Source organism: Marmota monax, unplaced genomic scaffold (assembly GCF_021218885.2).
Source record: "Marmota monax isolate L192 unplaced genomic scaffold, Marmota_monax_Labrador192_F-V1.1 WCK01_AAM20220418_F8-fsc00031, whole genome shotgun sequence".
Taxonomy (NCBI): Eukaryota; Metazoa; Chordata; class Mammalia; order Rodentia; family Sciuridae; genus Marmota; species Marmota monax.
The window spans coordinates 18,641,347-19,218,062 of NW_026695197.1; the positions used below are offsets into that span (position 1 = coordinate 18,641,347).

General features: G+C 40.0%; 6 protein-coding genes and 4 non-coding genes across 22 annotated transcripts; 3 read left to right on the forward strand and 7 right to left on the reverse strand.

Moving 5' to 3' along the window:
- Positions 1-29,854: 29,854 nt before the first annotated feature.
- On the reverse strand, positions 29,855-386,947 carry Dym (dymeclin). Of its 11 annotated transcripts, none has more exons than XM_058573871.1 (19): positions 386,557-386,943; positions 385,671-385,764; positions 352,953-353,139; positions 330,613-330,665; positions 326,225-326,318; positions 325,135-325,268; positions 299,814-299,886; positions 275,396-275,521; positions 274,048-274,190; positions 238,555-238,737; positions 234,465-234,643; positions 222,244-222,369; positions 221,449-221,562; positions 220,384-220,478; positions 179,606-179,770; positions 133,903-134,005; positions 100,762-100,944; positions 84,436-84,549; positions 29,855-32,142 (listed from the first exon to the last, which is right to left on the reverse strand). In XM_058573871.1, the coding sequence occupies exons 3-19, from the start codon at positions 353,090-353,092 to the stop codon at positions 31,993-31,995; spliced, it is 2,175 nt and encodes a 724-aa protein (XP_058429854.1). In that variant the 5' UTR covers positions 353,093-353,139; positions 385,671-385,764; positions 386,557-386,943; the 3' UTR covers positions 29,855-31,992. The 11 variants fall into 11 exon arrangements, with proteins under 11 accessions (XP_058429854.1, XP_046284242.1, XP_058429850.1 ...); XM_058573867.1 differs by lacking the exon at positions 29,855-32,142 and adding an exon at positions 63,499-76,487 and having other exon boundaries at positions 386,557-386,945; XM_046428286.2 differs by lacking the exon at positions 179,606-179,770 and having other exon boundaries at positions 386,557-386,940.
- LOC124081899 (E3 ubiquitin-protein ligase RING2) lies at positions 158,223-159,536 on the reverse strand. The gene has a single exon (XM_046428289.2). It carries the CDS (start codon positions 159,317-159,319, stop codon positions 158,309-158,311), a length of 1,011 nt encoding a protein of 336 aa, XP_046284245.1. The 5' UTR covers positions 159,320-159,536; the 3' UTR covers positions 158,223-158,308.
- LOC124081900 (small ribosomal subunit protein bS21m) lies at positions 335,012-336,119 on the forward strand. Its single transcript, XM_046428290.2, has one exon. The coding sequence runs from the start codon at positions 335,265-335,267 to the stop codon at positions 335,526-335,528; it is 264 nt and encodes an 87-aa protein (XP_046284246.1). The 5' UTR covers positions 335,012-335,264; the 3' UTR covers positions 335,529-336,119.
- Positions 386,948-396,574: 9,627 nt separating the features above from the next.
- Positions 396,575-401,304, reverse strand: CUNH18orf32 (chromosome unknown C18orf32 homolog). Of its 2 annotated transcripts, none has more exons than XM_046428414.2 (3): positions 401,078-401,304; positions 397,700-397,887; positions 396,575-397,277 (listed from the first exon to the last, which is right to left on the reverse strand). In XM_046428414.2, the coding sequence occupies exons 2-3, from the start codon at positions 397,862-397,864 to the stop codon at positions 397,212-397,214; spliced, it is 231 nt and encodes a 76-aa protein (XP_046284370.1). In that variant the 5' UTR covers positions 397,865-397,887; positions 401,078-401,304; the 3' UTR covers positions 396,575-397,211. The 2 variants fall into 2 exon arrangements, with proteins under 2 accessions (XP_046284370.1, XP_058429919.1); XM_058573936.1 differs by lacking the exon at positions 401,078-401,304 and adding an exon at positions 400,776-400,921.
- Positions 401,305-405,179: 3,875 nt separating this feature from the next.
- Positions 405,180-407,537, reverse strand: Rpl17 (ribosomal protein L17). The gene is made up of 6 exons (XM_046428413.2): positions 407,477-407,537; positions 407,342-407,382; positions 406,798-406,932; positions 406,447-406,545; positions 405,572-405,763; positions 405,180-405,274 (listed from the first exon to the last, which is right to left on the reverse strand). The coding sequence occupies exons 1-6, from the start codon at positions 407,514-407,516 to the stop codon at positions 405,227-405,229; spliced, it is 555 nt and encodes a 184-aa protein (XP_046284369.1). The 5' UTR covers positions 407,517-407,537; the 3' UTR covers positions 405,180-405,226.
- On the reverse strand, positions 405,457-405,520 carry LOC124082021 (small nucleolar RNA SNORD58). The gene has a single exon (XR_006848229.1). It is a non-coding gene; the product is annotated as a small nucleolar RNA SNORD58 (small nucleolar RNA).
- On the reverse strand, positions 406,634-406,698 carry LOC124082020 (small nucleolar RNA SNORD58). The gene has a single exon (XR_006848228.1). It is a non-coding gene; the product is annotated as a small nucleolar RNA SNORD58 (small nucleolar RNA).
- Positions 407,212-407,276, reverse strand: LOC124082019 (small nucleolar RNA SNORD58). The gene has a single exon (XR_006848227.1). It is a non-coding gene; the product is annotated as a small nucleolar RNA SNORD58 (small nucleolar RNA).
- A 31,898-nt stretch (positions 407,538-439,435) lies between the features above and the next one.
- Lipg (lipase G, endothelial type) lies at positions 439,436-466,228 on the forward strand. Of its 2 annotated transcripts, XM_046428412.2 has the most exons (11): positions 439,436-439,809; positions 441,013-441,197; positions 442,806-442,987; positions 444,590-444,769; positions 446,252-446,363; positions 451,339-451,560; positions 453,692-453,934; positions 454,946-455,066; positions 456,052-456,270; positions 458,722-458,826; positions 460,816-466,228. In XM_046428412.2, exons 2-11 carry the CDS (start codon positions 441,152-441,154, stop codon positions 460,835-460,837), a joined length of 1,452 nt encoding a protein of 483 aa, XP_046284368.1. In that variant the 5' UTR covers positions 439,436-439,809; positions 441,013-441,151; the 3' UTR covers positions 460,838-466,228. The 2 variants fall into 2 exon arrangements, with proteins under 2 accessions (XP_046284368.1, XP_046284367.1); XM_046428411.2 differs by lacking the exon at positions 441,013-441,197.
- LOC124082023 (small nucleolar RNA SNORA51) lies at positions 447,673-447,810 on the forward strand. Its single transcript, XR_006848231.1, has one exon. It is a non-coding gene; the product is annotated as a small nucleolar RNA SNORA51 (small nucleolar RNA).
- Positions 466,229-576,716: the final 110,488 nt, after the last annotated feature.

Sequence of the window (576,716 nt, forward strand, 5' to 3'; positions counted from 1 at the left end):
CTCCCTGTGCCCTTCCGCCATGATGCTCTGCTTCACCTCAGGCCAGAGCTATGGAACCCGCCGACCCAGGGCTGAACCTCTGAAACCATGAGCCAAAATAAACTTTTCCTCCTCTAAGTTGTTCTTGTCGGCTATTTTGGTCACAGCAACGAAAAAAGCAGACCAACACAGGTACGTATTCAGAAATGGAATTGCTCCATCATACGGTGATTCTATTTTTAGTGTTTTTAAGAATCACCAGACTGTTTTCCACAGTGGCTGCACCTTCTTGCATTTCTACTGTCAGTGTAGGACAGTTCCAAATTCTCCACAGCCTAACCACACTTGTTATTTTCCATTTTCTTTCTTTCTTTCTTTTTTTAATAGTAGCCATCTTCATTGATGAGGTGGCATCTCATTGTAGCTTCGATTCACTTTTCCCTAATGATCTGTGATACTAAGCATCTCAGGATGTGCTTATTAGCATTCATGTATCTTCTTTGGAGAAATGTCTGTTAGGGTCCTTTGTGCATTTAAAACAAATCTGTTTACTGGTTTTATTATTGTTGGAGTGCAGAAGTTCTTGCTGGGTGTGGTGTGGTGCCTATAATCCCAGTAACACAGGAAGTTGAGGCAAGGAGGATCCCAAGTTCAAGGACAGCCTGGGCAACTTAGGGAGACCCTGTCTCAAAAAAACAAACGAAAGCACTGGGATTGTAGCTTAGTGGTAGAAGCACCCCTGGGTTTTATTCCCAGTGCCCAAATGTAGGAGTTCTTCATGTATGCAAGATATGAATCCTTTATCAGACACATTATTTACAATTTTTTTCTTCCATTTCATAAGTTGCCTTTCTCTGTTGAGCGAAAGGTTTCCTCTAATGTGTAGATCTTTGGTCAGTTTTTAAGTATAAAATGCAGCTGGCTAAATAATTAACAGCACTAAATAATCCATTGCTCACATTGTCTGTAATAAAACTCAGAGCTCAAAATTGAGACGAAAATCAAATCAAGGTCTGGGGGTGCAGGTCACTGGGAGAGTGTTTGCATAGCTGTGGGAGGCCCTGGGTCAAATTTCTAGCACAGAAAAGAAAAAAATAGTCAAGTCAATATCACATCCAACACTTAACTCTAGCAAGACTATGTTTATAAATTTGTAGTAAGTTTTTTAAAAAGGAGTTGTTCACTGGAGTCCCACTCCAGGGCTGTCCCCAAACCGCCCATGCAGTCACATGCCTGGAACCACCACCCTCTGGAAGAGCAAGGCCTGGGCGAGGGCCTGTGCTCAGCAATCTAGCTCTGGTCTTGGGAACAGAGAGTCTTAGAGCCTTCCCATCTGAATTTAGTGCCCCCCCCCATTCTGTTGGCACAATAGGGGGCCAGGCCCCTGGGGGAGCTTGGCTACCACTTGAGGCCAAGGCAGGGAGGGAGGGAGGGAGGGTGTTCAGGGTGCCTCCCGGCCTTCAGGCACATGGACCATCGCCTCCCCACACCTATTGGCCACCCCCAGCTCCTCAGGCTGCCTGAGGTCAGGTCTGCAGACTCCCCAGTTTCGGGGCTGGCGGCCTCCTGCTCTTTCCCCTTTACACTTCAACCTCGTGCCCCCTCAGGCTCTCTGGGCCAGGCCAGTTGGGCCAGCTTCCCTCAGAGTGGTCGGGGGACACCCTTTCCTCCTGAGTGGAAATGTGAAGGTCCAGGTGACCTCTGTAAGTGACAGAACCTCCTGAGCCTCAGCTTCGTCTTTTATTTATTTAATTTTTTAAAAATTGATTTAAAAAAATGAAGTGGGATGCATCACAATTCTTATTACACACTTATTCCACAGTTTTTCATATCTCTGTTTGTCTATAAAGTATGTTGACACCCAATTCGTGTCTTCATACATGTACTCTGGATAATGATGTCCATCCCATTCCACCATCCTTGCTAGTCCCCTGCCTCCTCCCTTCCCCTCCCACCCTCAGCTTCCTCTTAGTGCCCCACTCTGCCTGGCTCAGGCGGCTTTCCTGAGCCCTCCTTTCATCTAGCCACCACCTAAATATAAGTATAAAATTTTAAATGTCTTATAATTTTATATAAATATATAAACATTTCTTTGGTCTTTTAAAAATCGTTCATATATCCAGGCACCCCAGAGCACACCTGTCATCCCAGCAGCTTGGGAGGCTGAGGCAGGAGGGTCTTGAGTTCAAAGCCAGCCTCAGTAACTTAATGAAGCCCTGAGCAACTTAGAGAAAACCTGTCTCAGGCTGGGGGTATAGTCAGTTGGTAGAGTACCTGCCTTGCATGCACAAGGCCCTGGGTTCAATCCCTAGCACGCACGCGCGCGCGCGCGCGCGCGCGCACACACACACACACACACTATATATATATATGGATGTGGCTCAGTGGTTAAGTGTCCTAGGTTCAATTCCTGGTACCAAAAAAATTCCTCACATAATATAGGATAAACATCAGTCACAAAAGGGTGCAATCGCCGTGAGCTCTCTCCCTTTCCCAGGGCTGGCAGCCAAGAATAATTCCCTTTTTTTGCATTATGAACATCTCTGTACCCCAGCCCTGTCTGCAAGTGTCTATTCAATTGACATTCCTCTAGTTTTCTGTGACTTCCTTACCTAGCTTGACACCTGTCCTGGAGGCTTTCCACCGTGGCCAAGGGTCTCCAGCTTTTCAACTATGAAACCGTGTTCCAGGATCACAGTGCTACAACTCACGCTGCCACTTGTTTTTTTTTTCCCCCTTCGTTGGGGATTGAACCCAGTGGCTCATGCAGGCTGGGCAAGTGCTCTCTCACTGGGCTTCACCCCAGTCCTTTTTATTTTATTTTGAAACAAGGACTCTCTAAGTTGCTGAGGCTGGCTTTGAACTTGTGATCCTCCTGCCTCAGCCTCCCAAGTAGCTGGGATTACAGACAAGTGCCACTGTGCCTTGCCACTAGTCGTCGTCATCTTCTTCTTCATTTTTTTTTTTTAACAAAAAAGTACCTTAGAGAAATGAAGCTGTGGGAGACAAGGAGGTCCTGGGATGTGGGAGGCAAAGGTGGCGAGGAGAGGATGGAGCCACTGCTTCTTTTCATGTGATGTGATCTCACATGCCCGGCTTCACCCAGTGACTTGGGTTGGGGGGACCAGCAGGGGCTGCAGGAATGCCTTGTGGTGGGGCCTTCCACAACCTTCAGAGCCCCCAACCCTGGCTCAGCCTGCAGCCTCCTCCCACAGACTCTGATCCTCCCACCTCCAGGAGGCCAGCTGGCATCGTGCCCTTAGCCACAACCTGAGACCAGCCGGTGGCTGCTCTTGGCCTTCTTCATCAACGACCTTCATTTACCAACCCCTCCTGACTCAAGTTCCTCACTCCAGACACAGGATCAGTTTTGCCCTTCTCCCCCTCTGCCCCCACCCCTCCCCATCTTTTTCCCCTTCCTCCTCCCCTCCCTTCTCCCAACTTCCCCTCCCCTCCCCTCCCTCCTTAGCTAGATGGCCAGCCCTCAGGCCTTGGCTATACCCACTCCCTTGTACTTCCACCCTCACCTGTTGGCTGACGACATCCCGGTTCAGACCTCTCCTTAAGACCAGGACACGGTGACACACGCCTATAATCCCAGCTGCTCTGGAGGCTCAGGCAGGAGGATCACAAGTTCAAAGCCAGCCCCAGCAACTTAGCAAGGCCCTAAGCAACTCAGTGAGACCCCCGTCTCTAAATGAAATACAAGGGCTGGGGATGTGGCTCAAGTGGTAGCGCGCTCCCCTGGCATGCGTGTGGCCCGGGTTCGATCCTCAGCACCACATACAAACAAAGATGTTGTGTCCGCCAAAAACTAGAAAATAAATATTAAAAAATTCTCTCTAAAAAAAAAAAATAAAATAAAATACAAACTGGGGCTGGGGATGTGGCTCAGTGGAGTGACCCTGAGTTCAATCTCCAGTACTCAAAAAAAAAAAAAAAAAAACCAGCCAGAATCCGATCAACTCTGACCCCTCTGGGATCTCGGCGATTTCATCTGAAAACCTGAATTACTCACTGGTGTCCCTGTGTCCACCTTTGTCCCCCTGCTGTCTGGTGTTAACACAGCAGCCAGAGTCTCCTTGTAAAATGTGAACCATGTCACCGAGCCTCTGTTCACAACCTGGAACCCTCCAGGGCTCCCCAGAGTAGACCAGAGGCCCAACAGCGGTTTTACAGAGGCTGCCTAGACACCTGGGAACTTGCTAGAAAAGAACATTCTCAGGCCTCACACAGGGATGGGGTAGGGGAGCAGCCCTCCATGTTTTCCAAGCCCTGCCAGAGACTCTGAGGCCCCAAGGGTGAGAACTCCCATGGGTAAGGACTGGCCTGGCCTGGCCCTTCCAGATGGACCTCCCTGATGAACCTCCCTCCGGTGACCATCACCACGTCCCAGCCACATTCAAGCCACGTTGGCCTCCTTGCCACCTTCACAGACAGCAGACTCGCCCTGCTTCATCCGGCTGCCTTCTCCTGAACCACTCACTGCCCCCTTTCAAGTCTTGGCTCAAATGCCCGCTTCTCAACCAAGGCTTCCCATCCCATCCTAGATACCCTGAAACTCTGTTTTCCGTGTTAACGCCCCTGGCCTTCGAGCATGGTGGACAGTTTACCCACTGACGACCTTCCCTGCTGTCTGCTGACTCCTCTCCCTGGGATCTTACTCCCTGTGGCGGGGGGCCTTAGTCTCCTACACAGGTGCCTGGTTCAGGGAGCCAGGAAATACCCGTCCATCAGATGATGAAGGAAGGGATGAGAGAATCCACATAACTCCAAAGAGCAATAATTATGGGTTCTTCCGCACATTTTATTCTGACTTCTTTCCAAACGTTATTCCTCATTCTCTCAACATTTCTACCATGGTATGGCACCATCGCTGTTTTATGGACAAACTGGATTCAGAGAGGTGAGATATTTTGCCACGAGTCGTCCAGTTAGAGGGGTGCGTTTGGAGTCTTGTCTTGCCTTTTTTCCACTCTTTCTTTCTTAATAATGAAATTGCTTCATTAAAATGGAGGGGGCTTGCTGGAGAGGAAATGTTCCATTGGAATTTGCGAACAAAGGAGCACAGAAGTCCTTCTAGAGGCTGGGTGCTGGGAGTCGGGAATTGTGGCGGGAGCGTGGGGAGGTGGCACCACTTTGTCCTGGGGGAAGAGCAGGTGCCCCTCCCACTTAAAGGCCTGCAGGGCAATTGGACCTCAGGGACCAGTGAGGCGCTGGTGCCCTTCCTAAGAAAGGCCCTGTGCCTGCTCTGCCTTGCCCATGAGGGAGAGTCCCCCTCAGCTGTCACCCTTGGGCTCTGGAGGTAACTGAAGCGGACCCAGTAATCTCTAAGAGCAGATATCTCCCTGCTCCACAGTTTGCCTTAGCAGGAGGGTTGATGTGTAGACCTCTGAGGTCACCACGACAAAATGGTAGGCCTAGGGCATGGCTGGGGGCAGGGCCAGGGCAGAAGGCAGCCAGGTACTTGGCGGGAAGGACGGTCCAGGGAAGCAGTGATCAGAAGCTTCACCCTCTGGGGCAGGAGCAGGTGTGTGCAGACTCAGTTCAGAAAGGTCTACCTGGAAGAGGCGGCTGAGGAGGCAGTTGGTGGGCTTTCTGCTGAGCACTGTGGGGGTTATGGGGGCGCTGCACTGCCAAAGGGTCAGAAGTGGCTTGAAGGGACAGAAGGACCGAGGCCCTGCCTCATTCTGTCCATGGAGTATATTACCTGGGCTTCCCACCTTGTCTCCAAGATGCCATTAAAGTCACCTTCTGTTGAGGGCTTTTGCCCAGCTCTTGAGAGCATTCCATTTTCCTTCACTTATTTATTATTTATTGTATCAGGGATTGAACTCAGAGGCACTGACCACTGAACCACATCCCCAGCCCTATTTTGTATTTTATTTAGAGACAGGGTCCCACTGAGTTGCTTAGCACCTCACCTTTGCTGAGCTTGGTTTTGAACTCATGATCCTCCTGCCTCAGCCTCCCGAGCTGCTGGGATTACAGGCGTGAGCTATCGTGCCTGGCTTAACTTATTTATTTTTATTTTATTTTATTTTATTTTATTTTGGTATCAGGAATTGAACCTAGGGGTGCTTAACCACTAAGCCACATCCCCAACCCTTTTTTCTATTTTATTTTGAGACAGGGTCTTGTTAAGTTGCTTAGGGCCTTACTAAATTGCTGAGGCTGGCTTTGGACTCCAGGTTCTCCTGCTTCAGCTTCCAGAGTCGCTGGGATTCCAGGTTTGTGCCACCACGTTCAGCATTGCTGAACAGTATTAAAACAACACAAAAGGATAGAAGTAAGGAATTAATATCTACTCCATCCCCAGCCGCCTCCTTCCGGGCACCTCTGGAGACAGCACTGCCCTGACTCAAACCCAGTTCTGCAGTGCTCTTATTCTCTATTACTGTTTGGCTTTAGTTTGTTTTGTTTCTGCAGATTTGGGCTCATCTTATACATAATCATCTGTCATGACTTGCTTCTTCACTCAACAACATAGTATCATGGGAATTCTTCCCAATGACCGGAATGCTCAAGACTAATATTATTAGAGATACTGTAATTTACTGAAGGCCCCTGTGGTACTGTGATATTGATGCATATTCAGGTGGCCTCCGCATTTTTGTTAATTCAGAAAAAAAACTGCATGAAGATCTTTCCAAATTATCTGCATAGACTTGTGCAGGGACTTTGTGCAACATTTTCCTAGACATGGAATGGCTGAGCTGAAGTCTGTGTGTTAACCTTTGGCAGCTGTTGCTAAATTAACCACCAAAGTGCTGCACTCCAAGTAACAGCAGGTAAGCTGTTTTGACACACCTTTACCTGCGTCAAATTATCAATCTTTTAAATTTTTTTTCCAATCTGATAAAGGAAAAATATCTCATTGTTGTCTGTTTCTATTGGAGCAAATGAGCATCATTTTGTAAGTGTATGGGCCATTTTATTTTCTTCTGGGACTCTCTTTTTTCCATCTTTTGCCTATTTTCTTGTTGGATTACCTTTTTCTTGTATGTACCTTCAGGATACCAATCTTTAAGTATTTTACACATGATGCAAATATGTATTTTCTCTCAGGGTGTCATCTGACTTTGCTTTAAGAAACATAATGCTTTTCCCCCACTTTCAATTTCCAAGTACCCAAAGGATTATCTTTTGTGCTAAATTCTACCCCTCAGGGTAAAATGATGGGTCCTGGGACCCTGGGAACTTGCTGGCATAAGAGCCAAGCCTGGAGGGACTTGAGTTTACCTGAGAGAGAAGCCTTGTGGGAGGTGAGCATGGGGACCTCAGGCCAGGTGTCCTTAAGCCTCCCCCAGGTCTGCAGGTGTTTTCCTGGCCCACCAGCCCGGCCAGACCTCAACATCCGGATGGAAGGGGATTTCTTGGCTCCTGGAAGGGGAGTGAGCAGGGGCCTGCTGGGCGCCCCCCCCCCCCCAGTCGCCATCCTGCTGGGAGAGGAGAGGGCTATGCTAACAGACTTGAGCAGGAAGGAGTGGGGCTGGTTCCAGCCGGCCACCCGCTGCCTCTCTTCCAGCCAGATGCCTATCTTATCTCCTGGGCCTCTGGAGGGTACTTCCAGAAAATGGGTCTCAGACCCAGAGTGCCCCCCTCCTCTGGCCAGCCCTGCTCAGGGCAAGGACGGCAGCCCTTTGTTAAACACTTGGGTTTTTCCATTATAAAAGTGCCATATACCACACTGAAAAAATATCTCACCCATCACCCAACATGAGCCCCAGGCCTGGGATCCTGTCCTGGGGTCTCCTTCCCCAGCTCTTCCCAAAGCGCATCCCCATCGCCTGCATTGTCACCTCTTTGGGGCGCAGTTTTATTATGACATCATCTGTCAGTGTGCAGTCCCCTTCTTACCCTTTCAGTGTCCCCTTTCCCAGTCCTTTTGTTGTGGGGCTTTCATATTCTTTTTTCAAAAACTTCTCTTACCACAAATGAGGCCTGGATCAAAGTGCATTAAAGATACAGGTACAGGGCTGGGGCTGGGGCTCAGCGGAGAGCGCTCGCCTAGCACCTGCGAGGCGCTGGGTTCAATCCCCAGTACCGCATAAAATAAATAAATAAATAAATCGTACTTAAAATAAATAAATAAACCCAAGTTTATGTGGCAAAATTATATATATATATATAATTTTATATATTATATATTATATAATTATATATTATATATATATTTTATATATATATATATATATATATATATATATATATATAGAGAGAGAGAGAGAGAGAGAGAGAGAGAGAGAGAGAAATATACAGTGGAGTGAATAAAGGCGGCACCACTGCCCGCAGGCCACGGGGACACTTCCAGCATCCCAGGTTCCACCCTTGTCCCAGAGCCCCCCCCAGGTCACAGCCTCTTCTTGCCCAGTCCCCCCAAAGTAACTGCCATCTGACTTGACCACTGTCACCTCCTGCCACTGTGGTTTGGTGGTTTGTCTCATGTCTCTTTTTGGCCTTGTTTTGTCAAGGACTGGGGAGCCCTGGCCAGGCTCCTACTCCCACTTTATGGGGGGTGGGCTGCAGGGCCCACTCCTGACCTCCAGGTTATCACCGCACAGGTTGGAGGTCCCTCTGCACCCCACCCCTGCACTGCACAACCCTGGGCAGGCTGCAGCATCTCCTCCATGAAGTGGCTTGTTGGGGACAGGGACAGTGCTAATGCCCAGAGTGCCTGGCTCTTATTTATTTATTTTGGTACTGGGGATTGATCCCAGGGGCACTTAACCACTGAGCCACATCCCCAGACCTTTTTAATATTTTACTAGAGACAGGGTCTCACTGAATTGCTTAGGGTCTCACTGAGTTGCCGAGGCTGGCTTTGAACTTGCGATCCTCCTGCCTCATGCCTGGCCCATTTAAGAAGCAGGACACAAATACTATCTTTCATTTCTGCACCTTCCCACCTGCCTGCCTTGGCCTGGCATAACTTGTCCTCCCTTCCCATGGGATCTCCTACTTCACTGCACCCCAATCCCAAAGCCTCAAAATTTTCTAGCAACTTGTTCCTCCTACATTTTTTCCTCACCCTGCACCCTACATTCTAAAAGGCTCATAAAAACCTCTGCCATTTATGGGGCCAGCTATTCACGCAACCTCTTTCTACATTAGATCCATAATTCTTGCATCAACCGGGAGAAGTGGATTATGACTCTGTTTTATAGATGAGTAAACTGAGGCTCACAGAGGTAAAGAGATTCGCCCAAGGTCACAGCTGAAGTGGGCGAGTGGCAAACCTGGGAATCCAACCAGGAAGACGGGCTCCAACTCACCTCTCCAGTCTCAGTGGACACAGCCAAACAGGGATGAACACTGGGAGGTGGCGGTGGAGGTGGGGACACATTTCCTTCACCCTCTCCCCCAGCATACTTCTTTCCTTGTTGCTTTCTTCTGAAGTACGGAGGACTGGACCCTGGGGTGCCCCACCACTGAATTACATCCTGGTCCTTCTCTTAGTTTGAGATAGCACCTTGAACTCACGATCCTCCTACTTCGGGCGTCCTGCCTTGCTGGGATCGCGGGCCTGCCCAGCTCCTGTGCACTTTTCTAAAGTTCAGACAGGAAGGAGCTGCAGAGTCCCAGAAGCCCCCTAGCTGGTGTGGCCATGCTTGTGGAGAAGGGGTGGTCCCTGGGAGATACACACTCAGATGCCCCGAATCTGATTTACCCCAAGGCCCTAGAACCTGCTATGAGCATTTTATGGCTTTTGCGCCCTAGTGCAGGCCAGGACTCCAACGGTCTCCTTTCCAGTTGTCAGCCAGTGCAGCCATTTTAAAGGCAGTGGGGCTGTATGGGGTGCCTCTGAGCCCAATAGCGGGGACTTCAGTTCCAGTTCCTTCCTTTTCTGCCTGTGTTACCAGGGGCCAGCTACTTCTCTATGCTGCAGTTTCCTCCTCTGTGAAGTTATGAAAGGCTGTTGAGAGCCACAGCCCAGTCGGAATGGCGCCTGGCATATCACCAGAAGGAATGGTTGAGAGGTGACGCTAGGGAGCCATTAAGATGATGATAATTTAGTTAAGCTGTGTATAATTGCTGTGACTGGATGATGCTGGATTGAAACAGGCTGTGTATTCAGTTGTATATGGACCCCTGCTGTCCGGCAATAGGGCGGCTCCTGCTGCCTCAGGCGCCGTTGAGTTCCCGTTGAGCTCTTGGGGGGGGAGGGGATATTCCTGGAGAGTTTGCGTTGGTTGGTGAGGTTCCGGTGGGGGGAGTTCCGGTTGGTGTGTGGTGTTCCTGGAAGGGCCACGGGGTGGGGGTGGGGGTGGGGGTGGGTGGCATTCGCAGGAGTTAGGGCAATAAAGAAGTTCCTGTTTGAACCTACAAGTGCCCTCGTGGCGGCTCAGTTATTTTGTGCCCAGCCAGACTGCGGCAAAAGGCAGTCCTCTGTGGAGCTTGATTGGAGATGCATCTTAGCCCACTGGGCTGTGGTGAGAACTGAGTGAATTTATACCCTCTCAGGCAGAACTGGGTGCAGAACAAGGTCCATACGTGTCAGCTGCAGTGAGTCTTCCTTGTCCTGCAAGAGTGAGCTCAAGATACCCAGCCTCAGCTCCAGCACACGACTGAAGCGCTCTCACAGCCTTCCAGGCATCCTTGCAAAACATTCATTCCCTCACGGGCCTTGAAGTTAGAGGTTGCAGCATGTCATCCTTACAGGATCCTGAGGGCCCTGGAAGGCTCCAGTGGTTCCAGCTCTGCCCCAGGAGGTCGGGCTCATGGGTAACATCCATGACTACATGTCCCCTGGGCCTATCCCAAGGTAGGTGCACCTTCTCTAGATCTGGGCCTGTCCCAAGATCTGGGCCTATCCCAAGGTAGTGCACCCATCTGATCCAGGAGGACTGGGGTAGAAGGAGGCATGCAGGACACTCACCCTGTTTGAGCACCCTGTGTGCTGGACCATGTGGGAGGGGCTTTGCAAATATTTCATTTTCACCTATCCTATGAGACAGGTGGCATCAACCATCATCTTATTATAGTTGTGAAGAAGAGGTTCAGAGAGTTAAGTAATATACCCAAGGTCACACATTACTGGGATTCAGAGTGGACCCACCTGGCTCCAGAATCTGATTTTCTTTGTACAACTCACTCACTCCTCTAAAGTGGGCAGCTTTCTGGGGTTAGCTGTGGATCATCCCCAGAGAATGAAAGTGAACTCCCCAACTTTCCCCAAAGAGAGGGCCCCATTCTTACTTCACAAATGAATACATTTCAGGGTCTTAGGAGATGGAAATTGTGCTTCATCTCTAGAGCAATTTGGAGAGTGCTGCCAGTTTAATAGTATTATATCTCTGATTCATGAATATGGTATGCCTTCTTATTAATTTTAACTTTTAAATCTTTCAACAATGTCATTGTAACTTTCAGAAAACAAATTCTAGATTTCTCTTATTGAATTTATTATCAAGTATTTTATTCTCTATGCTATTTTAAATGAATTGTTTTCTTTTTTTAAAATTTTTTTTAGTTGTAGATGGACCCAATACCTTTATTTGTTTATTTTTATGTGGTGCTCAGGATCGAGGTAAGGGCTGTACCACTGAGCATCAACCCCAGCCCTGGAATTGTTTTGTTCATTTCATTTTTTTTTTTTAATTGGGGATTGAACTCAGAGGCCTTAATCACTGAGCCACATCTCTAGACCCGCCTTTCTTTAATATTTATTTTTTAGTTGTCGTTGGACACAACACCTTTATTTTATTTATTTATTTTTATGTGGTGCTGAAGATCGAACCCAGGGCTGCGCATGTGCTAGGAAAGTGCTCTACTGTTGAGCCACAACCCCAGCCCACATCTCCAGCCCTTTTTTTTTTTTTAATATTTTAATATTTATTTTTTAGTATTTGACGGACACAACATCTTTGTTTGTATGTGGTGCTGAGAATCGAACCCCGGGCCGCACGCATGCCAGGTGAGCGTGCTACCGCTTGAGCCACATCCCCAGCCCTCCAGCCCTTTTTATATATTATTTAGAGACAGTGTCTTGCTGAGTTGCTTAGGGCCTCACTAAATTGCTGAGGCTGATTTTGAACTTGTGATCCTCATGCCTCAGCCTCCTGAGCTGCTGAGATTAAGGCATGTGCCAGATGCCCGGTTTCTTAATTTCATTTTGGATTGCTCATTTCTGGTATACAGAAACCAAGTTGGTTTGTATATTGATTTTTCCATCCTGCAAATTTGCAGAGATTGTTTAATGGTTCTAATAATTCCCTCTCCCCACCCCCCTCGCTGCTAGAGACCAAACCCAGGGCCTTGCACATGCAGGCAAGCACTCTACCACTGATTTACACTCCCAACACTTCTAATCATATTTAATGAATTATGTAGGGTTTTCTCTCTTTGGATACATCATCTGCAAACAGAGATAGTTTTGAGGAGGCGGTGCCAGGGATTAAACTCAGGGGCACTTGGCCACATCCCCAGCCCTGTTTTGTATTTTATTTAGAGACAGGGTCTCACTGAGTTGCTTAGGGCCTCGCCATTGCTGAGGCTGGCTTTGTTTTATTTGTTTATTTTTATGTGGTGCTGAGGATCAAACCCAGTGCCTCACACATGCTAGGCAAGCATGCTGCCATTGAGCTACAGCCCCCGCCCCCTGAGGCTGGCTTTGAACTCTGGATCCTCCTGTCTCAGCCTCCCAAGCTGCTGGTATTACAGGCATGCACCAATGTGGTCGGCTCAGAGATAGTTTCTTTCTTTCTACTCTGAATGCCTTTCGTTTCATTTCTTGCCTGCTCACTGTGGCTAGGACCCCTAGCACAATGTTGAATAGGAGTGGGGACAGCAGAATCCTGCTTTGTTCCCAATTTAGGGGGAGACCACCCAGTTCTGTGCCAGTAAGCATGATATTAATAATGAGTTTTTCACAGAAAGCCTTGGGTTGGGGTGGTTCCTTTCTATTCCTAACTTGATGTGTTTTTATCACAAGCTATCTTAATATCATAAAGCTATTTAAGAAATGGACCCAGCCCCCTCTCCTGCTGGGGGCCTGCTGGGGGCTTGGTGGGGAGCAGAAGAGGGAGGAGGAAGAGCTGTCAGCTTGCCACCACTCTCAGGGGTTCCCTTGGCCTGAAAAGGGAAGAAAGGCTAGCAGGGGCCAATCTAGGGGTCACTATAGGTCTCCTGTCACCAACTCATACAGGGACCTGTGGGGGACAAGGGAAGAGGCAGTCCGTTAGCTTGCTTTTGCACCCCGAGCTTCAGGACACATATGCCACGGACACACTGGAGAGTGAGACCTCGGCTCCAGGATCGTGATCAGCTCTCCCAGTCACTTCAGCGACAGCGCCACTTCACCCCTTTTCACCTCTCTGTCCTTCCATCCCTCTCTCCAGTTCTTCCTCTGGAAACAGCTTCACCAGGGAGAATCCCTCCCCTCTTTAACGGTCACCTCTTGGTGCCTTATGATGCTGGGCAGCCTTATCACTGCTGGATTGGCACACAGCAGGTGCTCAAAAAATGTTATCTTCCCTGGATATGCACACAGAGGTGCACCTACATGCATACGTGTGTGCTGTGCGGGCAGGGGAAGGGCATAGGCTGAGCTGGAGGGTCCTTAGATGGCCCTGGTTAGGAGGTGGGGGCTCTGGGAGCCTTGAAGAGACAAGCAGTTCTTTTGCACTGGTCTAGGGGACAGTCCCGCTGCCCTGGAGTCTACACCCAGCTCTGCAGGCCTGCCATCCTGGGCCCTAAAGAAGACAATGAGGTGGAGGAGGTGTTTAGAGCATACCTCGTGGCTCACAGGCACGACCTCCAGTCACTAGACGGGGACCAACTCGAAGAAGGAGGAAACCGAGGCCTAGGAGGGAGACAGTTCATCCGCAGATGTCACCCTGGAGCCAGAGGGTCTCAGGAAATAGGAGCCTGCCCTCCTTCACCATACCCCAATCAGGGCAGTTAGAACAAAAGGGCCCAGTTAGGTCTGCCCTCCTTGTCAGGAAACTGGGAGAAGCCAAGGCCGAGCTTTGTCCTCTCCCTGGGGGTTGTGAGGAGTGGGGAGAACCCAGGAGGCCCAGAGGGGAGGGGTGGGTTGGCTGTGCCTGTGGGAACCACTGAGCTCCACTCTGGCCCCCTGCGGGCCTTGGCCTGGGTCTCTGAAGGAGGGGCCCTGCCTTCTGTACCCCAGATTCCAGTAAGAGGCCTGTTAGAGCTCTGCAGCTTTCTGCCCCGCCAATGTCCCTGCTCAAGGACAGAGCGGATGGGCCCAAACTTCCCCATTTATTTCCAGTTCTTGGGGGAATCTGCGTTGAGGGCTGGTAACCCAGGAATCCTCTGCATCTCCTTAGTAGTGGCCAGCAGGCCTCTCCCTGGACAGAGCTGCCCCTCCCACCCCACACAGCCACACAGCTGGAGAACCTGGGGACATGTGCTGGACATGTACCTCCCCCCCAGCCCAGCCTGCATGGCTGAGGAAGAGAGGCCACTGTGACCTGGGCTTGGGCCTTGGGTTAATAAGTTCCTCTCCGAGCTGCTGAGCACACCTGAAGCCCACTCCACGGCCACATTCAACCCTCATGGTGGCCTTTACCTCTGCTCTCCAAGTCCCCAGGATTCTGAGGGTTCAGGTGGTCTGTGATTGTCTATCCTGTCTTTGGCCAGGCTGGTGTCTCCAGTGTTTTCTGTGCAGGGACCCAAGCTCAGCAGGGCTTCAGAAGGTCTCTTCATCTCCCCACCCCACAAAATGGACCATTTCCCCCACTGAGGACACCTCCCCCAGCCCCGCCCAGGGCCATCTTCAGCTGTTCCTCTTTCTTCTTCATCCATAACTGGAGCTGAGCCCTGGTCTCCGGAAGAGGAGCCTCCTTGACCAGCCGGTGGGGGACAGGGTGCCCTGGCTCTGGAGTCCCAGGGCTGGTTTGGGCCCCTGAGGTCCCTGTGTGACCTGGATCTCAGAGCTACCCCCTTGGAGCCTTAGTGAGCAGCGGCCGTCAATTTCATGAGGGCCCCTTCCCCCAGTGCAGTCCTGACGCTTGCCCGGCCATGTCCCAGCTTAGACCCCTGAAGGCTGGCGTCTGTGGAGAGCCAGGTGTCCATATGTCTACCCTGGGACCGACTTCCATCCGGTATTTCCCTACAACGTCTCCACTCCTCTAGGTGAAGGAGACAGCGCAAGCCCATCAGCACCCCTTGCCCTAAGTGCCCTTGCTCATCCCCCTCATCCTCCCGCAGCCCCTCCCCGCCCCTGGCTCTGTCAGTGAAGGGGAAGAGGAAGGGCTGGAAGCCCAGGAAGACATGGCATCAACAAGGAAGCTTGGCGGCTGGACGCTCAGGTCCCCAGGTCAAGGCAAAGGAGCTCCGGGAAGCAGGAGCTCAGCTGCCACGCCCCAGGGAGGGGACGTGCCCTTCCCTGCCTGATGGCAGGGCCAGTGGTGGACGCCACCCATGAGCTCACCTCTCCTGGCTCCAGGCAGCAGCCCTGCCCACCTCTGGAGAATTCCATGACTCAGGTGAAAGGGGCGGGGCCCTGCCAAAGTCTCAGAGCCAAGGTCACACCACCCTGAACCTCACCATCTCTGGAGCATCTGCGGGAGATAAAGGCCCGGACTGTGGGCGCTGCCTTCCCACTGGGCAGAGGGAGCTTGAGGGGCCTAGAGGAGAGCTCTGGAGCTTGCGGGTGCCCGGGAGCTCCTTCCTGGCTCTTCCCCAGCAGCCTGCAGGGTGGGAGCTGGGTTGCAGCTGGGGCAGGCAGGCCTGGGGCCCAGAGGTGGAGGCTTGGGCCTAGCTTCAGGGAGCTTCCCTGGCAGATGGGAAGCCAAGTGTGTGCCCAGCTCACTCCCACACCAAGGGCTGCCCGATGTGGCTGCATGGTCGTATACTGCTGGACTCCAGGGGGCGCCCCACACACAGACTTGATAAACTGGCCAGGGGTGAGGTGATGATGCTGATTATCTCTCTCACACACCCACCCACACCCACATCCACACCCCCCACACTTACACTCCCACACAGACACACACACAAGCAGGACATCTTCCAAGTGAATTCACACCAGTGTCCTCTTCCCTGCTTAATGACTGGGGCCTGGGGCGGGGTTCAGGAAGGAAGAGCTGAACTGCCTTCCTACTGAAACCCCTCTCTGGGGTCTGCTTCAGGTTCCCAAAGGCCAGGATGACCGTCATGACCCTAACTGGGACCCACTGAGGCCAGCTCTGGGCCAGCAGCCTCCAGTTGTCCCTGGTGGGCCTGGCCCTTGCTCATGGTGCTCTTCAGCACTCCTTGCCCATCTGGACTCAGAGGCACAGTTGAAAGGTGACCTGGTGCACAGGGGCTTCCAGGAGCCCTGAAAGACTGCGCCAGCCATCCCCTCCTGAGCTGTCCTCTCTCCTTCCCTCAGCCTGGAGCACACCCCTGTCCATTATTGGGTGTCGACCAATTCGAAGCAGACTGAAGGCATCAGACCTGCTCTGGGCGTGCCACTTTGGGCACAGGCTTAATGTTTGTGACAGCGTTGTGTGTAGATCAATTATTATGCTATTTTATAGATAAGGATTTGAGAGGTCCCCGTAGTCAGTCCAGGCTGTCTGTTTCCAGGGGCCAAGTTTTTTTTTTTTTTTTTTTTTTTAGAGAAAGAGAGAGAGAGAGAGAATTTTTTTTAATATTTATTTTATTTTTTTAGTTTTCGGCGGACACAACATCTTTGTTTGTATGTGGTGCTGAGGATCAAACCCGGGCCGCACGCATGCCAGGCGAGCGCGCTACCGCTTGAGCCACATCCCCAGCCCAGGGGCCGAGTTCTTAAGGTGTCTCTAGTGTCCCCACCTTCCCCTTTCAAGTTTCCAGAGGGAGTTGGTGAAGTAGCTTCTGCTTTACAGGGACACTTGCTTGGATCCCTGAGCTGCTAAGTCTATGTCCCTCTCCGCTGAGGCTGCAGCTGTGAAGAAGCCCAGGCCAAGCAAGAGCCGCGGCTCCAGCCCTCAGCCCAGCTGAGCCTGCAGATAGCCCACTTCCGATCCCAGTCGGCTGAAGGCACCTCCTGGGCGTTTTGACCCTGGCGTTGAGTGACCCAGCTTTGGTGACTTGCCTGCAAGCCCCAGACATCATGGGCAGGCATGAGCCATTCCTGCTGTGCCCTGTCAACCTTCTGATCCAAACTCTGGACAGTGGCTGTTTGAAGCCACCAAGTTTTGGGGGTATCTGAGGTGCAGTACCAGATAAATGGAACAGCTGCCATCTGCTCCTGGCCCTGCTGTGTCACCGAAACCCCTTCAACACACTGGCCCAGGACTTCCAGGTGGCTAAATTCAACGAGCTCATTTCTGCATGGCCTTTCTTCACCTTTTGGCCACCATTCGGGCCTTCTGGAAAACACCCTGGCTCTTGGCTTCTGTGACATTCTCTTCCTCCTGGCCTCTCTCTCACTGCCGAAGCCTTGGTTCCCTCATGGGACTCCTGTCTGTCAAATGCTCCTTGAATGTGGGTGTCCCGCAGGGTTTCTGTCGTCTTATTCTTATCTCCCACACACAGGGCTGCAATTCCATGTCTCCAAAGGCCCCTGGACCCAAATCAACAGCTGCGTCCTCTTCCCTCTATCCCTGCCTCCCCTCCCAGACTTCCTGTGGCCTAGTTCCTGCCATCAAATCACTCCCCATGCCCGGCCTGGACACTGGGGCCCACAGAACTGGGAAGGCCATGGGTTACGTGATGACGCTGATTATCTCACACACACACACACACACACACAGGGAGACTGGTGCCATCAGTCTAGGCAGAGGGCTGTGGCTCCTCCTGTTGTCCCCGCACAGCCTTATCTGAAGGTAACTGCTGTTTTTCTTTTGCTGTCTCCGCCGGCCTGCTCAAGGGCCCAGTGCTGGTGGTTTTGCTGACCATTGGCAAGTGAGTTCACCCCTGAGTGGAAACGCAGAGCCCACAGTCCCTAGGCCCTTGCTCTTGCCCCCTTTGCTTGTTAGATCTGATTCTGCCTTGTGTGAGGACAGTGGCCTCCCGGGACTCCTTGGGATGAGTTGGCCATTCTGTGGCAGAGGATGGAAATGTCCTTGAGCTTGTTCTGGGGTCTGCTGTGCTCTCCTGGAGCTGTCCCTGTGGACAGATGCTAACAAACTAATAAGCAGAAGAAGGGTCTGGAGGTCAAGAGCCATGGGCAAGTAGTGGGGGCAGTGGGGCCTGTGGTGGTGGGGCTGGGAGATTCCCTTGAGGGGCTGAGAGCAGAATAGACCCACAGGGGACTCCATTTAGGGCATGACCTCGGCATCTGGGGCCAGCAGAGTCTGAGGGCTCCAGAGCAGGAGGGGTGTCCAGTTTCCTACATGGGAGCCTGAGGGCTGCAGGCCTGCCTTGGGTGAGTGTGTCCATTTGAGTGTGGGTGTTGGGGTGTGTGTGTGTTTGCAGGGCTAAAGGAAGAGGAAAGCAAGGAGATGCAGTTAGACATGAAGGTGGGGAAGGTCAGGCCAAACGGAGCAACGCAGGGTGGCATCTGGGGTTATGGGCAGAACTGCGTCCCTCAAATTCAGGGAAGTCAACCCCCAGTCCTGAGAATGGGACTGTCCCTGGAGATAGTGACAGGTCATTGAGGCAAAATACGGTCACTGGGGTGGAGCCTTAATCCTATCTGACTGGTAGCCTTCTGGTAGTTGGCTTTTTGATGCAGGGTCTCACACGAGCCAGGCAAAAGCTCTACCACTGAGCCATGTCCCCAGCCTCCACTTATGTCCTTTGAGCAAGAAGAGATTAGGACAAAAACACACAGGGAGGGAAGACAGGGGAGGACACAGGAGGAAGGCAGCCCTGGGCAAGCCGGGGAGAGAGGCCTCAGAAGAAACCAAGGCTACCGACATCTTGACTGTGGGCTTCAGCTTCCAGAGCCATGAGGAAATAGATACTGTCGTTTGAACCACCCCTCCCCCATCTGCGGGACGTCTTAGGGTGGCCCCAGCACACGAACACACCTGGATTCCAAGTCAAGACAGGAGGAGGGCATGTTGGGTGGCTGGTGACAGCAATTTCAGATGGGCTGCGCCTCCCACCCCCCACCCAGCCTCAGGGCGAGTCACACCCACCTCAGCATCAAAGTTCCACCACCTGCCCACCCTCAGTTCCTGAAGGTTCAGCTCCTTTGCACCAACAGAGAATCTGGAAGTGACCCCGGCTGTCCTTTAAGAACTAGCACCCCACCTCCTAAGATGCCGTAGCTCCAGAGCCACCCAAGGGCACACACACATAATATGTCATCCATTAAAATTCCAGTTTTACAGACTTGTTCTAAAATTGCCCAAAGGATATGGAAAATAGCCCTCTTTGAAGATGTGTGCGTTTTGGAATGGCTGCCTCAGCCGACATCTGGTTTCCTGGTCTCTGGACTGAGGGGGAGGCTGGGTCTGGGCCTCCTGCTCCCTGAGAGCAAGGGCTGTTTTGGGGGCGTTCTCCCTACCCTGGGCCCCTTCTACTCTGCCTGCGTCATCTGGATTGGGGCTTGTGCTGGATGTGAATGTCCCTGTGTGGTGCCTCCTCTCTGTTCCCTTCACCAGCAGACCCTTGGGCCTCCTCCAGCCCCAGGCCTGCATCCCTCATCCAAAGGTCCTGACTCAGTCCCCATGGTGCCACCCTGACTCAGAGCCCAAGCCCGACACTCCCTCAGGTGGCAGGGCAGATGGGGAGAGTGTGCGGAGGCAGATGTGCAGTGAGAGGGCCGCACTGTGTGTGCCTCAGGCTCCTGTCTGTGCAGTGGGGATAATGATCCACCTGCAGATCCCAGGCTGCTCTGAGGGGCTGCTGGGCCCTGGTGGCCAGAGAGGAGGCTTGCCCACCCTGAGGTGGGAGGAGCTGCCAGTTCCTGTTGGGGAACCAGGGAGTTGTGGCCAAGCCATGGGAGCCCAGGCAGGGAGGACGCAGGCTGGGCTGGCCCAGGATGGCTTCCTGGAGGAGGCTGGATTTAAGCTGGGTCAGCAGGCTGAGTCTTCCTCAGAGGTGGCCAGGACACATGTAGAGTTTCTTCTGAACCTTCTGCCCCGCCCCCCAAAAGACAGACAGCCCCCACCACAGGGTCCCACTCTGCCAGGCTCTGGGGCTGAGCTTAGGTTCCCTCACCGCCACCTGTCCCCTATCCCATCCTTTCAGTGGACCCAAAGGGAAGCCGTCCGCTCTACGGGGTTGCAGGTGAGTCCAGGTTCGGACCCACGTCCCGGCAGCCTGCAGGGAGAGCTGCCCCACGCAGCTCCCTCTTGTCTGGGAGCCCCCATGGGCACTTCACACCTTTCCCTCCTACTCCTGTGGCCCTGCCCCTGGGCATGTCATTCTTATTACAGACCAGGGATTTAAGGCTCCAGAGATCTGAGGGCAGACCTGGACCTGCAGGTGCCCACCAGGCAGCCAGGTGGGCTGCTCTGAGGCCAGGTTCTCCCAGGGTTTGGGGGTCGCGGGGAAGCATGCTGATGTCTGTCCTAGCCACGGAGTCCCCTGAGGGGGCCGAGCGTGTGAGTGTCAGCGGCTGGTGTTTGAAATTGGAGGCCCCCAGCCCTGGGTCCTAGGGACCCAGAGGACAGCATCTTACCAGTTTGGACCAGGCTGCGTGACAAAGGCAGCTGCTGAACTTGGGGGACTGCAACGGGCCAGGGAGAAGAGGAGGGGGAGTGAGTGGCAGAGTGTGAGCAGGTGTGTGTGTGGGGACTTCAGCCAGACCCCTCCCACAGGGCCTCTCCCTGCCCAGCACAATGGGGCTGGGAATGCACAAGACCACAGGATGCTGGGCTCCAGGACTGGAAGCCAGGATGACACTTGCAGGTTGAGGGCTCCACTGTGTTGTCCCCGAGGGCAGACTTCCCCACTTAGGCTAGATGGGCCCCTTAGGAGCTGGGATGGGCTGGGGAGCTGTGCCATGGCAAGGACAGGCATGTCCTTGAGGGCATGAATTGTTTGCTCCCACCCAACTCTGATTCCTATTAAGCAGACCTGGGAGATGGGGCGGCCGCTGTGCGTCCTGCAGGGGTGCTCACAGAGCCCTGAGGAGCATGGGCTGGGCTGGCCATGAGGTGGCTGTGGATGCCTTGGGCTCATCCCTCCCTCATGGCTCCAGGCCCCCCACAGGCAGACTGGCCTCCACCCTGGGAACTGTCCCTTGGTGATCCAACAATAGGGCCTGGGAGCTGGGATCCAGGCATCTCTGGCTGGGGTTTTCATTAAGATCCTTGCACTGTCACTGCATGAAGACCTGATTTCTACATGGTTCCCTGGCCACCCTGCCTCTCCCTTCCTCCAAGAATAGCCTGGCTTACACATTCTGAGATTTACTCCATGTAGCCTGGCTCCAGAACCTGACTAGTTTGCCACAACAATGGATCCCTCTCCTTGCCAATATTGAACTGGGCATGGAAATGTGAGGGGGCTTCTGGGAGAGAACCCCACTCCACACTGTGCTCTGGATGAGATCTTGTCTTGATGGAAACCCCAGGAACTGTGGCAGCCTTCTTGTGACTCCGAGGGGACCTGGCCAGAGGCTGTCAAACTATAGATGAGCAGAGCTTGGTTCTGTTAAGATGGCACTGAGCTGCTGTATTAGCCTTTGCTGGGGTTTCCTATCATGTATGATAATGCAAGTTATTATTTATTGGATGCTTGTCATTTTTAGAAACGGTGCTAAATACTGGTATTAGTCAATAGATGCTTTTTTTCTGTACTGGGGCACTTTATCACTAAGCTACATCCTTGGCCCAGATTGGCCTTGAACTTGTGATCCTCCTGCTGTGCGCCACTGCACGGGGCTAATAAATACTTCTTGAGGTCAGATGCTGTTGTGCGCACAGGATGTAGATTTGTAAGAATCACAAGGTCTCTGCTCTCAGAGAATTTATATTCTCCATGCTCTCGATAGTATATCACTTAAGATCCAAAAAACAGCTGGGTGTGGTGGCGCATGTCTGTAATCTCAGCAGCTCTGAAGACTGAGGCGGGAGGATCGTGAATTCAAAGCCAGCCTCAGCAGCTTAGTGAGACTCTAAGCAACTTAGTGAGACCCCGTCTCTAAATAAAATATTTATTTAAAACAAAGGGCTAGAGATGTGGATCAATGGTTAAGTGCCCCTGGGTTGAATTCCTGGTTAAAACAAAAACAAAAACAAAAACGGGACTCTAACAACAGCCTGAAGTCCAGTGACAGACACCACAGCTGGGCTTCAGGGGTCCCAAGCAGGGGGCTTCCTGGCACTAGAGGCTGGAAAGCAGAAGGCATCTCTGGCTCCCCTACAGCTGGCATTCTCCCCTCCTAGAGTCACCTGGCTGAGACTTGAAAGGGGGAGTGAGTATCAGGGGTAATAGGTAACAGGCATTAGGGAGAAGTGTGGCACTTGGTTCCTCTGGGGCCACTGTGGGCAGAGTTTAGAGACTGGGCTGTCACTGCACTGATAGATGCTGGGTGCTGAATGGGACCAAGTTTTCAGTCCTGGGGAGCCACTGGCATTTCTACTGGCCGTGTGTCATCCAAGCTGAGGTCCCTTCCCCTCCCTGCCCCGCCGCCCCCAATTGGGCAGTTACTTAATACCCAGAAATAAATCATTTTCTGCCTAAGTCAACTCAAGAAGCTTACGTGCTTGCCACAAATACCACCACCACAAATGTACCACCGGTTTAGTCTCATCCACTGAATGAGGTGGTGGATGAGGCTCCACCCACTGTGGGTGAGAGGCTGGTGGCCCTTGGCATAGGGTGGAAAATAATTGGGTCAGAGAGTTGCCTCCTGTATTGAGGAAGGAAGCAGACACAGGGCTGGGAGCAGGAACAGGCTGGGACTTGGGCTTATCTTCCTTGAAGAGGGAGCATGGTGCTGTTTGTTGGATGGACAAAGGCAGAGACAGTAAGGGGAACCTCAGTCCCTCACAGTCTCCACGGTCTCTCCAGCTCCCAAGATGGCGCGGAGTTTGAGTAGTCAGTCTTACTGCGCTCAGAGATTGTGGGTCTGGGTGGCCAATGTGGCTGGAAGTGGAGAAAAAGAATCCCAGAGAGAAGGGAGCACCTTAATTTGCTACTAATTGAAGCCACTGACTCTACAGCTGAGCCGTATAGGGGAAGACTCCACCTGAAATTCTGTATGCAGTGAGATGACCTCCAACAGTGAAGGCAAAATAAAGGCACTTTCAGGTAGACAGAAGGTGGATTTATCAACAGTAAGCACCCTTATTGTGGGCCGCCCTCAATCTACGACATTACCTTCAAACATCGCCCCATGTAAAACAACTCAGAGAAACTGGTTTTATTAAACCCAAACTTTTGAACCCAAAGGTTGAGCTTTGCAGTTACTCCTGCTACATTTCATTTCATAAAATCAGCCTGTTGCTCTTTTTGGATTTTCCCTCTATCATCTCCCAATTTCATGTCATTCACAGGTCTAGAGGACATTTTTTTTTCTAAAATTTCATCCAAAGCAAAAGCAAAACAAAACAAAACCCAAAAAACTTTGATAAGAAGGTTGCACAGGGCAAGTCTGAGACCAGAGACCAGAGACCAGAACCATCTAGATAACTTCCCTTAGATCAGTGGTTCTCAAAGTTTCTGGAATCAACACACTGTGTGTGTGTGTGTGTGTCTGTGTGTGGTGCTGGGGATTGAACCCAGGGCCTTATGCATGTGAAGCAAGCACTCTACCAACTGAGCTATATCCCCAACACTCAACACACCTTTTGTGCTCTTAAAAATTATTGAGGACCCCAAAAAGATGTGTTCATGTGGGTTATGTCTTCAATATTTATCAAAAAAAAATTAAACTGAGAAATTAAAAAAATATTTAACAACTTAGTAAAATACAACAATAAATACATGATGTTAATGCAAATAATGTATTTTTATAAAAACCCTTTAAAATTATGAGAAGGGAGAGTGAAATAGTTTTGTATTTTTGCAGATTTCTATAGTGTCTGGCTTAATAGAAGACAGCTGGATTCTCATGTCAGTTTCCCTACTGGATCTTGCTATATCACACACCAAGCAACTTCTGGAAAACTCCTCAAGAAAACCCTCTTTGAGAAAATGAATTTGTAAAAGAGCAAATAACTACTGGTGATGATGATGATGAAGCCTCAAGGACCCCTGGAGGTGGGTGTACTGGACAAAGGGGTGATCACATCCAGGGGAGCCGGAGCAGGAGGTGCTGAGCTCTCATCACACTGTTAAGAAATGTATTACTGGAATTTTTCATTAATATATCAGAGGTAACCGAAACCTCAAAGAATGATAAGGGGGACTACTGCACTGCCTTTTATTTATACATTCTGGCGTTGATAGTCATCTGGGGTGCTTCCAGTTTTTAAATTCTGTCTCCCAGTGCACATTCGTGCATTTCTTTTGGGTGTCTTCCTAGCACGGGGATTGCTAGGTCTTAGCAACTTTGTACTAAGGTCTTGTTGTCAACTACAGTAGTACTGCCCAAGTTTCCCCAAGTACTTTTCATTTATATTCCTACATTCAATATATGCCATTTTTGTTGCTCTAAATCTTCACTCACACTGGATGTTTTGGAGAGGTTTGATTTTTTTTAAAAGGAATTTGTTCATTTTACTAAAAAAAAATCCAAAAGTAATTTCATTGAGAAATATTTGACATCAAAACTGCATGTAAAATGTACAATTTGATTAATTTACACTATAATCTAGATCATTTCATCTAGATTTAAAATGAACCAGTGTCATACTGCTATGGTTTCAATGACCCCTCCAAAGCACACGTTGAAATATATTGCCATTGCATTGGGAGGGAGAGGGCCTGAGGAAGGAATAAAGTTTGGCCTCCAGATTCTTCACGTCCCCCGACCCCATGCTCTCTACCATGTCGTGATGTAACAAGTTGGCCCTCAAAATCCTGATGTTGGACTTCCTAGCCTTCTGAATGGTGAGAATTTTATTTTCTTTATAAACCACTCAGTCTGTGGAATTCTGTTATACCAGCAGGAAATGGACAAATGCAATATACTATATTTTTAATTTCTGCACGGTCGTAAGGAATCCAACCATTTCCTCTTCTGATACTGGCTATTCCTCTTCTCTCCCATGCCATTTCTTCTTCGATCACTTTTGTTAGGGGTTTTAAATCCTCAGTCCTTTTAAAGAAACAACTTTTAACTTTTCTGATTTTCTTTATTGTATATTTGTGTTCTTCTGCATCAATAATTTTGGCTTTTATCTTTATTTTTGGGTTTCATTTGCTGTGAGCGTGGGTGTTTTAAATTTTGAGATGATTGCGTGGATTACTGATTTTCAACATTTTCTCTTTTCTAACACATGCATTTTTTTTAATATTTATTTTTTTTTTAGTTTTCGGCAGACACAACATCTTTGTTTGTATGTGGTGCTGAGGATCGAACCCGGGCCGCACGCATGCCAGGCGAGTGCGCTACCGCTTGAGCCACATCCCCAGCCCCTAACACATGCATTTAACAATACATTTCTAAGCACCGTTTTAGTTGCCTCCCATAATTTGTTTTATCCTTATTTTTTGTTTCGGTACCGGGGATTGAACCCAGGGGCACTTTACCTCTGAGCTATGTTCCTAGCCTGTTTTGTTTTTTGACACAGGGTCCTGCTAAGCTGCCCAGGCTGGCTCTGAATCTGCAATTCTCCTGCTGTCTCTGGATTACAGGCACACACCACCCTATCTATTAGTTTTGGTATGTACTTATTTTTGTTATTTGGTATGTACTTATTTTTCAATTCAAAATATTTCAAATTTCCTTTGTGATTTCTTTACCAGATATAGAAATCTAATTTCCAAACATATGAGGATTATAACATTTTAAAATAATCAATTTCCACTTTAATTGTGTTGTGGTCAGAGAATATATTTCTTTTTTATTTTTTTTTAAAGTTTGTTGAGACTTTTATGGTCAGCATTTTGGAGCAAATGCCATTTGTGTTTGAAATGTATGCTACTGAATGAAGTGTTCTACATATATCCACTTGGCCAAGTTTGCTAATTGCATTGCTTAAATCTTCTATGACTTGATTTTTGTATGTTAGTTTTAAATTATCAAAATAGTCATGTTAAAATCTGACTCTCATTACATATTTGCTTTTTATTTCTATCATATTATTTCATTTATTTTCAAATTACATCATTAAGTGCATAAACATTTAGTATTAGTTCCTCTTCCTGTAATTGAATTGAACCTTTTACTTCTGAAAAAAGAAAAAAAAAATTCTGTTTTTAGCCATGAAATCTGCTTTCATATATTTATACCACTTTCTTTATAATTAACTGTTTGTTGTGTATATGGTTCTTCATATTTTTCTTTCATAATTTCTAAACACATGTTTTAAAGGAATCTCTTATAAATAACACAAAATCAAGCCCGACAATCCTTGTCAACATTTGAGCATTAGTTCATTTACATTTGATGCAATAATGGGTTTATCACAAATATTTTGCTTTGTATTTTTCCACCTGTTCTGCTTTTTCTTATTTCCTTTTTTATCTTTTGCAACTCTTAAATCTGGTCCCTGAATTGATTATTCCAATCCCCCTTATTGGGTTGAAAGTTTCATACTCTTCCTAACATCTCAACTATTACATTGTGCATACTTGACTTACCCAAGTCTGATATTAAGTGGGTTTTTACCTCCTTGGATGTTTCAAGGGTCTTAGAACACTCACACTCCACCTGAGTCTTCCCACCTACTTTTACTCTCATGCATTTTATTCCTACATATATTTAAATCTCCATAAGACAGAATTATTGTTTTATGTAATGTTTACATCTTTTTCTTTTTTGTTGCTTTCAAATCATCACATCCCCTAATTTTTTTACTGTGTGCATTTTCTTCTTAGTCAAACCTTTCCTGAAACTCTGTCTTCATGTTTGGGATCATTTACTTCTGCCTTTAAAACACCCTTTTAGTATTTCTTTAGGGTAGGTGTGCTGATGAATTAATTCTTCCAGCTGTTTCTCTAAAAATGTTTTTATTTCTCCTTCATTCCTGAAGGATATGTCCCCTGATTAGAAATTTTTAGGTTGACAATCATTTTCTTCCAGCATTTCAAAAGGCAGGATTTCACTGTCCCTACTGTTCCTCTGAAGCTGGCTGTCAGTCCAGATGTTGCTCCTTGATGGTTACATCTGCCCACCCTTTCCCAGCAGACTGGATATTTTGTTTGCTTGAGGATTTACTCTGATGCATCTCGGTGTGGATTGTGTGTTTTTTCTTATCCCACTTGGGGTTTATAGGAAGGCTTTTTCAATTCATGACTTGATAACTTGAGTTTTTAGAAAAGTTCTTAGCTGTTTATTTTATTTTATTTTTTTTAAATTAGATAAAGAGAGAGTGACAGAAAGAGGAGAGAGAGAGAGAATTTTAAAAAATATTTATTTTTAAATTTTCGGCGGACACATCTTTGTTTGTATGTGGTACTGAGGATCGAACCTGGGCCACACGCATGCCAGGCGAGCGCGCTACCGCTTGAGCACATCCCCAGCCCTGTTGTTAAGCTTTTTGAGTTCTTTATATATCCTGGAGATCAGTGCTCTGACATGCATGTGGCAAAAATTTGCTCCCAAAACGTAGGCTCTCTCTTCACCTCATTCTTTTGCTGAGAAGAAGCCTTTTAGTTTGAATCCATTCCATTTATTGATTCTTGATTTTATTTCTTGTGTTTTAGGAATCTTATTAAGGAAGCTGGGGCCTAATCTGACATCATGAAGATTCCGGCCTCCTTTTTCTTCTATTATGTGCAGGGTCTCTGGTCTAATCCGTAGGTCCTTGATCCACTTTGAGTTTAGTTTCATTTTGCTGCATATGGGTTTTCAGTTTTCCCAGCAATATTTGTTGGGTTATGTTCACTTTCTTCAGAGAGAATTTACATGTGCTTTGGGAAGGTACCAGAGGTTACTCGTGATCTAGTTTCACTTTAATTTACATTCAGATCCTGAGGTGGTTTAAAAAAAGAAAGAAAAAATGCATTGTTTGCTGTGGATGGTGAGCTTTAGTATCCAGGTTTATTCTCGACAAAGTAATAGAGGTAATCTAAACCCTCCAGCTGAGGACAGCTTCAAAATCTGGTCAAAACTCAAACAAACAAACTAAAATAAAACCATACAAATTTGTTGGGAGGCATCCAGCAGGGTGGTGAGAGTTCACCTCTTTAGCTGTGCGGGGCTGTGTCATAGTTTTAACATTTGTCCTCTCCAAAACTGGTGTTAATTGCCACTGTAACAGCATGAAGAGGTGGGCACTTTAAGAGGACAGTGGGCCCTAAAGGATCTGCCCTCTCAGGAAGGATTTTTGGAGTGGTTCCCCTCTCCCTGCCCTTTTGCATTGGGATGAAACAGCAAGAAGGCCTCACCAGATGCTGTCACCTTGATATTGGACCTCCCAGACTCCAAAATTGTAATAATTTTTTTTTTTTTTTTTTTTTTTTACAAATCGCTTACTGTGTGCTACTCACACCACAGAACACACTAAGACAGGCTGCTTTTCTCCTGGGCTTTGCTAGGCCCGCAGTAGCTGACATTTGCCTTGTGAAATCAAGTGGTGGTTGGAGCATTGACCAAGTGGTGGGGTTGCTGATGAGTCTCCCTTGCTCTGCTTTGGGACCCTGACTACCCTAATGATTAAATTTTGTGCTTTAATAGAATTCTTTAAAAAAAGAAAAAAAATGCATTGTTCACTGTGCATTGTGTGCTCAGTTTTTCATACTGACAGAAAGCTTAGTTCATCAGAGAACAGAACCCTGACCTCCTTGACTCCAGGAGATCATGGATACTGGAGGAGCCCTGAATTTGTCTTTGGAAGGCCCAAGGATCAGTCCCTGATATCAAGTGGCAACTACTGAAATAGCAGGCAAAGTACCAAGAGGGAACCAAGAGACCTGCAGGGTTGACTTCATGAACGAGCCCGGGAAGCCTCAGCCAGAGCACCTGAGTCTAATTCATGGCCTGCCACACAGAGCAAGGAGCTCAGTTATGCAGGCTCCATACCTGGTGCAAAACCCTGGCTCTTCTGAGTCTCAAGGATGGCATGGTGCCTAAAGAATGATATATTAGGAGGGTACAGTGGCGCATGCCTCTATTCACAGCAGCTGGGAGGCTGAGGCAGGAAGATCACGAGTTCAAAGCCAGTTTCAGCAACTCAGTGAGACCCTGTCTCTAAATAAAATATAAAATAGGGCTGGAGTTGTGGCTCAGTGGCCAAGTGCCTCTCCATTCATTCCCTGGCACTGCCCCCCAAATCAAGAATGATATATTAAGAAACTCAGCACCTAAGAGCCCACTTCCACTGAATGCCTCTTTTGGAGACATACCTTAATCTGTGCTAGTGAGAGGGGCGAACACTGTCTGAGGCTGCTCCTATGTTCTCTCCTCTTTACATCTTCCACTTTTCCATCTCTGCCTTTCCCTCCAGAGAGAAGTGTGTGAGCAGTGTGCCTCCTATGCTGCCATTCCAGGGTCCTGTTTTCTTTACTTTCTGGTCTTTGCCCTCTTTGGTGTGCCCTGCTTAAGGTCCTGTTCAAGGTTGTTCCTCTACCCTATGACACCAGCCCCAAAAGGTGGTGGTTGGGACCAGAGTTAGAATTCTGATGCTTTGTGCAAAGTGCCTGAACTCTGATGAGAAGGTGGAATTGAAAGGGGGCACATTGTTTTAGAAATAAATACGTGGCAGAATCCTTCGTTGATACAATGACGAGATGCAATAATGGCTTCATGCCTCGGGTAAAACCACCTTGTCTATTCTGTTAATTTCCATCTGAACTCTTGTGTTGCTGCATTTTGCACATTTTTACTTTGGGGGAAATGAAAAGATTTCTAAGCAAATTAATACTCAAAATGAATTCAAGCAGGGCAGGGGATGTGGCTCAGTGGCAGAGCACTTGCCTAGCATGCTCAAGGTCCAGGTTCAATGCCAGCACAGGCAAAAAAAAAAAAAAAAAAAAAAATCAAGCATAATTCAAGCACAGCACTTAAATTTATTGCCATGTGACAAATCTTTCACAAAAATAAGAAAAGAACTCTGGGTGGCTTTGCAAAGCTGAGGCAGTGATGTGGGTAGAGGCCTTGATGCTGGGGGCCCAGGTGGTGGAGGCTGCTGCCCCAGGGGAGCTAGGTCTCAGCACTTGTGCTGTGTAGCAGGCTGGAGAGGAGGAGAGGGAGGCATGTCTGAAGCCAGGGCTCCGGTGAACTCAGGGAGCCTAGAGGCCTGAGGAAGTGGCCCTCAGTTTCTTGTCAAGGGTTCCGTGGCAGTTTGCTCTTATCAAGATGTCTGGGCTCTTGGGGACCATATTCCCCCCTGCTCCCCACCACATGGATTGACAGTCCTGTATCAGTCCTGTGTCATGGCTGTTCCATGGCACTGCCCAGCCTTCAGACTCAGAGGACAATTCTGTGGTCTTAACAGACATTAGCTGCTTCACATAACACTTAAAAACCTTTTTATTTTTTGATGCTGTTTGTTCAAAGGAAAAGAAAGCAAATTAGAATGCTTTGGAAACAAAGCTGTAAGTCATTTCCCACATAGGAAATAGGCATAATGCTACCTCAAATGACAACCAAGTCATTCCACCTTCAGGTCACCTGCACCCCAAAGCTGGACTGAGGAGAAAGTGTGAGCCACAGCACCAGCCAGAGATCCCACACAGACCACAGGAGGGGAGTCCATGGCCATTCTTGGGGACAGAGGGGCCTGACAACACAAGTGCTGAGAGGGAGGCGGGCCCAGTCATGTGAAGCAGCTGAGTCCCTGCGAGGATCTCTGGGAGGGCCAGGAGCCAGCCCCTGGGATGCATTTGCTTCCTGTGCCCACCTCTCCAGGCCCTTCGTCATCCGGCCTCAGGGGCTTCCACTTCACCCTGTCCAAATGAGGGTAAGGGAACGCTCCTAGGCCAAAAGCCAATAAGGACGGCCCATCCCTGGCTTTTCACAGGTGGAAACCACACAGAGGTACACTGAAGTGCTGGCATGGTTTTAACCTTTACATCAAGTGTGGTGACTGAGGATGTGACAGACCAAAATGAATAGAGACGCTGGTCCTGAAGAACTGAAGGGGTGACTGCCAGCTGAAGCAGCTGCCCAGCCTCATCTGGGTCAGGCGCTTCCCATTAGGAAACCTGCAGACGCTTTTTCACATTCTTGACAGTGAAACTAGGCTCCTTGTCTATACTGGGCAGGGACTGGCCAGGGACAGTGTGTGACTTGAAAGGACAGTCCTATGGTCCTCATACCACGATTCAGCTCAACAGAGCTCAGTGGCATGTTCCTCAGAGAAGCCCCTTCCTCTAGCTCAGGGACCAAACCCACAGGTTTCATGGCCCCAAAGCATTTTTAAAGTATTAGAAACAAAGAGAAAATCATGTTTTTCATTTCGCCTGGATTATAGCATTAATAAATGAGTCTCCTTTTGCTTTGACTAGCCTGGTTGAAGGAAAACAACTGCTTTCAAAATTAAGCTTTTCTTTTCCCGGTGATGAATACAGAGCAGATTCACTTAACCTGTGTGACGCTCTAGTTGAACTCCAGCTGTAGTTCAGAGGCCAACTCTCCCCAAAGGAGCCTTTTTCTTTCTTTGAGGGAAAGACAAAGAGCCTTGAAAGGTTAGTGCTGCACTGCCCAGGCCAGTGTTTAGGACACTGTGGACTGCTGAGAGGCGTGCACATGCACGCGCGCGCACACACGCACACACACACACACACACACACACAGGCATGTGTGCCTACATGGCCAAAACAAAGTCTTAAATGTGCTAATGACAACAACAAAAAAAAATAGTGTGTACTGCTGTGTTTGTTATGTGCCTAGGGCATCAGGATCCTGGGAAGCTCTAGATTTTTGGTTTAGAAATAAAACTGCATGTTGACTAGAAGGTTTTCATGTTTATTATTGTTGTGTGCCCCCAACCCCTTGCACTACAATCTAAGCTGAGTGATCTACTGCCAACTGGCATCAATTCTCCAAATCTAAGTGTGCGAGGGAAACACGTTTGTGATCCTCTCTGATAGAAGACACACTGAGCATTCTGTCTGCCTCTGTTCTCCAGAAATAAAATAACTAGCAGGGCTGTTTGGCTGGGGTGGTGGGAGGTGCGTCCTGCCTCAGTCAGAATCCATTGTGAACAGCTGGACGTCCTGTGGGTTCCAGTACAGGCCTACCGCTGAGTTGTAGACCAGAGACCAGACATAGGGGATGAAAAACTCCTCGGGCTGCTCCTCTTCCACATATTTGAATTTCAATTCTGGAAATTTCTGCAACAAAAACAAGATGATTTTATCATCTCCCACTTCCATGCACAGGCAAGAGCAGCAGGAGTTTGTAAGTGGTGTGGTGAATGGAGAATCCCCTCCCCTAGTCCGTCACAGGCTGGAAGCGCCAGGCTTTTAAGACATTTGCTGTACAATGGATCCTCAGGAAATGTAAATAACTTGTGGCACGAGTGACCCCACAGTGAGTTCTGGTCAGTTAATGTCAGTCTGGCTGACAGTTTGGTGAGGAGGGACCCAAACAGCGCATATGACTACGATGAGACTTATCACAGCTGAGCAAGAGCCCCTCCTTTGGGCCGGACAATGTTCAGGCAAACATCCTGTGGTGTATGAGGCTGGGACCTCATCTGCAGTGTTGAGTCATTCTGGAGATGAGGACCCTCCCTCACAAATCCTGGGCCTTGAACTAAAGAGGGAGACGCTGGCCACAGTATTGGAGTGGGCAGCTTTCCCCATAGCCTTAGCTTTGAAGAGGGGAGCTCAAGGTCACTCTTCAAAGCCTTGCAGGTGCCCTGGGCCTGCACTCCTCAGTCCTGTCCCACAGGGGAGAAGGTGAGCCGCTTAGCAGCCTACAGTGGCGCTTACATTATAGCAGGTTTTGGGCTGTAAAAATTTTCTAATTTGGGGGCTGGGGTTGTGGCTCAGCGGTAGAGAGCTCGCCTAATGCGTGCGAGGCGCTGCATTTGATCCTCAGCACCACATAAAAATAAATAAGTAAAATAAAGGTATTGTGTCCAACTACGACTAAAAAAAAAAAGACGACTATATATCCTATGCCAATTAAAAAAAATAAACAAATAAAATAAAGGTATTGTGTCCAACTACAACTAAAAAATATTAAAAAAAAATTTTTTCCTAATTTTATTCCTGACCTATATATGTAATCCAGCTTGGACACAGAATGATTCTCCTAGCAGCCTGAGGAGCAGCTGGGACCTACTAAAGCCTTTGGTGCCAGGGCAGCTCTGTCAGGAGAGACCACAGTTTGGCGATCCCAGTCACAGGTGGGTGGGAGATGAGGGGCAAGCCCAAGGTCCTAGGAGGTGAAGGCTGAGGAGAAGCGCTGAGAAAGCAAAACCACACATCACAGCCATGACCCCATTACATAGAAGGCCTGGCCCAGGAGATTTTCATGCTTTGTTAGTGGCTGCATGCCCACAGATAGTGGCCAGACACTTGAAAAAGTGACAAATGAACGAGTCACTGAAAGGAGGCAGATCTGAAGAACTGCTTGTCTCTGTCTCAGAGTTTGGCGCAACCAGGAGGCAATAGGCCCTGAGTCAGGTTTATAGCTGTAAGTAATGTGGAGAAGATGGTCAATCCTACTATGTACTTGACATTAGGACCGTGACCCAGAGGTTCACAATCTTCCCATTATGTAGTACATTCAGCAACAGCCGAGGAGGAGCTGGGGTTGTGGCAGCTTGCCCTCTGAGCTATATGGGGCTGGAGGATATGGTGGCTGCAGTTGACCAGAGATGACACAGAGCCTTGTGCTTGAAGTTCATAGAGAAAACCTAGTAGGGAGCTCAGGGAAGTGACATTTGACTGGAGTCACCTATATGACATGCCTGGCACATTCTGTTTCACTAGTGGCCACCTTATTAAAAAGAAAGTGGGACCTTACAGCCCATTGCCTTACTGTGTTCACAGCACTTAGCACAATGGGTGCTTATTTCCCGTTAGTTTGTTTACTTGTGTACTGCGTTTCCCCCACGAGAATGCAGGTTCTAGGAAGATGGCCACCACATGAGCACCTGCCATACTAATGACATGAAATGTTTGCTGAACTGAATGAATGAATGACTTCACATTTGCACATGACAAGTATGATTAACCCTGTTGTAGAGAAAGGAAAAGTGAGGCTCAACCAGGTTAAGCAACATGCCAGAGGCCACAGCCAGAAGTGGTGGAGGCAGAGGTAAAGGAAAGTCACACCTTCCACCTGCAGCGTCCCAGTCACCAGGGACCCAGTGTGCTCTTGTTGAGAACATGTACAGGTTTCCAAGTTTTTCAACAAATGATGATGAGCTTTAATGTCCCCCCCACCAATAGTACTTAACCTTTGTGCACAAGTGTGAGTGCCCACATTGTGAAATAAAGGGACTGCTCTGTTGGAGCCCCAGGCTCAGGAGGCCTGGGCTCTGCCCTGACAGCTACTGCTAGGCTGGGCAATTTGGGGCAAGTCATAGCATTTTGCTAGAATGCGATTTTCTTACCCTGTGTAAAGTGAAGGCCTCTGAGCTTCTTCCAGTTCTGACAGGGTGTGGCTTTATGAGATGACCCCAGTAAGGTCTAAACATTTCTTATCCCCTGTCTGCCTCTGGGCTCTGCTGGGCTGGTCCCGAGAAAAGCCTGAATGGGTGGGGCCTAGGCTCAGCTGAGGTCAAGCAACCCTGAGGTCCAGTGGTTGCTGATTTCTGCTTAGACAGCTTTCACAGCAGGGAGTGAGTGTTCCTGAGCTGTCCTAGGTATAGACTATAGATGGCTTGAAAGGTCAAGTTTCTCAACTGCTTAAAACAGCATGAAGTTGCTGTTGAGAAGCTCTGTGGTCTAGAGAGCAGGCTGGGCTCCAAGCCTCAGCCCCCAAAGATGGGATCTTCGGAGCATCTGGTATATTATTGACATATGTCAATATTGTACTGCTAGTTAAGGTCTGACGCTTTTCATAGAAAGGTTCCCAAACGGCTCTCTTCCACGTGTGTGCCACTGGTGGAAAATTGCTTGGACACCTAGACAGCTCATGCTTACATCCCTGAGTTCACAGCGCCAGCTCTCTATGTCTCTGAGTAAACAACTGAGCTCTGAGCTAGTATTTCTTGGGTTGTTTGCTTGAAACTTTTTACTAGCACTTGAACAGTCAGAAAGGAGAATCATGCACAAAAGCAAGAAAAACAAGGGCTTGTTCACCAAACTGCGTACACTAAGCTAACACCTGAAAACACAGGCAAAGAGCTTCCTCTACTGAAATGAATTGTTTACAAGACCAGTGTCCTGGGAGCACTCTGCAAGGGTGAAAAGTCGGCATAAATCATAAGAGTTTCCACAGTGCCTTTCAGCCAACCTGATGAATGTGACGAGGCTGCTGATAGGCTGGGTCCAAGCTGCATTTAATTGAACCCCTTCCCCAAATGGCCTGTCAGTCTCTGCAGCTGCAGGGAGACTGAAACAGACAGCCTTCAACCATGTGCTTCTCTGAGATGTCTTAGAAGTCTGAAGGCCAAGGAAAAGAAAGACAAAAGGTTTTATTTAGCACTAAGAACACCGGGGACACATTTGTTGGGACCCAGTCCAAGAAATGTCATGTCTGAAAGTCAAATCAGCAACCCAGAAAAAGTCGCCTTTCCTTTTTGTTTCTTTGCAAGCCTGGGGAGAACAATAATGCCATCCCGTGGGGCTGAGGAGGTCCAGCTTCCTTACTCCACAGTGCCTTTGTCTCTGATCCACCAGCAATACACCCTGGGTGAGGGCCATGTGGGGATTCTTAGGCCCTCCCTGCTCCGACATGCATCCAGTGCTTCTCTCCCAATCTTCCCTCCTGGACTTCTCAGGACCCCTGTGGATTCTAGGGCTGCAGGGCGCTGCTCTGGGAAGGCAGAGGAGGTGCTAGGGCAGGAGGGGCCTTGGTTTGCCAGTTAAGGCAAGAGCTAGTGCTAGAACTGGCCAGCACAAGGCAGGGTGCTGGTAATGTCAGTCCAGGCTAATCTGGGAGAGCCCTTGGCGTCCATTCCTCTCTGAGGTCCTTATCCTGTGACTCAGCCCAACAAGGAGAGAAAACCCATCTCTGAAGCTTGGAGTTTGGTCTTGATCCAAAGCTACTTACAACAATCCTGTTGTTTTGATTTTTGGAGCCAGAGGTAATGTTAGACTCTCAGTGTGGCCGGAACATTTTTATCAGCTCCAGTGAATCAACCTACCACAGTGGGACATCCGGACGCCCAGCTCAGACAAAGCAGAGGTCTGATTCAGTGGCGGAGACTTGGATCTAACAAGCAGACCAAGAGCCGCACAGCCCGACTCTGCTGTCAGTTATGCGATCTGATGAAAACCCACAGGAAGTTCAGTGAGCAGATGTAGGGCACAACTGTCATAATTATATTACCACAAAAGTTCAGTGGAGATTTCCAGCTTCCACGTAAAGGTTATACAGATAGCATCAGAAACTCTAGCGAGCACCTGGCATGGCTCCAAGGAAGCTTAATACAATTTTAAATCAAACAGCTACACAGCACATTAAAAAACTTAAGCCTGGATTAAGCCTCTGAACAGACAAGTGGACGGGTGACCATTGGCAATGAGGTGGCCTGGGATCTGCTGGCAGCTGGTGTGCCCTGATGGATGGGCCAAGCCACTGTCCACAGCACAGGCAGGGTTTGTGGTGGATAGTCCTGTCAGTCCTCTCCACAGATTACTGTCATGTGACTTTGGTCCTTCCTTCAACTAAAAGTAGGTGAGTGTCATGATACAGTGGTACTGCATTTGGGGCTGCAGAGGAAGGAGAGGAGTGATACTCTGCTCCAATGGTGTTATTTAGATTTAGGAAGAGGAACAGGAACAAGCAGGGAGGGTGTCTTGAGATGGGGAAAGGGGGTCGACTCCCAGCTAGCTCTGGCTAACATGGGGCCAGGTTTGGATAACAAACTGGGGGAAAGAATGAACTGAACAATCAGGAAACATCTATGACATCCACTCAGTGGAATTACTGGTTGAGCAAGACTATAGGGAAGACTCTGCCGTGCAATAGAACAAGTTACAGTGTATCAAATACTGTAAGCCCTGGCAAAAAGAAGAGTGGGTTGGTCAATGAATAACAGCACTGAACGTGTAGTATTCTACTTTATGTGAATTTATTTATTTATTCTCTTGACGGGGTCTAGTTTTGCCTAGGCTGGCCTTGAACAATCCTCCTGCCTCAGCCTCCTAAGCAGCATACCACCATACCTGGCTATGAATTCTTTAAAAAAGAGTCCAGAAGTAAATTCAAAATATAGAAAATCATGAAGGGCCACTTCTTGGAAGTTATAAATTAAGAAAGACAAAGATAAAATTAAAAAGCCCATAATGTCAGCTCTCAGAAGATGAACAAGACACTTCTTATTCCAGGAATGCAGCACTGGCGGTACACAGGGCCCATGGGGGCTCTCTGGAAGCGTGCTGCCATCAGGAGGACAACCATGAGGTAGCAGACACCACCCTGAAAGCCCAGGCCACCTGGAGTTCAAGAAGCAATTTCACCATTTCTGAGTATCTATAAGTGACACTAATGGCTTCCATATTGGGGAAAAAAAGACTCCTCTACAAAGTAGGAAAGGTACAGGATAAGGTCAAAGCCCATCCAGATGACAAGGTCTCTAAAAGCTTGCCATCATTTAACCAACCAGAATTTGAAGCCCATGAGAGTCCGAAGCCTGAGCATGTGCCCCTGCTGGGCCCTTCCTTACCAGGTGAGGGGCCGTGGGAAGGACAGCTTTTCTGTCTTTAGTTTTCAATGTCTCTTTTCTGGGGGCTGATGAGCAGCCTGGAGCAGAAGGAACGACAGTCCCTTCTGCTGCAGGCGGCATCTGGAAGGGGACCTGACGGTGCAGGGAACCTTGTGAGCATGAGGCTAATGGCTCTCCCTGGACTAGCTGTTAGTGTGGTGTGCCAGCAATTGGAAGTTGCATTTGTGGGGTACAGGGAAGGTGGCCTCGAGGACTGGTGTGAAAAGTGTGCTCATCTGCTAATATGAGTAGAGAGCAGGTTGAGGATATTTATAATTAAAAAGTCATTAGCTTTGCTGTGTCAACTCCTTGTCACTGTCCTTGTGCCAACTCCAATTCAGGAGGCTGGAAGGCAGAATGTTTTGATCCTGAGGTAGGAGGGGTACAAAAGTAGAGTTTATTGTAGAACTTATTTTGCTGAAAGTTGGCCCAGAGGAGAGCCAGGAATGTCTGAAACTATTTGTCCTTCTATGGTGGGCTCACTGTCACAAGGAGGACCCAGACGCCTGGCCAAGAGCAAGTTCTCAGGAAACCAATGCATTTCTATGAGATGAAATTTTAACTAGAATATAAGCTCCATGAGGGCAGGGATCCCACCCGCCCACAACAGGGCTCCCCTAATACTTAGAATACTGCCAAAGGCTTAACAGATATTTGCTGAGCAAATGAATTAGCAAACAACAAATAAAGGGGTAGAAATTATCTGTGGACAAAGTTAGAATTACATATAAAATAAAATGTTGGGAAAATTTGGCCCTGTATACTAAGTGAAATTAATGAAATAACTAGTAAAAATTATTTGGGATCAATATTTATCAACTATACATTATAGTTATTTAGGCAATATTTAGCCCAAGGTACTCTAAGAATTAAGTGAGCTGTGCTATTTAGAATTTGGGGGACAACAGTCTAACAGATTAATTTACTTCTCAAATTGCCTGCTATCCTACCATTGTGAAAGTCTCACCTAGGAAAATCCAGCTCACAGATAATGAACCAATAATGCTAACAGAGAGGGTCATCTGTCATATTTCATATATGTTATGAAACTTCATATGAAATTATGAAAAGGAAATGAACTCCTAAACAAGTTCATGAGTTATAGATAGTTATGGGCTAGACTGATGCATAAAACAGAAGCTGAGAAGTTCCATTTTTATTAGTCCCTTACCTTTGACTCTTGTCAAGGTTTTAGTAAGGTTAAAAAAAAAAAAGCAAAAAAAAAAGCAAGAATATGACCTCAAAATGAGAGTTAAACCTAACTACTATGTTTGTGATAATCTTTCTTCATGGTAAAAATTTTTCCAAGACTAATTTATGAACCAGGGTGGTAGAAGAAGAGGAGTTCAAGGAAGATTCTGAATCTTGTTTAGAGTTGTTGTTTGCCATATTTGAGATACTTTTGCTGGGATTACATGTGTAAAGACATATAGAAGATGGGGGGACAAGAGCAGAGACAGAAGGTCTGCCCATTGACTTGCCCAGACGATGTGTCACTAAGTAAAGGAGTCTGGGTGATTTTATGAGGTGGGGACATAGACTTTGCCACAGGATGTCCAAAAGATGTCTGGAAAGAATTACAATCAAGACAGATATGGAGATAAGAAATCTTCAATTTCTCAGGAGCTATCTTCTTGGATCACTCCTAGGATTTAAACTGTAAACACACTTGACAGTTTTTTAAGTCTCCAATGGTATCACCCACACTATTAGAAAATCATGCCTTGATTGTTCCTGAGCAAGAGGTAAAAACTAGGCTCTGGTAATCAACATTCCTTTGCATCCTTGACAGAAGAGGGTTTTTTTTTTTTTTTCCCCTTTCTTTTTGCTTTTGGAAAGAACAACCTACTCAGGCTGGGTATAGGCCCAGGGTTCAATCCTCAGCACTGCCAAAAAAAAAAAAAAAAAAAAAGAACAACCTTCTCTTGGTGGTATATGGAAATCCTGTGGTTGCTAAGCCAGTGATGTTTCTCCAATCTATGTGGAAAAAATCATACTTAAATCCCATAACTCTTTGTTTTGTTCTGTTTTTTTGATGTGCTGGGGATCAAACCTGGGCCTAAAGCATGCTAGGCCAGCACTGTGGCACCGAACTTTACCCCTAAATCCACAATTCTAAAGAATATTTTTAGAGTGAAGAGGAGGAAGTTCAATCTGTATCTCCCATGGCCGTATTTCGCAGAGATCCAAGCATGATCCGTGATGCACTGAGCCAGTCCTGTGGCTTCCCTTCCAAGCGCGACAATCTTGGCTCCACGGTTATCCCCAAATGTATCATCAACAAATTTGAAAACACATAATGCAATCTGTTTACTTTTTCATAGCCATAAGGACTAACAAAGAGAATTAGGAAATCTAGAAGTCAGTATCTGGGCCTTGGCTAGGCCGGCTCCATGACACAGAAAGGTGGAGAAACATGCCTGGGGCCTAGAACACAGTGAAGGTGAGCAGCAAGAAAACATGGGAAAGGTGGCTCTAAATGGTGCAGGACAATCTAGTTGGTTCAAATTTTGCTAGGAGCTTCCTAGTTCCACTAGTTTGCAAACAATTATTTTTTATGTCACTGTTGTATCTTCAAAGATGCTGGTGATAATGCAAATCAGAATCTGAATGAGGTGCTAAGAGTTCTTCCACAGAGTAACAACACTACTTTCCATATTGAAGTCCTGAAGAGCCTGCACGGATCCTGCCATGGTTCATCTCCTGCAAAGCTCCACGCCACCTTGTAAGCTGCTCCAAGTGCAGGGGCTGAACAGGCAGAATGTTAACCAGAGAGCAGCACAGTGCTCTGGATAAATTATCTGAATTCCCTTTCTTAGACAAAGGTCTCTCTGCAGTTAGAATGGAACGGCAAAGACCATGCTGAGCTGGAGACTGGCAAGGCTGGGCTCATAAAGGTTTCCCTCCAGAGTTCTAAGAAACGTCCTGGGAAGGCTCATAGCAAATGAATGAACAGCACTCAGAGGTTGACTACAATGTAACGGCGGGGCCTGGTGCCAGCCAGTGATGACTTTGGGCTGGTAAGGCCACAGGAATCCTGATGCTTGGCTTGGGAAAGTGAGTGATGGGGATGGAGGGAGAGGGTCGAAGGGCACTTTGATGTTTTTCAAGTCATGCCTGTCTCTTCAACTGTCACCCTTCACTCCTACCTTCCTGAAATAGAGGCAGGACCATTCAGATAGCCCAGAGACTGGAGAGCCACAGAATGTGCTCAGGGTCCTTCTTTATTCTGGCACTTCCACAGAGCAACTAAACAGCCAGCTAAAGAGAGCACGTTTTTATTGTCAATATTGTGACAGAAAAGAAAAATAATACTTCAAATTCTCTGCTTTCCAAAACCAGTGCAGAGACAGGATAATAAACAAGGGCAGACAATGACTATAAATCAAACATGATCCAGATCTCAGCCTGCCTGCCCCTGAGGAAAATACTCACAGAAAGCTAACAAATGTGAAAGTACTAATATTTATAAACTGAAGGTTGACTCTTTCACTTACAAGTCTGCTCTTTGCTATTCAGGAATCTGCTTTTACCCTTTCCTGGACGAGAAAACTACTCAGTATGTGAGCAGTTCAAAAAATTGGCCACCATATCCAAACTGGAGTCTTGAACTAGTCTCAGGGGACATTAGAAACTCAACTGCATAGGTACAAAGCCATGCAATTTAAATTTTTCTCTATTTTTTAATGAAGATAACATTTTCTTATTTTATAACATTGTGAACAAGCAACAACATGGCAAACAGTTTATAAAGGAAAATTATGTGCGAGGTGGCAAAGTGATGACACTGGCTGAGACTAGGACACCAGGGTAGATGAATAGGACGCTGCTGGAGCCCTGGCCCTTCATGACCGCTCAAGTCCTGGTCATCAGGGCCACAGTTGGACTCTCGTGCATGGCGGCCAGAAGCAGCCAGGTGAGGAAGATGGAGGTGTGTTTGATCTGTGTGCTGCAGATATGGAGTCCAGCTACGATCCCAGCTATCAACTCAGGACTCTGGCAGGAAGACACCCTGTCTTGTGCCATTCGTAGTCGGAAATCGGAAGCTGTGCCAGATATAATGCTCCATCTTCTGTGTCTGCTTTACTTCCCCAGGTGAGACAGATTGGAGGTGGCAGGAAGCAGCAAGTTGACACTTAATGCTCCCTAAGGCAGCTATCATAGTTACCAATTATTTGAAATTTAAATAAATGTCATAAGAAAGCATAAACTTTTATGACCATTATGTACCCCTGCCATCTAGAATAAGAATGACAGCACAGAGGAAAATTCAGGATGTCTGAATTTTAGAGCTGGCCCTGACACTGACCAACTTAGACCAATAATGTCACCTCTTTGACACTGAATCACCTCATCTGTAAACCATCATGGATGACCAGGCGTGCTCTACCAGCCAAAGACTGGTCCTGCTGGTGAAATGATTCCCATGGGGCTGCAGGTCCAACATGGGCCAGGTGGGGCTACTGGCTGGACTCAGTGCTGCACGTGGCCTTTCCAAATGATGCCATCGAAGGGCCCTAAGAGAACTCATCTCCTTCCTGTGGCAGAGGTCATAGCCAAAGGAACACTGAAAAGCAGAGAGCCTCTTCTGTCTTTTGGTCTCTAACACTATTTTTTCAAATCAAGATTCCAGAAAGCAATAAAACATCTGAAGGTGATGTATTTAAATACAGTCATTTCCAAAACATGACAGTGGTCTCAGAATAAGTAAATACACTTAATAGAGTAGGCTTTAATTATTCCAAATTCACTTCTTCCAATAAAGAAAGAGGCATTGCTTTTCTCTTGCTTTCTGGGATCAAGCACGGATAATTTGGTTTGTTAGATACTGCAAGCATGAACATAAACAATATTGGAATTTACCTTGAAAATATTCCCAAAACATTTTAAAGGATCTTTTGAAGGGAAATTTTTTTTTGGGGGGGGTACTAAGGATTGAACTCAGGGGCACTCGACCACTGAGCCACATCCCCAGCCCTATTTTGTATTTTATTTAGAGATAGGGTCTCACTGAGTTGCTTAGCACCTCACTGTTGTTGAGGCTGGCTTTGAACTCATGATCCTTCTGCCTCAGGCTCGCGAGCTACAGGGATTACAGGCGTGTACCACCGAGCCTGGCTTTGAAGGGAAATTCTAAATTTAAATAGTCAACATACTATATCTTAATATTTGGTTATAAGAAGCAATAGATATTCTTTTATATTTGGATTTATTTAGAGAAGAGAATACAAAACTGTTTATTTTTGTAAAACAAAAACCAAAAACAAAAAACAAAAACCTCCCATGTTTTTGGATAGGCAGAATTAATATTTTCAAAATGGCCATACTATGAAAAGTGCTATATAGATTTAATGCAATTCTCCTATTAAAATTCTGATGATATTCTTCACTGGAAAAAACAGTTCTGAAATTCATTCAGAAAAATAAGAGACCCAGAATAGCAAGCCTTAACAAGAAAAGTGAAGCAGAAGGCATCGTGATACTAGACCTCAAATTATACTACAGACCTATAATAACAAAAACAGCATGGTACTGGAACCAAAACAGGCATAAAGACCAGTGGAATAGGATAGAAGACACAGAGACAAACCCACTTAAGTACAAATAACTGATACTAGACAAAGGTACCAAAAATATAATTGGAGAAAAGGTAGCCCTTTTAAACAAACAATGCTGGGAAAACTGGGAATCTATATGTAGAAGAATGAAATTTAACCCCTATCACTTAACCTGCACAAAAGTCAATTCAAAGTGGACCAAAGACCTAGGAATTAGACCAGAAACCCTGAAATTGCTAGAAGAAAACAGACCAAATACTCCAACATGTCAGCACAGGAACCAACTTCCTTAACAAGACTCCTAAAGCACAAGCAATAAAACAAACAAACAAACAAACAAACAAACAAACAAACACCAATAAGTGGGATGACATCAAATTAAAAAGCTCTACATAGCAAAGGAAATAATTAAGAGTGTGAAGAAAGAGCCTACAGAATGGGAGATCTTTGCCACCTGCTCCTCAGGGCATTAATATCCAGAATATACAAAGAGCTAAAAAATCAAAAACAAAATAACCCAATCAATAAATGGATGAACAGATACTTCTCAAAAGAAGAAACACAAATGGTCTCGACAAATGAAAAAATATTCAACATTTCTATCAATCAGGGAAATAACAAATCAAAACTACATTGATATTTCATCTCATTACAGTTAGAATGGCAATTATCAAGAATACAAATAGGGGCTGGGGCTATAGCTCAGTGGCAGAGCGCTTGCCTCATACATGTGAGGCACTGGGTTCAATCCTCAGCACCACATAAAAAAATAATAAACAAAATAATAAAGATTTAAAAAATACAAATAATAATAAATGTTAGAGAAGGATATGGGGGAAAAGGTACACTCATACACTGTTGGTAGGACTGCAAATTAGTGCAACCACTCTGGAAAGCAACATGGAGATTCCACAAAAAAAAAAAACAGGAATGGAACCACCATATGACCATATCCATATCCAGTCATCCCACTCCTCAGGATATATATCAAAAAGATTTAAAATCATCATACTGCAGTGACACAGCTACATCAATGTTTATAGCAGCACAATTCACAATAGCCAAGCTATGGAACCAACTTAAGTGCCCTTCAACATATGAATGGATAAAGAAAATGTGGTAATGTATATACAATGGAATATTACTCAGACATTATGGCATTTGCTGATAAATAGATGAAACTGAAGACTATCAGGCTAAGTGAAATAAGCCAGTCCCGAAAGCCAAAGGTCAAATGATATGCAGACACGAATCCAAAACTGGGGGAAAGGGGGGGGGTAAAAAATAAGAGAGAGAAAGGAAATAAACAAATTCAACAAAATAGAGGAAAGATCAGTGTAGTAGACAAAGAGGTTTGAGGAGAAGGAAGAAGGTACAGGAAAAGGAAAGAATAGTGGAATAAATCTGACAAAACTTTCATATGTGCATGCACAGATATGGCCCAGTGAGTTCCCAGTACAGGTGTATCCATAGGACACTAATTAAAAAAAAAAAAAGTCAACTGTGTATCTGACATTATATATAGCTAAAAAGAATAAAATAAAATTTTGGTCTAAATAAGAAAACAAGGGCTGGGGTTGTGGCTCAGCGGTAGAGCGCTTGCCTAGCACGTGTGACTTCCTAGGTTCGATTCTCAGCACCACATACAAATAAGTAAAAAATAATTCATCAACAACTAATAAAAATATTAAAAAAAAAAAAAGAAAACAAGGTGAAAACTATAAATCTCCCCTGTGTAGGAGCTGGAAGTATAGCTTAGTGGTAGAATACTTGCCTAGCATGCTCAAGGCCCTGGGTTCAATCCCTAGCATTGGGGATGGGGTGGGGTGGGGGAAAGAAATGAAAGAGAACTAATGTATACTCACTATCTAAAGCATGACAACATAAATTCCTGGGACTTTTAAAATGTTGCTTTATTTTCAAAAGAAGCAGATTTAGTAATAGAAAATGTTGTGCTTTTTCAAAAAATTAATTAATTTGTTCTAATTTTTTATACATGACAGCAGACTGCATTTCAGTTCATAGTACACAAATGGAGCATAATTATTTCTCTGGTTGTACACAAAGTAAAGTTATACCATTCACGTCTTCATACATTTACCTAGGGTAATGATATCCATTTCATTCCACCATCCTTCCTACCCTCATATCCTCCCTTACCCTCCCTCCCCTTTGCCCTATCCAAAGTTCCTCCATTCTTCCCATGCTCCCTCCTACCCCCATTATGGATCAACATCCACTTATCAGAGAAAATACCTGGCCTTTGGTTTTTTGGGACTGACTTATTTCACTTAGCATGATATTCTCTAACTCCACCAATTTACCAGCAAATGCCATGATTTTATTCTCTTTTAATGCTGAATAATATTATATTGTGTATATATACCAGTTTCTTTACCCATTCATCTACTGAAGGACATCTAGGTTGGTTCCAAAATTTAGCTATTATGAATTGAGCTGCTATAAACATTGATGTGGCTGTGTCACTCTAGTATGGTGTTTTAAAGTCCTTTGGGTATAGTCCAAGGAGTGGGATAGCTGGGTCAAATGGTGGTTCCATTCCAAGTTTTCTGATGAATCTCCATATTGCTTTCCAGATTGACTGCACCAATTTGCAGTCCCACCAGTAATGTATGAGTGTGTCTCCCCCTATCCCCACCCACCACATCCTCACCAACACTTATTGTTGCTTGTAATCTTGATAACTTCCAGTCTGACTGGAGTCAGATGAAATCTTAGTTTTTAAAAAAATATATATACATATATTTTTAGTTATAGATGGACTCAATACCTTTATTTTGTTTTTATTTATTTTTTTAATGTGGTGTTCCCACTGAGCCACAACCCTGGCCCTAGAATAGTTTTGATTTGCATTTCTGTAATTGCTAGAGATGTTGAACATTTCTTCATATATTTGTTGATTGATTGTATATTCTTCTGAGAAGTGTCTGTTCAGTTCCTTAGCCCATATTTTGATTGGATTATTATTATTATTTTAATATTATGTTTTTTGAATTCTTTATATATCCTGGAGATTAGTGCTTTATCTGATGTGTGGTAAAAATTTAAATGTTGTAATTTACAAATACTACAGAAAAATCTTCCATGATTTCTCCACTCTAGTGAACATAAAAAATACTTTCTGATGAAGAAAGATATTTAAGATAAAACTTCTGATTAAATTCCTCCTGTGAGAAGCTATGATCTGAATATTTGTGTCCCCACCAAATTAACATGTTGAGACCAAAGTGATGATAATAGATAGTAGGGCCTCTGGGAGGTGAATGAGATTAGTGACCTTATAAGAGAGACCCAGAGCTAGCTACTTATTGTCTTCCACCATAGAAGGACATAGCTAAAAGGATACGGTCTACGAACCAGAAAATGGGCCCTCACCAGAAATCAAATCTGCTGGACTTCCAGCTTCTACAACTGTAAGAAATCAATTTTTAATATTTTTATAAGCCCCCCAGACTATGATATTTTGTTAGAGCAGCCTGAACAGACTAAGACAAAAAGTGACCTGCTCACCCATTCATCCTTCCTTCCTTTTCATTAATTCTACATTATAATTACATAAACACCTGCTTTAAAAATATAATATTTTAATTCAATAATGGATAATACAAAATAATAGTCTTCTTTGGCATCAGGCTGACGGATCTTTATCATTTGCCTATGACTACACCAATCAAATGGTGGACCCTTAGTTATTTTCCTGGCTGCTCTGGGGGTCAGGGCTATAGCAGTGGCCTGGGCTGGCAGTGAGAGGTGTGGCTGGCTGCTGGCCAGGGCCCTGGTGTGAGGAAGTGGGGAAGGGCTAGGAGCCTGCAAGCTGAGGGCTTACTTGGCACCACCACAGGCCCAACGTTTGTTCAGGGAGAATTATCCACAAAGAGAAGTGAAGAGGGTAGTACCATGAACTCTGTGTGCCCACTGTCCAACTCCAAGTCATTAACTCATGGCCATTCTTGTTTCATCTACTTCAATTCCCTCCTCTGAATTGTTTTGGTGCCAATTCTGGACATTATATAATTCTGTCCATAAGTATTATCAAATAGGTAAGAACTTTTTGCTCTACTTTAAGATAGCTCAATATGAGAATAAATTATAGGGTGACCCTTTGTACCATAAAAGCATTTAATAAAAATATGAAATATGGTCTCTGCCCTTAAGGATCTTAACATTTACTTGGAGAGCTAAGATAAATGTAAATGGAAAAAAGTCACTAAAAAGCAATCCCAATGTAGCCTAACGTTAGAGGGTACCATGTAATGATTGCCAGTTCTGATTTGAATGGATCCTAGGATCTCCACAAAGTAGCTGCACATGACCTCTTAGCTTTATCTGCTTCCTCTTCTTGCACAAACCATCAGCTTCTGCGCAAAGGAACTCCACAAGTTCTCTGCGCCCTCTAGGCTCATGCCACCTCCAAGTCTTGGAACTAGGTTATCTACCCCCCCACCACTACCTCTGAGCTGACCCAAATGCTTCCCCTTTTACCGACAGTCCTTCATGGTCCTCCCCAAGCTCAGCCCTGTCTGTTTATAGCATTTTTCTGCACATTTCCCACAAGGTAACCTGGCTGGATCCATGTCTGGATATGGATAAGGTTATTCATTTATGTCATGATGGACATAAATGTTTTGAAGGCTATGCATATGCCACCTACAGCTCCAGGAAAGACTTTGCAGATTGAGGAAGAGCACTCTGCCAAGGGTTATGGTGGCTTAGGAGAAGAGACCCTGTGGACAAAAGCAGTGAGGGGAGGCTCACAAGACAGTAAATTTGGTTTGGTTTTGAGAGACAGGGGAGTATGCAAAGGCTCTCTGAGCAGAGAGGATTATTTAGAAGCCTGGCCAACTAAGAAACAGGATCAAGCCTTCCTACATAGTGACCCCTCTGAGAAATTCCTGGGTAGTGAGGGGAGCATGAGCAAAAAGCCCCATAATGAAATCTGATTGTGCTAGTCTGTGCTTAAAAAAGCCCTTTCTGATGGCAACCACTGCCATGGTAGACGCAAAAGCACAGGCAGAGCCTTTCTGCACTGGGTGTGCATAACTAGGCACAGAGCCAAGACATTCAAAAACCATTATGGGACAAGACAGGGAGTGATAAGAACCCTGTAGAGTGCACTAAAAAGTGTAACTCATGGGGCTCTGGGAAAGGAGAAATTAAGTTGGGAGCATCAAGAAGGGTTTCAAGGAGAAAGTGGCAAATGGGTGGTTTGTAAACAAGGGGCAGGATTTGGGCTGTGGAGATGGGAGGAAGGCAATGCAGGTGGAAGACTTGCCAAGCACACAGAGCCAGGCTCAGGAGGTCTGCAGCACAGTGGGTGGGTTGTATGAAGAGAGCTTGAAGGTGGGTTTACAGAGACCCACTGAGACTATGTTCTGTGTGCAGAGGGGACACTGCATGCATGCGAGCAGGGAAGTGCCCAGGGCAAGAGAGTGGCTTTGGAAGGTTATTCAGAAAAGAGTGTGGGGTAAGATCCATGTGGTTCAGAGGTGGAGTGGAGCTGCTGGACAAAGCCTTGTCCAGGTAATGAGGACAAGGGCCTGGGCCCAAGAGATGGGAGAAAGAACAGAGGAGGGTGAAGAGCAGGGAGTCTGGGCAGCCCCTCCCAGGTAGATGTCTTGGAAAATCAGGGTTGGGAAAAGACAACAGGAAAAAATTCAAGAGCCTTCTCTGTCCATGGTCAAATTTCATATTTTGAGTCCAGTGACCTTTGTTACTCTTGCTTTTCACTAGAAACAAAGATGCAGACAAATAGAATTTTGTTTCCATCCCATCTGACTCCATTCTAATGAGTCTCTATCTTTCTGCCATGGTTTCTCTAGCTGGCCTGCCTCTGGGAAAGGGTCTCTGTGCTGCTGACTGCACGGGCCTTGACTATGCACCCGGGCTGGACAGTCTGAGAGCGTGGATTAAGCAAACTGTCTGGAAGGCTTGACAAAGTTATAATTCTCTTGCCCCTGTCTTCAAGAGTTAGAAAAGAGGGAAAGAGGGCCTGGGAGAAAGTCCTAATCCATGTTTCTGAAGGAAGATGTTTTACTTAGTTCTGCACATTTTAATCAGTGATTATCAGCCCTATAAACATTAGAGTGCAATGACAATGGCTTAGGAAAAAGGAAAGACTTACTGTCACTGATGATTACCTTCTGATCAGGGTCTAGGAAGCATCCTTATCTAGCTTGAGCTTAGGACCCATTGTCTAATGCCTGGACTTGATAGGGAGCTCTGGCCTGCAACTACAGTGACTAATGACCCTGGTTAGTCCTCCTGCCCAAAGTGTGAGGCTAACAAGATGCCCCCACAGGTTTTGGAAATATAGCAAGCCCTAAGATTCCAGAGACCAAGGACAAAATGGACTGGACTTGGGGGACTTCATGCCAATGGCACAGCACCAACTGTTTCCCATGCACAGGACACACACGGATGGCCACACTGTTTGTATCTGTCCTCTCCCTATAAATTATTTGGAAAGGATATAGAAATCCTTCAACACACTAGGATTAAGGGTTTCAGCTTAGAAAAACTCACTTCAGTGAAGTGCTCTGCCTCTATTCAAAATTTAGAAAAACTCGCTCTCCTCCAGGAATGTGTGTTCAATGCACCCTACATTTCCTTTTCAGTTCTGGAAATGATGGCTGGGAATGAGGTGAGGGACAGGAGTTTATGATAAGTTTGGAAAGTCATTTAGCTAACCTGCCTTCTCTGAGAGTGGAATGCTCCAAGTAGGAGCTCTCTGCATCTGAACTGTTGAGCCACTGCCACATTTCATGTATCACTCATCCTCCTCTTTCTAGTGTGGCAAATCTAGATGGAACCCTACTAATTAGAACCGTCTCTATAACACATCTATTTTTGGACAAATGAACTGATAGAGAATAAGGACATATTCAGCAAGCCAATAACATATGCACACAAACTCCCGAGGAACCCATCACTGAAGTTATTATATATGCTGCCCAATTTCCCAGGCCTCATTCGCACAGGCCTCTACCAGGAGAGCTCACAGGTGGAGGAAGCTGAAACACTGCATGGGTAGGAAAGACATGCTTCTTATCCACTCTGTAAGAATTTCCCCCTTGCCAAAAAGCTTGGGAAATAAGTTGTATTGAATTTGTATTTGTAGATAGATAGATAAATAAATAGTCAGAACTAAAGAAATAGGTAAATGAAAGGTACTATGTTAAAGGAGGAAATTAGAGGTGATAAGATAGTCCCTGCTTGAGAGGAGCATCCTCTCTACAAGGATGTACAACTCTATGACACACAGTCAATACCAAGCAGGGGGCACTTTCAGAGTTGGGCTGCCAAGTGGTGACACAGACTTGAAAGGAAGGGGTGAGCCACAAAGGCAGTAACAACTTCATCTTCAGAAGGGAGATAGGATAACTGGCCACTCTCGGAGGGACTAGGTTTTAATTTTTTACTTTTTATAAATGGATCACTCATAATGTGTACCTATCATATACATTATGAACAATGGCCATGTCTAGAAAAGGAGCTTTCTTGGACAGACCCTGCTTGGAAATATAAAACCTTGGACTGAAAAACAGGATGTCTCATAAGCCTAATGCCTGGCCAATAAAATTTAACTTCCAAGATTTCAAATATTTGAAAATATCCTTTTTATTCTACCTTCTCCAAAAGTCACTTACCACTTATAAAGAAAACGCCTTGAGATAAACAAGCAAACATTTATATCGGACACACAATTTTAAAAATAAATTCATTTGTGAAGCTCTCCACAGCAAGTGTTCAGACTTCCCAAAGAAACTGTTAACAGTAGGAAATGTCACATTCACTTTCTGAGGGCCACACAGAATTTCTTTTCAGCTATGATGGATTTGATTAGATCCTATTTGAAAGTTAAAAATAACATAAAACTAGCCAGGCAATGCAAGGGCATTTTCAGCTTTGGCACTTGTATATGAAGAGGCTGATACATATTTGAAATCTGCAGCAAAACATATTATGTTTTACTCTCTGGACACTGTGTGCCAAATATATGTATGTATATGTGAAAGTATATACATGTATATATATGTATGAATGTATATGAATGTGTGTGTGTATATATACATATATTTTCAGACTTCTAAATCTGCAACTAAATTAATTTTCCCCATGTTCAAAAATTATAGTTTCTCTTTACTTTTACATAATGTTTTGCAATCCAGCCCTTTTTGTTGCTTATTATATATGTAGTATTAATTTGCAGTCATCTTATGATACAATATTGCCTCTTAAAAACACAGATGTCCTACCCCTAAGGGTTGTTAATCTATAAACAAATTATTTTCTCAAACTTTTTACTTACTTATATGATATAAATTAGCTACAGTCTCATTTCTGAAAGTACTAAATTGTTTAAGGTATACTTAAAAGATACTTGTTTAGCTAATTCATGGCTAGATCAGAGAGAATAACTCAAAAACACAAATTGTCTCTAAGTGCTCACAGACAAATCACAGCTTTGCCTCGGGGTTCCTTGCGCAGCATGTCACTAAAGTACCCACAGGGGGCCTTTTTGTTAGAGAGACCAGGGATGGAATCCATTTCCCTATTCTCAATTACTTCAAACCATTAACTGCACATTCATTAGAATCTCCTCTAACTCATACTGTCTGGATCATCTTTTCCTTTTTTATGAAAAAAACTATCAAAAATTTTTACTACATTCCTTATAGTAAAATAAAAATACTATCCTATTCACTGAAGAAAAGTTTTAAAAGAGATTGAAATATTATTATTATGGAACTGTAAAAACTGAAACATGGTGCTCTTTCTCCCTCTAGTCCTTTTTTTAAATATTTTTTTTTAGTTGTAGATGGATACAATACCTTTATTTTATTTGTTTATTTTTATGTGGTGCCAGGGGTCAAGCCCACTGCCTCAGACATGCTAGGTAAGTGTCTACCACTGAGCCACAATTCCCCACTCCCTTCTGGTCCTTTTAGGGCTGGGGCATAGATCACATTTTAGAAGAGAAAGAAGAGGTGAACTCATTTGACTTTCATATGCAAATGAAATGGGTAAGAATTACATTATTGATTAAAAATTTTGCCTTCAGTGGAATCCGCTTAACATATCTATCACTTGCCACACTTTGTTCATTTTTAAATAATGGAGTTTATGGAATCTCCCCCCACCCTCACCCTCACCCTCTTAACCTTTTCTGTTATGAACTATATCACACATCCAGAGAAGTACATAGACATGCAAACAGAGCAACTGCGTTAGAGGATGGCAAGCACTGGAGTCTGGACAAGGGGACTCAAGGGGACCTCTTTACCACCAACCTGGCTGTTGTGGGCATCATTTCCTTGTTATTTCTCATATTTCTCTCACCTGTATCTATATTCCTCAACTCTACAGGCACGTTCTGCTTATCTCTGATGGAATTATATAGTGTGTACCCTTAGGTGTTGGGATTATTTCCTTTTACCACTATGTGTGTGAGATCATACTGGTTAGGGTTAGCCAGTTAGGGTTCACTGCTGTGGAGCTTTCTGTTGTTTGAATATACCACAATGTACTAATTAATTCTACTGTTGATGGACAATGGGTTGTTTCCAGGGTTTGCCTATTAACAATGGTATGGACATTCTTACACATGTCTCCTCATACACAAGGGCAAGCCTTTAGTTATATTCCTAGGGGTGGATCAGCAAAGGGATAATTACTAATAGCAGCTGGACTTCCAGTTTTTCAGGGCTCCATTCAGAGAAGATTTTTAGACTGACAGTAGGCATCACTCTTTCCCTGAGTGCAAGGAAAAGTCATGCAGAACATAGAGATGGTACCAATCAGGGTCAGAAACCTGGAGTCTGGGCCTACATCTGCCCCACCAGCCTTGTGACCTAGGACAAGTCAATTCTCATTTCCCTAAAGATAAAATAAAGGGGTTGAAACAGAGCTTCTGAAATACTCTTCTCTCTCCACTGTAACGACTGATGGTGAACAAAGGGATGTTTTTTGGTCTATTTCCTTGAGAAATGAGAAAGCCCACGCCTATATCTTTTTGTACTTAGCATTCCCACAAACCCTAAGGCTTACACTGGAGAAAGGCCCCAGTTTGATGTTGCTCCTTAGAAATGATTCTGAGAATATTCTTTTAAATAATTTTAAGATAGTTTTCATTAGGCTGGTCTGGTGGAGGCGAGACATGCGAGACAAATCAAAACAACCAAAAAAAAAAAAAAAAAAAAGAACTAGGCATCCTGACACTCGGCTGCTTTTGTTAAAACTTAAAAAAATTGCACGCAGTGCTCATATGCAGAAGACAAAAGTAGACAAGGAAGTGGCTTCTCCTGTTTCCTCTCTAGGAGTGATTTACATTCCAAACCATTTTCCTCCTCCTCACTTTTGAGATTCAGAATCATGCTCAATTTTAAGGAGTTAACACATCTGCATGGAATTGAGAAGTCTTTTTATAAATAGACTTACTAATGCTCTAAAGGGCCTTAGAACCACCAGAATCAGGGAATAGTCTATAATACTAAGTTTTTAGTTTTTGTATATTGAGAATAGGAAACATGGGCAAAAGAGAAGTACAATAAAAGATATTCAGTTAGGCTGGTTCAGCCTCACTTTGTACCATATCAGTAAAATATTTACCGGCCTAGTGGGGCAATTATGAGTTAGATTAGATAACTTGGTTTTGATAGTTATTAATGTGTTCATGGAAAATTGTGAATAAACCATGAATTATTATAAATCAAAACATTTTTTAAAGAGTATTGCTATGCTTCTTTCCAATGTAAAAGAACAAGCTATCTAACTGACTAACTATTGACACTCAGCAATCTGGATTCTGAAAGGTCAGATCAGCGGAGCCTTCTCTGGCCTTAGGTCCTCCCTTTGCTATTTTGAGCCAAGGGGCTTTCTATTTCTCAAAGGGAGAGATGATATCAGCTCAGTGTCCTGGAATCACTCCAACTTTTCTCCAGACTTGCAAAATTTTCTGATATCTTTCCAGGAGTAGGGTGTAAGAGTTCTTTTTGTTTTTTGGTACCAGGGATTGAACCCAGGGGTGCTTAACCACTGAGCCATATCCCCAGTTCTTTTTTAAATATTTTATTTAGAAACAGGGTCTCACTGAGTTTCTTAGGGCCTTGATAAATTGCTGAGGCTGGCTTTGAACTTGTGATTCTCCTGCCTCAGCCTCCCAAGCTGCTGGGATTACAGGTGTGCGCCACCACACCTGGCAAGATATAAAAGATCTTAATAGACAGCACAATGGAGCATTCACATATGTTGCTCTCGGATCCTTCCCTAGCTAATGAGGATAAGTGGCCTTCCATTTGCACTACTGTTAATGTACGCACTTGAAATGAGAAGTGTCAGATTGTAAATTAGGGGCTCACAGCCCTCTACTAATACAGTGCATGGAAAGGACTTTGAGCCATTGCTTTGACATTCAGAATTGATGGCTCTAGTTCTTGTCTTTGTTCTAGAAAAGTGAAGTTGACACAGATAAGCGAAACACTAACATTTACTAACGATCACTGAGTTTCAGTGTGTAGGAGATTTGACAAATACGGACTGGTCCTTAGTTTCCTAACTTCTCCAGCTGTCCTTGAGGTGATAAACTGATGCACAGTGAGGGTTGCATAACTTGCCCAGGCTATCCAAGTGGGGCAGCCCTGATTCACTCTCCGGGCCTAGGGCAACCCGCCTGCCTGTCCTCCTAGGCCAGTTAGAGTATTGGCTTCAGGGTCTGTACTCTGTCCACAGTCCTTTCTCATTTTAAGAAAAATCACAGCATCCCGAAGTCCCCAGGGTTTGGCAGTCTCCTTCCATGGCTTCCCCTTCCCCTGCCCATTTGCATCCCCAATTTGCTTAAGATTTATTCCTCACTTTTGAAAGGAAGTAGGGAAGCTGTTTCTTTGAATGTTACTTTAGACATCACGCTCTCCTGAATGGAGGGGCTCTTTAAGGGATAACCACTGAGTGCTGCTGGGGCAGGAGCTGCTCAATCAATATTAGTTGAACAAATAAATGAAAGGCAAGAAAATCCCTACTGCAAACAGTAGCTTTGGAAAAAGAGAAATGTTAGCCACTGGATGTCGGAGATGTTGACTCAAGGACTTGGAGGTCTAAGGACTGAGAATACCTTAAATATATATAATGATCATGGGATCACATGGTCCTTGTACCCCATTGCGTCCTGACTTGGAAAACCCTCTGTACTGGATTTGGGGTTTTCTCTTCACCAGGAACTCTTAACAATGAGAGGCTATATGAGGGAATGCACAGAACATTTACAAAGAACGAGCTTGCTCACTAGTTTTTCTCTTTCAGGTGCTGTAAGTTGGAGCTAGGAGTCAGGTAGCCAGAGATGAAGGCGAATCTTTTACAGTACCTACCTGCTATTATTTTACATGTCTGTATCAGCCAAGAGAGTGCCGAATGCACAGCTGATAAGACTGATATTTAGTTAATGGCATAGGTTGTTAAAAACAATGAAATGAACAAAACGTACTCTGAATATTTTTATTAGTAAATTCATCTAATGGACATTTTTAATAAAAGAGTATACTTTTCATTTCCAAAAATATGGTCTTTTGCTATAAACATAACTGAATAAAAAAATAAGAATATTCTTGACAAAAAGTAACCACCCACTTCAGTCTGTGCAACATTCTGGGATACAATTGAAACCATGGACACAATGGTCTAAAAGCAATTCAAGTTCACAAAAGCTTATCTCCCGGTGATGAATAAAGAGAATGATTCATTCATTTACCCTTTATGGAACCAGTGGGTCTCTTCAGGGCTCAGATTATGAGCAAAGTCACCAGCTGGCATAGGCCAAGAGCTGGCTTTGTGACCATAAGCACATTTTTAGCTAATAGAAGCCACAACAGGCCAGGGTAACAGGGCTCACTGATAGTAACTGTCTACTTGTATAGCCTAAGATAGTCAAAGCTAAGAGTTTAACGAAAAGTATCTCTAAAGGGGGACAATAAGTTGAAGGAATTCACTCCTGAATTTTATTGAGTATATTCATTAACTGTTATATTTAACAACAGAGAGAGAAAGGACAATAACAGTAGGACTACAAAGGGACCCATTTATAGTGTCCTGTTATAGGGACTATTGAAAATTAAATAAGGCTGTCTCTAGCTGCTACTGCTATCAATTAGCCAGCAACCACGTCCACAGCCATAATAACTGCCACATGCAAGTTGTGTGTTTACCTCTGGGCTAATTCCAAACACAGGAGACGGCACTGAGCACACCAGTCTGCGACAGAATGCCTTGCTCCACCGACTTCGCTTTACAAAATCAAACGATTCAATACGTCAGAATATTTTGGATAATGTAGCCTAGTTCCGTTCCTTACACATATGAACTGGATTATACACTTGGCAATGATTTAACCTTTCTTCACCCAAACCATTTCTGTGCCACACAACTACATGCTCCTCTTTTTGTTCCTTCTAGCTTCACAAAGTTTAAACAATAACCAGTTTGTGCTGCCAATAAGGTGACTGTGTCATGTTTAAAGGCTTTCATTTTTGAAAGTAAAAAGGTCCTGTGAAAGTGAGACTTAAGGTTGAAAGATGAAGATGTCATCATGAAAAAAAAAAAAAAAATCCCATGCCCAAGGGTTGTCTTTTAATATCAATGAAAGTAGCTCCCAGACTCACTCCACTCTTGCCTGTTCCTTGTGGTGTTGCTCAGACCCTGGTATTGATGGGGTTCCCAGGGACAAAGCCTGCAGTGCTGACCAATAATAGTTAATGCTTCTCCTGAACTTTGGAAGAAGTCATATTTCGTCAGTGAGGTTTGGCAATGTGGAAAATGCTGTAACCAATTTCATTTCCTGATAAATGAATGGTCCACAGGGAAAGTCAGCCAGTGAGTTTGGGAACTTTACTGAAAGGTTCCTTAAAAGATCCAGCCTGTCTCTGCTTATCACTGCTGGGCCAGACAGCCCCATGCTAACAAGGAGCTGCCAGGCTCCATTTCCGGCCTTGCTGAAGCACTAGTGATTACCTCCGCCCGTGCCCCCAGCGCCCCACCCCCGTGCATGCAGTATCTTCTAGGAAAGGAGGCCAGTGTCCCTTAGATCAGATGAGGTTTTAATCTGTATGTGCCTGTTAAAATTATTTTAGAACAACAGGCTTAAAGTCACCATCATTTAAACTTAATCCCCTTTATCCAGCCCCAAATGAAATATTCTTAGCTTTCAGTTTCAATTCAGAGTTGGAGAAATGCAATGTATACATGCACACACACACTCAGATACACAAGAGGAAAACCCAGAGTCAACCTGAGGGGAGTTACAAAGAATAGCAAGTATCTCAAAGTGTTGAAAAAAATTCACCTAAAATGTGAAAAACCTCATTAATCACAAGGTCATTTATATTTTAGGCCTGAAATGAATACCTTTGTGTTTGAGAAAACTAAAAGCCAATTGTCATAAATACAGACCTATATGCTGAATTTATGCTGAATTTTTTTTTTAAACTTAAAAGAAGATTTTCTTTTCATATTCAGAATTGGTGAAAGCATATACTCGAAAGTATGTTTACTGAATTCAAATAACTTTTTGTCAAAGGTTCACTTGACAGATTTAAGGTATCTAATTTGGGCTTACTTAGAATGCATATGTGGTTACCCTCCATAAAATACTCAAATGAACACTTGGAGGCAGGAGAAGGGGGAGAGTCTTAAATAATGGCTTCAGGCCCTAATTATAAAATATAAAGAAAACAAAGTCTGAAACTCGCAAGCTTTCCGGAGACTGGCAGGCTCAGGCTGGCAGTGGGGTGCCTCGAGCTGATTAGCCTCACCCTGCAACATGGCCCAGCATTGAGGAGGAAGCACTGGAGGTCTGCAGAGAGGGAGACATTAGCTTCATCCACCAATAGAAATGATGCATACGATAAGAGAGGAGGGAGCACCATGGAGCCCTTCAGTTTCCTCGGTAACCATTTAAATCCATTTTCTTCTCTTCCATGATTTTGGGACCATAAAATTCTTTGTTGACTTCAATTTTAGACCCTTGTGACACTGAGTGGGTCTGTCTCCAGGGCCAGGCCAGGGAGAGAAGGGTCTGTGCACTCCCTTGCAGGGAGTCAGCATTATGATTTATTAAGATCAAATAATTTGCCAAATATGGTGGCACACACCTATAATCCCAGTGGCTCAGGAGGCTGAGGCAGGAGGATTGCGAGTTCAAAGCCAGCCTCGGCAACAGCAAAATGCTAAGCAACTCAATGAGACCCTGATTCCAAATAAAATACAAAATAGGCTGGGGATGTGGCTTATTGATTAAGTGCCCCTGAGTTCAATCCCTGGTACCAAAAAAAAAAAAAAAAATCAAATAATTTGATAACAACAACAACAACAAAAAAGACAAAAGGAAAAGCCAGTTCCCTAGGCTTTTAAAACCAGCTGAGGTGTGAGTTGAAAAGGACAACCACCTTCACACCAGGGCTCTTTAAGTCTCCACCATTTAAAGAGTAAAAGTAGCTGGGTGTGGTAGGGCATACCTGTAATTCCAGTGACTCAGGAGGCTGAGACAAGAGGATTGCAAGATCATGGCCAGTCTGAGATACTCAGTGAGCCCCTGTCTCAAATTAATAATAATAATGGCTGGGGATGTAGGTCAGTGGTAAGATGCCCCGTGTTCAATGCTCAGTACCAAAACAAACAAACAAACAAAACAACCAAATAAAAATAAGTAAGTTTCTAAGCATTATTCTTATGAATCACATTAAATTTCAATCTACATATATGAGAGTTGGGCATGGTACTTAATTTTTTTTTTTTGTTATTGTAGATGGACAGCATTCCTTTATTTTATTTGTTTATTTTTATGCTGTGCTGAGGATCAAACCCAGTGCTTCACCGTGCCAGGCAAGGGCTGTGCCACTGAGCTACAGCCCCAGTACAGCATGGTACTTTTAAAAACAGAAAATAAGCAAAACTGGAAAAACTGAAAGGTTTAATTTAAAAATAGAGCTCGTTACCTGTGGTGGGAGAATTAGTCTATTTTCTAACATGAAGGCTGAATTGGTAAAAGGATAACCATCAGTACTTTGTAGATCAGAGCTACAAATAACTCTGGAGTTTAATGGCCAAAGCAAATCTGAGACCTCTAATGAATCTCAAGAACCATTTCTTGTAAATATTCTGCAAAGCACATGAGTTTCTTATACAATAAATTCCAAGAGAACTAAATGTTCTTCTGTTTGCTTCTGAATGTGACTGCTTTCAGACGGTCTCAAATTCAGCAGCCAGATGGGATGGCAGTGAGGGGGAGAGGGGTGGAAGGCTGAAGGCTGATATGTTGAGGCTGCCATGGAGCAGGCCTGATGGGACTAGACTCATGGAGTTCTGACAGCAGAGGATACTGAAGGGCCGTGAGAGAGGGGGAAGAACAGGATTCTCCTCAGACGCTCATCAACTGCACATCCTGGGGGTCAGAGACCTGGCTTCAAATTCTGCCTCTGTGCTGGACAGGATCAACAAGGCCTTTGCTGCCAGTGAATGAAGACCTTTGACCTGTGGGTCTGGACACAGGAATCTGAGGTACTCTTAAGTAGGCGTCAGAGAGATTCCCCCTATTGGTATGCTTTTCCCCGCTTCCAGGTTCTCGTGTATCAATGCAAGTCATAAAATTCCCCTAAGGGCTGTGGTGTGGGTCCTATGGAAGAGGTGGTGCTGGTGGTGAGGGGCAGGAAGGGCAGACAGGCCTGCGTGTGGGAGATGTGCATGCTCCTCCACTCCCACATCTCCCACTCCTTACACGTCTTTCCAGGTTGTTATCTAAGCACCAGGGTCACTCAGAAATGTGTAATTAAAGTGAGCAAGTATATCTGTTTTAGAGATGAGGATATGTAGGGACAGAGAGAGATTCAGTGAAGGGGAAAGGGCATCAATGGCAGGGTCAAGAGGAAAATACACGTATCGGGAGTCTTACTGGGGACCCTGGCAACGGTTATGGGCAAGACCACAGACATAGCCTCCCACCCATATTTTGATGGTGGGGCTCATGGGTAATGCTATGAAATGCCAGAAATTTTCCAACACTGAGAATTCAAAACATTTACTACTGTGAGTCTTGGAAACAAGGAACGGGCAGTTGAAGTTGCGAGGTAGGGAAGCCGAAGGATCAAAGACTGTTTATTCTGTTTTGTAGAGAAAAAAGTTTTATGAAGTGCTCCTACCAGTGGAAGACATAATTATTATTTTCTGCTGGGAAACTTTCTGGCTAGTTTACAGTAAAGATCTAATATAACATGGGAAGAGTTTAGACCCTATATACTTAAAAGTCTGCTAACACATATTTTCCTGTCGAGGCTGTGGCAATGTTTACCTTCTAGTTTGATAGGGCAATGTTGGAATAGTGTTAGCAGGGCACCCTGTTACTGTAGAAGCAGCATAACAACATTAAAGAACATTTTAACAAAGCAAAGCACAGCAAAACAGGCAAACAACCCACCCACCCTTAACCTTACTCTAAGTAAGCAAATTTTTATTTTTCATTTTGGGGAATAATCTTTTTGTCTCTCTGTGCTTCTTTCTCTGTATAAATATGAACAGAGTTACAATCATATGAAAAACATTATGATGTTTTAAACTTGAGTCTGGAAGACACATTAAGAAAAACTGCCATGCCTTTCTACTCATAGATGACAGAAATTATTTCCTACTTTTGATTTATTCTCCATGCTACAGAGATTATGCCAAAAGTAAACTACTGAAATATGTTTGGTGAAATATACTATTGTAATTGTTCAAGTAATTCACAACTCCATTTAACAGAAAGCACTGTGTTGTTCAGGTTTTGAAGCTACAGTCACATAAAATGATTTTTCTAGAGCAATTTTACTTTCCATTAGCTATCATATAAATATGTAGTAACAGTAGAAAGTGCAGAATGCTCACATCCTGAAGACACTGGGAAGGGTGAACTGTACATTCTGCTTTAAAACAACCCTTGAAGGTACTGCAAAAATATGGTATCAGTTACTGCCAGAATTCTCCCTGGGACTGCCACAGAGAGGTGATGGATGCCACAGAACACATAGCTGCTGTCAGCCTCCATCACTTTTTGACAGATAATAAGCTTAGGTGGAAAAACTTTTTTTTTTTTTTTAATTCCACATTAAAAAAAGCTCATTTTTTGAGAGTGGGTATTACATAGCTTTTATTCTCTGTTATAAGAACTGGCTCTGGGATGTATAATGAGAATATGGAGGAAGAATGGTCTTACGTCCTTCTCAGGAGCTTAGCTTATATAGTTCCTTTTTCCAAAATCTGATCTCTTTAAATGCTCTCTATCCATGAATTTGTTCCTTTTTCAACCTGCGAAACACACAGTACCCTATACAACGTGGGAGCTTCAAGTACTTTTTGGCAATGTTTTTCTGGTCTCCAATTATATTTTTGAACTGAACTCTGACCAAATACTTTGTTTTCCTCTCTTCTTTATTTTGTTCATTTTTTTTTTTTAATGTGGTACTGGGGATTGAACCTGGTGCCTCATGCATGCTAGGCAAGTGCTCTACCTCTGAGCCACAACCTCAGCCCACCCCCGCTTCTTATTGAGGATTTCAAACAATAAAAGTGTTCAATTTTATTACTTATACACAACCATGTGATCACTGCCACAATCATATACAGAATAGGTCACTTTGCACTTGATTCCTTACACTGTCTAAGGGTCGTGGCTCTTCTTTCTGCCACAACTTTGCCTTTTTTGAAAGCATTTAGTGATTTCTAATCATGTGATGACTCTAATGGCTTTTTTTTTTTTTTTTTTTTTTAGGTAAGTTCTATGGCTCAGAATAGGGTTTACTTTGGTAAATGTACCATGACATTTGAAAAGAACGTGAATTCTGCCACCATTACAGATCTCCTATGTCTTCGCTGATTCTTTTGGTCTAGTTCTACCAATTACTGAGGAAGGGATGTTAAATTCTCCAGCAAAGATAGTGGATTATCCATTTCTACCTTCAATTCTGTCAACTTTTTGTATGATGAAACTTTAAAACTTTGTTACTGGATACGCATTTGCAATTAATCTATCTACTTGTGGGACAGTCCCTTTAATCATTATGCAGTATCACCCTTCACCTTAGGTCTTGTTTTAAACTCTGTAGTAGATATTAATACATTTACTTTAACCTTATACTCTCGGCTCACATGGTATCTCATGTCCCATCCATCTGCTTTCAAACTAGTTTTATAAGCAGAGTATGTAGTTTTGTAGACAGCATGGAGGTGGGTCTTATTTTATCCACCTGACAATATTGCCTCTTATGAGTTGATTGTTTTTTAAATTTAATTTTATTTATTTTTATTAGCTACATATGACATTACAATGATCTTAGCAATTCATACATTTGAGTCATTGGGGTATAATTGTACAGATTGCAGAATCACACTGTTCATAGAGTCACCTATATACATACAGCAATCATAATGTCTATGAGTTGATGCATTAACATTTAATGTACTTAACTGAGTGGTTATGTTTGGGCCAGTCATCTCGTTTATTGTTTTCTACTTGGATTCTCTCTTATTCCTTCATTCCATCTTTCCTGCCTCAGTGGTGGTGAGGATTTTAAAAATATTTTTTAGTATTCCAATCTTTCTGTTAGCCTTTGAGCTATTCATTTAAAACATTTTTATAGTGGTTGCCCTAGAGATTACAATAGATATCCTTTTCATCGTATATCTACAAATACTACTACTACTACTAATATACTACTTCATGTATATAGCCTACAGGATCATATCCCTTCTCTCCTTTCCTTTATGCTATAGTTGTTATATATAATTCATCTACACACATGATAAACCCTAAAAGGCAATGTGATGATTTTAGTTTAAGAAATTTTATATAGTTTATTAAAAATTGGGGGTGGTAAAGGAAGAGAGAATGAAAGTATAAATATGAACATTTTGCATTTATCTAGGCATTTATCACTTCTTATAAATAGTCCTCATTCTTCTCTGAAATATGAGTTTCCATCTGGTATCATTTCTGCTCAGTCTAAAGAACTTCCTTCAGTATTTATTTATTTATTTATTTTTTTTTGCAAAGCAAGTGTGCTGGCACCAAGTTCTTTCAGTTTTCTTTCACCTGATAATGTCTTCATTTCACTTTCATTCTTGAATGATCTTTTCACTGGATACAGAATTCTGGGTTGATAATTGTTTTCTTTCAGCACTTTAGACTTTGTTCCCTCTCTTTGAGAGTCTGGTTTCTTAGGAGAAGTGAGATGTTAACTGGTCTGTTATTCTGCTCACCGTGTTGTACTATGTTTTTTTTTTTCATGGTCTTCCTCACTTGCTTTCAACAGTTTTGATGCTAATGTGCCTTGACTTGAGATTCTTTGTGCTATTCTGCTTGGTATTAGCATCTCATATCTGCACATTTCTGTCCTTTTTTCATTTGTTTTTTTTTAATTGTTTCTGTTGCTCAGTGAAGACATCTCATTTCTCTACTGAAATTTTCATGCATTGTAAACGTTTCATGCTATGAAAAAACTGAGGAGAGTTATAGTAGTCACTTTAAAATCCTCATCTGTTAGTTCTAACATCTGGTTCATTTTGGGATTGAACTTAATTGATTTTCTTTTATGTAGGGAATGTGTTCCATTTTCTTGATTCCTTGGATGTCAGGAAATTTTGGATTGTATCCTGAATAAAATTAATGTTAAGTTGTTGAGATTCTTGTCTAGGTTTGAACTGAAAGCATTTTTATTTTTATTTTTTTGCCATGCTGAGGATTGAGTGCTAGGTAAGTGCTCTACCACTGAACAAACTGTATTCTGAGCAGAAGCTCTTGACTCTATGCAGATCTTCTATCTTTAGCTGGGCTGCTTTATTTCTGTAGATATGTGGTTCAAAGTCTCGTTCAGAGACATGGCAGAGAGTGTTTAAGGATCCACTTTGACTCTTTTCTGGGATTCCTCCACTATTTTCAGAGTTCCTGGATTCTCAGCTTCTCTTTTCTGATTCTCCAGGTCAGGGAGGCTGCAACTTTTGCATATATACCCCATTTCTGCTGTAGGTGTCATGACTACAATAAGTCCAAGGCTAAAAGCCTCAGCCACAGGAAGTTTGATATTTTCCATCCCCAAGTGAACAATATAGTCTTCCCCAAGAGGCTTTCTGAATCTGTTCACACTTTCCAGCTTCAGAACTGCAACTCTGGTTTTAGTTCAGATTTCTGGTCTTTTAGTTGAGCTGCTTTTAGTCTGCTTCTTACACACAGTTGAGGTATCAGTCAGAGATCTAGACAGATATAGTTTGGGGATCCCTCCTCTGGCTCTTTCCCTTTGAGGATTCCTCTATTCTCTTGAGCATTCATGCTTTCTCAGGTTCACTTTTGTGGTTTCCTAGACCAGAAATATTAAGAGTTTTTCCATGTGAGCCCCTCATTACCATGCTGGAAACTATGCAGATTGTACTCAGCCCTAGGCCATGGAAAGAGAAATGTATTTACATAGCTTCCTACCTCCCCTCTTCTAAATGAGTATTAACTCACTGTAGAGTCTGCTTCTACTCACTCTCCAAGGACCTTCAGGTAGTTTTATGTTTTGTATTATTTGTCCAGACTGTTTTCTTTCTTCCCTCCCTCCTTCCCCCCCCTCTTTCTTTCTTCTTTTGATACAGGGGATTGAACCTAGGGGTGTTTAATCACTAAACCACATGCGAGCCCTTTTAATTTTGAGTCAGGGTCTTACAAAGTTGTTTAGGGCCTCCCTAAATTGCTGAGATTGGCCTTGAACTTGCCATCCTCCCGCCTTAGCAGGATTATAGGCATGTGCCACCATGCCTGGCTTCATAGCTGTTTTCTGAGGAGGTATTATCTGAAAGATGCTTAGATCATGATATCTGGAAGCAGAAAATTAATGCCCAAGCTGATTTTCAACCATGCTGCATTTATTCATTCAAGAATGGTTAATGATTGCTAGTCTGTGCAGGGTAGTGTATTATGTTAAGATGTTATGGGGAGATAGAAAAAGAAAACACACCAAGGAACTTGAAATGAAGAGAAATTAAAACATGCACATGCAAATGTACACATAAGGTAGCGTGGAATAAACCAGTACAAGATGGTAAAGAACAACTTGGAGACAAAAGATATAAGGGTTTTAGCCACGCCTTTGAAATGGATAGAATTTCAAAGGAGGGCAGGAAGTAGCACATATAAAGGCAAAGAGATGGAAAAATGCAAGCAATGTTTTCACAAGAATGCATGGCTCAGTGCACCAAGAGGAGAGGGCATGTCCAAGAGTGTGAAGGACATAATGACAGGGCACATGAATACATGGGTAAATACGAAGGGGGAATCTCCAGTGTTTGTCTACAGGCAGCTGGGGAGCCAAAACTGCTTCATGCTTAAAGTGGCATTTCCAGAAGCAAGAGGTAATTCTTAAGAAGCAGAAAATAAAATAGGACCACAAGGAGATATTTTTTTCTCCTTTTGGGTAAAAAAAGAAACTATGAAACACTGCTGATGAAAGCATAAACTAATACAACCATTTTGGGGAGCAGTTTGACACTGAAATTGAACATATGTATGTTATACAATCCACTCTTGGGTATACCATTGTTAATATAGCACTGTTTTCAGTATACAGAAACATAATAGATTTTTGTACACAAATCCTGTATCTAGCAACATTTTTAATTTTGGGGGTGGGTACATAGGATTGAATCCAGGGGCACTTAACCACTGAGCCACACCATTAGCCTGTTTTACCTTTTTATTTCGACACAGTGTCTTGCTAAGTTGTGAGGCTAGCTTTGAACTTGAATCCTTCTGCCTCAATCTCCTGAGCTGCTGGTTTACAGGTATGCAACACCATACCTGGCTCCAGCAACATTTTAAACTCATTTATTAGTTTCAGTAGTTGTGTTATGGAGTCCTTAAGATTTTGTACATATGGGATCATTTCACCTGCAAATAGACAGTTTTACTTCTTCATTTCCAGTGGGTACACATTTGATTTTTAAAAATTCTGTCTTAAACCACTGTTCAATGCTGAACAGATGTGCTGAGAGCAGACTCCTTGCCTTCTTCCTGATCCTAGAGGAAAAAGCATTCTGCCTTTCATTACCATGCATGATATTAGCTGTGGGTTTTTCACATATGCCCATTACCATTCCTATTTTTTTTTTTTTAATTTTAATCATGAAAAGATAAAACAGTTCTGTCTGCTAGCACACTTTTTCTGTAAAGGACCAGATAATAAATGTTTTAGATCTGTGAGCCATATGGTCTACATCACAACTACTGGACTTTGCTACTTTAGTGTGAAAGTATCATAAACAACATGTGAGTGGGTGGAGCTATGACCCATAGGACTTGGCCTGTGGGTCATCATTTGTTGGTCTCTGGTCTAATTAAGATGATTATGTGGTTTTGTACTTTATTCTGTAAATGAAGAATATTATATTATTTGATTTTTGAATACAAACCAAATTTTGCATTCCTGAGATAAACATTGCTTGGTCAAGGTACATATCCTTTGTGTTGCTGCTGCTGGTTTGCTAATATTTTATAAAAGATGTTTATGTCTGTTCATGAGAAGCATGAACATATATAAAGTTCATGGTCGGTACTTTTCTTCGATCTCTTTATCTGGCTTTGCTATCACGGCAATACTGGTCTCACTGAATGGGTTGGGGAGCATTCCTACCTCCTGTAGTTTCTGAATGATTTTGTAAAAGATTTATATTATTTCTTTTAAAAAACTATCTATAGGGCTGGGGCTGTAGCTCAGAGGGAGAGTGCTTGCCTAGCATGCATGAGGCATTGGGTTTGAGCCTCAACACCACATAAAAGCAAACAAAATAAAGGCATTCTGTTCATTTACAACCACAATAAACAAACAAACAAACAAATAAAGGTATGAGTTTGTTTAAAAGAAAAACTATTTATAAGTGAAGCTACATGAGCCTGTGCTTTTTCCTTATGGGAAGATTTTAATTACTAATTCTTTTTATTTTAACTTTAAAACTAGTGATGTTATCTATTCAGACTTTCTAATTCTTAAATCAGTTTTGATCATTTGCATCTTTCTAAAAATTGCCTATTTCATCTACAACGTTTAATTTGTTGGTTTAAAGTTGTTCTTAATATTCCTTTACATTTCTTTTTATCATACAGAGTCAATGATGAGATCCCCACTCTCAGTCTTCACTTTGGTAATCTGTGTTTTGTCTTTTTTGTGTGTTTACTCAAGGTAAATGTTTATTCATTTTATTGTTTTTCTCAAAAAAGAAAAAAAAAAAAAACCCAGATTTTGATTTCACTGATATTTTCTACAATTTTTCTTTTTATTTCATTGATGAGCTTTATGATTTCTACTCTTTTGTTTGCTTTGGGCTTAATTGTTTTTCTTCTTTTAGTTTCTTTTGGTAGAAGCTTAAATTATTTATTGGATTTATTTCACCCCAATACAAGTATTTTAAACTATAAATTTTCCTCTTAGCACCACTTGGAAGAACACCATAGTTTTGATATGTTGTGTGTTCATTTTCATTCAGATAAAAATGTTTTCTAATTACCTTGTGATTTCTTCTTTGATTCACTGAAAGTGTGTTGCTTAATTTTCTAATATTTGGGCATTTCTCAAACTTCTTTCCTTTGCTGACTTGTAATTTAATTCTGCTGTTGTCAGTGAACACATGTGTATGACTTCAAGCCTTTAAATTAATTTGGCTTATGACCTAGCATGTAGACTACCTCAGAGAGTGTTCCATTTGCACTTAAAAAGATTATATTTATTCTGCTACCACTGGGTAGAATGCTCTCTACCAGTCAGATCAAGCTGGTTGATGGTGTTGTTCAGGCCTCTATTCTTGCTGACTAACTAATTATTCTATTATTGAGGAACTGAAATCTACAACTATTATTTTTGGATTATCTCTATTTCTTTTCAATTTTGTAAGTTTTGTTTCACTTTGTATTTTTAGTAGCTCAGAATTTGAAGTAATCTGAATGTATGCCAACAGTAGAATGGTGAAATTTGAACTATTTATATGATGTCATATTAATGCATCAGAGGAAACAATCTATATAACAACATAAAGGTCTCTCATAGACATAATATTGAGTAAAAGGAAGTCGCAAAGGAAAATATAGTGCACTATTTCATTTATGAAAAGTTCAAAATTAGAAACTATGTTGTTTGGGAATATACATGCAGATGGTGGATGAAAAATAAAACGATTATCTACAAAGAAAGGACAGTGTTTATTTCTAGGGGGAGAGGGCATGTGGGGACTTCTGGGATGTTGGCAACATTCCATTCCTTGATAATAACACTGATCATACAGATATTTACCTTGTAGTTTCTCTTTTAAAAGTATATATCTATTATGTAGTCATCTGTATTGTGACATCTTTCTCAATTAAAAGAGTAAAAAAAGGGGGGTTATTTTTGTGGTGGTTCTGGGGATTGAACTCAGAGCCTCATTCTATGTGCATTATATCTGAACTGCATTCCCAACCCTTTTTATTTTTTTAATTTTAAGACAGGGTCTCACTAAATTGCCTAGGCTGGCCTTGAATTTGAGAACCTCCTGCCTCAGCCTCTTGAGCAGCTGGAATTGTAGGTGAGTGTCACTGTGCCTTGCTGGAGGTGGTTTAATTAGTAGAGGGAAACTTGACTATGTTTTAGATATGATGTTTAATCAGAAGCAAGTTATCATTCCTGTGTCTCAAACAACTTCTGAAATTAGCAATAATATATGTTCCTTCCAATTTGATTCTAAGACTATTGAACAACAGTATAATTTGATGCTGAATACATCACATATTTAACTTAACTAAAAAAAAAGCTGATTTAAGTTTTTTTTTTTAAAAAAAAAGTTCATATTTTAAGGTGTAATAGGATCATTTCTAGTTGGAAGAGCACATAAGAAACCTTTTTTTAAAAAAATATTTTTAGTTGTTGATGAACCCTTATTTTATTCATTTATTTATATGTGGTGCTGAGAATCAAATCCAGTGCCTCATACATGCTAGGCAAGCATTCCACCACAGTCCCACAAGAAATCTTTCTGATGAACAAAGATAATTTCTGGACACAAATAATTAAGCCTATGATTTGTCATTTTTAACATGAGAGTTTTTGTACAGTGGATATTTTTGAAGTGGGGCATGTTGTCTTTAAATTTTAATATTTTAAACTGTGCTTGGGGATTAAAAATCATATTATTATTTTTAAGTTTTCAAAATAGATTTGGTTTCTACTGATTAGAGTGTGCAGTGTCTTAAGTACTCCTACTGCCCTTGGAGCTCCCAGGCAAGAAATCTATAAAGAACCCGTATGTAATGAAGTCCCAGGAAAACAAAACAAAATTTCACATGAACTACTTAATCATCTCGTACTCACTTGGGCAATAATACTATTCACATTCTTCATAGAATTAGGCTAGATTTCAGGGCCTTGAATCTTTTAAAAATCAACAAATGCAGTGTACCAGGAAGTTTGAATCAGTTGATCAGATGTTCACCAGCATTCTCAGTGTGATTATTTATTTGTCAATCACTGCTACCTCCAATTTGCCTCAGAAAGGAAAATCATTAAAGAAAGTGACCTTATTCCTCCAAATGACCAAGTTTTCTGTATAAGGTATTACATTAGTATTTAAGACAGTGGACATTGTCTTTTTTTTTTTTTTTTTAAAAGTCTTATATCCCCTTCAGAGTTTTCAGAAACTTTTGGGCTATCTTTATGTTCAATTAAGAATACCCCTTCAAAAGTCACAAGAACCAAATACAATTATTTTCTTATTTTATCACTTAAAAAAGTATATATGAAAAAGCTGAATTGAGAATATAAATAAAATAAGCAGAACCATAGGACAAGTCATTATGTTCTGTTAGCTTTTCTTCTAATCAAACTAATTCATTATTCACTTATGCCTTGACATAAATAATTTTATAACTATCTGGTAACCATTAGTTTTGGCATACATTAACAGTTCAAAGTGTTTTGTAGGAATTGAAATAAATAACTCAAATGATCACTACATAGGCAATGAAACAGTCTCACTGACATTCATATAGTCAATCTCAGAACAGTTAAGGTTGGGACAGATGAATGATGATAAATGGCTCTGTCTTTTTAAATTACCATACTATATTCTTCTTCTTCTTCTTTTTTTTTTAAGGAAATTTTAGTTTGTGAATCACAAGTTTCTTTCCAAAGAAAACCCTATCAAAATTAATAGGGATTTAAAGATGAAATCACACAGAATAGTATTTCCTCAGCATTTTCCAGAGCTATGCTTGTATTGTGAACCTTACATTTCTTAGTCACTGGACTAGGTGCTATAGACTGAATGTTTATTTCCCCCAAATTCTTTGTAAGACATTATAATTTAAGACATTATAACAAATATCATCTTGATTGTTTATCAAGAATGGCCAGGTCAGGTGCACTGGCACACATCTGTAGTCTCCTCAGCTACTCAGGAGGCTAAGGCAGGAAGTTTACAAATTCAAGGCCACCTGGGTAATACAGTAAGACTCCAACTCAAAAAAGTGCTGGGGTATAGCTCAGTGGGAGAGCACTGGCCTAGTCTGCTGAGGCCATGGGTGCAATTTCAGTATCACTGAACAAACAAATAACAAACCTCCCTAAAAGTAAATATGGGACCACCCATGTGTTTAATGCAATTTCTTTTTTTGTATCTATATTTTTAGTTGTAGATGGACACGATATCTTTATTTTATTTATTTATTTTATGTGGTGCTGAGGATTGAACCCAGCGCCTCACACATGCAAGGCAAGCGCTCTACCGCTGAGCTAGAAGCCCAGCCCTGTTTAGTGCAATTTCTGTTATGTACGAGAAAGGCCTAACAACCTTGCAGTATTCCTTAAAGCAGTGGCATCTCAGAGATTACTCTATAACACAGCATATGGATACTGTGAAACCAAGAAGCTAACCTGGCATATTGTGAATGATTTAGGTTAAACAAATTGATCTAACTGTCAGAAGTGACAGGCATAGGCTCCTATCAATTTCTGTCAGGACCTAAGAACATGCATTCTCTACTCACATTGGAGAAGGTAGACAAAAGTCAATCAGAAAAAAGCACAATGTCTCTTTGCTAGACCTTCTACCATGCTCTGCACCTTCTGAGAAAGAACCAGAAATAGAATAAACTAAGATCACTTCACAAATTGATGCTAATAACATAAATCAGAATATTGCCCTCTGTTTGAACTATAATGAAATCACTATGAGCAAAAGCCAAGAGAACCCTGAGAAATATTAAAAATTTAGTAAGGCCAATTTACATAGGAACTATCTTCCTGATAAGGAGAACTAAAGCAGAAGTCCTCACATTAGGGTTTTGTAGCTATAAGAAAGCATGAGTGTGGAATATTATCACAGATTTAAATAACTATTCACCAGTTACATCTGAGCTTCTTTATTACATTTTGCCTTGGAAGATGACTCTTCAAGAGTCGATGGTGAATTCTTCTTCAAAGAATTGTTTTCAAAACAGTATTATAGACCATCACTCACTCAGTCAACAGGCCTATTCTTCCTTTTCTCTCCTTCCTGCCTCTTCTTTCCTCCAAAATAGCAAATATCAAAGTGTCCAGTATGTTCCAGATACTCCAGAACAAAATGTAAAGACCCCTGACCTCCTGGAGCTTATGTCATCTGGCAGGATTATAATAAATAACTTACAGTATGCTAGGTGAGAAACGCTATGTAAAAAGAAAAATATAGTAGGGTTAGAAGGACTGGAGTGCTGAAAGTGAAACAGAGCAGCCAGGGCAGGCCTCAGTGAGAGCTTCCATCTGTTCAGGTGAAGAAATCTGAAGTTAGAGCAGGAGTGAGGTGGGAGGTACCTGGAGGGGGACTGACCCAGGCACAGTTCCAGGGGTAGAGCTGCGAGGTTGTCTAGTGCTGTGCTTCTCCAGTTCCAGCAGGCAGCAGAACTGCCTGGAGGCCTGCTACAGTACAGGCTCCCACTGCTGGGTCCCAGCACCATATCTTCTGATTCAGCGGGTCTCAGGTGGGGCCTAGGAAATTACATCTCTAACAAGTTTTCAGGGGATGCTGATGGTCCTGGTGCAAGAATCACACTTTGAAAACCACTGATTTAATGCACTGTTTTTAACCTCTGAATCACTAAATGACAATTGATCATTAAATTAATTTTATAGACCTGCCCAGCAATTAAAAAAAAAAGAAATATCACAGTCCATTGGATTTAATGAGGGTAAGTACTGTTCTAAGAAATTTTAATATATAAATATATATAAATGTGCTTATTGCATCAAAGAATAAAAATTATTTTTTATTGGGAATGGCATTCACAAAGTTCGAAAGCCCATTAATGACTATTGTATCACTGAATGACAAAAGCCACATTAATTTGGCAGAGGGAATTGAGGAGTCCTACTGTTTCCATTGAGTACCAAGCTGATATTGCCTTGGGCCTTCTCTTCCACTCACTTCCTCTGCCTGGATTTCTCCTCTGCCTAGGATCTTTCCAAGACATAATATGAGTCGAGGTTCCTCTTTAACCTTTTCTGACAAGCCCTTCTCAATGACATCTCCATTCCTTCCTCCTGAACTTAACCTCTACACCCTTTATAACATTCACTTGATACATAGCATAAGCTGCCCTGTTTATATCTATCTGTCTGTCTATTTATCTATCTCTACCTTTTTCTTTTCTTATCTTTTTTGGTGTAGAGTTGGTATCTTTTTGTTCCCTCAATGATTCCCAGCAGTGCCCCGTTCAAAGTGGAGTCAAATAACTACCTGTGGGTAGAATGAACAGTCAAGCCACATCTGTAAATTATAATGTATTATTTATAAGATATAGGTTAATCAGAGATTTGACAGAGAAATGAAAGATATTTGATGGAGAGGAAGGAGGGCGATCCCAACAGGAGAAAGTTTTTAAGCAAGTCAATATTTAAGAAGCTATAAAAAAGCTTGGAGCTGATTGTGGTATAATCCCAGCAACTGAGCAGGCTGAGGCAGGAGGATTGAAAGTTTGAGGACAGCCTGGGCAACTAGCAAGACCCTGCCCTCAAATTAAAATTTTACAAAAGGGTGGGGGTGTAGCTCAATGGTGGAGTGTCTGCCTAGCATGGGCAAGGCCCTGGGTTTGATCCCTAATAATGAAAAACAAAAACAAAAACAAAAAAACATCACTTGAAATTTTAGAGTAACTTTCTATATTTCTCTTTGTGTAAATGAAGACAATGATGAAAGTACTCTAAAAAAGAGCATATAAAAATGAAGGCTTTAAAAGTCAGTGTGAAACTGGTTATCACTTTTAATTCCTATGATTTACCAAGGGTCTTAAGCAAATGAAATGTTAGGTTAATAGTAACTTTTAACTATCCCAAAGCTTCTTATTTATATGAAATAATTCCCCTTGAAAAGCATGACCTCACATTTGTGTATTTGAGTGTGTGTGTTACTGGGGACTGAATCCAGGGCCTCATACAGGCTAGGTAAGTGCTTTTCCACTGAGCTATACCCTCAGCCCTGGTAAAATTCTTAATCTTCATATGATGCAGATAGTTCACTAAACTGACAAAAAGAGGGAACCTGGGAACTATACATATTCAAATATGAGGTGGTGTGGTTGTGAACATGCATGCAATGTGATGAACTGTGTCCTGCCACCATGACATTCAAATTGTTCCACACTATGTGAAGTAGGAGCCAGGAGCTGCTATAGACAGACAGTGAGAACTTTGAGCTGCAGCTCCTAACTCGGTTCCCAGAGGACATACTGACTTTCTTTATTTCCTTCCAAACCCTAAAGGAGAAATAAGCAACTAAGGATTTCAGAGCTTGTTCTTTAAGTCTCTGTTTAAGCAGGAGGGTCCGGAAAAAATAATTACCTGGTATTGCCTTTCCCAGACTTCACGGAATACCAGTAAGAAGAGAATGTTTAGAATGATATTAATACTATTTACTCTGAGCAGCCAAGTTGTTTAACTATATAGACAGATTTATTCAGAGAGTATATATTCCCACACAGGATATTCTACAAATATTTTAGAAGACTATGTCAAATAGTGTTTGATTGAAAAATATTTTATTTGGTTGAGAGTCAGTTACTATGCCCTGGGCTTCCAGATTTTAATGTTTACTTGCCCCAAAGTAGAAGAATAATTCTTCTACAAATTTGGCTGTAGGTCTATAGTGCTAGGGAAACATCAAAAACTTTTCACTCATCTGCTTCAGCTGACATTAGCTTGGCAAATTCATGAGTAAGGGGCACTGTGATCCTCTTAACGACCCACAAGGTACCCAGAAAGAACTCTGAATTTTTTGGTATTTAATTTACATATTTCAAGAAAAGTGAATCAATAAGCATACACTATTCTGCACGTTCATAGAGAGCTCACTAGAATAGCATTTTCAATTTAAAACTAACTCTTTCATTAACTCACATACAAAGCTGCTATTATATACCCAACAATTATTTTATCAGTATATATTAGTAAACTAACCCAAAAGACTATAATGTGCTCTCATGTGGTGTAATACAAACATTATTCAACACACAGCTTGGATTTTCAATTTTAGATATCATAGTATTCTGTGAATTAAACCCTAGAGGTTTTAAGTGATTCATTTTATTATAAATACTCAATCCAAAAAGATGATTAAAATAATTGAGATAAGGCTTGATTGTAAAGATAAACACAGCCTTTTATTCTAGAAACATCTGTGGTAATAATATGCTACCATTTAAACCAACTGAGGATGACTCACCATCTGTGAGTAGATGTAATTTTAGTTTCCTTTCCTAGTACTGGTGATAGTTAGTTATTTATTTTTTTAAAGGCGGAATCATCCATCTTCTGTCCTTTTGCATCCATGGAGTGAGATGGGAAGCTGGGATCAGGAGTACAATTTCTTAATGTGCTTCAGAACAAAATTAACTCACTCCTTTAAGGGAATTACTCATGACCTTGCTCTCAGCAGAATCTTACTCTAAAGTTAACTTTTCTAGGACCTCTCAAAGATCAATTAATTTCTTTATTTAGTCATAATACTAAAAAACAAAGTGTTATATTTTTAATTACATGCCACTATCTCAAAGATAATAGGTGCTTTCTGAACATGGTATAATAAATGAACAGCACATTAGTATTCAGGCATGTTGCCTGCACACTATAATTCACTTCACTTTAAGGTCAGCGTTAAAGTTAACTAACTACAAGGTTAATCTTCAGTATCTACTGTGGCCCACAGAGGGGCTCTTGGACCCAAAGTGTTCATTAAAGGAATTAGAAAATAAATCTGGAATTGCAATAAGTAGAAAATATGGGACAAGGACGTAGTGAGAGATATGTCAAAGATAAGAGCAAAGATTTATCGAAGAGATACAGGGCTAGGGCTGTAACTCAGTGGTAGAGTGCTTGCCTGGCACGTGTGAGGCACTGGGTTTGTTCCTCAGCACCACATAAAAATAAATAAAGTAAAGATACCGTGTCCATCTACAACTAAAAAAATAGAGAGCTACAAAAGGAAAAAGTTCCAGTATTTATATGGTAGTGAAGTTGGAAAGCATTTCAGCTGTCAGAAAGAGAGGGAGATGGGAAGGGGTGGGCGTACAAGGTTCTAAGAAGGTGGTGACCTAATGCACACACAGCTCTTGGTTTCTAAAGAAAACCAAAAAAGGAACTGGACTTATTGGGGCAGCAGCGGTTGACTTCAGAGCTGAGCTCGAGGTGGGGAAAATGCAGGGTTACTACGCAGCATCCTGTGGTGTCAGGAAGTTAGTTCTCAAACAAGATGGGGACATGTAGAATGCCAGGGGAACCAACCTGGAGGAGTCACACTGGCCAAAGCTAGAACAACCTGAGCAACAAAATAAACAGTGCTAAAATTGAGTTATAACCCATGGAATAAAATACAAAATCATCACTAAGTAAGTACCACAGTAGTAAGGTATTATTATGTAGGTGAGATCCACCCATGATGATAAAATCAGTAGGCAAAACTGGGAGAAGACACAGCATCCCAGTAAAGACTCTAAGTATCAACACCAATGTATTTATCATTGACAAAGGGAAAGACAGTCACTTTTCACTGGAGAAGCTTGGAGACAGCACCTTAATCAAATAATCAAAGACAATCTCCCAGTCACAAGACATGCTGCCCTCACACACCTCTTGATGATGCACTGAGGACACATTGCTTCTGTGATGTTTTGCCAAATATGCTTAACTTCAGTAGATTGATGAGAAAACATCAGGAAAAACCTAAATTGTGAGACATGCTGGAATGCAAAAAAAAAAAGGGCATCAAGAGAGTAAAAATGACAAAATTCAAGAAAGGTCTGAGTTAACAGTATTATGTTAATACTAATTCGGAGGTTTCCATCACTGTACTACAGCTACACATGCTGTTAACATTAGGGGAAGCTCGATAAAGGGTTTGTGTGAACTCTATTAAATATTCTTACAACTGGTGCCTACAACATACAGGGAAGGACAGAGAAGTTAAAATTCCATAGAGGATGGTGAAATAAAATTTGAAAAGCAGGTCTAGAGATTGAAAATTTTGGGGCTGGGGATGTGGCTCAAGCTGTAGCGCGCTCGCCTGGCATGCGCGCGGCCCAGGTTCGATCCTCAGCACCGCATACAAACAAAGATGTTGTGTTTGCCGAAAACTAAAAAATAAATATTAAAAAAAATTTTCTCTCTCTCTCAAAAAAAAAAAAAAAAAAAAAAAGAATGGGATGGATTCAAACTAAAAAGTTTCTTCTCAGCAAAAGAAACAATTTGTGAGGTGAATACAGAGTCTACATCTCGGGAGCAAATCTTTACCCCTCACACATCAGATAGAGCACTAATCACTAGAGTATATAAAGAACTCACAAAGCTAGACACCAAAAAAACAAGTAACCTAATCAATAAATGGGTCAAGAACCTGAAGAGACACTTTTCAGAAGATGATGTACAATCAGTCAACAAACACATGAAAAAATGTTCATCATCACTAGCAAGAGAAATGCAAATCAAAACCACTCTAAGATTTCATCTTACTCCAGTCAGAATGGCAGTCAGAACTGTGGAAAGCAGTAAGGAGATTTCTTGGAAAATTGGGAATGGAACCACCATTTGACCCAGCTATCCTTCTCCTCGGTCTATACCCAAAGGACCTAAAAAAAGCATACTACAGGGACACAGCCACATCAATGTTTATAGCAGCACAATTCACAATAGCTAAACTGTGGAATCAACCTAGGTGTCCTTCAATAGATGAATGGATAAAAAAAAATGTGGCATATATACACAATGGAATAAAACCATGGCATTTGCAGGTAAATGGATGGCGATAGAGAAGATCATGCTAAGTGAAGTTAGCCATTCCCAAAAAACCAAACGCCAAATGTTTTCTTTGATATAAGGAGGCTGATTCACAGTGTGATAAGGAGTGGGAGCATGGGAGGAATAGACGAACTCTAGATAAGGCAGAGGGGTTGGAGGGGAACAGAGGGGGCATGGGGTAAATAATGATGGTGGAATGTGATGATCATTATTATCCAAAGTACAGGTATGAAGACATGAATTGGTGTGAATATACTATGTATACAACCAGAGATATGAAAAATTGTGCTCTCTATATATGTAATAAGAATTGTAATGCATTCCTGCTATATATAAATAAAAAAAAGAAATTAAAAAAGTCTTAGTTTTACTATTATTAGTAGAGCTTAAGCTCTCAAATTTATTGAAAGTTATAGTTCAAATTTACTGACAAGCATTTTAAGAAGCAGTCTTAATATTGAAAGGCTGGTACATTATGCAAAACAGTACAGAGGTTCCTCAAAAAACTAGAAATAGAACTACCATATGATCTAGCAATCCCGGTACTGAGTGTGCATCCAAAGAAACAAATCAGTACGTTGAAGAGACCTTTGCACTCACGTTTACTGCAGCACTATTCATAATAGCAATGGAATCAACATAGGTGTCCAAAGATGGACAGATGGATAAAGACAATGTGGTACATATACAATGGAATATTATTCAGTAATAAAAATAAAACATTCTGTCATTTATAGTTAATGAATGAAACTGGAGGAAACTATGTTAAGCGAAATAAGGCACAGAAAGACAAATACTACATAGTCTCACTTGTAGGTGGAAGTAAAAAGTTGATCTCAAAGAAGTAGAGAATAGAACAGTGGTTACTAGAGTGTAGAAAGGATGTGGGGGTAATAAGGGACTGAGAGTGGGTGGGTTAACAGATACAGGGTGCAGGTGGATGGGAAAAATAACTTCTAACATTCTGTTACACAGTAGGGTATCTGTTGTTGGCAATGATTAATTATTTCAAAATAACTAGTAGAAAAGATTTATATGTTCCCAACACCAAGAAATGATAAATGTCTGAGGTGGTAGATATGCTAATTACCCTCATCTGATCATTATACCTTTATACACGTATTGAAACATCACAATGTACTTCATACAATTACTATGCATCAATTTAAAATAAAAAGATACTAAAAATAAAATAAAAGGGCTGCTGCCAGCTTTTTTTTTTTTTAACCATTCATTTATTTATCTTGGGTTTCAATTTGTTTAAAGGACATATTCTTCCAGTGTGAGATTATTCTCATTGAAGGAGATAAGAGAACCAAATTAGAATTAAAAATGGGGGAATGCATAAATCAATCAATCAATCACGTAGTAGCCTTCCTGTGCTGAAGACCCAAAGCTTTTGGGTTCCCCACTAGAGGATCAAAATCCCTTTCCAATTTGAGTCTTCTGACGCTGTTGTACAAGTTCATGCCACTCCATTGCATCTGGCCTCCACACGCTGCTCCTTCTGTCTTTTGTACACATCCTTTCAAAAAGCCCACACTTGTCTGGGAGTGGCTTTACTACTTCTCATGCTGCTTTACCACTGTCTCTACATCCTGTGCCACAATTTAAGGGGCAACTTAAACACGCTCCTCCCTGTCTCATGCTTTCCCCTGTGGGCAGGTTCTGGAAGCCTGAACCCTACCTTTCCCATCTTATCTCCAGCAGGGCATGGGACTGGATTGTAGCAATGAGAGGAACTTATATTTTGGAAGGTGGAAAAAGAAACCTGGGTCTGGTCACAGTGGTGGGCAGGACTGCGGGCGTCAGCAAAAGCTTAGTGTCTTCCTGCAGACCTCCACTTTGATGGTGACATTCCTGCCACTTCTGATTTACTGGCTATCAGCAGTGGTTTTCTTTCAAATTTGCTCCCCAGTCCTTTCTGTGATTTTAAATTCTTCATTAATTTGACTGTTTGAAATCAGAGGTTTTATTTCCCTGACAGGTTTGGTAGCAAAAAACAGAAGCTACTTTATACCAGTCAAACGTAAGGGATTTATGTGTGAAACAGACTGATACAGTTGTTGGGAAGGGTGCGACAGCCGATGGTGTTACGTTCTTAAGAGCGCACTGCAAGTGGCTGCAAATTCTCAGCATCTCTCAGTTTCTCAGCCATCAATACCCTGGGCCAGCTATCCCACCAAGAGTGGGGCTATATTTGCATCTAGGATGTTTCCCGAAGGTTCAAGTGCGCTTGTGTTAAAGGCAGTCCCAGTTCATGGAGTTATTGGGAGGTAGTGGCAACTTTAAAGAGGAGGGGCTTGGTGGGAAGTCTTTAGGTTATTGGGTGTGTGCCTTTGAAGGGTATGGCACGACCCTGGCTCCCTGTTACTCTATTTTGCTCCGTGGCTCAAGTTGAGGTGAGCAGTTCTGCTCTGCCGAATGTGCTTCTGTAATAATATGACGCTTTGTCACAGGTCCCAAGCACTGGAACCAAATGATCATGGACTGAAACTTCTGAAACCATGAGCCAACATAAATCTTTGTCAGTTGACTAGTTCAGTCATTTTATTACAGTGGCAAAAATCTGACTAACACAGCAGGTAAGGGCAGGGCTGACTCTGGAGAATAATGGCTTTTCTTTTTCTTTTGCCCTCTAAATCTCATGCAAGTACCTCTCTTTGGCAGACTCTAACCTAGATTGACGAAGAGGACTCTGGGAAATGTAATCATCTTGGCCCCTCCTCTGTAACAGAGAGACAGGAGAAGGGGGTGACAGCGATGCACAGATGATACAAGTTACTCTAGTACAAATGTATCTCTCATATTTGTTTGCACAAAATAATCAGTTAAGTGTATGTTAAGATTCCCCTCACCCCCTAGTTTTCTATCCTTCTTGAATCACATTTTTTTTTCTCCTTGTTATGAGCTACACACAACTTAAAGCAATCTGTCTTTCTTCTAGCACACAGGTCTGTCATCTGTTATTATAAACTGAAAAGTGAATTCTTTGTAATATAAATCTGCCCACAGTCACAGCTTTTTCTCATTGTTTTTTTGCATTTTCTGAGAGCAATAACAGTCATCAAAATTTATGCAGTTCCCCCTTTGTGGAGAATGACAATTTTAGTTCATGCATAGACAAAATTAAACTCTTAGGAATGGAAAAATCCTTAGCAGCAACACAGTTGGATTTCCCAACCAGTGTTTGAATCTTTATGATCAGAATGGCAAAGAACAAGAAGTATATGTGCTCCTTGCTTTGTGCTCTTGCTGCCAGTGGCAGGGCTTGGTAACACACCTCAGTACTTTTCCCGTTAAACCTGAATTGAGCTTTAGAATACTCTTCTATCACTGTCCTCCAGCTAGCACCAAAAGGTAACAGCTGCATTCAAGATGGAACCTATTCACCTCCCTGCCAAGTGGCTATCAGTCTGTTACTTTCACACTCCAGTGAGAGTGAACACATCACTTCCCCAAACTTGCTCATTCCATCTGTAGAAAGTTCTTTATTATTGGGATGGAAATGTGTGCCCCTGTATGTGGCTTCCAATCATTTGTCCTAGTCCTGCTCCCTGAGAGCACATATAACAAGACCAAATCTGCTTCTATAAACAATTCTTCCAGTACTTGGAGACAAGTCTTTTCTGCTTGAATCTTTTCTTCTCAAGGCTAATAACAATAGTTCAAGTTCCTGAAATCAGTCACTCCTTGTGTTCTTTTACAATTTTGGTAATCATCTGAAAGTTTCCCAACTGGCATTCACTAAGTTTTCTCTGACGAGTCTCCAACAGACAGCCTGTCTACCCTAGCAGTATATGGCTGAGCCCCACAACACCTAGCAAACCAGGTGTATCCATGACACATCTGGCTGACCAACCTCTGAAAGTTTTCTAGATTGTCTTCAGGGTATCCTTGAGACCATACAGACCAAGTTCAAATTCACTTTCGTCAACGGCTTTTCCAGTGCTCAACCAGTTCTCTAACCCTCTGTCAGAACTTAGGTTGTTCTAGCCACCGAATGGAGGTTTTGTAACCAAGGCAGATGGCAGCTCTCTTCTAGGGCGCCTGAGTGCTCTCCCCTCCCCTCCAGACATTTCTTAGATGAATTCTGTTGGTACTTCCACTTTTAGCACCATGGTCCAAGACAAGTAACAGTCTTCTAACTAGTTTGTTTCTCAACCCAGCAGCTAGAGTGATTCTATTAAATTTCTATTAGTGATTCATATAATTTGTCTTCTCAAATCTTACAAAGTTTCCCATTTCATTCCAGAAAAAAAAAATCCCAAAAACAAATTACTAAAATAGTCTAAAGGCCTCATTGTGTGATGTGTGCCCCTCCTTGGTCCCCTGTCAGCTCTGTACACCCATTTCTCCTCTCGCCCAGCTCTCACTGTGCTGTCTCCTTGCCCTCTCCATTATGCCCAGCTTCCTCCTGCTGAAGGAGCCCTTGAGTGGCTCTCTTACTGTGGTGTCAGCATATTTAATTCCCTCATCTTCTTATATTTGCCAAATGTTGCCCAGACTATTCTCTCACCACACCCTCACTGATACGCCCACCCCTTAATCTGTTCCACATTTCCTTCTAGTCCACAGCACTCACTGTGCTCTAACACACCAGACTGTTACTTTTCATGCTTGCTTACTGTCCACCCCTTTCTGCTGGATGGTGAGCCGTGTAAAGGCATGACTCTGGTCACTTACATAGCCCAAGCACCTACAGCAATGGCTGTCACAGAGCAGATGCTTGAGGATTTATTCAGTGTTGATGGGACCCTTGGTAAGCTTAAAGCTAACACATCAAGTGACTTTATTTCACTGGGCTCTGCCTCAGACAAAAGCCCTCCAGCCAGCCGTCCCCTCCTATACTCTTGTCCTCTACTACTTTGTGCCTTATCTCCCCTGCCCAATCTCTTATTTCTTCCCTCTCTCCTACACTCCATGGTTATTTTTTTCAAGCCTGTTTTACGCCCTCATCCTCATTCTTGCGCTCAATCCTTCACCCTTATCTCTTCTTTGATTGTAGGGCTCTACTCAGCTCTACTCCTGATCCCCTGAGCTTTTCATACTCTATATTCTTAAAGTCTGGAAATAGGGTTGGTGACCTTTTTGCTTTCTTTGTTTCTTCCTATTTCTCTTTTACCCTTAAGTAAAATACAGGCTGGTAGCAGCCGCTTCTCTTCCTTGAAGCTGTCCCCCACTGACTTCTAGGTGGCTGCCCCATAACTTCTAGTTCTTCACCAACAATCATGCTTTCATCCACATCCATACCATCTCAGTCCCTCATACTCATGGTCAATCCAGACCATGTTATTACCAAAATCTGCCTCACTTTTGAAATCACAGTCTAAATACACTTCTCTCTAATCACAATCTTTCTTTACTTCCACTAAACAAATTCTTTAATCTTAGAAAATCTTCCTTCTCCCATCTCCTCTGCATTATCCTTCTCTGACGGCCTCCTGATATTTCACTTCTTTCTTGACTAAGCTTAGATGCCAAGATCCATCACTTCCTGGGAAGAGCCACTCTAATCTTCATGGATTTTTGCTCCGGTTCATATGGCATAATGCAAACAAATTGAAATAGTGCAAAACCCCAAAACCAACACTCCAATGTCTTAGTTTATGTAAGAATGGGAATATATTTAGAAAATTGTCAGGAATAGAATAATGTGAAAGCTGAAGGATCCAGTGAACTGTTTTTATGCTATTAGTACATGTGGTGCCACTTATTGATCCACAGAAACATCTGCCATTTTTGCTCAGGACTGTGCAAGTCTCACTGCTGTTTATGTACAGGGGAGCTTCTGTAAGTGATTAAGATGACTAATGTGCTGTTATTTTACAAACTCTGTTATTATAACTGAAAATATTTTTATAACCTACAATAATATCTCTCAAGCTTTCATGAAGCAATGGTTCTAGTGATAGTACAGGAAAACACAGCCCCAAACAGCACTATGGAACAGAAGTTGGTTGTGATAAAACACAATGAAGAAGGCCAAACATCCACTAGGTTGATAATTTGGGAGAAAGCACTCTACAAAAATTAGATCTAATGAAGGACAAACATAGTGAGAAGTATTAAAATAAAATTATGTTTCAATATTATTCATTCATACTTCTCCCAAAATAGCTTCTTTATATTTTTTCTTATGGGAAAGTTAGTCTTAAAGAATGAATTTCAAATCATGAGATCACTTCAGGAATACATCTATCACACATATGTAAATGTCTTTCCCAAATCCAGCATTTCTCATACCTTTTCCTTGAAATGCTTTCTTTCCCTTGCTATAATGCTGGCATACAGTAAATAGCACAGTAATTATGAGCACAGGCTCTGTAGCCAGACTTCCTGGATCTGAATCTCCCAGCTTAATAATTTTCCAGTTGTGTGTCTTTGACTAGGTTTCTTTGCCTCTCTCTACATCTGTTTCCTCATCTGAAAGACTCAGATGATAACACTGCCCACTTCAAAGGGCTGTTGTGAAGACAGAATGAATTGATGTAGGTGAATAACGTGAAGCTCTTGTGACACTGAGCAAACACTGAGGAAGGATTAGCTACTGTGGTAACTGTCATCATTGCTACCTTCCCATCAACACTTGATACTTTTACACTAAATTTGCTTAATTGGGTTTAAAAAATAAGGTGCTTCTCTGTTAATGGTATATGAATTACTCACAGGATATACAGGGATACTCACAGGATGTGCTGTGGTATCCTTCTTTTGCTGTTTTCTTTTGAAAAGCTGCAGGAACGGTCAGCACAATTCTGAGTATCAGTACACAGAAGAGTGGGGAATACCTGGCCTTTCTAGCACATGTACTGGGTCAGTGGTACAATTCCAAGTAGAACTTGCTTAGACGATGATGTGATGATGTTACACCAAGTGTCATGGCCATCTTACCTTTAGTCTGTCTTTGGGCAGTGCAACAACCCCTTGCTTAATGATCTCTAAGACCCTCTCCACGGAAAGCTCAGCTCCAGCTTGTAGCAACCTTGAGCTAAAGAAGGTGATTACCTGCAATACAAAGAAAAATTTTTTCCAACAAATAGTTTTAAGAAATATATTTTCAGTAGATGTCTTCCCACATGGTAGTCGACACTGTGTTTACTTGATCCTGCCTTCCTATGTGCAGTCCTGTCTTTCTTAGGGCTTAATGACTACATCAGGACCAAATCTGAACACCAGGGTTGATTATTCATTCTCTGAATTGAGTAGCTTCCTAGATTCTACTCTTTCTTGTGCTGCCCCATGCTGTATTTGTATTTCATTTAGAGAGCAGCACCCAGGAGATGGTGGGAAAAGAAAGCTCAGTCTAAAAACCTGTCACTTTTGAAGCTTAACAGGAGGTCTCAGAACAAGACTTAATAGGATAGGAATTTTAAGTTAATGGCTAAAATGATGTTTTGGGGATTATCTGTTAAATTTAATTTATCCATATCACTCTCATCCCTGATCATCAGAGGGAATCAACGGCAAGCTGTAATTACTCTTGTTTCATGTCACAGCACAACATCAACTATGTAGCAAGACCCTAACATAGTAGTATTCTCGGAATAACATCTAAATATTTGTCATTAAAAACTAAGAGAGGCTGGAGATGTAGCTCAGTGGTAGAATACTTGTCTAGCATGTGATAGGCCCTGCATTTAATCTCCAATACTGCCAAGAAATAAAACAGAGCAAAACAAAATAAACAAAAATGAAACAAAAAACCTAAAAGAATGCCATAACTTTTTAACAAACCATGTTTAAAACCACAACATTAACAAATCAAGAAGACTTATGTTGGACCTGGTGGCACATGCCTATAAACCCACCACTTGGGAGGCTGAGGCAGGAGGATCACAAGTTTGAGGTCAGCCTCAGCAAGTTAATGAGACCCTGTCTGAAAATTTAAAGAAAAGCAGAGGCGGGGAGGAGGCGGCGGCGGCGGTGGCTGGGAAGGTAGCTGAGTGGTAAAGCACATTCTCAGTAACATCCCAACCCCCAACCAAAAGGCCACTTCTGACCCTTTTTATTCAGGCGAGTATTCAGGTGTTTATAGTCAAATATGCAAAAATATAAAACTTTGTTTTTAAAACTGAACTTTCCCTTTTATATGTTTTCTATTTTATAGGTAAAATGCATTAAAAGCAATACTTGGCAAACGTTTTAATGTTTTCCTTTAAAGTGCTCTTCTAAATATTATTATAGCACACAGGACTATAACTTTTAACTATTCTGTGGAGAGAGTGCTATATTACATGAATGCCATTGAAATGCATTTGCTCTGCAAAGAAAAGACATCCAGGGGAGCAGCACCATCTCCAAGCCTAGGCCTCACAACTTAGGTAATCAGCAAATACAAAGGCAGGTGATGGCTGGCTACACCACTTTTCATTCTAGATAAATCACTGTTTTATCTCAAGCAAATTGTTGGTATCAGCTCCTTCACAAATTGCTGATTTTGTCCAAAACAGTTTGGTTGTGCTTCTATGCTTATGAGTCTTATTTTTCCCAAATCAGATTTTAAATTTCTTTTGGTATTCTGAGATTAAAATTCTGTTTATGGAGTTTAGAGGTACACAAAATGATTTTTAACATAGTGAATAAATTTTCGAAGAAAGACACAAATAGGAAACACATTGCAATAATTCCGCTAAAATCCTATTTTAAGATACGCTACAAAGATGTGAAATAAACGCTTCCCTTTTGTGTAAATATCCTCACAGGTTTTATTTTTAAAATCTTAAATCTTATAAATGGAGTTCATAACCCACTTGAATCTAATGTATGAAATATGATATGTCAAGAGCTTTGTAATGTTTTGAACAACCAATAAAAAAAAAAAAGGAAAAAAAAAATCTTAATCTTATTTCTTATTTTTTGAGATAGGGTCTTGCTGTGTTGTCCAGGTTGGCTTCAAACACTCTTGCTTCAGCCTCCCAAGTAGCTAGGATTATAGGTGCTTGTTACCATAATCAGCCTTATTTTAAATACAAACAATTTTCTGAGAAAAACATTGGTTAACCATATAAAGTACCATTTTTGTTGGTTAAAAAAAAAAGAGGCTACATATTGATAATTTCTTACAGTTTAAATAAATACCTGTGCACAAAATTCTCTTCTTTGATCAAAAAATAGTAGAGTAGGAACATATTTGTTAAAAACACATTCTAAAAAATGAAAAAATATCAGTGAAATAGTAGACATCTGTTTTAGGCTTACAAAATGATTTTCTTTCTAATATTTACTAAAAGCTGAGATTTTGCTATTGGATGATGTTTAGCTTATAACAATGGAGACAAGGGATAAGTTCCCATATATGTCTGATCATCAAAGGTGGCCGGGAAGCTTGTGGAACACGGATCCCAGAGCCTAACCAGAGGCTTTCTATGTCGTTCTCTCCAGGAGATTTTGACCATTAGCCAGAATCTAGATCAGAGGTCTTAAACTTCTGATTAAATATGTCTATAAGTTAAAAAAAAAATGAGGTACTTGCAATATATATGTTCTAATTATTTATGAATTGTGTAATACAGTATAGCATTAATGTTTCACATATCATATAATATATATAAAAGAATAAAGAGAATGAGATAAAGACAAAATAAACTAATTTTAAAGACACTTAACTAATGATTAAAAAACATTTTTTTGTACTCATTAAAATATTTTAAAAATTAATTTGTGCCAGGTTCGACAGGAAGATTGCAAGTTTGAGACCAGTGTCAGCAACATAGGGAAATCCCGTCTCAAAAAAAAAAAAAAAAAAAAAGCTGGGGGTTTAGCTCATTGGTAGAGAGCCCCGTGGTTGCAGTCCCCAGTACCACAGAAAGAAAAATTATCTGGATAATTGGCTATCATATATTTCGCTAATCACAAAGGCTTCACATTATCATCAGCAAGCAAAGTATATACTCACAGTAAGACACATTGTTTATTATTGTGGATGCAAACCCGTAATGGAAATAGTCTTCCTGATAATGTTTATGGATCCATTTCTTGTGAGATTATGTGGGTTTGTCACTGCTTCCACCTTGAAACATGGTACCTGCTCTAGGAGGAGGGGGATGTCAGCTCTACCACTGTCTTCTGTCGTGTACTGATATTATTACTGTGCTACCTTCAGTCTGGGAGGCAATTACCAGGAACGCAATACACAATGAACTGTAGAGGAGTGACAAGGTGAGAGCCCATGTGCCAGGCTGCGTGCTGACTCTCTCCTCTCTCTTCCCTCAGGGCACCTGGAGCTCTGGAGTTGATCCCTGGTGTGTTGTCTGTGCCAATACCATCAGTAAAATGAAATCTCTTTATTTTTAAATGAACAAATAAAGCGTTGGCATATTCTTGCCCTGCTTCTCTGGTGCATCCATTTACTCAGGAGATTGATGATCAAGATAACAAAATGCCCATAATCAGAGCTGAGGGGAACACATGGCATTCATACCTTGGCAGACATTATGAGCCAACAACAGAGTGAGTACTCACATGTCACATCACCAAATAACAAAGTGATGAGATGACAGTCCTGTTTTGTTCCCTCTGTGGCCTACAATGAGTTGCCTCTAAGCCCCGAGCAGTTTACACCCCACCAGGAGACTTGCAGAGGGGGCATGAGGCTTAGGTTCTAAGAAGACTTCTTCTTTCAAACTCTCATTTGTATATTTTAAAGCTGACATTCTAATGTTTTTGCATTCAAATTGACACTATTTTAGCAAATGATAAAACTACCACTTCCAGAAGGGAAGTATAATTTATACATCAAGAAAGAAGAAAACGGGGCTGGGATGTGGCTCAAGCGGTAGCGCGCTCGCCTGGCATGCGTGCGGCCCGGGTTCGATCCTCAGCACCACATACAAAGATGTTGTGTCCGCCAAATACTAAAAAATAAATATTGAAAAGTTCTCTCCCTCTCTACCTCTATCTCTCTCACTCTCTCTTAAAAAAAATAAATAAAATAAAAAATTTAAAAAAAAAAAAAAAAAAAAAAAAAGAAAGAAGAAAACGAACCTGCACTGAATGTTTACTATGGACCATGGGCTCTACGTACACTATTTATTTCATTTTTACAGAAATTTTATGAGGCTGATAAAAAAAAAAAAAAATCCCTGTCCTACTGAGGAGTAAACAGGATCAGTGACAGATGAGGGGCCAGAGTCCCGCCCATGTCAGGAGCAGAACAGCACTCAGGTCTGGTATACAGCAATTTTTATGTAACAAAATGGAGCACAGGCTTAATTAGGATTTTTCATTGAACTATATACCAGGCTTCCTGCCCCCCCCCCCGCCCCCCCAATGTATTTTGAGACAGGGTCTTGCTAAATTATCCAGGCTGGCCTAGAATTTGCAGTCCTTCTGCCTCAGTCTCCTGAGTAGCTGGAATTACAGGTGATGTACCAGGCTTAGTAGTTGTTATTTTTATTTTTTTTAAAACAGAAACATTTGAGCTAAAAGGTGTAGGTGCTTAGCCAAAAAATTCAGATAGAACTAGAGTGAAATACCAGCAAAGACTGTGAAAAAATTCACCCAAGGATATGAACTTGTATTTCCTACGCCCAGTTTAGAATTTTACATGCATAGTAACTTTAGTGATGATGACTACAACAGATAATATGGTTTTTATAAACTTGCATAGCAACTGTTAAGAATGTTCAAATGGATAAACTTTTTTCCTCTGAAAATGTCTGCACAAATATATAGCAACAGAAAAAAAATAAAACCTTCAGCTAAAATGGGAATGAGTGCTTTGTTAGTGTGACTCAAAGGAAGGTACTTTTCTATGGTGCGTGCTTCATGACTTTCTCCACCTGCCCTACTTGTCTGCAACTCATGAAATCCAAGTATAGCAAGTTACCTCCCACTATGCTATTAGCCTGGAATCCTGACTGCCCAATGCCATGTTCTGATTAATCAATGTACTCTTGAAGTAATGACAAAATCACAGTTGACTGCCTGTCTCGAAACCAGTGAATGATCATTCCAGCACAGATTTATGGAAATGAACTTTTCTGAGGTAGGGGTATGTCAGGCAAATATTCTTCCTTGGCCATTCTCCCAAGAGTCAAAAGTAGAGTGATCACTTGTTTTTTTTTTTTAAACAGATAGAATGTCTTTATTTTGTTTATCTTTATATGGTGCTGAGGATCGAACCCCGTTCCTTTTGTATGCTAGGCAAGTGCTCTGCCGCTGAGCTACAGCTCCAGCTCCTGTTTTTTTTTTTTTTTTTTTAAAGAGAATAATAAATAGGTTTTAGAAAGTAGAATATGTATGTATTTCCACATCAACTTCTTTTGGTTTTCCCTCAGATTTTAGTTTAGTTTTTTCTTTTTAAACTTCTTTTTTTTTTTTTGTAGTTGTAGGTGGACAGAATGCCTTTATTTTATTTGTTTATTTTTATGTGGTGCTGAGGATCCAACTCAGTGCCTCATACATGCTCAGCAAGCCCTCTGCCACTGAGCTACAGCCCCAGCCCCAGATTTTTGTGTTTTAATCAATACATGTATTAACACCCATTCAGCAGTGGAGACCTCCAGAGGATTTACAAGGGAAAAATAACAATTTTCTGTCTTCAGAATGTAAGTGGGAAGATAGGTAGCTCAAACATGTATAATTCATAGGTCAGATACATGGTACACTAGACAATAAACTACTCAAAGTGAAATGGCTAAATTGGGCCCTGCCTTGGATATCTAGTAGCAATGTGCCCTGTCAGACACCAAACTTCTTCCAGAGGGAGAATCATGCAGCGGTTCAAAGAACCTACCCAATGTCAGAAGCTTGGGGTTAAATCCCAGCTAAACCTTAAGCCTTGGCAAATTATTCACTTCTATGTCTCAGGGTCCTGATCTATAAGCAAGGAAAAAATATAGTACCTGCCTCATGGGCCTACTGTGAAAAATAAATGTTACCCTCTGCGAAGTGAGAAATGCTTTACACATAGTGGGTGCTTGTATGATGTCAACTACTATCATTATTAGGTGTATTTCAGTATTACCATTTACAAAATTACAGCGTTGCTTTGTGTAAGGCATAGGAACCAACAATGATAAAGCATGTGAAGCAGTCTGTTAATGATGGAACCTATGCACGTTGCTATCACCACTGCCAATTGATATCATCATGATCTTTATTGGAATTCTACTTCTGATTTTGTACTACATGTAGGTGAAAGATCTGTCAGAACTTAGTTTGGTGGCAAAGGTCACCTTAACTACACCAAACAGAACAGCAAGTGAAAATTATCAAAAGTAAATTCCAGGAAAATCTGCAGGTCAAAACCAAAAGATCACCAGCTTAATACATTGCTGAGGGCCAGCCAAAACCTCTCTGATTCTTAGTTGAATTTATATATAAATATTCTTTTTCAGAAAGTGTAGGTTTTATTTTCAGAAATATTAAACTTAGTACCAGATTGAGACAATTTTCTTTAATATTTAGTTTGCAGAATTTTTTTTTCTATTGTGAAAAAATGCTAGGTTTTAACAAAGGCTTTTTCTGCATGTAATGATATGATCATATAGCTTTTCTTTTTTGGTCTGTTAATATGAAGAATTACATTTAGTTTTCTAATGCTGAACCAGCCTTCATTCCTGGGATTAATGCCAATAGATCACAATACATTACTCTTTTGATATTTGGCCAATCTACTAAGCTATTGTCCGAGGATTTCTGAAACTATGTCCAAGAGCAACCTACAGCCTATGGGCCAATCCTGGCCTGTTGTCTGAAGTTGTAAATGAAGTTTTACTGGAATATAGCCATGCCCACTCGTTTACATACTGCCTATGACTGCTACTAAACTCTAACAGTAGAGCTGGGTGGTTGCGACAGAGACAGTGTAGCCCTTAAAACCCCAAATATTTACTATCTAGCCACTTACAGGAAAAATTTGATAACCTCTTTTATAAAGTCAATTATTATATAGAGTGAATCAACAATAACGAAAACCTTTTATGTTTGCCTTAGTTTTTACCATTTCAGGAACTCTTTATGTCTGTTTGTAGATTCAAGTTTCTATCAGGTATGTTATTTCTTATGTCTGCATAACTTCTTTTTAGCAGTTCTTTATTGTATACACTGCTAGCAGTACATGTTCTCCATTTTTGTCTGAAAATGTCTTTATTATGTTTTCAGTTTTTAAAGATATTTGTGGGAGGTATAAATTCTGGGTTAGCAAGATTGTTTTATCTTGATATTTAAAAGATGTCACTCAGTTAATCTGACTTGCAGAGGTTCTATTATTATCTTTATTCCTGTTGTATATAATATTGTATATAACATTTTTCTCTTCTCTGGTTGCATTTTCTCTTTTTTCATTGTTTTTAAGACATATAATTATAAAGTGTGTTGTGGGTTTTTTTTTTGGGGGGGGGGAGAGGGAGGTGCTGGGGACTGAACCCAGGCCTCCAGCATGCTGTGCAAGTGCGCTACCACTTACCTATACCCACATCCTCTATTTTGTTTTTTGAATGAACTTTTCCTGATTTCTCTTAGATTTTTGAATCTTTGGCTTGATATCTTTCAGATTTTAGAAATTCTCAGCCATTCTTTTTTCTAATATTTCTTCTGACCTGTTCTTTTTCTCTTTTCCTTCTAGTACTTCAATTATGAATGTTTAATCATTTGATATTGCCCTATAGCTCTTTTACATCCTTTGTCTCCCTGCCTGCCATATTGGGAACTGAATGCAGGGGCACTTTACCCCTGAGATACATCTCTAGCCCATTTATTTATTGGGTACCAGGGACAAGAACTCAGGGGTACTCAACCACTGAGCCACAAAATCCCCAGCCCTATTTTGAATTTTATTTAGAGACAGGGTCTCACTGAGTTGCTTAGTGCCTTGCTGTTGCTGAGGCTGGTTTTGAACTAGCAATCCTCCTGCCTCAGCCTCCTGAGCCACTGGGATTACAGGTGTGCACCACCACTCCCGGCTTCAGTCCTTTTACTTTGAGACACAGTCTCACTAAGTTGCTGAGGCTGGCCTCAAACTTGTGATCCCTCAGCCCCAGCCCTTCAGCTAGCTGGGATTGAAGGTGTACGCCACAGTATCTGGCTCTGTTCTCATTTTTCACATTTTTTCTTACTTTGTTTACATAATTCATAATGACCTATATTCAAAATCCCATGTTTCCCCCTTTGACTATGCTCAAGCACACTAATGAGTCAGTCAGGGCAACTCTGTCATGCCAAGGTTTTTACTTCTAGCATTCCCATTTGATTTTTTTCTTAGAGTTTATACATCTGTTTACACAGCTGTCACCTAATCTAACTTTTTCTGTAAAGGCAGTATATATTTTCAGTTCTGTGGTCATAACACAGTCTCTGATACCTATTCTTCTTTTCTAAAACACCCCTTTAAAATGCAGAAGATGCTCTTGGTTCACAGGCTGTACAAAGACCAGTCCCAGGCTGGATTTGAGCCATGGTTCATACTTTGTTGATTGTCACACTAGATCTTCCCTCTGTATTGATCATAAAGTCCCTTTCTGATAGTTCCATCTGAATCACCACTGAGTCTAGTTGGGTTGTCTCTAGACAATTACTTTTTTCTTGCCTTTTTGTGCCTCATAATATGTTGGACACCGCGTGCAGAACTGTAGAGACTGAGGTGAAATCTATGCTAGAGGGAATATCTCTTCTTAGCTCAGGTTTGGCACAAGCTAATTTACTCAGAAGGTAAGCTAGATTTGAGTTTTTCTGTTGCTATGGCTGCACTGAGCACACCATATCCTCTAATAATGTTATGTGCTTAGTTAGGACCTAAAGTGCCACAGGTTTTTCAATGTTCCTGCTCCACTCTCTGCTTTCTCGTGTGCCTAGGTCATAAAGCATGCTCTGGATCTTTTCCCTGTGGCAGACTGCTATTCTGCTGCTGCTTGTAACTCAGAACTTGCCAGACTGGTGACAGAAGGCATTGGGTCCTGTGTTGTCCTGGACCTGCTGTCCTAAGACTTCAGTCTTACGTGGGCTACATATAGCCGGGCCTACAGCTTGAGGTTTTCTCAGCCTTTTCTTGCCTTTTTTCCAATGGCAACGGAACTTTGTCTGTGGTGACTCTTGTGGTAGGATATCTCTAATGGTACTTTTGGAGGATACTGGGGTGAGGGCAGTTTCCTGCCGTTTCCCCACAAGTAGGGGGTGCTTTCTTCTATCTTTCCCAGACACAAGGAGTCTCTACCCATGCCAGGGGGCAATAAGGAGTGGCTCTTCCTGACTACTCTCTAAATCTGCAATCTCCCACTTCTACTCCAACTCATTCTCATTTCCCTTTCTTCTTGTTCTTCTTTTTCCCCATGAGCATGTTGATGCTATTTAGTAAATGAAGATAAATGAGATAAAGAAGGCTGCAGAAGAAAATTTTTAATTTTGTATTTTGGAGAAAATCAAGAACTATGATTGAACCTGTTGAACACTTATGAACTATCAAATGGACAACAAAATGAGCTAACTGGTGCTCAGTAAGGATGGTCAGATATGGAAGTACACAAGCTCTAAGGTCAATTTTACATTGCCCAGACATAAAATAATTCTTGCTTTTACCATATTATATGACTATTAGAGCTCATTGTATCTGTTCTCTACTCACATTCAGCCACTTCGGGCCTTAAGCAATTAAAAAACTTTTCTCCTAACTCTCCTGTTTGGCGTGGCAGTTCTGCTTTGTCCTGCTGCTTATGTCACCAGATCACAGCATCCCATGTTTGGGATTGGAAACAGAGGGGCCAGTGGGTAATAAAAATGTGGGTACTTGAAAAACATGTCTTGTTCCTTCTGCAGAACTTACAAGTGCTCCAGGATTAGTCACTCCTGTCTCAGATATTCAGTACTGCTGAATATCTGATGTCTTAACGAAAATACCAATTCTCAACTCCCTGTCAGCTAAAAATAACAGTAGATTCCTAGTCTCCTCCACTAATACTTTTCAAGGTTAACTCCATGAAAGAAAAAAAGTAGCAAAGGCATGCTTTTAGGCCCAAATTTCAGGGTATTTAGGAAGGTAGGGGGAAGGTAAAGTGCTGAAAAAGGCAAAAAGCAGAAATGTTATTTACATCTTTATCAACTACAATTCTTTTCTATCTAAATACATGAAAGGAATTTAAAAAATTTTAAAGAATTTCCAGTGTGCCCAGCACAATTTTGGATGATAGTTATTTGACAAAAAATTGCTGAAAAACCTACTCATTTTGAGTCTGTTTCTCCAAGTGAATAATGAAAACATGGGATGTAGAATGAGAAGATCTGGATTCAAGCAGTAGAGTGACTCAGAGGCTGAGTGACACTCTACCAAGGATTTATTTCTCCTCTCTAGGCCCTGCACTGCCTCCCTCCCAGGGAGGGAGGAAAAGTCAATGAGATCTGCATATGCAAAAAACCAGCAAGGATCAAGGTGAGCAGATAAAGTGATCACCTAAGACAGTGATGCTTAGGGAGGGGATTTGTAGTTGGTTTTCTTATTTGTCGAATGGGATGATAACTGTGGTTTATGTGGTTTAAGGGGAGCAAAAGAGATAATGAAAGCACTTGGCCTCACAAGGCAGTAGCTAGCCAAAGGGATACCCTGACAATGCACTTTTTACTGAAACAGGTGAAGTATCAGTAAGTCACTTATTCTTGTGACACTGACAGGAAAGTTGGCACAGTGGGCACATGTTTGGATATATGTTCAGATGAATACACTGCTTTTATAATTCCATGGTGCTATATACAGTGTGGCCCTTACTATACCTCCTCACTTGCACTCTGTACTGTTCTCTGAGACTGTTTCAAATGGATGTGATATAAGTGCTTCAATGGTTCTTGTTTGTCCTCACAAAAATAATATAGTTGTTCAAAGACATTTTTAAGCTTGTCAAGAGCATTGTCGGTAAGAATGATCTTCATGTTTACGAATGGTGGCATAAAGACTGATTTGACACTGTTAGAAGTGATCTCAAGGGAGAAAGTAAATAGTGGAAGCTCGAGGCATGTAGGTCTGATCAGACATTTGCAGGGAGTAAACATGTAAACCAATGAGAACCTGCAGGCGCAGCTGGCGAGTAGGAGCGCAATCAGGCGCAACTACAGACACTGGCTTGCTTTATCGCCAGACTGTCTGGGTTTGACTGCTGGCTCTAGCACTTTCTGAATGTGTGACTGTGAACAAGTTAATTAATCTTTCTAAACTGGTTTCTTTATCTGTAAATTGAGGATTAAAATGCAATATACCTCACAGGTTTATTTTTAAATTAGGATTAAGATAATGCATGTAAATGCTTAGCAGGCATGCAATAAAAGCTAGCAATGACAATGAGGAGGAGGTATAGGAGGGGAAGGAGGAAGAGAACAGGAACAGATGTTTTTTGATGTGGTTTAAATAGAATTTTAAAGCTAAATAATCCAAATGACATGTTATCGTATAATAATCTATCACCTATGACATCCATGACCATGGGAGAGGGTCAGAGAACTCTGGGTTAGTCTTTTGAGAAACGCAAAGAAAACATTGGCAATCCCAGTGAAAGTTCTTTGGAATTAATCAGAGAGCATTACCCCCGAATATAATTGGTGTACATTATCAGGCATATATCAGTACATAGTTCAGGTGCCTGTCCTTAAAAAAAGACAAAACAAAAAGGAAGGTATGGAAAAAGAAACTGAAATCAGAGAGTGCCAGAGAAAGGCATAAGTTAGGATATAGATGTAACAGAGGACTGTCATTAAGGCAGATTCAAATGAATAGGACAACAAAGATTAGAAACACAAAGGCTGAAAAGGATTGTGTTAGTTAGCTTTTTATTGCTATGACCAAAATACTCAATGAGAACAATTTAGAGGAGGAAGTTTATTTGGGCTCATAGTATCAAAGGTGGGCTGAGTATAGTGCTCTAGGCCCAAGGTGAGGCAGGACGTCATGGTGGATGGTCCAGGAGAGGAAAGCTGCTCCCCTCATGACTGGCCAGGAAGCAGAGGGAAAGTGGAGAAAGGCTGGACACAGTGGCACACGCCTGTATTACCAGAAGCTCAGGAGACTGAGGCAGGAGGATTGCAAGTTCAAAGCTAGCCTCACCAACTTAGTGAGGCCCTAAGCAACTTATCAAGGCTATTTCAAAATAAAATATAAGAAGGGGCGGGGATGTGGCTCAGAGGTTAAGTGCCCCTGAGTTCAATCCCTGGTACCCCAAAGAAAAGAAGAAAGTGGGGAAGGTGTTACAGAAAAGAACAACCCTTTCCAGGGCATGCCCCCTGTGACCACTTCCTCCAGCCACCTGTTCTGTTACCATTCAAGCTATGATGCACTAATTGGGTTAGAGTTCTCACAATCCAGTCACTTTACCTCTGAACATCCTTGTAATAACACAGGAACTTTTCAGGTATACTTCATATCCAAACCATAAGAAGGATATATTAAATATTTTTATGATGTAAAGATCTGGATAAATCTTGGAAAACCAGAAATAAGCTCTACCCTAGAGCTTGAAAGTGACACATGTATAAATAAATATAAGAACATACTATTTTACCACTGCAATGCCTATGCCTGGGTGATATTCTTAGGCCAATTACATATCAAGAATGTTGAGACCATAAAAGGCCATGCTTGACATCAGGTTAATTTAAAAGGATAAAAGGTCAGGAAAAAAAAGCATGCTAATAGCATAGCCACAGATTTTTGTTTTCCTTGAAAATCCTTACAATAGTTTTGGGACTGAAATTTGGCCCCTCAATGACAGTTCAGATCAAGAGAATGAGACTGCTATGGGTGGATGCAGCAGGCACCCTAGCTTGGAAACCATATCTCAAATTGAAAACAATACCCTGTGAAAGTCTTAGCTTCTGGGTTCCTGAAAAGAACATGCCTGGTTATAAGAGTTCTCTTGCTCAGAGCAGCCCAAAGCTATTGCTTCTTATCAGGTATTTATAGTTCCTCTCAGTGCAGACTCAGCTTACCCATCAAATATCATTTTATCATATTATCATTTTACCATAGCAGGGACACTGGTGACACAGCTGACATCCACTTTCATTAGTTTTCTAATGAACTGAGTGAGGAACAGCTTAACTCAAGGACAATTTCTCGTGTATAAGGAAGAAATTTGTTAAACTTTTACTCTGAGGTATCATGAATATTAAACAAGTGTTTTACTTCTAAAAATAGTACGAGCAAGAAACAGAAATGAGGGGCTGGGGCTGGGACTCAGTGGTAGAGTGCTCATCTTGCATGTGTGAGGCCCTGAGTTCAATCCTCAGCACCACATTAATAAAAATAAACAAACAAACAAACAAATAAATAAATGTTAAAAAAAGAAAGAAATAGAAATGAATCTACAGTGGTACAAAGTAGCTTTTTTAGAAATAAATAAAATAAATAAATAGTCTATAAAGTTGCCTTCACAAAAAAAAAAAAAAAAAAAAAAAAACTTCTGCTCAACATTATAATCCATAAGACTGCTGTTAGGATCAGCTGTTAGTAAGGGATGAAGGCTCTCTCTGCCTTCTTTCTGTACAGTTTCTTTGTAAGTCAGGATCAGAGCAGGGACTGTTTTGCCCATCCCTGGTGTTTCTGCATTCTCATCTTTTATCAAAGCATACAATTAACATTAATTATTTAACTATAAGCCACCGTCTACCCAGTCTAGAGTTCAGTCTCCTCCTCCAAGTGCCTCATACAATTAACCAAGGTTCAGCAAATCATGAAATCACCTGAGAACACAAGATCAAGAAGTGGAAAAGCTTCAAGAGAATAGATCATACATAAAGGAAGAAGAAAAACATTTTCAAGCAGGAAGGCTAAAACATTTTTTAAAAATCTTTGGCCAGCCTCAGCAACTTAGTGAGGTCCTAAGCAACTCAGTGAAACTCCATCTCTAAATAAAATATAAAACAGGGTTGGAGATGTGGCTCACTGGCTAAGTGCTCCTGGCTTTGATTCCCAGTATCCAAAAAATAAAATACAATAAATAAATAAATACTATCTAGAAGAAAGAACTTTGAACGTTCTCAACAAAGAAATGATAAATGTTCTGAGGTGATGAGGATGTAAATTACCCATATTTAATCATTACACATTATATACATTTATTGAAATATCACATTATACCCTACATATATGTACAATTATGTATCAACTTTAAAAAAAATCAACATCATATCATCCTTTTCCAAAAAGTTAATGTAGTATATGATAATAAACTGTCTACAAACATGAAACCATAAACCAAGAAAGAGGAAGACACAGGAGCTAGGTTTGACCAAAGGAAAACAGTGAGGGAAATTCCCAGGAAGCCACTGTAGCTGTGCAGGAGAACCAGCGCACACTGTGTGCAGCAAGAATCAGATCCCCAAGGAAATATGGAGCAGAATGTCCCCTGATCTCTTTTATCATTTTGAGAGAAGACATTTGTTAGAAGACTCTGTAGCTGTGTTAGTGATTGCTAGACACCAAAAATCTAGAGCATAATGGAATAATAGTAATAAAATGTAATATTAATAAGAAACATAAATACTTCAAAAGAAAAACTGGCAAAAGATTTGCATAGGCACTTTACAAAACAGAAAATCCAAATGAACACTAAACCTATGAAACATACTCATTCTCAGTAAAAAAGGAACTACAAACTAAAACTGTAATGAGATGCCATTACAAAATTGGCAAAACTATTAAAGCTAGGATGTTAAGCAACAGGAATCCTTATACACTGTAGCCTGGAATGTAAAATGGTAGAACTCTGGTACGGTTTGGATATGAAATGTTCCCCCCAAAGCCCCTGTGTTAATGCAGAATATTCAGAAGTGAAATGGATGGTGAGAGCTGTAACCTCATCAGTCCATCCTAGTGTGAATGGACTGGGTGGTAACTGTAGGCAGGTAGGGGCGTGGAGGGAGGAACTGGGTCCCTTCTCCGACTTCCCTCTCTCTGTTTCCTGGCTGTCATTTGTGATGCAGCACTCCTCCACCACACCTTTCTCCTATGACATTCTATCTCACCTTGGGACCAAAGCAATCTCTGAAACTATGAACCAAAATAAACTTTCCCTCCTCTAAGTTGTTCTTGTCAGTATTTTGGTTATAGCGACTGCAAAGTTGATTAACATATACTCCAGGGTAAACCCTTTAAGGTATGAGACAGTTCATATAACAATTCCATTATTGCATAGACACTCTAGCGAAAGGCATATACTTATGCTTAGTTATTATTGAAATTATAATATTTGCTTGTGTGACAGTTTATTATCAATTAATTTCCTAGATGTAAGTAACACAAAAACAGGGTGTTGGCTCTTTAGTAAACTTTAGTGTCTAATGCCATGAATCATATTAGTCATTCAAAAAATATTTATGGAACCAAATTTGATCAGAAAACAAATAGCAATAGAAAATTTAACCAAAATCTTTTTGGAAAGGACAGGAAGCAAAAGTTCATAGACCTGTAAAAAATTTTCAATCATACTAGTAATTAGAGAAATAAAAATAAAAATGATGAAATACCAGTTTGCTATAAAAAAGACAAACATTAAAATAATTTTAATATTCCAAGCTGCAAAAGTGTAGTGAGACAGATCCTCTCACAGGTCACTTGTGGAAATATATAATGATATACAGATGCATAAATTGTACAATGTTTCTGGAAAGCAATCTAGCAGCCTATGTTGAATCTTGAAGATATACATAATCTCTGATGGCAAAACCAGTAAAATTCCAGTTATAACACTAAAAATATAATTTGAAAACGTGAGCTAAGATTTATTTATAAATAGTTCATTAACCATGAATTGATAAAACACTGAAAATAATCAAAAGTGGCAACAATGGGATAATAGTTAATATATTTTAGGATATCTACAATGCAGGCCAGATAGGTACTAAAGTGTACGGTTCAAAGAACTGATGATACCACAGAAAAATTTTTCACAATCTAAATGTTAAGTAGAACAGAACAGAGAATTGTTTGGGTATGATCTCAATTCTATTAATGTGTGTGTTTAATACATACAGACACATATGCACACACAGGAATGCAACAATTGTTACATAAAATTATAATCAGGGAATTACAAATTGAAACTATACTGAGATGCCATTACAAAATTGGCAAAACCATTAAAACTAGGATGCAAAGCAATAATAATTCTTATACACCATAGGCTACATAGTTTAAGGAAAGGACTCACTGTTGTAGAGAGTTCATAGCAAGGTTTGTTAAATTACAGCTTTTCTGCTTCAGTACTTAAAAAAAAATAATAAATACCTTCATTTACAACTTACCAGATCAATATTTTGCATTATATCCTGAAATGAAGGATGAGTTCGAAACTGTTCAAAGAGATCGCGTTTGTAAAGCAGTGCATACACCAAGTTTGGGTTGTGGTGGAGAGAATTTGTCAGGCAGGAATTGATGATCTCCAACATCATTCGAATCACTTCTTCAATGACATTGAGGTCCTGTGCCTATGAGAAAGTAAACCCCAACACAGAGTCAGTGGTTTCCTCCTTGCTATAGAAGTAATCAAAATTCAAGTAATTATTTAAAACTAGAGCAGCATTAAAAAGATCTTGTAGGAGAGCTGTTCATGGTTATTTCTATCAAGAGTCTTTAGAATTTTTTTTCTTTTTAAAAATTAATTTAGTTACTCTAGGTAGGTATATATGACAACAGAATGCTAGAATTAGTTTTAGAAGTTACTAAAGGATTTGAATTAAAATTGTTTGATCTTATTATGGTGATAATTAGGAATCTCATATAATAAATATGAATAAATGATAAGAGTCACCAATTTAGAGCTTACTCAGCTTCAACAGATCCTCATTTTCAATCTTATCCTAAATCATTAGACTTTCACAATGTAAATTAGTAAAGGGGGGTCTTACTGTTTCCCAGAAAAGTTCCTAAATCAGAAAGTAACCTCAGTTTTCTGTACTGTCATTTCAACCATTATATTTACAGATAAATAGCCTGTGGTTTTGTCACTGTTTCTTAGAGTTAGCAGTCTTTGGGAATCTGAATATAAAATGATTTGCCAGCATCAAAACTCAAGGTAAGCAATGAGCAAGTTTTTTAGTGAAAGATCTAGCCCAGCTCCCAGCTTCCAGCAGGAAAGTGGCCCAGTGTGGTCCTGGCACCTTGGAGATCTCCAGAACTCTTGCTTGCAGGAGTAGGCTGAGCTCCCAACCACTCCTACTGCCTGCCAGGCCCAAGGCTCAGCAGGTTCTCTGGAGCACCCCGGCTCCCTGCTTTGAGAGCTTTTTCTGTTTTGGGTTCATCAAGAAACATCCCTGTCATTTTTAGGTGTGGCTATGTATTTTAAATGTTTCCTTATTATGATTCATCTATCATTGGTATGTTTTTATTGCAAAGGGGAGGAGATCAGGCTTCAAATTTGAAACTGACAACATAATCTAAACTGTAAATTCTCTTAATTGTATTTTCATCTCACCTAGTGTTCGAATGACTAGTGGAGGAGAAGATATGGAGTTTCAGAATTTTCTCTCAGGTCATTTAAAAGCAACTCAGTGGGATAGTATGACTACTTCAGAAACAAAAGTTGGCCAAAATACTAGCTTCCTGTAGAATTTTATGTTAATAAATATTTCATATACTTATTTATGTTAAGTCTAATATATTAAATTTATGTTTACAGGATTATCTGGTGATGGATTACAATTTCTACTTTCAAACACATCATTTATTCTCAATATTTAATTAAATACTTTGCTGAAGCAAAAAGGAAAACATACCCAACCCTCAAACAGGACCTGCTCATTTAAACCAAAGCTAAAATATTGACCATTTATTTCATTCCTAAGTCAGGAAAGTATAAACTGAAAACTTTAGATCAATATGCAATGCTCTGCATTAATTTTTACTTTGCATCAATCTGACTGAAGGCTCTTTAAGAATTATATTAACCCTTATATATTTAAAGGCATTTCTAGATATCTTATTTAACTTATTTTGTTTCTCTAACGTAAGTTCTAATGCTACCTTTTATAGACTATATTCAGCTACAGTTATGTAAATTGAATGACAAGAACATATAGTTTCTAATGTTATTCAAATTGAAAATGTAATGTGGGAAGATGTAGCAATGATATTTTATATAATATTAAATTTAGCTGTATTGTCATGATAAAAGGCACTTCTATATTTTCATGCTGTGAAACAAGGTAACAAAAATGAAAAATTATACACAATTAAGAACACTAAGTTAAACTTAAAGAGGAGCTGGTTACATTTTCTGTCAAAGTCTATTTTAACATATAAACTTATAATTTAGGTTATTAAAATTTCAACACAAAGACTTTCCAGACCTCAGCACAACTATCCTTTTTATGAGATAGGGTCAGTTTCCTTCCTGGATATACCCAGGGGTGAAATTCTAAATATTTAACAACTAGTAGACACTGTTAGTTCTATTAGATGGGGCTGTACACAACCCGAGCAGCCCCACCAACTTGCAACAGCTGGGTGTCAATTACAGTTATTTTCACAACTACTCTCAAAGGAACGATTCCTTGAGAAATTAAATGAGATTACTTGAAGTCAGCTATCTACATTGATTAGTTGTATTATGTTCTAAACATAGTACCAAAAATTGCTACATGTATCTTTCATTCAATTTAGTAATTCTTTAGTTTAATTCTGATTTAGAAAGTTTAGAATTTGGTCAAAGAATCATAACCTCACAAAACATACTCAACACTAGACACTAAAGCTACGTCCTTTAGAGCTAGAGTCTCTTTCCTTCTATAATGTTCATTTCAAGTATACCAGCTTATCCTTGAATACAGAACATATAATATTGTAACAAATTCATTTTCATTTTTAAGTAACAACCACTACTTTAATTATCCTTAAGAAATAAAGTGTTAACCACTACTTTAAATATTTTTAAGAAACAGCCAGAGTTCCTACAGTGCAAGTTGTTCCTAGAAACCATGCTCTGTGGTCCTTCCATTTCTGTTGGAAGATCATTTGTAGCTTTAAGATATCAAGGAGACTGTGAAATAATCATGGGCCAAAGGGGTAAACTATGTTTACCAAAAATAAGATAATCAACCTTTTGGCTAATTTTAATTTCCAAGAAAAATTATCAAAATAAATATAATCTGTAAGCTATTTGAGTCTTTAAGTTGCTACTATGACTAGATTCTGGTGCAGGTCACTACTGGATATGGCAGTTAATCATATCTTTTATGTTTCATTTTAAAAAAGCATTATTGGGCAATAATGACCACTTGTAAAATGATAAAAAACTAGAACAAATTGATTAGAGAGTTTTTAGAAAAACTACAAATTCATCCAAATTTCAACATATAAATAGACTTAAAGAGTTGTCCAATTTAATCATTATTTGGGTGCCAACATTTCAAATGGTATTTAACATTTTTTTCCCCCTTTTGGTGCCTGGGGATTGAATGGAGGGCTTTGCACATGCTAAGCATGAACTCTACTGCTAGCTATGTACCAGCCCCCATTTAATATTTTTTTAAAAATATTTTTTAGTTGTAGTTGGACACAATACCTTTATTTTATTTATTTTTATGTGGTGCTGAGGTTTAAACCCATGGCCTCGAACATGCTAGGTGAGTGAGTGCTCTACCACTGACCACAACCCCAGCCCTCAATTTTTTTTTTCCCAAGAAGCTTAAATGAGGCTGTATTTGTAAAAACCCTTAAAGCAGTGTGTAACACCAGGTAAGCACCATGTGAATATGCTCCAAAATAAAAACAAAAATATTATTAAAGTACTTTAAAATGGAAAAAATCACTGTAACTTTAGACATTATTACAAAAAGAACAAAAAAAAATGTCTTTCTAAAGTTGCTCCACTAATATAATTACCATAAATGCCCAAAACTCAGAAGTCACATTTCTAAGTCTTAAATTTGAGTCACAATTTTTACTTTTATTTATAAAACCAGTCTTTTAGAAAACCCTATGCAGAAAACTGCCTTATAGAATAAAATAAGGTTTTATAAAAATTATATGCTTTTAAAAGTTAACCATGTATTCTCTGAGCTGTCAAAATTAGTTTTGTCAGAGATAAAAATCTCATTGACAGAGCAACAAAATATGGAGAGATAACAAGATATGTGTTACCTCATCTATTGTACTCATGGTCTTTTCTTTTTAGTACATATGGCTTCCGTGACAGGAATAAGGTCTAGATTAAAAAAAAAAAGACTCCCATTTCATGTTTTATTTGAACATGTTGGGAATGAAAGCCCAACAAATTCTATGTTAAGTAGTAATTTAATATCTAATAGACAAGTTGGCAGTTGTGGGAATATTTTATCTAGTTAACAGCACTCAGAATGAGTGCCTTTCATTCTATAAACTTCCTTTTCCTTTTAAGAGGGAATTTATACAGTTAAATAGTTTCAAATCATTTATTTTTAGTTTCCTTAGGAGGAGCATATGTATCTTGTTTGTATTAGTTTTGGGGGGATTCCAAGAGAGTTGTCTAAATTTCCTGCATTTTCAGCAGAAAATAAAACCTTCAACAAAATTAATAGGACTTTGCCAAAGGCAGGGAGCAGGAGGAAATGTGCAGGCAAGGGTCTTTTTAAAGTCACTGAGCCACTGGCCTTCAAAGGCAATCCTCCGGTGACAGACTTGTTATCTTTATGTTGTTAATTCACTGGCACACACACTGCAAAGCTTTGTGACCATGTTATTTGTAGCCAGAATTGGATTTGTCCCAAAATATCAAGCTTCTAACTAGCTTTGTGTTACATACAAAATCACAGCTGAAGAATAGATCCTGTGACCAACTTAGACAATGGGTAAACTTCATCAAGAGGTGGGAGGGGCAGGTGGAGAGAAGAGAGCAGTGTTTTGGCCCCACTGTTCCTGCGAGGGAGTGGAAACCAAGCGGTCTTCACTCACTCTTCCTGGAGCCGAGGATCCTCCACTAGGACCCTGGGAAGTGGCTATTTACAAGACACTGCTGTGCAGGCAGTGGTGGCACGGGACAAGATAATGGTGGCCACCAGGGCACTGACTAAGTTTGCACGTTTTCCCACATCTGGAAAATTATCAAAATCCAATGAAGCTGCAGTCCCCAACAATTAGATTACCTCAGCAGATCATGGCACAGAAAAGCAGGTACGAAATAGTGCTGCCCACCCTTCCCCAGGCCCTTCTCCCAGAAGGAGAGACTAAGTATACACCAGAGCCTGGCATTTTTCGTTTTTTAATTTAAATGCTTTAAGAATTAATGTTCATTTTCATTCTTTTAAAAATGTATTAGTATTTTATCATAAAAAGAAATACCCTTTCATGTTCTATAAAAGGTAAAATGGTACTCTGGGAAGATATGCTTTTTTTTTTTTAATGGATTTGACTTCCTACTGAGTGCCTCCATTTACTCCAACTTAGGTCCCAGTGTCCCAATTGGGTCCCAGCTCTGCTAATAACTAGCTTTGTGACCTTTGGTAAGTCACTTGAGTTTCAGTTATTTGCCAAAACAAATGCTTATGTGATTTTAAACAATTTCTCTACTCTCAAGTCTCAATTTCATAAGGAATGTAAAAAATACTGAATTTAGAAAGAAAATCATGAGTATAACCAATAATGCAGTGTAGTAAAAATCTTTATAGAGTGACCTCAAATTCAGAATTTACTTTCAATTATCCCATCACCTTGAATGGAGTCATTGTCAGGTTTTAGAAGAAAATCAATGCCCCGTGAAAGTACAAACACGCAAGGCTAAGTTCCAAAATAATCATTCTCTAGACTGAAGAACTTATTGCTGCTTCTGTTCTCCGTGCATGTTAATTATCTTTGCCATTGTTAATGTGGGGACAGCAGAGGATCATCTCTAAACCTGTCTGTCAAGGACTCTGCATTGACTTCAGAGACCTACAATGTTTGGTGCCATTTTTTATTCTTGCTTGAGAAAGAGTCAGTGATGCTAAGAAAGGCAGTAAAGAATCATACATGGGGGTTTTGTCAACCTGAAGTAAAAAGGAAAAATGGGTGCAGCTGCAAGTTAGCAGAGAGCAGCTCTAGGTTGGGTTCAAGTCTCAGTTTTGCCATTGACTGGGCAAGCCACTTTCTTGGGCCTCAGTTTCTTCAAATGTAAAGTAAATGGGTTCTCTGGGACAATGCCAGGAAGCATTATTAGGGGCCTGGACTTGGGCTTCTGCTTAGGATATAGGGGGAAAAAAAAAGCCTCTCTATCCAAGCCTAACATAAGGAAAAGCCAGACAATTTAGACTCAAGTCTTGCTGTCAGAGAACAAATTTTCAAGGCAACCAAGTGAAATGAATTCCTTCTAAGGAAAGAAGGAAGACAGGCACTCTCACACCTTAGACTGAGTATGGGAGGAAGCTGTGTTCTCTGCTAAACTTCCAATGAATTTGTAAAGGCTAAGTGTGGTCAGCTGGGTGAGGCTGGGAAGCTGGGAAGCTGGGCCCCAGGTGGAGTGAGGAAGGCCCTTACTTGAGAGCACTTTTCCACAGGTCTCCACCAGAGCACATGAGAAAGGCTGTGTGTGGAACAGGAGATGTAAGGAAGCCACTCCATCAGTCAAGCTTACAGAAGGTGGTCAGCTGCTGCTGGGGACAGATGCCAAGACTTTTGGGCACTATTCTAAGCACTGGGAACATAAATAAAGATAAAATAAAATGCAATCCTTTGCTTTTACTTTACCCTGGAACTATAAAATATTGTCTAGTTTTGTAATGCGGAAATATCTCAAAAATACTTCTTTCAAGATATTTACAGTATACTACTTGTACTGTAGTGTGCACTCACAAAGGAATTTAACATTAAAGGAAAAAGAAGGAGAAGTAGGAGAAAAGAAAAAACTGATTTATTTCACTTGGAATTATTGCCAGTGTATCTGAGGGATACTAAACCTCACTGGGCATGGAAGCTAGTGGCCCAGTCTCTGGTCAATCTGACTTGCCTCTGAATCCTTGTTTTACCACCTACTACTTATGTAACCTTGGGCAAGACTCTAAACCTTGATTTATTTACCAGTAAACTGGTAGAGTGAAAATGAATATGTAAGACATCTACTCCAATGTCTAATACAGAATATTAGCTCAAGAAACTATTGTTCCTACTAGTAATCATGAATGAAAATTTCTCATTAGAAGCAGATGTGCCTGGGAGATGTATTAATACTATCGCTACTAAGATAAACTGTACCTTTCTCTGACTTGTACTGTAGTGTGCACTTAAAAAGAACAAAGAAGTGCTTCCATGATGCTGAAATTTGAATTTAGAACAAATATGTGAGTTACAATGAAATGCTCTGAGCTGTGAACCTGAGATCTTTAAGAACCTAACTGCCATTATTACACTAAATGGTTAATCTCCTTAGGAAATATGTTTAAAAATAATCCAAGTCTAATGCTAAAATATAGGTGATCCCTGATTGAAGACAGCCTGATTTGACACCCAATGTATTATAATCATATTTCACAATAAGGACAAAAAGTTGTAGTTACAGTTGCCTAATGAATGGTTCCAATGCCTACATTTTGTCTAAATAACCACTAAATGCTCCTGATTCAGTCAAGGTCAATGGCAATGGGGGTGACTCAGTCTGCTGCTACAATTAGAGCAAAAGATCACTAAAGTTGCCATGGAAACTGCCTATTGCCCAGCAATTACTATTCAAAACTTTGGGAGGCAATCCCTGTATTAAATTTGCAGTTTATTTCTTGAGGCAGAAACTAATTTTAAAAGCAATTTGAAGGTCCTCAGAGTAACAATAAATGTTTGCCACAGAAAGCATCACTACAAGATACTGTCAGTCCAAACGTTCAGTTGATTTTATACTTTTCAAAACCTCAAAGGCACCTAAAAAGCATATATACCACCCAATTTTTAGCTGTCAGTGTTTATGATTATATGGGTATAAAATAAAAATTTTCATATCTATTTTTGTGTTTTCATGGTATGAAATTAGTCTTTTGGGGTGGAACTTATTAATATGTGAAACATTTATAAGGACCTGACTTAACAGGGATCAACTCAGGATCAAATTCTAGCAATCAATTCATGGATTGGGGCTGTCTGTCATTTTGCTAAGTGGTGCTAATTTGGGGGGTGGAGGGAGACAGATGCCTAATTTTCTTTTCCTCACGTTTTTAGAAACAACTATCAATATATAAAAGAAAAATCAAAATAAAAACCAAACTGTTAATGTAGTGTTAGGGTCTGTAAACAAGCCAAGATGGAGCCTGGCATTTTGCCAGGGGGAGTGGTTTGTGAGGTGGCACCAGCGAGCCATTAAGTGTGGAGATTTCTTATTGGTTGACTGCTGTATCTAGTTTATGTTAATTAAGATAAGCTGTGTGGAATGTATATATACCCCTCCTGTCCTTCAATAAAGGGCTCCCACTCCTGCTGTATCAATGTACACAAGTTGTTCGTCACCCCCCGGTTATTTTGCTGCAGCCAGACTGCGGCAATGTAGCATGAAGGGAACCCTCGTCCTAGGAGAAAATGAGAGTTGATATTAATGGAGAAGTACAAACAAGGCTCTTCAAGGAGCATTCTCAGTCAAAATTTTATTTGGCAAGAAGGAATGTGATCCCCCACCTCCTCTTTTCTTCAATAGCACTTCTTTATTCTACTTGTATCAAGATGGGGATAACAAAGAGATTTTATTAGGGGTAAGATATGAAATGCAAGTAAAAGCAATAATAATGATTATTTAAAGAAAACTTGCAGATACCTGTACCAGAATTAAAAGCAAGAAAGACAAGATTCACTTGGTAGTGTTTCTCATCAAAACATACAGACAATTCAAGGAAGTCACATAATGAAGACACAGGTGGTTTTCCACAACGTATGAACGTATGTAATATTTGTCTAATCCCATTATCTCTTACCAGAATGTGCCAAACTTTCACATCATGACTTCTGCTATGACCAGTGACCACTTCCTTCCTATATCCACCTCATGGTGGTGTGGAGAGGACTGGATGAATTATGGTACTCAGAGCAAGGCCTGGCCCCAATGAAATGGAAAGAATACTGAGCTAGGAGTCAGAGGACCTGAGTTCTAGGCCCGACTCTGCTAAACAGTTGCTTCTGAGCTTAACCCATCAAATTCCAAGTTTTCAAATCTGTGAACACAATAAATATTCAAACATTATTTTGAAGTTACCGTAAGTGGTAAACTTGCTGCTCAATTTAAGTTTTTATAGGTGTTCCACATCTGGCACAATGGACAAAATGGGTTAAGCAACTCCTTTAACTTTTCTGGGTGGAATTTCCTCTCTTGTTAAGTAGATACACAGTGCTTACCTACACTGCAAAATTATGAGGATTGACTTATTTGAAAATGGTTTATTAACTATAAATGTTAAAAAAATGTGTAGTCAACTGTATGTATTGAACCCTTTTGCCTTTGACTCTAGAAATTCTGCCTTTTCCTAATTTTGTGTGAATATTAAGAAAGAGCAAAGAGGTTAGAAAATTTAGCAGCAGATAAATGAAAGTGGCCATAATTTGGTCATCTGTCCTTAAGTTTATAAATAAGAAACAGGCAGTTTTGGGGTTTTCTTCAGTAAGGCAAACCATGCTCTTCCTAAGACCCAGAGTCAGAGACAACATGAGATACACACCAGCTCAAGTCAGTCTCACAGCAGACATACACACTGCACCACTCAAGCTGCAACCACGGAGACAAGGTGACACCTGCCAATCTTTGGCAAGGACCTACTCATGTACAGGAACAATTACAGAAGATCCTATTAGGTAATGAACAGTTTTTAACTTCTTGAAAACCTCTTGGTTTTACCAAGAAATCACATTAGGCATTAGGTGAACTCCAAAGAATTGGGGAAATGGTAGTACCAACCAATTTTAGTAATTTAACTGCCTTCTTAATAAAAATGACACTCCAAGAAAAATTTTTAGAAGGCATTTTTTCTCCTACATATTTGAAAAAAAATATATATATATGAAATGTGTTGTGACATTATTTGAACTAATTTACTGGTCATTGTCCAATAGGAACTGCTAAGTCTCTTTGGTGTGTCAACAAGTCAAATAAAAGAATGATTATGATCTTTTTAATGGCTTCTGCATGTCAATTAACATTTGAGTAGATTAGATAAGGAATCAGACATATTGAGCAAAAAGAATAAGAAAACAAAGACAAATGGAGAAATTAAAAATGCATCCATTGCGTGCGCGTACGCTCGCACACACACACACACACACACACACACACCCACACACACCACGGTTACAAACTGCCTTTTACAAAAGATCTCAAAACAGTCGCTATCTGAATATCCCTTGCAGCTCCTAAGAGCCTTGATAATATGGATAATGAACACCCTCTCAGTATTCTGGGCTTCACTGTGATTTTCTGGCTGTGGAGGTTTGGTTGAATGTAATCTAAACAGGTGGGAAAGTTTGGTTAATTTCTTCAGATTACCAATCTAAGTGATTCAATTTAATCAATTCTCCCAATGGGGACCCATTAGCAACCTCAATATTTCCAGATAAAATATATCGTTCATTTAAAAAAAATTGCAATTGACCGACTTTATGTAAAGGTGGAGCTTACACTCCAGTGGGAAAACTGTGAATTGTGGAGAACACTACGGAGGCAGAAAAAGGGAGAATAAATAAAAACAATTTAGATTGGGACCTGAATAAAGAAGTACAGGAAGTGTCCCATTTAAAACTTCATATTATTCGTATCCCTTTAATTCCTTTCGTCTAATTGCTCTAGCTACAGTTTCAAGACTATGTTGAATAGAAGTAGTCAAAGAGGGCATCCCTGTCTTGTTTCAGTTTGTAGAAGGAATGCTTCCAATTTTTCTCCATTTAGAATGATGTTGGCCTTGGGTTTAGTATTGATATCCTATACAATTTTGAGGTATTTTCCTACTATCCTTAGTTTTTCTAGTGTTTTGAACAGGAAAGGGTGCTGGTATTTTGTCAAATGCTTTCTCTGCATCAATTGATATAAAAACTATCATTACTTGCTGACATGATTCTATACTTAGAGGACCCAAAAAGCTAAACCAGAAAACTTCTAGAATAAATAAATGAATTCAGCAAAGTAGCAGAATATAAAGTCAATACCCATAAATCAAATGCACTTCTATGCATCAGTGATGAATCCTCTGAAAGAGAAATTAGGAAAACTACCCCATTCACAATAGCCTCAAAAAAAAAAAAAAAAAAAAAAAAAAGAAGAAGAAGAAGAAGAATACTTGGGAATCAACTTAACAAAAGAGATGAAAGACCTCTAAAATGAAAACTACAGAACAGTAAAGCAATAAATTAAAGAACACCTTAGAAGATGGAAAGATTTCCCATGCTCTTGTATAACAAGACAAAATTAATATTGTTAAAATGGATATACTACTGAAAGCGCTATACAGATTCAATGTGATTCCAATTAAATCCCAACAAAATTCCTTATAGAAAAAGAAAAAGCAATCATGAAATTCATTTGGAAAAATGAGAGACCAAGAATAGCCAAAGCAATTCTTAGCAAGAAGAGTGAAGCAGGAGGCATCGCAAAACCAGACCTTAAACTATACTACAGAGCAATAGTAATAAAAGTGGCATGGTATTGGCACCAAAATAGACATGTAGACCAATGGTACTGAGTAGAAGATACAGAGACAAACCCACATAAATACAGTTATCTCATACTAGACAAAGGAGCCGAAAACATACATTGGAGAAAAGATAGCCTCTTCAACAAATGGTGCTGGGAAAACTGGAAATCCATATGCAGCAAAATGAAACTAAACCCCTATTTCTCACCATGCACAAAACTCAACTCAAAGTGGGTCAAGGACCTAACAGAGGAAAAAGTAGGCCAGAATCTTCATCATGCTGGATTAGGCTCCAACTTCCTTAACAAGATTCCTAAAGCACAAGAAATAAAATCAAGAATCAATAATTGGGGTGGATTCAAACTAAAAAGCTTCTTCTCAGCAAAAGAAAGAAAAACAATGAGGTGAAGAGAGAGCCTATATTTTGGGAGCAAAATTTTTGCCATATGCACGTCAGATAGAGCACTAAATCTCTAGGATATATAAAGAACTCAAAAAACTTAACACCAAAACAGCAAACAATCCAATCAATAAATGGGCTAAGGAACTGAGTGGACACTTCTCAAAAGATGATATATATGCTGATTGCAGCATATATGAAGAAATGTGCAACACCTCTAGTACTTAGAGAAATGTAAATCAAAACTATCCTAAGATTTCATTTCACACCAGTCAGAATGGCAATTATCAAGAATACAAACAACAATAAGTGTTGTCAAGGATGTGGGGGAAAAGGCACACTCACACATCACTGGTGAGACTGCAAATTGATGCAACTAATCTGGAAAGCAGTATTAGAAAACTTGGAATGGAACCACCATTTGACCCAGCTATCTCACTCCTTGATCTATACCCAAAGGACTTAAAAACAGCAGCCACATCAATGTTTATAGCAGCTCAATTCACAATAGCTAAACTGTGGGACCAACCTAGATGCCCTTCAATAGATGAATGGATAAAAAAACTGAGGTATATATACACAATGGAATATTATTCAGCATTAAAAAAGAATAAAATCATGGCATTTGCAGGTAAATGGATGGACTTGAAGAATATCATGCTAAGGGAAGTAAGCCAATCCCAAAAACCAAAGGCCAAATGTTTTCTCTGATAAGTGGATGCTGATCCATAATGGTGGGGGGGGCATGGGAAAAATGGAGGAACTCTGATTGGGCAAAGGGGGAGAAGGGGCGGGAAGGGGGGGCATGGGGGCAGGAAAGATGGTGGAATGAGATGGACATCATTACCCTAAGTACATGAATGACTGTACATATGGTGCAATGCTACATCGTGTTCAACCCAAGTACTGAAAAGTTGTGCTACAATTGTGTACAATGAATCAAAATGCATTCTGCTATCATAGATACCTAATTAAAATAAATAAATTAAAAACCTGCATATTATATTTTCAAGAGTTTCATCAGTTAAGTGTCATCAGATTTCTATGTAAATGAAGCAGAATTCCAGAAGCAGGAGACAATGCCTAACTGTGGAATACAAAATGTATCAGTCATTTTTTTTGCCAGTCTCTCCTGAATGACCAAAAGCTAGACTATGCTTAAGCGAGTGAGGGTGCTGATGAGTTCATTACTTTAAAAGCTAAGTTTCAAAAACAGTATATTAAAAACAATTTTGAAAATGATTCCAAATATTTACTGTACATGAGGGTTTGCTTTCCTGTTCTTATATTTCTTTTCCCTAAATTTCTGCTTTAATTTTTAATTTTCAGCAAAGTAATAAACACAGCTTAAATGTTCAGAAAACTATTAAAATTAAAACAGAGTCATCTCCTAACATGTCCTTTGCCTCCTCTCAATACTCATTACCTAGTATTGAAGTACTAGGGGGAAGTACTCTGAACCACTTTAGCTGTTTCCTCCAATATTTTTATCTTCTATTTTGAAATAATGTTTGCTGTTATTTCTAACTTTTAATTCTATACTTTTACATTATTTATTGACTTCTTACTCTCAAAAAATAAGGCGTTTCCTCTATTAAAGTAATTCTAGATTAGGCTTAAGGTTTTACTGATTCACTAAACTGTGAAAATATCTTTTTTTTTTTTTTTAAATTCACTGTATGAAGGAAACACTGAAAAGAAATGGATTTCCTCTAGGCTCAATTGTTGAAGGAAATAAAAACAAAATTAGCAGGAAATCTGAGAATAAGATGGTGCTTCAAACTTTATGATACTGCATGGAGATAATGGCAATTAACAAAATCCCCTTCTATCTGCATGTCTGTTTGTCAGATGAGGAAGAGAGAAGAGGAACTACTCATGGTTAGTTAACGGAGTAAAAATCTGGGTCTGTGAAGCTACAGCATATTTCAGAGTGCCCTCTAAGTTCCATTAGGCCTCTCTGAACTGCACCCCATGGTCATTCCCTCCCTTTGACTGACAAATTCATTTTGTAGCTCTCCAATATGATGAATCCTAGGTTGTTGGTTTTTTCCTTTTTCTTATTCTCTTTTGTTTTCTCTTCTTTTCTTTCTTTTTAAGAGTCTGGCATTCCCAATAGGCAAAGCGGCAATCCTGCAGGCTTTCTCTCTTATTCCTGTGCTATTACATTTAATTTGCGCTTTTATAACTTTGTGCTTACGCCCACAGGCTTTTGAACAATGGGCGCCCATTCAATAAATCCAAGAAATAAATGACTTGATGATTGTAAGTGCTTTGAACTCAATGGACAGAAGGCTCTACATAAGTAATATAATAGTAAGGACACTAGGATAAAAGCATAAGAAGAAAAAAACCCCCATAATCTAAAGCTTTTTCAGAACGAATGAACAGAACATACACACACACACACACACACACAGAGTTGTCATCCTTTTTTACACAGCATTCATTTCCTTCATTTATACTCAGTTCTCAAAACCTCTTCCTCTATATTTTTTGATAGGAACATGACAAACATTTGTAAAGCAAAAACACATTTATAGTTGCTTTTAAGGAGTATTTCCTTTGAGCTATGTATGGGTTGACCACTGCAAGGCTTCCTCTATAGTATAAGAAATACTTAAATGCATCCTGAAATCTCATGGAAATAATTCTAGTGCTTGATGAGGCCATTTGGTATTTCCTATAACCTGTGATATGAAAATCACTTGTACTCTAGTGCTTCTTATTTATTTTATTAAGTGTAACAACTTAAAATCTGATGTTTAAAGAAAATTAATCAGGATATTTAGCTACTATGAGGTATATAAGTTGTTATTAAAGTACTGATTATCAAATTTGTATTTTAAACAAGCTGGTCTATTACATGAGTCCCCACAAGTACTCATAGAGTGTGTTAAAAAATAGGACAGGTGCATAGACATATTCTAAGGCAATTAGAAGATTAAGAATATAAAATTAGGAGATAATATACTTAGTAATAAAATATAATTAAGAATATAAATTAGGAGATTAAGAATATAAAAGGATATTAATTTTATATCCTTTCTTGTAGAGACTTCAATTTACAATTCTATTACTTAAAATAATCTTTTTAGGATTAATCTAGTTATCAGTTTATACTATTTCAAAACTGCTTTTGAATAGTACATGCCTAGGTATCATCTGTTTTGCCAAATCCAGTGGACATGCTTTAATCCTCACCTCACTCTCAATCTTTAGTCCATAATGGATTCATCATTTCTTCCTCTTTAAGATATGCCTACTTGATACCATGCACTTGGGGTCTCCGTAGCTCCCCTTGTTAAATAAGAAATAGACTGTTCTCATGTTCAGACAGATTTTGCCAAGGAAGGATATACAAATAAGTCCTTGTCTTACTTTCTGTACCTGAACAATGATAATCGCATTTGACCAATGACTGTATCTATCATTTACTGAAAACCTACTGTGATCAAGTCAGTGTGCCAAGAACATCACATGTATAATCACTAACATTCAATACAGTTGTGTAGCATAGATGTTAGCATCCTCACTTTATAGATATGAAAGTTCAGAGAACACAAAAACTTCACCAAGGTCACTAAATACTAACCTAGAGAGTACAGCTATTAAATGCTAAGACTGAGAGTTAACACAAACTGTCTAACTGGCAGTGTATCATTATGTTACAAGGCACTGGGCAAGAGGAGTTTTTAATAGGCTTCTTCATAATATGCTTTGGTTTTCAGTGATAGGCAAATCAAGGATATATATGTTTCTATCTTTCAGGGAGTAGAAGCTGTAGTGAAACAGCAATGGCAGCTAAGATTTACAGAGGACAATATGCCAGATATTTCCTAAGTACTCTCTAGGCACTATTTAATTTGATATTCACAATTCCATGAGCTAGGTATTATTATTTTTTGTGGTGCTGGGGATTGAACCCAGGGCCTTGTGCATGTGAGGCAAGCACTCTACCAGCTGAGCTATATGCTGGTATTATTGTTTTTATTTAACATATAGAAAAATCAAAGATCAGAGGAGTGAAGGTCAAGGTCATATAAAGGCTAAATCTAGTTCTTTCAGATTCCAATGCCCATATTAATATTTTAAAAAACAGTGGTAAAATACATAAAACTTACCAATGTAACAATTTTTAAGTATACAGTTCAGTAACCTTAAGTATACTCTTACTTGTATAACCTCTTTAACTTGTTTTATTGGAAAATTTCATATATATATAAATAGGAGGGCATAATTACTACCTCATTGTCGGAAGCTCCCCTCACCTCACGGTCAATCTCGTTTCTTTACCTTCATTCACTTCCTCCCCTCAAGTATTATTTCAAAGCAAAGCATATTTTTCAGCCATATGTATGTATTGATAAATACCTTTAAAAGATAAGGATTCTTCTTTTTTGGGGGAGGGGGGAGTGTGTGGGGGGGCGGTACTGGGTACTAAACCCAGGATCTCACACATATTAGGAAGTGCCCTACCACTCAACTACTTCCCTAGTCTTTAATTTTACTTCGAGAAGACAGGGTCTTGTTAAATTGCCTAGGCTGGCCTTAAACTTGTGATTTCCCTGCCTCAGCCTCTGGAGTAGCTGGGATTACAGTTGTATGTCACCACACTTGGCAGGAGTCTTCTTTTAAATTATAAACACAGTACCATTTTCCATATAAAAAATTAATACTGAATATTTGAAAATCATCAAATCTCATGAGTGCTCAGCTTTCTATATAAGTTGAAAAAATTTAAAGGATAGTTTGTTAGAATGAGGATGTAGGTGAATGTTGTGGTGCACACCTATAATCCCAGTGGTTCAGGAGCTGAAGCAGGAGGATTGCAAGTTCAAAATCAGCCTTAGCAATTTAGTGAGACCATGACTCAAAGAATAAAAAAAGGGCTGGGCATGTGGCTCAGTGGTTAAGCATCCCTGGGTTCAATCCCTAGTATTCCTGAGAAAGAGGGGTGGGTAGAGGACATGAGGATCTAAAAAATAGTCTCTATAATGCAACTCATCCTTATTAAAGTGTATTTTATTCTCCTTTTTCATGGCACTTTGTCAGCTGAATAAACAGTTATTTGTCCTGTATAGTTTCCTGCAATCTTGATTTTGCTGGTATTTAATGTTTCTTTGTTCTGCAAATTTCTGGTAAATTGGTAACAAAATCTAGAGGCTTAGATTATTATTATTTTTTTTTGTTTTTTTTCACAAGACTACTTCATAGGTGGTAGAGTGTTCTACATTAGAAGGAACACGATGTATAGTTGTACAGTTGTCTAAGTCAGCAGCCATTGATGATGTTCAATGCTTGGATCCACTAATTTATTAAAGCTTTCAAAATGGTGATATTCAAATTTCTCTCCATATTAGTTTTTTTTCCCCTTTATTGTGCCAGGGATTGAACCTAGGGGTCCTTTACCACTGAGCCACATCCTCAGCACTTTTTATTTTTTATTTTGAGACAGGGACTTGCTAAGTTGCTTAGGGCCTCGCTAAGTTGCTGAGGCTGGCTTTGAACTTGCAATTGTCCTGCCTCAGCCTCCTGAGCTGCTGGGATAACAAGTATGTGCTACCGCAAGCTGCCTTTATTATTAGTTATAAACTTGTAATATTTCTCTAAAGAGGAAATTCTCCTTTTCTACTATTTTGTTATACAATGTTCTCCTCTGGTTTCTTTTAGTGAAAATCTGGTTGCTGGGGGATACTCAACGATATTTTATTGGGTAGATCACTGTTTTCATGAGATCAAAGGACAGAAGCAGAATGACTAGACATAGTTCAAAACATTAATAAACAAAAAATGAGTCCATACAGTTACATCCTATTCAAATTCAAGATCAAAGGGGTTTTACTTGATTGCTTTATTTTATATTAGCATATAATGTTTCCATACCAAGATTCCAGGTTTCCAAGGACAATGGAAAAACACAATTATAATATTTCACAATTATTCATTTGCTTTATCTTTTGTTACCACGAATGCATCTTGAAATAACAACACCAAGGTTTCTATTCAGACATCATTAGTAAAACAGTTTGATAATTTTTCAGTTGTATCTGAATGTATGGCATACTAGAAATGACGAGTCACTTAGATGTCTGATTAACTAGACATATATTTAGGTAAATTTATTTCAATTTTAGAGATTGCTCTTTTTAAATTTTGTTTTATAATCATGTAAAATATTGTTTTTAAATTACATCACAGAACAAGAAATATTTAAAGAAATCTATATTCATTCTTGAAATTAGCTAATTACCTCTTCCCCCCTCCCCATTCCTTCCCAGCATCTAACTTGAAGTATATCCATAATTTCTTTTCAGAGTATCCTCATGGAAATAATGGAACCAGAGATTTCCAACACTAAAGAAACCACACAGAGGGGCTGGGATTGTGGCTCAGCGGTTCAGTGCTTGCCTAGCACATGCAAGGTCCTGGGTTCGATCCTCAGCACACATAAAAATGGATAGCTGAAATGAAGATATTGTGTCCAGTTACAACTAAAAAATAAATGTTAAAAAAAGTAGAAACCACACAGAGAATTTACCATAAGATACAATGTAAAGGCAGAGCATTAAGAGTCAAAATAGCAAAGTAAGTCCCCAAACTCATAGTAAATTAAATCTAGCCCAAAAATAGAACTCAAGTCTTCTAATCCACAGGCTGTTGCTCCATCCAAAACGTTCCTGGGTCCCTCCTCAATAAGCATTTGTTCGGGATGACTATAAACATGATTCAGATAACCTCCTTTCCAGCCACAACACCTTACTAGGGTGCCTGCCCCCAAACCCGTGTACTGTTTTATCTTATTGGAACACATTTCCTCTAGATAGCTATGTGGCTCTCTGCTTCTTTGTTGGTTCTTTGCTCAACGTCGCCTTCTGTATAAGGTACCTACTCACTGACCACCCACTTATATGGCTACCTTCTCATTCCTAGCACACCCAATCCCTTTATTCTGCTTTGTTTTCCAAAGGGACTTAATAATTTTCTAGTATTTTATAAGTTCCTGCATTGAAACAAAGGTTCCATGAGGACAGAGATGTCTATTGTCACTGGGCAGAATAGTGCTTTGAAAACTAAATTTTTGTTGAATGAAAGAATAAGGGAATATGCATATATTACTCTCTCATACTACTACTGTTAAGCCAGATAACATTTGTAATTTATGGGCATTTATAATGGGTATGTGAAATTTGGACTTAGAATTAGTTAATGAGTCATTTTGTATGTAGGTTTAAAGCACTACTAATAACAAAAGTCATTCTAATTTGAATTCACTGACCAGATGAAACTTCTTAAAAGAGATAATACTTGATTATTAATGCTCAGTACTGTTAAGGCTGTTATGAACTGAATATCCATGTTCCTTCCCTGTCCCAAACTTCATACTGAGGTTCCAACTTCCAAAGGGATGGTGTTTGGAGATGGGGAGGTAATCAGGTAGTAAGCATAAGGCCATGGTCTGAAAGGATTAGTGCCCTTATCAGAAAAAGACACCAGAGAACTTATCTCATCCTTCTTCTAGTGCACACACTGACAAAAACATGTGTGAGCACATATCAAGAGGGAATGCAACTGTGCTGGCACTCTGATCTTGGACTTCCAGTACCAGACATGTGAGAAATAAACTGTATAAGCCACCCGGTCTATGGTTTTTTTGCTGTGGCGTCTTGAGCTGACTAATACAAGCTTGAAACACAACTCAGAGACAATATATCATTAATTCAATCACTGCATTGATCACGAGCACTGTACCTTAAATGAAATACTGAGCAACACAATACACACCTCATGACCTCAGGCAAATTCAAATTTAAGATCATAGAAGATACCAGAAGATAGAGATTATAGGTAACTCAAACATGTAAAAATAATTAAACATTTTTGTCCTGTGGATTTTTAAATGAACATGCTCATTCATTTTGGTAGTTCCAAGTACACTCAAGTTCTGAATATTTAATTCCTAAACCTCAACCATGCAAAAGTAGATGCTTTGTTGTATTAAATAAATCAAGAAAACCAATATACTCCAATCATGAAATGGCCTCTAATGAGCATCAAAGCACAATTACCTTGCTTTGTTAAGTCCCAAAGTATACTGACTCCAATTACTGAAATCTCCAAATTCTTATCTCAGAACTCAAATAATCTAAGAATAAATTATGAAACACTTTAAGGCTTAGCTCTATCTAGTGTTCTGGTGTTCTCTGAAGTTTTAAATATAACCTTAAGTCTAGATAAACTAGATACTTTTCCTGTCCATTCTTTTCATTTATAAGGTGATTCTCAAATATTCCTGTTAAGGATTCTTCTCTTAAGAATTTTGCAGAAATCCATAAAATTTCCAGAAAAAAACCGCCAGAATTGAATTCTCAAATACAATTTGTTTTCAGAAATAAAGTCAATCAAGGAAAGGATTGAATTTCCACTCAGAAACTAAAATAAAGTGCCATTTATAAAACATTTGTAGCTTTGACTATAATCAACTGTAATAATAAGATACCAGCTCAAAAAATTCTTTTCATTTAAGCCTCTTTTGTAATACTGCTTTTTAATAACCCTCATAATAGCCGAATTAAAGAACCCCAACAGAAATCATTCATCCCACATAAAACAAACATTGCCTTTTCTTCTTAGCTTTGTTTTACAAGCTACATTATTTCCAGATGACGCTTGAGGGGACTATGGTTTCAAGAATTAGATGCTTAAATAGACAGCTGCTTTCTATTTGCCATGTAAATCAAGGATAAATCAAAGAAAATTCCAAATAGTGGACTTCTTTTCTTCCTATTAGGAACTATGAATTCAGGCAGAAAGGGAGAAAAAGAAGGAGAAACAATTAAGATATGAGTAAACAGAAAACTTAAAAAGGGACTTCTTAAATAAAAGGAAACTTGGAAGATATCTCAGGAAAAGGTGTTTTTATATCAGCTCTAAGAATTTTTTTTTTTTTTTTTTTTTTTACTATGATGAGAAGGGGGAAAAACCCACGACCATTGGTTTTTACAAATCTATCACACATTACTACTGAATTTAATATGCATGGGTTATTTTTTTTCTGTATTCTTTAAAGTTCACTTAGAAAGTTAATTAATCATTGCCAGATTTCAATTCAAACACATCCTATTTCTTTTTATATGCGACAGGAAGGAACATAAAAGTTATTTAAGTATTTTTAATAATTTTTTAAAGTCCTCAAAAAAGAATATTCTACCATACTCCTTAAGAAGGAACAGGGCAAACTTCCCCTCCAGGAAAAAAGAGAAGGCAACTTTTTTCTCCTGAATCAATCTGTACTTTTAAGAATGAAAAAATTATTCTTAAAAAAAAAAAAAGATGAGAATCCTTCAACTAAATGTTGTCCTTAGAAGCATTCTCAGAAAACTCTCGTTTCCCAGCCAACTTATAGCACAACCCTGAAAATTGGTCTTATGTTAAAGTCAGACGTGGTCTTATGGAAAAGTGGTGGGATGGAAGGCAAGGATTTGCTCTATTTGCATGCTAGAGACTGCTCATTTGAATTTTTAATATTAACTGTATTGGTACAACCATTATCAAAAACAGTATAGAATTTTCTTTAAAAATTAAAAATAGAACTACCATATGACTCAGCAATCTCACATCTGGGTATGTATCCAAAGGAAATGAAAGCAGAATCTCAAAGAATTATCTGCACTCTCACATTTACGTTGTACAATAGCAAAGATATGGAAACAATCTCACTGCCCGCTGACAGATAAATGAATAAAGACAATATGGTGTATGCATGATGATGGAATATTATTCAGCCATAATAAGGAGATGTTCCACTTGGATGAACCTGGACGATGTTATGTTATGTGACCAAGACAGAGAAAGAGAATGACTATATTGTCTCACTTATCTGTGGAATCAAAAAAAGCTGAACACAAAGAAGTAGAGTAGGAGATAGTTTCCAGGGGACAGGGGTTGGGATGGAGGGGAAGATGCTGGCCAAAGTACACAAACTTTCAGTTATAAGTTCTGAGGATTATTACACAATATGTTGACTGTAGTTAATAATACTGTATTTGCTAAGGGAATAGATCTTAAATGTTCTCATCTCCCCAAAACAGATAACTATGAGGTGATGGATGTGTTAAATTTGATTATAGTAAACATTTCACAATGTGTACATGTAATAAATCACGATGTTATACACCTTAAAACATATTTATAAAACATTTATTAGTCAATTATACATTAATATATCTGGGAAAAATTAATAAACTAAAAAAGAAACTTATAAATTCTAATCAATGTGGGGCTTGGGATCTATTTACATTCAAAGTTGTTGTCTGAGTGATGTTCACCAATCTTATTCTCAATATTTGGCTCTAATTTGTGTTTTATACTGTTCCTTCATTATGAAACTAACTAGATAGAAATTCTTGATAGAAATCTTGATAGAAATTCACAGTCTTCCTTGGAGAACTAGTTGGTATGGGGCAGGGAAAGACCAGATGAACTGGAGCATCCTGAGGGTCTCACAACAGAAAATGAAGTATACCGAGAGGGCAAAGGATGAAACATGAAAGAGTCCCCAGTGGTCAAATTTGGGACACCACAAGCAACATAATAATTAACAGTATCGAATCATATCACAAAGAATAAAATAGTAGCCATGAATCTATATTGATACAAATAATAATTGCATAAATAAATACAGTGGGAAGATACGGTAACTTCTCCTTGCAATTTCTATTAATAAATGTTAAAGAACGAGAAAAACAGAAATCACCAGTAAATCAGTGATAGATGCTGCAGGCAAGATCCACATATAATTTCTAAAATTTGTGGGGAAATGTTTAAGCAGAAATAGTAGTTTAAGTATCTCCCCCACAAATATATAGCAATTACAAAGGAAAAAATAATTTTATGGTAAAAAGTCTTGGCAGATATCACCTTAGTAAAGTGATCAAGGTAAACATGTCCAGCAATATATATCAATATTGTGCATCCCCTGATATGATAAAGGAGAGGTGCATCACCTCTACAGCATGCTCCTCAAGAAGACAAAATGTTAATCTAATCCTAAGAAAACATCAGATAGACCCAAATTGAGGGATTCTACAAACTAACTGATTAGGAGTCTTTAGACATGTCAAGATCATGAAAGACAAGGAAGATTCAAGGGGAGATGACAACAAAATTTCATGTGGTATCTTGGGTTGAATCCCAGAAAAGAATGAGAGCATTAATGTTAAAATTGGTGAAATCCAAATGAGGTTTGTACTTCAGTATTCACAGTACTATAACAATATTAATTTCTTAGTTCTGAAATGTTATGTTCTCATGTGAGATCTTAAAAGAGAAAACTGAGTAAGTATGTAGAAATTCTTTAAAACTTTGTAATCCAAACTGTCAGAAGAAAATAAAGGAAGGAAGGTAGAAAAGAGAGGAGGAAGGGAAAGGAAGGTATGTGTGTATTTGGCAAAAATTAAGATCTATGTCTATAAAAAGTATATAGAGGAAATGTGCATTACTTGTGCATTACATCAGCTTAAAGATGTGAAAGCAACATGCTTTTCTGGGTTAAATCTCTATTGTTAAGATTCAATTTTCCTAAAAAAAAAAAAAAAAGATTCAATTTTCTTGTATTTAAGCTTTTGGCATCTGTAGTCAACTCTTATATACCATGATATAATCTTATACATTTTACACATGTACGTGTATGTAAAATCTAGTATGCAGTATAATTTTGTACATAGAAGTATATATTATATAGAATAGTTTACAAAAAATAAAAAGTAAGTTATCTTTTCTCCTTCCTTCAATCTGACTCTCCAGAGCTAACCATTGCTTGATAGCTTCTTGTACATTATTCCTAGAAATTTTAACACATATTTTCAAGCATGCACATATATGTGTAACTTATAAAGTATTTTTAACCAGATTTATATATGGATACCTTTACATAAACCTATATGAATTGAATTGACTTTAAAAACCAGCTGCAGAATACTGTAAATTGGATGAATTCATACATTAAGTAGATACTTACTGATGAATATTTTGCTTCTTTCCAGTTTTTGCTCTTAAACAAGCCCAAGAAATACACTCTCGTGTAACTGAATATCTAATTGACTAGCACTTTTAAAGTGAAGATACTACTCAAGAAACAAATTTTGCCCCCTTGAACATATTTTTTCAAAGTGTAAAATTTATTTTCCTATAATCACTTTTGTGCCATAATTGCAGTCAAACTGATATCATTTCCTATTAATCCACCAATTGGTTCCTCTATTCTAGTCCTCTAAATACTACTTAAAAAAATGGCTCCATAGAGATATAATTCACAACCATATATCTCACCAATTGAAAGAGCATGGTTCAAAACTTTTTAGTATTTTCAGAGTTGTGTAATCATCACCAAAATCTTATCTTAAACCATTTCCAAATCCCTCCAAAATAAAAATTGCCTCTTTTGGCAGTCACATCTCACTCTGCCTACACCCCCAAGCCCTATACATCTACCTTCTGTCCCTCTAACATTTGCCTATTCTGAACACTTTGTACAAATGGGACTGAAAAATAGGGGTCTTGTTACTAGTTTCTCTTCCTTAGCATAATGTCTTTTTGAGTTTCATCTATGCTGAAGAACCTATCAGTATTTCATTCCTTTTTACTGTTGGATACCATTACATTTTATTTATCCATTTATAAGTTGATGGACATTTTGGTTGTTTCCATTTTTGGTAATTATAAATAATGGTTCTATGAACATTCACATTTTGGGGTGGACATATGTTTTCAATTCATTTGTATTTAAATTCAGGAACAGAACTGCTGGGTTATGGTAATTCTATGTTTAATCTTTTCAGAGACTGTAAACTGTTTCCCAATGTGACTGTACCTATTTTACATGCATTCCCATGAGCAGAATATGAGAATTCTGATTTCTCCATCCATATCATTGCCAACACTTGTTATTAGCTGCCTTCTTGATTCTAGCCATCCTAGTATCTCATTTGGTTTTGATTTGCATTTCCCTATGACTAATGATGTTAAGCATTTTTTCATGTCCTTATTGGCTATTTTTAATATCTTTTTTGGAAAAAAAAACAACCTATTCAGACCCTTTCTCCCTAAAAAAATGCAATAAAAGCCTTATTGTTTACTTTCATCATTGTCCAACAAGGTGCTCAGATGGCCTTCCATGAAATGATTCAGGGATCCAGGCAATGCCATCATTGGAATCTCCTACTGTATGTCTGCATCTGGCTAGCAGATGAGGGAAGATAAGTGTGGAAGATGGTACAGTGGTGATGTCACTTCTTCCTACACTGCTCTGACTACCCCTAATCTTATTGCCCCTTTCTAGATACAATGGAGGTGAAAGATGTTGCTTTGCTGTATAATTAGGAGAGAAAATGGATACTGGTGAGCATTTAGCCAGCCTCTGCCTCACCCAAAGCCTCACCCAAAGCTGAGTGCCTGGAACATTAGGAAAGATGGCTAATTGAATGGAAGCCTGCCAACATAACCTGTCCCTTTGTTTATGGTGGTCACTCTGATTTAGCTTATTTTGGAGCTCCAGGACACACTGAGACTTGGTAACTCCAAGGTCAAGGAAGTGGGGGGACCAATCACTGGTGCCAAGTAACTACTGAGTTGTCCTCACACAGATTAGAAGGCTATCCTGATCTCGCTGCTCACCTGTGGACAGTGAATTTTAACTCTACCTCTGCATCTGATGTCTTATACCTCCCACTCCTGCAGGGGCCTCTTCCTGTCACTAAAGGGCCTAGAAATAGTCCCATCCTCTGAACTAACACCTGCTGTCCCAGAATGTCTCTCCACATTTGGGCAGCACAGCACGTCAGAGTAAGTGTTGGTCTTAGGTGCTTGCTATGTACCAAGGATCCTACCTGGATACACTCATTTAATCCTCACAACTACCCTGGGTGGTCAATTCTACTGTTACTCCTATTTTACAGATAAAGTAACTAAGGCCCAGAGAGGCAAAACAACCTGCCCAAGACCACATACCTCACAAGCTACAAATAAGGTTATAAAATATAATATTTGCTCTTTTGTTTTTTCAATACTGGAGATTGAACACAAGAATGCTCTAACACAGAGCTACATCTCCAGATCTTTTTATTTAATTATTTTGAGACAGGGTCTCATTAAGTTGCTCAAGCTGACTCTGATGTTTCAATCCTCCTGCCTTGGCTTCCTGAGTTGCTGGAATTACAGGCATTTTCTACAGTACTAACTATTTGTCTATTTTTTAATTGGGCTATTCATAGTTTTACTCTTTTTTTTAAAAAAATATTTTTTAGTCGTTGATGTACCTTTATTATTTATTTATTTATATGTGGTGCTGAGGATAGAACTCAGTGCCTCACATATGCTAAGCAAGTGCTCTGCCACTGAACCACAACCCCAGCCCCTCATATTTTTACTTTTTGAGTTATAATATCCACATATTCTGGATATTAGTTCCTTGAGGGCTTGTTTGGAGGTTCTAGGCAGAGAAGTACAGCTATACCCTTGACTGAAGAATGGTTCTCCTCAATCAAGGAAGGTTGTCCTCTTTCACTGAGACAGAAGCTTCAGGAGGGATGCATATGAAGCAGTGATGGAGTAAGGGACATCTGCCTAGCCAGCCAGATCAGCCGAAGCAATCAATGGGGTGACAGATGTTGCAGCCAGATCTCCCTCAACTCCTGGATATTAGTTCTTTATCCACATGCTTTGCAAATATTTTCTCCCTTCTGTGGGCTGTCTTTTTACTTTCTTAATTGTGTTCTTTGAAATGCCAAAGTTTTAAATTTTAATGAAATCCAACTTATCTATCCTTTTTTTGTCTTTGGTATCATCTAATAAGTTTTTGCTTAATCTAAAATTTTCTTATATTTTCTTTTAAAAGTTTGTTGTGTTAGCTCTTACATTTAGATCTATGGCCCCAACCCAAATTGACATGAGGGGTGATAAATGGTTCTTGAGCACCTGTGATATAACAATTTTGTTACATATCTTTAACAAAATTTATCACATACTGAATTGTATTTTAGTTGTACCTTTGTTCTAAGTAGTCTTTTAGATTCCCTATGTGTAGATACTATACCTTCTTCACTTTTACCATGCTGAAGTAATTCCCAAACAGAAATTTTAGCAATATTCTGATGAACATCACTATCATTTTAATAACTGTATGTAAAGCCAGTAACAAGTAATTGTTTGAAAAAAGCCAGTAATAAGTAATTGTTTGAAAAGTGACAACATCTTAAAATGAACTGACGAATGTTAGAATTTCAATATTTGGTTATGTCAGTATATAAAAAATAATTGTTCCCATGTTATGTGAATATTAAATTCTCTATCCCAGTCTTGAGTTAAAGAGTAAACATTAATAAGAAATCTAAAAAACAGAATGACTTAAAATGAAAGTGGGGGAAAGGTAGAAAAATCTTAATAAATTTTCTTGTCATATGTGTGATAGATCACAAATTAAATCCCTTAACACATTTCTGAAGAAACAAAATGTCTAAAATCAGATATAAAACTTATAACAAAATGTAAAATATGATTAATAACAGCTATCAATGCAAAAGGTAAGACAAATGACATATACCAGGGTTAGCAGTATCTTAGGATTCCATATAAAATAATATGCAATCATGTACACAAAATAAAAATAAATTTCTAATATACTTATTCTTTAGTAAGTTATGATATAAACAAACTATTCAAATTAGATTAAGAAATTGAACTGGCTCTATTTATCTTGAACTAAAAGGAAAAAATACCACAACTACCTCTTGAATATGAAAGCATAGATTTTTAATATACAGATCATGTGACAATTAATGGGGAAATTTAGTTATTTAGCATAGAAATTACCCATGTCTACTATACGTTAGAAACTAATCTATGACTTGAAGATGATCAAAGAACTTTAATTGTATGTTATACAGATATGAATGAGATCCAAGACTTTTTCAATCAAGGATACCTCCCAGAGTGTGCACATATGCTGAGCAGGGCTTCACCCCCATCACTCAGTAATGTAGTCTATTTTCTCAGCCTAGGGTATGAAAATCTCTACACCATACAGATTTAATGCAATTCCAATCAAAATCCCAGTGACATTCCTCATAGAAATAGAAAAAGCAGTTATGAAATTCATGTGGAAAAATAAGAGACACAGAATAGCTAAAGCAATCCTTCGCAAGAAGAGTGAAGCAGGTGGCATCACTATACCAGGCTTTAAACTATACTACAGAGCAATAGTAACAAAAATGGCATGGTATTGGCACCAAAATAGACTGGTAGAGATCAATGGTACAAAATAGAGGACACAGAGACAAACCCACATAATTACAGTTATCTTATATTAGACAAAGGCACCAAAAACATATATTGAAGAAAAGACAGCTTCTTCAACAAATGGTGCTGGTAAAACTGTAAATCCATATGCAGCAAAATGAAACTAAACCCCTATCTCTCACCATGCACAAAACTCAAAGTGATCAAGGACCTAGGAGTTAAACCAGAGACCCTGCACCTAATAGAAGAAAAAGTAGGCCCAAATCTCCATCAACAAATGGGATGGGTTCAAACTAAAAAGCTTCTTCTCAGCAAAAGAAACAGTCAGCGAGGTGAACAGAGAACCTACAGAATGGGAGCAAATTTTTACCACACACACATCAGATAGAGCATTAATCTCTAGGTTATATAAAGAACTCAAAAATCTTAACACCAAGAAGAACCCAAGTAACCCAATCTATAAATGGACAAGGAAATGAACAGACATATCTCAGAAGATGATATACAATCAATCAACAAATATATGAAAAAAATGCTCAACATATCTAACAATTAGAGAAATGCAAATCAAAAACTAAGATTTTATTTCAAGCCAGTCAGAATGGCAGCTGGTAAGAATACAAACAACAATAAGTGTTGGTGAGGATGTGGGGGAAACGGCACACTCATACATTGCTGGTGGGACTGCATATTGGTGTACCCAATATGGAAAGCAGTATGGAAAATTCTTGGAAAACTGGGCATGGAACCACCATTTGACCCAGCTATCCCACTCCTTGGTTTATACCCAAAGGACTTAAAAACAGCATACTACAGGGACGCAGCCACATCAATGTTTATAGCAGCACAATTCACAATAGCTAAATTGTGAAACCAACTTAGATATCCTTCAGTAGATGAATGAATAAACAAACTGTGGTATATATACACAATGGACTATTACTCAGCATTAAGAGAATAAAATCAGGGCATCTGCAGGTAAATGGATGGAGTTGGAGAATATTATGCTAAGTGAAGTAAGCCAATCCCCAAAAACCAAATGCCGAATGTTTTCTCTGATATAAGGATGCTGATCTATAATGGGAATGGTGGGGAAGCATGGAAGGAATAGACAAACTTTAGATAGGGCAAAGGGGAGGGAGAAGGGGTACGCATAGGGGTAGGAAAGTCGGTGGAATGAGATGGACATCATTGCTCTAGGTACGTATGAAGATACAAATGGTGTGACTCTACTTTGTGTACAACCAGAGACACAAAAAATTGTGCTCTATATGTGTAATAGAATTGAATTGCATTTTGCTGTCATATATAACAAATTAGAATAAATAAAATTTAAAAAATCTGTTGTCATGTGGATTATATGTATTGGTATTTATCATAGTAGAAACTGAAAATAAAAAAAATTGAAAGCACAAGAATATACAAACACATTGTTACCTGTCAGAACAATGACTATCACATGTCATGTAGCCTCTGGACAAATCCAACATGAAACTTGGAGAACCACTGGAATGGGTCTGCATATGTTGGCAACATTACTTTTACTTAGCAAGTGAAGGATAGACCCTCAGCTACTGTTTATACTTCTGTTGATTTTTCCAATTCTGGTTCCTGTCTTATCTTGGTGAGGGCCTTTTTTTGCCTTGTGCCTTTGAATTACTTTTTTTTTTAAGTTTATTTTTTTAGTTGTAAATGGACACAATATCTTTTTTATGTATTTATTTTTATGTGGTGCTGAGGATTGAACCCAGTACCGCACACATGCAAGGCAAGCACTTAACCACTGCATTACACTTTGAAATTACATGATAGGTCAGTTCTACAGAAAGACTCCAAAGCTCTCCAGTGAGCAAAAGGGAAACATAATTTCATTTCTGTGACTCTTCCTAGAACAAAAATTAGATTCTTCTCTTCCCAAATAGTTGTTAAGCAATTGTTAGACACTAGGGAAACAAAGCCTATATGACACTGTGACAGTATTAACAATTTAAAAGCCACAGTTATAGTTTAAAAAGTCATTTGTCATATCTTTGTTTCATTTTCTATATTCAGGTTCTGTTATAAGGGACCAAAGTTGTCTGAAAGGGACATTCTGATTTTAAGAAACTATCAAAAGAGTTTCCTGCAACAATTCTGTTCTTTTGGTCACTAAATTTGAGACAGCAAAGCACAGCCAAACTGTCACTTTGTCTGCCCATGTAGAGGCACTATCTGCAGTGGGTCTTCTTGCTCCCTGTAGAGGACTGGTATGGGATTTCCTGACCCCGCCTCCATTCCCAAAGCAGCCAGGACAGCTTCCTCATTATCTAATATTTAGATGAGAGATGCTCAGAAAAACATGGCTGTACTAAACTACTAATACTAATGTTTTGGTAACTTGTAATTTGCTTTCTATGTTTTACTCAATTGACTTGTGAATTATACAGTATAGTGAGCATAAACATTTTCTTAATAAACTCAGAAACCTCTAGGTAGACTGAAAGTACTCTATGTACTACAGTAAGAAGAAAAACATATCCTTATTTTTAAGCACTTATTCAAACTCTTTGCTAATATATTTATTCAATCTTGGTACAGTGAGCATACATCTGGGAATCCACTGCTGCATTAAGACTGTTTCATTTTCTTTTTCCATCTTTTATAAACAAGTAGTCTAAAGCAGTAGTCCATGACACAGAATTTTATGTGGCTGTTGGTAAAGATACTTACCAAGTAAAAATTCTGGGGAATAATAAAAAGAGGAACAGGGGCTGTGGCTGTGGCTAAGTGATAGAGCACTTGCCTAGCATGCATGAAGCACTGGGTTTGATCCTCAGCACCACATGAAAATAAACAAATAAAATAAATAAAGACATTCTGTCCATCTACAATTACAATCAATCAATCAATCAAAGGAGGAACATATTCATTTTCCCAGTTAATGAATAATTTAAAAGAGAATGACTATGAGAATGATTTCAAATTTATAAATCACTTCATAAACAGTGTTTTGAGCAACAGAAATTACCAAAAAATATTGATTTATCATGAAAGAGTGATTTGGCAGTGCTCATTTTTTAAGGTTACTATTGTTTTCATTAATCAACTTTCAGATTGGTGGCAGAGGGAGTGACTGATTCACAGTTATAACTACCACTGAATTGCTGCTAACCATCCTCTTTAATTAAGGCATTAAAACTCAAGTTCATAAACCTATTTGGAAAATGTTGTGATTTGTGAAGTCTCATATATATGAATGTTAAAATAAGAACTGTTAGTGACAGATTCCAAACAAAACTTTCCCACTATTCCTAGGAAGCAGATGTGTTAAGAAATTCATTTTTACTTTGTGAAAATTTCATGAAAGAATAAACTGTGACTTAAAAACTGTAGAATTCAATAATAAAATTAAAATCTCTGGTTTCAAACTATCCTCTATCATTGCACATAAACTTCATAACCAGAAAATATCATTAAATATGACATATTTCCTTTAAAGAAATCAATTTGATGGATCTCTGATTAAGAACACTTCAGGACTATATAAATCCAATACATTTTGTGGGGAAAATGAAAAGGAATACTGGGTGAAGCAAATAATAATAGCATAAAAATAACAAAACATACGGATGAACCAAATTCAAGTTTTTAAATTTTTTTTCTTGTAGTTGTAGATGGACAGCATGCCTTTATTTTATTTGTTTATTTTTTATGTGGTTCTAAGGATTGAACCCAGTGATTCATACATGCTAGGCAAGTACTCTGCCACTGAGACAGCCCCAGCTCCCTCAAGTTCTTAATATAAACATAATTCCACAATGCCACCCTGTTCGCATCTGGGATTTCCAAGGAGCTATCAGAGGGAGATTTTTTTTTCTTATCACAAGTCAAGGTAAGTATAGAATTAAGTGAATTGTTAGGCTAATTTTTAAAAAACTTTTTGAAATTACAAACTTAATACTTAAATGGGATGACATCATATCATAATACAGTGTGTGCGTGTGTGTGTTTACACTTGCATGTGCGCGTACACACACACAAAGATGAAAAAGAGCGCCAGTCAGGTTGTGGCTACACATAGCTATGTATGTTTATCAACAACTGATATCCGGTCTGATTGCTGTTCCCACAGTCTCATATCAGCACAACTATTTAGAAATGAAACAAACCACAGGAAATAAGCAAAACCACTCTTCAGCTATCTGGTGGCACTGCCACTTTAAACACAAATGTTTAAAGTTTCCAATAAAGTTTCATGTATCAACCCACTAAGTTGTTGTCTGAGATTCAGGGATGTCTCTATTAGAATTTAATGAACTTCTGGCAAGATAATTTTTAGTGTCTTCATCTAAGCCATGTTTCCAGACCTGAGGAACATCACAGATAGATAGCAGCACTGCCCTAATGGGATTCAATGCAGCACTCTCCGTCCCATTATGGTACAAGGCTCACCCCAGGGCTGCTTTTGTTGTATTCCATCAGCATTCTTCAAGGTCAGGTGGTAATGAGTTCTTCATCTTTAAAGTGGATGGAACACACAACACGTTATTACTGTCACTTCTGACCATGACTGACATGTCAAATCCCACAGGCACTGAGAATTGGTGCTTCAAGACTCTGATCAGTTAGCTAAAGGCACTATACTCTCAAGGACATGTTTCGTGTTGGTGTGAAGAAGGAGGAAGGTTGGGCTTTGATCATATGTTCAAGTGAGCAAGCAGAGTAAACCAGCTGGTCACCAGAAGAACAAAGCAGAAGCAAAGCAGATCAGAGATCAGAAACTAAATGGCCCTCAGTAACAGGACATTCCTGAATCCATGGATTTTCAATTTTAGGTTCTAGTTCTTTGTGAAATCCAGGTGTATTTATGGCCCCAATACTCCCTGCCACCCAAGTTCAGAGAGAAACCTTTGTACTCTTCCTATAAAATACTTTCTTTTGTTTTTATGTAATTAGTTTGAGTACATTTCCTGACTCAGTTAGTAGGATTCCTAATAATTAACATTAATTATTAATTTAAAAATTTTATTAATTTAAAAATTTAAAAGTTTTCCATTGTTTTGAGACCTCATTTCTTTATTTGCATATTAGAGGTTTCTAAGAGCATGAGAGAGATATTGTTATTAATAAATTTAACAATAAGAGGAATATTTTATTGATGAAATAAGGCAACTACTTACATAATCTGGCAGAGGAACATCATCGGAACTCAGTGAACCTCTCAAGGACTGTGTGGCTTGTTCCAGAACTTTGTTATGTTTTTTAGACAGCAAAGAAAACAAACTGGAAAAAAAAATACATACACACACAAACACACAGAGGAAAACCCATTATATTAAGAGAACTAAATGTGACCTTTTTCAGGTCCAATATGGAGTTACATAGTTCTATAGCATATCAATTATTCTGAAAGCTGCTTGTAAATAACTTTTATCATGCCTATATTAGCAGGATTAATAATATTATTATATAACAAAATGGTGAAGAAGATGTTTAAATTATAAGAGTTCTGAAGAATAAAATAAGTTTGATAGTTTAAAATTATGTTTCAAAACTAGAAGAAATTTTTAAAAGATTACTATAGTGTGGAGTACAGTAGACAAAGATTGAGAAAACCTGGGAGATGGGCTAACTGTATGACTAATTCATATTGTAACCTACTATAGGTCACTTGAGCTTATGTATCTTAATTTTCTTATCTTACAAATGAGTGTTGTATTACAGTATTATTCTATGGTGTAATATAAAGTCAATGTTTCTGTATTTTAGTTTTAGGTTCTTCTTTCTCAAAAAGAATTATTTTAAATATATGCCTTATAAAAATTTACTTCTGGCTATAATGGATTAACTAGAGCTTGACTAACTCTCCTGCTGTAAACAACTAAAATCTAGAAAAAATTGCATGAAACAAGTGTTTTCAGATATTCTACTACATCTGAAATGCAGGATTATAATCCCTAAAAGAGAAATACACATGAACCCCATAATGGTGAGTTTCTACATATAGGAATATTCCAGACTATGGCCCAGAAAGGTGGGACCCAAACAGTACACAGCAGGACTGAGCTGAGAAGACTGAGATATGAATTTAGGGCTGCTGTGGCAGCTGGAATTTACAAGGCAGGATACTAGAGAAAAGAGAATTTCAAGAAAAGGGTTCCAGAAATCCAGATGTCTTCTTGAGGACCTGAGTAAGTACTAAGCTATACCTGAGCATAGCAAGATATTACAAGATGTGGTGATGAGCTACCCAGAAGCTGTATACTGAACATATATTTTGGAGGTCATAAAATACTGAAGGCTATTGTGTTCCAACCAGCCAGTGGATAAAACTCCTTGAACATGAACATTCAGTTGAATTTTTAGAAAGGCCATGCTTTAGGATCAGGACTATTGTACAGATTATTGTAGCCTAATAAAGCTAGTGAATAATCTTCAAAAAATAAAGTTGATTTATATTAAATGTAAATGAACTAAACACGGCAGTTCAATGCCAGAGATTTTCAGATTGGATAAAATTGCAAAACCCAACTACTTGCTGTTTAAAAGAAACATACTGTAAATTTAAAGACCCAGATAAGTTAACAGTTAAATGATATAAAAAATCATACAGCTGGGCACCATGGTACATGCTTGTAATCCCAGCAGCTTGTGAGGCTGAGACAGGAGAATCATGAGTTCCAAGCCAGACTCATCAATGGCGAGGAGCAACTCAATGAGATTCTATTTCTAAATAAAATAAAAATAGGGCTGGGGATGTGGCTCAGTGACCAAGTGCCCCTGAGTTGAATCTTCAGCACCCAAATAAATAAATAAATCATACAAACATTAATAAGAATATTAGAGTGGCCATATTGATTACAGACACATAGGATTAAAGACCATAATATTAATAGTAATGATAAAGAGGAAAATTTTATAATGATGAAAGCCAGTTCACCAAGAATACTTAATAATCCTAAATATTGGATCCTTAAATATACATTATAATTATATGATCCTAATATTCAATCTACTACATCTAGTAAAGCAAGAAATTCTCTTTAGGTTATATGGCAGCATAAAAATGGAGACAATCTTGACATCATGTACTTTCCACATAAATTTGAGATATGATTATATGTAGTATATATTTTTTTAAATGCCCAAAACACTACTCTAGTATTTCTTAGTGATGCTCTTTTAAAAAGACTATTGACTCAAATATGAATTTAAGAAAGTAAGCAATGATTTCAGATGATTTAAACAGGATATTCAATGAAGACAAGACCACTAAATATTAAGGTTTTTTTCAATTCAAAGTGGATCAAAGACTTTGGCACTAGAATAGAGACCCCTGAGCCTAACAGAAGGAAAAAGTAGGCCCAACTCTTCATCATGTCAGATTAGGATTTGACTTTCTTAATGAGACTATTAAAGGGCAAGAAGTAAAATCAAGAATCAATAAATGGGATGGATTCAAACTTTCCTCAGCAAAGGCAAAAATCAATAACATGAAGAGAAAGCCTACAGAATGGGAGAAAATCTTTCCCACATGTATCTCAGACCATTAATCTCCAGGATATATAAAGAATTCAAAAAACAACAAAAAACTACCACCACCACCACCACCACCACCACCAACAAAAAAACCCAAATAACCCAATCAATAAATGGGCTAAGGAACTGAACAGACACTTCACAGAAGAAATATAATCCATCAACATATATAAAAAAATGTTCAACATCTCTAGCAATTAGAGAAATGCAAATCAAAACTAAGATTACATCTCACTCCAGTGAGAATGGCAATTATTAAGCAAACAAGCAATAATAAGTATTGGTGAAGATGTGGGGGAAAAGGTACACTCATACATTGCTGATGGGACTGCAAATTGGTGCAGCCAATCTGGAAAGCAGTTTGGAGATTTCTTGGAAAACTAGGAATGGAACCACCACTTGACCCAGCTATCTCTCTCCTCGGTCTATACCCCAAATACTTAAAAACAGCATACTACAGTGATGCAGCCACATCAATATTTATTTACAGCAGCTCAACTCACAAGAGCTAAACTATGGGACAAACCTAGGTGTCCTTAAACAGATGAATGGACAAAGAATATATAGTACATATACACAATGAGATATTACTCAGCCTTAAAGAAGAATGAAATTATGGCATTTGACAGTAAGTGGATGGATGTCGTGAGCCATCCATGGGCTGTGTGTGTGTGAGATATGCACATCTGAGCATATGAGGGGACTGGTCTAGCGTTGCGCACTGAATGGGTTATGCAACTCAAGTGTGCCTTTCCTCTCACTCTGCCTGTGATCCCACACAGCACCTGAGAAGTGTGTGACTTGCCAAGATGTAATCAATCTGCTGACCACAAGACACCATCAAGCAAGACTCTACCCTTGGAAATCCTATCCCTTGACTTATTTGGGTGGAATCTTCTATCAAATGTCTTTTCCCCAATAAGTAGGAATGTGTGTGCTCTGGGTGTGATCTCTCTCTCTTGCTTTTTCCAGCACTCCCCAGCATGGAGCTGATCCTTGGGGTCACTGAGCAGGCCTTCCCTCAACCTTAGAAACTCATTTTCATGTGTTGCATGGTTTCTTTTCTGTTTTCTTAGTTATTGCTGCATCCGGCTCCTTTAAACCCAGCTCATCTTGTCAGCCCGGCCAGTTGACAGATGGAACTGGAGAATATCATGTTAAGCAAAATAAGCTAAACCCCCCAACCAAAGGCTGAATGTTTTCTCTGATATGTGGATACTAATTCTCAATAAGGTGGGGATGGGGGGCTAGGGAAGAATAGCATTACTTTGAATTAGGCGAAGGGAGTGAAGGGGTACGGGGTTAGGAAGGACAGTAGAAAGAGTCAGACATTATTACCCTATGTACGTAAATGACCACCTGACCAGTGTGATTCTATCATGTATGACCAGAAGAATGAGAAATTATACTCTATTTATGTATGATGTGTCAAGGTACATTTTACTGTCATGTATAACTAATTAGAACAAATTTTAAAAAATCCTTAAACATTCATTAGTTACGCTAGGTTAGCAAATATAACAGAGGGAATGGATATTCTCTAAGTTTCTATAGAAATATAGTGGGAAGAAAAAAATAATTATAGGAGATTAATTAATAGTTATGAAATGATACTAAGCGCATGCCAAGCATATATCTAAAAGAGCGATTTCTGTGAAATGGAATAGTACCGTATAGGGTTTAGGTCTTACATAATTTTTTTTATTTTTTAAGAGAGAGAGAAAAGAGAGAGAGAGAGAGAGAGAGAGAGAGAGAGGGAGAGAGGGAGGGGGAGGGGGAGGGAGGGAGAGGGAGAGGGAGGGAGGGAGAGAGAGAGAATTTTTTAATATTTATTTTTCAGTTTTCGGCAGACACAACATCTTTATTTTATTTTATGTGATGCTGAGGATTGAACCCAGCGCCCCACGCATGCCAGGCGAGCGCATTACCACTTGAGCCACATCCCCAGCCCCGGTCTTACATAATTTTGAAAGGAAGAAAGATTCATTCGTGCAGGAGAGGAGAGGAGACATTTCTGAATACAGGCAAAGCCCAGAGGCACAGGTAGGGGGCAGTGAGAATGAACTTGGAGTAGAGGCGCTACACAAAAAAGCAGGAGAAAAAATTCAATCTATGAGGGTGCATCATTTTTTTTTCATTTTATTTTTCTGGATCTCCTGCATTTGAGGTTTTATTTTGTTTTTCCATTTTAAGCTGAAAAGTAAACATCACACTTTCCTCTTACCACTATCCACATGATCCATTAGTAACTAATATCAGAAGTTTATTTTACATGATTCTAGAAATGTTCAATGTACCAATCCATGTATAAATGCATACTGTGTGTATACATCCATAATTTTTATTCCACAAAATATGCATTATTTTGTATTTTGAACTTTTCCCTCCATTCATTCAACACATACTTACTGATTGTCAGTTATATGATATTTAAGCATACGGAAGAACTATGCTTCCTGTAGCCTAGTCACTGCAATTGTTTCCAGTGTTTTGCATCATCCGCAGTACTTCGATCAATACCCTGCACATGACTTTTAGCATAGCCGAGACTACATATAGGATAAATTCCTTGAAGTAAAGCTGCTGAGTAAGAAAGTAATTATGTAATACTGAATTTAATTCAGGGCACATATATTAAAATATGCAAATTATTTTGCAAATGATGCAAAGGAAAAGGTAATAATACATTGGAATTATGACTAAAGCAGGTTCACAAGGAAATGCATAAAGAAAGAAATCAGTAAGATGATTCAATTGGTTGTAGTACATTTTCTGATATAAATGGAACTTCAGGAGTATTTTGAGACTAAAGGTTGGTAGTCCATTCTAGCACAAGACATGGCAAGACTCAGAGGAAGCTGGGCCCAGAAGCTCACGCTTAGAAGCTCGGGAGGCTGAGGCAGGAGGATCATGAGTTCAAAGCCAGCCTTAGCAACTTTAGAGATCTGTCTCTATTTTTTTTTTTTTAAATATTTATTTATTTTTTTTTTAGTTTTTGGCGGACACAACATCTTTGTTTGTATGTGGTGCTGAGGATCGAACCCGGGCCGCATGCATGACAGGCGAGCGCGCTACCACTTGAGCCACATCCCCAGCCCCAAGAGATCTGTCTCTAAACAAAATACAAAAAAATGGCTGGGGATGTGGCTCAGTGGTTAAGTGCCCCTGGGTTTGATCCCTGATACTCAGAAAATAGAAAAAAAAAAGATTCACAGCAATAAATTGGATGCTCAACAGAAAGGGAAAAGGACAAAGGAAACAAAGTGGTGTTTTTTTTTTTGTTTTGTTTTTTTTTGAGTTTAGAAAGAACTAAGGAGAGGCCTTATGAGTTCACCAAACCTGGAATATTCCCACTCCCCACAAGCTCTGCATGCATGTGTGCATCCTATTAGTGTACCTTCAGAGAACAGAAGCAATCTATGGTAAATTCCATCATCAAAGGAAAATTGAGTAAATCCTAGAAATCAGCAAAACCAAAACAAAACAGAAAACCCCAACAATACTTGAAGCTCATTCCTTTTCTTTGGAAAAGAAAGACCAATGTGTTTACTTATTTATTTTACAAGAGAATACTAACAATCTGTTTTTCTTGTTGGTAGGAGACCAAACAAGGAAATGAGCTTCAATTCAAACATAAGGTATTTCAGTTGAGCATGATGGAAAGTGTGGCTATTAAAGGCATCAAATGTTGCAGCCGTATACCCCAAGAAGCTGTGGTATTGCTCACAGTTATCTTTTAAAAAATTGTCTAAGAATAGATCATTTGAGGTCACTTCCAATTCTCTACCAGGAATGAGAAACAGAATTCACACTGGCCCTTAAGATATTATTCTCATACACTTTGATAGGCTTTCCCTCGAGTTCCTACAGCTAGTGCTTTCAAAGTTTTGTGTGTGTGTGTGTGTGTGTGTGTGTGTTTAATAGTCTAATTTTGGCTTTCATTTAGCATTTTTAAGGCAAATGACCCAAATTTATAGAAGAAATGACTTGCAAATTGCTGTGACAAAAGTAACTTTTGCTTAAAGCTCTGCATTCCAAGTACTTAGACCCAGCTTAGGCTAGTCAAAGTAATAAAGACATATGATATTTGTATATAAAAAGGTAAATATGTTTATAAGTGAAGCTGATCTTAAAGTGTACTTAGTATTCACTCAGTTGGGATGTATTTGCCAGAATACTTTTTTAAAATTAGAAAAAGATGAATTTTTCTATAAGTACAAGAATATGCATTACAAACTGGGTAAATGATGAAAACAACTAAAATGCTGATGGGGAATGGGTAAATAAACTGGGGTATTCACACCATGAAATACTGTATAGCAATTTAAAATAATCTACAGCTGTATGTTTTAAATTATCTAAAACTACAAAGTTGAGCAAAAACCAAGGGAATTCTTATAGAATGGGAACAAGGTGATGATATTTACATAATGTTTTAAAATGTAGAACTAGTGCATATATTTTATAGATAAAACACATGAAATAATAATGTAAAATATATATGGAATGATAAACACTACATTTAGAATAATCATTGTTCTCTTGAGGAAGGAAGGAAGGAAGGAAATGGGATTAGGGAGGAAGAAATAAGGGATTTAGTTTCTCTCATAAAAAATGTTCTGGTAATACTGAATACATACACATGAAATTGCTATAGTATTGTCTATTTCTGTGTATGTGTGTGTGTGTGTGTGTGTGTGTATGTGCCTGAAATATTATATACATTTAAAAAACTTGATAAAAAGAGCATGCTGTCCTGAAGAAAACAGAGCTCCTGCCAACAGCCAGCATTTCACAAAAGAAAGAAGCATGTAAATAGAATCTGCGTGGTCAGCCCAAACTGGGACGTGTGGAGAAGATCACAAGCTGGTGAAAATGGCTGCAGTTGAGGGTGCACAGATGGTGGCAGGAGCTGAGACCAGAATGAAGACAGTTAGAAGACAGACTGTGAGGGGCTGCTCATGCATCAAAAGCCCTACACAGAGCTGAGAAGCTAATGGAAACGCTGAAAGAGACCTGGTTTCTTGGCCTCAAGAAGCTCAAGTCCAATAGGATAAGGAAAAAAAAAAAAAGTCTACAATGCTGAAATCAGAGAAGGCTGGGTGTCTGAAGAGAGAGCCATGGGGATATAGAGTAGGATAAGTATATTCCACAGAGGAAATCTAGTTTGAATATGCCCTTGAAGTTTAGGGATGTGCTAATTAGAAAAATAAAACATGAAGAAGAACAATTCAGAAAGGTGAAAAAGTGTACCAGAAGTGTATCAAGAGACTGTGGGGCTACAGCCATAGCCATAGCTTACAGTGAGATTAGAGAAAGTTCATGGGGGTGAGCTGTGGCAAGAGATGAAGTTAGCAAGACAGGCAGAGGCAGATTCAAAAAAGGCCTTACATACCAAGATAAGAGGTTTATGTTTCATCTTGTCAAGTTGTAGAGACAGAAAGTAAGTCAAATATTTACCAAGGGCTCACTATGTGCCAGGCAGAGTAAAAGCTGCCTGATATATGACGGTAAGTCTAAGCAACAGTCAGTCATCATCCTGCCTTCCTGGAGGGCAGTTCAGGGAGGTCATACCTGGATAGACTGGAGTGAAGCTGGAATGTCATGAGGACACAGGTGAGGGCTGCCGACCTGTACTTTAAGATTAGAATAAGAAACCATTTCTGGAGACAATGCCTAAGTGTCCCCTTAAACAACATTTAGGAGTTGGCCAAGTAAGTTAGGTAATGGTACAGGTAACCTGGGCAGAGAAAATAGCATGAATAGAAGCTGAGAAACATGAACACTGCTGGTAGAAGAACAGCATGTAGCAGGGCACAGCCACAAGCCTGGGGCAGCAGGCAGGAGCGTTCAGCACCTCTTGGGCCTCACATGCACCTTGCCAGAGGTGCTCTATGACAGCAGGACTGCAATGCCAGAAAGAGACAAAAAGTCAAGCTGCTGCACTTGGTATTCAGGCATAAGGAGGAATGCAGGATTGGCAGCAAGGATGGTGGTTATCTTTGTGCATCTGTGGCCTTGGCTTCTTTCCTATCCTCTCCCATTCTATGGTGGCCACAGTATCCCTACCATGGAATCCCTCAGGACTCAGAACCAATGTTTGAAAATCACTGACCTGAATAATGAGGCACAAGCATGTAACTATAACTATATTTGCTTTAGAAAACATCCTCTATCCTGGAGGGAAAGAGGGACAGGAAATTATAAGAGAACAGAAGTGGAAACAGAATTTTAGGGAAACATTTACATTACCCAAAGTAAGAGTTGAGGAAGCTTTGAATTAAAGGAAGTAGGAGTTATTTGGAAGACAAGAGAGAAAACACAGAGAATAAATGAAGGGAATCACAGGTGACTGAGGTTTCTAACTTAGGAAATGTAACAGCTGATGGAAAACATGTAGAAGACCTGAGGCAGGGAGAGGGCTTGGGAGGACAGCAATTCACAACAGCAGCGGCAGCTCTAACACACACAGGGCTTACTGGGTATCAGGCACTGTCCATCAAGCAATCATGTGAGGTAGGTACTACCACTACCATATTCCCTCCACCTCTTTTAAAGGGTTATGATGAAATTGAAGCAGAGAGAAGCTAAGTAATTTGCACAGGTACATAGCTACTAAGGAGTCGAAAGTCAGGAGTTAAAATTCAGGCATTGTAGCTCCAGAATCTAGAGCTGCTCAGGGAAACCAGTGGATATGGGAGACAGGGGTGGGCAGGCCTAAATGGCAGCAGAGGAATACTAATCTGGTGCTATTAAGAGCAGTGATGAGAAATTTTGGGGTAATCTGCACCAGCTTCAGTCAAAAAAGTGAAGGTGATTCCAAAGATGTTGTGTAATGTAAGTAAAGAAATGTAAGGACAGAGCCCTGGAAACCACCAAGACTGAAAGGGTTATTTAATTTCTTTAATATTTTATACTTTTCAGTGTACGGGTCTTGCATGTATTTTTTAAGTTTATCCTTAAGTTATTTAATATATATGTGAATATGTAGACCTTGTGAATGGGATTATAAGTGTGTACTGCTGCTGCCCAACTTGTACTTTCAGATTTTTGATGCTAATATAATGTTAAAAAATTTTTTTTGATTTCTGATTGTTCCTAGCAAGAATAAAAATAAAACTACTGCTAAATAGTGACCTTCTGTCCCATGACATTGCTAAAATGCTATAATTTTGGATTATCTATAGATTATAATTTTTAAAAACATGTAAGTATTTTTATGCAAATACTAGTTAGAGAATTAAAGACATCTTTAAATCTTCTTTTGCAATGTGAATTTTTAAAAAAATATTTATTTATTTATTTATTTATTTTTAAGTTTTTGGCGGACACAACATCTTTGTACGTGGTACTGAGGATCGAACCCGGGCCGCATGCATGCCAGGTGAGCGCGCTACCGCTTGAGCCACATCCCCAGCCCCCGTGCAATGTGAATTTTTAAAATGTCTTTTTCTTGACTTATTGCACTGGCTAGGATTTCTAGTATATGTCAAATAGATATGAAAACAGACATCCTTACCATTTTCTTGATCTAGGGGAAAAACACCTAATCTTTCACAATTATGCTTTTTAGCTATAAGTTCTTTTATCAGGTTGCAGAAATTCAACTCTATTCCTTGTTTGGAAAGTTGTTGTTGTTGTTATTGTTTTTAATCATGAATAGGTGTTGAATTTGTCAAATGCTTTTTCTGTGCTTACTGAGATGATCACAGTTTGTTAAAGTAGTAGTAGACTGTACTGATTTATGGAATGTTAAATCAATCTTACATTTCTAGAATGGATCCTTCCCTTTCTCTCTCTTTTTTGTTCTCTCCTTTTGTTGTAGTGGGGATTGAACCCAGGGTTGCTACATCTCTGAGATACATCCCCAGCCCTCTTTGAGAAAGAATCTAACTAAGTTGTCCCATATGGCCTCAAATTTGTGAAACTTTTGCTTCAGGCTCCCAAGTAACAGGGACTATAGGTGAGAGCCACTATGTAGCCCTGGAATGGATTCTAATAGCTACGTGTTTTTATGATGGTGATATAGATAAGTAACAGGAGTAAGGGTGGTTGTCACTGAGAATGTATTCTATGCCAATCATATTTCTAATCTTCTATATTTGTTAACAAGATTAATAATACAACTGCTTAATGAAGAAAGTATTACTATTATTATCACATTATACATGAAGAAACTAAGGTATTCAGAAGTAAATTAGCCTGCCATGGATTATATTGCTCAGAAGTGGAGGAGCCAGAATTTACACTCTGGAAATCTGACCAGATCCTGGACTCATAATCAGTTTATTATCTCTTATCTGGATTTATTTTATGATTATGGGCACTATTGTTTTTTCTGTCCTGGATGATTCACTCTCTTTTACTTTTAGGAACTGAAACTACTCTGGGGTGCGGGGGTGAGTTCATGATATATAGGCCATGTTACTTATAATTCCCCATTCTTAGGTCACAAAAACTGGTCAATGGATACATGCTCCTAAGTTGAGCCAGTTGAAAACTTTCCCTAGGATTGTTCTAACTAGGGACTGTGAGAAAACCACTTGTCCTCTCTGGCCAGAAGACTGTAAAGAAGTGGCTATGGCAATACTTCAGCTTCATGGAGAAAACCTATGTTCCAGAAGGAGAAGGAATCTATGTTGAAAGAGAGAATATGAATTTGAGAATGAATACAGTCAGTACTTTCAGCATTTCTACTGCATCCTTGCATTTTTACTAAGTATCCTAAGGAAATTCTTTCCCTTTTTATATATACTAGAGCCTAGTATGGCTTACTTCCTAAGCTTGGGGTCTTTCTTCAAATATCACCTGTTCCTTGAGACCTACCACAATCACCCTAGTTAATATCACTACCCAACCTGGCACATCCACTTTTTCGTTTCACTACTTAATTTTCCCCCTATAACTGTCATTTTTCTAAAGTATCATGTACTTTCTCATGTACCTTATTGTCTTCATCACTAAAACAGAAATTGGCCAACTACAGCTTGCAGACCGAATGCAGCCCACCATTTGCTTTTGTACATGAAGCTTATTGTGACATAGTCCCATCCATTCATTCATGGACTGTCCATGGCTGCTTTCACACTATAGTGACAGAGCTGTGTAGTTCAGAGGCCATGTGATAAGCAAAGCCTAGCATTACTTTAACATTCAAGTCTGTTACAGAGAAAGTTTCCTGACTCCTCACCAGTGTGTGATCTCCATGGCAGGGGTTCTTACCTGCTTTGTTCACTATAGCATCTCTAGGCCTGGAATAATGGCTGGCACATAAGGAGTCCTTTGATATTCACTGAATAAAATGCAATGTAGAAAATCCCATAGTCAATAATAGGATTTTAATATGTCAGAGTTTATCTGGTTTCTGATTTTTAAGACAGATACCTGATGGTTTTATGGTGAGGAAAATTACCTTTTGTTCCCCAAATTCTTACTACACTAAAAACAAAACTGAAAAACAAGCACTCTCATATTTACCTAGAAATATAACTGTCTTACATGTTTCGGTTTCTCCTGAGAGAAATATTTCCCTGAATATACAAACCCAGTTGATGGCAGAGCCAAAAGGACTTGCTGCCAGATTAAATTTGGGGTACCAGAGAAAGAGCTGAGGATATCATCAAGGTTTTCAGTCTAAGCATATGGTACAGTGGATGTACCATTTATGGAGACAGGAAGACTGGCAGAAAGGTACAGAGAGACCAGCAGGCATTCCTTTGGGATATGCCAAGTTTGAGAGTCCTCCTTGGTATCCAAGAGGAGGTTCAAGTGGGGGGGGGTTGGTTTCTGAGTCTGGATTCAGGTAAAAAATATCCATCTGGGAACTGTAAACATACAAGCAGAATTCAAAGCTATTATAATGGTTGAGAAGACTCAGGAAAAGCTGAAAATTAAGCTAGCAGTGGTGAAAGGGAGCAGTGAATGAACTATACTTCAGAGCTCCAGTACGTACAGGTGCTGGCAGCACTGGGTATGAGGAGGTAAAGGCATAGGTGAGTTTCAAAACAGCAAGACTTACTGAAAATCTGCATTTTAAAAGATAGACTTTCATTCCCACCCCTGCCTGCCTCACTCAACCCAGTGGATGCCTTCCTATACCTTGGCAGAGAGAGAGGTGCTCACTCTCAGAATGGTGAACCTGGGACTCTGGTCTTGGGATAGGAGGCCTATGTGAGGATGGAAGTGCTACACTGAAAGGGGCAATGAAGTCACAGCTCAGTACCAAACACAAACCCCTGGCTTCACTCCCCCAATCAGCTCAGAGAATGCCATCAGCTGGGTTTGCTGACTTGAGGATAACTTTGATACTAGAGGATAACTGTTAGCTGAAATTGAAAAGCATTAGGACAAAAAGACCCACAGAAACCAACTCTTAGAAACCTCTCAAAAAGAGCTGGGGCTGTAGCTCAGTAGTACAGTGCTTGTCTCACATGTGCGAGGCACTGGGTTTGATCTTCAGCACCACATAAAAATAAATAAAGATATTGTGTGTCCATCTACAACTAAAAAAAATTAAAAAAAAAGAAAGAAATTTCTCAAAAAGCCCAAGTTAGAGCTTCAAGTCTCCAGTCAACAACACTCAACCCACTGTACAGAATTTCCAATCAGTTCTTCGGTGCCTCACTTTTTTTTTCTTTTTCTTTTTTTAGTATTCTTTTAGTTATTCATTAACTTTATTTTATTTGCTTATTTCTATGTGGTGCTGGGAATCGAATGCAGTGCCTCACATGTATGAGGCAAGTGCTTTACCACTGAGCTATAACTCCAGCCCCCAGTGCCTCACTTTATATATATATATTTTAGTTTTCGGTGGACACAACATCTTTATTTTATTTTTATGTGGTGCTGAGGATCGAACCCAGTGCCTCGCACATGCCAGGTGAGCGCGCTACCGCTCGAGCCACATCCCCAGCCTGCCTCACTTTTAAATATAAACTCTTTGTTAAGATCACCAGAGAGGGCCACTAAATGACAAAACAAGCAAAGAAGAAAAAGGGATAAAACAGAGATAATGCAGGAAGGAGAAAAGAACTTCTAAAAAGTTGTGATTACTAAGTCAATGAAGAATAGTAAAGTAAATATACTGTAGCTGTGAAGGAAATCATATTAAAAAGGAGCATCAGGAAACAAAAAATTCTTTGGAAGTATGAGAACAGAAATGAAAATTTTAACAGAAGGAAAGTAAATTTGAAAAGTAGAACAAAAAAAGACTAAAGAGTTGGAAAAACAGTAGGGAAGGGGGAGCAATTAGAGAACTGGTCCATAAGAACAGAGAAATTAGGAGGACATTACTTAAGAATTATTTCAAGAAAAGTTCTCAAAACGGAAAAACACGAATTTCCAGAATGAAAGAGCCACCACAAACCCAGAAATGAGATTAAAAAAAAATCATAAGACATAACCAGAATTTCAAAACACTGGAAACAAAAGTTGGTCCTAAAAATTAAAAGAGAAAACAAGGGAGGGAGAGAGATACAAATATCAGGTATTGGTATAGCATTAGACATCTCAACAGCTACTAAACAATGAGCAATAACTTCCAAATACAGGGGAAAAGTCACTGTGAATGTAGAACTAAACACTGTAATATTTAAAAATTCTAGAACAAAGATTAAAATAAAGACTTTTAAAGATAAATTGTTTAAGAAAGGAAATATGATTATATTACACCATGTGGATCATCTGTGAGTAAAACTGGTTATAACACAGTAAATGCGGACACTGACCTCATATGTAATGATCAGCACTGGGAGAGTGAGGGAAGGTGCACTTCTCAGTGTGGGTATGTGCTTGTGAGCTGCTGCAGGGCAGTTTAAGATGAGGACTACAACTTTTGAATACTGATCTGTTCATATACAAAGCATCTCTTCCTTAATCCACTTTTCTGCTGGTTCTTATGGAAGAAACAGAAAAATCCTCTGTCTATTCCAAGAAAGTCAAACAGACCAATGATGCCAGAGCAAGATTCAGGCATCCCTTGTCAAAGGCAATTAGAACAAATCAGAAGTGGGAAAAAAAGGCTGAAGGAGGAAGGAAACCGTCAAATAGCTCTAACAGGTGTGGAAAATATATGAGGAGTAAAGCACCCTCAATAAAATAAAATAAAAATTAAAAAGCACCTAATCTATGAAGATAGAACTAATTTCATTGTGTGAAACTTCTCTTTGTACTTGTAGAATACAAAGGAATAGTGACATTCCAGGCTTTGCCTCTCTATCAATTTACGCCATTTAAAAATTTTAATATGTGGTTTGGTAGTTGCTCTTTAATTGCTCTACAGCTGTGTATGTATGATATATACACGTATGGTAAACATGTTTTTTCCAAATAATAATTTAAAGCTTTGATTACAGACCTTTGGACAATATTCTGTACACACCGTGGTCTAATGATGTCTTCTTTTTCCTCTTCTATCTTTACTCCAGTAGAAGAAACTACAAAAATGTCAGTATTCTTGCCTTATGAAGTTAGAAACAAGAAGTGTCCCTCCCTCCCGCCCTCCCTCCCCCCCCTTCTGTCTCTCTCTCTCTCTCTCTCTCTCTCATGCTGGGGATTGAACCCAGGGTCTTGTGCATGCAAGGCAAGCATTCCGCCAACTAAGTTATATCACCAGACCTTAATTTACTTTTAGTAAAAACAACAACTTTTTAAAGACCTCAAGTTACAATGAAGGAGATAGTGAGCCACATAATTATCTTTGCTAAGAACATGGACATTTATATAAAGAAGCAAGATTAGGGCACAGTCAATTGCCCTTTCATTCAAACTACATTGACTTAATAACCATAAATATTTGTGTGTGTGTGTGTGTGTGTGTGTGTATCAACTAGCTTAAAATTCATTTCTTTCCAAGACAAGTAATAAAATGGTGTTGAGCTTATGGTATAAAAGATAGAAAACAAAAGAAGAAACCTCAGCATCACAGCTTGCTGATTGTTAAATAAGGCTTGTTAAACGCAAGCATCTTGTGCTGCTGCAGCAAAGAACGAGGCTCAGACAATGATGCACTCATCACTGCAATGAATGTCACACACACAATCTATTAGAATCTATGCTGTTGTATGTTTCAATGCTACAAGGAAAAGTCATTACCCATCTTCTTCAAGATCTTTGAAATAAAAGCAAAAAGAAAAAAAATTCATATATAAAAAAAGTATGCAAAATTCCCACCAAAAGGACACACCTTGAATTGCAACTGGAGAACCCAGTGGGATTGCCATAAAAACACACAAGGTATCTTAGTAACTTGCAATTACAGCTACAATGTTCAAAAACAACTAGTCATATATCATGGCAGGTATACAATTAAATAAGGTTTCTTAAAAAAAAAAAAAAAACTCAGGAAAAGAACCCCCTCCATTTTAATAAGGTAACTGAATTCCTAATAAGGAAGACAGGAGAGCTGAAAGATGACTAACAACTTTAAAAAGAATGTTACATAATTACTGTAATTATTACTAGTAAAAATATGTTGAGAATAGTGGATAAAACATAAGATCTGTCAATACATGATCTGGTAACTATGTTACTAAAAATATAAGTGAGTGAAACAGAGAATCTGTCATTAAATACAATTACTTTTATCTTCACAAAGGCATTCACACAAATTTATTTTATGTGTTTTTAACTTTAATTCAATGAGAAAAATATTTAATAAGTGAAAATAATATGAAGGGTGTTTTTAAGGCAGATTTTCCCAGATTTTGATTAAATTTGCTCAGAAAATCTACTTAGTAAGAATAACCAAATTAGAAAATTAGTAATTTGGTTGCACTCAAAAGGAGAACTATACTCCTAATTTTAATTTATGTTTATACCTATTATACTGCAATATATTTAAGAATGTATATCTATATAAACTATAATAAAGGACTTAAAATATTTTGTAATTAGTATGTAATTCTACAGAATTGAACTTAGAAGTTTTACAGTATTTTCTCTTCTGTATTAGAAAAAATTATTCTGTAAAGAACAGAAATAGGAGCAGAGAATGTCATTCAGTGGTAGAGAGCTTGCTTGGTATGTATGTACAAGGCCCTGGGTTCAATTTCCAGCACCAGAAAAAAACTTTAATATAAAATAAGAACAGAAATAGATTTACTGACTTGAAACCATGTAAGTCTTCTTTTCCTGTCATCCTTTCTTAGCCCTTTGAGAAAGCTACATGACTACCAGATACCCCATCAATTTAATTAAAAAAATGAAACAAAACCCATAGCATGATATTACTAATTTATGGCAATAAATGGGATCAAAATATTTAATGATTAAATTCACTTGGAAAAAGGAATTACCTCACAGTGAGTACAAGAGAAGCCACGGTGGCAGTTTAGAACTTATTATTATCACAGGTCATAAGGTACTTCCTAAAGTGTAAAGCAATTTCCTTTCAGGGGAAACCTACCAAATAAAGCATATTTCCTATATGTCAGACTTTACAAAGATGGTCACAGGAAACTTGACAGTGGCAACTATGAGGAAAATGCCACAGACTACACCTATATTGTAACACAATTTATAAGGAAGATATTTTCTAAATGTTGGACTCTTAATTTGGAAATCTCAACTAGAACTTAGGGATTTCTGTTTTGCTTAGCACTTAATCTTAACCCAATGAATATAATTAGGCTTTGGGAGGGCCATAGGAACAGGAAGTCTAAATTGGAATTGTTAGGTCTTTCTGATAAATTCCCTTTTTCAACTTTTGCCAGCTTCATTAGTATTAAAAAAACAAAAACAAAACAAAACAATAAAAAAAAAACCCTTAGATCTGTAAAACCCCTATCCATTTATTTCAACTTCTTGGGAACTTTGTGTATTTAATTACTGATTTACACTTGCTTTGCAGACTTTTAACACAGATCTTCCTTGCCATCTTGCTTATGCATGTCCTGCTTTCTATGAACACAAGTTCAAGGGTATAGATGACCATGCCACCTTCTTCCTTCGACTCTCCTGCAATGCTCCCTGTATATATGGGTGGTTCTGGTGGGTTAGTTACTCTGGCTCTTTATTTTCCTTTTTCAAAAAGTATCTTCTGACCACATTGGTGGACACAATATACTTTGAGTTAAAGTTTAGAAATGGCTTTTAGAAAAACCACAAAACCAAATATGTTTACAGTAACTTCATAGGAAACCCACGTCCACTGTGACTCATCCTGAAACACAGGAGCAGCCTTTTCCACCTCCTAAGACAAAAACCCAAACCACAAAGAGGCAAAGATTTCCATGCATGAAATGGCCATTAAGGCCCAAAGGAAAGCTATAATTTTAACTCTTTAACTCCTTGACTCAAAGTCTCATTAATTTTATTTTATGAAACTCTCAACAAGCTCAGTTATTAGCATCCTCAGTGGTATTCTAAATAATAAAAACAACAAAGAAGAGGGGAAAACCAGGATGCAAGCAGGTAGAGATGGGAAAAATTAAAGTGTAACCAAAAAGAAGTCAGGATATCAAAATAGGAGCAAACTCGGGATTCCATCATGGTTTAGTTCAAAGAGGCACAAATTTAAAGTGACGATTCTATAGGATCAAGAAAAAGCTCATTGGTGTACAAGGTCTTAGACTCAAAAACTCCCCAGAATCCACAACAGTGAGGTCTTCATCCAAATACCTTAAAAACATTTTTGAGGTAGTGCTTCTGTGCAATGCATTTTTGTTATCTAGGAAATACGTGGGACTCCACAATTCTCAAGGGTACTAAATGAATTTGGCATCACTTAAAACCGGCTTTAAAACTTGTGGCTTCAAACAGCAGAGCTGATACAAAATCAACAGATTAATTCTCTTAACATAAAATTACAATGCTTCCTTTAAAATATATTTAACAATACAGAAAATAAACCATAGTGATCCTTATGAATAACCACTGATTAAAATACAGATATTGATTGTAACTACCAATAATTATAAAGGTAGAAGTCTATCAGTAGTTGTAAAATGCCATCTTTTCAAGACAAAATTATAGTTCAAAAAACTTTGAAATTAACCTGATAGGAAAGAACCTCATTTTAAGAAGGGTGTGTTAATGTTCACCCACATAAACCCCTCCACAGTCCTTGGGCCTGGACATAAATTCATGCGTGCTTTGTGCTCCCTCTACTGGCTCTATGACCATACTTAATCCCGTTGCACAAGGCATGCCTGTGCATGCACTGAAAGAAGGAACTGCTTTATAATATCTGGGATCTTAAAAATGTAAACCAGTCCTCTCCTTTGAGTACTGAGGAAAAACAAGAAAAGTGACATAACTTGACCAAAGTCACACAGCATTCTCAGAGACAGAACAATCCTGATATTTTGACTCAATACAGTTTCCTATTTCATAGCGATCTCAATGTTTCCATGTAGAAGACTATAATTGAACTGTATTTTGCTACAGGTTATCTAAAATATGAAGCTTAATGTCTTTGGGTCACACAGGCTCTTCCCTGTGCTACAATCATAACTGATAAGAGGTTTGGCCAATATTCAGTGTGTACATTCTGGGCTTCACGAGTATCCATGTTTCAAAATTTCTTGACAGTGCCCAATGTAAAATAGCTACCATAAAGTTTCCTAACACTGAGTACTTATTTCTCCTATGTTTCTACCATTTGCTTACAAACCACGTCACATTTTTTGGCTCGGAATAAATAATTAACCTATAATGTGTCATCAGGTCAGTAAAACCCACAGTCATTTGTCGATGATGTTAATAACAAGGAGAACAGTTATCATCCACTGGATGTCTATTACAGTCCAATACAGGGCTGCAATTTTATCACAACTGTAAAAAGACCAGTGTCTTTTTAGACACTAGTTTAGAGTAATTTCTAAACTAGGCATTTCCATCTCAATTTTACACCAAAGTAAACTGAGGAAAAGTAACTTCTCCAAGGTATGTCTGACATCAAAGTCTCTGCTACCTCTGCTGTACTTAACTCTTTGTTATTTTGTTCATTCTAGGGATCAACAGAGATTTAACAGGAAAAGATACTCTTACCACCACTATCATCATACTATCTCCAGCAAAAACAAAAGCTTCAGGCAAATTTTAAGTGAAGAGAGTTAATTATTATTAAGAGAGTAAGTTACATGACCTGCACCACAAATTTTAATCAACCCACAGTATGTTAATATTTAGTTACCATTTATTTTTGTGTAATGTATTTAATTATTTGTCAAATAGTGTGTGTTCTGGGAAATTGATAACACTAGCTCTAGTCTGATAACAATGCTATTTGGATAGACCCAAACAGTCTGGGATTAAAGAATCTAATCTGTAAATATTTATCAGCTAGGATATACAAAAGTCTGACTTTGTGGGGAAGAGACATTTGTTTCACAAAAGATATAAATTGTTATCTAAACCATGAACAATTTTTATTCAAAATAAAGTTTAAATTCTGTGTTCCTTTTGAAACCAGAAAACTACAGACATCAATATCTCTTCTTGTAATCTGGTAGTGATTAACTGTTATTTTCATGGAAAAGAATCATGTTAAGGTATTTAAATACCTTATTATTTATCAGTAAACTATTGGAAAGTACAGACAACAAATTTGTCAATGTTTTAGAAATGAGATAATAGCCTATGGTAAATCTAGCCTTAAGGAATTTAGAGGGAAAAAAAAGTGAGGGGAAATTTTAATCTTATACAATTTGAATAATTTAATAAACTTGATACTTTGGGCTTGATGACTAGCACCATATATTTATGGACAGTAATGATTTTTCAACTGAAATGAAAGATAAAAGTAACCTCATTTTTGATGTTTTCAAGATGATCCAGGCATACATGCCTTCAAACCCCAGTTCCACCTCTTACTAGACTGGTGAGCTTGGACACTTCACTTTCCTGAGACTCAAGAGTTCTTACACACAGTGAGGGTGATGATGACAGTTACTAAAAAAGAACTGCTGTGATGATGAGAATTAGGGTAAAAACTCTTTAACAGAAACACCTCTGAGAAAAGCCTTCATTCAGTTCCAACCGACTACAGGCATGAGGAATGTGGGCTCCGTGTTGCCAGCTATTCCAGCTCTTAGTTATATGTTAGCAACAAATCCTAACTTTTTTAAAACACTGTACAAACTAAACACAGTACCTCTCTGGGCTGAGTCCAGATTGCAAGATACTGGTATACCATTTCTGTTCTGGAGAATCACTGGAAATGCCACACATCCTGAGATTGAGCAAATAATCTAGAGTCAAGGTTGTGCTAGGGTTAGATGGATGTTCTAAAAGAAAGATGTTCTCATGTATTTGTTGATTGGTTGTACATCATCTTCTGAGAAGTGTCTCTTCAGGTCCTTGGCCCATTTATTGACTGGGTTATTTGTGTGTGTGTGTGTGTGTGTGTGTGTTTAGTTTTTTGAGTTCTTTATATACCCTAGAGATAAGTGCTCTATCTGATGTGTGAGGGGTAAAGATTTGCTCCCAAGATGTAGGCTCTTTATTCACCTCACAGATTGTTTCCTTTGCTGAGAAGAAACTTTTTAGTCCCATTTATTCTTGATTTTAATTCTTGTGCCACAGGAGTCTTATTAAGGAAGTTGGGGCCTAATCCCACATGATGGAGATTAGGGCCTACTTTTTCTTTTATTAGAAGCAGGGTCTCTGATTGTATTCCTAAGTCCTTGATCCATTATGAGTTGAGTTTTGTGCATGGTGAGTGATAGGGTTTAATTTCATTTTGTTGCATATGGATTTCCAGTTTTCCCAGCACCATTTGTTGAAGAGGCTATCTTTTCTCCAAAGCACGTTCTTAGCACCTTTGTCTAATATAAGATAATTGTAGTTCTGCTAGGTTAGTCTCTGTGTCCTCTATTCTGTACCATTGGTCTCCCAGTCTGTTTTGGTACCAATACCATGCTGCTTTTGTTACTATTGCTCTGTAGTACAGTTTAAGGTCTGGTATAGTGATGCCACCTGCTTCACTCTTCCTGCTAAGGATTGCTTTAGCTATTCTGGGTTTCTTATTTTTCCAGATGAATTTCATGATTCTTTTTCTATTTCTATGAGGAATGTCATTGGAATTTTGATCAGAATTGCATTAAATCTGTATAGTGCTTTTGGTAGTATGATAAATGTTCATCATCACTAGCAAATCAAAACCACTCTAAGATTTCATCTCACTCCAGTCAGAATGGCAGCTGTTATGCATAAAACAACAGTAAGTGTTGGCGAGGATGTGGGGAAAAAGTTACACTCATACACTGCTGGTGGGACTGCAAATTGGTGCAGCTGATATGGAAAGCAGTATGGAGATTTCTTGGAAAATTGGGAATGGAACCACCTTTTGACACAGCTATCCCTCTCCTTGGTCTATACCCAAAGGACTTAAAAACAGCATACTACAGGGACACAGCCACATCAATGTATATAGCAACACAATTCACATTAGCTAAACTGTGGAACCAACCTAGATGCCCTTTATGAATGGATAAAAAAATGTGGCATATATACACAATGGAATATTACTCAGCAATAAAAGAGAATAAAATCATGGCATTTGCAGGTAAATGGATGGAGTTAGAGAAGATAACGCTAAGTTAGCCATTCCCAAAAAAACAAATGTCGAATGTGTGTGTGTGTTTTTTTTTTTTGGCTATAAGGAGGCTGATTTACAGAGAGATAGGGAGAAGGAGCATGGGAGGAATAGATAAACTCTAGATAGGGCAGAGAGGTTGGAAGGGAAGGGAAGGGAGGGGGCATGGAATAATTAATGATGGTGGAATGTGATGACCATTATTATCCAAAGTACAGGTATGAAGACACAAATTGGTGTGAATATGCTATGTATACAACCAGAGATATGAAAAATTGTGCTCAATATATGTAATAAGAATTGTACTGCATTCTGCTGTTATATAAATAAAAAATAAAATAAATTTTAAAAAAGAAAGAAAAAATATAAAAAGAAAGAAAGAAAGATGTTCTCTGGCAGGAAAAGTCAAGGGTAGAAGCTAAGATGATCTGTCAAGAGAAATTCAAAGCAAAATTCAAAGTTTCCCTGGATACTCTGAGATAGCTTGGTATTATACTTAAGTGCCAATTAAAAATCTTTTGCTTTAATGTATGTATTTCAACTTACTTCTTGATTCCCCAGTTATATAAAAGACAGAACAACTAGTTTATAATTATAAACAGTCTCCACATTCATGTGTCCAGGATATAGTCTTGGCTAGAGGTTTCTTTTTTTTTTTTTTTTTTTTTTTTTTTTTTTTTTTTAATGATGCAAACAGTTTATGTCCTCCCATACTGACAGATAAAAACACATACATTCTCTAAGCACAAAGCTTATAGTCACAAATAACTTTCTGCTTAAAGACAATTTCAATTAATAACCACAATGGGAATTTAGTTATTTAATGCAACCACTAATCTAACATGTCACCAATAAAATCTAAGCAGATTTATCACAAAACCAGGGTTATATTCACTGGACATGCATTAATAATCTATACAACTTAACATTACACCAGAAAAGGAATTTATAAAAGTTCTCTTAATTTTTGGTGGTTTTCAAATTTCATGGTACAATTACCAAAAAAACTGTAAAAACAGATTTCAAATATATTCAATAAAATGGTAAAAAATTGAATAAGCCTTTAAATTTTTATACTCAAGATTTAAAACATCAAGCTTGCCCCAATCTGTCAAAATTGACAGATAAATATTTACAATGACTAGACAGACTTTAGTTACATCGGTATTGGAGGTCTACTCCCTCCTCTCAAAACCCTTTGGGGTTAATTTCTCAATGAAAAACATGTCTTTGTAAATACTGTGGATAATATAAAATTTAAAACATACCTACAATGAGGACAGGAATGAAAATAACATATAAGTCAATCTTTTTTCTGACCTGTTAGCATAAAGCCTTCTGGCTCCCGGTCAACACTGTCCCGTAATATAAAACTAGTAAGAGTAGAATAACTTCACCCTGTTGTAGTGGCTGACATTCTTCTACAGAATTACCTTTCACTATTTAACAAATCAGGGCTTAAGCTCCATTATTCTGCTTCTACAGAGTATAATTAGCAGAGCACCAAATTTATACACTGGTATAGAAACTTAAAATGCTAAGCACACTTTTCAAACAGAAGTAAACTATTTTTTCCATGTACCACATTGTTCTCAAAACTTATGTGGCTACCAATAAGAAAAGAATTAGGGAAGCTTTGAACATATCTTGCACTTTTCATTAAGGCTAAAGTGCAAAATATCTCCATATTTCTGACATTTTAATAGGGTAAAAAAAAACATCAAACACATAATAAAGGAACTAAAGTAACAGTAGGAACTAATACAAAAAGCTTAAATAAACAATTGAGGACTATGTATTACTATCAATTTAATTTTTCTTTCTTCAGAGAAATATGTCAATGACCCATGTGCTCATAGAACTTAAGGTTTTGATTCTCTTCCCCAAGACCAGAACATCTAAACTTACAGGGAGGAAAAAAGGAAAAAAAAAAATAACATTGCATGACAATGAACACCAAGTTCATAAAGAACCTCTTTTAAAAACGAGATATTATGGAAAAAAATACCATGAAAATAATAATCCTATGAGAATTGTTTTTAAGCACAGTAAGTTTGAGCATCAGTCTTCATGAAGATACTACAGTTTATATAGAAAACTATAAATATACACAAGGAAAAAAAGTCAGAATACATATTAACAATCTGTAGGCCTAAAAAACTTTTGAGGGGAGACGGAAAGGGACGGCCAACTGAATCTTCACTTAAGAATACAGAACTATGAAAAATTCCCAGGTCAAAGGTGCTCCCAATGGAACCATACTTTGTGAAAGCACACAACTTAGATATATTCTTCAAAGGAAAGCAAAAGTACTGAATAACTATAGTCCCTTCCAAAAAGTAAATCTTAAATTAAGGGGAAATGATTCTAAAAGTGTAAACGAGTCTGGCTCAGAAAGAAAAATTGAACAACATATCCAAGATCTGTCCATAAAAGTAATGATGGTACATCTTTAATATTAAAGAAACAGGCTATAAAAAAGTTCAGTCTCAGAATTGGTTTTTAAAAGCTCATTTGTGCTCCTTGGTGGGTGCGTAATAAAGTTCCATGGGTTTATTCACTTTCCAGTACTTCTCACTGACCAATTCCAAAGAAAAAGAGCCATTTAATACAGTGAACTGGCCACTTGCTGTTGCTATATAAATGGTATACTGCTTCTCACTGGCTGTGTCAAGGTTCATCTGGTTTGATTCTCCCTTGCTTCGAAGTTCTTCTAAAGCTAATCTCACAGCCAGATACTTGGATAAGTGATCAACAGTGGCATTACCTGAAGTCTTTATATATCTTGTCTGTGCACTGTCATCTTTTTCCATAAGTGTGGGATGAGGCCTGAATACTAATTCAATTTCACTAGCACCATCCATTACTGGATCAATTGCCACTGTTGCATTGTTATTATCAAGTTCAAGCCCAGAATCATCAGATGTTTTGGTCCGTTTGTTACTAGGGCCTGCTTCCTGATTGCTATGTGTGGATGCATTACTACAATGTGAACTGTCACCATTATCTTCTGCTCCACTGCCATTTTCAATCTGCTGTTTCTTGCCTCGCTGTAATCTGTTCATGGCCTGTATCTTCAGTCCTTCCTCAATGCTATGACTGAGTGCCTGTTGATTATTGTGCTTGTTGATCCTGGCTAATACTCTCTCTTGATGAGCTTCATACTCATCACGACTTGGATAAATTTTGCTGATGAGTGCATCAAAGTTTGGATCTGGCCTGAGTGATCTTTTGGAAACTAGCTTTTTCCGACAAGTAGGACATTCTTTGTTGCCACTTCTAAGGGCTGTGATAATACAATCTGCACAAAAACGATGCAAACACTCCTTTGTAGTCATGGTGTTCTTCAACATATCCAAACAAATTGGGCACATTAATTCACTGTGTAGACTTCTAGGTGAAACCACAATCTCCAGGCCATCTGTTATTGCCTCCTGAGGTGTTCGTTGTAATTCATATAAACTGAGTTCCCATGTTTTGCTTAATGGTTGAGTTCCATTTGTCTGCACAGCCTGAGACATTGCGGCTCCTACCCCAGCCCGGGGCTCCGCTGGCCGCGGCCGGAGCGAGACTCAGGTATCAGCCGCCGCGGCCGCCGGCGCCGCCGCACAATATGGCGAGCCTCGGCTTCCGCAATGGAGCTCGGGAAATACAACAGGGGCCGCTCAATATTCATGAGAGACGGAGGGGAAGCCGGCTCGGCCGGCGCTACGGGGAGGGCGGGAAGAAGCGAGTGAGGGAGGAGGCGGAGGCGCGGGACGGGGACGTGCCGAGGTTTCTTAATTTTATTCAACTTCTCAAGAAATGAGCCTTTGGTTTCATTTATTTTTCTCTATCATCTTTTTGTTTCTATATCATTCATTTCTGCCCTTTATTATTATTATCTTCCTTCTCCTTATTTTGGGCTTAACATCAGATCATTGATTTGAGCCCTTTCTTCCTTTCCAATATAGGCATTTCAGGTTATAAATTTCCCTCACAACACTGTTTTAGTGGCATTTCACAAATTTTGATATGACATTTTCATTTCTCATTTAGTTTAAAATTTTCTTTGAGATTCCTCTTTGATTCATGGGTTATTCAGAGTGTACTATTTAATTTGAAAACTTTGGGGGTGTTCCCAGAGAGCTATCTATGATCAGTCTCTGTTACAGCTGCATTGTGGCCAGACATACTTTCAGTGACTTGAATTTTATTGAAACATGTTTGATGGTTTAGAATGTGGTCTTTCCTGATAAATGTTTCTATGTGTAAATGGGAACAAAGTATATTTGGCTATTATTGATGGAGTGTTCTATAAATGTCAATAAGGTCTTTTTATTGGTGCATTATAATTATACAATATAGTTGGATTCACTATACCGTATCTGCACACGTGCATAACATAATTTGATCAATCTCATTCTCCTTTCCCTTCCTTTTCCCTCCCTTCTGCTGTCACCCAATCTGCTAGCTCTATTATACTGATCTCTCCTCTACTGCTATTATTTTACTTACTGCATTATAATTATATATAAAAGTGAGATTCATTTGGGGTATATTTGTACATGGGCATAGCATATTTGGTAGGTTTTGTTGCCCAGTACTTCTCCTTGCCCTCTTCTCCCTCCCATATCAATCATTTTCTTCTTCTGTTAGTATCCTTTCTGTTTCCATGAGACCTCCTACCCCCACTTTTCTTTTTTAAATTCTCTCCACATCTCCCTCCAACTTCTCCAGCTTCTGCATGTGGAAGAAAACATTCAACCTTTGACTTTTTGAGTCAGACTTATTTCACTTAGCATGATGTTCTCCAGTCCCACTCACTTACCAGCAAATGAAATAACTTCCATTCTTCTTTATGGCTGAGTAAAATTCCATTGTGTGTATCTACTATTGCACACTACAGTGACACATGCATACCAATGCTTATAGCAGCACAATTCACAATGGCCAAGCTGTGGAACCAGCCTAGGTGTTCACCAGCAGACAAATGGATAAAGAAAATGTGGCATATATACTTAATTAGGTCTTCTATATTAGTTGGTTGTTAGTATTAAGTCTTCTATATTATTGTTCATTTTCTATCTACTTGTTCTACTAATTACTTAGAGGAAGGAGCTATATAGTTGTAGATTTGTCTATCTTTCCTTACAATTTATTAGTTCTATGCTTTATATATTATAAAGCTCTGCTGTTCATTGCAATGAACATTTAGGATTATAACAGTCCTCTTGATGAATGGATTCCTTTATCATTATAAAATGGGTTTATTTATTATGATAATATTTGTGCACAGAAGTCACTTTGATATTAATATAGTCATTCCTATTTTTTAAAAAATACTTTCAAAAAATTTTAATATTTTTTCCTGAATCCCGTTAATTATATTCTTTGTACCACTATTTTTATTTGCACAATTAGTTTCTTTTCACAGATTATAAATCTAGTGAGGCAGCAGTCATCTATAGCTGAAAGGAACAATCCTCACCAGGTACCAACCCTGTTGGCATCTTGGTCTTGGACACCCAGGCTCCAGGACTCTGAGTATCTCAGTGACTGTTCTTTAAGTTATTCAGCCTATGGTATTTTGTTATGGCAGGCAGAGCTGACTAATGCACAAAGGCATGTGGGTAAGATAAGGCAGTTGCGCTCTTCCCACTAAAAGGCAAGTTGGGCTCTTGGGTGTCCAAGACCAGCAGTCTATTGGAGAGAGAAAACAAAACAAAACAAGAAGTTTTTTGGCAGGGGGAGGGGAGATTGCTTTTCTCCAGAGGGCTATATTCAAACTGTGCCTCATTAGCTACCACTATAACTCACTCCAGACTAAGATAGTTAGACTTTCTATAACCTCTTTTACAAGCAAACTAATTCTAAATGAAAGCTCAATTCCCTAAGAACTGACCACTGGCATAATGGGGAAGTACAAATCTTTATTCTATCATCAGGTCAGTGTTTAGAGATTCTCCAGCAATATCCACCTCAGAGGTATAGAGACCCATCATAGTATCTCTAAAATAACTATTATTTATGAAATCACAGGAACAAAGCTAAAGAGGAAATGGCTAGAAAGAGGCTCTAGTGGTCAGGAATGGATTTACTGAGAAGGAGACATTTAAGCAAAGGCCAAAAGGAGGTTAGGGTGTGAATTATGCAAGTTTCTAAGGAAAGAGCATTTCAGGAAAAAAGGAACAAGAAATGCCAATGGTCCAAAGAAGGACATGTTCAAGTTAAATTACTGACAATTTCATGAATCTCTTTAAAGGATTATTTAAAGCTTAAAAGATCTTAGTCATATAATTATTTTTATTTGCCAAGAACCATCTCCTCTCATCCCCAACAAAAGTTTCAACTCTTACTTATGCCAGAAAACTTAATGATTAATTTAATCAATTATCACAGTAATAACAGAATCTGATGTAGAACAGAGCTAGATCTGAAAAATAACACTGGGCTGGGGTTGTGGCTCAGTGGTAGAGTGCTTCCCTAGCACACATGAGGCCCTGGGTTTGATCCTTAGCATCACATAAAAACAAATGTAAAAAAAAAAAAAAAAGATATTGTGTCCCTCCTACAACTAAAAAAAAAAAAAAAAACTAAAGAAAAATAACACTGATGAAAATATCTTTAAAAATTATTGAAACACAACATGAGCGTTACTATCCTCAATAGTTTGTTATAGGACTGTGAAAACCTGTCTACTTCTGAGAAGTGAGAATGGCCTAAATAAATAAAAGGTGTGATATGAGCTACATTAGCCACCAATGTATAGTCGTCATCCTAGCAATGGTAGGGAAAATGATCATAGTGGCATCTGAGTGTTTAACATATGACAGGCATTGTACCAAGTGTTTTACACACATTATCTCACTGAGGCCTGACCTCAGCCCAGAGAGGCAGGTTTCCCTAATATCCCCACCTTGCCAGAGGGTCAATGGCAAAACCAGAATTCAAGCCCAGGCAGTACGACTCAACACCTAAGCACCATGCATGTCACCACTCAGTGACTACTCCTGCTGGTCCTGATGCATCTGACACTTATTTACGGATCTTGTTTTGTTTGTTTTGCTTCGTGGTACTGGAGGTTGAACCCAAGGCTTCCTACATGCTCTGCAAGCACTCTACCCTGGACTAGCTCCCTACCTTAGTTCTTTTCATGTAAGTGATCCATTAAAATGTGATTATAATGTTTGCATACTCAGGATTTTAATTTTTCCTCTTTCCTACTTTTCCTATCTTTGTGCTCTACTAGGGGAGTTCAAATAATTGTTCAGGATTAAAGGCATAACCACATGTCCTGATTTGCCTAGGAGAGTCTCAGTTTACACATTTTGGCTCATCCTATCAGTGTCCCCTTTCACTCTCCTAAAGTAACCTGGTTTGAATGATAAATTATACGATCCCCCACTTAATAATCACTTTCTTCTTTGCTCACTGTCTTTATTATTAAACAATGAAGTTTACTAAATTGGCAACATTCTTTCTTTGGGGGTATAGTCTCACCACATCTCTTCTATTCAGAGTATCAGCTCTCAACATTTAAAGCACCATTTTTCTTGTCTTCAAATGGCTCCACAACTCTTTCCCAACTCTTATGTCTGATCTCATCTTCTCCTACGTCCTGTCCCATTCCTTATTCTTTTCTCTTAAATGAATCCTTTGTCTCTCTCACCCACTCTTGCCTATATCTTCTTTTATGCCACCCCTACACTTGGAACAAACCTACTAATCCACCGAATGTCTGTATCTTCTAAGCGCTGTTTTAAAAGTCACTTAGTGAGGCCTACCTGAGCTTACCCATCCACCCACCTGGATTCTGAATTCTTCACAGTAATCTTTGTGAGGCTCTAGTTTGAAGTGTTATTATTTTTATTATACTACTATATGGTTCATGATATTCACTCACATCAAAATGAATGTGAATCTTGACAAAGTTTATAGTTCAACATTTGGGCTTTCAGCTAAATCTATTAACCAAAGGGAATACATCATGCATAAGGATCTTGCTAAATATTTTAAATCCAACCACTACTTTTAGAGGTTACAGGGGCAAACTCTCCAAAGTGGATATTTGACTATCAAAAGGGAGGTCATATTTCTTGGTAGTACATAAAGAGTCACTCTCAATTTCATGGAGGAAAACAGGTGAAAAAGAGCTCTGGCCTCGCTCTGCTACTGTCTCCTATAATTTGCCCTCTGAACACTACCTTTGTGCCTCTTTGGGGTTAAAGGCTGCAAACTCAGTGAACTAGTATAATGAGCTAATAAATTAGAAATCCCATTAGCCTATTAAGTTGTTTTAGTGGACCTGTACATTAAATAAGAAAGATAATATCAGATAACACTGTAATTTCTGAACATCCTGGTTTGTTTAAAATGAGTACAATGAATTAAAATTCAAAGCTGAAATAGGACAACACCAAAAGATATTTTTAATGAGATAATATATCAAAAAATTATAGAATGAAAACTAAACTCAATTCAAATATTTGAATAACAAGATTAACAGGCTTGGAAATTTTTTTTTTCTTCTTCTTGTACTGGAGATTAAGCCCAGAGGAACTTCATCACTAGCCCACATCCCCAGCCCTTTTTAAAATCATTTTTCAGTTTTGAGATAGGGTCTTGCTAAATTGTTTAAGGCCTCATTAAGTTGCTGAATCTGGCCTTGAACTTGCAATCCTTCCATCTCAGTCTCTAAAGTTGCTGGGATTAGTTGCTGGGTAGCATGCGCTACCATGCCCAGCTGGGAAATAACTTTTGTATTTATATAAACATAGACTATTAAAAGAAATGTCATTTGATTACATAAGTGGGACACCCCAGCTTTTCTTATAGTGTAAAATCAGAGAATGCCACCCTACAGAACCAGAGTGGGAATAATAACTTGATAATACAGGAGCACTGTTAGCTAAAAAACACGACAAGTAATGGGAAAGTGAGTTCTATGGACTTGGTTATAGGGAGATATGTCAAACTTTCACGTGTTCTAAATGAATAAAGTCACTTCACCCTCTCAGAAGACTATTTGTTAATTCTTTTTCATTCTTGACATTAAAGAGCACTACTCAGATAAGTATGTGCATTCCTCAATACATAAAAAACAGAGACTTAAGTCATGTCACAAATTCAAATCCAAGAATATAAATATACTAGAGTTGAGCTAAGTATTAGCAATCATTTAAGAGTTCATTTTGCTGTTTGGGGTAGCATTCTCATTAAGCAGAGCAAAATAACTACCATTTGGACTACAAAAGGCATTGCAACAGAAAGCCAAATTAACATGATCTCATTAAAAGAAAAGGATGCACAAAAGGCAGGAAGTGGAAGTAACTCCATCCAGGGAGTCCTGGTCCAGATGGTGTAGCACAGAAGGTGCATGCTCTTAATGCATCTTTGTCAACAAGCAGTACATGGCACACAGACAGACCTGAAAGTTGAGGTGAGAGAGCCTTTAAGACCTAGCTGTAACTGAGCAACTCCCCTCAAGAATGAGGGTATACTGTTGCTTTCTTCCAATGAAAACAGATGTTTGCTTCTATAGTTCTGGTCAAACTTCTAAATGGCATATGGAGCACCAGAGAAGCATTAGATAATATATTGTTATCTTTCCCAAAGCAGTTTTAAATAAAAGGCATGAGCTAAGTCTATAAATGGCCAACTAACAAGCGTGTGGGCAAACAGCAACAGAAGAGTAAATGGAGCAACGCAGAAATCAGGGGCATTAAGGGATCTACACTTACACCTTCATAGCCAATGTCTCTCAGTTTATACTATAACAAGCTCAAGTGGATCTTCTTTCAATAGAACCACAAATTCTTAGTGCATACAGATTCAATGTATAGACAGGCTGTTGTTATCACTATCATATTCACAAAAGGTAGGGAGAGTGGAGACAGGCTGAAAAACAAATACTCTATAAACAACCAGAAAATATCATAGACCTCAAGAGTCACACCAAGAATCACACAAAATTTTGTAGCTTGGCTACCTGCTGCATTTGCTGTTAGTGCCAGGCGCGGGAATTAAATGACAGTGATTTTCAGAAGGAATATTTAAAAACTAATGAAAATGGAAGTTCTTTTCCTCCCTCTAAACAAAACAACTACAACACAGTGCTCCTGTAGCTTTCTTACTGCAGTAAAATACTGTTATATAAGATGGGAAAACAGCAAGAATGAAGTACCCACAGAACAGATGACTGCCCACTCTAACTGATGAGCATTTAATTCACAATGATGCTCCCTGAATTGACATTTAAGGATCCTAAGAGGGATTCAGAGGCTTTTTCACAATTCAATAAACTATAAAAAGTACGCCCCAAACTCACTTTTTTACTAAACATTAGAATTAACACAAAGCCTAGACTTGGAATATGTTATTTGCTTATTTTTTCCTTATTTTTTTCTGCAGTTTTTTAATCACTAATTTTAGATTAATTCACTAACTTTTCCTTTACTTTCTCATATTTTATAGAAAGGATATCATTGTAGCGCCATTGCTATCTTTAAAAATTATTTAGAAAGTTTAGGATTGAAGGATATTAAATTAAACCTATTGGAACCCCCATAAGCAGACACAAATTGCTGTTTCTGCCTAGATTTCCAATGCCATGAGCACAGCATGCTATTTTATAGAGACCATGCATTGAATTCATGAAACTTCTACTGTCCAAAATAATGCAACTCGAACTCCCTCCTATTGACTTACAATATGCGTTACTTGAAAACAAATGCACACAGGGAAAGAAATTAATAGTATCAACATGAACTAACAACCAAATGAGCTTAAGTAGACATTTTTTAAGTCTATACAAATGTTATTTGTATAAATATGCACATACATGGATACCAACTGTACTTCTAAACACCTAGGAAAGCCTCTCCTTATTTGTTTACTTACAGATAGAAGAATGACACAAATGTTAGTCATTAAATAGAGGAATGACAAGGAAACTATAAGACAATTAGTTACCATTCCCAATTATATTCAGGTGCTAATTGTGTTATTTGCTTATTTTTTCCTCTTTCCAGTAGTAAACTAAAAAACTTATTCCTTGGGTCACCATGAAAATCTCTATAAATGCTTGCTTAATTTGTAAAATTCAGTTAAAAACACTTGAGAGGGCTGGGATGTGGCTTGGGAACAGAGTGTCTCCAACACATGCATAAGGCTCTGGATTATGTTCCTAGCACCATAAAAAAATAAATAAATAAATAAAGACTGTTCTGTATCCATTTCACTATTACCTTGAGAAGAAAACAAAAATCAAACTTTTATTAAAAATTAACACAAAGCCTAGACTTGGAATATGTTATGGTTTGGATCCAAAATATTTTCCCCAAACCCATGTACTACAGGTTTAGTCCCCAGTGCAGCAGTGTTCAAAGGTGGAGCCTTGGGAGGAGATCATGAGAGCTCCAACATCATCAATGGATTAATCATTGATGGGTTCATAGCTAGTGGACTATTGGGAAGTGGTAAAAATCATTAGGAAGCGCTCCCTCCACTTCTAGCCATCATAAGGTAAGCAGTTTTGCCCCAACAGCAACAAGGAGCTCAAGGACCATGGACTGAAACCTCTGACACCTTTCCTCCTTTTCAATTGATTCTCTCAGATATTTTGTCACAGCAACAGATATATTCCTGTGAAATTTTTTAAGGACCAGTATGGAAAACAAGATACGCTATATGTTTTTAGAGCAGAAACCAGGATGAATGGTGTTCAAAGAATTTTAAAAGATGAAGAAATAATGAGATTCCTGTTTCTATAACCTATACTTCAATTTAAATTTTTTTTTGCTAATTTTATAAACTATCTCCAAGTGAAATTTTAAGTGGTTAGAGAACAGAATATGTTCAAGAATTCACACATAATATAGTTTAAAATGTGTAATCACTAAATGAGAGTTTTAGTGAGCTTTAGAATGGGTTGAAATGATTTCAAGGACAAAGTTACTTAATAAAGCCATAGTATTATAAAAGGCTTTATGATAATATTTTAAATAATATTTCGGAAGCAGTATAACATTAAATGTATGGCTTTTGGAGCCAGCATATTTGAGAATCAATACTGACTTTTTCACCTTCTAGCAAGTTATTTAATCATTCTATGCATTAGTTTCCTTATCCATAAAACGGGAATAATCATACAGTAGCTCAAAGAGTTATTTAAAAAAATGTTTTTTAGTTGTAGATAGACCTTTATTTTATTCATTAATTTATATGTGGTGCTAATAATCAAACTCAGTGCCCCATGCATGGTAGGCAAGCCCTCCACCACTGAGCCACAACCACAGCCCTCAAAGAGTTATTTTAAATATTAAAACACATAGTTAATAATTGGAACAGTTCTGCTAAAGAATAAGAATTTAGTAAGTATTAGCTATTATCACAACTAGCAGACAATAAAATATTTTATATTTATGCTCTAAAAAGTATATACAGTACATCTAAAGTTCACCTTAAAATTAATTTTTAATAAATTGCCTCTAAAGCTAGTTGTTGTGCTAAACAAGTGACTTCTTAGAGAATATTTTATTCCAGTTTAAGATCAATATAAGAATGAACATGGAAAAATGCCAAAGTAACTCTCCAATTCCTGTTCCAGCTCAAATCTGTGAGAGATTTAAAAATGTAACAGAACTGAAGTTTTAAAATCTCAAAACATAAAATTTTAAAAAAATAGAACAGCTATCTATTTAGAATAATTCACTAAGCACATGTATGGTAAGATACATTTATCTTACTTTATAATGCTGTGATATTCAATAAGATGAAATTTAGATAAGAGCATGAACTCCAGAGAGACTGGATTTTACTTCCAGCTCATTGTCTGATCTTTGCCAAACCATTTAACTCTGTATTTTCTTCTGCTTCCTCATATTTTGTCACACAGAAGTAAATCATTTTGTTGTCAATATAACTTAGAGGGATCAGATTAGTACAAATGCCATTTCCATCCTGTAGCCAAACTGAGAAGGATTTACCTGCTTTATCACAAGTACAATGGTTTAGTCACTTAATGCCAGTAGGTGAAATATTAACTTCTGATTTACATCAGCGCCTATTTAAATTCTGGAAGTCAAATAAATGTTACGGGCTGGCATCATGACATGCCAAGGCATGGAGAGTGGGTGGAATTACTTTTCTTCCATATACGGGAAACCCTGTATGTTTAAGTCTGTTAGACACTAGTAACCAAGAATATTTCTATAATAAGCAGTTGTGCAAGTCTGCATGTCTGAATATGTACATGAAATTCCCTGCAAATGGCAGCCCCAGGGGAAGAAGAGCCACAAATCCCCATACACTTGCCTGAGAAATTTTAATTTATTAGAGTGTTTGGGAACTCTGGTCACAATTACACACCCACAGATGTCAACTAAGACTTGAGTGTATGCTTTGCCTGAGATTCATACACAAGGAGCAACTGGTGGGGAAAAGATCTACCATTTTTTAAACCAAATATGAATTTTTATTGCTCTTTCATAAGATTTTATCAATTCTCATTCTGTTTACATCTGTCAAAATGCTAATGACTTCCTCCTCCCAGTATAAAAATTTACTTAGTTAGTACGTATCTTTTGGTATATTTTAGCTATTAATTTTATCTAAATTTCTTCCCTTTGAATGATAAATTGTACAATACAATTTTGTGCCATTTTAGTGTAGATCACTGTCATGACTGGCTAGTATAACATTTATTTTGCATGGGATTTTAATATTGGCCTTCACTAAATCTTACTGATATTCTTATAGGGAATACACTGAAAATATTTTCTAAATAGTTCCAATTAGGCATCATATCAGAATTTGGTTTTCCACTAGTAATTTTGAATTAAAAAGCTAAAAGGAATTTTTACTACATACAATAATATATTTTCTTACTTCTTACTTATATTTTTAAAACTTTATTCTGATATCACCAGCCATTTACCTCCATAATTTATTACCCCACTTTTTGAAAGGGGGGGGGTTGCTAAAGCTTGTTACTAATTACTCTGTTTTCAAGTAGTTTTTCAGTGCTGTGTTTACATTTTAAGAGGCAAAATGAAATGTAAAATAATTTTACTTCTGTGTTCTTTTGCTTAACCAGAGCTATCAGAATAAATGTTTTTTATGAGGCATCTTTTAAAACATGTTGATATTGCCTTCCTGGTCACAGATTACCAGATATCCAAAAAATTAAAAAAAAATTGTAAAATATTTTACTGGGAGAAAAAGCAATCCAGCTTTACATATTCCAGAAGAATTAAGGATCCTTCCTTTGCCGGGCAGTTTTACTACCAATCTGTGGAAACTGTAACCAGAGAACTATAACTAGAATCCTCCATTATCTAATGATGCTATCTTAAGTGATATTCTGAAGATATAGCAGTATTGGAATATGGTGCCACTTTTCTTCATTTGGTTAAAATAATCTCTGAAGAAGGTGGTCATTAGAAGACTGAGTAAGTTTGCATTAAGTTAATTTCAATTAACTAAAACCATTCATTCTCAGCAAATATGAAGCACCTGATGAATTCAAATAGCTAAGAATCATATTAGGTAATGGGGTCAGTGGTTAAACACACACACGTTCCCTGCCTCTGTGAAACTTACAATCAACTCAGGGTGTACATGTGTGTTTGGGGGGAGGTGAGAATGAGAGAAAAAGAGGGAGGGAGGGAGAATATGAATGTGTGAGAGAGAGAAAAAACATAGTATGAAGGTATAACAGTGAATGACAAATGTAAGAGAGAGAGAGAGAGAGAGAGCAAGCAAAAGACAGGAAAGAGCATGTGAAAAGTCCTAAGATGGAAAAGGGGTCAACAAATCCAGGGAAAGAAAAGACAACTGGTGTGGCTAGATAATGTACCATCCTAAGGGCAAAGAGAAGCCACTAAAGGGTTTAAGTGAGGAAGAGAAATGATCTGATTGAGAATATATGAAGACACTTGCTAGATAAGAGTTAAGGGTGGGATCGGAGTGGCGGGAGTATAGGAGGAGAAGCAGAGAGGAGTCTGGTTGTGAGATAAGGATGGTGTGAGCCAGGGTGGCTGGCAGAAGGAACAGAAAAAAGAGGGGATTCACTCTATATTTTGGGTGCAGAACTGAGAGGATGGGTGTAGGGATGAAGGGGGGAAATGATGATTCTCATGTGACAGGCAAAAGCAACTTGCTGTCTGCAGTCACCATTCACTGAGATGGAGGGGATGAAAAGAAAAGGTTTATGGAGAAGGCCTAAGAATCAATGGGAGAGGGTAAGGTGAGAAGCAGGAGTGGTGGTGCTAACGGTAAGGCAGCTGACAGTATAGGCTGGAATTCAGCATTTCAGCAGGAGTATGGATTTGGGAAATACTGGCTCATGGATTGACATTGCAAGTGACAGAAAATGATGAAAATGCCTAGAGTAAGAGTTCAAGTGAAAAGAAAGAAGCATCTTAGGAACAAGACTTAACGCATTCTAATATTTAAAGCCCCAAAGCCTAAAAACAAATGGCAAAAGGGTGGGAAGAAAACCGAGAGTATACTGTCAGAGAAGCCAAGAGAAGAGGGTGGGGCAAAATTATCTACCCCAGCTGTGACATCCAGCAAAGATGGTGGCTGAACATCTTCTCCTTTCTTCTTCAGAGTGTGCAGTACCAATTCATTCCTAGAGCTCTTGAGAAGAAAAAAAGAAAACCCCAAACCAGAACACAAATCAAGTTAGAAGAGGGAATTCTAAAACAACATTAACTGCTTATTGCATTTTCTTACCAACTTTTCAAGTCTGGGTTTACTTGTCCTACTCTGATTTATACTGTACTAAGAACAAAGCAGTCAATCTCTGAGACCAAACAGCACATTCTAGAACATGGAAGGAGTATAATCAAGCAGAGAATACGTAATTCAAAAGGAAACCATAACGACTTAAGTGGGATAATACATTTCATTTCATGCCACAGAAGTGGCACAGAAATCAATAAAGCACACAGCCACAACAGAATTATTAGGACAGTATCATATGCACAAAAAATTATTACTATGGTTTCAGATATTTATTTATTACAGATTCAGTGAGTGGTATACTATGAAAAGACCATTTCAGCTATTTTTAAAAACTCTTTTGAGGAAACTCATTAAAACAGTGTCTTAGATATAGAATGAAGATGCAATTCTTTCAAAGTAATAAAATGGCACCAGATGTGATTTTTTTTTAAATTCTTTTTTTTTAAATACTTCACTTTACAATTCTATTTTTTTAAGAGAGAGAGCGAGCGAGAGAGAGAATTTTAATATTTATTTTTTAGTTTTCGGCAGACACAACATCTTTGTTTGTATGTGGTGCTGAGGATCGAACCCGGGCCGCACGCATGCCAGGCAAGCGCGCTACCGCTTGAGCCACATCCCCAGCCCCACCAGATGTGATTTTTAAACCACGTATAAAAGACACACCAAATGGGCCAAAATGCTCCAAAATCTGAAAAGTGCTACAGTTTAGATATAGAAATGATTTAATGTTGTGCTCACTTGGAATTATAAACCCATTCAGTGAAAGAGGGAAGAAAAGAAAAATGGTGAATGTATACACATTCTAAAATAAGTCACTGGAGAAAGTCTCTGTGATAACGTCACGGGAGCTCCTACCCACTCTGCAAATCACTGCAGTTCTGTGTCAAATAAATGACATTACATTACACTGATGGGGAAAAAAGAAAAGTGTATATTTAACTTAGGCAATGAGAAGGAGGGCAAAAAAGAGGACGGAAGAAACTTTAATTTGTATAATCTTGAAAAATTTCTAAAAAATGAATTTGAAATTATTTTAAAAGAAATGTCATGTATATTATGCTAGTATTTCATAGCTATTATACATTATTTAGTTTTTTTGTCTACATGCATATAATTTTTATATTATTGCTTTAATAGCAGTATATAGTTTTGTATTCTCTTTTCATTTATTTTTTTTGTTTTTTTTTTCTTTTTATTTTTTTATTATTAGTTGCTCAAAACATTACAAAGCTCTTGACATATCATATTTCATACATTTGATTCAAGCATCTCTTTTCATTTAACATTCAAATGTTTTCTGAGTATCTACTTATTTTTCTTTATAATATTTTTTAACAGCTGCATATTTTTCCACTGAATTGAGAGAATACATAGTTTACTTGACCATCCCACTATCTTGTACCTAAATATAACTCTTTCCTTAGGATAAATTCCCAGATGATCACATTTAAATGAATTTTGGTAGTTATTTCTAGTGTATTCCTTAGTAGAAACCAGTATTTTTCACCATTCTTTTCAAAATTATTTTTTAATTGAAAAACACTATGTATACTTATGGTGCACAACATGTTTTGATAGAGGTGCACATTATGGAATAACTATGTCAGCCTAATTAACATATCCATTAGCTCACATACTTAATTCTTTTTTTTTTTTTAATGGTGAATACACTTAAAATCTACTCTGTTCACAATTTTCATTTACAAATATGTTGCTTTTAACTGCAGTCACTGTGTAACCATAGTCATGGTAAAAGGAAGACTGAAAACATTTCTTGAATCACCATTTTTTATCTAGCAGATACAATTTATGATTAGAAAATAATGCAAGATTGGATATTCTACCATATCTCTGGACTATTAAGGCAGAGTTTTTAAAGTTTTTGCTCTTGAAGCTCAGTAGTAGAGTTCTCACCTCAAACATGGGAGACACTGAGTGTAATCCTCAGCACCACATAAAAGTAAAATAAAGGTATTGTGTCCATCTACAACTAAGAAAATTTTTAAAAAGTCTTTGTTCTTGAAAAATCAACCTTTACACTGGATTAAATAACGCTTACAATATTGAGTATTAGTAACAAGAATATCTCTGCATAGTCTTACAGTATAAAATATAAATCACACTGACAATATATACTAAATATGTGCCATGCTGATTGAAAAGAACTAAGTACATGCACGGAAGAAACGGAAGAGTTCCTACAGTATTCATACCATATCATTGCAATGATTACATTCTCTCAATATGGCTCGCCAATTCATATTTTTCAAAAGTCATCTACATTGATTCCTTCTTTAATCATCTCCACTGCTACAATCAGCTAGTCTCTGTTTTGGTCTTTTGCTTAAATTCAGATTCTTCCCTCTCAACTTCATGTAAATGCATGACAATCATCATCAGAATGATGCTTTGACCATATCACACTCATGCTCAAAAATACTAAAGTAAATTCAACTGCCTACAGAAATCCATACACAATGAAAAATGTCAAAAATAAAACAAAAACATACATAATGAAATGTCCTGGCCTGACATGCAAGATCCTCAGGAATCTGACCCTATACAATATAACTAACTGCAATATTGAGTAATGCTATATGTAAATCTGCTCTTCCCAAATGACCCTATTTATTACCCTAGAATATATACTGTGTGCTCTTCCTTTGAACTTGAGTTTTTGGTACCTGTTCTACTAATCTAACACTATCCTTTGTTCCTACTTAAATACTACTTATTTGAGGATACTTCAGATCTCCCTGTCAGAAGAGATCTCTTTTTACACCTGACTAATTTTACATTTAACTAACAATGCAAGATAGGGATTTTGCCAAAGATTTTGTCTTGTCTTTCTGTCTTCACCTTAAGTCCTCTTCTTGGGTGGCACAAGACTAATAACATAGTAATAACTGAGTAAACACTTGCTAATTTTATGACCCAGGACAGGGGCTCTCAATGGTGAGACACACATAGTAATCCCACAACTATCTCCCCTTCCTTCCCAGGAAGAAGATTTTTAGCACACCACAGTCACTTTGCTAAAGACTCAACTTCTAGCAGTCCAGGCAGGTTGGACAGTCTTATGATTAACTTTTTGTCGAGGGATGGGTGATGCCTATAAAACGGAAATTTACATAAAACCCCAGTTCCTTCCATCCTCCTATTCTCTGGAGTGCAGAACTTGTGGTGAACCATTCCAGACTTGTTGGGTGAGGTCAAGATACTGTGGAAGGTGGAACACAAGAGAGTAAGACTCTGGGTTTGAAACTTCTATGGGACAGAGCTGCTGTACCAGCTCAGGCTTTATTTTAGAAATAAATTGCTATCTGTGCAATCCATTGTTATGGAGGGGGTGTTCCTCTTTTACAGCAGCTGGATCTAATTTTCTATCTTAATCAGATCCACAAAACCTCTAAAATTTAAAGGCAAAAATTTCTCTGTCTGTTGGTGAGAGGGTCCATAATTTTTAAGACATTATAGAAGGGTTCTATGGCACCCAAAAGGTCAGGAGCACTGATGACAGCAAAGTATTAATTAGCCAAGAACTTACGTGTCAATATGCTTAAGAAGAGAAACATAATATCTTAAAATCAATATGTGATAGAAAAAAATTTTAAACACTGCTGGTGTTCTTTTTCAGTATTCAAACACCCGGCAGCAATAAACTGAAGCCCCAAGTTAACAGTAATTCAAAATAAATGGTGCCAGTACAACAGAATCATCTCAACGCTAAACTTTTCCTTGATCTCTCCTTGCCTTTGGCCAAATTAAACTAATAGCAAGCAACTATGTTTTTTACATCAGCCAAAATAAATAAATTAAATATGCAGTCCATTAAAAATAAGGAAAACAGGTATTTTCTTACTTCACAGATTTCTTATAAAATTTATTTGCCACTCCACCCTGAAACCTAAGAAAGTGGAACTTAAAGTTGGACATAAAAATCTGATCATTTGACTTCATGTAGTTACCAGCAATGAATTCAAATTCTCAAGTGCTCCCTCAAAATTCTAAATTTGATTTCCATAGAAACCAAATCTAAGGTTAGTAGCTCAAGAGGTGAGCTCAATATTTGGGGGGGTAAAACAGAGGAGACACCATGTCTGAAAGGCTTATAACTTTAACTTCATGAAGTATGACGCAACCAGAAAAAGACAGTAAGAATACATTTATTCTTTCTTTACATTTAAGTAAAGCCTCTGCAATTACATCCAAATAATTAAATGTAGAACAAGTCCAGGGAGATGTGGGTTCCCATGGAAAAATATCTGAGAATTCTACACGAGCCAAAGTGTACCTGTTTTCAAACACCAGTGAGTCTTAGGACAAATTATGAATACTATGTATATGTATGTGTGTATTATACACACACACACACACACACACACACACACACACACATATACACACATACATTTTTTTTCTTTTATACCAAGGATTGAACTCAAGGCACTTTACCATTGAGCTTTACCTGCCAACCCTTTTTATGTATAATTTTAAGGTAGGGTCTCACTAAGTTCCTGAGGACCTTGCTAAATGCTCAATCTGTGATCCTCCTGCCTCATCCTGCCTTGAGATTACAAGTGTGTGCTACTGCACCCAGCAAACTGAGTAAAATTTATAATTTAAAAATTATAAAAGTCAAAATTATAACTTACAAAAATATTATATCTAATTCTGGATACAAGATTTTATGATTGGTACTGTCAAAAATAGCCCATCTAGGAAGATAATAAAAACACTGAATACACTGTTGTACAGAATGGTTGAAGTAACCTAGGTAGTTAAGCTGAAGGAAAAAATTAAGAAGTCATGACATGTATTTTTAAAAACCTCAAGGAATATCATAAGCCTCAAAGTTTCTGCATTTGTACATTTCTCTCAAGTTCAGAGCTACAACCAACTTACGAAAATTAATGGCAGGCAGACTTGACAAAAATGAAGCAGCAGGAATTCTACCATCTCCTGAAGTAGTAAGCCCAGCTCTCTCTCAAGGCCACTGTAAGAAGAATTCTTATGCTGGGAAAAAGTTTGCAGCAAAATGACTGAGATTTCTATCTAAAGGAGTAATACATGTTAGACTTAAGGACTAAGCTCATATTTTTCTCTAGGAACTGAATTACATTTTAAACATTCTGCACAAGCAAAAGCAATACGATTTTGTAAAGTGAGTTTGAGTGCTCCATTCAGACTTTGGCTAAGTTTGTCCTTTTTATCATATAATTCTGCTGGAAGATAAATTTCTCAACTATGGGGATTAAACTATAGTTGACCATGTGTCACTGGGTACGCAGGATGTTAGCTACTTGCAAATGAATACTGCATGAGAAGGTGACCAGAACCTCCTTTTAGGCAAAGCATGCCCACATTCTGAGGTCTGTCCTGAACAGAACAGTTTCCTGTGCACTATCCCAGATTGGAGGTGGTGGGTCTGGGACTGAAAGCCAGTGGAGAGGCCTTAACTCTAGAGCTCATGTCTCTAACTAGCACACTGCATTAGAACAGGCAGGACCTGGCAGACTTGTAGGCCCAGAGACAGCTTATCCGGAAAACAGCCCTAAAATAAGGTGAGAAAAGATGGAAGACTGTAGGAAAACAGAATGTGTTCAAAAACACTTCAGAGTTTTTTTGGCCCCACTCTATTTCCTCAGCTACCTACCTGGGTGTACTAGGGCCTAACATTTCCCATCACAGATGCACTCACAAGGGTAGTTCAGTCCTCAGGAGGGTTGATATTGAAAAAATACCCTCTGGATGCTTATACCTTAAATCCTAGCTGAAAGCACTAAGGAGGAGAGAGGAAGTAAAATGGATAAGAGATGAGGGGTTCCAGGAAAATCGTTGAATGAGGAAACAGAAAATATAGACGGAGTTCTATGTGGACCTAAGGCACAGTGGAGATTTAGCTCTGTGGCAGGCAGCTAAAGCAGGCATAGGAAGAACACTCTGCTTTTGCCACATGATGCCTCCATCTTCTTCTCCCTCTCAACATTTTTACTCTTGTTCCTCCCTACTCTGCTTTCCTTAGCCTTTTCCTTTCATCTTCCTACCTGACCATGTGTTTATCTTCCTTGTCTGTCCCTGCCAGGTGAAGGGTGGAGTGACTCCAGAAGAAACTATAGGCAGTGGCCTCTATCACAAATGGCAAACCGGAGAAACTGCTGCCTGCAGTATTCATGAGGGTTAATGATGTGCTGGGCATGAAGCTACAAGGTGTATGATGATGTACAAGACTGAATGTTCACTCCCCGGAGCTTGTACCCTGATATGACAGATCCAAACACAGGGGACCAAAAAGAAGTACAGCATGACAGTTACTTTTATGTTCCACATGTCTAGACTATGGCACCTAGTTCCTTCAAACACTAAGTCTAGATGTTGCTGTGAAAGTATCTGCAGATGTCTTAACACTTACAATCAGCTAATTTCAAGGAAAGTAGACTGTCCTCCATAATGTGACTAGGACTCATCCATACATCTGATGGCCTCACAAAGATTGGGTTTCCCAAGGAAGAAGTAATTCTGCCTTAAGACTACAACATAAAACTCCCCCGTGAATTTAGACTGCAACATCAATACCTACCAGAATTTCCAGCCTGTCAACCTCCCCTATAGATTTCAAACTTGATAGCCCTTCCAGTCACCAAAGTCAATTCACTATGATCAATTCCTCACTGCATATATATATATATATATATATATATATAAATATAAATATAAATATATATATATATATATATATAAAATCTCCTATCAGTTTTATGGACAGCCCTGACTGATGTACTAGTGAATAAGGATAAGGTCAATTATGCTGTCAATTTAAGAGGTTCACTGAGCAGTATTGCTCCGCATTCCTTGCAACTAGACAAGATCTGTCTACAATTCCTAAAAGCATTCACTTAACTGACAGTATTTTGTGTAAGTCAGTGAAATGTCAGTGACTTTAGCTTGATTCTTCTATATTTAAGAGTTTATTATTTTCTCTTAATTTTTTATTCTTGATTTCTCAAAAGTATCTGTACCATACTTATCAACAGCATAATGAGTCTATAAAATCTTTATGCTACCAAAAAAAGGCTCTGCCAACTTATGTGCCACACAGTGTTCCTTTCCTAAGAAAGTGTTTTCACTTAGATATAATGTGTAGTCTGAAGCTTTTGTATGTTTCTTCATCTGTGAAGGTCTATTTTAATTCTAAATGCTTTCCATTTCCTGGTTAAGGTTGCCATGGAGTTTTTTTCCTCCTCCTTCTAAATCATTTGGCAGTGAAGATACTGCCTTAAATCATCACATCTAGCTCACAGTATAGTGTTGCTATAAGTCATCTCTGACTTATAGGAAATGTGTTTAAAAATGTCAACTGCAAAGTACAAAGCAGTAATGTCATACTGCCCCTCTATTTTGGTGCACGATACACACTAAATAGCAGGTGTTGATTTTCTCTGATATTTGAGATTGATTGCTTGTCTGTTAGTACTCCCACCATCATTATGTTTAATCTACACTCATCTATGACACATTGCAACTTGCTGACTTTATAACTACTCTGTATGTAAATAAAATGAGCAAGAAATAGAAAACCCAAATAGGATGACTTCTATCTTCCTATAAAATCAAATCTGCTCAACTGAACGTGCCTCTATCAGAACAAGGGCAAAGTCCTAGAGTGAGCTCCTAGGTGCACTTACAGATCAAGAAAAAGAACTAAAATTTCATTTGTAATTGATGGTTAACTGTAAAGTGCATTTCATAGGCAAATAAGACAGAGCACTCCAACTACTATAAAATAAGTCAAGAGATCTGCAAAGGAAACAAAATATAGAAAAGTTCTGACAAGTTTATGTGACAATTATGTGGCTAAAAGTTTTCCTCTTTCCCATGAAACATAATATAAAGTACTGAAGACATATGTAAGGAAACAAATCCCAGGCAGCACTTTAAAGAATTATTTAGCAGTAGTTCAAATATAAATTTTCACTCTTATTATTTAATTGACATGTGTCCTATGAAAGCATGCAATTATCAGTTATACACACCATGCAGCATGCAGTAAATGGACAGCAGAGGTTAATAACCTGGAAGCATAGGATCTGAGAATGTGAGAGCAAGTTAAAGACAAGAGTTCCTCTCCATTTTCACTGAGGGCCGAGAAGCAATGCTGAAGCGTAGAACAGTGAGAGTGGGGGAAATACAGTTTGTCCAACACATAAACATATCTCCGCAAGTGGCGGCAGGTATAACTGAAAGACAAAGGTAAAAGGAGAAAAACAGAAAGAGAGAGTTTTCCTTTGAAAAAAATAAAGTCATTCTTTATGCCCTCAAAGCTTTCTGTGTATCTTCACTAGATGGTGCCCAAGATAAAACAACTATTAAAAGAGAACATAAAAAGGATAAAAAAGCAAGCAAAAAAAAACAACAAAAAACCCCGACTAAAAAATGGGCATAAGATATGAACAGACACCTCACCAAAGAAGATGTACAGATGGCAAATTAGCCCATGAAAAAGTGTTCCCCATCATGTGTCATTAGAGAAATGAGAATTAAAACAACAATGAGATAGCAGTACAGATCCATTAGAACAACTAAAATCTGGAACATTGATAACACCACAGAAAATATCACTCACTAGTGGAGGGAATGGAAGTGGCACAGTCACTCTAGAAGACAACTCTGCAGTTTCTTACAAAACTAAAGACACTCTTACCGTAAAATCCAGCAATGTGCTCCTCAGAATTTACCCAAAGAAGCTGAAAATGTATGTCCACGCAAAAAACCTGCATATGGATGCTTACAGTAGATCTGTAACTGAAAAACTTAAAAACAACCAAGATATCCTTTGGTAGGAAAATGGATAAACTGCATTATATTCAGACAACAGAGAATTACTTAGCACTAAAAAGAAATGAGCTATCTAAGTCATGAAAAGACATAGAAGAAGTGCATATACCAAGAAGCCAATCTGCAAAGCCTACATATTGTGATTCCAAGTATATGACACTGTGAAAAAGGTAAAACTAAGGAGTCAATAGAAAGATCAGTGGTTGCCAGGGGTTAGGAAGGAGGGGAGGGATGAAGAGGCAAAGCACAGAGGATTTTTAGGACAATGAAAATACTTTGTAGAGACTATAAAGGTAAATACATGCCTTTATACATTTGTTCAAAGCCATAGAATATACAACACTGAAAGTGAACCTTAATGTAACATTAAAGTCTTTGGGTGACAATGATTTGTCATTGCATTTGTTACTTGTAATGAATTTTTCTGCTCAATTCTGCTGTGAAGCTAAAACTATTTTTTAAGTCTATTTAAAAGGAAAAAATAAACACAAAAACTCATAGGGAAAAAAGTCTCAAAATACGTTGGTGTCATTAGTGAATCATATATCTGCTTTGGTGGAATAAAGTGATCTAAGATATTTTCTCTTCACAGTATTTGAAATACATTCTTGTCAGATATGCAATAATATACCACAATGATATGGAAGATGCTGTGGCAAAGGAAATATTAAATAAGGAATCAGAAAATTTAAAAGTCTAGATCCAGCTCAGTAATTAGCAGCTTTAAAATAGTAAGTATTTGATCTCTTTTGTCTTAATTCCACAAATAACACAGAACTTAAAACTTTAAATTGCTCCAAAATTTTGAAGGATATTATGAAAAAGTAAAGTAATCAGAGGGACAATTAGAATTAGGATTATTATTAAAGTTAGGGAAGTTTCACTGTTACAATATTTCAGGCCATTTAAGTGTAACAAGTTCAAAGAGGAAAATGCAAAATCAATCTGAGAAGGTGAACAACAAAATAGTGAACATATCAAGTGACACACCTTGACTACTAGTCTTAGAGAACCACGTCAAAAGCATAAAGTTACCAAGGGGGTATCAGATGATTATTAAAGTACGCTGAACTCAAAATAAAACTAATTCATTGGAAGACTTTCAATTGGCAAATTTCCACAAATGAACAATGCACTTATCCATTTAACCACTAACCAAAAAACCAGCTGGCCAGGCACTAACTACTACCTAGTGCTGGGCACTGAAGATAGGGTAAAGAACAAACTAAAAATCCCTACTGTTACAGAGCTTATACACTAGAGGGAAAGAGAGAACAAGACTTTACTGAAATTGGAAAAGTCTTAGAAAGCTAATAATATCCCCAATAAGGCAATTCAATGAATTTCAAAAAGGACTCAATCCACCAAAGGCGAGTAAAATCAAGAAAACTGAAAAACTGTGTTCTTTAAAAATGTGCTTCACCACCACTTTCAACAAGTGATCAGCAGTTACTTTTATCATCAGAAATGGGACCAGCAGACATCATGTGTCTCCTGAAAGGACCACAGCATAGTGAAAACCTACTGCTGAGGAATCAGACAAACTTAAATTGAGATTGAGTCTTAAAAAAAAAAAAAAAAAAGTTTTGTACCCTTTAGCTTTTGAAGGTCATGAAAGACAAAAACTGAGGGACCGTTTCAGATTAAAGATGAACAAGGACAACAAACTGTAACATGTGGTTTTGGTATTGAATTCTCTACAATAGGGGAAAAGGCATTTTTTCTCTTTTTCCCTAGAAAGGGAATTAGCAGGGCAAAGGACAAAAAAAGTTGGATGACAGAAAATTAGACAATACCTTTTAAAATTAATGTTAATTTCCTGATTTTGATAATGTCTTCTTCTTCTTCTTCTTCTTCTTTTTTTTTTTTAAAGAAACACATACTGGAGTCGTCAGAGGTATGGTACATCATATCTATACATTCATTTTCAAGCATTTCAAAAGAAGAGAGATGGAATGATGACAAAACAAATGTGGTAAATTTTGTGGAATCTGAGTGAAAGGTAAATGAAAATTATGTGTACTATTTTTGTAACCTTATTTGTACTATTTTGTAACCTTTTTGTAATTCTAATTTCAAGATAAAAAGCTTTAAAAAATAAACACAGTATTAAAACATCAAAAAATAATTTAAAGAAAAGAATAAAAACTAGTTTTTTTTTTTTTTTCCCAAACTGAATGATACTCATTTTAACATGGATTCAAATAGAGGGCCTTAAGAATGTTACCCTGACCTCTATACTTAAGGCTCGGGCCATCAGAAAAAGTAGAGCGTGGGAAGTAAGCAAATGTGGTCTGGAGTTATCCCATAAAAAACAGTCACTGTTACTTAAGAGTTGCACTTTCATAAAAACTAAAGCCTCCTTAGTGCCTTCTTATATAAAAATGTCCAAGATTATGCAACGTATAGTTCTGAAACGTTACTTGATATGGTTATCCTTCACACCAAAATAAATTATGAAAATGTTCTGTCCTAGAACAACATTCAAGTCTGTAGAGGATGCCAAAAACCACAAGCAAAAAAGTAAAGCTTAAAAAGTACCCTGGAGTCAAGTCTTAATAATGATGTATTTTACAGTACTTTGACGATAAAACTGTAATTTTCACAGCAATTTTTACTAACTTATATTCTCAGTTATTTATATGCTTAAAGAACTTTCAAAGAAAAATAAGATTACCAGAGGCAGGTTAAACTTTAAGGACTACTGAGAATATTCTGAATGCTAGCTACCCTTTTCTTTTTCTTTTTGAGTTTCTCCCCTTTCCTTCCTTTCTTAGAGGAAACTTGTTAACAGATCCTTTAGTGGACATAAAATATAAAAAATTAATTTAATAAGAAAGATTTAGAATTTACATGAAGAAAATTATAAAAACTTACTGTTGGGTATAAAAGAAATGAAATAAATGGAGAGACACTGGCCTATTTCTGAATGGGAAAACAAACTATTATAAGGGATGTTATTATCCTTCACAGATTTTAAACCAAGCCTTGTGGTTTTTTTTTTTTAATTTTTATTGGTTGTTCAAAACATTACAAAGCTCTTTTTTTTTTTTTTTAAACCAATTTTGAGTTCATTTTTGCATCTGGTGTGAATAAGGATCCAATTTCATTCCTCTGCATATGGATATCCAGTTGTACCAACACTATTTATTAGAGACTACCCTTTTTCCATAGAGTATTCCTGGCACCTCTGTAGAAAACCAGTTGACTATATATGTGTGGGTTCTCTTCTCTACTCTCGTCTTCCCCTGGTTGTATCTTTTTCCCCATGCATTTTAATTACTACAGTTTACAGTATGGTCTCCTACTTTGTTCTTTTTGTTCATGATTGATTTGGCTATTAAAGATATTCTGGGGTTTCATTTAAATTTTATAATTGTGTTTTCTATTTCTATAAAAATAAGAATTTTTATAAATATTGTGCTGAATCTGTATGTCACTTTGGCTATTATTGACATTTTAACAATATTAAATCTTTCAGTCCATGAACATATAATATCTCTCCATCTATTTGTGTGTTCTTGAATTTATTTTATCATCCTTTCACTTCCTCAATTAAACTTATTCCTAAGTTTGGGAGCTGTGTTTTCTTTTCTTCTTTTTTTGGGGGGCGGGGTGGGAGTGGGATTGTCCTATGACTTCTTTTTCAAATAATTCATTGTTGAAATATATAGAAATGATAGCCAGGCACAGTGGTGCATGCCTATAATCCCAGCAGCTTGGGAGGCTGAGGCAGAAGGACCACAAATTCAAAGCCTCAACAATTTATCAAGGCCCTAAGAAACTCAAGGAGACCCTGTTTCTAAATAAAATATTTAAAAAAGGACTGGGGATGTGGCTTAGTGATCAAGTGCCCCTGAGTTCATTCCCCAGTTCCAAAAAGTAAATTAAAATATATAGAAATGTTAGTGATTTTTTGTATATTGATTTTGCATTGTGCAACTTTACTGTACTTGTTTATTAGTTCTAGCAGTTTTTTAGTGAAGACTGTAGGATTTTCTTTATCTAAGACCACCTTATCAGTAAACAGTGATAATTCTACTTTTCCCTTTTCATACTGTCTCCAAGAGACTCATCTCACTTATTTCTTAAAATATTTTTTAGTTGTAGGTGGACACAATACCTTTATTTTATTATTTTTATGTGGTGCTGAGGACCAAACCCAATGCCTTACACATGCTAGGCAAGTGCCACAACCCAGTCCTCATCTCACTTTTAAGGACACATGTAAGCAGGCAATGGTGGTGCATGCCTGTAGCCCAAGCTATTAGGGAGGCTAAGGGAGGAGAATTGCATGAGTCTACAACCTAGGCTACATAGTGAGATCCTGACAAGAAAGAAAGGAAGGGAGAGAGGGCGACTGAAAATAGACTGAAAGTGAAGGACTGGAAAAAGATATTCCACACAATGGAACTCAAAGAGAACAGAGGTATCTATTCTTAAATATACAGACAAAACAAACTTTAAGTAAAAAACGGTTTTCTTTTTTTTTTTTTTGTAAAAAAAGACACAGAAGGGCATTATATAATGTTAATGGGATCAAATGATCAAGAGGATATAATAATAGTAAATATATATTTACCCAACAACACTGGAGCACCTAAATGTATAACACACTAAAGGATCGAGAGAGTGAGCGAATGAGTGAGAGAGACAGAGAGAGAGAGAGAGAGAGAGAGACTGAGACTGCAATACAATGGAGGACATCAATATCCCACTTTCAACAATGGCTAGATCATTCAGATAGAATATTATTAAGGACATACTGGATTTAGACTTTAGGTCTAACAGACTACAAATATACAGAACATTCCATCCAAAAGCATCAGAATACACATTCTTCTCAAGTACACCCAGAACATTCTCCATGATAGATTAAATCACACATGGTAGGGCTCAAAAAAGCCTTAGCAAATTTAAGAAGACTGAAATTTTATCAAGTATCTTTCCTGACTATGATCACATAAAACTAGCATTTAATAGGAGGAATTTCAGAAAATTCACAAATACCTGCAAATGAAACATGCTCCTGAGGAAGTTAAAAGGGAATTTTAAAAAAATCTTCAGAAAAATGAAAATGGAAAGATAACTTATGAAAATTTATGGGATATAGCAAAAACAGCTCTTAGAAGAAAGTTCAGGAACTGGGGATGCAGCTCAGTGGTAGAATACTTACCTAAAATTACTTTAACATTAAAATCTGTTACAGAGAAGTTTCCTGCAGTGGCACATGCCTGTAATTCCAGTGGCTTGGGAGGCTCAAGCAGGAGAATCACAAGTTCAAAGCCAGCCTCAGCAACTTAGTAAGACCTTGTCTCAAAGTAAAATATGAAAGGGGCTGGGTATGTGGCTCTGTGGTTAAGTACCCTGAAGTTCAATCCTCGAAGGGTGGGGATAGGGGTCAGAGAAAGTAAGTAAATTTCCTGACTCCTCACCAGTATGTGAACTCCTCCATGGCAGATCAATGAGACATAAAAATCCTCAACAAAACAGTAGCAAATAGAATTCAATAACATCCATCATGATAATGTGGGATTTATCCCTGGAGTGCAAGGATGGTCCAACAATGCAAATCAATGATTATGATACATTACATCAATATAATGAAAGACAAAAGTACATGATCATCTCATTAGATGCAGAAAAAGCATTTGACAAAATTCAATATCCTTTCATGACAAAAACTCTCACCAATTAGAGTCAACACAGTGAAGTCATATATAAGAAGCTCGTACCTAACATACTCAGTGGTAAAATACTGAAAGGCATTCCTCTAAGATTTGAAACAAGACAATGATGCCACACTTCTACTCAACAGCATATTGGAAGTACTTGCCAAAGCAATTAGGCAAGACAATGAAATAAAAGGCACACTGTAGTTTATAAGCATCATGCCCACTAAAGGAAAACTTGGCTCCTGGGAAGAATGGCTATTTCTAGGACTACAACAGAAAATATACAAATTAGCCTGAGACACATTGGCCTAAAAGCAAATAAAGAAGAAAATTATCAAAGATAAATGGGGTCCTGGGCTGGGGATATAATTCAATGCTATAGTGCTTGCCTAGCATATGAGAGGCCCTGGATTTGATCACCAGTACTACAAAAAAGAAAACCAGACAAATGAAACAAATGAGTCCTGTGAAAAGGACATAAGAAACAATAATAGGGGTCTCCCAGTGACCAAAAACAAACAGAAATCAAAATGAATAATTATCCTGCAAGTGACTAAAACACATAGACTATATATAAAAATCCAGGAGTTCATTAAAAAATAATAATAAAAACATAAAACCCAGTACTTATTGGTTACTCCTAGAGGTGAGAAAGGCATCAATATCTATTTCTGAAAATTAAATATTAAAACAAAAAATTAAGGACTAATCCTGTGTTTTCAACTAACCAGAGTTGATGAGGAAAAAAAATCCTCTTTTAATAGAAGAATTGCACTTACTATTACAATTAGAAAACTGTCACTTGGTAGCCTGTAATAAAATAACTAATTCAGCAAAAAATCATCAATGAGACCATTATGTGACAGAATGATAGTAAAATTTAGAATGAAGGGAATAGGCTATCACCATATGAACCCACTGATAAATCTCAGCTTGTCTAGCATAATTAGATATTATGAGTCTTCTGACATGATAAAATAGGAAATATATAGGTACAATTATTAAGAATATTTACAGGGGTTGGGGTTGTGGCTCAGTGGTAGAGTGCTTGCCTAGCATGTGTGAGGTACTGGGTTCAATCCTCAGCATCACATAAAATAAATAAATAAAATAAAGGTAATGTGTCCATCTACAAATGAAAATATATTTTTTTAAAAAAAGAATATTTACGATGTGTAACTGATGTGATTCTGCAATCTGTATATGGGGTAAAAATGGGAGCTCATAACCCACTTGAATCAAATTGTGAAATATGATATATCAAGAACTATGTAATGTTTTGAACAGCCAACAATAAAAAATTAAAAAAAAAAAAAAAAGAATATTTACAAAAACAACCCTGAGTTAATTTTAAGTTTACAGTAGAAATTAATGTGAGAGGACATATTAACATGAAAAGAAGCAAACAAATTCAGAATGCAGGATATTGTCTAAGACAAATGACCTATCAATAGAGTTGTCAATGATATATGAATTAAACAAAAAAAAAAAAAAAGAAAGAAAAAATGGGATACTTCTCTAGACTATATAAGTCAGCAATTTCTTAAAGAGTCAGAGAGTAGGCGGGTAGTGAGGTATGAGATCGATCTAATTATGTGCACATAAAACTATGCCACAATGAATCCCACTATTTTATTGGAGCATAACTATTATACACCAATAAAGATTTTTTTCTTTGTTTTAAAGAGCCAAATAATAAATACCTAGGTCTACACTTAGTTAATTTTGCATTTGCTGAGAGAAAGCAGTCATAGAAAACACATAAGTGAATGGGCATGGCTATGTTCTAATAAAATTTTACTTGAAAAATCCAAACCTGCTACACTGAAAAAAACAAAAAACCTGATACATAAATAATCAAATGTGGTGTGATGATCTTATGTTCATTATGATTGAACTAACCAAAATTGTTTTTTCCCCCCCAAGCACAATGTGAATATGAATTTGCTATGAGTTGATATTAAGGAACCACTGTTAATATTTGGGTGGACAGAGTAATTAAATAGTCAAATTGATGTAAACAGGTAATGAAGTACTACAAACGAAACTTAAAATAGGGAAAACTTCACCTGATCAGATAGGTAAGGGAAGGATTTCCTAGAAAAGTAATAATTCAGTCAAGTTTTAAAGAGTGGAATAAAGATAAACAGGAAAATAATTTCAAACAGAAGTAACAACACAAACAAAGGACCTGGGTTGGAAGAAGAGGCTTCCTATGCGTAAGTAAAGACCAGTGTGGCAGGAGCTGACCTTGAGGGAGAAGAAGCAGGTAGCACAGGAGTTTTGTCTTTATCTTAGGAACAATGACAAACATCTGGAGTGTATTAGGAAGAGAAGTTTCAGGTGAGATCTGTTCTTGAAATGATCGGTCTGGTTATAGGCCGATGAAGCAGGAGTTGACAACAGACCTGCTAAAAAGTTAATACACCTGTGGGGGCTGGCACATAAATGCCTGTGATGTCATCCCAGCTACTCAGGAGGCTGAGGCAGGACAACTGCAAGTCTGAGGCCAACCTGGGCAACTCAGTGAGACCCTGTCTCAAAAAAAAAAGGGGGAAAGGAGTGGAGATGTAGTTCAGTGGTAAACTGTTGACCTGGCATGAGTAAAGCCCTGGATTCAATTCCCAGTACCATCCCCACATGAAGTTAACACAGTAGAGACTAAGGTGACGGTAAAGGAGAATGGCTGAATTTGAGGTATATTTATTGATAAGTCTTGGTAATAAACTGGATATGGTAGGTAAGAAAAGGGAAGAGTCCAAAGAGACTTTCAGGTTTCTGACTTGCATAAAACACAGTGTCAGTCATGTGGGTACGAACAGGAAAAGAAGATAAAGGAAGGCTGGAAAAGGATAGGATTTCCATTTTGGATGGAAAGTGGAAAGATGCTGTCAAGTATCTGAGTGGGCACGCAGTTCTCAGAGCCCAGACCTGGAGATGTGTGCTTTGTTCTTTGTATATATAAACCATTATGTGTGCTTTGTATACAGGTGAGAGTGACTATAATCACCTAGGAAAAGGGAAGGGAGAGAAGGGGGTCGCAATGCTTTCAGTTTGTGATCCCAGTCCCCCAGATTCATATCTCGAAATACCAACCCCCACGGTGATGATATTAAGAGGTAAGGTCTTTGGGATCTGATTAGGATTAGATGAGGTCATGAGAGCAGAAGTTTGTGTACAGGATTAGTGACCTTATAAGTCCTGACAGAACTTGCCTCTTTTCTTCACCATATGAGAACACAGAAAAAACGAACCTCTAAGAACGAGGAAATGACTGTCTCTAGAACTATTCTTGAAGAGTGCAATATATAGAGCTTAAAGAACATGCCAAAAGGTGGAGGTAGCCACAGAACAAGGCTTCCAGATAACTTGTACACACTGTGTGAACTAAAACAGAAAAGACTAAGCCCAAGAATAAGTAAAACTGTGCTCTCCTCACTTACAAATAAAGCATGGCTTTGGTGGGATGCCAACACCAGGAAGACAATCAGTTACATCTTTAGCCAATGTCCTTTGGACCTGTAGGGGGCCACCTTAAGCTTCCTAATACAAAAATCAGAAGATGTGAAGACTAGAAGGCATCTCAGTATACAATTCCCCCATTTATAGACTAGGAAACTGTAGGAGAGATGTTACTATTGTGGAGTCACACAGATACATGACCAATAAGCTGAGACAAGAGCTCTGTCTTCTGCCCACTATCCTTGCACTACTCCATGCTGAGCCCTCTGGGACCTGCCAGGACTCAAATCTGCTCATGCCAAGGCATACTCTTATTAACTGCTGTCAATTGTTCTTGACAGGCAGTCTCTGTGTTGTGACTGAAATTCCAGCAAGTTTTATCTCCTGCGTTTCCTGATTGACTTGACCATTTTTGCAAGAGTCAGGGTAACAGACAAAAAATAGAGTTAGTTGGTCCTTCCTAATTTCTTTGCTGAGAAGAAAGCCTGAGGAAATTATTCCTCATGTGAACAATGATCTATACTTTTAAACATTGTAAAGAGCATAATTGTCAGACAACAGAAGAATGATTACACAAATTTTGTAGTTTCTGTAAGATGGAACACTATTGAAATTAACATTATAAAGAATTTTTAATGATGTGGTTTAAAACTGCTTACGGCAGGGGCCTGGGATAGCGGCTCAGCGGTAGAGCGTTTACCTAGCACGTTCGAGGCCCTGGGTTCAATCCTCAGCACCACATAAAACAATAAATGAACAAAATAAAGGTATTGTATCCAACTACAACAAAAAAAAATATTTAAAAAATGCTTAAGGCATTATGACAAGTGAAGAAAAGCTAAATATAAAAAAACAATATGTAGCACAATTTCAACTATATTTTGAATTATATAAATTCCTATTTTATACTTAGTAAAGTTCCAGAAAGAAATGCATCAAAATATTAATAGTATTTATCACAGTTTTATAGAAAGATTTTATTCTTTTTTCACTTCATGTCTAACCTATATTTTATAATATGAGCATTTATGATATTTAAATTAAGAATTAAGATCTTAAGGGGGGGGAGAGCCAGGAACTGGGTCCTCACTGGACATCAAACTGGCTGGTGCCTTAATTTTGGACTCCCTAGACTCCATAATTACGAGAAGTGAATATCTGTTTCTATAAGCTACTCAGTTTATGGTATTTCATGAGAGTAGCCCAAATAAGGACAAGATGACCCTGAGAAATGGCACTGTTTAATACAAATTCACTTTAAATCAAGATAGAGGGAATTAAACTTTCATTACAGAATTTTGAAGAGTGGCAAAATGAAAAAGAACACACATAACCACAAAGAAGAGAAGATGAGGAAACCAAGAAAAGATTATCTTAAGGAAAGAATAGGTAACTGTCAAAAATATAAGTAAGAAGGCAAGTTAGAAGAGCCACTGGATTTAGCAATATGGAAGTCACTGGTGATCAATAGTCCTTTTTGTCAATAATATTAATAAACTATTCATTAAAACATAATCTGAATGTAAGACTTCCTGAGATATGCTGAATCCCACTGATTCACTCATTTATATAAATTAAATATGTATTAAGTTTCTAGGGGAGGTTTCTGCAAACCAAAAAATTTACAAAGTAGCACACACATACAATTTTATATTATTTTACACAGTTTAAAACTTCCATATCCAAGAAAATAAGCAAAGGAAAATCTGGGATGACTGTCAGGAAACTATACAACGGTGGAGGGAAGCACACCCTTGAATCATTTAACTCTTTGGCAGCAGAAGTAATTTTTCCTGGAGCTGAATCTGCCACTAGCAATGAACATCTTGGGAATCTCTAGTATGAAGGATTAACAGACTGGCCCAGGCAGTGGAAAATACATTGAAAGAAATAATCCAGAGCTAGCTCAGAAGGGATGAAATGACCTAATATCCCAGGGCCAGATCTAGAAAGTAACAGGGATCAAAATAATAAAAAAGAACCTCTTTAACAATATAAATATCTTTTTCTGTGAATTAGTTTATTAATTTGGTTGCTAAAAAATTTCAGAAGAAGAAATTCCTAACTTTGTAGCATAAAATTTTTAAGCAAATAAAATTTATACTGTCATTAATACATGAAATTTAATCAAATTCCCTAATACAGATTTTATTTCCAGTAAGCACTTTTATCCTATATTTGGCACTTATTTTGGCAAGTAAATGCATCAATAAAGAGCTAACTTTTCTGGAAATCTAAAAAACAGCCAAGTATTTCAGATAGCAATTTTACAATGTCTTGTCAAATTCCTTGCTTCATGATTTTAAAATATTTGTTAGATTAAGACATAAATTTGGTAGTACTACAGGATTAATCATATTTTCTCTTAAACTTTATTTCCAAGAATGTTTTTGAGAACTACAATTTGTTTTGAAGACATAATCACAGTGCTGCAGAATCTCATTCTCTCTTCATATAAAACAAAATATACTTAAAGGCACTAATTTTCTTCTGCTACCAAAGCAGATGCAGCACTTAAAAATAGAAAGAAAGAGAGAGGGGGGGGGGAGGAAGGAAGGAAGGAAGATTGATTCATAAACAGTAAGGGTCATATGCACCAGGTATCTAAAAACACTAGACTAAGTAGATGTAAACTTAAATGGTACCATTGTCCCTTGCTTTAAAGATGTTATAATCTATATTTACAGTTGTGATTAAAGATTAATTTATTGCAAGCATTCCTTTCTACATAGCATGTATGTAAAAAAAAAAAGTCCCTTGATTTTGGACAAAGCAACTATTTAAAAAGAATGGTGTCATGGCTCTCCATTACAGACACTTGCTCTGCAAATGCCCAATACGGCCATGCAGTAATACGAGGCTGGCTGGGTTCCCAGCAACGCATAGTTTGCTATATGGCTTGAAGCTGTATTTCAATGAGTTAATAGCATGTTACTATCTACTCTCTACTTGTGTATTAATAAGCAAAAATCTAAAAATTCACAAATGCAGACATTCATTCCAAATTTCCTCCTAACACTTTCTTTTCATGAACATACAGTTAGGATGAAGAGAACACTGAAGAAAATTTCATAAGGAAATATCAAAATTTATTTTAAAATAATTTCTTGATTAGATTTTTTTCCTTACAATTTATATTTCAAGAGGCATTTCCATGTCATTATGACCCTCCCTGTACAAGGAGAAGTGATAGATTAACAGAGGACACATTAAAACAATGACTCCCACAGATACCAAATTGGGTCCCATGGGAGTGTAGTTGACTACAAGAAAAACAGATCTTGGGCTGGGGATGTGGCTCAAGCGGTAGCGCGCTCGCCTGGCCTGCGTGTGGCCAGGGTTTGATCCTCAGCACCACATATTGTGTCCACTGAAAACTAAAAAATAAATATTAAAAAATTTCTCTCTCTCTCTCTCTCTCTCTCAACAAACAAACAAACAAACAAACAAAACAGATCTAAAGCATGCGCTCATTACGTAAACAGCTACCAGAGGCACACAACTAGACTGAAACTTTTTAAATTTACTTTTTCATGTCATGTGGAGAAATCAAGATACTCATCAGCACATTTTATGATCACCAAAAAGCTTGCTCAGTTTTAAAGTCATTATATCTTATAATGACTTGACAAAAGGATTTATACCCATTATAAAATTCTTCTGAATTCTAAGTTTTGACTCTTCACATACATGCCACAAGTGTTAGATCAGTGAAGTTAGATAGTCTAGAGCTATGAAATAAGGAAAATTCTACTGAGGCTGATTAAATATTTATGTCACATCCTTTCTGCAGCAGAGCTGGAAAAATACACACAATAAAATGCTATATAGGAGCTGAAAATCTACTGGAATCATTAAAAACAAGAACAAATATTCCCACAGAGAGTGCTAATAACTCATCAATGGAGGACCATCTCAGAGTCATTTTTCAGTTGTGGTCATGTATAGACACTGAAATATCTACATGCCCTCATCGTTTTACCCATCTGGGTGTGGAGACACACACTAAATCCACATCTGTGAAGATTATGGGTGCTGCCTGTGACAGGAATGTGGTTACTATCAAATTGAAGCTCACTTGCCTGGGTGGGTAAAGATGAAAAGCCAGATCTTGGTCTCACCAGCTCAATGCTCTAGTCAGGCTCACTGATGGAGGAGCTGAATTTCTATGGACCTTCTCCCAGGAAAAAGACAACCAGGAATCCTCTTGCCTCTGCGTATTTGCACTAGCTGGCTGTCAACTATCTGGACAGGCTTGCTCAACTTCCTTGTCCTTTTGGCAAACTTCCATTCCTCCAGTCTTTAAGTGTGACCCTTAAGAGGCCTTCTTCCATTGCTTCAGAAACATTTTGGTATTTTCCCTAGTAGCTAGCACAGTGCTTTGGCCCAGGAAGGTTCAATATTTATTGATTTATAGGAGGAAAACTGGCAAAAATTAGCATTCTAGATTCAATGGTCCAAAAGTTATTCTTGTTTATGGGAATTTCTATGCATCACAATTACTTTTATATTGTTCTGACAATCACAGCTTAGGCTGGGCTGGGATTCAGAGTCATAACCATAAACATAAAATTACTTCCTTCCTTAGGAGTGAGCAAAGGTCTATAAATCACTGACCACAGGAACTTAAACCTCTCTCTGAGGCCTTAATTGCTAATTTTTTTAAATCCTAAAAAATACTATTATCTGCCCACTTTTAAATCCTAAAAAATCCTAATTTTTTTTAAATCCTAAAAAATACCATGATCTGCCCACTTTGCAGAAATGCAAAAGAAATTAATCATTTTAATCATCCTAGGCACCCAATCAAATAAAACCTTCCTGTTTTCTTCCAGTAGAGCAGAGAATAAGAACAACATGATTAATCTCATGGTTGGCGAATCTGAAATAATTCTGAAGGCATTACTTGTTATCATTTATTTCATCCTAATGGATTATTAAGTTGTTTTGGATCAAAATTAGCAATATTTCTACCAAGTTCCAGAATTAAGGTGCTGGCTACCTATCCTTTCAAAGCTAAAAGCTGTAACTTTTGAATCTAAGAAACAGGCAAGATGGTATATACCAAAGAGATCATTGGTGGAGTGGAGGGGGGGGGGGCGGTGGTGGCTGCTGTTTATTGTGTATAGGAAGGAATACAAGCCAAAGTGTTTTTCAGGTGACCATACACAGAAGGAGAAAATTTAGTACAAGGAAGACCTATGCCATAATGGAAGAAATACAGGTTACTATTTTACATTGGACTTGCCTTTCTCATCTTTACTTTGTATATAACCTACAAGACAATTAACCAACAGTTACTCATTAAACAGTTTATAATCTAGTTGAAGAATCAAAATATAAACATACTAAAAATTAAATAACAAGAAAACAACATCAAACATACAACAATTCCATATATTTACTATTTAACAAAATAATAAATCTGTAACAATAAGACCTAGAAGAACAGGGAAAGAGAGAGTACTATAAATTATAAAGAATGAATAAGTACAGGGCTGGGATTGTGGCTCAGTGGTAGAGTGCTCACCTAGCACATGTGAGGCCCTGAGTTCAATCCTCAGCACCACGTATAAATTAATGTAAAATAAAGGTATTGTGTCCAACTACAACTAAAAAATAAATATTAAAAAAAGAATGAATAAGTATCAAGAAAAATATTAGGTGGGTATTATGAGATGAACTGTTTCAAAGACACTATTAAGAGACAAGCGAAAAAATGGTAGACATACATTTTCAAAATACATACCTGTAAGCGACTTATATCCAAAATATATAAAGAATTCCCCAAATTCAAAGTTCAAACAACCCAATACAACATGACAAAAAAAAAAAATCTCAATACACATCTCACCAAAAAAGGTATATGGCAAAATAATGCATGGAAAGATATTCAAAGTTATTAGTAATTAGGAAAATGCAAAATAAGATGAGACACTACTACATAATTTTTTAAATGGCTTTTACAAGAAGATAGTACTAATTGCTACTCAGTGAAGATATGGAGTAACTGGAACTCTTGTGTTGCTGGCAGAAATGCAAACAGTACAGCCACTTTAGCTGGCAGTTTCTTATAAAGATAACATTTTCCATATGACTAAAATACTCCTAGTATTCACCCAAGAGAAATGAAAACTTAGGCTCCCACAAAATTCTCTATGTAAATATTTATGTCAGCTTCATACATAATTGTCCTCAATTAAAAAGCAACGCAAATGGTGAATAGATAAACTGCAGTAACCGCATAATGGAATACTGCTCAGTAATAAAAAGGAACAATATACACAAGAACATGGATAAATCGGTAGACTTAAAAGACTATATACTATATGATTTCCTTTATTACAATCTGGAAAAATGGGAAACTACAAAACAGAAAGGGGCTTGGATAAATGGAAAGATCTGACCACAAATTAGCACAGGAAAATACTTAGAGATGAAATTTTTAAAATCTTGATTATGGTGGTAACTATCATCCTAACACAAGACTATCTGTGTTTGTCAACTCAAAGATCTATACAAAAGGGAAATTTTCTGTATTCAGTTTTATAAGTTATAAAACACAATTTTTTAAAACTATATTAAAAAATTAAAAATGATTGACAGCCTTTGATGAAGCATTAGCCTATCTATGCTTGTCAAATGTATCATGTTTTCTAAGGAGGAAAAAAATTAGGTGATAGATTTTAAGCAAAGTTCTATATGCTGTATTCAAGCACAGATCATTTGTTTTTGTAGAAACTTTTAAATGCAAGCCCTTTAAAATCTCCATGCACTTTTCAAGTTTCTTATTCCATGCCAGCATCAAAAATATCTTACTATTCTTAGCCAGGCATGGTGGCGCACACTTTTATAATCCCAGTGGCTCGGGAGGTTGAGGCAGGAGGATTGTGAGTTCAAAGCTAGCCTCAGCAACGGCAAGGCACTGAGCAATTCAATGTCTCTAAATAAAATACAAAATAGGGCTGGGGATGTGGCTCAGTGGTTGAGTGTCCCTGAGTTCAATCCCCAATACCAAAAAACCAAACCAAAACAAAAAAAACCTTACTATTCTTAAGACAGAACTATGTACTATCAGTTATCAGGAACAAAAATCAAGTGTTTAGTGCAATGATAGATATTTGTCAATCTCCTACCAAAAATGAACTATATTGAAATTACATAAGTCCTTAAGAAAAGATTTCCACACCCTAAATGCTACTGCAATGGCTTCCTTCTGCATCAATATGTGTACTGGCCCCAAACAAATGAGAAGATTATTAGAGAAGAATTATTTCTTCAGGTCTTAATGGAAGTCAGAGGAAACAGTCAATGAAGCCCTAAATATTTAATTCAAAACACTCAGTACAGTTGTTTGGTAGCTTGAGACATATGCCTTATAATTAATAAAACAGATTTTCTCCATAAGAATCCATATTCTACCTGCTAACAATAAAATTCTGTAAGGCAGAGAATAAAATAAATAATAGAACCAACTAGAAAAACTCAAAACCCTATATGCAAATATAAATTTTTAAAAGTTTCTATATCACAAATTTATTTTAAAAGGTTTCAGAATTTAGTCAAATGAACCCATTATTTATTTTTTAAAACCCTAGATTTCAAGAATGATACTAAATAAATGCTATTCTTATGATGTATACTATCCATAGAAAGATTTAAGGAACCCTAAGTTCAACCTCAATACACCATTATTTAAATAAGTGTGGTCTAATTTTCATCTTATTTATTCATGTATACATATATGCATGTTCTTCTGTACTTAAAGCAACGGAACCCTTTCTTCAAATGAAATCTGATGGCAAAGAGTAACATGTAAAACAGAAAAAGGCCGAATAGAGATGCTCTAAGGAGAGGGAGGGAGGGAGGGAGGGAGGGAGAGGGAGAGAGAGAGAGAGAGAGAGAGAGAGAGAGAGAGAGAGAGAGAGAGTGTGTGTGTGTGTATGTGTGTGTGTGTATGTGTTGGGGGACGGAGTGGTGTTACAGATTCCTAGGTACTCATGTTGCCATGGACAAAGAAAACAAAAGATCTGCAGGAAAACAAAACCTAGAAACTACTACTTTTGAGTAAAGATAACAAAACCACAGATTCCTGGATTGGGAGGGACATTATTTACCTTTTCATCCATCTCTCCTGTGGCACCTGCAAAGGTCTGCAGCCACTGTTGAAGAGCTCACATTCTTAGTTCTTTTCCAGGTTAAGCCAAATGCAGGTCATACTTTCTACACTGCTCTGTGTGAAAGATACTTAAATGCAAGAACAAGCTACCACATCCCTCTTAGTTATTAGCAACAACACGTTCACTTTGCAAAATCAAGTAAGGTGGAGTGGATTGATTTATATCTGATTCCTCAGAGTCAAGGGGCAATCCAGATCCAACTCTAATGAAATAAGAAGCCTTCAAAATGCTTCACATTGTACTGGCACATTCAGAGCTGAAAAATCACCAGAAGAATCTCAAGCAAGGAATATAAACTAAGCACCAACTAGTCTTCAAGAGGGCCATGTCAACATGATTCCTAAAATTGATAGTGTATCTGATTTTACTCTCACTGGCAGATTGAAGATAAGAAAATCTCAGAAGCAAACATTCAATTATGTAAAATTAAAAAATAAAAAGCAATTCCTTTACAATAATAAGCAGTTCCATATACTTTCTAAAATTCTCCTTCCTTGCCAACCTGTTGATTGTTTTTAGTAACACATGTGATTTTCCTATTCCCCTACTTTTACCCATTGAAACAGTCTTCATGTCTTAAAAGCTCACTTCAATGCCTTGTCCCTCATGAAGTCTGCCGTTTTATCCTAGGTTAGAACCACTCATTCCCTCTTCTTTCCATATCCCTGAAGCACTGTGTACCACTCATCACTTTTGGTCTCGTATCTGTTGGCCATACAAAAATCCTTCTGGATTGAAATTGAATTTCTTATTCTTAATCTGTACTCTGACATTTTCTTTCAGTGTATAAGATACTTAGAAACTGTAAGAATTAAAGATTCATATAAGGCAAAAATGCATGGACAGGTTACAGATTGTGGGATGCCTAGTTGAGACTTAATACAATATCCAAGTATCCAAGAATGTACCTTGGAACATTCTCACAGAACAGTTGGATGTAAAAAGGATCCTCTGCAGCTTTATAAATAGCTTTCTCACTCAAAATGCCACTAGAGGAGTACCATTTTGGTAAATTCACAAAATAATTACTAAGATTTACTCTTGGAAAGCACTGTGTCATATATATAAGAATAGAAAATTCAAGACTAGATGTTCTTTTAAGGATAGAAATTTTGAGTTCAGATGTCAAGATGCACTATTTAAGGATTTTTCTTCAACTTGACCCTAAGGACCTTTAATTTGCTCACAAAGACACTGAACCCCATCCTGAAATATGGTATTTGTGCTACTGCATTAGAGACCTAGGTTCCTAGTCTCCAATGATGAGATGGGCAGAAGCTGTTGGCTATTTCCCAATAGCCCATTTCTCCCTTCTAAACTAACAGATTTTTCAGCTGGGCACGTGGCTACAGTGTCCATCTCCCAACTTCCACTTCTGCTAAGTAAGGTCGAATGTCTAACTTCGGGATTAGTAGACCTACATTTCCTGGCAGCTGCTAGGAACCTTCCTCAAGACTCACCCAGTACATCATCTCACCTTTTATTCTTTGTCTCACCCTCATTTGGAAATTAAATAATATTCTCTGAAGAACCAATGAGTCTATGAAAAAATTTGCAGGATAAGTTGTTAAAGTTCTTAAAAGAGTGGGAATGAAGATACAACATTCCAAAACCTATGGAATATCGCAAGAGCATCACTAAGAGGGAAGTTTATAGTAATAACTACCTACTTCAAAACAGAAAAATTCCAAATAAACTACATAATAACGAAACTCAAGGAACTAGAAAAGCAGGGGAAAAGACCAAAATTAGCAGAAGGAAAGAAATAATATCAGAAACAAAAGAGTGACTTAAAAAAATACAAAAGATCAATGAAGGGACTGGGGTACTGGCTCAATAGCAGAGTGCTTGCCTGGTATGTGAGAGTCACTGGGTTTGATTCTCAATACCATATATAAATAAAATAAAGGTCCATCAGCAACTAAAATACATACATTAAAAAATCTAAGAAGAGTTGTTCTTTTAAAAAAATAAACAAAATAGATAAACCTTTAGCTAGACTGACTAAGAAAATCAGAAATTAAAAAGATGACATTACAACTGACATGTAGCAGGGCTGGGGTTGTGGCTCAGCGGTAGAGCGCTTACCTAGCATGTGTGAAGCACTGGGTTCAATCCTCAGTACCACATACAAATAATAATTAAAACAACTGACATGTAGGACCTGAAACTATGAAAGGACTGGGGAAACACTTCAGGACATTGGTTGGGGCAAAGATTTTTAAAAATATGACCCTCAAAGCACAGACAACAAGAGCAAGAATTAACAAATGGGATTACATTAAATTAAAAAGCTTTTGGACAACAAAGGAAATAATAAACAGAGGGAAGAGAGAATCTACAGAATGGTAGAAAATACTGTCAAACTATTCTTCCAATAAGGATTTAATTTCCAGATACATAAAGAATCTAATCAATTGTACAGAAGCAATAATAATAATCTGATTTTTTTAATGGGCAAAGAGCCAGGTGTGGTGGCACATATCTGTAATCCAGTGACTCAAGAGGCTGAGGCAGGAGGATTGCAAGTTTAAGGCCAAACATAGCAACTTAGTGAGGCTCTTAGTGACTTAGTGAGATCCTGTCTCAAAATAAAAAAATAAAAAGGGTTAGGATGTAGCTCATAGCTCAGTGGTAGAGCACCCTGGATTCAATCCCCAATACTAAAACAAAAACAAACAAACAAACAGAAAATGACCTGAAAAGACATTCCTTAAAAAAGGGTATAGCATAGTTGGACAAGTATAGTTGACAACATCTAATGGAACATTTCAAAACAACTAGTAGGGAGGATTTAAAATGTTCCTAACACAACAAAATGATTTATATCTGGGGTGATAAATATGCCAATTACCCTGATCTAATCATGATACATGTACACATTTATTGAAACCTCATACCATATGCCATACATACATACTATGTGTCAATTTAAAATACATTTTTAAAAGATTATATACTTTAAAACAGGAAAGTAATCCAGATGTGCACAATCTAGTCACATGGACCCTTAAAAGCAGAGAACTTTCTCTGGCTGAGGTCAGAGGGTTTCCGTGCATAAGCAGCAGCATTTGATGTTCCACTGACACTAGATACAGAGAGCCCACCTGAGTGCTAGTAAGGCAAGGAGGACCTCAGTGTAATAGTCACAAGAAAATGGATCCTGCCAACAACCCGGTGAGCCTGAAAGAAGACTTTCACTAGAGCCTCACAGTAAGAGCTCAGGAGGCCAAGAGCTTGATATCAAACCTTACGAAACTTAGAGGAGATTTTTTCACCTACAGAACTACAATAAAGTTGTGTTGTTTTATGAAGTTATGTTTGTGGTGATTTGTTATAAGCACAAATGGAAACTAATACAGATTTCCTGGAGCAAGGCTCCCCATCAGCCCTGGAAGGGCTGCTTTAGACTTTTATTTCTCTGGAGAGAAATAAAATTCTTTCTTCTTTCAGCTACTTCTATTTCTCACTTTTCTGTTATTCATAGTTGAATCCAAATCTGATTAATACACTTGATGAAATTCTTTCAACATATTAACATTACTATTATCAACAGCTAAAATAAAATACTACTTTAAATTATAATGATTTTTTAAAAATAGATGTAGAGCTAATACTTTGAAAGACTTAATAAGGTCTACAATCACTTTTTAAGTTGTAACAAAGAGAGCTGTGTTGATACTCCAGATTTTCTTTTATTTGGTGTCTCACCAATTTTAAGAAAGTGTTTTAAAAATGGCATAAGATTACACTGCTACCAGAGCCTGGACCAGTCAGGGTTAGTAATTACTTATGGGATACAGCAATTTCAGCCAACACACACTAACAACACAGGTGCAAATGGTACAGTAGGAAATAAAAGTACAATTTCAAGTAAGTGCTACGCATGGCTGTGAAAAAGAAACAAAATACTTGTCTAAAATCTTTTAATTATCACACAATATTCTTGCCACTTCCTAAGTGTAGTATAAAAACAGGCCACAGAATCTTTTCATACGGAATCAAAGATTTCTGCAAAATAAAATTTGTTTGCACTAATTCACCATTTTTAACATGAGACATTTGATTTCTAGGTATACGAAGAATCTAAAATTTGTATAAAATACTATAATAATTTAGTTACAACTTTATTTTTGGTTCTGGGAAGCTTTATTCACATTTCAGTTGTCACTTTGGATAATCTAAAAACTAAACTTCTTTTAAAGCCTATTGGAAAGGACTTCCATTTCTTTCTTCATGGCAGGGTGGTCTGTGAAATACCCACTAGTACATAACTGACAAAAATATGTAAATAGTCATTTTCAGTCACATTTGGTATTTCAGGACTGTTTCAATTTGATTAAATATACTCCATGTTAAGAAAACCAATCTGTAGAAGGAGAAAATGAATAAATGGTGACTCAGAGAGCAAAATAGGCCAGTATAAATTCAATAGCTAATTAACAATTAATAAATGAAAAGCAAGCCTTTTAAAGATAATGATGTAGGTAGATGGGAAAAGCATGAATTGACTGCCCTAAAAGCCAGCACAAGGTACTCGCTGGCTCTGGAGTAGGATGAGCATAGCACGCACATCTAAAGAGTCAGGTTAGACAGAACAGATGTCCTCTTTGCTAAAAGAACTTGGTGGAAGAGAAATTAGCGGTCCCTTTAGACCCCAAACACCTTTCCCTGCTGATTCCTGAAGGTCAAGACACACCTCTGATCTGGCAGCCCTGTAACCAGCATCACCTCTTTAAGAAAGGGAACTGCTCTGAAGCCACCAACCAGGTATTTTCCAAATGTTAAACTTCTTCAAGCCAATTATACATAAGGGTCTCCTGCTTGTGACCCCAGGAGAACAGTGCCAAGAGGATAAGCTATAATCAAGTGCTCATGAAGGGTTTCAAGGCTCACAAATGTTCATCAGTAATAGTCACTCTGAATGAAGTCTGCCTTTGGTTTTTCCCACATTCCACATGGGGAGAAGGGCTATCTATCATTAAATTTAACATTGTTCTAAATGATTTTCCTATTTTTACTGATTTAACCATCATAATAACCCCACAAAGTAGGCACTATTGTTATCCACTGTATACATAGAATGGCTAAATAGCCTCAAAAGTTCACAGCAGCTACAAAGAGGCGGAGATGGGTCTCACTTTAGTGTTTGCCACTGCTAACCACTAGCACACATTATCTCTTAAGCATAAACAAAGACTTTCTTTCCAGAGCTGGATATATGTAAGTGTACAAATATACAAACAACTTATATACCCAAATATATGGCATTATTAATTTTATTTGTATAAATTTTTCCATATATGTATAATGGAAAATGCCTACAAAATTCTTTATATGGTATAGCCTGTGTTTATAAAAAATATATTACAATTATATGAACAGAAAATAATCTAGAGTATTATATATGAAGGCATTAGTTTAAGGATTACTTGGGGCTGGGGGGGAGCACAGCTTTGTGGTAGAATTCTTGCCTAGCTTGTATGAAGCCGTGGATTTGATCCAAGTGTTATGGTTTAGATATGAGGTGTCCCCTCAAAAGCTGAAGTGTGAGACAATGCAAGAAAGTTTAGAGGTGAAATGACTGGGTTATGAGAATTTTAACTTAATCAGTGCATTAATTCCCTGACAGGGATGAAACTGGATGGTAACTGTAGACAGGTAAGGTGGCTGGGAATGTGCCTTTGGGGTATGTATTTTGTTCTTGATGAATGGAGTTCTCTGTTTCCTAATGACATGTCCTCAGCTGCTTTCCTCCTCCATCCCTTTCCACCATGAAGTTCTGCCTCATCTTGGGCCCAGAGCAATGGAGCCAGCCATCTATGGACTGAGACCTCTGAAACCGGGAGCTCCAAAAAATAAACTTTTTCTCCTCTAACTGTTCCAGTCAGGATTTTTGGTCACAGCAGTGAAAAAGTTGACTAAAATACTGAACATGGAAGAAAGAGAGGGAGAATTACTTAGACATGGGCATTTTGGTTGTTTTCAAGCTTTTGTATACCTTCTGTAATGAGTCTATGTTGCTTTTGTTTTTTAACTGAGTTATTTTTGAAAAATAATTTACTCTAAAAATGTTATTTATATGATATATATTATTATAGATACTTAGGATACATTAGTGAACACATAAATACATAATAAAGATCATACACCGAACACAGTCCCTTTGGTGCTCACATGGTGAGAGAAGAAAAAATATAAGTCTTGCTTTCTTCCTACCCCATAACCACTCTAATCAGTTTACAGTATATCCTTCCAGAGTTTCTACTTGCAAAGACAATGCAAATGAATATCATTTCCCCCTTACTTACACTAATCATATACCACACATATTGTTCAATGCCTTGTTTTTTTACATCATATATCATGTGGAATATTCCATCAGCACCTTTACTAATTTTTTTTAACAGCTGCACGCTATCTGTTCTAACAGTGTACTAACTTTATTATGTCTTTATTGATGGACATGAGTCGTTTCTAATTCCTATTATTTAAAAACTTCCAAAATAAACTGTATACTGTCATTTTGCACGTGATTGTTGGGTCAAAAGGTTATGAATTGGAATTTGGACAGATATTGCCATTGTTCTTCAAAGAAGTCATACCAATTAACACTCCCACCAGCAAAATTTTAAAAGAATCTATTTCTACATAACCCAGCAAACAGATTTTTCTAATGTGGTAGGTAAACATGATATGCCAGTAAAGTTTTTAAATTGTATTTTTCTTGCAGAATAAAATCATGCCTTTTGAAATATATTTCAGGGCTATCTGTTACCTTTTAAATAATTTTTAAAATCAAGGGGATGGGACTGTAGCTTAATGGCAAACTGCTTGCCTAGCATGTGTGAGGCACTGGGTTTGATCCTTAGCAAAACATTAAAACAAAAACAAAAAAAACCTAAAATCATGAACTTTGCGAATACATCATCTATAGGAAAGCAGGTTAGTACCTTCAAGGTCAGGGTGTCTACAGTCAGCTATGGATCTGGCTTGAATTCAGTTAACACCTCTCCGCCCCGCCCCCCTCCTACTATTCAGGAAATGTCAAGAAAGTCGAAAGCCTATGAGGCTATGAGGACAACAACTCTGCCTTATTAGTTCCTCCAAGCCTAGCACAGGGTCTAGTGCACCCTAGCATTCAAAAAAACATGTTTGCTAAAAACAACGATTAAAAAAAAGGGGGGGGGGCACTAAAATGCTGTTTTCTTTGGAAGTCAATGCAACAGCACCACCAAGGGGAGCTTTCACTAAAGCACCCTCTATCAAATTTTTCTTCCAGCAATATCTCCAAACCACTGTGAACACACAATCAAGCTGGAGGCAGCAAGAATGATGTACAAATGCCACGTCAAAGCGATCTTCAAGCTCCAATCTCCAAACTTACTGCCACCTCTCAGGGTCTCTTACAGAGAACCTGAAGCTGCCACTATCAGAGAGTGAGCATCTCTCTGACAGGGGGCACTGCTAGTCACACTGCCACAGGATTAAGAGAGCCCTACATTTTTCTCAGACCTGAGATGAGACCTAGTCAATATCAACCACTCTGTGGTTAGCAAGTGCAGTCACATGAACATCCACAGAAAAGGAACTCTGTGCCTCTGCTCCTTTACTCTAAGTAAAGGCACCTCTACCACACACTGGGCATTTCCTTCTCAACAAAAGAAACTGAACATGAGGGGAAAAATGCTTATGTCAAATGTAAATTAAAAGGAAAGAAAAGTGAGAGAAAAGTATTTGAAAGATTCAGCTTATTTTTCTATGACATTTATCTTAAGCCAAGGCTTCAGGAATAAAAGGAGTTATTTGTTTTCATTAATTTGTGTCACTGAATTCAACAGTCTTCATAAGAGTCTTAGAGCAGCAGCTAGTATCTAAAGATGGCCACAAATGAACCACACCTCCCAGCATTTATGAATTGCTATGATCCTCTCTTTCAGGATTTGGTCTTATAACCTGCTTTTGACAAATAAAACGGAGCAGAAATGATGTTCTTGGATAGCTGAGCTAGGCTGTAAAAAACTGTTTCTTCTACTCTTGGGATATTCCCTCTTAAGAACCTAGTTGCACTGCTGAGGGGTCAAGCTTCATGACTAGGTCACATGCAAAAGAACCAACGTATTATGGTCAATGCCTCAACAGCCCTCCCAGCTTACAGCTAGCCTCAACAGCCAGTCGTGAGTTGGGGTCCCACTGGGCATCCAACCCAACTACCCTCTGACTGAAAACACAAGAGACCTCAAGGGAATGTCTCTTGGTTAAGCAATCGGGACAGCATGTAAGAGATCATTATAAACTATTGTTTTCAGCCACTAAATTTTGGGGTGGGTTGTTACACAGCAACAGACAACTGAAACAAATTTATTTCATAGTCACACACAGGCAAATGAATGATAAACTTAAAAGACAATTTAATACAGTGACATTGCCAGCTTATGACTCTTAGAGACCATAAGCTCCTACAGATAATAAACATGATTTATATATTCAGTATGCCCCCTTTCTCTTCTAACCTGATAACCATATTCTCAATAAATATTTATTAAATGGAAGCATGAATAATACAAACATAGCTAACTATTGATTATATTGATGAAAGGAAGTAGGTCATAATTAATTCAGAAATAGTAGATATTTAAAAGTATATACAGTGAACTCTGCAATACAGACATGTTTATATTCGCTCTGTCTACCTCATCCTCTGAAAGGCAAACAGCAGTTCTTAAACTCAACCACAGAGCCCCTTTTGGCTCAAAGAAAATTGAGGACCTCAAAGAACTTTTTTATATGTGCACTATACCTATAGAATTTCAAACTGAAAGAAATCTAACATATTCATTAGTTCATTTAGATGCCATAGTAAACATATTATGTGTTAACATAAATAATATGGTTAATGAAAAATAGTCATTAGTTGTTTGAAAAACATTGGTTGAGTTCGTTGAACAGATCTTTACAATGTTGATACGTTTCATCATATAGTATCTTCAAAAACCCCACATTTATTAACATTATGATTGATTTCATCACAAAAGTCTAACACTGGCAGGTGTTTTGTTGGAACTGACAAGCTTGCTTTCTTCATTTTCAAGAAAAAGTCTCAATAACCACAGACTGCACTGGTTCCTTCTTCTAAAAGTGGTATTCCACAAACTGAGTGGCCAGCTGAGCTCACAACTGGGATTGCCCACATGCTCTTCCTAAAGACACCACTGTGGTTCGGAATGCAGGCATGCTTTATGCAAACTTCTAGGTTTATCACATGAATATTAAAAAAACATGCACTAAAGGGTCAAGATTTATTGCAACAAATCATCTTTACTATTACATTTTAAAGTGAAGATGCAATAAAGTGAGTACCAGCACAGTGTGTGGTGCACTTAATTTATGCTATGGTCTCACCAGATTCACCTCAACTGTGCTTTTGCACAACTGATGCAATTTTCAGTACAGTGAAAATGGCAAATGATGCCCGATAATAAAGAGTTTAGATTCCAAGGACCCTCTATGGCCTGCAGACACATTTTGAGAACCACTATATTCGAGTGACCCAAGACTGTAGAAACTCCACAAAGTGGATATTCCATTCATTCCTGAGAGTCCAGGCATAAGGTAGACAATGTCTGTCTATTCCTCTGAATATTTATCAATATCAGGTCTTCCAGAAACAACATTTCTAGGCTAGGGTCAGTCCAAGATTCCAGTCTCAGTTGCATCACACTATGAGCTACTTGACCCTGAGTAAATTCCATAGTCTCTCTGGGCCCTCAGTTTCCTCATCTATAAAGTGGACATTTTGTACTTTGTAGAGGGCTATAATCACAAATAAAATAGTGTCAATATAACATTGATTAGCACTGTGAGTGGCACAGAGTAAGCCCTGAACTGAAGTGGATCTGAAATGACAAAGGTACCAATGGCTAATGTCCATGTTTAGTGCTGATTTTATTTTTTTTCTCTATCACAGAGGAACCAAATCATATATATGTGCTCATAAAAACTTGTCCTTTTTCATAATGTAATTTAAATCCATGAAATGATGTCAGAAATTGCTTCAAAATAATCTACAGTAGGGAGGAAAAGGTGGTATTATAAATGAAACAAAGCTGGTCACAAATTGCTAGCTTTTGAATTGAGATGTAACTTAAAGATTTATCATATTATTCTCTATAAATGTGTTTTGAGTTTTGTACTCATTTTAAAGCTTCTAAATAATCTGGCTCTAGTGAATTTAATTATGTGGCAGTTCATAGACTATACTGTTGGTCACCTTCTGTGCTGGTAGTTATCAACTGCTTTCTCCCCCCACAACACACATCACACAATCCCTAAGGAATCTCTGCTGCAGAGATGAGTTAGCCTGAGGTCACACTCTAATTGTTACACCCCACTCCACTGAAGAACTGCTAATCTGTTTGGTGTTTAATCAAACTAAACTTTAAGAGTATTTCAATTATCTGACAACTATGATACAAATTGAAAAACAGTTTTCTGAGTAAGAAAAATTAAAATTGGATGAAGGTCAGATTGGCCCACAGCCTCTGCAGTAGTTTTTACTTTAATTCATATTATTATTTTTATCACTTCTTGTGGGAATCAAGTTAGATAAATTTTGTGAGTGTTGCTGTAGGCAGCTGAAAGGGAACCATGTATACAGAAGTTAAATTATACCTAGGTTTTTAAAGAAAGGTGAGGGAAGGAAGAACTGGAAGCAAAACAAATGGAGAAAAGAGGTAACTGCTCATCTTCCAAGACTCAACTCCAGCATCACCTCCCTGATGAGGTTTCAGCAACATTCAGGAAAGCGGTCTGCCTTCTGCTGCATGCTGCCTCAGAGCACCACAGTCCTCCAAGACTGCAGTCCTCTACAGCTGCTGGACTCAAAGCCCTGTGAAGGCAGTCTATGAGTCCTTGGAGATGTCTGACATGATGGACACAGGGAAATATCTGATGGTTAAACGACCCCTAAGTACCTGCTCATGCCAAAAAGAAATCACAACTGTGTTATAAAATATTCCTTGAAGAAAATATTTGAACCAGTATTAGTTTCTTGGAGGGTATATTTAGAATCTCAGTTTTATTTAAGACTGAATCATTCTAAATAGGAAATGTGAAAACACCAAGGTCTTCAATTAGTTGATGTGCTGTAACACCATCATGGTACTAAGGTAAAAGATTATTACTACATCAGGCAGTAAAAATAATGACAGAAGTGTGTACCTATCTGAATTTCCAAGACTAAAAGGTCCATGAATGTATACTAAATAAAGAACATAGACGTTCTCATACTTCAATATAATCTTCATGTTTGACTAACAAAGGGAAGAAAACAAGAACAATTTTAGAACACCAAACATTAACAGGAATGTTACACAGGGTTCCTCCAGTGATTTTCTTCATCAGTATATCTAAACCCAGATGGCCTCTCAGATCTTTTCAACCAGATTCCTACTTCTCTCTTACATGCTTGGAAAGGTATTAACTATGCGCCATCTTTGGGAGAAGAACTGTAACTCCTTTCATTTTCTCTTTTCTCTCATTTTTTTCTCTACTTATGGTGCTGGGGATTGAACCCAGGGCCTCATGCAAGCGAGGCAAGTTGGATAACATGAACAACATATTGTATAAGGCAAGGATGCAACACGTGACAGATACAAGCTATGCAAACAAAGGCTGTCTATATGGCATGTTGGCTCCATCTCACCCATAGCCAGTAGATTTTAACCATTTATTTTAGTCCATTTAGAATAACTGGAATTTTGCCATTCGTTGAAATACCTTCTTGAGCTATCACCAACAAGACATGGTGCTGTGTGTCTTCTAACAAGACAGATTTTGTTTTTCCCCTCTGATAATTACTGATAATTGCTATCCAATAGATGTGATTCTAAGCATTCTCTACATATTAAGTCATTTATTCTTCACAGTGGCCCGGGGAGGACAGTGCCATTTTATAAATGAGGAAATACAAATGAACAAATGATAAATGCTCAAAAAACTCATACTATATTATTTGTGATAAGGAGTGTCTAGCTACCCTTTCACAGCCACCTTTTCCTGGTTCACCTCTTAGATCTTCTAGGGAGGCATTCTCTCTTCCCTCATTTGTTCCATCTCTGGTACCTCTGATTCACTGTGCATTATCATTCATTTTAAGTCTCTTTACCTTCATCTCATTTCTCCTGTTAACACAACATTCGCTTGTCTTAGAAAAGATGCCTTTTACAAAGACCATGAAATATGTGCAATATATCAAGAAAAATATTTTATTAAGTCAGTATATTTCTCTTATCTGGCCTTAGCATTTTATAACATATTAGATATCACATTTATGAAGAGAGCGAGAGAGAGAGAGAGAGAGCGCGCAAACGCGCGCGTGCCACTCTTTTTCTCTCTTCTGTTCTAAAGTCACATGCCAGGAGCTAGAGTCCTAAGTCTGCTTCTGCAATAGTTTTCACTTAGACTAGTAACATAGTAACTAGGTTTCGATATCACCACATATGAAAAGTACAGATTGGTCACAAATGATTTTTTAAAGTCCTTCCAAATCTATAATTTTAAGATTCCATAAAATTTTACCAAATTACTTTATCAATTATAATATTAAAAATATTATAAATTATAATAACATTATAACAAAAATATTCTGGGTTTGTCAAAGTCACTCAGACCAAGGCTTTAGGGGTTGTGTTATGGACATTGACCTTGAGCTGGAGATTCATTATGACAAATGTGTAAAGCAGAAACAAAAGAGCCCCTTCAATACTTCTAACATATATAAAGCCAATGCATTTACAAGTGAGAGAGAGAACCTAGGGCAGTATCAACTAGTTACCTTAATGAAACAGTGACAGGCATTTCCAATCAGCAATACAAATGCACGACCAGGTAGAAGATGTTGGGGGACAAATCTTCAGCAGTATATTATTTCTGCATATCTTAAAAGCAGGTACACAAACAGCCTTGTGCTCTGGATTATCTGTTCATAGATGTTTATAAAGTGAATAGACTCTGAAGAGATAATTGAGACAGTATCTCCCTCCACAACAGAGGGCAATTATTGTTGAATACATTAAAGATCTCTCCTTCCAAATTAAAGGCTGGGCAAGTTTTTTGAAACCTGCTATACAAAATTATGGCTTTCCAGGCTCAGGGTTCCTCTCCTGCAATGCAACCCACGATATTTGCAGGGGTTAGCTGCCTTGTCATGTTGTCCTATGGGCAGATGGAACCATACAAGAAAGTGATGATACTCTGGCTCCTACTAGTGTTATGTTAACTATAGAATATGTGATAAAAAGACAGTAATGTACTGTTCTTTGTCTCTGATCCAGGAGTCCTGAATTTCCTACCAGAACCTACAACACTGTGGGAGGCTAATTCGCTAGCTTAAAAGCAGGGAAAAAATCTCAGATCCTTCACAGTACAGCAGACAGAAATGGAGGCTTAGAAATTTGGGGCTAAGAGGACAAAGTATGAGCCATATCTCTCCACATACCCACTTATCTCTACAATGTGATATGACATCTATAAAGCTCTAAGAAAGTTATTCTATTTAAAGTTATGTTTAATTTCCTATGTAGCAATTTTGTCCATAAAGGTCTCTACTCAAAAGAAATAAAAATTCAGATAAATGTGTGTGACATGCTGCTTTAAAACCTAACATTCTATGGTGCTGGGGTTGTGGCTCAGTGGTAGAGCACTCACCTAGCACGTGCAAGGTGCTGGGTTCGATCCTCAGCACCATATAAAAATAAATAAAATAAAGGTATAGAAAAATTTAAAAATAAAACAAACGAACAAATAAATAAAAAAAAAACCCTGACATTCTGGATGTGCCAGCAATCTAAACTGAAATTAAATCAGTTATAAAGTTTTCACATGTCCCATCAAAGTCTGCCAAGACACTCAGTTGTATGTTACTAATAATCCTCCAATTAGTTAGAAATTTTCAATTGGGAACTTAAAATTTTTCAACTTGGAGCTTTTTAAATGCTTTCAATGTAACTTCTTAAGAAAACACTAAACTAGAAAAGCAAACCATAACAGATTTCTTTGAAAAATTTAGCTGCCTTCAAAGTACCACTGTAGTAGGAAGCACAGGAAGCCAGATTTCTAAGGCAAACATTCCTCCTTCCTTTCTTGGCTAATGCTCTGCCAGGATCAAACAAGGATCAGCAAAGACCACAGCAATGGAGAAAGTGGAACCTGTTTACTGCCTGGGCATAAGGCAAGAACAAGTTAATTCAGTCTTTAAAAATGAAATAGGCCTCAAATGTAACTCAGAGGTACAGCACTTGCCTAGCATGCGTAAGACTACTGCAAACAAACAGAAAATGAAATCATGTGCATTTAAAAGAAGTATTTACCTGTGAGCCATTGTTCAGATCTCCCTCCAATCTAAATAAAAATTATTATTATAAACTTTTATTTACATCCAATGAGACTTTTATTTTCTTCCTTTATAGAAAATACAGTCAACTTGATGACCTTCTGGCCAGGGAATCGGAATCTAGGAATATTAACAGAGACCAAGAAAATCTTTTGCACAGATGTTATCCAGATTTTATTTTCTGATGCAAAGTATCTTTAAAATGTTATAATAATATAAAAGACATGCAAAAGTCTTTATAAGCCATTATTGACTCTCACAACACTCACACAGAGTAGTTATATCTTATTTTAGAGATGAAAAACAGAAGTTAAAGAACTTTCCAAGATTTTGAAACACAACTGAACTATTCATTGTAACTCTTTGTATCAAATAATTCCTTCCCTATTTCTTGACTACAATGATATTAGATAGTAAAATAAGGGTCAAATTCAATTAGTTTAAAAAATAAAATCACTACAATTTCTAGATACGACAAATGGTATTAGTCTAAAATGAAACTAAGAAATCTCAAAGAGGACTTTAGAGGTGGCAGGCATACAGAAGAAGATCAATAAGTATTAATTGAATTAAAATAAATTTTAACATCAAAGATTAGATGTAAAAATATTATTAGAGTTTCAGCCTAAAGGCACATAGTCCTTGTCCTCTTTTCATGCTTACTTCCCAAGACAAATTTCAACAGGTCATGCATATAATACCTGAACACGTCCACACCTGTTGGTTTAGAAACAATTAACACAACCTTACTGTCTTTACAACTGTCACTTTAGGTTCTTAACTACATGGAAAAGCAACTGGCCTGAGAGATACGGAGCAGCTAAAAGAATGGCACCAAGGGCTGGGCTACTTTGCAGAGTACCATAGGCTTCATATAATTCCTGGGAGTTTAAATGCACAGTGCCAGGCAGGTTAACATTCTGCTAGTCTGGCTATGACAGTACTGTGGAATGAGCACAGGCTTTTGATTTGGGACAGTCACTTACCTATGGTATAAAGCCAACATCCTACACTGTATAAGCCCCCCAGCCTTTCACCAGTCTTAAAAAGCAACAAAAGGGAAACAGCAGTGAGAAGCTGAAAGTGACAAGAATGAATTTATTATTAAACTTATCACTTTAAAAACAGGACAGTATTCCTAAACTGTCATAACCAAGAGAAATGCCAAATATCATGTTACTGTATCATACATTGAAAATATGTGTGTACAGAACAAATTGTACAGAACAGATTCACGCCAGTAACGAACATGGAATTTGTTTATTAATATTCTCATTAAGCTTTTTGTTTGTTTGGTTCAGAAACAATCAACCCATGAAAATTTAATTCAGTGGGGACAGAAGTGAGGAAGGCTGATAAGGTTAAGACTAGAAAATATTATTCAAAGCAAATTTGATTGCATGGGCCAGAAAGGTGTTTATTTGCCCAAAATATAGGAGCTATATGTCCAGAGTTAAATAAACAATTTGTGCTTTTGTAGTTTTCAAAAGAGTGCTGGGTGAGTAGAGTATACACCATCACATGTGCAGAACAGGAAAGGCAGCTTATTAAAAATGCCGTCGTGGGACTAGGGAAAAGCTGCATAGCCTGGTTAAAATTTGAACAGTAAGTGTTAACTACTGATGGCTGTTAACTGTAAAGTGAAAGAATAAATAAAGTTGTAAAGATTTCTAAATTCTCAAATTATATGACCAGATTTTACCAAGAAGAACTACTACTATTACAAATTATTTTAATTAAAAATCAAATTGATGTTTTGTGTTAATTTATTCTCAATAAGTTTGAAAAACCAGAAACCTCTCAATCATGTCTTGCATTGTCTAGAGCATTTTACAGACATGTTGTCATAAATTTCACCAGCTTTGAGTAGCAGCAGATTACCTGAAACGTGGCTGAGTTATATTAACTTACATGAATTTCCAATGGTGGGTGCCAGAACCAAGCTTAAAATCCCAGATTGCCAACCCATCCTCCAAAAGTCAGAACTAAGTATTAAGTTCTATAATATGCCTCTCTGTAAAGTATGGTAAAGAAATGTACAAATCTTTTTTGGGGTGTCAAGGGGTTTACTGGGATTGAGCCTAGGGTGTTTGATCACTGAGCCACATCCCCAGCCTTTTCCATTTTTTATTTCGAGACAGGGCTCACTAAGTTGCTTAGGGCCTCTTTAAGTTGCTGAAATTGGCTTTGAACTTGTGACCCTCCTTCCTCAGCCTTGTGAGTCACCGGGATTATAGGCATGTGCTACCATTGCTAGCTGACAAGTCTTTTATCTCCTATATTATTGCTCTGCACAAGCAACAAGATTTGCAATTTCACGTCAAGCCAGTGTGTCACTGGACAAGTCAAGACTCAAGTTCTCTTTCTTTTGCCTACTTCTGAGAGAGCCAGATTTTCTAGCATATAACTCTCTATCCATGGCCCTTCTTTCCAGCTCTTGCCCTAGTAATTAGCTGCTGGGTCAGAAACTGACAGTGATCCACGGGCTGCTACAAGGAAATTAATAGAACCATTTGGGCACTTTTCCCTTTTAATGTGAACGGGAAACAGGAAGGAACTATGCTAGGTTCCAAAGTAAAAAGTACCTGGGTCCAAAGTAAAAAATCTGGGAGCTGAATGGAGGGGAAAGGAGTGGCAAGTCAAAGAGGCCATTGCAGACTTCAGAAAAAACAAAAAGAATACAAGCTGTGTGAAAGAAAGACCTTCAGAAAAAAGGTAATATGGTCAGTGTATGGTCCACTTTTTTTTTTTGTAGTTCCAGACCACATTTATCCAGATGCAGAAATGTGGCTGTGGAAGAACAGAGAACTGTAATGATTCCACACAAGGAAGCAACAGTGGTTGTCAAGGAGCAATAGAAGACTAACAGTAAAGGCCAGGGCCCAGACAATGTCACTCTGAGGCAGGGTCTCTAGCTTTGATGCTACTTTCTGACACTTTGGGCTGGATAACTCTTTGCTATGGGGGCTCGTCCTGTGCATTGTAGCACGTTTAGCAACATCTTGGTGTCCACCCACTAGATGTCGGTAGCAACCTTCTCCCCAGGTGTGGCAATCAAAAACAAACTACAGATAATGTCAAATGTCCCCTGGGAAGCAAAATCACCCTCAGTGGAGAACCACTGCTCTAAGCAGGTTGGATGCTAGCAATGGGAACCCGTTTAATAATTTTAAGCAAAGGAAGCAACAAGATCAGATCTGCTTTTTGAATAAATAGCAAGCAGCGTGAAAGGAGACTATGGAGGGGCAAATAGAGAGGCAAAATGATCAGTAAGACCACAAAGTTAGGGTTTGAAAATGGTGAACAGTGAACCAAGGCAAAGGCAACAGAGTCACAGAGGAGGGTACAAATGTGAGACACAAGGGCAGAGTTAGAACTCTAGGCTCAATGATATAGAATTTGAGGGTAAGGGAGAAGTGTGACAGAATTACTTGCAGGTTTCTGGCTTGGCAATTCAGGTAGCTATGGTGCAGGTCATTATCTTGGATATAAAATTTAAAATAAAGAGTTCTTTAAAAATCAGCTAAACATAATAAAAGCTTACAGTAAGTATGCGCTGTCCAGGGAGTGAAGTCCAAAAGAGTCAGTGCTCAGCTACTAACACACAGTACACATTACAAATATTACAAAATATTAACTCGCTTAGTCCTCATCATCGTCCTTTGAGATGTTTTCATCTTATAGATGGGGAAACTGCTACATAGGAAGTTAAAGAACTTCTCCAAGATTCCATAGCCAGTCAGTTTTGGAGCTGGGATCCCAACCTTGACATGTAGCTCTAGCATGTAACTCTCTATCCCTGGCCCTTCTTTCCAGCTCTTGCCCTAGTAATTAGCTGCTGAGTCAGAAACTAACAGTGACCCCCTTGACAGCTGGCTCATTCATTACCCACTACACTTCACTGCCTGCTGGTACATTTAAAGAGAAAGAAAAACAAAGGTCTAGATGAAAAATATAGATTTGGGTGGCTTCCAGTATACAAATGGACAGTTAGTAAAATTATAGAAAAGAAAATGTGTAAAGTCAGAAGAAAAAAAAAAAGGTAGAATGAGCTACTAGAGAAAACTACCTGCTAGGCAAAGGTGGAGACGCCAGAAGCAGCAGCCAGTGAGAGGGATGTGAGAGGCAGAAAAGGAAAGTTCTAAGGCAGGACATTTGTACCCCAGGCAATCCTTTGCATATAATCTACTCTCCTCCATAAATGTCTTTAAAGTGAATCATTACCTTCAAACAAGGAACCTGTCAAAAATCAATATTATATGGCACATTCAAAATAATTTATTATAAAGTTGAGCAGAACTCAAATCATATGGGCTTGCAACTTTTCTAGACATTGAGAGTTTGTGAAAGGTACACTGTCTAATTAAAAATGAATAGCCAAGGCATCATAAGAAATCATTCTTTACATTTATATATAGCTAAGAAGATTTTAAAAGTTTCATTCAAATCCTTTCATAGCAACAAAACATGTTACTGTTATCCGTTTTGTTGAGTATCACATGAAATATTGGCTCTTTGAAGTTTTGAAACTGACAGATATAAAACTATATCCTAAAAGAGGATTTAGAAAAAGTATACATGAGAATTCGTCACTTCTCACTCAAAAGAGTTACCTGACTATCAGTAAATCTAGAGGTGCATTTCTCTGTAACTCTCTGTTATCTAAGAAGTTTTGTTCACACATTTCTTATCAAACTTTGCAATTCTAACCCTAAACACAAAAATATAGTAGGAAATAAGTTCCCTCAAGATACAAAAAGATGGACTCACTTCCAATTCAAGACAAGTATTTCCTTGGGTAATAAATCTTGATTTTCAGGCCAAAAATTTAATGTGCATACAAATCATTCAAAAGGATCAAGCTAAAAAGAATATTCTAACTAAGTAGGTCCAAAGCAATACTCATACTCTGCCATTTCTAACAAGCTTCCTCCTGAATGACATGGATTCTCTGGTCCACAATAGTTACTCAAATGTGGTCCTTGGACAAGAAGTACTGGCAGCACCTGGGAACTTGTGAGGATTGAGCTTCTCCCAGACACCAAACAGAACATAAGAATATCACCTACTGAAATGGCTGATCCTAGAAATCTAAAAGTTTTTTCCTTAAAATCCATCTACAACTCATTCACTTACTTTTTATATTTTGTTGTTATTAAAGATTACTTTTCCACTATCTAAAGCTTAGAGTCTCCAGTTCTCTCTGGCTCCTCACCTACAATCCCGTATGAGTCTACAATATGCCAATCAGATGGGACTGGTGATTTTTTACTACAAATCATCCTCCCTCTCAAGAGGTTTTGTTATGGTGGTTATAGTTGATACTTCCCCTCATCTGGGCAGCCTCTCTAGTCACTGCGCCTAATTTCTCAATGAAATGTGTTCTCACCATTCTCTGAACCAACAACTTATTCCACTAAGGAATTTTTATTTCATTAGAATGTTTACCACATTCTGCTGAATATAAGACATATTTATATGTGTGAGGCCAACCTTACGGGTGACTGAGTTACACTCCCCAGCTGGGTGCTGAGGCACTCAGTCACAGAAATGGGTGTGTCTTGCTACAGCCCCATGGGTGAAGCTATGCTCACCTGTTCCTTTGTAATATAACCCCTTGCCCTGTTTAGGATAGAATCTTCCATGGAAGTGCCTTGTGTGTGTCCCCTTCTCTTACTGTGCCCTTGGGTGTGGCCTATGCAGGTGTCAGTCAACCTGCTGACAGTGGACATCATGAAGATAGACTCAGTCCCCTGAAACCTGACCCCTTGCCTCATTTGAATAGCTTCTCCTCAATAAAAGGGGTCAGCGCGTGATCTCGCTCGCTCTCTCTTTCTGCGGACCCTTAAGGTCAGAGGAGCCGTCACAGCTACCCCAAAGAAAAAGGTATCTGTGTCTCTTGTGTGGTTATTTCGTGCAGCCCAGTTAGCCCAGTTTAACTAGAGTGACCCCTGAGCCTTTTAGTCGCGAGAACAGAAACCCGTCATTTATATGTACAAGGCTAGGGTCTTTTGACCTATTGCTGCTGCTGAACTATAAATTATTTGAGGGCAGGAATCTTTATTGCTAATTCTGATATTCCTTGCATTGCTTAACATAGTTCCTTACTCATATAATACTCAATAAAAATCCAAGAAAATGAAATAAAGCACTATTATTGTTGAAAACTTAATATAAACACTCATTCATCACAAATTTAAATTATGTTTTTTACTTTTTCAACCATGATTGATTTATTTTCTTTCTTTGGCATAACAGACATGAAAATTAGGCACAGGGCCTTTATTTTCATTTTTCCCCAACTCTAGAAAATTTTAATTTTTAATAACCTTACTTAATACATTTTATCAGAACTTAAATTCTGAACCAATTCCTTTGGCATTTTCATATTGAACAGAGTTGATCAGTTGAGAAAAATGAGTCTTATGATGAAATCTTTTTTTTTTTTAAGAGAGAGAGAGAGAGAGAGAGAATTTTTTTTTAATATTATCTTTCAGCTTTTGGCGGACATAACATCTTTATTGTATGTGGTGCTGAGGATCGAACCCAGGCCGCACGCATGCCAGGCGAGCATGCTACCGCTTGAGCCACATCCCCAGACCTTATGATGAAATCTTCATAAAATCATCATAAATCTCTGCATCTATGAATAGAAAATGACTACAAAACAGCATAGAAATCATTAAATCTGTCATGTTGAAATAAAGTACAGTGGAAAAGATTAACTTTTGGAAACTAAAGTCTCTTCAGGATGCCTAACAATGTGAGAAGTATAAAGAGACTGTCAGGTCTACTTTAAATCATAAAGTTTAGGTTAGTCCAAAGTTAGCCAACTAAAAAAAAAAAATCTCTCAAGCACAATCCCTTCAAATACAGTAGAATGTATAAAGACCAGACATAATTTAAATAATGAGTTAATGCAAAATATCCTCTATTATTCTGAAGATAAATAAAGAACATAAGTCAATTTCAAGTTACTATTAAAAATGAGCACAGGTCAATAAGCATATAACAAATGGGCAGAATATGAGATCAGAGCTTAAAAGTGATATGGAGTTGGGTTCAGCACCAATGGCTAGAAACAAAAACTAATCTTCTAAACTGTACTTCCCTAAAAGAATTAAAGAAAACAATGACTTTGCTGACATGTAACAAGTGTTCTATTTGAGAGCTGCTAACATTCAGCATCCTACTAGAATACAAAAAGTAACCACATGCTGAAAATCCCTGAAAGTGATATTTATTCATGATTAGTTAATTAGCTCTCTATACTTTAAAGATCATGTCACTGGCAGAGGGTGGGAAAGGAGTTTCTGATGATGACAGTGATGGCAGACAGTACAATGCCCGCCCCCCATCCCCACCCCCAAGTGCCCCAAATGTCACACCCTAATCCCCAAAACTTATAAATATGTTACCTAACATGGCAAAAGGGACTTTGCAGCTGTGATTCTGTTATAGATCTTGAGAAAAAGGAGATCACCTGGATTATTTGGGTAGGGCGGAAACAATCACAAAGGGTCCTCTAAGTGCCAGAGGGAACAACAGAGGAGGGCAGAGTGATGAGAAATGAGAAGTACTCAGTAACCTGCTGTTGCTGGCTTTGTAAATGGTGGAAGGGATCATAAGCCCAGGAATGAGGAAGCCTCCAACAGCTAGAAGAGATCAAGAAAAAGATTCTCTCCTGGAGCCTTAAGAAAGGAAAGCAGCCCTATTGACCTTTGATTTTAGCCTAGAGAGACCTGTTAGACTTCTAATCTACAGAATTGTAAGATAACAAATGTATGCTGCTTTAAGCCCATTAATTTGAGGCAATTTCCTATGGCAACAAGAAATGAACACAATGGTAAATTGCTATAAAAAGAATTATCAGGGCTGGACATATAGGTTAGTGGTAGAATATTTGCCCAGCATGAGCAAGACCCTGATTCAAACTCCAGCACCAAGAAAAAGAATTTCCTCAAAACAAATACAGAAAACACCTTTAAAGTGTAACATGATGTTCTGTGAAATACTCAGCAAATATGTTGATTTTGTTTGCAATACTCATAAAAGCACCTGTTCCCCTGTAAAAAGATATCACACAATACCTACCACTAGAAAAAAAAATTAAAAGTAAATAAAATGAACTTTGATCAAAAAGTAGATGAGAAAACAGAAAGATATTTTCAACCAAAGAAGAGGGTGATGAAAATTAAGTTGGAAATTTTGGTATTTCTTACATTTAAAAAGAGACCAACATTGTATTCTACTCATAGGTCAGCCAGAAGGCAGAAACCACTATTTCTTTTAAAGCTTATATTTACCTGATGATCCTCTGTGCAGCATACTGATGGAGGGAGCGAAACTGTGCTGACATATTTGCTAGCGCTGCCAAACAATTTGTGTGAAGGTACTTGTCCTGTTAGAACACAGCAAGTTTAAAGCACATGTCAAATCTTCTCTACATCTTAAGCAAGATTAACTAGGAGCAGTGTAAATTCAATTATTACTTATTTTAGAAAGTTCAGGTGCAACATTCCTTTTCTCTAGTTCCCAAATCCATAAAGTTCAGAGAAGTCAATGTTTTTCACAACCCATCTAGAAGCAACTAACACAAAATATTATGCCACTGAAGGTGTCCATCATTCCCAGCATGGTGAACACTCAAATAGTTTGCTGTGGAAATATTAATGTTAAATATAGTGTGCTGCTTCAGACCCTAATGATCACACGTAATATAATACATACACTATAATTACCTTCCTAAAATACAATGAATTCTCTATACCAAAACACATCTGGCTCCTAGGGTCTCAGATAATAAATATGAACATAGATCTACATTAGCCCTATAGAGAGAAATAAGCAAAAATATTTAAGTTAACTGGACCATTTAGCTATGACTTCTATACATTACTTTCTTTGATAATATATTGCTATAGACTAGAACTGAAATTCACTCATCAGTAGTACATACAGAATCCAGTAAAAATTTTTCTTTTACTCTTTCAAGTATTCTCTCTCTTCTACATTTCTTTCCCATCTGAATTCATATTTTCTCCTATTTACACCTTTTATACTTTGTTGTTGATGCTTTGAAAAAGGCAAATCATGTTATAGTTCAGCAAAGATACATAACTTTGATCTAAATGTGTTGCACTGCTTGTTTTCTATTTCATATAAAATATCTCTGCTAGTATAGATAGCCATTAAATATTAACAGACATTATCCAATAATCATGCAATGGAGTGACTATATGCTGATGTGTATTTTCCCACTGAATTTCATGAGAATTTTAGTGACCCCCAAATTAAGATCATTCTAAATTGTAGTCTTACTTATACTGTATGAATAAAAATTAAAGGAAAAAAAGCTGAGGAATACTTACTCTTGTCCTTGTCATATTGTACTGAATGGTTCTTATTACAACCAGAATCAGGAGACTCCCCAGTGAAATTTCAGTTAAAACCCGTTCTGAATACCAAGTAATATTTTTTAATATCTGTAACAGAGAAGAAAGGTTTAAGTAAAAAATAGTGCTTTAAGGAAAAAGGTACTGCTCCATGTCTACAGTTTTTGATAAGCTACAGCTTCACTCAGAAAGGTTAAACAGTAAATAAAAGTTAATTATGAGATTTTTTCAGTTCTAGCAAGTAAACGGAGCTAATGTGCTTGCTTCTTCCTTCTTAAAATAGAAGAGTCAAAAAAAATAAGCCCAACCCAGTCTGAAAAACAGAGGAAGAGATCATTAATAGACAAAAAGGAGATATATCTGAAAGAGATATGGCATATAAAAGTGACAGAAAAAAGTGATTTGAAAATAAGAAAAGATAGATGCCTTTTGAAAAGTAGAGCTTTCCCAACAGAGTTCAGAAAACCTCTCCAGGTATGTGTAGGAGAGAGGCCAGGAGCACAGGGAACCTGACTTTCAGGAAGGATGTGCAGCCACCAGCTGTGGCTGTGTGAAGCAGGCAGCTCTGGAGAGCAACTCCAGGCCTCAGGGAGAAAGAACTGTTCCTAAATTAAGCTGAGGTGTTTCCACAGTAGATCTGTACCATGGGTGTCAAGGAAGAAAGGAATTACACATACAAAAACTGGGCATGAGAGGATTCCCCCAGCAAATTGTATGCAGAAGCATATCTGCACTGTAACTCTGACTGGGGTCAAAGTAACTGTAACTTACCACTTCATGAATGGACCTATTGAAGCCATCATCTTCTGTAAGGATCAATAATATTATAAGGGCCATATATACATGGTGTGAATTTCTTTCTTCAACATGATACAGAATCTCAAGAATTGGTAAAACCTAGGGAATAAAAACCATAATGTACTATTCCAATACCTTACTCAACTGTTTTAAACCCTTTACACTTTTGTACTTTTTACATTAATATCATAGTTATATTTGAATTTAAAGGAAAAAAACATGCAAACCCACTCCTGACTACATGCACTTCCCATAAGCATAGCTAAGAAACCAAGAAAGGAAATCATCCCTAACTCTAGGAAGGTCTATGAAAGTCTATCCAACCTAGAGACTGAATTTTCAGAGAGCATTTAGGGTCAGGGGCTGAAATGTTTAAGAAATCACATCACCTTGCGCCAGCCAAAAAAGGGGAGAAAAGCCAGATGCCCAGAAATTCAAGAATGTTTTCATGCATATGCTTAGTTTCACTAAGCATATACATGTATTACAGTATGTATTTCAATGTTAATAAGTTAAACAGACTACTATAGCCCATTTTTTTCATGTATATTGAGGTTTTACTCTTCAGAGTATTTGTCCAGCATTTCATTTTATAATCCTGTTTCCATACAGAAAAATTTAGTCTATTTCAAATCATTACTTTGACACCTTCAATTTGTTCATTCTCTACTAATTAAGTAGATCACTAAATGTATCTATTAAATATGAGCTAATTAGCTGCAAAGTACTCCTTATATGAAACTACCATGAATACTCTCCAGTGGATGCAAGAAAACAAGCAAAAACTCTTATATTGTAAATCAGACAATAACCTGTAATGAGTTCACTGTACAAAGTTCCCACAGTGGTATGCAAAGCCATAAAAATAGATACATTCGGGAAGGTACACCTATGGTAGTTGCATATTACTCTTTTACAAGTTACAGCTGAAACTTTCTCTTATTTCTCTAAATTGTAAAGTGCAGATGCATGAACATCACTAAATTCAAGAACTAAATGCACCACAATAGTCATTGCTCTTTTTACTTTGTACACCCCAGGCATCTTTCTCTTTAGAGGTGATGTCAAATACAATATATTATACTCACATTTCACATTACCTAGTTAGCATAGTTAGATTCTGTATAGTCATTTAACTCAGCATTTGTTATTTCTGATTCTGCGGTTTTCAATAGATTTTTTGTGCCATGTCATTCTTGTTCTGGCTAAGCCTTAAGAAACACATTCATCACTACAGTGAATGTACTACAGGTATTACATACTGTACTACCTAACACACTCTTAAAACCCTGTACTTTACTGAACAAGACAGACAAGTAAATGGTATATTCAAACATATGAGCAATAATGCAGGAATATGTAATGGGTCCAAAATGAGTATGTTGGAATAGCGCTTGAATTTTTTCTTTTAAACATTTTTTATTGAGCTATAACTTACATATCATACAATCAATCCATCCATTTAAAGGGCAAAAGTCAATGATTTTTAGGATATTTATAAAAATGAGTTAACCATCACAATTTTAGAACATTTTTATCTCAAAAAGAAATCCCAGGCTCTTTAGCTATCACCCCAACCATCCCTCTTTTCCTACCCTGCCTAACACTCAAAGAAACTACTTTCAATCTCCATAAATTTTCCTGTTCTGGGGTTTCTTTTTTTTTTTTAATTAATTTTTTAATTTACATATGACAGCAGAATGCATTACAATTCTTTTTTTTTTCAATTCTTATTACACATGTAGAGAACAATTTTTCATATCTCTGGTTGTATACAAAGCATATTCACACCAATTTGTGTCTTTATACATATACTTTGGTTAATAATGTCCATCATATTCCAACATCATCTCTAACCCTATACACCCCCTTCCCCTCCCACCCCTCTGCACTATCTAGAGTTCATCTATTTCTCCCATGCTCCCCCTCCCTACCCCACTATGAATCAGCCTCCTTATATCAGAGAAAACATTCGGCATTTGGTTTTTGAGATTGGCTAACTTCACTTAGCATTATCTTCTTTCTGGGGTTTCTAATGAAGGGAATCTCATAAGATGTAGACTTTGGTGATTGCCTTCCTTCACTGAGCATGTTCCCACATAGTAGCATCCATCAGGATCTCATTCCTTTTTATGTCAAATATTATTCTACTGTACACACTTAATTTGTTGATGGACTTCTTGATTGTTTCTACTTTAGGACTATATTTCTACTCTACTTTAGGAATGCTGCTGCTATGAACATTTATTGAAAAGGTTTTTCTATAGGCAGGTTTTCATTTATTTTGAATATGTACTACCATTTACAGTGAATTGTTGGGTGATATAACTGTTTCAAGATCTGTCAGACTTCTCCAAAGCAGCTGCATGATTCCATGTACTAACAATGAATAAAAGAGCACATATCTACACATCCTTGCCAACACTTAATATTATTTAACTTTTTTTACTGTAGCCTTCAAGTGGGTAAAGTGGTATTTCACTGTAGTTTTCATTTCCATTTACCTAATCACTAGTGATGTCAAGTACTGTTTTTATGTGCTGATTATTAGCCATTTATATGTCTTCCTTGTAGAATGTTTATGCAAATCTTTCAAGCATTTTTAAATTGGGCTGTTTTTATTATTGAGTTATCAAGTTCTTTATATATTCAGACCCATGATTTGCATTCATTAATCTTGTTCTCACATCTGTGGACTCTTTTCACTTTCTTGATGGTATATTTTGAAGCACACAAATTTTTATATTGATGAAGTCTAGTTTATCTGTTTTTTCCTCTTGCTTTTCATGCGTTTGTTGTTATACCTAAGAATCATTTGCCAAATCCAAAGTCATAAAGTCTAACTCCAATGCTTTTGATGCGTTTTGAGTGAATATGGACATAGTTTGAAGCTCAACTCCATTCTCTCACAAGAGGCTCTCCAGCTGTCTCAACACCACTGGTTCAAAAAGACTATTATCCCTTCCATACTAGTCTTGATTCCGACTAAAAATAAGCAGACCATCAAAATAAGGGTTTATTTCTGAACTTTCAAATCACTTCCATTCATCTATTATGTCTGTCCTGTGGCAGTAAAGTCCTGATTACTGGTACTTTGTACATTTTGAAACAATAAGGAAGTGTGAATGTTCCACCTGCATTCTTTTTTAGGAATGTTTAGGCTGTTCCAGGTTCCCTGTAATTCCATATGAATTTCAGAATTGCCTTATCAATTTCCATAAATAAGTTGGCTGAGTTTCTAGAAGGTATTGTGTTGAATCCGTAAGTCAGTTCAGGGACAACTGCCACCTTCACAAAGTTAAGTACTATGATCCATAAATATGGGATTTTTTCCCATTTCTTTCAATAATATTTTCATAGTATAAATTTTGTACTTCCTTGGTTAAATTTATTCCTAAGTATTTTACTCTTTTTGATGCTACTGTGAATAGAACTATTTTCTTAATTTGATTTTTGGATTCTCCATTGTTAAGGAATAAAATTACAGTGGTTTCTACATATTGATTTCGTATCCTAATCCTATATCTTACAACCTTGCCAAACCCTTCTAATAGTTTTAACAGTTTTTTTTTTTCCCTGAGGATATATTAAGGTACTCTACACATAAGATCCTGACACCTGCAAATACAAATGTTTTACTCCGTACTTTCCCATTTAGATGACTTTAAGCCAGGCATGGTGGCACACACCTGTAATCCTAGTGACTCAGGAGGCTGAGGCAGGAGTATCACAAGTTTAAAGGCAGCCTCGGCAACTTAGCAAGACCCTGTCCCAAAATAAAAAATAAAAATGGGCTGGGGATGTGGCTCAGAGGTTGAGCAACCCTGAGTAAAATCCCAGGTACCCCCCCCCCCCCAAAAAAAAAAGGCAAAAGTAGGCATCTTTATCTTTGATCACAGGACCAAAGTATTCTTTCATCATTTAGTATAGTGTTAACTCTGGGGCTTAGTGACACCCTTTATCAGACTGAGTAAGTTCCCTTCCTGGTTTGTTTTTTATCATAAAAGAGTTTTTATCATGAAAGGGTAATAATTTTGACAAATGCTTTTTTCTGCATTTCTTTAAATGATCATGTGATTTTTAATTTTTACTCTGTTGACATGACATTAACTGATTTTCAGATGTTGAACAAAGCTTATATTCCTGGGATAAATCCCACTGGATATGATATATAATTACTTTTAGAACAGCACTTTAAATCTGAAAGAATTATTGAAACTGAGATCTGAAGAGTTATGGGAGTTGAGAAAAAGGGCAAACAGACTTCTGTGGGAAGAAGTATTCAAGAGAGAAAACCACGTCTAAACTTAGGAAATAGATCACATTGAGAGAAATTCAATTAATTGAGTATAAATAGAAAAGAACACAAGAACAATAATGCAGAAAAGAAAAACCCAAAAAAGGGATCTGTGACAAAATTAATGTAGTCTTTTGGCTACATTAAAGAATCAGAGTTTTAACTGAGGAAACTATGAAGACATGAAAAGACTTTACAGCTAGGAAGGGACATGATCATATCTGACATTAGTAAATTCACTTTGACTAACGGGTTGAGAATGTTAAAGACTGGCAAGACAGAAAGCAGGAAAGCCAGTTAAAGATATTGAAGTAATTGAAGAGATAAGCAGCTTAAACCACAGGAGTGGCAATGAAGAAAAAAAATTAATAGATTCCAATAGTATTAAGGTTGGGAAATCAAAAGGACTTCTTTGAATGTGGGGGGAAAAACAGAAGGGTCAAAGCATCTATCTTTCATGAACTATATGGATGGCTCATCAATGTGATAAAGAACACAGGAGTAAGAGAAGAAGGAAGAACAGGTCCTGGGGAGATAATGAGTGCAACTTTCACATGTTTGGGACAAGGTATCTATGATGAAGCCACTAGGGAATGTCTGGGGCAAGTGGGAACACAGATTTAAGACACAGGCAATGAGGAATGTAAATACAGAACTCAAAAGCTGTGCACATATAGGGGCTGGGGCTGTAGCTCAGTGGTAGAGCCCTTGCTTAGCGTGTGTGAAGCTTGGGTTTGATCCTCAGCACACATAAATATAAACAAATAAAATAAAGGTATAAAAAATACAATGACATCATTAAAAAACACATATAAATGACAACACAATGGAATTCACTAGATGTTTGAGGGAGAAGAGCAAAGAAGGGGGAAAAAATTAGGAGAAAACTCTTCAGTAGGGCACATTTGAGAGCTAAGAATAACACATAAAACAGAAAAGCAAAAGGCACAGAGGTAGAATACCAGCAAAGAACAAGGGTCGGAAAGATAAGAGTGTGTGTAGGTGGATAGACAGCATGTTTCTACTCCCCAGAATTCACAGGTTGAAACTCTAACCCTAATGGTATGGTATTAAGAGGTGAAGTCTTGGGAGGTGATTAGGTAAGAAGGTGGAACTCTCATGATAGGACACAGCTTGCTTCCTCTCCCTTTAAGCCCTTCGCCATATAAGGACACAAGCAAGTACACAGTCATATGCACACCAAGAAGCAGGCCCTCACCAGACAGGGAGTTGACAGCACTTTTATCTTAGAATTTTCAACCTATAAAATTATGAGAAATAAATTTCTCTTGTTTAAGCATTCACTCTGCAATATTTCTGTGACAGCAGCCAGAATGGATTAACATATGGAGGTTGGGTATCTTAAGAATAGAGGTGAACACTGTCAAATGCAGTAGAATGCTCAAATAAAGTAGTGATGAAACATGCCCACTGGGTTTAGCAACAAGCAGCTACTGACAACAGAGCTGTGGGAACAGAAGCAGATCATAACAAGCTGAAAAGGGAACACTAAGTAAAGAAGCTAAGGCAAAAAACATGTCCCAAGGCTTTCAAGAAACACAGTCATAAAAAGAGCTAAACATGCTGGGTATGGTGGTGCACACCTGCAATTCCAGTGGCTCGGAAGGCTGAGGCAGGAAGATGGCAAGTACAAAGCCAGCCTCAGCAAAAGCGTGGTGCTAAGCAACTCACTGAGACTCTATCATAAATAAAATACAAAAAATTGGGCTGGGTATGTGGCTCAGTGGTGAAGTGCCCCCTAAGTTTTATCCCAAGTACCACAAGAAAAACAAACAAACAAAAAACAGGGAGATTTTAGGTTTAACCTTGGGAACTATCTGTGGCTCTCCCTGGCAAGAGATTGCCCAAGGCACATGATCTTTATCTTCACTGTGCTAGGAAGATCTCTTAGGGTTGCTCTAGAGATGGGCATAACCCATTGGGAACTGGACAGCCCACCTTTAACCTTTTTTGGAGAAGAACATTCTATGGAAGGCCTTTGATGTTCCCCAATATAAACTAAGCAGGTGTGGGCACCATTTTGCCTTCTAATATAGAAGCTGGATTCATATGATCGACTTGCCTGTCCTGCCCACGCTTTTTTGAAATTTATTTCTGTGTCCTGTAGTTTTTTCATTGTTCCATTTTTCTTAGCTTTTATTTCTCAGACAGCCCATTTCACTGAGGGGAACCCCATTTCCATCGCCTGTGCAGGGTGCAGGCTAGACTAAACAAACAGGATATTTGACCTTTTTTATTTTTATGTACAAATCACACTCAGAAGCTGGTTCAAGAAGTTAAGGCAAGAGGATTGCAAGTTCAAAGTCAGCCTCAAGAAACATAGTCATGAAAAGGACATATTTTTTGCCTTAACAATTTAGCAAGATCAAGTCTCAAAATAAAAAATAAAAAAGATTTTTAAAAAGGCCGGGGATGAGTCCCAGTAGTTAAGCAACTCTGGGTTCATAAATAAGTAAATAAGTAAATAAATAAATCTGTGGGAGACCACCTCGCCTGTGACTGAGTTAACTCCCAAGCTGGGCCATGTGGTGTCAAGCACCCATGCTGCTAAACTGCCCCGTTCTTCTAGAGTTCAAGTGACTATGTCTTTGTGCCCGGGCAGGTCTTGCTACAGCCCCATGGGTGGAGCTATGCTCACCTGTTCCTTTGTAATATAACCCCTTGCCCTGTTTAGGATAGAATCTTCCAGGGAAGTGCCTTGTGTGTGTCCCATTCTCTTACTGTGCCCTTGGATGTGGCCTACCTAGATGTCAGTCAACTGCTGACAGTGAACATCATGAAGATGACTCAGCCCCTTGAAACCTGACCCTTTGCCTCATTTGAATAGCTTCTCCTCAATAAAAGGGGTCAGCACATGCTCTCTCTCTCTCCTCCTGTGGACCCTTAAAGTCAGAGGAGCCCTCAGAGCAACCTCAAAGAAAAAGGTATTTGTGTCTCTTGTGTGGTTATTTTGCGCAGCCCAGTTTACCCGAGTGTTTTAGTTGTGAATGAAACCCGGCAAAAATCATACTCAGAAGATAAGACAGCTATCCAGAAGAAGATATAAAAATCCTTATGTAACTTGTTTTGATAATTCATGACACATAGACTTTATGTCACCAATAAATACCTATCTCATTTTCTATGTGTCTCTTCAGTAAAGTTTTAAGCTTGTAAGCTATAAATATGACATGACTTCCATATGTACAGTATATATGCAGGTTCAAGGCCTGATCCAAGAGCATAAAACTGGTGGAGGCTTAAGGGAAATGTCCACAAAATCTCTACCTGACTGATGAACATAAACAGAAATTTAAATGGTAACTAACTTATAATCACCTAATTAAAGAAGTTACAAATCATGCAATGTTCTAGTGAGTATATCTTATTTGTCCAGAATCCCTTTTAAGAAATCCTCTTGTACATTGAAGAAAGATAGGGTGAAGGTGGGAGTTCATAACCCACTAGAATCAAAGTGTGGAATATGATATGTCAAGAAATTTGTAATGTTTTGAACAACCCACAATAAAAAATTAAAAAAAAAAAAAAAAAAAAAAAAAAAAAAAAAGAAAGATATGAAAGAAAAACTCAAGACAATGGAAAGACCTCCCATGTTCAGGGAGAGGCAGAATTAATATTGTTAAAGTGTTCATACTACCAAAAGCAATATAGAGATTCAATGCAATACCCATTAAAATACCAATGACATTCTTCACATAACTAGAAAAAAAAATCCTAAAATTCATTTGGCAGAATAAAAGACCCAGAATGCCAAAGCAATTTTAAACCAAAAAAAGCAATACCAGAGTCATCACAATACCTGACTTTCAATTATACTACAGAGTTATAGTAACAAAAACTGCATGGTACTGGCACAAAAACAGACATACAGATGGTACAGAATATAAGACACAGAGACACACACACACATCTACAGTCATTTGATCCTTGACAAATGGTGTTAAGAAAACTGATTATCCATATGTAGAAGAATGATATTAGACCCTTATCTCTCTACATGCACAAAAAACCAACCCCAAATGGATCAAACACTTAGGAATTAGAACAGAAACAATCAACCCCTACAAGAAAAGATAGGATCAACACTCCAATGTATAGGCACAGACAATGACTTTCTCAATATGACCCCTAAAGCTAAAGAAATCATGCCAAGAGTTAATAAACAGGACAACATTAAATTTAAAAGCTTCTGAACAGCAAAAGAAAAAATTAGGAATGTGAAGAAAGAATCTACAGAATAGAATGGGGAAATATCTTTGCTAGCTGTTCTTCTGACACAGGATTAATATACAGAATATATAAATACAAAAAAACAAATAACCCAATTACTAAATGGGCAAATAAACTAAGCAGGCACTTCTCAAAAGAAGAAATACAAATGAACAATAAATACATGAAAAAGTGTTCAATATCATTAGCAATCAGGGAAATGCAAATCAAAACAACAATGAGATTTCATTTCACATCAGTCAGAATGGCAGTCGTCAAGAATACAAACAATAATAAATGCTGGAGAGGATGTGGAAAAAAAAAGAAACACTTCTATACTGTTGGTGGAAATGTAAATTAGTACAACCACAATGGAACTCAGTATGCAGGTTTCTCAAAAGACTAGGCATGGAACCACCATATAATCCAGCTATACCACTCTTTGGTATTTACCCCAAATAATTAATGTCATCAAACTATAGTAATATATGCATACCCATGTTTATAGCAGCATGATACAAAACAGCTAAACTATGGAACCAGCCTAGGTATCCATCTACAGATGAATGGATGAAGAAACTCTGTTTTATATATACACGGTGGAGTATTATTCAGCTATAAAGAAAAATAAAATTATGTCATTTGCAGGAAAATGAATAGAACTTAAGACCATTATATTATGTGAAATAAGCCAAGGTCAAGGGTCCTATATTTTCTCTCACATGAGGAAGTTAGGTAAAAGAAAAAGAAAGGCGTGTGTGTGTGTGTGTGTGTGGGGGGGGTGTTGTCTCATGAAAACTAAAGGGAGATCAGCAAAGGAAGAAGACCAGAGGATGGAAAGAGGGGAGAAAGGGGGAACAATACTGGGAAATTATATTGTTATATGCATATGTAACAACAAATCCCACCAATATGCACTACTATAATACACCAATAAAAAAATGTGGAAAGAGAAAGAACGAACGAAATCCTTTTGTTAAAGGTTAAGAAGGCTAATTATTAAGAGGGCTCCATTCCATAGTGATTGGTCAAGGAAGTGAACACATGGCCCAAAAAAGGAATACTGGAGCACTTCATGAAATTTTTATGAATAGTAGATGTAAATTTTCTTCCTTCTGGCTTGCAAATGATAATATAGACACATGCTCTGAGCTACACATGGTCCCCTCTCTCTCCATTTCAAAGTGTAATGCCTGACAACAAGGCCAAGGCTTTCTTGTTTAAGCATTTACTTTGGAAAGCAGAGACAAGGGATGGAAATGTTTAGCCCCTAGATCCAGCCATGACTGAAGCTAAAAAGCTTCATGAGTTTTTCATTTGTGCCAAAACATTTCTTTTCACTCAAGGCAGACATAAAGAAGTTTGTTACTTACAACTAATAGAATTGTGACATTTAAGATGTCTAGCTACTTTCATGGATAAACTACTTTGCTTGTGATGATAAAATCTTAAAAAATCACATCAGTATAGTTTTTTCCTAAAAAGTTTGCCTTCTTTAATTCTATTCTTAACATTTGGGTACTTGGATTCTGCCTGAAACACTATTCATAGAAACAAAAATAAATTTAGAAGTCATTGCATTGTTATTCTAATAAATACCAATTTAAAAATGCATCACAAGAAGTTAGACCAGATTAAGGAGTACTTGAGTTAAAAGAAGTCAAAGAGCTATTAAGTCAAAGCACCAGTACAAAGAGCTCAAGTCAGTCTACACTTGACATTGTAGAGAGGAAGGAGTTCCTCCAGCCTCACCAGCACCTGTACACTACAAAGTATTCTGAGAGACACTGTGATATGCCTAACATTGTCTTCTTCTTCTTTTTCTTCTTTTTTTTAAGTGGACATAATACCTTTATTTTATTTACTTTTTATATGGTGCTGAGGATTGAACCCAGCGCCTCACACATGCTAGGCGAGCATTCTACCGCTGAGCCACAACCCCAGCCTCCTAACATTGTCTTCTTAATATCAGAGTCTAGAGAATTAAATAATGTTAACAATAACAAAATCCTCAGTACAATAAATTCCAACTGATAACGTGTTTTCTGAGAAAAGCAAAAGGACACATGGGGACACAAATTAAAAAATTATCAAAGTAATCTATGAAAGAAAATTAAAAACAAAACTAAAACAAATGCTACTCCATCCCCCTAAAAACCTCAGAACAAAACCCTGCCACCATTCACTGTGTGTTGTCAAGGACAAACAGCTGCAGCTCCCTGCCTCATCTTGCATACCCGTATCCTCACCATAGAACACTGAAAAGGTGATGTCCTGGACTTTCTGGGCTTTCTGCTTAATACATTTCTGTTAGAATGCAACCCGCTTAGACTTGTCTCTGTGCTTATTCATATCCATGAGAAACAAACCTTCTCTTTACAAGTTCATACTCCAGAGCAGTACACTTTTACACCCAATTTTGCTATTTAAACAAAATATGTTTTCCACACGTCACTCGTGAGGAGACAGGTTCTTTCATCACACTTTCTGTTCATAGTGTCACTGTGATGCAGAATATGCTCAGTGAATTCCAAAAGCTCATGTTTCTTCAGTATTTACATAGCACTTTAACACTGAAACAAATGGCCACCAAATTTCTTATCAATCTGTAAAAACTGGGGAAGAGGGGACATTCTGTTGCTATCAGCCAGCTGCAGGCTATTTCAGGAATGTTCACATTTTTTTATGAATGCATTAATACATTGCCATCTGAATATCAGAGTTTATAGATTAAAGAATGTTAACAACAATAAAATTGGACAAGCACAATAACAGTCCACAGTTATCTGTATATGATAAGATATCAAACATACCTTAGTAAGATGGCTAATGTCTTACACATTAGTTATAATGGAAATCAATGATTGTTTATAGGAGTTTATATCTAGAGATAAATATTGTGGAACCAATTTCACTCACATAATGAAAAAACACTGTTCATTAAAGAGATGTCTAGCTGAGTTCAGTGGTGCAAGTCTGTAATCCCAGCTACTATGGAGGCTGAAGCAGGAGGATTGCAATTTTGAGGTCAGCCTGGACAACTTAATGAAATCCTGTTTCAAAATAAAAATGTTTTAAAAAGGACCAAGGGATGTGGCTCAATGGTAAAGTATCTTGAGTTGGGAGACGTCCAGTAAGGTACCTTAAAATAACTAACTATAACAGGCCAGGAACTGTGTTCAGACAGAGCTAGAGTCCAAGCCTTCATGAGGATAGGACACTATCACCTTTCCTTTCAGCCATTCTCCTCAGGAAGATGCTACAACTGTGACCAATTACACTAACATGGTGGGCAGGCAGCTAGCAGCTGGAAGGGACCAAGAAGAAATAAAAATCTTGAGAATTGCAGAGGGTGCTTCTTAGAAGACTTTAATCAGGCTGAATCCTGAGCAATGAGTGTCTGCTAAAGGCCCCAAGAACTGGGAAGCCTGGCACCAGCTGAGGATGCTGCTGTGCTCAGCTCTGTGAGGCCACTGCTATGAGAGGAGTATCACACACCGAAGCAATGCAGGCCTTTGCCTGTGCCTAGTGACATTTTCCCTATCAACTTCTTAACCATCAATCTGTGTGGCAACCAGGCAAACATACTTACCCTCTTGGGAAAAGAAATTATTCTTCAAAATATTATAAAATACACAAAATGTGGCAGGTTTAGCATGATACTTACAAGATTTTCCATATCTGTGCGAGCCAGCATGTATGTTCTGACATTACTATTCTGATGGAGCAGTGTGTACAAGAGGAGCGTTGCTTGATCAGATGTTTGCTGTTCACACAGGGCTGTGTACAAACTGTTAAAGTTAATCTGGAAGGCATGTGGAATTGATGAGGGGAAAGGGCTGCTATCTAGAATACAAAAAACAAGCAGATTTTTAAAAAATAGTGCATGAGTATTTTCTGGACCATGTTTTTTGTACAAACAATAAAAGCACTGTGAAAATAATGCATACAAATCAATTTCTCTTAGCTTTAAGTAAAATCCCTACATTTCAGAGCCAAAATTTCAAATTATATTTTAAACTTTACTAAAATAAGTTACATAGTTTGACTCTGTTACTATGTTACCATAAATAGAGCTGAACTAAATCAGCTAAGAACATGCGTTTAAACAGCGCCATGGGGCAAAAGGTCCTTCCATAAATACCATTTAACCAAGATACTGAGATCCCTTGACGTCAAAACAAAAGCACCAATACTAAATAAAAATATCTAAAAAACAAATAATACAGCTTCTATATAAAAAGGAAGTCTTCTTATAAGATAGGGTTTACAAAAAACCTGCCTTGAAGCTAAGTTCATTTACTGCAAACAAATAAATCATGGCTGAAGTATTCACTAATGTTATTAACCCATTTCTAAATATGGATAGAAAAACAACATATAATTTAGCAAGTTTTAAAATAATACCCAAATCAATACACATTCAACATTAGTTTCTCTAATGTACAGAACATACCAAGCCTAAGACAATTACTAGAAAATTTCTATAACATTTTGTTTAAAAGAGAACAAAGCTAATTGACCATAACTGCTAAGAAATTTCTTCTTCTTTTTTAAAGAATGGTCACTGGAATGATAAAAAGCATAAATCATAGTCTACTCTGGGAAAATTCTTCATATTCTAAAACAGACATGTCCCTTTTTCTATAGTTCACAGGATTTGTGTAGAAACTGAAGGAAGGTTAGATTTAGGAGATAAAGATAGGTTCAACAGAAAGTCATAATCTCCTGAGATAAAACAAGGGAATGTGACACTAAAAAGAGCTGACACTTTCATGTGTGCTGAAAATAAGCACCAAAAATCTCTTAAAAACATGAAAGCAGGGGCTAGGGTTGTGGCTCAGTGGTAGAGCTCTCACCTAGCACATGTGAGGCGCTGGGTTTGATCCTCAGCACCATGTAAAAAAAAAGTAAAGATACTGTGTCCAACTACAACTACACACACACACACACACACACACACACACAGTAAAGTTGCCACCAATAATGCAAAACATTTACCATTCCTGAAAGCCATGCTCTTGTGGAAAAGAGTTATGTCCGAACACCAAAAACCCTAGTGGCCCTGTACCTCTGATTCTCCTTCCTACACTTTGTGTTTGTGAGAGGAAGGCATCTATAAATGCCTTCACTTCTACTACATGGTGCCCTGGCTTTTCCACATTTGAAATAATAGATTATTTTTTCAATCTTAACACTATCATTTTGACACTTATAAAAATAATGCCTTTGTGTGACCAAATTCTTGTAAAGGATGGCAAAAAGAAGTTTGTCTTCTACTTTAAGTATGCAAATATTACAGAAGACTCACTGGAAAAGACTCTGGACACTCTGAACCTCTTTAAAGTGGAAGCAGAGCAGCGTGTTCACTGAGCTGTAGCACAGCTGACGGCACTGAGTGCCTCCACAGCGTCAGCAGCAAGGGCTACCAGCCAACCCACAGCCGGCTTTCTGCCTGCTAGCCCCTGCTAGCCCCTACTCAACGTGAACAACAGCCATGTCTTTATCTGACCAGCTGGACAAAGGATGAAATGGAGACTTGGAGAGAATAAGTAGCTTTTCTCGGGTCAGCCTTGAGTAAAAACCAGATGAACCTCAGAATTACATCGGTTCCTATAACAACAGGAATAATGTGGTAAGTCTGTGCTATGGTAAAACCCCAGTTAATTCTTACAAAAATCATGTGAAGTAGAGATAATAACCCCTGCTTTACAATTCAGGGCAATGGTATTGAAAGAAAAAAGGAAAAAAAAAAAACCCATAAAGCCAATTTTTTAATCTCATAGACAAAATCATTGAGGTGTACTAATTATGTGAAATATCAAAGGTCTCACATTCTAAAGTGACCAAGGTGAGGTGTGAACCCAGGTCTGTTTGGCTCCAAAATTTGTTTACTTAACCATTAAGTCACATTGTCACCAAGAAGAAGAGTGTAGTAATGGAACAGAAAAGTACTACCAGATGTATGAGGTTTCATTATTTGCTCATCAAACTATTATTGAGTCCCTATTGCCCTGTGTTACTGGCGTGAATTCTAGTGTTGAAGCTTAGACTCCAAAGCAATTGTGTTAAGAGGGGAGCCCTATAGGAGGTGGTTAGGTCTTAAATGCTCCTCCCTTGTGAATGGGATTAAAGCTCTCATAAAAGAGATTCCACGCAGCCAGTTGGCTTCTTTAAGTCCTTCCATCTCTTCTGCCATGTGAGAACACAGTATCCATAGTACCATCTTAGAAGCAGTTTTCAGTTCCTCACCAAACCTAAACCTTTGGAGCCTTTGATCTTCCCAGAACTGTGAGAATAAATTTCTGTCCTTTATAAATTACCCAGTCTCAGGTATTTAATTACAGCAGCACAACTGGGCTAAGATACTCTGCAAATAATACCAGAATTGGCAAAGATACAATTAATTGATACACTAATCCACTGACTATTAAAAATGTATGTTAGAATAGTCTGGAAAGACATAGCACAGAGCATCAGAAGCCTTAAGTTCCTACCCAATGTATGTACATTTTGCACAACTTAAATACATGAATGTTGGGTGAATCTCTGTTTTAGGACATTACATTTATACGTTATTATTGGGGTTCATTTTGACATATTCATAAATGCATATAACAGTTTTCTCCATTTCAATCCCCAGTGCTGTCACCCTCCTTCTCTTCCTCCCTTCTGATTCCCTTCCTCTACTCTGTTGTCTTCCTTCCATCTATTTACTTATTTATTGGTACATGATAGCTATATATAAAATTGGAATGCACTGTGATATATTTATGCATACATATAGCATAATTTGGTCAACTTTATTCTCCAGTTCTTCCCGTTTCCCTCTCCTCCTCCCTCCCCATTAGTCCCCTGCTTCTACTATACTGCTCTCTCTTCTGTTTTCAAGAGATCAATCCCCTCCTTTTCTACCTCCTTTTCCTCTCTAGTATCTGCATAGGAAGGAGAATATTCCACCCTGGTTTTCTGCATCTGGCTTACTTTACTTAGGATGACGTTCTCCAGTTCCACCCATTTACCAGCAAATGACATAATTTTATTCTTCTTTATGGATGAGTAGAACTCCACTGTATATATGTACCATATTTTCTATATCTATTGCATACATCTTGATAATCTAGCTACTATAGAATTGTAGAATGTTACCTTTTGTTAGGAGATTACTATTTTAAAATATATCTATCTGTTCATGTTCTACTTTAGGGGTTAATGAAGTACAGCCCACCATCTGTTTTGGAAATAAACATTTTCTGGTACATGGCCAAGTTCGTTCCTTCTTGTGTTATCTATGGTTGCTTTTCAATTGCAATGGCAGAGTTAAGAGGAAAAGACCAGATGACCTTGTGAAGCTACTGCTCCTTAATATTTGCTGATTTCTGATCTAATTTTTAGTTCTATAAAACTCTAACTAGAATAGACTTTAAATGAAAATTTAAGATAACCTACCATTTGGTTTTCATAGGTTATTATTCTGAATCCCTAATAGGAGGACAAGCTGGCCAAATTAAACACAAGCTAGTTTGGTTATCTCTGAAAGAAATATAAACTTAAAGGGATATAAAGGATCACAGCACTCTTCTAAGATTTATTTGACTTTCCTGAGAATATTGACAGGAAAATCTAAGTTTTTCTCATTTTTAACCAATATGAAAATAACAAACTGATACATCTCCAAATCTATAAGACAATAAACAATATGGTGTGAACAACAATCTCATTAGAAAGAATATTCAGAGAAAAAAAACATTACAAACCTTGTGTGTTCTTAAAGGACATAATGGCCTGTCTGTAGGGATTGGGTGCATCTGGAGCATCTGTCAGGTTAGCCAGCACCAGCAGAAGCAGGAGACTCTGGTTGGCCAGAGGGGAAGAAAGCTCTGGAGAGGCAGCCGCTTTGCTGCCCACACCTCCTAGTGTGAACACAGTCCAGAGTCCAGCTTGAGAAGAAAACACATAGGATTGCTGCCATCAATAATTTATGCATTTCTGCACAATATTCTACACTTTTTAATGTTTAAAATTTGAAATAACACCTTTTTTATTATAGGAGCAAAACAAGTTCATAATTTGAAAATTCTATTGTTCAAATGTTTTAAAGACTATCAGTTCCTAATTCCATAACTCTACATAGATAACCGTAAAAGATAATTATTTAAGAATTATCTTAATTATTGATAATTAACAATTATCTAAATTCTTCTTTACATAAGAAAGCATATGCATAATTATGAGAAAATTCCATGTACAACTTGATACCAATAATTCACAGTGCTCAAATCTGTAAACACACGAACTAGTCCCATTAATACCATCAGTATCAGCATTGTACTACTGGTACTCCAAGCAAGATTAAGGTAAGGAAAAAAGACTTCTTAAAAGTTAGGGGAAAAAAATATTCATTATTTGCACACATTATGATTGTCGATTTAGAGTGCACTGTCCAATAGAGTACCCCCTGGCCACTTATATTTATGGAACATGTGAAATATAGTTCAAATTGCATATGCTGTGGGTATAAAATATACAATGAATTCTGACAATTTAATACAGAAAAAGAAGAATGTAAAATATCTTACTATATTATCTTTGTAACACTGCTTACATGTATTTTGGATATAATGAGTTAATGTATATCATTAAAATTACTTTCACATGTTTCTTTTTATTTTTTAATAAGACTTCTAGAAATTTACAAATGTGACTTATATTTATATTGGGTAAAGATGCTCTAGAACATCAAAGACAATCAAATGACACTGCAATACTAACACACTATTATAACTAATAGAATATTTTGACACAGTTCTATGGCTATAAGATAAAAATCAAAGCCTTTTTATACATAGTGATAAATAATTAGAAAATATATTTTTCCAAGCCAGGTGTGGTGGCACACACTGGTAATCTCATCAACTCAAGACACTAAGACAAGAGGATTGCAAGTTCAAACCAGGCTCAGCAACGTAATGAGGGCCTGTCTCAAAATTTAAAAAAATTCGAGAGGTGGGATGCTGGGGATGTAGCTCAGTGGTAAAGTGACCCTGGGTTCAAATCCCCAAATTAAAAAGAAAGAAAAGAATATATTTAATTCCAATCATAATAGTAAAATACAATAAACTATTCAGGAATAAAACTAAAATATGTAAGACCTTCGGGAAAGCAACCCCAAAACTTGACTGAAGGCCATAAGAGATCTAAATTAATGTAAAGGCATAACATGTTTGTGGACAAAGACAGTACTGAAAAAAAAGTCACATCTGCCCCCAACTAAATCTAAAATTTTGTATGTTAGCCATCAAAATACGAATAAGAATTTATGTGACAGAAAATTTTATGCAAACAGAAGATTTTCAAAAGACTTATACCACCCAGCATTGGCAAAAGTTCAAATTGTAAACAGAAAGAGATCAAAGTGAAACAGGATTTGGTAGAGGATAATTTGGTAGTCTTCATTAAAATTTAAAATGCATATCCTCAGGCTGGGGAAGTAGCTCAAGAGGTAGACCACTTGCATAGCAAGCACAACTCCAGAAAATATGACATAATATACTTTGGAACTAGGGATACAGCCAATGGGGGTGGACAGGGGAAAGAGGGGAAGAAGAAGAGAGAAAGGATGGGAAGGAAGGAGAGGAAGGACTTCTGATAATTTTGGAGGAAAATAAAAATAACCAACACATATAACACTCATTCTATCTAGAAGAGTGGCAATGGATTTGTTATTTTACTTGAATCATTTTACATGTCTGTATTTATTACTTACTATAGTGGGCAGATGTTATTTTTTGAAAAACACCTTTGTCAAAGGAATTAAATGTTTCTGGAAAGTAATCAAAAAAACTGCATAGCAATATAAGCAACTGATAATTTTTATTCCTCCTGAACTGACACAGGCAGATACTTTTTATTCCTTTTTTTTTTTTACACTATAAACAGTTTAGTGTGAAAATTTGCTCTTTTCTAATACTGTGTGTTTTTAAATTCATGCAATCTAAACTACCTCATAAAAGCCTATCAATGTATCCTTTCTTACAGAATTTTGAGCATACAAATCTCAGACTTTTTCTATCATTCACTGGAATGGTTTACTACTAACTCAAGCTGTTATGAGGGAAGAGTGTAGTTCCCTACCCCATCAAATTTCAGAGATCCCTAGAGGAGTATGAAGGGAATTTCCAATGACATATTTGCTATAAGTCTTCAGTGAGACACAAGCAGAGTTGAGGCTCAGCAAGGATTTTTGTTTTTTTTAAAGCAGGAAGGATTTTAAGATAATTGAGGAATATACAAATGTTTCTGTTAGCAGTGTACTTCCTCCTTTTCGTTAAGAAAATCTGAGTAAAAAATATCAGTAATTGATATCTACAAATCACAGATTCCCATTTAGTCAAAACAATGGCCACAACAGTTAAGAAATAAGAAATTTAATAAGAAAATCGAAATTATTTAAGTATAGCCAGTAGCCAAGTATTAATTACTGGGATTGGTTTGTTGTTTATCTGTAATATTTTTTAAAAAACTTTTAGGTCATTTCCTTCCACTTAGAGGTTGTTCCATGACTGTCTGCCCCTTATATCCATCACTGTGTGTTCCAGGATTGCAAGTAAAGAAAAACACAATTAGGAAGTTCAATCCACAACAAAAATAATCACAAAATGCTTTCCAAGATAAAATAAGTAGTTTTTTTTTTTTAAAAAAATTCCTGTTTTTGTATTCTCTTTGCAGCTGCTCATTTTCATTACTATGAGAACCAAGAGTTGACTATCCCTGGACAAATTCCCAAATCAAAATATTAACTCTACTTAAGCACAACTTTACTCCCCCATTCCCTTTTGATTGTTTCTAAGAGGACCGAGAGCTGCTTATTAATGTCAGATAAACTAACATTTTATGAGGAATCTCCCCATCTACACACACACCAAAAAAGAAAAGAAAAGAAAAAAAAACACTTTCCTTTTCTAATGAACTGCAATGTTGCCTTTCCTTATAGGGAGAATGAGGCCACCTGCCATTGCTTACATTGTAGTTTAAACTGGCCCATGATATTGGATCAGAATTCTTCCAAAGGTTCATTTCTTTTTGTTGATCCAAGCCTCTGATCTATGACCCAAGAATCTTAGTGGAACTGTACTTTCCTGTTGGGGGCAAGGGGGACACTCCACCAGAAAAGTAAACGAAAGTTACAGTGTATTTTCTTCTGTTCCAAAAATTATATTAAGGATGGTTCCCAAAGTTATTTAATTATATCCCCTGGGTATTCCAAATAAGTTCTGAAATAAAATTGATCTAACTCAAACAAAAATGTACTGAAATTAACTAAAAAAACAAATCTGGTATTGATTCTATCGTTTTTTTAAGTTCTCAAGGATATGTATTCTTAAAACTCAAAATGTGATGAAAATACCAAGAATGACAAACTGAAACATTAATAAATATTATAATCATCAAGGAAAAGAGATTTCTCATTTAAAAAATATGGAACTCGGGCTAGGACTGTAGCTCAGTGGAAGAGTGCTTGCCTAGAATGTGCGAGGCACTGGGTTCTATCCTTAGCACAGCATAAAAAACTAAACAAATAAAGGAATTCTATCCATCTACAACTATAAAAATTTTTTTAAATGGAACTCAAAAAATCAATGCTATTTCCTTAAGAGTTAAAGAAACAGAGGTAAATTACTATTTTTCCATGTTAGTAAACATGCTACTTGCTAAATTAATTTCTTACATCAAACAAATATATTACAAAACACTAAGTATTCCTTCAGAACTATATAAAAATAACTAACATTATCAGAATAGTTATAAAAATCTGGTAAAATGGTCATATTCATATATTTTTAAAGATATAATATTATAACAATCTACATACTTGAGAAAACTATGACGATAGGTCAGCTATCCTATTGTCCATGGATGAAAATTCCACTAGAGATATTTCAATCCACACCTACAAGAGGCTATTCAGTCAACAGATTAGGAATGCCTGCTAGGGTTAGGCTCTACACCACAACTGAAAATACAAATAAGGAAAGCCTCCCACTCTGACTTTGAGGAAGTTAGTACAACAGGGAGAAAAGGGTTCTAACAACTAAGAACCAACTTTAGTTGCCACCACAATCCAAAAAATCTCTCAAAACATCTGGGCTTTTCATATACAAGTATAGAAAAATAATAAGGGAAGACAGTTTTACCAAAAAAGTTAGTAAACATGTTCCAGGATAAACACGATGGCAAGCCCTCCTTTCTATAAAGGACATACACAGTGGGATTCAGCAATGTAAGCTGCATTTCCCAACCTTTCCTGCAGAAAATTATGTATCATAAATGCAATTATGTATCATAACATTCCAGAATATTACTCCTCAGAGTTTTTTTTTTACAAATAATATTTTAAATTTTCTGCCCATAATTTTTAAAAACTTTTTATTTTAAGACAACTGTATAGAGCCTGGGTAGAATATGAGGAGGGCAGATTAAAAAAATATACAACTGTAGATTCACATACAGAAGGATCCTGTATACCCTTTACCCAATTTCCTCTAACAGTAACATCTTAAAAAATTGTAACACAATATCACAATCAGGACTTTAGCACTGATATAGACAAAATACAGAAGAAATTTACCACTAGTTAGGAAAATCTGCATGGAAAAAAATATTTGACAATCACTTAACTTCTCTATAGTTCATTTTCCCAATCACCTATACTCCAAACAGATGAAACTCCCTATCTCTAAATATACCCCGACTGCCTGTGTACTGACATACATACATTCAACTCATGGTGTATTCAGGACCTGCTACAGATTGGGCAAAGTGCAAGAAACTGGATTTGAACTGATGAACCAAAGATAATCATGCTCTACCCACTGTAGCTTAAAGTCTAAAGGAAACACTAACATAGAACAAAAATAAGCAAATGAACTACAGTATGTTTGCTGGGGTGAGGGGCAGGAGATGTTACCTAAATATAATGATCCATGAAGAAAAAAAAAAATTGCTCAGAAACTTGTGAAGAGGACTGACCATTGCTTGATAGGTTTTTATATGTATACAAAAATGTCATTTCACTTCCTCCCTTTTAAAATTTTTCTTTCGCTTCTTTTCTTATTTTTTCTTGCTTAGAAAAATTCTTCAAGGTCCACAGCAGTTATTTGTTGTAATACATAAAGCAAAAAGTAATTATTCTTGGAGCTGGGGGTATAGTTCAATGGTAGAACACTAGAGTAGCATTCACAAAGCCCTGGGTTTGAGCCCCAGTAGGGAAGACGGGGAGGGAAGAGGAAAATTTAAAAAACACAAAAAACAAAAACTATGCCTTCCTCTTAGCTCATGGCACTAGGCATCAGAACCATCTTTTTAAAAAGTATACCATCTCAACAAAATAATGATCATCCTAAAATGAACACAATGATCAACTTAAAAGGCTGTTCATAGACACAGTGAAAATGTATACACTTAGAGGAGATGAAATAAGAGGGAATGAACTAGTAACTTGTGACAGAAAACCAACCCTCAATTACAAATCTAGGCATATGACACAGAATATCAACAAAGTTAACATTTTTCCAGCAGAATTTCACATATTTTTTATATCCAAATTCCCTGGAACATATCACTCAATTTAATGCTTTTCAACAAGTGTTTATGAAGTAATGTTTTATATCTCCCAAACTCACAAAATATTTTTAACAAATAATATATGAAGAAGATCAAGTATCATTACAAAGATAATTGGCACAATAGAATTACTGACACTTTGAAAACTAATGTGATGTATGTGTCATAATTGCTGGTACCAAGAGAAGAACACAGCAGCACATCTTAGTGCACCATTCTCCCACTGGGAACACAAACTAATCATGTTTCCATAAGACCTTTGATTTGAACCCTTGATTTTGCTGAGTGTTATACACTAAAAGGCAAAAGTTGATAAGGTGTTAAGAATATTCTGGCAAAACTAACAGAACTATACACTACAAGGTACATTATTAGCTCCACAAGGATAAGTTTTTACTATTTGTAATTATACTTCAGTAAATCTATCTCCATCTTCCTCCTCTCCAAAAGTGTTGCTATGGATGTGGAGCAACTGGAACTCTCATATAATCTATTAAGTGTATCAAACTGGTGCAAATAATTAGCGAAACTATATAATTTTAATTTATTAAAGTTGAATGATGCAAAACTAGGACCCAGAAATTCACTGCTGATTAATGCAAAGATAGGTTTGAGTGTTATTACTACAATAGTCAAAATTTAGAAACAAACCAAATGCATATTGTAATACAAAGAATAAACAAAGCATGAAATAGTCTTAAAACGAAATAATACACTGCAATAAAAATGAACAATACTTTGCATAAAAATATGGATGAATATCTCAAATTTAAAAAATAAAGACAACCACAAAAGCACATAGCACATGATCCCATTAATATCAAGTTCACAGTCAGATAAAACTTATCTACAACATTAGAAGTTAGGATAGTGGATTCTTCACTGGTGAGAGGGAAGAGTAATTAGGAGAGTGTGTGAGAAAAGTTTCTGGAGTGCTATAATTATCTGACCTGACTACACGTTCACTTACAATTATTAATTGAACTAAAAACTAAACTACCTGTGTTTTTCTGTACGTTATAGTTATGTAACAATGTTTATCACTAAGAAAAAGAAAAAAGCAGCGTGCATTCCTTTTAAGATGATAGATGATGGTGGGGTACACTGTAATGCTCACATGGCATTACAGTGATTGTATAGTAAAAGAAATAAAAATTTTAATTTGAAAAAAGATAACAACAAATTCTTAGAACAATGTTTTCTACATGAAATGGAGTGTTGGTTTCATTGGAGGAAAAAAAATACTTGATGTTTTATCTTTATCAAAGAGCACAGTCCTGAAACACCTCCTTTTCTATACGATCAAATTATACAAATTATACTTTGTATACAATTTACTATTTTTGCCAGCTTAAAATAAATGTAAAACAGTAACATACAGAATCTTGAACTGAGGCCAGACTATATAAGGCTAGGAAATCGGGGGAAAAGGTCACTAATAGTTTCACTTTTTACATGTGTTTACATTTAAATCACTCTTGAAATATCTGGTGACTGCTAGTTCCTAAAACAGTTTTGAGTCAAATTCAATTTTCCTAACACAAAACAACATATTACTACCCCCATTCTGTCTCCTAAAAGGAATGCTTTGACCATCTCAAAAGAGAGAAAGAGAGAGAAAACACATTATAAAGGAACAAAGAAATCTGTTTTTTTTTTAAAAAAATTCATAGCACAGTAAATATTTTATCCACCTTTGTAGTTTGAAATCTGTCAGGATCTCTGACTTATAATCTGCATAATACAAGCCATACGGAACTTTTTTAAAGTTTAATTCCTTTAAGAATAGAAAACAGAACAATTGTTAAATGTTTTTAAAATGTACATAATTCAGTAATTATGATGACTGACACCTGTTTTCAAAAATAAAAAACAATGAGAGGTAATAGAACTCATTTTTTTTTCAGTAAAAGTATAGATTCACACACCCCTAAAATAAACATTCATGAGAACCTTAGATGAGCTGGACCTATATTAAAATGTAAAATATAAAAAGAAACAAATAAGAAATTTTGTGTACTTGGAGATAAATCCTATGTCATACACATATGCAAAAATAATCAAATTAATCATGTTCTACGAAACAGGAAAGGGCACTGAGCACAGAGAGCTCCTCCTCGTTTCCAGTAAGTTTATTCATTATGTCCCAATGTCATCCTCTACAGAGTTTTCCCAAACTGGTAAACGAACCACTGGTGATATGAGGGATGATTAAGTGTGGCACAGGAAAACTTTTAAAAAAATCTATAATTGTTATGTATATTACAAAGATATACAATTAGCATCTCCAAAGCAAAAAATTTTAAGGACTTTGTCACTTAACATAAGGATAAAGTAAATAATATGCTTAAAATTTTGAAACAGTGAAATAAGTATTAGAATTCAAATTACATAAAACAAAATCATGGTTGTTGCAGACATGTTGAAGTTTGGTAAATATCAGCCACTAAATATCTAACAGTGTAGAGCAGTGCCCCATTTCCATGGGGTGCCTTCCAAGACTCACAGTGGAAGCCTGAAACCATAGGTAGATCAAACCTTGTATAGACTTTTTTTTTTTTAAACTACGCCTGCCTGCCTATGATAGAGTTTGTGAATTAGGCACAGTAAGAAATAAGCAATAATTACTACTAATAAAATAGAACAATTATAAGAATATACTGTAATAGAAGCTATTCAAAAGATACAAAATTTGATAATAAAAGAACTGATAGTTTATGGGGAGAAAACATAGATATTTTATTCCTAGAAATATTCATTTAATATTTTTGGATCACCACTGATAGCAGGTAACTGAAACCACAGAAAAGATAAGAGAGGACTATTACACACAACCACAAGAGACAAAACACGCCCTGTCCCATGATACACATTCATTAACCTGGCAACAGCTGTCCACCCTTATATCTATTAATAATGAGGTACCCCAACAGAACATAACACTTTGGTGTGTTAGTGATGGAAGAGAAACGTAAGTCAATCAGGTTTAACCTAATGCAACCATTTACTCCTCCTTCAGCCGAGGAAATCTTGCATGTAGTGTGCCACATCTGTGAACACCACAGGACCTTGCTGTGTTTAGAGCATCTGTTGTTACTACACACTTCTCTTCTCCCCATGGCTGTCCTACATCTGTGGCTTGCAAAACCATCTAGATATGGGTTCCCTGAAACAGTACTTCCCTTCTTCACCATGGTTTAATTCCTTTGTGCCCCAGACAGGATCAAACCAATTTTTGATATTACATTAAATAGGAGGAAAATAAATATTTTTTTAATTTTGCATTTTTGCAGACTGATATTTTTGTCTTATGTAAAAATATTCATATAAAATTCCCTTCACAAAATCAAAACTAAAATCTAAATCATATATGATTTGTAAGGAACAACCTAGATTAATGTGTGATTTTCACATATCAAAAACATACAAAATAAACTCATTAATTTTAATAGTACTAGTAAACAAAAAAGGACAAATTTGAAATCTACAGATAAAAGTTTCTACACAGTAAAATCTTAGACGAATTGTTTACAATAACATGTAAGTTTCACTTGCAAAGGCATAAATATAAACCAAATGACTGCAGAGGTAATTTACTCCTACCTTCAGTAACTGTCATGTTTTTCTACTTAGGTCTCCAACTGCTACTTTTCTGGTAATTAACAATTGGTTCCCCTTAGAAAACTTGGAACCACCATTTGACCCAGCTATCCCACTCCTCAGTTTATACTCAAAGGACTTAAAAACTGCATACTACAGGGACACAGCCACATCAATGTTTATAGCAGCACAATTCACAATAGCTAAATTTTGGAATCAACCTAGATGCCCTTCAGTAGATGGATGGATAAAGAAACTGTGGTATATAAACACAATGGAATATTATTCAGCACTAAAAGAGAATAAAATCATGGCATTTGCAGGTAAATGGATAGAGTTGGAGAATATCATGCTAAGTGAAGTAAACCAATACCAAAAACCCAAAGGCTGATAAGTGGATGCTGATCCATAATGGGGGTTGGGGAGGGGGCACTGGAGGAATAGAGGAACTTTGGGTAGGGCAAAGGGGAGGGAGGGGAAGGAAGGGGCCATGGGTGTAGGAAAGATGGTGGAATGAGATGGACATCATTACCCTAGGTACATGTATGAAGACACGAATGATATGATTCTACTTTGTGTACAACCAGAGAAATAGTACACAAATGAATACATTTATGTGAACTGAAATGAACTGAAATGCATTATGAACTGAAATGCATTCTGCTGTCATGTATAATAAATTAGAATAAATAAATAAATAAATAAATTTTTTAAAAAAGAATTGGTTCCATGCAAGATTACTGTAGGCCAAAGGAAAGAGAATTCATAAGCACTGCTCCCTTGTTGAAAGTGACATTCAAGGAAAGACAGAATTTCTTCCCAAAGCTCTGATGTTATTAATAATACCAAGAAGAAAGACACAGTTATCAAGAAAAGTGTTCCAGGCCTTCAACACTGCAACTGCAATGTCATCTCCATGGACAGATAAGAGCTTGGGAGGCAATGGGAAATCAGAATCTTTGAAATGAGAGGCCACACATAAATATTTGAAAAAGAGGATTTCAAATGAATGATTCCAGAAGGTTCCCAAGACATAAAACCGTCAGCAAATGAAAGAATGTATTAAATGGATAATATGCAAGTAAGAGTGAACATGGCAGAAAGGAATGCTCTTAAAGTATTCAAGAAATTAAAAAAAAATATCCTGAGCAGTCAATTCAACTCGGCAAACAAGTTAATAAACACATTCTGACACTAGTCACCTCTCAAGTGAGAGAATCGAAAACCTCGATTTCATCTGAGAACTTAGCAAAAGCTAAGTTTTAGCAGTATGCATCACCCAGACTGATACTCAATCCTTCTTCCAGGAAGTCTCACGGTCATGTGTGATACACCAGGTTTCCTGAGAGAAGTATGGGAGCCCTGCTGTGCAAACAGGAGGACAGAGGCGCTTGCTCATTCTTTCTCTTTCCATATAGTGATACATTGTGGTTTAGTGTGCTTACAATGTTACCTAGGTTCAGCTAAACTAACTGACTGGGCTGGGGTTGAGGCTCAGTGGTAGATACGCACTGGCATAGCATGTGTGAGGCACTAGGTTCAATTCTCAGCACTGCACATATATAAACAAACTGTCAAACTCAATTTAAAAATAATGGAAACATACAACTGTTCTAAAACTTTCTTGTAAAGAAATCACAGATTTAAAAGTATATATTAATGATCCAAATACAAGCAAACAACAAGGACACACACACACACACACACACACACACACACACCAGCAGAGTTGACCCATCTGCAACCTGTATAGACTCTGTTAGTCATGTTGCAAGTTAAAAACAAAGAAAATATGAGTCAGATCTCTGAAGAAAACTACTCCCCCATCCATTACAAAGACTCTCTGAAATATAGATTTATATCCATCATTATTAACAATGAACATGGCTATAAAATACTTTCTTGAGACATTAAATGACACTTTGAAGCCATTGTAATTAGCAAAATATTAAAACTTACCTAATTAATAATTTTACATCAAAAAGATTTATTAATAAACACAATGTTAAATACTTTGAACTTTTTATTTAACCTTATCTTTTAAAAAATGCCAATTTATAGATGTCTTTTGTATATATTAGCATAACAATGTATTACATAATTCTTAAATCCATTCCCTTAAATCGGGGATTGTTTAAAGTGCTATATTGATAGGATAGATAATCGATGAAGTTTAAAGGTCACTATACTCAAGAAAGGGGGAATGAAATGTTAAAAAGAAAAGTAAAGGAGAAGGAAAATAGCAACATCTGTCATTCAATGATGACCCAAATTATCATTTAAATCTCACTATGGTTTTACAGATAAAGGAATTGAAGCTCAAAGAGTTAAGCTCCTTACTCACCAAACAGAGCTATGCAGATCTGCATGCCTGTTGTTCTAACACTCAAGTGGATGCACTCAACCACTGCCTTCCCTCATTGTCTCTTCTACTCCAAAATAATGAAGGGAGCCCCTGCCTCAGCTGGGAATTTGTAATCAGTCTGAAATTTGCCATAGAATAGATCTTTAGTACCTGGGATACAAATGCCTATGCCCAACCTTTTTGCTTCGGGGAATAGGATTTTTGGTTTATAATGCAGTTAACCTCAAACCATTTATTTAGGTTTTTCTCCCATTCTTCATCATCTTCCAAGAACCCCAGATCCAAAAGAAAAGCACAACTGTATTTCTGTTCTTTTGTTTGTTGGCTCTTCTAGCTTCCACTCATCATGACACTGCAGTGTTTCTTGATTCCCCCAAGGAACAATCTCACCTAGGCATTTTGCCCCTTTCTTTGTGCTTCACTCCTTTAATATTTGCCAAATTGTCAATCTGGAAGTCTTCTCAGATTCTTCAATGAATAAATTGCTGTCACTATATTTAAGGTATATAATTTTAAGAGAGGAAACAGGTAAGACTACCATTTTACATGTCATAAGGAGAGGTTTACAAAGTTCTTTGGGAACAGAGAGACCCAGCTCTGCTACTGCACTCCACAAGAGCATCCCCAAAAAGGGCTACCTGTGACCTGGGGCACGGAGGTTGGGGACAGATCTGAAGATGGAGCAGAGATCAGACAAAGCTAGTTAACTCAAGTTGGACCTTTTGCTGGAGCTGCAAAGTCCAAGAAGGCAGGCGAGGGCAGCTGTGCTGGATGGGCATTACTGTCTGCTCCACTGTCCAGTTCTGAAGGACCATAAACAGGCCACAAATCCAAATACTTTCTAATATTCACACAAAAATGTAACTTTCATTTTAAACTATGATTAATATTGACCAAATAATTTACTAAATGAGTTGTAGTATATTATATTTGCTTTTCATAAATTTGGGGAAATTTTTATTAGAGAGAGGCAATCCTACCAAGTGTGGCTGCTACGCTTGTGTTGCAAAATTCCTTGCACACACATGGACACACAGACATACTACAGAATTCCTACATCATGGGATAATGGTCACTTGTTACTGATACACGATCCATTTGGTTTTATATTGGTTAAAGTCTTTGACTAATGCATCTATGATATAATTATCTGTTAAATTACCCCTCAAATGATCAATCAAGGTGGCTGTGGGTTCTCTGGATGACCCTACAGAATATAGTAAAATGCATTAACTCTAAGATCACAATCTTAAGATATCTTTCCTGCCAGGACACACCCAACCAGCAAGATCTAAGACCCCTTCCCAGAGTTCTGAATCCTTCAGATTATTCACCTCCCCCTAAAAAGATCATCAAGATTTTCATATATGCCTTATATCCTTGTTTACTCCAATCCACAGAAAGATCTAAAGCATCATAGCTGGGCTTGGGCCATAGCATCTCTGTACCTGCTGAACTAACCCAGAGCCCACAGCTTTCCACAGCCCAATCCCCCTGATCATCCTCTGGAACTCACCTCTTTCATCAGAAAAACCCACTCTATTTTTCATCCTCAGCATCCTGAATGACCTTGAACTGAGAAAAACCTGTGTGCTCCTTCCCAAAAGCCTTTTTAAGAAGCAATTTGTTTGTTCTCTCCACAACCCATGTTTCAAAGAGAGGCCTGTTCATGGCTGCCTTCAAACCATCACTCCTCAAACACCCCAGCCACTATGAAACATCCCATCTGACTTCCCTCACCAACTTTACTTGCTTCACTCATCCCTCCCACCTATTTGCTGATAATCTGAGTACCTGGCTCACTGTCTCGCCCTCCACACTGCTCCCATGCTCATTTTAAATTTTTCAACATACCCAGACAAATCACTGAACAATATGGCTACTATGTCCTTATCTGCTTGCTGATGTCTTCTACTCTATGTCAACTACCCTTTACTACCAGGTCACATCCTGCCAGGACAGCCTCTTTAGTAAACACTACACAATCGCTACAGTTTTGAATTTGTATTCTCTGACAAACCACCTGCCAGCCACTAGGTCATTTCATTTAGTACCAGACTTTTTACCTCATCAATTATTCCTTCTATTCTTTTCATTGTTCATCACCCAGTGTCCTTGCTTCCTTTCTCAGTGAGCTAGGATGCTGTGGATCAGCACTAGATCAACTTGCTGTATATTCCTTCCCTGTTCCCTCGCTCTGCTTTTCCTCTATCATGTTTGCTGGCAAAACACCAACCTAAATCAACTCTCCACCTATCTGATGTCCCAAAGGAGTTAGACAAAGTTAAGGAACAACATAACAACCATTCCACTTGCTCTGACTTAAGTTCAAGTGGGTTCCCAGCTCCGCCCAGCAATCCTACTACACCTTCTTTGTACCTTAGGGAAAACGATGATCCTATGCTGTCTTTCAACTTCAAACCACTCTGCAACCTGCAGGCTCAACTCTTTTTTTTTTTCTTTACAAACTGAAAAATTAAGTCAATCAGAAGAAAACTACCTTGTTTTTCTATCTAAAAATCTACACACTTACCTGCAACAACATATATATATATTCTTCCTTCACCCTCTTATACAGGGGGCCAAATGTCTTTTCTCCTATCTTTGGGAATATCATTTCTCCAACACTATTAAGATGTAAGCTCTAAGAAATGCAAGCATTTAATAAATATTTGTTGAATTAAACTGAATCATTCTGAACAGAATACAAATGTAACTGTGCCATTTTCCTAGCATGTCCCATTTGTTGCCTTGTTTTTCTGCCTATGCTTGGATTCCCACTCTCCCCTCAACTCACCCACTTAGCTTCTTAAATATAATTCCAACTACATGATTCATGGCAAATTAACAAACAACTTGAACCTTAATAGATCCAACAGCTAATTATAAACTCTGCCTTCCTCAATCTTTCACATATTTGCATCGAATCGCATAATTAGGATTGGTACTTTATTGTACCATATGTTGTAACTCAAACATTAGAAAACTTCAATGAAAAGATTTCATAGATCAGTTACAGCTGAAAAAGAGCATTAGTGGACTAAAAGATATGCAGATCAAACAAAGGGAAATCCTAACAGATTCAGAAACAGGAAGAATACAATGAAAAGTTTCAACATGTATGAGAGGAATTTCAGAAGTAAAGAGAAGAGGAGAGATACAATGTAACAAATTAAAACTTCAGATCACAAAAGTTACCAGAAAGTAGAGTTTTAGGGATATTTTTTTCCTCCTCTAAGGTCACAAAAATAACAGGCATAAGTCCAGGTTTCAGCCTTTTAAAAATATATTGCATCATTTAGAAAGCAGAGAAAGAAAAATCCAGTTGGCTCAAAAATTTCACTAGATTCAAATCACATATATCCTGCTTCCTCAATTGGGATGTATGAGCCCTTGGAGACAGCCTACGACATGCTAGGAATAAGCAACACCACAGAATAAACATGGTACATTTTCCTAGACCACTGATTTTACATAAACGTTTCAAAGAAGCTAATTAATTAAATTAGCATGTAATTACATCTTTAGAAATAAAAATATGGATATTTTTATTAAAGCAGAACTTACATTGTGCAGACATTTATAAAATATGAAACCTGAGCACATGCTCAGTGTTGTACATTCAGTTATTTGCCTCAGCTAGTACTGCCAAAAGTACCATTAAGGGCTTTCACGGCTTTCTCAAAAATATGTGAACTACCATGATTCTCAGTATTTAAGGTGTATTTAAGGTCTCTTTACAAGAAAAAATATTCTTTGAATGATTCACTACACCTTTGTTGTTGTTTCTTTTACTCTGGATCTAAATGTTTTCTATTGTAAAGAGTATGACAAAAAAAATGCCAGCAGACCGAGGACAAAAACTGATAGACAGGAAGAAGTACATGGTTCTGTCTCATTCCACACTCTTCTGCTTGAAATTCTGATGATAACTTCTACAGTAACCCAAACTATAATAATAGATTATTATACCATGACTCTATCTTTACCTCCTAAACATTAACTCTAAGAGTAGAAGTCAGGATGAGGGGCAGTTACAAGTAACAAGCCTGTATAATAATGGCTTCCACAAAATCCCCAAAGAAAATGTAGCAGAGGTTGCATGCTGCTTCATCATGTTCAAGAATCAGGTTCATTTTTCAATTGTTCTTTCACTGGGTAGGGTTTCCCTTCCTAAGGCTACTTATTGTCCAAGATGGGTAAGTTAGCTCTAGTCGTCACATTCTCATTCAAGTCAACAGGAGAGATGAGAGCATATGAACTCCCTTTAAGAACCCTTAAAGGGATGTGGCTGAGTAGCTGAGTATTTGCCTAGCATGCAAAAGGCCCTGGGTTTGGGAGGAAGAAAGGGAAAACTTTACCTGCAAGTTTGCCCATGCCTCTTCTGCTTACTTCTCTTTAGCCATACACAGACCATATCTGGTTACAAAAGAAACTGAGAAATGTGTCCTATTCTTGGTGCCCATGTAGTCAGCTAAAATGGGGAATATAATGTTTTACTTAGATGTGGTGTCATGGTAAAACATTTGTAGTGTCCCCAAAATATGCTCCTTCTGTCTCAGATGATGTGAGACAGCTAGTTTGCCTTCCATACTCTGTCCTTTAAGTCCTTTCTTTCACTCAGTTTAGGGGAAGCAACCATGCCCAGACAAACCAGCAAGCTGTATTAAAAACATGAGACTGGCAGAAGAACTGGTAGCCTTCCCATAATATCCTCCCTCTGAATGCAAGCAGCAGGATGCCTCAAAACGTGTGCTGTAAATCACAGAGCCAAAAGAACGAGGAAAATAAACTTGCTCCTTTATGGCAGGAATTTGCCTACTTTCTCAGTCACTGAAATTAATAAAAGTTAACAGCTTGGATTTACTGCACCTTTCTTTATTAGGATTTTCAAATGTCTAATAATATGCTATTTTATTTTCATAATATACTGTTGCTGTCACCCACGGGTAAACTTATATCACCATCTCAAATATTATTTCACCAGTTGATGATTATCATTTCCTCACTTCTCTGTATAGTTTCACCAACTATAAACACAACACTAAACAATGTAGTTTGGTTTGGCTAGCTTTTCTCTCTCTCTCCTTTTGCAGTACTAAGGATAACCTGGGGAATTCTAGCACTGAGCTACATCCCTAGTCCATTTTATTTTATTTTATAATTTATTTTTGAGACAGGGTCTCATCGATACTGGCCTTGAACTTGAGCTGCCCTTGTCTCAGCTTCCTGAGCAGCTGGGACTACAAGTGTGTGTCACCACATCCAGCTTGGTTCTGCCATCTCCGTAGACACAGTTTTTGCCTGGTTTTGAGCTTTCGTGCTATATGTGTTCTTTTGTAACTTGCTTCTTTCAGTCAAGCCTGTCTTTGTGAGAGTCACCCCAGGTGTACGTGTATAGCTGCAGCTCCTTCAGATGCATATAATGAATATAATATCTGTTGCTAGTCAGCTTCTTCCTGTTCTGACCAAAATACCTAATAGGAACAACTTAGAGGAGGAAGTTTATTTTGTCTCAGTTTCAGTACTCTCAGTTCATTCATGGCCAATTCCATTGCTCTGGGCCTAAGGTGAGCCAGAATATCCGGGAGATAGGAATGGCAGAGGAAAACTGCTCAGCTCATGGTAACCAGGAAACACAGTGAGAGAGAGAGGATCCAGAAACAAAATATAATTCCCCAGGGCACACCCAGTGACCCACTTCTTCAGCCACACCCACCTGCCCATGGTTATCACCCAGTTAGTCCATTCAAATTATGAATCCATCAAGTGGATAAATCTAACGTCTTTTAGTTATAGCTCTCATAATCTAATCATTTCACAAACTCTGAACATGTCCCATGACCTTTGGAGAACACCTTATATACAAATTATTACATTTGTTATTACAAACAATGCTGCTACAATTTATATATATATATGTGTGTGTATGTGTGTGTGTGTGTGTGTGTGTGTGTGTGTGTGTATATATATATATATATATATATTTATTTCCTGATATACATGTGCAAATTCCTCAGGGGAGTACACTTGAGAATGGAGATGCTCAGTTCCAGAACACGTACATGTTCCTATTTTACTAAATAATGACAAGTCCTGCAAAGTGGCTGTGCCTGATTACATTCTCAAAGTGAATAAGATTTCCTACTGGTGTCCAAATGCCTTCTTTTATAATTTAGTAACATGCATCACCAGTTTTGCAATTATTATGTTTTCATATTTACCCAATTTTCAAACAGGTTCAATACATTTTCACTTCATGCAAAATAGAAGTTATATCCACAGTCTAACAAGTAACATTCGGCTCCATACAGAACTCACAGGTGAATTAAGATATTCATGCCCAATGACTGACCACTGGACCTCTACGGGAAGTATCAAAAACAAACAACAACAAGAAGCCATTAGAGCTATTCTTCACTCTCCTCTGTGTGGTTCTTATTTTGTGGTACTATAATCATATTTATTAAGAATGCTTATTTAAACATTTAACATACAATTTTAGTCTTCATAAATCTAAATACCCATACACAAAAATACTGAATGCTTTTTTATCTACCAGAATTATATTTGGCCTGTCTGCAAGGTGAAGGGGAAAGAAACAGAACTACCAAAATCTATAGTAAGAAAATGGAGCCAGGTTCAGTGGCGCACACCTGTAATCCCAGAGGCTCAGTAGGCTGAGACAGGAGGATCGCAAATTCAAAGCCAGCCTCAGAAACAGTGAGGTGTTAAGCAACTCAGTGAGACCCTGTCTCTAAATAAAATACAAAAAGTAGGAGTGGGGATGTGGCTCAGTTGTCAAGTGCCCCCGCCCCCGAATTCAATCCCTGGTACCAAAAAAAAAAGGAAAGAAAGAAAAGAAAAAGGAACTTTTTGGGGGGCTGGGGGGACACTGGGAATTGAGCTCAGGGGCACTCGACCACTGAGCCACATCCCCAGCCCTATTTTGAGTTTTATTTAGAGACAGGGTCTCACTGAGTTGCTTAGCACCTCACTTTTACTGAGACAGGCTTCGAACTCGCCATCCTCCTGGGAACATTTTTTTTCTTTTTTTTTTTATTTTGGGGTGTGTGTGTGTGCTGGGGCTTGAACTCAGGGACATTCAACCACTGAGCTACATCCCCAGCCTTATTTTTGTATTTTATTTAGAAACAGGATTTCACTGTGTTGCCTAGCACATCGCTGTTGCTGAGGCTGGCTCTGAATCCGCAACCCTCCTGCCTCGGCCTCCCAAGGTGCTGGGAACATATTTCTTAAACAGTGAATTACATTATGAACATGTAATGTTATAAACTTCAGACACAGAAGTAAAGACATTCTTATAAAGAATTCATCCACTTGCCACCCACTACTGCCTACTTGGAACAGTTATGGTCTTATCAAGCTGTTGCCCCAGTTCTGCATGAAACTAAACAACAATATTTTAAAATATTTTTTCAAAATAAATATATTTAAAACAATCAGTTCAAATGCTATCTGATTCTACCAGAATTTTAAATAAAATTTAAAAGCAAATGGACCATAGCATATTACTCTGTTGTACCAAAGTGTTCATATAATTGTTGATAACCTGAAAGCATCTCCCAGTGGCAACCATATAACTTGGAACTCTACATGTCAATACTCTGTTTTTGATTTAAAATAAAACAGTCTCTGAAAAACCTCAAACAAGTATTTTCTTTTAAAAAAATAATGGAAGTGCTAAGATAACAAAATACTCTAATATAACTGAAAAAAATAAGAGACACATACTTTATGATTAAAAAAGAAAGAAAGAAGTTTTACTGAAAGAGATTCCAAGAGTACAATAAAAACAATAAAATAATGTTTGCAGGAATTGCTCCAAAGCTGGATATCATTACAATATCATAAGAATAGTGTCGCTGTCCTAAAAATGCTATATAGTATTCAACTCATTCCTGTCTCCCTCTCCTGAACCCCTTGCAATCACAGATCTTTTTACTCCTTTCTTTTTTTGCATTTTCCTGAATGGCATACAGGTAGAATCATGCAACATATAGCCTTTCAGACTGAATTCCTTTCCTTAGCTTTTTAAGATTTCTCCATATCTCTTCTGGGCTAAATAGGTCATTTCTTTTCATTGTCTCTTGAATAGTGGTAGTTCCCTAATCTTTAGTCATCCAGATTTTCAAAACCGGCCATATTCTTACAAAGACTAGATGACATTTATTCTTTTATTAAATATTTTATTGTCTCCTACAACCCAGACTCTCTGCTAATGAGGTGAAGGTATAGGTCAGAACAAGAAGCAATTCCTGCTCATCCAACCCGTTAGCAGAGGATCATAGTTAGGGAACAGAAAGGCCTAGTTCATTTCAAAAATCACAGGGCTGCTCAGCAAAACAGGTTGTTCTATACAGATCACCCTCTGAACTCTAGTTCTTATTCTCATGCTCTTTTGATCCTGTGCAAAAACCTAACTCTGCCACCTCAGACCCTCGCTCCAAGGTTCACTCTTCAAACTATCAAGTCCCCAGGGAGCTACCACTGTTTCCAGTATCACGGACCCAGAAATGGGAGCAGTTATTCAGGACAGGGCCACACACAGCTGCAAAGTAGGGCAGGAAATGTAAGTAAGCCAAGAGCACCAAAGAAGGGCCAGAACGGAGGGGGGTGGAAAGGTGAACAAGAATGGGACCATGAGAACAAACTGAGACAGGTCCAGGAGCTAGCTTTAAAAACAGGCAGAAAACCCCACAAATTTTTTATTTACTCGCATATTATCAGCTCTTGAGTAATACAGGTATGTAGGTAAAATTATTTTTACTTTTAGAGACAGTCCTATGAAGCTTTATATTTTGGAATAATTACCATTGGGAAAAATGGCTCCTTTAAAATGAATCTCTCTTGGTCTTTCTACACTTTCTAAAATAAACGGGATCTGATGTACATCATGAAGACTATAGTAAATAATACTGAAAAATGTTAATCAGACTAAAAAATTAGTACTGATAGTAAGACTTCTTCTAATTTGGTGAAGTCAGGATGAACATGATTATGGAAGTCGCTGCTGAATCTATATTTATTATCTTTTATAATAATTTGGAAAAGGAAGGAAATTACCTTAATTTAATAATTTTAATTTTAATTACCAAAATAGAAAGGCTAAAAGGACCAGGAAACAGAAAAGATATTTAAGGTGTTAACTAGTACAGTGCTGCTTTCAGCACTCATGTACTAGATACTTGTTCATTACTTGCCACATGTCACCTGAATATAACAAAAGTTCACAAAGGCATCCTAAATTCTGCATTTTTTTTAGTTGTAGTTGGACACAATATCTTTATTTGTTTATTTATTTTTATTTATTTATTTTTTGAGAGAGTGAGAGAGAGAGAGAGAGAGAAGGAGAGAGAGAGATAGAAATTTTAACATTTATTTTTTAGTTTTTTGGCGGACACAACATCTTCATTTGTGTGTGGTGCTGAGGATCGAACCCGGGCCGCACGCATGCCAGGTGAGCGCGCTACCGCTTGAGCCACATCCCCAGCCCCATGTTTATTTATTTTTAATGTGGTGCTGAGGATTGAACCCAGGGCCTCACGCATGTTGGGCAAGCACTCCACCGCTGAGCCCCAGCCCGAGCCCCTAAATTCTGCCTTTAAAACAAGGAAGCTAAGTAACTTGCTCAAGGTGACACGACCTGTGAAAGGCAGGGCTCAGCTTCCAGCTCAGACTTGTCTGATGCCCAAAGCCTTACTCTCTTTCAATCCAACATCCTGCTCCTGAGGACAGCCACTAGTTCTCTCCCTCCTTTTCCTTGTCTTGCCCTGCCAAGCAGGCGAACTGGACAGCCTTTCAGAGTGAATTTGGTGGCTGAGAAGCACCGTGAAGAGGACAGTTTCATGCTCTCTCCTTCACTCACCCCACTGGATCTGACGGGCCTTCAAGTACCGCACTCTGGCTCACAAAGATTATGAACAAGTAGAGGAGGACAAGAATGAAGGGACATTTGCCATAATTCTACAAGGAATCCTCATTCTATTCTTGAGATGAGGAAGGGCTTAGAGAGGTTATAAAACATTCCCCAAGAGAAATGCAAATTAAAACTATGCTGAGATTTCATTTCACTCCAGTCAGAATGGCAGTTATTAAGAATACAAGTAACAGTAGGTGTTGGTGAGGATGTGGGGGAAAAGGTACACTCATACACTGCTGATGGGACTGCAAATTGGTGTAACCACTATGGAAAGCAGTCTGGAGGTTCCTCAGAAAACTTGAAACGGAACTACCATTTGACACAGCTATCCCTTGCTTGGCATACACTCCCTGTTTGGCATATACCCAAAGGACTTAAAATCAGCATACTATAGTGAGTGACATGGCCACATCAATTTTTATAGTAGCTCAAGTCACAATACCTAAGCTATGAAACCAACTTAGGTGCCTTTGAACAGATAAACAAATAAAGAAAATATGGTAACTATACACAATGGAATATTACTCAGCCATAAAGAAGAATGACGTTTGCTGGTAAATGGATGGAACTGCAGACTATCATGCTAAGTGAAACAAGCCAATCCTAAAAAACCAAAGGTCAAAGTTCTCTCTGATATATGGATGCTAACACAAAATAAGGGTATGACAGGGAGAACAGAAGTTCACTGGATTAGACAAAAGGGAATGAAGGGAAGGGAGGGAGGATAGAAATAGGAAAGACGGTAGAATGAATTTATAACTTTTCTGTGTTCATATAGGAATACATAATCAGTATAACACCCCACATCATGTACAACCATAAGGATGAGAAGTTATACTCCATGTATGTATAATATGTCAAAACACATTCTACTACTGTCATGTATAACTAAAAAGAACAAATTAAAAAAAAAAAAGAATTTCCCCAAGGTTATAGAGCTAATTAATCTGCAGTCTGGGTTCACGCCCAGGTCTGGTCCGACCCCAGCTCTTCAGAAGCTCTTACTTAGCACTTCTGGAAAGACTAGGGAAATTCAAAGAGATACCTTTCCCGCCCCCATCTTTGTCTAAAATAGACAAAATGAAATTTAGAACAGTAGTTCATCCTTGGAATGATTCCATATTCCCCCCACCGAGATTTCATTTCACTCCAGACAGGATAATTTTCTATTATGAAAATTGTCAAACAAACAGAAAAGCCAAAAAGAATGATAGTGAATTGCCAAACACTCACCACCTAGACAATACATTAACATTTTGCTGTATTTGTGATACCATTCTTATTTATAATACATGTATCAATATAGTTTATTTTATTCATCCATTTCAAAATAAGCTGCAGAAACATAGTGATTGCATTTTAAAAGGAAAGCTTTTGAATATTTTCTAATAGGTTTTTTAAATTTTTATTTTATTCACATATAAAGTGATTTCAAAACTACAACAGCTTTAATTTATAAGAATTCTTATTAACAAATTCTGTCAGCAAATAATACTGAATAAATTAATCTTTAAATTAATCTGAACACCCATACCTGCTCCATAAAAGTTATGCTCACTCGACTAGAATAGGTTTTAACAGTCTTAGAGGAAATCAACTTGCTTTATTTTTCAAAAAATAAAATTTGCATTCTCAAATCCCATAATTTTAATAATTTTAATATTCTTATTTATACAATTTCTAAACCCCACAATAAAATTTACATTAATAGAAATTTCAAAATCAAATTAATCATATATAACAAATTAAATTTTAAAAACAGATTAAATCATTTGTACCAAAAAACACACAACCGTAGCAAGTCTCAGATATACATTCCTATGATTTCAACTGAAATTCATTATTTCACTCCATTCTTCAGAGTAAATACAAATGAATTCACTCCCCAGTTATTTGTAGTATGGAGGCGGCCATCACTCTTCCCTTTAAATCTGTTACAGACTTCAGAATAGAGGGCTAAAAGGAAGCTGATTACAAGGAATAGGATAAGTCAAACTATTTTGAAAATATATTTTCTAATAAATATCACTTAGTAAATACCTATCAAAAAATTTAAATCTAAACCAATACTTTTGTCAGAAAGCAATTAAAATTTACTTTTAATAACATTACTACTCTACAACTAAATACAGTCATTTTGGATTGTTGATACTATTTTAAATCTTCAGTGTATCTATCCCTTCAAGGAAACACTCCAATGCAACAGTAAACTGATATTAACTGTATTTTATAAATTATAAAATGAGTTCAATACTGGGGGAAAAAAGAAAAGAAGTCATTCTCTCATTTGATATATAAAGTCTACCAAATCATTCCAAATAAAAATGAAATGAGAATATTATTATTGTTTATAAAACACTTTCTGTATTGAAAGTTCAAAGTGTTTTAATTAGGAATTTGTTATTTTCACAGTGATGCCTGTTTCTGAGTGTCACATACTTTTTCTCTTACTGTAGTTTTTCTTTCTCTTAATGAGTCATCCCAGAAAAAGCCAAAACTGAAGGGAAAAATAACCATCATGTAAAATAAATTACAACTACTAGATACCATACCTATTTTAATAAATTCAATAATTTTCTCAACAACAGCAATTGGGAAAAATGAGTTTTAATTTTCAATTTCTACTTTATTAATTTCTCTATTGCAGCATTTGCCTAAACAAATAATCACTACTTTGGCCTTATAATTTGCCTTGGACACCCACCACTGCAAGCAAAGGGAAAAAAAAAACATTTTTGATGGCTCATTCGAATGGAAAAACCATATATCAGAAGTTATTGTGTAAAAACTCAGGACTTGTGAAAGAAAGCACAGTTTGGCAGAACACATTTAATTAGGCTTGGCTCTTTAAAATATTAAATACTCAGTTAAAATCACATTACCACTTTGTCTTATAACTTAAAACACAGAATAAATTTCAAAGTCAACCCTTCCTTGCTTCACCATTTTTTAGACATTAGCAGCAATTACAATGTTTGGAAATACAGTAAAAGACCGATCAAAGAAGTAAGGATAGAAGCAAAAGAAACTCTGAATAAATGTTATAACATTTCTCCATACAACATCAAATTTTCAACATACTATTTCTTTTCACTACTATCTGAAATCTGTTATAGTCATGCACCACATGACAGTTCAATCACAACAAACCGAATACACAATAGTTGTCCTGTAAGATTATGATAAAGCTAAAAAATTCCTCTTGCCTATAATCATCATAACGTTGAGTGCATCTCACATATTTACACATCTGATCTCTGAGATGTCGTTGGTATAGACAAACCTACTATGCTTCCAGTCAAATAAAAGTTCAGCATATACAGTATAGTACAGAATACTTGATAACGAAAATAAATGACTGTTACTGGTGCATGCATTTATTATACTTTTTAATGTAATTTTAGAGTATTCTCATTCTTAAAAAAAAAAAATTGCTGTCAACAGCATGCCAGGTTATGCTGGCAGGAGCCTCACACACCTCAAGATTACTGCATCTCTTGACTGCACCATTTTCTTTTGTTATTGATTTAATTTTGTGTTCTGTTCATCATGCCTATGCAGCAATAGGCCACACAACACACAGCATAGTGTGCAGTGAGCTATACCACCTAGGTTTGTACAACTGTACTCTATGATGTTTGCATGATAAATCACCTAAGGACACATTTCTCACAATATATCTCCATATTTAAGCAATACATGACTGTATATAATATATAATACAAAAATAAAATGTACCAAATAACTGATGTTTTCATAATTTATTTACATTAAAAACTGGGTAAATTTCTAAATCATCATGAGGTCATTTTTTCTATTATTTTAGCATTTTTAAACAAAGTTATATTCTAAATGTTACTAAGTGATATCTACTACTATTAATGGTCATTTATTATGTATCTAGAAGATGTCAAGCTCTTTCCTACACATTTACACATCTGATCTCATCAGCCCTACAAAGGCAGGTACAGTGCTCACTCACCCTACAGAGGACATTTTCAAAGACCCCCAGAGGATGCCTGTGAATAGAACCTTTTCCATATTACCTAAGCATTTATCACACACTGTTAACTTGTGCAGTTTGGGGTATAATAGCAAAACAGGCATAAATTTCTTTTTCTTTTCTCACAATTTCATAGATTGAAGATTCATTCTTACCATATATCTTAGCAATCTTAGTATTTGATTTTTTTTCTTTCCTTATTAAGTGAACAGCATTCAGATTTGCAATTTATGGCTTTTCTTTGGTATATCTAAATTGCAAGAATCACTCTTTTATTGCACTGTGGGGTCACAATTAAGTAAAATAAGGGCTACTTGAACACATGGACTATAACAGTCAATCTAAGACAATTATCAAGTAACAAAATGGATGGGTAGCATATGTAGCACAGATACACTGGACAAAGGGATAACTCACATCCCAAGCAGGCTAGAGCAGGATAATGTGAGATTTCATTGTACTATGCAGAGCAGCATACAATTTAAATCTTGTGAATTGTTTATTCCTGGAATTTTTTCCACTTGATATTTTCAGACTATATAGCTGGCTGCATGCAGGTAAGTAAAACTGCAGAAAGTGAAAATGTGAAGAAAGAGCAACTATTATATTAACTTCATTTTACCATAAGGAATTTAGGTCATTGAGAGTTTAATAGCCCAAGTACACACAGTAAATGGCAGGTCTGGGGTTCGATCCTAGTTCTACCTAATACCTACATACAATTATCTTTTGCATATTATCAAATTATCATAATCCAGAATTTGCTTCTCCAAAGGACAATATAAAGGTGGTCTCCAGAGTCAGAATACAATTTATTTCAATCATACAACTGCTTTTTTCTTGGATTTCTTATACATTTTGGCATGATTTTTTTAAATTAAACAAGTTAGTATGGTTAGAATCGACTGTGAGTAACATCTTCACCACCACCAGCAAGCAGGGTTATGATGTAAAATAAAGAGTGACTGGAGCCAAATGCTTTTTTAGCTACCAATGTGTAAAAGATGAGTACTTTACAAGTTAAATATTACAGGAAGCAGAATTCTAGCATAACCTACTTAATACCTGGTGCTATGGTCTAAATATGGTTTGACCTCTAAATCCACGTATGTGTTTATGGTATTATGAGAGCAGAAACTTAACCCAACTATAGTGCTTAAAGGTGGAAGGAACCTTTGTAGAATGATTGGGAAAATGAGGTCATTAAGATGGAGCCCTCACAATTAAATTTTGGTGCCTTTATAAAAAGAGAGCAAGAGACAAGAAGAGACAAGTATGGGTGTTTCCTTATGCCTCAGGACATGGCAAGCAAGAAGACCATCATCAAAGGTCAAACCAACAGAGCCCACCAGATCTTGGACTTTGAACCTCCAGAATTATGAACCAAAATAAACCCTGTTTTCCTTATAATGTAATCTACCTCAGTTATTTCATTATAATAATAAAACTTGACTACTACACCTGGTTATAGAATGGATTTTTGCTTCACCTCCAAAATTCATGTTAAAGTTTTCTCATTGTATTGGGGGTAAGGTCTTTGGAAACTCATTAGGCTCAGATGAGGGCATGATGGTAGAGCCCCCATGATGGGATTAATGCTCTTACAAGAAGAGGGAGAGATGCCAAAGTATCTTCTGCTATGTGAGGACAGAGTAAGAAGGTGGTTAACTGAAAACCAGGGAAAGGGCCCACACCAAGAACCAAATATGGTGGTGCCCTGATCTTGGGTTTTCCAGCTTCTAGAACCATCAGAAACAAATGACAGGACTGGGGTTGTGGCTCAGTGGTAGAGTGCTCATCTGGCATGTGTGAGGCACTGGGTTCAATCTTTAGCACCACATAAAAATAAATAAGTAAAAAAAAAGATATTGTGTCCATCTACAATTAAAAAATATATTAAACAAAGAAACAAATGACAGTTGTTCAGCTGCCCAGTCTGTGATATTTTATCTTAGCAGCCTCTGCTGAATGAGACAATACCTTCTGACCATACATCCTGCCCTAACAAATTAACAGATCATAGACATAAAGGTCACTGGCCACTTATAAAACATTTTTTAACAAGGGAGGGTAATGTGCCTATAGATTAAAGTAAGAATTATCTTACTGACTATAACTAAGACTAACAATACTACTGATATCTATGATTAGTTGAACATTTCAAATATTTATTAAAACACAGGATCAAATATTTTCTAGTAAAATCAAGTCTTTTCTATTAAAATCTTTGACTAATTTTATGAACAAAATGTCAAAAAGCAAACATAATAATCTATCAGATAAATTACTGAGTAAGAAATGGTACCATAGTGATTGTTGTCAAGGCAAGCTCATTTAGGAAGCAAGGAGAAATCTCTTGTGGAAATATCTATTTAACAATCAAATTTTCCTTTCTAACTGACATTGGCCAAATTTTACACCACATAAAATGAAAAGCCAATTGGAGAAAAAACAAAAACATGGCAGGCATATTCAATTTAGTCAGTTTTTCAAAATATTTTTTACATAAACTTTTGCAGAACAAAAAAATACAAAGATCTTAATTTTTTAAACTAACATAAATGTGTCTGGCTTTTCTGGACACTAGCTGTTTCTCCAAATAAATGTGTTCTAATTATTTTTATTTTAATTAACAAGCACCAGAACTTTAGTACAGATAACAAAAGTTATTTACATGAGGACAGATACTATATAGTTTTACAAGTGATTCCATTTGTTCCTCATAATAACCCTATACAAAACTGGTCTTGTTATTTATCAATGTTACATATTAGTTAATGAGATTTAAAAAGATGAAGAACTTGTCCAAGGTCATGCTAAACTGTGACTCCATCCCAAATCTTCTGATTCTGATTATCAGGCTCTAGAATCCAATCTTATCCACCAGGATTTCCAGTAATGGAAATGAGAAAAAGCAATTGAGAGGTCTCTGGGATACAATCACAGTGGAGATACTGAGGGGTGGGGGACATGGTTTGAACTCACAAAAGGATCACCTAGCACCTCCCCACCAGGGGGATTACTAGCTCTGGTTTCAGGTAGATTCTAGCAGGTAAGCCCTAAAAGTCAGGGAAATCCTCATTAACTGTGAAGTCTACTACCTGGAAAACACAGGCTGCTGTCCCTACAGCAAACCCTTCACCCAGGTCTCCAGGAAATGAAATCTGTTCCAGGTAGAACAGTCACAAAATCCCTAACTATGTTCACATTTGTTATTTTTCACATGACATCTACAGAAGCACTCTAATCTCCACACATCTCTCAGCATGGTGTTGAGGACACAGTCATGGATACAATAGGAGGCCCCAAAATATTTTTTAATGATGATCTAGAGCTAAAAATAGAAGCTACCTTATCCATTGAAAGGATTTATAGACCACACTACACCTAACACAATCAAATCCTACTGGATACACTAAAAGGTTACCTTTGTGCATAAAATTTGAAGGGAAAAACAGGAGATAAAAACTATTGATATAGAAAAGATTTAGAACCTAAAATTGATAGTAAATCCATTAATAATTAAATATTAATAACCAAAAGTGGCATAAAATCTAGATTAACTTAAAAAACAACACTAGAATCAAGGAGATCAGAATTCCAACCTATTTGTTTTACACTGAAGTACCATACTCATTATCACCTTTAACAGACTGATTCTGACAAGCTGGACCTCACTAGTAGCAGAAAACACTAAGAATAGAAACCAAGAGGGCTGGGGATATGGCTCAAGCGGTAGCGCGCTAGCCTGAGGTTCAATCCTCAGAACCACGTACAAACAAAGATGTTGTGTCTGCCGAAAACTAAAAAAAAATAAATATTAAAATTAAAAAAAGAAAAAAGAAAAAAAAAAGAAACCAAGAAAATGCGTCAAGAGATTAGTTAAACACATTAGCACCGCCTCAATATATTTCCTCAGCAATTAGTATTGGCTCAGCCACTTTCCATGAAGGGCCCCCAGGAGAAACAGATTCCAACCCTGGAAAAGGGGCTGCACCCCACCACAGTGGTGCCCAAATCATATCAGAATAATCTAGAACACTCACTGAAAATGTGTATGGCTAGGCCCCACCTCATATCTAATGATTTTAAAATTCCAATGTCTGGTTTTAATGATATATTTTTTAAAAGTATGCCAAGTATACTGAAAAGTATGCCAAGTATACTGAAATTCTGATTCATTTAAAAATTCACTTAACATATCAAAATAACTAAAACTGGTACTTTTCTAAACAGTGAAATGATACATATCAGAATAGTGGAGGAATATCTAAACTAAAAAAATATAGAGAAAGGAAATCACTTTTTATTATAAAAATATGAATAATACAGTTTATTTACAGGTGTTATAAATATAACAAATTAAGGTAATATAGTAACATGCAATTAATTCTAACCAGTTTCAGTGAAAGAAACCACATTTGACAGATTTAAGGTTTTTTTTTAAAAAAAGATGAAATCTATACTAGTTAAATGTCACTGTTCTCAATAACAACAAAAAACATACTAGTTGTCATTTTTAAAAAAAAATTTTAGTTGTTGATGGACCTTTATTTTATTCATTTATTTATATGTGGTGCTGAGAATTGAACCCAGTGCATCACACATGGTAGGCAAGTGCTCTACCACTGAGCCACAACCCCAGCTGACTAGTTCTAATTTTTAAAAAATTAATAAATCCTCCAATATCCATTACATTGATTCCACACTATGCCAGGACTCCCTGCACACTGGAGTCCCGACAACAGAAAGAAGAAAGACTTGTGATGCGCCATGGAGCCTTTAGTCTAAGATAGTTAGAGGAAAACCTAATCATAAAAATTCAACTTCAATGCAACACAAATGATTGTAACTTAATAGAGGAGATTTTAAAATACAGAGAAAAAAATCTTTATTTCTTTATTTTTACTGAAGTAAAAACAAATTCCCTAACTCACCTGTATTTAAGGGTAGTGAAATGTTAAACTCACTGAAGTTGGTAAATATGCTGTAGTTAAGTAAGAAGCATCCCCTTCTAGACTATAAGTACACTGAAGAATTGAGGAAGTAAAGGGCCATGGTATAGATAACTTGCCCTTAAGCGGTTAAAAAAAAAATTGTGTGTGTTTCTGTCTGTGTGTGTGTGTGTGCGCGTGCGTGCACGCACACATGTAAAAACAAAGAGAATACAATGACAAAACGAGGGGATAAAATGCCAACATAAATCAATCTTGATAAAGATACACATAGGGGTTTTTTAACATTTTATTTTTGAAACCTTTCTAAGTTTATAAAATTATATCCAAATAAAAGGGTGTTCCTTTTTAATGTACAAAGAAGGAGATAAATGAAAAAAAAAAAAAAAAACAGCAAAATGTTGACCATTCCGTAAGACAGGTTGTGGGTAAATGAGAGTTCATTCTATCATTCTGTCTACTTCTGTTCATCTTTATTTTATATACAAAAACATGAAAAAAAGAAAACAGTAGATAAAATCATGTAGGTAAGGTAGCTACTATAGTGCCTAGCAAACAGAAGGTATTCAATAAATGATAGACACTTTTATTACAACTGAGTCACATGACTCTCAAGTGTAGACAAGTATTGGCTTTTAGCGTATAATTACATTTTAGTATTAACTGACAATCCATAGATGTAAGGTGCTTTGCTGGACACTGTAGTGCCAAGAAGTAGCTCAGAACTCAGGTGGTCATGACACTGTAAAAAAAAAATAGAATAGCCTATTTCATATAGATGAGGTTGCTATGAGAATAAAGCAAGCGTTTAAAGAGTTCTCTTATATACGCAGAAGAGTTATACAAATGTTAGCTCTCATTTTATTGTACATAAGAGACAATATAGGGAGAATAAGGCACATATGTATGTAAATATAATCAAAATCAAGTGACAGGTTCCACAGAAAACAACCACACAGACATCAAAGGAAGTCTTCATGGAGAAGGTGGTACTCAAAATGGACTTTAAGAGATGGATGAGCAGAAAACTGAAGTCAGTGAGAGGAGGAACTAGGATGCAAGACTACTGAAATAATTCAAGCAAAGACATACTAAGAGAATGTCAGGAAGCAAGAAGTAACAAAACGTTAGGGCCTGGGAAAAAAACAGCAGTACGACCACAAATACTTCTGTAAAAGTGAATGAGAAGAAACTACAAAAGGTCTTGCCTGACTTGGGAGGCTCCAGGTATGTGGCTCGCGACTCATCTGGACCCCAGTTCTATCACCAGGTTTCTCCTCTTCCCATGGCTGGTGCCAATAAAACTTCACTATCCAAGACTGTTTTTTGAAATACGAGACTCTGTTTCAAAAGGGACAATTTAAGCAAAGCATACAACGCAGAAATTGCTATGAAAGGAAATGCTTTCTATGCCCAGGGAAAATTCAATCACAACAAAAATGAATGTAATCCAAATAAATTTGAAATTTACATTTAGCTTTTAAATATAATTTTTTTCTGTGAGAAACTTCCAAATCATATATTTCATAAGCTGTTTTAGTCAGCTTTATAATCACTATAACCAAAAGACCTGACAAGAACAATTTTAAAGGAAGAAAAGTTTATTTGGGAATCACAGTTTCAGAGGTCGAAGTCCATAGATGGCTGGCTCCATTGCTCTGGCCCAAGGTGAGGCAGAACGTCCTGGCCGAAAGGTGTGAAGGAGGGAAGCAGCTCAGGACAGACAATCAGAAATACAGAGAGCTCTGCTCACCAAGAACAAAATATAAATTCCAAAGGCACGCCCCCTCAATGACCCACCTCCTCCAGTCATACCCTACCTGCCTGCAGTTACTACCCAGTTAACCTATTAATGGGTTAACCCACTGACTAGTTTTCAGCTCTAATAATCTAATAATTTCCCCTCTGAACAATCTTACATTGTCTTACATATGAGCTTGGAAGACACTTCATATCCAAACCATAACACAAGCTAATATTAATGTAAGAAATTCCTTAATTACCAACTAAAAAATCATCAAAAGTGAGCACATGACGAAAGTTAAATTTTGTCAGTGTAACTGATATTTCTAAAATGTAGTTGAATTCAAAATTACATGACTGTGATAGTTCTTAAATTTTATTTTGCTGACAGTACATAGCTGCATTTTTTAATAGTATGTCCTTTGTTGTTTTTTTATTACGTTTTGACTCACATACTGTAAAATAATGAATCCATAATTATTCCATTCTGATTTATGCTTCTACATGAATAGTTTTATGAAGATTTAGGAAGAGAACCAGGCAAAATGTCCCGCTATAAAACATACATCTATTTTAATTCCTTACTAAATTTTAAAACAGTGAAAAAAATACCAGAGAATCTTTAAAAGTTATTTTAGAAATAACCTCATAGATCATTATCCCAATCAATCTTCTCACTCAATAGGCAAGGAAATAGTTAGGAAAATTAGAATTATATGCTAATAATATGATAACCTCCTTATGATATGCTGCTAACTGATTAAAAACAAATCCAAAATTTTAAATTCATATTTTTTGGCACCCAAAATACTAATGACACCACATACAATACTGGGCATCTACCTAATACAACACAACACATAACCTAATACAATACATAACTGAACGAAAAATCAAAAACTACACACATTTGTTTACTTTAAAAAAGAAACTGGCTATGTATTATCACTGCCTTAAAGAAAGCAGATAATAAACTTATAACATTCCCCCTAAAGCCTAAATATTAAAAATGGTCACTTTTAAATACCAGCTTACCGACTCTGTTAGCATTCTGTTGCTGTGACAAAATGTTTAAGATAAACAACTAAAAAGAAGGAAAGATTTATCTTGTCTGGTGGTTTTGGAAGTTTCAGTCCATGGGTGGCCCATTTACTTTTAGGCCTGTGATGATGAAGTACATCACGGTGGTGGGAGGATGATGCAAAGGAGGGTGCTCACCTCATGGCAGCCAGAAAACAGTGAGAAAGAATAAGGGGTCAGGGACAAAACACATGCTTCAGGAACATGTCCCCAGTAACCTATTTCCTCTAAGTAGGCCATTCCTTCCAAAGTCTTTACCACCTCCCAACAGCATCAGCTAGGAACTGAACTCATGTGCTGACATGAGTCTTTGGGGGACATTTCAGATCTAAAACATAACAATGATTTAAAAAAAAAAAAAAAGAATTGAAAATACTAACAGATCAATTAAGTCTTCCAATGGGACACAAAAAGCCATTCTTGTGTTGCCTTTGCCTTTCAGCTTATGGATGAGCTGTACATAGCTTCCTTGTCTAAAATAATACAGACCGGCATTGGGTAATGCAGGTACAGCATTCTAAGCAGGCTGCTCAACACCAAAGACAAGGGCATCAGTGATCACAATGTATTTAAGTTCACAATATTAAGAGAAATCAAAGGAGGACAAATCTAGAAAGTCTAGTCTACTGATCAATTTCTTAAATCAACAAAACAAACCCAGAAGGGTTTTGTTTTGTTATTTGTTTGTTTGTTTTTAACCACTAAGATACATCCCCAGCCCTTTTTAATTTTAAGATAAGGTCTCAATAAGTTGCTTAGGGTCTCTCTAAGTTGCTGAGGCTAGCTTCAAACTTGCAATCCTCCTGCCTCGGCCTCCCAAGCCACAGGGATTACAGGTATGTACCACTGCACTCGCCAAGTTTACCATTTCTTAACAAAAAGTTACCAACATTCATTATCTAATAAGTTATTGCACAGTACTGCCTTTTCCTATTACACTGATGTCCTGCCTGAGTATGGAGAGCATGCCATGACCACAACTCCACTGTAGAAACCAGCTTCATCTGGACCCTGCACTCTAATTAAAGTGAGTATACTGCACACTGTGTAGACCTGACAACTGCTAAAGTATCACTCTATTTTTTATTTATCCTTCAGAATAAAGCAAAAGTTCAGTGTTGTAACCTCATATGACCTGGGATCCCCAAGCTAACAAAGGGGAGGACCAGAGGTACTTGGTGCTTCTCATGTCCTCAGGTCTGAACCCTGTGAAGCAGAAATGAGAACTTCCTATGTGGTAGGGAAAAAAGGACTTTCTTCAGCTACGACACTTTTTCCCAAGCAGAAAAAACTCAAATTTGTAACTACTTCAGAGTTTATTACAAATTCTTCAAATGTGCTAATTTGTCACTGAATAAAATGGAGCACTAAATATAATAGAAAAACTAAACTCAATTGGCCATATAAAATCCCAACCAATAAAGACTCTAAAATACAAAGGTCTTTAAAAAAAAAAAAATTATTTATTTTAGTTGTAGTTGGTCACAATGCCTTTATTTTATTTATTGTTATGTGGTGCTGAGGATTGAACCCGGCGCCTCGCACATGCTAGGCAAGTGCTCTACCACTGAGCCACAACCCCAGCCCCCCAAAGGTCTTTTATAACCAAAGCAGTAAGAAGTTTAAACTTATTTTAAAAGGTTTAAGTTTATTTTTACTGTATAGCCAGAACTCATAAAATATAGATATGTATGCATAAACATTGTTCTTGAAGAATGGTGCTTTATAGATAAATAATACATTCATTATCTGCATGTATTTAATATAAATCACTGCACAGAATGGAAAGAGTAATATTTTAGTTATTTTCATTATTTCACACTTACCCAATACACAAATCCAACATAACTGTTGAAGATGGCAGTCAAAAGAACAGAATTTGTTATTCCTGATTAAATGTATACACAAAAAGAATTGAAAAAATCTTATAGGACTTACTTGCTACTCCTGATGCCAGTCCATAAAGCAGTCCTCCCCCATCTGACTGCTGGGGGTAAATATGGGCTCCTGGAGGAGGAGGCTTTTCTTGTCTGATGAAGTTATATAACAAAGTTTTCACAAGTTTGCTGGTGTACGGAAGACTACACAAAAAGAAAAAAATCAAACATGTTTATGGGAGTCACCTAATTCTATAAAAGTGACACAGAAGTAACTCTGACATTAATATTGCTTGAAAGAAATATTCACTGTCACATATCAGTCAAGGCTCTGAGGGCTGAGATCATTGTTGAGGCTTACTTCTGACTTTGCCTCTTGCCACACCAGAAGACACTGGTCACATCTTTAAAATAACTGAGAGTCAGTTACATTAGCTGTAATCAATATAACATTTGTGAGACATTAATTTAGTGCATAATATAGTACTGGTACTTAAAGAAAGGTGGTAATATGAAATCATTATGGAAGAGCAAGGATTTAAAGATAGTAATAAAAGACTGCACTTGTTAAGCATGAAAGTATTCGATATATCCAATTATTTAATTGGTAATACACCAATTCCTGCAATCTATATTGAATTTATTAACAGATCCTTGAATGTACTATTGGAATTTTAAAAATACTGCTTCCAAAATTAACAACAAAAATCAGTAAAAGAATATATTATAGTTTAAGTACCTGACACCATACTAGTACAAAAACCCTACTATCTATTCATTCAACCAATTGCAGATTAAAAATTTCAGAAAAAATATGCATCTGTATTACACATGTACAGAGATTTTTTCTTGTCATTATTTCCTCAATGATAAAATGTAAATCATTTGGATATGATTCAAAGTATACAGGAAGATGTGTATAGGCTGTATGTATTTTATATAAGGAACCTGAGCATACAAGGATTTGGGTATCCTTGGTGGGGGGCTGTGGGAGGGGGGGTTCTGAAACCAATTCCCTGTGAATAACAAGGGACAACTTTAGTTTCAAACAGATGAGTGAGAAGAAGATACAAGAACAATTTGAACAAACAAATATGACTTGATGACTGCTAAGACACTGAAAATGAAGAAGGAGGAAAAAAAAAAGAAAGACACTTTGAAGGTTTCTATTCTACAAAGCAACCGCTAGAGATGGCAATGAATTTAGGGGACAAGAAAAACAGGGAAGATGGGTAGTTTGAATACAAAATTGAATTTAGACCCTAAAGGATGTAAAGTTGTAGTAAAAAAAAAAAAAAAAAATCAAAAGCAATATACTGGAGATACAGGACCACACTTAGGTAAAAGGACAAGAATACAAATATAAATTATGCAGCTTAAAAAGGGACAAATTTAAAATAGAAACATACCATGGACCTTGCATCAAATACTTGTGACTAATGCTCTGTCGCAAAATTTCTTTGTGGAAGAGTTGGCAGGAAAGGAAAACAACCATTGTTGATATAGCTTCCACTGATATTTCATATGTAATATCTCTGGAGAAATAGGGAAAAACAGTAATGATCATTTTGAGAAATTAATGTACTACTCTTTTTTAAAATAAGATATACATTAAAAACTCAAATCAATATTTTCTTAATATTAAAGAACTTACATATTTAACAAAAAAATTAAGTCAAACAAAAATATTAAACTCTTTCTCAGGCATTAGTTATTTTATTCTGGCATTTCATTATTTTCCTAATTTCCAATTCCACCTCATACTGAAGGACATGCCTGTCATGAACACAATAACCAGCAGTGTTCTACTTTGAAGATCCTCTCTAAACCCCTACATTTATCCCTGTATAGTAATGGCACAGAAATAAATATTCAGATTGTAAAGTGGAAGAGAAATTATAGTGCAGGGAAGAAAACAATATATTTAGGAGTTCATAATTTCTTTACACTCATAACCATGGTAAAAGATCTTTCATCTCTAGTGTATGCTTTCTCAAGGTCAAATTTGCATGTCTGGCAAAATATTAGTGGTAAACACATCATTTCTGTTTTATTAAGCATATTTCTTTTAGGAAGGACTAACCTGTCTGTCCTCTCAAGATCATTAACCACTTTTAGAAACAAATCTTAGATCACTAAAAAGCAAAAGTTTCAGCTGAGTAAGGAGATCAAACAAGAAAAATGTATCAAGATATCTTGAGGGCTGGGGTTGTGGTTCAGAGGTAGAGCGCTTGCCTAGCATGCATGAGGCACTGGGTTCGATCCTTAGCATCACATAAAATAAAATAAAAATATTGTATCCACCTATAATTAAAAAATAAATATTAAAAAAAGAAATTTTGAGTTACAGTAAAAAAATGGGATTATTTCAGGGACCAGGAAAGCAGAAATCTCCACAGCATAGCAAAAAGAATAGTAGCTCCAAAAGAATGCCAAAATACTTTTATAAATCTGAAATATCCATACAAAGTCCAAATTTTAAAAAGTACTTAACACATCTACTTAAATGAAACCTCATTAAATAATTTAGGGAAAACTTGACTCTAGAGTTAGACAAGCTTAAACTCTACCAGATATTTTAAGACGTTATCAATAATAGAAATATGTTTAAAAAACAAAGTCGGCAGGTCTGGGGTACAGGGCAAAAAAAAAAAAAGTATACAAAACACTCAACTGATCCTATTTTGTAATGAATAAATCTCAATTCTACTCAGAAATTTTATTTTTAAAGTACTTTAATTCTCTTTCCTAAAATTTCCAGAACTACTGCAATAAAAAATAAACCATATAAAAAGCAATTCTTATACTTAATCTGATTTCCAAAACTGAATGAAAGATAAACCTGATGTTTTATGCTTATGATATGATTCACTAATGATGATTTGGGTGCTCAGATAAGATTTTACATTAGGTAATCATTCATTTGTATTGTCCAGGCTTGTCTAGAATCCATACTCTATGTCAACTGACTAGGCTTTTCAGTTGAGACAAAGTTTAAAGCCAAATCCTGAATTAACAAATACCCTTCTAGTAAGACAGAGCCTATCTAGGGGAGGGGGTCACAGATAACAAACTACAACACATCTGCAAAGGTATTCAATAACTAAATCAAAAATAAAGTATCAACTATAGTGCTTTACAACTCCGCATCTTGTAGAAACAACAAAGACTCAGAAATACATGGTTTTATTTTGTTTAAACTATAAACTATAACTATTAATAAATACTAGGCCTAAAATCCCTGAGGGAAAAAAGCATGTATTTAGAAATAAACAAAATCACAAGTGAAAAAAATAGGAAAAGTGTTAACCCTTGGATCATCCTCTCTGATCAAGGAATTCTGAAAATTTAAGAGTGAAGAGTAAAGGGTTTGATGTTGGGAGGTAGTAAGTTCATAGTACACAGAATATTGACCACACCAGACTAAAGGTGCATTCCCCAAGACTTCTAATTGGAACCATGGCCCTTACCTGTATTATTTCATATGCCCAAACATATAAATTCTATCAAATTGTTTATCAAACCACCCTTTGGCTCACATATCATTTAATAAATATTTATAAAGAATTTACTCTTACTATACTTAGTGTTATGGTTTGGATAGGAGGTGTCCCCCAAAAGCTTATGTGTGAGACAAAGCAGGAATGTTCAGGGGTGAAATGGTTGAACTGTGAGAGTTGTAACCTACTCTGTGGATTAATCCACTGATCTAGATTAACTGGGTGGTACCTAGGCAGGTGGGGTGTGGCTAGAGGAGGGAGGTCACTAGAGGTGTGCCTAGGAGTTTACAGTTGGTCTTTGGTGAGTAGAATCCCTCTCTGCTTCCTGCTTGCCACGTCCTGAGCTGCTCTCCTCTGTCGTGCACTTCTGCCATGATGTTCTGCCCCATCCTGGCCCCAGAGCTGTGGAGTCAGCTGACCATGAACTCAACCTCTGAATCCATGAGCCAAAATAAACTTCTCCTCCTTCGCATCGTTCTTGTCAGGTCTTTTGGTCACAGTGGCACAAAGTTAACTAAAACGTCTAACTAGGCATTATATTACATATTGGAGACAAATCCATCAACAAACAGACAAGGCTTCTACCTTTATGGAGTTTGCAATTTAGTGGAGAAGACAGAAATCAAATACTTAGTCCAAAAAGGGACACTTATGGAGGGGTGGGGAGGGGAGAGGGGAAGAGAAGGAGGGAGGGAGGGAGGGAGGGGGAGGGGGAGAGGGAAGGGGAGAGGGAGAGGGAGAGGGAGGGAGGATTATAGGGAAATTGTTTTTAACTTTGAAATTAGAAGAAAGTTTCTCTAAAAAAAAGTGACATTAAATTAAACCTGAACTATAAGGGGGCAGTTTTTTGCACTGAAGTCTTTCTTACTAGAACACATGAGGTTCTAGCTCAAGACTTTTTCATTTTTGGTATCATTTGTATTCTTTATTCTAGTACCTAATAGGCATTCAACAGATAAAGAGAGAGAAGGCTCTTTATTGCTCTGATTTTGACTAAAACTTACTTGATAGTTTCCTAAACAGATTCATCAGCATAATGTAACACCTTAGGAAAATAAACAGGAATTAGTATGTGAGGTATTGTAATACATATGATAAGCACAAAAGAATACTCATGTGACAAAAACGTATAGGGAATTTCTCAAAAGAAGAATGCAGGATGTTACTGACTGGATTAGAACTATGAAACATGATCTCTGCCTGACCAACATCCTCCACCTCCCCTTCTTTGGCAAAAATAGCCCTCTTTGCCTTTCAGGCCATTCCTCACACCATTCAAGGTGCAGATGCTTGACCCTACCTCCTGGTTATAAGAGGTGATCAAAGACTGGCCAATAAAAATGTTCTTATTAAAATGTTTCCCAGGACTTTTGGAATTATCAGGGAAAAGGCACTCTCTCCTCCTGACTTTGCAAGTATAAAAACCATCATATCTAGAGCTTCTGGTGGCTTTCTTTGCCAATGCAGAAGAAGCTCCTGCCTGAGAAATGGTCCAGTTGAGGTTGTGAGCATAGCAGAGGCAAGAGATTGAAAGGAAAAGGGGAAAAAAGCAAGAGGAGAAAGTAAGGGGTCCTGCTGATTAGTCAACAGAAAAATCAGGCATATAAAAAACAATTATAATGATAATGAAATCCAGCAAATGTCCATGAAAGTGGTTTTCGTTTTGGTTTTGATTTTGGTTGGTTGGTTCTTTGGTGGTACTGGGGATTGAACCCAGGGGTGTTCTGACCTATACCCCAGGCCCTTTTATTTTGAGATGGGGCTTCACTAAGTTGATGAGGCTGCCTTTAAACTTGTGATCCTCCTGCCTCAGCCTCCCAAGTAGCTGGGATTACAGGTGTGTACCACCATGCCCAACAAATATGTCCTATCTTAGGAACACAAAGATAACGACAATCAGTATTGCAGGAGCAGAGCTTGTCTAGTACGTGTGAGGCACTGGATTTGATCCTCAGAACCACGTACAAAAATAAATAAATAAAATAAAGTTTAAAAAAAATAACTGGAGGATCTTCATGTAAGATCTGAAACTCTAAAACTACTAGAGGAAAACCTAGGGAAACATTTCAAGATATTGGCACAGGCAACAATTTTCTGGCTAGGACTACAAAAGCAAAGAAAACAAAAGTAAGAACTGACAAACATGACTATATCGAGTTGAAAAGCTTCACATAGTAAAGAGTGAAGAGACAACTCTATAGAAATGGGAGAAAAATCTTTGGCAGCTATTCATCTGACAGAGGATAATATCCAGACAGCACAAAGAACTCAAAAAACTTAACAAGAAATAAGTAATCCAATCAAAAATGGGCAAATAATCTGAACAGATAATTCACAAAGGAAATATAAGCCAGGCTCAGTGGTGCATGCCTGTAAACCCAGTGACTCGAGAGGCTGAGATAGAAAGATTCCAAGTTTGAGTCCAGCCTCTGCAACTTAATGAAACCCTCAGCAACATAGGGAGGCCCTGTCTCAAAATAAAAACTAAAAAAAATGAAGTGGGGATGTAGATCATTTTTAAAGCACACCTGGGTAAATTCCCAGTACCAAAAAGAAAAGAGGGGTCAGGAAGAAAGAAAAGAAGGAAAGGGAGGAGAAAGAGGAGGAAGACGATGATGATGATGATGACCACAACTGGCCAAAAAATACATGAAAAATGCTCAATTTGTTTAGCCATCAGGGGAATGCAAATCAAAACTGCAATGAGAGTCTATCTTACTCTAGTCAGAATGGCCATTATAAAAAGTACACAAATAACAAATGCTGGAACCCTTATATACTGTTGGCATGTAAGTGAATTATCCAGCCATTATGAAAAACAGTATGGAGGTTCCTCTAAAAACGAAAAATAGAACTACAATATGATCCAGCCATCCCACTCCTGAATATCTATCCCAAGGTATGCGGCATACCTGCAAATCCTGCAGTACTATTCACAATAGACAAGATATAAAATCAGCTTAGCTGCCTGACAATAGATGAATGGATATAGAATATATGGCATATATATCATTCAGCCATAAAGAACAAAATCCTGTTGATTGCAAGACAATGGATAAAAACAGAGGGCATCCAGTTGAGCAAAATAAGTCATACACAGAAAGACAACTAGTGAATATTTTCTCTCATGTGTGGAAACTGAAAAAAAGAAAAAATGATGAAATGAATGTAGGAAGGAATATTAGAGACTAGAAAGGGGCCCAGTGGGGAGGACAGCAAGAGAGGAGGTAGGAAAAGGGTAGAAGAATGGTGGATAAGCATGATCAATGCACAATATATGGATGTATGAAAATATCATAGTAAATTCCATTAATATGCCCAATAACTATTTTATAATAATTATTATAAAAATAAAAGTATATGCATTAAACACAAGAGTGGCTGTTTATGAGAAAGAAAAGGAGTAGAGTACAGAAATAAAGGGAAATGAGTGAATGAATATTAAACACAGGGAAAGAGAGGCTTCACACAAGCCAATGACATAGTGCTGAAGAATGTAATTAACTCACCCTATGCCTGACAGGTCCAAAACCAGGAACTGTGGGATGAAGAGAAGCGTAAGAGGTGAAAGAACATATCAAAGTGGGAAAATGCTTAAACTAATGCGGGATACAGAAGGAGAGTGTGCAATAAATCATTTGGTTGGGGCATTATGACGATTTTGACTATGAAAATGGAAAAGAGCAATCAGACATGAATGACATTTAAGAAAATAAAACTAGTACCACTCTGTGACAGAATGGATGCTTAAAGTGGGAGAGAAACCAAGACCAATCAAGAGATACCGAGGTGTCTAGATTTAGAACTCACATGGTAATATCATCAACCTAAATTGTAGAAAACAGAAAATCATTATGTATATAGTCAATGCTCATTATTCATAGATTCCAATATATTTGTGATTTTACTTATTCACTAAAATTGGCTTGTAATTCCAAAATCAGTATTGCAGCAGTTTTGCAAACTTAACTATTTACATGATTTTCACACATCAAAGAAATCCAAGACAAAAGTTCATGACAAAAAAAATTCATTTGCTAAAAATTGCAAGTGAATTTACACATGAAAGTGTATACATTATGATAAAGATGACAAAATAAAAACAAGATCAATATTTTTCTTGGGTCACTGGGGAACATGAGATAATAACTACAATAGCAAAACTCTATGTAAAATTGCTCAGAAACATGATGCTTCAAATTTTCTTTAAAACAATTCAAGAGGTGAAGAAAGGGTGGCTGTGAAAATAAGAGTAACCCTGAGTTGATAATTATTAAGGCTGAGTGACAAACATATGGAGTTTCAGTATTCTCTCTGTATTTGTGTGCTTATAATTTTCCACAAGTCTAAAAATATAAAATAAGCTGACCAATTATGAAGTGTTTATAGACCATGAGTTTGGTACAGATAGGGTCTTCTCTTCCAGTAAGAATCTACCATGATTCCCCGAAGTCAACAAATGTTAGCTGGAATGAATGAACAACTGAAAATTCTATCTTAACAAATCTAATCTGCTGAATGAAGTTTCTGCTTGAGAAGCTGCATGTGTTTCATCCCCATGGTATTAGTTTTATATATATATATATATATATATATATATATATATATATATATATATTGTTGCCATTAAACAAATCTTCACAAATAGCCACTTTAAACAGCACAAATTAGTTGCACTGTTTTAGAGGTCAGAAGTCTGGCACTGGTCTCACAGGTGTTGGAAGTTCTAAGGAAGGATCCATTTCCTGCTCATTTGGGTTGTTGGCAAGATTCAGTCCTAGTAATTGTAGGACCTAGGTTCTCATTTTCTTTTCTTTTTTTAATTTTTTAAAAATTTGTTGGTAGACCTTTATTTATTTATATGTGGTGCTAAGAATAGAACCCAGGGCCTCACACATGCCAGGCAAGTGTGCTACCGCTGAGCCCCAGCCCCAGCCCCTAGGTTCTCATTTTCTTGCTGGCTATACACTGAGGGTGCTTCCCAGATTCTAGAGGTCATCATATTTGATTATGGATCTCTTCTTCCATCTTCAAAGCTACCAACAGTTTTGAATGATACATGTCTCATTTCTGTCCTACTTTTCTGGTTTCCTCGACTACTGAGACTGCCCCCCTGGGATAATGGAGGGCATTATTAGAAAGTCTTTAGCTTTGATCACACCTTTGCAATCACTTTAGACAGGTATTATGTTACTCATAGTTTCCAAGGATAAGTGTAGGGACATCTTTGGGATTAAGTAGAAGACATTACTTTGCCTTCCACTAGAATTAGTATAAAACAGGTTTAAACGCTAATTTTAATAAGAACCAAAAATCTGCCTATCATTCAGCATGAAAATAGTACTCATTATACTAATCTACGAGATTAGGTGGGGAAGTAAGGGTAATAAAAATATAATGTTCAAAAAATAGATTAAAACAGGCTCCAATATACTGGCTTGATAGAAGAAATAATTTAAAACACAATGCTTCAAACAATAACAAAGGTATAAGTATTAGAAATCGCTAGAATAGAATCTTCCCCCTCCCAAAAGATGTCAATTTCCATTGCATTTACAGGTGTAGAACAGAGAAAATTTAAATGAGAACAGTAGAAAACATCTAAATAAGATGATGACCATCTAGTAGTTGCTTCACATCTCTGTGTGTGTGTGTGTGTGTGTGTGTGTTTTGCTGGGGATTGAACACAGGGCCTTGTCAATGGGAGGTAAGTACTCTACCAATTGAGCTATATCCCTAGCCCCTGTAGCTGTACATCTTATGGGGGGCAGGGAGTGGGGGCAAAGACCCTACTAGCTAACTCCGTCAGACTCCAGGATTTCTGGCTAGCCATGCTAACTCACCTCTACCACATGCCCTCCATCCTTGCTCATTCTGCTTCAGCTTGACAGCCAGCCAGGTGTCTGGACATGCTAAGCATGCATCCACCTCAGGGCTTTGCATCTGCAGTCCCCTCTGCTAAGAACGCTTTCCTTCAGACAGCAGCAGAACTTTCTCTAACTTCATTTTAGTTTCTGTTTAAATGTTTTCTTCACAAGAAGCCCTCCTTTACAATCTTGGCTATTATATTACCACCTATTTTTTTTCACTGACTTTATTATATTCTGACATCATATTATGTATTAATTTATTATCTTTCTCACAGCTCTAGTTTGTCATATTCAGTATTATATCCCTAGCACCCAAAAAAGAAGGTGATGAGTACATACTCATTATTTGCCAAATAGTCTTTCCTACTATGCTCACAGGTACAAGGAAATACCTGTCCTAGTTTCCAAACACTTTCATGATTTAGCACTATACATAAAATTCACTAGACTCCTGGAGCCACATAACTAGTGGCAACAGCAAAAATAATTACTCAAAACTACAGCAAGACTTAGGCAAAACAGCCCATGCCCTCATTTAATTCATTTTCTATCATAAATGGTACTGAAGATGATTGACTTTTTTTAAAAAAAACTCAGCTACAAAATAAGGAACCCAGATTTGTGTTCTGCCCATCTAGGGAAAAAATTGATATAAACAGAAAAATCTCTCAAATAGCCATTAACAAAATATAGTTTAAAGACACACATGGATAAGATGCAACTACCTATCAATTGCCGCTTCCTAGTTACTACAGCCCCTCATATCTCTCAAGTTTGTGTGACAGCTCCAGCTTCTGAATCTACCCCGAAATTGCTGGGCTGAATCAGATTCATCATTCACAACCGAGGACTAGTTTCTTCACCTCCTCCAGAAAATTCTCAACTCACAAAGCAGGTTAATGATGTTTCTATAAAATACTCTCAATACCACTATTAGAATATATTTAATATTCTGTAGTTCTACATCACACCAGACCAAAAAAAATGCTGATTAAAAATTCAACTGATATTAGAAAATATTATAAAATAGCTATATTTTATTTTAGTATTAACTTAGAGAACCACATAATATTTAAAGAGAATACAAGAATTGGGGCTACTCCCATTTCCAACAATAATGGACAAGAAATTCAGAAGAATCTTCTAATGAAGTCAATAAAAATCCTTGGGGGGAGTAGAGGTAGGAAAGGGCACTTCCTGAAAGCATCAATGAGCTAACACAATATTAAAAGACTATAATGCCAAAATGGAAGGCACTAGGAAAACTCTTCAGCCTGACATCTGGAATTGCTTTGGCCCAGGCATGTTTACTGATTTCTAAGAGGTAGCTGGGAATCATAGGTGCTTTGATGTGGCTGAGCTGGAGTCAAAGGATGCAGGCCCTGGTGATCCATCCCAAACAAAGAACTGGGATCCTCAAAAATATCCTTACCTGAGAGTAAAGGAGAGAAGAAGTAAATCAACTCTCCCTGGACTAGAACCCAGCTTTAAGTTGTCTGATTGGCCAGAAAACTTCAACCCTGGAAATGAATCCAAAGCATTCAGCAGAAATAAGAGACAAAGCTCTCTCGAGAAAGATAAAATTATCCTAACCATCAAATCATTTCTACAACATTAACACTAAGAAGTAATAAAAATTAGGCAGCTAAATAGAAAGAAATGCATAAAGAACTACCATACACCCATAAAACAATCAATCAAAATCCTCTCAAATAATTATTAAGCACAACTACACTTACTATATTTGTGGGATAAAAGGCAAATTTTTTAAATCAAAATTTTCTTGAATACCCCCAAATTATACTATTTAAATAATAAAACGAATCTAAAAAAATAAGGTCCAGAAAAAAATTAAGAACTTAAAAAAAAAGCTAAATTTAAATTTTAATTCATTTTTTAAAAATAAAAGGAAGAAAAAAGATAAGTACAGATTATATCCAAATGAAGACAGATTTAGGGACATGGACAGTAAATCACAAGAATTACCATAGTAAAATATAGAAAGTAAGATACTGTTGATGGGCATCTGGGTTGTTTCCAATTTAGAGCTATTATAAATAAAACTTTATAAATTTTGCATACAAGTCATTTGCAACAATATAATTTCATTTCTCTTAGGCAATACCTGAAAGAAAAGTCTAGAGATAGATAAGTACTTGACTTTATAAGAAATTATCAATGAAAACTATAGAACATCAAAAGAAACTGAAGAAGACCCTAGAAGACAGAAAGACTTCTAAAGTTTTTGGATAGGTAGAATTAATGTTGTCAAAATGGCCATACTACCAAAAGTACTATACAGATTCAATGCAATTCCCATTAAAATTCCAATGCTGTTCTTCATAGAAATAGAAAAAGCAGTCACAAAATTCACTTGGAAAACTAAGAGGCCCACAATAACCAAAGCAATCCTTATCAAGAAAAGTGAAGCGGGAGGCATCACAAAACCAGATGTTACATTATAATACACAGCTATAGGAACAAAAGCAGCCTGGTACTGGAACCAAAACAGGCATGAAGACCTGGAACAGAAGACAAAGAGACAAACCCACATAAGTATAGTTGTCTCACACTAGACAAAGATGCAAAAACATGCATTGGAGAAAAGATAACCTCTTTGACAAGTAGTAATGGGAAAACTGGAAATCCATATGTAGTAGAATGAAATTTAACTGCTATATCTCACCCTGCACAAAACTCAACTCAAAATAGGTCAAAGACTTAGGCATTAGACCATAAACCCTGCACCTGCTAGAAGAAAATGCAGGCCCAACCCTTCAACATATCAGCCCAGAAACTGACTTCCTTAACAAGATTCCTAAAGCACAAGAAGTGAAATCAAAAATCAATAAATGAGATGGCATCAAATTTAAAAGCTTGGGCTGGGGATGTGGCTCAAGCGGTAGCGCGCTCGCCTGGCACGCGTGCGGCCCGGGTTCGATCCTCAGCACCACATACAAACAAAGATGTTGTGTCCGCCGAGAACTAATAAATAAATATTAAAAAATTAAAAAAAAAAAAAAAAAAAATTTAAAAGCTTCTTCACAGCAAAGGAAATAAGAGTGTAAAGAGTCTACAGAATGGGAGAAAATCTTTGCCACCACCTCCTCAGATAGGGTGTTCACATCCAGGATATACAAAGAACTTGAGAAACTTAACACCAAAATAATAAATACCCCAATCACCAAATGGGCAAAGGAACTAAACAGATGCTTTTCAAAAGAAGAAATACAAATGGTCAAGGAATATATGAAAAAAATGTTCAACATCTCTAACCATTAGAGAAACACAAATTCAAACTATACTGAGATTTCATCTGACATCAGCCAGAATGGCAATTATCAAAGGCTAGGGATGTAGCTCAGTTGGTCGAGTGCTTGCCTCACATGCAAAGGCCCTGGGTTCAATCCCCAGCACCACAGAAAAAGAATACAAGTAAGAATAAATGTTGGCAAGGATGTGGGGAAAAGCATATACTCGTACATTGTTGGAAGGACTGCAAATTGGTGGAACCATTCTGGAAAGCAGTATGGAGATTACTAAAAATAAATAAATAAATAAGAATGGAATCACCATCTGACCTAGTTATGCCACTCCTTAGTATATATCCAAAGAATTTTAAATCAGCATACTATTGTATCAAAATGGATTCTGCTGTCACATATAACTAAAAAGAACCAATAAATAAAATAAAATACTACAGGGATAGAGCCACATCAATGTTTATAGCAGCATAATTCACAATAACTAAGCTATGGAGCCAACCTAGGTGCAGTTCAACAGACGAATGGAAAAAGAAAATGTGGTATATACACACAATGCAGTATTACTCAGCCATAAAGAAGAATGACTTTATGGCATTTGCAATTGCTGGTAACTTAGATGGATCTGGAGACTACCATGCCAAGTGAAATAAACCAATCCTCAAAAACCAAAGGTCAATTGTTTTCTCTGATATGTGGATGCTAACTCACAATGGAGAGAGGAGTGGCAAGGGTAGATTAAAAAAAAAAAAAAACAAGTTCAATGGAGTAGACAAAAAGGGAATGAAGGAATGGGATGGGGGATGGGAAAAAGAAAGACAGTGGAATGAATCTGACATAACTTGCCTATGTACATATATGAATATACCACAGTAAATCTTACCATCGTATAAATACACAAGAAATTAATTTAAAAATTAACTATGGATAAACTGCACAAAGATCAGTTAAGGGAAGGGAACAGGGTGGGGGTATGAAGGAGAAGGAGAGGTACTAGGGATTCAATAGCACAAGATATACTCCAGAATTTTATAATTGTGTCAAAATGAATTCTACTGTCATACATAATTAAAAAGAACCAATAAACTTTAAAAAAAAAAGAAGAAGAAATGAACTATTACTACAGGGCAAAAAAAAAATTAAACAAATACAGATTTTTTACCTCGGAAAAACAAAAAGAAATTATCAAACCTTTTGCCAAAGTGCTTGTACATTTTACATTCGCACAGCAATATTTTAATATAAATTTAATATTTTAGAGAGGTTTTATGCTCACAGAAAATTAATGGAAAGCACACATTTACAAATGCATAGCCTCCCCTACTAGAACTAGAGTAGAATACTTGTTACAATCAATGAACCAGCACTGACCCTACAATCACCCCAAGTTCACAGTCTGCAATAGGATTCCTTCCTGGTGTTGTGTATTCAGTTTCGATAAATGTATAACACCAGGTCTCCAATGTTACAGTATCATTCAGAGTAATTTCACTGCCCTAAAAACCCCCTGTGCTTATTCCTCCCTCCCCAACCCCTAGCTACCACTGTTCTTTGCCATGATCCTAGTTTTGCCTTTGTAGCCTTTTCAAATTGGCTTCTCCCACAGCAGTTTCTGAATTCTAGTTGCTTCACATTTTCACCAATTTTTAGTACTGTCAATCTTTTTGTTTTTAGCTACTTCTAGTAGTAGTAATGACAATAACTCATTATTTTAATTTGGATTTTCTGATATTAGATATCTTTTAATAGCCACTCACATCTTTTATGTAAAATATAAACTTTAAGTCTTTATCTTTTAATTGGGTTTATTTTCCCAAAATGTTAACAATATTTTAAGTTATAATATACCTTGATATACTCAGGAATAAAGTCTTTTGTCAAAAGAAAAACTTAATAGTCTATCATGGATACAATTTATAGACATTTTTCCATCTGTGACATGACTGTTCATTTTCTTATGAATGTCGTCCTCCACCCTTTCTTTTTCATTCTTTTTGGTGGTGGGAGGAGGGGATTGAACCCAGAGGCGCTTTACTACTGAGCTACGACTCCAGTCCTTTTTTATTTTTTTAATCTATTTTTTTATTTTTTTATTTTGTGACAGGCTAGCCTCAAACTTGAGATTTTCCTGCCTCAGCCTCCTGAGTCACTGGAATCATAGGCATATGTCACTGTGCCTGGCTATCCCATAACTTTTGATTTATTGGAACAGTTGCTTCATGATGTGTTAAACAAAGGTAGCAGTCTATGTTTATGGTAGCAGATGTGCCCATAAATGCATACATATGCAGGTGCTGATATGAAAAGATAAAAACAGCAATCCTAAGACACGAAATTATAACAACTTTTATTACTTTTAATTGAAATTCTTAAAATGGTAAGGGTACAAAAATGATGGAAAAACTAATGGTCTCTATTAGGAAATTTCCAGAAAAATTATAAAAGATGGCCTAGGAATTATATCGATTATTGTTCTCTCACTTCATCATTAACAATCAAAGTAAAAGCTATATGCAAATAGGGAAAAACACTCTAACATGAGCTAGCCATAGCTGCCCATCAAAGTGTGAGTTAAATTTTTTGCTCCTGGCACAGTCACAGATTAACAAATTCAGTCTCATTAAAAAGTGTTTAGTAATTAAATGTATTTCAATACTACTTGACAGCTTTACACCTAGAAATTCTATTCCAATATAAGAAAAAGCACTCACAGAAACCTAATTTGTACCAACCATAAAAAATGAATACAATTTCAGCACCAAAAACTGCACTGAATATAAAGGGTAGTGACACTGCCCAAGACAGTATCTGTTAGTCTTGATTATTTCAAAAAAAGCTGAGAACTATAAGCCAAAAACTAGGAGATTCCACATGTTGACCTACCACTTAATATGAATAAAAGTTTAAGACATATTTATTTCTAATAAAAATGTTTATTTAATTTATATTTATTCCTAAATGAATATAAATCTTATATTTTTATCTTTCTTTTTAAAGAAGAAGATAATGAACTTTAGAAACTATTAATAATTTATTACAGGAATGCCATGATTTAAAATAGGAAAACCAGCCAGGTGTGTGGCACAGGCCTGTAATCCCAGCAACTTGGAAGACTGACACAGGAGGATCATGAGTTCAAAGCCAGCCTCAGCAAAAGCTGGTGCTATGCAACTCAGTGAAATCCTGTCTCTAAATTAAATACAAAAAATAGGGCTGTGGATGTGGCTCAATGGTCAAGTACCCCTGAGTTTAATTCCTGGTAACCCCCTCAAAAATAAAATAAAATAGGAAAACCACAATAAGATGTTGACATTTAAGCAAAGACATGAAAGAAGTAAGGGGGCAAGATTAGTCTTCCAGGTAGAGAGACCAGCACATACAAAGGCCCTGAGATAGGAACATGACTAAAATATTTAAGGAACAGCAACGAGACCAGTAGGGCTAGAACAGAATGACTAGAATATGCAAGGAGAGTAATAAGAGATGAGGTAACAAAAGAAAAAAAAGGAAGAGTTTGTAGATCCTGAAAAACTGCCAATGACTGGTAAAGTAAATTTGTTAAAATTGTTTTTAAATATTCAATAGGCAAAACCAAGAGTATATTATAAGCAAAAAAAGCCAAGTCAAGAGACAAACTGAGGGGCTGGGATGTGGCTCAAGCGGTAGCGCGCTCGCCTGGCATGCGTGCGGCCCGGGTTCGATCCTCAGCACCACATACAAAGATGTTGTGTCCGCCGATAACTAAAAAAATAAAAAATAAAAATAAAAAAAAAAAAAAAAGAGACAAACTGAGAAACAATACATTTCAGATTCATTTCACAAAGGGCTAATCTTGCTAATATAAAAAGGGTTCTAGAAACAGATACAAGAGGCTCCAATACAAAAATGAGCAAAGGATATGAACAAAAAAAAGTTAACAATCCTCATGTCTATCAAGAGGGGAATGATTAAATGCATTCTGTGTGTCCTACAACAGGATATTATACAGTTTTTAAAGAACAATGAGAAAGGATGTGGAGAAATTGTAACACTAATACGTGGATGGTGAGAACGTAAAATGGTAAAGCCACTGTGGAAAAATCTGGCAGCTATTCAAAAAATTAAACACAGTGCCAGAGGATCTAGCAATTCTATTCCTAGATATCCACTCAAAAGAATTGAAAACATATGTCCACACAAAATCTTATACAAGAATTTTATAGCAGCATTATTCATAATGGCCTAATAGTTGAAACAAACCAAATGTCTAGCAACTGATGAATGTTTAAACAAAATGTGGTACAGACATACAATGAAATACTTTTCAGCAATAGGAAAGAGTGAAGTCTCAGCAACAACATAGATAAACCCTGAACACATCATATCAATTTTTTTAAAAAGCCAGACACAAAAGGCCCAGTCTCATTTCATTAATATAGAATATCCAGACCGGAAGTAAGGTGTGGAGATAGTCACAGGGACAACTGGGGATGGATTACTAATGGTAATGGACACTTCTACCTGGGTTAATAAAAATGCTCTGGAATTAGTGGTGAAGTTTCCAAAACTCAAAAACACTGAGTTATTTCCTTTGGAAAGGTGAATTTTGGGGTATTTAAATTACATCTCAAGTTCTTATTTCTAAAACTAAAAAATAAAAGCCCTCTAAACACTGGTATGCAAACACTGCCAGAACAGATTGCTAAAAGAGCAAAGTCAAAAAAGAAAAAAAAAATGTGGCATTTTCTACCTTTATGTGAAAACAGGATGAAGAATCTATATTCAGAATTGTGTGTGTGTGTGTGTGTGTGTAAATGAGTGAAATTTTTCAAGAAAGATACATAAAAAACTAAGAACTGTAGTTAACTACAAAAGGAAAGGGAAGGGAGACAAGGATGAGAGAGAGCACACTTTTGTGAGATGAGTTTTGAATCGCGCAAATGTATCAACTAAATTAAATTACTCAAGAGCTGGAAAAAACTGCCACAAAATCTTAAAAACTGAACTTTCGCCTATTAAAATTCGATGACATATTGAAATAAGAGCAAATAAAAAACTTAATCACCCAAATCACTTTGTGGTATGCGATAGGAGTCATTGACTTAAAATTTTAAAAGTTGGAATCTATTTCTCAGTTCTCAACTCTGTTAACTTTGACAAATAACTTCTCTAGATCTTGTTTTTCTTATTTGAAAACTGAGCAAGATGATCTCTAATGTCATTTCCTACTGTAATTTACTTTAATGGTTAATAAAAGAATTCAAGGTAACATTAGATTCCTGTGAAAACAAAATTTAAAATATTAATTGGGCTATCTTAAGCGCCAAAAAATCAGAGAAATGAGCCAGAGGGCCAATACTTGAAAGAAACCAAAATTCTACCATGCTGAGTTGTGGTGGCTTTCAAAAGATGAAAAATATATTAAGCCAACAGATCTTTCTTGTTTTAGTGTCCTTGTATAATCTTCAGAACATTTTCATTACATAATCACCAAAACAAAGTCAACTTTAGAAAGCCAAAATGTTGCTCTGGCTGCCATATCATCCCAAGAACTTTCCACCATCTGGTCTGGAAATGTCCTAGAACAAACTACTGTTGGAGCAAGTTATTAATTTTGTGTGAAGAAAAAAAGACAGGCGCCATGACCTTGTACTGCTCTGCTCGGGCAGAGTGGAACACTTGGATAAAGACAAAAGCCTTCATGAAATGGGTGTTAGTGTTGGCTAAGGGCAAAATCAATGAGCACAGAGGGGAAAAAAACATGCTTTTTTGACTTACTATTGGATAAGAAACCTCAAGGTACTGTAAATGGAACATAAGTTTAAAACAAGCGACAAGTTCAAAGGATTACCAAAATTTAAAAATATTAATGCCATACCAACAAGGAAATTCTAAAAGACAAATATAAAGAGAAACTAAAAGTTAGTATCATATATTAGATGATACTTTTAAGTTAATGAATTAAAGACATGGTGACAATTCTCATTTATAAATCTTTTTTTTTTCTGGTGCCCAGGATTGAATCCAGGGTCTGTGCATGCTAGGCATGCACTCTACCACTAAGCTACAACTCCCAGCCCCTATAAAAATCTTAACAATAAAACAAAAAGTGCCTGGAGGTCAAGAGTCAAGAAATCTGGATCTAGTTTTAGAACTGACACTCATTACCTTTATCAACCACCTTATCTGTCAACTCATATGTAAAAACTAAAGGGGTAGGTCACAGGAACTCAAGTATCTATTTCATGGTTGCAGTTTCTCAAAGAACTGATACTCCATATGTAAAAACGCATTGATTGTTTAAAACAGAGCCACAAATCTTGAAACAAAGTTCAACAAAGTTTCTAAAAAATCCTTAGAAAACAAAAATTTAGATTGACAAGTTGAAAAAAATGGAAACATAACAATAATGCAAACATACTAAAATCATAATAATTACAGAATGTATGGTATGAATGTGAGTGTCCTGAGTGTAATTATGCCAACTTAAAATGTTTCATTCATAGGGCTGAGGTTATGGCTCAATGGTAAAGCACTTCCCTAGGATGGGTGAGGCCTTGTGTTCAATCCTCACCACCACATAAAAATAAATATATAAAATAAAGGTTAAATTCTTTTAAAAAAATGTTTTGTTCATGAAACAAGAATAGACAGAGAAAAAAAGCTCCTGAGGGGAGAAAATTATTGCTAAAACTTCATCAAAAATTAGAAATAGCTTTTAAATTGACATGTGTTACATAATAAGGTTTCAGTATATGACAGACCACATACACAGGGTGGTCCTATAAGATTATAATGGAACTGATAAATTCCTATCACCTACTGACTTTGCAGCTGTCATCACACAGCTCAGAGTTATGTGTTTCTGGTACTGATGCTTCAATAACCAACTATGCTTCCAGCATCATAAAAAGAATAGCACAGGGCTGGGGTTGTGGTTCAGCGGTAGAGTGCTTACCTAGCATGTGTGAGGCACTGGGTTCGATCTGCAGCACCACATAAAAACATAAATAAACAAAATAAAGGTGTTGTGTCCATCCACAACTAAAAAAGAAATTCTTTAAAAAAATAGCACATAGAACTGCATACCACACATAATATTTGATAATTAATGACTGTTACTGGTTTATGAATTGATTACACTATATTTTTTATTGTTGTTAAAGAATGTAATCCTTCTAAACTTTACTGTAAAACAGTATGCCATGTGACCAGCAGCAGCAGTCTCCTATGTTTTTCTGAGAAAATGCATACCAAAAAAAACCTAATAAGTTCCATTTTTAACTTAAACTGAAAATAATTTTTGACTAGTTTCTTTTTATTTTTAATTGACACATAACTGTATTCACATATTCATGGAATATGGTGTGACATTTAGACACACACATACAATTGCAATAACTAAATCAGGGTGATTAGCATATGCATTACTCTGAATGTTTTGGTTTTTTTTTTTTTTTTTCCATTTTTTTTTGTGTTGGGAACATTCAAAATCCTCTCTTGCAGCTATTCTGAAATGTTAACTTGAGTCACTCTACTGTACTACAGAGCATTAGGACTTAATCCTCTTATCTAGCTGTATTTTTGTATTCAATAACCAGCCCTTCTTTATTCCCCCCCTCCTCCATACCCTTCCTAGCCTATGAAAATCATTATTCTACCCTCTACTTCTATTAAAAATAACAATCTAAACATATAGCAGGGAAAATAGCAAGAGAAAGTGTGAAAGGAAGCAGAAAGAGATAATCAAGTGAATAGACATCAATAAATAATTTAATGAATCAAGAAATAGTGGTATACATTTATATCAGCACTCAAAAAATGAAATGTTAGGGTAAAAACCTAACAAAATATTTACAGGAAAAAAATTTTAAAATACAAATTTTAAAAATATATGTACTAAGAGAGAAACCGCAAAACTCTTGATGATTGGATGTCAGATCCCTGTTGATTGCAGTAATTAAAAACCCAGAAACTGAAAGTACAAATAAAATAAGATTACTATTATTAAACTATCACCTTGCTTAGCTGTTCCTTCTATGCTATATGAGTTGTTTTCTGAACTCATGCAACTCCATTTCCATATCTAAAATATTTAAAAACTGAACTACATGCCTACAAATGTCTTTTTCAAACGACAATCTCCAATCTGTTAACTCTGGTTTTACTGGAGGATATAGAGACTGGGTATTGAACCCAGGGCCTCACACATGCTAAGCCTGTGTAATAAACAAAATAAAGGTATTGTGTCCATCTGACCTATATCTCCAGCCTTAATCCCAATTTTAAAATGAGAAAACAGGCCTGATGCAATGTTGCTGCTTAGTAATAGAAGTAGAATTCAAACCTTATCTTCTGTGTTCATGGAATACATGGATATTTTTCTCTGCTACGAGATATAGCTCATACCTCTTTACATTAATCAGTTAAGCATTTATAAACAATCTAGCACCTATCTTGTAAAATCAACACTGTGTGTACTGATAAATATTTTTCAGATTTCAATAAACCAGATAATGTTTACTTGTTAAAAACAATTAACTGGAAATCCCTCCAACCAAGACACCAGGCGGCAATTTTCTTTCTTTGCTGTTGTTGGGTTTTATTTTTGTTTGGTACCAGGGATTGAATACGAGGCCACATCTCCCTTTTTTAAAAATTTTTTTTAAATTTTTTTATTTTGAGATAAGGCCTAACTAAGTTCATTACAGCCTCACTAAGTTGCTAAGGCTGGCCTTGAATTTGCGATCCTCCTGCCTCAGCCTCCCAAGCTGCTAAGATTACAGGCAAGTGCCATCAGACACAGATCAATTTTCTAACTAAAAAGCTATTGGGAATTTTTAATTATATAATACTATCTTGGTACATAAAAACTCCATAAGCTTTGATTCAATGCTTATAGTGTCTTAAATGCCTCACTCTTGCAGAAAGCTGTATGAGATGTTTACTTCAGAGCACCTAAATCAACTGCTGACTTGCTGTAGCCCATGCCCCGCCCCGCCCTGGTTGAATCCGGCTTTGGAAGAGTGTTTGAGAATCACCGCACGGGAGGGAGCAAAGCATTTTCCCAACAGGCCCTTCACTGCCAACCACGGGCCTCTGATACCTTCCCTCTCTTCCAACAACTGGAGACTTCATAAAGAACCATTTATGACTCTTCAGGTTCTTCAGCCACCTACTCACTGTTAGCAGCAAACACTTTCAATATTCAAACTTTTCACAGTATAATATCTAAAGACTATGGGCTAAATGTACATTTGAATAAATGTGCATTTTATGTAATTTTATTACATTTACGAAATCCTGCATATATAATTAATGTTATAACTAAGATTATTAATCAGTTTTAGTTTCATTCCCCCACCCCAAATTTCCAAAATGGACAGCAGAGAAATAGATCTAAAAATTATGTTGTTTATATGTAAGAAACAGAATCCTAAGCATAATTAAAACTTCAATCCTCTAACAGTCAACTCTTTGCTCCATCAAATAACAAAGCTTTCCCAGCCCTAAATTTCTACAAACCTGCTGTAATCAAATCAAAATAATAATGCTCTTATTATTCTCCAAACATATTATTCACCATGAGAGGTCCCTATCCAGCTCCTTTCTAACTCTTCAATGATTAGCCACTAATAATCACTATCACTCCAAATGCATTTATCCACTGTTCCTCTTACGGAGCTATCTTTCTGTGTATCTTTCCATCTCCAAGGTTTTTAAGAGTCACTCCTTTCTATAACCTGGGCCTCGTACAATATATATCCATCATATATTTAAAATACATTTTTAAGGATTAACTTAATTAAAAAGAAATTATTGTACTGTGAAGGGATAATCTGGGGAAACTGAAATAAAAAGCCAAAAGTCCCTTATTTCCTTAAATATTGTCAGATGTTTTGACTTCTATAAATGTCAGTAAGACACCTGTTTGTTACATAACAAAAGGTACCAAGTACAAAGGGATCTGAGCCATGACACTTGGAAGGGAATATTGCCTTAGCACAATACTGTGTTTCTGTACAAACTAAATGATGAAAAACAAGCAAACAAAATGTTTTAAGCACATTAAATAGGTTGTATCCTACTAATTTATTTATTTAATAAATATCTTTTGAGGCTCTACCACATAGAACTGAGTACCAGGAATATAGTAGAAAACAAAGCAAACACTGGCACATGAAGACTCCTGGTTTTCATGGAGCTTTGATTAAAATTTTATTTGAAAATTGCAAACAAGAGAGAGAACAGATAATATGAAAAGTAGTGCTAAGTGTTCAGACAAAGAAAGAAGCATGACAAGAGGGCAGAGAAGGATTGGGAGCTGTTTTAGGTTAGCTGAAAGAGCAATTTCTGAGAAACACACCCCGGGCAGAAGAAAGCTGAAAGGAGGTTAGGGAAAGAGTCATGGAAGTGTCTGAAGGGAGAGAGTCAAGGCAGAAGAAGAATGTTAAAGATGCTGGAGAGAATTTGGCTGGCACAGAAGGGGTGTGGACAAGGTGAGCAGCTGACACCAAACACTCCCTGCACTCAACAAGTACACAAAGTCACACTACACAGCCACTAAACGGCAGTAGTGATGGCAACTGATTACAAAATCTCATCTTCATCAATCCATAGCCCATGAAAAAACTAGGAAAGGTTTCCTCAGATTAAGCTATCACTGAAAAATCTACAAATCAAAGCCAGGATAAGAATTAATTGAGCCCCAGTTCACAGTGAGTTCACAGGTTCAGAAAGGAGACCACCACATGAATGGATCTCACAAGGAAAGGCTGCATGTCAGGCCTGGTACCAACAGAAAGGCCTACTCTGCACAGACCTCTCAGGGACCAGCACAAGAAAGGAGGAACAGGGCCTGTACTTGACGATGACATCATCACATACAGCTAACAGCATCAGCATGGCCCACACTTAGGGCAACAAAAACAGATAAAAAGACTAGGTCAGAAATCTACTTCAAGTCCTCTATTCAAAAACTTCTATTTCACAACAAAACAACATCATAAGCAGTCCCCAAAATATAAATATGGTACTGGGTCTAAATATAACCTAACTGCTTCTGGTGCTGTAGCCCCATGTAAACCCCGCCACTGAGTTGATTCTCACGGGTCTCCCTTGGCCCTTTCAGTGACACTGTGCAAACCAACACTGTTCAAATTCTAAACTCGGGGCATGACTCTGGCCTATATATTACACTCCATGTTAATGCCCTGAGGAAAACACCTCTCTCTTACTTTATTTCTTTCCAATTCCCTTGAGATCACAGAAACAGTCTAAAAATCAAAGGCATGGTTTTTCTCTTGGAATACTCATTTAAATTCTAGTGGTATCAACTCCAATACACTGAAAAAATATTAAGGGACAAGTAAGTCTACATATAACAATCTTTATTTTAATTATATAAATGCTGAGAGATATGGAGTTAAAGAAGGATTCCTCAGAGATTTGCAACTTTAATTTGACTTTAAAGATTTATACCTTATAGAATTAATATTTTAACAAGTAATCCAAAGTGTCTGAAAAGCAGTGGCTGCTAACAACTTAAAAGTCAATCTCCTCTTCAAATGAACCCTGCAAAGTTCATTGCAATGAACTTCTAGGGGTTCATCTAACCTACAGTACTACAGTTGATCCTATTCTCTTAGTAATAAAGTAACATGTATAAATATATGTGTATGTGTGTGTGTGTGTGTGTGTGTATGTATGTCCTTTGGTAATCATTTTTCTTTCAATTTTAATAAAATGACTTAACAGAGTCTCATGAGAAACATTTAAGCTAAGTTTTGACTTACTCTCTGAGTACTAAAATTAGATTTCTCACTATTCACCTGCTAATTCAGCACAAACATGTCAAGGTTAACATGAAAGCTTCATGGCAAGCTTGATGATGTTTAGATGTGACACCATTCCCAGCTTTCATATATTGATATTCCCCTTAAATCATAGGCAGATCTATAATACTGCACTATAGTTATAGTTTAAAGAGTAGCTTGGTTTCACATGGAAACTGTAACCAAGACAAACCTTCTCATAGGATGGAGTTCCAAGACCATTAAATCATAAAAAATTGTTTCAGCAGCTGGTTAAAGCTGAGTGTACATAACACAGGACATCTGGTTGTCTGTGCATTTTCAGTTCATTTAAAAAGTATAAACACATTAAAACACTGAAATGTTTGATAGATTGCAACACCGTTTGCTCTTCAAGAGTGTCTAAGTGGCTATTCACCCACTGTGTTCACACAGCTTATTTCCTACCTAAAGATATTTACAGTTTTCATCCCCCTTAACTTCACCAAAACATTTTATTAATAAAGGCAAAACAACAAAAAAGAATGTAACTATCCAGTAAATATATTAAATCATTGCTATTTGGTAATGAAAAAAAAAATGTTACTAGAGGTGTAAAACTAAATCAGAAGCATCTGAAGCACTCTACATGCTATGATAAGGAAACAGCAGACAATATTTGGGTTCCGCTGCCCTATCAGTGACAGAAATCCAGTCACAATAACATAGACAAACAAGGGTCTACTGTTATCACACTAGAAGTCTGGGATGAGGGAGGGGGACCCTAGTTGACGACTTTGCTTCAGCAGCTCAATAACATCCAAGCAGAATATTCTGTTAAATACTTGGTTCAGGGTGTCAAAATGGCCAGACAACTCAAAAGACCTTGTCCACATTCTTTGACAACAAAAGGGTTGTCAAGAACAAAAAGATACCCCTCCTTCTTAAGTGTTTTACCCAAAAGTGTTATTGGAGGATTTCTCCAGGACTCAACTTCCCCCCTAGCTTCAAAGAAGGCTGGTCACAGAAATCTCTGAAAAGAGGCCAGAAATAAAATCAGGCCAGGATTTAGAATGGCTAACTAGCTGTGTCTATGACATACAAATTTGCTTTTCTCTCAAACTCATTTCCATAGATCTATAAAATCTCTTATTACAGAGATTAATCTAATTCTGTGCCTAACGCTTAATATTGCCAAAAGATTTGATTATTTTCCCTTAATATAAAATTATTATTTTGATGATAGATAATCAAAGTATAAGTACTATTAGGCAAGAGAGATAAAGGAATTCCATGGATGTATAATCCTTAAAAGACACACATAAAAATACTACACCTGGACCTACAAACTCTTTAACATTATCTATTATCATCTTCAATACACAAAGGAGATAAAACAAATCCTGGCTTAGCCAGAACTTACAAGAGTGGAATATCAGTGATTAACTGCATCAAACAGCAGAGCAATTCTTCCAAAAGATCTTCTGAGTCAGAACCTGGCAAGACACAAAAAAAGTTTTTAACAAAGTATATAACAGAATGGATTTGTTTAGAGGTTTTCAGTCCTAATGAAAGAAAGAATAATTATCATTATATACATTCACACACTAATTCTGACCTCTGAATAAAATACAAATCATAAGCAAGTTAGCATCTATGATTATTAATTAATAATAGTTACTAATAATTCATCAGCTATTAATATAGCTTTTAAAGCTGGAAAGTATCTTAAAGGTCCTGTAGGCCAGTAGTTATGCAATTTCTTATTCTGCACTACATTTCTTTTAATGAAATCATATATTAAGGTAAAATACTGTTTGAAGCAAGGGGAGAGTACATGTACCCCATCCTGCCATAAATATCTGACCTTATCTTTGCTCTTCTTGATAAGCCCCAAGGCATCTTTTCCGAACCCTTAGGGTTCCACAGATCAGACTGAATCCCACCAAGAAGCTAATCAAGTCTTTACAGACAAAATGACAAATGAAATGGCTTTCCCAAGTCACAGAATAAATAAGTAACAAAGGTAAGATACAAATTACCATTCCAATAGAACTGCCTTCTATCCCAGACTGCTACTGCTAGGTGACTTTCAAATTTGCAAAGCCAATCAATATCCTACGTGACTTCTGGTTTTGGACATGTTATTCTTTCCTGAGTTCCTGTAACATTTTATTTCCAACCCACTTCTCTTTCTATTTCTTCCCAGTGTCTGCTTCCTCAGACTACCTGCCCTGAGTGCTCCCGCTGGCTGTCTTCTCATTCCCAACATCTCTCACCAATCACTACCCATGTACAAGCGACTCCTATAGTTTTCCTCTTGGCCTCATGTCTGACTGTCATGTTTCTATCCAATTGCCTACTAGCCATCTCCACCTAAAAATCAAACTTACCTCTCCTAACATTTCTTCTTTATTCTCCTTTTTGGCAACTGCATCAGTAGCCAAGGTCTAAACCCAGACTACACTCTCTTACTCATCCTTCTGTAACTCATTCAGTCTGTCACTAAAACAGACTGAATTTGGGAGCACCCTACTGAATTAAGAGGAACTTTCTCAAGTGGGAGTAAGAGCTGAAGAGTTGAACCCCCAAACCAGAAATGGGCCTCTGCCCAGGCCTTTGCAGCACAGCTAACTCAATCTGCATCAGTATTTCCTGTCGTTTTTCCCATTGTGCTTCCTCTTCAGGTCTTCTAAATCTACATAAGTCTATCACTTGGCTTTTGTTTCTATAAATTGTTATGCCTCTGTAAGGCTGGCAGGAGAAATAAGAGAAGCAATTTAGTTGTTTCTCCCTAGTTTGATTAAACTGCATTAAGTTCATTTTTCCCCCTTTCATTTTTTGCCTAGTTCTTATTAGGGCGGGTGGTAAAATCCAGCCAACCAGGACTCAGGCAGGGTCCCTGGGCTGGGTTGATGGTAACCTAACCACCCAGTCTCTGGGTCCTGTCAATTACCTAGTCCACCTCTCTGCCTCTTTCCTTCAGTCCCTCTGTTATGACTCTGTTCATTAGTTCATCATCTCAGTTCAGTTAAACAAGTTTATTAAATTAAAACTCACTCCTGAACATTTCTAACCCTTCGCAGTTCTAATAATTGTACCTCAATTTCAATCCTCTTCAATCTAAACTCCAGATGATAACCAGAGGGAGCTAACTGAATTCCATCCTTTCACCTCCTAGCTTAGATCTTTTCATTACTTTAAGTTGATGACTATATATCAGGAAAAAATTCTGAGATCTAAAGTAAGCATGCCAGTCCTTTCAAGTTATAGACCTGCACCCACTTCTACCTTCTCTCCCTCCATTATCCCTTTCACAGTGTATATTCCAAGCTATCTGCTATATGCCATTTTATACTTTCACAACATTCCCATTTCTTGGAATACTCTCCAACAATAAAAACATGATTTTTTCCTTCTCTTTCTTCCTTGTACTGGGGGTTGAAAACAGAGGCACTTTACCACTAAGCTACATTCCTAGTCCTTTTTTTTTGAGATAGGGTCTCAAAAAATTGCGGAGGCTGGCCTCAAACATGAGATCCTCCTGTCTTGGCCTCCCAAATCACTAGGATTACAGGTGTATGTCATGGCACCGAACTAATGATTGTTTCTTTTCTTTCTTTCTTTTTTTTTTTGTACTGGGGATTGAACCACTGAGCTACCTCCCTCGCCCTTTTTATTTAGAGGCAGGGTTTCACTAAGGTGCTTAGGACCTCACTAAGTTGCTGAGGTTGGCTTTGAACTGGTAATTATCCTCCTCAGCCTCCCAAGACACTGGAATTATAGGCATGTGCCACGATGATCAGCTCCATCTCTTTTATAAAATTCAGTTGCCTAACCATAAATAAAAATAATAATCTATAAAGTATCCATGCCTTAAGCATGACTTTGATTGCACACATATGCACATATGTTTCATCCACTGACTATGGTAAACTATTACTTCCTATCTACAAGCAGGCAGATCCTTATTGGATTCTAGACTTCTTGAGGGCAACAACTGATCAACAGCTTGAACATCACTTGGCCCTCCATGCCATCCCTGAATTCAAACAACTGCAGATTGAAAATATTTGGGGGGTTAAAAAACTGCCCATATTGAACACATATGAACTTTGTTCTTGTCAATATCCCCTAAACAATAAACAACTATTTGCATAGAATTTTCATTGTGTTACATAATAATAATAATAATAATAATAATAATAATAATAATGATAATAATAATAATCTGGAGATGACTTATGGTAAATAGGATGATTATGTAGGGTATATGCAAATACTATACATTTTATATAAAGGTCTTGAACATCTGTGGATTTTGAAATCTATTAGGGGGTGGGCATTCCTGGAACCCATTCCCAAAGATACTGAGGAAAAAACTAATATATACTCAAGACATATTTGCTGAACTGAATCCAGGTGTATTAGTAAAGATTCAGCAGTTGTATCCAAATCATTCAGAGTCTCAAAAAAAAAAATTTTTAGTCTTTTTTTTTCCTAGGCCACAATATTACTTGCTATTTAGAAATTATAGAGAAACTTTCCTGCCTTACCACAAAGAGAACTGGCACAGTAGCCCTTTGATGGGTGAGTACAAATATTGAAGAGAATATTAAACCACACTGAACATACCAATCAATGCTAAAAAGAATACACAGCAAGACTCAAGTTCCCGATTGGACTTTTTATTTCTTGGCTGTAAACATATCTAATTTTTAAGCCTTAAAATAGTGACATGAACTCTCTACCCAGTTGCCATCATGACCACAGCCAAGTTTACAACTAGGTGAAGGAAGGCATATTAAAAGTATTCTTATCAATTTAATATAAAATGATAATTTCACACAAGTAAAAATTTTTAGGGCATTTCAAACCCAATGCCCTAAAAAAGATAAAAATAAACAATTTCCATAAAATTTCAGAAGACTTAAGTTTATTTTTAAAAAAGCTTCAGACTCATTATTAAAATAAATCTTCAGAATTATTATTGTTTGGGGCTAATCCAGAAGTAAGTACTTATGCACTAAGTGAATATTAACAAGGTTTGACTGATTACCTGGTTTGCCATTAAGCAAACCATTCATACTGCCCTGATTTCCAAGAGGTATTTATACACCTTAGCTTTCAATTAAAAACAAATAAATATAAATTCATCTACCAAAAATTACAACAAACTCATAACACTTCTCATAGTAAAGAGAATCTAAAAAGCCTTTCAGGTTAGCAGATCAGTGACAAAGTACACTGAGATTCTTTTAGCACAGAACTCTGCAATGTTCAATGTGTTTACTCCACTGTGAATTTTACTACTTACAATTTTTCTCCTTAAAAGAGACTGTGTCTCTCTTAAGAATTCTTAAAGAGTTTTAAATTGAGGCTAGGATGAAGCTCAGTGGTAAAGTGCTTTCATTGCATACACAAAGCCCTGAGTTTGATCCCAGTTCCAACAGAGAAAAGACAAAAAAATAAGTAAATAAATTGTCTAAATAGCTGTAGTCAAATGTTTTAATATTTTAACTCTTACTTTCTGTGAGCTAGTATAATAGCAAATCTTACTGAGTGCTCTGCCCTTTGAGAGGCACTGTGTGGGAAACTTCACACTGTCTCAAATTGATTCTAACAATAATTCTTAAGGAGTTGATATGATTATAATTATTTTACAGATGAAGAAATCGAGACTCAAAGAGGTCAGTTTACTTAAAGGGTACAGGTCACATCTGTACCCAAATCTAGACTCTCATGGGGGAGAAAAAAAAACTTACAAATTATTCTAAAGCCCTGTTTCTAAAAATAGCAGAGGAAAAAACCTGGTCAACTGAGCCATGTTTCACTCAAAACCCTAAATACAAAATCTCTGATAAGTGAGGACTGAGAGCCAGATTAGGGGAAAGAGATGTGAACTATTAGTTTATGCACCAGCATTGTTTGCTATACATTCAACAAGCACACAGGAAGTCCCAATAATAACCAATCTAAAATAATGAATAAATATTAAAATTATTATGCAGAAAAGCTCAGTAATCTCAGCCCTGTCCCTGGATTTCTTCCACTCTAAAGCCTTAACTCACTTCTCTGGTTCCTATGAGTTTCACAGAGGAAGGAGCAAGGATAGGAGGATTTCTCAGGTCCTTTCCAGCTCGACTAATCTATACCCCAAATTGAGCTACAGCCAATTTATTCCTTTTGTTTGGCACCCACTTGGTACCATGGGTCAAGATATCCCTCGTGTTTTGTCCTTAGGGAAAGAAGCAGAGTAAAATAGTGTCTGAATCAAATGCCTTCTATCAGAGTAAGAGGAGGAAAAAAAAGAAAGATAAAAATAAAACAAAAAAAAAAAACTCATTGATCACTGTTTTTTTTTTAAAAAAAAAGCAATCAAAATAAAGGAAAACATGGGTCAATTAAACCAGGTTACATAGTGTTATTAAAAGAAATGTTAAAAGACCAAGAGCTAACTGTTGTTGTCCTCAAGTTAAAATGCCAATTTCTCAGTGTTGCCCAAAACTACACTGTGCCAAAAACAAGTGCTAAAAACAATCAAGAACAGAAACATGCTCCAAAAACAGAGTTAAAAAGAGTGCCTAAAAAGTTGGGAACAAAATTAACTTCTTAAAATTAAAGGCATATAGCCAGACTCTAATTATCATAAACTTAAGAGTCACAAAACCATGATAGATTCTATGTTGTTACCAGTTGTAATTGTAAGGCTAATATTAAAAATTATTCTAAAATATTAAACATCGAGAGAGGAAGATGGCGGCGAGGGGAGTGCATTGCCCCCGTGTGCTGCTTCACTGTGTGGGAGTATGACAAGTCAGGACGGCTAAAGGATATCTTGTTAGGAATTTCCAGCAATAGTGGGGTGCTCCGGAACCTGGAGGAAGGATTTCCATCGCACGAGGATCGGCTACGGGGACTCAAACGCGAGAGGTTTGTAGCACGGAGGGTAAAACTGCTTATTCAGCAAATCGCCCCGCGGCTAGAGTCTGCAGCGCACGCTGGGATAGAGACGCAGGGTTACAGCGCTGCAGTTTCTGCCAGCCGCGCAAGCACCGTACTCAGGGCTGAATTCTGGGTTCGAGACGGGGGAAGGAAGCGGTCCATCTCGGTTCTCCACACCGGTCAGACCACAGAGGAGGCCAGCAGCCACCATGTTGGTAAACTGACGTCACCTTCCCTGTTTTCGACTGACCGCAGCTCATTCAGCCATAGAACAGGTAATTTCAGGCTGCAATTCGCCTGCGGCTTGCAGACAGAGTGCTAGGGTTCAGCGCCTGGGTGCTTCTTAGAATCTGATCTTATCGGAGCGAACACCGAGCGCGGGGCGGCCGAGTTCCGGCTCCCGGAACCGTCCCGGAACCGCCCTGGCTCAGGGCTGCGGAGCCTGCGGAGGCTGCTTCTTGGACCCTGTTACTATCAGAGCATACACCAAGCACTAAGCAGCCGAATTCCGGCTCCCAGAACTGAGCCCGCGGGGACTGCTTCTTGGAGCTTACACTTATAGGAGCTTACACAGAGCACGGAGCGGCCGAGTTCCGGCTCCCGGAACTTCCCTGGACCGGGACTAGGAGCCCGCGGAAACTGCGTCTCGGTCCGGGTCCTGCTGAGGGCCGGTCAGGACTCACCCGTTGCTTTGGTTGCCCGGCAAGGGGAACGAAATGCTGCCATTTGCATAGGATACCAACATGGCAGAGATCTGATGTCAGCAGAAAGCGGCGGAGGAGAGATCTTCATCAATACCAGCGGTGACATAAGCAGTTGGTCTCCTGGTAGGGGGGGTGAGGCACAGTCACCCGAGTCTCCTCAATTTGTCCTCGAGCCAGAGGGTAGGAGCCGGGCCGCCGCCAGCGCCCGGAGCAGGCCCAGCGGCTCGCCAGCGTGGTGACCGAGTGACCCCAATTGGAGAGGGGGCGGAGCGGAGCCGCCACCCGCACCCGCAAGGTGGGCAGACCCGCGACCCAGTGATACATGGGCGTGGTAGGAGGGGCAGGGCAGAGCCACCCTTCGCGCTTGCAAGGTAAACAGACCTGTGACAGCCTGGCGGGTCAGGCCCAGTGGCCTGCCAGTGTGGTACACACGTCACCCCAACTGGAGTAGGGGCAGAGCAGATCCTTCTCCCATGCCCGGATCAGGCCCTGCCGGTGTGGTGGTCATGTGACCCCAATTGGAGTGGGGGGCGGAGCAGAACCGCCACCCGTGCCCGCAGGGTGAGCAGACCAGTGATCAACCTGCAGATCAGGCCCAGGGGTCCGCAGGCGTGGTAGGAGGGGCAGGGCAGATCCGCCGCCCGCGCCTCCAAGGTAGGCAGACCTACAACAGACCGGCGGATCAGGCCCAGGAGCCTGCCGGCGTGGTACAAACACCACCCTAATTGGAGTAGTGACAGAGCAGAGTCGCCTCCCGTGCCAGGAACAGGCCCAGCGTCCTGCAGGCGGGGTAGTCACGACACCCCAATTGGAGTAGGGGCAGAGCAGAGCCTCCACCCGTGCCCGAAAGGTGGGCAGATCTGCGACCGACCAGCGGGACAGGCCCAGTGGCCTGCCGGTACGACAGACACGTCACCCCATTTGGAGTAGGGGCAGAGTAGAGCCACCGCCCGCGCCTGCAGGGTAGGCAAACCTGCAACCGACCGGCGGATCAGGCCCGGTGGCCTGCCGGCGTGGTACACTCGTTACCCCAATTGGAGTAGGGGCAGAACAGAGCCGCCGCCAGCTCCCAGAACAGGCCCAGTGACCTGCCGGCGTGGTAGCCACGACACCCCAATTGGAATAAGGAGAGAGCAGAGCCGCCGCCCGCACCTGCAGGAAAGATACGCAAGCAGTATGAAAAGACAAGGAAAGAAAGGACCACAAGCAATGCACGTCAACGCAACTTTAGAAGAGGTAACAGCTGCAGCAGATGGAATGTCAGATAAAGAATTCAGGATATACATGCTTCAGATGATCTGGAGTATCAAGGAAGACATTAAACAGCAAAATCAGACAATGAAAGATCACTTCGACAACGAATTACGCAAACAAATCCAGGAAGCAAAGGATCAACTATACAGGGAGATAGAGGTTATAAAAAACAAGCAATCAGAAATCCTAGAAATGCAGGAAGCAATAAACCAACTTAAAAACTCAATGGAGAATACTACCAGCAGAGTAGAACACTTAGAAGATAGAACATCAGACAATGAAGACAAAGTATTTCAACTGGAAAAGAACATAGACAGCTCAGCAAGACTGTTAAGAAACCATGAGCAGAACATCCAAGAAATATGGGATAACATTAAGAGACCAAACTTAAGAGTCATTGGGATACAGGAAGGTACAGAGCTCCAAACCAAAGGAATGAGCAGTCTATTCAATGAAATAATACAAGAAAACTTCCCAGACTTGAAGAATGAGACAGAATCCCAAATCCTAGAAGCCTACAGGACGCCAAATGTGCAAAATCATAAGAGATCCACACCTAGACACATTATAATGAAGATGCCCAACATACAGAATAAGGAGAGAATTTTAAAAGCTACAAGAGAAAGGAAGCAGATTACATTTAGGGGTAAGCCAATCAGGATAACAGCTGATCTTTCAACACAGACTCTGAAAGCTAGAAGATCCTGGAATAACATATTTCAAACACTGAAAGAAAATGGGTTCCAACCAAGAATTGTGTATCCAGTGAAATTAAGCTTCAGGATGGAGGATGAAATTAAAACCTTCCACGATAAACAAAAGTTTAAAGAATTCGCAGCTAGAAAACCATCTCTTCAAAACATCCTCGCCAAAGCATTACAGGAAGAGGAAATGGAAAATAACAATGAAAACCAACAGTGGGAGGTAGGACAGTAAAGGGGGGGGGGAAATAATCAAAGAGGAAAACAAACCATGTTTAGTAACAGAAATAAACAAATATGGCTGGAAGAACAACCCATATCTCAATAATAACCCTAAATGTTAATGGCTTAAACTCACCAATTAAGAGCCACAGGCTAGTAGAATGGATCACAAAACAAGAACCAACAATATGCTGCCTACAGGAGACGCATTTGATAGGAAAAGACATACATAGGCTGAAGGTGAAAAGTTGGGAAAAATCATATCACTCATATGGACTTCGGAAACAAGCAGGCGTGTCCATACTCATATCAAATAAAATAGATTTCAAGCCAAAGTTAATCAAAAGAGATAAAGAGGGACACTACATACTGCTTAAGGGAACCATACACCAACAAGACATAACAATCATAAATATTTATGCCCCAAACAATGGTGCAGCTATGTTCGTCAAACAAACTCTTCTCAAGTTCAAGAGTCTAATAGACCACCACACCATAATCATGGGAGACTTCAACACACCTCTCTCGCCACTGGACAGATCTTCCAAACAAAAGTTGAATAAGGAAACTATAGAACTCAATAACACTATTAATAACCTAGACCTAATTGACATATATAGAGTATACCACCCAACATCAAGCAGTTACACTTTTTTCTCAGCAGCACATGGATCCTTCTCAAAAATAGATCATATATTATGTCACAGGGCAACTCTTAGACAATATAAAGGAGTAGAGATAATACCATGCATCTTATCTGACCATAATGGAATGAAACTGAAAATCAACGATAAAAGAAGGAAGGAAAAAGCATACATCACTTGGAGAATGAACAATAGGTTACTGAATGATCAATGGGTTATAGAAGACATCAAGAAGGAAATTACAAAATTCTTAGAGATAAATGAAAACACAGACACAACATATCGGAATCTATGGGACACATTGAAAGCAGTTCTAAGAGGAAAATTCATTGCTTGGAGTTCATTCCTTAAAAAAAGAAAAAACCAACAAATAAATGATCTCATACTTCATCTCAAAATCCTTGAAAAAGAAGAGCAAAACAACAGCAAAAGAAGTAGAAGGCAAGAAATAATTAAAATCAGAGCTGAAATTAATGAAATCGAAACAAAAGAAACAATTGAAAAAATTGACAAAACTAAAAGTTGGTTCTTTGAAAAAATAAACAAAATCGACAGACCCTTAGCGATGCTAGCGAAGAGAAGAAGAGAGAGAACTCAAATTACTAGCATACGGGATGAAAAAGGCAATATCACAACAGACACTTCAGAAATACAGAAGATAATCAAAAACTATTTTGAATCCTTATACTCCAATAAATTAGAAGATAGTGAAGGCATAGATAAATTTCTTAAGTCATATGATCTGCCCAGATTGAGTCAGGAAGATATAGAAAAGCTAAACAGACCAATATCAATTGAGGAAATAGAAGAAACCACAAAAAGACTACCAACTAAGAAAAGCCCAGGTCCGGATGGGTATACAGCAGAATTTTACAAAACCTTTAAAGAAGAACTAATACCAATACTTTTCAAGCTACTTCAGGAAATAGAAAAGGAGGGAGAACTTCCAAATTCATTCTATGAGGCCAACATCACCCTGATACCTAAACCAGACAAAGACACTTCAAAGAAAGAAAACTACAGACCAATATCTCTAATGAACCTAGATGCAAAAATCCTCAATAAAATTCTGGCGAATCGGATACAAAAACATGTCAAAAAAATTGTACACATGATCAAGTAGGATTCATCCCTGGGATGCAAGGCTGGTTCAATATACGGAAATCAATAAATGTTATTCACCACATCAATAGACTTAAAAATAAGAACCATATGATCATCTTGATAGATGCGGAAAAAGCATTCGACAAAGTACAGCATCCCTTTATGTTCAGAACTCTAGAAAAACTAGGGATAACAGGAACATACCTCAATATTGTAAAAGCAATCTATGCTAAGCCTCAGGCTAGCATCATTCTGAATGGAGAAAAATTGAAGGCATTCCCTCTAAAATCTGGAACAAGACAGGGATGCCCTCTCTCTCCACTTCTGTTCAACATAGTTCTCGAAACACTGGCCAGAGCAATTAGACAGACGAAAGAAATTAAAGGCATAAAAATAGGAAAAGAAGAACTTAAATTATCACTATTTGCAGATGATATGATTCTATACCTAGCAGACCCAAAAGGCTCTACAAAGAAACTATTAGAGCTAATAAATGAATTCAGCAAAGTGGCAGGATATAAAATCAACACGCATAAATCAAAGGCATTCCTGTATATCAGCGACAAATCCTCTGAAATGGAAATGAGGACAACCACTCCATTCAAAATATCTTCAAAAAAAATAAAATACTTGGGAATCAACCTAACAAAAGAGGTGAAAGACTTATACAATGAAAACTACAGAACCCTAAAGAGAGAAATAGAAGAAGATCTTAGAAGATGGAAAAATATACCCTGTTCATGGATAGGCAGAACTAACATCATCAAAATGGCGATATTACCAAAAGTTCTCTATAGGTTTAATGCAATGCCAATCAAAATCCCAACGGCATTTCTTGTAGAAATAGAGAAAGCAATCATGAAATTCATATGGAAAAATAAAAGACCCAGAATAGCAAAAACAATGCTAAGCAAGAAGTGTGAATCAGGCGGTATAGCGATACCAGACTTCAAACTATACTACAGAGCAATAGTAACAAAAACAGCATGGTACTGGTACCAAAACAGGCGGGTGGACCAAAGGTACAGAATAGAGGACACAGAAACCAATCCACAAAACTACAACTATCTTATATTTGATAAAGGGGCTAAAAGCATGCAATGGAGGAAGGATAGCATCTTCAACAAATGGTGCTGGGAAAACTGGAAATCCATATGCAACAAAATGAAACTGAATCCCTTTCTCTCGCCATGCACAAAAGTGAATTCAAAATGGATCAAGGAGCTTGATATCAAATCAGAGACGTGCCGTCTGATAGAAGAAAAAGTTGGCTACGATCTACAGTCGGTGGGGTCGGGCTCCAAATTCCTCAATAGGACACCCATAGCACAAAAGTTAATAACAAGAATCAACAAATGGGACTTACTCAAACTAAAATGTTTTTTCTCAGCAAAAGAAACAATAAGAGAGGTAAATAGGGAGCCTACACCTTGGGAACAAATCTTTACTCCTCACACTTCAGATAAAGCCCTAATATCCAGAGTATACAAAGAACTCAAAAAATTAGACAATAAGAGAACAAACAACCCAATCAACAAATGGACCTGAACAGACACTTCTCAGAGGAGGACATACAGTCAATCAACAAGTACATGAAAAAATGCTCACCATCTCTAGCTGTCAGAGAAATGCAAATCAAAACCACCCTAAGATACCATCTCACTCCAGTAAGATTGGCAGCCATTAGGAAGTCAAACAACAACAAGTGCTGCCGAGGATGTGGGGAAAAGGGTACACTTGTACATTGCTGGTGGGACTGCAGATTGGTGCAGCCAATTTGGAAAGCAGAATGGAGATTTCTTGGAAAGCTGGGAATGGAGCCACCATTTGACCCAGCTATTCCCCTTCTTGGTCTATTCCCTAAAGACCTAAAAAGAGCATGCTACAGGGACACTGCTACATCGATGTTCATAGCAGCACAGTTCACAATTGCAAGACTGTGGAACCAACCTAGATGCCCTTCAATAGACGAATGGATAAAAAAAATGTGGCATTTATACACAATGGAGTATTACTCTGCATTAAAAAATGACAAAATCATAGAATTTACAGGGAAATGGATGGCATTAGAGCAGATTATGCTAAGTGAAGCTAGCCAATCCCTAAAAAACAAATGCCAAATGTCTTCTTTGATATAAAGAGAGTAACTAAGAACAGAGTAGGGACGAAGAGCAGGAGAAGAAGATTAACATTTAACAGGGATGAGAGGTGGGAGGGAAAGGGAGAGAGAAGGGAAATTGCATGGTAATGGAAGGAGACCCTCAGGGTTATACAGTGGAGGAGGTAGAGAGAGAGGAGGGGAGGGGAGGGGAGGGGAGAGGTGGGGAGGGGGGGAGGGTGGAGGATGGGAAAGGCAGCGGAGCACAACAGACACTAGTATGGCAATTTGTAAATCAATGGATGTGTAACTGATGTGATTCTGCAATCTGTGTATGGGGTGAAGGTGGGAGTTCATAACCCACTTGAATCAAAGTGTGGAATATGATATGTCAAGAAATTTGTAATGTTTTGAACAACCCACAATAAAAAATTTAAAAAAAAAAAAAAAGCTCAAAAAAAAGAAAAATAATAATAAGAAAAAATAAATAAAATATTAAACATCTAATTAGCAAGATTTTTAAAGCTTATTAGCTAATCACAAAGCAGAAAAACAAATGGACTTACTTCTTTCTAAAAATAAAAGTGATCTACATCTCAATGCATTATAATAGCTTATGTCCTATACCAATCCAATGAAATCAATAAGAATTTTGGTTGAGTGCTAAGACTGTGGCCAAACAGAAATGTTTTTAATTGCCTTTATGAATAATACTATCTACCATCTTTGATTATAAAATATGTGCTTATTAGCAAAGTTTAATTGTTTTTGTTCAACTGATAACAGAAAAAGAGAAAAGAAATACCACAATGGACAGCACCCATCACAGAACCAAAGAACAACTTAATGTCCTGAAGGCACATTAGTTTTTCTGCAAAGAGAGATTACAGTTCTTATTGTGTTGAGTATTTTAACACAATATTTAATATTTAAAATGCTTTCTTTTTTCCTCTTTTTCCATTATTAGTTTATTGTTCATATTGCTTACCTATAAAAATGAAACTGTTAAATTTTTGCTAAAATAAAAATAAAATAAAACCTACTCAGCCATTCACTATACAATTCTAGGTTTACCTCTTGCGCTAACTACAACCTGCCCCAGTCTCTGAGGACCAGTTCAAGGAGAGAAAAGTGAGTTGTGAAGCCCCTTTTCCAGACAGCCAAACCACATTGGCCAGCAGAAAAAAACAAATAGTTTCAAGAAAGAAAAGATTTCCCTCTACCGAATTCAGCAAAATGAAAATTCCACAGATTTTAAAGGTAACTCCAAAGAAAGAGTTTTGAAAAAGTTTTAAGCCACAGGAGAACAGAAAGGAAACTGGTTGTATTAAGAGTACCATTAGGGATTTTTATCTCTCTCCACAAATTCCCTCTTATCTGACTTTTGTTTGCTTTATTGCTTACAAGTTTGCTGTCTTTTTCAATCATGTGGCTCCACAGCTCTCTATTGACCTGCCAGAGTAAAGCACACAGTGCCATGTGGCAATACACACTGCAGGGGTCAGAGCTGCCTCATTGAGGACACCCAAAAGTCAGTCTTTTCCTTGTTTGGTACGCTTTCTCTAGAAGAAGGTGAAATCCTGATGCCAGCATCTAGAAGCCAAGTCCAGACACCTCCTTCCACCACAACCTTTTCACCCACCCTGTGCTCAGCCGGCCGATCCCTTACCACACCTAGGGGCCACTCATGGAGGCCTGTGGTTCAGCCTCTACCAAAAACAGACCTCCCGAAACTGGGGAAGGAGTGGTCTCACAACTCCATGACTGAGACAGGATCTTGACCTCTATTCTGCTTCTTTTAAGCGGTCCTAGTTGTCTGCCTTTCAGAGATGCCTGGCACTTCCAATTCCCAAATCTCTCCAGGTATTCTCCAGCCCTGAAGGTATTCAGCTTTCAGCTTCCACTAAGCAGTTAAGCTCTTCAGTGCTCAGTTCTCTAACTTCCAATGTTACTAGCATTGTGCCCGCCCTGCTTCTCCTTACTGGTGTCTTTTGGAGTTTTGAGAGAATGCAAAGATAAACATGAATGTTTAATCCACTATGCCTAAGAGCAAGTTCTACAAAATAATTAATTAAAAAAATAAATTTATAACCAGGCCTAGTGGCACATGCCTGTAATTCCAGTGGCTCAGGAGGCTGAGGCAGGAGGATAGCAAGTTCAAAGCCAGCCTCTGTAACTTAGAGAGGCTCTAAGCAACTTAGTGAGAACCCTGTCTCAATAAAACATTAAAAAGGACTGGGGATATGGCTTAGTGATTAAACAATCCCTGGTACCAAAATAAATAAATAAATTTACACTGAACTACTTTGTGTCAAGAAAATGTAGTTAAGCCTTTCCCTTTTCTACTCTCTACAGAACTGAACTAACCAGTTTTCCAAATCCCCAGCTCTCCCAGCTTTAAGAATGTGACCCCTGTCCCCTCTCCACCCCACCTGAAGAGTGACCACCTATTCCAAACCCCAGCCCCACAGTTCCAGAGCAGCTGCGCAGGCCCAGGTGGTACTTGCTTTTCCAGCAGGCCTTCACTCCCTCCCTACACTCTTCCTGGAATCTCCTGTTTCCCTGGGCCTGCCTTTCAGCATTTTTCCCCTTTTGTGGCTTCTATCTTTAGTCTCTCAATTTCCAAAGTCTTTCTCTTTCCTGGAAAAGGGGTGGGAGTATAGAGCCCTTGCCTAGCATTGTAAGACCCTAGGTTAAATCTCTGGCATTTATATTTAATTATAAATATTTTTATCATAAAAATAAATGAAAGTGGGGCTGGGGCTGGGACTCAGCAGAAGCACACATGCCTGGCATATGTGGGGCACTCAGTTCAATTCTCAGCACCACATAAAAACAAAGGTCTATAACAACTAAAAAAAAAGTAAATAAAAAATAAGTGAAAGTAAGGAAACAAACTGCCTTACGCTGGCAGCAGCACTGTGAAGTAGCTACTCCATCACATTTTTTTGTGTATTCATGGGCTTCCAGAAAGTAAAGATCTCCAACAACCCACACACCATAACCAAAAAGAACAGTCACAAGCAAGTAAACTGATTTGAATCTGTGGCAAATACTGTGCAGCAACCTCTAAAGCAGCATACCAACACGAAGGAAGCCTGCGATCCATAGACTAAGCCTCCACAACAGCCAGGAAGGTCTCTTGACCTGAAACCCCACGTGAACCAAGGACTGAAGAACTGCTGCAGGAGGCCAAAGTGGTGAGGGGGGGCGGCCCCTGCATCCCTTCAGAAGCCAATGCAGATTCCTCCCTGATTTTGGGCCTGAGTTTCAGATAAAATAAATACAATCGACATCATTAAATAATAGCCATCAGGGGAAACACAAAGATATAGACCTCTAGAGATTTAAAGTATTGGATACATAAGACACAAAATATAAAATATTTTGTACTTATAAAGTAATATAAAGTATGACTTTGACAAGAATGGGACATAATACCAAAAGAGAGGCAAGAAAGACTCACATTTAAGGCAAGAGGAAAATGGTAATAATTTTGTAGTAGTACTTCATAGTTTTGCTGAGGGCTGACTTTGTCCCCTTTGACAAATTTTCAAAAGCATGCAATATAAAGAGCTATCCTCATGTAACGATAGAAATCCTCAGTAACAATCTGCTAACACATCACATAGCCCTGGGAAAATGTTCAAATACAAAATCCTCACCAATTGGGATTACAACCTGAGCTACTGACAGTCACATTACTCCCATAAAAACTGTTTCATTGGGAGCTGGGATTGTGGCTCAGAGGTACAGCCCTCACCTGGCGTGTGCGAAGCCCTGGGTTTGATCCTCAGCAACATGTAAAAATAAATAAATAAAAATTTTAATTTTTTTTTAAACTGCTTCATTGAAAATGCCACCAATATCCATGTGATCATGGCAGTATTCAGTGGACTGAAGAAAGAAAAAAGTGCTGTAACAGCCAACATACCTAAGATACCTCAGTTGACTTTGCTCGGTAGTTTGCAGATAGTCCTGTGCTTACGTGAATTCAACCTCACACAACCTATACTACTGAATATCATCAATCCCTAAGCAGTCTTTCACACATCTAACTCAGGTGTTCATAGATGAGCTGATAAATGAATGCTTTTAGCTATTGCTTCGTGAGGTTCCCATTCACTACTCTTTATTTATAAATTGTAAAAATAATGGAAGACAATCTAAAAAGGGCTTAAATTAATGACCAGAAGTAGAAATCTTAAACAATATGTAAGACTAAGACAAAAATAAGTATATATGCCAAAACAGCAAGCCTTTAACCTTAAAAAGACATTATGCTGGTGAACCAACAGTAGACTCAATAATAAACAAAAAGAACGTCATTAAAATGCATGTTAAAAAATCCTAAATTGCTAACTCCATGTAAAAGCAGATAGTTACCAAATAGCAGACCTCACAGATTGCTCTTTTAGAGTGACAACCACCTTGATAATGTAGTCAGTGGTTAAGAAAGTATTGTTTTTACACAGTCCCTAGGTAATCTAGAATGATTAACAACAATAACAAAAACATGTTTCTCAAGCCTGGAGGAGTGGGAATGAAGGGGCAAAATGGATACTGAAGGGAGGATGATGGCCCCAAAATAAACACAGTGTATCTCTTAAGTACATCTATTTACTCAGTAATAAGTAACAAAAAATAATTTCATATTAGAATTAAAATGACATAGTATTAATGTATAAAGTATGCATACTTTTTAGAAAGGAATACAAAACCAAGAGTTGGGTTTACAGGTGTTGGTTGGATTACCCTCTTAGGTCCCATGGGGATAAACACTGACTCTGTTCTTGCTGCAGAACTTCATGGAAAAGTTTGCAACTCAAGTAGCAGAACTGTCCCTGGTAATGTTGGTTCCACAAACATGAAGGCTAGCATTAATAAAATATGCAAGTCACAATTCTTATTTAAAACTCTGCTTAAATGTTAGTATATATTTAAGAAATACAGAAAGCTGATTATCAAAATAATAAATCAAACATATTCATCTCTTAAAGAGTTTCACAAACTCAAAATCAATACATAAAACTCAAGCTCTGAAAATCAATGCTGAATGATAAACAATAATTGTGAAAGACACTGGAGCATTTTAGAAATAACTACATTAAAGTAATTCTACAAAATTTTCACAAACATTCCTTCCTAGAATAAGCAGGCTCATAACATTCAAGACTTCAAAATTCTGCAGAATTTCTCATACACCAATTTGGTTTATTTCCTCAAAATCTCTGATTAAGTCTGTGACTATGACACATAGTTACACAGTATATTAGAGAACATAACAATTGATCCAGAAAGAGGATCAAAATCAGCAAAAACTCTAGCCATATTCAGAAGTAATTTAGAAGAGCTTAACTTTATTATGTTCCTTTCCTTTTTTTTTTTTTTTTTTTTTTTGTAGATAAGAGAGAAAAAGATAGGAAATATATTTGGTCTGTGACCAGTTTAAGTTTAAAAAAAAAAAAAAAAAAAGAATTGTTTTTTTCAATACAACTAATTAATTGAATTTGAAGCCAGAAGGCCTTTCATTATTGAAACCAGTTTTGGAAAAATAACAACAGCTCAATCTCTAAATGTGCAGGATGTTTCTGTGTGCTTCCCATGCCCAGCCTCCATTTTCCAAAATACTTCACAGATCTTTTCAATAAAACGGAGCTGCCTGTCCTGTTACAGCAGAATCTGAGGGGTTCCACAGGAGCCACTCAAGAGTGAACAGCAGGGCCTGGGGCTGTAGCTCAGTGGCAGAGCGCTTGCCTTGGACATGGGAGGCACTGGGTTCGATCCTCAGCACCACATAAAAAATAATAATAATAACACACAAATAAAATAAAGGCATGCTGTCCATCTGCAACTACATTTTTTTTTTTTTAAAGAGTGAACAGTACAGAATTCAAGAAAGGAATAATTATTTGATCTGCAACAGAACTGGAAAGTTGCTTCCCGAGAGTGACAAAGTAAATATTTTCATACAACGGAAATACACACAAACAGTCCAAAATACCGAGCACTCTCAGTTATAAAATGAGAAGGGAGAAAAGACACACATAATCCACACCTAACTTTGGTTTGTATTTTATTTATTTATTTTTGACTGGAGGTAGAACCCAGGAGCACTTTACTACTGAACTTAGTCCCCAGCCTTTTTTATCCTTTATTTTGACTACGTCTTGCTAAGTTGCTTAGGGCCTCACTAAGTTGCTGGGCTGGCTTCAATCTTAAGATCCTCCGGCGTCAACCTCCTAAATCCCTAGAATTACAGGCCTGAGCCACCATGCTCAGCTAAATTTGATTTTGAAAGTAAAAATTATCTGTGATTATTGTATTTTATTCACTCTTTAAAGTAAGCTTTACTTGATGAATTATAACATGGCATATTATTTGAAATTTAACTGTTTTTAATAGCATCAAGAAGAATTTTTGTATCTACACCTCTCTCTCTCTCTCTCTAGTCTTCACCTTCCCTACTGTTCCCCAAACTTAAGGAGGTATCTTAAAACTGGACAAAAAGGGAATGATTTTCAATGGAAAAGTTCTTTTGAACAAAAGGGGCAATAAAAATGACAGCAAATAAAATTGCTAAAATAAATATTAATATGCTTGCTTTGTTCAATAATAATAACCTAGTTAAAGGTATTACATTCTTGCTTTGAAATGAAGAATAACAGCTTTAAAAGAAAAGTACACTATATCATGATTCAGCTTCCCTGAAACCAGAGAACTACATCATTTGTTTGGAAAGAAATTTTAGAGTATTAAAGAAACAAAACTTGATGTTGGTCTTTTTTTTTTTTTTTTTTTTTTTTTAAATTCAGCAGCCTCTTGAGGAGGAAAGTGCAATAAAGGTAAACAAACTAACCCGTATTTTTCCTTGTCATTAGAGGAAAAAGAAAGATTTTTCACCTAAGTTAAGCTGTTCCTGGTAATGCTGGAACATGTGAAGCACTGGGTTTGATCCTCAGCACCACATAAAAAATTTATAATAAATAAAATAAAAGCATTGTGGCCATCTACAACAAAAAAAAATTTTTTTAAAGATGTCCTTGTTCAACATACACAAATCAATGAATGTAATTCACCCCATAAATAGAATGAAGGACAAAAATCACAATCATCTCAACATATGCCGAGAAAACCTTTGACAAAATTCAGGACCCACTCATGATAAAAAAAAACAAAACAAAACAAAAAACACTGAAGAGCAGGTGCAGTGCTTCATGCCTATAATCCCATATAGGCATATAAATCCCATATAATCCCTATAAAATAAATGCTGTGAATGAAGATGGGGATTTGGCTCAGTGGTTAAGCACCTTTGGGGTTTAGTCCCTGTATAAAAAAAAATTTAAAAAGTTCCACCAGAAGACTGCTGAAGCTAATAAACTCAGCAAAGTAGGAAAATATAAAATCAACATACAAAGATCAATAGCTTTCCTATATATCAATAATGAATTAGCTGAAAAAGAAATCAGGAAAATAACTGTATTCACAAAGTCAAGAGAGAAACACACACACACACACACACACACACACACACCTTGGAATAAATCTAATCAAGGAGGTGAAAGAACTCTACAATGAAAATTATAGAAAACTGAAGAAAGAAATTGAAGAAGACACTAGAAGATGGAAAGATTTCCCATTTTCATGGATAGGCAGAATTATCATTGTTAAAATGGTCATATTACAAAAGTGATCTGATCTACAGATTCAGTACAATCCCCATCAAAATACCAATGACATTCTTCACAAAATTAAAAAAAACAGTCATTCATTTGGAAGATGCATGGCTGCTGTCCCACTTGTCTCGGCTCAGCAGCAGGTAGGAGAAGCACCATGGCTGCCCAGGCAGGGGCTAGCAGCTATGCAGCCTGTGGGACTGAGACTGAGCCCCATGAAGGCCTCAGTAGTGCTGTGGAATAGCAGTGGCACAAGAAGTTTGGTTAAAGATGTGGGATGAGGGGCTGGGATTGTGGCTCAGCGATAGAGCGCTCGCCTATCATGTGGGGGCCCTGTGTTCGATCCTCAGCACCACATAAAAATAAATGAATGGAATAAAGGTATTTTGTCCAACTACAACTAAAAAAATAAATATTAAAAAAAAAAAAAAGATGCGGGATGAGGCACCACAACAGGACACGATTCTGCCTGGGGATTCTGGAGACGAAAAGCTTTGAACAGCTGGTTCCAACCTCCTACTGGAACCAGCCCATGCACCCTAGGCCTCTGGTAGTGCTGCTTGACAGCTGGGACTACATGGTGGAGATGCCCATCCTGAAGGACATGGCCATGGTGGCCTATGGTGACGCACAGCTATGCAGAATATCCATGAAAAGGTGCTGAACAAGACAGTGGGTGCCCTGATTTTACCACACCAATGGTACAATCTGGTACTAATCCAATCAGAGAAGACCTAGAGAAATTCAAAGCTCTACAATTAACCATGAGGATCAGTGGCGGCCTCAACACCAAGACAGCTGGGACCAAGGTGTCACCAGCAATATGCCTATGGCATCTGTGGAGCAGACCACAGACTCAACCACATGCCATATCTTGAATCTGTACCTGTGGACCATCGGACTACACCAGGTACTGGGGGAAGGCATAGGTCCAGAGTGGTGAGCAGATCCTCAAAGAGGCTTCAGAGCTGCCAGGAGCTGCAGGGAGACCATGAGCAAACCATCATCTGAATAGGACACACTGGGCTGGCACTACAGGACAAGGCCTTCAGCTTCAATATCCTCTTCAATGACCCCTACCTGTCCTAGGGCATTAAGCAGGCATGATCACCCTGTAGGACCTGCTCTTCACTGCACTGCCAACTCAACGAGCACAACCACCACCTCATCAATGACTTCACTGTCAAGCTGATGAGACAAGGGGCCTTCCTGGTGATCACAGGCCACGGGTTGCTGGATCTGGCTTAGGCTCTGAAGGAGGGGGCAGATCCACAGCCTGGTGCTAGACCTGCATGTGTCAGAGCTCTTCGGTTTCAGCCAGGGACCCTTGAAGGACACACCCAACCTCATCTACAACCCCCATTTCCTGTGGTACAGTGAGTAGCCATCCATCATGATTTGCAAGGGGGCACGCCAGGAGATCTGGGGAGCTATCACAGGCTAGATCCCTGACAGCCTGAAAAATGGCTTTGGCAAGTACCACTGGACAGTCTCCACACACACTGGACCAGAATGGATCTAGCCATGGGGCACCTGAGCTCAAGAGGACTTCCTGCAGGTATACTCAGTAGTCATGAGTGTGGCCCTCACCTGCATCCTAGCCTCAGACAAAGGACTTGTCCTAGCACCATGTCTCTGTCCCATCCCACCGCCATGGCTCACCCACCCCATGCCCCTTCTCCTGGCCAAACTATCAAGCCTTAGGTGGATAGAGACCACACAGGTGATCAGCTATAGCCCATGGAGAGTTCTCCATTCTTAGGCTGGAATGTGCAGAGGTGGTACCGCAGAGACTGGGCTGGGTGTGAGCGAGGGGACGAGAGACAGAGCAGCTTCCCTGTGTCTATCATAGTTGTCCGGTAGCATGAGGGGGCTCACTGACCTGTGTCCTTTGCATTCCTCATAGAGCAAAAGAAGTTAGTAGCTAATTCTATCATGAATGTTCTTGTCTGTGTACAATTTTTAGGATATTTAGGAAGGACAAGTTTGCTTAGCTATCTACAAAAAGAAAACCTGAGCAAGTTCAAAGTTCAGCAAGTCAATTGAGATTCTTTTCTTTTTCTGTATTGGCACATGCCAAGAGCGATGAGTGGCTGGCACACTTCTCAAGACAATGGATCCTTTCCATTTTTCTTTTTTATGCCTCACAGTGCATTGCTTTTTTTTTTTTCTAACTGCTTGTCTTATTTTTAGAATAATTTAGAAAAACAAAACAAAGGCTGTTTTTTCCTAATTTGAGAAAATGGACATGGCAGCTCAGAGGAGAGGGAGTGCCCAGGGAGCTTGCTGCCTGATGACTTCTGTCATGGAGAAGGCTGGTCAGAGTGTCCACGACTAGGCACTTGCCATCCTGCTGATGTGGTAAACCAGCAATATTTTGTTTATGACTGTAACCATTTGTATGAATTATTTTGAATGAAAATCCCAGAAAGTAAATAAATAACAAAAGATACATAATAAGCAAAAAAAAAAAAAAAAATTCTCAGCAAAGAAAAAAAAAAAGCAATGCTGCAAGCATCACAATACTTGCCTTCAAATTATGTTACAGAGCTACAGTAAGAAAAACTGCATGGTCCTGGCATTAAGACAGACATATAGGCCAATGGAACAGAATACAAGACACAGAGACAAACCCACCCAGATATAGGAGCACCAAAATTATAGATTGGAAAAAAGATAGCCCTTTTAACAAATGGTGCTAGGAAAACTGATTGTAGAAGAATAAAATTAAATTCCTACTTTTTTTTTTCCTGGACTCAACTTTTCTTCAATTTATTCTTATTGTTTTATATATGACAGCAGAATGAAATTCAATTCAAATTACACAAATAGGGCCCAATTTTTCAAGCCTCTGGTTGTACACAAAGTAAAGTCACACAATTCATGTTTTCATACATGTACTTAGTTAGGGTAATGATGTCTGTCTCATTCCACCATCTTTCCTACCCGCAGGCCCCTCTCCCTTCCTCTCCCTCCCCTTTGCCCTATCTAAAGTTCGTCTATTCCTCCCACACTGTCCCCCAATCCCCATTATGAATCAGCATCCTTATATCAGAGAAAACATTCGGCATTTTGTTTTTTGGGATTGGCTTACTTTTAGCATTGTATTCCCCAACTCCATCCTTAAATTCCTACTTTTTACCCTGCAAAAAGTCAACCCAAAATGGATCAGAGACCTAAGAATTAGACCAGAAACTTTGCAACTGATAGGCAAAAAAATAAAGAATTAACACTTGCAATATATAGACATAGGCAATGACTTCCTCAGTAGGATTTCTAAAGCTCAGTAAATAATAAATAAATGGGAAGGCATCAAATTAAAAAGCCTCTGCATGGCAAAGGTAACAAGAACCTACAGAATGGGAGAAAATTATTGGTAGCTACTTTTCCAACAGAGGATTAATATCCAGAATATAATAAAGAACTCTAAAAACTTGCCACCAAAAAGAAAGACCAAGTCAATAACTGGGCAAATGAACTAAACAGACACTTATCAAAAGAACAAATACAAATAGCCAACAAATATATTAAAAAAAAATGTATAATATCTAAGCAATTAGGGAAATGCAAATCAAAACTACACTGTAAGACTGGGATTGTAGCTCAGCGGTAGAGCACTCGCCTAGCACATAAAAAATAAAAGACACTGTGTTGTGTCCATCTACACCTAAAAATAAATATAAAGAAAAAAAAGAAGTTGTGAGCATTTAAAAAACAAACTACACTGTAGGGGCTGGGGCTGTCACTCAGTAGTAAAGCACTTGCCTTGCATGTGTGAGGCACTGGGCTCAATGCTCAGCACCACACAAAAATAAATACAGATACTGTGTGTTCATCTACAACTAAAAAAACAGAAACAAACAAAAACCTACACTGTGATTTCACCTCACTCCAGTTAGAATGGCAGTCATCTTGAATATGATAATAATAAATGCTGCAGAGGATGTGGGAGAAAAGGAACTCTTTCACATTGCTGATTATATTATGTCTTTTCATTTATTTAAAATGTAACATAATTCCCTCATATATTTAAAGGATAATAACCAGAATTTCTTGAGATTTCTGCCATCCACAAATGGTTTTAAGAAATGCCTAAGCATGGGGCTGGGGTTGTGGCTCAGTGGTAGAGCGCTTGCCTAGCATGTGTGAGGCACTGGGTTCAACCCCAGCACCACATAAACAACTTAAATAAACAAAATGTGTCCATCTACAACTAAAAATAAAAATAAAAATAAATGCCTAAGAACATTAAAGGTTAACTGTCATTTCACAGAATCTTTTATTTCCCTACAACATTGCTTTTAGAATTTTCAGAATTTAGGAAATATTTCACAAGTGGACATAGAGTTACTCAAAAAATCAATACACTGTGATTTTTTTACCTGAATGAATCATTGACCCTCTATATGTTTATTTTCCTTTGTCAACACTAGATTTTGACATTTAAAAGCATATATATTAGCAACCACAGTGGAGACAGAATCACTTGTAAGTATATGAAAGTTAAGTGAAATTAAACATGCACGAAATCACAAGGCATAGGGGCCTCAATAAAAAGTGCAAATATTACAAAGTTCTCACATTGCCTGCACCCAGGAATTGGTAAACTTTGAGTCACATATGATCCCTGTCAGTCTGATGAAGGCAGAAAGATATTTTGTAAACAGAATTCAGAAAGGAATGACACTGCTTTGGGCCTCAGAAGAGGAAGTTGGTAGCAAGGGAGTATAACACGTGTATTCCTGATATTCCATTTGTTAATAATCCTATTTTATTCTTTTACTTCCTGGTTGTAAGTTTTAATGCTAATAAATGAAACACCAGCATCTGATCTTGAAAACTGTAGGCCCACCTAACTTGGAAAAAAAAAAAAGAGAGAGAGAAGAAGAGGTGGGGGGAGAGAAAAGAAAAACAAACCTCGAGCAATATCAGAAGAAAATGGTAACTTTTCTCTATATCTTCACATAAAGGTAGATTTCAACATCATAACACTGTCCTTAAAAATGTTATTTCTGGTGAAGCAGCCCCAAACACACCCAGTCTCAAACTGTTGCTGTGTCTTGTGAAAGAAAACTTTAACATTTATAAAATCCATAATTCTGATTGATCATCTCTCTTAATGATGTATTCCTCAGAAATTGTATTTACATTTGACACCTTTGTTTTTTAAAGGAATAAATATTTGTGGGCTTTGTATTTATTTAACTTCTTTCTTGTTTCACATGCATGCAAGTCAAACAAATAAAAGCCTTGCTCCTACTTACTTTCTTATCAAGAAAAAAAAGTGATGATAGGAAAATTGGAATTTTCAAAGTTATACATCTATTCCTCAAACTTTAGCCTTATATGTTACACATACTATACCCAGAACATCTTCAAAAGGCAATGCTTACCAAAACTACCAGGAGACTTTTCTTCATAAGTAAATTGAAGTTGTAACTCCTCATCTGACATTTCACAGATGAACACTTTCAGCAAACAACAAATAATAAACAAAGCGTTATGTGTCTGCCAAATGAAGATGTGACTAGAAAGGAAAGACCAAAAATCATGTAAGAATGATGAGCATGATTATTTCTAGTCAATAATTTCTTCATAATTTGTCAATCATTTTGCCCAGTCTACCTGTAATATTTGATCGATGTCCATATCTTTTAGTGGCTCATTATTACATTGGACCAGTGATACTTACTGCATTCATATTTTACTCTGTGTATCTCCTATAGTGAGTCTACTTATAATAATAACTTCATTGATTCCTGTGGACTGTGTTCTTAACTTTACAGTTTTCCTATATAAAGATAATTAAAAGTAAAAAAAAAAAAAAAAACTAAAAACTCCAAAAAATTATGATAAAATAATCAGTATGGGCTGGGGTTGTGGCTCAGAGGTACAGTGCTCACCTAGCATATGTGAGGCACTGGGTTCGATCCTCAGCACCACATAAAAATAAAATAAAGGTATTGTGTCCACCTCCAACTAAATAAATAATAAACAAGCAGTATATGCCAATATGTAACTGGAATTTTAAATGAGGCATCATCAGTGGCTCAGTACAATGCTTGCTATTTGTACTGATAACCATGAACTCACAAAAAAAGGGATTATATTGGGTTGGGGTTGTGGCTCAGTGGCAGAGCAGTTGCCTAGCATGTGTGAGGCACTAGATTCGATTCTCAGCACCACATATCAATAAATAAAATAAACATCCATTGACAACTAAAAAAAAATATTTTAAAAAAAGGGATTATATTTCTAAAGTTTGTCCAAAATGCTGAAATCAAAGTTTCCAGAATTTAAAACTTCACTCCAATGACTTATGACACTAACTTAAACCTCTCTTTCACCTTTCTCCCCCTTAATAATCAAAATAAATCCTTCAAAAGAATTTTCTGAAGACCATAGCCTAATTCCACCAATAAATGAAAAATAATATTCATATTATTAAGTGAAAAGCAAACATGATTTAATCAGCCAGCTTACTTCTGACATTCTGCTGAAAGTTTGAGTTCTTTGGTTCTAGAAAGGAAGACCTTAATTAGTGCACCAAGATTTCCTGTTCGAGGATTGTTTTCAACTGCAAGAGAAGAAAATGATTTAAAAAGTTAAAATCAAGCACTAATATCAAAGAGAACATATAGTAACATCTATAAAATCAAATGTCAAATTGAAATTGCTTATTGACCAACCTTATGCCAATTTCACATCAATTAGGGAAATAAGCAATGAGAAAAACTGCTTTCTTGGGTCATAATTCTGAACATCAAAACTACGATTTGCAAAATAAAAATTATGGGAACAATAGAAGAAAGTGGCTACCTTACCTCAGAATCCAAAATTGTAACTTTGTAGTTAATAGATACATTCATGTACATTAAAATCACAGGGCATTTTATTAAAATACAAATTCTGATTCCACATGTATGAAGTGTGACCTCAGAAGAATCTCATCTTTAACAGTCTCCCAGATGGTGCCCACTATTGCTGGCTGGAGAACTCCACAGTGAGGAGCAAGGTGCCTCATGTACTGCGAGTTAGGGGAGCTTCTGTCCAGCTTTCACAATCAAGAACAGATATGCAGTTAGATGTCAGATATCACTAGAGTTTCAATTTGAAACAAAAATTTCCTAGTTTTCTTTCTAGTTTTGGGTGTAGTTTAATTAAAAATACCTTGAGATTTTCAGGATGAACTGTTTTAAAAAAAAAAAAAAAGTTAAGTTTACAAATGTATCTCTGTGGGGTTTAATATTAGCTAGCTTCTGTAAATCAAAGTAAAATAACGAATCCAGGTGTGGTAGTACATGCCTATAATCCCAGCAACTTGGGAGGCTGAGGCAGGATGATCAAAAATTCAAGGCAGGGGCTGGGATGTGGCTAAAGCGGTAGCGCGCTCGCCTGGCATGCGTGCGGCCCGGGTTCGATCCTCAGCACCACATACAAACAAAGATGTTGTGTCTGCCAAAAACTAAAAAATAAATATTAAAATTCTCTCTCTCTTAAAAAAAAAAAAAAGTTCAAGGCAGTCTTGTCTCAGCAAGCAACTTAGTAAGACTATGTCTGCCCCCCCCCCCCCAAAAAAAAAGAGTCTGGGGATGTAACTCAGTGGTAGAATTCCTCAGGGTTCAACCACTAGTGCCACAAAAATAAATAAATATTGAAAGAAACTAAACTGATGTGACTACTGTCATTTAGAATCCCAATTTTAATCTTTGTTCAACAGTCCTTTTATAATGAATGACTTTATAAGTAATCAATTGAATTTGCAAATGGTTATCTATTTAAACACAAAATGAATGAAAACAATACTGTTGTTGTTGGAAGGAGCACCCAGGCTACTAGACTGCTGTAATTAAAGCTTCCCACTGGGGTGGTACAAGCCTGTAATCCTATCCACTAGAAGGCTTATCAGGAAGATAACAAATTCACAGCCAGCCTAAGCAATTCAGAGAGGGGCTATCTCAAAGAAATTGAAAAAAAAACAGAAATATACTGGCTCAATCCCCAGTACCACAAAATAAATAAATATATAAAATAAAGCTTTGTTTACCTTTTTCATTCATCATGTATTTACTTTACACCTGCACTATTTCAGGCACTACAGAGGCACCTGTAAACAGAACCCCCTGTCCTCGTGGAGCTTACATTCTAAAACAGGGGAGCTTCTGTCTAGCTTTCACAATTGAGAACAGAAATGCGGTTAAGATGTCAGATATCATTAGAGTTTCACTTAGAACAAAAATTTCCTAGTTTTCTTTCTAGCTTTGGGTGTAGTTTAATTGAAAATACCTTGAGATTTCAGGATGAACTGTTTGATAAAATTAAGATCAAAACTATAAATTAATAAAATTAAAGATGATCTCATTAATTAAATTAAATGAGTTTTTAAAAAATTATGTCTTATGGTAGATTCAAGATTCCAAAAGACTGACATGGTACAAGGAATGGAATTTAACACCAGCAAAGTTAATTGATAAATATCAAATGTCATGGAAGCTGAAGGAGCTTCAGGAGCCAGAGCAGCAACAGGGAACACCTGACAGGCAAGCAGAGCAGCAGGATGGGACCGACCAGATTGAAGATTCCGATAAAGCAAAGATCCTAGCATGAACAGTACCATTTATATAAAACTGTGTATATAAATCTAGTCCAGAGTCGGGCACAGTGGTGCACACCTGTAATCCCAGCGGCTCAGGAGGCTGAGGCAGGGGGATCCCAAGTTCAAAGCCAGCATCAGCAAAAGCGAGGCACTAAGCATTACTCAGTAAGACCGTGTCTCTAAATAAAATACAAAGTAGGGCAGGGAATGTGGCTCAGTGGTCAAGTGCCCTGAGTTCAATCCCCGATATCAAAAAATAAATAAATAATTTTTAAAATGAATCAAATCTAGTACAGAGCACTATGAATAGCAGTGCTCACCTCTGATAAATATGGAAAAAATTTTATTTTAGCTGTACCACTGTACTATTGGAGTTATTGGCAATAAAAATTTATCTTTTATTTTCCTGTTCCTAGAGGTACTTTTAATGACATCCTTCCAATACAATGTCAAGAAAAAAAATATACATTAAAAATAATAGTGGGAAGGTGCTAGGGTTGTAGCTCAGTGGTAGAGCACTTGCCTAGCACATGTGAGGCACCGGGTTTGAATCTCAGCACTGAATATAAATAAATAAATAAATAAATAAATAAAGGTCCATTGACAACTAAAAACAATATTTAAAAAGTAATAGTAGGAGCTGGGGTTGTGGCTCAGTGATAGAGCACTTCCCTGGCATGCGTGAGGCACTGGGTTCGATCCACATAAAAATAAATAAAAATAAAACAAAGATAAATAATAATAATTGTGTGTGTGTGTGTGTGTGTGTGTGTGTGATGATGATGATGATGATACACATATTTGGTGTGTTTGTCACCATGTATCTGCTAAGTCAATATTACTTCCAATGTTTAAATGCAAGCTTTATAAAAAAAAAAAAAAAAAACAAGTTCACCTTAAAGCCACCATCATAATGACTGCACTGACACCACTGTGATATAAAACTCTATAATTTTCAGCATTAAACTGCCACATGATTTTTGAGAGCCAGCTATAGATAGCATAAAATTCTGTAATCTATGTTTTAATTGAAAGCAAAACAACAATAGATCTCTATCATTACCAACATAATGTTTCCAAATACAAAAATATTTCATCAAAGACTGTTACTGGTAATGTAACTGATATGAGAGTTGCCCATAGAACTCATATGCTTATCAACAAGTCTGATCTGGTCTGGTCTGGTCTGGTTTGGTTTTGTTATGCTGAGGATTGAACTTGGATGCTTTACCACTGAACTGCATCCCTACCCTTTTTTATTTTTTATTTTGAGACAGGTCTCACTAAATTGCTGAGGCTAGACTCAAACTTGCAATCTTCCTATCTTAGCCTCCTAAACTGCTGGGATTATGGCTGTGTGCCACCATGCCTGGCAACATGGCTTGATTTTATAACAGATATTAATATTACTTTAAAGATCCTTATACTGGATATTTTATAAACACATTCTCTCTCATTTTCAAAGCAATGATGCACAGTAATTACAGTTATTTGCATTTTAAACCCATATTTTTAAAAAGCATACACATTCCATTCTAATTACTATCAACTTGAAAGTAAAGCATTTGAAAAATGAGGCCAAAAAAGGAAATAGCTGTTGACATAAAACTGTATAACAACTAGATACCATGTTCTATACTGGATATTTCATGTTATATCATTTTTATCTTTTCAACAATCTTGTAAAATAGTTGTTCTTAACCTCAACTTTGATGAGGAAATAAAGGTTCAACTAATAAGTAGCAGAGCAGAAATAAAGATCATAAAAGTATTCTTGATCTCATGCTTTCTACCTTAATATCAAGCTGTTATGGAGAAACTTCCTAATATACTTTTGTGAGTAATAATTATTCTGGTTAACATAGTCAACAATAGCACATGCAGTCAGGGCAGGTGGCAAATCACAGGATGAATGGTGAATTCTATATGAACTGTCCATTACTAACCTAATATTTTGATTTTTCTCTGTATTTCAATATTCACAAATAGAACAAGCTGAAAGAGTACCTATAGCTTAGCATAATCTATTACTACCACTACAAATATAGCTCAGTGCGTGTTAACTGAATGGAATCTTCTGTTAACATCCATAAGTACTATGAACAGAAATAATTATTACTTATTTCATTATCAAGATACATCACTTCATTAATCCAATTCATATAATATTGACAAAATCTGTAACAGAACATTTGAAAAAAGTCCCCTACACACATGCATACCTGCACACACTCATGCACCACACAAACACACACATACACACCTTCTCCCTTACCTAAAGCCTTGCAGACTGAAATGGTTGCCTCCTCCAAGAGCTTCAACTCAGAACTGGAAAGACAAAATAAGAAAGGTACTTTACAACTACAATACCAAATACATATATACTCGTCAGTTAAAGGAATATATAAATAAGAAAAAAAATAATTTTTTAAAAATATTGTATACAAGGTAAACAATAAAATGAGAAATATAAAATAAAACTTTAAGCTGAGAGTGACTGCTAATCCCAGCTACATGGAAGGCTAAAGCATGAGGACTGGAAGTTCAAAGTCAGCCTCAGCAACATAGAAAGACCCTAAATAACTGAGTGAGACCCTGTCTCTGAATAAATTATTTTTTTTTAAAAAGGCTGCAGATGTGGCTCAGTGGTTGAGCACCCCTGGGTTCAATCCCAAGTACAAAAATAATAATAATAAAGATATATCCAGATAAAACCAACAATAAAAAGTCAATCCATGGAACAGATAAAAGTATTTGCAAATCATATTATGATAAGGCTTTGATATCCAAAATTACTTTAAAAACTCCTACAACAACAATAAAAACCACCTAACTAAAAAAGAGAGAAAGGTCTTGAATGGCCATTTTTCTAAAGATGTACAAATGACCAATAAGCAACTGAAAAGATGTTCAATGTCACTAATTATTCCAGAAATGCAAATTAAAACCACAGTGACAACCAACTGTATGTTTATAATCTTTACCCCATTAGGATGACTACTATCAAGAAAAGAAAAGGAGGCCAGGCAGGGTGGCACATGCCTATAATCCCAGTGGCTTGGAAGGCTGAGCAAGAGTTCAAAGCCAGCATCAGCAACTTAGCAAGGCACTAAGCAACTCAGTGAGACCCTGTCTCTAAATAAAATACAAAATAGGGCTGGGGATATGGCTAACTGTTCCTGAATACAATCCTTGGTACCCCACCCCAAAAAATAAATAAAAAATAAATACGGAGGGGAGGGGAGGGGAGGGGAGGGGAGGGGAGGAAAGGAACAAGTCTGAACAAAGATGTGGAAAAACGGACTGGTGTGCTGCTAATAAGCATGTAAAATGATGCATCCACTGTTGAAAACATATGAAGGTTCAAATAGTTCAAAGTTAAAAAGAAAATAGGATTTCTACCTGATCCAGCAATTCCCACTTTGTACACCCATGTTCACAGAAGTATTACTGACAAGAGCCAAATGGTAGAAGCAACTCAACTCCACTAAATAATAGATGAATAAAGAAAATACAGCACATACATACAATGGAGTATTCTCTGACTTAACAATAAGGAAATTCAGACATATTCTATAATATGGATGAACTTTGACAACGTTATGCTAAGTGAAATAAGGTAGTCACAAAAAGATAAAACTTGTATGATTCCTCCTATATACAGTACTTAGCTGACAATTTTATAGAAAAAATTAGAAAGTGGTTGCCAGGAGTTGGGGAGAAGGATAATGGGGAGTTTGTTTTCAGTTACTACAGACTTTCCAACGGAGAATATGGAAAAGTTCTAGAGATGGAAGGTGGTCATGATTACAAGAGACGGAGCATGTACTCAATGCCACAGAATTGTACATTTGAAGATAGCTACAATGACAAATTTTTCTTGTATTTCAATTCCATATTTTTAAAAGGTACATTCTCACACCAGTTTACTTACCAGATAAGTGACCCTGGACTAATTTCCTAACTTCAATATCATAGCTTCTTCATATATAAGAGTACCTTTATAAGCTTGATTCTATGGTTAAATTATAAAACACCTATAAAGCACTCATAACATTTCCTAGCACAAAGTAAACTCTCAGTAAATAATAGCTATTATTGGCTCTAAAATGTAGTGGCCTTTTTCTCTCTAATTAAATTAAAGTAATGCCTTCGATTTATAGAACCTGTAAATGTCTTTCAAAGCATTTTTCAAATTTATCAGTGCATTTAAATCCCATGAAAATCTCTTCTAGTGAACAGGACCATTATAAGCCCAATTTCTTATAAATAAGCAAACTGAGGTTTCCAGAGAGGATTAGTGACAGTACAGGAATGAGAAGTCTGAGAAGAGGCAACAGTTTCCAGCCTGGACACCTGGTTAATCACATGCCCTTTTCTGCCAACACAGGTAATACAGAAAATTCTCCAGGTGAGCAACTCTACTGTAGCTGGTTTTAAAATCCCTACCTGTCTCCCCAAGAGTTCTCTGCTGATAGTGATGAAGGGCATTTTTTAAAAGAGCGATCTTTTAGCATTAAGGCTTTTTACAAAGAAATTTTAGAGAAACTGAGGAAGAAAACCGAATGCTTTGAGACAGTTCTAAAACTATCCCGTATGGTAACTACTAGCTACAAGTAGTTACTCACCACTTCAAATGTGGATATTCCAATTAAAATGTGTTGGAACATACCATATTGCAAATATTTTTTTAAAAATGGAAAATATTTCATTCATAATTTTATATTAGGAAAATCATAATATTTGAGATATACTGGATTAAATACATCATTCAAATTAATTTTACCTATTTCATTTCACTTTTTCAGTGTGGCTACTAGAAATTTTAAATCACATGGATGGCTCCCCTTAGATTCATATTGAACAGATTGCTAGACCCTACTTCTCAAAAACTGAAGACGTATCATATATAGGAAATATCACCAGGGCTGGGAATGTAGCTGTGGTAGAACACTTGCCTGTAAGCAACAAGGCCCTGGGGTCCATCCCCAGTACCACAAAAAAAAAAAAGAAAGAAAGAAAGAAGAAATGTTACCACATACAGAAAACTAAGACCCAACTACATGTGAATATGCCAGTACCTTAAAAATCTCAACCTACATTCATATTAGAAAGGGTGAATATGATTTTGAAGAGTTAAATCTTTCAGGTTCATATGAAATTGATTCAGGGAGCGAGATAAACTAGAAATGATCTCACAGTGGTTTATAGGTCTCCAGTATTTGCCATTCTATAGATGTTTTCAGAGTGCTTGCTAGCCCCACAATGTCTCTCTGCTGTCTGTCTGCCTTACACCTTTTTTATCTACCTCCCCACCTACTATTTAGAGATGAGCAGAAGCAGGTGTGTCAGCATGACCCCCACCTCTGGCCATAGCTGCTGACTGAATCAGGGTCTGACAGGCAACCTGAGCCAAGCCCGAAGTTCTGGGGAATTTGGAATTGAGATGGAAAAACAGGCTTTCCATATGGCTGGAACTTGGCTGCAAAACTGAGCATTATGAGAGGCCACCCTCTCCCCACTGAGAAACAGAAAGCCAGTTCACAAGAAAGATGAATAAAAGAGCTTTGCCGAAAAAAGCAAACAGAAAGGACTCTTGGGATTCCTGCGGGCCTTCCAATTCTCAGTTCCAGTTCTTCCTGAAGCCTGGCTGTGTTCCTAATCTTGGAATCTGTGAAATGCCCCTGTCTCTTCATCACATATTCCCCTCTTTGTCACACAGTCTAAGTCAAACTGATTTTTGTTAATATCAAAAGACTTCTAATTAATTTAAAAACTGCAGTCAGATTTTAAAATACACATTAGTATTTAATTAACAGAAATTGGGAACCATGAATTACTCAGTGTTTTGGTTACTCAGGCAAAAAGTAAAGAGGCATAAAATGCAAAGGACTGTAAAGAGTTTTATGAGGTTAATAACTAGGCCACATGCATAAAATCTGTTTCACTGGTGCTTCTACATTTTTCAGTAAAATGACACTCTCTTTTATAACTGGCTAGAACCAAGAGCTTCAATTATATACATGACTGTAACCTTCAAAAGTTATTAAATCTGGTTCATTCAACAAACACTGACTAGGCACCAAAGGTATGCTGGGTTCTGTGAAAAGATCCCTTCGCCTACAAATTATATGGAGGAATGAAGAAGCCAGACTGCTTGGTGCAGGACAAGTAAAAAATTAAGACCAGCCTTGTGCGTGAGCTCACAGGATATGTACCCAAACTCCCCCAGGTGGAATCAAGGAAGAAGGAACATCTGTCCTAGAGAACCAAGAGAAGTGAGACAAGGGTTATGGCAGTCACAGAGACCCTGGCACATTCTGGGACCTGAAGGTCAATCAACATGGGAACGGCAAACTATTAAGCTGGGAAAGTATGCCTGATGGATGGAATATGGAGTTCAGTGCCTCAACTTCCTTTCAATAGCAAGTTGCTAGGTGTTCCCAAAACAGGGTTTTGATTTATCTTTAATATAATATTAGCCTTTAAAAAGGAATTAAGCCCAACATTTAAGGTTGGTATGGACATTACTTTTTCCAAGAAACCTTCCTGATCACCAGGTGAGACAGGTAAGAAAAGCACACAATCAGTTTCCGCTTCCGGCCGCGAGCGCCGGGGGCCGGGCGCGTTCTGAGGGTGCCGGGTGAAGGACTCCCTCCGCGGTCGGGAAGCCTTGGAGGGCCTGGGGAGGGCCGGGTCTGCACGGCGGCCCCGTCCCCCACGCCCGGCAGACTCCTTGTCCCGTGAGCGGTCGCTGGACCTGCGGCGCGCCCCTGCCCCGGCCGTCCCCCCGCGCCCGGCGACGCGGCCTCGGTGGCGAAGCCTGGCTACCCTTGGTTTTCCCCGTTTTCTCGGGTCTCTGTGCTTTCCTTGCCTTTTCTCCGCCCTCCTGTAAGTCCTGAAGAGTGAAGACCTAAATCCAAAGTTATGGCAAAGCACCTGAAGTTCATTGCCAGGACTGTGATGGTACACGAAGGGAACGTGGAAGGTGCATACAGAACCCTGAACAGAATCCTCAGCATGGATGGGCTCATTGAAGACATTAAACGACGAAGATACTATGAGAAACCTTGCCGCAAGCGACAGCGGGAAAGCTATGAAACCTGCAGGCGGATCTACAACATGGAAATGGCTCGAAAGATCAACTTTTTGATGCGAAAGAATCGGGCAGATCCATGGCAAGGCTGCTGAGACGCGGATAGGAGGCCCACATCCAGTTTGTCTCCACCTCTTTCTCTATAATAAACTCAAATCGACTATATGCAAGAAAACTTGCATGTAGAGAAGCAACCCCACTGGTCAGCAGTAGACTGTCTTTCTTATTAAGTGAAAGACAAACAGTCCAAAAGTAGTCTAGGAGTAGAATCTTGGTGGTTAAAGGATAGGGAAGGGGGCTATCAGCAATTGTTTAATGGGCCTAGAGTGTCAGTTTGCAAATCTGAAAACATTCTGAAGATAGATGGTGATGATTGCCAACAAAAAAGTGAATGTACTTAATGCCACTGAATTACACACTTTAATAGTTTAAAAATGGTAATTTTTGTAAAAGTCTTTTCAGTAAGTATGTTTAATTCTAGGGTATGTAAGGAAAATTTACAAACTCTGGTGGGACATATACCTACCATATTCTACCCACTTTTATGAACCCTTAAGCAAAATCTTATTGGAAAAGCATCAGTTACTTTTTACTGAGCTACTCCCCGCATCCCTGTGCAACCACTGAACAAAGAGGAGAGGAATTATTTATGTATTTGGAATAAATCTGCTTCCAAAATACCTTAACAGTAGGCTGGAGTGGTGGAATCCTTGCCAGAGCAATAAAAGACAAGTTTAACATCAAAAAAAAAAAAAAAAAAAAAAAAAAGAAAAGCACACAATCATAAAACTGAGCCCACAGTAGTAAGATGGCCCAATTGCTTGTCTGTGAGCTCCTTGTTCATCACAGCACTCTCAGTCTGGTACAAAGCAGGCACTTAATAAAAATTTACTAAATAAATAAGTGCCACTGTCAGGCACTTCCTTGGCAGAGGACAAAACTATTTCCCCTTGCTCCTGAAGAAACACTTCCTACTTTCCAGCCCTCGAGGCAAGCTCTGACCTCAAGTTTAAATTTTTATTAAAATATTTTAAAAGATGTTTTTTCCAAGTGTAAAAGAAAGTGTCTTTTTGAAGCAGTCTGATTTCTTGGAAAGCTCCCCCTTGTGTCAAGCCAGCCAGCACCTGCCTTGCGTGATGAGGCCCCCCAGATCTGGCTCCCCCTGCATGTGGCCACCACTTCTCCCTGCCTCAGCAATCACCACTTCCTGGAGAAAACATCTTCAGGGCCTAGATTATATTCTCTGTGGGAACAAGGAAAGTGCTTCAGTCACTCATTGCCTACTATGCCTGGCTTGGCCAAAATAAAAACTCCTGGTAGTTATCTGTTCATTAAAGGATTCACAGGGCTCTATCTGTTGTAGTACTCCTGCAATTTCTGCACTCTGAAGTGTTATTTATTTCTACAAAGGAAATCAGCCAGGCACATCCCTGCCAAAACCAACACACTGACTGTTATAATAGAATTTCTTTCCTCTCATCCCTCCATTCTCCAGTTTTCTAAACTTACTGGAACATTTTAAGAATAATCCGCTTTCCCTTTTGCTTGACTTTGAGCCATAATGAGGTGGTAAGCAACTGGGGTGGTTGGTAACTGTCACGGCCTGTTATAGGCATCTATGCATGGTACTGTTTTAGTTAAACAAATGAGCTCAGATGTTCTGGCAGCAGGCAACTAACAAATCATCGTTTGCAGTAAATAAAAGTAAAATGGTACTGCAAAAACATGCCAATGTTTCCAAGACAATTACAATTAGAAACCGAATGTTGTTTTTGAAGGCAGACTCGGGACACTGGAAACATGCAAAAAGGGGACAAAAAGGCAGCAAATATCCACAATACTTCAGATTAAATATATTAGAACCACACAGAGTACTTCAAACTTACTAAATAAATACATAAACTCCTTACCTCTAGATCAATTAGAAAATTGTCAACAGTAGAAGGTTATATAAATACTTAGCAGTAATACTCTCTTAGTCAAACCTGTGCTAAACAAACTAACTTACATAAACAACCATATTGATGCAAACACCAGATAAGACTACCTAAAGCAATTCTTATTATGTGAAGGAACATCAGGCACCCTCTTCTCAAACCTTGGCCACACCATCATTTGGGCAGCATCACAGAAAGGGAATCTCAGTTTTATTAGTGATATCCTAATGAACTTGAAACTAAAAGTACCCCAAAATTTCACACACATATACATTTCATTAGAAAATCTTTAGCAGATCTAGTAAGTTTTCCATAGTTTTAAGAACCTCCACTGGGCTTCCCTGAAGATAATTAATTCACCAAGAAAATAATTAATAAAATTTTCACAACCACAAGGAAGTTTTTAAACATTACTGCTGCCATTTCTGGGCTATATTCTAAACCCATTTACCTCCTTACTTTGATTTCATGAAAAGATATCCCAGAGGAGATAAGTCTCATCAACAACAATCTCACACTCTCCACACACCTCTGTAAGAGCACTGCTACAAAATTCCACAAGAGGACTGAGGTTGTGGCTCAGAGGTAAAGCGCTCACCTAGCATGCATGAGGCACTGGGTTTGATCCTCAGCACCACAGAAAGTAAAATAAAGATATTGTGTTCACCTATAACTAAAAAATAAATATTTTTTTAATTCCACAAGAAATACCAATAATCCAACAAATTCATCCCCCCCACCCCTCATCCTGGAGATTGAAGCCAGGGGTGCTTAACCACCCAGCCCTTTTTACTTTGAGACAGGATCTCACTAAATTGTTTAGGGCCTCGCTAAGTTGCTGAGCTCTAAACTTGTGACCCTACTGCCTCAGCCTCCCAAGTCCCATCACTGGACTCGCCTCCAAATTACGTCTAAACCTGTCTTGATCAATGTAATCTATGCCACCTCTGCTAAATCTGCCAACATATAACATGACTAAGTTAAGTTACTGGGGAGTGTTCATAACAGAGAAGACTGGAAAGGTAAAACAGAGAAAAATAATAAACTGCTATTTAAGGAGTTTGGATTTTATCCCAAATGTAATGAGGAGTCATTAAGCAAAATATCAAAAACACACACTAGGAGGATAGGAAGGGCAGCAGAATAGAATAGTCAATATGACTGATGTATGTACGTTCCATGTATGTATTATATGTCAAAATACATTCTGCTGTCATGTATGACTAAAAAAAATAAAAAATAAAAAAACACACACACACACTAGCAAAACTCAACATAACAGCAACAGCAGCAAGGAACAGTGGTTAAAAATCTGACTCTTGGGGCTGGGATTGTGGCTCAGTGGTAGAGCGCTCGCCTAGCACGGGCGGGACCCGGGTTCGATCCTCAGCACCACATAAAAATAAAGGTATTGTGTTGTGTCCATCTACACCTAGAAAAAAATATTAAAAAAAAAAAAAAATCTGACTCTGCTGGGCGCTGTGGTGCATGTGTGTAATCCTAGCAGCTCAGGAAGCTGAAGCAGGAGGATCATAAGTTCAAAGCCAGCCTCAGCAATTTAGCAAGGCCCTAAGCAACTTAGCAAGACCCTATCTCAAAATAATAAATAAATATCTGACCCAACTGATGACCTGATGACACAGGTAGGAGAGCAAGAAGTTGTCCTCACCACCAGTTGATAGGTGTGGCTGTTGGAGGAAGGCCCTCATATCTGCTGTCCTGAACCCCTTTACCTTGGTGTTTGAAGCAGACACAATGAACCCAGCCAACCCTACTCATCCAAGACTGTGTCTAACCCCAGTAGGTTTTCCAAGCAAGCTCACGTTGGGGGACAGAAGTGATGGCGTGACCAAAAGCCAGCCACAGAGCTTCAAGGGCTGCCTAAGAAGAGTTGACAGACTAGGTTCTTTTTCCCAGTGGTTTTATAAAGATAAATGTAGATAAAGAATATCATGTTTATAAAATATTAGTTTGAAAAAAATCTGACCCTGACTATAACTATCCTGAGATTTTTAGCAAAAAAAAAAAGAAATTTTAAAAAGATAATTAGAACAACAACAATTATAATAGTAATGCCTCTACTAGCACATATGATAGGACCTAACCATGAGTCCACAACAACATAATTAACAACTGCTGCTAAATGTCAGGCTACCACACTTGGATAAACCACTAACTGTTACTAAATCAGAACATGGGAAGTACATACTCTTTAAAAATTCTGGTTAAATTCCACCAAAATTTTATACCAAATTAAAATACTAGAAGGAATTTCAACAGCAAGAATAGGTAATGTCTCTGCAACCACTAGATTCACAGGTTGATCACTTTCAAAACGTGTCCAACAAATATATTACTTCTCAATTTAACCACTACCATCAATTAACAAAACTCAAGCTCACTACATACACATGGATTTTCAAACTGTGTGTATACAAATTGTATAGTTGAATATTTAAGTCCCAGAGTCCATATTTCCTATTGGTATGAACTAGTCATGTTACTTAGTTTGAGTCTCAGTTTCCTCCTCTATAAAAAGAAGGAGGGAGTCCACCATCTCATACTAGTTGTGAGAAACATATGGCAATGTATGGAAAGTGCCTGACACACAGCTCAATCAAGTTTCCTAACCCTCAACAGCTACAACAACAACAAAAACCCCACAAATATTAAACTGTTAAACATGTATTCCTTGATACACTTAAAAGAAATTTACCAGCATTACACGTCTTCTCATATTAGGAGGGAAGCAGGTAAAACTTAGGCAGTTTCACATAAAAGCAGGTGATCTGCAAGGCATGGTGGTGCACTCCTACAACCCCAGAGGCTCAGGGGGCAGAGGATCATAAGTTTGAGGCTGGCCTCAGAAACTTAGTGAGGTTCTCTCAAAATAAAACATAAAAGGGCTGGGGATATGGCTCAGTGGTTAAGCACTCCAGGTTCAATCCCTGGGGTGCCTCAAAAGAAAGCAACAGTCCTGTTTCTTGATTGTGATGGTGGTTTAATGAATCTACATATATGATAAAACAGTATAATGCTATATAGACACACACACAAATGGATGCAAGTGTAACCAACCAATGAACTCTAGGGATTGTACCAAAGTCAGTCTCCTGGTTTTGATGCTGCGTTGTAGTTGTGCAAAATGTTACAGTTGAGGGGCTGGGGATGTGGCTCAAGCAGTAGCGCGCTCGCCTAGCATGCGTGCGGCCCAGGTTCGAGCCTCAGCACCACATACAAACAAAGATGTTGTGTCCACCGAAAACTAAAAAATAAAATATTAAAAAATCTCTCTCTCTCTCTCTCTGTTTTGTTTTTTAAAAAACAAAACAAAACAAAAAAAAGTTACAGTTGAGCAAAAGGTGCTAGGGACCTGTATTTTTTTTTTTTTTTTTTGCAACTTTCCATGAATCTAAGTAATTTCTAAATAAGTTTAAAAAAGTGAACCATAAAAATAAAAAACTATTCAAACATATACAAAAAGTTAGATAAATATACACTTCTTTAAAATATATTCAAAAACAATTCCTCATGAACAAGATTATGCTGTGCGATGGTTTTATGACTGGCTTTCACCACTGAATATGCTGTAGATTCTTTTCCTTGTCTACAAACATATGACCATTTCTAATGGCTATGTTGTCCCAACATGCAGATGTACCATTATTTATTTGTTTGTTTATCTATCTATCTACCTACCTATCCAATCTCCTTACTTGTGGACATTTAAGTTGCTAGCAATTATCTGCTATCATAAACACTGTTATGAATGTCTTTATATATGTATCTTTCTACACACATTTCTGAAATCATCCCCTTTAACATAAATTCTAGAAGTTTAATGGTTAGGTCAATGAACATTTCTGTACTAAAAAGTTTCATAAATTATATGACAGAAAGATTTAACCAATTACCCATCAACACTGCTTAACTGTGGCTTGTAAGTGCCCACATAATGCTAAATTTGTAAAACTATAAAATCAGATCTTTTGACACCAAAACTTGTGGTCTTTATACTTAGATAAACATGGATTGGCAGTAAGCAATCATAAGATTCTTTATTGCAAATATAGCCACCACCACCCCTAAAATGGCCCGTAAGGAGGAATTCATCAAGGATATGGTGTCTATCTAGTCAACTATTACCATAACACCATAAATGTAGAACAAATTCTATTCAATACCACCTAACTCTTTACTTGCATTAGATAATCAATTTTTTAATTAAATAACATGGAGGGTGTCGTATAGTTTACAAGTCCTCTGGATTTAAACTCCATGTTACAATCCCTTGGCATGAAAAAAAGCTCTAGCCTTAACTTCAAGAATGGTCTAGCAGCAGGGCCAGCTGTAGTGGTACAAACTCCATAATCCCAGCAACTCAGGAGATGAAGCAGAAGGATTGCAAGCTCCAGAGAAGCCTCACCAATTTAGTGAGACTCTCTCTAAAAAATAAAATTTAAAAAATAGGGCTGGGAGTGTAGGTCAGATGTAGAGCATCCCTGGGTTAAATCCCTAGTATCTCAAAAAAAGAAGTGGGAGGAGGGAAGGAAGGAGGAAGGAAGGAAAAAAGAAAAAGGGCTGGGGGTATAGCTCAAATGGAGAATCTATAGGTCTTGAATTCAATCCCCAGAACCTAAAAAAAAAAAAAAAATTTTAAAGAATAATCTAGTGAGCATGCACAAATGTTCAGTTGTGATAGAAAAATAAAAATTTAGCAAATATTGTGGATAATATTTTTTCATTATAAAGAGGGATGATCAACTATATCAGCCACTGAAGCAGAAAATACCTCCAAATGTCACTGGCCACAATTCAGGAGGTGACAGAATAGAAACAACCCTTGGTGAGTATAAAACAAGATGATAGATGACTTGTAACTACAATAAAACCATATTTTGTTCCCTAATTCACCACTTTCAGTAATTTACACTTGCCCTTGTTTTACCTTTAGGCATACCAGTCCCTTATGTGAATTTCAATAATAACAGATAATAAACTCATAGTTCAAATCTTTAAAAAAAAAAAAGAAAAGAAAATGGAAATGTAAGGGTGATCTGGCTGTAATATCTGTCACCCCATTGATCACCAGGGTTGGTTTGGCTGATCTGGCTAGCTAGGCAGGTGTAACCTTTGTCCCTCACAGCTCCATGTGAGTCCCTCCTGAAGCCACATACTCAAAGAGGACGACCTTCCCTGACAGAGGACCTTTCTTCAGTCAAGGGTATACAAGTAGCTGTGTTCCCCTGCTAGAATCTCCAAACAAGCACTCAAGAAAAGCAAATAGGCAAAAAGCTATTGGGGGAAAATTATAATAGACTTCTGAACACAGATTTACTGAACAATCAAACTATAATTATGAGGTCCATAAAATAAATACTGACAATGATTAAGTCCCTTTCACTGAAAATTCTTCTGTAATTGCTTCGAACTTGACACTTTATATTAATAATTTCATTTTTCAGCCCACAACATACCTATTCTGATAAATACATAATATTTGTCAGTTTAAGAAAAGAGACTGATAAATTAACAAGTAACCATTCAGAAAAGTATAGAAGCATTTCTAAAGACTCCCTTCTGCCTTACCTTAGCAAAGAGAATTATAGACATCATTCACAAAATGAATAAGAGTCAGCCCATTCAGTGGTTAAACAGTGGAAAGATTAATGTTTTTAAAGGACCTATTTATAACAAAAAGTCAAAGGATAAAAACTGCATATAAATTTATCATTGAAATTTTTAATGCATCAAGCAGAACCAAAAAGGTGTTCATATTCATGTGATTTCACACACAATTCTGTATTCTGACATTCAACTGCCAAAATGAAACAACTGTAACTACTAAACTGTCAAAACTCAGGCAACTACCATGCTAGATAATGTTGCATTTATTTTCTCAAGAAAGCAAGAGGGGAAAAAAAGACTTTAAAAAATCAGAATCCAACCAATACAGTGAGAAAAAAATCAAGGGTGCACTTGAAGTAAAACTCGCTTGCTCCTTTATTTAATGCTTTAAAGGATGCTAGTTGTTTCTCCCCATTTAAACTTCAAAGTTTAAGGGAGTTAATTCTGGGCAAACTCAATCATTTCTAAAATAATTGTGCATAGAAAGGTATGAATGAAAGAACAAGAAAAAAATGTTCTAACTCAAAATGCAAAAACTAAACTTCTTGTGGTCCCTCAATTTGAGAAAATAAAGATGGCCAAGAAAAGTCTTAAATTATGTATTCAATTAGTAAAATGGCCTAGCACATTATTTTGGTCAACATCCAAGCAAACCAATGATGAAAGAACTAGAAAAGAATTTAGAAGACAGTTTAGTAGTTATCCCAGGTCCACCTCTGTGACAGAGCAGACTGTTTCAATTTGAAAAGTTGCAATAAAATTGTACACAAAGTGTGCCAAAGAATTTAAAAACACAAAAACAGGCACCATAGAGTCAGAGAAAAAAATAATTTTACAATCATTTAATTGTTTCTTTCAGTTAGAAACTTGTAACCCAATTCAACAAAATCTCTTTTCCTGTTTCTCAACTGGGGAAAGAGATTAAAAAACTTTGAGAAAGGATCATTCAGGCAGCTCCTCTAAGCAGAGAAAAGATACATACACTCCACTGAAGACAGATAAAAAATATTGGATAGATAAACGATAAGCTTACATGTATTATTGTGAATAATGGCATTCAAACATAAGGTACCTGTGACTATGACCTATACCTTTCAAAGAGCTTCAAAACATTTTATTTATATTTATATATATATCCAGATAATTTAACATCATAGCTCTTTGTCATTACTTGAGGCTGAGACAGGGATTAGTCTATTTTCCCAAAAGAGACAGTGTCACATGATGGGCAACAGAATACATCATACATCTCTGGAGTTACATAAACCTGATTTACCAGCACTTGATGTATAATGCTGGACAACCCTCCTAGACTTTTCCTATGCATGGGATAATGATAAATATAAGAACTAAACAAAGAGACAGATGCATGTAAGGCAATGAGCCCAGCACCTGGCACATGGAAAGTGCTTGATAAACAACTGGTAAATTAACAATGATGATCATGTTAGCAAAGCCTCTTAGCACATGTACATTTCTTGTATTACAAGAAAAATCTAAAAGAAAAATCCAAGTGGTTATCAAAATTTAATAATGCTATCATGTACAATCACAAGACTGAGATCCAAATTAGAATAAGTTATATTCCATGTATGTATAACATGTCAAAATACACTCTACTGTCATGTAAATACACTCTACTGTCATCTAAAAAGAACCTATAAGCAATTTTTTTTAAAAAAAAGAATTTAACAGGCCTGGCACGGTGGCACACACTTGTAATCCCTGAGGTTTGAGAGGCTAAGACAGAAGGATCTCAAGTTCAGAGCCAAGGCAACTCAGCGAGGCCCTGAGCAACTCAGCGAGGCCGTGAGCAACTCAGCGAGACCCTGTCTCTAAATAAAATATAAAATGGGCTGGAGATGCGGCTCAGTGGTTAAGCACCCCTGGGTTCAATCCCTGGTACCAAAATAAATAAATAAAAGAATTTAACAACCCTAAAGAAAAATGGAAGCCCTTGTTAAAAGAGTGTGACAAAGTGAAGTTTAAAAAACATTATATGATACAGTATACACACACAATGTATATTATGGCACATGCTACAATATGGCTGAAACTTGAAAACATTATGCTAAGTAAACTAAAGCAATTCTGAAAAGGTGAATATTGTATGAGTCCACTTACATAAGGTGTCTAGAGTAGACAAATTCATATAGACAGAAAGTAGCCTAGAGGTTATCATGAACTGAAAGGAGCAAGGATTAGGAAGTTAGTACTGTTTAATCAGTACAGCATTTCTGTTTCAGATGATGAAAAGGTCTGAAAATGGAGAGTGAGGTTAGTTGTACAACATGCACTTAACACTAAATTACATATTTTAAAATGTTTTTAAAAGGTAAATTTTATGTTACGCATATTTTAAACACAATAAAAAATTCTGAGGGCTAGGGTTGTGACTCAGTGGTAGAGCACTTGCCTACCATGTGCGAGGTGCTGGGTTTGATTCTCAACACCACATAAAAAAAATTAATTAATTAAATAAAGGTATTGTGTCCAACCACAACTAAAATCTTTCCACTTTATAGGACAATTGGTAAATCATAGCAGACTAGACTCAATTCCCAAATACCAACATTAAAAGATATTCATCTCTGGAATACTAGACAACATAAAAAAAATCTTTAACATGGCTAAAATCCCTGGGGTATTTGTTTCCTTGCTCACCCTTCTACCACACTGATCTTTTATTCTAACACACACAACTTACTCCTGCTTCAGATTCTTTATGCTCATTCTTCCCTCTACCTAGAATATTCTTCCCTGGAATATGCATGGCTCACTCCCTGATGCCACAGGTGTCTGTTCACATGCTGTTTCTGAAGAAACCTCCTGCTGGTATTTGCTCCCATTACATCCCTTTCCATGGCCTGGCTCTATTTAATGTTTCTTTATTATACTTAGCATTTCCAAGAATGACCATATATACTTGTTTATTTATTATTAATCTACTCCACTAACATATAAACTGCATAAGGACAAGGGACTTTATCTCTCATATTTTCAACCCTTAAAAACAATGCCTGTTAAATGTGTCTAATAACTATTTTTTAAGTAATCAAAGAAGATTCATTTAGTAAAAAGGAAATAAATACATTATTTCAAAAAATTATGTAATATGGTATAATACAAGTTTTGAAAAAAGAAAAAAAAGTTATAAATACACATCCATATACAGGATATGTGTATTTCTATAAAAGTAAGAAGAATACATACCAAAATAACAACCGTGATGATCTTTATGTGATGGAAAAACATACTATTTTTCCTTCTGTTTCTGTGTTTACTGACTTCTCTTCAATGACAGATTATCTAAGTGGTTAGAAAATATTATTTTACTGGAATATCTACTATAAAGAATCTACCTACTTATATAACTAGGGATTATGACAAAGACTTGGTTACAAGGAAATTCATTGTATTTTTCTGTATAATCAAGTGCAATAAGAAACAATGGAATGATTGACATTAATTAAATAACTCATGGATATTCATAAAGTAGACTACAACCAATTAAAATTATGTTGTAGGAAATGTGAGTTAAAGAAACAATGCGTAGAATATGATGAACATTCAAAAATGAGAACTAAAAAGATATGCAACCAAAATGTTAACAATAGTTGTTCCTGATTATTATTTTTACCATTTTTGCCTTCCTTGTGTCTTTTTGTTTAAAAGTATCAAAAAATGAATGTACACCACAATGGTATTCAGAAAAATGAGTTTTACATGACTGTGCCAAATGCTGTCTTTTTGCCTTATATGAGCACCATCTAGTGTTCAATACATGTAATACAATTTCCATAATGCAATGAACGTTTGAGAACAGAAGCATTTATTTTAAAAATACATTTAAACACAAAGACAAATATTACTATACTCAGTGTATGGCCTAATTTTTAAAACATATGAACAACTAGTTCAAGAGTCATATGACTTTAAATCATTAAAATAAAGAGATCATGAGAAAACTGATTAAATTTCTGCTGTTTATATTCAGTCCTCAAACATTTTTAAAACTCTCAAGACAGAGCCCTTGTTCTCCTTTTAAACTAATAGATATTTACTCCTTGAAAGAAAAGGAAAGTCAGACATTTCATGTGCATCACGGTGTTTAAAGTAGCAGGGATTATTTTTTTTCCATTTCACAGAAGCAGCAACAGCCTCGATGAGATAAAGTAGCTTGCCTGAGTTCACAGAGCTGGTAAGTGGTAGAACTGGGACAAGGTCAGTCTGGCTCCAAAATCTATGTTCCCTTAATACGCTTCACTGTCTCCATTCTTCACATCTCACCCCAAATCACTGCACTTTTGAGGTGCTTCACCACTGAGATACTGTCTCATTAAGTTGTTTAGGGTCTCACTAAGTTGCTGAGGCTTGAACTCAACAATCCTCCTGCTTCAGCCTCCTGAGTCACTGAGATTTCAAACATGCACCACTGCACCCAGCTTCACTGCACCTTTTGACAAAATAATTCCACTTAAAATTACACAAGCTATTGCCATATGGCTTAGCTCTGCTCTCAGATCTAGAACTTCAAGCTCATTAAGTATTAATGTTTAAATAAATATCAATTTAAACCAAAAGAACTCTTAAAATATATTGCTCTATATAATGTTGTTAGGTGGAAACGTCAGTCTTTATAGGGATGTAAGATTTTCCATTTCCTATATAACAGCAGAAAGTTAGACCTTCATCATATCAAGGGTACATTACTATAGATGCCTCAGATTTGGATTCCCTGTCCTAGTTATTATTTCCTGCTCTTTCCAACCTATCATACATCCTACTTAAGAAGTAAGCTCTCTAAAACAATGCTTTCACCAAATCCACCCAACAAGAGCTCACAATGGACTGTACTTCTAATTCTCGGCTTTCTAACAGGTATGTCAAAAATAGTTAACAGGTAGATAGATTTTTATTTCTCAGGACAGCCTTCTGTGGTCAAAACTCCCATCCTTGAGAGCCTCTAGGCCTTTCTAGATCTGAGCACCCTGGCCAGTTGCTTGAAACACCAGGAAAAATGTTAGGAAGCATTCTGAATGCTCCCTAAAATCTTCCCAATCTATTAACACTTCTCATGCCCTCCCAAAACTGAGTGAGTTTATAGAAGTCATCTGGTCCCATTTACTTCACAGTATAAGGAATCATTTCTACCTATTATATTTAAAGTTACTCACTGCATTATGTGTAATGACAAAACACTAAAAGCTATCCAAGTGACAAAAGTAAATGGCAAGGTTTGGTAGCGTATGCCTGTAATCCCAGCAGCTCTGGAGGCTGAGGCAGGAGGATTCCAAGTTCAAAGTCAGCCTCAGCAACTTAGTGAGGCCCGAAGCAACCCAGCAAGACTCTGTCTTTAAATAAAATATAAAAAAAGGGCTGGGGGATGTGGCTCAGTGGTTAAGCACTGCTAGGTTCAATCCCCAGTACCAAAAAAAAAAAAAAGTTAAATTAATTTTGGTATACTCAGCAATTATGTACTATACCTCCATCAAGAAAAATGAAGAAGCAAACAGCAAACATACACAAGATTCTCTAAGATATATTCAATACAAAAAAAAAAAAACACAAAGTGAAGAAGCATGTATAATATGCATGCTATTTTTGTCTAAAAAGAAGGTAATACATGTGCATATTTGTATACATATGCATAAAATATCTTTACATTCAAGCAACCTGATAACATTGACTGCCTTTGGGGAAGAAAATCAGGCATGCAGGGGGATAAAGAATAACCTCAGTATCCTCTGGGTTTTGAACCACAAAAAAAGGAGGGGTGGGGGGCAGAATCTTTTTCAAGCAAAAATAAATAAAATTCTAATTTTAAAATTCCATCTACAGACACCATAGTTCCTCATCTCTCACACCACTGCCAAAGCTGGGAGGGCTCTAGCACTCAAAGCAAGCCCTGTGACCAACATTTTCCTTTGGCAGGCCAGTATCCCACTGGGCCATACCTGCAGACTGAGCTATGTCCTGCCTCAATGACTTTGGCCACATACTTTTCAAATGCATCTGAACTCTCTTGTTCTTGCTGGCTGTCTCGAAATCATCCACCCCTTCAGGGTTTTATGCACACCCCAATGCCTCCAAAATACCTTTCAGAATCCTGTAATCATGACCATCTCACCAAGGACCACATACCAATTAACTCTGTACTTTAGAACATGTATATCTGATCTCACGTGTCAACTGTTTTTTTAGAGAAACAAAAACTTTGTAGTCAAGAAGTAATACCTTTTAACTATGCACATGCCTATAATCCCAACTACTCAGGAGGCTGAGACAGTAGGATTGAAAGTTGAAGGCCAGCCTGTGCAACTTAATGAGACTCTGAATTAAGACAGATTTTTTAAAAAGAGTTGGGACTTAGCCAGGCACTTGCCTGGCATGCAGGAGAACCCCTGGGTTCAATCACCAGTACCATTAAAAAAAAAGTAATAATTTCTGCTGACAGATAGAGTGGCCACCATAAGGTGAAACAACTAAAATATCAAATCAAATAAAAACTTGATCCTGTCTTTCTGATAAAAATCCTTCAATGGTATCCACCAAAATTAAAACAAAGTTGAAATGCCTTAGTATTCTTTATAAGAACCCTCAAATCTTCCAAACCATCTCCCCTCACTAGTCCTCTTCACTTGTGAAAACATGGCATGTTCTTCCCTACCACTAGGCTTCCCTCCTTCATGCTGTTCCCTCTATCTGGATCAGTCTTCTGCCCCCAGCCCCCATTCCTCTGACTCTGGTCATCTTTGGCTGCCTTCAGAAAGGAATACTGAGGTAGCAGAGGGATAGGAACAGGAAGGAGATTTTTCATTAAATACCCTTTGGTATGTTCTGAGACTCAAACTATGGGAATAAATTACCTTTGAAAACATAAGTGGAATAAATAAATGTGTACCACTTCTTCCAGGAAAGCTGTGACCCAACCTGCTCATTCCAGCGTGGCTGAGGAGATACTCCTGCCATGTGCATGCTTCCCTGTACTTCCATAACGGCCCTGATCACACCTCACCACAGCCAACTGTTGACTTACAATTAAGATTATAAGCCCTTTGAGAACAAGTGTCTTCTATTTAGCTCAACATTATAGCTTGAAAAACAAAAAAATAACAGATGGATCAATACACACTGAAAGATCACCTGGGTCCTTCAGTTTTCAATGACAAGCAGGACACCCATGAGTGCATTCACACAAACCATACCTTCACATGGGAATATTCAGATGTCTACAAACAGAACAAACAATAAGCACAGATTTGTTTTGCATTGTTGCTACTATTATGGAATTTAGAAACATAAAAATCAGTCATGTAAATTGCTTAAAAATATTTTATTAAGAAAAATAATTAGCATATTATATAAACTTTACTTGAATTATTCTTGATTTCAGGACTTTGCTTCACAAGTAATATTAGTAATGTGAAAAATTTTAAACTATTAAGGAATCTAAGTAGGATTTTGCAACCAGGCCTGGAAGTTTTAACAAAATCAGTTTCCTCTGATGCTAAAAAGGTTAATAGTAAAGAACAATTAGATTAGTCCTGAAGGCCTTATCAGTGTTTCTAAAACTTGACAGATATTAATTTGTGGGTGCAAAAACAGGCTGTACTTGAAGCTAGCATATATGGATACAAGGAATTCGAGGAGTAACCAAATCTCAGAAATATTGGATTCGTAGTCTTTGCCTGCAGAGACTCATCTTAACCCTGAATGATTCATAACAAGGTAATCCTAGCCCCTAACTGTCAAGGGGGCACCTGCTACCTCAAAGCCTATTCAATCTCAAGGTTTGGTTCTGTTGTTTTAGTCACCAAGGATTGAACCCAGGTGTGCTTATCCACTGAGCCACATCCCCAGAGCCTTTTTTTTTTTTTTTAATTTTGAGACAGGGTCTTGCTGAATTACTCATGGAGATACTTGTACAACTCTGTGACTATGTTAAAAACAATGAATTACACACTTGAAATAGTGGGTGGATCACATCTCAAAAAAGTTTTAGTTTTCTATTGCTGCTATAAAAGTTGCCACAAATAAAGTCGTGTAAAATATGCAAATTTATTATCTTACAGCTCATAAGTTTGAAACAAGTCTCAGTGAGCTAAGATTAGGATCTCAGGCTCTAAGACAAAATCATTTTTCTTGAGCCCTTCAGCTCCTTGAGGCTGCTCACCTTTCTAGGCTCATAACCCCATTCCTCTAACTTCAAAACCAACCAGGGCAGGCTAAGTCCTCCTCTAGTCACACCACATGACTCTGACTTGTTCTTATTCCCCTGCTCCCTCTTTCACTTTCAAGAATCCTTGTGATCACACTAAAAATCACCTGGATAATCCAAATAATCTCCCTAATTAAGATCATCTGATTAGCAATTCCATTTGCTACCCTAATTCCGCTTTGCCACCCTAATTCCTCTTTGCCACATTAACATAACATTCACAGATCATGGGAACTAGGACATGGATATCTGGGGGCAGGGAACTATTCAGCCTCTTACCAGAAGGCTATTAAAAATATATATATTTTTTAAATGTACTTATTGAGAGGCTGGGGATATAGTTCAGCTGGTAGAATGCTTGCCTCACATGCACAAGGCCCTAGGTTCAATCCCAAGCACTGCAAAAAAAAAAAAAAAAAAAAAATCTACTCATTGAATATATGGAAATGCAATATTCTAGTTACCCTACATTACATGTCAATTTTTATAATAAAGGATTAAAATTAATTACTGTTTTTCATCTACCAAATTTTCATTGATCCAATGTAAAAATTGCATTAAACTGACAAAGATGTGGAGAAACAGGCTCTTTTTTACATTGCTCATAGGAGCATAAACTGGTAAAACTTCCAAGAAGCACACTGTGGCATAACTCCCAAAATTAGAAAGCAGCCACAGGGCACACACCTATAATAATCCCAGTGACTTGAGAGGCTGAGACAAAAAGTTGAAGGCCAGCATGGGCAACTTAATGAGACCCTCAGCAACTTAGTGAGATCCTGTCTCAAAATAAAAAATTAAAAAGGACTAGGGAGGTAGCTCAGTGGTAAAGTGTTCCTGGATTAAATTCCCAGGATGAAGGAATAAAAAAATTATAGAAGCATACATACACTTTGACCCCACAATTTTACTTCAAGGAATTTATTCTAAAGACAGATTCCTATGCATGAGAAATGATATATTCAACATCATCTATTAAAACAAAAGACTGGAAACAGTCTAAATGTTCATCAAATAGAAAATTGATTAAATATATTCTCCAGTTAGTTTGTAGCCATTAAAAAGAAAAAGGTGCAGCTCAGTGGCAGAGCACTTGCCTAGCATGTGTGAGGCACTGGGTTCAATCCTCAGCACCTCATAAAAATAAAAAATGGCATGATGTCCATCTATAACTACAAAAGAAAATTAAAAGAAAAAGGCAGTTTTGTGTATTCTTACATATAAAATACATATTTCACTTAACTTTTGGGGAAAAGCAAGGAACAGAATAAGAATAGCATGTATATATGCTATCCTTTGTATTTAAACAACATGGGATATATGCTTAAATAACCTTGTTCTGGGGCTGGGGTTGTGGCTCAGTGGTAGAGCGCTTGCTTAGCATGTACGAGGCGCTGGGTTTGATCCTCAGCACCATAAAAATGTAAAATAAAGATATTGTGTCCATCTAAAACTAAAAAATAAATATTTTTAAAAAATAACCTTGTACTATCTCTAAAAGAAACTACTAGTAGCAATCATTTCTGGAGAAAGGAGGTAGTGAAGTAAAAAAGGAGAGAAAAACGTATTTCCTACTGTTCATACCTTTTGGATTTTCTATTAGTATATATATGACAGAGAGAGAGACAGACACAGATCAAACAAACACTAAAACATACTTTCAAAAAGTAGCATATCTCACAGGTTAGTGTGGCCTTCTATATGAATTTTTCAATTTCCAGGCAATCTCTTACCTGCTAGTTGGTGCAGGGAAAGAAAAGGAGAGAAGCTGATTCCAGAATGGGTCATTCTCAGAGACAGATTCTGTGCCTGATAATTTTTTTAAGTACTCATTTTTAGGAAGATCACTGATCCTGCTGCTGTTTGATCCCATCTTCTAAAGTGGTAAGATAATTTACACCTGCATTTCCACAGTACAACCTAGAAAAAATGGAGAAAAAATTCAAACTTGTTCAAAATAGTCATCATAACTTTTCCCACCTTTAATTACATATAAAAAAACTATAAACTTACTAAAGGAAATTACATCTCTCCTTATTTGTAAGTATATTAGACATCAGATACAAAGTTACAAGGGGAAAGACTTAGCCAACACAAACATAAGAATCCAAATCTATACTTGCACCTCAGATATTAGGATGGGACTACCTCTGCTCAAGAAAATGTCTCAAAGCAAATTTATACCTATGGTAACTTATTAACAAACATTCCGAAAATGAGGCTTATTTACAATTGAGACAATGGTGGTAAAGAAATACAGAGACTAGCCACTGGTGGTGCACACCTGTAATGCCAACTGCTCAGGGATCAAGCAGGAAGATCTCAAGTTTTAGGCCAGTCTGGGCAACATAGAGAGACCCTGTCTCAAAAAAGGGGGCTGGGAGGTAGAGGCAATTATAGAGACTACAAGGCATGAATGTGCAAGGAGGAGAAAGTAGTTCAAGTAATTACCATGTTCTACTGACACGAATTGTGGGGCTGACCTGAATTACCTGCTTCTCCTGAAAGAGCTCCCAATTCTAAAGGAATCACATATAATTCTCTCTCGTTCTGCTAAGTATACATACAGTATTTGTTGACATACTCCTTCACTAAACTTTGAATTTTTTTTTTGATGATAGCTCTTAATTCATCTTTCTATCCCCATTAACTAGACAAACATGTAATAGGCATTCCCTAAACAATATGTTGAAAAGAATAAGTGACTGAATAATTATACACAAGGCTCTACAGTATTTGTTGTGCCTGGTCATTAAGGAAAAAACTAATAGTTGAGTTCAAATATGAATTACTCTCTTCCTCAAATCACACTCAACTTAGTTCTAGAACAAGCTTTATCACAATTTTCAGAATAAGTGTCACTGAATAATAAGATGGTGGTGAGATTAACAATAATTACACTATTTTCGAAATGAAAGAAAACTATGTGGACTCAGTGACAGAAAAAGTTCCATTCAGGTGAGAATTTTTATTAGTAACTGACTTTCTTACTCATGCCCCTCCTCATTCCATGAAGGCAAGGAAACCAAGGGCAGAATTTGGAAGGATGCCTTCTTGTATTCTCTACAGATCTGAACTAGCTGCTTATATGAGGGCATGAGGCTCCCCCAATGCACATGGGCAGATGGGTCTTAGAAACATGTAAGAAATACCAATCTGGCTCCTTGGCACCTGCCTCTGAACCCACAGCCCCTGTTTTCATCCTCCCTAGTCAATTCAGCCTCCATATCAAGCCAGCTAATTATAAGGTTTAACTTCTTACAATAGGCATTGTTAAGCCAAACTAGAAAATTCTATAAAGAACTATTACAGCCAGGTGCAGCGGTGCATGCCTATAATCCCAGCAACTTGAGAGGCTGAGGCAGGAGGATCCTGGGAGTTCAAAGCCAACCTCAGCAAAAGCAAAGTGCTCAGCAACTCAGTGAGACCCTGTCTCTAAATAAAATACAAAAATAGGGCTGGGGATGCGGTGCAGAGGCTAAGTACCCTGTGTTCAATCCCCAGTACCACCCCCCCAAAAAAAGAACTATTATAAAACGCATGAGTTCCTTACCTTTTTACTATTAACTTTTATTTTGTTTATTTATTTATTTATGTGGTACTGGGTATGGAACTCAGTGCTTCAGGCATGCTAGGCAAGCACTCTACCAATAAAACACAACACCGGCCTTTTATACCCCATTCAAAATTACTTTACATATTTTAAGCTATTTAAAATTAAAATTAAAGTCTTACAATGGGATACAATACATTAGTAAAAATGAATGAATCAGAGGGCTGGGATTGTAGCTCAGCGCCAGAGCACTTGCCTACCATGTGTGAGGCACCGAGTTTGATCCTCAGCACCACATAAAAATAAATAAAAAAATAAAGGTACATCAACAACCAAAAAAATATTTTTTAAAAATCTTCTGAAAAATGAGTGAATCAGGCTAGAGTGATCAATATGAATACATCTTTAAAAATATAAAATGTGTAAAAATGAAAAAAAAATTATAGAATAATGTACATGCTATAGTTTCATTTGTAAGACTTTAAAACATGCAAACAATAGTATGAATATATTCCTATCTAATACCAAGTATTAAAGCACACAGGAAAAACAAACACCAATTTCTAATGCTATCAGAAAGGTGAGGGGGCTTCAACTATATCCATAAGTAGTTTCTTAAAGGGAAAAGGGGGCTGGGGATAAAGCTTAGGGTGGAGCCCTTGACTAGTATTTGGAAGGCCCTGGAATTGATAACTGCAAGGGGATGGAGGGTCAGAAGGAAAAAGAGATTAAGTACAAATAGCAAACATTTACATTTGGTGAAAGAAACAGTATGTAGGTAGGTTTTTGTTATATTACTCTCTATTACCATTTATTTCATATTAATTTTTTTTCTGGTACTAGATATTGAACCCTGGGGTGCTTAACCACTGAGCCACATCCCCAGCCCTTTTTATTTTTTCTTTTGAGACGGGGTTTGCTAAGTTTCTCAGGGCCTTGGTAAGTCGCTGAGGCTGGCTTTGAACTCAATAACCCTCCTGCCTCAGCCTCCCAAGCTGCTGGGCCTGAACCACTGCACCTGGCTCATATTATTAACTTTCAAAAAGAAAAGAATGGTTTTTCAACATCTCAGCAGCAATACTTGAAGCTAGATGACAGGAGAGCAATGCCTTTAAAATATTAAAAGGAAATAATTTATTAGAATTCTACAACTAGCCAAGCTACCAACCAATTCAGTATGCAAGTAGAATAAAGACTTTTTTGACATGTCAATAATCAAAACACAGTCCAGTGACCCATTCCCAGGAAGACATATGAGGAAATAAGGCAAGACAAGGAAAGACATGGAATTCAAGAAACAGGGATTCAATCTGAACTAGTGGTGAAGAGAAGTCACAGGACAAGAGCAGTAGAGCAGGTCAGGCAAGAGTCAAAACAGCCCCAGGATCTCCAGGTAAATAAAAAGTAGGACTGAAGATCACTTGATGTGTCTGACTTTATTATGTGGATTGTTACAAGATGTCTGAGAACACGGCAGTATTGAAAAAAATCACAAAACACATTAAATGATTTTTTAAAGACTACATGCTTTGGGGAAAATAAAAACTGTTCATGTAGCTCAGAGGCAGAGCACTTGCCTCACATGTATGAGGCACTGGGTTTGATCCCCAGTACTGGGAAAAAAAAAAAAATAGAGGTATCAGACACATTCAGAGCTGGGAATGTAGCCCGGTGGTAGAAAAACTGCCTATGTAAGGCCCTGGGTTCGATCCCCAGCCCAGCCCCACCAAGAATAAATAAATAAAGTTCAACAAATGTCATAAAAAACAAAAAGGACTAGGGATGTAGTTCAGTGGTAAAAGTCTCCTGGGTTCAGTCCTCTGCGTGCGTGAGTGCGTGCGTGCGTGCGTGTGTTTGCGTGTGTGTGTAAAATACTATCATCTAAATATTAAAGATTTAACCCAAAATTGTAATGTATATATTGAGAAGATTCCATAATAAAGAAGAGAGAATGACAATTTAAGAGTTTTAAATTTCATCTTCCATAACAGGTAGGGAGTCAATAGAAAATATGTAAATTACTAAATTTTTAAAAAACAACTGTAAAAGTACATTAGTTATAAGGAGATATAGAACAACAGCATCAGCTAATAGATTTGAATGTGGCCACCTTTGGGGAAAAGGACTAGATAATGGGGAAGGTGGTATTGCAATTTTTTTTATTTTTTTACTTTTTATTTTTTTTTAATATTTATTTTTTAGTTTTCGGTGGACACAACATCTTTGCTTTTGTATGTGGTGCTAAGGATCGAACCCAGGCCGCACACATGCCAGGCAAGCACGCTACCACTTGAGCCACATCCCCAGCCCGCAATTTTTTTTTAATATTTATTTTTCAGTTGTAGGTTGACATAGTTCCTTTATTTATTTCCTTATGTGGTGCTGAGGATGGAACCCAGTGCCCCATGCATGCTAGGCAAGCACTCTATCTCTGATCCACAACCCCAGGCCTGCAATTTATTATAAGTTCATCATATTGTTTGACAGCTTTTAAAACCACATCCATCTATAACTTTGATTAAAAAGTAAATATAAGGGGGGCTAGGGTTGTGGCTCAGCAGTAGAGCACTCGCCTAGCATGTGTATTGACAACTACAACTAAATATATATATATATATATTTTTTTTTTTTTAAAGTAAACACAAGGAGGAAGGAAAGACAGTGGAATGAAATGGACATCATTACCCCAAGTTCATGTATAAAGATATGAATGGTGTGACTCTACTTTGTGCACAACCAGAGACAGGAAAAATTGTGCTCTATATGTGTACTATAAAATGAAATGCATTTGCTGTCATATATAAAAAATTAGAATAAATAAATTAAAAAAGAAAAAAGTAAATATATTTTAAACTCCAACATTCCATATCCTATTCAAATTTAAATTTTTAATATACATGGAACATAGAATGTTACCATCATAACTAAAGTAATGATAACAAAAATGTGACTTATTCTTTACTGAGGCACATAATTAGCAAGCTTAAGAAAATCTATGTCTAATACAGTTTAATAACATATATATTAGGGCTGAGGATGTGGCTCAAGTGTTAACGCGCTCGCCTGGCATACGCAGGGGTGCTGGGTTCGATCCTCAGCACCACATAAAAAATAAAATAAAGATGTTGTGTCCACCGAAAACTAAAAAATAAATATTAAAAAATTCAAAAAAATAACATATAAATTAAAGCTGATATTTCCAAAATATAAATTCCAAATTTATTACATTGTATAAATTTACTAACAAGCATAAATCAATGCTTAGTCATAATAATGGGAATTAAATTCAACCCCACAATAGTGATTGATAAACAGAGCAATAAAACAAAACAGAAAAATGCACCTGGACCCAACAGTGCATGCCTGTAATCCCAGCTACATGGAAAACTAGGCAGACAGGAGGCTCACAAGTTCCAGGCCAGCTTGGGCAACTTAGCCAGATCCTATCTCAAAACAAAACAAAAAAATTAATAGGGCTAGGTATGCAGCTCAGTGGTAGAGAGCCCCTGGATTCAATTCCAAGTAGAGAGACAGAAAAGAAGGGAGGGAGGGAGAGAGGGAAGGAGGGAAGGAAGGAAGGAAGGAAGGGAGGGAGGGAGGGAGGGAGGGAGAGGGAGGGAAGAAGAGACGGAAGGGAGAGAAAGGGAAAGAAAGATTCAAAAATGAACTCACAAACGTACAGACAATTGATTTTTTTTAACTTTTTTTAAATTTGTTCCTTTTAGTTATATATGAGAGTAGAATGTATTTTGACATACACACATGGAGTAATAACTTCCCATTCTTAATAGTTGTGATGTGGAGTTACACTGGTTGTATATTTATATATGAACACAGGGAAGTTGTAGACAATTGATATTTGTCAATGGTGCAAAAATCAAATGAACAATGGAAGGACAGTCTTTTAAACAAATGATGCTAGAACAAATGGACAAGAATAGGGACCAGTTGGGGGAAGGAGTTTTTATAATTTAAATTTTTTACAATTTAATAAGTGTTTTGATGAACAAATATATATAAAACACTCAAGAAATGATAAAACTACAATGAAAGAGAACAGAAATTCATTTGTAGGAATGGAAAGTTTCCGTATCTTGTGTGTTAATTATATGAATCTACATGTAATAAAATTTCACAGAACTATACACAAACATCAGATAAAAATGAGTGCATGAAAAATCTGAAGAAACACAAGTCCAGTCTGTGGCTTTATATTGTGCCAATATCAATTTCCTGGTTTTGATAATATGCTATAGTTATATTAAAACTGGGGAAAGCTAGGTGAAAAGTACACAGGTACACAGGACTTCTCTATACTATTTTTGCAACTTTTTTTTTTTTAAATGGGGATTGAACTCAGGGGCACTCATCCACTGAGCCACACCCCAGCCCTATTTTGTATTTTATTTAGAGACAGGGTCTCATTGAGTTGCTTAGTGCCTCAATTTTGCTGAGGCTGGCTTTGAACTCACAATCCACCTGCCTCAGCCTCCCGAGCTGCTGGGATTACAGGCATGTGCCACCACGCCCAGCTATTTTTGTAACTTCTTATGAGTCTATAATTATTTCAAAATAATAAGTTCTTAAAAATAAACAAAAATCAAATAAAATAAAAATCTACATGTCCCAAAGATGCCAATAAATCAGACTAACATGGGTGGCATGCAGCTCAGTGGTAGAGTGCTTACTTTTAGCATACTTGAGGGCCTGGGTTCAATCAGGAGTAGCACCAAAAATCAGACTAACAGGTAACTTTCTTTCACACCTCTGTTGTTTATTTTTACATATCACTTCATTATCTATACTATCAAATGATGAGATATTAGGATCTCACATTCTAGCTACTTGGTATCTTGGACTGTACTTTCACTTATAACCTATTTACATGAAAAAAAATTCTTTCAAGTCTTATTCAGAATTGAACTATCAGGGATGAATATGTAGCTCAGTGGTACGCACCTGCCTACATGAATAACGCCCCAGGTTTGATCCCCAGCACCACAAAATTAAAATAAATAAATAAAATTTTTCAAAAGCTCAACGGTCCTTTAAATAAAACCAAAATATGTATTTGGGTCTTTGGGAAGCTACATTAACTTCATTAACTCTGAGAAACATACAACAGATTTTATCTTCTTCCACCTTCTTAAGGATACTGCTATTTCCTTTTTACCAAACCTTTAAAATTCTTTTATTTGCCCAATAACTCCTGTGACCTCTGAGTAGGCCTCAGTGAAATACTTTTTAAAAAAATCTCTAGAGTGTAAGAACTTGTTGAGAGCCACAGCCAAAAGGGGCCCCAGCAAACTTCCAGCTGCCAGAAAACTTCTGGCTGCCAACTGATTGGCTCCTCTGCGGTGATGCTCATTGGGCTGTTTCCCTGCCCTTTCAGACCACGGAGCTGCTCATTGGGGGACTTTTTTGGCTTCGCCCACGCGACCCAGCCAATCGGCCTCAAGAGCAGGAGGAGTGGGGGAGGTTGAGAGGCTTGTGGGAAGCTGGTGGTGGCAGTTGGGCTCTGAGGGTTTTCCTGAGGAGCTGTGTGGTGCGGTGTGTGTGTTCGTTTCTTTTGACAAATGGCTCCTGAATTGTGCCCAGCCAGACTGCGGCATTTGGTGGCCCGAGCAGTGAACACGACTGAGGGTAAGTGATAAGGTAAACTGCTCGCCCCTGAGGGCAGGGTGAGAGGATGGGTAGCCATTTTAAGATTCTTCTTTTGTTTGCTTCACTTTTGTTTTAAGTTGTCTGTCCCTGGAGATGGATGAGACGGAAGAAAAACCGATCACATCTGAGGAAAAACTATTTGTGTCTGAGGAACAGATAGGGAGAAAGGACGGATGCACATGTCAGGAGGATAGAAAGGCTATAATGATTTTGTGTTGTTCCATTTTTGTTTCATTCTGTCTCGGTTTTGTTTGGCGTCATCTTGTTGGGTTGTATTATAGTAGAAATATGGGATCAGAAATTAGTAAAATACAAACCGAAAGAGTGTTGAGTAAATTGTTAGAGGAAGGAGGCATCTCAGTAAAATCAAGAACAGTCAGGGCATACGTTGATACAATACAAAAATGTAGCCCATGGCTTTTTAAGGAGGAGTTGTTAAATATATCACAATGGAACCATCATGGTGAAGATTTAAAAAGAATAGAAAATAAAAGCCCAGGGACTCCACCAGTTGGCACATTGCCATTGTGGACTTTCGTATCTTGTTTGCTTAGTCCAAAGTCTTCAGTTCAGACAATGGTAGAGGAAGGAGAAGACATATTGATTCAAGTAAAAGAGAAGGTCTCTCAAGTTAGTCAGACAGAGGAAAAGATTCAAGTAAAAGAGAAGGTCTCTCAAGTTAGTCAGACAGAGGAAAAGATTCAAGTAAAAGAGAAGGTCTCTTGAGCTAGTCAGACAGAGGAAGAAAGTTTAGAGCAGAAAAAGCCATCAGGGGAAAAGTTACAACAGGAGACTGCTACTAACACCTTTCTATCACCAGAGGGCGTAAGTGTCCAACCAACAGCGCCACCTCTACAGGAGACTGCTACTAACACCTTTTTATCACCAGAGGGTGTAAGTGTCCAACCAACAGTGCCACCTCCATATGCTGGGAGGCTCCCAACCCCCGCAGTTGACAGCTGGGATCCTGAGACAGGATCTCAAATATTAACATGCCCTGTATTTGAACAGGCAGGAGGGCAGCGAATTCACCATGCTTTAAATTTCAAAAAAGGGAAGCAGCTAAAAGAGGCTGTAACAACCTATGGTCCTCAAGCACCCTTCACTGTAAGCATGGTCGAATCCATTACCAACTTGAACATGATGCCAGCAGATTGGGCTAATATGTGTAAAGCTGTGCTAAATGGAGGACAATACCTGTTATGGAAGGTTGCCAATGAGGAATTTTGCAAGGAGACGGCTAGGCAAAATGCAGCAGCTGGTTATCCTCAGAGAAATCTAGATATGTTGTTAGGAAAGGGACCTTATGAGGATCAGCAGCAACAAATTGCATATGATCCTGGCGTATACATACAAATTGCTGTAGATGTGGTTAGGGCATGGAAGACTTTACAAGGACATGGAGGTTTACAAGGTCAATTATCTAAGGTAATACAAGGAGCTAATGAACCTTACGCTGAATTTGTAGATAGGCTTATTCAAACAGCTACCAGAGTTTTTGGGAATACAGAACAAGCAATACCATTAATAAAACAACTAGCTTATGAGCAAGTGAATCGTTGGTGCAGAGAAGTCATTAGACCATGGAAACATGAAAATTTAAATACATATATTAAATTATGCAGAGACATTAATGAACAAGGGCCAGTCGTGGCAGCTGCAGTACAACAGGTTTTAGATGCCAGAGACATTAATGAACAAGGGCAAGTCGTGGCAGCTGCAGTAAAACAGGCTTTAGATGCCAGGCCAAGAACATGCTACAATTGTGAACAAACAGGACATTTTAAAAGGAATTGCCCCATAGGAGGAGGGTTTAACAAAACTAGGTATCAAAGGAGTAGAATACCGGGTATTTGCCCACGATGCTGTAGAGGGAGACATTGGGCTAATGAATGCCGTTCTCAAACCACCATAGAGGGTACTCCATTATCAAAAAATGAACAGGGACCAGGTGTTTACCCACGATATCGTGGAGAAAGGCATCGGGCTCCATTGCCAAAAAATGGACAGGGGGGCCCAATGCTCCGGGGCCCAAGACCACAAATATACGGAGCACTGGAGGAACCCAGCAATCCCAGCAGGGTAGTGCCCAGGACACATTGTCCATTAGATCCCTCATCAGACAAACCAGAGTGAGCGCAGGGTTGGACATATGCGCCTCCACCAGAACAGTACTAACTCCAGAGGTGGGAGTTCAAATCATTCCCACAGGGGTAAAAGGACCTCTTCCCACAGGAACAGTAGGCTTATTATTGGGACACAGCTCTTCTACTCTAAAAGGACTTATGATAAGTCCTGGGGTAATTGATCCCGATTATGAAGGTGAAATAAAAATTATAGCCAGTTCTCCAAAGGGTATATCAGTAATTTCACCAGGAGATAGAATAGCACAGTTACTAATAATACCCAGCCTACATGATAAATTTTCCAGTCATACTGTAGAAAGAGGTTCCAAGGGATTAGGCTCCACAGGTGTAGATTGGGCTATGCTTTCTTTAAATTTAGATTCTCGCCTCATGCTAAAACTAAATATTCAAGGACATAAATTTAATGGGCTAATGGATACAGGTGCAGACCTTAGCATCATCTCTCCTCAAGAATGGCCAAAACATTGGCCATTACAACAAGCCACTCAAACGCTTCAAGGCCTAGGAGTGGCAACTAATCCCCATAGAAGTGCAATGGTATTAGATTGGAAGTATCCTGAAGGATGAGAAGGAACTATACAACCATATGTATTGGATCATCTTCCCGTAAATTTATGGGGACAAGATATCCTAGATCAATTAGGTTTCACATTAACAAATAACATCAATCAAAATGCACCCACTATTATGGCTAGACAAGGTTTTAGGAAAGGAAAAAGATTAGAAAAACAAGAACAAGGTATAGCAGCACCAATACAAATAGATCAAGGAACAGACAGACATGGGTTGGATTTTCAGAAAGGGCCACTGAGACAATAAAAATTACTTGGAAATCAGAAAGACCAGTATGGGTTCCTCAGTGGCCCCTGACTAAAGAAAAGATACAAGCAGCCCATGACCTGGTCAAACAACAATTAGCGGAAGGACATATACAACCTTCTGTATCTCCCCATAATACTCCCATTTTTGTCATCAAAAAGAAATCTGGTAAATGGAGATTATTGCAAGATTTAAGAGCCATTAATAATGAGATGGTTATTATGAGACCTGCTCAATCGGGGATTCCTCAATTGTCTGCTTTGCCAAAAACCTGGTATGTTTTAGTTATAGATATTAAAGATTGTTTTTTTTTTCAATTCCAATTCATCCTGAGGATAGTCCACGTTTTGCATTTACTATCCCTGCACTGAATCATGAAGGTCCTGATCAGAGATATGAATGGAAAGTACTCCCTCAAGGGATGGCTAACAGCCCAACTATGTGTCAAATTTATGTTAACAAAGTAATCCAGCCACTTAGAAATCAAAATCCTGAACTACAAATATTTCACTATATGGATGACGTATTATTAGCACACAAAGATAAAAACACATTGCTAGAATGTTATGCCACACTTACAAACTTATTAAAAAATTATAATCTAGAGATAGCAATAAATAAATTACAATTAAATTGTCCAATTAATTATTTAGGAGTTCTATTATCCTCAACCATGGTCCATCCACCAAAAATTCAAATACAAGTAGATCAACTCAAATCACTTAACGACTTTCAAAAGTTATTAGGAGACATAAATTGGATAAGGCCTTATCTAGGTATACCAACAGGAGAGTTGGGACCTTTATTTGATATCCTAAAAGGTCCATCAGATCCAAATTCACCCCGAATGTTAACACCTGAAGCAAGAAAGGCATTAAAAATCATTGAAACATATATGGAAAATATACATTTGGATAGAATTGATATAAGTTTGCCTTTATTATTTATTGTACTACCAACAAAAAATATTCCTACAGGAGTATTTTGGCAAGAAGGTACATTATTATGGATACATTTATCTTATTCTCCTAACACTATTCTTACTAGGTATCCTGAGGCTGTAGAACAATTAATACTCAAAGGAATAAAAGCAGCAAAGGGAATGTTTGGAATTTCTCCCAATAAAATTATTACTCCATATACTATGAATCAAATTGATGAGTTAGCTAATGAGTTAAATACTTGGGCATTAATCATGTGCAAATCTAATGTTTCATTTGATAACCACTTACCATCTAATCCTTTATTGTCTTTTTGGTCATTGCATCCTGTAATTTTTCCAAAAATGACAAGCAAAAAAACACCTATCATGAATGCTCCAAATATATTCACTGATGGGTCAAATAATGGTACAGCAGCAATAGTTACACCTGATCAAACTTTTACATTTTTAGTACCAAACAATCAGCTCAAAAGGTAGAGCTTAATGCAGTATTACAAGATTTTGTGATGTTTAAAGATCCTGTATTTAATTTATTTTCTGATAGTCAGTATATAGTTAATGCTATAGTATCCCTTGAAGATGCTGGTAGGATTTCCCCTTCCTCTACTGTTTTCTCTTTGCTTTCCACTATACAAGTCTAATCTGGGACAGAAAAGGTCCATTCTTTATAGGACATATCAGGGCACATACAGGATTGCCTGGAGCCCTTAGTTTGGGCAATGATTTCGCAGATAAAACTACACATGACATACATATTTTCTCTACACTAGAAGAAGCTACAAATTTTCATAAAAAGTTCCATGTCAATGCTAATACTTTACAAAACCGTTTTAAAATAACTAAGGAACAAGCTACACAAATAATAAAACAATGTCAAAATTGTGTGATCTTTTTACCACAAGTTAATCTTGGAGTCAATCCTAGAGGACTGATACCTAACCATACTGGCAGATGGACGTCACACACTTGCCAGAATTTGGAAAATTAAAATATTTGCATGTTACAGTTGATACTTCTGGATTTTTGATGGGCTCCCTTCATGCCGGAGAAAAAACTAAAGATATTATAGCTCATTGCTTACAAAATTTTGCCACTGTGGGCATTCCAAAACAGTTAAAAACAGATAATGGTCCTGGTTATACTTCTACCTCTTTTAAACAATTTTGCTCATCATTTGGCATTACTCATACAACAGGAATCCCATACAATCCACAGGGACAAGGCATAGTTGAAAGAGCTCATCAAACTATTAAAATGTACTTATTAAAGCAAAAAGAAGGAATTGGGAAGGGGTATATATTCCCCAAAGATAAACTTAAAATAACCCTTTTTACTCTAAACTTTTTAAATTTGGATTCATCAGGGCTTAGTGCTGCGGAAAGGCATATGTGTCCAAAAAATGTACATAAGCCCAAGGTACTTTGGAAGCATATTCTAACAGGACAATGGAAAGGTCTTGACCCAGTAATTGTCTGGAGTCGGGGGTCTGTTTGTGTGTTTCCACAGGGAGAACAGCAGCCGATTTGGATTCCAGAGAGATTAACTAAGGTCCTGACCCAGTGATTGTCTGGAGTTGGGGGTCTGTTTATTATGTGTTTCCACAGGGAGAACAGCAGCCGATTTGGATTCCAGAAAGATTAACTAAAGCGATTTCTACAGACCAAAAAGAAGATGATTTGGCTCAAATACATAACAGCTGATATCCAAAACTCCAGTTTGGCTATCCTTACCTTACACCTGCGACATAACCAGGATGCTTTTTTCAATATCTATTTTATTATTACCCTTTCCCACATCATAAAGTTCTATTTTGTTTTTTGAGCTCATACAGACCTAGGTTAATGTTTTGCTGATCAGTTCTATTTTTTGACTATAGAGTTTTTAAACATTGCAATGGAAATTTCACCTGTAAAAAGTTATAAGGCCTTTACTATTATATTATGTGTTGTATGTATTATGTGTGCACACTTGTGTTTTATGTTGTATGTTTGTATGTACGTATGTCCATATATCATATATGATGAGCGCTCATGAAAAAATGGATCCAAATATTTTTTTATTCATGTAATTTAAATGATTTAATTTAAATTGGGTAAACAGCTGTTGAGGACTGTTTTAATATGTGAACAAAAAAGAAGGTTAACAGATCTGTTTACTTTCACCTTTCCTTTTCATTATATTTAATAATTCTGTTCAAGATAATGTAAATTGTTCAGAAAATTGTTTTCTTTTAGTGCCTTCTGGAATGTTACATGATTTTTTTCTTTAGCTATTATTGCCAGAATTCCTATCTTCATCCCAGTGCCAGTGAAGACAAAGATAAAACCAATCTACAGCTTCTGCAATTGCCATCACTGAACTGCTTGCAGAACTTGCCTGCACTATGTATCACTTGTATGCACTGTGATCTATCGGTGCAGTGACTTGTTGTTAGTCTGTAAACAAGTCAGGATGGCGCCTGGCAGTTTGCCAGGGGGAGTGGTTTGTGAGGTGGTGCCAACGAGCCATTAAGTGTGGAGATTCCTTATTGGTTGACTGCTGTATCGAGTTTATGTTAATTAAGATAAGCTGTGTGAAATGTATATATACCGCTCCTGTCCTACAATAAACGGCTCCTACTCCTGCTGTATCAATCTATACAACTTGCTCGTCACCCCCCGGTTATTTTGCTGCAGCCGGACTGCGGCAACTTGTGGTAGTGTTGGGGTATTTTTGCTGATGTTGTCATCGGTGGTACAATTTTTCCAAAAGGAGCCATCAATTGGCTTGGTGTATCCTTCTCCCTTCTGCTTGTGATGGTCGTTCAGCTAAAATTTGGGGGCCAACGGAGGTGAGGCAAAGAACCTCACCCCCCCCCCTACAAAGACCTATCCACAGGTGTGGCTGTATGCTGGACCAGTAGTCAATGACAGGTAAGATCCAATTGCAATGGTACCAACCTAAGACAGGAGGCTGACGCCTTGAGGTCAGCTCATCCGACAACAGGTAAGGACCATATGTAGTATTGGACAACCTAAGGCAGGCATGGTCCCTAAGCCACATGCTTGTTGTTTAAACAGAGAGGGGAAGATGTTGAGAGCCACAGCCGAAAGGGGCCCCAGCAAACTTCCAGCTGACAGCTGATGATTGGCTCACAGCGGCCCCAGCAAACTTGTAGCTGCCAACTGATTGGCTCCTCTGTGGTGATGCTCATTGGGCTGTTTCCCTGCCCTTTCAGACCACGGAGCTGCTCATTAGGGGACTTTTTTGGCTCCGCCCACATGACCCAGCCAATCGGCCTCAAGAGCAGGAGGAGTGGGGGAGGTTGAGAGGCTTGTGGGAAGCCGGTGGTGGCAGTTGGGCTCTGAGGGTTTTTCCTGAGGAGCTGTGTGGTGCGGTGTGTGTGTTCTAAAAATAAAGTTCATTTCTTTTGACAAGTGGCTCCTGAATTGTGCCCAGCCAGACTTCGGCAAGAACTCAAAAAGTTAAACAACAAAAAAACAAATAACCCAATCAACAAATAGGCCAAGAACTTGAACAGACACTTCTCAGAAGAGGATATACAATCAATCAACAAATACATGAAAAAATGCTCACCATCTCTAGCAATCAGAGAAATGCAAATTAAAACTACTCTAAGATACCATCTCACTCCAATAAGAATGGCAGCCATTATGAAGTCAAACAACAATAAATGCTGGCGAGGATTGGGGGGGGGGTGGTACACTCATACATAGCTGGTGGGACTACAAATTGGTGCAGCTAATTTGGAAAGCAGTATGGAGATTCCTTGGAAAGCTGGGAATGGAACCACCATTTGACCCAGCTATTTCCCTTCTCGGACTATACCCAAAAGACCTAAAAAGAGCATACTACAGGGACACAGCCACATCAATGTTTATAGCAGCACAATTCACAATAGCTAGAATGTGGAACCAACCTAGATGCCCTTCAATAGATGAATGGATTAAAAAAATGTGGCATTTATACACAATGGAATATTACTCAGCGCTAAAAAATAACAAGATCATGGCATTTGCAGGGAACTGGATGGCATTAGAGCAGATTATGCTAAGTGAAGTTAGCCAATCCCTAAAAAACAAATGCCGAATGTCTTCTCTGATATAAGGGGATGACTCAAAATGGGATAGGGAGGAAGAGCATGAGAAGAAGACTACCACTAAATAGGGAAGAGAGGTGGGAAGGAAAAAGAGGGAGAGGGGGAAGATGGAAGGAGATCCTCATCGTTATACAGAATACATGTATGATGTTGTGATGAGAAAAAGAAAAAAAAAAGTGTGTCACATTAGATTGGATAGAGAGAAAGGATGGGAGAGGAGGGGTGGAGTAGGGGGGATAGGAAGGGCAGCAGAATAGAAGAGACAATATGTTTGCTGTATGTATATAGGTGACTCTATGACCAGTGTGATTCTGCAATCTGTACAATTAGAAAAATGAGAAATTATACCCCAATGATTCAAATGTATGAATTGCCAAGATCATTGTAATGTCATGTGTAGCTAATAAAAAAAATTTAAAAATTAAAATAAATAAATAAAAAATTACCTTGATGACTTGTTTACAATCTGCTATTTACCAGGCACTCTTTGTTAATTAGCAGTTAACACTGTAGGTCTGACATTAGTGCACTGGATAAAACCTCTAAGTGTATGGGTCACACTAGGCTAGTTGAGAGAGTTTGGTTTACTGGCGCATGTAGTTTAAGTACAGCTTCTCCTGGCTCTACGACAGAATCAATTTTGCCTCTCTATGCCTCATTTAAATTAAAAATCTAAAAAGGACACCAAATCAAAATAAATGAGAAACCAGAGCAATTTGTTCTGAATTAAGTAGGCCAGTATTTTATTTTTTGTGTAGCAACTTAAAAGCAATCAATTAAAACAATTTACTTTGGGGATTTAGCATTGTATATGAATGCTAGATTTTCAAAAGAACAAAATTTCATTTTAAAATCAACTCCCTTCCCATCCTAGACAAGGCAACAATGAGAAACAATACTTCATAGAAGCCTAACGAAGAAATTTAAGTCAGACTTGTTATTTTTATTTTTTGAATCAGCAATACACATGGTACAAAATATAAAACTTAAAGGACATATAGTAGAAAGTGTCCCCCTCATTTTCCATGTCCTAACCATCTAGTTTCTCAACTCAGAGAAAACAATACCAGTTTCTTGGGCACAGTTCCACAAATATTCTATGCACAAACATATGTATTTGTTCTTTTTACACAACCATGGCACATGATATATGCCTCTTTACTTTGCTATTAACACCTATCAGTACATACTAGAAATTATTTCCTTTCTTCCTTTCTATACATAAAGCACTTCATTCCTTTTACAACTATATATCCATATATATATATATATATATATATATATATATATATATATAAAATGACAGTGATGAAAATTTACATAATTTACAGATTTTGTTATTACCAATAATTCTCCAATAATAGATAAGTATTATTTATATCATATACAGTCACTTGACATTTCACACACATGAGTACTCAGGTATGATAAATCTAGAGAAAAAGAAACATGGGTCAATGGCCATGTGCATCTTTAGTGTTGATGGGCACTGCCTACTTGCCTTCCATAGTGGCTAAACCAATTTGCACTCCTACAGCAATGCCTGTTTCTACAAAATGTATGATCCTTACCAACTAATACGCGAAAATTCTTATTTACAGTTTTAATTTACATATTTCTTTTTTTTTCAGTTGTTGACAGACCTTTATTTTATTTATTTATATGAGGTGCTGAGAATCTAACCCAGTGCCTCACACATACCAGGCAAGTGTGCTTGCTACTGCTGAGCCACAGCCCCAACCCCTTAATTTACGCATTTCTTACTGAGAATGAAGTCATTGCCTGTTCATATCCTTTGCCTATTTTCTGTTGGAATTTACAGGATAAACTTTACTTTCAAAACTGCTAGGGTAGACCACAAAGTTAGGTATTAAATCAAAATAAGTGTTCAGACCAGGACCACTGTGAAATCATTCCAAAACAACAATATAAATAAAGACTGCAAGTATATCAGGAGATACTAGACAGAATACAACAAAAAGACAGGTTACTGACACAAAGGGCAGGGTCTCCTTCTCCTCTTTTCTCACTAAACCCTAGAAATAATGTAGGAGGTTTTTTGTTTTGGTTTTGGTTTTTAAATAGTCAATGAATAAACAGCCATGCTCAAAAATTCACAAGGAAATTAAGTACCATGACCTGTGCCTGTAATCCCAGCTACTCAGAAGGCTGAAGCAGAAGGACCCAAGTTTGAGGCCAGCCTCATAACTTAATAAGACCCTGTCTTAAAAAAATAAAATAAAATAAAAAAGAAACAGGAGATCACAAGCATTGAGAAATCCTCATAAAATAGAAAACAGCTTAAGTTGGTTAAAAAGAGAAATGGCATCCCAGAAAAGGTACAAGAGCTTCCAAGGGCACCATCACAAAGTGTGAGAACAGTAATTCCTGCCCGCAGGCAGAACGGCCAGAGCCCAGGGGCTAGTAAAAGGCCTGGCCAGAATACCCTGGGCACTCACCCCAGCCCAGGCAGAACATGAGGGCACTATTGGCTGAGAACAGCGAGTGAAGCCAATGCATGAGCAGCTGAAATGCCCAGGTGGAAAAAGTTCAGCCTAGCAAAAGAGAACTAGTTACTGAGGGCCTCTGGCAGCAAGCTCCACATGCTCCCTACCCCCAGAGAAAACAAAATCAAAGCTGAGTTCCAATGACATCTATCCTCCAATGATTCATGCCAAGGATTACATACACACACACACACACACACACACACACACACACAATCACCTGCTCCTATGGTCTTATCAATGAAAACCAGAATGAGATGGAACTTAAAAAGCCCACTGTTCCATCACCTCCAAAGAATCCTCCTAGCTAGTGCCTCTACTCTCTTACTGTACCAGAAGACTTCCTTGGCTTTCAGCTATTTTCTCTAAATTTGCCCATACTTGATCCTATCTTCAAATCTCTCCTGGCTCCCACCTCTGACCAAAGGCCAGTTCTAGCAATATTCCTAAAATACTCATGCTTTTTAAACTCAGTTTCCCCTTTCAATTCACTATTCCCTAAAGCTCCCACCAAGTAAAAGATGGCCTTTGAAATGTTACCTTTCTATCTCCCCAGGTAGATTATTCCTGAAAGCCATGAATCAAGCTTTTTATCTTTTATTTCTTCCTTATTCCTAATTAACCTACAGAATACTGCTAAAGAGAAAATACCTCCCCCCCAAAAAAAAAAATCTGCCCAAATAGCCAAGGTCCCAACACTAGTAAACATGTGAAAAGATCTTCAGCCTAAATTAGGAGTAAAATGTGTTAATTAAGCAATAAGGAATCCGTTTTACCCCACAGATTAGCTTAAAAACCTTAATGACAGTGTGAGAGTAGTAAATAAACAGACCAATAGTGTGTAGCTATTTGGCAATATCTATCAAAAGTTAAGTGTACCTGCTGTTTGTAACAACAATTTTGTTTTTAAAAACTTATTACCCCATGGGTAAACTCATAAAAGGTGACAAGTTCTATGCATGCAGATATCAATCATATCATATTGCTTGCAATAACAACCCAAATGATCACTGTCTGGGGATTAACTGCATTGTGGAATACTCTGCAGACAATGAAAAGAATGAGACACACAACTTTAATCCCAGAGGCTCCAGAGGCTGAGGCAGGAGGATCACAAGTTAAAAGATAGCCTCAGCAATTTAGCAAGACACTAAGCAACTTAGGAAGACCCCGTCTCAAAATAAAATTTAAAAAAGGGCTAGGGATGTGGCTCAGTGATTAAGCAACCCTGGGTTTAATCCCCAGTAGCAAAAGAGAGAGAGAGAGAGAGACAGAGAGAGATCTTCAACATGTGAATATGTAAAAATATCCTAAATAATTCAGGTAAAAATAAGGATACAGAATAGGTGAAACACGAGTAGGCTCTCATTTATGTAAATAAACATGAACAATTTTTTTATTTGTTCTTTTTATGTTTTTATTTTTAATTTTCTGGTACTAGGGATTGAACCCAGGGGCACTAAACTACTGATCCACATCCCCAACCCTTTTTGTATTTTTAGAGACAGTGTCTCACTGAGTTGCTTAGGGCCTTGCTAAGTTGCTGAGGCTGGCTTTGAACTCCCGATCTGCCTGTCTCAACCTTCCAAGCAGCTGGAATTACAGACATGCACCACTGTTCCAGTCTGTTCTTTTTCAGTTATAATTGACAGTAGAATGTATTTTGACATACCAAACATACATGGAGTATAATTAACGTCCAATTTTTGTGGTTGTACATGATGTGGAGTTAAACAGGTCATGTATTCATATATGAACACAGGAAAGTCATGTCCGATTCATTTACTATCTTTCCTATTCTTGTCCACGCTCCCTTCCCTTCATTCCCCTTTGTCTAATCCAGTGAATTCTACTCTCCCACTCACTTATGGTTAGTTAGCAACCATATATCAGAAATAATATTCGTCCTTTGATTTTTTGGGGATTGGCTTATTTCACTTAGCACAATAGTCTCCAGTTCCATCCATTTACCGGCAAGTGCCATAATTTCATTCTTCTTTATAGCTGAGTAATATTCCACTGAGTATATGTACCACATTTTCTTTATTCATCATCTGTTGAAAGGCACCTAGGTGGGTTCCATAACTTAGCTATTGTGAATTGAACTGCTATAAACATTGATGTGGCTGCATAACTGTAGTATACTAAGTTTAACTCCTTTGGGTATGCTAAGGGGTAGAATAACTGAGTAAGATGGTGGTTCCATTCCAAATTTTCTGAGGAATCTCCATACTGCTTTCCATAGTGGTTGCACCAATTTGCAGTCCCACCAGAAATGTACAAGTGTGCCTTTTTCCCATATCCTTGCCAACATTTATTATTCCTTGAATTATTTTTAAATTCTTAATTTGTTCTAATTAGTAATTCATGACAGTAGAATGCATTTTGACACATTGTACACAAATGGAGCACAAGTTCTCATTCCTCTGGCTGTACATGGTGCAGAGTCATAATGGTAGTGTAATCATACATGTATATTATTTTTAAATTCTTAATTTGTTCTAATTAATAATTCATGACAGTAGAATATATTTGTTGTACACAAATGGAGCACAAGTTCTCATTCCTCTGGCTGTACGTGGTACAGAGTCACAATGGTAGTGTAATCATACATGTATATTGGGTAATAATGTCAGTCTCATTCTATAGTCCTTCCAATCCCCACAACCCCACCCCTCTTCTCACTCCCTTCTGCGCAATCCAAAGTTCCTTCATTCTTCCCTTACCCCCCACCTATGTTTTTTTGTTTGTTTGTTTTTAGGGTACCAGTGATTGAACTCGGAGCACTCAACCACTGAACCACATCCCCAGCTCTATTTTGTATTTTATTTAGAGACATGGTCACACTGAGTTGGTTAGTGCCTCATTTTTGCTGAGGCTGGCTTTGAACTTGCAATCTGCCTGTTTCAGCACCCCCCACGCAGGTGCTGGGATTACAGGCTTGCACCACCACACCCACCCCACACCCGCCACTTTGATCATCCGCTTATCAAAAAAAACATTTGGCCGGGATTGGCTTACTTCACTTAGCATGATATTCTCTAGTTCCATCCATTTACTAGCAAATGCCATAATTTTATTCTTTTAATGCTGAGTAGTATTCCATTGTGTATATATACCACAGTTTCTTTATTCATTCATCTATTGAAGGGCATCCAGGTTGGTTCCATAGTTTAGCTATTGTGAATTGAGCTGCTATAAACATTGATGTGGCTACATCACTCTAGTGTGCTGATTTTAAGTCCTTTGGGTATAGACTGAGGAGAGGGATAGCTGGTGGTTCCATTCCAAGTTTTCTAAGGAATCTCCATACTGCTTTTCAGAATGCTACACCAATTTGCTGTCCCACAAGCAATATACTAGTCTACATTTTCCCCCACATCCTCTCCAACATTTATTGTTGCTTATATTCTTGATAATTGCCATTCTGACTAGAGTGAGATGAAATCTTAGTTTTGATTTGTGTTTCTCTAATTGCTGAACATTTTTTCATGTTTGTTGATCAATTACATTTCTTCTTCTGTGAAGTGTCTGTTCAGTTCCTTAGCCCATTTATTGATTGGGTTATTTGTTTTTTGCTGTTAAGTTTTTTGAGTTCTTTATATATCCTAGAGATTAATGCTCTATCTGAGGTACAGGTGGCAAAGATTTTCTCTCATTCTGTAGGCTCTCTCTTCACACTCTTGAATGTTTCATTTGTTATGAAGAAGCTTTTTAGTTTGAAACCATTTCATTTATTGATTTATGATTTTACTTCTTGCACTTTAGGAGTTTTTTTGTTTGTTTGTTTGTTTGTTTGAGGAATTCAGTTCCCAAGCCAACATGATGGAGATTTGAGCCTACTTTTTCTTATGGTAGGCACAGGGTCTCTGGTCTACTCAAAGTGGTCCTTGATCCACTGTGAGTTGATAAACATGCAGTTCATATAGGATGCTTATAAATCGCTCACAGGAGGCATAAGCAACATTTCAAGACCACTTACCTCTGAAAAATGGGGCTGCAACCTGGGGAAGGGGCCTTCACTTTATGTCCAGTACTGCTTGATTTTTTTCCAACAATAAACATGTTATAAAGTTAAAAAGCAATAGTTAAGGGGAGTATGCTTTCTTATCCTTCAGGAAGAATATGAATGTACTCCTGGCTTGTGTTACCATCTCTATATGAGTGATCCTACTACTATTTGTTCAATCTTCAACTCTTAGTCAAAACTCAACCATAAATCTTGCTTGATATTACAATTTGATGTCATTATATCATATTAAATCTTAAAATAGACTATCTTTTGTCCCCCAAAATACAAAACCATTTGAAAAGTCACTACGTCTATCAATGTTATCAGCATTCTTGGTTCATATAATCTCACTCACAAAACCAAGTGCTCTTCCACAAATACCTATCACATATGTACTATAAATTCTAGGTGTTAGGATGATTACTAAAAACACAACAATGAATAAAACTGGGCTTCTGCCATTAATAAACTAAAATCCTAATGGGAAAAACAATATGCCAATAAATTACTAAAATACAATATGGTTAAGTGCTGCAATGGAGTTGTTTATATACAAAGAGATATGGATCACTGGGCACAGTGGACAACACCTGTAATCCCAGCAGCTCAGGAGGCTAAGGCAGCAAGATTGCAAGTTCAAAGCCTGCCTCAGTAACTCAGTCACACTTAACCTTGTCTCAAAATTTAAAAATCAAAAGGGATGGAGATGTGGTTCAGTTGGTTAAGTATCCCCAGGTTCAATCCTTGGTACCTCCTCCAAACCCCAAAAAAGCAATAGATCCCCATCAAAATACCAATGACATTCTTCACAAAACTAGAACAAACAGTCATAAAATTCATTTGGAAGAACAGAAGACCCAGAATAGCCAAAGCAATTCTAAGCCAAAAAAGCAATGCTGGGGACATCACAGTACCTGACTTCAAATTATACTTCAGAGCTATGGTAACAGAAAACTGTATGATTCTGGCATAAAAACAGACACATAGACCAATGGTAGGGAATAGAAGACACAGAGACAAACCCACACCGATACAGTCATCTGATCCTTGACAAAAGTGCCAAAACTATGCATTGAAAAAAACAAAACATTTTTAACAAATGGTGCAGGGAAATTTGGTTCTCGTATGCAGAAGAATGAAACTAGATCCTTATCTCTCACTCCACACAAAAACCAACTCAAAATGGATCAAAGACCTAGGAGTTAGACCTATAAACTATGCAATTTCTAGAAGAAAACACAGGGTTACCACTCTAAGCATATAGGCACTGGCAACAACTTTTTCAACAGGACCTCTAAAGTTTAGGAAATAATGCTGAGAGTTAATAAATGGGATGGCATCAAGTTAAAAAGCCTCTGCGCAGCAAAGGAAGCAATCAGGAATGTGAAGAGAGAACATACAAAATGGGAGAAAATCTTTGCTAACTACTCTTTTTACAGAGGATTAATATCCAGAATACATAGAGAGATCAAAAAAAAAAACTTAATACCAAAAAAACCCAAATAATAAATGGACAAATGAATTAACAGACACTTCCCAAAAGAAGAAATACAATTAGTCAATAAATACATGTAAAAAATGTTCAACATCACTAGCAATTAGGGAAATGCAAATCAAAACTACAATGAGGGCTGGGGATGTGGCTCAAGTGGTAGCGCGCTCGCCTGGCATGCGTGCGGCCCGGGTTCGATCCTCAGCACCACATACAAACAAAGATGTTGTGTCCGCCGAAAACTAAAAAAATAAAAAATAAAAAACTACAATGAGATTTCACCTCACCAGTCAGATTATCAGTCATCAAGAATACAATAATAAAAAAGAATAGAAATAATAATGAATAATGAGAGGATGTGAAGAAAAAGGAACTCTTTTACACTCTTGGTAGGACTGTAAAATTAGTACAACCATTATGGAGATCAGTATGGAGGTTCCTCAAAAGACCAGGAATGGAGCCACTATATGACCCATCTGTAAGAGTCCTTGGTATTTATCCTGAAGAATTAAAGTCATCATACTACAGTGGCACATGCATACCCATGTTTATGGCAGCACAATTCACAATAGCTAAACTATGTAACCAACCTAGGTATCCATTAATGGATAAATGAATATATACACCATGGAGTTTTACTCATCCATAAAGAAAGGGTCATATGTTGTCTCTCCTATGTGGATGCTACAGAGGAAAAAGGAAAAGAAAGATAGGGGACTAAAAATCAAAGGGAGATCAGTAGAGGAAAGGGATCAGGGGACAAAAGGAAAGGAGGGGGGGAAAGGACTGGGGTGTGATATTGGCCAAAGTATATTGTTATATTGTGTGCATGTACATATATATAACAACAAATTCCATCATTATGTATAACTATAATGCACCAATAAAAAATGTGGAAAGAGAAAAATAAAGCAGCCATGGGAATATAGAAAATCTGAGACAAAGGGAACAGTATGTGTAATGGCGCTTTTGTTTAATCAATTTGTTTACATTTCTTATTTCTAGTCTATATGCCAGAAACTAGTTTAGTGCTTTACAATTATTGACTCATTTAGTCCTTGGATCAATCCTAAGAGGTGGGTACTATTATCTCAATTTAGAAATGAGGAAACTAAAGCACAGGGGACATAAGTAATTTGACCAGAGTCCCAGAGATCCTGGGATGATGGCCAAGCCAGGATTTGAACCCAAGCAATCTAATTCCAGAGTCCTTGGTCTTTACCACTTTACTAGGCTGACTCTCCAATGACATCATCAAGTCCTATAGGTTCTTCTACAACATGTACAACTGAGAAAGCTACTGCCTGTGCCTATATACTAGAGTGTTGACCCTATGTCTTCCTCTAGGAGTTGCATAGTTTCTGATCTAACTTCTAGATCTTCAATCTATTTTGAGTTGATTTTTATGAAGAGATGGCTAAATCCAGCTCTTCCTTTATAATGTACTACCTCCATGTAGCCCATGCCAGCAAAAGATGGTATGCTCAATGTGTTTCTATAATCTCACATGATTTAGTGCAACAGTATCCTAATTTCTTTGCTTCCAATCTCTCAATTTTTGACTCACTTTCTACATTCCACCACTAAATTAATCCTTATAAAACAGAAAATTCAGTCCAGCATAGCAAGTGAGACCAAAGGTTTTAGTATGAGATAGACCACACTAAATCTATATAGCTCAAGTTTGAATATCCATTTTAACACTTATAAAATCCCATAGTATAACAAGAAAAAAATATCCATACTTAGGGCTCATAAGATTTTCTAAGAATCAAGCAAAATGATGTATGCAAGCACTTAATAAAGGACCTGGCACAGAGAAAGCGCAGTCAAATAAATGATCAAATATAATTTATTTTTAATATTAGCAAAATCACTACTTTCATCATTTCATTAACCAGCTCAAAAACATTCAATGAATAAATTCTTCATTACTAGAAAGACTAAATACTGACATTCTATAATCTCACATATAGACAACTACTCTCCAAACCTGTGGTACTAAAACTTAGATATGTGCAGAAATAACTGAGGAGCATGCGGTTAAAATTACAAATTCTTGGAGCCAAAATTCATAATGGCAAGGTAAGGCATAGGCATCTCCATTTTGAAAAAAAGTGATTTTTGATACAAGCGCTCTGTAAACCTTAATTTGCAAGTAAGTGTCATAACAAAGGTAAAGTTGTCTTAGTGTCTTTGGTGTTCATCCACACCTCTCCTCCTGCCACTCAGGTGTCTTTCAACAGCCCTGCACCTGTTCCACACACCTTCAACCCTGCTCACTTCCTCACAGCATGATCCTCTTTTTCCCTCTGTAATCCTAGAGCACTCACTTCACTACTCATTTAGAATTTAACTACCCTTCCTATATGCCTTGTCTGGCTGTCTAACCCTTATCAAACTTCTCAGGAGATCAATTACTTTCCCAAGTCAATTTTACCATCATGGGCCACAACTATACAGTGAAGCAAGAGATGGTATGCTCAATGTGTTCTACGTAATTTGTGAAATATTTACTATAAATATAAAATTAAATCTCTTCTTTTTTGTGTAGCGATTCACTATCTCCTAACCCAATATGCCTTAATGGGAAATAAACATTAGTGAATATGAAAATCCATAATAGCCAAATTCTGTCCTAACATCTTCAAAATAAGTAAACAACACCATAGTGCACTTTGTCCCATTCTAGTTTGAGAAAACATAAATCAAAAGCTATATTTGCTCCATAAAGAAACCATCAAATATTCCAAAATATCGCAAAACAATTTTCCTGTCTCCTAAAAAAGAAACAAATATGTATATACCCAATTTATGCTCAAAAGACTTTAACCCATTTTGTCCCAAGGTCCCAGATGTGGAACACCTATAAAAACTTAAATGGAACCAGGCGCAGTGGTACATACCTATAATCCCAGTGACTCAGGAGGCTGAGACCAGAGAATTGCAAGTTCAAAGGCAGCCTCAGCAATGGCGAGGCACTAAGCAACTCAGTGAGACCCTGTCTCTAAATAAAATACAAAATAGGGCTGGGGGTATGGCTCAGTGGTCCAGTGGCTGAGTTCACTCCCTGGTACTAAACAAACAAACTTAAATGGAGCAACCAGTATACCATTTATAACTTTGAAATAATATTTGAATATTGTGTTCACAGAATTGAAAACTTGGAATTTAAAGAGTTAAGGAGAAAAATCTAAGTTGAAATAGGAAACCAAAGTAATGGCCAATGGTCACTAGCCACAGGACATGTTGAATGCCATAGGCATCCTAAGTTCATCAAGTAATAGAATCTACTGAAAGGCTGCTATGTTTTAAGTGCTATAATAAGTACACTTGGGTATGCCACACCAGTAAATGAGAACAGTGAAAATTAAAAGACATGCCACAAAAATAAGATCAGGGCCTAGATATTTAGCTCAGGGGCAGAATGCTTGCTTAGCATGCCTAAGGTCCTAGGTTCAATATTCAGCACCGAAAAGAAAAAACATATATATGTAATCAGGGGAGGTGTGGAAGATGGAAAGGTGACAGAAGAGTGTAACCAAACCCACAAAGTTGAGGAGGCCCCAACCTAAGTGCTTGCAAAGAGGGACAGTAACAAGCAAGTAGATCAACACGTGGAATCCTGAGAAGGCTACAGACCAAGTCAAAGCACAAGAGAAAAGAGGCAAGGTACAGGGGGCCGTGTCCCCATCCCCAGGAGGAGCTGTTAAGTGCGCTTTCTGAACGAAGCTGGCTAGAAGGATCTGGGACTCCAGGGCCAAGGTTGGGAAGGTAAGGAGGTGGAGGATGAAACTACAAGAATGAAGATAACCTCAACTGGCTACACAGTTACACAGTGGGTTTCCCATGCTCTGAGGCAAGAGATTGGAGGATTCTTCTCAAGAGAAACTGAATGGGTCCCAAGGACATTTAGGATTCCTCCCTCCCATACTTAAAGCACTGCTTACCACCTTATGGCAATGCCCACCACTCAACAAAATCCACTTACACAAAAAGCTTCCAACCAATATGGGAGGTGGGGCTGGGGGGGGGGGCACATCTCAATCTCAAGAAAAGACAGGCAAAATCATTAATTTGTAATGAAAGCCTCCAACATGAAATACAGAAGCCAAAACAAACTGAAGAACGGGATCATAGAAAACAAGATTCTAAGACAAAATCAAAACCTAAAAGTAATATCCTTACAGAGAATAATAAAAACACCAACAGTAATAATAAAAAACATTATATAGCACCTACTATGTCCCCCAGGGACGACTCCCAGTGTCTCACACACACCGACTGATCCATCCTTCACCTCAATCCAGGAGGTGGTACTGTTATTCTCACTGCCTAGATCATGGGTCAGCAAATGATGACCCAAGGACCAAATCGAGCCTGCTGCCCAAAGACTGATTTTTATATTTTTAAATGGCTGAGGGGGGGAAAAAAAAAACAAATAATATTTTGTGACATGTAGAGATTAAAATTTCAGTGTCCATCTAGAAAGTCATATAACACAACCATGCTCCTTTGTTTACATACTGTCTGTAACTGTATTTCTGATGTGACAGCAGAGATGAGGAGTTGTTACAGAGACTATGTGTGGCATCCTCAGCTCTTTATACCACTACTCAGCAGACCACACTTCTCCATGACAAGTTACAACTCAACAATATTAGCCAGGCATGGTGGTACATGCCTATAATCCCAGCACTCAGGAGGTCAAGGCAGAAGAATTGAAAGTTTGAGGCCAGCCTTGGCAATTTGGCAAGACCCTTGTCTCAAAATTTTAGAAAGGTGCTCGGGGTATAGCTCAGTGGTGGAGCACTTGCCTAGTATGTGCAAGGCCTGGGTTCAATCTCCAGTACAGCAAAAATAAGTGTAATAACAACAACTCAACAGTATTTCAAGTGTCATGCATATTGCCATACTATGATTATTTTTTATTAGTGAGTATAATCATGTCAACACACAAAAAAGTAAACTCTGATGCCATACATTCAACTTACAGTTAAGTATAGCTTTCTTAATCTAATTAGACATCCAGCACCATAGCTGTGCTAAAGAATACTACATAGGAAACATTAGCCAACTAAGCATCTGTCACAATATCCTGAGTTGCCCAACCACACCACTCACTCCCAACACATGAGAGCAATGACCAGGAGAATGGGAAAATGTAACACAAGGTAAATCATCACAACAGAATGTCTTCCCAAAAATAAAAAATTACTATGAGGCTACAGCCAAAGCACATTTCCAAATGGCTAATTTGTTAATCAAGTAAACAAAGACATTTATCAATAGTGAGTTAAATTGTATTAGATTACAGCAGCCAAAGAAATGTGTACAGAGAAAACAAACATCTTTAACATCTGAATCCTTCAGTGAAAAGTTACTCAAGTTACAGTCCATATGGAATGATTACAACCATGAATATTTTCAAAACTAATTTTAAAAATATTAACTCAGGAGAATCTAAAGCAGAACCTGCTAAGATGTGTAATAATCGATGGTGGTGAAAAAACCTATGGAGCAAAAAAGGCTTAGCCTAACAAATTTTACAACCCCTATAAACTGCAAGGTGTGTGGGAAAAAATAATAATAATAATAAAGTGTGTGGAAATGAATTTTTGCTGCAGACTTGATAGTAATTCTTAATGAATTCAAACTAAAATCAGAAGACCACATTGCTTATTTATAAAACCTCTTGAAGTCACTTCAAGAACAACCAACATTGCTTGAATCATAAGTAACATTAAGTTGTTTTATATGCTTCCTATACTGTCTAAAACTAAAACAAGAGGGGTTGGGTTTATGGCTTAATGGTAGAGCACTTGCCTAGCACATGTGAGGAACTGGGTTCAATTCTTGGCACCATAAAAATAAATTAATTAATTAAAGATATTGTGTTCATCTACAAATAAAAATATTTAAAAGAAAAAAAAACAATTATAGGCACATGCCTATAATCCCAGCAGCTTGGAAAGCTGAGGCAGGAGGACAGCAGGTTTGAAGCCAGCCTCTGCAATTTAGCGAGGCTGTAAACAATCTATTCTCAAAAATAGATATGGCTGGGGATATGGCTCCTGGCTAAACACCCCCAGGTTCAGTCTTTGTATTGAATAAATAAATAAATAACAAGAAGCCAGGCACAATGGCATACACCTGTAATCTCAGCAGCTCAGGAAGCTAAAGCAAGAGGACCCAAGTTCAAAGCCAGCTTTAGCAACTCAGTGAAACTCTTGCCTCTAAATAAAAACATTAAAAAGGACTAGGGATGTGGTTCAGTGGTCAAATACCCCTGGATTCCCTCCATGGTACCAGAAATAAAAAATAAAAACAAAAATGAGGTCTCCATTCCCACACAAATATACAGCAAATACATTCTCCAAAATCAAAGTACATTTCCAATAGCATTTTCCAGACCTCAATTCAAGTACAAAAAGAAATTTCCACATTTCAGAAACCATTTAGCTATGTAATGAGGAACTTCCACCTAACCCTCAATTGTTAGTGATCAGTCTGTGGTGTGATGATATGCTAAAAGACAATTCTGTAAATACCTTCCAAGCAATGAATATGCCCTATTAAAACCATATGTTCAGGGCTGCAGTTGTGGCTTAGTGGGGGAACACTTGCTTAGCATGTATGAGGCCCTGGGTTTCATTCTCAGCATGACATAAAATTAAAAGGCAACAGTCCTCTCTAGCTCTAACCATTATCCACTATCATATGTGAAAGATGGCATTCTTGTTGCATTTGCAGAAGCAAAAAAAACCTCCTACTTTCTTAAGCCTCAGCAAACTATTCCAAAACACATTGTGGTAGGCAGAAAAACAAATCCAAAGTTGTCCACTTCTTAATCTATGGAACCTATGATTGTTACTTGCAAAGGGACCTTTCAGGTGTAATTAAATAGAGGATTTTTACATGGGAAGATTATCCTGGAGTATCCAAATAGGTCTAATCCCATCACCTAGGTCCTTAAAAGCAGAAAATTTTCCCCAGCTGTCGTCAGACAAGTGTTGACAGAAAAATGATCAGAAAGATGAATCACTGGTGTCTTAGAAGATGGAGAAAGACAGGGGGACATAAACCAAGGAAAGTGACAGCCTCTAGAAGCTGGATGAGGCAAGGAAATTAATTCTCCCCTAGAAACTTCCAGAAAGGAACAAAGTCTTGTTGACACACTGATTTTAACCCACTGAGACTCATTTTAGACTTCTATAGATGTATAAAATAATACAACTGTGTTATTTCAAGCACTAAATGTGTGGTGATACATTATCAGCCATAGAAAACTATTAAACCCACAGTAAATGACTTTTCACAATATATAAAAATATCAAAGCATAATCAAATTGCCCAAATATTTAGAGCACAATAAGAGTTAGTTGTGCATATTGCAATATATTTCACTTCTATTTCTCTCCTGCCATCACAAAATTCCATTCAGTAAAAAGCCAGCAACACCTGTAATCCTAGTGACTTAGGAGGCTGAGGCAGGTAGATCACAGACTTAAGGTCAGACTCAGCAACTCAGCAAGACCCTGCCTCAAAATAAAAAATTTAAAAAAGGTCTGGGGATAGTAGTTCAGTGGTAAAACACATCTGGGTTCAATTCCCAGTACCAGAAAAAAAAGAAAGAAAAAAAAATGGCCAGGGCAGTGGGGAGCTAGCAAATGTGTCTTCAAACATTTTTTGCACTGAATGAGCCACTTTATTTTTTTAAATGGAACAGTTAGGACAGCAGGATCTACTGGAAAAATCAAGAGACAGTTACACTATATTCTTCAGAGTCAAACATAAAAGTATTTGCACTGTTTTCCCCCCTTGTATCAAATGGATACCACATTTAAAAAAAAAAAAAGTCCTGCTGGGTGTACTGGCATATACCTGAAATCCCAGTTACTTGGGAGGCTAAGCAGAAAGATCACAAGTTCCAGAGCCTGGGTAACTTAGCAATACCCTATCTCAAAAAATATAAAGGGCTGTGGATATGATTCACTGCTAGAATACCTCTGGGTTCAACCCCAAGTACAGGGAGGGGGGAGGAACCTTTCTAGATGATATTAAGACTTATTATTAAATTTTGCATGACAAGGATATTATGAGCATATTAAAAGGAGAGTGTGATCTATAAATATTTTATACTGAAATATTTACAGATGAGATGGTATGCCTAAGATCCCCTTTAAAATAATTCGGAGTTGGGGGATAGGAATGAATAGGAATATAGCTGAAACTAAATTGGCAGGAGTAAATCACTGTGGGAGCTGGGGAATGGGTACATGGGAATGTAATATATTATTTCACTGTTTGTTTTTTATATTTTTCTTTTTTCAGGGCCTCATACATGCTCAGCAAGTTCTGTACCACTGAGCTACACTTCCAACCCATTTGAACTTTTCTTTATTTAAGAGGTACTAAAACAAACCTTGACCTATCATAACAATACAGACTTCTTAATAGTTGAATTGCCATCTTATTAACATTGCCTGACCTCAATTCCCTATCACTTTCCATTGATAGTTTTATCCAGTATTCCTTAATCTCAACTCAATTTGCCCTATTTAGTAATCTTATAAGCACAAGCAAGTCACCTCTAAAAAATTGGTTCTTCAACTGCACAATGGGAATATTCATACTTACTCAGACTATCTCTGAGTTGCCAAGAGGATTAGCCAAGATAAAAACTCCAAAGCAGGGGCTGGGGCGGTAGCTCAGCGGTAGTGCACTTTCCTATCATGTGTGAGGCACTAAGTTCGATTCTCAGCACCACATATAAATTAAAAAAATAAAGGTCTATTAAAAACTAAAAATTAAAATTAAAAAAACTCCAAAGTAGGATAATCGTTCTAGAAATCCATAGATTCTTAAATTTCATCTTCAGCAGCCCATTCACCTGTTTCTATAGAATTTCTTCCTTCCACCTACAATTCTCCAGAGCCCAAGCACCTGGGTTTCTCGGGCAAAATTACACTCCTCTCCACTGTCTCCACCCCTGTTTTCATATCTTACAGCCCACCTCTTTCTCTCCACAGGACCTTTGACCAGTCTCCACTATCCCCTTTCAAAGATTCCCACTCCATCTGCCCCTAGTCGATCTTTCTGGGGCTCCTATGCTAGCCGTATTACTGTACCACCCTTTGAAGTACTTTGATTAGCTTTATCACCCCAGTAGCCTCAAATCCCACTATTGCCGCCCCCTTTCAACAAACACCTACCTTTTCACTCTTCAATTAAAACACAATTGATCCTCCTGGGGTTGTGGCTCAGCGGAGAGTGCTCGCCTAGTATGTGCAAGGCCCTGGGTTTGATCTTCAGCACCACATAAAAATAAATAAATAAAACAAAGATACTGTGTCCACGTACAACTGAAATATAAATATTTAAAAAAAAAAATTGCTGCCGGCACGGTGCCCCTGGCCTCTAATACCAACAGTTTGGGAGGCCGAGGCAGGAGGTTCTCGGGCTCAAAGCCAGCCTCAGCATTTAGCGAGGCCCCCAAGGAACTTAGCGAGACCCCATCTCAAAATAAAAATAATAAAAAGGATTGGGTTTGTGGCTCAGTGGTTAAGCGTCTTGGGTTCAAACCCTGATATAAATAACAACAACAACAACTTCTCAGACAACTACACTGAGACAGAAAAGACTGAGAGTGGAGGGGGCGGAGAGATGAGTGGCTGCTAATAGGTTGGGGCTTCTTAGGGGGTGAGAAAAATGTCCTGGAATTAGTGGTAAGGTTGTACAACTATGGGAATCTGCCAAAAGCCACCAAGCTGTACTTTAGTTATACTTTTAAAGGGCGAATTTTTATTATATCTCAATAAAAATGTATGTGTCAAAACACACACACACACACACACACACACACACACTACTGCTCACCCTGCCCATCTCCGGAAGCATCGAGCTGCCCTGCGGTGTCCCCAATTCCCAGTCCAGACGGACCGAGGCCCCTCACACTCTCGCCTCACACACCCCCTCGGGCCCGCAGGGGAGGCGGAAGCCAGGCCCCGATCCCGCGGCTCGGCACAGCCCTGGGGGTGGCCCAGTCCCCTCCAGCAGAGGAATGTCCCTTCTCCCTGGGGTGGCGGAGCTGCCACTCACCGCCAGACGCGGGCCTGGAAGGAGAGGTGTCCGGAACCCGCTCTGACCAGAGGCGGGGGCCGAGCTGCCGGGGTCCGCGCTGCCGGGGGCGGCGCCACAGCCCACCTGTCTCAGTCTGCTGGAGCTCCGCTTCCAAACCCACGGACGGAGGGCGGGCTGCAAGAGGGCGTCAGAGAAGCGCGGTCCCGCCGCAGCACGGGTGGCGCACCACGGCTCAGGCCTCCATGTTTCCACGTCTTTGCGGCTCCGGGCCGGGCTCCGGATGTGAATGGGCTCCGACTAAGCCTCCAACCACGGCCGCGTCGGTGCGGAGGCCGGGGGGCGGGGGAGAGAAGAGGGAAGCGGCCGAGAACGCGGCGAGGTACCGAACAGCCGGGCGCGCGCCGGCGGGCGGTCCTATGGCGCGCGGCGCGCGGGCTTCTGGGAAATGTAGTCCTACGGGCGTGGCTCGTGTCCCCGCGTCTCCCCGGCAACTGCCCAGCCACGTGGCAGAGTCTAAAAGCCGGAAAACTCTTGGCTCCTGATGCCTTAACTGTATTCAGGCTCAGGCTCCTGTTAATTCCAACAGGACAACCAATCCCAATGTCAAAATAGTTTCTTGGGAGGTTCTGAGGAATCAAGCCATGGAAAAACAACTTGATGGAAGTAACTGTAAGATCTAAACCTACCTGCGGTATTATCAGGACGCGTCACACAGGAAGGAAAATCAATATGGTGTAGTGCCAAAAGTACAGAAGTTGAAGTCAAATGAGCTGAAGTTACCATATTGACGTTCTTCAGCAATTACTTTTCCTCTCCTAGACAGTTTCCCCATCTAAAATATAAACATGAGGATTATTGACATTACAATAATAATTAACCATTCACATTGAGTTATTTTCTGCTATGCACTGATATTTCTCCACATAACCCTATGAAACCACCCTCATTTCCATTACGTAGTCAATATGTTCTCTGTAAAATACTGCACAGATACTTGATATCCTTTTCCAAATCTACTTCGAGTAAATTCCCTGAGTCTGCAGAAGAACAGGAAAATATACATAAACACAAGATATCTGGGTGCCTAGCTTAAAAGAGGTGGATACTAATGTGCAGCCATTGGAAAGAATACTATGGATGAATATTTATTTGAAAGCATTCAATATATACTAAGTGGAAACAGTATTCATAGTATTATCTGATTTTTGTAAATTAATTATATTTATAATACCTATTACATGCTCCCATATAATATAACAATATGCAATTTGGGATCATGATTGTATGATTGTGTGATTAAAATTACTTTTTCCCTAAATGTTGTCTAATTTTTCTGCAATATATATTAATTACACATATAATATCATTTTTAAATTATAGCAAAAAGAGAAGTAGTCACCAAATCCAAACTCAAAAGTATTTTGTACTTTTGCCTGCCCGCACTTTTCCTCCAAATTGACCTAGAAACAATTATGAACCTCCCTTTTGAACTGGTGTTATGGACCAAGATGCAACATATTCTACTTTAAAGTGATCCTAATAGAGAAATTTAACATTCACTATTTTGTATTTTTTGGATGGTATGTTAGTCAACTTCTGGTTGCTGCAGCAAGATACTCAAGATAAACAACTTCAAAGAAGTAAATATTTGGGGCCATGGTTTCAGAGGTTTCAATCCATGGTCACTTGACCCTATAACTTTCTGCCTGTGATGACAGGCAGATTAGGGATGTTACTCACCCATGAGGGCTGGAAAGCAAAAAACAGGGGGAAGGGGTCAAAATATCCCCTTCAAGGGCACACCCCCTGTGACCTCATTTCCTTCCAAAGAGCCCCATCTCCATCATGTCCCCACAGTGCCACAGGCTGGGGACCATGGGTCTTTGGGGAACATAAGAACTTGAATAAATGGCTTGAAATTTAAGAGAATCTATCCATTGTTCCCAGGCAATTCTCAAAATGTTGCAAGGCAAACTTCCCAAGTCAGAGGGTAAGATTGGGAATGGTTTTAACAACATAGGAAGCCTGGATTGGGGTAACAGTGCTTCAGTAACTTTAGTGTACATATAAAATGCCAAGTCTTATCTTTGGTCACTAATTTTCAATAATACCTGCAGAAATAATCATGATACTTTGACTTCTTCAGTGTCTAGTACTAACAGACACACCAACAGGAAAGTCATACAAATACATGTAGTTTCTTGGGCATGCAGAGACTATCTCCAGGTAATAAAGAAACTGGCCACCTTGACAGTCTCCTAGGAGGGAAACTGGGTGCTTGGGAACCATGGGAGAAGGAGAAATCTTGTTCTCCTTACATTTCCATCTTATGAACTTTGAACTTGGTACCTAGTAAAATTATCACCTATACACACACACACACACACACAAAAAAAAAAAAAAAAAAAAAGTCGGGTGCAGTGGCACATACCTGAATTCCAGCAGCTCTGGAGGCTGAGGCAGGAAGATCATACATTCAAAGCCAGTGTCACTGTTGTAGGGGACAGACAAGGCAAGGCACCGAAGATAGCAGGAAACAATTTTATTTGGCTATACCCAGGTTCCGAGGGCATAGCTTTTGCTGTAATCAATTAATCCCCTGAACCCCAAGTTCAGGTAGTTTCAGAACTGTATACATGTTAGGGGAGGGGCTCAGAAGTTCACAGTCTGCAGAAGTTCACATAAAAGCAGCTTTTTCTTTCACTGTTCTGGGCAAGTTAACCCTTTAAGGACCAACACCTGAGAAGGGGAGAGTTTCTTCTCCCTTTTCTTTCCTCCCGCTGCCAGCTGTTACCATGGAGCCCAATTGGTAACTTCTCTTAGAAATGTAGACATCTCTGTGAAGCTCCAGTTCAAGGCCTTGTTAAAGGATCCTTTTTTTTTTTAAATCTCATTTTGCACTTGCAAACACACTTCTACAAACTATTATACTGGATAAATGTTGTGAAAAACTAGTAAAGGGGCATACAGCACCTGGAGTGCCAATTTCTTCCAGGCCAGTGGCCAAGTAAAATAGAGCAATGGGAAATAGGAAGTTTACCTACATTGAACACTTTTTGTAGAGACTCTTGCTGATAGTTCTAAAATCAGTTCTGATGAAGATTTCTAGAGAAGCTTAGATAAGACCTTCTGCCAAGGGGGAGGTCCCACTACATCAAAAATGAGGTGCTAAACAACTCAGTGAGACCCTGTCTCTAAATAAAATACAAAATAGGGCTGGGGAGGTGGATTAGTGGTCGAGTGCCCCGGAGTTCAATCCCTGGTTACCACCCCCGCCCCCCCGGCCAAAAAATAGTACAATTTAAGGTTTTTAAATTCTGCAGACTGAAAACTCAAAAACAGAAAAACAAAAAATAGATAGCATGTGGTTCAAGTTCAAAAGGGCCTGGAAGTTATTAGATGACTGAATTCAGTAAGTAGGATAGGCAGCTGAAAGAATTCACTCATATTCTGGGAAGGTCAATTTAGATGTAATATAGTAAAAGAGAAAGAGTAGCAGCAGCTATTTATTCATTTGTTACTTTGTTTATACCTTTCTTTCTAAACTACTTAAGATGACTTGAGAATTATGTACAAAATTGCAACATTAAAAACAAAAGGAAAATACAAATAAATAAATAAATAAAAACAAAAGGAAAAGAAGTAGTGGGGGAGACACAAATTAGAGACACTTGAGTAAACTACCTATCCTTCAAAACCTTCTCAGCTAAACTTTTCCTAACTATTGGTTAGCAAGGTTTGGAGTGCAACTTTACTGTATTGCAAGTTAAATATACACATTGGAAGCTGATCATGGTGGCTTATGCCTGTAATCCCAGCCATTTGAGAGGCTGAGGCAGGAGGATCACAAGTTCAAAGCCAGCCTCAGCAATTTGGTAAGCCCCTGAGCAATTTAGTGAGATCCCATCTCAAAATAAACCCTACAAAGGGCTAGGGATGTGGCTCAGTGGTTAAGCCACTCTAAATTCAATCTCTGGTACTGAAAAAAAAAAAAAATCAAACAAACCCCACACACATTGGAGCTGGAGGGAGCTGAATTTCTTTTTAGAAGGTAAAGAGCCAAAAAATGACCTATAACTAAGAAGATACTCCACAAGCAGCACCAAAACTGCCCCCAAGTTATTGTCTCAAGTCTGTTCCAAAAATAGTGCTCAGGTTTTCACTTCCCTGAGAAAGAAGAACAGACTTTGGAGCCAGACAGATCTGGGTTGAGTTTAGGTTCCATAATTTATGTGCGGAATGACTTTAGGCAAGCCGCTTCAACTCTCTGTGCCTCCATTTTCTCCTGAAAGGTAGTAGGAAGAGTAAGGACAATGTAGGGAATGTGAGCAGTTAAACAATCTCATCATTTTAGAGATGAGGAATTGAATCCTAGGGACATGAAAAGACCCCGACAAGAACACCCAGCCAGTAAGTTGAGTAAACAACTGGGCAGACTCCTGAACTAGCATTGCAGAAGCTCTGCCTGATGCTATGGTAGTGAGTTTCCTGCAAAGCCAACTGTTAGCAGCCAGGGTCAAATGTGGCTGCAGATAGTTTGCTCAAAAGGCAGTGATTCCTCTAGCTACTCAGGAGGCAGAGGCAGGAAGATCTCCAAGTTCAAGGTCAGTCTGGGCAACTTAAAGAGACTCTGTCTCAAATTTTAAAACAATGAACAAATTAAAATTAAAACCCCCCAGTACCAAAAAATAAATAAATAAACAAACAAACTCTTTAGACAGTAGGGTCCTTGATAGGTGGTGACATGAGATTCAGATCCACAGTAGGTTCTCAAGTGTGATGTTGGAGTATATAGGTTTTTGGGTTCTGTCCACCGGTTCTGGCTCATAATTCCCTCCCCCAAATAAGACATAACTAGAATTTCTCTCCCCCAGGATGGGTCAGAGAAAATATCTTCCCCCACCTTTCTATCTTGGAGCTGGCCACAAAGAAATTCTTTGACTTATCCAAGTACAGAGACACATGCCTGTATTCCCAGGGACTCAGGAGGCTGAGGCAGGAGGATCTCAAGTTCAAGGCCAGCCTCAGCAACTTAGCAAGGCCCTAGGCAGCTTAACAAGACCCTATCTCAAAAATTAAAATATTCTCTGACTTACATCGTCAACAGCAGGTCACTAGACCCTCCTCATTCCAGAGGGGTCCTGCTCTGAACCCTGGAAGGGCAGCTGCCCAGAAAGGCCAAGAAGAATCTGGACAGGCTGTTTGCCCACATAGGCTATGAGCATTCACTCATAATGCCCATTTTGTCCAATCACATTTTGACACCATGTTTCAAGCATATGTATGTAATGAAGCCTTCATAAAAATCCCCAAAGACAGGATTTGGAGATGTTCTGGATAGCCGAATATATGGAGATTCCTGGGATTCCAACCAGAAAGGGCATGGAAGCTCCATGCCCCTTCTTTGTACTTCACCCTATTCACTTCTTCATCTATATCCATTATATATCCCCTTTCAATTATAATCCTTTATAATAGTCCAGTATAAGTGTTTCCCTGAGTTCTGCGAGCCACTTGGGCAAGGGGTGAGAACCTGATTTATAGCCAATTGATCAGAAGCACAGGTAAAACAACTTGGGGCTTGTAACTGGCATCTCAAGAGGGGGTAGTTGGGGGAACTGAGCCCCCAACCTGCAGGAACCAAAGCCATCTCCAGGTAGATTGAATTAGAGGACACCCAGCTGGTGTCTACTGCTGCAGAATTACATGCTTAGTGTATCGTAGAAGCAACCTATCATATGAGAAAGTCTGAGTTTTTCTTTGGGGTTTTATTTCTCCAGCACATCTGGTAATTAAAGGATTAGAATCATTAGGAAAGTGGTAAGCAGACTTTTTAGTTTTTTTTTTTTGTTGTTGTTGTTGTTGTTTTAGTTATAGGTGGATACAATACCTTTATTTTACTTATGTGGTGCTGAGGATGGAACCCAGTGCCTCACACATGGTAGGGAAGCGCTCCACCTCTGAGCTACAACCCCAGTCAGGCAAGCAGACTTCTAAGAGGCTTCCCTAGATTTCTGGTCCCTGGTAGAAACCACACATCATCTCCCAAACATCAACTAAATATTAGTTTGGTGCTGCTGTGAAAGAATTTTGAAGATTGATTTCAAATTAGTTGACCTTACATATGCAGGCCTGACCTAGTCATAGGAGCCCTTCGAATGCAGATTTCCTGACTAGTCCCAGAGGATCAGAAGGGCAGGAAGAAAGTGAACCCCAGTGTGGTGAGTGCACTGTGGGACTCTGTGCAACGGAACTGGGAGTGGCCTCCGAGAGCTGAGGCCCCAGCTACCTGGAAGGAAACCCGGGACTGCAGTCACACAAGCAGCAAGTTTGGAAGAGAACCATGGGCCTTCCTGAGAACCACAGACCTGGCCAACATCCTGATTTTGGTCTGGCGAAACCCTAAGCAAAGAAACCAGTTATGCCATGAGGACGTCTGACCCAGAAAACCTGTGAGATAATACATTCATGTTGTCTTAAGCCCCCAAGTTTGTGGTAATTTGTAATATAGCACTAGAAAAACAAATACACCAGTGAAATATGAAATAGCATCTGCCAAACTGCCAAGTCAGAAGCAGAACCCCGTGTATGGTTGTATATGTAATGCACCGACCTAAGGGAATCATTTACATGGTTGTCAATGTGCCTTCTGAAATTGCCCAGTGCACACTTGGCACAACTGTACCCAGCAGTCCTGCAGGAGACTCCACTCTTGCCCTATCCCAGCACCTGAGCCACCTCTTTTGTCCTTGGTGAAAATGAGAGGATTGGGTTAGATGTGCCCTAAGGGCCAGACAAGCTCAACTCTTGGGAGTCTTTGGTATATTTTGTGAATACTTTACCACACACTGGCCCTTCACAGTTCGTCCGCAGTTTTTTTTTTTTTTAACATTGATTTTTTAGTTGTAGTTGGACACAATACCTTTATTTATTTTTACATGGTGCTGAGGATTGAACCCAGGGCCTCGCATGTTAGGCAACCACTCTACCGCTGAGCCAGAACCCCAGCCCTCCCATCTGCAATTCTTGACACTCTCAATTCCAACCTCTCCCTTCACTTGAAAAATCTGAAATTTCTTTCCCTTTCAATTAAAAAGGTCTCTCTGAAGAGAATGGAACCTCAGCTTGGCCCGGGTGGGTTCTTGACTTTCAACACTGAGATTTCAGGAGGGAAGGTACAAGCAAAGATTTATTTACGCATAGCAAAAATGTACACACCCAAAGGCAGGGCATGGATACACCCTTCCTCAAAGAGAAAACCAGGACATGCCCAGGTTGGGCCCTGATTACCATAATTTTTTTTCTGGAAAGAAATGTGCAAGTTCTCGATCTTCTTTGAAAGTAAATTTCCATAAATGTGGGGACAAGTTCACGGAGTACTGCATACATGGCATGTTATGGGCATCATGAGTGGCAAAACACTCAGCCTTGCTAGGCTTGTGTGGGGCAAACTGCATCCCTGTAGGCACAGCCCTGGGAGTGAAGCCTTTGGAGCAAGTTCCTGTGCTTGCTCCAAAGCCCACTCCTTGATTGGTCGCTGCAAGGACAGTTAGCAGAAACTGCATTGGTGGCTGCCTGTAATCTGCTTAGCTACTGCCTGAGTATATATACATGGTAACTGTGCAATAAAATGAGACCAGCTTCCTGCTTGGTCTCCAGAGGTCTTGTTTAGCAACTCCGCAGCCACACTCTCCTCTACCCTGTTCCGTAGACCTCCTCGCTGGACGAGACACAGCCTACGCACATGAAAATCATTCTGTACTTGGGGTTCAGAATGTTGTTCTTTGGCCAAACGGTCTAGCCATCAATCATTTGTAGGCCCATTGTATAAGTCTTTGAATCTATGAAATTTAAATTAATCATGTTTTTGTTCTTATTGATCTGTTACAAACACACCACAGAGGTTTTGTTTATCCAACAAAAGTTCCAGGTCTCCATCTACTAAGGGTCTCTTTTTCTTTCTTCCTGAGACCCCATCTATCTCTTGTCTAACTTTGGGCCATCTTCTTTCTCTTCTTGTTACTTGTGGTAACTTCATAAGAAAGTCTGCCTGTAGTTTGTGCTTCTTCTTTAAAGCAGAAGTCCACATCAACAATTAATAGCTTTGAGGATGGAACAAATCAGAAGCTCCCTGGGGAAATCATAAAGAACCTTCCCTCCCCCACTTCCACTGTGATTTGAGTGAACTCAAAAGACGTTTAACTTTATGGGGTTCAGGAGACTTGACATCAGTGGTTAAAAGTTCCTTTCAATAGAATCCACCTAAGAGGGCAACAAGCCAGTGGACAGTAATTTTGAGAAAATGCTGACTTACCCATGTTTCCTAGGAAGGTAGCTAGCTAAGCAATGAAAAAAAGGTGACAAAACCCAGGAGTCTTTCAGGTGAATCTTGAATAATTATGTAAGAAAATGAGTTTGTCTCACAAAGAGACAAAAATTTTAGCTAGAATTTACCAGGACAAAAGTAAATTATTGAAAAGTAGGTAAATTAAAGCATCATGCTGCAAGGTAAGCAAAATTAGAACTTTAAAACAAGCTCACAGGGGCTGAGGCTATGGCTCAGTGGTAGAGTGCTTTTCTAGCATGTGTGAGGCACTGGGTTCAATTCTCAGCACCACATATAAGTAAATGGATAAAATAAAGGTCTATACATCTAAAAAATTAAAAATAAAATAAAAATAAATAAATAAAACAAGTTCACAAATACTGATCAGTTCAAACTCATGCTCTCCATTTTTGCTCAATTATTCCCAATAGGTATTACTAGCAAATATGTATTACAAGCTGTGACGGCTCCTTAGTGTAAGTTAAGGAGAAGACCTTAATCAGGCATGGCAGTACATGCCTGTAGTCCCTGCCACCTGGTAGGAGATCCAGAGATCACTCAAGCCCAGGAGTTCAGGACCCAGTTTTTTTTGGGGAAAAACAAAACAAAATCTTAAAAACATAGACTTGCCACTTAATATACCTTAACTCTATGATCCTGTTTTGACCACTTCAGAGTTTCACAAATATCCAATACCTTCATGTATGTGATATACCCTTACACAGTGCCAGGCACAATGTGTTTAATAAATGGTAGCTCTTAGTAGGACAGCAGCCCTCAGGTATAAGTTGTCCAACAGGACTGATACTTTGGGGAAGGGTGAACTGGTGTGATACTGGGTAGCAGCTACCAAACCTAGTAAAAGGACAGATGAAGAAAGCATTTCTCAATCAGCCATAAAAGTGAAGAAAAATGGTCCAGCATAGTGGCACATACCTGTAATCCCAGTGGCTCAGGAGGCTCTAAGAAACTTAGTGAGACTGTCTCAAAATAAAATACTATTATCTTATATTCTTATGTTGTCTTATTCTTTTTTTTATTAAAATGTCTTTTATGAAACATTGGTAATAAATGAGAGATTTTTTCCTTTGCAGTACTGGGAAATGAACTCAGAGGTGCTTTATCACTGAATCTTTGTTATTTTTTCTTTTAAGACAGGGTCTTGCTAAGTTGCCAAGAGTGGCCTTAAACATAAAATTGACCTGTCTCAGTCTCCCAGACTGCTGGGATTACAGGCATGTGTCTGGTTGGTTGAGGCAGAAAAGTTGAGACCTGCTGATTTATATCAAATGAAGTCCAGGGTGTTTCCATAGGTTAATAGGCACATAGCTTAATATAACCTTGGTTAAGACCCAGGACTTCACTGAGGACCCAAGGGCAAGAGTGCCTTTTAATTCTTCCGTTTTCAAGGAAATAAATATAAAGATATACCTCATGATCTTTGAATATTTACAGATCCCTAAACTGAACTAAAAAAGCCCAGGATGAAACAGTAAGCCCCCAGCTGTGTAAGAGAGCTCAGACAAGCCAAGAACTGCCCAGACAAGTCACTGTTATTGAAACTACTCAATGATGGCCTGCCTTGTGCAACAGTAGGTAACTGTTGTTCCATCACTATCTAAATGCCATCTCAGTATTAAAATTGTCTTATGATATGGTAAATAATTTCCCTTTCAAACATTTAATAAAGACTTTAAGAGAACAAAGAACCACAAATTAAACTGAATGTTTAATGCTTTTGTAGGAATGGAAGGAATGCAACAGCATTATAATTTTATAACACATTAGACATTTATGTAAAAGATGTTTCATTTTTCAAAGTTTCTCCTATATCCTTCTTTTCCATCTTTCTCAGAGCAATAAACAGTAGTTACTTACTCTCATAGATAAACTGCTCCATTGTGTTGGACAGTAATCTTATCTTTAAGTTTCACATCATTATCATCTGTACTATTTCACAGTAAAACTTAATCCATTCAAATTAAAAGGACCTGAAGAATTAGAGCAAAGAGCAGTCAAATTCACGTGGATGATTGAATGCTAGAGGCCCAAGGACTTTAAGTACTGAGTATTTACTGGCACAAACCTATTTATTCATATTATTAAAACAGCAGTAATAGAAATTAAAGCTACTATAATGAAAATGGAACTCAGGAATGAGGTCATTAAATATAACTAAGTACATTTTAAATATAAATACTATGTATTTCCCAGTAAGTATCAGATAAATAAACTCTCTATCCAAAATTCTAGTTTCAGAGAAAAAAGTCAGAGACAATTACAAAGAAGGTGCTTTGTGTCATCAGGTCCATTTTAAAAACATTTGCGATCCTTTGGAAAAGTTGCATTAGTCTTTCTTTTTATCATAGGTTCCTGTTGGTCCTTTTGTTGGTAATCCATTTCTGTCAGCACCCTAAAATGAAATAAATATTTAAAGAATTATTATAAAAAAAAGATACTTAAAAAAAAAAAACCAAAACATTTTCTTTAAAAACACACAACTTTAGAATGAAACAATTTTGTTTCCAGAAATGTGCAGGATGCCTAAATTAGTACAACAGAATACAGTCAAAGTTGAACTTAACAAGCACCAATGCTAAAGGCAACAGAGTTGTCTAAATATTAATTTTCAAATACCTTCAGTTTGTCTTGGCCATAAGGCAAAGGACAAATGCACTAATCCTCTGTCTAATTTAAACCTTTAAGTTAAATGTTAATTACTTGAGAAAAACTATTGAAGCTTCTGGCTCCAAAAACTTGTTCTTCCAAAAGCCAAGTGTTAACTCAAGTATCACCCCTTCACTGCCCTTGTTCAAGGCATTTGAATGTTCTTACCTTGCAGTCTACTTTGCCTTTGTTTTTATCATTGGATTCTTGTACAGCTTTTTTAGGCCATATGCGACTAACAAAGGGGGAAATCATAGGGTATATGTATGGCTCCAGGAATTTTTTGTAGATCCAGAGAAGAACAGGAATGACAATACAAGGAATGCACACCATTGTCCCAGGCTCAAGCTCCGAAACTGTTGATATATGTGAGGAAAACATTAGTTACCAAAGATTTAATGGCTAAAGAATTTTACTTACAGTAACATATCTGAAAGGGCGGGGTGTAGTAGCACATATCTATGATCCCAGCTACTTGGAAGGCAGAGGCAGGAGGATCACAAGATCAAGGTCAGCCTCAGTAACTTAACTTTCTCAAAAAAAAAAAAAAAAAAAGGGGGGGGGGGCTGGGGGGTATAGCTCAGTGGTACAGCACTCCTGGGTTCAAATCCCACTACAAAAGACAAGAAAAGAAAAGAGAGGAGCAAAGCCCCAAAGGACTCTTTTTTATAGTGAAGGGGAAAAGTTTAAAACCATTCTTTCTTTCTTTTTTAATATTTTTTAGTTGTAGGTGGACACAATACCTTTATTTATTTATATGAGGTGCTAAGGATCGAACCCAGTGCCTCACACTACCATTACCACTACCACTGGGCCACAACCCAGCCCCTAAAACCATTATTTCTTAAAACAAAGTTTATTAAATAAAAATGCTGCCATCTGCAAGGTAAAGGAATAAGATGTAGACATGAATAATGAGATGCCAGCATCCAAACCTTTTCGATCACTGCTCCCCAATCATAAATCTGATGATAAAAGAAGACACCAACTCTCAATAGGTACAAATAAGTTTACATACACTAACTCATTTAATCCAGGAGGCTGCGTACCCTTGCTATTTCCACTTACTGATACAGAAGGAACAAAGACATCATGAAAGTGTAGAGTACACCGAGTGTGAAATAACTTCCAACCCCAATATTCAGGGACTGACAATATCAATTACCCAAACCTTACAACACTAAAGGCAAATTCTGTAATCAAGACATTACTTTGGAAGACCTTGAGGCTACAAATCAATTGGCCTTTACTAGGCAACAACTCTTAGATATGCTTTGTTTTTCTTTCTTTCTCTTTCTGTGGTGCTGGGACAGAACCCAGGTCCTTGAACACATTAGGCAAGCCATCTTCAACTTAGCTATACTCCCAGTCCTGTTTTTTTGGTTTCAAGGGCATGAATTAAGGTGTGCTGAAAAATAAAAAATCTTATTCAATATTATCACATAGGTCAATTTCTAAAAGTTCATTTCTAAAAGTTAACATGGCCAATTTCCTTGGTAATTATGAATCCTATTGGAATTTCTGAAAATCACCAATTTCTTGAAAAAAGGCCCAATAACAGTTACATAACACAATTAAATCAAAAGATCTTTTAAATTTACAAGAATTTTTACTCCTCTAAGAGTAGGATGCAGAACCTTAAATAAAAAGTAAGCAGTTTTAAAACAGTGCACAAGGCATAATTCAGTATTTTAAAATTTCTAATTTTCAAAATATTGTAAATTAAGCAGTGTTGACTGGCAAATAGGTCAGCACCATGAGCATACTATTCAATTTTAAATTGTTCACAATACAGGTAGAAAATAATGGTATGGATAATCCAATCTGAATGTGCCCTTGAAATGATTTAAGATGGAGATGAAAATTTACATCAAGGAATACAGCTATTTTACAAAGGACCCATTAGATTCTTTGAAACAATCCCCTAGTCAAAACAACACTTTAAGTGAGCTGGGGCTGTAGCTCAGTGGTAGAGCGCCTGCCTAGCATGTGTGAGGCACTGGGTTCCATCCTCAGTACCACATATAAATAAGTAAAATAGAGATATGTGTCCCATCTACAACTTCAAAAAAAAAAAAAAAGCACTTTAAGAATCTACAAAAGTAACCTGTTCCAAAAGTTTAAAGAACATATTCTCTGATTAAAGTATGACAAACTAGCCAAGCACGGTGGCACAAGCTGTAACTCCGGCTCCCTGGGGAGGCAGAAGCAGGTGGATCCTGCTAATTCCAGGCTAACCAGGGCAACTTGGTAAGATCCTGTCTCAACCTAAAAAAAAGTAAAAAGGCTGGGGGGAATGCAACTCAGTGGTAAAGCTTCCCTGGGGTTTAATCCCCACCCAGTATGGGAGGAAAAGGGACAAAAGAAAAAAGGCATACTAGTGCTGATTTCTCGGAATTTTTCAAAGGACCATTATTTTTGACCACACATATTTAGAATCTGATCTGAGGACATTTCAGAGGTAATCTGGTTTGGGTCTTGAACGTTCTTTCAGGTACTACTACAGTACTACTTTGGCTGGCAGTTACCTGGATTTGAGAGGGGCATGACCACTTTCTCGGTGACATTTCTGCACAAATAATTTAACCCAACAGTGCCTTAATTTTTTGTCATATGTAAAATACAGACAATGATAGTACCACTCTTCAGGAATGCAATGTAGGCCAGATTGTCTGCACATATTGTAACTTACGTATTATTTTTAAAAGACCAGAAAAACAAAAAGCTCAAAAGTTGTGACCTGTCCAAAGTTCATTGTAAACAGAGTTAAGACCAGAATTTCCAGTTCCAGTTTCCCAGCTCAAGACTACTGCCTTTTCCCCTTTGAAAAAACACAATGATCATGTTCTCCACCTTCTACCAAACCTTCAAAACCAAGCGACCCCTTTCAAAACAATGGGTAATACTCCCAATACTAGGTTACACTGGAGACTGGCAATCCTTTATGAAGATTCATTTTTACCTTTGAGGTTGTCTTAAGTAAGATAGTACACATTATGTTGTAAATCAACTCTCTCGAAAACAAATGCTACTAACCACTTACGTTACAATTACAGCTTTGATGAATTTTAGCTCTTTTTATAAAGAAACTACTTGTATTTTATCTTTTAATCTTCATAATGATTCGCTACAGGAGAATGTGGTTTTAGAAAAGTCTAGAAGGTGGCAAGGAGAGACTCATTTGAACTATTCTTCAAAACAGCAAAGCGAGCAAATTGAATTAGAACTGCTGCAGAGGAATCACCTTTCATTCGACTCGGCCCAAGATGACAATGGAACAGAGAGGAAAAGGCCAAGGCTCCATCAGAAATAGGTCAGGTAGGGCGGGCCAGAAAGCCACCTCGTTCGAAGAAACCCTGAGACTGAGTCAAAGACAACTGAAAAGACCGAAGGGAAAAGCAGGGTCAGTGGCGAGGATTACAGAAGGGAAGCGACACGGACATCACCAGGCCAAGGCAGAGAACGAACCGGCAAGGAGAAAAGGAGCTGCAGGACCAAGGCCCGGAGCGGGCGGGTGGAAAGGGCGCGCGTGGGGAGCGAGAGTACCGTGGGGCCAGGCGGAATGTAGCGAGAGCTCAGGCCGCCGCAAGGCTCCGGGCAGGGCGGTCAGGCGAGCCGGCGAGTCGCGCACTGGCCGAAGGCTCCTGAGCGCCACCGGGAAGAGCCTGTGGAGCTACTCGAAACCGCCGCGGGAGCGCAGAGGACAGAGCGCAGCCTGCCCGGCGCATCCAAGCCTGGTTCACCGGCGACGACGAAGTCACCAAGGCAAAGCCCGCACTTCCGGGGGGAGGGACAAGCTGCCGCCTAGCCAATGGGCACCTCTAAAGGGGCTGACAAAGGGTGCTGCGTCAGCTTGAAGACGCACGGGACGTAGTGGAGACGCGGAGCGGGACTCGCCCGGACTACCGGCGCTACCGTCCAGGACCTGAGCCTTCAGGCCCGGAAGTACAACCAAGCTCTGTAGGCGGCCGGTAGATGCAGCTCCTTTCGGAAGAATATTTGAGCTAGGGCCTGTTTCAGAATGCAGAATTCAAAATACGGATTCTGGAAATATCGCCTGTCAGTGGCCGCCACACACAGGAAATGTTACACCACTCGCACGTAATAGGCTGTTTGCAGGCCCACCTGGCTTAGGCTATTTGCTCAGCAAATTTAAGCATCTTAAATGGAAGGGCAGGAGATTTGGGAGTAAACGTTAAACTTAAGGGGATAGGGGTGTAGCTGAGTGGTAGAGCAAGTCCTTGCCAGACGGCTCAATACCCAGTATCAAATGGGTTAATAGAAACAGTTGATTTTCAGGGAGCTTGCCGACGCTGTCGCAGGGGTGGATCCTGTGCTGCCGAAGCCGCCGTCCTGCTCCTACGTGCGGGTTCTTCTAATCCCATTGTTTCTTTTAGATTCGCTAGGGCCTAGTCGCCCTCGGAGCCCGATATACGGGCTGGGGGGTACCGCGGCCTGGGCCTAGGGGCTTAACGGTAGCAGCAGCAGCGGCGGCAGCACTAGCAGCAGGAGCACTATCAGCAGCAGCACTAGCGGCCAGCAGGAGTAGCACTAGCAGCAGGAGCATCACTAGCGGCTGGAGCACTATCGCCAGCAGCAGCACTAGCGGCCGCCAGCAGGACTTTCAGCAGCAGGACTATCGGCCTCAGGACTAGCGGCAGGAGCACTAGCGGCAGGAGCAGCCAACTGACTCCGCACAAGTACTACAGACACCCAAAAGGCCGCACAGGCGTTTAGAGAAAATGACAGACGATATTGATATTGAAGCAATGCTTGAGGCTCCTTACAAGAAGACTTGCCTAACGATATCTCACCTCTACTCCCATGAATTCACCTTTGATTCCAATGTGAACTGTCAATCATAAGGATGAGAACAAGTTGAGCAGTGCTAACGGTCATGAAGAACGTAGCAAAAAAGCTCAAACTACCTCAGTCATTCTCACAACAGCTTTGTTAGAATACTTTGCATTTAAAATTTAGATCTTCTTACATGGAAGAGGTCAAATCCAGTTATAGCAAAACACCTTTACAGCAGAGGCCATATAACCAAAAGGTCCAAAGGCCCAGACCAGTGGACCATTTACTTCAATGATGCTCAGTACAAAATTCCACCCCCACTAAAGACTTTGGAAAGTCCCATTTAAGTTGTAACAGGATTTGACTATTAGTATGGATTTTGATAACAGTTCTTTAGTTAACCTAACACGTATTCTTTGAAGCTGGAATTTGTTACAGAGAAGTATACTGGTTTCTTATATAACTTTTTGTCTGGACTTTTATGTAGAAGATTATGTTTCCTTAATGTCTTAGTACATTGTTGTCTTTTTACCTGTCGGGTTGCCTTCAGATGTGGGTAGGAACTCATTATTTACAAAAAGTCCTAGGAAGATCTTAAGTTAAAATTAGCTCTCTGATTTCTGAAGTCTTTTCTTTGGCAGAGTACATTTTGGGGTCTGTGAGAGATAAATATAGAGGTTGGCTACCTGTGCTATGGGCCATCTGTGAGGAGAGAAAATCTTTATTAATAGTGTCTTTTGTGGGGAATAAAATACTTTTTATCATGTCCCCTAATTTGAATTATGTATGGTTATAAACACATACTTCTGGTTTTAACCATCTCACAGAATTTTGTAAGAGATAGTGGCAGGTTTCTGAGGCAAATGGAATGTTATCTGTTGCCCTTCTGGGCATTGCTTTGACTTCTTTATAAATAATGAGTGTAGCCTAATTTTCTATCATGTGCTGCCTAGCATATACATTTCTGACAGTCAGGTGGATTATCTTGAAATTTTAGACAAAGTTTCTGCCTCCTTGGAAAGCTCTACATCTCCTTGTGATTGGAGTGTGGGTTTCAAGATTCCAGAAGGTGGGTGTCTTCATTTTCTATTTTCAATGCACTCTAAGGTGACCTGCTTATGGGTTCTCTGTGGCGGACCTCAGTTGCTCTTATGCTAACTACTTTGATAAGGACTCAACAGTTAAGTAAATTTCCAGATAATGATGTAGCATTCTCAGTATTCAATCTTTAAACCACTACACATGGACATTTTAGTGGAATAAATTTTATTTTGAAATGTCTTTTAATTTATATTGAAAATCTGAAGGCACCTCTAATTAGATGACACAGATATAGATTGTAAGATTTAATTATGAAATGAAGGGTAGAATACTGTGAAGAATTTTGAAATGAACAGATATATATATATAATGATTTTTTTTACCTTTCAGAGTTTGAGATTTTATAAAGATTTGTGAAGGTCAAGTTGATTATTTTATTGCACTCCACAGGCTTGTGTAAACTGGTGTAAAAATGGCATTCTCCATTTTCTGGTGTATTTATTACAACTTTAAATTTTAAGTATTTTAAATGGTCACTTGAATGTCTAATAGTTTCAAAGTGCATTCAACTGCATTAGTTCTAAGTGTCCTATGTTATTGTTACTTTATGAAAAGCAAAATGTTGATGCCTATGTTGCCCTTTGAAAGTATAAAATGTTCTGTAAATTGTTTAAAAATGGACTTAGTATTATGAAAATTTTTATGTGAACAACTACTATTACTCATGGATTTATTGTAACTTGATTTTAGTACTTTACCTTGTGGATTATAATAATGCTTATTAGATGGTTAACATGAAAGTTTTACTAAAATGCTCAGGTTTTTCTTGTACCTGACAACTAGTCCTATTTCTCATTAAAGCTGTAGCGGACTCAGGAAAAAAAAAAACAAAAAACGGTTGTACCACTTCATCACCTTTAGGATTGTTACCTGAAATTTTGTACTGGTAAGAATTTGGAACCACTGCTGGTGGGAATGTCTTTTGACAGTTCCTCACCATGTTACTGGGATCATCTTATGATCAAAACAGAAATGCAAAAATGCCTACACAAAAAACGTGCACACAAGGCTTTGCAACACTATTTGAACAGCTACTGTTCAGGAATTGATTATATGGAATACATGCCATAATACACACAAACCCCCAAAACATGCCGTGAAATCCAAATCAGACACTAACTCAATTTTCATGAAATGTTAAGAGGCAGATCTATACAGAAAATAGATTAGTAGTTACTTAGGGATCAATAGGGGAAATGGAGAATGAGTTAACTACTGTTAAGACTCTTTGATGGGTCAGGTGTGATGATGCATGCCCATAATCTCAGCAACTGGTAAGCATGAGGCAGGATGATTCCAAATTCAACACCAGCCTCAGCAACTCAAAATAAAAAAGGCTGGGACACAGCCAGGGTTAAGTCCCCAGCACACACACATAAATTCCTTTATGGGACAAGGAACAAATTCTAAAATTGATTGTAGTGATGGAGTACCTCACTGAACAATACCCTTTATAAATGGGTGGACTATATGGCATGCTAAATCTCAAGGCTGTTTAAAAAATACAAAGTTTCAGAAATTTCCCCATATTATATTTTATACACAGGATCTCAAGAGAATTAAAATAGCATATTTTGGACTATCCTAGCTACTTCAGAAGCTGGAGGATGACTTTGATCCTAGGGGTTCAAGGCCAAAGACCCAAAACAGAAACAAAAGCCTGTTCTAATTTTAGTTTATGACTTCTGAGAATACCCAAAATACTTGCTAGGCCCTGGGTTCAATCCCCAACACCACCACACAAACATAATAAAAGACAACCAACATCCTTTTATTTGCATTTATTTTTTGTTGAATTTATTCCCGTGCCATAAGTTTTTGTTTCTTTAGCTTCTTCTGGGATATCTGGGAAAGGAAAAAGAAAAAAAATTTTGAGATTTCAGGGACATGTATTTAAAGTGGCTAGGGAAACCTAAGTGGGACCACAGATAATTATATGCATTTGATATACTGACTACAAAATTATTATTTATTGTTTAGGCAAGAAACAAATTAGGGTCATGAAAGCCAAAATAAAGTGTTAAAAGGTTGCTCAGAATACTTTCCTTTCATGGTTATTCCAAAGGTGTCCTAAGATGGTCATCACAGCAACCATAGATCTTTCTAAAGTACATGAACAAAATCAAGCTATTAAATAATTACCTTTTTCTTCTGTGCAACCTCCTCTTCTGGTTTAGGAACAATTTGTTCCTTTTCAGTGAGGATCATCTCAATGTGGCAAGGGGAACTCATGTATGGGTTAATCCGACCATGAGCTCTGTAAGTACGACGACGCATCTTGGGTGCTTTGTTGACCTGGATATGTTCAATGACCAGAGAATCTACATCTAAACCCTGGCAAGAGAGGGAGAACAAAATAAGGTAACATCTTTCACGGTCTTAAAGCTACTAACTACATTATTGGGAAATACTAATTCCCAACCAATACCCCATCCATGTCTGAATAAAATCATTTTTGAAAGACAATCCTTTAAGATCTTCAATGGTATATTTTTTCAAGACACTCTCTGCTTTCTGAGTTATCACCATAATGATGTTCTTACTGTGCTAGAGTAAGTGCTCTACCACTGAGTTGTATCCCCAGTTTACTATCATGTTTGTGACCACCCTATGCCTATAATCCCAAGTTATGAGAAGGCTGAGGCAGGAGCTTCTCAAGTTCAAGGCCAGTCTATAACAACTTGGACAGTCAAAAAGGTTGGGGATGGTGGTGGCAGCTGAAGGATGTAGCTTAGAGGAAGAGAACAATGTACAGCCAGTTTCTACACCCTGATATAACCACTAATAAGGCAATCATTTTGATAATTAATCATACTACCAAAAGGTTCATGGCACAAGAAAAGTTACAGCTGTTGGTAGATTTTTATGAAAATCTTTAGACAAAATTTTGGACTGCTGGAGACAGAGAAGTCTTTAGAATATTTAAATGAGAGATTTAATCAGAGCAAAGCAATGATACAAATCTGGCACAACACTTAATTTGCATATACACATAAGGAGGCTTACGGTTTGGGTACCTTAAGTTCAGCATTACTCTCTGCATTTTTAAGCATGTGCAGCAAAAATTCAGCACTCTTTTTGGGCCACCGGCCCTGTGTCCAGCCCCACTGTTTGGCCTGAGAAAATGAAGGAATGTGATTAGTAACTTTCCACGGTTTAAATGAACATTGGAACCATGATGAATCTATTTTATCTAATATCAAGGTTGCTCAGCACATGGTTTATTTCATGGTTAATCCAAAGGTGTCCTAAGATAGTCATCACAGCAACCAAGAAAGCTTGTCAAAGGCAGATTCTAGCCACAATTATCCCAGCCAATCACCTTTCCTTACAATTTATATTTTCAAATAGCCACTAAGAATTCTCACCTGGGCACACCTCCCAACTCCACCATTGTAACGCCGGAATGGCACGCATTGCTTCTTTAATGTGACATCTTTCAGGTACTTGGTGGCTTTTCGGATATGCATACCCTTGATGGCTTGCGCAGTTTCACGGGTGTTCTAAATACGAGTAATGAAGTTTTGGTTAGCGTAATCTTTAAAGCAAACATTTAAGTATAGAATTTCAAAATTGTCATACATGATAATTGTGACTAAGAGCCTGGGAAACTTTGGAACTAGGGAAAATTAATCCTAATCCTCAATTTATCCACTGTAAAATCTTTAAATTCCAACATCCAACTACTTTCTCAAGGATTCTCTGGTACTTTTATTCAATTTCAGAAATCCTGAATCAAATTGCTCATTATACAATGATAATCAATATACAAGTAAAGGGTAGCTGCTCAGAATGTATTAGTTTTCATGGTAAATCCAAAGGTGTCCTAAGAAAGGCATCACTGCAGCTTCCTTTAAAGATGAGCAACACTAGAACATGTGGAAAACTTAGATTGCATTAGGAGTCTCATACCTTAAAGTGAACACGAAGATTTGAGCCTCTTGATTTGCATGCTAGAATATTAAAAAAAAAATTTGGTTAATTTCTGGCTATACTTTTATGCTCACCCCCAAGTAGAAATTATAGATCTATGTCCTATTCACTTACATTTTGTGGGGTTTTCCGGGTCAAGAGAGTAGCGGACCATTTTCACAGATCACCTGGAAGGGAGCACCCCATACTTGTCAGTAATAGATACTTAAGGTGTCCTAAGATATGCCATCATCGCAGCCGTCCTTTCCCTCCACCCTGTCCTTTCTTCTCTTCCCTCTGCATCAACCAACCACTACGGCGCTGATTACACGACTAGTGATTTGGACCTCCAATCAACCCTCTCCCTTCCCCTTTAGAAGAAAACAGCCAGTTTTGATCTAAACGTGGGTCTTTTAGACCTAAGACGCCGCCAATGCATGGCATTTGACATAGCAAAAACCAACTCCGGATCCTCTCCGCCCTCCCTCCCTCTTTACAGAAACCCCTTCATTCACACAGCTTCACAGGAATAGCTTCCCACACCACAGACTTTACACTACCACCCACGTTAGGTAGGAGCCATCCAATTTGCAGCACTTAACTGAGAAGGGTTTGGTTTCGATCTGCCTTTATTCCCTCAAAACTTTCTCGCATTGCGGCCACAAATGCTCCGCGTACTGGCCACCACTCACCGCGGGACACTGGACCTCCACAGTCGGAGTAGACACGGAGGGCAGCTGCCCGTACCCCCACCAGCCGACGAGCTTCTCCCTCCCCCGTCCCCCATCCATCACGTTCCTCTGCAGCTCACAGAGGCCTGCCGGCCGGGGAGCACCAAATCGGGCACCCTGCCACGTCTCCTTGCACAGAGAAACATCGCTTCCAGCAAGAAATCGTAGCCCTGGGAGTTTTCCTCCCGGGGTCCTTGACGCCCGCATTCCAGAGGCCAGGATGGCGGTGATGACCGGAGGATTGAACACTCGTACCCAGACTCTACAGACGCACTCACCTCAGGCCGCTTACAGGAAGAGGAAGAGCGGTGGCTTCTGGGAGAATTCATGAAAACTCGACCTCTCGCGAGATTTCAGGATAAAAACCGAGAACTGGGAGGGCAGAAAGGGAGTGTGGGATATGATTTGAGAATGCTTGGAACGAATGCCAGTCTCCTTAGAGACTGTCTCAAATTTCTCTTATTTATTTGGTATCCAGAAATAAAGTTATGGGTTTTAAATATCAGTCAACTAAGTCAGGCTTGTAGTTCTAGGTTAGAAACATGTTACTAGACGTGAACGAGAGATATTGTTTAGTCGAGAACATTCGTTAGGTTTGATTGTGCGATCATATACTACTTGAAAGTAATTTATAAACGTAATTAAGAAGAAAGAAGCCGGACGTGGTGGCGCATGTAATTCCAGCGACTCGGGAGGCTGAGGCAGGAGGATCGCAAGTTCAAAGCTAGCCTCAGCAACTTAGCGAGATCCTTTCTCAAAATAAAAAATAAAAAGGGGACTGGGTTTGTGGCTCAGTGCTAGAGTGCTCACCTAGCCCGCATAAGCCACTGGGTTCCATCCTCAGCACCATATAAAAATAAATAAAGATATGAAATAAATAAAAAAGGATGGATATGGGGCTCAGTGGTTAAGCACCTTTGGTTTCAATTTAAAACAAATCCCAGATATATATCTCCTTTAATTTTTTTTTTTTTTTTTTTGGTTGTTGTTGTTGATGTTGTTTGTTTGTTTGTTTGTTACTGAGATTGAGCCCAGGGGAGTTTTTTACTGAGCCACATCCTCAGCCCACACTTTTTTTTCTTTCTTTTTTTTTTTTTTTTTTGGAGATAGGATCTTGTTAAATTGCTGAGGCTGGTCTGGAACTTGGGATCCTCCATCTTAGTCGCTTGTCGCTGACATTACAGGCGTGTGCCACTGTGCATGGCATTTGCAAACAATTCTTTTTTTCTTTTTTCTTTTTTTCCAATTTTTTTTTTAGTTGTCTATGGACACAATTCCTTTACTTTTTTTTAGGACTAATGTTAGCACTCCATCTTGGCAAGGACATTAGGAGATAGAAATCACTTTTTAGGCTGGGTACAGCAGTGCATGCCCATAATCCCAGTAATTACAGAGGCTGAGGCAGGAAGATTGCAAGTTCAAAGCCAGCCTCAGCAACTGAGAGAGACTCTTAAACTTGGCAAGACCCTGTCTCCAAATAAAAAATTTTTTAAAAGTTTGGGGATTTAACTCAGCCATAAAGTGACCTTTGGGTTCAATCCCTATTACCAAAACAAGAAAAAAGAAACACACACACACACACACAACACACACATATATATGTATGTATTTTTTAGTTGTAAGTTGACGTAATATCTTTATTTTATTTATTTATTTATCTGTGGTGCTGAGGATTGAACCCAGGGCCTCGCATGTGCTAGGGGAGCGTTTTACCACTGAGCCACAACCCTAGCCCCACACTTTTTAAGTTATAACAGTGCATAGCACAGTAGTCATTAAAGTCACTCATGTGCAAACAAACATAACACGGAGCAAAAGAGTATTGTATTATAAGATTCCATTTGTATATATACTTTAATATTAATAGCTCATTTCATATAATGTAATGTATCCCAAGTGGGATTGTTTTGGCATGTCATTGTCACAGGGCATGGGCCTGCTGCCAGGCTAAGACAGCCTTGGCAGTCCTTTCTCACCCTGATTCTTGCCATCAGGCCAGAAAGATTTCATTACAGACATACCACTCAGATAGCGGGCATGAGTTTTATTAGAAGGGATTGAAAAAGGGAAGAGGAGCACTCCCAGAGGAGGAGGACCACATCGCTTGCCCCTCCCCACTCCAGTTGTTTGTTTTGTGCTGGGGATTGAACCTGGGGCACTCTACCAGTGACTATCCCTAGTCCTTTCATCATGGGAGAAGAAATGTCTCCAGAGAAGGGTCCTAGGAGTTCTCAGAGGGAAGTGGGAATTCAACTCCGGGCCAGAGGGGTTGTTGGCATACCTGACAGAACAGAATTTCAGCATGAGCCAGACAAAGACATAGACAGAGGTTTATTTAGGAAGTAGATACACATTCAAAGGAGAAGTGGGCTATCTCCAGGGTGAGAAGCCCAGCCTGTGTTGGGAGTCCAGTACTTAAAAAAGGGCTGTATCCGGGGCCGATCTGGAGCCAGGGTGAAGCTGCACTGTTTCATGCCAGTTTTCCCTGCACTTGTGTATTTCCCTCATTTTACAAGAGTATGGGCCAAATGCCTGCTTTTTCAAGATTTGCAGCTCAGCTTTCTGAATCTCAATGGCTCAAGGAGGTTTCCTTTAAGACTTAGTATATCTCTCCATGCTAAATCGCTATTTCACTTTTTTTATTTTTTATTGAGACAGAGTGTTACTAAATTGCTGAGGCTGACCTCAAACTTGCTATCCTCTCGCCTCAGCTTCCCCAGTCACCTGCCCTCCAGTCTTCTTGGGGGGTCCCAGGGAAAATTCTAAAATCCCATTCAAATTCGCCTCTTGCCTTTTGACTGACAGAAGGATGACATCAGACTTTCAAGTTTCCACTGTTTGTGACAACTCTAGGTCGCTTTGGCCCATGTTTACCAGTTCTAATTGAAATGTGTCCCTTTTTTAGAGGGGGATTAACTGGAGATTGAACTCAGGGGCATTTGACCACTGGGCCACATTTCCAGCCCTATTTTGTATTTTATTTAGAGACAGGGTCTCACTGAGTTGCTTAGCACTTTGCTGTTGCTGAGGCTGGCTTTGAACTTGTGATCCTCCTGCCTCAGCTCCTGAGTCATTGGGATCACAGGTGTGTGCATCATGCCTGGCTGAAATCTTCTGTCCTTATAGATTTTATGGGTAGGGGGAATTATCCTTATCTCCCTGAGCTCTGGGATCTGGTCTATGTATAGGTCACAAAAATCATTCCCACTTTCAGGGTAACGTGTTTTTTTTTTTTTTTTTTGGTGGTGGTGGGGTGGAGAACCAGAGGGACTTTAATTGCCAAGAGTACAGGATAAAGGAAATCCACACCTATAATACCAGTGGCTCCAGAGGCTGAGGCAGGAGGCTGAGGAGCTCAAAAGCCTCAGGAGGTTAACAAGATCCTGTCTCCAAATAAAATATGAAGAGGGCTGGAAATGTGCCTTAGGGGTAAAGTGCCCCGGGTTCAATTCTCATTATTCCCCCACCAAAAAAACCAAAAACCAAAAACAAAACGAGAATGTTTTAATATTCATGAGGGAGTTGATGAAAACCGAAGGTAGTACACAAGCCTGCAGAAGCTCACAATACTGAGTGTCGAGGGTGCAGGGCACAGCCCCCTAAAGAGCTCTGGGGCAGCATCAAGGGAAGGAAGTGGATCCAGGAACACCCATTCCACTCCTAGACCAGAAACCCAGACACTTGCTTCCAGGTGACTGAAATGACAGGTGGGGACAACAATCAGATGCGAAAGTAGCCAGAGTGAGGATCTGCGGGACCTGCGGAATGTGGCAGGCGTAGAACCCACATACATTCAGGAATCTCCTGGACCTGATTTGTCCGTGTCCTCTTCCTCCTGGTCTGAAGATGTGGCAACAGAGACTCGGAGCTTTCGAAGCTATATAGAGCCTCACAGGCTGGCTCCCTGGCCCACTGGGGCCCTGAAGCTGGGTTGCTGCTGATGGGACGCCCTCCTGTGCGCTGCCCGCAGGCCTGGCCTGGACTGGAGAAGCAGGGTTGGTCCTCTGGGAAGAAATCCTAAGGACTGACACTTAAGTCGCCCATTGCCTCTGGGTGTGCCCACATAAGCCCACTGGCCCAGCACAGGTAGACGACTTCTGTCCAGGAAGAAGGTGGGCTCAGATGCTGCTCCAGCTGAGGGTATGGTGCCCGGCCAAGGTATGAGGCCTGGCAAGCCACAAACTACTTCTGCACATGACGCTTCTCCAGGTCAAGCCTGGTGGCCAGGACCACCAGGGCACTGTGGGATGGATAGGGGTCCTTCAGGAAGTGTTCATTCTGCTCCTTTTGCTGCTGCTTGCTGAAGATCCTAACAAGGCAACTCCAGGGGACATTGAGTTTGGTAAAACATGAATTTCTTCCATTGCAGCTGCTGCTCTGTTCAGGTGAATCACTTGTGTGCTTTTTCTTGACATTTTGGACTTTCATTTCTCATTCAAATAACAGGTTTTTGCTGAGGAGTGTAACGTAGCCTGTTGACTTTAGTCAGGCAGGGCTGCAGGTAAATTGCTTTTATTTTTTTTAAATTTTTTTACGATGCATGTGGAGGCCAGCACAGTGGGCCCCGTTTATAGAATTATTCCCTTAACCTGTGTTCCCACTGCTCACCTCTATCTGTTCCCTATCATCCTTGATATAAAAATTATTGAGATATTTTACAAGTTTAAAAAAAAAAAGATCAAGTCTTCAAAAACCGATGCATGTGTTTCATACCTACAGCACATCTCGGCGTGGGCCAGCCACATCTCAACTTCTCAATAACTTGTCCAATCACATTGTAGAGAGCAGCTGTAAATAGTTGGTCAGCAAGGCAAATAGGATAGCATGGCACAGCATATGAGATAGATCCTATTGCCCTATATTACAGATGAGAAAATTGAGGCTTTTGGAGGTTAAATCACATACCGCTGGGAGTTAATAATTTGAATTTGTAGCCAATTTCTTCTTTTTCACTGTGATTTTTTTGTGTGTCTGGAAACTTCATCCATTGGAGCTACCTCTACTTTTGACAAGATTAGGTATATTCAGGATGGTATGTCTGCAAGCTACCTCTACTTTCAAGAGTAGGACTAAATGTGCATATTTTAAAAATGTCTATTTTAGTGCCTTATAGTAATACATAATAGTGGATTTCTTTTGACATATTCATAATTTGCTCCATTTCAATCTCTGGGACATCTCCCTTCCCTTTCCCTGACCCCCTCCTCCCACTCTACTTGTATTTATTTATCTTGTGTTTATTTATTTATTCTGTGTTTATTTATTTTGTATTTATTTAATATTTATTTATTTATTTATATGTAAATCAGTGTATCAGTGTATTATAGTTACAGATAAAAGCTGAATTCACCATGATACACTCATAGCATTAATTTGGTCAATTTCATTCTGAAGTTCTTTCTCTTTATATTAAATACAAATGTTATTCTGTAAGAAGTCAGGATGGTGATGGCCCTCAATCGGGGTAGGGAGTGGTGACGAGAAGGAGACACAAGGTGGCTTTCAAGTACTGAATCTCAAGCTGGGAGCTGGTTACCTGGCTTCTTAACTTGTATATGGTCCACTTAATAAAGACCCATACAGCTAGACACCTATGATATGTGTCTTTATGTATATTATGCTTCAGTAAAAAGTTTATTTTTAAAAATTGCTTGTATGGAGTTTCAGTGCTTGCAGGAGTGAGGGCGTGAGTCTGCCAGAGCTGCCAGGACAAGGTGTTGCAGACTGAATTGTTCCAGACGACAGAACTCACGCAATTCTTTCCCTCCCTTCTTCATCTTTCTTTCTTCCTTTCTTTCCTTTCCTCCCTCCGTTTATTTCCTCAGATGGAAAAATCCACTCGACTAAGAAGCCACTCCATGCATTTTTTTGGGTTTGCCTGGCCAAGTTAGCTGAGGAGCAGGGGAAGGGGTGGACTTTCCTGTCCTCAGGCTTTGGGGCTGGGTGCTTTATGTTTACCATGGAACCTGGATGTCAAGAGCTGAGGCTCCTTGGGGAGCAAAGTCAGTCGCAGGGACACGTGACCCTGGATTCCATGCCTTGGCAGGGAGGTAGAAGCATCACTGGTGAAAAGGCAGGGCTGACTGCCACAGCACACAAAAAAAGACTTCAGCCAGCACCATTCCAACCCAGGGAACCCTGGAGCTGAGTGTTCCTTCAGAGTTTGCCCAATTTTGGAGGCAGGGCCGGAGTTGGGCCTTTGTTCTCCTACCTCCCTGCTGTGATCCATCACTGATTGTGGGCTGACCCTGGAAGGAGGTGTGACTTTGGGTGAGGCAGTTTTCTCCAGCCAGTCCTCTTTGAGGACCCCTCTACCTAGCAGATGGAGAGTAAGTCCTTCATTCCTGTAGAGGTGGTCAGGAAGCCCAGCCCAGGGTCCACCAGGCTAAGTATGACTGTTTCATTTAACAGTTCAAGGCCAGGTGAGGTTGTGTACGCCTGTAATCCCAGTGACTCACGAGGCTCAGACAGGAGGATCTTAAATTCGAGGTTAGCCTGCGCAACTTTGAAACACCCTGTCTCAAAAAAAAAAAAAATCACCAGGACTAGGGATGTAGCTCCGTGGTAAAGTGGCCCTGGGTTCAATTCCCAGTACCAAGAGGGGAGAAGAAAAGAAAAGAACTTAGATTGAGAAGAGGCAGAGGCAGGATGTGAACCTAGGCCCGAGTCTGAAGCCCGTGCTCTTTGCCATCACACTCCCTGCCGGTTCTGCACACGCGTACCTTCCTAATGACTTCTGGACCTCCAAGTTTCCAGGTACCTCATCCACCTCACCTTTGCTAGCCTTGCTTTCCGCCCTGCCTCAGGCAGCCATCTCTGGGTCAGCTGTCCTGTGTCACCCCACTGGGGCTCTGCTCCCCTGCCCTGGACTGGTGCACAACCCCCTGCTCTATGTCCACTGCTGCCTGTGCTCATCAGATACCCCCACTGAAGGCAGTGCTGAGGAGAACTGTCCCAGCATGAGGCTGGGTAGATGGGGACGGCCAGGGACCTGGGAATAGATTCTGACTGAGCATCAGGGAAGCTGTAGCCAGCGTTAGGCACTAGGTAATAAGAGTATGCAGGGGTGAGGAAAGGGATATGAATGTCCTCAGGCTCCTCAGACGAAGTTGAAACGACCCTCCAGAGACCCTGTATTTGGTTTACTTAATGGTGACCACTGGGACTTCACATACTGTGTGGCTCTCTTCCGAGCAGCAGGAAATGACAAACCCCTAGTCTTTCCCAAGTAGTAGCCATTGATTCTTCCACTGACCAGCAAAGGCAGATGTCAAGTGCGCCCAGCAGGATTTGACAGTTTGGACAAACAATGATTTTCGTTGCAGTCATAAATCTCTTAGGAAGGGTTGTTCAGCTGATGTGTTAAATCAGTCAGCCGGCAGCCATGTGGATTAGTGACCATCTTTGTAGAAAGAACCGTCTTTGGGGATTTCAGAGGAGTCCGTGTTCCATTGTGGCATGAACACCCACCTCCCCTGTCCCTTGAACAATACTGTTCAGAGGCTCAGCTCCTGGCCTCCAGGAGAGACCAGGGAGGAAAGTTTTAATCCCCTCCGCAGGGATTCGTTCCACTCTCCTCTGTCCCAGCCGCCCATACAATGCAGTTTTAATCTTCACTGAGAAATTAGCCTTATTAGCCCGGAAAGGGGAATTCTTTTCCTGACAATAAGGAGAATGTAATCCTTTCCTCAGGGGGTTGGAGTCCTTCTATTTGCTTCTCAGGGCATCTCCTCTTTACCCCTGGCCTGTTTTCTCTTACCCCCAAAAGCTAGTGTACTATGGAATCATCTTTCTGCACTAGGCTTTCCTTAGGGGTCCTATTCTGTTTGTTTTCCTAAGACTCTTCAATTCCTTGAGCTGCAGAGTTTGTTCCTTATCACTATAGCTCTACTTCTGTGAAATTTTTAGGAGGGGTGTGTGTGTGTGGTACTGGGTATTGAACCCAGGAGTGCTCTACCACTGAGTTACATCCCCACCACATTTGGTTGTTTCTTTTGAGATAGGGTCTCAATAAGTTGCCGAGGCTGGCCTGGAATTTAGGATCCTCTTGCATAAGCCTCCCTAGGAGATGGGATTACGGGAGGGTGTGCTCCACCTCACCCCACACCAGATAAGAATTTTTAAGGTCAAATTTAAAAGTACATTTTCTTTTCATCTTGCCATTTATTGACTCTGTGTGTGTGAGTGTGTGTGTGTGAGTGTGTGTGTGTGTGTGTGTGTGAATGAGAGAGAGAGAAGGGGGGTGTATTTCCCTGGCAGGGTCCTATCAAAACTCCACAAAGGGCTGGTAGTTTGTGTTTACCCTGTTGTATAGCAGCTCTCTGGACTCTTCCTTTACTGATCAACCCCAGGATTCATGCAAATCACTATCCTCCCTTTTTGGGCAACAAAAGACACTGAATTACTGTGTATTATTGTGGTATTATTTAGTATTACTATTGCTGTGTAAATGCAATTCCTTATCAAACATTTACCTATTTTTGTGTGTGTGTGTGTGTGTATTATTAGAAATTGAACCCAGGAGCACAGTAGCACTGAACCATGTCACCAGCCCTTTATATTTTTTTGAGACAGCATCTTGTTAAGTTGCCAAGGCTGGCCTTGAACTTTCCATCCTCTTGTCTCAGCGTCCCAAGCTGCTGGGATCACAGGTGTGTGCCACTGTGGCCAGCTATACCTCATGTTTTATTAACATCAATTAGTGATATTTCTCAGAGTCAAAAATTTTATTATGGTTTATTAAGGTGCTAATTTTCTTATTTCTATCATTTTTTAAACTCAGCTAATATTTTCCTTAATTAAAAAAATTGAATTGGAAAGCATTTTCTACTGTGAAATTAGTGACACTTGCTAGAATCAAAAATTTTATTAGGATTTATTAACCTGCTAATTTTCTTATTTCTATCATTTTTTAACTCAGCCAATATTTTCCTTAAGTAAAAAAACTGAATTGGAAAACATTTTCTACTGTGAAATAATCTCAAACTCACAGAAAAATTTCAAGGCTAATACAATCAATTCTGTACACTTTTTACTGAGGTTTGTCATTTATAAATATTTCATCTCATTTCTTATTCTCTATATTATTATATTCTCTCTATATTATTATATGTATGTGTAAATACAATATATGTATGTATAAATGTGTGCATCTCTGCACAGAGCCAGGCGGGCCTGACCTAATTTTCTCCCTTTCCATTATACATGCTTGTCACAGAGTAGAATTCCAGAAGGGGATACTGGAATTCTGGGACAATTTGCCTTGGATGTTGCTAAGGGCTAGCCCAGAAAGAAGCCTGAGAACCATTTACGAAAACTTCATTAGGACACATTCCTGTTATGGGACGGCTGGCCACCAGATGGCAGCAGTTCAGCATGGGGGACACTTTCTCCATCCATTTCTTGGGCAAAGGGCCTGAAGTAGCACCTTGACATGTAAATATAACTTTGACCTAATGAACTCTGAGTTTCCTCGAAACGGAGCTGACTTTTAAGCTTTCCAATGGTGTGATTGTGAGTAGGGGTGGGGACTTAGAATAATGACACCCAAGCCCCAGTAAAAAGTACTGGGTACACACAGTACCCAACTTGTCATTTCGTGCCATTAAAAGCCCTTGAGAGCATTAGGATTGGAAGGACATGAGGACATTATCTGGCCCATCTCTCATTGCACGGATGAAGAAACATTCTTTCCTGCTTTCTGAGGGAGGGGTCCCTCACCTTATGCAATCAGTGTCATAAAAATTATGGGCCTAACATCTTGCCCTGTGGCCTCCCTGGTAGCTGAGGCCTTTTGTAAAGCAATCAGATAAAGGATGCAAATTTTGCTTCCTTCCCGTTGTTTCCATAAAAGGACTTTTTTTCTTTCTGCTAAATAGAAATTCTCTGGACAAGTTTTTCAAACTTGATTAATCTGACAGTCTTGTTACATTAAAGTGAAGGCGTGTTTGGCATAGAGCAGAGAATGCTCAGAAACAGGATTTGCACTGACATATGACTGAAATTTGGATCACCATGTGGATGAGGGTGCAGAACTAAATCCAGCAGGTTGAAATGACCAGGAGTAGGTTTGACCTCAAAAAAGGACTCCTGTCATTTACAGTGACCTGAATAGAAGGAGGATACTGCCTTCAGAAGCGGTCAGTTCCTTCATTCCATGGCTTCAACCAGCATCCAAGATGAGATGAACTGTGCCCAGGACCCTGGAGGGGATTACACCCCTCCATGGGAGTATGCTGGGTAGGATTTAAGATCTCAGAAATAATCTTTGTTACTTGGAGATATTTAGGGTGGACATTGTAGAACAGGAAGCCAGGTGGAGCAAATATCCTAGAGGAAGTTGAACTTCACCCTTTACAGGAATCTATTCAGGTCTAAAGCCTCTCCAGAGGGACCCCAAGGAAGCTCCCCCTTCTCCCATTGAAAACTTCCCAGAAAGTAAAGGTCAAGATGACTGCAATAGTTGTTCTCACAGTTGCTCTCTGCGACTCCAAAGAAATTTTTCATAGTTATATCAGAATGTCTGCAGATAAGGAGACTGACCAACCGGAGGAGAGAAAGCAGAGGCCACTGAGTGGTATCTCTTGGCAGGTCACACTCAGTATTTTTCTGCTCACATCAGCTGGGGTTGCAACAGCTGATGTATCTGAGCTGGTCACCCGATGGCTGACTGAACACCTCACCTCACTATTTACTGCCTCTAGAACAAATTCCTTGCTGATAATTCTTTTGCCTGTCACTGAAATTGTGCCAAATGTCATCAATTCTGGGACAACACGTAAAACCTTGCATGGAAGATAGAGCTCTATTGATTTATTTTGCCAGTAAGAATTACTTTTACTTCTTTTATGCATTTCTGACAAAAAGACAGACACAAGTGGCAGTTTCTGTACTTGTCATATTTATGCTGCTGAATGGATTCCGACGGGGGTCCTGTAGGTTCAGGCTGTCCTTTTCAATCCTGCCTCAGCTGATGCATGGCTAATGCTTTGCTTGTTGTTCATACTCTCTCAAGCAGAGATGTACTTTGAAGATGGCAGGGAATTTACACATGTGTGTGTGTGGGGGGGGGTGGGTGGGTGTATGTGTGTGCATGTCCAATGGCAACTGGGAATGGGTCCCACTTTCTGGGCTTTTCTTCCACTGGACCAGCTAGCCTGAATTGTTTACTTTATCTCTGTGCCTCTGGGCCCTTCTGCCTGTCAAAGCCTTTTTCTGGAAAAGACTTGGTCTCTCATTCAATGAACAGAACGGGAAGCCCTGTTCTATCCCTGATTCTGACACCGCATGCTGGGTAACCTTGGTCACAGCACCTGGCTTCTTTGCAGGTCCCTTCCTGATGTGTGGCTGGAAATCTTTGTTAATTCAAACCGAATCTGGACAGTGGGAAGATCTGCATAAACCAGCCACCCCTCTGGGTAGCTATAGGGATTAAATAACATAATAACTTATTTATTTATTTAGCATGGTGCTGGGATGGATCTAGGGCCTTGTGCATGCTAGGCAAGTGCTCTTCCACTGAGCTACATTCCCGTGAGTCGCTCTGAAACAACAGCATTTAAAGCAGAACTCTTTTTTGACTGTGCCATGTAAGCTCAGGCTAGAGTCTTGCGAAATCCTGTAGCCCACAGTGACCGTTCTCCTCCGATCTGTCACTTCTCCAGCCTTCTACTGCTTTGCTTATTTACAGTCTGTTTATGTGTGTGCTTTGCCCGCTCCTTTTGTTCATGATGCTTTCTCTGCCCTTTTGAATCTTTTCAGAGTCTAGAGCGATGCCTTAATCATAACTGGGTTCGGGACGTCTTTGTAGGCTGGGTACTTAATTGAAGCTGGGGATACATGGAAGGAGACTTATTTTTACAGGGACCACCCATTGCAGGACGTTGGGTTTGAAATCATTTTATGCCCTCTTTTCATGGTGGGATGAAGAATGAATAACAGTCCTAATGAATAATTCAGTGTGTCATGAGTTGGAAAGGGAGAGAAAAAGAGGGCATCTATACATGTCATTTTCAATCATCTTGACTTGAATTGCTGGGTTTTATTCTGTCAAACAATGAAAGCTGGAGAGAATGGTGAAACATTGTTTGGATCTTTGAGACAAAGTAACTGGCTGACTGTCTTTTGGGCTCAGCAGAATTTGCTGGCCCCTGAAGCTACCACCACTATTTGAACTGACGCAAATAGGATCATACCCCCAGAGGAAGCAGAAACATAGCAACATCTTTATTTTTGCCTTATTAGTGTAACTTTGTTCACAAAGAAGACATGGAAGAGAAAGGACTTGAAAAGCAGGAGAGGGGAAAGAAAGATCGTAAGGGAGGGCCAGGAGGAAGTAAATAAGCCTACCAGTTAATGCTCAGGGAGTATTCAAAGTGTCCAGTGGAGGAAGGATGGGTGGATTTGCTCCACGTGCTGAGAGACCACAGATCAGACTCACCTTCCTCCGAGCTCTACCCGGAGGGACGTCAGGGTCTATTACATGTGTGAGTAATTCTCAGACCTGCCCAGCCGCCCCGCCCCCCATCCCTTGATCAAACCTCAGCTCAGTGGTGCATGACTGTAATTATTAAATGAGAGACCCAGTCTTTTCCAGAAAAAGACTTCAATAGGCAGAAGGGCCCAGAGGCACAGAGATAAAGTAAACAATTCAGGCTAGCTGGTCCAGTGGAAGAAAAGCCCAGAAAGTGGGACCCATTCCCAGTTCCCATAGTGGTACACGCCTGAACCTCAACTTCATCCTGCTCTGGTGCACTGGTCAGAGTTCTCCAGACAGACAGAACTAACAGAATGTGTGTGTGTGTGTGTGTGTGTGTGTGTGTGTGTGTGTAAAGAGAGATGTTTGTTTATTTCTCTTTTTAGTACTGGTGATTGAACCTAGAAGTGCTTTACCATTGAGCTACATCTCCTGACTTTTTTTAATTTCATATTTTGCAACAGGGCCTTGCTAAGTTGCTGAGGCTGGCCTCAAACTTGAGATCCTCCTGCCTCAGCCTCCCAAGTTGCTGAAATTACAGACCTGTGCCTCTGCACCTGGCAAGATATTTATTTTAGATAATTCCAAACTGCAGGGTAGGCTGACAGGGTGGAGACCTGAGGGAGAGTGGTGGTTTGTGTCCAGAAGCTATCTGCTGGCAGAAGTCCCTCTTTTTCGGGAGAAGTCGTTCTTTTTTATTAAAACCTTCAACTGATTGGATAAGGCCCATGTACACAATGGAAGGTAATCTGCTTTTCTCAAAATGTTAATTTTAATTGTTTTTTGGGGGGATTCCAGGGATTGAACCCAGGGGTCTTAGCAAATGAGCCACATGCCCAGACCTTTTTAAATATTTTAAGACAGAGTCTCATTGAGTTGCTTAGGACCTCACTAAACTGCTGAGGCTGGCTTTGAACTCTTGATCTTCCTGCCTCAGCCTCCTGAACCACGGGGATTACAGGCATGCACCAATGCACCTGACAAAGACTATTGATTTAAATGGTAATCACCTAACAAATACCTTCACAGAAACATCTAGAATAATGTTTGACCATACCATGGCCCAGTCAAGTTAACATAACATTCACCATTGCACCTGGGAAGGGAAGATGGATTCATGGTAGAGCTGACTTCAGAAGTGGACGGCTGCTTCCCCCTCCCCACGTTTCCCTTTTTGGCTTTATTTATACTTTCAAGCAGGAATATAGCTGCATGGTAAAAAAACATTTAAAAAGTCTAGAAGGATATCCAATGCAAAGGAGAAAACTCCTTCCCACTTCTAACTTGTTTTGGGGAACTTTTTTCAAGATACTACATGACTCTATAAGCCTTTTCCCATTAAAAGTAAGGGTAACAAACGTCACATACCTTTCTAGACCTTGCTTTTTTTCTTTGCTTAACTAGAAACTTGGAGTATTTTCCTCTAAGGGTCAACATTGACCTACCAGATTGTTTTTAATGGCCTTGGAGTATTTAATAGAGCATTTAAACAGTTTCCCAGGGATGCACAGGTATAGTCTGCAATTAGATGCTGTTGCAAACCTTGTTGCAACAAATGTGCCTACCAATCTGTCACCAAAGCAGCCCTTTTATTGCTTATACCTGTGACATACTGAATGTATCCTTCAGATGAATTCCCCCCTGCCCACACTCCCATCACTCTCTCCTGGCTTTATCTGACCTTTCTGAGCTAAGCTACTACCTCTCCTGCAGACTCAATCTCTCCCTCCAGTAGGAAGGGAATCTCTCTCTGATTCCCTGAGGCTCGACTGAATTGGACAGTGTCTGCCTGTGTGTCTTTGTCACACTCCAAATGTGGTTCTTCAGATTCAGCCAGGCTTGCTCTTTGTTGAAGACCGCACGTATCTTTTTCTGAGCTTATTCCAGAGGCAGCAGCATTCAGATTCAAATTTCTCCTGGCACTTGGCTGCAGTCAAAGTGACCAAGGAGAATAAATTGTAACCAAGACAGGCGACACAATCCTCTCACCCGGCAGAGGGCTTTGTTGCCTGCAAATCCTGTCACCAGGCAAGCGGACATCCTCATCTTCCGTGGCAGCTCCTGGGGCTGTGATGGGGAGTGGAGGTTGGGTCACCTCCAGGTCCTGGAAGGAAGATCTAGTGCCCAAGTGCGTGGACAGTGTGACAAGAGGCAGAGAAGCAGGAGCTGGAGGAGGTTGCAGAGATCTTTCAGGCCAACCCTGCTTTGAACAGATAAATACAGGGATCCAGGGCTGGGCCCATCAGCCAGAGGACCTAATCTAACCCTTTTGGGGCCCACAAACCTCTTTGAGAACCTAATGCAACGTGGGGTCCATTTCTCCAGCAAATGCATCGTCACAGTGTTTTGTATGGGCCGGTGTTTTGGTTGGTGAGGTGTGTGTGTGGGGAGGCGTTCTGGGTTAGGAACCCAATAAGATGATGCCTGAGAAAGGTTTTCTCTTCAGGTGTATGTACATATCAGGTGCTATGATTATTTTCTTCTCCTGCCCTGGACATTCCTCCACTAACCCATCTTTGGCTGGACTGACTTTAAGATCACTGTCATGCTGGTTGGAATGTAGTGGCCGATGGCCCTGTTTTCTGAGAGGAAACTGGTTTTCCCAGCTCACTGGGCTGAGGTGTGGGCAGGCTTGTTTGTTTAGATGCTGACGAGCTCCCTCTGCTCATTGTGGGTGGCACATGCTCAGCTGAACCTGGCCTCTCTGGCTGGCCCGCCTGGATCCAAGAGAGGGGAAAGCCAACAGGACTGGACCCAACGGGAGGATACAAAAAGACCTGTTTCACTTCTGTTAAAAACAACTTTATCTCCCCACTAGTCTTTGCCTTTTTTCTCTCCCTGGCATTGGGGATCGAACCCAAGGCCTTGTGCATGCTAAGCACGTGCTCTACCAGTGAGCTACACCCCAGCACCTCCCCATGAATCTTAAACAATATGTAATTTTATTTCTTCTCCCTCTACCAGAGCAAAACTTTCTCATATAAAAAGATACAGAGAGGCAAAAGAAAAAAATTCACAAATAATCCCAACCTTTAGAGTGTTAATATTTTGGCGTATGATCTTCCAAACACACACACACACACACACACACACACATGCTCAATTTACACAGGGAGATTGTGTATTATGCTTTCTGCTTTAGATTTGATTATTTCTCTTTAAAAGAAAGAAGGAAAGAGAGGAAGAAAGAAAGAGAGAAAGAAAGAGGGAGGGAGGGAGGGAGGGAGGGAGGGAAGAAGGAAAAGAGATCTCCAGCAACTGAAGTGATTCATTAATGGAATTGGCTGCATCAGAAACAGTAGGCCCCCCTGTTTTGGGGAGTGTTAGGTGAGGTTGACTGGGGTGGGGGGGGAGCAGTTTGCCTGGAAGCTTTCTAAGGATTGCGTGCGCTAGAGGCCTGGGGCGTTGGTTCAAAACGGTGATTGCAGGAACTCTTGGGCAGGTGGCTTCCTCCCTACCTCACCTCCTCTAGGCTCCACAGTGCCACCGCCTGCCTCTCTGTGAAGGGCCTCCGAGCCAGACAAAGTGACATCAGCATTCTTCTCCACTCTTCTGCCAGCATTGTTGCCAGCCCCAGGGTTAATGTGACATGCAGAGGCTGTGTCAGTGCCACCTTCCATTTCTAAGCAATGACCTCATTGGTTCTTTGGTTAGCACAAGAGAGAAGGTATTCCATTTCCATTCTATTGTACACTTCCGTGGGCACTTGGGATTTTTTAAATTTAGCACGCTACCGTAGGTGGTGGTGGTGGTGGTGGTGTGTGTGTGTGTGCCACAGTCTGGCTGGGCACAAATGCCGCAGTCTGGCTGGGCACACAATCATGAGCCACCACACAGCTTGTAGATTCAAACAGCAACTCTTTATTCCCGAACTCACACCAGCCGTCTACAATCACGTTCTGGGGAAATCCACGTTCTCTGCCCAAATCCACCTCCACTGGGCTTCTATCTCCAAAATATACTGTCTGAATCCCGTGAGAACTCAAGGGGAACTCAGGCAGCAGGATACGCCCTATTCCCAGCAGGAATAATCTTAAACCTTAAACCTGGAACCTAAACGGGAACGCCCTAAACACGATTATCTTAAAACCGGGAACACCCTAATCTGCCTTGGTCCTTGAGCAAGGTCCCGTACATTCAATGTCACTGCAACATGGGGTACGCTGGCAAGGAAATTGTCATACCTACTTGGCTAATGGCTCCCAGCATCTCCCCCCTTCTGATTAATTAAACAACAAGCAATGTGGCTTAAGGACCGTGCCTGGTAGGTTGTCCAATTCAACATATGGTTCTTACCCGTCATCGGAAAACTGACCTTTAGGCGTCAGCCTCCTGTCTTAGGTTGATACCACTGCAATTGGATCATACCCGTCACTGACTACCGGTCCAGCATAAGCCATTGGCCCCCAAATTTTAGACCACCACTAGCAGAAGGGAGGAGGATACAGAAATGCCACGACACCAAGCCAATTGATGGCTCCTTGGGAAAAATTGCATCACTGGTGACACCATCAGCAAAGATATATCAGCACTACCAATTAACATGGGGTGCGCTGGCAAGGAAATAAAAATTGCATCACTAGTTAATCACTGTCGCAGATGTAAGAATGGCCAAGCTGGAGTTCTGGATATCAGCTGTTATGGATTTGAGTCAAATCATCTTCTTTTCGATCTGTAGAAACTGTTTTAGTTAATCTCTCTGGAATCCAAATGGGCTGCTGTTCTCCCTGTGGAAAAACACAAACAGACCCCCGACTCCAGACAATCACTGGGTCAGGACCTTTCCATTGTCCTGTTAGAATATCTTTCCAAAGTACTTTAGGCTTATGTACATTTTTTGGATACATATGCCTTTCCGCAGCACTAAGTCCTGATGAATCCAAATTTAAAAAGTTTAGAGTAAAAAGCGTTATTTTAAGTTTATCTTTGGGGGATATATACCCCTTTCCAATTCCCTCTTTTTGCTTTAATAAGTATATATACTTCTGTCTTTAAAGTTTTTCACTTCAAATTTTTAATCTTCTTTATCTAAATATCTTTTATCCTATTATCTTCCCATTTTTTTAAAGTAATGCCTTTAAGATTAAGCTTCTTTCCTCCATCATGAAGGCATTTTAACCATCTTCAATTTAACCTTTTAAAGCCTTTTAATTATCATCTATACTGTACTTTTAAATGTACTTTTTCACCACCTACAGCTTCACTCTTTTAAACGAGGCTTAGATTTTGTTTAAATCGCTTCAATGTTAGTTTACATGGCTGCCTTTCAACCAAAGGCTTTTTTTTTAACTCCATTGAGAAGCTTTGTCTCAATCTGCCATGTACAAATATCTTTTTCTTCTTTCTTCTTTTCTCAAGCTTTTAAATTAAGTCTAGTTTCCTCAAATTGTTTTTAAATGGCATTTTACAACTTTTACTTTACCACAGAGATTATCTCATCTAGAAACATTTCTTTTTCCTTTAACCTTTTATATTAAAATATATTTCCACATCTTGAATCTTTTTCTCTCTTTTTTAACCATTAACCCTTTTTATAAATTCACATTTTGAAACAACTCTTATAAAATTTCTGATTTAGACAAATTACTCCACTTTAATAAGATGAAAGACTTTCATGTTTTTTATGATACTATAATACTATAATTGAAACCCAACTGAAAAATTTTCTACTCTTTGTATATAAATTACACCTGATAGAATCTGAACTCTTAGTAACCTTGTTTCAGCAAAGACACAGACCAAAGCAATATTAAACCTTTTTCCATTTACCAATTTATGAAAACACACATAATGTTTAAATATATTACCTTATGGGACTTAATAAGTAAAGAGTACTTGATTTCATATTTAGTGGTTGATATTTTAACACTTTAGCCTTGTAAATTAATCAAATGTCTGTAAAAACCAAGATCTTAGACAAATGTAGTAAACAGAACTAGCCATCTCTTTCTTGTTGAAGAAAAATCCTTCTACAGGATACCATGATGGTCCCATTGATATACTTAATAACTCGTCTTTAAAAAGCCATGGGCTACATTTTTGTATTGTATCAACATATGCCTTAACTGTTCTTGGTCTTACTGGGGTGCCTCTTTCCTCTAACAATTTCTCTTCCTCGGAGGCGAACAACTTCAAACCTTGAGTCAACTGTTTTACCCAGTTTGCCTGAGAAAGTTCTAGGAACAGGCAACTTGAAATAAAAACAAAATAAATCAAAACAATAACACATTGTTTTTTGAAATGTTCACCCATTCTCTCGCCTTCCCTCAGGGGCGAGCAATTTCACTTACCTCCAAGCTTTAGAAGTTCCCCGTACGGGCCACCAAATGCCGCAGTCTGGCTGGGCACACATGCCGCAGTCTGGCTGGGCACACAATCACGAGCCACCACACAGCTTGTAGATTCAAACAGCAACTCTTTATTCCCGAACTCACACCAGCCGTCTACAATCACGTTCTGGGGAAATCCACATTCTCTGCCCAAATCCACCTCCACTGGGCTTCTATCTCCAAAATATACTGTCTGAATCCCATGAGAACTCAAGGGGAACTCAGGCAGCAGGATACGCCCTATTCCCAGCAGGAATAATCTTAAACCTTAAACCTGGAACCTAAACCGGGAACGCCCTAAACACGATTATCTTAAAACCGGGAACACCCTAATCTGCCTTGGTCCTTGAGCAAGGTCCCGTACATTCAATGTCACTGCAACATGGGGTACGCTGGCAAGGAAATTGTCATACCTACTTGGCTAATGGCTCCCAGCATGTGTGTGTGTGCATGTGCATGTGTGGGGTGGGAGTTTTACTTGCCCAGATCATCCTACCAATCACACTTGTGTTCTCATATTCCAATCTTCTCCTGTTGACTAATGCTTCAGTAAGTGGACGAGTGTCTGGGCTTGCAAGGTTGGGAGGCTGCCGCAGTCTGGCTGGGCACAATTCAGGAGCCACTTGTCAAAAGAAACGAACTTTATTTTTAGAACACACACGCACCACACCACACAGCTCCTCAGGAAAAACCCTCAGAGCTGACTGCCACCACCGGCTTCCCACAAGTCTCTCAACCTCCCCCACTCCTCCTGCTCTTGAGGCCGATTGGCTGGGTCACGTGGGCGGAGCCAAAAAAAAGTCCCCCAATGAGCAGCTCCCTGGTCTGAAAGGGCAGGGAAACAGCCCAATGAGCATCACCACAGAGGAGCCAATCAGTTGGCAGCTAGAAGTTTGCTGCGGGCAGCTCTGAGCCAATCATCAGCTGGCAGCTGGAAGTTTGCTGGGGCCCCTTCTGCTGTGGCTCTCAACAGGAGGCAGTGAGAATTTGATTAGTCAAAGGATGAGTGTCACGGAGGAATCTGACCTTTATTTTATCAACTTAATTTAAATTTCAGATTTAAAATTTTGATATTCCAAGAATGCAGAAGAATAAAGAACAATCTAATTGACCCCATCTATCTCATTCACTGGATTTAACAAATATGTAATATTTTGCTGTATTTATTTTGGAACTCTCTACTTTTTTAGGAGAAAAAAATCTTACAGGCACAGCTAAAATCTGACACTCATTCTTCCCAGCCTCTCCTTGGGCTAACCACTAATCTTTTTATTTATTTATTTATTTATTTTTATTTTGCAACATATATAAATGTGGCCATAGTAACATATTACATTGTCTCATTTGTTTTAAAGATTTATTAAATGATATCATACTGCAGATTTGTGGCTTTGTTTTTCATACAATACTATGTTTTTGAGAACTATCTGTGTTGACCCATACTGCTTTCATTGATTCATTTTCTTTTCTCTCTCTCTCTCTCTCTCTTTTTTTCCAGTATTAGGGATTGAAACCAAGGAGCACTCAGCCACTAAACTACATCCTCAGGATCCTTTTATTTTTATTTTTTATTTTGAGGCAATTTCTTAAACATTACCCAGGTTGGTCTCAAACTTGCAATCCTCCTGCCTCAGCCTCCCAAGTTGCTGGGATTACAGGTGTGCACCACTGTGCCTGGCCATTGGTTCATTTTCAATGTCATATAGTATTCCAAAGTATGAAAGGTATATTGTATCTGTTTTCCTAATGGGACCTCAGGACAGTTTTCCTCCCCATCCCACTCCTTCTGTTGCTACTGCAAATAAGGCAGTGGGGAAATCTACCCACTGAGCTCCTTCCTACATGAAAGTGTGAGAATATTCCTAAGGTCCAGATATCAAAGTAGAATTGAAGGTTTATAGAGAGTGGAACTTCTTTTTTATAGTTGAGAATAAAGGGCATTTTAGTTGTTAACATAATTTAGTTTTTAGAAAATTGTGATAAACATATATATGTTTATAAACTAAATATATATACATATATACATGTATATCATGAAATTTGTATATACAAATTTCATACATGTATATACAAATTTCATATCATGAAATTTACCATTTTAGCCATTTTAAAGTTCAGTGGCATTGAGTACATTCATATTATTGTGTGGCCATCACTATCATCCCTGTGTCCATTAAATAATAGGGCCCCACTTAACCTTCCCATACATAAACATTTGTTGAGTGTCCATCTTGTGTCAAATATATACATAAAATTTAGTTGTGCCATCAAGAAACTCCCACCCTAGCCAAAGAAAGTACAGGAACAATTATGAGGAGCAGGTGTTAGAATCCAAGTGTTAGGGGCGCCCCGAGGCAGAGCGATGAATTCAGAAGCAGGGATGAGGGAGACGGAGTGGGAGAGAAGAAAGTCTTCAGAAAGGAAAGAATTCTTTTATTTGCAGGGCTGGGAATGGAACCCAGGGTCTTGCACATGGTAGACAAGTCCTTGGAAAGGAAAGATTTTAAAGCTGAACCTTGGGTTAAGAAATACAGTTTTTCCGGGCAGCAGGATGGGTGGGGTATGGGTTTGCTGAGGTTAGAAACCAAGCCTATCAATCAGTCAGGCTAATCAACATCCGAGAAGGTGTGCGGGACAAGGGGCATTGATGTTGGGTGTAGGCTACCCGGGTGATGGAGGAGCCGAGGAGCCCAGCGGGTGCTGGGGAGGCAATCCAGGGACTAGCAACTGAGGGAAGCTCCTACCATCCCCTAAGTCAAAGGTCAAAGGGAAGAGGAGACAGCTGTTGGAGCTGTGGTGGGGGCATGGCCACCTATGGAGGGACTTCCTGGGACAGAGGGAGGGGATGGAACCACCAGGCTTCTTCCTTCCTGCCACCCTTCACTTCCCATTGACTGAAGAGCAAAAACAGAGCATCAGGATAACCCAGAGGTAGTAACCACAGCAAGCAGCTACCACCCTATTGTGGGGACGGGTGGGACAAGGAGAAGAGATTGTGGGCTTAGCAATGAGAGTACTAGAGAGGGCTACTCTGATCTGGTGCTCAGACTTCTGAGAATGAAGGGCTTCCTGCCTGCTTCTGGGACTGCATGGTGGGAGGCCAGGCCCCTGCTGGGTGGGTGCACAGACTTCTGAGGGTCTAGAAGGTCCTTATTTCACCAACACCAACAGAGCTGCTGCCCTTACTGAAAGCCTGACCTGCCAACCACAGAGACTAGTGCAGGGGCCAAATGCGGCCGTTTCCCCAGATGTTGAGGGAGGGAGGAAGATCAGCTGGCCACTCGGTGGCAGGTTGATGACATCGATCCTTTTCATTATGAAGGAGGCAATGTTTTGTTCCCATTGAAATAGACAGTATTATGAATGTGGATTTTCCTCCTCGGCCTCCATGTGCAGCACCAATGCTACCTACAGGATGGACCTCCAGGATGCCCCAGACATCTTCCATACAGCATTACTGCTGTCCAAGAACTGACTTCACAGAAGAAAAAACAGTGACAATGAGTGCAAACCTGGGGAACTCCCTGTTCTTCTCATGTTCCCTAATTTGGCCTGGGAATAAAGACTTAGATATGGTGCCAATTGAGACCAATGACCTGAAATGCTGAGGTTTCAACTTACAGGATGTGGTATATGCTCTGAATCAGTGATCAGAACATGGTGCGGCTCTTCCCACAGACAGAACAAACTGGTCTTGGAATCAAGGGGCAAATGTGGGAGAGGCTGTACAAATTATTACACTTAACCCACTCACAGAATTTTTGCTTGGTATTCCTGCAACTTTGGGCTTGTGTTTTGAAGGTCTTCGTTACCAAGAGAGGAATTCTTCCACTATGAGACTAGGGGATTAGAATACATTTGGCCATGAATTATGGATGGAGTGATTGATCCTAATTACCAGGGGAAATTTGGTTGCTGCCATACAGTGGGGACTTAGGGCATTCTTGGAGTGCCTCCATGTACTGGGCTACTTCTGTGTCCAATAATGGAAGTTAATGTAAACATACAGCACTTGCATGCCTGTAATTCCAGCGGCTTGCAAGGTTGAGGCAGGAGAATCACAAGTTCAAAGCCAGCCTCTGCATAAGCAAGGCACTAAGCAACTCAGTGAGACCCTGTCTCTAAATAAAATACAAAATAGGGCTGGGTATATGGCTCAGTGGTCGAGTGCCCCTGAGTTCAATCCCCAGTATCAACAACAACAACAACAAAAAAGCAAGACTACTAGACATTCAGGTTTGAGTCACCCCAACAGATAAAGTACTCAGCCAGCTGAGATAATGGCTGAGGAAATGCAACATGAAATTGGTAGAGGAAGAAGTCATATCAACTACAGCCTTGTGACCAGTTGTAGAAGTGAGGAGTGTAGCAGCTATGCATATTTTCCCTATTTATCTGTTTATGGTTTTGGCTTACTTATATATCTTATGCTTATGTATTAATTATATTCTTATTTTCTCTCTCTTCCTCTCCCTGTATTATCTTATTATTGTATCATCCTGTAGAACTTATCTTTTGTATTTTAACAATCTGTAATGTGTCTGCCTCCCTGCTAAGCGAGATCCTGAAGAGAAGGAAGCTTTTATATGTAGGCCAAACACTGACCTACTCTGCTGGACATGCCGCCTGGCCATTTTCAGTTGCTTCTGCCAATGAACATCTGCTAACCACCTGGAATTCTCTGCACAGAAACAAAGGGTTAATTCAACGCAGGAGCTTTTACTGCACATTAGTTACAATTATCACTTGGCTCACAGGCTGGCCCTGCTGGGAAACCTCACAAGAGAGGAGTTAGACATTGTTTAAAGAAGTTGCTATGATTCACAGAAAATAAAAAGCAATCTCTCTCTCCCTCTATCCCTCTCTTTTCATACATATATATGTATACTTATATATAGTGCCTAATGCAACAGCTATTAATAGCTAATATTTATTAAGTAGCTAGCCCTGGATACAGAGAAGAGATGTCTCACTACAGTGGGAGGTGAACTAGTAAACCCTGATTACAGGACAGTATGATAAGTGTTATGCCAGAGGTTGGGAAGGTAGCTGCAGGAAAACAGAGGAGCAGCATTGACTTAGACTGGGAGAGATCTGCTGGGAAGGCTTGTCGGAGTGGGTGGCGTTGAGTATGAGGCTAGAAATAAGTTAGCTTGACCAGTGAGTTAAGGCTGCGCTGGGATTCTCTGATGTAGAAAACCAAGAGTTAGTTTTCAAGAGAGAAATTCTCAGGCTAGAGAGCTCAGGTTAGCTTTAGCAGTGGGTTTGTTATAGACATAACCAGGAACCCGTGCACAGGAGTCCTGCTGCACCTGGGTCTCATAGAAACTGGTCTAAGGCAGCCGATCTCACACTTGAGACACACCAGAATCAGAAGGAGGGCTTCCATTCCAGACTATTGGGCCTCACCTCCAGAAGTTATGATTCAGTTGCATGGGATGGGGCCAGAGAATGTGTGTTTCTAACAAGCTTGCAGGTGTTCTGGGGATTGAACCCAGGACCTTGCACATGCTAGGCAAGTGCTTTGCTAATAAACTATACCCCCTCCCTCCCACCCCCTGCCCTTTAAAAAAAAAAAAGTCATTTTAAGATAGGCTCTCACTAAGTTGTCCCAGGCTGGCCTTGAACTTGTCATCTTCTCACCTCAGCCTTTTAGGAGTGCACCAACACACTCTGCTCAGAAATGGACCATGTGCAGGTGGTTTATTCCCTTAAGCCAAGAGTGGTTCCTGGGGAAGGATTGATTTTTAGTAGGTTAACCCTCACTTTTCTTTTCCTTTTTCCTTTCTAGCATCCACATAGGAGAGAAAAATATGACCCTTGACCTTCTGAGTTTGGCTTATTTCACTTAATATAATGGTCTCAAGTTCCATCCATTTTTCCTGCAAATGACATAATTTCATTTTTCCTTATGGCTGAATAAAACTCCATTGTGTATATATACCGTATTTTCTTTATCCATTCATCCTCTGATGAACACCTACGCTGGTTCCATAGTTTGGCTGTTTTGAACTGTGCTGCCAAACATATGAGTATGCATGTTTATGTATCACTGTAGTATGGTGGCTTTAATTCTTCAGGATAAATACCAAGGAGTGTATAGCTGAGTCATATGGTGGTTCCAAGCCTAGTCATATATATATGTACACACACACACACACACATTTAGTTGTAGATGGGCACAATACCTTTATTTTATTTATTTAATTTCATGTGATGCCAAGGATCAAACCCAGTGCCTACATGTGCTAGGCAAGTCCTCTACCACTGAGCCACCACCCCAGCCCAGGCCTAGTCTTTTGAGGAACCTCCATTCTGATTTCCATAGTGGTTGTACTTACAGTCCCACAAACAGTGTAAAAGTGTTCCTTTTTCTTGACATCCTCTCCGGCATTTATTATTATTTGTATTCTTGATAATTGCCATCCACACTGGTGTAAGACAACATCTCAGTGTAGTTTTAATTTGCATTTCCCTAATTGCTAATGATGTTGAACATTTTTTCATGTATTTCTTGGTCATTTGTGTTTCTTCTTTTGAGAAGTGTCTTTTTAATTCATCTGCTCATTTATTAATTGGACTATTTAATTTTTGGTGTAAAGTTTTTTGAACAATTTATATTCTAGATATTAATCCCATATCAGAAGAGTAGCTAGCAAGCAAAGATTTTCTTCCATTCTGTAGGTTTTCTCTTCACATTCCTGAGTATTTCCTTTGCTGTTCACAAGCCTTTTAATTTGATGCTGTCCCATTAATTAACTCTTGGCATTATTTGTTGAGCTTTAGGGGTCCTATTGAGAAAGTTGTTGCCTGTGTCTAAAAGTTGGAGTGTTAACTCTAGGTATTCTTCTAGAAGTTGCATAGTTTCTGATCTAATTCTTAGATCTTTGATCCATTTTGGGTTGATTTTTGTGCTCAGTGAGTGATAAGGGTCTAATTTCATTCTTCTACACATAAATAACCAGTTTTCCCAGTGCCATTTGTTAAAAAGACTTTGTTTTCTCCAATGTTTGTTTTTTGGCACTTTCGTCAAAGATCAGATGACTATAGATGTGTATGTTTGTCTCCGTGTCTTCCATTCTGCACCATTGGTCTACGTGTCTGTTTTTTATGCAAGTACCATATGGTTTTTGTTACCATAGTTCTGTAGATAATCTGAAGTCATGTATTGTGATGCTTTCAGCATTGCTTTTTTGGCTTTGAATTGTTTTGGTTATTCTGGATCTTTTATTCTTCCAAACAAATTTTTTTTTCACATTTTTATTTTTTTAACTTCCAAACAAATTTTAGGACTGTTTTTTTCTAATTCTGTGAACTATGTTTAAAAAAAATATTTATTTTTTAGTTGTAGTTGGACACAATACTTTTATTTTATTTATTTTTATGTGGTGCTGAGTATCGAACCCAGGGCCTCACACTTGCTAGGTGAGTGTTCTACTGCTGAGCCACAACCCCAGCCCTGTGAACTAGATTTTTAAGGATGAGTAGCTTCTTGCTAATTTGTTGAGGCTGACCTTGAACTTGTAATCCTCCTGCCTTGCCCCCCAAACCATTAAGATTACAGGAGAGTGCCACCACACTCAGCTATTTTTTCTTTTATTGCCTCTGTTATATCTTGCTTAGAGAGTCCTTACCTCTGATATTGGAAAAATATATTCAGCATGTAATCATCCATGTTATTGAATTATGTTATTTTAAATTCTTTTCAAACACCTATTGAAATAACTTTTTTTGTTGTTGGCTTTTGGCAAATTATATTTATAGATTTCCTCATTTTGGGCCATGCTTCCTTGCATTTCTGAACTGATTGTATGTATCACAATAGCTGGGGTTGTACTTTGAATGCACTCATGAGTATTATTTGTTAATATTTTATGTAAAATGCTTGAAATGAAACTGGTTTATAGTTTTCTTCTTTTTAATTTAATTTTTTTATTTATATATGACAGCAAAATGTATTACAATTATTATTACATATATAGAGCACAATTTTTCATATATCTGGTTGTATACATAGTATATTCACATCAATTCGTGTCTTTATACCTGTACTTTGGATAATAATGATCATCACATTCTACATCATTAATTACCCCATGTCCCCTCCCTTCCTCTCTAACCCCTCTGCCCTATCTAGAGTTCATCTATTTCTCCCATGCTCCCACTCCCTATCCCACTATGAATCAGCCTCCTTATAACAAAGAAAACATTAGGCATTTGGTTTTTTGGGATTGGCTAACCTCACTTAGCATTATCTTCTCCAACTCCATCATTTACCTGCAAATGCCATGATTTTATTTTCTTTTATGCTGAGTAATATTCCATTGTGTGTATATACCACTTTTTTTTATCCATTCATCTATTGAAGGGCAACTATGTTGGTTCCACAGCTATCGTGAATTATGCTGCTATAAACATTGATGTGGCTGTGTCCCTGTAGTATGCTGTTTTCAAGTCCTTTGGGTATAGTCCGAGGAGAGGGACAGCTTTATTTCAATCTTGTCAATATTAGTTTGGTAGTTTGGCATTAGTTTCTTTTAAATTTATTTTTTGTTTCTTTTTGGTATCGGTTTTATTCTGGATTATTATAAAAAAAGAATTTTGATACTTTTTGGGGGCTCTGAGAAAATTTAGAGTTTGAAAATTTATCATGCATTTATTTAACAAATATATATTAAGTCCTGGTGCTGGGAATACAACAATGATCAAAATAGACAAAAATTCCCCTTATCTTAGTGGGGGAAGGCACACTGTAAACAATAGTTAAGCTATAGAGTGTGTCAGAGGGCGGTAAGTGTTATAGAGAAAATTAACGGGCTGGAAACAGTGCTGAGAGTGGGGGTTTGCAACTTTAAATCTGGTGTTCAGGGAACCTCCATGGAGACACTGACACTTGAGCAAAGACCTGAACGAATGAGAGAGTGGGCCACATGTTAGTATCTGAGTGATCAATAGAGGAAATAGCATAGAAGGCCTGCAGTGGGAACATGTGGGGTGTAGGAGGGATCTGAGTTGGGGGAGAGTAGGGTGCATTCATGTCAGAGAGGTGAAGCGGAGGTTTTGCTGAGTCAGGGACTATGAATGAGATGAGGTGACACTGGAGGGTATGTCAGCTGGTTTATATCAGGTGACATATGCTGGGGTTGGACTGGGGTGGACGCTGTGGAGGTGTTCAGATTCTGGACTAGTCTTGAAGGAGGAACCACTGGGATTTGTTGGATTTTGGATTTGGGATAAGAAAAAAATGGGAGAAGTAAAATCTGATGTCAGTTGTTGGCTGGAATGTCTAGGAGGATTAATTTGCCACTTATTAAGATTGGGAAGATTGAGGCAGGAGTAGCTTTGGAGGTACAAGTTGGGGACTCAGTTTAGAATGTAGCATGTTTGAGATCCTTTTTGGTAACTAAGATCATTATCACGTCTGCAGTTTAGGGAGAGGGGTTTAAGCTGGAGATAAACATTAGAGAATGACATAAAGATGGCTTTCAAGGTTTAGAGCCCATGAGATTAACAAATGCCTTGGGGCATTCAAATCCAGTGTTTCTTCTGGATGGCTGCTCAATAAACATCTGATGATTAAGTCAGTTTTTAATTTTTATTATTTATTTATTTATTTATTTATTTAGTTGTAAGCAATACAAGTGGTTTCTGGAGAGTTAATGCTAAAGATGAACTCATTAATAAAATATTAGGTGGCATTTGGAGTCTCTGCAGGACAGAAGACCCAGGCTTGGAGGACTCACTGAAGCAGAGAGCAGTGCCCCCAAACTATCAAGCCAGAGGAGCAGACCTGGCTGCCCGCTATTGCCTGAGTTTAAATTGGGAACCAGCTGTAAGGGAGGTTGGGGAGGTGAGGGTTTGGTTTTTAGCTTCTGTAGTGCAAAGTGGGCTCTTTCCATACAAGGGAGATTCACAGCCGTAACATAGGAAGAGCCTTTTAGAAGATGGGTTGCCAAAAGGAAGTGACTAGAGTTCTTACCATGGTAGTCCTGACCTTGCAATTTTGGCTAAAACACAACTGAAGTTTCCACCAAGACTCCTCAGTTGAAAATTCCTTCATGTAGAAGGCTCCTAGATCTCCTTGTGGGTTTTCTGGGAAGTATGGAGAACAGGAGTTGATGATATACATTTGAATGCTACTATTAAAATTTCATTGTCCTTTGGAATTTCTTACATGATATTTTATTAAGGAGACACAGGGGGGCACTCTAACCAACCAGCAATAAAACAACTGGTTTCATAGCCTGGGAAGTTAAAAAATGGGCATTGATTTGTTGATCTTGTTTTTTCCCTCAGACAGGATAATCAATTTTTGTAGCAATACCTGCCTCTCCCAGAATATCTCACTTGTGACAAAGGTCTCCAAGACACCCTCCATATTGTCCAATTAATATTATTGGGACAATGGCTATGAACAACTCAACAGGAAAGGGGATTTTCCTTTTTTCCTTGATAAGGTGTCTTACTATGTTGCCCAGGCTGCTCTGAACTTTTGGGCTCTACCAACCCTGCCTCATCCCCAGAGTAGCTGAGCTTGCTGGGTTAAGGAGGATTTTTAATTTTTTATATTTATTTATTTTGTTTGCTGGGGATTGTACCCAGAGGTGCTTTACTACTGCGCTACATCCTCAGTCCCGTTTATTTATTTTTATTTTTGAGACAGGGTCTTGCTATGTTGCTAAGACTGGCCCTGAATTTGTGATCCTCCTGCCTCAGCCTCCTGAGCCACACAGGTGCACCACCTCTATGGGCAAGAATTTTTTAATCGTAGTTTACTCCCTGCCTCAACCATTAAGGAGATGGAGATAAGGCTGCCAGCGGCTCATATTTAGAGGTCAACTGGCCAAATCAAACCTAGAGCAGAAAAGAGGGATCCTGTTACGAGATTTCCTTTAAATGTGCAGCCTGCCCCGGTGCCGGTTTTCGCATCTGTACAATGGAGCTAACACTTGATCTGTGTCTGCATAGTTTGTCAATGGAGAGCGAGGGCGGGCGGGGGATGGGAGTGACAAGTCTGGGGATGACTAACCATCCCATATAGAGTATTGAGTATATTTAAAACAAAATACAGCCAGCTTGCCTCCTGTTAATGGATGATAGCACACAAGAGGGACAAAGCGTGCTCGGATGGCAGCTGGAGTAACAAAATAACTAGGATAGGTCAGAACAGGACCTGTTTGCTCCGGATCGTTTTCCTCAAACTGTCGACTCTCAAACTGGAGCGTCGACACCACGGAAGCGGCTGCTGAGGGGGTTCTTCTCCTTTGGCAGGGGCGGGACTTGTTCCTCATGACTGCAGGGTTACTCTCGGTCAAGGGTGCCGCCTTGCAGAGCCAGCTGTCCCCGGTTGGAAGGAGTCTGGATGGTGGTGCGCAGAAAATGCGTTGGTGCGTTCCAGCTCCCTGGGTCCTCCCAGGTTTCCGGACGCGGTGGCTCCGCCAAGGTCCCAAGCTCCAGACGCAGACTTCAGGCCAAAGTCTCAGGCGCTCGCCACTTTTTAAAAATAATTAATTAATTAATTTTAATTAGGTCTGTATAATAGCAAAATGCATTCATTATACACAATTGCGACACAACTTTTCATTTCTCTCGTTGTGCTGGATGTAGCGTCGCACCATATGTGCAGTCATACATATACCTGGGGTAAGGATGTCCATTTCATTCCACCATCTTTGGGATCTCAGTTAAAAGGGGAGGATAAGAGGGGGGAAATGATGGAGGAAAGAGAGGAAGAACGTGTCTAATTCCACTCACCAGATAATTACAGCGCGCAGCGGAGGCTGGGCCACGCGTCTAAGACCCTCTCCATCAAGTTAGGCTCACTCTTCCCTTTGGGGAGGGTCGCCTTCTATCCTTCTACTCCTCCACCCTGTGTAGGAGAGCGCCTACCACATTCCCGGTGCCGCCCTAAGCCTTTCCAACATTAAACTCTTATCAATTTCCCCCAAATCCTGAAGTGGCAGGAACGGTTATCACCCGCGAACTGAGGACGACAGGATGGCCTTGGAGAAACTGGGTGTCTGGCTGAGTTTTGCAGCTAGTGGTGGAACCAGGTACTCTGAGCAGGTTTTGTGTGACTTTGAAGCGTGGGTCACAGCCCACAGTCCCCCAGCTCTGCTGGGTTATAAGTCCAATCACGACGTTTGCACCTGTTGCAGCACTCTCCGGGCTGGAGTGGAGGAAAAGTTGGCTTCCCCCAATCCCGACTCTCTGTTAGTTCGCCTGGGATCGCGTTCCCAGAGCGCGCACGGTTTCGGGGAAATGTGCCCCTCGGGGGGCGGAAGGGCTAGTGGAGGACCTACGGGTCTGCGAGAGACACTACAGGGAAGCGGAGGTGGCGGGAGTCGCGGCAGCCTGTGGAGCGGCCGCGGAAGCAAGGCCACTTGTGCTAGTGTCCACGCGGTGGGTGTGCGGGCGCTTTCATTCAAACTTTGGGGAGTCTCGGTTTGGGCGTCACCGAAGGCGTGACCAATCAGAGCCCAGATTTGGGAATAAATTATGCAAATAACCATCTGGCGATGGGTCAGATGACTTCAATACTTTAAAAAACTACCTCGCTAGGAGCTCTCGGTGTGACAGTGGCGAGCCCCGGCTTCCCGGCAGCTCAGAGCGAGCGCAGGTCGGCTTCTGCCGCAAGTCCCTCCTCGCTCTTCCCTCCCACCTCCCGCCGTCAGGGCAGCCAGGTTTTCAATTTCCACCTTCTCCTCCAACTCTCTCTAGCCCATCAATCTGACCGAGAGAAGGGTGCCCACTTTTGGTCTTACTGGCTCGGGAGGTGGTGGTGTTTTGTTTTGTTTGAAATCCCTGTTTCAGGGGAGGGGGCGTGGCGGGGAAGGATGAAGAACTCGGTTCCTTTACTCTGCTTCTGGAGCGCCTATTGTTGCTTTGCGGCGGGAAGCCCCACACCCTTTGGTCCCGAGGGACCGCTGGAAGGTAACGTGCATCTATGTTTATTACCCACTCTCCACTTCTTTTCTGTGCTGGGTCCTCTCTGCCTTGCCGGCCCTTCTTTGGTTCCTCCTTGTGCCTCCGAAATCCTCCTTGCTTCCCCACAGTGCTGTCCATCTTTCTCATCAACCTGGAGCCACTTGTCCTTCAGCGCTTCTAATGAGGGCATCCCCTGGTAAATCAAGAGGAGGCAACAGGCGGGCAGGGTGTTGTCTGTCTTGCCCTATCTCATCCCGCCTGCTTCCATTGTATGAGTCCCTTAATCGTTGCTGTCCAGCCACCCGTTTGCCCGTGGGCAGTTCTAAAACCTTTTCCTGTCTTTGAAGCTGGAGGGTTGAGAGGCAAAAAAGTTGTTGGAAAGAGCTCTGCCTTCCAGCGCTCCTCCTTTTAACCTTGGCCCAGGGTTTTGAAAGTGAAGGTGGCAGGGGAGCTGGCTTTAGTTTGATTAGTGCTTGCAGGGAGCATCTAGTGGGTGGCTTGGGTTGAGAGGCTGCCTGGCGTCCTAGCTCCTCCAGATTGTCAGCCTCGTCCTCCCCAAAGCTCTTTCTTTCCCCACTCTTCCCGGGCCTCCTCCTAGACTCTAGCTTTTCTTCCTTTTGAGTTCTGTATGGAAGTCTGTTCCGTTGGAGGCAGTCTGCCTGGTGGAGTGAGAGTAAGGTCACTTGGAGCCAGTACTATCATCTAGTTAAGTAGAGAAAGGCTGGGAAATCCCAAAACCCAGCCCCATCATTTCATCCACTTGTCTGCAGAGGTCCGAGTTGGCTTATGTGTGCATGGGGCTGTTAATGGAAATGAATGGGGAAGGTTTGCTTTGCCTAACAGGTTTCCAACTCTAGTGCTAACTAGAAGCATGACCCTCTCTAGTTTGTCTCCTGAGGAACGCTGAAGTTCCTTCCAGGTCCTATATTCTGACTTTTGATGATTTGGAGGCCATGCCATTCATTTGAAAACTATTTGTTGCTTTCCTGCTTAGTACCAGGAACTCTTTCAGGAGCAGAGATGACAGCATAAAAGAGAACAGGATTATAGTCCCTGTCCTAGTGGAGCTTACATGTCATTGGTGGGAAAACAGATGGTGCATTTATGAAAATATATAAATGGTGCTTAGGGTTATGGAAGAAAAGAAAGTAGAGGGGACGTTATGGAGTGCTGCTGGTGGAAGGTGGTGAGATTTTAATTTGTGCTCAGGGAAGGCGTTACCCAGAACTTGATTGATCCTTGAGCAAAGGAGCTGAAGGAGGTGAGAGAATGAGCCACAAGGACACCAGGGTGAAGAACAGTCGTAAAGTCCCACAGACTGAAGTGACCCTGGTCCAAAGTAACAGGAATGAAGATAGAGTATTGTGGGGTCACAGATGGAGCCAGAAACCAAGGTGAACTTTTTTTTATCCATTCATGTGCTTATCTGTAAGTCTGTCTCAGGGGACAGTAGACCTCTTTTCTTCTAGGCTTCCCATCTGTTCTCTGTGTGAGTGGCTATCCAGGTGGAAGTTGGGGAGCTGTCAAACTATGTCCAGGGTTCAAATTTCTGCCAGTTGAAGCTTTTGTTCATGACTTTCATGATAGCCTGGGTTCTGCTCATGTGCTATATTTTACAGAACATTATCCCCCTTTCATCTGGTATATTTCTTTCCACCTTCTGTTCCTTTGCCCCACTTCAATACCACCTTCTTCAACTAAAATATCTCTTTCCATAATTTCTTTTGCTTCCCTCTTTTTATTTTGGGGATGGGTGGGTAACTGGGATTAAAACAGGGCCATGTACATATTAAGGGAGTGCTCTACCACTGAGCTACATCCCCAGCCCTTTTTATCTTATTTTGAGGCTGGGTTTGAACTTGTGATCCTTCTGCTTCAGTCTCCCAAATAGCTGGTATTAGAGGCATGTGCCACCACGCCCAGCTCCTTTTGCTTCTTAACTCTGCAATAAATTAAGCTCCTGGGTGCTCATTTAGTATTTCCCTGATTGTAGATGATAGGAGAGTTTGGTCTCCTAAGTAGTTAGCAAGTGATGCTTACCAGGATGACTGAAAGAGTGCTGGTGGGGGTCCATTAATGATCATTGGGAATAGTGTTGGAGTGACAGGGACCATCAGTGGAGCAGGCTGCACTTTGGGGAGCAGGGCCATTGCCCATGGGACACTGTGTGCAAGCAGTGCAGCTGGAGGGGTGGTGGTTCTACCTCTGTGAGAAGTTTCTTCATAGCTTCAATCCTTTATGTAACCAGTAAGCTGAATGCCTGGTGCCTGTTGGTACTGCACAGGGCTCTGAGGATGCATGAGGTCTTTGAAGTAAGTGCTGGAATAGAATTGGGAACACAGAGGAAAGCCCACTGTACCACTGGTCAATAGCCTCTGAACTCCAATTGCAAAATCCAATATCTCTCAAAATGGGAAAATTTGTTGGGAACTTGTTTGTCAGCAAAACCTAGCCTTACCTGATCTGAACTCCTTTGGCAGCAAAGCCTGACTTGAGCAGGCAGAAGGCTACTTATAATGTTTATTTCTGCCATTAAATGTGAGTACTCCTATATTTTTCTGCAGAAATATCAGTGTCTTTGATTCATGAGGGATTCCCCAGACCCCACTGGTAGTGTTATATAGTAAATGGTATATGTTCTATAAAGCTTTCCTAAAATAAGCAAATTTCTGAATTCTGAACCTTAACTAGACCTAAGCATTTCAGGAAAAGAATTGAGGAGTCATGCTTTAAAAGTAGAACTTGAGGGAAAGAAGAAGTTATATCAGTAGGCAAGAATAGAGAAAAGCAGAGGCACCCATTTATTCAGAGCAAAGTAATTAATGACAGTGACTAATTAATACTGATTGCATATAGATGAGAGGTCCCTTTATCTTCACAATTCTCTTGAAGGGTGAAACCCAAATGGCTTAAGTAATTTGCTCAAGATGGAATTAGAATCAGACCCTAGCTCTCTCACTACCCAAGCCACCAGAAGCATCTATACTACTCTTTCTCCCCAGGTGATCTTCATGAGTCCAGGAAGGTCCAAGCTGTGTCCAAACCATCTGTGAGTTTTAACCTTCGCACCTCTAAGGACCCAGAGCATGAAGGATGCTATCTTTCCCTGGGCCACAACCAGTCTTTAGAAGACTGTGGCTTCGACGTGACAGCCAAAACCTTTTTCATCATTCATGGATGGACGGTGAGCCTGAGGAGGGAGCTCTGTGGTTTTACACAGATTTGGTTCCTTTTGTTTTGGTCAATTAAAAAGAATACTGATGCTTCCCGATTCTAAACCCTCTCCCCCTCTTTCCTTGTGGGCTGCTTGTATTTCAGACAGCTGTGAAGAATGTAATGGGCACTTTGCTGAGGGGGCCATGTGGACTCCAGCAGGGCGGTATTTAGTGCTGGCACACAACAGGCTTTCAGAAAGTGGGTCTCCTGAGGGCAGCAGCCCAGCTCCACTGGCTCTGAAGGACCCTCTAATTACACTTAATTACATTGGTCAACCACTGCCTGGAGGGGGCCGTCCTTCCGTAAGAGCTGAGCTGAACTGAAGCAACTTGACTAGCTCAGAGTCTGTGAGGGCCAGCTGGCCTGGCTGGCTGGCTGCCTTTGGCATGGCGCCCTTGTATTTGCAGAGAGATGGGCCCATTTAAAGGAACTGGGGCTCTTTATGTGCCCTAGCTGAGCAATTCCCATTGAAAGGCCCATGACAAACCTCAACAAAAAAGGGCTTTGACGCTCAGCTTCAGAATCTCTTGGCCAGCGAGGGATTTATTCATTCATGTAATGACAGTCTATAGGAAAATGGCACTATTAAGTGAGCAGGGTTCTGCGTGGGCTAATTGCGAGGGGACATTCTTCCACTTAATGGTAAGAAATTCATATCTGTTACATTCTTTCTGGGTGTTTAGGTCGATCACCAACAGTTGCGATGGGGTCAAGGGCAGGAAGGGTTGGTGTCTACCTACATAATGTGAAGAAAGGGTTGATTAAAGGCTTGTCCGTCTGTCCTCGTCCTGCAGCCTCCGATTGAAATCATGTGTTTGAACCTTTTTAAGTCTTTCCTGTCAAAATGCAAATACAAACTGCCTGTGACTTACAAATGGAGTGCATTCCAGAAAGTTCTTTTATAATGTGTTTGGAACTTGGAACAGCCGTTTCCCATAGAAGCAAGATTGTAAATTGTGTTTGGGTTCCCAGGCTAGGCACAGAAAATCTATTTATTTGATAATGTACTTGTAGATAGGGTTCAGTCACCATTTATAACTTGGTTTCTGTGGGAAAATGTGTTCTGGATTCTAATTTGGAATTCCAGGGATGGATTTTCACTACTTTGGGGTCAAAAGAGATGGCAGAGATAGGTTGTGGGAAGGGGTCATTTGTTAACTCTGTGTTTGCCTAGGAGGCAGCATCTCCCTGCATCTCTAAGGGAGTAGCTAATTCTCCAAGGCAACCCTTCCGAGCTGCCTTTGAAGGATGGAGCAGGCCACTTGCCTGTGACAGGGACTTCATGCTTGTAACACCACCAACCCACAGTGGGGCAGCTACATAGGACACTACCTATGAAAGTTTTGATAGGAAAAACTGGGGATGTAAAGAGCAATGAAAGAAAATGCCCATGTAGCAATTCTGCCTCTGATTGGCTGTGCTCATGTGCAGATGTTTAGTTCCTAAGTAGTAAGTGTGAAGGCTCTAAAATTGGATGGGGAGAGGGTCAGCAATGGAATGCTGTATTCATAGGGAGTTTTGAAGCCCAGGAGAAGAATATATAAAAATAAGTTCCCCATTTTCTTTGCAGACGAGTGGCATGCTTGCAAACTGGCTGTACAAACTCGTGTCAGCCCTGCAGATGAGAGAGAAAGACGCCAATGTAGTGGTAGTTGACTGGCTGCCCCTGGCTCACCAGCTTTACAGAGATGCTGTCAATAACACAAGGATGGTGGGTCACAGTGTGGCAAGGATGCTCGACTGGCTGCAGGTAACCGGGAATGAAAGAACGAAAGCAGTCATTACCTCTCCCCAGCAGGATCTTAAATCTGAATGGCCTTAGGAAATACAGGCCATACTTTACCATGAATTTCCAGATTCTGATCAAATGCATTGGGATTAGCCAAGCAGGGTGGCACATACCTGTAATCTCACTTACAAGGGAGGCTGAGGCGGGAGCATTGCACATTTGAGGCCAGCCTGGGCAACTTAATGAGACCCTGTCTCGAGATAAAAAAATAAAAAATAAAATAAAAAGGGCTGGAAATGTAGCTCAGTGGTAAAGTGCCCCTCAATGTAATCCCCGATACAAAACAAACAACAAACTACACCAAAAATAAAAAATAAAATGAAAACAAAGCAATAAAAAAATAGACATTAAAATTTTTGCTGAATTCAGTATTATTTGAAATATTTGAAAGCCTGAACTTTCAGAGAGCCTTTTAATTATTGATAGATCTCTAGATTTTTCCTGTGACTTTATTTGTTGTAAGAAAATTTGTCTTATGGCTAGTTACTTGCTGATCTTAGAAGCTGATACTCTTGGTTTATTGGGAATGGCCAGGAGCCAGTCAGGTTTGTAATTTCAAATAACTTTTGAAGTCTGCTCTTGCCTCTGAAGCATGGCTGTGCTTAGGGTGGGAAGGAGGTTTGTTCAAACAAATGCCACCTAATACCTCATTAAAAATATTTAGTCTGGAAAACAGACCCTGAGGTCCTGTATTTACTTTTTATAGGTTAATGATTTGCTTGAGACTAGTGGACTTAACCAGGGCAGGAGAGACAGGGGTACATTGGCAAAGTGACTCTAGGATCTGGGCAATTCCAGCCTGGCTTTTCTGGAACTCTAGAATTCTGGGCAAGATTCTTGAGCAGTCCAACTCTCCTCTGCCACAACTGTTTGAGAGAGTTGGGTCCCTGAGCCATGGGGTCAGTTCCCTATCTCCTCACTCCCTCACAGTTGAGTACTCTGGAAAGGAATCATGTTACAACTCTGACTTCACATGTGGGCTTGTGGTGAGGATGCCCGCAGCTCCTGGGCCCAGGGTGGAGGTCAAGGCCTTATGAGGGCAGGCAGAGAACAATCCGCTGCAGGCTGTGGCTGGCATGTCAGTTTCTAATGAGTATGGTGGCTTTGACCTTCATCCATACTGTTCTCTCTCCCTGCCCCCTCATACTGCCAAATAGAATAGAAAACATGTAGGGAACATTTAGGGGAAGGGTCAGGTATGGAGCCTATAGTCACATCCTCTGCTCTGCCCCTTCAGCATTTGAAGTGCCACCAAGTCCTTGTGACCTCCCCGTCCTTGGCTGTGAGTCATGTGTGTTGCATGTTCAGCAATGCCACTGATGCCCTGGGGAGTCTCTGTGCCCATGGCCCCTCCTCCATCCTGAAGGACTTGTTGAATGGTGGGTGGAACTGGGGGCTCAGGATCACATTCTTCATCTCACACTCTTTGGTGACTTCCTGCAGGAGAAGGATGATTTTTCTCTAAGAAATGTTCACTTGATTGGCTATAGCCTCGGAGCCCATGTGGCTGGGTACGCTGGCAACTTTGTGAAAGGAACAGTGGGCAGAATCACAGGTAAGCCCTGCTTCCACCACCATCTGTGACCCCTGAGGTCCCTTTGCCACTCTCTAACATGGGTGTTCTGAACCAGAGTACTCCCCAATGAGGCTCGCTTTGGAAGGAACTTGGCGAATACCCAATCTAGAACTTTCCAGATGTTCTTTTCAGTCACAGGAAACCTTTTTACAAATTGAACTTTGCAGGGCCCCAAAACATGAGATGATAGAGGGGGATATTTGGATTGAAGTTGGCAGGAATATGTGATTGGTGTTAGCCTTGCCTTGTGAGCCTTCCTGGAGGGACTTCAGGGTCTCTGAACACTGGGGAACATAGTTTGGAAACCACTGGTCTAATCTAACAGGTGCAGAAACAGTCAGAGGTGAGGCAACTTACCCAGGGGCAAATGGCTGAGAACTAAGGAGCAGAAGCCGGGTGGCGACCCATCCTCTAGGCTTCTGGGTATTCTTTTCAGGTCTCCACCCATGATACTCCAGGGATTCAAGAGAAAAGAAGAAATGATAGATTCTAGTTTATATTCAGCCTCTGATTTCTCTTTCTTCCATCAATAGCCTGTTGGTTAGCATATTTATTAATAATAGTTACTTATTTAAAATGAGTAATTTTAAACAAGTTACTATTATTAATAAATATGCTAACCATCAGGCTATTGATAATTAGAGACTTTTCTGACATTGATACCAGTTGGTCGATTGAAAATTGAGCTTACTATCTGGAAAATTGAGTCTCAGCGAACTTCCACTGTGAGAATCGTTTAATGATTGTGAAAAGTGTGAAAGATTATTTTTCATCTTTGGGCCCTAGAAGTTCCTTCACACTAAAATTAGTGGTAAATTTGTTGCCCTGACTTTCTGCCCTCCTTTCAACATACTTTTACCTGTATTTGTACCTAGCTTCTCCCTCACCTGCAAGTACCAAGAATGCCATTTTAGACTCTTTTTTCGTTGGTGTAACTGAGGAGCACAGACTGGGTAATTTTTAAAGTGTAGAAGTTTATTTAGCTTCTGGCATCTGGGAGGGCCTTGCTACTGCATGATAACATGGTGGAGGACATCCCATAGCCAGACAGAACAATTGTGCTAGCTTGACTCTCTCTTTTAGAAAACCACTAATGTCCTCATGGGGACCCCACTCTAATGTCCTCATCTAATCTAAGCCTAATTACTTCCCAAAGGCCTTCCCTCCAAATACCATTAACATATATGTGTTTTGGGATCAAGTTACAGACCATAGCAGCTAGTAACCTAGAAGAAAAGATGGGTCAATTTTTTCCCCTGTAGTGTTTTTATTTTAAAACAGGATTTAGGCCCTCCTGATTGATGCTTACCACAGGTTCTGTTCTTACTCTGACCATATAGAAAAAGGGGAGGCAGAGTAGGCCTATCCCACGTCGGCCTCAGCCCAGGCCCTGCGCCTGGTGGGTGTTATGAATGGGAAAACATGGAGGAAGAAAGAAAGAAGAAAAAAGAAAAGAAAGAAAACCAAAACAAAACAGGACTCTTAGATAAAGAATGATTTAGTAAAGACAGGATTTCAGATTTTGGCAATAAGCTGGTAGAGTAGTTTTTTAAAAAATATATTTGTGAGGCTTCATTGGACTGTCTCCATTACCATCTCTGGGTGTAAGTCTAATATATGCACAGATATAAATCATAAAAGAAAAGACATTCATTTAGATCCAATGATTCCATTTAGCATAGCTTAGTAGCTTTATTTTTTATTTCTAAGAAGGTGGGGCTTGAGCTGTCCAAAGTGAACTGTGGGAGTGTGGCCACTCCTGGCTGCTCATTAACCCACTGCGGGTGCAGAACGGCTCTACCTGAGGCCATTCTGGGTTCTACCTGAACCAGAGGTGATACATTCTAGGGATAGACCCTCTGGATTCACTCTGCAGCACTCAGGCCCCCTCAGAGTCAAGGCCCAGAGTGTCATTGGCAACAGGGACAAACTGCAGATATGGTCTTTCCCTGCTTTTAAACCTGAAATGAGATGGGGCTATCATGAGGGGCTTTCCAGTTCTCTCCCCAACTTGTTTGGGTGGCAGTTGTTGAGAGGGCTTCTCGCTGTGGCTGTCCAGGGAGCCTACAGAATGCTAATCAGTGCTGTGTGGAGTTGGGTGTCCTGAGCGTAGCCCATTATTCCAGCCCCTATCAAGTTGCCAGCAGCACCTCTGAGGGTATTTAGCTCATTGCTTTACACTGCTGTGCATGTCTGATGGAGGAAGCTGTCTCCTCATCTCTCCCTTCAGCTAGTAGAGGGCTTAATTTAAGAAATATGAATGAAACGTTCACTCGGGGTGGACTCTAGGCTGATGTCAAATACTGATGCTGCCTGATGTCAAGTACTCTAACGTAATTACTTGACAGGTGAGTGGTGAGGTACCTCCTGCTCTCTCTAAATTACATAGCAGCCCTGCACATTTTACAAATGGGTACCGTGGGACTCAGTGATAAAATAACAGGCCCAATACCCTAAGAGTAGCACAACTCGGATTCAAAGCCAGATTCCAGAACCTGCACCTAACCACGGAGGCATCCTGCCTCTCTTCTGGAGGTAGAGATAAGATAGCTGTTGAAGAACAGCAGCTCAACCCTGCTAGGCCAGAATACACAGCCCCCAGGCATTTCCTGTGTGTGTGTGTGTTTACTTTCCATGTGCTGTTTTGGAGGAATCTACAACTGATTGGAAGACGTGAGGTCCTCTATCTCCCCCCACCCCCCCCGCCCCTTTTTTTTGGAGGATGTAAGTTTTTCCTCCCATTACTAGTTTAAAAAGTAGATTGTATCACTATCTCCACCCCAAGTCTGTGGGCCATAATTGTGTGTCAGAGACAGTTCCGAGCAGGGAGGCCGGCCCAGTCTGGGTAGGTGAAGGCCCCGCCTGCCTGCTGGCTGGCCTGTGGGGCCCTGTCAGCTGCCTGCATTCCTCCAGTGCAGCTTGGTTTCCATGGCACTGCCTGTCTGGTGGGGACCTTTGTTCACACCAAGCAAAGAACCTCTCTTATATTGGTTGCAAAGCAGAATGTTTTTTTTCTCTCTCTCCCTTTCTCTCTTTTCCCTTTCCCACTACTGCACATGGCAAGAGGCAGGAAGAGGCCCCTTAATGTCAGTACTGTGGTCCTTGCCGTCTCTAAATGGGTCATTGTGGTCTATTCTGGAAGAACCCTGCTTTTGTAGCCATCTTTCTTTTGGGTTCTGGGTTAGAGATGAGCCCCTAAATATCCTGGGCTTCCTTTCTGCCTTGGTCATATATTAAATCATCTAAACTTCTTCTGGAAGTTCTTTATTTTCAGCCTCAACTAGTTCTCATGAGTAGTGAGTCCTACGAGGCGTCTGCTCACTCTAGACATCTTTGCATTTTGTTTATCCTGAGATGACACTCTCGAGCTTCCCATGTGCTCCCTGGTTCTTTGTCCTGGGGTCCGATGAGTCTGGTTCTGTTACCCATCTCCTCCTTTCAGGGCAGAATTCTTGGCCCCATCTCCTCCTGGTCTTGGAGCTTTTAGGTTAGCCGAGACACTGTTGACAGGTGAGGCCAGCCAGGGCTTGTTGTGTGTCTGGGGGATTGTCTTGTGCAATGTAGGATGTTTAGCTGATCCCTGGCCTGTCCCAACTAGATGCTAGTAGTTCCCTTTCTTACAATTGTGACAAACAAGAAAGTCCCCAGACATTATCGAATGTCACCTGGGGGGCAAAATCACTCAGAGGGCAAAACACTGTTCTAGACTGATCAGAGCCTTTTCTCTGCTGCACCTCACATGTCTTAACTTTCTCCAGGTCCTCTCTGTGTGTCTGTAGGGCAAAGAGCCTTTCTGGTAAGGAGGAATCCAGTTCCCATAATTACTTGTATTTCGTAAATGTAGCTATTTCGACAAGTATTTAATTTCTTAAGGTCTCACATGCACAGTATGAATAAAGGCATTCAGGTTCTACTTCATAGATAATACTGAAACCCAGGGATGCTTTTCAATAACTGGTCTACAGACCACATTTCTAGATTTTGTGCCAGACCTACCTGTTAAAATCTCTAGAAGTCAGGGAGTCGGAAATCTGCTTTTTATGCTTTGCAAGTTCTTCTTCTTCTTTTTTTTTTGAATGGTTTTACATTCACATAAATTCTCTTACTATTACAAGTTTCCTTCCTCATACAGAGGAAGATACATACAGATAACTACAGATAACTATTGCCCATTCTTCCAGAGGGTTTTTTTTTTTTTTATTTTTAGTCTTATAGCTACATGGTACATCCCAAATTTTTAACAAGCTCCCCAGTCCTCTTGGTGCATTCTCAGATGTGAGGACCAGGGCCCTATGCAGGGCTTCTTGCTGACTCAATACAGACAGTTTGGAGGCAAAAAGGTTTTCTCATTGTGGCTGCTAAACAGAGGAATTCTGGAGGCGTGGTGTAGTGTTTTAGGGGTATTGAAGGTATCCCCTTTCTTACCATCCCATCCCTGGGCCTGACTCATAACTAAAGGAAAGGGAAGAGTAAGTCCAAATATAAATAGCTCAGTTGAGAGAGACTGACTCTTCCAGAAGGATGTAGTCACTTATTTGTTTTGTAAAAATTCTGCTGAAATTAGGGCCATGGAAGGCTCAGTGGCAGATGACTGGACTGAATGGCCGAGACTGAGGCAGCCCAGGTTCTTTCTAGAAGTGCTCTAGTTCTGACCACCCATGGTTCCTCAGAGCTGGTGGCTATGTGGACCTTGTAGCTAGTCTCCTGGTTCTGCTAAGGCATGAGGTCACAAGGAGGCTTCAGAAGGCAGTGTCAGCTCTCCATTCACAGGATATAATCTCTATGGCAATGTCTTGGGTCAACTGCATATGAAAACGGGTTCCTAATTTCATTCTCTGCTTCCATGTCACGGTGCAGAGGGCACCTTCATTCTGCACAATGGAATTCTACTCAAACTCAGGCCTTGTCAACATGGTGCACCTGACGTCATCTCTCTTGGCTTCTCCTGCTGCAGGTCTGGATCCTGCTGGGCCCTTGTTTGAAGGGGTGGACATCAACAAGAGGCTCTCCCCTGATGATGCGGACTTTGTGGATGTTCTGCACACTCACACAGGAACCTTTGGCTTGAGCATTGGGATTCAGATGCCTGTGGGCCACATTGACATCTACCCCAACGGGGGTGACTTTCAGCCGGGCTGTGGATTCAATGATGTCTTGGGATCAATTGCATATGGAAGTGAGTTTCTTATCTTCTGCTTTGTGTTTGACTCAGTTTATCCAAACTCCTTCTAAATCAGCCAGAGCTATCAGCTGATAGCTATCAGCTATCAGCCAGAGCTCCCACACAAGTCATTTTATCATTCTCACTCCTCCCACAGTGGCCCCAGTGCTGTGTTTAAGGTTTTGAGTCCTATTGTATGCCTGTTAATAGCATCCATTTGCTTTCTTGTGTTTCCAGGCCACAGGTGTTATTGATTAATTTCTTTTTATGACAAAAGTAACACACACATGTTTACTGGAAAAAAAATCAAGCAATATAGAATAGCATTAAGCAAAAAAATATAACCATCCCCCCATGCCTTCTTATGTTTTCTCTCTTTTTTTTTTTCTTATGTTTTCTCTTCAAGGGTGGCCAGCATGGATGTTTGTGTGTGTGTGTTGTTTCAGGCTGTTTTCTGTGCAAATTTATATATGTTCTTCTAATTTTTCCCAAATCACTTTGTTCTCCAACTTCCTTTGGTCTGTTGTAATATATGATGAACATTTTGCAACATCAGAGAAAGTACATTTATTAATTTTATTTTTTTTAGGCTGTATGATATTCTATAGTGTGGCTATACTGTATTTTAAGCTTTGGTAACATTTTAAAGAAGCCAAACCAAGAAGTTTTTCTTGTTCACTTACAATTTATTCTCTGAATGCCTGAACCTATTTTCAGCAGACTTGGGCTGAAGTCAGTTTGCTGCTGAAATTGCTGTGTGGCCCAGTGACTGATCACTCTTTGGGATTCCCATACTCTCATTGCCCTGGACGCTGGCAGCATTTCCAAAGTCTTGACTCCATTTGGCTGTCTGCACTCTGAGACTTTGTGCTTTGGAGGTCCCACTCTCTCACTTGGTCTTAAGGCTGTTCCCTGCTCCCAATGTGGTTAATGTCTAAGTAGCTCTGAGTGGCTGAAAGGCTCATGAGAGGGTAGTTCTCCTCTGCTCCAGCTTTGGGATGATGGCATTTCTTAAATTAGTGGTGCCAGTGATGAAGGTGCTGAGGTAGCATTGCCAGATTTTTCTTAAGATTACAGGAATTATTTCAACCAATTACTGTTGACTTCAGCCTCTGGTTGCAAAGAACAATGATATTATAGACCAGAAAATTCAAATTATACTCTTAACTTTGCAACCAATTGTCTGTATGAACCTGAGCAAATTATTATCTTACATTTATGGGCTTTTTTTTTTTCTTTTTTTTTTTTTTTTGGTCCTGTGGACTGAACGGAGGGATGCTTTACCACTGAGCCACATCCCCAGCCCTTTCTATCTTGAGACAGGGTCTCACTAAGTTGTTTAGGGCTTCACTAAGTTGCTGAGGCTGGCCTCAAATTCTTGATCCTCCTGCCTCAGCCTCATGAGCTGCTGAGATTACAGGTGTACACCACTATGTCCTGCATATGGGCCTTTGAATTATAGTCTGGAGTTGAATGGTGTGGGCATTTTCTGAAAGGTTGACTAGTAAATATTTGTAGCCTTATAGGCCATACAATTTCTGTTTCAACTAATCCACTCTGGTGGTAGCACAGAAATAGCCATAGAGAATACATACACCATTGCTTCTTCACCTTTTGACTAAGATCAAATAATACATATACCAACAAATGGGGTTATGCTCCAATAAAACTTTAGTTATAAGACCAGCCAGCTGGCCAGACATATTTTGCTGATCCCTGGACTAGATGATGTATAGCATTTGATGCCCTTCCTGAGTTTTGTGACCATACAACTCTGGTAGCATTTAGTGACTCCCACCCCTCAGCTGGTCTGCATCACTGTATTTAGCACTTATTATATGAACTCTCTTTATTTCTCTCTGTCTTATTGGTGCTGTATTCTTACCAAGGTTAGGAGTTCAGAACAGTCTTCAATTCTTCCACATCTTCATAGGAGCCTAGCACATCACTGGTCCCGGATTAATATGGATTAAGAATTACACAAATGAACATATAACAAATTGGAATAAAAAATAAATTAATTAATTAAAAAAAGAATTACACAAATGAAAAGACTAATAAACTGATAAGGTGTATAGTGATTATAGATGGAGTGGGTCACCATGGAGAAGTGGCCTGTCCTGCATGGTCTGTCTTTTTCCCCCAGCCATCACGGAGGTAATGAAATGTGAGCATGAGCGAGCGGTACACCTCTTTGTGGATTCCCTGGTGAATCACGACAAGCCGAGCTTCGCTTTCCAGTGCACAGACTCCAATCGCTTCAAAAAGGGGATCTGTCTCAGCTGCCGGAAAAATCGTTGCAATAGCATTGGTTATAACGCTAAGAAAATGCGAAACAAGAGGAACAGCAAAATGTACCTAAAAACACGGGCAGGCATGCCCTTCAGAGGTAATCTTCGGGCCCCAAAGTGGCCCTTAGTCTTTCTTTCTCTCTCTCTCTCTCTCTTTTTTTTTTTGGTACCAGGGATTGAACATGGGGAACTTAACCACTGAGCCACATCCCCAGCTCTTTTTTGTATTTTATTTAGAGACAGGATCTCACTGAATTGCTTAGTGCCTTGCTTTTGCTGACGCTGGCTTTGAACTCATGATCCTCCTGCCTCAACCTCCTGAGCCCCTGGGATTACAGGCGTGCACCACTGCACCTGGCTCCATTTACTTCTTTTTCTTCTGTTATGCCTTCCTTCTCATGAAACTAATGAAAAGGCATTCTCTAAGGTTCCTTTTCCATTTGCTAGGATTATAGGTGTGTGCCACTGCATCTGGCTTTTTCCTCCTTAATATTTTGTTTCCCAAGAGTGGTGGCCAGCACAGTCATATCAAATTATTGCAAATCAGATCCCATTGGGCATGTCCTAAGAAAATTATTCTTCAAAAACTAATGGTGAGAAGTCCTTCTGTGCTGTGAATAACACTATATGATCATAATATCAGTATCTGAAATTTCTGTTTTGCATTAAACTTTTCAAAGCCATTTCATATTTGATTTCTCATTTGATCACAACAAAGCTGAACTAGGATGAACGGAGGATTACAAATGATTTTTATAGTGTGCTATAGAACTATAGTGTTTTGTGGGTATTGTTCTACACATGAGAAAGTTACATATGAGACTCAGAGAGGTTAACACCTTAATCCTTAGTCCAGGGTCACACAGTTAGAAGATATCGAGGCCTAAATCCCCGAAACATCTCCTAATCCCTAAATTCAGGGCTCTTCCTTAGTGGTGACCTCTTCTTATGTCTTTGGACAGAATAAGACTAAAGGGAGGCTGGAGGCCAGATTGCACTAAAAGGATGTTAATCCCTAAAATCCAGGGTGCTGGGTGAGTTGGTGTGGGTGAGGGTACCTGAGATGACAAGCAAGGCTCACCAGCATCTTTGATTTGCTGTCTCTACAGTTTACCATTACCAGATGAAAATCCACATCTTCAGTTACAAGAACAGAGGAGAGATCGAGCCCACCTTTTATGTTACCCTCTATGGCACCAATGCAGACTCTCAGATTCTGCCTTTGGAAATGTAAGTCCTGAGTTTCCTTTTGCAACTTTGGCTCAAGATACAGAACAAGCTGGCTCACACTGAGAGGGGAAGGGAGCTTTTGAACAAGTGCAGGAGTGACGTTGGATTGCCTGGGGAAGGGGCTGGCTGGTTCTAGCCATCCCCAGTCCACTTTCCCTGTGGTGTTCTCTCCACCAACCCTGACTCAGAACATTCTGGGAGGGAACCTCCTATGATGAATCAGGGGCGTGAGAAAGTGCTGGATCAGCTGGGCAGAACTGCTGTTTCATTTCAGGCAACGCCTGACACCTGAGGCTTTAGGGAATCTGGAACTTGGTGAACGTCATTTCTGTACCTTTTAAATGATCGGCTGTGGGAGGGGCACATGACCGTCTGTTTGTATTTGTTGAGGACCCACAGGGACAACGTGCCCTGCAAAGTAATGTTGAGCTTGTGAAGGAACATCATCAAAGTAACTCACTGCTCAGGGCTCAGGGTCTAGTGTGCACACACTCTGACAAACAGCTGGGGCCAGGGCAAGCCACACTGAGTGTTCAATGAAAGGGACAAGCAGGAAGGGGCTAGGAGCTGAGAGGGAGACTCAGGAGCAGAGAGGAACAGCACAGTGTTGTGTGGTGATGTGACTTCCTGTGCCTTCTCATTGCTGCTTTCTTGGTCCCGTCTTCCCAGGAAGTAGTAGCATGAACAGAGAGATGCTCAGATATTTATTTTTAAATTAAAAAATTTGTTCTAATTAGTTATACATGACAGTAGAATGCATTTTGTTACATCACACATAGAAATGATTTTAATAAGAGATCAGATGACAGTTCTTTCCCTGTCAATGTGGAACACAGCTGAACTTTCACCTTGGTCCTGTGGGAGGGACTTGACTTCTGCTTCTCTCCAGTCCTTATAGGGGAGGTGCTGCCACTGTGTCACCTGGCACAGTGAGGCAGTTTTTCAGGTGGCAGGGAGTGACACAAGCTTCTCTCTCACTTTGTAGAGTGGAGCAGATTGGGCTGAATGCCACCAACACTTTTCTGGTCTACACTGAGGAGGACTTGGGTGACCTCTTAAAGATCAAACTCACCTGGGAGGGGACGTCACAGTCCTGGTACAACCTGTGGAAGGAGCTCCGTAGCTACCTGTCTCAACCCAGCAACACCAAGTGGGAGCTGCATATCAGGCGCATCCGAGTCAAGTCTGGGGAAACCCAGAGGAAGTAAGTACTCCTGGCCCTTCTTCTGCCCCACGTAAGTGATGAGCAGAAGACTCCAATCTTATGCTCTGATCACAGGCTCTTGGCTGGGAAGACTAGGAATGAGGGGCTGAAATTCAGCTCTTTTCCTGTTTTCCAAGCCCAGTGTCAGCCTGGAGGAAGGAGGGTTCCTCTGTGAAGGGGTCTTCAGGGGTGCTGCCTTGTCGATCTGTTCACTGCAGGGCTAACTGGAACAGCATGTCCCACTGAGGAGGTCTGTGTGAGAGGACCTGGTTTCCCCCAGCACCTTGTTTTCAAAGCATGATGCTCTCTCTTCTCTAGAGGGTCTGAGTGGGGGATGTAGGGCGAGAGTTCAACCTTCAAGGAACAAAGAATCCTCTGTGCCATGCCAGCTGGCACTTCTCCACTTCTTGGAACCCTGAGCCTTGCATGAAAGACCCAGACCTTTATATGTCAACTTCTGATACTGTGCCCCAACTCTCTGAGCAGGCTTCTATCTAAACAGAAGTGGAAGAGGGCTCAAAGCCAGCAGAGCCTGGGAGACCTTTGTCAAGAGAGGAGGGTTTTCTTAACCACGTCCTTCCCCCCAACCTCTGCAGTGGTCACTGCCAGCCTCGGGGTGGGAGGGAGCAGCTTCCACCCTCTCGGTCCCTCTCCTGGCATTTTCTTCATTACGATTCTTCACACGTCTTGTTTGCGTCCATCCACCTGCATCCCAGCATAGCAGCAGATGGGCTGAATTGGAGCTTTGGATCCTTCCTCTGGGCACTTCTGGTCTGGGGGCTCAGATGGGGGAGACTGTTAGTGCTAAGCCAGTGAACTAGATAATCCTATGTCTTTTTTTTTTTTTAACTTCTCTAGGCTCTTCTAAGTACAGCCTATGCCTGTGGGTGTGGTAGCAGAAAGATGATTACTTTTACAAACTATTTCACATATAATAATCACCCATTTAATCCCCATTGAGACTTAACAAATTAAGCAGTTTTCCTTATTGGTTTCAGATAGAAGGTTTTAAAAGTAAGACATTATAGATACAGTTGAAGTCCCACTGTGCTCTTTCCTGGTCTCATTCCTCCCCTTCTTTCAAACCAAGTATAAAGAATGTTTCGACATTAACTAATGGTAGTGTTTCCTTACTTCATATTTTTATGCCATTAGTATTTTTGTTTATATCCTTAAACAATATATGGCTAGGCAAATGCTCTGCCACTGAGCTATATCCCAGCTCTACAAGTTGCTTTTTTCATTGAAACATTGTCTGTGAAATTAATCCAATACATTGAGATTTAATTCTTATAAGTCATCATTGTACAAACACTGAATACTTAAACTTTTACCTTTTTTTTTTTTTTTTGTAATTACAAATAGTGCTGAGATGAATGTCTTGGTGCATTTTCCTTGCACCTCTGTGTGGAGGCTTCTTTGTGGCCAGTTTACTAAAAAGTGGAATTGCTGAGTTCTCATATGTGCAGCCTCCAATATAATCAGCTATTATTACTCTCTGTCCAAAGTGGTTGAACGAGTTATCAATCTTGGTCACATAGTAATAGTTCTCCTTTTCCTTCCTTCTCACCACCATTTGGTGGGACATTCTTGCCATTCTCATGGGTTCCCTAATGTATTCATTTGCATTTCCAGACTGTGAGTGATGCAAGCCATCCTTAGGGATTCCTGGGAAAAGTTTTTAAACCATTCTAAATGTGGTTCTTGTCCTGCCTCAGTATCAGGGTCAAGTTCCTCACACATTTTTGATTATGCAGTCATGCTGGTCAAACACCAGGGAGGCTACATGGATAGCCTTAGGTTATCATGAAATGGTTACGAGTCCCCTGGCCATTTCTTGTGATCTTGGCTGCCTATTTGCTGAATTGTGCACTTTGACTTGCAGCTGGGTTCCGGTTACTCTTGCCAATGTGTATTTATAGAGCGCCGTCTTAGAGGCACCTGGAATTCTTCCATTCAAGGAGTTCACAGTCTAGTGGAGAAGTTGACTGTAGATATAGGAATCAACAGCAGTTTCAGGCAGTGTAGAATACTGTAAAATAAAACGACACATTCACTTTTAACTGCACATCGTAAGAAGTAATGACCATTGTAAAAACAACATCTAGATAAGAATATGCCTTTTTACTAAGTTGAGAGGTCCAGAGAGGATTAGGTTCATGGGGGCTTCCAAGAGGCAATGGCCTTGACGGCAGGCAGGATTTGGGGTAGGTAGGGGAGAAGGTGTGAAGCTGGATCCTAGAAACCTTCAAACTAAGACACAGTTTGGAGTCCAGCAGTAGCCGTGGCCATGGCTGTTCTGAAGCTCTGGCATTGGCACGGCATGATGAAAACTTCCCTTTCCCGCCTCCAATTGCCTGGAATCCAGAGGGTATGGTCTGCATCCCCTTAGAGCTTTGGCAATGTCAGTGGTTTCTTTTTTCTATTATTATTATTATTATGTTTTTTTAGGCTGACATTTTGCACCGAAGACCCTGAGAACACCAGCATATCCCCTGGCCAAGAGCTCTGGTTTCACAAGTGTCGGGATGGCTGGAGAATGAAAAATGAAACCAGGTAACCAGGACTTTCTCTGTGTTCTGATCACCCTGTACCTGCTGGGCATGGACCGGGGCACTTGGGCCATGAATGAGCAAACCAACAAGAACCCCTTCCTTATGAAGCCAACCTCCTGCTGGAAGGACGTAGATGATAAATAAGTGAAAAACATAGGTTGTCAGAGGGTGCGCATGTCCTTCTGCCTCTTGGTCTGCCTCCCCTTGAAGATGCTCATTGCCTGTGGCCCTGTTGGGATCAGGTTTTTCAGTTGCGAATTCCCTGGGGTTGGTGTCCATGCCCCTCATTTTAGATTGAAATCTCCTCTGTAGTGACCAGGGCTATGGGAAGACCCAGTCTTCTGAGCTTCTTCTGGAATCAGGTTGGAGTGGGAGCAGCCTGGGAGGGAGAGAAGAAGCACAAAGCATATTTCGCTTTTTAGGTTTTCTGGAACCCAGTTTGGTGTGGGTAGATATTAGTGGGCCTGATTCACCCCTCTGAGAATCAGGAATGCTCATGTGTGGAGCTGAGTCAGTGGACAGCTTGTTTGGCTTCAGTGTCCCACTGTGCTATCCTGGAATCCCACGATTTCAGGCTGAGGAAGGCCCAGGTCAAGGTGTGAGGCAGTGGACTTCTCCAGGGAAACCAGCCACATGCCTTCTGAGCCTAAATGCTTACTGAGGATGAGGGGAGACCATGTGTTCATGCATACATTGAGCACTTAGCACATGCTCACTTAGCATCCAGAGACTTACACAATCATTTGCTTTTATCATCAACCCCAAAAGGCAGGTGTTGCTATCCCTGGGTGCAGATGAGGAGACCGAGGCTCAGGGAGATGAAGTCACTCTCCTAAGCTCCCCCAGCCGGTGATGGCAAAAGGAGGACTTGGAGCAGGTCCTTCTGCTCTAAAGTTTGTGCTCTTTAGTGCGAAGGTTCTATCTGCTCAGACGAATCACCTCATCTTGGTCTGGATACTAATTATCAAGCATACTTGGGGGGTCCCCTGTGATTAACTGTCTGCCAGTCCTGAAGGCTGGGCTGCATCTCCAGCTGCTCTGTCTCCAGTTTAGGAGCATCAACAGGACCTCAGGCTTAGTGATCACAGGATGTGTGGGGTCTAATGACTGCCTCTCTAATTAAGGGACTCCATCTAGTGAGGGCTCACATGATTTTCCATTATAATTATGATTTTAATTCTTTATGTTTGTGTCCAAATTTATACCTTTCAAAATGCTTCCTCATATATTAACTTCATGGATCCCCTGAACAGCCTTGTTCTTTGGCCACACTGGGAAGACTGCTATTTTTATGATGAGGGTTAAAATATGTTATTCTTCTCTGCTCCAGAACTTCTGAAGGTTAAAATTGCCATGACCTGCCTTACCCTTTTACCTAAACTTCTTTTAGAAAATAAGTTGCCCTTTCCCCTCCCCTGCAAGGAACAGGAAACAGGAGGATCTCAAGGAATAAATGAACACTAGGAAGTTGTGGTATCCCTAGACATATGCAACACTGTCAATATTCTTCCTCTTGACATGGACACCATACACCTGCTCATTGATTAAAAGACAGAGGTTCAGAGTGGTTCAGTAGCACATTCCTGTAGCTGAAACTAGAATTGGGGCCTTTTGACTCAGCCTTGCCTCTTTGTTGCCTTATTACAGTTTCTTATGTTTCTAGACAGAGGCAAAGAGGGCACTTTGATAGTTCTCCTGTTTGTGTGGGCTTGGGTTCACTTGCTATGCTAAACACTGAATGTATGGGTTGTTATATACACAGCTAAGGTCCCAAAGAGGCTCCCCTCGGGTATTTCTCAGAGTGAAGCTGTGGCTTTGGGGGCAGGAAGGAGAAAGAAGCCGTCAGGATCTTGTCTGCTCCTCAGAAAGGAAATTGAGCAAAATAGTTGCCCAGGGGTGTCAGAAGCTGATTCAGAGCACAGCCCTGTCCAGGGCTGCCAGGTGCTGGTGAGTGAGCTAACGAACGCTGGACTTGCATGATTCCTTTCAGTCCAACCGTGGAGCTGGTCTGAGGGTGCCTGGACGTGTTGCCAGCACGTAAACCAACCCCGCCGTCCAGCTGTCCGTGCACATGGAGCAAAGTTACTGCAGAGGACCCACCCAGTGAAGGACTCCTCTTGGACTTGACCTTGGAGCCCCTGGGCCCACCTCTGTTGCCTGTGAGGGTTGCCACTTCCTGCATGAGGAGACTGCTCTGCTGAAGCACCAGTTGCCGCTCTAGATGAAGTCTAACTCCAAACCTCCATTGATGCCCCTGGGAGCCAAGGCCAGACCTGTGTGGGAGCAGCAGAATGCCCGGGGCCCTCGAGCACACCCAGCAATCTCCCAGTGGCTGGGTGAACCCAGGCTTTGCCTGACCCCAGAAGGCTGGCTGGGCAGTGGTTGTACTTGGCCTGACTTGGGACTTAGTGTGAGGTCTTTTCCTCCAGAGCTGACTCATGTCAGGATGGCAGTCCTCTTACCTCACTGGCCCAAACAGGGAAACTTAGATCTCGCCTGGGGCTGAGGCCCTGCTGTGGGAGTTCCCAGGGCTGCACTGGTCAATACTGGTTGTATCTTAGAGCTTCCGTCCAGCTCCTTGCTCACCCTCTGAGGCACACATCATCTGCTCTCTACTGTTTCCATGGTTCATCTCTTGATTGAACAAGTGCTTATTGGGCACTCAATTAGCTTGTGGCAGCAGACATGTTACTCAACCTTTCTCTTTGGAAGCTCATGGGGTTGGCGTTTTCTAGAATCCTTTCTAGTTTAGTGATCCATGGGATTCCATGTGGTGAAAGACAGGAGGGGAGTGGGGTGGGCTCCAAGCTGTAAGAGTTGGGGACTGAGGCTTTAAGTGGTTCCTTTCTATTTCTTTTTAGTTAACAGGTGCCATTTCCTCCAAGAGTGACAATTAAATCACTAGCTGTTTATCATACACACAGGGACCACATGGCCAATTGCTAGACAGGGTTGGGATCTATTAGATGTTACATATGCTCTACATACTGTTTACACAGAAACCTGGGGCTGAAGATGCATGTCGAGTGCTTGCCTAGCACATATAAGGCCCTGGGTTAGATTCCCAGGACAGCAAAAAGTCAAAAATGAACCAACACTGTGTTACAGAAAGTATCCCCTGTCAGCAGAGCTAAGAGTTAACACAGTGCTTTCCTTCTTGAAATATCTTGCTTTCACACCAATGCATTTATGCTATTGAACTTGGAAAAGCCTTCAGTTCTGGATCTTGATTTGAATGAAGAAACATGATAGATGAGCAACCCTTTTATACTTTTCAAACGATTTGCATGTGCGTCACCTGGAGCAAGGTGAGCAGGCAGCTATTATTAACCTTATTTTATAAAATCAGGGCTTACTGAGATTCAGCCACATGCTTGGGATTATACACCAAGCTTGTGGTGGAGCTGGGCCAAGGATCCAGATTTCCTGGAGGCAAAATTCATGGTTCATTCATCTCTGAAACTTCATGAAGCTATCTATAGCCAATTCCTGCCAATATGCTCCAGATGTGACAAACATGGAATCCTTCCGGAGCCATCCATAAAATCCCAAACTCTTTTATTAATATATAACCAGGAGAAACCTGTGCCAAGAGGTTGGGTTTTTTATGGGTGAGAATTATTTGGGAGGAGGTGTGCTATCAGGTGGGGGTGGGAGAGCAATTTTCTTTGTACTTAGATTTTTTTTTTTTAAAGGACACTGTTTTAATTTTCACTGTGCCAAAGTTGTGTCACTGTTGAATGCCAAACTTCTGAAGACATAACCAGTAAAGCCTTAATTTAGAGTGTGCTCTCCATCCACTGTGTACTTCTGCAACTGCTTTCTAGCCAAAGTGAAACTTGTATTATTGGCCTTGTGTCCCGGTTACTTCTGACTTCTGTTTCCAGGAAGGGGAGAGTTGGGGACCGAATCCTCAGTGGGTTGTGTATTTATACATTTGGCTTGAAGCCTTATTTGTATATAATGAGTCTTTTTTTTTTAATGCTACTTAAAACTCTATTTATTTCTCAAATGTATATAATGTATAAAGATGAATATACGATTAGTCTTTACTTGAAGATTAACCGATTTAAAGATTTAAAAATTTTAATAGTAAAATAATAAAAAAAAAAACTACAAAATTCTTAATGGCTTGTCAACTGACTTCTTAATATATGGCTGCCCATACCTTGGGTTTGACGTGAAGTGACTTCAATGGAAGATATATTCCCTACTTGATACTCATTGTTAGCAGGACATGGACGACAAGAAGGATAGTTATTTGAATCGCTGCAGAAAGGTCTGAAGGTGGATGTTGGGAAGAACAGGGAGGGTGGTTGGACATGGGTGACATTAGTGAACATATAGATAAGTGACTTAATCCAAACAGAGGCTGTTTTCTCTATTGTGTTAAAGCCCAGCTCAAACTGAGGTTCTGTTCTACGTGGCCACAACAAGTCAGGCTCTCAGTTCTCCACTGTGCCATCCTCAGGGTGATTCTTTCATGTCCACAGCCCAAGGTATTCCCTTAGGTTCCCTTTTAGCCAGCCAAAGAGAAAGGGGAGGACAGTCCCCTCTTAAGGGCTTGACTGAGAAATTCCAAATTCTATTGGCCAGAAATTAATTTCATAGTCGCAAGGAATGCTGGGGAATATTGTTTTTGTTCAGGCCCCCATGGACCCAGCTCTTCAATGACTATTAAAGAATGGATATTGCCATCTGCTTCTCAGGATCACTTCTTATCTCCTGGGAGATGAACTAGGGCACCCTTTAATTCAATCCTGTAGTCAATTTTTAGTAATCTTAAATTGAATCATCACTACGAAGTTAGGTGAATCACATAAATTTGACTTTATTTCTAGGCTTAACTGTCAAGACATTTAAGAATGAGAAGAAAGCTCTCTGTAATGGGTTTAGCAATGGTAGAAAATGGCTGCTCTCCATCTCCACCAGCCACATCTCGACCTCCCAAAACCAGGTGGAATTCACAGCAGTAGGGTTTGGGAATAGAGGCGTGTTCTTAACTTAGTTCAGGTGTGAGAGGAAAGGGCCAAAATGGTGTCTCTGGCAGAGCAAAGGACATAGTCTCAGGACTCCAGAGTGCCTTTTGTTTGACTTGGAGACTGCAAGTCACCCTTTGCACATTAAAGTCCAGGAACTTCCAGGGCCTTATTTGAATTCTTCAAAAAAACGGAAGCACCAAGCTCTTGGAAAGGATGGATACCCAGTGGGGACAAGAATAGTCGCTGTTTTCAAATGTGTTTCTTATTTGCCATCTCTGTGTTCAGATCTGCCCACTGAAGTCTGCCATGTGAGCTCTATGAGGGTAGAGACCTTCATCCGGCTTGTGTTCTCCGGTTACCTAGAACCCAGAATAGTGTCTGGTCCACAGTAGGTTCCCACAAATACTTGAGTGGATGAAATTAGGTACAAGAAACCAGCTGCTTAAATAGGTGGTATGGGAGTTGGGAAAAGAGCAGTTAATTTGGAGTCTGAAGTCTTGGTATATCATGCAGGATTATGTGAGCTTTACCCTAAGTATAATCTTTCTGAGTCTGTCTGGTCACTTAAAAAACAGATAATACCCTGCAGGACTGTTGGGGATATTAAATGTGTATGGTAAAAAAGTATTAATGCTTTGTAAACATTTGAATTAGAAAAAAGACAGTGAGATAAAGATAGAATAAAAATAAAATCCTTTGCATGTATAGTTAGATATTTTATACATAATAAAGAGAGTCTGTTAGTCATTGAAGAAGAAATGGATGGTTGTCTAGATGACGGTGGGAAAGTAGACTCATTTGATAAGGAGAAACATAAAATTAGAGCCCCAGCTTACACTGTATACAAAGCCACTTCCACTTGAATGAAAGGTATGAATGTGAAAGAGGGCTGGGGTTGTGGCTCAGCAGTAGAGCGCTCGCCTCGCACGTGTGAGACCCTGGGTTCGATCCTCGGCACCACATAAAAATAAGTAAGTGAAATAAAGGTTAAAAGAAAAAATCCATGACTGAAATCCCTGAAAATAAAGAACTTTTAAATAAAAAATAAAAGAACTTTTTAAAAAAGTGTGAAAGAAAGTCAAAGGGTAAATAGATACTATGAAATACAAGTTGAAATCTGTATAAAACCCAAAAGATCTAAAATGTCACAATTAGAAGGATAAGAAATAGAAAGTTTGAATAGATCAACAAATATTAAAGAAATAGAAATGCTAATAAAAGATTCTGTTTTACCCGATACATTCAAAAAAACTCCCTGGTCACAGAGGTTTTACTGGGAAAATATACCACTATTTCAAGGAGCACGTAATCTAATTTATACAAGTAGTTCCTGATAATAGTGAAATCTTTCCACATTTCAAACCATTTATGTAGAAAATTAGAAGCCAAATTTGTTTGTTAATATAAACGAGAAACTTACAAAAATATTAAGTACCCCGATGGCTGAACCGTGTCCTCTCCAAATTTGTACATGTCTCAGAATGTAACTATATTTGGAAATAGTACTTTAAAAAAAAGGCAATTAAAGTTAAATGAAGTCAAAGGGTTGGGTCCTAACCTATTCTGGCTGGTATTCTTCAAGAAGAGGAAAAGAGACTCCAGGAAAAGGCCATGTGGGGACACAATGGCAAGATGGCCATCCTTCAGCCAAGGAGAGAGGCCTCAGACGAAACAGATCCTTGCCAAAACCTTGATCTTGCCTTCTGCCTTCCAGAACTACAGGAAAATAAATTTCTGTTGTTTAAGCCACCCAGTCTGTGGTATTTTGTTATGGCAGCCCTAGAAAATGAATACAGCTATTAAATCCAGCAAATACTGTAAAGCCATGAATCACGCCTTAGTTCATCCCAGAAGTGCAAGAATAGATTACAATGATAAACATCTATCCGTGTAATCCATCTAATTAATTTACTAAAGGAAATTTCATGTGATTATCTTAATAGATGCAGGAAAAATATTTCACAAAATTTTTTTAAACTTCTGCCTTATGAATCACATAGAATGGTTGATGGCTTACTTGGCGAAGATATTTGTGACATTTAAAACTGACAAGTGACAGGAGTAAACATCAAGGATGAATAAACAACATGAATCAGCAAAAGGACTTGTTTTGGACTTGTTTTGGACTTTGCAGTGACTAAGTGACTTTTTAGTTGTAAACATGTTTTGGCTATAGGATGACTAGATAGTATGCCCATGTTAGATAAGTTGATGATGTAACTAGGTAGTGTGCTTATGTTAGATAAGTTAGACATAAACAAGTTTGTTGTAAACATATAGAGTATATAAGCGCGAGGGAAACTCCATGTATTTGCTCACAATCAACTCTCATCGCCTGAGAGTAAGATCGTGCAGTGTGAGCCAGTCACCCCGTGTATTGCTTTGTGTGGTGTGCGAATAAACCAGCATTTCAAAAGGCAATCGAGTTCGTGCTTGGTGTTCGCGTACGTCGCGGTCCGGGGTCCAGTGCAGATATCCGGAAGGGAACTCCTGGTAACCAGACAAGGCTGAGAAGCTGCTCGTGACAACAAGAGATGAGTTCTGATACACAGAATTAACCTCCATAAATCAATAAGAAATGTATCACTTTTCCATGTATGTATCCAACAGAAAAATGGGATACATATGTGGAAAAGTGATTAAGAAACATATTAAGAAATATTCAAACTCATAGAAATCAAATAAATGTAAATTGCAAGTGAGATACTACTTTATACCATCAGAATAGCATTTTTTTTTTTAAGGATGTGGTAGTCTGCTAGACCATAGAAAGCTATTTTGTGTATCATGTAGCTGAAATAATGAAGGAGTAAAACTCACTGTAAGTTCTGTGTCTGGGAAATCAGGGTGTGAGAGAGGAGGAGAAGGAAGAGGAGAAAGACTCCAAGGTCAGCTTCAGTTAAGATATTTAACTGGGTGAAGTTTTTGTCAATCACTGATGTTTCTTTCTTATGCCTCTTACTTCTTTCTATGTAACATCAGGAGAATTCCCCCCCCTTTTTTTTTGGTACTGGGGATTGAACCCAGGGGTGCTTAACCACTGAGCAACATCCCCAGCCTGTTTTTTATGCTTTATTTAGACAGGGTCTCTTAGTGGCTTAGGGTCTCACTGAGTTGCTGAGGCTGGCTTTGAACCTGTGATCCTCCTGCCCCAGCCTCCCAAGAGACTGGGATTACAGGTGTGCTCCACGCATTCCCTTATTTTACTAGAGTATAATGAACATTTTTCAAGTGGCCATTGAGGTGAACAGTCATCCTTGTGCAGTTGTTCCTCTGTGGCTGACCACATTCTGTTTCTGATTACTCGGTTCCCTGTTACCTGCTCTCCTGCCCCTCTAACATATTCTCATTTTGCTTCAAACACTTCCCCTCCCATAACCCTCAAGCTCCCTACTTTCCTCATTTCATCCACTTCCTATGCACCAAGCTCTTTCTTTTCTTGTAGCTGATTTCCACAAGGCATTTGTTGGACACTTTTAACTGAACAAAGTCAAGCTCTTGTGGTTAATGGCTTGTAGACCTTTACCTGGTACAGAGTTATATATGAAGCTTAGAGAAGAAACTTGTTAGTCCAAAATAATCTTAGATTTGCTTTGAGGCAGCAAAGTAAATCGAAAGGAATGTTCCTTGTGAGTATAGAAAGATATTGGAGCAGGGTGGTCGCCTTACACAGAGGCTGGCCCTGCTTGGGAATCTTCCTTCCAATCAACTCCCTTAGAGTCTCCCTGTGCTGAGAGCCATTGCTAAGTAGGAATGACACATGGCAATTTCTTTGTCAGCCTACCCAATGTTGCTTAGAGGAAGGACTCTCCATATTGACCCAGGTCATTTGCAGTGACATTGCATGTAAGGTGACCTTGCTCAAGGACCAGGGCGGATCCAGGTTTAGGGTGTATCCTGCTGGGATTAGGGAGTATCCCTCTCCTTGGGTTTAGGGTGGTTCCAGGTTTAAGGTGTACCCTGCTGGGAATAGGGCGTATCCTGCTGCCTCAGGCGCGCCCGCTTCTTGAGTTCCCATTGAGTTCTCGCGGGATTCAGAGAGTATTTGGGATTTTGCCCAGAACGTGTGTGTAAAGTGCCGGTGACAGTTCGAGAATAAAGAGTTGCTGTTTGAATCTACAAGGTGTGTGGTGGCTTGTGATTTTGTGCCCAGCCAGACTGCGGCATCCCTGAGTTTCACAGTTGATTTCATCCCTTCACTCCTGAACTTAGAGATCCTCCAGGTAAGCTCCAGCATTGGCTTGTCTTTCCCCTTTCCTGCCCTGTGGTGTCCATAGTGGCAGTAGTTGCTGTGAAGAGGCACAGAGCCGTGTCAACACCATCTTTTGTCATTGTGAGTTATCAAATTGGGGATGGTCTCTTAAAACGCATTAATAATAAAAGTAGTAAGAGTAAAACAAACTGGGTCTCAAGTCACTTGTTTGCCTAAGCCTCCATGGTTACCAACACCATTTAGCCTTGACTTACCTGTTACCATACCCATGCATAAATGTGGTGCACCATCAGAAGGGCTGATGGAAGAATCTGGAAGCAGGGACTGGTCTGAACAGGCAAGAGCTTAAGTCCCAAGGCCAGGCAGGGGAGTGGGGCACAGTTCTTGGACCAGCACTAATCCTCTCAGTTAGAATAAATTCTATCTCATTTAATAGTTTCATGAAAGGCAAAAGATCTTAGACTCCCAGGAATTGGTCATGATAGAAGACAAGGGACAGATACCACCTTGAGTGTGCTGTGACCAGGAAGGGAGGTTAATTCTATGCCTGGAATGGAGAAGCTAAAATTGCATTTTAGAAGGCGCTATCTCTGGCCTGGGTATCACCCCGAGACAGCTCCGGGGGAACTGTCATGCCGTCAAAGCCTCAGCTAGTTACTGCGAGAACAGCATTTCTAGCACCACCTCGACAACTCATTTCCTTTTTTCTTTCAGAGACATCAGCCCACATATTTGTCTTATGCTCTTGATTAGACAAACAGATCATTCTTCCATCTGACCAGGCCACTCAAAACTCTCTGTAGGGGCTTCTTTTTGATGGTCAAAAATAGACCCTCAGAAATGTGGCTTCAGACCCCAGATGTGTTCCCCTGCCTCTCCTTTTCCTTCCTCCCTCTCTTTCTTCTTCCTCTACTCTCCAGTTTTATTGAGGTTTAACAGGCACACACTAAACAGTGCCCGAGTCAGTCATATAATTTGATATGGTGGTATGTGAAGTCATCACAGAACTGAAATTACTACCATAGTCAAGGTTGTGAACATATCACCTCCCAAAGCCTCCTCATACCCACTCTTCCTATGGCTCCCTCCCCAGGCAGACACTGATCTGTAGATTTATTTTCTAGAATTTTATATGAGTGGAATGGATGTACAGTACACTCTTTGACTCAGCACAGTTATTCTGAGATCCATCCATATTGTTTCATTCCTCTGTCTTCTGGAAGTTTTAAACATTTCGGTTGATAATCTATGTAAATTTTTTTTATGTGTGTGCAAGGTGCAAGTTTTAGTAATTAATTGTAGGGTTTCTTTTTTTGCATATGGATATTTATTTGTTCCACCATTTATTGAAAGAATATCTACTCTCCCCAGAATTGTCTTACTGTCTTTGTTAAAAATCTGTTGTTTTGGGGGGGGTGGGGTGGGGGTGGGGGGCTGGGGTTGTGACTCAGTGGGGGAGGGCTCATTTAGCACATGGGAGGCTCTGGGTTCGATCCTCAGCACCAATAAAAATAAATAAATAAAATAAAGGTATTATTTCCAAATACTTCCAAAAAATAAAAAATGTTTTTTTTAAAAAATCCGTTGTTCAAATATGTGGAGGTTTATTTCTGGACTGTGATTTGTTGTTCTATTTGAGTAGTTTGGTGGCAGCGTCACACTGCCTTGACTAATGTAGCTTTATGTGAGTTTTGAAACCTGACACTAGTAGTCTTCTAACTTTGATCAACAAGTTGTTTCAGTTATTTTAGGTCCTTTGAGTTTTCATATGAATTTTAAAATCAGCTTGTCAATTTCTACAATGCAAACGCTGTTGGGATTTGGGTAAATTTTTGATCCCTTTACAGATCTATTTAGGAAGATGTTATAATGATTTTTTTCAATTCATTTTTACCAGTTCATGATTTGAGCTGGAACCCTTTTTACATTAAAGCTGGAATTTTCCAGCTTGATTTTCTGATAATATAATTTCTTCTCTCCACACTTTTCCTTTGAGTTGGGGTCTCACCATGTTGCCCAGGCTGACCTTGACCTCCTAGACTTACAGGATTAGGTGGAACTACAGATATGCATCACAATACCAGGCTGCTAAGATAATGGCTTCAGGGCTGTGGCTCACTCTTCCTGAACACAGATCTCCTTGAGTCCCAGTGGGTTCACTCCTGACAAACACATTATAAATTAAAAACATAAGTCGAAAATGCATTTAATATAACTTACCTAGGAAACTTCATCTTTTAGCAGCACAGTACACTGAGTATACTGTGGAGACTTGGTTGTTCACCCTGGTGACCATGAGGCTGACTGGGACCTTGGCTCATCTTGAGATAGAATTGTATGACACGCCACTAGCCAAGCAAAGATCAATTCACATGATGATCTACTGAATTCATATTACTTTCACAACATCATAAAGTTAAAAAATCATAAGTGGAACTCTCGTCAGTTTGGTATTGCCTGTACAGAAGAAATGTTTTAAGAAGATACATTCATTGCTGTGACCAAAATGCCTGGCATAAACAATTTAAAGGAGAAAAAGAATATTTTGGGGATTCCACCTCTTGGGTCCCCTTCTTCCTCCGGGAGAAGTCTTTTCTGCTGTCCTTTAATAAACTTCTAATTTCTACTCTGAAAAAAAAAAAAAAAAAAGAATATTTTGGCTTATAGTGCAGAGTTTTTTCTGGGCAGACTCCGGACCTGAGAGGAGACAAAACAACATGGCGGAAGGGTGTGGCAGAGCAGAGCTGCTCCATTCCTGGCAGCCAGGAAGAAGCATTCAGGGGTGGGGGGGGGAGGGATTGGGGAGTCTCCAAGAACATATTCCCAGTGACCTAATTCCCTCAACCATGCCCCACCTGCTTACAGTTTCTACCTCCTCCCTGTAGTCCATTCAAATTACTAATCCATCAAATGGATTAATCAACAGATGAGGTCATGATTCAATCATTTTCTAAAAGCCCCACCTCTGATCATTGCTGCATTGGGGACCAAGCTTTCAACAGATGGGACTTTGGGTGCCATCCCAATGCAAACCATAACAAATGGCATTTGGTTGTGGTGGGGACCACCAGGTGCCCCCTCAGGTCTGAGGTACTCAGGGGGCATTGGCAATGTAGGATTTCAACTTAGTCTCTCTAGGAATTGCCCTTAATCAACCAATGGGCTCAAGTTCACAGCTTCTCTCCAGAGGTAGTGCATATCCAGTGACAGGTTAATAAGGCCTGATTCCCTTGCCTTGAGATAGGGAAGTTCTGCAGGGCATTTAGGCTGCCGAGCTCCTGGTGGCATCAGCAGAGGGCTTTGTCTAATCCTACCATCTCCTCCCCTGCCCATCCTGCTGTCTTCACTCCTCCTTGAGGGTTGGTCTTGAGAGTGCACCCCTGTAAACTTGCCATGTGCAAATCTCCATCTCAGACTGTTTCCAGGGAATCCAACCTAAGACAGATGGTTCTTTCTTTCTTTCTTTAGATTTGGTACTGCTGATTGAACTCAGGGCCACTCAACCACTGAGCCACATACTTAGCTCTATTTTTTTTTTTAAATTTTATTTAGAGGAAGGGTTTCTCTAAGTTGCTTAGTGTCTCACCATTGCTGAAGCAGGCTTTGAACTCATGATCCTCTTGCCTTAGTCTCCCAAGTTGCTGGCATGTGCCACCGCACCTGGCTCCAGATGGTTATTTCTTGATCTGTTTGCAGTTAATGCAAGAGCTTAGAATGTAGCTAGAGACCCCCAAGGTCAGCGTGCAAGACTCAGGGATAAGATAAACAGTTTATTAGTGGCTGGTGATAATGTTTGCTTATCAGTGTCACTTATCAGTGTCACATTTGAATGTGCTTTCCCTTTCACATGTTATAGAGTGAAACCACCCCATGTTGGGAGGCAGAGAAAGTACCTGGCAGGCTTCTGCTTTCTCAGTGTGGTGGGGACACAGATGACACGGTGGGCAGAGAGGAAAAGGGTACTGGGGCACAGAGGCTTGCCCACGGGGAACAAGGTATCCCACAGCTGGAGGGACACCCTGATAAGAGGTGGAGATTAGCCTTATAGCTTTCTCAACTCCTGTCTGGGAGGTGGGGGAAGGAAGAGTGTGAGCTGAGAAGTAAGAGGGAACAGTACCCAACTATCATTGAATTAGACATTGCGACACTCAAACATTTTTTATTCACCTGTTGATGCTGATGAAACCGAGAGTGATCAGGAAGGACAGGTAGACAAATACCATCTAATGAATGAAGCTCCTAATTGCTCTTCTTTGCCACAGATGTTAGCTAGAGTTTAGTCTTCTACCCTGATATAAATCCCGTCCTACTGTCCCCAAAATATGTGCTTCATGGATTTTTCCCCACTCCTTTTGTTAAAGTTAGAATAATTTCTTTAAACAATCTTGTGCTGCCCCTACTTTATACAACAGGTAGACTTACATAATTTATGTTATAAAATGGTGACTAATACATTTATTGTATTATAAAGTCCTTTCCCCTGTGTTTCCTCATTGACCTTTACATAATCTATGTGAGAGGTCCTGGGCTGTTTCATTCCTAAATTGTACGAGAGGGCTTGGCCTTTCAGGGGACTCCCATAGTGAGTTTGCTTATCCTCTGTAGAACTGGAGGTTCCTCTATTATGAGGTGGAGACTACCTGTTTTCTCTGGGGGAAACGCCCATTTCAAAATTTTCTAAGAAGAAAATGAGTAGTGAATAGGTGATCTCTTCATTTCTTCAGGTGAATGAGAATTTGGCAGTCACTGAGATTTCCAGGCTTACCCACCTGGCTTGCTGTAGGCAGCTCAGGATTATGCACATTCCTGAGGAATGCTTAGAGGTGTTTTACCTTGTGTGGTGGGAGGTACCTTGCCTGAGGAGAGGTGCTATGAGGAGGAATCTCTGAGGTAAGGCCTGGACACACTCCAGCTATCAGTTAGGCAGGTCCAGAAAGTTCTAGAAAGTAATAGAGGACCCAACAGGACACCAGCCCCTTTGCAGGTGGGTAACATTGAGTCCTCACTGTACTGGTGTGAGATGAGTTTCCCTGCCTTTATTTTAAATGTGCAAACGGAGGCATGGAGAGGCCAAATTGCCAATCAGCTCTGTAAGTGGTGGTCAAGATGTAAGCCCAGGTCTCTCTGATGGCAGATCTTTTGTTTGTAATCACCATGTTGTGTTGAATACAGAGCTAAACAGGATAATCACTTGCGTTGCATAGGGTCAGACCCATATTTAAAATGTTTCTTCAACACTCAGTGAAAGAAGGCAGGCCAAGGGGGGAGGGCTTCCTGCTTGGAATCCTCATTCAGCAGACGCAGTCTTGCCATTGGAACCTTCTCCCTGCTTGTGAGGCAGAGGAGGGCTGCTCTGTGCTTCCTGGGTTTACTATTAGGAGATACCGTCTTCCCCACCTCAACCAGCTCAGCGTGAAATCCCTTACAGGTACCAGAAGTTTGGGCCCCCAGAGGAGGCCTTGTGAACAGCGCTGCAGGGAGGGTGCAGGGCTGAAGGCTGGTTTCCCCGGCAGTGACACTGTTTCCTACCAGGTCAAACCACAAACCAGATCTGTGGGTAGAAACCATTTCCAGAAGGCTCTCTGGAGATGGCACATTCTGTCTCCTGGCCCCATTGGTTATGGCCTGCTGATGCGCTTGTTCAGGGCTAGGGACCAGACTGGAAATGCCGGCCCCTCTGGCCAAAAGGCTCCATCTCTCCTCCATCTCAATCTGCAGGGGGTGGGGGTGTCAGCACTTCCTCTCCGCCGGGGAGCAAGAGGAGATGAGGGATCCTGGAGCTTTTTTCCAGTGATTGCTACCTTCTGTGCCTGGCTTCCTCCCGGATTTACACCCTCTGTGACCCCTCAGAATGACAACAGCTCAGGAAATCAGGTGATACCCACATCTATGCACTGTAACCTGAAGGAAGAGTGGATCACGGAAAGAACGTCTTCAGGGAAACCCACCCGGGGATTTGCACTTTGTAATAAATAACCAGTGGCCTATATTTACTGTCTACCATCAGCAGAGGACTGTATTAAGGTTGAAGTCCACAGAATTTAGGTTGGATATGAATCCAGCTGAACATTTTTAAAAACTATCATTTTATACAATGATTTAGACACTTTCCTATAAGAGACTTAATAGTCCACAAAAACCTGGTCCACACTAGGGTATAGATTTTTACTGTGCCCAAACATTTAGGATAACATGACAGCTTGTGCACAAATAAATACGGATTTGTGAGAATAAGGGAGATGGACAGAAGTGGGCAAAGATGACCAGAGGTGACTGACTGGTAAGGAGGGATGAACCAGCAAGACCTTTCACCTGATGGAATGTGCTCACTGGAATCCTGATTATTAGCAAAAGCAACAAAAGCAAAAGATGAACGCTCTGTCCCCTAAGCTAGGATCATACCTGCCAGAGGCCTGGAGGAGCCTGACCTAATCTGTGTAAAATCAGGAAGAGTTTTGTCTTGGTAGTCACAAGATTTACCTGAGCATGAAAGATGTGCAGATTAGTCCATTAATAGAAGATTCTGGAAGAATGCTTAGCTGGTGTTTGGAAAATGAGCTCAAATTTCCTGCAAAATGTTCCAGGCCATGGATCGCCCTAGCTGAAGATGTGTGGGTAACTTCCTACTAACTTCTTATGGTTTTGCCTACACTCTATGAACACAGAATTGGCTGATCTAATGAGGAGTGAGATGGTACAGAGGAAGATGCTGGTGTAATGGGTCTGGCCCTCCAGGAGGTAGGAGGGTTGAAACACCTGGCTGTGTATGTGACATTTGGATGATATTGTTATATCTATGGTGATGCCAATGTTCCCTTCTTTTGTTCTCAATAGGTAAATACGCTAAATCATTTAATGACTGGTCTCCAAATTCCTTAGAAAGGTAAGGAGTGATTAATTAAAACAGAAAAAAAAATAAGTACAGAAAAAATGACTTATCTAAGATCTTACAGCTCAGTGGTGCTAGTCCAAAGCTTCTGACTCTAGTAAGTGGCCAAGGGGATGATTCCTTCTCTCTTTCTACAAATTTATTCCTACCCCAAGAGTGGAAGAATCAGCGCGATTCTTTCTTTTTCTGGTTCTTTCAGAAAGCAAATAGCATTTGTTTTAATAGCTCAAGTGACATGATAGGCATTGTTCAGATCAGATTCTAACAGGCAGATCTGCAGAAGTCATTCTAATCAATTGAATGAAGAGAAGACACACCGTGTACAGAACAAGGAGATGGGGGTGTTTTAAAAGTTAAACATAGGTAAGGGACATCTGTGAAAAGTAGGTTAAGTAGGTACTCAAGGTAGGTGGTTTCAAGGGCCTGTTCCTTCACAAAAACATGGAAAATCATCAAAAGCTGTCTTAATAAACTTTGCCTGACAAATAGTTCACTTATTTATAACAACTAAGTCAACAGTAAATCAAGAAAAAAGCAACTCAAAAATGATAGAAGAGGGGCTGGGGCTGCGGCTCAGCGGTAGTGCACTTGCCTGGCATGTGTGAGGAACTGGGTTTGAGTCTCAGCACCGCATATAAATAAATAAAATAAAGGTCTATCAAAATATTTAAAAAATAATAGAAGAGTTTTACCATAATCTTACTTGTTCTTGTTCCACTTCCTCCCTCAGCAAGGCAGGAAAGTCTTAAAGGAATGCAGTCTTCAAGATGGCAGCATGCATTTCTTGTGTGGGTCCTGGTCCTTGGTTCTGGATGAAAGAGAGAAAAACTTATTTGCAAAGAACTGTCTGTTTTAACTTATCTACAGGTCACCTGAAGGAAAAATGCAAGCCTTTGTTTCACCTAACTCAGAACCTACTCAGGGTGGGAAAGCATTTGTATGGAGAGTATTCCTTGAAAATAATGATGGACACATGAAGAAACTTCTGTTGTGTAGGCTAAGAGATTATAGCTGAGGCAAATGACAGATCACCAAAAGTCTGGGGGAAAAAATTGGGAGTTTCTTTGGGAAATAAGTGCATTCAAATGTGTACCTGAGGGGAATTTTGGAAGACCATTTTCATGCCCAGGACATAATAAGTGCTCAGAAAAGATCTGAGAAGACTTTATGCTTTCAGTTGTAGCTTATCTTAAGCTCAGTAGAAGAAGGAAGGCTAAGGCAGAGTTGTAAATGGACTCATTAAACATTGAAGGAGGGCTCCAACATGTATCTTATCTCCAAAGACTAGGAGAGGTATTTTTTTCCTTTTTTTTTTTTTTTTTTTGACTTCTGGTGTTCAAAAAAATCCCTGTCAAATACTAGCTGAATATGACCTAAAGTAACAGTGACATCAGAGATCACACATGACAAAGAATATAGACTTTACAAAAATAGTTTAGAAAAGGCACTAAGCAATCAACAGGTAGAACTCACAGCAAGCAACAAAAAGAAATCCTGAACGTGAGATTAGGAACTGATTTCTAGAGTTACCACATAATAATATTAAAAATATCCAGTTTTCAACAAGCAAGTATAAAGCATGGAAGGAAATAAGAAAGAATGGTCCATTTACAGATGAAATTAACAGCAACTGTTCCTGAGGAAGAACTGACTCCAGAAATAAATTAACTGTCTTAAATATGCTCAAAGAGCTCAAGGAAACCAAAGAAATGATGCATGAATATGTAGAGACTATCAATAAGGAGATAGAAACCATAAAAAAGAACCAAGCAGCAATTTTGGAACTGAAAAATACATTACTATTGTTTACAATATCATCAACACTCCTCAGATTGATTTCCAGATTTGATGCAATCTTTATCAGAATACCAGCTAACTTCTTACATAAACTGACAAACTGATTTTAAAATTTATATAAAATGTTTTTGGATGTTTCATACTTTACCACAAATAGACAAAACAGCCTTGAAAAGAACAAAGTTGGAGGACTCACGCTTCCTGATTTCAAAACCTACTACAAAGCTCTAGTAATCAAAATAGTATGGTACCAATATAAGGAGGAAAATATAGACCAATGAAATAGAGACTCCAGAGGGAAACACATACAACTATGGCCAATAGATACTCAACAATGGTGCCAAAACCATTCAATGGGGGGAATGACAGTGTCCTCAAATGGTGCTGGGAGCACTGGATAGCCCTATGCAAAAGAGTGAAGCTCTTTCATGATATTTATAAAAATTAACTCAAAATTGGATCAACAATCTCAATATAAGGGTTAAAACTATACAACTCTCAGGAGAAAACATAGGGATAAATATTCATAACCCTGGATTTGGCAGGTTCTTAGACATAATAACAAAAACATGAGTAACAAAATAAAAAATAAATAAGTTGGACATAATCAAAATTAGCATTCATGTGCATGAAAAGACATATCAAGCTGGGGTGTAGCTCAGTGGTAATGCACTTGCCTAGCATGCATGAGAACCTGGGTTTAATCTCTTACGCATATGTGTGTGTACCACCCCCCCAAAGATGTAACAAGAAACTGAAAAGACAACCTACAGAATTGGAGAAAATATTTGTAAATTATAATCATATGTTTGTTAAAGGATTACATCCAAATACATACAGCACAACTCAAAAAACAAAAACAAAATCTCAGTTTAAAAATGGGTAAAGAAAATGAATACATATTTTTTCCAAAGATGATCAACAAGCCCATGAGAAGATGTTCAACATCATTGCCATTAGAGAACTGCAAATAAAAAATGCCAAGTACTTGCCTAGCATGCATGACACCCTGGATTCAATCCCCAGTTATCTCAAAAACACACAAACAAACATAAACAACTAAGGCCAAAAAGCAAAAAATAAAAAAAATAAAAATTTTAAAAAATCCAAACCCCAAACCCATAATAATATGCAAAGTCATACTACTAGAATGGTAGTAATAGTAAACAGGGAAAACAGCAAGTGTTGATGATAATTGACGTAAATTAAGATGTAGAGAAATTGGAGCCTTCATACATTGCTTATGGGAATATAAAAATGGCACTTTGAAAAACCCACTGATGACTCCTCAAAAAGTTAAACATAGAATTAACACACAACCCAGCAATTTTACCTCTAGGTATGGACTCTACAAAGTTCAAACAGGTTCTCAAACAAATACTTGTACACTTAGTGCTCATAGCAACATTCTTCATAAGAGCTAAGAGGTGGGAACAATTGAAATGTTCATTGATGGATTCATGGATCCATATAATGGAATATCTCAGTCACGAAAAGGAATGAAGTACTGATACATGCTGTGTGGGTGGATCTTCAAAATCCTGTTCTAAATGAAACATGCTTGACACAAAGATCACGTATCATATAGATTCCATTTACATGAAATATTCAGAATAAATGAATTCATAGAGACACCATAGAAAATAGGTGGTTGCCAGGGGCTGGCGACAGGTGACTGGCTGCTTACTGAGGTGATGGAAGTATTTTAAAACTAGAAGGAGGTGGCAGTTGTACAACACTGTGATTATACGAAATGCCACTCAATTGTACACTTTAAAATGACTAATTTTATATTATACTAATTTCTTCTCAAATTTTAAAAAGGTTATGATTTTACACTTCAATAAAAAATAATGTAATCAAAAAATAAGCAAAAGACTTGAATGTATAATTCTCCCAAGAAGATATACAAATGGCCAATAAGTTTAGCATCTTTAGCCACCAGGAAAAGGCAAATCAAAACCACAATGAGATACTGCTTCATACTCACTAGGATGGGGAGAATTAATACACAGATAAAGAGTGTCACAGAGGATGGGGAGAAGTTGGAACTCTCACACACTGATTCTGGGAATGTAATTGCAGCCACTTTGGAAGACACTCTCACAGTTCCTTAAAAAGGTAAACAAGGGGTCTGTGGCTGTGGCTCATCGGTAGAGCGCTTGCCTAGCATGTGTGAGGCACTGGGTTCGATCCTCAGCACCACATAAAAATAAACACAATAAAGGTATTGTGTCACCACAATTAAAAACATTTATTAAAATAAAAAAAGCTAAACAAGTCCCCGTGTGACCTAACAAAACTATTCATAGGTATACACCCAAGGGAATTGAAAATAAATGTCCACACAAAAACCAGTGAGAAATGTTCATATCATCAGTATTTACAGTAGCCCCAAAGTAGAAACAGCTCAAAAGTCCAACAACTGAATAATAATAGTTAAGCAAAACATGGTCTATATATATAATGGAATACTATTGTGACAAAGAGGAAAGTTCTGATACATGCTACAATGTGGATGAAGCTTGGAAGCATTATGCTACGTGAAAGAAGCCAGACCATAAATGACCATGTTGTATGATTCTATCCATATGGAAAAGCATCTATATGGAATCTATATGGAAATGTCCAGATGAGGCCAAACAATAGAGACAGAAAGTTGATTAGCAGTCATCTTGGGCTGAACGCCTGGGAGACGAGGGACATGGGGAATGGCTTCTAAATGGTACAAGATTTCTTTTGGGGGGTGATGAAAATGTTCTAAAACTGATTGTGGAATCGAATCTGTGAATATACTAAAAACCACTGAATTGCCTACTTTAAGTGGGTAAATAGTATGGCATGTTAGTTTTACCTCAATAAAGTTGTTAAAAACAAATGAGGAGAGAGTAAGAAAATGGGAGACCCCAGCTGAATTTGCACCCCTCGGAGTTCTTCTGGGGCCAGAGCTGACAGTCAGTGCCAGGGGTGACAAAGGGATCTCAAAAGGGGCACCTGAGGCTGAAGACAGTAGGCACACAATGGTTGAACACACCAACACTGAAGTTGCTGGCTGTTTGTTAAGGGCCAGTTAGTGATGGAGAAGAGAAGAGGTTGCTTCGTCTTAGGATTTGGATCTTGGAAAGGCTTTAGATGGTGGCCTGAAGTGTTCTTTAACTAAGAATTTAATAGAACTGACAATATTGTATGTTTGCACATATCTTCATTGCTCAGGATATTTTGCATCTGGGGTCTCCTTGGTGCTGTGAGCCTGAGGGCTGCAGAGTGGGAGGGCCTCACTTGGTACTCAACATAGAAACTTGGAACAAGGCCACCAGTTGCTCTTAAGAAAAGTCATCTTCATCCTAACATATGTCATTAAACATAAAGATTTCTCCAGCAGCAAAGCTCACAGAACACTAGAATGAATCACCTCTGGAAAGAGGTGTAACTTTTTTTTTTCAATGTAGGAGGATATGTGGAGATTAGATGTAACCCAAGAGACCAGGATATGGATCATCCCACCTCAGGAAAACCCTGAAGTCAGGGAAGGTTGTGATGTAGGCTGTTGAAGGATCAAGTTCAGGTATGACCTAGTGGGTTGAACATAGCCAAGGGTGTGTGTGTGTGTGTGTGTGTGTGTGTGTATCTTCATTTTATTTATTTTTTATATGGTGCCAAGGATCGAACCCAGTGTCTCACTCTTATAAGGCAAGGGCTCAACCACTGAGCTACAACCCCAGCCCCACCAATGGGTCTTTTAACCCAAGTTCTAAACCAGCGACACTACTCTCATTTAGTCTGTGACGCTTGCCTGTATAAACCTGCAATGAAATTGTAAGCAAGGACTGGATTTGAAAGAACACATGAGCCATCTTCTGTTTTCCCTGTTGCCCTGGTACTTCAGTTTCAAGTACAAGTGCCAAGAGCCAATGTTACCCTAATCTGGTCCCCACGTTGTTTCTTAGTAACGTGGCTGGCAGAGAAAGCTGCAGAAAGAGAGCGGTGTAGGCAGGAACGCTCTGATAAACAGGTGTAGGCTAAGGTATGCTTATCTAAGGGTTGTTTAACAGGCTGCATTTTAAGAGAGGACAATTTCATTAGCCAATACCTCATTGCAATAGGAGTTCTGCTCATTTGTTTTAGGTGGGCAGACTTTCTGGATGCTTCTTAACTGACATCACTTGAGATCAGTGCGTCTCAAACTTTGAGTACGTATGAGTCACCGGGACATCTTGTTAAACTTGATTCTGACTCAGCAGGTCTGGGGTGGGGCCTGAGAGTCTGCATTTCTAACACACTCCCATGGCTGCCAACACTGCTAGGAGGAGCTGCCGTTGGCATGACCACCAGCCCACCTTCGCAATGCTGATGCCCTCAGGAAGAAGGGGTTGGCTTAGTCTTGGAGTCTCTGACACTGTGCACACATCTCCTTTAGAGCGCTTCAGGATTGTACTGTAATGATTTGTTTCAGATCTGGTTTCTCTGTCGGATTGAGAGCTCTTACCCAGCAGCCTCCAGGACTTACTCATCTCCACTTTCCTCCTGATTTCCACCTCTCATCACTGTAGCCCTGGGTCCTGCAAGACACAAAGAAGGCATTTAATGTTTGATGATGAACAGACCCAGTTGGGAGGATCAGATGAGATTGTGAGGGGCTCTTTCTGGCGTCTCTCTTGCTGGAGGCCAGATGCAGTAAACCAGCGATTCTCAACTCTTCTGCAGATGAGGGGACGTTTAGAATGCTGAGGCCCAGGCCCACTCGTGTTCTGATTTAACTGAACTGTTTTTGGGCCTGAGAAGAGAAGATATTTATAGCTCTTCAGGCTCTTGTGACTTAATAAAAGGACAAATAAGGCAAAAATGGGCAAGGGCTGGGGGGATAGCTCAGTAGTTGAGTGCTTGCCTAGGATGCACAAGGCCTTGGATTTGATCCCCAGCAACACACACACACACACACACACACACACACACAAGATTTGAATGGATATTTCTCCAAAGAAGTTATACAAATGTTCAATAAATACAGAAAAAGCTCATCAGCAGTAGCAAAATGCAGATCAAAGCCACAAGATGAGCTGGGCTCAGTGGCACCCATCTTTAATCTCAGTGATTCCAGAGGCTGAAGCAGGAGGATTGCAAGTTTGAGGCCAGCCTCAGGAACTCAGTGACAGCTTCTCTTGAAATAAAATAAAATAAAAAGGGCTATGGATGTAGCTTAATGTTAGAGTGCCCCTGGGTTCAACGACTAATAGAATGGTTATAACAAAATAAATAAATAAAATGAAATGTTGACGAGGATATGGAGAAACCAGAACACTTGCAAATTGCTGCTAGGAATATAAATTGGTGAGCTGCTTTGAAAGCACTTTGGCAGTTCCTCAAAAAGTTAAACAGAGTTATAATGTATTCTTGCATATATTTATGGTGTGTTAGAAATGCAGACTCCCAGTGATTCCCCTCCTAGGTGTACACCCAAGAGAACTGAAAACATACTCACACAAGAACTTTCGTGTGAATGTTCATTGTAGCATTATTTATAACAATCAAAATGCAGATACAACCCAACTGTCCATCAACAACTGCATTATAACCATACAATGGAATATTATTCGGCCACAAAAAGGAATGAAGTACTGTATGTGCATGGATGAACTTCAAAAACATTATGAGAAGAGAAAGAAGTCAGATGCAAAAGCTCACATATTCTATGATTCCATTTCTATGAACTGTCCATAATAGGAAAATCCATAGAGATAGAAAGTGCTAGTGATTGTCAGGGGCTGAGGGGAGAAGAACTGGGAGATATGGGCTTTGTTTTTGGGGTGATAAAGATGTTAGATAGTGTATAATTGCACAACATTGTGACCTTATTAAAAGCCAATTAATTGTAACTTTTTGGGATTCCATGATAAAATGTGGCATTTTATGGTTATTTGAATTTCATCTAAAAAAATTAGGAAAAAAAAATGCTTTTCAAGGGAATCTGATTTGCCACCAAGTTTGAGAACCTCTGATGTAAGGCCACCTGGAGCACGTGCTCAAATGTTTGCTGTCTAGAACATGCTGCTGTTGGTCAGTAGTTCTCAACTTTGAATGCACTTTGGAATGAACTGGAGAGACTTTTAAAAATGCCAATGTGTGGGTGCCCCCCAAAGAGTTTGATTTAATTATTCTGGGGTGCAGTCTAGACATGCTTCCCAAGAGATTCTAATGGGCAGCCCAGGTAGAAACAGAGCTGTCAAAAAGATCATTCACTGACTTCTACCTCTGGGCGTCTGAAGCAGGAGACCTGGGGTGGGACCAGCTCCCTGGTGATTCTGATACAGGAAGTCTGAAGCACTCTTTAAGAAACTGCTTTAGAGAATGTTTCTAATTTTTTTTTTTTTTTTTTTTTTTTTTTTTTTTACTGGGGATTGAATCCAGGGGTGCTTAATCTCTGAGCCACATCCCCAGGCTTCTTATTTTTATTTTGAGACAGGGTCTCACTAAGTTAGCTAGAACCTTGCTAAGTTGCTTTGAACTTGCAATCCTCCTGCCTCAGCCTCCTGAGTCACTGGGTTTACAGGTGTGTACCACACACTCAGCTAGGTTTCTTAAAATTTAATGTGCTTATTAGTCACTGGGGATCTTGTTAAAATGCAGCTTTTCATTCTGAACTCCTAACCAGCTCTGAAATGATACAGGAGATACCAGTCCTCAGTGCATTCTTTGAGTAGTAAAGCTATATAGCCCCAGTTCTCAAAGTGTAGTCTTTGAGTATCAGCATCATTTAGGAGCCTGTTAGAATGCAAAGTGTCAGGCCCTATCTCAGATTTACTTGATCAGGAACTCAGGGAACTCAGGGAATGGAGATAGGAAGGGCAGCAGAATAAAATAGACACTAGTATTGCTGTATGTATATACGTGACTGTATGACCAATGTGATTCTGCAACCTGTACACTCAGAAAAATGAGAAATTATACCCCATTTGATTCAAATGTATGATATGTCAAGATCTTTGTACTGTCATGTGTAACTAATAAAAAAAGAAAGAAATATTATTCTTGCATATATTTATGGTGTACAATGTAACATTTTGATACATTTATACATAATGTTTATCACAATAGAGCTTTTTAATATATCCATCACCTCACATAGTTATCTTTTGTGTGTGTATGTGAGAACACAGCAGAGCCATTCTCAGCAATTTTCAAGTATACAATACATTATCATTAACTATAGTCACCATGCTCCAAATAGCTCTCCAGAAATCAAAATTCTCCCATCTAACTGAAATTTTGTACCTACCCTTTGGTGGACATCTCCCCATTCCCCACTCCCCCAGCAATCTGTTTGGACCAAATCTCCAGGTGATTCCCATGCACACTGGAGTTTGAGAACCACTGCAGATGGCCTGTCCCTCACTGAATGCTTCCCAGCATGGGGCAGCACTGCACAAGAGCAGCAGAGAGCTGTGAACTCACAGTGGGTCATCGGAGGCTGGGTGGAGGAAGTCCTTAAGGAAAGAGGATTTGGAGTGAGCAGATTCAGAGTTCTTAGCTGAAGATGGCAGCAACTGGGAGGATCAGCTTGGCACTAGGCTGCTGGGCACATTGTGGGTAGGAGTGGGAGGGAGCTGCAGGCTCTGGTCTTCTTTGCATTTCCTTCACAACTCAGGGCACCTGTGTTCCCAAGCTGAACCCAGGTCCCTGGGAAAGCTGCACACCCACCCGTGGATACTAAGGTGCTAGCAACTCACTGTGCTACTTCTTTCAGGGTCATTTGCATTTCAATAGCAGACTTCCGGAGAAAGCACTATTTCTAAAGTGGAATTTTAAGCTTTGGGTTCATGGGTGGAAGCTGCTTGGTCTTCAAATCCCACCGCCTCAGTGACAGCTTATGGGGCACATGAATGGGACTCTGCCTACAGCTTTCTGGGGTGATAGCTGGCAGCCCCTCCCTGGGCGCAGGCGGGCTGAGAGCGCGGGAGGTGGAAGCCCAGGAATTCCCCATCCGCTTGGCTGCCTCCCGGCATCTCCCACAGCCCCATCCCCTGGCAGAGGGGCAGGAATTAGCATAACTGGAACAGACCCTCTTTGTCTTCACCCCAGACTGTGGGATTTGGGCCTCCCCCAGAGACATGCTAATTATGTGCCGGGGGACCCTGGGCGCCCCGTTGGCACAGATCCTTGCTCAAATCTTGCTGCTGCTAGAAAATAAACCAGGTGTAGACGGAGCCCTGGCGCAGGCTTCTGCGTGGATCGTGGATCGGCACCCTTCTCATCCAGGGAATCTGCTACTGGGGCTACTTGGGTCTCTAATTCCTCTCCCCAGTATCTTCCTCCTCCAACTTTCCACTTGCTCACAGCATTATCTTCTGAATTTCACCTGTGATTGGTTTACCTCCCATCTAGACTGCAGTTCCTTCACGAGGAACCTTGTTTTATATTTAATTAATCAATCAACCAATCAATCGATATTTATTAAACTATTTTTTGGCACTGTCCCAGGCTCCAGAGACATAAACATTAATAAGGCACCCTCTGGAATGAGGTGGGTGCAGTGTAGCTGGGGTGCAGGGGTGTCTAGACAAGAGGACAGGTGCATGCAACAGAGGGGATCAGGCAAATGCTTTGGAGACTCTGGAAGCGCTGAGGAGGGGCTCAGAAATGTGCTGTGGTGTCACAGGGCATGACCATGACAGTCCTTTCTCACTGGTTCTTGCAATCACGCCAGAAAGATTTCAGACATGTCACTTGGAGTAACAGGCATGAGTATTAGAAGGGATAGGAAAGGAGAAAAGGAGAAAAGGAGACACTCTCAAGGAAGCCAGTGGGTCCTTTCAGAGAGAAGGGCACATCTCTTCTATTCTCCGGTTTTATTGGGTCCAGAGAAGTTTCCAGAGTCCCACCCAGATCCACCTCTTGACATTTTTTTTTTTTTTTTGGTACTGGGGACTGAATTCGGGACACTCAACCACTGAGCCACATATGCAGCACTATTTTGTATTTTATTTAGAGACAGGGTCTCACTGAATTGCTCAGCACCTCACTTTTGCTGAGGCTGTCTTTGAACTCGCCATCCTCCTGTCTCAGTCTCCTGAGCTGCTGGGATTACGACTGACAGCAGGATGACATCAAACTTTCAAGTCCCCTCTGTGCATGACCACTCTAGGTCACTTTGGCCCATGCTGACTAGTTCTAATTGGAACCTGTTCTTATCGATTTTGTGGTTATCTCCCTGAGCTCTGAGATCTGGTCTGTGTATAGGTCACAAAAGTACCCCCCCCCGCCCCCGCCCCCCCGCCCCTCCCCCCCAGGGTAACTCGTGTTCTTTTTATTGGCATTTTGGACCTTCGTTTCTCCTGCAGATAACAGGTTATTTGCTGAGGAATGTAAAGTATTCTGTTGACTGAAGCCAGGCAGGGCTTCAGGAAAATTGCTTTTCTTTTTCTTTTTTTTTTTAAAGAAAGCATGTGGGTAGGTGGGGGCAGCACAGTCAGTCCAGTTTACAGAATTATTCCCTTATGGGGCTGGGGTTGCAGCTTAGTGGTAAGTGCTTGCCTAGCACATGTGAGGTACTGGGTTCAATGCTAAGCACTACATAAAATAAATAAATGAAATAATAAAGATATTGTGTCCTTCAACAACTAAAAATGTTAAAAAAAGAATTATTCCCTTAATCTCATGTTGACACCCTGCACATCTGTCTGTTCTCTTTCATGTGGAAGGTAAGGAAGAGTTAGGGGAGGCTTCCTGGAGGAGGTGACATCTGAAAAGTACTAAGAGTAGGGGTTCATCCCATAGCTGTTCTAGGCAGAAGGAAAGACATGTACAAAATCATACGTGTGGAATTGGTGGGCTTTCCTGGACTGAGGGTGGCTGAGGTGGCTGGACTGCAGACCACCTTTGGAGGGGAAGCAAAGTAGAGAGGCAGGGATGGCTGGGTCCTCAATGGTTTTATCTTCCAAGTTAAAGAATTTGGGGGTTGACCGGAGAGTATTGGGCAACCAGCAGGGGCTTTTTATTTATTTACTTATTTTTTGCATTACAATTCTTAATACACCTTTATACCATAATTTATCATATCTCCGATTGTATATAAGGTATGCGGACACCAAATTCACGTCTTCATACATGTATTTTGTATAATGATGAGGGTCTCCTTCCACCATCCATGCTATTCCCCTTCTCCCTCCCTCTCCCTCCCACCCCTCTTCCAGATCTAGAGGTAATCTTCCTCCCGTGCTCTCCCTCCCAACCCCATTTCGAGTCACCCCCCTTATATCAGAGAAGACATTCGGCATTTGTTTTTTTGGGATGGGCTAACTTCACTTAGCATAATCTTCTCCAATGCCATCCATTTCCCTAGCAGGGGATTTTAATGAGGGTAATGTGGTCAGAGAGTGGCTACAGTGGAGAATGGGCTGCAGGGGTGAACTGGGAAGGGGGGGACCTGAGGAAGGAGAGCCAGCCAGGGAGAGTGGAAAGCCAGGAGGGAGAGGGGAGTCAGGTCCACAGCAGCTCGACATCCCCCATAGGAGCCTGGGTGCCCAGTGGTGCCAAGGAATCGAGGCAGGGGAGATGGAGAGAGCAATAGCCTATGAGGGGCGAGGAGAAGGTCTCTTTTGGAAGTGTTAAGTTTGAGGTGCTCATGGAAAGGGCTTCTGGGGACCAGATGCACGGGAAGCTGGGCACAGGGGTCTGGAATGAAGGAGAAGGAACGAGGCCCTTTCCAGATCCCTGTGATGCATCCTCACACCAAGGTGAGAACCTGACGTGGGAGGTGGTATGAGCTGGTACCTCCTGTTTTAGACTCGGAGCTGAACTGGAATCCTGGCTTTTTTGCCGTCTACTGGTTGTGCAAAATGGAGGAATACAAAATCTACAAGCTGTCGTCATTTCTTCTGTTGTTAAAAAGGAATCAAAATCCTACTTTGGATTGAAGGAGGACTCATCAAGACCACATGCATGAGGTGCTCCGATGGGACATTGGGGGCGCTCAGGGAAGGCTTTCAGCCAACAGGGAGTGGTCACTGGTGTTGACTGTGGTAAGATGGGAAGATGGACTAGGCCGACCAAAGGAGAGAACTACAGACAGCAACACCAAGAAGTCCACAGCCAGGGAGGGAGGAGGGAGGGGGCCTGGGAGACCAAGAAAAGAGGACGGAGTGGCCACCGTGGGGTTTATAGGAAGAAAGTGAGAATGATGGGGTGTCAATGATGAGCTCACTGGGAATGTGGCACAATTTCCATGAAGTGAATAATTAAAAAAAAAAAAAAACCAAAAAACCAACTTTGCTATAAAAGAGGAAAAACATGAAGTAGGTAAGGCTGACTCTGTCCCTGTCTCTGGCCCTTTGCTTTCTGTATTGCACTGAGACTGTAGGAAGACTTACGCCACGGCAGGCTTCCCTCAGCATCCCTGATCACCCCAAGAAGATCTTCTCTCAGCTCCCCAGCTCTGCGAAGAGCTTTAGCAAGGCACTCATGTAGTGAACCGAGGTAATTGATTACTTAAGCGTCTTCCCGTGTTATACTGTGGTGAGTCAGGAACTATGGTTGTGTGACTTTGGCTTCCCTGCACCGGTCCTGATGCCAGGCACATACTAGGTGCTCAAGTGTGTCTACAATCAGCTTGTATGGGCAAGATGTTCTAGACCCTGCCTTCTTGGGCAGACCTAACTGGAGTGAATTGTGATTGTCCTGGTAGGAGCTGTGACATGTGCTAACTCTAGCCCACCAGAGAAAAGTGTAAGAATGGAGGGCATTGAGGATGCTCTGATCATCCCCCCAAGGTCAATGCCTTATGAATTCAAGTGTAAGCTCCAGCGCATCTATGTCCATTTTGGACCAGACCAGTTCAGACCTACCCTGAAAGTTACCTGTGGACCAACGAGGCGGACTTGGAACTCTCTGGTTTCATCCTGTGCTGTAATCATCTCAAGGTGATCCAGGATCAGAGCAGACCCAGAACTGAAGGGAGGAAGAAGGCAGTCTCCTGCGTATGTATCATGTGCGAAGTGCGTCTGTCTCCTGTTTTGCAGCACAAGCCTTAGAGGCGCATCTGATAGCTCTTTTTTTTTTTTTAAGTATTCTCTGACTACTACTTTTTAAAAAAATTTTTTTAGTTGTAGTTGGACACAATACTTCTATTTTATTTCTTTATTTTTATGTGGTGCTGAGGATTGAACCCAGCACCTCATACATGCTAGGCGAGTGCTCTACCACTGAGCCACAACCCCAGCCCCTCCCTGACTACTCTTGACACCAGGAAGGCCTGTTTCCAAGTCTCAGTTGATGGATAGAACAGAGTTTCTGAAAGAGTCCGTTCTTTCTCCTCTTTGGCCTTGAGGTTTCATGCAGGAACGCAAGAGCAGAGAATGCCTCACAGGGCTCTGGAAAGGGCCCATATTTCTTAGGGATTTGCATCTCTCTTTGTGCCTAGCATTTGGCTGGGAAAACAGATATTGCCTGTAAAATGCTTATTGATTGGCTCAATTAATTGTAAACTACAGAAATGAAGTGTTTTTCACATTTCCTAAATTATGTACTCCTAAGGCAGATGTTTACCTTGGCTGTCTGCAGGAGAGGGCTCCATGCCCTGGTCCTTCTACTTCTGCAGTAGGAAACATTTCTAGACCACTTCCATCTGCCACCTGGAGAGCACAGGTAGCCCACAGGATTCTCCACCACCTGGCTCTGGTCAGGGAGGGGAGCAAGAGGTGCTTCATACATCTCCAAATTGAGGATGCCTTTTCTGATGCACTAATGCCAAAAGGGGTTGGAGAGGAGGGGGTGAAGAAATTACAGCACCTTTAGAGTCTGTTTATGATGTTGATACAAGTACTCCACTCGAAAGAGGGGAGGCGGTGCACTTTCTTTGGAGGAAGTTGTGAATTAGGAGACAGAAGACCTGAGTGGTTCTGCTATTTTAGATCCATGAATGCAGCCAGGCATAGTGGCGCATGCCTGTAATTCCAGTGGCTTGGTAGGCTGAGGCAGGAGAATCATGAGTTCAAAGCCAGCCGCAGCAACTTAGCGAGGCCCTAAAGCCCCTAGAGTCAATCCCCAGTACCAAAAAAAAAAAAAAAAAGACCCATGAATGCTTCAACTACCTGTCTCAGTTGTCTTATGTATAAGATGTGAACAATAATACCTGTCCTATTTTTTTTGAGGATCAAATGAGATTAAAATATTCTGTTGCAAGAGATGATTCTTTTGACTAAAAGCCATCTGTATTCTCCCTCCTCCAGATATCTGCTAAATCACACCTGGGCCCACAGACTATGGGGGTGATGTGGGCGTGGGGCGCTCTCAGCTCAGTTTGGGGGCCTCCAGCTGGCAGCACAGTCTGCTGCCGGTTCTGTCCTCTGCTAGATAGAGCCAATGAGGGCTTCAAAGCTGGAAATGTTTTTCAGTTTTCTGCTGAGTGAGCAAGTCCAGTGTTCCAGAGACCGCGTTCTGTTCCCCTGCAGAAGGCCCTTGTTCCAGAAGGACTAGAGACCCGCCTTTATCTCTGTGACAGCTTGTAGCCTTTATGGCCATTAGGACATTTTATTGTCTCCCTAGTGATGACATGATTGGAATGTGGCCCATCTCTTTGTAACAATCCCTGAGATTGAATTAATGAAGGGGGAAGGCACAGCCGCTGGACAGAGAGAGCCAAACTGGGTTTCTACGAACTCCCAGAAATTCTCTTTTGGTGGGAAGGGTTGAAGATATGGAATTCTGCATTCTGATCTGGGCTCCTGGGAAGGGGCCAGGGTGGGGTTGTAAATTCCTAGCCATCATCTCATTCAAACACTCATGTGAGTGCCGGAAGAAGGAGATGAGGACAATAGGATTTAGGAAAAAAAAAGAAAGAAAGAAAAAAAGAAAGAAAGAAATTAGTTTGACAGAGAACAATTTTGAATAAGGCCATAAAGATAAAAAACATACGGTTCTTGCTCTTCAGGAACCTACACAAAATGATATTGGATTTAACCACATGGTCATGATCCATGATGGATGTGATGACCAATGTTGGGGGGAGCCCACACAGTGTGCTTGGGGTATTGCTGGAAGAGCCCCAAGAGTCCGTGGCAGGGGCTCACAAGCCCAGGTGTCCGCAGAGCCACGCCACGACCATGTATTTCTACAGAGCATATTTGCCACAGCAAGCTGGTGAACTCTAGGCATAATTTCCTTGGTCTGGGCAGTGAGAAAAATATGTCCTCCTGGAGCCTGAGGTCAGTCCCCATTGGAATAAGTGAGTCGCTGTCTCACAGGCTAGCTGGGACGGACGCTCAAGGATGGCCACCTGCCCTCGCAGCTGCATCAGGGCCCCAGGCCAGTCACTCCTGGGATGGCTTCTACCTTCCCTGATTTGGAAGAGCCCTTCCTAAAGACGATATCCCCCAAGTTAAAAAGAAAGACAGGAAGCTAGAAACCAGCAGAAGCAGCTCCAGCCCTCTTGGTCACCCACTTTCTGGGAGTGACTGCACCCTTTGCTGTTCTCTGTGTCATGATGGATGTTGCATCCCTCTTCCTGTCCAGCTGACTCTCAGCACCTGGGTTCTGGATTTCACAATCCATGGGTTCCATCAGAGATCCTCTCTTTCCGTGTGTCTTTCCCCCTCCCCTCTGGGCTAGGCTTTCCTATCTGCATGTAACCAGCTCAAGTCATTAACAAAACACTCAGAGCCCCTTCCCTGCTTGCCTTGACATGCCCACATAGTGGCCACTGGGTCTTGGAACTCCCTTCCATAGGCGCCCTCACCACACTTCCTCACCTCCCCTGTGTACCTCAGCTCACCGCTGCCAGGCTCACCTGTCCACACCTGCCCTCAGCAGGGAACCAAAGTGGCGGTCTATAAGGCCAATGTTCATCTTCTGGGCTGATTCAGTTCTCTTGACCTCTTCTTTCTGGGGAAACAATAAATGCCGCTTTCCTCCTGTGTTCTGTGACATCACACACGTTCCCAGTTTTCCTGGGTCTCCACCTTCTTCTCCTTCACCAGCCTCTATTCTTGTGTCCTGCATGGTCCCCTGGTTTCTTGTCTATAGTCCCCCTCAGCTGTTTCATCCAGCCACACAACACGTGAGCCACCACCTCTGTCTACTTCTCACCTTGACACCTTTCCTGAGCTCCACTTGGTTGTCTCTGGACACCCAAACAGAGCCCAGTCTGGCCCTTCCTCGAACGCTTCAGCCAGAGGCTCAAGTCAGCAATCTGAGCTTGTGACTGTGTCCGTGGTGGTCTCTGTGGGTGACTGGGGAGCCTACGGATGTTTCCCTCAAGCTCCATGTTTTCTCTTACCATCTTCTGAGAGCAGGATTTGACAGGTTAGAGGAGAAGGAAGAGGAGGAGGAGGAGGAAGGAAGAGAGGAGGGGAAGATCAAGGCATGAGATGAAGCTTATCTTTTCTCATTGGGAATGAACATCTATGACATGCTTAATCCACATTTGTGTCATTTTCACAATGGAAGATCGTCCAGGCTGGCTCCTGGCTGGTTTCTCTCAGAGATTACTCTTGCCGATGAACTCAATCGGGAAAATAGTCTCAATCTTTGCTCGAGATTGGACCTGGGTTAGGCGCCTCAGTAAAGCATTGATCCAAAAGCTGGAGAAGTCCCCCAACACCGGGAGAACAACGGGGCACACCAGGATTGCATGGGCTGCTCCCTGCTGTCCCCTGCATCTGACTTCTGAGGATAGTCCTAACCTGGCCCGCTGGTTCCCTGTGTAACAAACAAAAAGGAAAAACAAAATAATTCAAAACAATAACAATAATAACAATGAAACAAATGAACAAAACAAGTTAAAAAAAAAAACCCTTATCTTTCTAAATCTCCTTTCTTGCCTGTCTGGTCTTCCATCCTGTTGACTTCTTGCGCCTGTCTCTCTGTTTCCCCTTGGGGTCAGGAACGCAGCTGTGGGGGGTACACTGCATTCCAATGTGGCCAGTCTCAAGATGTGGCCGCAAGGATTAACCCTCTACATTAACCACCCATTCCCAATCTTGTCCCTGGAGTCTGGTTAGGGAGGAGGACTTCCCTGACTCCCTTAGATACCCAGAGTTCCTGTCTTCATTCAGTACTCTGTTTTCTATTCTTTTAAGACCTCTGATTAAGACATCCTGGTTCCAGTTTTGCTCTCAGCCCTTACATACTGTGGCCATGACTTTGCACATGAACAGGAAACCAAAGCTTCACATGGGCTCATTCAGTCATCCCACGTAGGTCAAAGAAGGCAGGAGATATGTTCCAGTATCCATTAGTGCCCTGCTCACTGCGAGATCCAGCTGCTCTGGCTGATTAGTTACTCCTGGTGGGACATTTCCTGCTTTCTTGGTGATCCTGGGAGGTTTTGGAGGCAAAGTTTCCATACATGCTTAGTCCCCATAAAGGTCAATGTGAAGACCTGTTCTCTTAGTCCTGGACATTAAAAAGAGTTACTCTGACCAGGTCACAGCTTTTTCATTGCTGCAACCCAGAGACCTGACAAGAACAATTTTAGAGGAGAAAAAGTTTATTTGGGGGCTCACAGTTTCAGAGGTCTCAGTCCATAAACAGCCAGCTCCATTCTTTGGGGCTCTAGGTGAGGCAGAACATCACGGTAGAAGCAGAACATCATGGCAGAGGGAAGCCACTCACATGATGATCAGGAATCAGGGAGAGACGAGGCTCAGTTCACTAAATATATAACCCAAAGGCATAGCCTCAGTGACCCACCTCCTCCATCCTTACCTACCTACCTTCTCTTACCACTCAGTTATCCATATCAGGGGATGAATTCTCTGATTGGGTTAAGGTTCTCATCACCCAATAATTTCACCTCTGAATGTTCTTAAAATGTTTCACACATGAGTTTTTGGGGGACACCTCATATCCAGACCAGAACACCAGGGCAATCCATTCACTCATTCATTTGTTGTTTCATTTGCTTCCCCCTAGTAGGCCACTAAGAGCTAATCTAGGTAACACACAGTCCCTGGAACCTGCCATTCTGCTGTGGAGGTGAGACTTGAAGCAACAAGTGGATAGGCGAATCAGATGTGGTTCAATTCCCCAGATACTTGATGTGAGCCATACACTGAGGAGGCAGAAGCATGTCGGGCTGAAGGAGAGTGTGGTGGTCTATGGGGATGGTGTGGCTTCCCGGCCCTGGAAGGAGGGGAAGAACTTAGACATGTGGAAGAGAACGTGAAAGACCTTCCAGAGAGAAGAAAGGAGAAAAAGCTTGGTGCTTTGTAGGGGCAGAGGGTGTCTGGGCCAGTGGAAGGAGCTGGAGCACATTGATGTTGGCTCTTTGCTGCTGCCCTTGACACAGTGGGGCTGTGGGCCCACACTGGCCATTCCAGGCCTTGTCTGGGAATTGCTCTGGTAACCAAGAATGCTCTGAGAGTGGCGCGCTGTGGCTGCACTCACCTCTTCCCATGCCCCGTGAGCAGGCCCAGCTGGGCCTGAGGCCTTGTCCAAATCACACTCCTCTTGCTCCAGGCCCAGAGGTAGCAAGAGAAGCTGGAAAGGCAAAGTTGTTTGATTTTCAAGGCTTTCTGAACCAGCCAGGTGGAAGGCAGCCAGGGAGGGAGCAGCTGGTGACAGCTTGCCTGACCGCCTCAGATAGCAGGCAGCTACTCAAGGGAACAATTGGGCAGAAGCAGGGGTGGCCGCTCAGGGAACACGGGCCAGTGGCATTCTGAACAAGGTCAAAGTCCAATTTGGTACAGTGCTTTATTACCAATTTAAATCTCGTCTTCCCTCCCCCAGTGACTGCTACTCCTGCACAAGATGCCAGGACTGCCACAGGGAAATTTGCATTTAAAGAGCCCCAGTGCTGGGCACCCTGGCAAGGCTGCAGTCTGCCTGCTATCCAGCCTGGGTTCACCTTTGCAGCTGGTGACATGCTGAAGATGCTATTTTGCCTCAACCGGCTGCAAATATGCTTGGGGGGAGAAACCACAAACAAAAACTCTTGCTGCGTCTAGTGGGACAGGGTCCTGAGGTGTGCAGGTGGGGGTGGAGGGGTCTAAAAGGTGCTGGCCACATGCTTCCCCCATTGGGGCTGGAGGGAAGTGCCAAGGGCAGGGCAGTCACATGGAGAGGGCAGGGGACTTTCAGGGGCTGAGCTGGAATCTGGGGGTGGGGTGGGTGAAATGTGGCAATAGAAGGAGTCAGGAATTTGGGTTAAGTGGGGGTCTAGAGGGTGAATTCTAGAGATGCACTTGATTGATTTATTTCAGGTACTTGATTCAGGTTGAAAGCTGGCCCCTGATCATGCCTGGTCACTAAAGGTCCAGAAATTCTGATTTAGCAGATCTATGACTTCTATCCCTTCCCGTCAATACCACTGCCTCCACTACCACATTGGCCACCATCCCAAAGTGAAAGGATGGAAAAGTTCCTGGCCACCTGCCTACACTGCAAGACTCCCTTGGGTTGGTCTTTTTGTGACTCCTACACCATTAAATCAACAAACATGTTTATTGGGTACCTAGGTGTTAGTGAAGGCAGCTGCACAGCTGAAAACCTAGGCTGCTTTGGTATTGGATTTCAGCTGTACAGGACCTTCTGTGAGAAGAGCAAGCATATGGTGCAACTTGCTCGTTACGTCAGGGTTCATGGGGATGATGACCTTCTCACAGGGAGCTTGCTCAGTGGTATCCTCAAAGGCAAGGCCAGCTGTGATCCATTGGCTGCTTGGTGGACGGTCACATTGAGGTTGGGTTACCTAACACCCTGTGTCCAGGAACCTGACAGACACACAGACATACACACACACACACCCTGCTGGAGGCATCTAAAGATTCATTCTGTGCAACCTGCAGCCAAATTGGCGATCAACCAGGACTTGCTGGCTCCGTCTCCATTGGAGGACCCCCGGGACTACCTGAGATTTTTCTTTGGGGCACAGGGGCTACCACCCTTTCCTTTTTGGATGGCAATAGAGAACAGAAGATTCTGGGGTGGGGGGCCTTCTGTTGTCTCTTCTTATCTGATTGGAAGGAACAAGGAATGCCTGAAGTCAGCTGGTCAGAGAGGACATGTGGACTCCTCCAGGCTGCAAGGGTCATGCTGGGGAGACCTGAAGGCCCCCCTGGGATCCCATGAGTGTCTGGCACTGGCAGGAGCTCAGGACTGCAGTTACTCACAGATAGCCCCTAGATAACTGGGCTGTACATTCCCTTTGCTAGGACCCATTCCCTGTGTGGAACCCCAGCATTTGTCAGCCCTATTAACCATTCATTTTGGAATTGGCAGGAACCTTTATGAGGTACATTTAGGGACCCACTGCTGAGCAGAAACCCTAAGTCGCTCCAGAGACCCTCTGCCTAAATTGCAAAGACTTGTCAGTGCCAAACAGGACACTGTCATCTGCTCCCAAGAGTCCTATTCAGCCTGCGGTGCTCTGTGCTCACTCAGTACTTCTTCTCAGACTGGCCCACTCTCTGCCCATTTTACTCCATGTCCCCTGGGATGTTCCGCAGGCCATCGGTCCCAAATGCCACTCACGCCACAAGTGTTTCCTCCCTAGACCTCTACCAGTTCCGGGAGACCTTCCTCAGCTGCATGTGATTTCTCTGCATTCGTCAAGGGTGGCACTTGAGAAACAGACTATTGGCATCTGTCCCTAGTGCTTAGCCTGGGATGGACAAGGAGCTTGGGAAATCTTGACTAAATAAACAAAGGCACATTGAAGATCGCCATGATGAATATGGCGCTCTGTCTTAGATGGGCTTCTGTCATGTGTGAATATTATCTCTTTAACTTCTGAGTGCACAGAGGCTCAGCCCATGCACTGCAGGTCTCCCTACATGTCACAGCAGCCCAATACCTTGTCCAGGTAGGAGTTCAGTGACAGATGTACTTTGAGAAGGAGGAGCAGAGACATTGAAATTGGCTCTCTTTCTGCTTTCTAATTTGGACCATAGACTCCAGTGAGGGCCCATTTCTTCACTGTCTCTGCCCACCTGGACTACCAGATTTTCTCATTCTGTTCTGCGTCCTTCCTTTGTCCCCCAAAGCCCTGTCTATTATTGCCAAGGCCAGGTTGAACCCCTGCCTCACCCACAGTACTCACTTCTAGACCTATCAGGACTGGAAGACTTAGATTCTCAAGCAATATCATTCTTTATTTTCTCTAAAATAACTCAATGTTGATTTCATATCCCCATCCTACGGGGCTGCTCAGGAATTCAACCTGAGTCTTTTTTTGGTGTTTCTCTGATCCTGAACCATGTAAAGGCTCCAGGCCCATCTTGCCATGTGTCACTCACTGGTCCAAACTCATCACAGATGCCCCTGCCCATGGCATGGTCTCCAGAGTTCTGCTGCTCAACATCCTGCTAATTACCTTTAGGCCATGGACTTCAATGGCAAGCCCAGAGCCCAGGGTCCAGCCTCCAGAGGGACTCCCAGTTTGGGCGCTTTCAGGGAACTGGTTCTCCATTAATCTGGAGACTCCAACTTTATCCTAGAAAAATCCTGCTCCTCAACTGAGCTTTGACCTTGGAAAACCAAGAGCCCACAACAAAATCTCTCTAATAAGGAAATTGGGGCCTGCCACCTGTGGGAACTTGTTAAGACAAAGAGGATAAAAAAGAGTGGGACCCAGGGACTATTATTTCACAAATTATTTCACCTGATCCCTCTTTTCTGAGCTCCACTTAGGTTATATAAGCACTCCTTGAATATTCTTTACTTCACAAATGCAATCCTCTCGTCTCCCTAGTGAAATCAATAACCGGTGAGGGCCATTTCCTGATGTACAACGTGTATTTCCCCATGTTACCAACTTAACAACACATGCAGAACTTAGCTAAGTGGTAGCTGGGCCTCAGGGTTTGTTGACTAATTCTTTGGTTTCCAGCGTTAGTTCTTCAGAGAATGATGGGCTCTGTTCCAGCGTCTCAGAAAACTGATCTGGATGCTTCCTGTCCCCAAGAAGACAGCAGCTCTTCTTGCAGCTTTTCTTGATCGCATCATTTTCTCTGTGCTTGATTTAATTTTGTGTTGTTTTGCTCATTATGTCCCCTAAAGTACACCCAACCTACTGCTCATGTTGCCAGCAAGTGGCAGATTGAACTGGAAATAAAAAAAAGTGATTAAGGACTATGAAGAGGGAAAACCAGGCACATCCCATTCCACCAGGGCTGGGACCTTGAACAGGCACAGCATGTGGAAGCTGATAAAGGATCTGTTTCACTGAGGCGAAGAGACTAGTGAACATTCCAGAAGGGCCTGTAGCAGATAAACGTCTAATGGCCTGGATTGAAGACCAGATGCAGAAGCTCATCCCTCCCACCACCAAGGTGATCATAGCTGGATCTGTATGTGATGTTGAAAGAAAAGGCTGGACCTGATAAGGAGGTCGAATTTACTTCTAGCTCTGAGTCAAGGGTCCTTATTCACTGTGCAATGTTGACAGTGAGCGGGGAGCCTGCAAATGCAGATGTGAAGGCAGGCGACGTTTTGGAAACCCTAGATAAGCTGGTTGAGCAGAAAATACTCGCCAGGGCAAAATCTTTAGTATGGATGAAAACACTTTGCACGGTGGATGAAATCACCTAAGAAGAGGCTAGCAAAGCACAGCCCCCTCGATGCGTGCACTCCCACAGGTCCGTGACTCATCTGTTGGTTAACTTGTGGTTTATTAAAAAAAAAAATAGCATCATTCTATTCCATGCTGTTCTTAATATAATGTGAAAAATCCTTCCACATTAACAGCCACATCATACATGCATTTTGAAAATGTATAATACATTTTAAAAATGGCTAAATTCTATTCCTTGACATACTTATATTATACCACCATTTATTCAACAGATTCCTATTGATAGGCCATTGAATGATTTGTGCAATATAAACAATGCTTTTGTGTATGTGTTTTTAAATTCCACAAATTAAACATGAGTTTAAACCCAAAGAAGAGTTTTATGATCAAGATGAATGTGTAAAGATACAGTGAGATTCACCTACTTTATTGTTAGTTCTGCAGGTTTCTACAAATGCATGCAGTGTATAGTCTACACCATGATCAAGACAGAATAGATCCGTGACGGGATCTTGCTTATTAAGTTGCCTAGGTCTCTGTTTTGAATTTTTTTTTTTTTTTTGGTACTTGGAATTGAATCCAGGGATGCTTAACCACTGAACCACATCCCCAGCCTTTTTTATTTTTTATTTTGAGACAAGGCCTCACTCATTTGCTGAGGCTGGCTTTGAACTCCTGATCCTCCTGCCTCAACCTCCTGAACAGCAGGGATCACAGGCATGACCACTGTGGCCAGCCTCCTCTGGCTGTTTTGTGGTCAGCTTCTCCAGTGCCCACCCTTGTGACCACCCGTCTGTTTCCACAGTTTTGCCCTATCTAGATTGTCATATAATTGAAGTCAGACGTTAGCCTTTTGTGTCTTTCACTTAGCATAATAAGATTCATCCTTGTGGCAAACTTTAGGACTTTGTTCCTTTTTTATTGCAGAGTATTTTCCAATGTGGATAATTATTCATCCATTCTTCAGTTGAAGGCTTGTGCCATTTTTTGGCAATTATATATAAAGCTGCCATGAACAGTGGTATAAAGGTGTTATGTGGGCATATATTCTTATTCCTCCTGGTTAAATTTCTAGAAATAGACTTTCTAGGTTGTATGATAAGTATGTAGTTTTCTAAGAAACCGCTGAGGAAGGATTTAAAATATAACAAAATGAGGTTACAAAATTCTTTGGTCCAGGGGAAAGGAGGTAGGGGATTGCAGTCACCTGTGCCTTTCTGACCTATCATGGCATGATTCTGCTGACTCCCTGACATCATAGAGATAATAAACAACCTCAATATGGCCTTTCCCCTTATCCCAATTTTTACGTGGACTGTGTAACATAACTGAACACCAGTCCATGTCCTGCACCATGTGTCAATCAACACAATTGTAACAATCAGTTTGCTGTATCATCCTTTCTCCTCCTCCTCCTCTTCCTCTTCCTCCTCCTCTTCTTCCTCCTCCTCCTCCTCCTCCTCCTCCTTCTAATATTTAAAAACCCAGTTTCCTTGGACAGCTTTTCAGGGACACTTATTCTGGGCAATTAGAGTGTGTTTCCCCCAGGTGGTCATCTCATTTGGGCTCAATGAACTTCTTGTTCTCACACTTGGGTTTCCTCGACTTGCCATCTGCTCAGACACCAGTAGGATAGGGAAAGGCCTCAGTGAGAGGAGGACAAGGGAGTTTTCTGGCTTCCCCACACCTTTTCTATAAACAGGATGGGCGGCTCCATCTTCCATGGCCCTGGGTGGAGGCAGCATGCAGCTTGGCCAGCTGCAGAGCCAACGTAAAGAACGGCGGTTTTTCTGCAGGCTCTGGGTCCCATGGGCCTGTCTAAGCTGCTGGGCGAGCTTCCGTTGGAGAGGGGATCCCTGCTTGTCTGGGGACTGCAGTGTCATCTCAGAGACACTGGGAAGACACCCTGGGCCTGTCCAGGTGAGGCAGCCGGTGTTCCAGACTCAGCTCGGGTAAGCCTGGGTCTGCTTTCTCCCCCTGGAGATTTGGTTTTTCCCTCTTTCTTCCCCTGCAAGACCCTGAGCCAGGGGAGACTCAGGAAGTAGCAAGAAGAAGCGGTTCTCAGCACCCAGTTGGTGGGCTTGACCATCGAGTGGAACGAGGCTCCCAGAGCCTTTCCCCAGCAGGTGGCTTGTGTGGATGGCACAAGCGAGACCTGGTCCCAGCCTCATTTTGCTATGGTTTCCTCCATCCACTTTGCCCCCCCCCCACATCTGGGCTGGAGCAGTGGTGGCAGGAGCTACCCACCCCCCAGCTCTCTGTGCTGCGGCTGGGCCAGGGCCTGGAAAACGTCAGGCTGTGGCAGACCATATGTAAACAGCCACCGCTCCACGCTGAGGACGGTTTTCCACTCACCTCCCTCCAGGTTTCCAGAGCTGGTGTCTGTGTTTATGTCTCAGCCCTGAGAAGAGAGTCTCCTTCATGGGGAGGCCTATCCCTGGGGTCCCTGGACTGTGGTCTCCGGATGAGGAACTGAGGAGGCCACGCCTGAGCTCTTAGGTCATCCAGACCCTTGGAGAGATGCAGCCAGGACTTATCTCTGGCCTAGAGCAGCCCTGGGAGGGGGCGATGCGTGTGCCCAGTGGTGATTCCCCTGTGCTGAGAAGGGAAGGGCAGATGTATGGGGGCAGGGGAACTTTTCCTCCCCCACATCACAGCAGGTCCTGGCAAGGTTCAGACGAAACAATTTCAACTCTGGCTGAGGTCAGGTGGCCTGGTTCCGGTTCTCTCTCTGTCCCTGTTTCTGTTGAAGCAAACAAGTGACGTCTCTGAGCTCAGTTTCCTGATTTGAATATGACTTTGTAATGTACAAAACTGTTTTCATTTAAACATGACATATGTCAATTAAAGGCAGATCTCTGTGTACTGATGTGGAAGGGTCTCCAAAGGCAGTATTGGGAATAGAGAGCGATGGGTGGAATATGGGCCTAATCTGCTACTATTTGAGTTTTTATTTTTTAACACTATGTATTCACACACATATTTGGTTGTATTTATAATGGCTTCACTATCACTGGGGGGACACACAGGACATGCTGGTAGGTTCTACTGTGTGCTTTGCTTATGTAACCTATTCCAAATTTAAACAAAATTGAAAAATAAAAAGGTAATTGAAGCCAGGCAAGGTGGTGCATGCCTGTAATCCCAGCAGCTTGGGAGGCTGAGGCAGGAGGATCTCAAATTCAAAGCCAGCCTCAGCAAAAGCAAAGCACTAAGCAACTCAGTGAGACCCTATCTCTAAATAAAACAGGACTGAGGATGTAGCTCAGTGGTCAAGTGCCCCTGAGTTCAATATCTGGTAACTGGAAAAAGATTTTTAAAAAGCTAATTTAAGAAAGTGCTAGTGTTTTTTTTTTTTTTTTTCAGCCAAGGAGGTACTGTGAATGATATGAGATTATTATTGAAGAGGGGTATCTTGAAGTCTTAAACCCTTGGGTTTGATAATATGAAGAATTGGGAAAATTATGGGGTTAGGTATTGAATAGACATGAGTTAAAATTTGGTCTTTCCCATTTAAAAAACTGAGTTTGGGAAGAGAATAACAATTATGAGTAATAAGAAATAAAACAAAACCCCATGAAATAGTGAACACCAAGAAGGGTGCACCTGTCTCCCTTCCCATGACCCTGTGCTCATGGGGAAGCCACTCTGTGCTCAGGTAAGTCCTGGCCTCCAGGGAGACCTCTGAGCTGCATTCTCCAATAGAAACACAACACAAGCTGCACACACAACTTCGGATTTTTTAATAGCCATGTTAAAAAAAAAAGTAAGAAGAAACAGGTGAAATTAATTTTAATAACACATTTTAATTAATCCAATACATATTAAATACTATCTTTTCATGTAGTCAATGTAAAAATTATTCCTAAGATTCAAAACATGTATATTCACACTAGGTCTTTGAAATCGGTTATCTGGTCTGCATTTACAGCACCTCTCAATTTGGAACAGCTCCATTTCAGGTGAGCAGTAGCCACCTGGGGTTGAAGCTTCTGTGCTGGGGGAGCAGCTGGAGATATGGACTCTCTTCCAGGGACAATACAGTGGAAGGCTCCAGATACCCCAGTTTCTTAGTCCTAGGCTTAAAGAGGAAAGTGAGGGACTGAAAACCAGGTTTCGCCTAGTCCAGGCTGTGATTAGGTAACTAAAGCACAGAACATCCTTGAGTAAATAAATAGGGGACGGTGGCTCTGTGGCGCTGTCTTCCCTCCCCGATGAAGGTCCAGTGGTGGAGAGGGCAGGGCCCTAAGCTCCAGAACAGGGCAGGCTCAGGGAAGAGGCGTGAGGGTCCCTGTATGTAGCGAGTCTGAGCCCCCCAGCCTGGCCCCTCCTTTCCCCCTGCTGAGTGTCCCTGTGGGTCTGCCTCTGCCCAGCCCCCATGTCCACCTATGATCTCAGAATATACTTTTATTTGGCAATTGGGCATTTGTAGGTATAGTTAGTTGAGGATTGAAATGACGCTAGGGTAGGCTCTAAACACAATGATTGGTGTCCTTGTGAGGAGAGAAGACACGCAGAAAAAGGCCATGTGAAAATGACAGATGGGAGTGAAGGATCTGTGAGCCAAGGCTGGGGAGAGGAAGGCTTCCCAGACAGGCGTCTCCCCTGCGGGCTCCAGAGGAACCTAGTACTGCCGCCCCCTTGATTTTGGACTTGGGTCTGCAGAGGCCTTGGGTGCTAAGATGGGAGGGGACCCCACCCTGGGGACCACCCCCGCCCCCCAACAGGAAGGCTGAAGATCAAGGCAAATTTGATCCAGCTGGAATTGTGCCATGGTGGGGATGGGGATGGGCATGTCACAATTTCTGGAAGGAAAGAACATTCCCGGAGACTTGCCACAGCCCCAGAGACTTGCCACACCTACAAAGCCCAACTTCCTCCTGCGCCCCAGGTGTACCCAGCCCTCACCTATGCCCCAGGAGGCTTCGGGCCTTCCTGGTCACTGGGCCTTGATTTCTGTCTGTCACCTGTCTCTCCCACCTCCTATGTGAGGCCTGGACTGAACCCACCTCCTGCTCAGAGCGTCCCTGAATGTGGGCCCCGCTGATCTCCCCAGAGGGTTAATTCTCCATGCATGAGGTGCCATTCAGGTGCGACCCCCTATTAATTGTTTTTATAATGAAACTTTGAGTAAATGGTTAATCAAAGCCTTCTCATCCATAAAATGGCAATGATAATGTCTTTCTTTCAGGGTTGTTGTGAAGATGAAGTGAGGCAATGCGTATACTGTCCTTGAAATGCATCAGGTGATCAATAAATCCAGGCTGATGAACTAAGCCGTTAGATAATCATTATCATAATTATAGCTTTGATTAAATCAGGGGCACTTTGTTTTCTCTTTTGGATTTTTACTAGTCATTTTTTAATTAGAGCTTTCTAGTTATACATACTAGTTGGGTTCATCCACGCATGGTATTAGTCTTGCTTTGCAGAATGGAAAACAAGATTCAGGCAAATTATGAAGTAGCCAAGCTGATTGGGGACTGTCCTGAGGTCTTCTCTGGGGTCCTGCCATATTTGGCTACAAAGGTGCTGGCCTGGGTCATGTTTTGATGTTTTCTTCTGTGTTCCTGGATGTGTACCACTCCTGTCTGTGTCATGAGGCAGGGGTGGGGCAGGGCACACATGCTCTGACTTTTCCCTCTTGGTCCTATCCAGCTGACACCGGAGCTGCCTGTGTGATCGGGAACATCATGCCTTTTGTAACAGTGCAGTTCTCTTAAGGGCAGTGGTGCAAATGAGGGGCAGGCAGGTGGAACAGAATGAAGACATTGGGACCAAGGAGAAAGGAACCTCCTGTACTTCTGCTGGGCTGGCCTAAGGCCACATTGATTGAGGGCTGCTGCAGGATCCATCTGTGTGAAAGGTCGCTTTGCCTGCTGGTGCTGGCAGGAGACCTACTGAGTCACAGCCCCCTTCCTGGTGACCCCAGTGAGACACGTGGGAAGTTGCCAAGTTGTGGGGTCTGGCTGGGGCCTGGATTCCTGGGCCAAAAGCAGGGAGGTGAGGAAATTAGAGACACCTTTCCAAGAGTCCCTGAATTGGCTCTTCAGATTTTGGCCATAGCTGCAGAAATGAATTGTGGTTTTAAAGTTTTAATTAATTAATTAATTTTTATTTTTGGTGCTTGAGACTGAACCATGGGTGCTCTACCACTCAGCTATATCCCTAACCCTTTTAAAATTTTTATTTTGAGACAATGTCTCCCTAAATTGCCCAGACTGGCCTTGAATTGTGATCCTCCTGCCTCAGTCTCCCAGATAGCTAGGATTATAGGCATGCACCACTTTGATGGGCTCCTATGGGTCTTTCCCGTTCAAATTTTACTCAGAATAAAAGATTGCTCTGTCTTCGTGACTCCATCAACGTTGCTAACTCTCTCCTCCTGCTCCCCTGGCTGTGTCACATGGTGCAGTCATGGCTGGTGTTAAAGGGGTGCCCCAGCCTGGGCCGGGGGCCTCTCAACATCTCACTTCATACAGATCTCAATCTTAGCCCAAGGAGTTGGAGGAACGCTCCCAGGAGCTCCAGGTCCTTTTCCATATCACCAGCCTGAGGTTGAAGTCCCCAAAGCAGCCTCTCTGGGGGACGTGCTGGCTGGAAGCTATGGATATGGGAGTTAAGAAAGCGGTAAAGCAGCCATCTTGGGCTCGAGGGAGAGCAGATGAGGGTAAGTAGGTGAACCGAGTGAAGGGGGTGAGAGGATCAAGGCAAAACTCTGGTATGTGCATGTAGGAATAACCCACAGTGAATCCCATTTTTATGTATAATTACACATAGAGCACTAATCTCTAGGGTATATAAAGAACTCAAAATGCTAAACACCAAAAAAAAACCCCCAAACCCCAAATAACCCAATCAATAAATGCATCAAGGACCTGAATAGACACTTCTTAGAAGAGGATATACAATCAATCAACAAATATATGAAAAAATGTTCATCATCTCTAGCAATTAGAGAAATGCAAATCAAAACCACTCCAAGATTTCCAGCCAGAATGGCAGCTATTAGGAATTCACAACAATAAATGTTGGTGAGGATGTAGGGAAAAGGATACACTCATACACTGCTGGTGGGTCTTCAAATTGGTGCAACCAATATGGAAAGCAATATGGAGATTCCTTGGAAAATTGGGAATGCACCACCATTTGACCATTAACCATTATCCCTCTTCTCGGTCTAAACCCAGAGGACTTAAAAACAGCATACTACAGGGACACAGTCACATCAATGTTTATAGCAGTACAATTCACAATAGCTAACCTGTGGAACCAACCTAGATGCCCTTCAGTAGATGAATGGATAAAAAAAATGTGGCATATATACACAATGGAATTTTACTTAGCAATAAAAGAGGCATTTGCTGGTAAATGGATGGAGTTAGGTAAGATAATGCTAAGTGAAGTTAGCCAATCCCAAAAAAACAAATGCTGAATGTTTTCTTTGATATAAGTAGGCTGACTCTTACTGGGGTAGGGTTGGGGAGCATGGGAGGAATAGATGAACTCTAGATAGGGCAGAGGGGTGGGAGGGAAAAGGAGGGGGCAGGGGGTTAGCAATGGTGGTGGAATGTGATGAAGATCATTATCCAAAGTACCTGTATAAAGACATGAATTGGTGTGAATATATTTTGTATACAATCAGAGATATGAAAAATTTGTGCTCTATATGTGTAATGTGAATTTTAATGCATTTCGCTATCATATGTAAATAAAAAATTAATTTAAAATGCATTAATTAAAAAATAATAATAGAAGGAAGGCCAGTAGATAAGGCCAGAAGAGGGCAGGGTGGGAGAGGAGGAAAGAGAATGAAGGAACTGAGGAATGAGATTGACCAAATCACGTTCTGTGTATGTATGAATGTGTTCTGATGAACCCCAGGACAGTGAATAATTATCATGCACTAATAAAAACCATAAAAATTTCCCAAACCTTAGAGAGAACAACCACAACTACAATAAAATATGCCATGCTACCTAAATAGAAGAAGAAAAAGAAGAAGAGGAGGAGGAGGAGGAGGAGGAGGAGGAAATTCCCTGAATTTCCCGGGACTCAGGGCTTCCCTCTTCCTCCAGGAGTGTCCTCTTTCTTTCCTGGGCCGGTGGCCCCATGTCCCCCCACTGGGGGATGGTGCCTCCTAGGGCATCCCTGACTGGGGCATACAGTGTGATTCCTCCTTCCAGTGGGCACCAAGGGCCAGGGGCTTCTCTGAGTGGGAAAGGCAGGTATGGGCCGGAGAAGAGGAGGACAGAAAAGAGGGCCCTTGGATCTATGCTTTAATTTGCATCTTGGGAGAAGTGGTACAGAAACATAGACCCAATGAGACCTGGCCAACCTCTTACCACGTGTGTTCAAAATGGTCAGTAGTGACCTCCACACAAGTGTAGGAGACCACCTAGATGTTCCCAGCAGCAGCTACTGCTAGGAGTGAGAGAGGACTAGCTACCACTAGCCGGAGGAGAGAGGTGTTTGTGGAACTTTTTGATTGGAGGGAGGAATGAAGGAGTGTGTCTGATTGGGTAGGTCATGGGGAGGGTCCCCAGAGAGATCAGCTGGGGTCATCAGGAAGAACAAGTGTCACTGAATATGTTGGATGGGAGGCAGGAGTCCCAAGCCTGTGGAGGAGGGGCCATTTTCCCCATGCCAAAGCTCAGCAACCAGTTTTACCAAGAAGGTGACGGAATAACAGCCAGGCTGGTCCCAGCTGAGGCACTGTTTCTCAGGTGGAGACAGTGGAACTGAAGTCTCTTCCCAGAAGCCTATTTACTCTTTTAAAAAAAAATGTTTATTTTTGTTCTTTTTAGTTATACAGGACAGTAGAATGCATTTTGAAATACACACATGGAGTATAATATAACTTCCCATTCTTGTGGTTGTACATGATGTGGAATTACACCGGTCGTGGATTCGTATATGACCAGAGGAAAGTAATGTCCGATTTGCTCCACTGTCTTTCTCATTCCCACCCCTCCTCCTTCCCTTCATTCCCCTTTGTGTAATCCAAATACTTCTATTGCTCCCCACCCCACCCTTATTGTGTGTCAGCATCCACATATCAGAGAATATTTGGCCTTGGCTTTTGGGGGATTGGCTTTTTTCACTTAGCATGATAGTCTCTGGCAACGCCATAATTTCATTTCGGAAGCTGATTTTCTACAGATGCTTTTCTACTGATTTCTACGATGCTTTTTGGTTCTTGAAACACGTTCACCTTCCTTCTCCTCTGTCCTCTTGGGTCTGAGGCCTCTTGAGGCCAGGGGCCACTCTTAAACCTCTTGGAGCTGCTTACGTGCCCAACGCAGGAATTGGCCCAGAGCTACACAAAAGATCATCTCCAGGTTTGACAAACTGCAGATTGTGAGGCCAGGGAAGGCAGAGTTTTGAAACAAGCCTCTAAACTCCTAGAACCAGACCATGTTCTTAATTATAAATTTTATTTGTGCAGAGCGTTAGATGAAAGCACCTTATCTCCATCATCTTTTTTGCCCCAGTCTCTTCTCTTCTCATCCCCTTGCTTTTCTTGATGCTATCTCATCTACTCCATTTTTTGGCATAACTTAAAATATATTTTTTTATTGCAGTAAAGTATACACTACATTAAGATTTAGCATTTGGGAATTTTACCCTGAGGGGCCCCCAGGCCCACGCTTTGGTATTAAGCACATTCACATTGTTGTGTGATGTTTCACCACTGTTCATCTGCAGAACTCTGACATCTTCCCAAACTGAAACTCTGCACCCATTAAACACTCCAGCCCCAGCCTTGGCAGGCTCTGTTCTACTCTGCTCCTGTGAATGAGACTGCTCTAGGGGCCTCACCCATGCAGAACCATAAAGCCTTTGTTTTTGGGGTCTTGCCTTCTCTTTTCTTAATGAGATAAAGTTCATAGAATGAAGAGCTGTTTACATGGTACTTTTAGAGATAATATTTCATTCAGGTCTCCAAGAGCCCTAACAGGCAGTTAGTTGGAAGGTGCTGTGGTCTAGACTACTTGGGCAATGACCAAACAGACTCCATTTTGCCCTGAGACTCCACACCATGTAAGAAATGCTTCTCCCTTGGAAAGCCCCATCTTTATACCATCAACAGTTGCTTAGCATAGCATGTTTGGCACAAAATGGCAATTCTTATACAATGTAAAATTGTTCTCTGTTTGGTTCTCATTTTTCTTGGACAGTGTACCCTGTACTCAACTAGGGATGTTTTGGCCCACTCCCTTTTCTGCTTATGATTTTAGATCTCATGACATTTGTTTTTGGTTTTGAATCATAGTAACAGCAACAGCCACTTATGATTAATATGGTTTTGGACTATAATAGGTGTATTCAAACCCCAGGAGGGGGTCAAAGGGTATAGACTTACAGCCTACCCCTTGGCCCGCCAGCTAGTGACTAAAGTTTCCGTCTCCTGCTTTAAGATCGACTCAGTGATTTATTGCAATCTCACCTTAACATTCATGATTTGGTCCTGAGGGTGGTGCCCTTATGAGTATTATTAATGTCCTTGTCAAATAGGCCCCAGAGAGACTCCCTCACTCTCCTTCTGCCACATGAGGATACAATGAGAAGTTGGCACTTTCAACCTGGGATGACCCTCACCAGATTCTGAGCATTCTGGGACTCTGATCTTTCTTTTGTTTTATTTTGTTCTTTTTAGATATACATGGCAACATGACAGTAGAGTGCATTTTCACATATTATACATACATGGAGTATAATTTATTCTAATTACATTTAAATATTCTTGGTCTTTCAATCAAGAATTAATAGGCATCTCTTGAAATAACCACAGCCATCTTTCACTGGGCACTACCTTGTGCCGAGCTGTACCTCTAGTGAGTACCATGCACACACTGCCATCTCATCCTCGTGACCACCCAGACAGAAGGTATTAGTAATACCCCATTTCAGAGATAAGTATTGTGAGTCTCAGTGAGGTGATACCACTCAGGGTGGTGGGGCTGCGGCTGGAATCCTGACAGTCTGGCCCAGGAGTCCAGTGCTTCCTCCTCTCTCTGGCCAAGTCTTGGGTTTGAAGGACAAATTCAAGCACAGCCTATGCCAGATGCCTGTTTGCAGCATCTCCATGTCCCCTGAGACTCTGGAGTGAAAGGATGACTGACCTTATCCTTCCTTCACAACTGCTCTCCCTCCTGGGTATGCATGAGGACTGGACCCCAGAGCCTCCCACTTCTTGCTCCAGTCAGGAAAGAGGAAGACACATCTCTGACACTGCACACCTATCAGCCTTCCAGTTCTTTGGCCCTCAAATCCTCAAATGCTTACAATTCGGTCCCACCAGGACTCCCTTCTTTTCTTTTTCCTGAATCATTGCACTGTCCTCTGAGTTGGCCTGGCTGCTCTGGGCTGGCCCCCTTCCAGCCCGTCCTGCCAATAAAACCAAAGAAAAAGCCAGGAGCAGTGGGCTGGAGCTTCCCAAGGGAGCAGGGTGCACACAGCTGCAGACAAGGGGGTCTCATGCCTTGGAGCAGTGGCTCTGGTGGGAGAGCTCAATCTGACCACTTTACCTTTGCCTGGTATGGTCCTGGGGCTTCTCAGAGCAAAAGGCCCCAAATCCTTGGAGATGCTCCCCACTCACCTCTGCCTGCTAGCAAACCCACCCATCTGCAGCTCCCAAAGGCCACTTTTATTTCTGTCATGACGGCTAGTTTGGGAGCCCTGTGCAACAGCACTCATGTCCCACTCACCTTGGTTTCCTGGCCTGTTCTTTCCCTTAATTATTGAGCTCCCCCAATGCTGTCTGAGGATGAAGAATGGTCATAGGAAAAGGATCCTTCAAGTGCGGAAGGACATGGATGTAGTGTGAAGTGTGACTATTCAGTGAGATACCACATCTGATCTGTGCTTTTGCCCTGAAATGCCACTGATGTCAACTAAACTTATCTAAGGAAATAGACACATCCCACCATGTTCTGATGGAAACCAAGGCCATAAAAACATAACGTTGACCTGGATGAGATAAAGGATAGAGTTGACTCTGAAGGACAATAGGTCCTCATTTATTAATTTGCTAATTATTGTCCTTGCTATGTATCTATCTAATGAGGTCTGTGGCAAACTTACTTCCTGTCTTTTATCCCCACCAGGCCAGGTCTCTTCTACCTTCATGCTTCCTGCCTCAGGAAGTTGGTCACACATAGGGAATTAGGTCGGAAACGATGGGCGTGGTGCTGGCTAGAAAGTGGGGAGCTGGGGGGTGCTTCCCACAGGAAATCCTTGAGGCCAGGAATTGCTACATCAAGCCACTCCGCCCTGAACATGGAGAGGGCGAGAAGACAGATGGTGGGCCAGGCTCCAGTGCAGTTGGAGAGACGGCACCTGGGCAGGGAGCTGCATTAAAGAAGAAAGAAGGTCCTGAAGGCAGGAGTGTTCTCCTGGGCCCTGTCACGGCACTTTCATTTTGGATGCGTCATTAGCCCAGGCGGGGCTCCATTCTTTAGTGACAGATGTCTTGCTCTGGGCTGACAGGCCTCCCCAGCAATGATGGGCAAAGCCTCAATCACACAGGAGCTTTTAAGAATATAGATAATCCTCCTTCATACAAGCACTTAAGCCCTCCAGAGCTGGGGCTTCTGGTTGTCTCCCTGGCTTGGACAAATGACAGCTGTTTAGACTTAATCTAAAATAACTCCCTCTCTGTCCTCCCTCACCTGCCCTTCTCAAACTCTAGAATCTAGAGATTCAAGAAGATTGACATTTAGGGTTGCTAAGTCTTTGTTGTGGGGTCGTTCCATTGCCGTAGGATATTTAGAAGCATCTCTGCCATGTACCCACTAGATGCCCCCCTCCATTGTAACAATCAAACCTGTCTGCAGACCTTGTCAGATGCTCCCGGGGCGGTAAAACTGCCACCAGTTGACACCCACTGACCTACCTACGTATCGATACCATGTGTCATACTTTCAAACTGGTGGCTTGCTTTTGGTTAAAGATCAAGTTAGAATAGAAGGAGGAAATGGCAGCAGGGTCTAAGCATACCATTGTATGTTGCACGGGGCATGATAAGACCTGCTGTAAACTGGTTCTGTGACCTTGCCCAGGCACAGAGTCCTTCTTGAAACTTTCATTTGCTAACACACAAAATAACAGTCTTCTCCTAGCTGCAGGTGTGTGCTGAGATAAGGGCAATAAAATGCCAGCCAACACTGAGAGTTCTCTGGAGGAAAAATTTGTTAGGGTGAGGCCGCTGTTAGGTGCCCACTATTCTTGTACTGGAAGCTTCCTTAAATCAAGCTATGGCCTAACATCTTACAGACTTCCCAGTCAAAATCTCCAGGAAAAGCCGGATTTCAAATATTCCATCCCACTGCCCTCAAACCCGTTTGAAACATTCCAGGAACACAAAAATGACATTTCTCAGCCTGTTTCTCACCCCTGGAACAAAGCAAGAAGCCTTTGTTGGAACACGTGTATGATAACCTTAAGGCACAGTCCAGCCTCTATATCTTACAGGCCTCCTGTGCTGAGGGACCGTTGGAAGGATTATAAATGGATAAGAGGATCATCTGTGTATCCTTCAGAGACCTGGAGAAGGCCCTGCTCATCCTAAACATCCTTACACTATAGACATTTTTGCATTAAATGAGTCATGAGTAAAGAAATTTTGTTACTATGAGTTAAGAGCTTTTCTACTTCCTTTGTGTGAATCTTGCCTTCCTTAGGTATAACATGAAAGGGCTTCCAAGTCTGCTTCCAGCTTTGAGATCCTCTAGTTCCTGATGATGTCCATGTTGAACAGCTTTCAACACATATTCATGGTGGGCATCCAGAAAGCAATACAGATGTCTAACGAGTGGTGTCTTCCAGGAGCTTACAATCTAGGTAGGTGAACCATTAACAATTTGGGGCCATACTCCAGGAGTCTGAATCCCTAAGGGCTGTGTGATCTTTCTAATGTTTTATGAACATGCTGTTTCTTCATCTGTCAAATGGGCACAAACAAATACTTCATCACAGAAGGAGTGATGTGCTTAGATCGATGCTGAGCTTTTAATAAATTCTCAGTATATATTAGCTGTTAAAATGATTACCATTCAGTTTGGCTAATACCATAGTAAAGCTGTAGACTAAATGGGGAATTTTGTTTACAAAATTGGAACAAAAAATGGGGAGACCTTGGTGATCAATCCTATTCAAGGCAACCCACAGAGACTTGAATTTTGCAAATCAGTGGTTCTGACAAGGGATAAGACCCGTAAGACAGGAGCACTAAGTAAACCTAGTACCTGGCAGCCATGCAGCTTCATCGGAGCCAGTGGGTCATTCTGCTGAAGTGGGTGTCTTGGTTCCCTGCTGTGTCCTGCTCAATGTGGCTTGGGCCCAGGCTCTGCTGAGGTCCTCCAGAGGGGAACAGCTGCTTTCAGGGAAAGTTCAGCTGTTTGTTGAAATGAAGGCGTTTCCTAGCATTTTAGATGTTTACGGGAAACAAATGCCCAGTGATTCTGCTTCAGCTCTGTGTGTACAAAGCCATTAAAGCATGACTGCCTCTTATACCCAGGCACAGCTCAAAAGTCTGCAGAACTGACAGAGCTGCCCCTAATAGCAGAAGAGCCACCAGGCATATCAATCCCAGAGGGACGTTGGTACTCTACGAATAGAGGTGGAAGAGTCCCCAATTTCCACTGGCTTTGGCTCTGGCTCCTCTGGCTGTCACTTTCAATGTAACTTTCAAATGCCAAGAAAGTCCCGTGGGGAAATTATTTTGTCTTTCAACAAATGGTGCTGGGACCTTTGGATATCACATGTCAAAGGATAAAGTTGGATCCTCCTATACAATCTACAAAGATTATCTCAAAATGGATGGAAGACTTAAATGTAGGAGCTAAAAACGACAAGACTCTTGGAAGAAAACACAGGGGCGACTCTGCATGACCCTGGGTAAGCACCGAAAGCACAAAAGAAAAAATTAGGTAAAACATCATCAAAATCAAACACTTGTGTGCTTTAGAGGCTACTACCCAGAGAGTTAAAAAGACAAACTCCACAAAAATTTGGGCCCAGTTGTTCACACCACCATGATTCATCATGGCCAAAAAGTAGACATAAACCATCTGCTGATGAATGAATAGTCAAAGGGGCTGGTCCATCTGATGGAGGTTATTTGGCCATAAAAAAGGAATGCAGTGCTGCTACATGCTGCAATACGATGATGAACCTCGAAAACATGCTGAGTGGAGCTAGAAATGAGACATTTTCTATTTATATGTAATGCCCAGAATAGGCAAATCCACAGAGACAATGTCGTGGCCAAGGGCTGAGGGTGGAGGGTCTGGGGAGTGTCTGCTAATGACTCAGGTGTTTCTTTTTAGGTGGATGAAAAATTTTCTGGAACTACAAAGAGCTGATGGTTCAGTTGAGTGAATATACTAAAAATTGCATTCCACACTGATGCTATGTGAATGATACCTCAATTAAAAAGTAGCTGTGACACTTCTCTCCCCTACCTCATATATCTTCCCACTCTTCCCTCCTTTCACCTGAATAACTGCCAGTCACCTACCTCTATTCTGTACTTTGCAGTGGATTATTTTTACGTAGCAGAAATTAATTTTGTTTCTATTATATTTCATCTGGTTATTTTTGCTTATCTTTCTATCCTTTTGAAATGTTACTAAACATACAATACCAGCATTCGAGGGATTTATGGTCTCCTTAAGTTACATATTAACTATAAATTTGACAATGTGTATCTTTTACTAAGTCATTGATTATCCATGGGAATGAGGTCAGTGATAGAATACTTGTCTATCATGTATGAGGCCTTGGGTTTTATCCCCAAGGAGAGAAAAGAAAATAGAACAAGAGACATTGATTTAAAAAAAGCATTGAATAGTAACTGGTCATTGACAGAATCTGGTATTTTACCTTAAGAAAATGTGTCCTTGGGGCTGGGGATGTGGCTCAAGTGGTAGTGTGCTCGCCTGGCACGCGCGCGGCACTGGGTTCGATCCTCAGCATCACATAAAAATAAAGATGTTGTGTCTGCCGAAAACTAAAAACTAAATAAAAGAAAAGAAAAAGAAAATGTGTCCTGGAAATTCAAATGGTCCCCTGGTATGCATTCGATGATTCCATTTTTTGAAGAGATTGGGAGTCTAAATATGGGTGTGTGGTTTCTGCTGACTCTTGCTCTACCACTGAACTTTACCCTCAGCCTCTGATGTACAGATTTGAATCTCAAGTCTAAACAAAGGTGTGACCCTCATTATTAATTAACAGGGAAGATATATTTTCTACCCAGAGCTCTGATAAAGTTGGAGAAATTATTTTATAATCTCTCTTTACAAGTGAGCATGCCCCATCCCCCATCCCCATCACCATTTTTATCCAGAGGTCAAACCTTGGAAAATCTTGGCTCCCTGTGAGAATAACAGTTCCGGTTCATGCTTGCCCTCGCCTGAGGCCTCAGCTCTTCTTCCTGTTGATGGCCTTTATATCTGAAGCTCTTTGGGTACCTGGATTGGCAACCCTCCTGGGGCAGCCACAGCAACAGCTCCTACTTCTAAGGCTTCTTGGCTGCAAGATTTCCCTTTCTTAAAATCTCAGTTAATTTACAAGGATGCTCATTGTCTCTTACCTGGCATTTCTAGGTGTTTTCACAGCAGAAGCTTTTCTTCATGGTCACACTACTACAAATGTAAGTCTTTATGACGTAATTTCTCGCCATTAAACTGGCAAAGATTTAGCAAGGCCATGTATGAGGGCGGGGGGAGGAAATCCATCAGATTTCTACTGATGGGAGTCTAAATAGTTACATCCATTCCTGAAGGAATTTGGCAATCAGAAGCGTGGAAGTTTTTGCATATCTTTTGTTTCAGTGATTCTCATTTCCAGAAATTCATCCTGTTGGAATCACCATCAATGTGTGCAGTATGAGCTACAAGGATGTCTGGCAGAGCATAGTATCTCCCCAAATTACAAACTGTTTAAATTATTCCAGGCAAGCGGTGGGGTTGGGGGAGGGGGGAACAAAAGGAGAAAGGGAAGCGTTTAAATAAGGAAAAAAATGACTCTTTGAGAAATTTCCAGTGAACAAGTGCTTGGGATTCTGGGGTCAGACCCTGTCTCCTGGCCATCTCTAGCTATAAGGGAAATGGGAACTATGGAACTTTCTTTTGGATAAAACACTGAAGTTTTGTTATTAAGATAGAAGGGAGGAATGGATGGCACAGTGTCTGTCTGTCTGTCTTTCTGTTTATATCTGGAAGGAAAGACACCGAGTTCTTTTGATGGTTATTCCCATTGGTAAAATCGTAAAGGAGATTTTTACTTTTCTATCTTTTCACAGTTGGATTCTAGATTTATTTTCAGCAAAGCTATATCATGTTCATAAAAGGAAAAAGTCACTCCAAAAGCCTTCAGTTGTAAAGGATGGGATAAAACATGGTGGGTTGGGTGCCAGAGAAGCTGCACAGGCGGAGACCCTCCACATCTTGGGACAGGGAGGGGAGGAGATTCTTGGGGACACAGTGACCCGCTTTGTAGGGCCTGTCGGCTGTTCCTGCTGAGTTGTTCCTTGGCTTTTAACTCAGGGGGAGTCAAGATGCTGCCTGGGGTCTTAACGTGGGCATCCAGGGCAGCAGGTGGGACTCTGCAGCCCCTACCCACAGCCCTGGTCACGAAGGTAGACATCGATTATGTGCTGGTCACTGTTCCCTGCCTGACTCCTTGTTTCAGATCTTTAATTGGTTGACAATGTTCCAAGACCTTTTGTGTGTCACATCCAGCCTCAGAAAACAGGCCACAGTCACCCTCCCCAGGAGGAGCAGGTCACGTAGTTATCACCATTGAAGCAGCTGCTTGGTCTTGGGAGTCCAGCCACAGAGGGACAAACACGATGTGCAAGAAATATCCGAGAAACGTAAGTCCTCCCTCTGCCAGGAATGACACTGATGCTGATGGCTCCCATTTATTGAGTATTTTCTCATTTATTCCTTAAAACCACTTGGCTCACAGCGGCCCCAGCAACATCTAGCTGATTGGCTCCTCTGCGGTGATGCTCATTGGGCTGTTTCCCTGCCCTTTCAGACCACGGAGCTGCTCATTGGGGGACTTTTTTGGCTCCGCCCATGTGACCCAGCCAATCTGCCTCAAGAGCAGGAGGATTGTGGGAGGTGGAGAGAAGCTTGGAGGGGAGAGAGAGGCTTCTGGAAAGCCGGTGGTGGCAGTTGAGGCTCTGAGGGTTTTTCCTGAGAGGCTGTTTTGTTTGGCGTGTGTGGTTCTAAAAATAAAGTTAGTTTCTTTTGACAAGTGGCTCCTGATTGTGCCCAGCCAGACTGCGGCATCACAAGGTGAGTACTCATTTTATAGCTAAGAAACCAAGGCTCACACAGGTTAAGTAACTTGTCTAAGATCACACAGCCAGGCTATCTGGTTTTCTATGTTTGCAATTCATCATCAATCTACTTTTAGAGCCATCCTTGATTGCTCTCAACTGTGATGGTTCTAGCATTTAAAATCCCACATCCTGAGAAACTCCTGCATCTCAGGCAAACAGGATGACAGTTTGCACCTAGTGGCCCTCTTTTCTCTCCCCTGAGCTGAATCCTACTGTACTTAAAAGCCCACTTCTGGTTGTACCTCTTTGTTGAAGACTCTCCTGGCCTCCTGGGTTCTTTGGCTCTTGGGAAACTCCTCTGGCACTTAGGGTTCTCTCCCATTGAGCACTCTGTGGGCTGATGTCTTCACACATGGGTGCTCACCTGGCTGCAGATGAGGCTGGGTACTTTCCACTGCGCCTGGGGCAACACAGTGCACGTAATTGTCACCAAAGGAGAAAGTGCTGGTGGAATTAAGAAGGGCATAAATTACTAGCTTCACCCACAGCAGGTACTTGTAGATCATTTACCTCAATCCAGGTGTGGTTAGGTGCCATGGGAAATAAAGAAGTGAGTTTTAACTAAATAAATTACTGAGTAATGAGCTTGCCTGAGTCACACTCGGAGTAGAGGCTTGGGCTATTGGTGGTGTCAACAAAGATGAATGAACGGATGCTGTACCTCAGGTGAGATCACTGTGATGACAGCAGTGACACCCACCAGCTCTGCTTTGGCGGCTCCTGTAGTTTATGAACCTCCAGGGAGTGGAATCCTACCCTGCCTGAAAGCCCGCTTTTGATCTCACCCCTGTGTTGAAGGCTCCCTGGCCTCCTCAGCTCCTTGGCTCCTACAGTCTCTTTCTTGAACACATTCCTTGGCCTCATGGTGACAGTGAGGCAAACAGAGGACGTGCTCAGACTTCACTTTACTGCCAAGGAATGTGAATCACTAAGGACCTGCAGATTGTGACCCAAAGCCATGACTGCAGAGTAGGGTCCCCAGGTTCCCTACAGGACGCTGTTGTGTTTTGTGGTCTAAGTAATAGTTAAAACAAAACAAAACAAAACACAAACCTGAATTGCATTACAATATTTAAAGACTGAATGATTTGATGCAAACATCTGAACATCTAGTTCCTCCTAAGAGCATGGAAGATAGGACACCCCCAGGTTCTCACAAACGGTCATCACTTGGATGACACACTGGCTTTCTGATTTCCAAGGTCTTCCTGGCCAATGTTACCTATGGCATCAAAGCAAAGAGACTAGATGGTGTAACAAACAAACACACCAGCAGGAAAGGTATGGGGCCAGGAGCAGCTTCAGGAACCCCAGTGGTTGTCCCATGTTCCGAAGGATGAAGAGCATAGGGGAGGAATGTCCACACCCACCAAGGCCAGGGGCAGGTCCCTGTCTCAGCAGCCTGATGCTCTTGGTTGTCCCTCTTCACCATCTTGTTCCCTCTCCCATTTATTTGTTCGAGTCACAGAATGAACTTTACCCTTTCCCAGTAACTGGCAACTTCATTCCAACAGCTGTCCAGGCTGAACACATTGGAGCCATTCTGGACTCTCCTTCCCCACCGCAGCAGACTTGGCTCTGCCTCCGAAGTATCCAGAAACTGCCCTCTTCCGCCTCTGGGGGCAGACCCTGGTCCGGAGTCCATCATCACTTCTGACGTACTCGTTGACCACACAGAGCTATCCACGGCTCAGAGAGAGAGGGTAACGTGCAAGGCACAGATGCCAGGAGGCAGGGATTCCTGGGGCCACCGCAGAGCTGTAACCACCCAGGCCTCCACCTGGGATGCTCTTCCTCCAGTGACTGGAGGCTGACTCTTACATTTCCTTAAGATTCCTACTCACACGCTCCCTACCAGAGAGGCCTTTACCGCTGCTACTGATAAAGAAACACCCGGCCTTGAGGCGCTCTTACCTGCTTGCTTTTCTCACAGCCATCAGATAGCTGAAACGTTGCACGTTGGCTTGTTCATTATTGCCTGTCTCCCTCCAATAGGATGGATCCCAGCCTTTAGACCATAGCCTGGTGCACAGCAGGTGCTCAATATTTTTCAAATGAGCACATAGTCCATATGCATTAATATTTATCAAATAGATGAAATCGTTCCTCTTTTATTATAATATTTATATTTTAGGTGGATATAATATCTTTACCTTATATTTATGTGGTGCTGAGGATCGAACCCAGTGCCTCATGCATTCTAGGCGAGCGCTGTACTACTGAGCCACAACCCCAGCCCCGAAGTCTTTCCTCTTTGAAAACACTTCATCACATCACATCGAGGGCGAATACGGTCAACATGATGGATCACAGGTGTCGTTGACCTTGATCACCTGGCTGAGACACTCTTTGTCAGGTTTCTCCACTGTCAAGTTGCTGAGTTTTCTGCTTTTGTGTTCTGTATGGACTGGAAGGAAGTCACTATGTAGCTCCCACGTAGGGAGTGGGGAGCCCTGAGGCTGGATCACTTACTTGGAATTCTTCTGCACAGGACACTTATCTCTTCTCCCTCATATATTGGCTTAAATATTTATTTGTATCAGCACAGCCTCATGGATAGTTAATTTGCACTTTGGGTTATAATCCAATCCTATTTTATTTAGCACCTCAAATTGTTCTAGCTTTGGCCATGGGGAGCTCTTCAGTTGGCTCTTCTATCCCTTGGAGATATCTCTGTGTGTGTGTGTGTGTGTGTGTGTGTGTTTGTGTTTGTGTTTGTGTGTGTAGTACTTCCTTGCTTTCTGGAACTACAAGTTTCTCTAGGCTCATTTTGCCTCAGTCCCCATGTCTCTAAGGAGCCCTGGCTCCTCATTTTGGAGACTGGTATTAGAAACCAAGGTCTGTGAACAGGCTTCCAAGTCTGCTTTTCACCAACTCCGCTGGCACTGCCCTAGTCCAGGCTGTGGTCTTTCCGTGAGAACCTGCTTCCACTAATGGGGAACCCTGCCTCCACGTTTCCTCTACTCCCTCTCCCCACCTGTTCCTTCTGCTGCAGGCAGAGACGCCATTCCAAGTCATGGATCTGATCGTGTCAACCTTCCACGGGACACCTCTGTTCTCAGGATGAAGTTCAACTATCTTCTGATATAGGAGAAAACCTCCTTCTTGACCTTGACCCTGCCCAACCCTCAGCCTTTTATTTTCCCATCATCCCAACTTGAAGGTCAAGGTCTAGTCTGGCTGAGCCTAGTCCTTTATTTCTGTGTCTTTACTTGTGTCCATACAGGACTTTCACACTGAGAGGCAAGCTCTTAGCCTAATGACTGCTGGATACTATGTTGAAATGTTTTTATTCATTTACTGGTTGGAGTTAAACTATAAAAGTTCCCTGTGATATGAAAAACAAATATTTGGTCTTTTCCCCCTAGTTCCTGGCACAAATCTCCTAAATCCCTTGGGTTATAGGATGGTCTTTTGTTCTAATGAGGCCACTCTTGGTGGGCCCCCAGAGAGCTTCAGGATGGGGGCTGGTCCGGAGGAAGAGCAAGGCATGGTTAGAGGGTTGGAGCTGAGAGTTCCAGTTCTGACCTTCAGGGAGGTTTAAAAGGATTGGAGATTGGCTTCATCACCACTGGCCAGTGACCCCATCCATCACATCTGCAGAATGAAGTGCATAACCCCCCCATCCCCAGGGTTCAGAGAGCTTTTGGGTTGGAACACATGGAGATACTGGGAGGCAGAGCTCCTGAGGAGGGCGTGGTGGCTCTGAGGTCCTCCTCTGTCCCTTGCCCTATGCATCTCTTCCATCCGGGGGTTCCTGAGTTGTAACATTTAAAATAAACCAGTAAATGTAAGAAAAGTATCTTTCTGAGTCCTGAGAGCTATTCTAGCAAACTGTCAAAACCAAGGAGAGGGCTATGGGAACTCTGAGTTGTAGCCAGTGGATCAGAAGCAAACCTGGGACCTGTGAGTGGCATCTGGAGAGACAGAGTAGGACTGAGCCCTAAGCCTGTGGGGTCTATGCTAACTCTAGGAATTAGAGTCAGAATGGACCTGTTCTAGGATACCTTGTTGCCTTCCAAAGAATTGGAGAATTGGTTGGTGTGGCAAAAAAAAATAATAATAATAATAAAAAGTATTTTGTATCAGAATTGTTGAGAGAAAAAGTAGCTCACCCTCCTCTGGCTAATCTAGCTTGCTATAGGCCAGGTTCCAAGCTATGCTCTAGAAGTGTGTGTGTATGCAAGTGTGTGTACGTGTGTGTGTGTGGCAGGAATGAGCCATGTTGGTCCTGCCCTTTACTGTCACGTGGCTGTGTTTACCGGCGTCCTTAGTGGACCATGTGTCTCATGAGGTTGGTCACTTCTACCTCCTTAGAGTCCGGGTAGCCTGGCATCTACCTATAGATGCTCAAGTACTTGTTGCTTATGTTTTTAACAGAATGAAGAAATAAACAAAAAAGAATAACTATAAAGATGGGTAAATGAATGGATGGATGAATCAATTGTGCCTTTCTGATCACAGAATCATAAGTGATTTCTAAGTGCTGAAATATTGAACATTGAATTGAACTGACCTGAATTTTGAACATTGGCTCCCGGGGAGAGGGGTGGTCCTCACACAGGGGAGAGCACTGACTCCCTCTATCCACAGACACCAGGGGGAGGAGAGAGGGTGCAGGATTTTTCACAAAGCAGGGTTGTTTTTTTTTGGGGGGGGGTGCTGGGGAGTGTACACAGGGGCACTTAACCACTGAATCCTTATTATTTTTTATTTTGAGACAGGGTCTCGCTAAGTCAAAGCAGACTTTCAACACCAGGTTTTTGATGACTACATTGTAATCCATCTGTAACTTCTTGAATCCTGTTAATGGTTATCTGATTATTTAAAAAAAAATGTAACTATTGATGATGGCTTGATGGCATTCTTGATGTATATTTACATGTACCTCTGATTATTTCTTAAGATATATTTCTAGAAGCAGAACTGCTAGATTTTCAAAAACCTTTGCCTGTGCTAAATCCAAGGGAATGTCTAGAAGTTTCTGGGAAGAGTGTTATGGGAAAGCTCTCCTCCCCCCCAGGCCTCCTGCCTGGCCTTCACTCCTTGTGCAGAACTGGCCGAGTGTCCACAGTTCGTGATGAAGAGGGGTTCTCCCCTCCATGTTCCTGCCACACACCCCCTCCCATCCTACCCCATCTCTGGCCACAACCTCCAGGGCCTACATGTGGTCAAGGCCTGGTGCTGGGACAGGTCACAGAGAACAGAACCTGGCAGGGGTATGTACAACGTGTGGCCGAGCAGAGCTCTCCACCCTGTGACAAGATCCCATCGACACACACCCCCACATCTCGAGATGTCTCCTTCCCTCCCCACCATTCCTGAATCCTTGAGTCACCTCTGGTTCCAGTTTCCTGGGGGATTTTGAGGAGCTTCTTCTGAGCTCTCCAGATCTTCCTTGTCTCTGCCTCTGCCCCCAACACCCACTCCGCCCCTCAGAGAAGCTGTGTGCATTGTCCTGGAGAGTTTCGTCAGCAATTCAGGGAATTATATGAGGGGAATTTTATTGCTCCATCACACAGTGGAGGGATTAAAATGAAATATTTCCCACTCTCAGTGTTCCCCATTTCTGTAGTTCCGGGCACCCATGGTGTTGCTCAGGCCCTGGTTCGGTGCTGGCCCTCTCTTTCTGTCTTGACTTCTACCCAGAACCTCACCCTCTGCCCTCTATTTCTTGCAGGATTCATACAGCCCTGGGCACAGCCTTGGGCTTCCATCTACATCATGTGTCCGTGAGGGTCCCAGGACAAAGTCGGGGAGATCAGGAGGAAACATATGGGTCTGGCAGGAGCAGCCCACCCTCCACGACTCCCAGGGGTGCTTAACCATGGAGCCACATCCCCAGCTCATATATATATATATATATATATATATATATATATATATATATATTTTAAAAAGCCTTCTTTTCCAATGTAGAGACAGGGTTTTGCTGAGTTGCGAAGGGCCTTGCTCAGTTGCTGAGGCTGGCTTTGAACTCATGATCCTCCTGCCTCAGCCTCCTGAGCTGCTGGGATTACAGGTATGCGACACTGCACCTTGTTTTTAATGTTGCTTAAACAACTGAGTCTTGTCCGGATACTGGCAATCCTTTCTGCTGAGAGAAGATGGGAATCGTAGACTGGACCAGTTCAATATGGAGCCTGAGGGTACACAGAGGGTATGAAGAAAGGTGTGTTTTTTGAGTGGGTGGGGGAACCAGCTGGCAGGCAGCCCAGCTCAGCTCATTTTTTGAAAAACTAAAACAAAACACCATCAATGACAACAGCATAACATAATCTTCATGGAGAAAGTGAAGCAAGGAGCTGGGTGGGAGTCAGATGAAGCAATGCAGAAGCTAGGAGGATGCTTGGAATTTTAGATTGCATCATCCCATTGTCAAAGACTAAATAAATACATTTTATTTAATCATGCCCAGATTTATGCTTCTGTTGGAGGTTAATGACACGTGTAACACAATTGGTATGTGAGGAAGGAGTCCCACTCTCAGAGGCTCCAAGGATGAGGACCTGGCTTCCTGGCTTACTCCAGATCGGAGCTGGTGTGAATGGAGCTGGCAGCAGCGTCCCAGGAAAGAGACGAAGCTCTGGGACACATGCCATGCCAAGGCTGCTGTGCTGGCTCTGGACACTTGACCTGCCCACTTTTCCTTTCTTTCTTTGCAAAGTTCCCTGTTAGCTTCAAAGGGTGGTTTTTAAAATGAGATAAAATAGCAGGTGATAATATGTTCTGGAAATCGTAACTAACTATAAAAATGTAAGGTCCAGTAAGAAATGGAGAAATCAATCCCTAGGAGAAAAACAAAAACTATCTAGCTCAAATAATAAGAAACTAAAGCTGGAATGTGGATGAGAAAAAAAAAAAAGGACTTCAGAGGGCCAATATCGCGAATCCTGTATCCTCGCTGCTTCTTGCTGAGTCCTTGGTCAGAGGGACTGGTACAGGATTCTAGCCCTACCCTGCAATGACTGGTGGCCTAGACACACCCTGGACAGAGCCAGACTGCCTGCCATTGTCCTCCAGCCTCACCACTGATGAGCCAGGTGACCTCAGGTGGGAGATTCAGCCATTCTTTGCCTCAATTCCCTTATCTGTGAAATGCATGAAACCCATCTCAGGGCAGAGTTGTGAGAATTAAATGCATCTACTATGCAAAGGACTTGGAATAGTGTGTGGTACACAGCAGGTGCTCAGTAAATACACCACAATGATTTACTATCCCGAGCAGTAGGCCTGGTCCTGAGGAGAGTGTTCACAAGCAGAATGCTTAGCTTTTCTATGATAAGATGACGAGTTGGGCTGCACGTGGGGGTTCTCAGCATCAGCACTACTGAGTTTGGGGCTAATAATGCTTTGCTGTTAAGTCTGTCCTGGGTATTATGGGATGTCTAGAGGCACCCTGGCTTCTACCTACGGATGTTTGTAGCCCTCCTTTCTTCCTGTGGAGACAACCAAAAGTGTCTCCAGACACTGCCAAATGTCCCCTTCGGTGGGGGTGGTGCAAAATTGCCTTCCGCTGACAAGTGCAGCCTAGAAGCAGGGCTCCCTGGCTAGGGCGCTGGAGAACATGGGGTGCTGAGGATGAGCATGGAAGTCTATGGACCCTGGGATTGCTGTGAACGTGGGCCATGTTCCCCAGTCAGCTGTTCCACCCAGCTCTGTCCTCCACGCTGGGTGACATGGTAGTGGGTGGAGGAGGGAGAGGAAAGTTGTTGGTCAGACAAGGGCTTTGGGCGGGTAGCAGGACCCCTCTCTCTGGGCAGCTTCTGTCCTGGGCAGGTTGTTTCAGAACCTCCCCTTGCTGCTGTTTTCCCTGAGTCATCCTGCGCAGAGCCAGGGAAGCAGCAGCCTCTTGCCCAAGGCCACTCCGCTGGATGGCTCATGCCACTGCTGGGGTGTGGGATGAGCCCATTGTGGTCGCAGCCAAAGCCGTGCTCATGAAATGAGAAATGCAAACGCAGTGAATACTTAAGTGCTTGGCTAAAGCTGGGCGCGGTGGCGCACACCTTAATCCCAGATGGTCCGGAGGCTGAGGCAAGAGGGTCGCATGTTCAAAGCCAGCCTTAGCAACTTAGCGAGGCCCTAAGCAACTCAGTGAGATCCTGTCTCAAAACAATATATAAAAAGGGCTGGGGATGAGGCTCAGTAAGCACCCCTGGGTTGGCTGGTAACCAAGGAGATCCTTCCTTTTCCAAAGAGAAGCAGAATCTTCATTTAGATTGAATTGGGGTAGGGAGAAGGGAGGAGAGGCGGAGGCACTCTGGCGCTTTCTGACCATGTCAGAGTTTATATAGAAGAATAGGAGGGGATGAGAAGAGTCCGCTATTGAAGCCAACAGCTGGGGCACCGCCCTGCAGGGAGCTGGAGATCCAAAAGCAGGCTGTGGATGTCTCAGCTTCTGAATCGAGAAGTGAGATCACAAGGGAAAGCACCTACCATCTCAGATCCCTAGTCCTGCTCTCTTTCCTCCCACATGGGTCTCAGGGACTGGGATGGAATGACTGGTCCCTCTTCAGTGAGTCTAAATCTGAAGCATTTGTTAGATGTAAAGGCAGAGTCAAGACAGGTGTGGACTAGAAAACTAGTTTGAGTATTTTCCAGGTCACCTGGTGGGATTCACTGGGCCACTTTTGCATCAGCAGTTGGGTTTTCTTTCCAGGAGACTAATGGGCAGTGCTCTTGGGTCACGTGGTCACGGGATGATCTGGGTTTGTTAAACACAAGAATAAAGAGATAATTACGCTCCTCCTCACAATTCCCATTTTTTTTTCTGTTATGTGTTACTGGGGATTGAACCCACTGACACTTTATCACTGAGCTTTATCCCCAGTCCTTAGTTTTTGAGACAGGGTCTTGCTAAGTTGCTGAGGCTGACCTTGAATTTAACAATCCTGCCTCAGCCTCCTCAGTTGCTGGGATCACAGGTGTGTGCCACCATGCCCAGCTTCACAATTCAATTTTTGCTAATTACGAATAAATTACTGAAAGTTTCTCAAGGCAAATTCCCAAAGTGAATGTTTAAAAAGATTTTGTTTTCACCTTTTTTTTTTTTTTTTTTGGTGCTGGGTTGAACCCAGGGCTTTATGCATGTGAGGCAAGCACTCTACCAACTGAGCTATATCCCCAGCCCCTGTGTTTTCATCTAACTTTTCCAACTCACAATATCATCAGCAACATCATCATTATTTGAAGTCAGACAGGCCACCTTATGGTCTCAACAGTGTCACTGTTAGCAATAAGTATTTATTGAAGTTCCAAGGAACTTGTAATCTGGATTTTCTTCCAGCATTCTGGAAAATACATCAATCTTCTTAAACAATCTTGAGATGTCAAACTTCATGAGCCTCAGTTTCCTTACCTGCAAATCGGAGTCAAAAAGACCTCCTTTCCGGATCCAGGGGCCTAAACATGGACGTGCACCTGACAAACTTCCGGATCCTGGGGCCTAAACATGGATGTTCACCCGAGGAACTTCCAGATCCGGGAGCCTAAACATGGATGCCTGAGGCATTTCTGGATCCCAGAGCCTAAACATGGATGCCTGAGGAACTTCCGGACCCAAGGGCTTAAACATGGACGTGCCCCTGAGGAACTTCCGGATTGGGGGGGGGCTTAAACATGGACATGCACCTGAGGAACCTCCGGATCCGGGGTCCTAAATATGGACGCCTGAGGAACTTCCGGATCCGGGGGCTTAAACATGGATGCCTGAGGAACTTCCGGATCCGAGGGCCTAAACATGGATGTGTCCCTGGAACTTCTGGGTCCTTGTGCCTATAAAGGGCAGGGCGTGACTCTCAGAAGGGATATGGCCCATGAAGGGGAGTATGGGGCCTGTTGGGAGGCAGACTGAGCTGTCGCACCCTGAGCTTGAATGTGACGGTAGCCTCACTTCCCGGCCTTCCCCTGGGTGTCACTTCTTCCCCTTCCCTGCAGGGGAGGAAGTGAGACCAAGAGCAGAGGCCAGGCCCTGAGGAGGGATATCGTCTTTCTCCTCGCTTAGCCAGGCACCGGCCTGGCTGGGGACGGGGACATCTTGTGACACTGGCTGCCTCCTGCATCCCTGCCCCAGGCCCTCAGGGACCACAGGTGGGGACAGTCGTTGATTCTCCCCTGGCTGCTGACCCTCAGCCCCGGGGTCTGCCCAGGGAGAGCTCTGTCTCCCAGAGGGTCAGGGGGCCCCTGTGACCTGCTGCTCCTTACCCACCATCATCCTGGGCGAGCACAGGTCAGGACACCAGACGCTACTGAGAGTGACATATCCTAGATGGGTGGCTGGAGACTTTGCCTCTGTCCCCAGGCCTCGGACACCGGATGATCCCTCCCAGAGACAGAAAATAACTCCACACTGCCCAAGACTTATTTTTAAGCTTTGGATTCTGAAATTTTCCTGCTGCCACCTTCTTCCAGTTTTTCAACAGAGACAATATTCCACGGGGGGGGGGGGGGGGGGGGGGGGGGGGGGGGCAACATGGAGTTAATCAAACCAAGCTGACACATCTGGTCCTCCAAGAGAAATCTGGATTGGAAGAACAGCCATCCTCAACTGGCGAAATAATGAAGTTCCCTTGTCCTTATTTTGTGTAAGCAAAATAAATAATCTGATGTTTATCATCAAATTACTTTGATGAGTGCTTGGCTCATAGGAAAACTGATTCTGTTTTATGGAATGAAATGTTTCCTGATTTTAAAATTTAAAATGAAATAACAATTAGGATTGTTAAATTACACTGTCATAATTCTGTTCTTTGTTAGCAGAAATAAATAAACCTTTTTTTTAAAAAAAGACTTCCTTTACAGTGTTGTTTTGATGATTAAATGACATAGGTAAGGAGTAGTGCTTTGTATTTAATGAAACATCTTCTTATATTGTCATTAATAAGAATAGGTGTGATTGATGTCCTTTGTTCTATGATGAACCATCTCTCTCTAAAAGAGACTACCCAATCAGTGGCTTGAGCATTATTCTATTTCTTCGATTTCAAAATTCATATACTTCTAGGCTAATATTTAACAAATGCATTCTTAAAAGTAGGGAGTTCCAAATCTAAACATAATGTTAAGACTGCATTCCAGAGAATACTGCAGCAAAGGAAAGTGAAGAACTCTGAAAAAAAAAAAAAGGTTAACATTTTTGTTTTATTAAACTATGTCTGTGAATTTCATTTGGCAAAGTTAGAAAATTTTGGCCCACTCAGCAGTCTATGAAGATGTAATAGCAACAGAGGGAGTAAAAGTCAGAGGGAATATGGGAACTTTTGAGGAGAGACGTGGATAATTATGTTGTAATAATTTCATAGAAGTAGCCGTCACAGGAGGCCAAGAACTAGATGGAGGATTGCCATGGACTGAATGTTTTTGTCCCCCAAATCCATTCATTGAAACCTAATCTTCCATGTGAGAGCGTTAGAAGAGAGACCTTTGGAAAGTGACTAGGTCAAGAAGGTGGAGCCCTCGGGTGTGAGATTAGTATCTGTCATGAGCCATCCGTGGGCTGTGTGTGTGAGCTAGGCACATTGAAGCTATATGAGGGACAGGTCTGGCATTGCAGACTGATTGGGCTGAGCGACACAAGTGCTCCTTTCCTCTCGATTTGCCTGTGATCCCACACAGCACCTGAGATGGGTGTGAGATGTCAATCAATCTGCTGACCACAAGACATCACGAAGCAAGACTCCACCTTTGAAACCTTATCCCTGCCTTATTTGGTGAAGAGCATTCCATCTTCTCCTTTGTGAGTCCCCCTCTATAAAAATAAAGAGAGTCTGGTGCACACTCTGTTTCCCAGCTGACCCTTAAGGTCACCGAGCCGTCCTACCCTCCATCTGAGAACCGTGTGTTGCGTGGTTTTTTCACCGTTTTTTTTTTCTTATCTTAATGTTGCAGCCAGCTCTTTGAACCCAGCTCATCTCATCAGCACGGGCAGCTGGCGAGACATGTCCTTATAAAAGAGGACCCAGAGAGCTCATTGTCCCTTCTGTCATGTGAGGACACAGTGCAGACTGCTGACTATGAACCAGGAAGAGGACCCTTTCCCAGCACAGAGTCTGCCAGCTCCTTGATCTTGGATTTCTCATCTCAGCACTTGAAAAATTAATTTATGTTGTTTATAAATCACCAGTTCATGGTATTTTTGTCATAACAACTCAGGCTAAGACAGGCCTGAAGATCATTTGGCTAACCCTACAATGAGGTAACCAAAAAAAACCTCCTTGAGCTGGAGGGAAGGACAGTGACCTGCCCATGATCACACACCCAGGGAGAGAGAGAGAATGGGGAGCAGAGCCCAGACTTGGATTCTTGTCCTGTGCTCTTCCTACCCTGTTCCTAAATATTAGTTCTGAAGCAAAGTGATTTTTACTCCTAAGACCAAGGTAGTCAACCAAACAATCCGATTGACTGTTATCAAACATCAGAGGGTTAAAATAGTGCATATTTCAGAGGAAATGTGCGTTTGTGTGTGTTTAAAGTAGAGTGATATTTCTGGAGCATTCTGCTCAGTGAAATTGTTCTGGCAAGATTTCTGTTGATACCCTGTGATGGGAACCAACAGTATTAACCATTGCTTTCTATTCCCTTTCTTTCCTTCCCGTGGAAGACACCGCAGAGGTTCTGGCCACAGTACCCCACCTCTGCCTGTGATCAATCTCACTCTTCCCCATGTGGCCCTTGGGATCTGTGAGGAATAAACTATCTTTTCCATAACGATTGTCTTCCTGTCTACGGGTCTTACTGTACCCCACACTTTCTGTTACGCAGGATATTTTAAAGCACCTAGATGTGGGAGAGAAGAGGAAGGGGTCCCCTCCAGCAGTCCCCTAGGGTTTCTAGGTTAGTCGGGACTTGTTTAGCTGCAGTGTTAGAAAACTAACCTAAACTAGATTAAGTTAAAAAGTGAAATCATTGGTTCAAGTGACCAAGAGGCCTAGGGATACATCGAATTTTAGGCAGGGCTGAATCCAGAGGCAAAATTGGTGAGGCTGAGATGTTCAGTTTGTTTCCCTCCATTTTTTTTTTGTTGTTGTTTCTTTTTTAGTACAGGGGATTGAAATCAGGGGTGCTTTGCCACCAAGCTACATCCTCAACATCTCCACTCCCCCCACTTTTTTTTTTTGAGAAAGGGTTTTGCTAAGTTGCTTGGGGCCTCACTAAGTTGCTGAGGCTGTCCTTGAATTTGTGATCCTCTGGCCTCAGCCTCCTGAGTTGCTGGGATTACAGGTGTGCGTCACTATGCCCAGCTTCCCCCTGTTCTTATTATCCAGCTTAACTTTCCAAGCCGGGTGCACACCTGTAATTCCAATAACTCAGAAAGCTGAGGCAGAAGAATCACAAGTTCAAGATCAGCCTCAGCAACTTAGTGAGGCCCTAAGCAACTTAGTGAGACCCTATCTCCGAACAAAAAATAAAAAGGGGCTGGAGATGTGGCTCAGTGGTAAACCCCCCCTGGGTTCAATTCCTAGTACCATAAATAAATAAATGAATGAATAAATAGATAAATAAATATTTCCTTCCCAATGCCACCATAGCAGCAGTCCCACTGTGAGCTGTGGGGCCTTATTCATGGTAGCTTCAGGGAAGAGCAGATCACTTCCTTGGGCACTCAAGTGCTGCTTTTTCACTGCCTCAAGGGAGCTATAACAAAATACTGTAAACTAGGTGGTTTATAAACAACAGAATTTTTTTTTTCTCATAGTTCTGAAGCCTGGGAAGTCCAAGTTCTAGGGATTAGAAAAGCAGGCTGGTGAGATTCCAGGGCATCCCCGGTCCATTGGCAGTTATCTTTTCACTGTACTCTCATGTAGCAGAAGAGGCAAAGAATTTCTCTGGGGCCTGTTTTATAAGGGCATTGATCTTGTTCCCGAGGTCTCTACCTTTACGACCCGATCACTTCCCTCACCTCCCACACTACCACCTTGGGAGTCAGCATTCCAACATGCTACCCCCATGACATAGTATTTAGGATAAGGCATTTACTCTTCTCCTCGGGCACTGCTGTAGGAGAACAGGTTCCCAGAACTGTACCAGCTCTACATTTGTGAATGGAGTGACTTTGGTGTCTGATAATAGTGCCCACCTTGTAGGATTCTTGTGAAAACTAAATGAGGTCATGTATCCAAAGTACAGTGTCTTCCCCAAAATAAGCACCCAATAAAAATGAGTTATGCTATTTCTTAGTGGCTAAAGACATGGCACTTGAGACAACACTGAGCAGACACAACTAATGGAATAGAGATAAAGAGATTGGATAAGTGGGAGAGAACAAGATGAATATACTCTGATATCAGATTTGGAGAAGCTGGGGCTGGCACCACAGCTTACGTTCACATGCTGTGCTCGTACCCTGGAGATTAACGCTGTTCCCTTGAAGGAGTCAGCTGGGTCCTCCTAGAGGAATCGGAGTGATACCATTCACCTCTTTGCATGAGGTGGGACCATGAATTGGCCGAGAGTCCAAGGGCTTTAAGATTCAAAGAGAGATTTGGAGAATGTGTAGCCCCCTCTTGCTTGTTAACAACCAGTCTAGACTTGACTTGAGATTCAAGAATGAAAGAGATTTTACTTTCTGTAACCAGAAGAGGCCTGAAGACGATCAGAAAATATAGGATTTGGAACAAATGAGATTTTGTAAGGGACAAGAGAAATGATTTTGAATTGAAATCAGGAATCAGAGGCCTCTGAGCAAAACATGGGTGTTTGGGGGGCTCATGAGTTCAGTTGACATTTTAGGAAAACCACCAAGACAAAACTCTGCAAGCCCTCCATGGAAACAGGAGCTAACTGTGTTGTTGCCGGGGTTCTCTGTCTCCATCTACTATCCACCTGCCACCTGCCTGTTGAAAGAGATTGAAATCTATTTTAAGGAACTGGTTCACATAATTGAGGTGGATTGGTGAGTCCAAAAATTTGCAAGGTAGGCAGGCCAGCTAGAGGCTCAGGGGAAGAGCTGTAGTCTGAGTTCTGAGGCTGTCTGCAGAAGGAATTCTTTCTTGCTCAGGGGAGATCAGTCTTTGTTCCATTCAGACTTCAACTGGTTGAATGAGGCCCAGGTATATGATGGAGGGTTCTCTGCTTGACTCATAGTCTACCAATTTAATCCAAAAGCACCCTCACAGATACATCAAATGTTTGACCCAATATCTGGGCACGGTAGTCCAGTCCAGATAACACACAAAAATAACACACAGATATCACACTCCACAAATGCAAGGCTGAGACAATCGGCTCATGGAAGGATGTTTATGGCTTGGAGTCAGGAGAATAGCCTCTGATGGACTTCCAAGTGACTTCATGGTCACTGTCCCTCACTGGTGGGAGGCAGAAGTGTGTTTCCTGGAGCAGACTTTAGTCTCCTGTCTCATATGTCTAAGTTCATGTTCTTTCCTCTTGACTTAGGGTGGTGAAAGAAACCTGTATTTGCTTAGAAAGTTGTCTGTGAAGTTTCTGTCCACTTTCTAGAACTTGAAAGGTACAGTCAGGATGAGGTCACTTGGCCACTTGACGTCAGGTGTTTGGAACAGATTTTCTGTGCCAATGTAACACTTGGCCATCATACAATAATTTCATATTTATGTCCAACCCAACCGTGAACAATGTGACCAGTGTTGTGAATTTATGAATAGTGGTGGCTCTATAACTGCCCACTGCCCAGCTCTTGAGCATGAGAAAAGGAGCCCTTCTCTGGGACAGACACAGGGAAATATTCTTAGCAATTCTGCTCACAGGGTAGGATGGAATGTTGTCCACAGATGGCAACTTCATTTGAACTCCTCATGAGGTTCCCATGACTTCATAACTCCTGAAAATGGCTTTGGATGGTCATCCTAAGGTGACCCTTTAGTGTCACGTGTGAGCATTGTAGAGTGAGATGAGCAAATTCATAGTGGGTAGATCCCTAGCTAATCAGAAAGTCCCCTGAAAAGAGTAAAAGCTGCAGGAATGAGCATCTGGCCACTCCGAAGCCAGTCCCAGAGCTGGGTCAATTCACTCAAGCCTGTGTTTTTATCAGAGTCAATTCAGTGAACACAGAGGCTCAACTTTGAGCTGGTCCTTCAGTTTGAAGTTTGCCAAGCAGTGAGAAGAACAACCCATTTCTCACCAACTCCTCCACCAAAGCACACCAAATAGGCATGGGCAGGGCACTAGGAAACCCTCCTCCCTTTGAGGCTGGTGTGGGTGACTGGCCTGCCCTCCATGTTGATGGGCAATTCATTAGGCCAGGTATTTACAGGGCAGGTTGTATTTCAAGAATCACAGGGTGACCTAAGGACTAGCAGATTGTTGTAACAGCACATGGTGTGGAAGTAGAGGTATACAGTACACATCAGGGTCCCTCTTGTTGCTTTGCTTTCTAAGCCAGAACTTGCAATCCTGCAGCATTGCACACGGACGGCACACAGAGCACCAAGCAATTCCACTTCCTGCACATGCTCCTAAGACAGATCTCAGACATACTGTTTTAGTCAGCTTTATTTCACTGCTGTGACTAAAAGATCTGACAAGAACAATTTTAGAAGAGAAAAAGTTTATTTGGGAGCTCACAGTTTCAGAGGTCTCAGTCCATAAACAGTGGGCTCCATTCCTTGGGGCTCAAGAGGAGGCTGCATATCATGGTAGAAGAAGCTCACATGATGATCGGAAAGCAGAGAGAGAGAAACTCCACCAGCTAGATACAAAATATATACTCCAAAAGGCACACCCGACCTGCCTTTAGAAGTTACCACTCAGTTAATTCCATTAGAAGATTAATTCACTGATTGGGTTAAGGCTCTTTTAACACAATCATTTCTCCTCTGAACCTTCTTGCACTGTCTCACACACAAGCTTTTTGGGGACATCTTACATTCAAACCACAACACATGCTTTTCTAACAATAGCACAATGTGCAATGAGCCCTCTGATTCCTTGATTATAAATCTTGGTCAAATTGGCTAATGGAACTTACAAAAGAAAAGGGTTAGATATTTACAATCCTGAATAAGAATAGACAGCTTTTGGTTGAGTCTTTAAGGGTAGTGTGCTCAATTACAGGAAAGCCGTGTATTGGTCATGAAATAAAAATTCTCTTTTAATAGCGTGTCTTACAGAATTTAACCAGGCCTATCTTGATTTTTTTTTCTGTTTTGTGTGAATTTGATCCTCTGATATTCAGGTCCATGAACTGAATTGCTGCAAACATGCTATTTGGAAAAGACAAAGAGAATGAAATAAGAATAGCCTCTTTTTTCCTTAGGGAGGTGATAGAATTTTAAGAGGGAGCCAAGTGAGACAATCAGACGGCAACCTAAGTGCCAGGTTGGGGGTAAAGCCGTCACTTGGTGGTATGGAATTTATGAAGGAGGAGAGGAAGAGGAAAAAGACGGGGAGAGAAAACAAAGTTGCAGCAGGAGAATGCTTTCTTAAAGAAGTGAGAATCTTAAACTGGTCATTGAAAGAGGCAGGACTTGGATAGAAAGGTGCTCTGGGCTTAGCAAGCAGGGCAAGTGCAAGGGACATGAACCAGGCCTGGGTAGGCAACAGTGAGAAGCAACTCTGACCCAGACCAGCCTGGCCAGAGTGTTCCAAGGGCTGTCTGGTGAGGCAGCAAAGCTGAATGTTTAAAGTGGCATTTACACATGAGTCCACAGTGATATACAGCAGCTGCCCTTACTTGCAGTTTCATTTTCCATGATTTCAGTTACCTGAGGTTGATTGCAGTCCAAAAATATTAAGTGGAAAATTCCAGAAATAAACAGTTCATACATTTTAAATGACATGCTGTTCTGAGTAGGATAATGATCTCTTCAGCAGTTCCACTCTGTACCAACCATCCTGGCTGAGACATGAACTATCCTGTTGTCCAGCGTATCCACACTGTATATACTACCTGCCCAGCAGGCACTTACTGGTCATCCCAATACCAGATTGACTATCACAGTGTCTCGGTGTTTGTGTTCAAGTAACACTTATTTACAATTACATGCAAGAGTAGTGGTGCTGGCAATTTTATGGCAGCCTACTGTTAGAGTTGTTCTGTTATATTATTAGTTATTGCTGTTAACCTCTAACTTTATCTCATTTGTAAATTTTACCTTATCATCGATGTATATGTAGAGGGAAAAGCATAGTATATAGACAGTTTGGAACAATTTGGGGTTGCAGGCATCCACTGGGGACTTGAAGCACACCCTCCACAGAAGCACAAATGAGGGATGAAGAAATGAGTGAATGCAGGAGAAGGGACACATTTTCCACACATAAGAATTTCAAATAGCAGGTCAATATTCTCATCTCCAAGAGAGGGAATTTAATCTGCTTCTACTTCTGTTCGTATCTGCTGAGTGGGTCAGATTTAATGACTTGCTAAGAGCATAGAAGGGTACAGGTGGCTGCGCACAGTGAAGAAATCTGGCAAACACCACCTTAACCAGACTGTCAAGGTCCCTGATAGTGTGGCTATTGTGATATGCTGGGATGAGGATATTTTACTTTTGTAGTATTCCCCCCACCCCCCAAAAAAACTGTGACTCCCATCTAATGTGGAAGAAAAAAATAATAAAATTCCCAAAGCGAGGGAAATGCTACAAAATACCTGACTAGGATTCCTTGTCAAGGTCCTGCAAAACAAGCTGTCTGAGAAACTGTCATAGACTAAGGAAACTAAGAGGCTGTGATAATTGAATGCAATGTGGGATCTTGGATTGGGTCTGGAACACAGAATAAAGAACATTAATGGGCTGGGTGTGGTGGCACACACATGTAATCCCAGCTACTCAGGACACTGAGGCAAGAGGATCACAAATTCAAGGCCAGTCTAGGCAGCTTAGCAAGACTCTGGCTCAAAATAAAATGTAAAAGGCTTAGGGATATTATTAGCTCAGTGATCTGAGTCCCCCTGGGTTCAATCCCCAGAACTGGAAAAAAAATACAGGGAAGACTGTGAATTCAAACAAATCCATGTTATGGACCAGTGTTGGTGTCTTAATTTTGGCAGGAGAAGATGACGACATTAGCGAACGCAACCCTGCGTGAGGAGTGTGTGGGAACTCGCTGTGCCATCTTGCCATTCCTCTGCAAATCTAATATAATTCCAAAGTACAAAGTTTATTGAGAAAAATGTGGCATTTACCCCAGAGCAAAAGCTTTGGAATTTTCTGGATTCACAAACCCCTTTCCATTCCTGTGATAGCGCCATTGTTGTGTTTGTAGTAGCCATTGGCTCAGCAAATGCAGAACAGCTACAAGCTCTTACGTAAGTACAATGCTTCAGACCCACAGACTGTGACCAAATCCTGTCTTGGCTGCTTGTTAGCTGTGTGGCCTTGGTCAGTTATTTAGTCTCTCTATGTCTCAGTTTCCAATCAATAAAATAGAATAATGATTGCACTTTTCTTCTAAGTCATTGTGAAGATTAAATGAGTTAATACACTCAAAGGGCATAGGTTAGAGCCTGGCAAAGAGCAAACACCCCAATATTAGTTTTTATCACCAAAGTCACTAATGCTTTTAAATGAAATAAACTTTTAATTACAATAATATCTACTAACATTTAAAATGTATGTGGATGAATGTTGAGTACATTACACTAAATGAAATAAGCCATTCACAGAAAGACAAATATTGTGTGATCCACTTACAGGCAGTCCCTAGAGTAGTCTGCAGGCAAGAGAGGCCAAGGGTTTGTGGACTGGAGAGTAGACCCAGGTCTACGTTTGGATTTTCAGGTCCTTTGTGGTAAATCCTTGCTTCATCCCACTCCCACCCCAGAGGTTGTTCTCACAGAAGCATGGTGACCACAGTATGATAGGGAGGCAACCTGTCCCTATATGTCCCAATATATCCCAGTATGTCACTTGACATACTGGGTCAGGTGTCAGGTATGCTAGGACTTCAGAAGCACAGGTCTCAGGGGAGAGGGGCTGGCCCTTACCATAGAAGCTTGCTGAGCTCCGACTCCATGCTAGACAAATGGAACCCCAGGAGTCTCTGTGGAATATACACAGGGAGAGGATGACCAGGGCTCCAGGGTGAAATTTATTTTTTGCCAGAAGGGAGGACATGGCCACAAGAGTCATATAATTTAATCCTACCATGAAACAAGCCAAGACCCAACAAAAAGCTAGTATGTTCTTTCGTGCATGAGCACAGCCCTTGGTTGACCTCAGACCCTCAGCCCTCTGAAGCCTTCTTCAGAGGGAAACTCATGACCTGTGAGAATGGAGGGAATTTGTTTTAATAGCATTAAGCAGGGAATTTCTTCAACTCTGGAATTTGCTTAGTCTGGGGGAATCTTGTTTATTAGCCGCTTCTCAGAGCCCTTAGGAAATCACAGAGAGTCCTGAGGTGAGGTTTTCCCCATGACGGTGTTTATGTTTGAGTCGGAGGTGACAACACCTAAAGCCGTCAGGGGTGGATGTGTGGCTTCCCTCACCTGTCTCCATGTTCAGGTACACCCCACAGGGGGAGAAAATGCAGATGTTATCAATCGCAGTTTATGATTTCACTGTTGGGAACACTGCAGCCCAGAGGGGAAGGACTTTCTCAAGTTCTCCTGAGTGGTTTTGAGGCAGTGCTAGGGCTAGAATTGGGATCCATCCAAGGCCGGATCCCAGGTGCTGACCTACACTGCTTAAACTTTGGACAAGATGAAGACACTGTCATCCAGAGCCTCTAGGTGGAAAAAGAGAGAAAAGAGAACAGGGCCCTGCAACTTCTAGATTAACCTTGAGCCAAGCTGTCCTAGAGTTGGCCTTGGACTTCATCTAACAAGGTTGAGTTCTCTGAGGCAAAGAATAACAGCGTTGTGAAGTCCCAAGTCAGGCCCAAGACATTGCCATGTGTGGGCCTGTGCCTGGGTGAGTATTGTCAACTACCCCCTCTGAGACATAAGCTTGTTGGGCTGCTCACCATATCCCAGGTTGGGATAATCTTCACCATCTGCTGACCTACTCAGAATTTTCTATTCACATGTGCCTCTGTTATTTGGGATTGTCCCCCAGAGAGGCCAGGCAGATAGCCTATGGTTAATCAACTCCCTGACAGTCCACAATAGCCAGGCTGAGTGGTCAAGGTTTGTTGTGTGACCTCTCTGGGCCACCGTATGCTTCTCTGGGGTTTAGGATAGTTATCATAAATCTGTTGAGAGAACCAAGTGAGGAACAGATGGAGAAACGTTTTGAAATGAGTTAAGGGCCAGAAAGTTGGGTGGGCTGGCCGCCCTCTGCTCATTTTGCCGTCTTGCCTACACTGAGATGACATAGCTATGGGCAGAGATGAAGCCTGTCATCTCCCTCCAAGAGCCATCCTACGGGTCAAAGTTTTGTTGTCATATTTGAAAACTAAACAACGTGGACCAGAACCATCCCCCTGGAACCTGGATCCCTGGAACTCGGGAAAGTGGGTTAAAAGTTTTGAGCAGGGCCTCCTGGCCTCCAAGGCAGGACACTGGAGCAGGCCTTGTCTCAGGGCCTGGCTGGCATCGCCCTCCTGGGCTGCTGGTGACCACAGAGAGGAATGCAGTTGAATGAGAACAAGTTCAGGGACATTGGGAAAAACAGACCCCAGTGGGGGTCTCCTGTGTGCCCGGACAGGCTGGGAAAACACCCACTTGGAAATGTAGTTCTTGACTCCCATTAAGGTTTAAATCCCCTGAGGAGCGGTTACCACAGATCCTGGTGGGCATCACGGGCACCTCAAGTTGAGTGAGTTAGTCAGATCCAGAGTCTGATTCAGGTTGGGGATTGGGGAGGAGAGAAGAGCAGGAAAGGAGGAGGGCAGGGTATGCAATTCAGACCAGGGATAGAGCTGTGCAGTTACCAGAGGTTAGTAAGTTTCTGACTGAAAATAAACTTTGGGGATTGCCTAAGACTTGACGTTAGCCAAACCCCGCTGTGTCCTTTGGATCTGACAGTTTTGAGCTGACTGAGTCTATTCTGACATTTTGCTGTGTGTCAACCAACAAGATAATTCCCATGGTATGTTGTTGACCATTTCAGGGAAACATCAAATTCATTTTCTTCTACTAAATGATCTGATCATTTGTGTGTGTGTGCTGTTTCGGGAAGGGTGATAGCGTAGCAGGTCATGTCACCACATCTTCCCATTCAAAAGTCATCCCAGATGCTTTCTCTCCTTGACACTTCCCAGATCTTTGTTGCTTCTCTTGTTCTGCTGCCTGGAAGGATGTTTCATGAGTAATACATGCTCTATAATTTCTTAAGGTGATGATGATGATGACGACAATGATGACAACAGTGTTTTAATTAACAACCCTTAATTCATTCTCCTTAAAGGCATTTGAGATCTCAGTTCCCTGGACCTACTTTGATGGTTAATCTACAGCAGAGAAAGAAATGAACATCAGAATCATTGGGCACTAGGGGATCTGGATTCCCTGTCCCTGGCTAATAGCCTGAATCCAACCAATGACTTCTCCCCTTGGGTCTTTGTTCCCTCATGTATATAATGTGTGGATTGATGGTGAAGCAATAGCCACCAACTCTACAGGGATCAGTGGGCACAGCGAAGGAGCCAAAAAGGACTGTTGGGGACCGTGGCAAACTGGAGAGGCTGTGCTCATCTAACAGGGTGGCTCCTGGGTTCCAGGTGGCCATGTTCTATGAGAATAATGACCCAGTTCAATTTAGAAATTTCATATTAAAAACTGTATTGATTTTCAAAGGTTAGCAACTAAATAAGGGACTTCTTAAAATGTTTCAGGCCAAGTAAAATTCAAACAGCTGATCATCTCCAAGTGGCAGGCTCTCCCAGTAGACAGGCTGTGATTCTTTGGATAATGTGAATTCATAGTAAGAAAGGGAGATTCTGATCTCCTACCTAGACTTCAAGTTTAAGGTGCAAAGGTTGCAGAGCCAGGGGATAGGACTGAGGGCTCCATCCCTCGATGACCATTGGAGTAACCCAAGGAGCTTGATAAGGGTTAAGTCCCACTTTGACTCAGTAAGCAAGAAATCATTCATAGATCCATCCATTCATTTATCCATTTGTCTGCCTGTTGTCCATGACTCCATTCATCTACCACCATCCTGAAAATACTGGTTAAGCCATGCTGTGTGTGGCTATGCCCTGGCCATAGCTGTAGCCATGGTGGTGGCAACAGCCAGGAGAAGTTTAAACCTAGTTGTCCCCAAGGGACCAAGGGGTCACCTAGATGGCTGCTTACCAACCACTACAGACTCTGGCTCTTGTGAACTTTGATACCAATAGAGCTGACTCTTGATAAAATTTTAAAACAGGGAAACAAGGGCAGTTCTCAATATTTACCCTTTGACTTAATAATTCCAGGAAAAGACATACATGCAGGGAGCGAGATAGAACCCATACCAGTCCTCAAGAGGAGGCTTGCTCATGGCAGGGTGGAGAGAGCTGTCTGCACGCTGTGCTGACTGCCTGGAAATGAAGCAACAGGGTAGACTCAGGGAAGGCCAGTAGGAAATAGTCTTTTGTTCTGAGAAGTGCCTATGGCTAACAGACCCAGAACTTCGCAGTGTTCTATCAATTAGTCACCAGAACCCATCATGATTAAATCTCTGTTAAACAAAGTGGGGGAAACAAGAGGAGAGAAACATAAATTCAGTACTTGCTCTGGAGACAATTAAGGTCCTATGACAGCACTATATTTTTATTTAAAGAGCAGCACAAGACAGGATGTAACCTAATGCACAGCCTATGGGGAGGGCCTCCAAGTCTTTGGAAACCTTGTCCTGAGTAGAGAGACTGTTCTTTAAAATTGTCCTTTTCTCTTTCTTGTGGCCTGGGTGACTCCTGGCCACATTCTCCTGCTCTGCCCTGCTTGCAGGCTCTGTTCGTCTTTCCCATGTGGTTCGACAGTTCCTAGCCCTAATTTTGGAGACAGACAGCTGTGCGACCTTGGGAAGAGTATTCAATGTCTCTGAAATTCATCATATGTAAAACGTGGATGATCATACCAAGTTTATAGCACAATAATGCAAATTAAATAAGGCAGTATATATTAAAGGAATTTGAGTGTCTTGGCACTCAATAAGTATAATTTCACTTTTCCATGGAGAAATAGTAATACCAGTGCTCCTAAACCTACACTAACTACCCAGTATGGAAACCACCAGCCACATGTGGTTACTGAGCACTCAAAGTGTGGTAGTACATCACATCTGCAGTAAATATAAAATATGCTGCAGAGTTTAAAGGCTGTATGGAGAAAAGAATAAAAAATATTGATTACATGTTGAAACAATAAGATTTGGGATATATTGCATTATATAAAATGTATTATTAAATTGATTGAACCTGTTTCCTTTTAATGATTTTAAACTGGAAATTAAAAAAAAATTAAATTATACATATAACATGCATTGGATTTTTCTTGGGCAGTGGTATAAAACTTTCCCAAAGTAAATCGTCTGATACTCTGAGATTTTTCTTAGTAGGCTGCCTCTCATAGGTTTGTCTAAGCAGAAAAATTAGGGCACAATTGAGTGATGGGGTACAAAGCCACCCTGGACGGATGTGAAGTGTCTGGCATCATTATTGCCCAGTACTGACCTTGGACATGCAGTTGCTTTTCCCTCATGCAGGGTAAAGCGAGGTGGGTTTTGCTGGGACACTCTGTGAAGAGACAAATGCTCAAGAAGCTTAGTTACAATCATGCTTCTTCCTCCAGCTCTGGGCAGGTCATCGCCCCTGCCAAGCTGGGGCATACCCAGTGAGATGAGAAACAAGGCACTGCTCCCACTGCCATTCAACGTGGCTCTAGTGGAGACTGGAGAGATCAATGAGAAGCGTACGAGTGGCTGTAAAAAGAACAAAAACCTCTCGCTGTTTGCAGACATGTACCAGGGTGGTGTTTGCCAGGGCTGCTCAACAGAGCACCATAGCCGAGGAGGCTTAAACCACAGAATCAATTTTCTCACAGTTTCAGAGGCTACAAGCCCAAGATCAAGGTGTCCTCAGGTTTGGTTCCCTCTGAGGCCTTCCTACCTGGCTGCAGACGGCTGCCTTCTCACTCACGCGGTCTTTCCTCTGTGTAAGCAAATTCTTGATGCCTGTTTTGTGTGTCCAGATTTCCTGTTCTTTAAGAATTCCAGTCAGACTGGATCAGAGCCTCATTGTATCTTAGTCACCTCTTCCCCGGCTGTCCTCCCTCCACATACTGTCACATTCTGAGGTGCTGGGCTTAGGGCTTTGACATATGAATTTGGGCAGGGGATGAACAACTCAGCCCTTCAAAGCTGGTGCACTTGGAAAACCCTAGAAATCAGGGATAAAACTAACTCAAGCAAGAAAAGATTCAGGAAGATAGTGGGTTACGAAATCTAGTAGCTGTCACACACATAAGTAAGAGCCAGCTAAAGGACATAATACAGAAAAATCCCATTTACAATAGGAAGATTAAAAATGTAAGTATATAAGCTTTGTTAAGCTTGTTCTCCTTTGAAACATGCAAAATTCACACGAGGAAATTTTAAAACACTGAAAGACACAATAGACTTTAAGAAGTGGGAAATATATATTCTGTTATTGAATAAGATAACTCCATGTTACAAAGATGTTAGTTCTTCCTGGATTAATTTACAAATCTGACTCAGTACCAATAAAAATACTATCAAAGTTTTTTTTTTTTGTCAGTCAAGTTAATACTAAAATTCATACAGAAAAACAAGCATGCGGGCCTGGGGTTATGGCTCAGTGGTAGAGCTGTCCCCTAGCATGGGTGAGGCCCGGGTTCGATCCCCAACACCACACAAAAATATATAAATAAAGATATTGTGTCCAACTACAACTAAAAAATAAAAAAATAAAAAATTAAAAAATTAAAAAAACAAGCATGAAAAAGAGGACAAAAATCATAAAAAGAGAAGAATATGAGGAGGCACTAGCTTCACATTAAACACACCATAAAACATTTAAAAAATATTTTTAGTTGTAGATGGACATGATACCTTTATTTATGTATTTATTTATTTGGTGCTGAGGATGGAACCCAGTGCCTCATATATACGAGGTAGTACTTTGCAACTGAGCTACAACCTCTGCCCATCATAAAGCATTTTTTAATTAAAAAATTATAGTATTGATACATGAAGTAGAGTAGTAGAAAAGATCAGAAAGTTCACCAAAAGACCTAGTTCATATGGAAGTTTAGTGTTTAGTAACCCAAACACAAGAATAATTTCCAAATCGATTAAAAATCTAAAATAAAATACAAGAACATGAAAACTCTAGAGAAAAACAGGGATAAATTCCTTTCAACTCAGTTAAGAGTTTAATTCAGTTAACCTTGACTCAAAACCCAGAGACAATAAGAGAATAATCAACTTGACTACGTTAAAAAAAAAAGTCTTTACGGCAAAAAAATCATTCTAAACAACTCAAAATACAACTTAGAGAAAATATTTGCAATGGATGGAGTTGGAGAATATCATGCTAAGTGAATTAAGCCAATCCCCCAAAACCAAAGGCCAAATATTCTCTCTGATAAGTGGATGTTGATCCAAAAGGGGGAAGGGGGAAGCATGGGAAAAATGGAGGAACTTTGATTGGGCAAAGGGGAGGCAGGGTGGGGAGGGTGCAGGAAGGCAGGAAAGATGGCGGAATGAGATGGACATCATTACCCTAGGCACATGTAAGCCTGCACATAGGGTGTGACGCTACATCGTGTACAACCAGAGAGATGAAAAGTTGTGCTGCAATTGTGTACAATGAATCCAAATGCATTATGCTGTCATATATACCTAATTAAAATAAATTTTCAAAAAAGAAAATATTGGCAGTACAAACCGCCTAAAATGGGATAATTTTCTAATACATAAAGAACTCTCAAAAACTGAGGGATAAAGCATCAAAAACCTGATGGAAAAATGGGGGAAAGTAGTGAACCGGGAGTTCATTTTTAGGAAGTCCCTTAAAGTTGGCAATTCTGAAGTTAGTTAATGTCTACAATAGGACTGAGCAAATAGACACACTGTGGATACAGATAAATGAATACAGAAATATAGAGGTGTGTGTGTGTGTGTGTGTGTGTGTGTGTGTGTCCTGTGTCTGCCTACTGAGAGGACCTAGAAGGAATGACACCTCATTAGCAATGAGCACTTCTAGTGTCCAGATCTTGGTTTATGAGTACCACTCTGTGATAAAATAAACTGAGGCCTCTGGTAAATTGGTTGATGTGGGAACCGTAGCAGGGAAGATACCAGAATCTGCAATATCTTATGAAACTAGAAAGCAAGGAAATATTTTTAAAAAATCCATGGGTGGGGGGAGCATGGGGCAAGACTCAGGACCCAACTTGGAGGAGCTCTTGATGCCAAAGGTGGAAGAAATTGGGCAAAATCACTAAAAAATAAAAAGAGTAGATTATATGATTATAGTATATATTACAAGATAGAATGAAATATCCATTATTTCATACTGTTATAAGTAAATAAAGAAATACTGAGGGAGAAAGGATAGCTCCTTCTTACACTATTCTAGTTAATAAAGAAATAATAATAATAATAATAATAATAATAACAATATTAATAATAAAGAAAGATAAATAAAGCAGCCATGAGGAAAACAGAAAACCACCATTGGGCAACATCATGATAATAAGCAAGAACCACTGATGGACGGTACAATCAGGTAAAAGTGTGATGAGAAACATGATATGTGCATTGTCACAAAGTATCTCAACACAAGGCATGCATTATTACAAAGGAAAAATGGTCACTTTGCACTAGAGAAACTTAGCACCCTAACCAAGTGGTCGAGGTTAACATCACCAGGAGCAAGGCACACTGACCTCACATACTCCAGTGTGATGCAGAGAAAGATCGAGTACCACTCCTGCAGTGCTCTTGCCAAGATTGCACAATCTCAGTCCAGTCATAAGAGAGCATCAGACAAACCCAGAACCGGAGAAATTGTCATGGTCCAAAGGAGAGCTAGCAGATGTGATGACGAAATGCAGTGTGGGATTCTGGATTGGATTTTGGATGGGAAAAAGGATGTTAGTTGGAAAACTGGTGAAATTCAACTATGGTCTATAGTTTAGTTAACAGAATTCCATTAGAGTCAGTTACCTGCTATTTTTAACAGGAGTGTTGGTGTTATGTAAAATGTTAACATTGTGGAAAGAGGGGTGAAGGGTATATGAAAACCCTGTTTTATTTGTTCAACTTTTCCATAGTCTAACTTTATTTCTGAAAAATTTTAACAGGGGCTGGGGATGTAACTCAGTGGTAGTACTTGTCTAGCTTGCTTAGGGATCTGGGTTTGACTCCCAACACTGCAAAAATTAAAAATAAATAACTCCTGCTTATTTTCTGGGATCCAGAGGCCCATAGCTCCCTTAGGCTTCTTTTCGCAGCAGCCTCACCAAGCCACTCTTAATTTATTTTGTATTATATGTTCAGTATTATATCTCTATTGATCCAATCCTAGAAGATAGAAGTTAAAGTATATTCATGCATTTTAAAGTTTTCATTCACCAGTAATGAACAAACTCCAAAGGAAAACAGAATTTAAAAAAATGTATGCAAAAATAAAAGCAACTGCTGTTTTAACCTCTTTAAACATTGGCATAAAAAGAGAAATGGCTTCTGCATTCCTGGGCCACCATGCCCCTTTATGCCCGTGTCTGCCATCATGCTACAATGACAGTTGAGCAGTTGTACCAAGACTACATGGCCCAGGAAACCTACAATATTAATTATCTGGCCCTGTAGAGAAAAAGTACTGACCCCACGTCTCAGGCATACTGGATTCTGTCTGTGCTTTCAAAGAAGATAAACTCTTTAAAAAATGAACTTCTTTAAGAAGTTTCCCAAATTCTGCCAGTTTGGCTAAATAGTCTAGGATCTGAGACTCCACAACCCCTTCCAGCAGCTAAGGAAATCATGTCACTTCCATGAGCACTTATCCCTTCATCTGTCATACAGAGGCCAGAAACAGCCACATATGGGGATGGAGGCCAACAAAGAAGTGGGTAGCCAGGAACAAAAGGAATCAGCTTTAGTGGCTAGAACTCAGGAAACTCTAGCATGTGTATGCTGCTTTAAAAAAACAAAAACAAACAAACAAACAAACAAAAAACATAAAATGAATGTGTTTCTTATGTAAAATGACATCTTCTGCTAAAAACAAAAACACCTTGCAAGCGGGTCCTCAGCGCAAGTTAAGCCTATTTTTCTGCCCAGGCTTCCAGGGCAGGAGGCCGAAGGGCTAAGGAGGGAAGGTGTGATTTAGGGTAGAGAACATCAGTCTTGTGAAATTTTTGACAGCACTGAGGTTGTGTCCAAAAAGAATTAGGCTTCCAGACTTTACAAGCTCATTCTAAATTTAGACCTACAGCCTGTGATCCACAAAGGTAAGTCCAGACATATGGTAGCCCTTGGGGATTTAGAACACAGATATGTAGTCTTTAAACTTTTTACAAAGCTGGCATATAACACACTTACCAGAACTTGGTCCTGGTCTGGGCGGTTGTGAAAGCCAAGAACAAAGCCAGATATTAAGAGGGATACTCAGAATTCTAAGATACCACTTGTCCCCTCTAGGGCCATATAATCCAGCTAAGAGCACAGGAACGTGCACACACACACACACACACAAAGGTAACATGCGTCAGTGTTTATAGTTGGGATTAGATTCAGCTGTGGTAACTAGAAGCCTCAAGACAAGGTAGAGAGTTCAGAGACATGCCTCCTAGTGCTGGGTGGTGGGGGGGGCAGCTCTGCTCCATTGGGGCACTTAGGACTCCTTCCTCTTGTCCTTCTGCCATTCCTAGGCAATGGCTTTCATCCTGTTGATCCACGTCATAGCTGCTTTCCAGCCTGCAGGAGACAGGGAGCAACCAAGAAGCGGCCAAAGGCATCCACTGCCTCTCTCTCAAAGAAGGTTTCTGGGCTGCTTCATGGTACGCTGGCTTACATCCCATTGGCTCAAACGTAGGCCATACCTGGCTCCGTGAGAGGATGGGATGTGCACCTTTATTTTGGATGGCCATGTGTCTTGCTAAAAATATCAATTACTATGGAGAAAAGTAGCCCATGTCTTTTTTGTTAAGAAAGGGCATCATTTTTAATCTCTTTTTGTTTTTTTTGCTATAAATTCTGTTTCATTTTGATATCAATATGGTCATACCAGCTGTCTTTTGGTTAGTATTTGCATGGCAGAAATTTTTCCATTTTTTTCCTTCTAACTCTATGGATTTATTTTAGTCAAATACCTTAGCTATAGCATGCAGCTTGATGTTGTTTTCTTTTTTTATTCGATCTGCCAAATTCTGTCTTCAAATAGGTGACTTTACGCTAATTCATTATATTGTGAATGGTTTTATTATTGTAGTCTGTTAACTTTCCATTTTTCTTTTCTTTCCTTCCTCATCTCTGCAGTATGTAGAGTTGGTTAAAGTTTTAGAGAACTTGCCATTCCTTTTTTTAAATATTTGTTTTTTAGTTGTAGGTGGACACAATATCTTTATTTCATTAAAAAAATTTTTGTTGTTGTTGTAGATAGACACAATACCTTTATTTTATTTGTTTATTTATATGAGGTGCTAAGGATCGAACCCAGGGGCTCACTCATGTGAGGCAAGTGCTCTACCACTGAGCCACAGCCCCAGTCCCTTTATTTCATTTTTTTGTGGTGCTGAGGAGCGAACCCAGTGCCTCACGTGTGCTAGGCAAGTGCTCTACCACTGAGCCACAACCGCAGCCCCTTGCCAGTCCCTTTTATCACTCTATAGTAACAGCATCTACTTCTGTTCATTTAGTGGTTTCCATTTAAATTTCAATGTCATGTTGACTCTAAAACTTCCTCCAGAAAGTCTATAGTTAGTATTTTAACCCTTTCACCCACCATGACAGGAATGTACTTTAATTACCCTTACTGTACTTTAAACATCCAGTATATTTTGATGTTATTGTACATTTCTTGGCACAAAATTATTTTTTAGTTAATAACTAATTAAGTTTCCAGATTCCATGTTTGTAATTTTAAAAACCCACTTCCTACCTCTCAGTTTACTTTTCTTTATATGGAAGCACATCTTTCAGTGGTGCTTGTGACGAGCATCTGTGGTAAATTTCTTAGTCTTTGAAAGTCTTTAAAGTATTTAACCCTCACTTTCTAAAAAATATTTTAAAACATTTTCCTTTGAAATAATTTGAAACCTAGAAAACAATGCAAGAGAAGCTGGGAACTTCTATATTCTCTTTATCTTGATTAATCTATTTTAAACATTTTCACAACACTCTATGTACTTACACCTGAATATATATTGTTACTCAGATTATTTATGAAACAATTGAGAATGGGTCACATGCATCATGCCTACTTTCCCAACTTTACCATTTCCCCTATTTTGGAATTAGCACTCTTGAATGATAATGTAGCTGGATATAGATTTCTAGGTTGGCCGTATTTTCCTTCATTCCTTTGAAATTATTGCTATATTGTCCCTGCTACTATTATCACTGATGGGGAATCTGCTGTCTATCACTAAAGTCTTCTGTGTAAGTGATCTCTTTTTTCTTAAGAATGCATGCTTGTTTTTAATGTGTATATGTATATTTTTCTCAGGGTGAATTCTGTTAGAAACTGTTTTCCATTTTGCCTATTGTCTCTTTCACTGTGTCTCATCTAAGGTTTTTCAGCCATTACATTTTAAAAAATTTTGTTGTTGTTGTTGTTGTTATTGATGGACGTTTTTTGAAAAATATGCAGTGTTGAGGATTAAACCCAGTGCCTCACACATGGTAGGCAAGCGCTCCACCACTGAGCTACAACCCCAGCCCAGCCATTACATTTTCTATTTTACTGGTTAGAATTTTTATTGCCAAGAGTTCTAATTTACTCTTTTTCATAGTTACATGCTTTTGTTCTACTTTTTTTGTGGTTTCTGTTTTCTTTTTTCTTGTTCTAACTAGACATTACAATGAGACCCTTACTGTCTGAGTTTTGACTGAGACATCTATGTAACACACACTGCGGAACAGACCTCGTTACAATACACAGTTATGAAGGAAATGCTTCTAGAACCCTGTGGCATGACTCTTGGATCTTTCATCCAGATGAGAGATACAAAAGGCGTAGGAGAGTAGAGTTTTGGGGGAGTTTTGTCAAGAGTAGATATCTTGCTTTCCATGACATTGAGAGAAGGTTTCTGTCATCTAACTTCAAGCTTTTAGAACATTACTTGAAGAGCTTTGAAATGTATTCTCTATAACTGGGAGACATCATGGACAGGTGACTGCTCTTACCAAAAAAAAAAAAAAAATGCTAAGGCAGACTGAGGAACAGGCTGTGGGAGCTCTGGAACCCAGACGTATGTTATCCAGGGCCAGGAGAGGGTGCTGCATTGGAATTAGCCAATGTCTTGCAGCTTATCAGAGCAAGAGGCATTTGAGGGATTTTCATGAACCAGATGGGACCACAGTTGCTTTATTTTAGATCTTACGTATTAGAGTTGCCCAGAGGGGCAAAGGCCTGAGGTGTCCATGGGCTGAGGAAGCAGTTGCAAGTGACAGCCCTGAGGATACAAACATTGCAGGAGACAGGAGACAAGCAGAAACTCTCTGAGAACCTGTGACTCATCACTCTGAAAGAAAGAGCACCTTTTATTCCTCTATTAGGTACATCCAAGGACAGCAGCTTTCTATAGCTATAGTCAGGCCTACAGATTGTCAGGTATTATGGTTTGGATACAAGGTGTCACCTCCCCCCAAAACCCTCCTGTGTTAATGCAGAAATATTCAGAGGTAAATGATTGGATTATGAGAGCTGTAACCTAATCAGCTCCATCCTAGTTTGAACAGACTACATGGGTGGAAACTGTTGGGAGGTGATGGTGGCTGGAGGAGGTGGGTCCCTGGGGGCATGCCCTGGAAGGGGGCAACTTCCTTACAGTGCCTTCCCCTCTATGCTTCTGGGTTACCATGAGCGGAGTAGTTTTCCTCTTCCAGCCCTTTGGCCAATGCTCCACCATCAGAGTGATGGAACCCACTGATCATGGACCGAACTTCTTAAAATGTGAGCCAAAATAAGCTTTTCTTCCTCGTAGTTGTTCTTGTTTGCCAAAAGCATCCACAGGCTGTGTGTGGACTCCATCATGCATGGCAGCCTAGTGACTAGGAGAATCTGGTGTCTGGGAACGTCCAGTGGACATTTCCTCTGGCTAAGAATGCCCAGACACATTGTGAGCCCTATTCAAGCTCTGCTTGGTCCCACACAGCACCAGAGAGGGGGTGACCTGCTGCAGCCACACAGCCTCTCTGAGATGGGTGTGATCTGCCAACATGCCAATCAACCTGCTGACTGCAAGACACCATGAAGCAAGACCTCACCCCTGAAACCTTATCGTTGCCTTTGATGTACCTGCTTAAATAAACACGGGAGCCATTTCCTAGTTGTTCAACTACAGCGGGGCCTATCAGGCACTCTGAGCTCTCTTTAAAAGTATTCTTTGTCTTTTGTTCATCACTAATTATGCTAGACTTTAATTTTCCTGGGTGGCTTACATCCTCCTAGTGGGGAAGAAGGAGGCAGCATCGGCTGCCTCCCAGTACTTGTTGGGGATCTTGGTCACAGAGATGAAAACCTAACGCATGAAGCGATTCAACCAAGAAACGACTGTGCTATACCCGCTTTCTTTTCTTTCCCTCCTCCAACCTCCAACTCAACTCTGAGGATGAGTGGAGTCATTGCTGTCCAGTGAGGGAGGAGTCGTGCAGAAAGACAGCAGATGAAGTATGGCTCTCCTGTACTCCCTGCAGGGCTCCAACCTGGAGCAGATCTTATCTGGAGCAGAAGATTAAATCTAGATCAAAGACAGAAGGAGACTGTGTTTGCAATTTTTAATGACCAAAGGCCACCTATGAAGAATGAGCAGGAAAAGAAGAAACGTCAGCAATTGTTGAAATTTTCATCTAAGGGCAAGATTACTCTTGCTAAATAAAGTTTACTTGGAAGTCAAAGTTCACAGTGGGAGCCAAAAGTAGAGTTTTGTTTAATGTCACACATGATGCTTATACGACTTGTGGATCACACAAATTATGCTTTTGTTGATATTTTAACACTCTGTGTATACTTATTTCAAAGTTTTTGTCAGATTGTAAGATTAATTTCATTTGAAGTGAATTAAATGCTTCGTAGGTTTGTAGCTTTTGAAGATCTAAGGCCCTGGACAGGGGTTCTACAGCCAGCCTGATTTTATGGGTAAGAAAGGAGCCCCAGTCCAGAGCCTACCTTCAAGCAAGTCTCTCTCTTGTCCCTTCTACAATCTGGAATGGAGCTCTTTGGTGCTCCTTACCTCCATGTCTACATCCTGCCTCCAGGAAGTAGGGGACACGGTTTCAGCTCTGCTTGTCATTTTTTGCTCCTATTTCTTACCAACAAAGATATTGGTTTCAGTCTGGTTAAGTCTTTGTGGTTTTTTGTTTTGTTTTGTACTAGGGATTGAACCCAGGGGCTCGTGGCCACTGAGTCACATCCCCAGCCCTTTATAGTTTTTATTTAGAGATGGAGCTTTGCTTAGTTGCTTAGGTCCTCAATAGATTGCTGAGGCTGGCTTTGAACTTGCAATCCTCCTGCCTCACGCTCCTGAGCTGCTGGTATTACAGGCATGTGCCAGCATGCCTGGATTGTGGTTATCTTTTAAACACATTTTACCTGCAGATGCTTAGTGATCAAAGAGAGAATGCATGGCACCATTTTGACAGGAAGTACCAATCTCCAGGATCCAAATGAGTGGTCCTGCTGCAAGAAGAAGAAATCACCAAGGCCAAGCTGGTGGACTTTAAGCGGGGACATGAGCTGACTTTAACAAATGGATTTAGGGTGGGTGGGAAGAAAGAGAGAAGGCCATGGGGAGAGACAAAATGGCAGGACATAGAGGGGAGCTGTGCGTGGTTAGACAGGGCTTGCCAGAGCCGAGTGCCATTACATAGTCTCTCATCGACTTGTCCTTCTTCTTTGTAGCAATCATCATTAAATGTGTGATTAATTATGTATCTTTGTGGTTACTTGCTTAATGTGTATCTCTGCCTTATACTGTTAGTTCCATGAGGGCAGGAATCATATGGGACCTCAGTTGGGTCATTCGCACCAGTGTTGGTTCCTGGCACAGAATAAATGAAAAATGAATGAGTGAATAAAGCTGCATAGTCAGGTGTGCCGTGGTGCATGGGCTGGTTGTTAGGAGTTGGAAACCTTTCAGGAGGTGTTAACGGAAACAATTACTTTATGGATCCCTCGTTGGGGCAAGCACTTACCTTTGTCTTTTCTTGGGCTGGCCAGGTTACCCTAAGGACTGTCTCAGGAAAGTCAACTCTGGGAGAAGAAGGTGAGGAGATAGACAGGCCAACACAACACCAAATTCTGCAGCCGCTGGGCCTGGTAGAAGCCATAGGAGCTGCCTGTCAACCCCTGGGGCAGGGAGGTATCTCATGCTCTAAGGGACTCAGACTTGGTCAGGAATCCAGTGAAACTCCCTGGGATGTGCTGAATGGTTCTGATCAGCTCATCTGGCTCCACTCTGATATTCCTAAGCCACCCATTATCCATGAAGGTGGGGTCAGGGGTTGTACTCTCCTTAACCATGCCTAGGTCATGGGTCAACATGCTAGTCAGGAGGACAGATGAGGCCCACACAAACCACAGAGACTAGCATGAAAGAGGGCTGCTGTTACCAGAAGAAGGGGGACCTGATGCCAGCACAGGAAGGTCCACACTAAATATGTCTGCACTAACCATGGAGCTTCAATACACAGGATAGAACGGAAGCAACTGAAGGGGAAATAGACTAATCCATGATTCGTTGGAAACACCACTACTTTGTCTTATTTCCCCCTGCAGCACTGCAAACCTGGAATAGAATCAATTTTATCTCACCTGCTCGAAAAAAAAAAAATTGGAAGATTAATAGTTGCTTGCCCTCAAGGAAGGGAAATTAATTTTTTCCATTTCCAATTATTCTGGCTTAGAATTTAATGGGCCATGGAGAATGGTTGTGAAAGAAAAAAAGAGAGAGTATCTGAGAATAAACAGAGGAGTGGGAGAGGAGTTGAACCCAGAATAAAAGATGGAGTGGAAGTCAGTATATGAGCAGAATCACCTGCCACTCAGTTGCAGAGCTCCGGGAGACAGCGATGCCCCACCTGAGATGCCTCACCTGAGTGGCCATGTGATGCTCTAAGGGGCTGCACCTCCGGCCATTAGAGTTCCTGCTTTCTGGAACTTTCTACTTCACCCCAAATGAAGGGGAGCTGCTCAAGGGAATATGGGAACTGTGACAGTGAGTTATCAAAACAAGGATGAGAGGTGCTTCCCTGATGTCTTGACTGCAAAGACCCCAGAAAGGGTGCAAATTCTGATGGGAAGGGCGGGGAGAGACCTAGTAATGAGACTGCATTATCAGCAGGGGCCAGTGGGGACACAGAGTTGAGCTGATTTATTTCTTCCTTTCCAGACTGTGTGACTGTGTGACCTTTACTCCTCCCACCCCTTTCTTATCTTTTTTTTTTTTTTTAATTGACCAGGACTTCCAGGGTCGGAAAGGAATGGTGAAAGAGGATATTCCTGCCTTATTCCTAATCTTGAGGGAAAAAAAATATCATTCTTTTACCTTAAAAAATGTCAACTCCAGGACTTTTACAGATAACTGTATTTCTGTAGTTCCTAGTTTGCTGAGGGTTATTATTATTACTATTTTTTGGTTTATCATGAATAGATGTTGAATTTGTCAAATGTATTTTCTGCATCTGTTCAGATAATTATTTGGTTTTCTTCTTAGTTAATATTCTGAAATAAGTTGAATGATTTTCAAATGTTGAACCAACCAAGCAACCTGGAGTAAGCCTCTCTTGGTCATTGTCCGTTTTATATATTGCCATATTCTATTTGATAATATTTTCTTGCTTCTATTCAACTATTTCACCCATGTTCATGACTAAATTCTAAACTAATTCTAGCTAAATTCTTATTGATATGCATCTGTGTTCATCTCATAAGCCAGAGTGCACGGCCTCTCTCTCCCCACAAACATCTGCCTCTTAGATTTCTGGTCAGTTCAGGTCAACTGATTGCCTACAACCTCAGCTTCCTGATGAGTTGAATCAAAGTTGTAAACAAGGGTTTTGTAGTCCCCCCACCCCTTTTTAATGTCAAGGTGAGAGTGATTCTCTTTCTACTTTTCAGCATCTGGAGCACAAAATGGGAATGAGTTAACTTAAAGAAAAAGAAAAACATTCCCAGGTACTGTTGCTCAGTGGTTTGTGGACTGAATTGCCAACTGCTTCTCATAGCATGTTGCCATTGGTCCTTTTACTCCTGTGAGGTAGGTGATTTCTATTCCCAGTTACAGATGAGTGGATGAGAAAAGGGATGGGGCTCTCCTCCTCTGTCACCTGACTGCACAGGAGCAGCTGTGTTGCCTGGGGGTTATGAGGAGTGATTTGTGAGGTTAGGAGGAACCTGGGGGAGGAGGTGGCACTGCCCACTCTCCTCAGCCTGGACTGAGCTGGGGGAGTTACCAGGGAGTGCAGGGAGAGGGGAAGGGTCTGGCATGTCTTGGGGTGTGCTGAGGCTTTAGTTGGCAGGTTCCACAAAGGACCCTACAGGAAGTGGATCTTAGGGAAAAATAGTGCTAATGGCTGGAGAGACCTGGGAAGTTTTCTGTGGAAACCTGTGCTGCCCACACAGCAAGGTAGAGTCCTCAGAGGCTTGGAATGTGGGCTCAGTCCCAGGGCAGTGATGGAGTTTTACCCAGTGTGGGGGAATCCAGGCCTTGGCCCTGTGTGCGGGGGCTGGGGCTAGGGGTAAGGGACTGGGTAGAGGAAAAGCGAGATGGAGATGGAGCTGCTGGGTAATGGGCCTCAAGTTTCTGCTCAGGCTGAACCCTCCCCTGCTCCCTGCCTCAGAAGCACCCCCAGGCCCTCTATTCCAGGCAAAGGTGGGATAGCACCTCCCTTGCACACACACTGTCCTCTTGCAACTCCCCCTGGAAGGTTTCAATGATATATTTATCCAGTCATTCACTCACTCATTTATTTATTCAGTGATTATTCATTATTGCCAACCCTTGCTCCCTGTGGCCTGGTTTTCCAGGATAAAGGGGATAGGGATGGGGAAATCATGCAGCTTAGTGGCCCATAGGGCTTTGTTCCCAGAGAGACCCAAGGAAAGGCCTGGGTGTGGGAAGAGGTGAGAAGCAGTTTCTAGAACCCCTACATGTAAGTAACACACCCATGTTCCCTGGGACACTGGCCAGGCACCAGATGAATGAGATCCACCTTGGAGCACTCTCCCCTGACAAAAGCCACAGATTCTCAGTTGCCCTGCTTCTCCCTCCATGGTGGACCTCTCGGTGGGACCCCTTGTTCCCAAGGCTGGACTTTCTTTCCCGGGAGGACCTTCAAGGCCCAGCCTATCTGCCATTCCCCCAGGCACCCTGTCTGAGAGCTGGATTTTCACCATTCTCCCCATTTCCCAGGTTATGCTCAACAATGTTGAAATAAGAGCAGGCCATTCCCTGTGTGAAACCTTCCTGGCCTCCCACTACTCCAAGGTCAAGTTGAACCTGCCAGACTCCAGGCCCAGCATGATCTGGCCTCTTGCTCCCGCCTCTTTGTAAGTCCCTGGAGCAGGGACCAGGGGCAGCAATGTTTTATTCCTCAGAGTGTTTGTAGTGCTTGCCTCACACAGAGTAAATACTCCATAAATACATGTCAAAATGAAATGAAACAAAATTCTAGTTGAGAAATGGATTCCCACAGGACAAGGATATGCTTGCTTCATCTTCCACACAGGGAAAAAAAATAAACTGGCCTGATGTTCTACTTCTTCACTCCCACTCCCTTTCCCTTTATTGTGATTTGGGGGAAACTTTTTTTTCTTTAGTTATAATTATCTGACAAAATATTCAGCTGGTCTCCTCAATCTTGTATTCTACATCCAGCAAACCCTCCACAGCAGCAAAGGACAGACTGCTAGTGACTTTCTTTTTGGAATAACAACAACAAAAGTTCCTGCCAGTCTTTGTCCCAGAGTGTCTCATAAGAAAATAAGTGAAAAGTCCCCACATTGTTTCACATTTCTTGGGAAGGACAATCCCTGGAGCTAAAGATTTGAGGGGGAGGCAGAGGTCACCGTTTCCTGGTAACCCAGAGTCAAAACTCTGATCTTCACTCTCCTTTGCCCTTGACTCACATCCTCGAACATCACCACTGTCTCCTCTTCTTGTCTGACCCTGAGACCTCTGCCTCTCTGCATCCCAGTTTCCACATCTGTTAAATGGAGATATAGAAAGAAAACCAAGGTTGCCACAAGCTCCGAGCCAAGGTTAGGGGCTCAGTGGCAGAGCGCTTGCCTTACACGTGTGAAGCACTGGGTTCGATCCTCAGCATCACATAAAAATAAACAAGTAAAATGAAGGTGTGCTGTCCAATTACAAAAAAAAAAATTTTAATGGAGATATAAGACCTAGTTTTCAGGAGAGAAAATGAAGTTCTGCTGCTGAGAAAGCTAAAGATAATGTAGCAGAATGAGAAAGTCCTTGTCACTGGATTTAGGGAAAAATTAAAAATGGAGTTGGCCCCAGGATGCAGACACAGGCTCCCAATAAGAACATGGCTGTTTTTACCATACTGACCTGCTGCCTGGACCCTGCGTGACCCAGCCCAGGCTGGTCTCTCAGGACTGGTGAGCCTGGCAGCACCTGCTGGGTTTCCTGTCACATTTGCCACCACATCTCCATTAAAATCATCCAAGCTGACTGAAGTTTTCCCCTGGGGGAGTTCTGGGTGGTCCAGCCTTTTTGACTTTCTCCACCTCATTAAAAGGCCAGCGCTGGTGGATGATAGAGGTAACCAGCTGTGGCCTCCACGCTGTGGTTAGAACTACCTGGGGCTCTTGCTAACAAGGCAAACTTGGGGATCCAACCTTGGAGGTTCACACCGGGTCAGCTGTTGGAGCAGGAGTGGGGGATGTAGAAATTGAAACTTTAGCTCAAGTTAGTAGGGAGAGAGGCTCTGAAAGCCAGAAGACAGGGTGCTATTGGGGCGGGGGGGAGCTCTGTGAAGATGAAGGAGTCCCTAAAGGGGAGATGGGGTTCCAACAGAGAGATGCTCAACTCTCTTGATAGGAAGCCAGGGGTGATGGGGAGTAATAGCAGTGGGCCCCAGTAAGGGATGTTCAGAGGATTGACTCTGGAGGACCCGATGTGTGCAGCTTGTCACAAACAGCTGCACCAGTGGAAAGGAACAGCTCAGCTCATCAGAATTTGGTGCCTATGGGGCCTCCCAAGCTGGAGCAGCCTGGAGAAAAAGTCCTCCATTTTCCTTGCAGGAGGTGGAGGAAGAATGGCTGGGAAGGACACAGGTGTCACCAGCTCTTCTCCTCTGGCATTATTTGGCTCAAAGCCTCCAGGGCGATTCCCTGGAGGACCATTTTGCACCCATGGAAAGCCCTGGAGTCGTACTCTGCTGACCCTTGGCCTCAATTGTCTGCTGTGTCCAGCTTCATAGACTTCTAAAGGAAATGTCCTCATCTTTGGGATATGATTCTATCTGATGCCAGCCTGATAATACCACAGCTTCCACACCCCCAGAAGGTGGGGATGATGAACTTGAAGAGGCCAAGGTCACTGGTCTAGAATCCCAACCTAGGAAAGTGCAGGCTCAGCATCCAGGCCACTAACCTTGGCTCGGAGCTTGTGGCAACCTTGGTTTTTCTTATCTAAAAAATGACTGGGGGAGGGGAGAGTTAGAAGGAGAGTTGGATTTTCAGTTTTTTTTTTTTTCCCCTCTTGACCGTGGAAATCTTTTTTTCAAAGAAAAGCTGACAGATGAAGCAAACATGTGAAGATCCTCTTGGAGCTTCTGCTATTTTTGAAATGAGAATTGGAATATCATGTCCATACTCCTTCCTCAGTCTTCCCCAGGGCCCCTGTGGGTTTGAAGACCCATGAACATGACTCAAGCATTGCACTCTTAGGTATTTACCCGAGAGAAATGAAAACGTGTCCACACAGACACTTGTAGGCAAATGTTCCAAACTGGAAGCAACCCACATGCCTATCACTGTGTCCATAAACAAATTATAGTATTTGTATGATGGAATATGATGAAAGGAATGAATGGACCTTGGTGAACGCAACAACATTGGTGAACCTTGAAGCCATGGTTCTCAAAAAAGAAGCCAGGCTAAAAAACAGCATATGCGATACTTTATATATTATATACTTCGTTACACACTATAAAATTCTGTGTATACACAATTTCAGAAAATATAAACCAACCTATATTGATAAAAAGACCAGGGTTGACTGGGTATTGCTGGGGAAGGATTACCAAAGACTTTTAGGAAATTTTAGAGGTACACAAAATGTTCCACACCTTGACAAAGATGTTGGTTTATAGGGGTACACATACCTCAGAACATACCAAATTTTACACTTCAAATGCATGCCATTTGTCACATGTTATACCCCAATGAAGTTGTAAAAGAAAAAAGAAAGGCTGCCAGATTATTTTTACCTTGGAGAACTAACTCTAAAAGCATGAGAATCCTTACCAAATTCTCACCAAAGCAGGTCTTGTGACCTTGTTGTCTCCAGAGACCTGTGTCCAGTGTTGAGCACAATTCTTGACCCGCTGGTGCTCCATGACCCAGGTGTTGAGAGGTTCTAGAGGTTTCTAGAAAGGTACTTGGGAAACATCTTTCCCTCTTTGCTGGCAAATAACATTAGAACCCACAGTTTTCTATTTTAAAGGGGTTGCAAAGCAAGTGTCCCAATGTTTGACTTTGCTGCCTTCTTATTCCACAAAGTTGCTCTCCCATGAAGGAGCCTTTCTACACAGTGCTCTCACCCCCAGGTTTCATTTTTGTTTAATGGTCAGATTGCCTTATTGCTCTCTTGGGAGGCTTCTCCCATGAGGGGCTCACTGACCATGAGCATCTTGTGGATCCATCCCCTGGGAGCCACTGATCCAGGCAAGGGATTGGAACGGTCAGCAAAAGAGGTGAAGCTGGCTCATAGACTCTTCAAACATTTCAGTGAACTGGAAAAAAAAAAAGATAATTGTGCTGCCAGGTATCAAGGGGAGCAATAAACAAACATTGACTGACTTCCTTCTCTGCCACCTGGTGGGACTCAGACTTACCAGGAGAATGCTACTCAAGCAACAACTTTTTAGTTTGATGGTTTCCTTTTAAAAAAATTATTTTGCAGTACCTGTCATATACAGAGCACTAGATGCTGGGAAATGCACAAGAAGCTCATGATGGACAGAGATGATCCAACCAGGGATGAGACGGTGCTGGCCCCACAGCACAGGGTAAGGAAGGGCCACACCAGTCACTTTCAAAGTTCCAAAATATCAGGAGCTAAGGAGGAGGGAGGCCCCTTTGGCCCAACATCATCAGGCAAGGGGAAAACGGGGCTGAAGGTAAGTCTGGAAAACTAGGAGGAGAGGTAGAAATGATAGGGAAATCTAAAGCCAGAAATCAATGGAGTTAGAGAACTAGAGCCACGTTTGTTTGGGCACAAGGCTCAATCTGTAAATAATTATGTAAAAACAAAGTAAAACCCAGAAATGTGTGGATTCAATATGTATATGCCCCTACTGCAAATGCAATTAGACCTCTGTATAGGATACACCTCAGGCTGAACAACATGGTGGTGTGAGGGCATGGAGTGAGGGAGAAGGCTTTGACCTTCTCCCTGTTGTTTGGATGTTTTCTAATTAATTCTATTTACAAGAGACCTGCTTTTCTTTTATTATTTATTTTCCAAATTTTAATTGTGATAAAATATATATAACATAAAACCTTCCATCTTCACTACCGCACGTGTGCAGCTGAGTGGCAATAGGTACAGTCACTGCCGAGGGATGAGTCACCACCATCCCATCAGCTCTAGAAGTTTTCCACCTTCAGTTAGAAACTCCATTCCCATTGAACCATGGCTCCTCTTGTCCCCTCCCACAGCCCTTGGCCACCACCTTTCCACCTTCAGGATCTAGGAATTTGAATTTGACGATTCTGGGTACCACACAGAAGCGGAATCACAGCCAAGGACAGGGACCAGGGCAGGGAGGAGGGGAAGAAGAGGGGAAATACAGGGGAACAATATTGGCCAAATTATATTGTCACATTGTGTATACATGGTGAATACAAATATGTAACAACAAATCCCACCATTACATGCAACTATAATGAACCAATAACAATATGAGAAAATTTAAAATAAAACCTATTCCATACAGAAAAAAAGTGGAATCCTACTCTATTTCCCCCCTGTGTCTGGTTTATTTTACTTAGCATGATGCTTTCAAGGTTCATCTGTGTGCTATAGCATGTGCCAGCATTTTCTTCCTTTTAAAGGCTGAATAGTATTCCCTTGTTTATATATCCCAGCTTTTCTTCATCCATTTGTCTATTGGACCCTTGGTTAGTCTCTGCCTTTTGGCTACTGTTCATATCTGCCATGAACACTGGCATACAAATATGTGTTTGAATGCCAGTTTTGAATTCTTTGGAGAATATACCCGGATGTAGGATTGCTGGATCATGTGGTAATCTATGTTTATCTTTCCAGGAATACACAGGATTCCAGCTTCTCTACATCCTTGCTAACATTTGCTTTTTTCTGTTTTTTTTTTTTTTTTTTTTAACAATAACTATCTTGATGGGCATGAGAAGGTAAGTCATTGTGGCTTTGATTTGCATTTTCCTAACAATTGGCGATGGTGAGCATATTGTATCTGTGAAAATTCTGTGACTTTTAAAGAGATTTCAGCAATAAATTGACAAAAATAGAGCAGAATACTGGAAAACCTTCACATGTCTAATTTATCTCTTCAGATGTTTCCAATTTTCAACATGTTTTTCTCTTCCGTATGGAGCGGTTCTGGATGGTGGTGACTTCAACAGCTGCCATGCTTATCTCTAGGACTAAGATCTTTTTGCGTAAGCAGCAGCCTCTGGGGCAGCTTTGGGGTGGCAGTGCTTCTCTGGGTTGGTGGCCACATGGGAGATGCAAGGGTCAGGGATGTGTGAATGTAAGGAAGAGGTTGGGAGAAGGACAGTCATGTCCAGTAGCCTATTAGAGAAAGAAGTTACAGGCTTCTGAGCAATTTTCTTCTACTTTCCTTCTAGAAGGGCCAGGAAGGCAACCCATAGGAGAGCAGGTCATGGCCTTTGCTGAAGGCAGCCTCTGCACAAGTTAAAGGCAGTTTGCAGGTGGGAAACCTACTTCTTTCCAATGGTGGTGAAGACAGTTTGGCTGGGTTTGGAATTTGTTTGACCTGGAAATGCTTCCACAATGTAGAGACTTTCTAAAGGCAGGTGGGTAGGCTGTCTTCACAGTTTTGAGCTTCCATCTGCAGAGTGAGCTCAGTAGTTTTTTCTCTATGCCGACCCATCTCTATCTCTGTCAGCTCTGTTAATGGGGTTTCTGATCCAGGGAGGAGACAGACAAGTGAGCATTGGGACTTCTTGGCTGGAATTTGCTACCTTTGAGACTAAAGTGCTCAGGCCATTTCAGTGATACGACTCACTCTGCATATGCATAGCTTTACATATTTTGCTCAAATCAGAAGCAGAGCTGGGCCTCTCTCCCCTGAACCTTTTCCTGTAGCACTGTTTTTAAAGCCTAACTCAGCCTTCTGAAATGAGTGGCACTGTGTTTATTAGTTTAAAAATGAACAAACAACTGTCTAAGTTGCCAGAAGGAGCATGTCACCACACCGAGAAATTTGCAGTTGGGAAATGTGACCTCAGAGCATAACGTATCTACAATCTCATATAATTGCAATGCACCTGAAGAGCCATGTAGGCTGTCATCTCCTCTATCTGGCAAATTGTCTATCTGCCACTCAAGACTCTGCTGATGCCACCTGTTTTGTAAAGCTGTTCTTGGATCCCCTAGGCAATTCCATATGCCCTTCTTGGCCTCTCCCAGCACCTGGAGGTTACTGAGTTCATCCACATGGTGTCCCAAGTGGACACTTGCAAAGTGTCTGGTGCACTAGCAGCCTTCAGTAATCCGTTGTGAATTCTTGTCTGTCTGTGCCTTGGTTTCTGATGAGGTGGGGGTCAGGCTCCACTTGTTTAAACCCTGGGTCACTTTGGAGGATGAGAGGCTGGAAAGAGGCCACTGAGACACCATGGAGGGGACACATGGCAATCCTGCTCCCGTGTTGTAAGGATGCTGCCCTCACAGTGAGTTCTGTTGCTTCCTGGAGTCCTGAGGGGGAAGTGTGGGGTTTATACTGAGAAAAGCCACAGACCTATAGTTCTAGGCACTTTCCCAGAAACTCCAGCAGGGTCCCAGGCTGCACCCTGCCAAGCTCCCCTGGGTCATAGCCAGTCTCTGCATCTCCTGGGGGCTTCCTAACTCTGGCGAAACAGGGCCAGAAATGGGCTGGAGATACAAGAAGACTCAAGGGGACTGCTGAGGAAGGGGGGTGGGGGGTGGGGGTCGGCCAGTTGAGGCTCAGGCTTCTTCTCTGTGCACTTGTGGAGGGGAACAGGTCAAGAATTTATGGAATCCTGCTGGGTGCCTGCCTGAGCCCCGCCTCCTACTAACCCCTTGGCCTGCCACACAGCCACCTTGGGCCCTTTGCACTCAGTGGGTTTGCTTTAATGCAAATTAATCTCTCTCTCTTTCTCTCTCTCTCTCTCTCTCTCTCTCTCTCTCTCTCTCTCTCCCTCCTCCCCCCCTTTCTATTTGGAACAAAAATTCACCAAAACCTTTTAATAAAGTCCAGTGGTGGCTTTAAATTATTCAGACTTAATTACTGCCTTAAACAACAACAACAAAAACTGTGACTAGGGGCTGGGGATGTGGCTCAAGCGGTAGTGCGCTCACCTGGCATGCGTGCGGCCCGGATTCGATCCTGAGCACCACATACAAACAAAGATGTTGTGTCCGCCGAAAACTAAAAAATAAATATTAAAAAAATCTCTCTCTCTCTCTCTCTCTCTTTAAAAAACAAAACAAAACAAACAAACAAAAAAAACTGTGACTAATTCTTTGTGCACCTTTCAAAAAATTGTCAGAAACACGGAGAAAGTTGAAAACTTACAGTCTTGACCTTGTGACAACCACCTGATGTGTTCTCTCTTAGGCTGGTGTCTCTGCTAGTCCAAGTTCAAGGCAACGGGGAAGACTGTGTGCTCCATTTTCTGTTTTGTTTTTCCCCTTTAATATGATGTCATAAGACTTTTTCCCTTGGAACACTATGACCTCCAAAATCATTTTAGTGTTTGTAGAATATTCAAGAATGAAATTTCTTCTAAAACTGTCCCTTGCTTGTTTTGTTTTTAACTTTTATTTTTAGAAGAATTACTCTTTGAAAATATGTGTTGGCTTCCTCTCCCCAAGCAGAATCTTCCGTTTTACTGTCTTTGACCTGGGTTTTGGTACCCAGGACCCTGGAGAGCCCCCTGCCTCTTCAGACTCCTCCCTGAAGCTACCCCACTGGAAGGGACAGAAGTTGCTTCCTAAGCATGTTTAACTTGTGGGAGCTCAGGTCCAACCTGTGGATGTTACAAGGGGAATGGGCAGGCCTGGACCAGGGCGGGGGAGACCTGCCCATTTAAAATGGTTCCTAACCCATGGCAGAAACTGTGCAGCTTGTCTGTAAATGGCCAGCCAGGTGGTAATAGTCTTGACACGGTCCCTGAAGAAGAATTGAAATTGAAATAGGAATTGAAAAAGGAATCATAAAGAAGTCTTGACTGACTTCTATTCCAGGAAGTGATGAAGAGCTGTTGGTGTATACCATACCATGGGTGGTGCACTTTTTGTAAGATTTAAAGGATTTTCAAAGACATTTTTTTATTAGTTTTATTTTCTACTTTCACTCTGACTTTAGGAAAGGATGTGGCTGCATTATTTGGGGAAAATATTAAGACAGTTTGATTGAAAATTATCTAAACCATCATCTAAAGATGACGGTCTTTCATCGTCTGTCATGCAGCTCTCAGCAATGGGAAGTGGGATGGGGCAGATTGTCTCTTCTCCCCAATTTCTCTGTAAGGTGACATGTTACAACAAAAAGCAATCAATGGGGCTCAGGAAACCCCGCCCCAAAATATGGCTCCCTGGCTTTTGAGAAAACAGTTGGAACAGGAAGGTCATGTTTACCTCTTCTCTGAAACAGGTCGTAAAATTCTCATTTCAAAGGTACTTCCTCTACATCCAGAGGACAGGAGCCACAGCCACAGGACACAGAGAAGAATGTGAGCCAACAGGTCCTGCTAAGTTCCCCCAGTTTAGGACCATAGCATACGCCCCTGTCTACACCCCAGTTCACTCTTCAGCAATTCTAAGCACAGCAATAAACAGGTTCCCTGTTTCTTTGGGGTCTTCATTTCTTTTTTTTTTAAAGATGCCATTTTATTGGTGTATTATAATTGTGTCTATTCATGGGATTTGTTATTATATATTTATCCAGGCATACAACGATTTCATTTCCTGGTACCTCCCCGGGTCTTCATTTCTGAAATGAAATAAATTTGGATTTTTTTCTTGCTAATCTGTCTTTTGTCATGAAACTAGTAATGGGTGAGAAAAAATACTTTTTTTTTTTTTTTAGTCCTTACCCAAGTTTTAGACCAAATTCTGCCATAAGCAAGCCTCTGTTAAAACAATCACAATACAAAAAGAGCTGGGGTTGTGACTCAGTGGTTAGCACCCCCTGGATTCAATCTCCAGTACCTATTCCCCCCACCCCCCAAAAATTTGGCCTATTCTTCTAAACTTGGCTTAGGCCATTCCCCAAATCATGCAATCAGAGTCAGAGTGAAAGTAGAAAATAAAACTAATAAAAATTACCTTAGAAAACCCCATGTCCCCACTCACAGGCACACATCAAGTCTTGCGTGTGATGGTCATGAGAGGTCATGATATGGGATGATATGCCTATGGTGGGAATTGTCCCTGCACACTGAGTCAGTGACAGAGCCCTCCTTGAAGTGGGGCCCAGAGCCAAAGCTCCAGGAGTGGGGATCCAGCTCCAGAGGGGCTGGGCAGCTGGGCTTGATGGGTCCTCAGACCCTGACTTCAGGGATGGTGGCTACTGTCACATTTTCTAGCTAACCACATTGATCAACATTCATGTCATCCATTATGTCTGCCATCTTGTATGTTATTGGACCCTCTGACTTTGATTTTGAAATCAAGTTGTTAGTGCTCAGATGCTAACTGTCCACTCCTGGGATGTGAATTAAAGTTGATTTACAACTGGAAGCTCCAAAATACCCACCCGTGTGGGACTGGTCAAACAAAATATGGCAAAAATCACATAATAGAGGAACACGATGCTGAAATAAACAAAGAAGCTCTCTGGGAACTGGTGGGGAAAGACCCCCAAGGACTCTGTGAAAAGAGCAAGATGTAGACACGCGACAGAGTGATTCGACGGAGTGATTTGCTACATTTTATGCACAGGAGGTTGGTGGAGGGAAGGTGCAGGAAATAGGGTTTGTGTTTGCTTATAATGGCCTGAAGGGACTCTGGAAGGGTAAAGAAACTAAAAAGTCACCTCAGGAACAGGGTTGAGAAAGAGGGTTGGAAATAGGGCTGAATGGTGTAGGAAGGAAGCAAGACTTCATGGTAACACGTTTTATTGTCTTGCTTTTTTAACCCTGTGAATGGATTACCTGTTCTGAGAAAATGAAAATATAAGTCCGTTCTCTCGCACATGCATTATACTCTTTATACTAAAGTATTTTAAAGTCAATTTCAACACAGGTAGTATGAACATATCGCTTGGTCCTGCCCTCCCTCTAAGCCAGCACTTCTCCAACCAGGGGGCCAATACTTCAAAGCCACAGAATAAACTTATTTTGCTGGAAGATCTGGGAGGAAAACAGGCATAGACATAGTCTAGAGTAGACTGTAGCTTTGCCAAAACAGTCTCGCTGGCTCTACAAAACACCCAGCTGGCTTTTAGCTCTTGGTGAGAATGAGCAATGATCTCTGTCCTCATTATGTTAGGGCTGGTTCCTGTGGGCTTCATCTGTAGGGGGTTTGGGGAGTTTCTAAAGAAAATTTCCTTTGGCTTCCATAAACCTCTGGGAAACAGTATTATCCCTGATTGACACAAGAAGAAACTAGAGCTCAAAGGCCACATGATTTGGTTCAAGTAATTCAAAGTAGCTCTCAGGTCAGCATTTCTACTCTGACACACAGTGGCTGTGTTATATAAAAGAGATTGTGTATTTCTGCATTTAGTTATTTAAGAAATCATTGTCTTGCTCTTGACCCTTGTTTTCTTTATTAGATACTGCTGTTCTCCTGAAGGATTTAGGGAAAACATTCATAGATGAAAAACAAAGTGTGGATAAAACAAAAGGGGGAAGATTCACTGCACTGTGACTGTGACTTTTCTCATAGCCACCACTAACAGAGATTCTGGTGAGTGTCCTGCCTTTGGCTCACACAGGTACCTTGAGGGCCAGACACACTGTGGGTCACTGACAGGATGACAGTACCGTGGCCGCCGTCTGTGCCAGCATTTCTGGCCTTCTTTCCCTTAGTAATCTGCAGAGGAGGAACTCTGCCCCCTTCTCAGAGAGTGAGGTGAGGGCTAGGGTGTAGCTCAATGGTAGGGCGCTTGCCTCGCATGTGTGAGTCCCTGCGTTCAATCCCCTGCACAGAAAACCAAACCAAAACAAAAAAGTAAACAGTCTCCTAAGGGTGATGTGTTATCAGTAGTGTGGGCTCCTTGATGGCTGAGCGTTGCTCTTTATCAGTGGTTTCTACCTCTGACTCACCTGTCTCCAACATTCTCTGTCCACAGTGGTTGTCACCCTGTAAAGGGTGGTGGCATGCAGGGCCATGATCTCAGTGGCTCCTGTTTGCATCACCTGATACTCCTCTAGGAAGCTTGACATTGCACTCTCTCTGTGGATTTTCATTAGCAGGTAAGGAGGGTGAGAGAGGTGAAGTATGACTGGCAGACAGACAAGGCCCAAATCCTACTTGGCAGAACCAGGCCTGAGCCTGAGTCAGGAAGTGCTGTCAGGAGCCTTCCCACGTGGCACTTGTCTGAGGAGGGTCTTGGGGTCTGGAATTGTCCACAATTCCTTGCCTGCAGAACCTACCTCTGATTTGCTTCTGTCTCCTGTGCCAGGTACAGCCGTGGTGGCTTCACGGACCCGTGACCTATGCAGCTGCCTAGGGCTCCACAACTAGAAAAGGTTATGCTTGTACAGTGCTCTGCAGGACCATCTAGAAAGGCTGAATTAATTACTGTTGTATTTAAAATTTTCATATTATGGAACAGTGGTTCCACCCCTTCCCCATATCCATGCAAATATATTCCAAGACTTCTTGGGGACCTGAAACTGCAGATAGTACCAAACCTAATATATAACATAACATGTTTTTTTTCCTATATATACATACCTATGATAAAATTTAAATTATAAATGAAGCACAATAGGAGATTAACAACAACAATGAATAATAAACTAGAGCAATTTTAACCATGTAGTATAATAAAAAAGTTTTAAGACTTATGAATCATCTATTACTGCAATTTTCCTTTATAATGTTTTTGGACTACGGTTGACCATGGGTTACTGGGTCTACAGGAAGTAAATCTGTGAATAAGGAGGGACTATTATAAACTTTGCCTCAAACTTACCATTTTAAACAGTTTGAAGTGTACAGCCCAGCAGCATGAAGTATGTTCCCGATGTCAAGCAGCTATTGCTATCACCCCAGAACTTTTTCATCATCTCAAGCAGAAATGCTGTAGTCGTTAAACTACTAACTCCTGTCCTCCCCTGACCCGGCACTGGGTAGCTGCAGGTCTACTGTCTATGAATTTAACTACTCTGGGTGCTTCACAGGAATGGAATCCCACGATGTCTGGCTAAGTTCATTCAGCACAAGATCTTTGAATTTCTTCCCTGTTAGAGCATGTGTCAGAATTCATTGTTCCTTTTTAAGACTGAATAAAAGGCCCAGAAATGGACAAACCACATTTCACCTACCCGTTCACCCCTCAGTGGACACTTGGGTTGCTTCTACCTTTTGGCTATTGAACAATAACGCTGCTGGGAACAATGGTATACAGGTCGTATTTGTTTTTAATTATCTTCAAAATGGGAGAAACATTAATTAAATGGAATTTGGTAGATAAAAACTTCAAACGCCTAGGTCCCGTGGGGGGAAAATAGCAAGAAGTTTTGTGGGTGGTGAAGCTGGAGGAACGTCTGCTCAAGGGCACAGCTGTTTCCTGGTTGAGTTTTCTTCCTTGTTCTTTTGTGTGAACCTTTTCATCCATAACCAGTTATCAGGCATCTCACTGGAGTAATAATAGTTTTGAATCAGGGGAGAGAGAGCAACATGACACTAAATATACCCTCTGACTATGAAATGATTCCCAATTTCAAATAGGCTCAACGTGCCTCTTAATGTGGGTAGCTATTGAAGCTGGGTGACAGTATGTGGGGACACTGTATGATATTCTTTTTAATTGTAATGTTTTAAATTAATAAGAAAATTTTGAAAATTTTAAAACTTTATCTTAGGGTAAAGGGAAAAGGGTCATTTTACATTTGGACTTATCCTCCCTTCCTGGTTCAGGGTCCACCTTGGGAGCTGGCAGTCTGAGACTTGGTACACACCCTTGGTTCCCCTAGGAGGCCTCCTGGCTGTCAGTAAGCCACCTGGGGTTATTCCTCTCCTCTGCACCCTCTGACCCCCAGAGCTGCACTGAAATGAATTCTTTTAAAATTAACTTTCTGGATGGGAGAAGGGAGAAGAGAGGAGGGCGAGGCCTCTGGGGTCCTAGGCAGCACATCTGTCTTCTGCTGCCCCCTGGGGGGCCTGCCATCCTGAGGGGCAGGCTGTGAAATGCTGCTACCTTCAATCCACAACCCCTCCTCCTTATTTTAAGAACTTTAACAAAAGAAGGAACATTAAACCAGATAGTGATACTCCATCGGCTTTCATGTGGCCCTGGAACATCTGTTGAGAAACCACACACTGTGGGGTGAGTCACTGGGGTCCAGCCTCGCATTGGCTGGGAGAATCTCCTGATCCTGCAGTTGGAGGAAAACCGGTCTGGCTGATGGGAAGGAGCCAGCAGCAACTGCTTGGCTGGGGCTAAGCTGGAGCACGCTGCTAACCCGTTGGCCTCCCAGCTCTCCTGCCCGCCCCCCCCCCCCCCCCGCCCCGCAGCCCCGACAGTGTGTGTGACTTCCCGAAACTGTCTGTCTGTGAAGTTTGGAAGAGAGTCCCATCTAATTTAGAAGGACGAGAGACAGTCCACGGCCTTGCCAGCAAAATCTATGTGAGCCTCTGAGCCGTGCAGAACAGGCCTGGTTTCAATTATCTGACAAGTTGGCCTTGGGGATGGCAGTTCTGATGTGATTGGAGACCTGGGGAAGCCTCTTAATCTTTTAGGAAAATCACACTTTCCATAAGCAGCGGCTCAATCCTGGTTTGGATCTTGAGACGTGTCTGGCAGGCGGCTCCCAAAACAGCCCCCCAAAGGGCAGAGTCCTGTGTGAGACCTGTATAGGGAGTTCTACGAAATCCTAGAAGGTGGCATGCTCGGGTTCTCCCACGGCCACTGTCTAGAAGGGGCTGCTGTAGTTACCACAGGCTCCTGTCCTCTGGGCCAGTACTCAGCCAGCTCTTCCCTCTATCTCTGGACCCTTCCCTCTGTGGACCATGGACACATCTTTCCCATCTTCTGGAAACATTATTTGAGAAAAAGAGCAAAGATTTTATCTTAAATATTTCTGCACAAAGAGCATTTGGGGCAATATAGATTTCTCAGGGATTGGTTAAAAGGGGATGGGAGGGGGGACCACACAATGTCTAAAAATGTCACCACTAGAACAAGTCAAAGTCTTCATATGCACCCATCTTGGTGTTGAACTTACACAACTCGTTTCTTCTAATCCTCATCACAGATGATATGAAGCAGAATCCTGATTTTATAGTTCAAGGTCATATGTATGGTAAGTGGCAGAGTTGACATTTGCAGCCCCGTCTAAGCCAGAGATCATGTTCTATCACTAAGCTACACCCCCAAAGGCATTTAAGAGAGTACCTGGCCAGGTCTGGTGGTGCATATCTGTAATCTCAGCAGCTCTGGAGGCGGAAGCCAGAGGATCCCAAGTTCAAAGCCAGCCTCAGCAATTTAGCAAGGTCCTAAGCAACTCAGCGAGACCCTGTCTCTAAATAAAATATAAAAAGGGCTGGTTACTTCTCCTGGGTTTAATCCCTGGTGAAAGAGAGAGAGAGAGAGAGAGAGAGAGAGAGAGAGAGAGAGAGAGAGAGAGAGAGAGAGAGAGACCTGTATTCATCAAGGCTGAGGCTCCGGGGTTCTAAGACAAACCATGCAATTTGTTGATGAAATAACAGGGATGAGAAGCCAGATGATCTACCTCTGGTATAACATGTTCGAAAGAGCTGTGCTGACAATTCACAATAGCTAAACTGTGGAGCCAACCTAGATGTCCTTCAGTGGATGAATGGATAAAAAAAAATGTGGCATATATACACAATGGAATTTTACTCAACATTAAAAAAGAACAAAACCATGGCATTTGCAGGTAAATGGATGGTGTTGGAGAAGATAATGCTAAGAGAAGTCAGCCAATCCCCCAAAAACAAATATTGAATGTTTTCTCTGATATAGGGAGATTGACTCATAGTGGAACAGGGAGGGAGAGCATGGGAGGAATAGACGAATTCAAGGTAGGGAAGAGGGTTGTGAGGGAAAGGGAGGGGGCAGGGGATTAGCAAGGATAGTGGAATGTGATGGTCATCATTATACTAAGTACATGTATGAAGACTTGAATTCGATGTCAACATACTTTATATACAAACAGAAATTTAAAAAGTATGGTATTTATGTGTATTAAGAATTGTAATGCAAAAAAAAAAAAGTAACGTCACCTTAGATTAGGTAGAGGGAAGTGAAAAGAGGGGAAGGCAGGGGATGTGGGGATAAGAAAGATAGTAGAATGAAACAGACATTATTACTGTATGTATGTATGTGACTGTATGACCAATGTGATTCTACTCAGAAAAATGAGAAATTATATCCCATCTATGTATGATACATTAAAGTGTATAAGTGCATTCTACTGTCATGTATAATTAATTAAAACAAAGAAATCATCCTCTAGATGGGTCAGTGATACTTCACTGTAATGTATCATAATCTGTGAATTTATGCTACATAGTCAATTATGTGTTTTAGGTAATAAAGGAATAATAAATTTGCTGAATTAAAAAAAAAAGAGCTGTGCTGACAAGCTACCTTCGGGTAAGCTGGTTAACACCACTGAACTCCGTTTGGAGAGTCAGCATGGGAAATACCTACGTCATGGTTTGTAATGAGTATTAAAAGCAATCATTTATGTAGCTCTCCCAGTGTTGGACATGGCCCTTTTTAGGAACTTAATAAGGCTACTATTATTATTTACTCTGGCAATGGTACCCTCCCATTTCACTCACAGAGTTCCTCTTTGTGGAAGTAATAAGCAAGCCTTGTTTCCTTGGCTGGCAGGAGATGCGGGGCAAAGGGTAGGCCCTCGTGGGTTCTCACTGATTGGCAGAGGGAACCTCTTCCTTGGCCCATTGTTCAGACTTACAATCACAACTCAAGCTGGAGCTCTGAGAACTGAGCTGAGACGTGGCCACACCAACCTACTTTGAGGGAGAAGATGGTAGTACAGCAAGTAACCCCATGTACTGGTGGGGCCACCACTAAGGGATTTCCTGGGACTTGCAACTTTTAATCCTCAGACTGGGATCGCTTTGAAGAAGTTGGCCACACAAGATGGCAGCAATCCTGGGCCAGGGTAAATATCCTTGAGGAGATTTGAGCATTGGAAGGTGGCCCTGGCCTGTTGGCACTCATGGAATGCCAAGAGTGAGGCTGCCTGGGAATTTGCCCAGCCCATGTGGCAGAGGTCTTCTCTTTCTGGCTAAGAGGGAAGCAGAATTCTTCCTTTCCTGTTGAGGGAGTCTTGAACCTGGAGGACTTAACCACAAAACAGTGGATCGCAGCAATGATCTGGGGAGACCAAGGACTCCTTGCCCCTTACGAGTGCCCTGAGCCACCCTGCTCTCTCCTCTGGGTGTCCCAGCCAACCACTCCAGAATGAGGTAGCTGCAGGGAGACCCCCAGTCTGCTGGGACCAGAGGTGCAGGTTTCTCATTGGCAGAGCCCCTCCTAGCAACTTTTGGGCATTTTTTGGTTTTTATCTTTTCCGGTTTAATGTGATAATTTTCATTATAATTAACCACATTAATGGTACAACTCAATGGGTTCAATCTGATATCTTCATATATGCATATATCACTCACTGGTCGAGACCATCTGCCCTTCTCTTCCTCCCTCCCTTTCCCCCTCACGCCCCCAGTCCTTGGGGACATTTAGTAGGTGTAATTTTGTATTATTTTTCCTAAAGAACATCCCCTCCTGCCAAATTGCATAGATTTCAGGGACCTTCTGTTCAGCCTGTGGCTGTTCAGGAATGAGTTTGGGCCTCCACAGATCAAGGAGTCATTTCCAGAAGAGAGTTTAAGGCATACCCAGAGGTAGTGCCCAGGACCATCCTGGAGAGTAACGAAGATATTCCTGGGGAAAGTAACTGTGATCCTTAAACTCTTGGGGCGGAGGCGGGGGAGCAGGCAAGACAGGCCTTAATGTCCCTAGAGAGCTGTGTTCTGATGTTGAGGGGGCCCAGGATCCAGGGGGTACAGAGAGCTGGGGGAACAGTTCCTCCTGGACTCTTGGAGGGTAACCTTCCCCTTGAGGCTTTGTTCTGGGCATTAGCCTGGGAAGCTCAAGGCTAGCTGGCGCCCCCTAGGGCTCAAAGTACGGAATGTACCCTCTGGTTAAGGCCTCTGGCAAGGCTTCCTCTCTTAGGCCTGGGTTCTCCCAGCAGTAAGATGCCTAAGGGACTCTTAGGAACAGACCTAGCTGAGGGAGTGGGTGAGACTTAGCAAAGATGCTGCTTCTACTTCAACCTCTCCAAGAACTGCCCCATTCCATTAGAACCTTGAAGGAACAAATGGCCCCAAAGGGAAGAAATCTTTGTTGGTCTGAACAAGGCAGCAACCCCAGGCAGAGAACATTCTGGAGCTGCCTCTTCAGGCCTCAGTGAGCACAATTTCTATCAGCTGCCCTAGCAGATGGAATAGGCAGGAGTCGAGGAAGTTGGGAGTCCCAGTCTCAGTCCTGGCTGCCACTGTCTCTGCTTCCCGTGTCCTTCCAACACATAAGAGGCCTTCCCCTCACCTGTGTGATGCTGGGGGGGGTGTGTGTGTGTATAAAACGTTCCTCCTCCTTCCTTCAGAAGGTGTTGTAAGAATCAAATAGGAAAGAGTTTTGAAAGGATAAGTTTTCACTCCTACTTAAAGTATTATTTACTTAATTGCTTGAAAGAAAACCACAGTGGGGATATTGTTGGGCCATGCAGGACTATTCTCTGAGGATAACTGTAACATGAGCCAGTGGAACCTTAACACCTGGCCTAGCTAAGCCCTTGATCAAAAGATGTATTCCACCCGTGATGCTGTTTTGTAAATGGGCCAAATATGGCCACTGCGTGTTGGCCTAAAATGTCCCCATGTTGCTTATGTATTTGCAGCAGATAGGACAGTTAGCCCTGAGCCTGCTAGTGCCACAAATTCTTACACATCCAACCGCCTTAAGTACAGACGGTCCCCAACTTACCATGATTTGACTTAGAATTTTTTGACTCTTCAGTGGTATGAAAATGGCACACATTTGAGTAGAAACTATACTTTGAATTTTGCATTTGGGCCTTTTCCTAGCTAGTGATATGTAATATCATACTTCTTTTAGATGCTGGGCTGCCTCAGCAGTTCAGCGACCAACCAGCCACCCTGTCTGGGTATTGGTTCAACAGCCAATTCTGTACTCCACAGTGTGTTGTATTCGATAAATTCCCTTAGATGGTCACCCCTTGATTATAAGATAGGCTTTGTGGGAGAGCACCTGCCTTCTGTAGGCTGCTGTGAGTGTCCTGAGCACGCTGAAGTAGGCCAGGCTGAGCTATGGTGTTCAGCAGGTCAGGTGCACTAAATGCATTTTTGATTTAAGATATTTTCACCTTACAGCGGGTTTATGAGATGTTAATTCCGTTGTAAGTTGAAGAGCAACTATATAGTCCAAATAAACATATTTCTAGCCATTTAAGGTCTATCTATGTGACACATTCGGTGGAGTAACCAACAGCTGCCAGTCACAGATATGGCAAACCCCGTAGCTGTGAAGGACCACAGGCTGCTGCTGCCCTGCAGAGCTCTCCCACCAGAGACTCCCTCTATACACAAGCACCTTCCTGACTTCCCCAGGAGCCCCCTTTCCCTCTTCCTCTTCTGAGGGTGCCTGCTGTCTCTAGAATGTTTCTTTCTTTCCCTTCATTCCACATTGTCCAAGTGCCACCTGGTAAAGCTCATTGTGTGTCACTGACTCCCATGACCCTGTCTCTTGATCAACCCTAAAATCCTGAAACTTACCATGTTCCTTCAGCCTGCTTCTGAGTCAGTCTGGGCATCTTTCCAGTGGCTCAGTGCAGGGGCTGTGGAGACACCACCTCCATTGTCACCAAGTTCTCCAGCATGAAGTCTGCTTCTCAGTGTCCAGGGCAGCAGCTCTTGGGAAGCCAAAGGGACAGACACCCATCCCCAAGCCAAGGACCCCAGGCTTCAGGCGCATGGTGACTCCCATAGTTAGGCATGAGTGGCTGGAGGTAGGACTGACTGGGGGGGCTATCGGGGCTGTGGGGTAGGGATCAGGGCAGACAGGCTGCCGGGGTGCTGTCACTGTAACTGTGGAGTTCTGAGGAGGGAGAGTTGGTGCTGGGGCTCACTGGGATCCACAAGCCCAGGAAGCTGCAGTCTGGGGTGTTGTGTGGTGGTGTGGCCGGCTCACATACTAATCCCTGCAGAGCTGGGGACCTCACTCCTTATTTTTCAACAATGACACCCTGCTCAATCTTATACAGGCCAATTTACATCAGATTGCACCTTACACAGTTTACCATGAGAAAGGTAGCTGTAGACCGGCCGGTGTCTCTACCTTACAGTTGTGTAAAGATCTCATTCTCCGGTCCTCACTGATTGGTTCAGGGTGGGAAGTATTTTGGCAGAGCTGGTGATAACTGATATCATTTTGCTGAATTTTATGGGAAAGTTTTTCCTAACCATGCACAAACATGGAGAGTCTGGGCCTATAAGCACCAGGAAACCCTTGCCCCATGTAGAGACTGAGAATGGAGAAGCCCAGAGGAAAAAAGCAGAAGAGAGAGAGAGAGAGAGAGAGAGAGAGAGAGAGAGAGAGAGAGAGAGAGATGCTCAATTCTGGTACTATTGCTTGAGCACCTGAATAGAGCTTCACCAGAATTTCTCTTGGGACTTTTTGGACATAAAAGAGCTGGAAGTCTCTATTTTATGTTAAAATTATGTATGTATGTATGTATGTATGTATGTATGCATGCATGCATATTTAGTACTGGGGATTGAACCCACTGAGTCCTATCTCCAGCCCTTTAATATTTTATTTTGAAAGAGGGTCTTGCTAAGTTGCTTACAGCCTTGCTAAATTGCTGAGGCTGACCTTGAATTTGTCATCCTCTTGCCTCAGCCTCCTGAGTGGCTAAATCTCTCTTCCACATAACAAATCTGAGCTGGATTTCTGCTCACTTGCAGCATATACTGGGATGCCAACCCAGCCATTCCCGTTATTTTTTACCCTCATTCCTTGGCTGTGGCTCTTTCAATCATCGATCATTGTACTCATCAGAGGTATCTCCTCCAGTGTCCTCCTCTGTTGATCCCAAAGTTCAGCTTGGTAGAAAGAACACTTACTTGTTAAACAGAAATATTACTGTATTTCAAGCCCCGTGTGGTGCCCTGTGCCTGTGGGAGAGAAACAGAGATGATTAGGATACAGTATCTGCTTTCAAGGAATTTATAGATGCAGAACATGTTATTAAATAAGCCACAACACACAGTGGTATGTGCACATGTGCGAGTCCACACAAGGCCCAGAAATATACCTAGGGAGGCGGAATTCAGTCTGGGGAGACCGGGGGCCCCTGGGGAAGTGATACTGGAACAGGCTTCTGAGTGGCAAAATGAGAGCAAGGTGGGAGTTAAGATCCTCTGGGGTGGTGGCCGCTCCTGCCTGCCTTCCTAGACCTTGCTCTAGGTGACTGTGGTCCCTGCACCCCATGGACTAGTTGTTTCCTACAAATAATGGCCCCAGTGGAGAGGCTGGGGCCAGTTCCTTAGCAGCTGGCCTCAGGGTTATTTTCCCACATGGGCCATATGGGCTTTCCAGCTTGAAGAGACGAGAATTTTACAAGGTGTATTTAGGGGCCTTTAATACTTGTGTTGAGACACTGGAAGATTTCTATATGGAAATGTATTTTGTGAGGTTCATGGAAAGCTGAGACAGGACCAGTCAGGTGGATTTTAGAGAACCCTCTGCAAGGCTCTGGCTGAGCTGTCTGGCTCCGCCTCCTGCACCCCCGTGTCAGCCCAACTGAACTCGTGTTCCTGGAGCCCACCAACCTGACCTCAGAGATGTCCACCACAGTGCTCTCTCTTCCAGGAAGGCCTCCTCCCTGTGGCCATCATGGTGACTTCTCATCCTCACACCTCACTGAGAATGCCACCTCTTCTGGCTCCAGAGTGGGTATGAGGGGTTGTGGGGACACAGGAGGAAAACACGGGTCTCCCAGGAAGGGCGCTTTGTGTGCGCTTGTCCAGGATCCATCTTGAGAGACCTGTTTCCGCAGCTCACACGGAGGGAACCCAGGGGCACTGGACCACTGAGCCACCTTCCCAGCCCCTCACACACACTTTGCAGAGGGAAGAGGGAAAGAGGGTGAGACCCCAAGACAGGAAAGTGTGGAACTGAGAAAATGTGAGGCTCGGCAGGGCCAGGCCCAGGGCCTCTCCTTCAGAACAGTCCTTCTCTTTGCCACCAGTCAACAGCAGCCAACCCTAAATGCTCACCTCTTCAGGATTCTGTTTAGAATCACACCGTTTGTGCCCTGGGATACAGCTGAGGCCTTTCTGGGAGGACCTGCTAGAGAGGACAACCCCTGCTCACCTGGCCAGAGCACTCCTAAGCCACTTGCCCCTCTGTCGTCACAGTGGTTATT

What these genes read in the sequence shown, in the direction of transcription:
- CUNH18orf32 (XM_058573936.1), bottom strand. An exon ending in AAGGCAAAGTAGACTGCAAG is followed by an intron (nt 397,278 to 397,699) that starts GTAAGAACATTC and finishes ATTTCATTTTAG; the next exon opens with GGTGCTGACAGAAATGGATT.
- Dym (XM_058573870.1), bottom strand. Translation starts at nt 353,092, where the DNA reads ATGGGATCAAACAGCAGCAGGATCAGTGATCTTCCTAAAAATGAGTAC. An exon ending in TTCAGTCTGCAAGGCTTTAG is followed by an intron (nt 326,319 to 330,612) that starts GTAAGGGAGAAG and finishes CTTCTCTTGCAG; the next exon opens with TTGAAAACAATCCTCGAACA. An exon ending in AAAGTCTCCTGGTAGTTTTG is followed by an intron (nt 299,887 to 325,134) that starts GTAAGCATTGCC and finishes GTGTCTTGCCAG; the next exon opens with GTTCTGACTCAGAAGATCTT.
- Lipg (XM_046428411.2), top strand. Translation starts at nt 439,713, where the DNA reads ATGAAGAACTCGGTTCCTTTACTCTGCTTCTGGAGCGCCTATTGTTGC. An exon ending in TCATCATTCATGGATGGACG is followed by an intron (nt 442,988 to 444,589) that starts GTGAGCCTGAGG and finishes TTTTCTTTGCAG; the next exon opens with ACGAGTGGCATGCTTGCAAA. An exon ending in AGAATGAAAAATGAAACCAG is followed by an intron (nt 458,827 to 460,815) that starts GTAACCAGGACT and finishes GATTCCTTTCAG; the next exon opens with TCCAACCGTGGAGCTGGTCT.
- LOC124081899 (XM_046428289.2), bottom strand. Translation starts at nt 159,319, where the DNA reads ATGTCTCAGGCTGTGCAGACAAATGGAACTCAACCATTAAGCAAAACA.
- Rpl17 (XM_046428413.2), bottom strand. Translation starts at nt 407,516, where the DNA reads ATGGTCCGCTACTCTCTTGACCCGGAAAACCCCACAAAAT. An exon ending in GAGTTGGGAGGTGTGCCCAG is followed by an intron (nt 406,546 to 406,797) that starts GTGAGAATTCTT and finishes TCATTTTCTCAG; the next exon opens with GCCAAACAGTGGGGCTGGAC. An exon ending in AGGTTGCACAGAAGAAAAAG is followed by an intron (nt 405,275 to 405,571) that starts GTAATTATTTAA and finishes TTCCTTTCCCAG; the next exon opens with ATATCCCAGAAGAAGCTAAA.
- LOC124081900 (XM_046428290.2), top strand. Translation starts at nt 335,265, where the DNA reads ATGGCAAAGCACCTGAAGTTCATTGCCAGGACTGTGATGGTACACGAA.